The sequence below is a fragment of the Syngnathus acus genome, chromosome 13 (genome assembly GCF_901709675.1).
Source record: "Syngnathus acus chromosome 13, fSynAcu1.2, whole genome shotgun sequence".
Classification (NCBI taxonomy): Eukaryota; Metazoa; Chordata; class Actinopteri; order Syngnathiformes; family Syngnathidae; genus Syngnathus; species Syngnathus acus.
Window position 1 is genome coordinate 14,287,221 of NC_051098.1, and position 506,697 is coordinate 14,793,917.

At 43.3% G+C, this 506,697-nt stretch overlaps 22 protein-coding genes, 5 long non-coding RNA genes and 1 pseudogene across 74 annotated transcripts; 12 read left to right on the forward strand and 16 right to left on the reverse strand.

Annotated features, from left to right (window-relative positions):
* The first annotated feature begins 19,383 nt into the window (after positions 1 to 19,383).
* Positions 19,384 to 99,411, forward strand: lrfn1 (leucine rich repeat and fibronectin type III domain containing 1). The gene is made up of 4 exons (XM_037267637.1): positions 19,384 to 20,159; positions 82,470 to 82,591; positions 95,089 to 96,478; positions 98,377 to 99,411. The coding sequence occupies exons 3-4, from the start codon at positions 95,109 to 95,111 to the stop codon at positions 99,257 to 99,259; spliced, it is 2,253 nt and encodes a 750-aa protein (XP_037123532.1). The 5' UTR covers positions 19,384 to 20,159; positions 82,470 to 82,591; positions 95,089 to 95,108; the 3' UTR covers positions 99,260 to 99,411.
* Positions 99,412 to 102,277: 2,866 nt separating this feature from the next.
* Positions 102,278 to 104,764, reverse strand: nkapd1 (NKAP domain containing 1). Its single transcript, XM_037267328.1, has 6 exons — positions 104,401 to 104,764; positions 104,224 to 104,301; positions 103,837 to 103,925; positions 103,629 to 103,748; positions 103,464 to 103,517; positions 102,278 to 102,907 (listed from the first exon to the last, which is right to left on the reverse strand). Exons 2-6 carry the CDS (start codon positions 104,290 to 104,292, stop codon positions 102,589 to 102,591), a joined length of 651 nt encoding a protein of 216 aa, XP_037123223.1. The 5' UTR covers positions 104,293 to 104,301; positions 104,401 to 104,764; the 3' UTR covers positions 102,278 to 102,588.
* Positions 104,765 to 105,315: 551 nt separating this feature from the next.
* On the forward strand, positions 105,316 to 112,898 carry dixdc1a (DIX domain containing 1a). Of its 2 annotated transcripts, none has more exons than XM_037267319.1 (15): positions 105,316 to 105,923; positions 108,370 to 108,515; positions 108,589 to 108,734; positions 109,402 to 109,491; positions 109,732 to 109,785; positions 109,863 to 109,913; positions 110,052 to 110,156; positions 110,237 to 110,290; positions 110,384 to 110,467; positions 110,642 to 110,701; positions 110,766 to 110,924; positions 111,352 to 111,418; positions 111,535 to 111,643; positions 112,179 to 112,287; positions 112,486 to 112,898. In XM_037267319.1, the coding sequence occupies exons 1-15, from the start codon at positions 105,901 to 105,903 to the stop codon at positions 112,567 to 112,569; spliced, it is 1,341 nt and encodes a 446-aa protein (XP_037123214.1). In that variant the 5' UTR covers positions 105,316 to 105,900; the 3' UTR covers positions 112,570 to 112,898. The 2 variants fall into 2 exon arrangements, with proteins under 2 accessions (XP_037123214.1, XP_037123213.1); XM_037267318.1 differs by having other exon boundaries at positions 105,318 to 105,923; positions 110,381 to 110,467.
* On the reverse strand, positions 112,369 to 115,265 carry pih1d2 (PIH1 domain containing 2). 2 transcript variants are annotated; one of them, XM_037267326.1, is made up of 5 exons: positions 114,706 to 115,265; positions 114,088 to 114,220; positions 113,783 to 114,025; positions 113,397 to 113,671; positions 112,369 to 113,317 (listed from the first exon to the last, which is right to left on the reverse strand). In XM_037267326.1, the coding sequence occupies exons 1-5, from the start codon at positions 114,886 to 114,888 to the stop codon at positions 113,183 to 113,185; spliced, it is 969 nt and encodes a 322-aa protein (XP_037123221.1). In that variant the 5' UTR covers positions 114,889 to 115,265; the 3' UTR covers positions 112,369 to 113,182. The 2 variants fall into 2 exon arrangements, with proteins under 2 accessions (XP_037123221.1, XP_037123222.1); XM_037267327.1 differs by having other exon boundaries at positions 114,088 to 114,208; positions 114,706 to 115,264.
* LOC119132235 lies at positions 114,809 to 123,522 on the forward strand. The gene is made up of 3 exons (XR_005099824.1): positions 114,809 to 114,921; positions 115,694 to 115,888; positions 123,034 to 123,522. It is a non-coding gene; the product is annotated as an uncharacterized LOC119132235 (long non-coding RNA).
* tmprss5 (transmembrane serine protease 5) lies at positions 115,349 to 119,900 on the reverse strand. 2 transcript variants are annotated; one of them, XM_037267317.1, is made up of 13 exons: positions 119,660 to 119,900; positions 119,446 to 119,584; positions 118,856 to 118,936; positions 118,407 to 118,520; positions 117,895 to 118,030; positions 117,712 to 117,825; positions 117,601 to 117,644; positions 117,361 to 117,523; positions 117,060 to 117,244; positions 116,124 to 116,222; positions 115,907 to 116,004; positions 115,678 to 115,830; positions 115,349 to 115,544 (listed from the first exon to the last, which is right to left on the reverse strand). In XM_037267317.1, exons 1-13 carry the CDS (start codon positions 119,660 to 119,662, stop codon positions 115,536 to 115,538), a joined length of 1,338 nt encoding a protein of 445 aa, XP_037123212.1. In that variant the 5' UTR covers positions 119,663 to 119,900; the 3' UTR covers positions 115,349 to 115,535. The 2 variants fall into 2 exon arrangements, with proteins under 2 accessions (XP_037123212.1, XP_037123211.1); XM_037267316.1 differs by having other exon boundaries at positions 115,907 to 116,049.
* A 145-nt stretch (positions 123,523 to 123,667) lies between the features above and the next one.
* On the reverse strand, positions 123,668 to 142,900 carry zbtb16b (zinc finger and BTB domain containing 16b). The gene is made up of 7 exons (XM_037267314.1): positions 142,761 to 142,900; positions 140,159 to 141,366; positions 138,189 to 138,286; positions 135,160 to 135,246; positions 128,633 to 128,803; positions 126,865 to 127,032; positions 123,668 to 126,384 (listed from the first exon to the last, which is right to left on the reverse strand). Exons 2-7 carry the CDS (start codon positions 141,286 to 141,288, stop codon positions 126,155 to 126,157), a joined length of 1,884 nt encoding a protein of 627 aa, XP_037123209.1. The 5' UTR covers positions 141,289 to 141,366; positions 142,761 to 142,900; the 3' UTR covers positions 123,668 to 126,154.
* A 1,834-nt stretch (positions 142,901 to 144,734) lies between these two features.
* Positions 144,735 to 187,510, reverse strand: ncam1b (neural cell adhesion molecule 1b). 14 transcript variants are annotated; one of them, XM_037267299.1, is made up of 23 exons: positions 187,147 to 187,510; positions 171,807 to 171,881; positions 171,122 to 171,331; positions 169,977 to 170,120; positions 168,998 to 169,135; positions 168,619 to 168,736; positions 167,337 to 167,497; positions 166,847 to 166,989; positions 166,200 to 166,223; positions 160,703 to 160,732; positions 157,089 to 157,239; positions 155,622 to 155,809; positions 155,220 to 155,316; positions 154,970 to 155,140; positions 154,613 to 154,741; positions 153,823 to 153,855; positions 153,089 to 153,091; positions 151,874 to 151,998; positions 151,566 to 151,746; positions 149,808 to 150,006; positions 149,301 to 149,417; positions 147,775 to 148,677; positions 144,735 to 146,613 (listed from the first exon to the last, which is right to left on the reverse strand). In XM_037267299.1, exons 1-23 carry the CDS (start codon positions 187,196 to 187,198, stop codon positions 146,496 to 146,498), a joined length of 3,510 nt encoding a protein of 1,169 aa, XP_037123194.1. In that variant the 5' UTR covers positions 187,199 to 187,510; the 3' UTR covers positions 144,735 to 146,495. The 14 variants fall into 14 exon arrangements, with proteins under 14 accessions (XP_037123194.1, XP_037123196.1, XP_037123197.1 ...); XM_037267301.1 differs by lacking the exon at positions 166,200 to 166,223; XM_037267302.1 differs by lacking the exon at positions 153,823 to 153,855.
* LOC119132236 lies at positions 157,839 to 158,892 on the reverse strand. The gene is made up of 2 exons (XR_005099825.1): positions 158,603 to 158,892; positions 157,839 to 158,556 (listed from the first exon to the last, which is right to left on the reverse strand). It is a non-coding gene; the product is annotated as an uncharacterized LOC119132236 (long non-coding RNA).
* Positions 187,511 to 188,722: 1,212 nt separating the features above from the next.
* On the forward strand, positions 188,723 to 294,989 carry cadm1b (cell adhesion molecule 1b). Of its 5 annotated transcripts, XM_037267321.1 has the most exons (12): positions 188,723 to 188,800; positions 195,981 to 196,093; positions 261,658 to 261,678; positions 265,673 to 265,819; positions 268,864 to 269,016; positions 270,471 to 270,608; positions 274,205 to 274,363; positions 275,087 to 275,183; positions 275,272 to 275,444; positions 281,150 to 281,200; positions 288,848 to 288,976; positions 289,084 to 293,469. In XM_037267321.1, the coding sequence occupies exons 2-12, from the start codon at positions 196,018 to 196,020 to the stop codon at positions 289,200 to 289,202; spliced, it is 1,263 nt and encodes a 420-aa protein (XP_037123216.1). In that variant the 5' UTR covers positions 188,723 to 188,800; positions 195,981 to 196,017; the 3' UTR covers positions 289,203 to 293,469. The 5 variants fall into 5 exon arrangements, with proteins under 5 accessions (XP_037123216.1, XP_037123219.1, XP_037123218.1 ...); XM_037267320.1 differs by lacking the exon at positions 188,723 to 188,800 and having other exon boundaries at positions 195,924 to 196,093; XM_037267324.1 differs by lacking the exons at positions 188,723 to 188,800; positions 288,848 to 288,976; positions 289,084 to 293,469 and adding an exon at positions 294,840 to 294,989 and having other exon boundaries at positions 195,921 to 196,093.
* LOC119132233 lies at positions 240,086 to 241,655 on the reverse strand. The gene is made up of 2 exons (XR_005099822.1): positions 240,410 to 241,655; positions 240,086 to 240,230 (listed from the first exon to the last, which is right to left on the reverse strand). It is a non-coding gene; the product is annotated as an uncharacterized LOC119132233 (long non-coding RNA).
* LOC119132234 lies at positions 293,532 to 312,348 on the reverse strand. Its single transcript, XR_005099823.1, has 2 exons — positions 312,163 to 312,348; positions 293,532 to 294,332 (listed from the first exon to the last, which is right to left on the reverse strand). It is a non-coding gene; the product is annotated as an uncharacterized LOC119132234 (long non-coding RNA).
* LOC119132232 lies at positions 308,294 to 310,800 on the reverse strand. Of its 3 annotated transcripts, none has more exons than XR_005099820.1 (4): positions 310,772 to 310,800; positions 310,534 to 310,588; positions 308,407 to 308,514; positions 308,294 to 308,306 (listed from the first exon to the last, which is right to left on the reverse strand). It is a non-coding gene; the product is annotated as an uncharacterized LOC119132232 (long non-coding RNA). The 3 variants fall into 3 exon arrangements; XR_005099819.1 differs by having other exon boundaries at positions 308,298 to 308,326; XR_005099821.1 differs by lacking the exon at positions 310,772 to 310,800 and adding an exon at positions 310,204 to 310,286 and having other exon boundaries at positions 308,298 to 308,326; positions 310,534 to 310,551.
* Positions 312,349 to 315,217: 2,869 nt separating the features above from the next.
* Positions 315,218 to 330,485, reverse strand: arhgap32a (Rho GTPase activating protein 32a). Its single transcript, XM_037267789.1, is given in 24 exon segments — positions 315,218 to 318,102; positions 318,430 to 318,543; positions 318,600 to 318,938; positions 319,017 to 319,091; positions 319,170 to 319,318; positions 319,406 to 319,619; positions 319,685 to 319,724; positions 319,726 to 319,831; positions 319,896 to 320,003; positions 320,109 to 320,191; positions 320,292 to 320,436; positions 320,561 to 320,663; positions 320,990 to 321,139; positions 321,245 to 321,326; positions 321,701 to 321,778; positions 321,894 to 322,016; positions 322,097 to 322,189; positions 322,260 to 322,397; positions 322,459 to 322,545; positions 324,693 to 324,777; positions 324,919 to 325,001; positions 325,474 to 325,567; positions 326,224 to 326,338; positions 330,073 to 330,485. Coding segments are annotated over 23 exon segments (4,476 nt in total). The 5' UTR covers positions 326,316 to 326,338; positions 330,073 to 330,485; the 3' UTR covers positions 315,218 to 316,207.
* A 3,189-nt stretch (positions 330,486 to 333,674) lies between these two features.
* On the reverse strand, positions 333,675 to 373,326 carry igsf9ba (immunoglobulin superfamily, member 9Ba). Of its 5 annotated transcripts, XM_037267368.1 has the most exons (21): positions 373,247 to 373,326; positions 361,871 to 362,023; positions 355,808 to 356,005; positions 353,143 to 353,289; positions 350,232 to 350,383; positions 348,759 to 348,876; positions 347,309 to 347,450; positions 346,622 to 346,767; positions 345,517 to 345,800; positions 345,327 to 345,446; positions 344,780 to 344,930; positions 343,906 to 344,029; positions 342,890 to 343,065; positions 342,586 to 342,812; positions 342,433 to 342,517; positions 342,191 to 342,352; positions 342,078 to 342,123; positions 341,156 to 341,242; positions 339,038 to 340,654; positions 335,958 to 336,091; positions 333,675 to 335,890 (listed from the first exon to the last, which is right to left on the reverse strand). In XM_037267368.1, the coding sequence occupies exons 2-21, from the start codon at positions 361,929 to 361,931 to the stop codon at positions 335,688 to 335,690; spliced, it is 4,380 nt and encodes a 1,459-aa protein (XP_037123263.1). In that variant the 5' UTR covers positions 361,932 to 362,023; positions 373,247 to 373,326; the 3' UTR covers positions 333,675 to 335,687. The 5 variants fall into 5 exon arrangements, with proteins under 5 accessions (XP_037123263.1, XP_037123262.1, XP_037123264.1 ...); XM_037267367.1 differs by lacking the exons at positions 361,871 to 362,023; positions 373,247 to 373,326 and adding an exon at positions 361,380 to 361,777; XM_037267370.1 differs by lacking the exons at positions 333,675 to 335,890; positions 361,871 to 362,023; positions 373,247 to 373,326 and adding exons at positions 338,146 to 338,188; positions 361,380 to 361,777 and having other exon boundaries at positions 335,978 to 336,091.
* jam3a (junctional adhesion molecule 3a) lies at positions 365,338 to 374,624 on the forward strand. Of its 2 annotated transcripts, none has more exons than XM_037267372.1 (9): positions 365,338 to 365,531; positions 370,913 to 370,984; positions 371,080 to 371,193; positions 371,316 to 371,468; positions 372,026 to 372,228; positions 372,387 to 372,486; positions 373,258 to 373,387; positions 373,462 to 373,513; positions 373,605 to 374,624. In XM_037267372.1, exons 1-9 carry the CDS (start codon positions 365,339 to 365,341, stop codon positions 373,638 to 373,640), a joined length of 1,053 nt encoding a protein of 350 aa, XP_037123267.1. In that variant the 5' UTR covers position 365,338; the 3' UTR covers positions 373,641 to 374,624. The 2 variants fall into 2 exon arrangements, with proteins under 2 accessions (XP_037123267.1, XP_037123268.1); XM_037267373.1 differs by lacking the exon at positions 365,338 to 365,531 and adding an exon at positions 365,583 to 365,698.
* Positions 374,625 to 374,907: 283 nt separating this feature from the next.
* LOC119132615 (vacuolar protein sorting-associated protein 26B-like) lies at positions 374,908 to 377,605 on the forward strand. Its single transcript, XM_037268026.1, has 6 exons — positions 374,908 to 375,563; positions 375,976 to 376,132; positions 376,254 to 376,418; positions 376,514 to 376,689; positions 376,756 to 376,898; positions 376,974 to 377,605. The coding sequence occupies exons 1-6, from the start codon at positions 375,341 to 375,343 to the stop codon at positions 377,145 to 377,147; spliced, it is 1,038 nt and encodes a 345-aa protein (XP_037123921.1). The 5' UTR covers positions 374,908 to 375,340; the 3' UTR covers positions 377,148 to 377,605.
* Positions 377,606 to 377,621: 16 nt separating this feature from the next.
* On the reverse strand, positions 377,622 to 379,274 carry thyn1 (thymocyte nuclear protein 1). Of its 2 annotated transcripts, none has more exons than XM_037268027.1 (8): positions 379,199 to 379,274; positions 378,783 to 378,834; positions 378,550 to 378,710; positions 378,419 to 378,487; positions 378,254 to 378,346; positions 378,090 to 378,185; positions 377,807 to 377,957; positions 377,622 to 377,738 (listed from the first exon to the last, which is right to left on the reverse strand). In XM_037268027.1, exons 2-8 carry the CDS (start codon positions 378,823 to 378,825, stop codon positions 377,692 to 377,694), a joined length of 660 nt encoding a protein of 219 aa, XP_037123922.1. In that variant the 5' UTR covers positions 378,826 to 378,834; positions 379,199 to 379,274; the 3' UTR covers positions 377,622 to 377,691. The 2 variants fall into 2 exon arrangements, with proteins under 2 accessions (XP_037123922.1, XP_037123924.1); XM_037268029.1 differs by having other exon boundaries at positions 378,783 to 378,840; positions 379,199 to 379,248.
* An 85-nt stretch (positions 379,275 to 379,359) lies between these two features.
* On the forward strand, positions 379,360 to 382,480 carry acad8 (acyl-CoA dehydrogenase family, member 8). Its single transcript, XM_037267964.1, has 11 exons — positions 379,360 to 379,513; positions 379,836 to 379,936; positions 380,013 to 380,182; positions 380,338 to 380,447; positions 380,523 to 380,599; positions 380,677 to 380,814; positions 380,893 to 381,028; positions 381,527 to 381,624; positions 381,702 to 381,854; positions 381,933 to 382,035; positions 382,103 to 382,480. Exons 1-11 carry the CDS (start codon positions 379,399 to 379,401, stop codon positions 382,156 to 382,158), a joined length of 1,257 nt encoding a protein of 418 aa, XP_037123859.1. The 5' UTR covers positions 379,360 to 379,398; the 3' UTR covers positions 382,159 to 382,480.
* Positions 382,481 to 382,502: 22 nt separating this feature from the next.
* On the reverse strand, positions 382,503 to 408,639 carry esamb (endothelial cell adhesion molecule b). 2 transcript variants are annotated; one of them, XM_037267962.1, is made up of 8 exons: positions 408,270 to 408,639; positions 388,559 to 388,704; positions 387,389 to 387,590; positions 387,068 to 387,223; positions 385,132 to 385,176; positions 383,950 to 384,072; positions 383,714 to 383,843; positions 382,503 to 383,550 (listed from the first exon to the last, which is right to left on the reverse strand). In XM_037267962.1, the coding sequence occupies exons 1-8, from the start codon at positions 408,322 to 408,324 to the stop codon at positions 383,079 to 383,081; spliced, it is 1,329 nt and encodes a 442-aa protein (XP_037123857.1). In that variant the 5' UTR covers positions 408,325 to 408,639; the 3' UTR covers positions 382,503 to 383,078. The 2 variants fall into 2 exon arrangements, with proteins under 2 accessions (XP_037123857.1, XP_037123858.1); XM_037267963.1 differs by lacking the exon at positions 385,132 to 385,176 and having other exon boundaries at positions 408,270 to 408,637.
* A 5,345-nt stretch (positions 408,640 to 413,984) lies between these two features.
* On the forward strand, positions 413,985 to 441,196 carry zgc:77784 (uncharacterized protein LOC402947 homolog). Of its 5 annotated transcripts, XM_037267938.1 has the most exons (25): positions 413,988 to 414,414; positions 421,395 to 421,721; positions 427,009 to 427,166; positions 427,391 to 427,650; positions 428,413 to 428,540; positions 430,143 to 430,267; positions 431,223 to 431,394; positions 431,513 to 431,718; positions 432,675 to 432,756; positions 432,822 to 432,990; positions 433,058 to 433,224; positions 433,308 to 433,429; positions 433,518 to 433,734; positions 433,907 to 434,025; positions 435,262 to 435,439; positions 435,568 to 435,786; positions 436,498 to 436,540; positions 436,657 to 436,793; positions 436,917 to 437,198; positions 437,714 to 437,849; positions 438,500 to 438,774; positions 438,854 to 438,964; positions 439,609 to 439,737; positions 439,897 to 439,991; positions 440,064 to 441,196. In XM_037267938.1, exons 1-25 carry the CDS (start codon positions 414,354 to 414,356, stop codon positions 440,073 to 440,075), a joined length of 3,930 nt encoding a protein of 1,309 aa, XP_037123833.1. In that variant the 5' UTR covers positions 413,988 to 414,353; the 3' UTR covers positions 440,076 to 441,196. The 5 variants fall into 5 exon arrangements, 2 of the variants coding, with proteins under 2 accessions (XP_037123832.1, XP_037123833.1); XR_005099903.1 differs by lacking the exon at positions 440,064 to 441,196 and having other exon boundaries at positions 413,987 to 414,414; positions 432,819 to 432,990; positions 436,917 to 437,195; positions 437,695 to 437,849; XR_005099905.1 differs by lacking the exon at positions 440,064 to 441,196 and having other exon boundaries at positions 413,987 to 414,414; positions 432,819 to 432,990; positions 436,917 to 437,195; positions 437,695 to 437,849; positions 438,872 to 438,964.
* A 328-nt stretch (positions 441,197 to 441,524) lies between these two features.
* On the forward strand, positions 441,525 to 443,037 carry lim2.3 (lens intrinsic membrane protein 2.3). The gene is made up of 5 exons (XM_037268553.1): positions 441,525 to 441,659; positions 441,859 to 442,034; positions 442,358 to 442,507; positions 442,684 to 442,818; positions 442,877 to 443,037. Exons 2-5 carry the CDS (start codon positions 441,860 to 441,862, stop codon positions 442,936 to 442,938), a joined length of 522 nt encoding a protein of 173 aa, XP_037124448.1. The 5' UTR covers positions 441,525 to 441,659; position 441,859; the 3' UTR covers positions 442,939 to 443,037.
* Positions 443,038 to 443,100: 63 nt separating this feature from the next.
* On the reverse strand, positions 443,101 to 446,884 carry hspa8b (heat shock protein family A (Hsp70) member 8b). Of its 2 annotated transcripts, none has more exons than XM_037268548.1 (9): positions 446,739 to 446,884; positions 445,593 to 445,799; positions 445,303 to 445,508; positions 445,059 to 445,211; positions 444,442 to 444,997; positions 444,116 to 444,318; positions 443,843 to 444,041; positions 443,547 to 443,779; positions 443,101 to 443,466 (listed from the first exon to the last, which is right to left on the reverse strand). In XM_037268548.1, exons 2-9 carry the CDS (start codon positions 445,795 to 445,797, stop codon positions 443,299 to 443,301), a joined length of 1,923 nt encoding a protein of 640 aa, XP_037124443.1. In that variant the 5' UTR covers positions 445,798 to 445,799; positions 446,739 to 446,884; the 3' UTR covers positions 443,101 to 443,298. The 2 variants fall into 2 exon arrangements, with proteins under 2 accessions (XP_037124443.1, XP_037124444.1); XM_037268549.1 differs by having other exon boundaries at positions 445,593 to 445,802; positions 446,739 to 446,876.
* A 1,454-nt stretch (positions 446,885 to 448,338) lies between these two features.
* LOC119132966 (zona pellucida-like domain-containing protein 1) lies at positions 448,339 to 451,359 on the forward strand. 2 transcript variants are annotated; one of them, XM_037268551.1, is made up of 11 exons: positions 448,339 to 448,376; positions 448,890 to 448,990; positions 449,066 to 449,292; positions 449,358 to 449,542; positions 449,619 to 449,691; positions 449,763 to 449,860; positions 449,928 to 450,008; positions 450,088 to 450,259; positions 450,598 to 450,694; positions 450,803 to 450,832; positions 450,933 to 451,359. In XM_037268551.1, exons 1-11 carry the CDS (start codon positions 448,363 to 448,365, stop codon positions 451,010 to 451,012), a joined length of 1,158 nt encoding a protein of 385 aa, XP_037124446.1. In that variant the 5' UTR covers positions 448,339 to 448,362; the 3' UTR covers positions 451,013 to 451,359. The 2 variants fall into 2 exon arrangements, with proteins under 2 accessions (XP_037124446.1, XP_037124447.1); XM_037268552.1 differs by lacking the exon at positions 448,339 to 448,376 and having other exon boundaries at positions 448,818 to 448,990.
* A 150-nt stretch (positions 451,360 to 451,509) lies between these two features.
* Positions 451,510 to 462,992, reverse strand: sytl2b (synaptotagmin-like 2b). Of its 3 annotated transcripts, XM_037268533.1 has the most exons (21): positions 462,837 to 462,992; positions 462,591 to 462,693; positions 461,174 to 461,328; positions 459,788 to 459,945; positions 459,562 to 459,667; positions 458,560 to 458,608; positions 458,424 to 458,490; positions 458,033 to 458,354; positions 457,821 to 457,957; positions 455,899 to 457,692; positions 454,779 to 454,892; positions 454,658 to 454,708; positions 454,489 to 454,580; positions 454,321 to 454,404; positions 454,003 to 454,172; positions 453,436 to 453,538; positions 453,044 to 453,205; positions 452,814 to 452,898; positions 452,599 to 452,695; positions 452,319 to 452,524; positions 451,510 to 451,812 (listed from the first exon to the last, which is right to left on the reverse strand). In XM_037268533.1, the coding sequence occupies exons 3-21, from the start codon at positions 461,275 to 461,277 to the stop codon at positions 451,664 to 451,666; spliced, it is 4,050 nt and encodes a 1,349-aa protein (XP_037124428.1). In that variant the 5' UTR covers positions 461,278 to 461,328; positions 462,591 to 462,693; positions 462,837 to 462,992; the 3' UTR covers positions 451,510 to 451,663. The 3 variants fall into 3 exon arrangements, with proteins under 3 accessions (XP_037124428.1, XP_037124429.1, XP_037124430.1); XM_037268534.1 differs by lacking the exon at positions 454,321 to 454,404 and having other exon boundaries at positions 462,591 to 462,990; XM_037268535.1 differs by lacking the exon at positions 455,899 to 457,692 and having other exon boundaries at positions 462,591 to 462,986.
* Positions 462,993 to 463,245: 253 nt separating this feature from the next.
* On the reverse strand, positions 463,246 to 475,023 carry picalmb (phosphatidylinositol binding clathrin assembly protein b). Of its 11 annotated transcripts, XM_037268537.1 has the most exons (25): positions 474,852 to 475,023; positions 474,370 to 474,512; positions 472,209 to 472,351; positions 472,009 to 472,084; positions 471,824 to 471,926; positions 471,637 to 471,730; positions 471,385 to 471,496; positions 471,195 to 471,301; positions 471,068 to 471,109; positions 470,459 to 470,470; positions 469,644 to 469,729; positions 469,445 to 469,568; positions 469,227 to 469,360; positions 468,964 to 469,064; positions 468,659 to 468,811; positions 468,256 to 468,339; positions 467,887 to 467,979; positions 467,633 to 467,740; positions 466,988 to 467,104; positions 466,879 to 466,909; positions 466,702 to 466,801; positions 466,371 to 466,430; positions 465,890 to 465,997; positions 465,463 to 465,568; positions 463,246 to 464,836 (listed from the first exon to the last, which is right to left on the reverse strand). In XM_037268537.1, the coding sequence occupies exons 2-24, from the start codon at positions 474,497 to 474,499 to the stop codon at positions 465,476 to 465,478; spliced, it is 2,211 nt and encodes a 736-aa protein (XP_037124432.1). In that variant the 5' UTR covers positions 474,500 to 474,512; positions 474,852 to 475,023; the 3' UTR covers positions 463,246 to 464,836; positions 465,463 to 465,475. The 11 variants fall into 11 exon arrangements, with proteins under 11 accessions (XP_037124432.1, XP_037124431.1, XP_037124433.1 ...); XM_037268536.1 differs by having other exon boundaries at positions 474,370 to 475,023; XM_037268538.1 differs by lacking the exon at positions 470,459 to 470,470 and having other exon boundaries at positions 474,370 to 475,022.
* A 3,890-nt stretch (positions 475,024 to 478,913) lies between these two features.
* On the forward strand, positions 478,914 to 484,111 carry LOC119132829 (zona pellucida-like domain-containing protein 1). Its single transcript, XM_037268324.1, has 10 exons — positions 478,914 to 479,361; positions 480,392 to 480,612; positions 480,722 to 480,903; positions 481,441 to 481,513; positions 481,986 to 482,083; positions 482,261 to 482,341; positions 482,462 to 482,633; positions 482,693 to 482,801; positions 483,366 to 483,395; positions 483,584 to 484,111. The coding sequence occupies exons 1-10, from the start codon at positions 479,229 to 479,231 to the stop codon at positions 483,766 to 483,768; spliced, it is 1,284 nt and encodes a 427-aa protein (XP_037124219.1). The 5' UTR covers positions 478,914 to 479,228; the 3' UTR covers positions 483,769 to 484,111.
* A 1,144-nt stretch (positions 484,112 to 485,255) lies between these two features.
* Positions 485,256 to 487,223, forward strand: LOC119132755 (annotated as a pseudogene).
* Positions 487,224 to 506,697: the final 19,474 nt, after the last annotated feature.

Here is a 506,697-nt window from a genome sequence, read left to right on the forward strand (position 1 = left end):
AAATCGATGAAAATTAGCCACTTTGTGCTGTCAATTCATCGGCCACAAAACAAAGCTAGCCGACTCCATCATTTGCATTTTGTCTTTTGTATTATTTCCAGAGTATTAGCTTGCCGGAGAGCATGACTGTGTATCACCTGTTTTGCTTATTGAATGGCATAAAGGCGATTTCTTTGTCCACAGCGCGTTTTATTTATCCATGATTCCATTTAAGCCACCGGCGCTCGCCTGAAAATAATTCTTCTCAAAAGTTGACTCAAGGCACTTCCATTAAACTTTAGTATAAAAACAGATTGCTGCTAGTGTTGCCATAGTTACCGTGCGAACATACTTGATTGTGACGCTAGCTCAGTTATTTATCAACATTCAGCAGCTGCAATTTCTTATACAATGCCGCCCAACCAGCGCTGAAGTCCAGCGGTTGACAAAAATAGGAACGCGGTGACTTCGATAACGAATCTGACAATTAACGTCGACTTCATTTAGATCAGCGATTTTAACAAGTAGCGCTCTTAAATTGCACTTGAATTAGGAAGGACTTGACGTAAACAGGAACCTGCGAGGACGACCTTTTCGCGACTCTTTCATTTGTCCACGGCAACGTCAAAGCGCCCGAACGTTTGACAAAGAGTCGCATTGAACTCTCAATCCGCTGGCCCGCTGAAGCCTAGCATTTCTCGCAAAAATATCATTTCTTTTGTTTTCCGAGTTCAGCCGCCGAGTGAATGGAAATAGCCAAAGCAAATAGTGTTTGAGGGTTTCAGCCTTTGATTTTTAAATGCTAACCCTGAAGGTCAAATAAATATTGGCACAATGCTTAACCTTGTGTAAGTATGTGCTGGAAAAACATTTCACATCTGAGCGGTTCAGACCGCGCTCATCACAGACTTGGGTGGTTACATACACGGCGATTTGACGCCGGGACGGGATCCAGGCTAGGTGAGACGCGTGATGTTCAACGCCCGCGGCTCTCACCACGAGCGGCAAACGAACGACCTGACAAATGAAGATGATTCATCACGTTAATGCACAGAGCGGGCTCTTCGTCACGGCCGCAAATTAGTCGCGGCCTATTCATTTGCAAACATCCCGCCAATTCCCGGATCCACAACCTGTAATTTATTTCGCTCGACAATCTGGACCAAAGATCACATGAGCCTCGATATTGTCATGTGTACTCAATTGTAATTAAATGGAGCCTTCATTACCGAGACGTAAAACATTTTTTTTTTTTTTTTTTTAGATGAGAATGATCATTTCAGTAGATATCAATTTTTGGACATTTTTATTTGGCACTTTATCACAGTGATACAACTGAAATATTACAATTTACCAACAAGCTTAACTGGCAATTGCGCCAATTAGCGCTATTCACTATAATCAGCCCAACATTTGTTTGTCTTTTTATTTAATCGCTCCGCTCTTGCATGTACAGGATATAAATCCACCGACTTTCACAAGCGACAGCGTGCATTCATAAATTGCAAATGCCACTTCAGCCTGATACTTATTGATGGTGTTGACATTACAGTTTCCCTAATGAGGAATAAATTCCGCATGTGGCGCAGTGCATGGTAAGTGACGGTGGTTTTTTTTCCCCCCCATCCAATGAGTGAAACTCCTAAAGTCCAATACCCCAAAAATTAGGAACGACGTACCTCAAAGCTCACTTAACAATAATTTACTGTTTGTTGTCAATGCACACATTTTGTAGCCAATGCTAGCTGTAAGAAAAGCAAAAAATGACACGTTTGGGAGTGAGTGGGTGCGAATATGCGTAGGTGAGCTTTCAACGAATAGTTGCTAGGTCGTAAAAAAAGAAAAAAAAGGCGATTCGGCGCATCGTAAATCAGAGCGAATCGGTGTGTTACTTAGTCTTGTCACGATGTAGTATAAATGTATGTAGCTAGTTCCTGCTCAGGCTGTCGCATTCAAAGCTTTCATATCGGAATGCGCAAACGTATCGGACCTGACAGCACAGGAGTGCAGTTCATTAAGGAAAGCACATACGAAAGGAGAGGCCGTCTTATTCCTCCAGGAATAAATCGCTAGCACGGTGTGCATCATTAGACTTAATATCATACACGGGGTGAATGTTGTGTTGAGGCTGGCTCTCGCCACCGACCCCCGCCCGCTCACCGAAACAATTAGTAGCACTTTGCGGCAAAGCCCGGTGGTTTGTCTTTATTAATCACGCTGCCAAGGCCGCTGATTGTAACCAAAACAATCAATGCGACATTTTCCCACACGGGAATGAAAAATGAAAAGTCGACAATGCGAGGTTTTCGATGATGAGGTAAGATATTTTATATTGTCAATCCTTGTAATTACTTTTTAAAGCGGCGGTAAATTTTGTGGGTGCGTGCGTGCGTACGCTTATTGGCAAGACATCAGGATGAAATATTAGTTTTGTAGCAGCGGGCCGAGAAGATGCTTGTTTCAGCAGGTTGCGCACGACACCCATCCTATCAACCGGCCCAATCAATGACTTTTTGAAAAAAATCTGTCTTCGTGTCAAGCAATCGAAGAGCGTTGGCCGGACAACCCACATCCCTCCTCCTGACTTTAGCGCTTGGGCAAGATTGACGCTATACAGCATAGGTGTCAAACTCAAGGCCCGGGGGGCCCCAGATACGGCCCGCCAAATCATTTTTTAAAATAGCGATATTGCTAGCAATTTTTGTTACCATTCATCGTTTTAAGCTATATCGATACTATACTGTATTTTAATAATATTTCTAAACTCTAGGCCTCAGGGGAGAATGTGACCACCAACTGTAACTGAAAATGGCGAAAACCTGTTTGGTGTTGCGTCGCCAGATGTTCCTCAGGAAGCTATATTGGATGCGTCATCCCAATATGCAAACAGGCGGCTGTGCAAGTGATAATTGGCCGACGACCGCGAAAAGGAACGAGTGGCGTTTGAGATGTGTTAATCAATAATAGATTACCCGCTTCCCTCTTCTGCCGGTATATATTTGAATAGTAATAAGACGGCGTGTTTTGTAATGTTTTTAACATGCTGGCTTCTTTACATACCGAAAACCTTGGATCAAGAAAATAGATGATGAAGTATGCCAATTTCAATGGAAAACTAATTATTGTACATTTGTTATTTTTGTTCGTATGCCCTCGGTTAGACATGGACATTCTGCCTTCATCTTATCATCATAATAAGGACAAGCATAATAGAAATTTGACTGGTGGATGAAACTAGGCTTTTCTTCTCTTGTAGACAATAACTCAAACGAGCAAAAGTAATACTTGTTGCATTTCAACCTTCAAAGTTGAACACAATTCACTGGTTGACTTCTAATTTGAAATTTAATAATACCTTTCCTCTTAGGAAATAGTGTAAAGCTACTTTGGTACTAATTAAGGGGGTACTTGAATGCGCATCAACATCCAGATTAAAATGGTTAAATGGTTGTGAAATGCATTCAAGTATAATAAATCTTATAAACATACCAAAAAATTTTTTTTACCGACCAGTACTCGCCCTTTTGAAGAAAGTTGACGGATTAGCATTGGCTAACCCCGTTAGCCAATTCGTACTGTGCGGAATCAATTCAAGATTCGTCCAAAAGATTCTTACACTGAATCAAGATTCATGATTTGACGTGACTCCATGCTCGGCAAATCCACAAATGCTACTTACTGACATGTCATGACTAAACCATTTCGCGCAGCCTTTTGCGCGCTGCCGTATAATGTTCAATAAGTACACGATTTGAATGACCCCATCTAAATTGCTCAAATGAGTGCGTGTCGAACAAAAAAGATAAAGGCAATGAAACCTTGAAGTAAGACGAGTTCATAAGAGCTCATCGACGTGATAGCTTTTTAAGTTAGAGAAGTCACGCTGACATAGTGGCCCGTCCTCCAGAGTCATTTTACCTGCCAGAGTCTTGTTGAAATACTGCGCTGAAGGTGGCTTAAAGAGGGATAAACGCGAGGTGGTGGCGACCTGGAGGAAGCGGGTGCCAGCCAAAACCTCCTTAAATCAGCGCACTAAATAAATCCTTGTTAGCTCATGGAAATTACTGGCAAAACGTCGAGGCTGCCTACGGTGCGGCGAACTTTTCAAGGTGATGCCTGAGAACCCCGCATTGGCGGCGGAGCGTTGCCGTGGCGACGGAATCATACTTGATAAAGAAAGTCATTCAATCAGGAGCGAGAGCTCGTGGCGTTTGGAGCACGTCGCCTCTTCTATGAAGGAGTTGTTCACAAATTCATCAGGCTGCATGATTTTTTTTATCATAATTAAAGCGGGCGAGATGCATACCGAAATCGGGGCTGATTTCAGCATGTTATATTTATAATGATATTTCATATATAATAATAATTAGTTGGAAAGCAAATCGCAAGTACTTCACCTTCCTGTGATCCGCCGTGCTTTTTAATTTCAATTCAATTTGTTCCATCTCGCTGGCTTTTATCGTCTTGTAAAGCTTTTACGCAAACGAGGACTTTGTCTTTGGTCCTTTATGAATGTAATGATGTCCGCCGCTTTGACACGACTTGAAAAGACCGTTGGTGGGCATGTAAAGGAAAAAACAGATCCTAATTTAGAGAGCAGGCCACTAAAATAGTCAAGTAATAATGATCGTCATGGATTTTTCTGGAGGCATACCAAAATATCATTTCCATGTGATGTGACACAAAGTGTAACATGTGCTTTTGTTTCATAGTGAAGACCACATGAAAGTCGAGTATTAATTCATTCTGAAACGACAGACATTACCCACTGTGGGAAAAGAGAGCGGCCACTTTACTACAAAATCCATTAAATTAATAACCCTGAATGAATTAAAGTTGCTCAAATTTGCCTCGATGTGATCACTCATTTGAAGGTTCACGATTTTTAGCACTCTGAAGGTATTAAATTACTGGGAACTAATAGACGCTCCTACATGGGGCGTTTTTTTTTTTTTTTACATAATATCCCCCTAAAATGGCTTTTACTCCAAGCACGAGTAAGTGCTGTGCATACCTTCAAAAACGTGGAGTAGATTCATGGAGATATTTTGGGCACGAACGAACCTCAGAAATTAAAATGAACTTTTTTTTGTTAATTTAAAAACTAGTTTTAATTTACGATACGATTCAGCTCCAATTGTATTGACACAATAGGCAAAGCAACTATCAATCACTATCAAGTAATATTGTCTACACCAAGGCTCCAACTAGCATTAGCTGTTAGCATGTTTGTTTAATTTCTGTAACTCGCATTTTCTCCCAACATCATTACTTCTAAGATAGCAGTTGGCATGAGCTGTTAGCTTCTGAAACTTGCATTTGTTTTTTACAAACTTTTCATCGCTTATTTATAAGACGTCTGTTAGCATTAGCTGTTAGCATGTGAACTTAATTTCTTGATTTACTTTTAAGCACCTGAAACTACAATTTGAAACGGTTAGAATACAAAATGAATTTCTTGATTCCTTGCTTCTACATTTCTAGAGCATTTATTCCAAGGCACCTTTCGGGTTAGCACGTCCACCGATTTCTTTATTTTACCCTCGTGTAGCCTCTGAAACTTGCATTACTTTCACCTCGAAATTACCTCGACATTTGATATGTATGTGTGCTACTATTGAATTATTAATGAATGAAACCGGGATATGCAATATAATACGGCTTGGCCCTCAGGGAGTGTTTTTCAGGTTACCAGGAAAAAAAAGCCCATTTTTCTGTTATAGTGTAGGAGGAGAGATTTCATCGAGCAGATGCTGAATGCAGGGTACGAGGTCTTCTGAGAAACGTACCAGTTGCTACATAAAACGAGCAATCCCATCACAAACAGGCCATTGTTTCTATTCACCTGGAAAATAAGCCGTCGGCAAATTTGAATTAAGGGCTGCTAATCTGTTGAAGTTAAACACAATTACAATCATCAGTGGTCATTTTGTGACAAGGACAACTCTGTTGCATGTCTCAGGAAGACGAAAACAAAATCACTGGCTGTTCATTTAGCACCTTTCATTTCCGACTGTCAGGCCTTCGTTTGTTTGCCCGCTTAATTAAATAGTTCCACTCGGGAATCTCGTGAGACCGCGCTCATTCCGCCCTCAGATCCATTCTAGCTTCTTAGCCACACCAATTCGACATCACTATGCTGTGACTTAGCTTCATGTTGAACTCGTGCTAAACTCCACACTAAAAATAAAAGTAACTGAATTCAAAAAGTCAAAACTAAACTAACTAAAAACTAAACTAACGAAAACTAATAATAACTAATATAACGAATGAAAAACTCTGCTACAGCTAGCAATGCTAATCTTTTATCGAAGCTAACAGAGGTTCCCAATAGCGCCGTTCATGGCAACATCAGTTTACTTTTTCTGTATCTTCTTCGGGTGTTTTGTAACAAAGTAAATACCACTTCCATGTGACTCCAAACCATCTAACCTTAAAGTCTGAAACTCTCGAACCAGTGCGCAACGCTCCGCCTGCCAGGAAAGCTTCTCCCAATTACAAGACTGTCAGAGCCAATTAGCTCGTCGGCAGATGAGCCCGCACCAGCGTCTGTATCCGCACTCGACGACTCTCGTATTGTTCCGACTCGACAAAATGCTCCAACGCTGCAATTACCGTGAAAGATTTGTTTAGAGTGTTGGGGCACAATCGTCACTCATCGACAGTTCCGACAGTTAGTTGTGGCGAAGCAATGCGGCTCTTTTCATATTTTCCCAGCAGCTGTTCTCAAATGAAAAATCCATCATTAGCATACGATTTATTTGCGGGAGGCAACGTACGTGCTGCTGCTGCTTGGCTTGCATTTTTCCTTGATTCTATTCGGCGGAGATCAGCAGTTAAAACCTGCCATTAGAGATTAGACACCCGGCTGGTTATTGGGGCGCCGAGCGGGCTCGAACCCCCAATGCAGCATGTGATGAAAAGTCCTGACAGGTCAATAAAATTGAATTTCATGATGTCACACTCACTCGGTTTGTGTGTGCGAGACTTCAGAAGCTGTCAAAAAAAAAAAATCTCACAAACACACCGGCAGATTGTTAAAAGGTCCATCTGACAGCTTCTCCACATTCCACTCTGTGATTCCAGCAGCAAACTTTCATTTATGACTGGCGCTCGTGTTTCTCCACGTGAGCAGTTTCGCCGACGACGCCTTGCTTCTCGGCGACGATACTTTGTTTGAGATGATTGCGCCACGCGAGGCCAGACCTCCTTTCATGCCGTACGCGCACCGACGACACGCGGAGAACAAAGTGCTCTGTGTTTGCGGGGATGCTAACTTAGCTCCTCTGAGGTGTCGCTCATTAAACAAAACCTGCGCTTTGACGTCGCGGCGGAATATATTGTAGACGTCGCGTTAAAAACAATCAGTGCTCCAAACCGTGTGATTCAGTGAAAGAAAGCAAATATTTTTGACCCAGTGAGCAAGTCATTCATTGTCGGTTCCCCACCAAAATTGGTAAAAGCTGCCTATTGTAGCTACGCACAATAAAAAAAAAAAACAATCAATACCTTATTTCATTCCTCGAAAGGAACCGTGTCGTCGCGAGCGTCGTAGCGCAACGCTTCATCTCCTCGACAACACCTTGACTGTTGACCACAGACACCCAACAGCAAGTACACAAACTTTGACTGCCCGTCAACAAAAAACATGGCCAACAAACCTGTAAAGCGGCAACGCTTTGCCGTATGACAGCAAAAAAATTGCTGTCGCCTCTGGAAGGTCACCCACAAAAACCCAAACTGCTATAAACAAGTACGTGTGTGTGTGTGTGTGTGTGTGTGTGTGTTTGCGGCCACTGTGGAGCAGTAACCACGCCGTCACGCTATTTCAAGGAGATTTCACACCGACTCAACTATCATTAGCCCGTTTAATTGCTCCAAAGAACTCCCGTGCAGTCGCACCAAAGCAGGATTAAACGGCGGTTGATCTTCCTCGTCACGCTCGTCGTCTTCTCTGATTCGAACAATAAAGTCAAACTCGCCGGGGGGAACATCCTCGCCTCTATTCATCACCGTTTTTTACCGTTTTTTTTTTTCTCTCCCCCTTACCTTTTTAATTTCAGAAACATGGCCACTGTCAGTGTTGATGTTGTTCAAAGCGCTTTGCTGAAACAATGGCGGAGAGTAGACAATAATGTCCATCCTCCTTTTGTCAACAGGTAGATGTAAAATTATCGCAAGCAGAGCTAAGGGATGCGCTGCAGCTGCGAAAATGCCAAAGCGACGCGGAACTAGCAACGCTCGACAGGTAAGACCAGATTTTTTTATTTTAAATTTGTGTCTGGCTACATTTTAAGGTAGCTTCTTTGTTTAGCCGTGATTGAGTTTCGCTCTAGCTGCTCCCACAACAGCGCAGTCTTCCCTCTCTCAGATTTGCCACTTTTTACTTGTCTACAAAATTAACAAGAGTCGTTACTATTGATCTCTTTAGATTTTAAAAAAAATATTATATATATTATATATTGTTATTATTATATTATTTTTTAAAATATTGTTATAATATATATAATATTCAACCATCAGTAGTTTTTAACTTTAGCATTTTATTATTACTGATACATTCTGTATATAAAAAAAAAAAAGTTAAATGCATTTAAAAAAATGTCCAACATGAACTATTTTGGACAGTTGAATTTTTTTTCCCCCCCGCCTTTGCATTCTCCATGCAAAATGCTGGCATATGTCCGTAGGTGTGCTAATTGGTGCTGATTTCAAAATACTCAGACTTGGCAGTGGTGTGTGCGCTCCCCTGATTGCCAGTCTCGTTAGATTTTTGAAAGGCAGTGTACTGGCTGAAGCTCTTGTACGAAAGGTCACGTGGTGGTGAAATGTACCTAATAAAGCGTCCAATGGTCCCCAAATGAATTCACGTTAAACCAACGCAGTTTGATGAAGATGATTTTTTTTTCTCCCAAAACGTCATCCTGATCTCCCCGAACAGAGCCTTTTTTTTTTGCACCACTCACAATAATCGGGCAAGCGGCTGGGCCAACGAACCGGCTATTGAATATTGATCGACCATCCCCAGGGGAAATTAATGAGGTATCAAAGTAAAAAGGGGCTCCATCACATGTCAGGGGTAGAAAAGTAAAAGAGGCGACGGGCCAGAACTGCTTTTAGGTGTTGGCGTTGATGTTCCGAGGCGCCGTTTTTCAAATTGGGGTGCGCAAGCGATGACAGCTGTTTAACCCGCGGCGCTATTGTCAAACTGGGGGGGATTTATGGATCAAGCAAGAAAGCACACAGTCATCCCAGTTCTTTTTTTTTTTTTTTTTTTTTTTTACACTCTAGAGGCGTAGCATTCAACTTCCAATTATGAGCGGTGCAAGAACAGCTGCTTACGAGCTTTCACTCGGTTTAGCTTTGCAAAGTGCACAAACAAAACAGCGGCCAGGCTGTGAAGTCAAACCAGCGGTGATGACATTACACGACGTTTTCCCCCGTTGGATGCTAGCTGACGCGGCGACCGGCGCACCTTTGCCAAGGCGGAGCCTCCGCGGTGATCAAATTTGGAGCTTCCGCCATCTGTCATGGACGGAATTTTATGTTCATCAGTGCAGCTCTCCAACGTGCGCTAGCGACAAAGCTGTTTCGACTGGCCCCAGGAGCTTTCCTCTGTGATTTGACGAATTGACCCCTTTTAGCTGGCGACTGATTTTAAGCCCGCCGAACTGATAACTCGCAGACTTAGTCGGGCGCTCTCGGGGCGGGGGCCACTCCGGGCCCTCGTCGGACCTTTACCCACCGCCGCAGTTGCACTTAGCGCTCATCCATTCCTGAAATTCAACTTCATGGCATCAGGCGAGCTTCCAGTTGCGCTCACCTGCCAGGCTGCTTTGGGATTTCCGCTTGTCGTTTTGATAAGATTACAACTTGAATTAATGCATCTACTGTAGAGGCGGATTGCGCGTCGGCTACCTGGGCCTTCAGTAGGGATTTGCCCGACTTAATCCGCCTCTTAATACCGCTGATACCACGGAGCAATTATAGAAACCGCCAATACTACACAAAAAAGCATTATAACGGCACTAAAGTATGCCGCTGTGTACACCTTGAGCAGGTCAGAATCAATCGTTTGTCCGATTGTGTCACAAATATAACGAAAGCGCTTTATAGCCATCAGAGATGCCGATTCTTCAATGCCTGAATGTGCGCAGGTGGCTACAAATGCGTTTTGCTAGTTGAACCTCACTGTGACAACTTGCCCCCCCCATGAGGGCACTTCTGAAATCTGATTGGTTAAAACAGCCCCAGTGGTTATAGATGTAAAGTTACAGTACCACTCCATCGGCAGGTGGCCGACGAATGGATCGACATAGAAGCTGAAATCTGATTGGCCGTCACAATCTTGCACCTGATATAAAGAGAATGGACTGCTGGAAATAAAAGAATACAATTTCCTGAAATTTGCTTTGGGATTCCCACTTCTCATGTGTGAATGCGCCGACTAGAAGGTGTCGCTAGCTCGTCTTGCTACACTGCTATTTTTGCCCTTTGTAATTAAAACAGGCAAGAGGTGGGAAAACTCATGAGGAGCACTTAGATTGTGATGATGGTTTATAACGGAGGAGTCGCATGCTATTGAGAGATGTCAGGAAATGGCACTCTGGTAGATTGTCATGTGTTCCGATTCTGGCTTAAGCTAGCGCTGCTATTTTGACTCCGATAGGCTACAAAAGCGACGACGCTTTGACGAGTACCTTAAGATGAAGTTCGTAGTATTACAATGATAATCCCACCGCAAAGTTTGACGACTCATTTGACCTTTTTGTGCCGGATGGGAGTGGAAAAAGGAATGGGGTTTCTGCTTCGATATGGAACAATTGTATCAGCGACTCTGAGGGAGATAAAAAGCCTCCACGGACATAGCGGCGCGGGGCCAAATCCGATGTAATCCTTTTTGCTTTCACGGGGATTAGAAGTAATGATTTGGATGCTTTATCAACAGGGCCCATCTTAAGTGAAATTAAAATCAGTTATCATTATGTTGCCGATTCTCCGTTGGAAAAGGGCTGTACAACTTTTCACGATGTTTTCCCGCATCGCTCCCAGGTGTTTCTGTTGCATGCTTCGGTTCAAATACCGCACGGATTAAAAAATAATTATGATTTGAGATACAAGTGAGAAGTGACTTTTTGACAGAGTTGTATTTATTTATTAATTAATTTATTTATTTGCTTTTACTTGTGAGGGCAACTTGAGACAGAAGCCTTGTATGGTGATGTGAACTCAGATCAAGTCACTTTTACAAATAGACCCAAAAAATATTTTAAAAAAGAGGCAACAGACTGTTTATCGCCAGTTTACTGGAAGTTGACTGTCTAAGGAAAAGAACAGGGAGGATCTTTTTTCAAACAAGCAAATAGCTTAGAAGAACAACTATCAGTGCCGCACTGATGAGCGGAGAGAAATTGAGACAATTAGACCGAAATTTAAATGACAAATATTCTGGCATGGGCAACCCCAAAAAAATTCACTTGGTTGTGCAATTTCACGTTTCGCATGGTGGCCAGACACTCTAAGCACTGTAATTCTATACAAGCAATGAATAGAGACATTTTCCATAATCCGTCCCCTTTAGGACACGACATTCAATGTGGAAAAAAAAAAAAAAAGTGGAAGCACAAGTATGCGTGTGTATCATTGTACTTTGAACGTTTCCGTCGCGGGGTGTTTGCCAAGCACTGGAGAGTGAGATTGCCAAGTGCGAGTGGCCGCCCGAGACAGTCAGAGACAGTGGCGGCGACGCTTGATGATTGCCACTTTCTCTTGTGTGATTTCTGAAAGTGAGACCCAGGGAGAGGGAAAACCAAGTCGACGCCCAATGATTGTCAAAATGCTGTCAATTTCAGAGCTGTCTACTTGGCATCGCCGTGACAACAATCTGCTGGCGGAATGTGCTTCGAGCCACACGATCCTCTCCTTACGCTTTAAGCCATTGCATTTTTTTGTCTCGTCCACATGTCGGGCATATTTGCACAAGTGACAGCCGGAAAGAATAGCTGATGATGCGTCTGCGAGCACTCCAATTGCAGTAACAAATTCTCTTGCTTGTAATCAGCCCGCTGTTCCCTGCTGTTCTCATCAAAATCCTTTTGAATGTTCTGTTGCCATGGCACCTTGAAAAATCGGCTGCTGAGATGTTTTTTTTTTTTTTTCCCCCTTTATTTTCCCCTCCCCTGATGTCAGCGCTCATTTTTCTGGCCACTTACCGCAAAGACGTTGATCCTCGCGATCCATTTGGGATCAAATTAGTACATACAATATTTACCTTGCGTCTCGTGCTGTGCAATTCCGTGGCGGGGAGCATTGATTGATTCATTCCCATGATTTTTTCTTTGGGAAATGCATTTAGGAAGACTAAAGCACAGATTACAATGCAGGTACAGCGGAATCTCCGAGGTTCATATCGGGACCATTGAACATGAAGGAAATAGCAAACATCTTTAGTTGCCGTCGTAAAATCTGAATTGAGTGAAAAAGCCATTTAAAGTAACATATTCAACTGCAGGCCATTAGTTGGTGGTAGTTAACACAGCCAATTAAATCTGCAAATAGCCATAAGTGGGCCTCTGTACCACCAATTTGGGACATATGCATGGCTTCTGCAGAATCTTTTACAGGTCTACTCATGTTAGAAATTTGGCTCAGGGTTTGTTTTAAAAGGCCCGCAAGGTAGCCAGCATAAAACGGCCAGAAGCCATTCTAGCTAGCATAAAACGCTAGCTAGCATAAAACACTAGCTAGCATAAAATGGCCAGAAGCCATACTCGTTTGGTTCAAGAAATATTCTAGTGATAATTCAAAGCCACAAACTAGGATCCTAATACAATCCAGGATCACCCAAACCAGCAGGACTCTCCGTATGTAATTACGTACACGAGTGACGAATGGATCCTGGCACCGCTAAGTTCATATGGGACACACACAAGACGTACATTCATCATACGAGACATTTGGTCGAGCACAGACCGCGAGATGTCTTATTAGACTTTTGTGTTTTATGGCAAGTCATCAAACTTTGCTGCCCGGGAAGAAAACATCATTTTTATTTGTTAAGCTGTTTTATTTAAAATGGAGTTGCAGTAAAAAAAAAAAAAAGATTAGCAAACACAAGCCACCATCTGTCCCGGAAATGTGGTTCGGATTTGGTAGCAGTCAGACAAAATCTCCCAAAACAACTCAGGTTTTTTTTTTCAAGTACATGGAAAAATGGTCCAACTAAAATGGCAAACTCTCTGTGGGCTTGCCATATTAAAAATGGCCGACTTTCTGTCAGTTTTGTCACTTTTAATTCCATGCATTTATTTTTTTACATTTTATTTTATTTCCAGCATCCTTGTGCGTCTTGAAATGCGCTTTATAAATGCTATTAATTATTATATCGTGATGAGACGACAACAATTCATACTGCCAAGAGAAACTGACAGAGACTAGATTGATTTTGAAGGACGCCAGGCAGAAATTGACCAAATGGATAATATTGCAGAACCAAAATAGCAGGCCTTGGGCAAGGGTTGTTGCCCTCTTTCTTGTGCTCTCGCAGCAGGCTGACACCTAGTTAGACATTTACCGGTGACGTCACATGATTCAAAATAGGACTCGGAGACCCACTTTTGCTGTAATCGGATGCACGATCGACTGCTGCCTGGCATCGGCGGCACGCGAGAAAGGCGGATTGATAAAAAAAGAGAAAAATAGACATTCCAAATGGATTGATGCTGCCTCTTTGTCAGGATTGAAGATGGTCACCATAAAAATACAATATCTTTATAACACATGCGCAACCCCCCCCAATGTTAGTGACTTTTGAAGGCCACATGAAGAAAAGAGGAGGGCAAAGGAAATGAAACCTCTCAGAGAGCACCTGACGTCCTCTTGAAGGTAAAAAATACAAAAGCTTCGGTCTCAGCCCTCGTTGGACGTGCACGCTCATTTGTTGTCAGCGGCCGGTCTCCTGTACACCATCAATTTCCTGTGTCAGGAAACAAAACCAAAATGTCCATTTCATAGCATTCATTACGCCATAAACGACGCGTATGATCGACGATGTTACAGCCACATTTCCGCAATGAGTCACTGCGGCGGCTTGCCGAACATATTGTCCGAATCCACTTAAAAGCAGCCCAGATGTCCTGTGTGCACCTTTTATTGCGGAGGAAAATGTCTTTTAGTACGGCAAGAAGCCATTTAAATTTCATTACAAATGGTACAGAAAGACATGAGATCGTCATCTTAGCCAGTGACAATGAAATGACACATCTACTGTCAGTCAGCCTTTTGTGATTTTTAAAGGCCAACTTTCACCGACATCCAAGCAGGCTACTTTTAATTTATACGAGTAAAGTAAAAAGCAATTGCTATGAAACAGATTATACTGTAGCTTATCTTATCCAGGTCATCCAGCATGTTTGTGGTTTAAATTGAACCCTTTAAGCATGTAGACAGACAATATAGTATACTATTTTTGGTTTTTTTTGTCCGTTACGGCTAACATTAGTGCCGCACTGATGAGTTAGGAGTTCTGTTCGAGGCAGGACAAGCGCTGTTGCAATACGATTGGCTGCTGCAAATAGGCAAGGACTGCTTCGAATTCAAGCGGGATTCGTAACACTTCCTTAAACTGTCTGTCCGTCTTCCTTATGCTGCCCCCAACTGGCGGAACAGCATATTTGATACAGCCCCCACCCCCCCAAAAGTGACATTTGAAATTGAAAGTACAATATTGTGAAGCGCTGTTATTCCTCATACACATTACTATTGTTGTTTTTAGTGGAATGCTGGAACGGATTAATGACATTCCCATCCATTTCAATGGGAAAAGATGTTTTGAGATTTGAGACGGTTTTGTCACAAGTGTAGAAATGGCGAAAATAAACCATTATATTCCTCTTTTCTCCCACATAGCAACAATGTGCTTTGAATAATACAGTACGTTGCGTCACCGACAGCACGGGAGCGACTTGCATACATTTAAGCCGCCAAGAGACACGGAGTGCTCGCAAACCCTCGTCAAGATGCTGATGGTAGCTTTGCGTCATTTCTTTTGCTTCCTGTGAAATTGCTCAGCCACCCATAGTAAGGCATTGTGCGAATACAAACAAGGTAACCTCGGTAATGTTGTGTGTCTTTTATTTGTTTGTATTTGTGTTGGGAGAGCAATGCTGACGAGCCAATTACAGCCTACGCTATATCGGTCGCATCCAACAGCGCAGCTGCATGGAGGCATAAGAGCGTAATCCTCAGGTTGTCTTCGAATTATGATGCTGTGCCTAAAACAGCATTTTTCTTCTTATTATAATTCTCGAATGAAAACAAGCCCCCCCCCCCCCCCCCTCCACCATTAACTTGCCCACCTCCGGTAAACATGCCTCTGGGATGCCTCGAGGGGATTTGTCTCGGCTGTGACAAAGTTTGAGGGTCAGAAACGAGACGATATTTCTTACTTTGTTTATAATGAGATTTGATTAGGCCAAAAATTTGATGGAAAATTTACATTGTGATCGGGCAGCCTGGTATAAATAAAGTCTGTAAAGTTATTTTCGCAATTGTTTCACAATTTAAATCATGTTAGGTTAATTGAAGGCTTTCAACTGCCAGTGGGAAAAAAAAACATTGCGTTAACAACGAATAAAATCGAAATCTAACTGAAACTACATTTTGTGAAAAACATTTGATTGACAAAAAAATAAAACAGACCTTGCAGGGTTGCCCAACTGGCACGCAAGACTTAAAGTCAGAGCGTTGATCCCTGCCACAAGGCGAACATTCTAGTAATCGGCGCACTAATTCTTCCCCGGAATCCACCCGAGACCGTTCACTGACACGCCCAACTGATGGAACGTCGCATTATTGCTCCGCCGGGCTCTGCTCGGCCCGGTTAGGAGAAATTGAGGAATTTCGCTCTTCTTAATGGAAATTGATTTGTGCAATTTGTTAAGTGCGACAAGGGCAACTGTGTGTTAAAAAAAAAAAAAAAGCATTAGCAGGTGGATAGACACACGGCCGTGTACGCCCGCGTTTCTATCGAGCATCTTGCGCGCGGAATACTTAGCGGGTCATTAAACACGCCCCCTCGATGGGCTTGAGTTGACCGATCCTGGGGGAATCAAATTTGGAAATATTTGCGTCCAGACCAAGGTGAAGGGATGTCAGAAGAAATGCCAGGATAAACGTTTCCCAGCGTCGGGATCGACCCGAAGCAAAACGGAGTGAGATCACATCATGAGAATGTGTGAGCCTGGTGCTGATGAAACTCACACCGGTTTTCTTTCTGTGTTCATCGTCATTTCATCACTTTAGGGAGCCGCAACCAGTGAAGACGCACAATCACCCAATACGGCCGCCATCAATCACTTTTTACAGTGTATTACCGCCAGAGTGCTCGCTGATATAAATAGCTTTCTCGGTGCCTGGACTTCCGCCGCTATCAGTATTCATTGCACATGTCACGTGCGAAACACTGCGGGATCACGGGAAATCCTGATGCACTCCATCAGGATGCTTTCGACCAAATTATCCCGATATTCAATTACTGCCAGTAGATAACAGGTGTCTATTAGGAGTATGGCGTTTATTCGCACAGAGCCCTGGATTCACACCCAAATCATTTCTTTCAATTTATAACGCAAGTCGGAGTGCTCTGATAATCAAATGCAGCGGGATGAGAATTTGTCTGATGAGCAGCATTTGTTGTTTGCAGCCTCCTCTTGGAAAATGAGCTGTTTTCACATCCGAGCGATTCATTAGAAACACCCAGGAGGCGCTCGGCCCATTAAATTCTGCCCTTTAATTACAACTGCCTCGCACATCAGATAACACTGACACCTGTCACGCCGCAGGAAAGCCGAGATCGTGCCGGCCGGCGTGAAATTTACAGAAAAATACAACAAGGCCCGAGAATAAAATATATTCCTATAAAAGTTTACTGTGCCTACATTTGACCCGTTTAAGCATGTAAAGCGCACCTGCGGAGCGTCCTAACGAGCGCCGACGCCGTCATTTTGCCGTGCTTTTATTTGCCGGCGTTCTCGCTTTATTGCAGGTTTACATTTGGGACCTGTTGTGCATCGTAATTTCATTGCAGTCACACCTGCGTCACCGTTTTTCCCCCCCCCCCCACTGGCCGATTAATTGGACGCTGAGCAGACTCGCCATAATTAAGTTTGTGTTTACCTGTGATTTATCTCTAATTGTGGTTCTCAAGGTGTGGTCCGTGGGCTCCCTCTGGTTCCCCAATTAGCGACCCCCGTGTGACGCTTAATTGTCACAAATAGCTCAATGGACCATACCGGGAGTAAACCTTGTGATGGTCGCTGACATTTGGACCGCGGGAGCTAGCCTTAGCGCCTGGTATGTTGCGTGACTAGTGAGTTACTCGTTGCTGGGAAAGGCCTAACGTAGCCACTTTAAAAGCAGCTCTTGGAAAGGGATGATGGTTTGAATTGTAGGACTTGAGTTTTAATAGCATTTGGAAAAAAACGTGTGCGCTCTCAAAGTCATTCCGACTGCGGGAGCTAGCAACATGCTAGTTAGCGTTTTGCTACCCTGTCTTGAATCACCCACAGTATTACTATTTATTCATTATAGTAGCAATCAAAGTTGTTAAATTTGTCAACAGGAATAAAAAAAGAAAAAAAAAATCTGGTTAACATCACGTAGCATCTTCGTAAAAATAATCGTGCTATTTGCGTTTTTTTTCTCGATAGTGTGCAGGTGTACTGAAAGTCCACTATTTGAAGTGGTCCATTAAATAAATGAGGATTGTCTTTTAAAAATCCCGTCATCGCCCTCATTTCAAGCAGCACCGAGACAACAGCTGTCACATTTTTTTTTTGGGTTTGTTTTTCTGTTTTGCAAATCTGAGAAAGGATTAAGCACGCTTTTTTTTTTTTTTTTGATTCTTTTTTTTTCCTTCTTTCCCTTCCAGTGGGTGGGCATTTGTGTCTATTTCTCAGCACAGTGAATATCAGCTTTCCATTGATCAGGGCCAAGAGGAGTTTGAGCGCTTGGCCCCCGAAGCCAAGTGACGCACGAGGTGATGCATGAAAAGATGTGGGTGGTCATCTTTATGATGGTGGTCTTTTTCAAGATGGAATAATATGGGAAGCTATTACAAGCAACAATCCTCTTGAGCTCCCTCCCTCGCTTGCTCCCAAGCCATGTGTCAGGCCTTTTAGCCCAACCTTCAAGATCCCAGTGGGCGTCAGGAACACCTCAATCCCCCCCTCCGCCCCTCCCCTCTCCCTTCACCCCAGACAAGCTACAGTGGCTCGACTTTCGAACGTCTGAAAATAAGCGGATAATGTCTCTTAAGTGTGCAATTCGTAGTTTGGCAGATATCCAACACACTCACATTGGTATTACGGTAATTAGAACTCTCGACACAACTGATATTTCAACATAATAGGTGCAGCAACACCTACAAAATATGTAATAATAACTAACGCATGCATATATTCTTTATGGTCTGCAAAAAAAAACCCTAATTGTACTGTATTGCATTGCCCCCTGCTGGTGAAAGGGGTCCACACCTGAAGGAGCAGTCATTACACTCTCGCAAAAATGGTTTCATTCTTTATATTCACTTTAATGATGTTATTGCGACACATTTTCGTATAATATAGTACTATTAAGTGCAATTTATTTAATTGCATACAGAAATTTGTTGGGGTTGGAACAGATTAAATGAATTTCCATTCATTTCATTGAGGAAAATTGATTTGTTTCCTGGTCTTCTCACCGACATCATGCATTCAATCAAAGGACAATTGAGCCACCTGGCTTTGAAAAATTGCCAATGTAAATGGAGGATTGTTAACAATATTACTCAAATGGCACTCATTTGATGCAAAACAAATTTGTCATTAGGTCCAATTTAGGACGTTTAACCTAAAGCTTGAAGTTATGACTAAGCCATAAATGATCTTATTGACCAATAATCCCCAAAATTAAGTTTTTAGCTTGGCACTCAGCCTGTATAAACCTTTTTTAAAATAATAATAATAATAAAATCCAGGAAAAATTTTTTTCGGGTTAACCGTACAGTGCAGTTTGGCTATATTCAATGTTAAAGTGCAAGACCGAAAGAAACGGTTCAATTTCTCAACACTGCCATAACTTTTTTGTGCCGAACACTTAGGCCCACTACGTCACTGTCCCTTCATGTCAGTCGTTATGCTGGTCCAGTTACTCGGTGTAAAAAGCTTGAGAATCAATGTCATGTCGACCCTAAGCGGATGTTGATGAACTGAAAAGTGAATTTGGCCGACATGACTTTAACTGATGCACTGTGCACAAAGGCACCAGCAACTGTGTCCACCGGCCACTTTCCTCCCACCCTCCGCCTCTTCATCTCCCTCCTCTTCCTCTTCTTCCTCCCCCTCCAGACATGATGGCGTGACAGCAGCTTCTCATTCTCGCAGGTGTACACACACAGGGCGCATTTTTTTGTGTGTGTGTGTGCGCGCGGAAAGATTCGCCTGGGATTCTGTAAACTACCCGGCCATTATCATCCTCCTCCGCCTCCTCCTTTTCACCACTCCCCCCCTCCCCTGATCCCTCCCGCTGCACGGAGCACGCCGGCTGGGTGATTTTTGTGCAAAACTCGCTGCGCGCACGGCCACGCGCGATAGCAACCAAGAGAGAGTGAGCGAGAGAGAGTGCTGAGGACGGAAAAAAACACGGTGCCACCAAAACCTTGGGTGGAGATTCCATCATGGTTGCGCAAAGGAGAAGTTAGACTGACCCTGGCTGCTGCATGTTTCATTTTTTTTCCCGGATCGCTTCTTTTCTCTTTTTTTCCTCCGCTGCAATCCGTTACAAACGCGTGGGATCTATCGGCAGATAAAATCCGACCGCGTGCGTGGGGAGGAAGCGTGATGCGCATTGGTCCTTGAACGCACCTCGGACGCAAAGCCACCTCGAAAGGACTCTGGGGAGCTTTTTATTTTTTTGTGTGTCGCTAATCTTCCAGAGGTTGGATTTGAATGTTTTTTTTTTCCTCAGACATTAATCTCACATCTCTTTTTGGATCGTTTCATCAGCTTCCATTACTCTACCGCCACGCGTCAATTTGGAATACATTAACTCCCGTTTACCGGACTCAAATCGAACCCCCCCTCGAAGTGGAGGCAGCGCGGGAGGGAATCATGTGCACCCCTTCATTAGTGTCACTTTTGGTAAGTGGGAGCAAACACGGGTGGGTCGAGGAGGGAACTCATCACTTACGTGACGCATAGCAACATTTTCAGTAGCAGCACCTGTGATGCATGTTTGTCTTTGCTGCCCGATGGCTTGAGCAATGAAGCCATCACAAGGCATCAAGGCGTCTATTGATGGTGTTAGCCAAGGTCCGCTGGGCCCCGACACTCCAAGGTCTGCATCCCAAGGAGGGCTTAAAACAGGCACTTGCTTTCCCAGGGAATGTCACACTCGCCGGGCGGGCGTTCCTGCATCAGCACCGCACACAGACGGGCACTGTTCCTTAACTGAGCTGAATCTTTGAAATCATCCCAAGTGCTGCACTGTCTCACTCTCAGGGCGCCGTGCTATTTTTGCATTCTAGGTAAAAAAAAAAAGAAAAACCACTGTATTGGCTGTGGTATGGAAATTCTCCCTGGAAGTTTGATCCCGTCCAATCGTGGCATCTCATGGACAAGAGGGGTCAGTGTCTGATCCGGGTAAATATCACTCCATCACCTCAGCGTCAACAGACGCCTGCGTGTTTGAAGCAGCAGCAGCGGGGGGGGGGGGGGTGAGGCTGTAAATCTAAAAGAGCCAGGCGGGGTTAGATGGCAATAAGCTTCCGCTCAAAGTCAAGTGAGCGTCGCCACCTTGGCGTTTTCACCCGCCTTACTGTGGAGGAGAATTAGCCGCATTTGCGATCATCCCAAGAGGTTGGGGGGGGTACCGGCCGGCTGCGTTTGTTTGCCCCATCAGGCTTGCTGGTTCTGAGATGGGGAAAAAAGAAAGAACGCAAATGGCAGCGACATGGTTTTAAAGGACAGCGTGTTCCTATGGAGACGCAATACTTGGCAGCTGTCGCCTGGAATTATGCAGGAAGGTGAAAAATGACAGTTGTCACAAGCACTTGGCACATTTCCATGTTGTGACACATGCCTCTTATAGCCACCAGCGAGAAACATACATTAGACGTCAACCAGCGGCAAAGGTCGAGACTTGTTTGAGATTTGTTCACTTTAAGATGATTCGAGCTTTACGCAAGCTGTAACAAATTGCTCAATAATCCTTAACAATATTGAATTTATTGCCAGGTTGATGTTTGTGCAGAGATTCATGAGTCGCCACTCGTGTGTAGACCATTTTGTTGGTCGAAACATTGCATTGTTTTTGTTGACAAGCAGCGTGTTGCCACGGCAACAGTTTGATGAGAAGATCTTGGGTTGACCTTGTCTAAAATATCTTGATGAAAGACCCAAAGTTTGAAGATGATCGGATGAAATATCCAAGTTGGAGTTGATTCAAATTCCACCTCTGTAAATGACAAATAACAATGCAAAAAGTAAATTCAAAATGGCCGACTTCCTCTTACGTTCAGCCGGCAATGCTTGTAATTCTTTTTGTTGTGTGAAGTCTTAAACAGTTCAAAGCACGCTCAGAGAGGGCAAAATCACCTACACGTCAATTCTAATGTTTTTTTTAAATGCAAAGAAGCCAAAATGGACACTATCCTTGAGCTTTGGCTCTGTGTTTACTCACAGTTAGCATTAGCATGCGTCCTTCGTCAAGGGCGGCTGACGACGTCCGCTCGGTGTATTGCGAGATGTTACAGCAGAGGCTCCCAGCACTTGCCGTCACACGTCGGCCTAATGCAATCGGGCAGCACTCTGGTTATCATTTCCAAGCGTCGTAGCTTGCGAGTTTCTTAGCCGGGCCAACCGTCTCGACTGTTGTTCCGAGTGGAAAACTTGACAAAAGTACACAAAGAGCGTTGGCACTTTCGAGGCTTTTTCTCTTGTCCGCGGGCTTGAGATTAATGGCTTCTCTCACTTGCCATTCTATTGCATTGTGTTACACCAGCCGCCTGTGGTACGGGTGTCATGTGTTGGCCTTATGAAATCTGGGGACCAGATGAGGGTTATCGGACACTGCAGGAACGAGGAGTGCAGCAGCAAACACCGGCTATTGATCTGCCAGTCGACTTTGCAAGACAATGGGGCGAAACCCGCCTTTGTGCAGACATCGACGTTTGAAGCCGCACACATTTCCTCATTGTTTAAAGATCTTCGAATAACTCTTGCCAGTTTCAAATGAGTTAACATTCACTATTAACACCCTTCAATGTTCTTCCTTGACATCCGTGTACAAAATATACATTACAAAATTTGTCGTGTACGTTGCGGTAGTACTAGAGCAGTCGTTTTGGACCTTTTCAATGCCACGCACGACTTGAGCACCAAACAAGGTTGTTGTTTTTTTTAATGTCAAGAAAAGCAGAAAAAAATACTGACTTAAGATTTTTCGCACCATCCTGATTTGTTATGGAACACCATAACACGAGAGAGAGGTTAGCATATGTCGATACTTTATTGATCCCAAAGGAAAGTGTGGAACACAAACAGCTGACAACAAATTTCTTCATTTCAAGAATAATAAATGGGAATTTCTTATTTGACTTTTTTTTATTTATCTGTGATTTTTTTTGGCAGGGGAATCCTCCATTATACTTTTTTAAAATTAGCTTCAGTATTTACTATATAGTGTAGTGTGATGTTTTTATGCCGCTTGTACACAAACATGCATAGTAGGAAAAACAAAGTGAAGAAGGTCATTAGCTTTGTTCTGATGCAAAATTAACTCGCTATTTAAAGCTTGTTTTAAATTCAGGTGCGGATAAACAATGGTGGATTAGTGAATATTACGCTGCTCACCGTGACGGCCTTGGAGGATGCCGGCAGAGGAAAAATAACTTGCCAATTAAGTAGGAGCAATCAAATAGCTAGTTCCCCAAGACCCCCCCCCTCCAACCCCTTCCCGACGCTCCAATTGCATAGTAAAGGTTGCATAAATGTTCTGATTAGGATGTCACAAAATCAATTCACCTTCCAAGGGCCTTACTGTGACATATTAACAAAAGAATAATTAGCCTTCAACATTTTGAAAAAGTGTTAGCAATTAAATCAAGTGAATTGAATGTAGGCCTTACCACCGCAAAATGACACTTGCGGAATTTGCCAGGGTCGTTTTATTAAACGATGGATTTTTTTTCACCCCACTTTTCCAGGCCGAATATTTTTTTTTAAGTGGTAAAGGCAAAGGGCTGCACTTTGAATTCTGCCAGACGAGTGATATTAAGTAGGCCTGGCCTTTTGACTACCTTTTAATGAACACATTCCTGAAATCCCCAAAATGTGTGGCAGATGTTAACTACCTAGCCAGTTATTTGGCAACCCCCCCCCCCCAAAATTCTGTCCGTCTGAACCAGGCCTCTGAGAATACTGGTTCGTTAATTTTCATTAACATTTCAAGCTGTCCGGACTGCACATTTTAAATAAAGCGCAATCTTTGCCTTGTGTAACTCGGGGGTCTCGTTAAAATCAATTGATCAAACGCGAAAGAGGGGGGGGGAGACGCGCGTGGACATGTTCCGTCGATTAAACAAAGTCAAACGCAACGAAAGGTCTCGCCACCAGGACTCCGGGGTAGTCTGTTTGCTCCATCCATGTTTGTGAATTAAAATGTCATTTAGTGCCACACGGAGCATGTGGCGAAAAACAAGGTGAGCGGCGGAAAGCCAGCCGCTTGGCTCGCATGTCAAAAGGAGTCACGAGGGTGCGAGAAGAAGAAAGCGGCGGATAGTCGGGTGGGCGGCTTGTGAAGGACGTGGAGGGAGGGACAAGCTGTCTGCTGGAACGATGCAGATTGACAGCAAGTTGTAGGAAGGAGGCGGCGGGGACCTCGTGCTTTGAGGGATGATATTGAGCAACATGCTGTGCTCAGTAAGCGGCGTCCTAATCCAAACGAATAATATCATTAAAGATGTCCGCCGCCGCGGGAGCCCTGACGCACATTTTCAATTTAGAGAAACATGTGGACAAAGTCTGTCCAATAGTCTGTCCTGATGATAAGCAAAATGACAATCGTGAACTCCGAGGTGGCCATAGTGAGCTTGTTTATTTACAAGAATTATTTTGGCGAGCGGCTCTTCTCACAGCACGCGGCAGAGGTTAAAGCTTCTCGTCTACTAGTCGACTAACGCTGCGTTGTGAGGATTATCTCAAAGAAGATTAAGTGGGAATCGTGCTTAGGGTCACCTCGCGGGAATCAACAGGTAGTCAGTTAGCGCAGCGTGTGGAAGTGGTTTGCTAACAATCATCAGTAGCCAGGTTACTCGTTTAAATCTATCGTCAAATGCTAATCCCAAAAATGGTCGTTTAAAGGATAATGTGACTTTTATACTTTCCACAAATGTGATTGGCCGGATCTGATCGGCAGACATTTTGCTTATCATGCGAAATCGATGATTGTTTGTCATGTCATAATTGTCCGATTGAGCAATGATGTCACTGACCACAGTCTCTAAATAATTCAAGGCTTGTCATCAGAACCAGCCCCACCCCCTTCTCCATTTTTCGTGTGGATGTTTATAAGCCTTATTGACATTATTTAGGCTTTAAATGGTAATAAAAATGGTGGACACAAATTTAGACTTTTTTTGTGGGTTAGCTTGCTAAATTAGCGAAATATGTATGTTACAACAAAAATCCCGTTGTGCCAAACGCAATCTTTTTCTTTTTGTGGGTTAGCTTGCTAAATTAGCTAAATATGTATGTCACAACAAAAATCCAGTTGTTTTAAAATGTGTTAGCAGACAAGAAACATCGGCAGTGTGTGTTTAGTGCTATTAAACTTGCAGAGGCGAGCAGCTTGCGGCCGGCCGGGCTCTCCGCCATTGACCTGGAGGTGACATTGATTTAAATCATGCTTTCAGCAGCCGTATCTGGACTTATTGATCAATATCTCCCCAGGCCGGAGAAGCATTTCCTTTTGGCCGTCTTGAGAAAGCCAATTAAGCTCTCAATGAGAATTTGAAATGCTGGCAGCGCCATTAAATAATGCATAAGCACAATGAATATGAGCGTGAAGCGCTTCTCCGAGCGCGGGTCTCGCTCGTTCTTTTGCGCTCGTCCAATCTAAGAGCCGGTGGCTAAATGCGGCGGCGTTTAATGCACTCGTCATCCTAGCGGAGGAGCATTAGGACGGAGATAATGCCTTTGTGAATTCACTTGACTTCATATGAGCGATTGTTGGAGCTCCCTCTCGTATTGATGTATTTGCCAGTGAGAGCCGGCGTGCACGCTCTTCATCAGACCACCTTGTTCTGGGCCTCACTGGAGATGTTGAACTCTGCGGCCTATTAAAAGGCTGCCAGACAGCAAAAGCACTTAACTCTTCTGCCGGAGTGAAGAGTGGCGGGCGTCAACTTTCTCCTGTTTGCTTCAAAGTCATCCGCTTTAATACACGCGCATGCATAATGTAGCAACCGACTCGCAAACTTGGGTGGGAAAAAAGAAAGTCTCACTATGGATTTTTATTTTTAGCTTCTACGTGTAGTTTATTGCCAAGGGGATGTGGACGTGAAATCACAATGACGCACCAGCCAAGAAAATTAGGCGGCGGCTGTTGACATACTCGAAGCTTGTTGACTTCCTTTAATAGATGTGTCCTTGAGTTAGCATGTTAGCACTTAGCATCAGCAGCGTAGATCTCTCACCGGGACCTTGATGATGTGCTTGAGTCGTTCTTTTGAAGCGCACTCTATTTGCAGCTGATTCTTAGCTAGAGCTCTCAAAATTAATCGGAGAATTGTTTTATAACACTTTCACGCAAAGTAAAATTGTATCCGATTAATCGATGGAATAATCGGTAGAATAAAAAAAAAATTCCACAGTGACAGCTCTTGTATTCATTTGGTTTAGGAGTGAGCTGAGGACACCATGGACGGGTGGATGAACCCAACAAAGTAACATTTTATCCGATTAATCAACGGAATAATCGGTAGAATAAAAAATATTCTGTAGTGGCAGCTCTTGTAGTTATTTGGTATAGGAGTGAGCTGAGAACTGAGATTGGAATCCAGAATCTCATAACAGATTTTTAGACGTGCTTACCACAAGTATTGCTGTGTGGCCCCCTGAAGATTCGATCGATGGAATAAGATGTAAACGATAAAAATTCGGATTCACACCAAAGGGTTTGGGTTCAGTCGAAATATTTTCACGCGTAGTTTGTAAATCCAGCCCAAGAAGCCGTGATGGAAGCTCACCTTGACCAAGCAACAATTAAAATATCCTCACGTTCAGTTAGTTTGTTCAGCGCTGCAAATAGCCTCCGGCTGCTTGTCGGTTAAGCGACGCACCGCTTTGATATTCAACCGCTATTGCCGTGATCCGATTGTGTTGCTCTAAGCCCTATTGATCCACGGCGGCCACTATTTCATAATCCTGTATCGAGTGTCTAAAACCAGCCAAAAGTAAAGCTGACAAAAGTCATGAATGGCCAAGTGTGTGAAAGCAGCGCCGGTGGGGAATGAGAATGTCAGGATTACGCGTGTACGGGCGTTTTTTTCTTTTTCAGATATCGACTTATCGACCAAAAGAGACGCATCGAATCTTTGCGCCGCCTAATGGTGTGCAGTTGCGACAAACGCCGGCCCCAGAGCGATATCAAAGTGACACTAATTCAGAGACGATGCAGCGGTGGCGTTGGTTAAAGTCAGACCTGTGGCTGTGACAGGTGGTCCAAATTGAAAGGATGAAGCTCAGTGTGGTTTCCGACACTCACACTGTTAGTTGCAAACACATCTGAGTCACTGATGAGCCGAGAAGTTGGACGCTTGCCCGGATTGTGGAAGGCTGAAAGTTATTGTTGCCGGACTCGCCGCTTCTCTTTCTCTTTCAACTTTAGCTTCATATGCTACTGTTTGAGTTCGTTTTAGAAGCCTAAAGACAATTCTTTCATCTGGTTCTATAGTGAGAGAAACCACGATTATTTGTAGCATTCACGTTTACAAAATCCCAAAAGAAATTGCTGTTAGCATGACTAGCATAGCTAACAGATCACAGACTTTAGCGTGGTACATTCCATAGCCTAGCGCATGCTATAGCTATAGAGATTCAAACCCAGAACGTCTTGGCTGTGAGGCAAACACGCTAACCACTAGGTCACAATGTCGCCATCTATTTACCAGTTACTTTCAACGACGAGAGAGAGAGAGAGAGAGAGAGAGAGAGTCGAATTTCCCAAGGGCGACGGCGGTGCCAAGCGACTGAATGAAGTTAGTGTGTGTTCACTTTGACTAGAGCAGCACTTTTCTTGAGGTCGCCAAAATAAACGGTTGTTCAGCACAATGCTATTCGTTTCTCCCGACAGAAGGACACTTGAGCGGATTGCCTTCTAAGTTCTTGCTGACAAAGTGTCAAACGGCGCTCAGGAAATCCATCCGTTTGATCAACATCTATCGGACGTTTCTATCTTTGATTGTTTTTGGGTTTTAAACGATGCGGCTGGTTCTCGCCGCTTGTTTCCCTGTCTGTGAAAATTGTCGGCTGACTCAGTGGGCAGCACAGCACGACATTTTTTCCAGTGTTGAGTCAACAGCCTCGTTTTTGTCATTAGCTTAACGCCGCCGCGGCCATTGTATCGCGGCGGCGTGTCAGCTCCCGTCAACTCTCGAGCGTATCAATGTCAAAGCTCATTCATGCATGTTTAATCTGAGCTATGAGAGGCCATTTTAAAATCCAGCTGGACCATTTGGCTGTGGACCAGTTTCATCCAGAATGATTCTGTCATTGGGCTTGTATCACAAGACTGAATGATCACTTGAGACTCTCAGAACTCAATCTGTTTGAGGCGTCCTCTGAAATCCATTTTCTGTAGCACTTGAAACCAAATTAGGGTCTTGGATGAGCTGGAGCCAATTCTACCCGACTTGGATCAAGAGGCGAGGTTCATCCTGGACTGCTCACTAGGCAATCCTAGGACACAACTAACACATTCAGACACGTTCACAATGAGCAGTTAGCTAGCTTTTCTTTTTTTTTAGCATTTAGCTAGCTAGCTACGCTTACGCGCCAAACCGCTTGATTTATGAAGCCGTATTTTCTAATCATTCAAATTTAGCATGAACATAACTCATTTTTATTTTAACTTTACAGGAACTTTAAATTTAAAGGTTGAACCGATTTAATTTTGGTGAGAGGAATTCTATTACTCCTGCCGTGGACGTTTTACTTGACATTTAAAGCTGTACATTTTCGCGACTTGCAATCGAATTCACGCCTCTCGTCTTCTCTTCTGCATCGCAGTGCGCCATTCTGACTCATTACCGTTTGAATTTACAGTTCGGAGTCGCGTTAGCGCCGAAAGTACATTTTAGTGTTTGTCTGCCAGATCGGCGCGAATCCCACACAAACCACCCTCTTTGTTCAAAAGTATTTTGCTCGAAAATCAGCGTCTGCTTTTATTACAGATGAGACGGTTCAAGGATGGAACTGACGTGAAGGCGACAACGCCTCGGCTAGACGTGCACGCGGCGCATGATTGTGTGTCCACCGTAAAACATCATTTCAATTTCAGTCGTGACACCGCGCCGGCGACATTGCTGTAAACAGAGGCCTGAAAAGGCAATTTAGTGGGCTACTGATAATATCTGATGTGGCTTTATTTGTTTCTTGGTAAGGAACAAAGAGCACACTTTGGTTTGTGCAGCTATACGTCAACTCATAGTCTTTCCTCGACTACATTTTGGTCGATCCTCAACTCACGAGCTGAAATATCAATCTGGGTGCTCGTGTGATGCTTGCGTCTATTGTTGAACACATGTCCTCACACCTCCTGTCCAGCAAAACTGTGAGGAGAAGTACTCTCACCTCAGATTTGAACCCGAGTGCAATGGGTTAGAAAGTAGCAGTCGAGATAGCACATTCTCTCTGCTGCTATCTGGTACGTGGCGCATGTCAACCACATCTGACAAGACTAGATGGTCTCTCCGCTATTGTCCCACTTCTGGCACGGTCTGTTAAGAAACTCGGACCCGGAATTGGGTCGTTTTTTTAAATGGGCACGACACAGAATCAAGGTACGACCTGGAGCGGTCGTACCTTCAGGATTTGGATCTTGGTGGAAAAAAATCTGTCGACTGAGTCCGACATCAAATTACAGCACATTCTGTTAACCTACTGAAAGTTTCCCGCCGCTTCACAAGTGTTCAGTTTTGATCACCCGAGTGCTACACCCATTACTGGAATCCATCAGACCGGGATAACCTTCCCCAAGGTCCTTCTCACGTCGCAGATGGCCTCACAGCCGTCTCGCAACTTTCGAGACCATTTGTTACAGAACTCCGGGGGGGTGCGGGGTGGTTACAACAAATAATAAGCCTGGACAATAAACAGACTTGGTTAATTTTGTGAAGTTTCCTCTATTTAGCGTTTTCAGGTATTCCCTGCAGCTAAGACAATCCTACTGCTTAAGGTATCCAGATCTCAATTAAGTTTTATTGTTTGTCAAATGACTTTGGGGCTGTTTTGTTTACAATTCAGTCCCAAGCCGAGGCCAGGTGGGCGACATTGACTTACATGAGATGCGACCTCGGCCGTAACGTTTGCGGCATCGTCCCAAACTTCACGGTTGAAAGACAAAACAGCAGCGCGGCGTCCTCGCTGCACCTGCCTGTCAAGACGATGACACGGGAGCCGGTTGAAGGTCAGCTGCGCGTTTCTGACGTACAGAGACGGGAAGCCACGCTCGGCTATTTTGGCAGCGAGACCATCGGGCCCGCGGGGCAAAGGAAGAATCTATAAAAGGCAGCCGAATGTAACAGTTTGATGTTATAGCCGCCGTCTTTTAATTATACAGATGCTGGCTTGTATTAAGAAGAATGTTCCTTTCATTGACGTCTTTAGTGGGCTTTGTAAATTGCTGGACCAGCCAGGACATCGTTATGGTCTTTGTTTTTGTGGCTGTGTAAGAATTGGATGCGTTAGCATTTTATTTTATTTTTTTTAAATATGCTAGCAATGTTTTATTTGTTGTTGACGTAGCTGTCTTTACCGCTCTTTCAAATTCATGCTGACGTTGACTTGTGATGTGAAGGCTTTGTTGTTTTTGTCGACGTATTTAGTGGTCTGCGCTAGTGGTGGGCGAGCAGGGACACCGCTCAAGTTGATGTTACTGTCAGAGCTGCGTGCCAAACTTAACCTCGCCGTAACGTGACGCGTCGTAACGACGACAAGTTGACAAGACTGGGCCTCGAGGGGAAATGGGGAATATAAAGTGACGTACATATTTTTTTTCGATTTTGTGTCGTTATTATCGTGAAGACTCTCTGTTTGACAAACTGCTGTGGCTGGAATATTAATCACACTTCAAGCTTGCAGTAGGAGTCGTGGGGCTAAACAACATTCACCCCAGTTGCTGCTTTAAAGAGCGATCATCTTGCCAACTGTTTCTTAGTGCTTCTTTGAAAAGTGATTATCTTCCCAAAGACAAACAGCGCGTGTCCTTTCGGAGCTGTCCGATACGTGCATTTATCGACTCCTTTGACCAGTTTCGGCGAGGCGATTAGATCGCTATGACAAAGTGCTTTCTCTCTTGTGAGACGTGATGGATGACAGCCTCACGTCGGCCCCCGTGGGCTGACTGTCGATTGACTCGACGGTTCCCGTGGCGGGGATTAGCAACTTTTGTAAAGCGGGTCAGTCGCTCCCTCCTGCAGGTCGGATTTTTCGGCGGGAGGTCGCGAGCCGCCCCCGAAGGGCGTCATGTATGTTTGTTCTGGCAAAAGACACTTTTGTGTTCAAAGCTCCGCTTCGTCTGGTTTATTGGCTCTTTTACCTGTCGCGGTTCACATCGCGCTTTGAAAATGTGCCAATTTAGCAATCCTGAAGGCCAAAGCTGAATGATGACTTTTATATCTAATAAAGAACACTCAACTGCTTCATTTGAGTTTTTTTTTCTAAAGTTATTGGGCAGCAATAAACGTCAGGGTCGTTTTCGTTACTTCCAACGAGCCGCCTGGCTAGAATAACAAACAAATAGGAAATGTATTCTATGTTGGAATCATGTATTTATGTATCTTTGTGCATCTATTTTTGCCCATGATGTATAGTGACAGTCAGAAGGAAACCTATCGTGGTATCACAGTATTAAAATTGCAGCTCTAAATTTTTTTTATTTATTTTTATAAATATTGGAGTAAATGAAAACAAAATTTTTCCCATTGAACACAATCTATTTTATTTTTAAACAAAAACTTGCCCCCATGGGCTATTCATTATTATTATTAGTAGTAGTAGTAGTATTTATTATCATAGATCATTGTACTTTATTATTATTATTATTATAGATCATTGTACTTTAACAGATTGGAAAGGCATCTATCGTGTTGCTCCCTTCCCCGCTCGCCAGAAGGAGGGAAAAAAAAAATCTAACTGAAGGCAATTAACCTCAAAGACTTGCCTCGTTTACTCAGCTCTGCAATCATATTGTGCCCTGCTTAGACCTCCCCTAAAAAAAAACAGAAGAGCAACTAATTACTGGTGACAGCTATAATTAGCAGTTGTTGAAAGTGAAACTCTCTGAAACTTTTAGAAAAGCATGGCAAACCGTCAAACGGGTTATCTTGCCGGTATAGAAAAATATGGAATGTTTTTAAAATGATAGTGTAATACTCCGCAAAAATAATGTCCCAGGGATGTTAAAATTTCCCCTTTATGCACCGTGACAACATAGCCCAGCATGACCTAACTGATTGTACGTATTAAATTTCTATTAAAATCCAGTCAGGCCACGGTGACATTGTTGAAAAGGTGGAATTGCTTTCAAGGTAGGGGGAAAAAAAAAAAAAAAGGAGTTAAGTATCCCTTAAGAGGATTTATTGAGGCGGTGATAATATAAAACTTGCCTTTTACTTCTGTTGGACCAGCGGCTCATATGTTGTGAATCAAGTTAGTACTTCAGCCCATAATGGAGTGTAATGGCGCAAATGTGCGAACCTTTACATGTGCTCCCAGCTTCTGTACTATTTACTGCAGACGCACTCCAACTGCTTTTTTTACGATTCATCGGCGAGGAAAAAAAAAAAAAAACTCAGTCAGCCCACAGTTAGACTCCGCTGTATTTATGGACGGAATGAAAGGTCTACGGCGCGTCATCAAAGTGACGGAAAGCCCGGATAGCTCACGCTCACGTTGTCATATGTCTTGTTACCGCCGTGTGCCGTAAAAGTGAACGTATGAAGTCAATCTCGTTCATCGGGAACGGTTGGAATATTGGAATAAACCTCGCAATGAATTAGTTTTATGGTGATTGCTTGGGAATCTACACGGTTATATCTGCACGGGGATAAAATGGTGGGTGTATTCGTTTGGTTAAGTTTGTAATTTTTTTTTTCTTCTCCCAAATGTGTACTGTAATTGATTTGTTGGAATGATCTATTCCTGCAGTTCCTTTAATGTTGCCGTCGCCCTGCTAGGCAGGTGTTTTTTTTTTGTAAATTTTCCCCAAATTGAAAATCTAGGAGATTGTTGTTACATGTGCGTTGTAGACTTTAAAATTTTCTGGCTTTTACCTTTTGGGAACGCCATAGACGGTCACTTCATATTTGATTTTTGGCCCAGTTTTTAGACTGATCCCCTTATGTAATTCAGAAGTTGCCAGCAATCCCTGCGGCTTGTTTGTTGTTGTTGCTGTCGGCCTCTTCATGGCCTTGGTTTGTGGTAATTAGTTATGTTGTGTTCTTAATTTGTAATGTCCACGATGATGGAGATGTTGGACAGTGTTTCGGCTTGTCCCATGAGGAGTCGACGCGATTTATTTGGCACTGTTTTTTAACTAGTTGACCTTCCTGATGCGGGCCACTTGTACTTGCCAGAACTCCCCAGCAATTTACTGTAGGCTTAAAAGCCAAGAATGTGACTGTTAGTGTATTGAGGTCGGATCTTTTTTTTTTTTTACAGAATTAAGACTATGGGGGATTGTTGTCAGGTGTAGGGCGCATTGCGTACTTGCCAGAAATCGGCTGGGTTATTTTTTTTTTTCTCCCCCTGTAGGCCTCTCTGAAGCCACCCTGACCAATTATAATCGTTCTCCGACCTTAACCTTGGAACGTTTTTCGATGTTTTATTCCTTGAACGTGTTTCTGTTTACGCCTTAAACTGCTAAACCCAAATTCCACTCTACAGTTTCCGATTCGTTTGGATATCAAAATGATTGCCAGTTTGACATCAAGTGTGAAAGATTGGAAAAGTAAAGAGTTCTCCCGGTGCAGAGGGGCTTGTTGTTTGGCAAGATTTGTTTGGTGGAATTTCACGCTGCGTGTACTGCGTCGTAGCTGTTCCAGGAGGACTTTTGCGCCTCTCCCCTGACAAAAAAAATATCCAAGCTTTGCGGCGTGCTCGCAGTTTATAACAATGTTCATCTCTCCGCCTGACAAAATCAAAGTGACGGCACTCGCTTGTAAGACAACAAACGGAAACTCGTCGAAATTCTCATTTTTGTGACGCGGCTGCCGGAACTAGCTCTTCAGGTTATGTTACGATAGAATGATGACTTCTTTTCATTCCAGCAATTCATAAATCTTCGCGTATGCAAATTGGAACACGTAGGATCATGCGGTGGAGTTAATGTGATGCTAATTAACAGGGCATTAAGGAGCTCTAATTACGCCTGCCTTGGATTGGATGTTTTTCCCTGGCTCGGTGAGAGGATGTTCCGAGGAACTCGATGGGAAAACCATTCGGATCGTCTCAGATGTGTCCATCGTAGTTCCAAAACAGTCATTTGGAACAACAGACAGATTAGCTCTTTTGACTGGGACAGTTGACAAATCGTTTCGCAGCTTACAAGTATTTCGCTGCTTACTAAGTGGCTCGGAACATGTCATCGTTTTCGTGTCGAGGATAAAGAATATATCCCCGTGAAATCGCCTGGTAGCTTTGGTCAACATCATGGGACGGCGGCTTTCCCACCTTTCCCGATGAGTTGCTTCTTCTGCCGAGTGATTAGGTGGCGAGCGCCGAAAGCCCCATCAGAGGGATGAAACGACGATAGCGTCGAAGATCTCTTCCGGCTGAGAGCGCACGGGGCATTAGCGCGGTAATAGCAGACGGATCCCACCCCCATTTGATCCGCAGCTGGAGGAGGACAAGTTGATTGAGTGACTGCGATAAGACGGCTCAGCAGCTAAGCGCTTGCTTCCCTTGTGTCTTGATTTCACTGTATTTTGACAACACGGTGCCGTTAATAAGGTTTTCTATCCTAATCGGGGGGGGGGGGGGGGGGGGGGGGATTGTAGCGCCGTTCCGGCGTGATTACATTACAGGCGTCGGTGTACAGTCGTGTCACTTGACGGCGGATCTGAAATACGGAGGCTTGCCACCGCCGTGTCAAATTAATCATAGGGTGGAATAACGGTGAGACAGCGAGAGGCAGCTGGTTGCCACTTGTCTGACTTTGTCTCATTAGACGGTCACACGTTTGTGTCTTCCGTCGTCGTTTCTTCTGGACTTGGCCACCCTGCGGTGTTGGAAGCATTTGACCTGACGGCGTCGAATTATCTGATTGCGAGATACGCTGCGATAATTGCGGCCATCCTTCATTCGGTTCTGTTATAGTTTTGCTTATAATTGCTTTTGTTAAGGATTTGTTTGGAAAATTTGGTACAAAGTATTCTTGAGCAGTTGGAACACGCCTACCTTTTTAAATCAAAACCGATTTTTCGATTCCAATTGTTTTTCCTTTGATTGCTAGCAATTATGTAGCAATTTCTGCATGATTTTTGTGCATTTTTTTTTATAATGAAATGTACTCTAAAATGTTTTAATAGCATATATATCATTGCCAAGTCACTTTTTGCTACCATTAAGTGGCTCGTAACATGTCGTAGTCATTTTTTGTCGAGGATAAAAAATATATACCTGTTGTATGTCTACATGTGTTGCTCCACCGTTGCGTCTTCAACACATATACTGTCTGTAGTTTGCTTTGACAAATTCAGTAGTACATTAGAATTTGGTACTGAAACATGCAGCCTGTTAAGCCTCAGTGGAACAACCCCCCTCGCCCCCTCCCTCCCTCTCTGCTGTTGTCGTATTAGCACAAAAGCCTGGAGTAATGCACGGCGATATACGGTATCGTGATGCCTTGTGCGGGCGGATTGCAGCCAAACAACAAATGCTCTTTTAATGGAAGGATGTGGACTGAGTGGATTTTTTTCCTTCCGCTCTGATCACGTTAGAGTCCATCTGTCTGATGGAATTAAGTCCCAAAAAGCATCCGTGTGGTCTTGTGGCTCTGTGTGCTTGTCTTTGCCGTGCAGGCTTTTTATTTTATTTTTTTTTCCCCCAAACACGTCACTGTTATTTGATGTGGTGCCACGGCAGCAAAACACCCCGAGAACCCAATCGTGGCATGGCGCTCTCTCAGTTGGAGAATGTGGCGGGTGTGTAATTGTGATCTTCCTTTTTTTTTTTTTTTTTTTTTTTTTTTTTTTAAAAAGCCCAGCAGGGATACTCTGTCACTTGCTACTCATCTCTTTCTTCTCCCTACATTCGCTCCCCACCCCCCCACCCCCAAATAACTTCCTAGGCTTTCTTAGAAGATGTGAAACAAAGTTTTACACTTTGTCATGATTTTTTAATGCCTTGGCCACAAGCGGCGGTTAAATCAACCCTCCTCAAATGCCATACGAGATAATGCAGGCAAAGATGTAAAAGATTCCTCATCCCGAGCAGATGCCGTGTCGGTGTTTGACTTGAGGGATAGCGTTTCTCTCAGCATGGGTCTGGTCTAATCGCTGGCCCAACATATGGCGGAGGAGCCCGTAGCGCTGTCATTTTGGTCCAAGCGCACTTCACAGGCTCAAACGGAATTGGCTGCAGGTGCAATACGTTTGTTTGCGTGTGTGGGCAAGTGGATGCAGACACAAACAAAAAGCAGCACAGTTGCTGGAACGCCCCCGGTGATCGCCTCCGTTTTGGATTTATGCATCAAATAAACGCTACGAACATCCGCTGAGGTTTGCGCGCTCAAACTTCTCGGCTGTCTTCCAACTTTTCGGCATGATTCAACTTGGAAGGTTGGTTGTAAATATTGGTTGCAGCACTGATTTGAACAAAAGAGAAAAAAATTAAACATCTTTGTAGATGCAAGTAAACACGACGAAAGAGGAGGCCAGGTGACTCTGGGCAGAAGCCTGTGGGTGTTTTTCTTTTTTTTTTTAAAAACTGCAGATGGGAAATAAATTCAAGATAAAGGGTGATTGTTAATGTGTAAAAAGTGCTGATTTTATAATTATTCAAAATAAGACTTTAGGATAAGGGAAGTGTTTTTTTAATGCCTATAAGCACCCAAAGTGCATCATCAGCGAGATTTTAATACTTTACAATTTTATGACTGAATACAAATATTTTTGGCAAAGTAATTGTAAATGTGCGACCTTAATCTAAATTCAATTTGCAAACAGGTGTGGTGTAAATAATATCCAAACAAATGGAAAAAGCCTCCAGGCTACTTCCTGGTTGGCCTTGAGCACCCACTTCCAAATAGGGGCAATTGTTTTGGGGGTGGTGGATGCCTAGAAAATAATCAATCTTTTTCTCCTCGTCTTTGTTATAGAGGGACACCGTACATTAATGAACGTTTAAAAGGGCCAAAAGGCTAATTTACTTTTATATTTATCCATCCATCCATCCATTGCAGTGTGAAAAGTCTTTCGGCTACATTTGTTTACATTCTCTCAAGAAAGGATTCGTCAACAATCGTCGCGGTGCTCCTTTCGTAATACCGAGGGACTTAAAAAAAAGAAAACTCGCTCAAACTTAGTAAATCAAGGCTAAAACTTTTGAGATTGCCTCTCTGTCTTTTTACTAGGTTCAATTTATTTCGATTTATGTCCTGATTGTGACTGCACTTTAAATTCTCTTCTCACTTTTTAAATCTGTTTTGGACTATTACGATTCATTCCTTTGACATAAGCTACCGCAATCTCTTTTGCATGCCACCCTAATAGCTCTTGTTTTTGGTGAAAAGCTTTCCAAATTGCCTTGTCGTGTGCGGAAAAGGTGGCACGCAAATCAACCCAATTTGCCTCGAAGGCAAAAAAGGAACGCGCCAAACCGGCATGGGAAGGCCATATTAAGACAAACGGCAATTAACAGACGCAGTCAGCTTTTAAGTGTGCGAGACAAAAGCTGTCTGGTCTAGAATGAGAGAATGGAAAGAAAATCAGAGCCAGTCGCTGACTTCCACTCTAATTAAAAAATATCAGGATATCAAGGCTTAGTGAGCCAAGACGGCAACATGGAATCCAAATGCTTGACAAAACTGTCAGAGTGATAAACATTTCAATGAGAATGACTTTTTGGAGCACAAGAAAAACATGGCTAGACTTGTCTTCATAACAACACTCGATAATTAAAGAGTTTGAGTGAGTTTCACGACGGAGATGCTCTGGCAGGGCTAATTTTTCCCCCCCCCCTCCCATTCGATGGAGGCTGCCCGTGAATAATTAGCTCAGTTGGAGCTTACTTCTTAAGAAGCTTAAGAAGTGCTATGAGCTAAAGTATAAGCCAGCTTAGTGAGGTAAGTCATGTACAGCAGCCATTGACCACAGTCTTTGCCTCTGAACGAAGGATGGTGGGTGAAATGTCCACTTTTCACCTTCAATTACGGCAATTATTTTTGTCGCCGGCCGCAGCGTAGTCACGGTTTGCTTCAAAGGGCCATTAAAATTGTCTCATTAAAAATGTCTCATATTATATATATATATATACTATATATAGTATAGGCTACACAACAAACTGATGAATAACTAGTTTTCAAAACAGACTAGTCAAGTCAAGTCAAAAAACTGTTCAAATATTTAAAGATGAAATATTGAAATCAAATATTTAAAAACAAAAATTATTTTCAAAAATGAATGGTTGTAAAAATTGCTAACAATATCTCTATTTTTAAAAATTGAAAACAATTTGAAATTTCGCAATTGACATCTGAATTGGATGCACAATTTGTCTTCACCGGGCCACCTAAAAATGATGTGGCGAGCTGTATCTGGCCCCCGGGCCTTGACTTTGACACCTGTGAATTACGGTCATCACAACTTGAGGATGGCGACGTAGTGCCACTGCAGGCGCAAAGATTGAAAGAGCTTGTAAAGTCATTTTTGTGACTTGTTTCTAAATATAAATCTGGTTGAAGATCGGTGGCAACCAAGTCGATTGTGTTCACACCCACAACAGCGTCCGCATCTGTTTATATAAGCAATCAAGTGTGAATCTTTCTTAAATCAGATTCTTGAATAGACTCAACATGCGCAAGGGAGCCCGACCGTCGATACCCGGAATTGGACAACGCACTCGATCCAATTTGGCATCCTGTCATCACTGGCAGCGATCGTGCTTTCCGGGATGACACTCGAATCAAGTCGGCGGGTCGCACAAGCCGGCGTCACCAAATGAAACCTTTATGATAGTGTTCCCTTTTATTATTTTTTTTGCCAAAGTGCTTATGAGAAAATAATAAGCTGGTGACCCCTTCGTGTCATCCCGTCAATGCGTGTCATCCCGTCAATGCGCTGTCGGGGAAAAGAGCAGATTTGTATAACGGCCCCGTTGCCTTTTAAAGACATCCAGATTTTCCGCGTCATTAACTTTGAGAGATGAGCGGCAGTAAAGTGCAAAATATCTTGTTTGAGCCGACACTCACTCGCAAGACCAACACACAGAGAAATCACCGTGGTTAGCAAGAAGGCTAAATCCAAATATTTTATTATTACTTTTTTTTTTTGGCGTGATGGCAAGCCGAATTAAAAGCGACAAGAATAGACATATCTATTTCTAGAAGAGCAAGAATTAACATTTTACAGTTGTTGGAGTCAATGGTGCCTTTCATTCCCAGTGTGCAGCTTTTAGCTTCCCGCTAAGTGCCAATAAATGTAGCCTTTTTGTGATTCACATGGAGATTTCTTCATCCGCCATTTCCCTTTGAGATTTATATATACTTTTACACAATGACGTGTTCTAAAGCTCCATCTGTCTGTCTTTTTACTGTAGGCGGGCACTTGCAAAAAAAAAAAAAAAAAAAAAACATGGCGATGCTACTTGAGCGGTAGCAGCGTGATATCAATATTTTAAGCAGCACAAATGAGCACTAAGATGTCGTTTGCTAAAATTTTCATCATGGTTTGGTTTTAATTGCGTGTTCGGCAAGCTGGAGAATTGATGGTCCGGTTTTAGAAAGTAACGCAACCCAAAGCATGGATGTCAACAAAAAAGACATTACAAAGTGACAAATTCAGGAACAGAAACTTCTTTATTTTTTTGGGACCAGACACAAGCAGAAGCCAGCGTCTGTCTTCCAAAAATGGAGCGTCCCCAGCTCATTAACTTATACTACCTGCACATTTTACTTTTGGAAGAAATCTGAAGTTTTGAGTCCAACCATACCCCCGTAATGAAGTTGTTTCTTCTGCCGACCATGAATTCGAAACTCCAGCGGATGTTGCCAACCATTTGGAGCTTCAAATGCTTTTTGGTTGCGAGTCAGAACCATTCAAGTTTATTTTTCAAGTTCTTCCGGAACATTTTTGTGTTTTCTTGGCTCAGACGTGGCGTTTCCTAGCGATGGCTTGAAATGGAAAAGTGGAGTTTTACAAAAGCAAAAAGTGAGATGAGGTAGAGGCCGCCCAGATACTGTTTACTTTTTTCCGAAATGTTTCCATTATAGTAATTACGGACATTCGTATTCCACTGACTTTGTTGCCATGGGACTAGCCTCAAGCTAATGAGCCTGCAGATGGCTAATTTATTTGCCCCCCACATGCTGCGCACAATATACAACGTTTGCTAAGCAGCGCTGGAATTGCACATCGACCGGGTCAGAACTCTCTCGGGCCAAATAAGGTCACTTAAGTTATTTCGAGATGCGGACAGACGCCGATTGTTAGATTATCGTGATTCAACGATTGATGGGAAAATGGAGGGAAACATTATTTTTGCTACATCAAAACAAGAGTCCAGAACATTCTAAAAGAGAGTCTTGCCTCTACTGAGAAATAATGCTGAAATATTTGTCGAATAATAAATAAGAGCAATCGGTTACGCTATTAATGATTCTGTTTTGGGTACAGGTGCGTACAATATGCTGAGCGTATCTTCTGCCATTTAGCAGGAGAGCATTTAATTGTTCTATCTGTCACAATGTGTCACTGGCGTAGATAGGTGAATAACGATGCAATCTGTCATGGCGCAGAAAGCAAATTGGTTGTGAATCACCGACTAAAACGTCACGCGGCACGGTGTCGTGCCGCCATGCAAACGCTTTCAAATTGAGTTCGATGTCTATCACGTTTCGAACAGGAATGAGTCACGGAGCACTATATCGAAGAAACGCTGCTAACCGTCGATGGTGTGGAATTATAGACATATTGAAACGGAAGTCATTAGTAGAGAATGGTTCTGGCTGGTTTTGTTATGTGAGCCATTGGCGGGGATGACGCATGGAGCTGCTTCTTTGACTTGGTGCTAAAACATGGCTGAATGTAATAACTGTGTGAATTGCTCAGTAGTGGGATGTAACAAGAAAAACAAATGAGCATGATTTTGAATCCCTGCTTTGGAAAACAGACATCTGTACTTTTTGAATCCTGACTGTCAAAATAGACTTGTTACTGTTTTACTGTACCTGATATATTTTCCATCCGTGAACTTGTCTAGTGTCGACCAAAAATTCACCATGATCTTATATTCAAACTAAAATAAAACTAAAATAATAATAAACTGCAGTACAATATATAACAATATTATATTTGTTTTTTTATATATATTTTTAAATATTTATCGTTTTATATTTGTTTTTTATATAATATTTTTTATAACATTTATGTTTTTATTAGCTGATCTATCCCTTTGTTAACCACTTAACAATGTATGATAGCATTATACCTTGTTTTGATAGCATCAAAGTTTAATGAATATATGCCTGTGAGTATTCTCATATTTTCTGTCTGAATGTGTTGCTGCAGAGTTTGTGTTCACGTAGTAATTGCTAAAAGTTATAACCATTGGAATGTCAATGCTAGTTTCGTCTGCCCGTCTATGGCATTTTGCTTTCTGTGTTAGCATTAAGCTAGGGGATGTAGTTTAATCTAACACACATCGTGAAATTCTTTGTTTGGAATGGCAATAATTTATATTTACCATCACAAATTTTTGCTTGCACACAAAAAAAAAAGTCCTGAGCAACATCTAATATCTCCAACTCGAAAGTCCACTCCACTTTCAAGATGAAGTACTCGTGTCCATTGTGTGAGTCATTTTCTGGAATTGCTTCTTTGTATTGGAACGCGGGCGCAGATTGAGGGGAGGGCTGCGGGCGTTCCGAGCCGGCGCTCTCCGCCGGCGTACCCTCGCTGTTGCCTTCCAGCCACGCCGTATCTATTATTAATCACTTGCTTCTCAAGGACGACGTCTGCGCATATTAGTATGCGGCCAGCGCCGGGATCGCTTACTAGACCTGACTTCAGAATTAAGTCTGGGAACTGAATTCTGACCTTTCTTTCTATACGGGAGCCATATCTTTCAGCCAACAATGCGGCCGCAGGGACTGGGAGGTGGACACAAATATTGCCGCGGGATTAATGCCTTCACCTTGGTCCTTACCTTTATAATTCGATTAACTTGACTGAAGAACTCGGCGCTATTAAACACAGAATTGGCCTAATAGGGAGAACTAATCTTGTTACCATGTTTTTTTCCCCCACGTCAAAAAGTTCCCAATCCCTGTTGGTGCCTAATGAAGACATAAATCTCTAAAAGGGAGCAGCAGAAAAAAAAAATTGGATCCAAAAATTGCCATTATGAATCTTGACCCCTGCTGTTTCTTAGTGATTCATATTAAAAACAAATATTTTTTCCCGCCTGTTTTTCATTTTTAGAGTCCTACACATTACTGCTGACTAAATCGGCTCGCGGAGTCTGTCGGAATGACTCATTGTAAATAATCGGCGATGTGTTGCGAGGCAAGATCACGACTCGCGCGCCCCTTTGTCTGAGATGTCTTGATAACTTCCAGACCACCTGTGGTAAAGAGAACACGCAGCAAATATGTAACGCGAATTGCTCACTCGCCAAGTCTTTCCTCTTGTGTTTGATGTTTCTCCAATTTTGTTTCATTTCAAACTTTTTTCGGTTCATAAGTGACTGAGGCTCCACTTTATCCCCACTGGCAACCCCTGAGAAGGTTAGATGCTGTTCTGGATTATGCCTTTGACTGACACCATTTTTACAAAATCCCCTTACCAGTTTTTTTAAAGCATCTGAGCTTTAAGTCGAGTCTTTAAAATCAGGTTAACACAAAACAACTCATGCAAATTAGAGACAGGCGTAATAATCGATAAGAATTCAAACGGAATTTATTGTCGACTCATCGTTTATTCTGGGTGCATCACATTGCCGTCAAAACGGAAGCTTAAGACACAGACTATTTTTTTTTTCATTAAGTAGCATTGAAATTAAATGTTGCTTAATTTTCCCTGTGAAAGATAAAAAAAATTTAGACGATTATTCAATCCCATCTGCATAGCAGTCGGAGAAATCTAAAATCTTGAGGATGATATTTTAATAATATTCCTGGACAGCCACATTAGTTTGCATTCCCGCTAGAAAACGAAAAAGCTCCTATCATAGTCCAAGAATCGCTTTGCTGGGGGGCAGAAGACTCGCGCAATGAACTTCTAGTGGAAAATCCCTTATCGGAATACCAAAAAAAAAGCTATTATAAGTTATTGAATCATGGCCGCAGATGATTTGAGTCTGGCGAAAGGACTTCTTTAATCCGGTAAAGCGTGCGAGCAAGCCCAAGCTTGTCAGCACGCACGCGCCCAACCGACCACCCACCCACCCACCTACCAGCCACACTGACATTCAGCTAATGACTTGCCAAGCTAGAATGTGTTCATCCTCCCCGCTGGTTCTCGCAGCACGTCAGGTGTGGTCCAGACTTGACCTGTGCAGACTCACTACACTTTAGTTTCTCTTGATACTGTACATGCTGCATTGCCTAAAAACTATAATACAAAATTAAAAAAGAAAACGCGGTACATAAATACTACTACATACTACACACCGATACATCGTATATTACATAAACACTAAACATAGAGCGTAGGTGCACAAAAACAGTAGTTACTTACGCATACACTACACATAGACGTTCACACTCACCAGCTTGCGAACCAAAACAGCAGCACTATGTCAAGTTTATTTTTTATCGGCCAAAACGGATTGATTGAAAACAAATAAATGAATATATGTGCACAAATAAATGGGGAAATAAATGAATGAATGAATGAATAAATGAATAAATAAATAAATGAATGAACCCGCACCCCCAATAGAGTAAATAAACACTTCCCACTGCGAAGAAAAATAAATGGAATCAAGTATCACTGTCTGCTGTGGAGGCTGGTAAATGTCCGTCTTGAGCCACAGCATGGCGGCGGCCTCGATTCTCTCACCGGTGACCGACATCCAATGAGGGACTTTGGGAATTGTTAGCTTCACATTACCTTTTCCAGCAGAGCTTCACCTTCGCACCACTTAATGGGAGCAATAAACCAGCAAGGCAGCGTACAAAAACATCACGGTGTGATGCAACCTTTCCCTGTCCCCAGAATGACTCTCAAACCTTTTGCGTGCCTTTGGAGGATAAAAAAGAAAGAGGGCGGGTAGGTGGGGGGTCTTGCACGGCTGTACCAACGGGACGTGTCCTTTACTTGCCGCCTTCCGTGTGTAGGAAGGGAGAACTTTTTTTTTTTTGATCTTTTAGCCAGTTAAATGATCATTTTAGTGAAGACTGTGTAGTAACTAGAGCCATTTGTCTGTTGTGCCTCAAAGAGGAACGAGGGAATTGTGCTAGCTCACGGAGGCCTCACCACTCACTGGGATGTCTCTGATCCCAGCAACTTTATTGCCATCGCCAAGAAAAGTGCCAAGCCAAGAGCTATGGTGTTCATTTGTTTGGCTTTGTTGCTTCATTAGCAGTTTCATGCAAAAAGAACACGACTGAGTTGAAATGGTACAGTCTAATCCCTGGTGCACACATCCCAAAAAATGATTGGGCTTATTTCTTGACATGGTTTCATGGTGTCCAGTCGATTATGTTGTTAGCTCATTTACCGGAATGCTAACATGAATGCTGCCGACGTGACGTGCCTTAATTTGGACTTTGTATGCATTGCTTGAACCTTCAGTTGATCTCGGCATGCTTCAACCATCACATGGTCTGCCCCCCCCTTCCTCCATGACTACCGATCTAATTTAGCACGGCGTGTCGGAGACTGGATTCGTTGCGCGGGTTCCGCTGGCCCCCCCCCCCTCGAGGCGGACGGCGGCGGCAGATCCTCGAGGGCGAGACACTTAACCTGGCCGTCTAATCGGCCATGCTAATGAGTCCATATGCTGCTCGTCAGGGGCCGGCGGCGCACCAGCTTTTGCGCAAAGCAGCACATTTCGGCCCGCAAAGGAAGTGAAGGTCATCCAGGCGGAATCCAGTCAGTCCATTTCATGCCCGGAGAGTGATATCATCGTTAAATCTATTACGTTAAGTACTTACCGCTTCTTTCCACTGTACTGATGTCGGAGCTCTCTTGTCATCTTGAAAGCTGCCGCGCAAGGCTGCAGGATAGTCGGTCGGCCGGGTCGAATCATTCCAAGCTGCTCTCGTAGATCTCTTTGACATTGAGCGTTTTATTTTGCAGCCTTTGCTTTTAATCATGTTACACTTTTCAATTTAAACAACAAAAAAAACCACATTGGCTGGCGTTTTTTTTTTTTTTTTTTTTGCTGACAAGTCATAATGGAGGTCCACATTGACTCGACTTGATTTGTAACCTTGTGTTGTCAAATTAGTTTTAAACTTGGAGTTCGTTTTGAACATCGATGGTTTGAAGTCCTTTCATGGAGTCATGCAATTAGGTCTCTCTGCCAGCATGTGTAACCACCTGCGCTTCTTTCCATTTATTAGTCCCGATACTTTTGTGCTGGCAGCTGGAACATTGCTTACACCGGCGACGGCGTTCGAAATGTCACTTGATTGGGAAAGCGTACGCAACGTTAGGTAACACTATTGCCATCTGATGAACTTTTGAAATTGCTTTTCACGATTTTACCCGAATGGTTGATTGTGTTTTATTTGCCCGTGACTTTCACACAGAACTCAGAGAAGTGGGATTTCGACAGCTGGGTGATGTTTGCCGGGATGTTTTGGGCTCAGACTTGGAATCCACGCAGAAACCCAGCAAAATTACCACATGAGACTCAAAACAGGAGAATAAGTCCAGCTTTTTATACAGAACTCAGAAAATCTGAATTGGTGTTGCATTTCACACATTGAAAACAGACCTTCTCTACTGTACATTGGATCTTTCCTTTCCTTTCGGGTCCGATGCAGGTTCCCTGCGGTTTATCTGCGGCCACGCTGCTCTCATTGAATCGAAGGTTTCCAGTAATGTAATCTGATGCTGAGTGCAGAGCGCCGACTCTGCGGCCAAGTAGCATGAGAGCCACTGATCTAAGTTGTTGTGATGTCCAAATAAGAAGTGGCTTTTGTTATTCTGCTTGTTATTACAACAGTAAAGCAGTGGATGGCAGGGGTGGGGAAAAAAAAACAAAAAAAAAAAAACACCCCGGGAGCTCAATTCTGTGTATCGCTCAGGAGTGGTTCTTTTTTTCCCCAAGCTGAAGGATAATAAGATAGAGGGAAGGCAAAGGTTAGAGCACCAGATCGCCACCGTGCTCTAATCCCCACGCAGTGTGCGAACACGCGGGTGAAAGAGGTGAAGCGTCGGCAAAGTCACCCCCGCCCCCCGCCAACTGCACACAAGCAGAGCGACCGGGGGAGATGAATATGTAGCAGCCGGTTTACAACGGGGAGCTCATCTTTGTTTGCACGCCGGCATGGAAAAACGGCACGTACTCTTTTTCTTACCGTGCATCGCGAAAAGTGTTCATATTTTTGGGGTCTTTCTGTTTATAAGTTGTGGCCAAAGATTCAAATTGAAGTTCAGTTGACTAGAAATAATTTGGCACATAGTTGTCCCCGCATTTCAGGGAGTGAGGGGGGAATATCAAAGAAGTGGCTTCAGGACAATTCTGCGAATGTCCTCGAGTGGTCCAGACAGAGCCTCGACTTGAATCTGAATGAACATCTCTGGAGAGATCTCAGAAGAGCAATCCACAGACTTCCATCTTTCAACCTGAAAACAGCCTGAGGCTGTAATTACCGCCCAAGGTGCCTTGACGGAATATTCAGAAAATATCTGTCAATGCTTATTTCCTGTATGCATATAAATCAGATTTTTTAAATATTTTTGGTTTTATAAATTAGCAAATATTTCAATTTCTTTCATGGTGTCCATATGGGAATTTATGTGGACAACTTTGAAAAATAGTTCATTCTGCAATAGCGCTGTAAGAAAATGCGAAAGAACCGAAGAGTTATGACCACTTTCCAAATGTGCCGAAACCTTTACAGGACTAGCACAGATCCAGAATGACTCAGTGATGAGACACCACTAATGTTTTCATAATGACGTTCAGCCATTATCAGAGGTGAGGTCGCATGACTTGACTCGAGTCTGACTCATGCTCACGGACAGCTCATACGGTCAAAGGTTAGTTACTAACTAAAAGACTAGCGTCAGAAATGTAATTGACTTATTTGACTTAAACACATAAATTAGTGACTGCTAAACACAAAGCTATCAATCGAGCTAGCTTGCGTATTAAAAAATTAACTGATGAGATGAAACAATTACATGGGCCATTGATAAAACTATGGCTGGTAAACATCAGGACGGGACAGAGAAGTCTGCTACTGCAACCTCACTCTGTGCTTGCGCAGATATTACACATTATTACATGACAGTGATTATAAATCATCTATATGGCTTTTTTCAAATGAAACTGCTGTTCATTTTATTCAACACCGCTGCGGTGAGAACATTATCCCCCCCCCCCCACCCCCGTGGAATCAATAACCTCACCTAATGTGCATATTGTTAGATTTTGTTTGGATGGTGCGATTTGTGCCTGAATATTACGTGACAATATTCAGCACAGAAGACATGCTCGCTCATAAGTTCGAAATCTTATTATTCTTTCATATTGCATGCACTATAAAAATTGTATTTCCGTATGAGTTGATGTTTCTTTCGTATGTATTTTTAGAACCCCCATCCCAAATGCTTTTGTACCTATGGCCATGTTGCTAGCTAGCTAACTTGCATGCTAGCTATCTAGCTGACTGTCAAAACTGTCTTCCCTCATGGCAGTGATCATACCTACATGCTTTTGTACCTGTGGCCATGTTGCTAGCTAGCTAACTAGCAAGCAAGCTATCTAGATGACTGTCAAAACGGTCTTCTCTCATGGCAGTGATGATACCTGCCATGTTGCGCCATTTTCCACTAAATGCTCATTGCGGCTATTATGTCACAAAGCGGCCGTTTGGTGCGTTGGCTGGTTCCAAAGCAAATAAATGTAAGGCGAGTGCGTGGGAATGATGTTGAATCTCCATCACTGTTGAACAGAATAGAACGGCCGGTTGCGGCATACTGTAATGGGATGCTGCCGACCTTTTTGAACACTCTTAATGAAGTCCCAGTGGCGCCCAGAGTACACTATAAGAAAATGACCGGACCTTGTTGGAGCCTATAGACTCGTATTGCGCTGGCCGTGTAATGAAGGCCTCATGGTTGTGATAATGAAGTCCTCCACACTTTAGAAAGACTTTTAAAAGAGATGGCACTTTTTCTCGTGCTAATTTGATTCAGTGCGTGCCTTTTATCGTGGGATATGATGAGATAATGCGTTACTCGTGTCCCCGGTGATGAGGACATTTGCATGTGGCATCAGCAAAATGTAGAGTCAAGACACAAAAATCATTATGATAATGTCGAGCACAAAACAAACCGCAAAAGTGCAATTTGAGAATGAAGTCGGAATTTTTAAATTGTGGCTGACCACTGGCAAACATTTAATAATAATACATTGAATTTTTATAGTGCTTTTTTGGTGTAGTGGGGCGGTGATGAGCCAGCCCCTTGATTTCTGCCTAGCAACAACAAATGTGTAATGTGTAACTCAACTAACCAAAATCTTTGAATCCAGTCAATGTCAATGACTCAATTGCGAACATTTTGAATACGGCACATTTAGAAATGCCTCACACGTGGTCACTTTATTCCAGCGCATTCCCGCTGGGGTTTGTTTCAACCAGCATTGTCACTGACCACAGGACTGAAAATCAAACTCCAAAGGGGGTTTTCTGGGTCAAGTGCAAAATGGAATTCAGCGGGACGAGTCGGGGATGCGACCGGCGCTGGTTTCTATGGTAACTGCAGGCAAGGGCTGTGTTTTAGTGCAGTTGTTTCACTGAGTCTGGCTGGGATCTCTGTGTGTTCCCGCGACCAGCCAGGCGAGGAAAGGGGGAAAAGGAATGAGGGGACCGTTCCCAAAGGGTCGTAAAGCTCGAAAGTGGGGCAGCCTAACCCGTCACCGTCAAACAAAATCTCTCAGCTGGAAAGAGCGAGCCAGTGAGAGGATGGCGTTGTGAATTTCTTACCTCGAGATCCAAACTGGTGAAGCCGGCAAAGATCTGAGAAGAAACGGGCGTCCTCCAAATTTTTTAAATGTCCTTCTACACATAAATGTTTGCATCATAAAAAAAAAAATCAATCAGAATTTCTTGTCATTGTGTTAAACAAATATATCAAAAGTGCTAGTGGTATCAGTACTCGGTATCGATGACACCAATTTTGAGACCAAAGAAACGACGGACGATAATTCCGACCAATCACAAACGTTTTTGAGTAGATTTGATGCCCACTTGGCACCGTCCTCAACCCTGCCAGGAATGCGGTCAGAAGTTCCGAAATAACGAGATAGCAACTTTTCTGCACGGTCACCGCTTTTCTTGTTTTGTGTGTGTGTGCGTGTGGGATATTAATTGAGTTGAAGCGTAAACGAGCTCAGCCGCAGCTCATCTCATTTGCATCAAGGGTGCCTGTCGAAAGTAATGGAGAGCCAACTGAGTTTTTTCTTTTTTAGCTTGTTAAATGTGGGATGAAGACCGGACTTGAGTTTCAAGTAAGCGCTCCACTCGCTCGCTTTAAAGATGAATGATTCAGTGCGCTATTGGAAATTTTTTTCTCGACTATATCGTCTCTCTGTGCTTGTCATAGGAAAGCAAACAAGTTATTTTATTTTTTGTTTTTAGCAGAGGTGCTTCTCCTATATCAGCAGTTGCATGCGACATCGGCGCACTTGAGCCGAATCGCAGCACGTGCGCTTTCGAATCGCTTTTCTAATTGGAGGATAATTACCGCGACGTTGCAAATGACAGCAAACATGCACTTAGACGCCTTGCCAAATAAAAACAACAGTCTTGGCTCACACCCAAGAAGAAGAAGAAAAAAAAAAAACGATGTTTCATCCTACTTTGATGTCAAAGGCTCAAGGACGCAGCGGCGTGCCGGTTGAGGACATTAGGAGGTTAAGTTGTGGGTTGTCGGGTCACAAAAAAACAAGCCCGGTGGGAAGGCGCAATTCGGGAAACGCTGCAGCTGCCCATCCGGCCACGATACCATTGGCCGCCGCTGACCCGCCGAGGCTAATCTCACAAAATGGACTTATTAATGTTTGTGTAGAATTACTTGGCTCTCTGGAGTCTCCGCGCTCATCACTTGTGAAATTAACCAATGATCTAATTGGGGGCACATAAACATCGGCCATCTTGGATTTTGTTTGCCCGGACGCCATCATCGCTGAATGTAAAACTGGGCCCGGCAGCATTTGTTGCATAATGTATTAAAATACATATTTTGCCCAGCTGACTTTATTTGACTTTGTTGATATTTCCAGAACAGCAACCAAATTGGGCTTTTCTGTCACATTCCACATTCAAATATTGAATGCTTGGCTGCGCTCACGATTTATTGCCTTGCCACGAGTCATTATTGTTCCAGAAAAGGCGTCGTCAATGACTGGGCGCTTATTGTCGTGCCGTGGCGGCGTCATTGAGGCGGCCGCTGACACTTTTCGCTTCATTATTGAGCAAGGGGAAGGCTTTAAATGTGAGGAGGAGAAGGAGAAAAAACCCAAAAAACAATTCCAGGGAGCTTTGCAGTTATTGAGTGGGAACAATTGAAACAGAGGTAAACGCCAATAATGTTTTTTTTAAGAGGTGTTGTGACATTTTGGAGATGTCAGTGCACAGAAGGTAAAAGTCAAGTCAAAGTTGATTTTTAACCCGACGAGCTCATCGTGCTGCCGAAGCAGCATTACAAAAAAAAAAAAAAAAAAACCATTTTGTTGAAAAACAAATGACATGCATACTTGTCTGTATGGCAAACGAGGACAATGCGATGCTTATGTTTTGTTTCTGGAGTCACAATGCCGCCGTCATCTCTGTGGCAGCAACATCCGAATGAGCTGATTATTAAATTACAGACGATTGTAGCAGAAGATTAAAAAATGTGCTCCTTCTCCCCAGATTGCGCACAAGCCATTGTCTCTGTCGTTGTGCACAGAATGACATCGGCTGTTTTTCCTTCTTCTCTTCACCGCACAGCTGTTGACCACAAATCCGCATGTTGCCTTTTTTTTTTGTATCAAACATCATCTGCGGGTAAGAAAAGAAAAACCCATTAAGTGCTATCTTGGTTATGTGCTATTTGCCCAAGATAAGTTCTCTGCTTTGATTTATAATGAGTGAGTATGTGAGGGCGGTAGTAATGTACTTTTCAAGGAGCTCGAGGGAGAAGCGTATCAAGACGGTGAAACAAAAGCACCTCAACACTGCGGCGTTGTCATTAATCAGAGGGCGGACGGACTGACAGTGCGCTGTTTGTTGCCTTCACAAGCCTTTGTGGGATATTTATGTTGATTATTTGTACTCTACCAACCGCTTCCTATGCTGTCATCCATTATTTGTCGCAAATAAAAACAATGTTCTCCGAAAGCTATGCAGGTTACCTCTTTTGGCCTGTGACACGACGCTTCATTAATCAATTGATCACAAATGGACTTGGAAATGCAATGTTTATTTGATGTAAAAAAAAAAACATATATATATACACTATAAATATATATGTATACTATAAATATATATGTATACTATAAATGTGTATAATATACTATATAATATATATATTTACCGTTAAAAAACAAAAAAAAAAATATATATATGTATATACACACACATTTATTTATTTAATGTAAATAAATCAGATGGGTGCTTATGATTAGATGTTTTAGGGCTGTCACTTTCGAATATTTTTAGAATCGGTTGTTCCATCGATGCATTGACAGTCGTGAAAGAAATGTATCCAAACGATGACCCAATTATTAAAATATGAAACAATGACTTTAATAACCAATTTGTTGTCGATTAATCGATTAATTTTGACACCTCTAGACATTTCATTGAACCCAGAACGTCAAAATTGCGAGACAAACGTACCAACCATTAGTACACTCTGCTGCCACTTCCACACAACTCCCACAAAATCAGATTTTTTTTTTGGGATGTTGTGGGCATCTAAAAAAAATACACACAGCTTTTATGTGTCTATCAAAAGAGGGTTCCATTAGCGCTAGCGCCCACGTCTGCTCTCTTTCAAAAACGTTCACCTCTTTCTACGGATGGAGCCGCTATGGAAATATGAAGTCCAAACATGTTGACGGCGTCATTCCTCGTCAGCCCTGACCATTTTTGCCATCGCTATCAGGCCCTGGCAGGGAATCCCGATTCCATGCTGGCAGATGCCAACTTTCATCTGGTGTTAGTTTGCGTGCAAGAGCCACTTCTGGCTGGCAAACATAAATTCAAAGTGAGTCTGAAAGATAATCTCATGGGGGGTTGAAATTCCGAATATCCACGCTATCCTTTGATCATCGCTATAGATTAATATCTGAATTTGCATTTTTATCCTCCTAATGAGGCGTCACTTGCAATTTTGTAAGCGGGCAGACGACTCCCTGGCTCTTTCTTGCGTTATTTAATCGAGATAAATGAAGTTTTTTTTCCATACACTGTATGGAAATGGCTTTTAGAAATGCCTCTAAATCAATTAAGATGTCTCCATTTGCCGTTTACAGTTAATTGCTTCCATCGTTGCCATTAAAATCTGCTTTTCTACAATGTGATTGTTGAGGGGAGGAAAAAAAAGCAATTAATTGTTTTTAAGCAAACTGTACAAAAGCAGAAAGTCATAATTGAATTTTTCCCCCTGATTGACACTTAACATTCAAATGCAAGAGCAATACAATTACAGTGAGCTAGCTAGCTAGCTACCTAGTTAGTTAGTGCACTAAACGGCCCAAAGTAATTATTGGTAGGTAAATTAAGTTATCCAATTTATGCAAGTGTCTTCCAAAAGACTTTAAGATGATCCTGCCCAAGAACTTTGTTCTCTTTTAATTAGCGTGGCATTTAAGCAGAAATGCTAGCTTTGTCTTAATTTACACAACCCAATTGGCTTTGACTTATAAGGAACTTTTATTTAACTCAACTATTTAACTTTTTTTTTTTTTGCGGTTCACAATTGTCCTGCACCTACTTTGCTCTTGTGCAATTAGTATTGCAGCCCATTAAAGTGGAACTAGTTAGGCCCTAATGAGTTGTTGGTTGTTATCCGTATATTTCGTCGTACAGTATTAACAAGGCACTTCAGAATGACTTGAAAATAGTAGCACAAATTTTTCAGAGAACTTTTTTTCTTGCAGCTCAAAATTCTCCTGCCTTTGCTGGCTTTCAACTCGTATCGCTTCCATTTTAAGCAGAAAAGTTCAGTGCTATCGCCTGAATTCATTGCTGACAGATGAAGCTGTACAATATTCAAAAAGACTTCAAAATAATTTCCAAATAGCTCTGTCTGAGACTTTTTCATCGCAGCCCATTCAGTTGAGACTAAACTACACAACCCGATTTATTATGAAGGTTAACCTCGCTATTGTCAAAATACAATTCTCAAGCCCGTTTGTGGCCTGTATAGTCGCGTGGTGTTATTTCAAAACCCCGAGCCACCGAGGCTGTGTTGTGGCTGTCCATGTAGGAGCTTAAGTATCGTGGGTGAGTGATGTTTGCCCTCAGGCTGAGTATGGCTGTCATCAAACCAAACACACTATACACTCACGGCGGCCCTTTCTCCACAAGCGCGGAGGACATAATGTGAAAATATATTTCCTGGCTTTCAATTTCATCCCAATATACGGCGGGACGGTTTGGAGTATTGATTCCATACTGCTCTGCCGAGGCTTGAAGTGGGAATGTAAAGCGTGTGGAAGGCAACAGGCCAGCTAAATAATACAAGATGCTGCTCGGGTCATTTCAGTGGTCAGTGTGTTCCACCACGCGTATGGGCTTCATTCTCATTTATTTACCAGTTCTTGAAGCTTGTGTGGTTTTTTTTCGTACAGTGGAATTTAACGGACTAATTAGTGGAAGAGGTTGTGTGTTAAAGCTAATTGAACGTTACACTGAATACACCCAATATAGTACACAATTCGATTTTTCTTTCGTAGCCTAAAATGCCAAGCGCTGTTCAAAATGATCGGAAATAAACATTTACAGAAAAAACTCTTTGAAGTTGTCTTTTAGCCTCAAACTTGTGCGTCGCTACATTCAGGTGATATTAAGGCTTGCTTTTATCACCTCCGTTCCGATTTGATGCTATTGATTAGGACTTTGTCCAAAGGTTTAACAGCTGTACCAAGAATCCCATATTTCAGAGATGTGTAAACTCCTCGCTCCGGTAAAAACGATAGCCGTCGATATGAGTAGGTAGCAAATTAAGCTAATGCTTAGCTAATGCTTTTACGCACTGGACAATATTCACTATCCGTTGTTTGGTCCTGGGTCTGTTAAATTGAGTTTCCAGCGTATCCTGCTGTGTGCTAGGTGGGTAGATAAAAATCTCCTCTATCAACCGCAAGGAAGTACGGAAGTGTCAATCAAACTTATCATTTGCGGTCACTGATGCTACACTGCAGTAACGTTGCCGCACGGCGGGAAAAACTGTCAGTTCGTTCCCTGTCAAGCATCCAGGAATAGTAATGATGAGGGTTAAAAAAAAAAACACGTCCCAGTGGAGCCCGTTAAGGGAGATTAGCAGATATGTACATGTGATACCCGCGAGCGAGTCATTACCGCCTCCTGCTGTGAGTTGGCTCCAACCACTTGATAACATGTTGGAAGACGCTTCGCCCTCCGGATAGCAAAGCGTGTTTCTTATCAAGTGCGGTCTTCACGTCTGTCAAGCCAGGGTGCAAGCTATTCACGGATCGGCGTTTCCGCCTTTGTTTCTCCCGTATGAAAATCGTTTGCTTACGGAAAGCGCAGTTACCAAACACAGGATGGGATTTTTTCAGTTTGTTGTTTGTTTCAATGACTTCAATTGGCAACAATTGGAGTTAACGACATACATCATTTTCTTCTTGTCTTAGTTAAGGTTCAGTATTTGGTGTGACAAATTGCTTTGACATGTGCTTGTAGAGGAGAGTAAATACTTTCAGTTGACGATCTCGCTCTTTCTCAGGTATTTAACGATGTGGACACAGCGAACGCACGTACTGTAATCGCAATTTACAAACAGAGCATTCAAAAGAAGGCTGATTGCCTTTTCCACACGTTTGGCTCCATTTACCACAAATCACATTTTCTTCGCACGCAACATCTTTCCCACACATTTCTGTGTTTCAATTTATTTTTATTTTTTTTAATGTCCTCGTGAAAACGCGATCACCACGTGACTATTTTGTTATTTTCTTTTTGTCGCTAATGACGTTTTAATGCAAGCCAATCGGCGGCTTGATTTGAGAAACATTGCGCAATCGCGTTCCGTGTCGTTGTGGTTGAATTGATATCGCAACTTTGGTTGAGTTCGATTTTCGATTCAAGGACTCAATTTCACTGTGAAAATTAACAAAAAAATGATCCTAAAACATCTCAACTCATAGGCGGAGCATCAAGGTGACCTTTCTATTGGCTGAATCTTCACAAATGGACCAGGTCCTGTTTCTCAGTTGACAAGCAGAACCCGGTGTCTCTGGAAATGCAACTCAATGAGAAGGCGCTTGCCCTTTCTACTTCATTGAGAGTGAAATGGCGGAGATAAACGACCCACTAAAAAGTTGCTTTCTCTCGAATTTCGACAACATTCCCCATTGCACCCGTGTTGCTATTTTTAGACCGGCATGGTCTTGCTTTTTAATGCAAGCTTTGCAGTGCTGGAACTGATTGCTCACCAAAACTGTTCAACATTGAAGCTCACAAATCACCAGAGGACTTTATTTGTGGCCTAAAAATGAAAATCATTCTTTACGCCACTATTTATTTTTAACGCCGGATGACGCTTTGCCGGTCTTGGTTGGTCTGTGTCGAGCAGCCCACTACTCTGCTGCCGTCACACGAGCGTTCATTCCACCCTCGCTTCTCCTCCATCCAGCCACTTTTCCGCTGCGGGTCCACACCGCGCTCGCGTTCACGCATACTCGCACGCGGCGGTGACAAATCCATTCCATCTGTGAGCATCGTACGAGTCTCCACCCCGTCATCTGCCTCGCGCAGATGAAGCCGCGGGATGTCGGAGGCCGTGTCTGGTGGCCGGCGTGTGGCCGGGATGGAAGCGGAGCGTATAAAGGGGAGGGCGGTTCAATCATCTCATCGAGTTTATTTAAATCCATTAAACCACAAGTTCAGCTCTGCGAAACTCACTCGGTTGATCTCATTTTGGCTGTGTAAACATCCCGACGTTCCAACCAACCCTTTGAATGGGATTAACTCAATCTGTAATTTAAGCAATGCAGGATGGGCCTCCCTGGTTATTCCCATGAGGTATCAAACAAGATTTGGGTCACATAATTAGACTCCGCTCCCTCTTTCTCGCTCTCTTACAAATAAGTGATAAATAGCTGAATGCTTGGCCTCCCTGGTCGTGATGGAAGACAAGTGACGCGGTATTAATTAGCGTGTCAATGAGAAGATGTCAAAGACGCTGTCATTTGATAATGGATGCGTTAAAACAAAGCTCAAGCGGTGGACAGCGCATTTCTTTGTCTTTGAATAACAACTTGATCACTTTCAATATTTTGTGTGAGTGTATTGGAGTTTTATTTGCCAAAGTTGACACTGGCGCGTTGGCTAGCTTGAATGTCGTGCTAATGGCTAACTCCGCGGCTAACACCAACGAGTTTATGGAGCCAAATGATCAATTTAACCGATAAATCACGATTTGTTCACAAATAAATAGTGCTTATAAAATTGTTGTGTAACTTGGGCTCGTGAGTTGATATTTGAATAAGTAACAGGACAATGCAGTACAGCATGATATCGATATTTGTTCATTTATTCACTGTACAATGAGAATTACTATATAATATATTTCAATCTTAATATGAAGTCATCTCCGTATTCATTGTCGGTGCATCATTACTGTACAATAGAAGATAACGATATAAGACAGTTGAGTAAATCAAATCAAAATCAAATCAATTTTTATTGCCAAACAAGGAATTTGACTTCGGTACATCTCATTCTTTGTACAACATTTAGGTAGCTAACAACATTCAGGACAGCATGTGCAAAAATTTGACAATTATTAGTGTTGAAATACAAGGAAATTTACTTTCCACTTATTTCTGTCATAGCCACCAATAACGTTTACTGTGCTGCCATTAAGGAAGCATATGAGCGGGTCATTTTTGATAATAAAAGGAGAATTGACCTTGATGTTCCTCACTTAAGCCTCCTCGTGGAGCCGCTCTTTATCCTCCACAGCCATTAGCAGTCAATGCTATCTTTATATTTAATTTTCTCAATTCATCATCTCTTCCAGTATCCGCTCTGCGGTCAAAAGGGTCTGTAGTCGCCAATACGCAACCTCGAACTGTGCAAGAAATCTGTTGATGATCACTCATGGGGATGCGGTGAACTGTTGCAAAGCGTTCTTGACCTCATTTATTTGAAAAACGCCTCTGCTTTTTCTTTTCACAACTCTCCAAAATGCTTTTGGGAGTTGCGTATATTTAATCGTTTGTTATCATGATTCAAATGCCACTGCTCTGGCTTTTAAAACTTTACCTTCCATTAGCGTGCCGTCTTAACGAGAGCGAGCCTAATTACATTGATCAAGTCACGTAAATGCTTTGATGAAAATAACCCAGAGGGTCACTAAGTGTCATTCGAATCCCTCGCCAAGTCCTGCACGGTCTGTGTTTTATTGCGGCGTGGTCCGACATAAATAAAAGATGGCCTTTCAGAGTGCTATATGTACACTAAACTATATGCTAATGGTGCAGGCCGGCGCTGCCATTTAACAAGCAGACGCGTGCGTTAACTGCGGCCGAATGCTACAAAGTGGAGCGGCCAAGACATATACGTTGTTAAGGTGCGTCTATTAGTAGGCGCAGACACAGGCAGGACTTCCCATTAGGCTCCAATAGAACACAGTGGATTCGAGTTCAAGCAACTTCACATTCTCGTATCGTACAAAGGCCAAGTTGTGTCTTTTACATGAGAACTGAGAATCTTGCGTTTAACCTAGTTTGCATGTGTAAAGGCGTTATGATTTTTTTTTATTTAATGGGTTGGATGTTAGTTTTATAGATGAGTTTAAAAAAAAAAAAAAAGTGGAACGGAATATATGAAATACAATAATTTTATGGTAAATTAATATCAAATACTATAAATTCATTTTGGTAAATAAATATAAAATACTATATGATAAATTTTATTTTATGGAATATATCAAATACTGTAATTTTATGGTCAACTAAATAATTGTGATGTTGACTATTTAATCACAGTTACTTGGAAAAAACACATTCAGTTAGATTTACAATGAAGCATTCAAGCAATTGTATAAAAAAAATAAATCGATAGAATGAACAGATTCCAAGGAAAATTTGCAAAATCGAGCTAAAAATATCTAAATTCTTCATATTAGATAAAAACACAACAGTGATATTGATATTCTTGATGTTGGTGTGTGGATATGCTAGAGTGGGAAATAACGATTAAGAATAAGTCTTCAATATTTTTTCCCCACGTCTAACTGAAACCTGAAGTCTACTGCGGAATTTGGCTCTGGGGTTCAATTGTTTGGAATTTCTCTTTCTCTTCTCTCACTGCAGAAAATGAGAATCAATTCATTTTAACCCAAGGTTAGTTTAGCCGTTTCTAAGCAATCGTTTTTTTCTTTATTTGTCTGGAAGAGCCGAAAATTGCTGCTTTCGATGAACCGTCCGACTTGTCGCCATTCGTTCATTTATTTATTTGTTTACATGATTTTACGGTTACATTGTGTCGTGCAGGCTTTCGCCATTATGATTTTAATACCCACGTTCATACCATCGCCTTGAGGGACAGTCTTCTTTCTTTTCCGTAAGTGCATCATTCAGCAACTTGTACACGCCCGCTGCCGCCTGGTTGCTCTTTAGGAAAAGACTCTTCGTGTTTGCGTTGACAGCTAACGCTACGCCGCTGATGGCTTCTGTCAGAAAAGAGCCGGCAGCAGCCAAACCTCTGACGTCCTCGAACCGCTTGCGGGTGTTTCAGGCTAGACGGCAACACATTGATAGAGATTTTTTTTTTTTTTTAGGTGTCCATGCCCAAACACAAGTCTACAGTTTGTAGTGGAAAATTCTCAGAATGTTCCAAACTCCGGCTTCCATGCCTGAGAAGAAAAGTTTTGCGATAGTATTGAAGGCCTCGTAAAAGCTTTTATTATCCCCGCGTGGGACACGGTGATGAGTTAATAAATTGAATAATTTTATAGACCGCTAATTCCCATTTGCACATTTAAAACCTCACTTATTGCAAAAACGGAAACATTCAAATCTGTGTTTTTCTGTCCGCCTACACGAGTTGATAATGAATACGTAATGCTTATTGAAATCATTAAAAGACATTTTTTTCTGGATTGGTTAGCACTCCTATGTTCTCAAGGGCAAAGTGTGCTCATTTACATTTCTTTGCTATTCCTCTGCAACAGAGCACAAAATCTTTCCGACTGCGCTCCCATTTCCATTTGGCCTTGACGCCTCTTGCCGCATCTCCTCGTCAAAAACGCCGCATGCTCTGCAAACGACTTTTTCCTCTGTTGTGTTTATTACTCATACAGACACTTGGCCATATGGTTGCTCTATTTCACATGTGGATCCAACATTTCAAGATTCAAGATTCAAGAGTTTTTATTCGCCATGTTTGAGCGTGCCAAACAAGGAATTTGACTTCGGTAAAAAAATTTGTGGAAGAGGTGGTGAATAAATGCTCGTACTCTTCTCCAAAACTCATGATAATATTTTGCGAGATTCAATTTAGTGTCATGATCAGAAAAAGTTGCCCAAATTCCTCAACATTACTTCACTGCATTTGTTCATTAACAAGTCGCGGCGGAAGCTAAAGAAGCTAATGAGTTTATGCTAACGCGACACGCATGTGATTAAATGCTACCGTAAAAGCTCAAGAAGCTAACCGTAAATGCTAACGCTGAGCCAGAGATGTGTCCTGGTCGGTCCACCAATATTACAGCCATCTTAAATTGTTAAATTAGAACAAGGTGGAGTCACCACATTCATTTTTGAAACGTGAACAAGAGTTCAAAAGAGCAACAATCAAAGTCCATTTGCTAATAGTTTGCTCAGTGACATCAAGAAACAAGCTCCGGCATTTACTGTGCATCCGTGGTGGCTAATTGATGTTTTCTCTCAATTGACAGCACTCCGTTAAGCATATTAAGTCTTTCTTTTCTCCACGGGATTATGTGAGAAGGCGTCGAATTGTGTATTGAACGCGCGGCCGACTGGCACAGTGAGACCTGCTGGCTTCCAAGCAGAGCCTTCCTTCAAAAGACGTCAGCGTTGACATGAATAGAGGTTGACAAACAGGTGATATTATTAGCCATTGTTAGCGTTTGCGAGCCTTCGCTGTCAAAACCATGACAAAACATGTTTCGACTGTTAACGAAATGCCATCTGGCGACACAAAACATCATCGAGCTCGGCTGCCAAAACGGCTTTTATTATTTGCAACCTAACGCCGCCGTCTTTAAGGGGCCCGCGGATACGGAAGGAAGTAATGACTCGTCTCGAGGGCCCAACAAAGTCGGCCAGGGCTCAGATGGGACCCAAACAGGAAATCAGATTTGTTTCAGGCGTCAAAGCACTGCTCTGTAAGCGTGACTAAGCCGAGACCGCAACTTGTTTTCAGCGCCATTGTTGCCGGAGAACACGACTGCGGCTGTTGGGCTCTTGCCAAATGTTGAACATGTTGTACTGGCAGGGACAAAAGCAGCCTTCATCGTTGAAACGGAAGACCTTCTCGCAATCTAGAGGAGATACCATTAAAGTTTCATCGCATCTCACCTATCGTTACTTTACTACACCTTCTTGGAAAGTTTCTTTAAGACCAATTGCAGTGACCGCTTCACTGATTTAAATCTTAAAATGGTTCGGCACATTGAAGAAATGTTCACCCAAACTTTCATTACCCTTTTCTCATTCCGAGCATGAATTGAGCAAAAGAATGAAAACCTGCTCGCAGTTAAATCAAGTCAGGACTTTTATTCGATCGATGAATTTAAAACTATGCCGTGCACAAAAGCGCCAAGGCTGGTCAGTCTTCCCTACTGGATCTGCACAGAAATTATTTATATAGATAGATATAGATTTTATATATATTTATTCATATATTATATTATTCATATATTATTATTCATATATATATATATACACACACACACACGTATTTCATATATATTATATATTTTACTTATATAGATACGTATATATTAGATATAGATTTTCCAAGACATTGCTCTTAAAAATATATTAAAACATATACAAATAAAAACAATGGATGTACACATCCCCTTTTGTATACTCACAATATGACCTCATCGGGATTATTTTTTTTTTTTTTGCTAATCATTTGCCAAAGTTGAATCAAATTATTGTTGTCATAACACGCAGGAATGGGTCGCTGTTAATTTGAGGGAAGGCGCCGCATGGTTCCACGCAAAATGTCACTTTAAATCATAGCGGACAGTCTTAATGAAGGCCTTCCATCATCGTCATCACCGGTGACTCGTACACTTTTTTTTTTTTTATGCCTGCCTACAGATCAGGCCATGACCGTGAATGTGTTGTAGAAATTTAATTTAAAATGTAATTTAAATTTTAGCATTTTTCCTCCCTTACAACACAAGTCAGTAAATATTTCATTGCATCTTAAACACCTGCAAGACAAAAAAAAAAAGATAAAGAGGAAGAAAGTTATAGATAGAGGCTTTAGGTCCGCTGAGGCCTTTATCAATAATGTCCAGTACAATCAATAGGTCCATTAAGCTCGCCTTTAATGGAGCCGGTCCCTCGCATATGAGTGCATTCGTCAGTAAACAAATGTCCGCTGCTACTCGGAGAATGATTAGGGATGCTACATTAAAGCCAACTCATGGTTCTTGCCCATCGATTACCTACGCCAAGGCTTTTGCCCAATTCAACTTTGATGGGACACGAGCCAGAAAGTAGACTATTAAATGTTGGGGCATTTTTAGGAGTGGATACTACTGCAGCCTATAAGACATTGGTGCTTGGCTTTGCCAGGGGTCTGTACTGTTTGGCAGTTGTCCACCATTTTGGAATCTCAATTATTGTGAACTATAGGATTGAAGAGGAACACTATCAACTGCTTTTTCGAATCAAGCCAGCCGGCGGTTCCTTAACTTTTTACACCAAAAGTACTATCCCTCACCAAAAAATATTCCACACTCCAAGCTCCATCATCAAAATTACAATCAATTAGTGTAATTTTTTTTTTAATTTCCCACTATTTTTTAGCTTTTATGAACAATATAGCAGCTAAGCTAAGTAGTTTATTTTGTTCCTTACCGCCACCTTCAGGAATGGAGTGGAACAGTATTTTCCCAAAATTAAAATCAATTAGTGTAAGATAAGAAAAATGAAAATGTATTCGTGTTTTGCATTTTATGCCCTTTCCCACCATTTTCTTTACCTTTTATGTACAATATAGCAGCTAAGCTAGGTTGTTGACAAACCCCTTCATTTTGACATATTTGTTCATTACCGCCACCTTCAGGAATGGAGTGGAACAGTATTTACACTAGCAACTCATCTCTTCGGGGTGCTCTAAGTGCCACTCGTTGTGGTTATTCACGTGATGTTTAGTGTATAAATAGTGATGTGGACATCACAGGCTTCAGCTCTTACTGTGGGGATGTATGATCAGGGAAAGATGATAACAATGTGACAGAGATGGTTTATTTATTTACTGCTTTCTCCTGGTTCGTATGTGCTGGTCAGAATTTTGGCAAAGCCTGGCTTGAAAATGGCCGCACCACTGCAGCGTTTATTAGAGCGTAGATTATTTGATGTGATTCTCTCGGGCAACTTGTATTATTGCTCACCACGGTCGCTGTCTGCGCCGCCTGCTGCCCCCGACGGAGGCGTCCCCGACATCCTAGGCCGCAGTAAATGCCATATTACAAAGTCGTAAAAAGAAAAAAAAAAAAGGCACTTATTACTCCTCGTTCTTTTTTACTCCTCCGCTCGGGCCATTATCGGCTACGGCCCACGCTAGCGGCTCCGACTTCACCTAGCGTCGCTGCCTTTGTCTGGAGCGCTCTCATCTGTTCGGATTTGCTCGGGCCGCCCCGGAGGTAGCGGCGATGGCCAGAATGCCAAGTGCGGGGGCGGACTAAGAGAAGCGTATGTCTGTTAAATCACCCTCAGCTGAGTTTGCTGCAGAACTCTGCTCTTCATTTCTTTTGCAAGCTAACAAAAAGCTCTCAACGTGGATGCAACAGTCAAGCTGTCAGCTAGGCAGAGGCTCGACACGAGTAGATATTAGTCCGAGACTTCCTCGCCGTGCCTGAGCCTCTGAGCCTTGTTTTGTATTCCGTCCGCAGTCGTCGCCTCCTCCAAAGAGGATGATTAAACAAGCAGGAAAGAACGAGGCACACTTAGACTTCTAGCCTCTTGCTACACTACCAATCGCGTTGGATCCCAGCGGCCTGCGATCAAATATGTGTTGCTTTATTTGTTTTTTTACTGAGGGCTTTATAATAGCATTGGGGGTAGTGGCCGCAAAAGTTTTTTTTTCTAGTGCTTTAATATACTCCCAAAAAAAAATAGTGCCTTGTTGTTTCTGTCCCAAACTTAAGCATTTGGACCCAGCACGGTTGACAGTAAAACTGTTTGTCAAGTACGCACAGTTTTTAGGCAAAGGGCATTTGATTCATGATTTCTGATCTGATCTTTCAAGACCCTCCTGAAACGTTATGTTTTCAAATTTCTCAACATATCTACATGATAGTATAGCATAGGTGTCAAACTCAAGGCCCGGCCGGGGGCCAGATATGGCCCGCCACATCGTATTATGTGGCCCGCCAAGACAAATTGTGCATTGAGTACAAATTGTCTTCACTTCAAAAAATAGAGATATTGCTGGCAAACTTTTTAAAATATTTGATGCATTTTTATTAGTCTGATATCAAAACTACTAGTTTGTTGTGTCGTCGATACTGTGTATAAGTTTACAATCATATTGGCCCGCCGAAGGAAACTATGGCTACATTGCGGCCCGCGACAAAAAATGAGTTTGACACCCCTGTAGTATAGTGTCCTTGGCCACCCCAAGGGCCCCCCGACAAAAAAAATCCTAGCTGAGCCAGTGCTTTGATGTACTTCTGAACTAACAAGCCACAAAATGTTGTTCCCCGCTATCCCTGGCAATTCCAGAGGGTGTTTTCCGCTCAGGGGTGCTTACGTTTTTAGGCCTCCCAAACCTCACGTTAGATGATAACCACCGACACTCTGTTTAATGCTCACACGCAGAACCCGGCAATTTGTCGCCGGGCCGAGAGACATCGCGGAAAAAGCTCAGCGCCGGCCCACCGCTGTGAAGCGCCGGACAAATGTGCCGTTTGTCCTTGACGGCGGCTGCGGATGAGAAGCGCGGCAATGCACACAAAGCAAACAGCCACCCTGACAGCTGCGCTTGGGGGATTCTAATGAGTCATCAATCATGTCGGCCGGCGCTCTTCTATCGGGTGGGACGATTTGCTGTGTTTGGAGCCTGCCCTCACCTAAACCTGCATCTGAAAGTAATGAGCTAATTGTTTGTATCGTGTACATGGAAAGTTTTGTAGGCTACTAAAATCTGAGCTGTAATTTGATATCAGGGCAAATCTGCACAAAAATCAATGATCTGGCTCGTCCAAGTATATTTTGGTGGGGAGCCAGTGTCCCCCTCAGCCCACCCTCTAGCACCGCCACTGCTTTATTCGTACTCACAAACGTTTGACGACTAGCTGTGTAGTTTTATGCCAAAGAATGAATACATTTCTATATTCAGTTGTCATTTGTGACTCCACACGCGGATGAAGGGGCCTCGGAAATGACACCTTTTTAAGCGAGGGAGACAGGCATAATGATTAAACGGAAGAATCGGTATTCCGCCGAGGCCGCCGCCTTTGCGGAGTCACGTGCGTTGCGTGCGACGATGTGTGTGTGGGCGTTTGACGAGCAGACGAAGGAGCAGTTAGCGGGCAGTCGCACTCTGGAAGATTAGAGCCGAGGAGCTCTGGCGATATTCGCCGTCTCCCCGTGTGTGGATGTGTATTCATCAATTCCTTTTGCGTGGCATGCCTCAGAGAACATAGGATGGACACCACGACGAGAATGCGCCTAGCGTGAAATTGTCATCCTGGGCTCACACCTTGTCGGAGGGAGAAGAAGGAGGTGGCGATTGCTTGCTTATGTGGCGACATGTTGAATAAAAGTGTTAATCTTAAAATGTTCATGGAGAAAGGATGCGGGGAGCCGCCATTCTTCAAGACAGAAATTGAACTGAATAGAAATTTGCTATTCCTGAAGTTGGAAACATGTTCTTCCTGTCATCTGCATCAACTTAACTATGATGCATCAGTGAGCATCTTTTAGAGAACATGATCATAAAAAAAAAAAAGCTCGCCTATTAATGGAATCCATTTGTCTGTACAGAGAGCCGTGGAGCAGCTTAAATAAGATGCACGGCATGCGTTAATATCTCATTCGGATAAAGGCGGCGTGAATAAATATATGCGCACTCCAGTCGGTAGATGAGCGCAAATCACTGAAGTGAGCCACTTCTATCAACTTTGCTGATTTTTCTTTGTGCCATAAAGTCTTGCAAAGTAGGCCACAGAGTTGAGTTAGTCCCCCCCAAGAGAATAACAGATAGCTCTAGTGTTTCCGCCCCTCTCATTTCCACACATTGAATTCACCTTAAATAACTTTTTTGTCAGTATTTAGTGAGAAGCAAATTGTGCCCTAAATAAATACAAAAAGAGACCCTCGGTCTTAATCCTTCATTTTATCGGAGACATTAAGCAATGAAATGGGTGTTTGCGCCGTTGTGGCTGTGAACACAGCCAAGTTGATTCTCGGCCAAGCAAAGCGGCTCTTTTCGATGTCTTTATATTCAGCGCCGGTAACAATGCGGAAGCTTAAATGGACTCGGTAAAGGCCAAGTCGGCAAACTGTAGAAAATCTTCACTTGCGGATGATGTCAATTCTAGTTAGCGCTCGGTAGCCACTTTCAGTCGCGCGTCTGTGTGACGCTTCAGTCGACCGTGATTCAAGCGCCCCTTCTACATGAAGCCTTTAGTCTACAAGACATTTTGTAAGCTCGAATAAAATATATTAAAGGTCGATATATACGTCGACATAAAGCATGCAGTCATTTATCAGATGCATGTAAAATCATAACTGTTCCATCACACCGTAAAGGTAAAAAGAAATAAAGCTGCATGACGTTGCTGTAAACGACATGATTGGTGACTCTATTAAAAATGTTTTTTTTGCTGATGTTATTTGTGCCACGTAGGCTAAAGCGCCGCCTCCTCTTCTTCCCTAGACGCAGGCTGCTTTCAAGTAAAGCCTGGCGACGAGCACCCGGTAGCGGCGCCGTGATACTCGGGTGAGTTTTTTAAATTGAAACCGCAACCAAAAAAAAAACTCATTGCGAACACTTAGTTATTTTTTTATTTTTTTACTACATTTCGTTTATTTATTTATTTTTGAGAATCACACTTTGCCACATCCTGTGCGGACCTGCTATTCGGCCAGAGGTGGAATAGTGCAAAAGCGGCATCCCATTGGCTTTTCACATTCAGATCCAAGCTGTCATATTATTATTATTTTTTTCTTTCTTCGCCCCGCTCACATGCACGCAGTGTGACACTGATAGCTCCGAGCTCACATGGGCAGAGCTTGAACGGCCTGGCGGGGCCTGTGCAAGTGGGAGCGAGCTCCATTATCAGATGGCTGCTTGGCCACCCGGCATCCTCCCTGCCATCCTCTCCTCCTTGCTCGTCCTGCAGCAGATTTAATTTCTTGTCCCAACAGGGCCAATGCTCCCTCTGAGGAGCCATGGCTGTGCTGTGAACACAGATGGAGGATTCAGATGAGAGATGCGTTTGATAAACTTGTGAATGTCAGCAGATGAAACATGATTGCTTGCTTTCCAGCGACTATTTTGTCCCCTTAGAATTCGACACATGAATCCACAGCACCGAGGCGCTAGCTGGTAAACAGCAGTTATCAAACGATGGCGCGCTCTTGTGCTATTCGGTATGCAGCCGTGCCCCCCCCCCCCCACACACACACACACGCTGCAAACCCCCACAGTGCAAAATGTTTCTTGTGATAAGAAAATGACACAATCTGTTACTTTGTGTTTCATCATCTATTTCTTTATTCTATTGAACAAACAATTTAAGACTAGCGCTCCACTTAAAGGTGGTGACGTTTTATGTACATTCTTTTCACAATTTACAGATGTTTCATTAACAGGTCTGTGATGTTAAAATACCCCAAGGGCCAAGAAATAGGATTGTTGCCATACTTCGTATATATTGCTGAATGTATATTTGTGGATTTTTTTAGATAATTATATTTTCAATAATTGTATACATTTAATTTTAAATAATATTATAAAGCAATCATTTTCAAAAAAATAATGTAAAAATGAAAAATTAAATAACAAATGCTGTTTTTAAGCTCTTCACACACAGGCCTCAGACGTTCCCGTGTGGAAAGACCCGTCTCTCCTCCGTCCATTAGGTGGCAGTGTTGCTGCCTTAGTCTTTTAAAAATTGGAAATTGCGAAAGAGATTAACTGGCTTTATCTCATCTTCTACGCGTTTATTTAACACAAGTCGTCAAACAAAATTGGTTTCGAGGTTGCCACCAAAGACATTCTTCTTCTACTGTTTCTTCTCCCGTCGCAGTGGCCAAGAAGAAGAACATCTTCTGGCTTCGAGGCAAAGCTTCAAAACAAATTGCATGTTCTCTTTCCCGACTTCGATTCCCCCGTCAGTCGAGACGACAAAGCTTTGCCCGGACGAGAAAGTCTACTACCGACTGCTAAAGTCGCTCAACTATGCAAACCTTAAGTGGCGTCATTTAACGGCAACAATCCTTGCGACAGATTTCATTTCCGACACAGCTTGCGTTGGAAAACTTTCAGTTTCCTTCACTACCTGCTGGCCGTTAGATTGAATGCACAGTTGAGACTTTTGCAGCCACGGCCAAATCTCTTCTGGCATCAACGTCACGGCCGCTAAATGTAGCAAATATTGAAGCGGATTGTTTTCTGAGAGCTGAGCCCGAGCCGGCGAGGGACCATGAGAGGAAATTGATCGTGCTGTTGACAGGCCTGCAGGAGGCTTTTATGCACAGTGGGAGTGTCTGCCCGCAGCACTGCACTGCACAGTTGGAGGAGGGGGGGGGCGAGGAACCCAAACGAACCGCATCAGCTCGTCGGACAAAGGTTTAAAATAGAAACTTAATGATCCGCAATATGAGCAGTAAGAAAGCAAGCGTTGTTTTCACCTGCATATACATATTGGCTTAATGAAATCAACAGAGCGTTTTTCAATTAGGGTTGAATGTCTTTTGAGGCGGATGCTGAGGGAAAAAGAAAATGGTTTCCTCATCCTTTCAAGTCATTTTGGAGTTTGGCACAAGCAGAGAGAGCCGAATTAACGTTTGTGTTTTGGGAAGGAGATTTTTGTCTTTTGGAGCATGGAGGGCAGGAAATGAGATTGGCACTTCTAATTGATTCCATTTTGCAGGTGGAGACCTATTTGTTTGTTTCTTGAACTTAAAACGCAGCGATGGCCTCAAATTAAAGCCGGTCTTGATTCGCTCGGTTACCGTTATCGCCGTCTGTGCTACTACGAGGCACTCTAGTCCAAAGTGTCAGGAATGTGCCACTAAAAAAAAAAAAAAAATCAAGCAATGCTTAATTTCCATTAGTTAACCAGAATTAATGAATTAACTTATTAATTATTAATCGCTTTCTCAGTTTTAAGTCCTGTCAGTGACCATAGCGTGCTTGTCTACAGATATTGATTTACTTTTCTGTTTGTTTTTTTGTTTTGTTTTTTGGGTCAGAAAGATGTCACACAAAAATCAAGCAATGCTTCATTTCCATGAGTTAACTGGAATTAATTAATTATTAATAGTTTCAGTTTCAAATCCTTTCAGTGACCATATCGAGTTTGTCCACATATATTGATTTTTCTCGCTTTCTTTGCAAAGTAAACAGGTTAAAAATTATGTATACGTCTTAAACCAGTAGTTTTTCTTGACACCAATCAAATCTCTCATCTGCTTCCTGACAGCCACACCATGAACACAAAAAGATACCAGCGAGGTTGATTAGTGTTTTTTTTTCCGGAAAAGTCTCGATCGGTATAATTTCGGGTTTGTGTAAAACGGTGGTTGAAAAGCCGTAATTCAATCTGATGTGTGTTATCACAAACAGTGTGACAGTCTCATGTCTTTGGAAATGGCAGAGCTGCTCTTTTTGCCCTTAGAGCATCAAAACATACATTTTGCGATGAATTGTTTGTTTAGCTAGCGTAAAACGCTCTTGTGTCTAGAGTTTATTTCGCCGACTGAATGATGATGCCGAAGAGTCGTCTAGTGGTGCTAAAAACAAAATAATTATCCGTGTTAAGCACATAGAAGGACCAATTTCGCATCCAGCACAATGAGGATCTCGGATGACACCGGCAAGCAGATGATCCATCAATCGCTCCATTTTCTACAGCACGTCTCATTCGGGGTCACTGAAGACTCCATCTCCGCTGAGTTAGGGCAAGAGACCGGGGTGCAACTTGGCCTCATCACCTGTCAATCACACGACCGAGACAGGGGGAAAAGAAAGTAGAAGAATCATTATTTGCTATGTACACAGACGTGGAACAAATTTCACCTCTGCATTTGACCCATCACAGCTATCAGGGTAACTCTCGATCCAAATTGACGTCAGCCGCCATGAGCAAATCCGTTTCGCGCCACATTTAAAGGGAGCGAAAAGTTTTGAATCAAGTCGGACGTGTTCACTCCCACAACGGCGCATATTACCCTTTTTTATATGTGCCGGCTCACGCACGCCAGTGGAAATATTTATTCTTGGTTGGTTTATACATAAACATGACGAGTTAGCTAGATCAATTTTGCCCTGTTAATCTGCTGATTCTATTGTGTGAAGTACACTGTACAAACAATTATACACTTTTTATGTTAGCAGTCTAAAATCTGGATTGACCTATTTCACGCACCAAATTAGAATTTGATGCCGAAGAGAGATGACATCAGAAGTTGGCCATCCGTCATTCTTGAAAGAGTCTGAGCAGAGCGCTGCATGCGTCAATAAATATTTGATGCCATCTTTCATTTATTCACCGGCCAGGTGTCGACCCCGCGGGTTTGCACCCGCAGCAAATCCCCGCACGATTTGACAGAATCCTCACGTGTCGTGGTTAAGGAGCAGCTACTTTGAGTAAACGTCAAGCCAGACAGAGTGTAATTGTTGATCGATGACTTTGTTTGTAATAAAACTACGCTTGTTAGAACAGGAATATTCCGTCTAAAAACTGACAGCTGAACTGGTCGGGAAAGGTTAGAGAGAGCATCGACATCGTTGCGCGGACGGAACTGTCAGCAGCGGCTAATTGGATGTGTTTATCTGGTGATGCCAGCACAATAAAAAAAAAAAAGAAATTGTTTTTTCCGGAATTAGACTCTTTTAACTAAATAGTGACTTATTTACACCGCCCCCGGGCAACTGATTTAGCACTACAAAAAAAAATAGACCAGGAAAAATGTATTTGATTAAGTCTAGCAAATTTAACCTCTTCATTCCACACGGCAGATCGGAAGGACTCAATGGACACGTGAGAAATATGGGACAGCCGGTATGAAAGAGGGTTACCGTGGCAACCAGAGTCTTCAATGTCTCCAGGCAACCGGCACTCTGCGGTAGGCGACGTGTGCTAACGTACCTGTTGGTGATAATGGCGTTAGCTCGATGACGTTACCGTTTCCAGCAAATTCCGGTTTTAGGAACGTCTGTGACCTTTTTTTTCTTCCCCCCCGCCTAGTTCATCTTGTCAGGTGTTGCTGTGCTAACAAGTTTTTTTTTTAACACGCTCAGCTTTATTCACACTTGTCTGGAGGCGTTCTTTAATTGAATATAGATGCACACGGCGCGGCAGCGTTAAATCAGTGCGAGCTATTGGCAATGCTTATCTTGGTACAAATAGAAAATGACTGACTTGAAAGTTGCCGTTTGAATCTTCAGGGATGGATTCTTGGGTTGGCGTTTGTATGTTCTTCCTGTGCTTGTGTGTGTTTTCTCCGTTCCAAAAAGTTACATGTTAGGTAAGTTGAAGACAAACACGTTTCATAGATGTCGACGTGAGTGTGACTGGTTGTTTGGTAATACGATATCAAGCTACCGATACTATATCGAGCCCATCCATAAATAGCAAATAAAATAAATTTAATTAAAATTAAAAAAATATATATACGTATATATATAAATTAATATATATATATATATATATATATATATATATATATATATATATATATATATATATATATATATATATATATATAAATAAATTAAAATTGTATCTTAGAGACGACTTACTTGACTTAATGTTGAGTAAATACTAAATGTTCTGCTTGTAATGTTTTCTTTAATTGTTTTAAGCCTTAAGCTATCCTTAGGCATTATCTTAGTCAGGATAGATTATTTTTATTTCGACAATCCCTAATTATGTGCCCTGGGTTGGACTGGCGACCAGTGGCGTGCACCACCTCTCACAGACTGTAAGCCCCAAAAAATGTCTTCTTTGACATCACGCGTTGGACCTTCAGCAAAAAAATTGAATTTAGGAATTTGGAGTCAAGGCGCGCCGAGCACAGATGTGTGACAGACATCATGTTCCCTTTTGTTTGATACAGACCAACGCCTCTCCCGCCACCCCCTCTTCGTTGTGCAGCACAACACAAGGAGAGATAAATTATTCAGGTGCCTCCCCGATGGCGACGCATTTACAGACGCTTGCTTGCGTCCGACCGGCCCATATTCTTCCTCTGCTCAGATGTGGCTCCCTTTTAAAAAGGCAGAAGAATACATGTGACCTCTGAGTAGCATTCTCGCTACTAATGCTTAATTTAGTCCTCTGGCGGTAAGGCGCTGCCGAAGCCTTAATCGTAAATATGTAGGATATCAAAATGAGCATGAAGGGGGGGGGCAAGCGGAGGATTACTGTATATGTAAATAACAAGGTGAAGCGTGATTTCTTTCCGAGGCGAGGGAAGGATGAAAGAATGCGGCGGTCGGAGATAACAGCATTTGCTGCATGGGAGCCCGTGAAGGACGGCTCTCTCCTGACTTGTTTTTCTTTTCTGCTCTTTTGATGTCAGGCACAAGCGATGCAATGTGATTTGTTTCAATCTCGTGTCGATGCCTGTTACGATAGTAGACGCCCGCTCAATTTGCCGTCCGTCAGTGGAACTGGTCTATTTTTTATTTTTTATTTGTCTGATCGTCCAGGAGCCTTGTTCTAATTGCAACACTTTAAATTGATTAATGACACAAAATAATAACAGGAGATGAACCAATATTATCAATTTTATTATATTAAATATTTTAATGAAATGATGCAAGTTTGACTTCCTGCGTTTCTTCCTGACTTTTTTTCATTGCACTTTTATAGCACCAAACACGCTGAGACTTTACAAAGTGCTCCGGCCCATTAAAGATATGTCACTAAATAAATCATGCCATTAATTAAATATACACGCCATTATTAAAAATACAATTCCGCTGAAATCAAATATAAATAAATAAAAACGCCATTAAGTGATGAATAACAACTTAAGTCATTAAAACTGTTTAATTTTCTTTTATTTTTTAAATCTTCATTTGGATTTCGGCGCCTTCATTGGTATTACATACAGCAGTGCACAAATTGTCTTGAGAGTCATGAAACAAAAACTAAACATCCCCAGCAGCCATAAAGGTAATGTATAACTAATTTATCCACGCGTAGAGTCGATAACCTTGACGTTTATAGCGTCGACGCTAACGGCAGACAGACCTCGACATGCAAATTATTTTTCTTCTTCTTCTTAAATGTTGTTTTAATCACCGACGGTGCCCAAGCGGCGAATAAGAAAGTGATGTGAAGTCCGCTCACTTTTAACAAAGACATCGGCCGGCTAAATAAATGGATCAATGACCGTGACTTTCCCCTGAATCCAAATTGAGGATTTTTTTTTGTGCGTGTGTCTATCCAAGTGTGAATCCACCGACTATGTTTTATTTATGGTAATGTGTCTGTGAGGATTTCCAGTCAAAGGTTGAGTCAAGAATAACCTCTTGTACGGGGCCTGTTCTCTAAAAGGCTTCGAAGCGCCGAGGGACACACATACTCCCGCTCATCTTTTAGGTCACTTGCGGTTACGCTAGCTTGTCATGTCTGAAACTTTCTTGTTTTAAGAGTCACTCAAGTCCGGTGAGAGACCGGACCGAGGACCACGTTGAGTGGCAGCTGGTCCACTTTGACATTTTATTTAATTTCCTCCATCATGGTTAGAAAGTAACAGATGGATGGATTCTTTGTGGTCATCAGCGGTGCTGTTTACATTTTTTTTCCAGATGTTAAGGCGATGCTGCTTACAGAGCAAAAGCGGACTTTCAAATCCTTCACTCTGATTAAGCTGTGTGTTTTTAGTCCCGCTGTTCTTCTCCTTCCTTCTGGCAAGTAAATTGGAGCACGCCTGACCTTTCATCAGCTACAAATAGCAAACTGGAGTGTTTAAGCCTCAAGTAGCACACCCGTTAACTTCAATTAATGAGGTGAGCGCCGCACGGGCGGGTGACATGTTCGTCATGCCGCCAATGTATTTAATTATTTCTTTTTTTGCTTCCTCTGTGATGTCTGCGGATGACATTCAAATAGGAAGCAAGATGTTTAATTGTTGGAGGGGTTTTAGTCATCAGCACGGTGGGTTAGTGGTGAAAATGTGTGGCTCACAGTTGGGTTTGAACCTTGCGTGTAACATATAGCCAAAGAAATGAGATGCAGAGGTTCATTTTTTTGGGATCGTTAAATGTATGTGATGTTGTTTTTCTCAAATTCGATTGGACATTTGGAGTGGACCTTCGCTTCATATCAAAAGAACCATCGTTCTTTGAAAGATTTGATTACTGTTATAACCTTATTGTGGATTTTTTACGCTATCGATTGAAAGACGTCGAGCAGCGGACAAAGTAGAGAGAGGGGAGGTGATGATTCACGGCCGGCGGCAACAAGAATCCATCTTTTTTTTTTTTTTCTTCCCAACACTTAAATGCTTCTGAAGGCCACTAGCTGTGACATGCACCCTTTTTTAAGGGCTTCCGAGCATGATGACCCGGTCATCACGCTCGGCGTTGTCAGCTGTGCTCACGGAGAACAACACGGATTCAAGCGGAAAAATCATAAACAGCCAGCGCCAAATAAACAAACAAATAAATTTTGAGCAAAACATGCTGTGGAACATTTTCATCGCATCGCTGGAAAGCAATTGTTGGACGATGGCATAGTTACTGAACACAATGCAAGATGTTGGCTAGCTTGTTTTGCACAAACATCAACATTGAGCAACCCCGTCGGAATTTACGAGCACACTTGCTTTGGTGTTGCTGTGTTGGTTAGAAACTGAGTCCAAATCAGCTCAGCATTTGAATCCTTTAATATCTATGTGTGAACATCGACCATGACTAGAAATGTCCGATCCCACATTTTTTTCTGACCGATACCAGTACTAAATTTTGGGTTAGTCACCCAAACCGATACCAAGCACCAATACCACTCGTACTTTTCATACATAAAATTTCCCCATAAATTAATGACAGATAATTTAAAAAAACAACATGTATAATCTAATAAACTTTAAGTCCGATACCATGGCACCGATACCCGCTATCGATACTCAGCCCTCCTGGCTGCCATTTGCGGCCATTTTTTCCCACATTGTTTCTAGTTGTCATTCCTGGCAGCCACAGCTTAGATTTGCGGAAGCAAGCGAACGTTTCCAAGAGTCCCAGCATCCCACAAGAGGTGACTTGTTCCACTCCACACGACTCCATATCCATTATAGATGGCAAGTGCAGTCGTGCCAGCAGTGTGCGTATGTTTACAGCTGTCAAATGCACCAGGAGGACTCGGTGATGACGCCTACAAAATACTACACGGCTCTCTTTTTCGCGGCACCGTAACCGTATTTGCCAAAGTCAATCAATAATACATGAGGCGATAGATGTATTGGTGCGCATGGAATAATATTATGAATGCAATATAAGCAGGCTGTTGGAAGTTGCCGGAAACGATCCACTCAAGGCATATTTATGATTCAATACATTATTTATATTATTTTAAGCATTTTGTTTATTGATGGCAGGTGGATTACATGGCGGGAAAGACGCGGATGCAATTATAGCGTCACAGGAAATGAAAAAGAATAAAAGATTGATGTTAAATTCACCCTTTATTTTCTCGCTCTTCTGAATGGAGCAGACATTTAAACGGAACCGATTTTACGATCAAATGTGAGTTTGAGAAAAGGAGAAAAACAGAATGACACTCCTGGGAATTTGGAGAAATCTCAAAATAAGCTGCATCTCAGTTTAAGCCACAGAGGTTCAAGCAGGGGGATAGGCTTATTTGCCGCTGTCTGCAACTCTCTTGGGGACAGGAACTAGAAATTAGAAAGAAAAAAAAAGCCATATATTTTATGCAGTTTTTAGGAAATTTGCTATATTGACTATATTATTTATTTAAAATGATCTGTCATTGTTTTGTACGGGGAAAATATGCAGAAAAGAATTGCGGTATTGGCACTTGGTAACGGTGGTCATCGATACCGATACCAAGTGCTAATACCACAAATTAGAAGAGAAAAAAAAAGCCTTTTTTTTTTTTTACGCAGTTTTTAGGAAATCTGCTATATTGAATATATTATTCATTTAAAATGATCTGTCATTTTTTTTGTACGGGGAAAATATGCATAAAAGAAGATTCGTGGTATTGGCACTTGGTATCGGTATCGATGACTACACAAATTTTGAATACTCGGTTTCGAAAAAAGAACTTACTGCTCCTTATCAGATGAAACTAAGACACAGCAATAAGGCAAATTAAATACATTGATCCCAGGGCAAAGCAATAAGGCGACTTGTTCAGATAACCTGCTTGCGTCCCCTCCCTTGAATGTGTCACCGATGGCCTTATCAAGCCCGGGGACAAATTACACGGCATTTCCACGTCCGGGTTGGACGTTTCCAGGGCAGACCGGAAATGAAGAGAGCTTACTCTTTAACCCAGCTTTTATTGTTGTTCATTGTGTGCTGTTGTTTTTTTGCCCGGCGTCAAGTTGAAAATGGCCGCCCGGCTGTTGTGATTCATTCACCGGCTCTTGTTTACACAAAACTCGTCACATTCGTTTAGAGAATCGTGCTAAAGGCTGCCGCAAATACTTTTTTTTTGTTTTGTTTTCGGCTTTTTCTGTCTTTATTGGGGGAGAGGGGGTAGTAAAAACAAATGATAAAAGCTGCAAGTTTACAAAATGTGTTGACGCTGTGTCTTTTGCAGTCATTGATATGTGCCAAGGGCTTATGTCGCACTGGTAACCACTTTTTATTTTATTTTTTTTTAATTCAAGATTGTCTACCTACACTTGATTTATCAGTCCAAATTCACTGTAATGACTTTTTTCTTCTTCTCCTTTTCACTGTAATGACTTATTGGTGCTCCCCAAAAAAATCCCATTAAAAACTGAAAAAAACATGAAATGATGTCCTCATGTAGAGCATGCAGCAACGTCAATTCCCGAGATAATAAGCTCGGTGATATTATTAGTTTCGGATAATGAAGTGTAAAAGGTTAAAAATCCTGTAAATGAAACTCAAATATAAATGTGTGTCAGGTTGAAACGCTTCTTCCATAACTACTGACTATGTTTCCAGAGGCTAACAATTTGTCATAAAGTATAAATAAGGGCGGGATTAAATGTCCCCGTTAAGGGTTAACGGAGGATTTCATTATGTTAATGTGAGTCAAAATCATAAAGTACAAGCAGAGGATTTACACAAGTTGTCACATTGATTCCGCAAATTATGCTTGTGCTCTACGCTTGCTCAAATGTTTTTTGGCAGGGCAGAGGGTAGTAAAAAATGATAAAGAGCTGTTTTCTCCCTTGCGAAATGTGTTGCCGCAGTGTCTCGTCGTCATTGATACAGTTGGGGCTTATGCCACACAAGTACCTTTTTTGTTTTGCCCGCTTCATGTATTGTGCAGAATTTCCAATCTTTGGTAATCCTCTTTAATGGCTCGTGCGTAGCAAAATATGCTAATGCTCGTCATGCTAAACATTTGTCTGGATGCCAGAATTTAGCATCATGTTCACCCTATTCTCTGGAAGCATTGTTGACATTGTGTTGCCACAAGGAAGTTGAATTGATTGTTTTTGTCATGCGGCTAACGTGGCGCCATCAAGTCAGGAAGTAAGCTAACTAGCAACACAAATGAACAGTTAGGCTAAACGGTGATCCAGTTTGTCTTTTCTCGATGGAGATGGTGCCTGCTCGCTTTATGCGGCAGTCGGCGAGGTGTGAAATCGCTTGGTTTTCACGACACTCGTTTGCCGTCTCAGGTTAAAGCTCAATGGGCCACTTTGGGGGGACATTGTAAAGCCTTTATTGAGAGCCTCAGACTTGACTTTTACAAATACACTAAACTGTGGAATGTTTTTAAGTTCTCGACAGTGGATGCTTTCAGATGTCCGACACAAATCTGACGTTCATCGTTTCAGTACTTTTATACACTTTGCGTTTGTGGAATGTAAACATCAACTAGTTTTTGTCCATATCAGAGGGCGGCCATTTTGTTTTGTACTGCCGCCTGTTGTCGACTGAAAATGACGTCACAGTTCTTAACTCCAAATTCGAAATCAGGGATTCATCATTCTTACGGCATTCATTTATACTCAAACTGTAACATGTGTTTATAAAACTGAAAGTACTGCCTTGTTTTGTCACAAGACGACTTAGTTTCTTACACCGCTCGGCAAACAAGTTCATTAAAACGAGACTCACATACACAATGAAATTATGTGGGGGGAAAATGGATCATCATGTTTCTGCAACAGAATTACAGTACAGACCAATTTAGAGTAACAATTTTTGGTCTTTTTTTTTTCCCAGGTGCTTGTTCAAAAATAATTGGACAACATTACTGTGATCGGTTGCCCTTTATGATTTGTTCCATTGAAGTACAACAAAAGCCTTGTGCTCATTCAAAATCCAACTTGACAATTTAATGATCACTCCTACCAGTTGGAAAAAAAACACTTTTAAATCATTGTTAGGCCGTCTTTTGTCCGCTTATGTGTTCTGTACGCAAGCCGACCATTCTGTTGTTCTGCTGCCAGTTAACCGCATTTAGTATTTCAACAAATTGCGCCACGCAGCTCGGCTACACTGCCAAATGGTGTGCACAATGAAATCAGAAGATTCATAGAGCCACCTGTGGAGGGATTACGCGAGTAATTAGCAAAGCTATAGGCTACTGAAAGGCTACTCCTCGAGATGGAGCCAAATGCCAAGTCTAATCCTCCTATGTGATTCATTCATTTCCCTGTAATGAAATGAGACAATGTTTCATCAGCAACACAGTCTGAAAGTCATCAATCTTGCGCCTATTTGCCAACTTCAAACTATCCCGCTTGATTTTTTTTTTCTCTCTCTCTCTCTCTCTGCGCTTTCAACCGTTTCAGCCGCTTTCCATCAGCAGATGGAGTTTGCTTAGTCGCCATGGAGATGGATGGGTCTGTCTGCATTTGTAAGCTAGTGCTTAACTTTAAGCCAACAAGGAAGAAGAAGTCCTATTAGTGTTGTGGATGTAGTTGGAGCTCTCACTGAGTACGCATGTTAACGAGTTTTTTTTTTCTTTCTTCTTCTATGAGAACTTTGCTAATGAGGACTGTTTGGAAGCACTACAAAAAGGAAGCCATATGCAAGGCGGAAAACAAACGTACAAGACAACAATTAACCTACATGAAAGATGTAAAGCGGAGAGCAAAATAGCAGCTTTTCGTTTTTAAGTCGCAATTTTCAACGCAAGTTGGTTTATTATTTAGATGAGCTTGATTCAATGTTATATTTTAATGAGTTATCTCTGGCCAATTGCTTTTGATTAAAACCGCATGAGGATGTTTGATGTTTGCAGAGCTTTGACCTACTCTGATTTTGGCTGTTGCTACATCAGATCCGAATCAGAACATCAGAATGATTTTTGTTTAAATAGAATGTAGCACGGGAGGTCTAGCAAACATATGGACAGTTAAAGGTACGCTGTATCATCAAAGCCGGTTCAATCCAGTCCAACAAACCACCTTCAAACCGATTTGAAACATTTTATATGAACTCAGTCTCAACTGGGTTGTCAACGCATTTATTTTTCTCTCTCTGTTTTAGCAATACCGTTGAGTTTAGCAGCGGCGTTAAATAGCTAATTAGACTTTACAACTGTCCTCCCTAGGATCTATAAAAACAGTTCTTCTGCAACGCATCTTTTTCTGTGTGATAGAAAGGCTTATCTCCAAGATTTCACGGTCAGTCAATGCCGAGCTACCCCGCAACTCTGTCAAAAAAAGAAGGTAATCGTCTAATCGGCGTGATTTGGCTGAAACCGTTTAGTCTCACTTGATGTAAAAAACCCTGCCAGTGCTGCTATGATTGATCTTAAACTAAAATCCAAACTTAAACCATCAACTTTGCTAGTTTCCAAACTAAAAGAAAAACTCTTAATGTTAGTCGGAAGGATTTCCTTCCTCTGCTCCACTGTGGCCTGACCTTCTTTGAGTCCGCTGGAGGGTAAACGGCTACAAGTGTCAATATCTGGGAAATGAAGCGCAGAGAAAGGTGACTTCCTTCAATATGCATGCTTTCAGTCAAATCCATAATTGATTGACTCTCCAAGACTTGTTTTGGTCCCTCGGGGGGTTGAAGGACGTCTGAGTTACCTTTTGGAGTCTGCTTCAGTGACAGCCTGCAGACAGAGGTAGAGTCGAATGGATTCATGGATGAATTGACTTGAGGAATGGATGATTGGCTCGCTGGATTTGAACTGACTTTGCAACCTAAGACTCACTTTAAATATGCATGCCACTGACGCTCCAATACTCGTGGACGGGCATGTTCCAGAATCTTTGAGTATAGGATTTATTCATCTAGAAGAAGACCAAGATATAGATCGCTATCACACTGGCACTATCTGCTGCCTTTGGATGAATCGTTCCTGGGGATATGTTGGCGCTGCAATCCAAATTTCATGACGCTCCATCAGCTAAAGCGGATTCAGCAGGGATTCGGTGACTTCCCTGTTTGTAGTCCCGCCGGTGGGAGATGGAGGCGCTCCCATGCCTGCCGTGAAACATCGTCACTGGAGCATGTCCCAGTCTTGCCCCGGGGCCACCTCCCGGCTGGACATTGCTTGGAACACCTCGCCATCTTGGAAGCCTCGGAAATACCGTAGAGATAACCTCAACTAGTTCTGACTGAGATACTCATCCTATTCCTTATGGGTGAGAACAGACACCCTACAAAGGATGCTCATTTCTCATGACGTGCACAACTTGAAATGTTAGAACCAAACTCGTGTTCGAATGGTCAAGGTCGAACAGAATCAAAGTCAAGGACCCGCGGAAGGGAGAAGAAACATTGAAAGGCGTCAACTGTAACATATGTAAAGTGAATTCAAAGCTTGCTACCATCCGTTCTATTCCGCCTCTACATTTACTTTGACGAAAAGACAACTCCAACGTTGCCATGCAAATGATTATAAAACAAACGAGAGGGGGAAAAGAACAAACAAAAAAAAGTCAATCTAATTGAGAGCAGTGACACCCTTAATGTCCAAGTGCCTCAACACATTGAGTTTCTGCCACATGACTAATTGGCTAATTAGGCATTTTCTTTCTTTACCGAGTTGTCGGAACAGGTGCTAGCATACGGTGAGCGGCTAATGAGCTAACTCTGATCGTTCTCATCAAAAATAACCAAACCTTCACTTCTTTAATGCAAGTAATAAGTATAAGCGGGATAATGACTCACCCGTTTGTCCAAAGTTGTATGGCATAGAGCCTATTTTTATGCTTTTTTAAAATCGCCGGTAGGAAAAATAAGAGCAAGTGAAGGTGCGAATACAAAGGAAGAGAGAAAGGAGGTTTACCAGCGGATGCTAGCCATGTTGGAGATTTAGTGAGCGGCTTCTCAGCTTTATCAACTCGTGCCAGATGACAATTTCAGTCCTGGAAATGGAGTTAGAAAGAAATCACTTGTTCATCCATTGTGGATGAGCGAATGTCTTATCGTAGCGTTGTAGCTGCTCTGCGGCGCAGGTGGCTTCGGGAGGAGTCCGCATCCACACATACACGAGAACTCAAATTATATCGAGGTAGAGGCACCGTGGCAGACTGTGAAATGAGTGTGACATTTATGGCGCCGCCAATTTTTCCTCCTCCCCTCGATTCATTCCTCGACATGCTAGCAACCGGCTGCGGAGCGAAGGGGACGGCAATGACTTTAAAAAAAAAAAATAAATAAAAAGGAAGCAAAATCCGTGCGGCATAAATTCTTCATTGGCTGGATGAGTAGCGGAAGGTGACATGCCCCAGGTCGCTACCCTCTGAATACAAATTGATATACAGTAGCGTCAAGTTAGCATGAGCGATTCTGTATTTGCATGGCGGCTCTGTGTGAGGCATATGCTAATCTCTCCTAGATTGTGACAAAGTATAGTTTAGTGACCTTGGCAGGTTTCTCCTCTTGCCGCTTGGCAGCAGAGGATAAGTAAATTACACTCCATCTTCATCTGGCCTTCTTTAACGTCAGCCTTCTTTTGTTGTGCTGGGATCCTTTCCAAAGACGTGTCAAAATACGATGCATTTTTCATCGCGTCCTCTCATGCCGCCCCCTCCTTTTCTCACTTTGTTCTCCTTTAGCTATGATGATGCAGTGAAATATTAATGACAGGACGCACGTTCATAGGCTTAGTATCCCCAAAGCTGGGTTTTTTTTTTTCTGTTGTTGCTTTTGCTTCCTTCCCGTTTGGTAATCAGATCAACATTCATTTCGCAGCCAAGGCCACCCAGTGAAGAAGGAGCAAGTTCATTGAATGAGATTATGACTGTATGACTGCTTCCCTTGTGTGTTGAGGAATATTGCCCTTCTTGCCCAGAAATACTGTCTAGGACAAAATCATGACTGCGCAATCGGTCCCGCTCGGGCAAGGCTTTTTTCTTCACTTATTTTCAAGCCGAACAGACCTCGGTGCTGTTGAGAAATAAAATAAAATACAAATTTAATACCATCCATCTGTTGAATATATTCTGTCTGACTGTAGGGATGAAATATTCCCCCCTCTCGTAAACACTGAACACCTGTCATTGTTGGCTATTTTCTGTCGCCACTAGGGGGCATAGTGCGAATTCAAAAAGATCGGAAACGGATGAATATCAATGTGCAACATTATTTATAGGGAGTTGAGGTGTTTAATTGATAACAGCATTCCTAGGAAATCACAATGTCCCGTCAGAATAACATGAAAACGCAGCGCATCGGTGTTGCATAACGTTTGCGAGGGCCTGTTGAAAGTCACGGGGCGACATTTTGGACCAGCTGCAGAGGCTGACTAATATGTGAATAAAGACTCTTGATAATAGTCTTGCAGAGGCAAAGGCATGAATCACTCTTTTAAAGTCAGTTGACCTTTCAGGATTTGAAAGAACAAAGTGCTGACAGCAGGGTTGACTTGCTTGGTGAATGGAAAGTCAAAATTCACTGCAACATTTTGTTGACGTCGACACGATCGGACTGGCAACCTTGACGTTTTTCACTTTTTTTATTTTTGGTGGCGCTTTGAAAGATATAAACGCAGATTCAACAAAGTTTTTTTTTTTTGCACTGCTTAACGCTACGCTTCTTTTCCTTAGGTGGTTGTTTCCGGTTAAATCCAGCCATCCACCGCGACCAGTGCCCCCTAGTGGCGAGTGGGCATTCAGCTGATCAGGATACTGATGTGACTCTCGCAATGGAAACCAGGGCTTGACTTGTGGTGAGTTAATTTGGGCGATTCTCAGCAGCTGCCTCCTTCAACCTTTAGCGGAAAGTGTTGCGTTAGCAGTGACGCATCAGCACATTCCAGCTGCAGCATATGCATATTCGAGATGGCCATTCATTACGGGGAAGACCGTCAAAGTGCAGGTGCCAGGACGGAATTAGGTCAGAATTACTCTTTTTTTTTTCTTTTTACCCTGCTCTGTCATCCAAGCCTTAGGAGTCATTTTGATCCAAAGTTTTGGGACGAAGCCAGAACTAAGATCTTCTTGTGGTTCCTAATAAAATAAACTTTGCCACGCCCCAATCTTCCGCAATGTTGACCTCTGCTGCGCTGGATTAAGGAATCAAATTGGCTGCGTTCGCTCCCACTAGGGCGCAAACGCCCCTTTTTTGCTCCGCTGAACATACCAAAAGAAAGAAAATCCCAACCTTGGGTTCTCCAACAATACATAAAAGAACGATTTTAAATGTAAACATTTAAAAGAGAGGCGTTACATTTTCATCCAGGTGGCCTCAAGAAGAAGAAGTTGATGCCTTCAGCTAGCTCCTAATCTAAAATATGTGATCCGTGTGGGTTAAGGACATTTGCTGGTGGAGTCTCTGAATTTGAAATGGGCCATAAAGCGCAGCCGTAGCTGACACTCAGGCCTTACATCATATCGCATGCGAGTGTTCATTAAATGCTGGCGCATGAGAGGATGGATTTAATGATCTGTGCTGTGTCTTCAGAGAGCCGTCAGCCGTGAAGAATTGGGCACATTTGAAGTGCACTGGTTACCTGTAGCCCCCCTCAGCATGTGTCTACTGGTGCCCCCCCCCCCTCTTCATGTGATTGGCACACAACTTGGGCGTCCACTGGTTTCATTAAGGGACCCGTGGGAAGCCGGCGAGTCAGCCTACCTCTGACCCGCCACGGACGGAAACTCGGCGAGAGGAAATTGCTCAGTGATAGGAACAAAGATCTCGGATGGCTCCCGCTTGCACTATGGTTCAAAGGGGATGGCCAGAACTGGCTAATTAGCCCTCTAGCGTTGCTGAGTCGGTCGGACATTATAGCCGGTTCCCGTATGAGTTTCTAGTAGCTTCAGTCGTTATGCCTAACCAAAAAGACCGTCGTTTTGTGATTTGTTTTAATATTTTAATGGTAATATTCTTTGGGTATCTTTTGGCCTGCTGTTCTTTGAAGAGGAATTTAATTCAAGTTGTCAAGTCTGTGGAGGCACGCGGCGCAACAACACAACTCCCCCCTCTCGTTCACGGCTGCGCGCACAACGTGATGCTAGCCCGCAGCCGTGAAAAGGCGCTCTAAGTAGATAGTGAAGCCAAGTTTGCGGGATGGCGGCACACGGCGAGGGAAGGGAAAAGGGGTCAAGTTATTAGCCTTCTCTATTCAACATTGCAGCTGCCTGCCTGCCGTCTTCCTGCCTTGTGTTCTTTTGGGCCGCTTCTCTGTCTTGGAATATCAAGGCTAGCCGTTTCTCTTTCGGGTCAACAGCACTCGTCGCCGTGTTAAGACACCGTAGAGATGAGCTTTGCCTTTCACCTTATATATATTGTCTGATGCCATTTCATATATACCGGATCCGTTTGAAACGGCCAAGTACAGTGGAAGCCCTGAAGGGGAAAGCCCGAGTTACGGTTTCAAACAGCAGACTACAGTTAGCGTTTTCAAGGTATGCTTGGCGTTTTCAAGGTATGCTTGGCGTTTCAAAGTGTGGTTTGAAGCCAGGAAGCGGATTTCAAAGTGGGCTTCCAAGTTAATGTCGGGCTTTCAGAGGAGTGTCTCTCGCCTCTCGCTGATTTTAAAATTAAGGTTTTAAAGTAGGGTCTCATACCTGGGTTAGGGTTGGGTTAGGGTTTTTCCATGTGGTGCAAGAATGTCAAACTATGGCCCGCGGGCCAAATTTGGCCCGCAAACACAAATTGTGCATCGACTTTGTGTCAAATTGTCTTCACTTTTAAAAAAAATCTAGATGTTTCTAGCAATTTTTATTACCGTTCATTTGACAGTCAAAATGGCCTTCCGAAGGAAACTAATTATAATAATCTATTTGTCGGTATTCAAAGTAATGGTTCAAACCTGGGTTAGGCTCGACGCTTATGTGCTTGTGACAGATAAGAATGTTGAAATATTTTCAATTTAAAAGCCGCTAGATAAAGCGCAATGCCGCACGTTTCTCTTTTTGGCGGGTTGAGTGTATATGAGGAAACATCAAAGGCGCCCGCATGCAAAGCGCAAGTCAGCTGTAATGTTTTCGTACGGGCAGGCGGCTGGCTCCCAGACAAGACATATTCTTCTTGACACAGGCCAGCTCATAGTCGATTGATTCTTTTATCCATCATACGCTTTCTGGAGTTGGTGGGGGTGGTGAGGCATTGTTAACACACACGCCCTCCCCCCCCTTGGGGCAGTTTGTTTTGTTTTGCTACGTCAAATGATCCCCGCATTGCACACAAAAACGCGTGCGGGCGGGGAGCTTGCACGTGCTCATTAGTTATTGCTGACTTCTAGACTCCATTTACATTATTTTCCCAAAATAGCATAATCAGGGCTTTTATTTTCTTGACTGAGTATAAACAAGACTCCCAGAGCGGGAGGGAATGGGGGGAGACTCTCATGTGGGTGTCAAGCCTGGAGTTTAGTCAATAACAAGTACAGTTGCTTTCACTTAAGGGACTTGAGAGCTGCTCTTGAAAACAATATGAGCTTCCTGGAAGACGAAACATTCTAGTTTTTCCCAGTTGAGTTTTCAAGTTTGGGTTTGGGGCTCAAATTATGGTTGAAAGGCAAAGTTGGAGATTCAAGTTAGAGGTTCAAGCCCTGGTTGGGATATTGAAAATATATGAGGCTTTGAAGCTTGGCTTGGAATTTCCCATTAGGGTTTCAAGACTCAATTAGGATTGTTTTTTTTGTTTTTTTTTAACTGCAATTCGCTTTGGCTATTCGGGCCGGATAGAAGGAGGCGGCAATGGCGTAAAGGGCTCCTGGCAGCGCAATGAGCAGCCTTGGATGGAGCATTAACGGACAGAGCTGCTCTTAAAGTGGCGTAATGGCGGAAAATAGAAAAATAGCCCAACCCTTGCTCGTCTTCATCTCGTTCACTTTGGATTTTTTATGGTTGGATTTGATCAGCGGGAATACCTGAAACTAATCAAGCTTATCTATTATTCATAGATTTTGTTATGGTGGCCGCTAATTGGCCGGCGAGCCCTTCATTTCCCCCGCTTGTAATGAGCGGACGGATCACACACCTGGTGCAAGCCGAAATAAATAAATAAATATGATGAAATTGCCAAGCTGGCGACTCAATTTAGAATTTGTCACTTAAGGCGAGAGGCTTTTATTTCAAAAGAAAACTTGTTCGATTGGTTATTTTATTGCGACCATTTGTGCCGAAGAAGCGTCCAAATTGGACGCTAATTGAAATGCTATTTGAACAAGTGGAAAACAAATTCGGGCAGCGCGGTGGTATGGTGGGTAGCGTGGCTGCTTTACAGTTGCGCAGCTCTGGGTTTGAATCTTGGTTCAAGCGCTCCTGTCTGGAGTTTAGCTTTAATAATAAAATAAAATAAATTATAAAATATATATTTTTAGATTAATATAAGAAATATTTAAATAATTTATAAATAAAATGTTGATCGGTGTGACGGACTGTAAATGGTTGGCTCCGTGTGTTTTGCAACCATTCCAGGATTTGTGCCGTCTCTTGCCCAAATTTGGGCAGTTTTGGGGCTTTTTTTTGTTACACTTGAGCTCATGTTCATTTGATACAACGTTTTGGATGAACTCGTTTATGAGTCGTGATTAAATGCTGCAACCCAATTCATTGTGCCGTTCCTTTTGATGTGTTTCTTAACAACAGATTAAAAATGAAAAACAGCTATCAAATCATTTTTTCTTCTAAACAAGGCAGCAAAACGGCACTCCGAGGGAATTGGATGTGACATGCCAACGTTTCGTTTGGAATTGCTTAGAATTGCGCGGCATTTTGGACCGCCTTTTCGATTTAGTGGCCAATTCATCAAAGGCGCTAATTAACTAGCAACAGACATTGAAAGAAAATGTCTGATAATGTCATTTCCGTCAAACGGCTTGTGATCTAATTATTTGTAGGCCCGCCGGCAGCACAGTGATGACTTCGCAATGAACTCGTTCGCTCTACGTCATACTCGACCGAATAAATGTGTCACAGCAACAATATGTGATGATTCGGCCTTAAAACGCTTCACGTCGACACGATTTCAGTATTTCTATCATCTATTGTGTAGCGGACTCTTCAAGTTGTATTGGCTTCTATGCTAACATCGTGGGCTACGTTTGTTGTCACCGACGTACATAAGACTTAGCTCTACTACTACTAAAAGTGATTCACAAATGTATGCGGTTCAGAAAATGGATGGATGGATTTGACTTTCTAAAAAATAATTTATTCAACCACTGTAAAGGGAAAGGAAAAAAAAGCACTCGCACTTTAGTGTACTTTTGAAGTTGATTTCACATAGGTAGCAAAAGAAGAAAATAATTACTCGACTCCTTACGACTCCTTTATGAAAATAGTATTGGCCATTATTACAGCCGGGGTGAGAAAAAAAATTATTTCTTACTCTGACTTTATGAAAAGTAGTTAAGTTCACTTGAGCACAAAACAACCAAACAATTATTCTTTTTTACCGCTACTTTCTAACCAAGCAGCATATCTAATTTTTTTTAGAGTGCAATAACCGTTTTCCGATGACTGATTGCCCCCCCTCACCCTCCCCTCCGTGCTTAGGAATATTTTGTTTTTATTTTAATGAGACGACAACAATTAATTTTCACGAGGTCAAAATGGCCGTTTGTGTCTGATGTTAATCCATTACTTGCTAATGACAAATCAGCCTTAATTATCTTTGTGCACATAGACGATGCCAAAGAGTGAAAAAGGATCGGAACTAAATAAGATTCATTGTCAAACGACCGAGAGCTTTGTCAAAAGCGGGAGTGTAAATAAGTGTCACGTTGCAAATGACATTTTTTCTCCGGCGGCGTCAGGCTGAGGAGTCACAATTTTTGCACGTGTCGAGCGACATTTGTATGTACGGCGGAAATAGCTCATTAGCATCTTCTTCTGCTCCGTTGAGCATGGTGCGTTAGACTGAACAAATTTCCAAGTTGTGAGCACATTAGTGGGTAATGTGCAAAGATGCGATCGTAGAGTTGGAAATTACAAGGTTGGTAACAACAACAACAAAATTCAAGATATGTTTCAACTTTGATTGTTTTAGTGAACATTATAACATTCTCAAAATTACAGGTACTGTAGGGTAACCACTTAAATGTAAAAATATATTCTTTGTTGAAAGCTGAAACGCATCTTGATTTTTCCCATTTTTTATTGTTTTCAAGTGCAATAATAATAATCATTTAACCAATGATAGGTTAACACTTTGCATTAAAATAAAAAATGAAAAAAAGTGAAAATAATTTCATTGAAATGTAAATAATATAGCATGATGTATGTTTACTAAGCTTAGTGGTTAGAATAAATAAACCTAAGTTAAATAATAATAATAATACAACCCTAACTACAAATGTAAACATCAACATCATATATTTTGTGAAATTCCTAATTGTCATTTTATTTGTAGTAACTTTTATTATAGTGGTACAGCAAGCTTTTACAAAATGTTACTTTAAACATTGCCTGTAAGCTAGGCAAAGTTCCTAAAAGCAGACCGTATTTTCATAAAAGAAAGCAAAACGATCTATTTGTGGCTTATTTCAGGCCCCCTGTATCGCTTTGTGTCGTTACGCCAATGCAAGAGACAAAACCCCGCAGTGTGAAAGCCGTCTGGATATAAAATAATGTCAAAGTGTGTCACCTCATTATCTACCCCACGCAGTCCTCTCTGTATCAATTAAGTTCTTTATAATAAGAATAGATTTACGCTACCTTCATTCTCACTGGCTGCGCATCTCGAGTGCGTAGAGCGGAACGGAGGCTTTACGCAAACGAGAACATTGGATATTTACTTTAGGTTTGACGCGGGGAATAAAATGATGCACGAGAAGCGAGATTTGAACAGCGGGGTCCCTAATGGAAAAACATGGTGTCTCCTGTGTGGAGTTCATTTGATTCGCAGCATATATAATACAGGTCTACGGGTGTGTGGGTGTGTTTTGTGTCTCAAGAGGGGTGAGATGAAACGTAGAGCAGACAAAAGTATTAAAGGAGTAAATTGTAGTGGTTGGACTTTGAAACAACAAGGAGGTGATTTTTTTTTTTTTTTATTACCATGGCAATTATATACAGTAGTCTGTTAGGGTTCACTGGCGGAGCTAGAGGAGGGCAGTCGGGGCACCAACCCCCAGGTAATTGACTTTTGGGTATTTTCAGATTTTTTTTTTTTTCTTCAACATTTCCACCCGTATCTCGTAGGAAGCATATAATGAATCTTCATCTGCCTTTTCTGAGGATTTTATTTATGTTTGTTTTGCAGACCAAAAAATGGGGGGAAAAAAAATCCTGGCTCCTCCACTGTGCCTGTGCTAAGTGGAAAATCATTTATGGAAAGATTTTTGAAGCGATTCTATGCTGCAGCTCGTTAGTGCCGCCTTATTGCCGTTTCAACTGGTCACATTGCGCTGAGGTACTTGTCGGCTGTGCCACCGTGTATTAAAATTGACCAGCCATCTGAAAATGTCTTGATAAAATTGAGCTGTGCACAGAATATCAATAGCAAAGATTTCATACTTGTGTTCATAAATCAGGATTTGTATGATTATTGCATCGTTCTATAAGATGCTGCTGTGGGAGGCCACAAATTGAAGCAGAAAGCAATCAGGTACAATCCACACATGAATGACACAATTTGAAATCTTGCACTGTTTTTGAGAATAACTCAGTCCAGAAATAGAGATGAGAACTGCACCGGGCTCCGTGTCATTCACCGTGCCTTTGCGTCCTTGTTATCGACTCCTGCTGTTATCATGCCCGCTCTCTTATTTTAACGCCTGCCCCTTCAATAGTGTGCGATTCTTCAGCAATTTCTCTGAAGGGTTCAATGAGCCTCAGCTTCACCGTGCACGTTGCAGGAATGTAATGTCAGGAATCAGATATGAAGGTGTCTATTAGAAGGCTTTGCAATACCGCGCGTGTACAACGGAAGCTCAAGGTTGATTGATTTGGAGGGCTGATAAAAAATAAATTATTAGGGGAAATGAGATTCTAGAAGTGCACAAAAAGGCCCAAGTAGCATTGTCCGCGTCAGATCTCTAAGTGTGTAACTGTCATGATAACAGGAAATGGAACTTCCTTTCAGCTAAAGCAAAAAATAGATTCTTCCGTGAGTAGACAATTTGGTGACAAACACATTGGATCGAATAAGTGAGCCGTTCAGAGTCTGCGGTGTGAACGTAGCCTGTTTGTTCAAATCATAATTCTGGCTCAGCCAGGAAAGTAATCTGCGCAGCAAAGTGACGCGGCCCGTCTGGAACAACAGCATCGCTAATCATCATCCTCATGACTCGCGGGGGCCGTGTGAGCGGAATCGGAATCTTGGCCTGTTGCTATGAGACTCTAAGTCGGGCTCACATGCCGGACGGAGCGAGCTCATTAGCATGCAAATCGACATTATTCAAGCTTGATTACGTAGACACACTAGGCAGAGAGCGAAATTTGGAAATGACTGAGGAAACAGGTGACTTATTCGAATTACCTAACTGGGTAAAATGAGACGCAATCATTCTAATTCATTTACTCCATATTTGCATATTTTAAGCTGCGGTAACTCGTTGATTTGCTGTTGGGTTTTTTGTGTGTGACAATTGCGGTCATGCATATGTGTGGAATACTAATACTCTACTAATACTAATCAACATCCCAAAAAGGCAGCCATGTTGGAATTAGCACAGTGGCTAACTTTCACTTATCGAAATATGGGGTTTGGTGTAACTGCTCGCCCCTCCCCTCTCTGCTGTAGGTAACTGCAACCTTGACTTTTTTAAAACCGCGGTGAACCGTGGAAACCGATAAATCAGTCTGTGAGTAGTACACAAGAACGTTAAACGAGCTGCTAACCGTATAAACGACATCTGTGAACGAGCGGAACAACCTGGAACCTGCCGTGGAGGAGGAGTTTCGTGCAAAGAAAACAAAGCAGCCCGAATACAATTCTGCAGGTAAACATGTTGGCGTTGGAGTCACTCCTTTCCGCTTTCTTGCATGGGAATGATTAATACTGTCAATTATGGGTGTCTTAATTGTGAGAGTAGGGTATTCAAATGGAAAAGAACAGGCTGGCAATTAATTAGGCGCATGTTTATTCAATAAATCTCCTACCTTGTGTCTGGAAGAGAACATAATTACCAAGGTCACCAAGGTTTAAGTGTCTCATTGATAGATTTCAGTGCAAATGCAGGCGCATTTTTTCATATCGACGTAATTAGAATATGCAAATTCGACGCCCCGTTTACGTTAGTCCGCCTCTCCCCCGCCCGCTTTTTAAAACGAACGAGACGCGGTCAGAAATGACCCGAAGCGCACGGGGTCCGTTGAAAAGGACGAAGCGGAGCTGTCAATTAGGCCGCCATCCTGACGGGGGAGGGTCACGGCGAAGCACAGTTCAACGTCGGCGCCATCTAATTGCTGACAATGTCACCCTCCGTAGTGTTACGTTTGTCTGCAGGAAGCTACATTATTTGTCGATAAAGTTTTCAATGTCACATTCCCAACTGTGGCAAGCTTAAACTTTCTTTCAGATTTGCCAATACTGGAAATGTGAGGCAAGTAGTGACAGTGATGACGCATGTGCCCATGATATTTTTGACTCTGTGGATTTTTTCCCAGTCATCTTACGTATTTCTAGAGTCATCAACAAATTAGCCCCAGGAGCTATCGGATCAATCGTATGTCATGTCATCCATTTTACTGTGGACTATTTTTTTCCCACCCTGTGGATTATTTTGTTGCACCAGAGGGAGAAATAATGAAAAGAACATAGAATTAGTATTGAAGAATTATTATCTTTGTCAAGGCTCAATTTGTTTTGCTCTTGCTTGTATTGGATCTCAGGATGAATACATTGTGTGTGTTGTCACGCCATACAAACGATGCCGCTGCCCATGAAGGATTTTAAAGCTCTTCATTATTTAATATCTCTGGCTGCATCCCCGACGTAATCCGCAGCATTAGATACACGTGGGTAGCCAAGCAAAAACCTTCTTGGAAATCCAGTCACTGGTGATTTTGTGGTATTGTGAAAATGCATTTCCATTCGAGTCCAGTGTCGTTTTGAAAAATGCAGCAGGAGATATTTGTGACCATAATAGACTCAGACATTTGGTTCTATTTATTTATTTATTTGTTTATTTATTTGTTTGTTTGTGTATTTATTTATCTATCTTGAGGCAACCTTGTCAGCCATATCGGATTGCCCCGATCGATTCCCTCCTGTTTATGACGAGCTTTTGAAGTGCTATTCAAATCGACGGCATGTTTACTAGCTGCGCTTCTCTGCCCGTTTTTAAAAATGAATGCGTTAAGCGTAAAAAACCCCGATAACAAGACGCCCAAGCGTGTACCATCTGACACGGAACGCGTGTTTGCTGTCGGCGTCTTTTCAGAGCGCTAACGCATCCTCGCTTAATGGGCTGATTAAAAACGACAAACACACAGGAACGGTTAATGTTTGTTTCCTACTTTTGGTGCACTTACTGCCTCAGTATGTAAAGCATGTTTACATGTTCCTGCATGAGTGGGTGGCTATGTTGGAGTGGGATCAGACGTGCGGGGCTTGGTGCAGAATCTGAGTTGCATGCATGCATAATGAGTGTGCTGTGCGCAGTCCAATACATTTCTCCCATAGGATAGAATGGAAATAGAACAAATCTGTTGTCTCCAGCAGATGGTAAAAGTGTTTTAACATTACAGGCAGACATTTTTATGGACCATCTTGACACGCACGCATTCCATAAAACAACTGTTGATGTCAAACAGAAAAGGAATAAAACACTCATATTGTTAGCAGCTGGTTTATTATACACGCTCATTTGCGCGTTAAAAGTACTGAACACATTTTTTTTTTCTTTTACAAAAACCATCTTGAGATACTGCAAGTACATTAATAATAATAAATAATTATAATTAATTAATAATAATTATAATTAATAAAATAATAATAGGAAATAATTATTTGATCCTCTGCATTTGTTTGGTTATTTTCAAAGAACTCGTTAATTGTTTATGGGTACGATTGACCGATATGTGCAAAATGTCGCTTGCTGGTCTCGCATCACAACGTTTAAGGTTGCAGACTTCAAATCACACTTTGAAACTGATTTCCTCCTTCCCAATGAGCGATACAACAAAGTCCCTTTTAAAAAAAAAATTTAAATAGTAGGCAGAAACCTCAATCGAATACGGTCGCGTGTAAACATGCTTCATTAAAGCGATGATAGCTCAAAGTGGCGCCGCTCCAAGTAATTCAAGCTTCCGTGAGCAAACAGCAGCGGCGGCAGATGTCGGCCGAGGCTCTGTGGATTCGCCGAGCGTGTTTGTTGGCTTTGGGGGTTGCGCGTCTTCTATGAGAAAATCACGCTCACCTTAAAGGCTTTCACGCATATTTTGGAGCGTGTTTTCGGGCCAGGTAGGCTAATAAATGCGGCGGAAAACGTGCTCTGCAGAAGCTGCAGATGTGGCCCAAGGCAAATGTTAGCGTGAGTTTTATTTGAATAGCAACGCCTTGAAGTTTCAACCCCCCCAAAAAGTTGTACCTGGTGAAGTTTTGTCAGCCGGTATATCGAGCGGCTTTTCATGAATGCTTTGATTTTAGTAGGTTTTCACTTCCTGTTTTGGTTTCCAGCCATGTTGAAAAAAACAAAGCAGGAGCAGTAATTTACTTGCAAGTTCTCACATCTGCTTCACCTTCCCACCTTGACATGAAGATGGAAGCTCAGTATCATCCTAATTGAATTCAAAGACCTATATTCGACACTGGGAGTTGCCTTGGCAACAACTCCCCCCACACACACACACACGTCGCCTCTCCTTGCCCTCCCAGAAATTGTGAAAGATCAATGGAATATCCTCAGCAGCGTGGCAGAAAACATTCCAGCACAGATGCTCCTCGGGAGAAAGCGCGAGCTTTGTGACATAGTTGAAGTGCGAATGCTAATGCGGCTCGGCAAGGTCGCGCAAAAACAAGCGTGGGCGGCCAGTTTTCGTTTTTCATACCAATGAAGTCTATGCCCGTTTCTTAATTGAGGGAATTTGGAGAAATAATTTCTGACAACAGCAAGGCTTTCCTGCATAAATAAATTCTCTCTTGGGGATTGGGAATGTTCTCACGCTATGCACGCGTGAGTTCTTGCATGCGCAAGTGTTTTAACCTCTGACTGTCAACAGAAAGCACATGCGGCAGTTTTAACTCTCTTTTATCTTTCACTTTCATTAAAAGGGACCGGTTCAATTAAGAATAGATTTTCCATGCAGCGGGGGCTCTTTCCAAGCAGTAATAATTCGCTTGAAGATTGTACAATTAGAAAATGTGTCCTAATACTTTCGATTAGCATAAATTAGGTTAGCGTGAGTTAGCCTCGACAGATTGTCTATGGCTGTTAGCGTCTTGCTTTTTAATTGAGATGTTAAATTGAATATTTTCAGTTACAGGTAGCGAAAAGGGGGCACGTTTAGGTCGTCTCCTTGGTCTGCAAATGGAAAGTCACTTTTCATCGCTTCATTTGATTGATGCTAACACGCGCTCCTCATTCCCAATGAAGCTTTCGCCGTTTGCCGCCAAGACGGATGCCAAGGCCGCGGTCGAGAGCGTCTGGCAACGACATCCGCGTTTGTCCGCCGCCGGGGCTTCTTGTTTGCTCCCGCCCGAGATCACATTTTCCACCTGTCACCACAGGCGGGTTCTCCGCCAGAGTAAAATCAATATCCCTAAATAGAAATCAGAGCTTCCTCAAAAAAGAAGTCATCTAGTAAAAGAGGCCTCGAGGCTTTTTTGTTGCTACGATTTGCACAGGTGTCCTAACCCTAATCTTAACCCTGAACCCTAAATCTTTATCTAGATCTGCACAACTCTTTTTTTTTTTTACCCAAGGTTTACACAACCCCAAAATCGTCACCCCTAACTGTGCGCTTACCCCTAACTAATGCTAACCCTCCCCTAGTTTTGCGCTCTCATTTTGTGTAATTTGTCAGAAGCCTCAGGAGTGTGAAAAGGTCATATTGCTATCTTGACCAGCAACTTTTATTTCTTCACTGGATGTCTATGCTGACTGAGAGAGAAATAATAGGCTTCAGACACACAAGCATGCTTATTTGCCTTAAAAGTCTCCACGGATATGTTTTATGATGGTGTCGCTGCAGCCTTTCATCATCGAAGGTGTCATTATATGTGAAAAGCACATTCCATTTTGCAATGATACCTTGCTTCTATCTTTGGATTTTTGTGGCTCACATCAAGGTGCTGTTTATTCATCCTGTTTTTATTCTGTGTGTCCAGGAGCAGGAACGCAATTGAAAATGGAGCGGCTGATCCTGTGCGTGCTCCTGTGCGGTGCTCTGGCGAAGGGCTACAGTTGTCCCAGCCGCTGCATCTGCCAGCACCTGTCGCCCACCCTGACGCTCCTCTGCGCTAAGACGGGACTCCTCTTCGTGCCGCCCACCATCGACCGCAAGACAGTGGAGCTGCGACTCACCGACAACTTCATCACCGTCATCCGCAGGAAGGACTTCTTCAACATGACCAGCTTGGTGCACCTCACTTTGTCGCGCAACACCATCAGCCAGATTACTCCGCAGGCCTTTGTAGACCTCCGCTTGCTGCGGGCGCTGCACATGGATGGAAACCGCCTGAGCGCCATCAGGAGCGACCATTTCAAAGGCCTGCACAACCTGCGACACCTCATCCTCGGAAACAACCAGATCCACCAGGTAGCCGCTACGTCTTTTGACGAGTTTGTCTCCACCATCGAGGACCTTGATCTGTCCAACAACAACCTGCGGACCCTGCCTTGGGAAGCCATAGCCCGGATGACTAACATCAACACGCTCACCCTGGACCATAACCTGATCGACCACATCGGAGAAGGTACCTTTACCCTGCTCACCAAGCTGGTCCGCCTGGATATGACGTCCAACCGGCTGCAGAAGCTGCCGCCCGATAGCCTGTTCCAGCACGCTCAGGTGCTGTCCGACGCCAAGGGCTCCAGCTCGTCCACTCTGGCCGTCAGCTTCGGGGGCAACCCGCTTCACTGCAACTGCGAGCTGCTGTGGCTCCGTCGGCTGACCCGCGAAGACGACTTGGAAACTTGCGCCTCGCCGGACCACCTCATGGACAAGTACTTCTGGTCCATACAAGAAGAGGAGTTCATCTGCGAACCACCGCTGATTACCAAACACCTTACCACCAAGCCTCACGTGATGGAAGGGCAAGGGGTCACCCTCAAGTGCAAGGCGGTCGGCGATCCCGAGCCAAAGATCCACTGGCGTTCGCCCGATGGCAAGCTGGTCCACAACAACTCCCGCACCATCCTGTATGAAAACGGCACCCTTGATATTCTCATCACCACCCTGAAGGACAGTGGGGCGTTCAACTGCGTGGCCTCCAACGCGGCGGGCATCGCCACGGCTGCCGTGGAGATCAACATGATACCGCTGCCGCTGTTCGTCAACAACACGGGCCACATGCGCGAAGACCCGGGCCTGTCCGACATCACCACCTCATCCAAGTCGGGCAACGACACCAAGCACAAGCAGGGCAGGAGAGTGGTGGTCACCGAGCTGACCTCGTCGTCGGCCGTCATCCGATGGCCGTCTGAGCGTCACATCCCTGGAATCAGAATGTACCAAATCCAATACAACAGCACCGCTGACGACACGCTGGTGTACAGGTTAGTCGAGACGTGTTACCATCTGCTCTGTGACAAATCCCTGTAGATGCAACATAATTAAGTATACAGTGGTTGAATAAAAATTCACAAGACACAAATAGAAATGCCAACTAGCTAGCACGGTTATTCATTATTCTCTTAAACCGAGACAACCAAAACCTTTTTGGTAATTAGTGACAAGCCTGTGTGAATAATGACGCAGTTAGCGTCACAGGTAAAAGATAGCATGAGAAGCTAACACAGCTTTGCCTTCCTCCTTCACCAAAAGCGCAAACAGATGGCCGAGCATACGCCCGCCTAAACCATACCAATTTTTTTTGTTTATCACAAAACTGGACTTCCAAAACAGGAAGTATAAACTTATCGTGATTATAACAGTAATGGCGCTACACGGGACAAAAGCATAACGAGTCAACTACTTGGTCAATCAACACTTGACAGGACTAAGATATTCCACGTTTTGTTCGCATAATGTTGGTCAGGACAAGTTCTGAGTGAGAAGCCAAACAAGAAAGTAGAAACCTACCGGAATAAAAGCAACAACAGCTCTAAGTAGGTTTTAACATTAAAACTTATCCCCAGCTATCACAACACTGGGAAAAAGTACAAAAGCATCCGATCACCCCAAAGTCTTGCGAGAATTCCCTGTGGCTGTTTTTCCACGAACCAACCCTTTTCAAAAAGCCACAAAAGTCCACACAGAAGCTGGCAGACATGAAATCTTTTGAGGTCTCTCTTTGGCCCGCAGCATTGCACGGCGGGAGTAAAGGGCTTTCTTTGCAGGATCATTACACCACGATAAATAACAACAGCAACATTTCACTATGCGCACTCAGCCAAACGGCAATAGGCCATCATTAATTTGCTGCAACACAAAGCGTGATTACATGCGGTTTGGCTAATTAAAGGCTTGCTTGTAGCCGTGAGCCCAGCGTCATTTGCTTATTGGGGACGGGGAAATAAGCAAGTACTTGATAACTGGTCAAGGCTTTTCAGCATTTGGAATTAAAATTTGGGGTGTTATCCTGATATGATTAAATTATCACTGTTATGTATGAACGGCGTCAGATGATGAATTTTCAAAATTTGAAAGCGCTGTGTGCTTTTTAGGGGTTGTTCATAGTTTCATTTGTAATGGCTCTTTTTGTAATGCTAATGCGATGCATATGAATAATTAAAATATTCATTGCGTATGGGAATTTTGAAGACATTTGAAAATAGTAGTAAATAAAAGGAACCACACCAGTAGTTCATTCTACTCGGATAAATGTGCTTTTCTGACGGCTGCAATACACGAATTTCCATTTATTTGCATACGTTTAAGTACTGGAAATATTTCCAGTCGTGTGTGTACTGTATTATTTCATGCATTCGTTTAATAACGTGACGTGAATATTGATGTATAAATAGAGCAAGGGCTAATTAGGGTTTTTAACTAAGTATACTGTAAGCTGCGCTGTGATTCAGTGAGTGACGCACAAACAGAATGTAGGCTAGTAGCATCTATTCCAGGGTTAATGTAGTCATCCGGTGAATTAATAAAACATTTGTCGTTGAGCTGTGATATCAGATATAATGAGTCATAAAAGAATTTCTAGGCGGTTTAAAGCCTTGAGATGTTTTGCTCTGAGGCGCAGAGGAATATTATCTATAGATAACAAGCATCCAAATCCGACTTAAGGCAGACATTTTCCTTATTTTTGTGTCTAGCCTAAAGTGCACTCTCATTTGCCGCCTTTTTGGCATTGACATAGCCTGACCCTGCATCAAATCGCATTACACCACCTGCGCCACAATTTAGACCTGATTTCACCCGGTCTAAACTTGCCTCTGTCAGGTGTGCTGGGGGCTCTGAGAGTTTTGTCACAAATAACACGGTATTTCATGCGCTCTTACAGGATGATCCCGCCTACCAACAAGGATTTCCTGATCAACGACCTGGCGGCCGGACGCGAGTACGACCTGTGCGTGCTAGCCGTGTACGACGACGGCGTCACGTCGCTGACGGCCACGCGCGCGGTGGGCTGCATCCAGTTCCACACTAACAACGAGGTCAGCCCGTGTCGATTCATGCACAGCCAGTTCCTGGGGGGCACCATGATCATCATTATCGGCGGCATCATCGTGGCGTCCGTCCTGGTCTTCATCGTCATCCTCATGATCCGCTACAAGGCCTACGTCGGGCCAGAGGACACCAAGGCCAAGGCGGGCCCCGGCGTCCGATCGCAGTCCAACGGCAGCCACCAACGACTGCAGCGCTCGGCATCCGGTCAGGCTTCGGACGAGGGCCAGCGCGAGGGATCCAAGGAATGCATGGCGCTGGTTCTGAAGGTGGACCATGACAAGAAAGAGGACACCAGAGCCTTAGTGGCCGTAGGGGCGCCCTCCGCCGTCCCGGACGTGGAACTGCCTCCGTCGAGGAAGCGAAGGAGCAGCCTGCCGCCGGAGGACACGCAGACGGACAGCAGCCTGACGGGCTCCACCATGTCGCTGTGCCTCATCGGCCCGAGTGCCGGCTCGGCCGAGGCGCCGCGCTTCGTGGACAAAAAGGGACTCCTGGCCAATGCGGGGCTGCTGATGCCCGGCGAACTGGCGCGAACTCGGCACAGGTTCTCCTTCGACGGAGGGGACTACTCCATATTTCAGAGCCACAGTTACCCGCGGCGGGCCAGGACGAGGTGGCACCGCTCCACCAACCAGCTGGACGCCGAGTCGTCGCCCCTGGCCAACCGCCGGGTGACGTTCAGCAGCACCGAGTGGATGCTGGAAAGCACCGTGTGAGCGGACATGCCGCCAAACAGACAAAAAGTACATCGGCCATTCATCCCGCCTTGCCATCACACACGCCAGAGAGGTTTGTTAGCAATCTGCGCCTCATTTTTTCTTTCCCCATTTCAGTTGGCAATTGAAAATCCAAACAAAGAGAATAGGACTATTATAGGTGTCAAACTCACCCGTAAGGTTTACAGTGCATTTTAGACTCGTCCCGACATTTCAGATGAAGAGTCACATCTTGTCCTTAGATTATTGTTTTTCAAAGTAAAAGCAGAGCAAATGTTTTTATTCCGATTCAACACAAAGATCATTCGGGTTTAATGGAAAACTACAGAAGTCAAAGAATAATTACTGTAAAAAAATAAAATAAAAGTAGTCTCCAAATGATAAATTGATTATTAAAAAAGTAATAGATTAATTTGGTAATCTACTATTAGTTGTTTGATTAATCTTTGCACCTTTGACCAAATGTAAACCAAACTCAACTTAAAACCGACATAAAACATGAGTTTTGGCAAAAAAAAAAAAAGAAATCACCTCGAAAATTAATTATAATAATAATCAGCCAGTATTTCAATTGCCAATTGAAAATGGGAAGAAGGAATAATATGCGGATTGTCAGCCTATGTTTCTTTAACGCAGCAGTGCCTTAATTCTCACCAACGGAACAAAAAAAGTACAAATGGAGGATGCTGCTCGCTGTCGTCAAAAAAACAAAAAAAAAAACCACCTCTCGTCATTCCTTTGACGATTTGTTTGTTTACCCGTCCGTCCGTGTGAGGTTTGTATGGTTTTTTTCTTTCATTGTTCAAAAAAAAAAAGAGAAGAAAAAGCGCAACTTTCAAGTGAACAGCAACACAAAAAAACATTTGTGCACAGAAGACACGAAGATACGAGGACATGTATCAACACCAAGTAATAATTTAACGGATTTAAAAAAAATAAAAACGTATTTTACACGTTTCTTAACAGTGACGGGATTCCTCCTCGCTTCTCATGGGACTGGAATGTGTGAAGTTGCTCCAGATGTGACTGTATATTATTAACCCTTATCTGGCTGGTCTAGATCAAAAAAAGACGACAAACCGCAAAGGAAGACCTATATGAATATATTCAAACATTTGGTGTATGTGTACTAACTATGTAAAAAGTAAGTAAGTCATAATGTCACATGACTTTTTACAAAGCATTTGGGTGTTGGCTGCAAGTTTTTACATTAAAAACCTGTGTCATCACACCTCGCTATATGTCAAACGGCGGGTCCGTGTGTTGAATCTTTTGCTCCGTCCAGCACTCGTGAATCTGTGTATCGAATTACATTGGTTGACAGGAAAAAAAAAATGGAGATGGGTCATTGTATCAAACATGGATTTTTGGGTCATCAAAGGGTTAATAGGTCAAACACGGGTCAACAGAACCCGGGTCAAATGTGGATCAAACACAGGTCTGTCAAAACAGGTTTGTAGTTGGACCGTGAGACTTGGTTCAAATGTGTCAAACATGTATGCATAACTCAAATCTGAATCCTTCCTCGTGTGTCACGAGTTGTTCGATTTCCTTTGCGTTTTTCACACATCAAGTTGAGCGCATGAATATTTCATCTTGCCAGAATTATTTATAAGGACGCCACTTGTGTGTGAGAAGCTGCAGAGTTGACCACAGAGGCGAGGAAGAAGAGGAGAGGGAGGGGGGGAGTGGGGGAGGTCGTGGGAGACAGGGAACATGTAAACAGGATCTCAGTGGAGCGCCTGCAGGGCTAACGAGATGCAGTGGGCGTTTCCTGCCCCTAGGGGGAGACAAAGCTAAATGAGGAGGATCACAGTAATTATTTGCTTGAGAGGTCTGACACTATTAAGTGTGTGTACCGTTGACTGTCATGTCGAAGAGACGATTCTGTCGGTTGTTATCTGCGGCCATAATTCATAATTCATTCAAAGCGGCGTAAAAATGTGCTTAGCTAGGAAGAAGCCGCAGCTCTACGGAGCAAGCCGAGCCTTCAAATAAAGCTGCGGTTTTGTGTGTTGTCAGCGCTTTTTCTTGCTTCTGAGGCTGCACAAAATCAGCCTTGACCCGGTGAGGTTGCTGAGGAACTCGTTAAATCTTTAATGTGTGATAATGTGTCGGAGGAGTCCAATCAGAGCCGGTTAGAAGATCCATTAAAGTGCATTTGTTTACATCAGGATTTGTCATTAAAGTTTTGTTTGCTAGCATGACACTGATTAAGTGAATCGTATATTGATCAAGTGTAATACTGTGAAGTTCTATGAAGAATTTTGGATATGGAATTGTGTGATCCACATATGGATGGTTTGGCCTTGATGGAGGTCGTTCTCATCTTTCATTGGAACACATTGCCTCGAGTCAATCCAATTTTGTTTACCGAAGAGACTTGAACGCATCTGCTTTTCGGCTTGTGCCTCTTTTTAACCTCACCCCTGCCTGTCGATACACATTTGAATTTTGTTCCACCTTTTGCGCAATCTCATCTGTTTGGAGAGAACATTGTTGCCCTTTGACCCACTCGCGTTTCTTTCTCTTGTACTTTTAACACTTATTTTTCTTTCCCCCCTCCAGCAGTCTGGCAAGTGATTGAGTTACAAAAGCTGCCCAGATGCCTCTCGCCCACGTCTCCTGACCGCAGTGTTCTATTCTGTGAGGAAGACGTGACCCGTGGCAGCGAGCGTGAGAATATGCTTTCGACGGCGCCGTTCATTAGCGTGGCAGGCGTTCAATTTGTAGGGTCACGGCTGTTAATGGCGTCATTTAGCCCCTTTCTGAGACATTAAGCAAAAGTGCTCCATTGCGGGAATAGTCGGGTCATGCAGGGGATGGAGTGCAGCGGCGTACCGACAACTCTGAGTGTTCTTTAACAAGCGTTGATGGGAGGGGCTATTGGAAAGAAGGTACAAGACAGGCCAATCAGCAATGACAGCCTATTTATGTTTGACTTCACGACTCTCCAATTACATTGAGAGCATCGTGTTGACAGCTAGCAGCTAATGAAATGACCCCATGACTTTAGTCTTTTTTTTTTCTTAAGAACGGGAATATCACAGGGCCTCCTCAACTGCTCCTTAATGGTAGATTTTTTTTTTTTAATATTCATTTGTACTTAACCCATTCACTGCCAGCCCAGTCAAAAGACGTCTATAGCCGTATATGGCAGTTAATGAGTTTTATATAAATCAGTTGTGTTGGAGCAATACAACATTTGTTGTCAATAAGCTTTATGTAACGTAAAAAAAAAAACAGAGAATGCCATCAAACATGTTAAAAAAATGCACATATTAAAAAAAAAATGCTGAGTTTATTTTGCTCCAATGACAGAATTCTGTTCACTCTTCGGAACTTTCATCTGTGCTCTCTTGGCCTGCCGCTTTCCAGTCCCTCCTGTGTTTCTTTGCGGAGTCCGAATGTTTGTGCGAGTCGTCGTTTTTCCTCTTGCGTTTCCGCCGGTCCTCGTCTTTCCTCTCCTTTTTCTTACTTTTATGACGATTTTTCGTCTTGTTGTCATCGCTGCTGTCTTCACTCTTCTTTTTTCCCTCCTCTTCTTCCTCTTTTTTCTTCTTTTTCTTTTTCTTCTTCTTTTTGGAGCGTTTCGACTTTGAGGCTTTACTTTTGTGGCCCTCCTCCTTTACGGTGCTGCTTTTGTCACTGGAAATAGAGTACGAACAAAACAGTTGGCGGCCATTTTATGAACAAAAGACTAACTACACCTGAATAATATTAGATCAAATCTGAAATTCCACAATTAGAGCAATAATAATGCGAAATAGAAAAGTAATGATAATCATTGACTAAAGATGATGACAGTTGTGTAAAAATGTAAAACATGCTGGTCGTTTGGAAGTTCCTAATATGCCGCCCATCTAAAATATCACCGCCTGTCGGTATGATGCAGTTCAGCTCCACAAGCAACACACTAATAAACATCTGCTTCAATTAATTTCGATTGGCTCATCATCGGATAATAATAAAGAGTCTGATGAGTGTTGTTAACGGGTCAAAAAGAGGCTCTCCTTGTGTTGGTAGCAAACTGAGCTTTATTAATTTTGCTCAAAGAATCCCCGTTGGCGCAATCTCTCTGGTATTAAAACAAACATGAGCAGGCAAGAGGGGGTGATGTGAAGAAGGAAAAAAAACAACTTTCTGACGTGGTGTGAATTACACCTTGTTCAAGGTCCATTCATCGTGATAGCGTGTAATTTACCTGTCACTCGCAAACTCTTCAGGGTACAGCTCCTTGAAGCCACTGTGCCCCCATCTGCGCACAAAACAACACGCTTGGTTCAGGTTATGTTAGCACTAGAATCCACCAATTTGCTGGGCTCCGTTTGAAATCCATAGGAAATAAAAAACAGGTCCTGCTGGTTACCTGTCTGGATCGTTGTCCTCAAAGTCGTAGAGTTTTCGCGTCCAGTATCGAGTCTCCCTATCGTCGTGTTCTGAGGAAATTCTGGACTGATAGGATAATCGATCGCAGTGCATTTGACCTCTGGAATAATATATATGTTTTTAAATGTCAGAAAATTGTGCCAGGGTTTTTCGTGCCCGAGGAATTGAAAGTGAAGCTGCTCCTATACCTGATAGTCTTGGTGGCGCTCATGTGACTGTTGTTTGACATTTGGACCTCCCAGCCACGCAACTTCCACATCTCGGACTCTTCCTGGATCTGCAGTAAGTGAACAAAGCATTTCACAAGTGTGTTTTGCTTTGTCATTAGGTTGTAATGGCTTGTCCTGGCTGCTGAGTACAATCTGGCTAATAACAATAATTACATGCACATCAGTAAATTGTGCTGAATTCTTAAACATGTAAAATGGCAAATTTTAATTCATCTAACCTAAATGCAAGTTGATTGGTGTTCTATAGAACCCAATTTACTATAAACGTCAATGACCCAAAGTGCTTGTGGTTTTTTTTGTGTGTTTTTTTGGTAATGAAGACAACTCTGTGTTTTTGTCTCCTACCTTGTTGTGAGCATCCGTGTGCCGGATAACATTCCGCAGCAGAGTCTTCCCCAGAGTCTGCTTCGACATGATGAGAATCTGACAAGGACACAAAGTACGTTCAAATCACAAAATGTGAATTAGTTCGGGTTAGCGCTTTATGTACAAAAGACTAAAAAACGACAAATTGTTACTCACTCTTGATCTGTGACACTATAATTTGAAAAGCACCATAAATGTCTCGTGCGCTAAGCGTGAACTTTTGTATGACAAAGAAAAACAAGCTTCGATTAATTTCACACCGCTCGCGTATTTCGTTGCGTCTTCCGCATACTCGATGACGTATTTTCCGTGAAAGTAAAAGCGTGTCGCTCAATGGCTACACAAACTGTCAATCTTCCTGTCAGCCAATGAGCGTGAAGGAGGGTAACGGCTTATTAAATGCCTTCCTGTGGTTTAAAGGGAACGTACCCGCTTAATGTCAGCTCAACCGTGATTGGTGTGGATACGTACGAGGGCGTTCTATGTGTTTCAAACCAAATTTAATATTTTCTTGGCAATTGGCGTTAATGACTTTTTTTAGCATACTTAAGGTCAGTATACTTAACTACTAAATACATCAAGTATAAACAAACGTTACGGTGCAAATTCAAAAGGCAAATGTCTTATCTGGTGCTATATTAATCATTAAAATAAGTTAGCTACTGTGTAAAATAACAATAGATTTGAGTAGAATCTACTTTGTGAAATAAAATAGATTCATGGCATTTAAATTTAATTCCTTGTATTTAGAGCCAGACATTTTGTCATGACAAAAATAAGTACCATTGATGCTCTGTGGTTCTATTTTTTAAAACTTTAATTTAACCTGGCAAGTCATTTGCTGCATACTACAACTAAAATAGTACTTTCCATTTATCTGTGGACAGTAAAAGTTTGACAACCCCTGCTTTACATCATGTGAAGCCAGCGACTATTTGCAGACTTCTATAAAAGAAAGCATTTTCTGCTCCTGTAATACTCGGACTACATAAATATACCGTCAACCGTCCAGCTGTTGACTTCAGCACACATGGTGCGCCCCAAATACCTTCACCGCATAGATTTCCATGAATCTTTTCAGAACCTCTACACAGGGTTGCAAAATTCCTCCTCCTCTCCACAGTGAAAGTGGAGAAGCAGGAGCAAGGAGAGGAGGAACGAAGATGAGAAGGGGGAGGGGGTAAACACACCCAGACGGAAAAGAGCCATGTCTGACAACGAAAGAAGGAATTACAAAGACACAGAAGGAGAGAAAATGGCAGGAGTAGAGAATACATGCAAATGAGGAGCCGCATCAATCGTTGGAGACACAAATGCATTGTGTGCGTTTGCAATGAAAGGGCAGGCATAGCATAGTGACTGGTGCTGCTGAGCACCAATCTCTCTTCTGCCTGTGATCCCCCCCCTGCAGCTTGGCACCATCCAGCCAGGCGAGGACAGAAGGAGGCTTTCCAGGGCTTTTTGATTTGGGATTTGTATGAATATGAGAGGATTTGGAGCACGTCGCCGCCACAGCCGCTACTCTTCTTTCCCACCGCGCGTGTGAGGCGTGGAGATTCATCCGGTTTTGCCTCGCTCCCCTCCCTGCGTGGCTGTTATGGTCCGGACTGAGAATCAGGGCATCACCGGGACGCGGGGCTCCGGCTGACTCCAGCCATGGGGGCCAAACAGATGAAATGGTGAGCGTCATTCTTTTTTTTCTTTTTTTTTTATCCTCAACAAATGGGTTGCTATCATGTTAGCATCACGAGCATGTACCTGGCAGGAAGCAAACACGTCCTTTTTTGTCATCAGTGACGAATCACGTCATCCATGGCGCGGTACAAAGCGAAAGTGATAGCTGGAGCAGGCTGCTGATTGTCTGCCTGTTGACGGCGCGCTATGGATCATGTGGGTGTGTCTCAGTGAGGCCGGATGCTATTGCCTAGCAACCGCCCTCTCCTTTGCCTCCTTAGCACCTTCGCTTCCATTTTGAGAGCACGTTGGATGGATGGATGGATGGATGGATGGATGGATGGATGGATGGAAATGTATGATTCACTGGTATAAAAAAAAGAGCTCCGATTCTAGACATTAATGTACCTCACCTTGTAGCAAATTCAGTCAAAGGCCCAACCCGATTCCATACCCAAATAACAAGTCACACTTTTCACCCCATCACACGCGCCAATGCTGATCTGCTGCTAATCTCATGTAAATCCTAATCTGAAATTGAAAGTCCCAATTTCTCCTCAGTCACGTTGCGCCTCCCCCCGTTACGAAGCAGCCCGCCAACTTATAAACAAGTTTGTTTATCGAGCGTCTGCAGCCGCCAGGAGGCGGAGGACTGCAGGAGACGGTTTAGGTGATGACTGAAAGTATCAGGATGGTGTCATCATGTCATCAGCTCGGGCGGAGATTAGGTGGGGAGGCTGCTTGCTCTGATCCCCTTCAGAGAAACACTGAAAGCATAATCACTACAACTTCTGATAAGACACTCACTTGATGGCTTTTTTGGGAGAGCTTTTTTCCGCGAAGAAAATGCAATATAGTGTATAAAGTGACATAATCTATCAGCACCAATACACCTAAATCAGATGGCAAAACTTGAGTGTGAATGGTTTGGTTATATATGCCCAACTATTGATACTCTTGACAAGTTTGATGGGATAGACTCCAGCTCGTCAAAATTTGATTGCTAAAATCGTCTGTTCAGTATTTAGCTACATTGCTAAATTTAGCTATTTGTTCTTTTTCAACACATTTTTTGATGTGTGGTATGCATCTGTGTTTGTACTTGTCTAAACTCAGTCATAAATTTTCCTTAAGAATCAAATTATTCACATTCAAACTAGCAAATAGCTACTTTTGCATGCTAATGTTAGCATTTTGTGTATTTGTAACGGAGTCTGGGCGTTACTATGACGAGAAATACATGTATTAGGGCAGCTATGTTGCAAAAACCCAAGAATCATTTCAAATCCTTCCCTAAATTGTTAATGTCTTTAATTAGCATTTCAACATAGCGCCACTTTAATATGTCCTTGTTTGTGTCCATCCTAATAATTCACTTACATACATCATTTGACTTGATTTGATTATTAGCAGTATTGTCAATTGACTGACAGGGAAGCAGCACTACAGAGCACATAATCTCTGGCAAGCAGATAAAAATGCAATGCCCGTTTTAGAGTGGAAATAATGCGATTAGCTTAGCCACCCCCACTAAAAAGGAAAAGAAAATCTCTTCAGTTTCAATCTAAATCATGCAACATGTTTTACGCCACTAATGCTATGCCTCCGGATCTTCTGTGGTTTTATTCTACACTACACTTAAGCCTGCAGTTTTGTTCGCGCTCTGTTTAGCCCGGGGAGTAAGAGAATTTAATTTTTTTTTTCAGCTTCTCTTTCCCACTGAGTTGCCCCAAACACACACACACACACACACACACACACACACACACACACACACACACACACAGTGGAGGGGGGTAAATAGAATCTCCCTGCTGGACGTAATACCACAGTTCATAGTTTACAGTAGCTTCATCTTATTTCTGTCAAAACAAAGCAAAGTGATGATGACAGTTTGCCTCCTTCGCCTGTCCTCAGGCTGCTTTCGAAACTCCCCAAGCAGACACAACAGAGTGGACATGCACTAAATGCATGACCACCATCCACGAGGAAGCTCAAAGAGCGATGTGACTCATGAAGCTAGCAAAGTATGTGAAGAATTTTCTGCGTCATGCTTGCATGCCTTTCTTGGCGATCATGTTGCAGCCTGTGTCGGTGTTATTGTCAAGTCTGGAAGTCCAGTCATAAAAATCCAAGCTTATAAATTGTCTACATTTGTCAGATTAAAAAATGTAGAAAAATAAAAATGAAATATGACATGCACACACTCGCAACTGACAATGAGGCACTCTAAAGTTGACATTGGGTGTTGTGCTGTATTTAAAAAATGCAAACATTTGCAATCATCTACCCAGATGGGTTTGATTCATCATTTCCATGACGATCCAAGATACGTTAAAAAGCTATATCAACATTTTATGCGCACGGCTCTATTTATGGACGCTCATCTGGCAGGAAGCGCAAACAGTGACGGACGGTGCTGCCTGCGCTCGCCATCTGTTTCTGTTTCAGCCTCAGCTCAGCCAGCCCCGTGCGCTCCCCCAAAGAGGAGCACGCGGTCATCCGCTCCGGCGACACGCCCGGACATGAAACCATCCGTGATCAGCCTGAAGAGCAGTTAGCGGGACCGGGCCAGGACAAATCCGAGCATTTCACAGGTTGGTTGCTTCCATAGCTAGTAGTGTAAGTCATCAAATAAAGATTCAAGTGAAAGCAACATTCTGATTTCAGAGGAGGTTTCGCTCTGCGGGCTGTGCCCCTCCCTTGGGCAAAATGTGCCAGAGGAGGAGAAGTCCTGGGAGGAGCAGCTGGATGTCCACCAGGAGCAGCTGGAGCGGGAAATGCAGGGAGCCAGGAGGATGGTGTTCCGCCTCCAGGTAAAAGACTTTTTCCAAATAGGGACAGTTTGGTTTTTACAAAGTCCTCCGAGGGCCATGCTAAAATTTATGACAAATCGTGATGCAACCGTTAAATAAATGTTTTTTAGATATTTGTGGATGTTTGTAGGGTTGTTTCGTGCGTCCCCGAACACGGCAAATGGGACTTGTTAGACCGAAATATAGCCTCTACAGCATCTATATACATAAATACACATATACTAAATAACTGTGCAAGTACATGTCAATATTAATTCTCGCTTAACTCATGCTGCATAATCTGGTTCATTCAACATATAGAGAAATACTTTTTAAATGCCAAATTGATAACTAATTAATTGATAACTAATTTCTGTCTAAAAAACATTTTAATTGCAAAAATAATAGTAATAATCATAATTATTAAAAAATGATATATCTATTAATGTCAATATTGTTTATGTTGTATTTATATTATCATCATTTATTATATTATATTATATTATATTATATTATATTATATTATATTATATTATATTATATTATATTATATTATATTATATTATATTATATTATATTATTATTTGTGATTGGCTCGTTCATGGTCCTCTGTGTGAGGTCAAGCAATAATCACAAACGGGAAGGATACTTGACAGAAATAACAATTAGGAAGCGTGTTTGTCCATAGGCTTTGCTCCTCAATGGCTCCCTCCCAGAGGACGACCCAGGTGGATCTGTGAGTTTGGGAGAGAACCGGGCCAACGGCGAGCAGCAGCTGGTAACGTGGCCCCCTTCCCTCTCGTGTGTCCACTAAGTCGTGAAAATGCAGCAGCGGCCGACACGTTCTCCGCTTTGTGTGAACTCTCAGTCCTTCTGTTGTGTTGGTGTTCTGCCGCCATCGCTCCCGTCTGGAGAGCGTAAATTAATCTCACTGATCTCTCGGGCCTCCCTGTCAGCGTCCCCCTCTGGTAGCTCTCAAATTGTCTAATTAGGATGCTCTTACTGTTTCCCTCTGAAGGTTCTCACGCGCAGCCGCCTGGACCAAAGCATGGAGGAGGCCCTTGATCTCAAAGTACGCCAAGTGAATGTAATCAACTTTTAGGCTGCCCTGTTTCTCACAACGTCTCTCTTCATCTGTCCAATGTGTAGCGGGAGCTCCTGAGACACAAACAGGAGGTGCGCCATATTCAGGCCATCAAGGTAAATGAAAAGTAATTCAAGAATAGCGACCAGGGATGAAAGCCGATCTGAATGGAAAAATCGCTTTTGATTTAAAAGATGTCAGTTCATTGGTCCAAAAACTGAGGAGTCCTTCCCGAATGACCCTTTGACCCTTAGGATGCCCTGCAGCAGCGGCTGTCTGTGCAGGAAGACGTCGTGCTGCAGCTAAAGCAGGAGCTACTGAGGAGCAACATGGCCAAAGAACAGCTGGAAGGGGAAAATGTGAGCAAAATTATGATTTTTAAAATTATTTGACCCGGCGCAACCCGCAATGATGATATTTCGTATCATGCACTTTCCAGGCGGTGCTCAAAGACAAGCTGAGCGAACGCAACAAACTGCTGGGCGAGTACGAGGTATTGCGTCCTTCAAATCGCTTTGATGCAAACTCAAGGTGTGTTTTCCATATGCAGACGAAGGGCTTTTCTTCTCTTTGGTTGCCATAGCAGCAAGTCGGGAGGAAGGACAGGATGCTGCAGCAGCAAAAGCACGACGAGGCTCAGCACAAAGCGCGTGATGTTAGCCACAATTGGGTAATGAACATAATGTAGTGGTTAACAGGTCACAGTCGTGAGATTCTGGGTTCGAATCTCGGAATTTGCGTCATCCCTGCTCTCGGATTTTTACTGATGCACAACTTTTCGCTCATTTGTTGCTAATATGAAAAATACAACTCCCAGATTGTAACATTGTCTTCTACGTGACAGTCATTTCGGAGTGAAGGTGGTTACAGCAGCTCTCTTCCAGCATTCCAGCACACCACACCCGTAAGTAGACGTGATGTCTCCACGTTGCCGGAAAGTGCCGAATCATCATTTGGAATCATCACAGGGTGAGGAGCTGCAGCTGGTGAGGGAGGCCCTGCGTAGTTTGAGAGACAACTTTTCCGGTCACGACCCCCAGCATCACACCTTGGACACCTTGGAGCAGGGCGTGTCAAGCCTCATGGAGCGCCTGCACTCACACGCCCAGCGACGGCACAACAAAGGGGTACGAAGGTCCAAATAAATATTGACACATTCTGGAATGATCATATTTTGTGTGTAGTTGGATGTTGTCAAGCATAATGTCCACTCTGTGGTCGTGAAATGTCTTGAAATAATTTCAGAAATTCAAAATATATTTGTTCAACTCTGCTTGTGAACTAAATCAAGTTGCTAAGGTTCATTAAATGCGAGCGTTAGCTAAAAATGTCCGCCCTGTCAGCAAGCTAGCAAGTTTTGCTGTTAGCATGTCTGCTCGCAGTTCATTTATAACCCACCGAAAATGCGGGAGCTGGACAAAAATGCATTTCTAACAGCAGTAGCTACGTCCATGGAAAATTATTTGTTTTATTTGAAAGTCTTAAAGGCACCTTATGGTGATATTGACTCAGGTCAGGAAAGACATTTTCCAAGAATAACAGCTTGTCTTCCAGGAGGAATTTAAATCGCCCGGCCGCAGAGCCAACTCTTCAGATCGAGAATCGTGGCCGCCGACCTCAAGTGAGGCACACTAAAATTTGTCTTTTTTTTTTCTGTTTGATAGCTCCGCTGTGTAGGACACTATTGGCAGTGAGATGTTTTAACAGCCTTTTTGTTGTATGCTTTTTTATTTTTAGAAATGGCTCACTCTCACAGCAGCCCGGGGTTGGATGCCTCCGTGTCTACGAAAGTTCTCTACTTCACCGATCGCTCCCTCACCCCTTTCCTCATCAACATACCGAAAAGGTAAACGTTATGTTAATAAAATTCAGCATTATTTTTTCTGTATTTAATAAATCAAACTAACACAAATAAGCGGACCAAAATTAACATCAAATTACACAAAAAGATTGTGATGCTATACATGCAACCAAATCCACAATTTGCTTAATTTAGAAAAAAAATTTCCACATAGGAAAAAAATAGAAATAGAATTAATTCATTCCAGAGTAACCGTGCAAAGTCAATATTTGAATATTATGATGATAAACCTCTTTTCTTTGCTATGTTCTGTTGAGACTTTTGGGAAAAAAAAAAAATTAATCCTTTGATGTTGTCTGAAGTGAGCTCCAGTGAGTCATGCTGACATCTCTTGGTTTTATTTTTTTAAGTCTTTTGATGCAATTATACCTGTATAATTTCCAGGTATGTATAATTTTGGAGTTATTGCCTGTATTATTAACTCCAGCTCATAATAAAAAGAATAAATTCTAGTTTCTACATGCTGTGTCCATAAAGGGAGAAATTCTGATCTTGAGTTTGTGTTAATGTGTCCTGTCAGGCTGGGCGAGGTGACGCTGCGAGACTTCAAGACCGCCGTGGACCGTCAAGGCAGCTTCAGATACCACTTCAAAGCGCTCGACCCGGAGTTTGGCACCGTCAAAGAGGAGGTGGGTGGGAAATTATAACGCCGCAAAAAAAAAAAAAAAAACACAGCAGAAATAGAACGTGATGTGCTAATAATAACCTGGTTGAAGTTGATTACACTGTGCCCATTTTTATTTTTAATACATTTTCAAACATTTTCATGTGGTCCTATGTTGTGTGTTGAATTATGAGGAAACATGTTTGAATCTACTTTTGTGCAGGTATTCCAGGATGGTGCAGTGGTGCCTGGCTGGGAAGGAAAGATTGTAGCATGGGTGGAGGAAGATCATGGAGAGAGGAGGTAGAAGTCCAAAAAAAACAAAAAACCTCAGTTGTGTTCACTGAAGCAGAACTTGACTGAAAACTCTCGGGACCAATGGACTGAAATAAAGTGTGGGAAATATTTTACGTTGAGGAATGCTCGCCAGATGCCGTTTACGCCTCATAAACCCGGACATGAAATCAGTCAATTTGATCCTAATGGTCCCTCATGAAAATAATTTAAATAACAGTATTGATAAAAGACAGGGTGGATGTTTACTGCCATTTTCCACAAGTTCTAGATTGCCAAATAGTGGATGTTTGTGCCACTCTTCACTTTCAAACGATGTTTTAATAAACATTCATTATCGCATGCATCATTTTGCTGTCAATTATTCCGGAGATGGACGGTAATGGCGGGTCCCGGTAGCGGCGGCTCGGAGCCATTACACCTACGCTCCATTAGCAAACAAAGCCCGCTAATTGCTTAATGTAGAGGCGTGTTTGCAGCAGTGACTCAGCCCTCACAGGGACAGAATAACATTTTAAGTTGCCGAAACCTGTCTGTCTTTTGCCCCATTTATTAATTTAATTTTCAGTCTGAAATGTCAGGATTTTTATCTTGACTTTACGCTAATCTTTGCCAGTCTGAGAATGTCACAAAATATCCGCTGTTACAGTAAGCCTTCGAATGCGCTTGTTAAAGACGGCGATGGCGCTGTTTTCGTTTACAACTTTTGGGAAGTCCAGAAGTAAGTAGTAGATGTCCTCCACCTCGAGCAAGACATCATCCTGCACAAAAAACAACGACAACATTTTGATGGCATTGTTAATCTCTTGTGCCTAACCATGCCGAGTAGTCAGGGCAGACCTTGGACATCTTGAGCTGCCACTCCGACATGGAGCTAATCTTGGGCAGCTCCACTGTCAGCTCCATCTTGCATGGAAATCCCTCAGCGCTGGCCTTCACCTCCAGTCGATACTCGGGTTTCTCGGGCCGCTGGTACGTGGTGGAGGAGATTACCTCGATCAAGCCCTTCTTGCGAACGGCGGGCCGAGAGACAATATCAACCGGCGGCCCCGTGTCGTCTTTGGCTAGCCGCAGAGAGTTGATCTGCTGCAGGAGGGAATCCGGGCTCTGAATGGCTGTAAATAAAAGCGTCTCGATTGTTATCAGTGATGGTGGGAAGTAAAAGATGAGCTCGGACACAAAAAAGGCCGAAGGCGGCTTGTCGGAGCGTTGACTTATTACCCTACCCGCATCAGACTGTTTGTCCGCGGTCGGTCGCTGCTGCTGGAAGCCGAGGCGGCGGCGCAAGTCCTCCGGGCCGTTTTTGGGGCAATAGCTAACAACATGATACTGCTGAGACAATTTGAGCCCATGCTGCTGCTGTGCAAAGCTCAGAGCCAACATATAGATCTGGTCCATCCCGGCCTTGTCTTTCTTACAATCCTGCAGCACCTCGGGATTAAATGCGATGTCCAGCACAGTGTAGGCACCTGATACACAGGACGGTGTGCTTACATTTGGCATAAATTGTATGGTTATCAATCTCTCTGACCTTCATCTGTGTGTGCTTCCAGGCTTCCAGCATACACTGGTAATGGCTTGCTGGGATCCTGGGATGTTGGTACACGCTTCCAGCAGCATATGTTAATGTACATCAAGTCTCCGTGTGGTTCCTGGTGGGGATGCTGGCAGTTAATGTTTTTGTGCATCTCACAATGCATCTTTGGAAGTATTGAATAACTGAAGGTCAGCAGAAAAGCAATACAGTATATCCCTATGATATATTGCATCGGTAGAGGAAAAAATATCTATTTTCGGAATACTCTTTAATTTTTAACACTGTGCCTCAATACATTTTCGTGTTGAGGTGGTAAAATGTTTCTACAATTAACAGCAAATCACAAAATGGCCTCGATTTTATTAATTTTGTAAAAGGTCGCCATTGTAAATGAGAAAGTGTTCTCAATTGGCTTACCTGGTAATACATTGAAAAAAAAATACACTCGTCTAAAAACACAATTGATATAAATTATTATTATTATTTATTTGCTCAATGTTTATACGGAAGTAGCTGGCGGTGAGTTGCGTACGTGTGACGTCATGTTTTTTTTGCTAATGAGCTACACCTGCAGTGAGCGCGGCAAGTAAAACAACTCATACCGCTACTTACCAAAATGTCGATGCGTATACACGAATCGAGTTGAGGTGGAGCGTTGTATTCCATCCCGGATATCACCTGTTTCTCCACAAAGCTTCGGTAAGCTTCTGGGTCGCTCTGGCAAAGGTCGTCCAACATGGACCACAGCTGGTTGACTTGCTGGAGAACATCTCCTGGGACGCCGCCGGCCGACATTACCAACCCAAGACAGTCAGAGTTGGTAGAAAGGTACGTCTCCCAATACAAATAACAAACACTATTCACTCACTAATAACAGAATTTGTCTATTATCACACGCTTTTAAAACAAAAGTTATCGTTGTAAAGCCGCATTCGTCGTCATTCGCGTCAGTTCCCGAAGTTTCTAGCTAATGCTAACGCTCTCTTGTTCGCAAGTGAAAACTCTATTAAAGTGGCAGGCAAGAAACTAACCGTCCCTTTTGTTAATTCAAGCTACGATAAGAACAGGAGTCTTGGTTAAAAATCATTAAAAATATATAAAGTTAACCCTATTTACTAATTGGCATCAAAACTAATGGAAGCGATTAATGCAGATTCCAGCTGTGTTGTCTGTTGCTATGGCATCTTGGCGGAGTTGACGCGTTACAACGGCGACACATGTGGCCAAGAGAGGAACTGCACATGACACAATAAGGTAGCATATGACATCGTTTATATTTGGTGCAATAAAAAAGATAAAAACAGTACATCTTGATACAAATGGTGGGACAGAAGATGCCAGTGGAAGGAAGGCAGATATATATGTCAGAGAAAGACAAATTCAAAAATAAAAAAATTGATGGCGGATGGGAAAGATGCTAGAAAACAAGTTGCTGTTCCTCCTCAGTAGGTCTGTAAAGATAGTAAACAAAATGGAGGCATCGTTTTTGTCAAGTGTAACAAGGCGAACAGTTTTTTTTTTTTTCTAGCTATGTTTTTTGTACAATGTAATGTAAACTCATGTAATGTTAATGAATGGTTTCACCTCCATCATCTCGTAGATCCATCCGAGGAATTTGGCCACCTTGGTGTAGACTCCAGGATGGTTAGGCTCGGCGCAGCCGTTCCCCCAGCTGACCACCCCCATCAGCCTCCACACGTTCTCATCCTGGCACACTAGAGGCCCGCCACTATCCCCCTGCAACGCAAATATCATCCATGACCCACTGATCCTGTCTTGGAAACATCAAAACAAGGTACAGTCTGATTTTGACCTGACACGCATCCACTTTTCCCTCCGTGTATCCGGCACAAAGCATCCGCGCTGTGATTTCGCCGTTATACATGCAGGAGCTGTTGCACTCGTTGGTACCTATGATGGGGACGGCGGCCTCTTTCAGGGTGTTGGATGAGTGAACTGAGAAAGCGAGAGAGAGCACAGCTGCTCCGTGTGTGTAGCAGATGTTTGCTTGGGAGTGGCGCTCGACTTACCTCCATCAGGCTGTGTGTATCCCCAGCCGGAGATCCAGCACTGCGTCCCTGCAGGAGGGTCGTAGTTGTACCGTGGCAGACACACCGGGCGAACTGTGTCTAATTTTAGAGAAAGGGGAAGTCACTTTAGAGCGCCTCATTGTGTGAACATAAGGAAGATGAAGTAGCATATTTTTTTTTCCCCCCTGGTTGTCGTGGCGGTATTTGATTGACAGTTGAGTGGGATGTTGTTTTACAGTGTTAGAGAGAACGGCTTGATTTTGAGCTAATCGTTCTAATTAGGCTCTGTTGCTAACAACAATTTTGTCTGCGGTGTGTGAAATTTAAAAGACATTTATTTTCACACATTTTTATTTGGGAAGCTAAGGGATTTCTTTCCACACAGGTGTCTTTATTCTACCGTGTCTTATTTTGTTGTCTTCTTTTACATTGTGTACTGCTTTTTGTGACTTCTGGCGTCTGGTTTTCCAGAAGGGGAGGGATAAAAGTCTTAGCTGTTTTTTTCCCTAAACAATAAAATGAAATAAAAAATATTAGTCTTAGCTGTCTGTGCCGCTCGCTGCTCTCTTAATTGCCCAGCGGGATAAATAAAGATTCCTGAATCTGAACTATTTTAAGCTTTAACGGAGACGTATTGTGGAAAATTGACTTTTTAAGGACTTGTACGATAAATAGTTGCTTCCCTGGAGTGCTGTGGAAAATCCAAATGACTAAGTATATCTAAAGTTATTTGCCTATTTCTAGAAATATGAAATGGTTGCCTTGTGTCACGAAGGCAAATGGCGGCAAAGCTGTGACGAGCAAAGCATGCGAGTCACAAATACACGTCGGTAGAAACATTTGACAGCTGCAAGGTAAGTAGAGCTGCCTTGAACTGTTTTCAATTGGAGGGGGCGGAGTCTCCTTTGAAACGAGAATGCCGGTTTCCAGACGCACCTGAAAAATTGAGCGGAGTCCGCAGTTTCATCAGGGCGACGTCGCTGTCATGGCTCACGTGGTTGTAGTTGTCGTTGTAGACTATCGTCTCCACGGCGTGCCCCGTGCGCTCCGCCATGTTCGCCGAGCTGCGCGTCACAACGCCCGTGTAGACCGCCCAGCTGGACACCTGCGGCAGCCTGTAGCTGACATTTTGTAGACGTCAAGCATAAAAGGGGCAACTGTCGCCGGCGCCGTGTGCGGCGCAGCTGTCGTATTCCGCCCCGAACTGTCGGCGCCGCAAAGGTCAGCCCGTTCTTACTTGTGCACACAGTGAGCCGCTGTGATGATCCATTGGCTGCTGATGATGGAGCCACCGCAGGTGTGACGCTTGCTATAGTAGAGGCTGACCTGCCAGGGCCACCTTCCCAGCGGAGCCTCCACTCCGCCGATTATTCGGGCCAATTTGGCTCGCGTGCCGCACTCTTGGAAGCCAAGGAAAGAAATCGATTTGGAAATCGTCCCGACGTGAAACGGACTTTCCGTAACGTCGCGGCCTCACCGAAACATTGTAAGGCGATAACCTTGTTAGTGATGCAGTTCTGCCTAAAATGAAACCAGACTTGGGGTTGTTTGAAATAACCAACCGCGATATGGGTCCGCTAAGCGTTACCTGAACCGCCACATGTTTTCCAGACCGCCTCGATGTTCGGAGGTAATCTGGAGAAAGCCCTCCGTGTAGTTGGGCCCAATGTCGGTCAGATTCACACCTTTGTGCTCGGTCAGCCTGTAACGTTTTATGCCATTTAAGCACTTTCAGTTTTAAGCCGTAATCTAGCGAGTCTCGTCTGGTAACCTCAGATAACCCAGCTGCCTGCAGACCAGCGTACCCAGCGACGCGTTCCATCGCTCGTAGCACACCGGCAGCCAGGTGGGCAGCTTTCCCAGCTGGATCTCCAGCAGAGAGTTCTCGGGGCTGATCCTGTAAAACACTGAACCTGATTGATTGAAAATCCCTCCAGAAGCAGGCGCTCGGCCAGCGTTTAATTAACCGTCCGTTGGTGTGAACGGATTGTGGAGAACGTCATAAAAGAATTCAAACAAATCGGATCAATGCTAATGTAGTCAAATAAGCACGGATAATTACTGTCTTTTCATGCCAGTCAATGGGCAAGTGTCAAGAGTAAAAAGAAAACAACAGTCAGCTTTTAAATGGTAATTTTCCACTCAAGTGAACATCAGAGTTGAAACGTGGCCTTCACTACGACGAAAACCAATAAGCAACTTTACGATCACTTTCTTCCTTCATGAATAGCAGAGTACAATCTTGCTTCCAATTAGCCACGAAAAAAGGGAGCTGACACAGACCTTTCCTGGGGTCGGCGATGGTAATGTCCTCTGTCACATTGCAGAAGGACGTCTCCTTTGCGTCCCCCAGTCCCACTGCACTGTGGGAGGACGACGGCCTCAGGAGAAACTTGACTGAGTGCGAAAACATGATGTCGTTAATTAATACGACTGCCACCGTTGAGAACCGTCATTGGGTAAAATTGTTACACAACTGCATAACAGTGTGTACCCTTAACATTAAACATAGCTTTATCTCAGTGTGGCTAAATAAATACATAAATAAATAATTACATAAGTAAATAAACACAAAAATAAATAAATAAATGATTTAATCCTACCAGTAAACTGGAGCGTCACATTTATTTCTGACAAATATTTTATCATCCTCACAAAACTGACCAGGCTAAGGCAAATGTGTAGACATGACTAAGTAAGTGGTGCTTATTTATCTTAGCCACAGCGCTCACCTAGGAACCAGACGCCGACAGCCAATCCTCCCAAGAGCCCGAGCGCGCACACAGCTGCCAGCGGCCTCACCAGCCTGCGAGCTAGAGCGACAAATAGATAACATTTTGGCTGCCTTCGATATGCATGCTCACTAGTCACAAATTACAAGTGCCCTCGTTACTTGCTTGCATGTCAGCACCAGCTGGCATTTCAGAAACTTTTGTGCTGCTTCACTCCTGGAGTTCCCCGACTTAACATTCCGAGCAGCAAGTATTTTACATTTTGCTGATATTAGTGAACATTTTTTGTTGCGCTACAACACCTGCGATCTAATATAAGCTCGATCAAATTTTAGGTGAAAATAATAATCACTTGTTATAGACATAAAACTAAAGTGTTGCAGCTTAGATTACCTCTGACAACCTAGTCAGAGCAAAGACAGAAATATTTGGCACGTGGATCCTTTCACCACTTTGTCATTTTGGTTCTTGAATGTTTGCAAAAACCGAACAGCAGTTAGCGTCTTTACGGTTTGAAAAGGCGAGCTCGATTAAGTTTAAGCTGTTCGAGGTTGTTAGATGGTGATCAACCGTTTATGACAGGCACTTACCTTGTGTTCCGTTGCGAAACCTTTTCAAGCAGTTCCGCGCTCCCTCGCTTTGGTCGACAACTGCCGTCTTCTCGGCGGGAAAGGGATGACTGATGGCCATCGGATTCTCAATGACCGACAATGCGTCTCCATCGGGACTCTACGGAGTCATAGCGCTGCTAACTTCTGATAGGGAAGTTATAATACACGTGTGCCGGTGAGCTTCTTTTCTTACCATTTTGTTTGCAAGCTCATCTGGAGACTGTGGCCCAGCTACCGGCGACTATCAGCCGGGTGTCCGGTGCGGAAGCGTTTCACAGAATGCAACTGTGGATTTTCCCTTCACAAAGAGACAATGAGGTCAGCAGAGGTGCAGTGAATGAGGCTGTTGTTTGTCCATCGGAGGGGAGGGTCATGAGGCCTCGGAGACTAAACCGAACCTGGTCTTTGTCAGGTGCCGCACGGGTTGGGGCGTCTCCAGCCAGTTGCAGACGATACCGGGCATGTTTTACCTCTGCCAGGAAGAGTATTTACACAAGAACCCACCTGACAGTTTGTAGCTATTGCAGAAAGGTCATGATTGGAGATTGTTGAAAAGTCGTACCCTTGTCCGTGTTCAATCGTTTGGAATCCGAAGCCTCTGTCTCTCAGCACTCGCAAACAAAACGAAGTGTGCCTCCCACATGCCCGCTGACAGATGAGACTTTCGCTTCGCTCTTGTTGTGGAAGACACGCTCGGTCTTTTTCATGTGAGTGTTTCAGAAGTGGATCGTTGAGAATAATTAGCAGATGAGATGAAGAAGACTCTGGCACTTGGTTAGGATGTGGGAGAGATGAAAGCTTGTCTTCTCTTTTCTGATGAGACTTTGCACTTTCATTGGAAAGAAATAAAGGGATGATTGATCGGAGCGCTATTAGTCTGTTGTGTCCGCGGTTAGCTAGAACTTCCAGGTAATAAATGCCAGAGAAACAAAGGATCGATTTAATAAGATGAATCCTCCAGGACAATGACTGTTTTATACTTAAAGGCTGCCACCTCGAAACAACGCAAGTAGCGTTAGCGATTAGCGTTAGCATTAGCATGGCCAGTGTCAGGATCAAAAGGCAAGGGATGATTCACCCCAACCTGAGTTGGGCTTTGTCAAATCGGACAGTCTTCTCTCGAAAGACTGTCCGCCCTCTCAGACGGAATAAATAAGATAGCTGACGGCTCTCCCTCCCGTTCTGCCTTTAAACACTCTGAGAATCACAAGTAGGCCTGAATTCTGAGAACGCAGTGTTCTGTTGGACTGATATGGGCCCTGTGAGTTCTTTTGGATATTATGGCTCTTCAACATTTCAGAGTTTATCCAAGAAGGCTATTAGAGAGTGAGAGATTAAAGTGCCTAACTTGGTATTTAACCTTTGCAGTTTTCATTGACTGATTAAGACGAATCTTATTTCTGGTTTGGCCATCAAACATTACAACTGCAAATAGCTTCCTTTGAACAAATATTTCAGAACTGAGCATTTCATGACGTGAACATAACACGATCTGGGTCAGAAAGCGACCGGCCATTTGTCCTTGTGATCTTCCCCTCATGGAATTTAGTTTTCGCAAGTAAATCCAACCGATGGTGATTAGAACAACAGAAGCCAACGCCGTTGGGTCTGGCTGTGGGCTGAATCCTTCCATCCATTTCTTTGTGTACCTCACTCTGCCTTCAGTTTGGCCAGGCCCCAGTTTGGATCAACATCTATTCCCCCGCTCAGACGGAAGCATTTTCCCCGCTCAGCGTGCGGAGATCTACTGCGCTCTCATCTCAAACCGTTCCTGTTAGTGCCTTTTTCCGTATCCAAACTTTTGAACATCAGTCGCGGTCTCTGGGTCCCCGCTCGCAAATCCGCCACGCCAGGTTCGGACACAACAGGAAATAGGAAATCTGCTTTTGAGGCTGCTCAGATAACATTTGCTTGCCTGCATCCACTGAGAACCTGCTGATTCTCAAGTGTTGTATTTGCTGATGTTGTTGAGCGCGACCCCTCGCTATTGGTGAGCAGTGCCGCACATTTTAAAGAGACAATTAATCAACATGCAATTACCCGCAAATCAACCACACTCTTCACAATAATTGGATTGTTCTGCCCATCTCCGTCGTCAGAACCTGAAGAACAATCTCAGACATCAATTGGCAATAGATTACTTCGGCAGAAGTTAACAACTTTAGAGCATGTGATAGGAAAGGTCACCTTATAAAACATTAAATGGCGAATACTGTACAGGTGGTAAAACTTTAAGTGTGTCATTCCCACTTCCGGATTCCTTTTATTACACGGCGATGCAGTCGCCGCATCCATCAATCATTTGTCGATGGAAATTGATGATGGTTTGAAGATGGGAAACCGCCTCGGATTATGACAGTCAATGTTTGGATCGATAACACCGCATGTGTTTAAGAGAGCGTCAAGAGAGGCCCGAGAGACATGTCAGGATGTATAGCCGCCGAGAAACAGGCTTATTTTAATCGGGATTGTGAAAGTCGTCTATTATGTGGGATGGTGTACTGCCTATGGTGCTAAAATTGACAGATTGGCCAAAGTGCAGCTGAGGTTGTTCTCTGTGTATACCTGCGAGCAGTCGGATCGGTATCGATGGGATTCCTTTACTTACACTGCCACCTTGTGGTAAATTTGGGGACACTCTTTCATATGAGTGCAGTTTAAGCAGAAAAGACTCAAATAATGACTATTTTGTGCTCATTGGTCGATGGTTAGTATTAGAAGATACTAATACTACTTTAATAATATTACTTTGTCTGACCTGAGAACATAATTGTATCGTTCGATGAGCTCCACATTAGCGCGCGCATTTTGTTTGTCAATCACGTGACAGCGCAGTGGCGACAAGTGAAAACTGAGCGTTGCCCTCGTCGCAACACTGCTAAACAATAAGCTGTTGGCTCTGTATTGAACGTGGCAGGTTGCATAAATTGCTGTCATGTCGGACTTTATATGCGATGGCTGATAGGGGTGGGCCTTCTCCCACACCAGATGGCGACCATAATGTGTGTGTTGTGTTTTTTCTTTTTTTTTTTTGCCCACGATGCTTGCTGTAATTAAACAGAGGAGATTACGTTTGCGCTCAATCTGCTCCTGCACCCGGCGCGTGTCCTTGTAGCGGTGACAGAGGTGAATCAAGTGGCAGAGGTGATGGTTTAGTATTTTCCAAATTTGTAATGGCTTCTTGTGAGGCTGTTGGCATCTTTGTGTGAGAAGTCACTACCATCTAGTGGACTGAAAGGATAATTATAGTTTCTTACTGATGAAATTGACATTGTTGTATTTTAATTGTGTGGCAAAAATACATCAGTCATTTTAGAAACTGAGGCCTGGTTAAAATCCCCTCCGTCGTCTTAAACAGATTTTTTTGTATATAACTTTTATAGTTTACACAATGCTTTTGTGCAGTTTCAATAATGGTAGAAAATGTATCTCGAAATGATCCCCCTGGGCAAAATACACATGATGGCATTATAAAACAGGATGGTGATGATTGCAGCAAAACTGCAAACACAGCAGCCTGGCTTGTGTTGGCATTTTGTGAGAAATTGATTTGCTCTTATTTCTCAGGTTCACTTTATGCCAACACCGGGCCATGGAGAAGGTGACTAAAGGACACCATGGCATGGTGTTAAAAGTATTACGCAAACATGGTGTGTGTGTTAAGGCATAAAGAAACTGCTGCCAGCACTTGTAATTAAGAGGTCTGCCTGAGCTTTGCCACTCTCACTGTGCTGCACATAGAGCTTTGGGAGTCCCGCCACTCTCATTTTGAGCTCCTTCCACATCTGGATTAAGACGCAGGCCAGCTGCGGCTCCGGCACGGTGCCATCAGGGGTCAGCACAGAGTCTGGAATCATTTCAGCCCACATGACACAAATAAATAAGCCACTGGGAAGGTTTGTGGCCGGAGCCAATAAAGTGTTAAGAGGGAATTGCCCGGCGTGACGATGGCAAAAGCTGTGAAAGTCCCAATGTTGACGCTGAATTAGTAAAGCTACTGCAGTGGCTGATGGATTCTACACAATGAAATGAAAATGAAGGTAACATTTAGGTGGAGCAAACATACAATATCAATTCTATAATGTGATGTCATTTTATATATGCATGTGTGTGTTGTAAAAAATACAGCCTGTTATCTTGATGAGCCAACTTCCATCCATTTAATTGTTGATCAAACAGCAGACAGAAGAGACGAAATGCATAGAATAGTAAATTGTTTTTTAATTCTTTTTTTTTTTTTCTCTTTTTTTTTTCTGACCATTCCACCGAACACCGACGCGTACAGAGTTGTGCCTGAATCCACACCGAGAAAACACTTTCCACACGGGGTGTTAAAAAGCTGCAATGAGGAGGGACTTGACTGCACACATGGCAAGAAGAACAACCCTGATTGGACACCAGCTCGAGCTTCGACCTGGCCCTGAGGTAGACAGACATCGACATATCGAAACGATGCGAATCACAGCCTTCTAGGACACACTAAACAAAAAAAAAAAGACATCTGCATTATCACAACATACAAAGATTTAAAAAAAAAAAAAAAATCATCTCAAACAAAAGTGCTCTATTTCTTTTGGTCCACTGACTAAACTGGTTATAGTGCATGTTCATGTATAGAATAGATACAGTGAATGTGTGTCATGGCATCAAGTTGCCACGATGTGCTGTACACCGTTTTCACCCTAGAAAAAAAAACTTTCACTCAATCGGCAACGCAATTTGAACATTTTTTTTTTCATCGCCCTTGCTGGCAACTTGCATCAGAGCGTCACAATCACAGTATGTTGCTTCCAGTTGCAATGTTCCGAGACGTGGATCTCATCTCGAGAAACCCCAAAAAAACACCAACAGCACAGACCCACATACTCAAGCATGTCAACGCTCCGCATAGAAAAAGGGAACTTTTTTCCCCCCATCGGAGACGTATCAAACACACACGTTGAAGATGTTTCTCAAATGTAAACAAGACAGCAAATTACCGTGATACAAAAATACAACAGGATAAGGCCTGCACAGGAACAACAACGCAGGACGGACGGCCTGTACATGACACATACACAACAACTCACACTAACTGCCACTTGTCTGGATTTTCTTTAAAAATAACACAAAAAAACAACTTTGCTTTTCATGTTCTATTTTCATCAGTTTTGTGATTTATAAGACATCTAATTATAGACGGTGATTAAAAAAAAAAAAAAAAAACACATCAAAGCCATGTTGAGGCTCTTTACATTTTTTTCTTTTTCTTTTCTGACACAGTTTGACCATTGAAATTGTGACGGTAATTGTTAGGAAAAGAAACCCACAGACGGATCAACACTGTTCGCCTGCCAACAAACGGGGCAAAATGGCGGACGACCCCGCGCGGCGGTGGTGATAATCAGCACGTATTTGTTTACAAACAACAACAAAATAGCAATGAATGAACTGAATGACATTGAAGCCCGCTACCTCGGAACTCGCGACGCCATCCCCCGCGAGAAAAGACCATTTATGAGCTCGTGTGTTGTGAGGCCAAAAACCAGTTCAAGTAAAACATGCACAAGAACTACAAAAATTAAAATAAAAACAACAGCAAGGAAAATCAAATAGTCAGGGGAAAATTTAACAGCGGAATCAAGGGAGCCACTCAGACAGGTCAAAAAGCCCAGACACTGTTGCTAATCTCAAACTGAGTGGCAGCCAAAAATGACATTTTTAATCCGCTTCATTAAAGGTGACTTTTCAACAGTCAACAACCAGCGTTTATATGACCAAAATATTTTTAGGTATTTGAATGGCAGAGCAACTGTCAATTGTGCAGCTTCTCATTTAGGGTCAATGTAAACTATGATAGACCGATTATCTTTTTTTTTTTTTTTTTTTTTCCTCTCTCTCCATAGTCTCAAGGCCGATAAGAGAACAATTTTTGGTTAACTCTAGGGAATTTTGTTTTACCTTTTCATGTAACATTTTAAAAGATTTATTCTCTGTATGTATAGACTTAAAAGAAAAAGCTACAAGGTGTGGCAAATTTGAAAAGGTACTTTAGCAAACATGTTTTTTTTTTTAATCAATTTTGACACCAATTATTTCCCTTTTACTGCAAATTTAATGTCTGTTTCAAATATCGGTGATCAGCCACGTTGACTATTAATCAGTATCGGCTTTGGAAAAAAAAAACCATATCTGGTCTTTCACTAGTATACACTGGAGCCTTTAAACAGAAATGATCAGTCACAGTGTTTCGCAGAGTAAAAAATGAAAACCGTGGAACTGTGACTTGAAATCTTGACAAATATCCTCGCGAAGAAACGTATCCAACTCCCATTTTTCTTAGATTGTTCTCATGTAAACGTGTCCTCGGTTGCCACTTTTGCGTGGAATTCCTTGCGGTGTGGTTAAGGGAACGGAATACTCTTACAAAGACTCGATTGAACCAAGTGGGCCAGCCGGCGCTGGTTGCTTTCTGCATCTTTTTTTCACAGTTTGAACACATTTTTGAGCTCGTGTTTTAAAGACCGCGTAATGGTTCACCAAACGCTTTTGTCGTTAAATGGCACAGACGATGTCATAAAGTACGTTACCGTTTCAGCACGTTTACCTCTCGACTTTTGCATTTTTAAATTTGACCCGGCAAGAGTCGCCACTATGACCTCAGCCGTATTTTTCAACCGCGCCCACCCCGGCCGGGTCCAAGACCTGCTCAGACATAACAGACGTACAGATAAGTCTTTTCTATCCTCCAGTCTGCCGGCACCTCCTCCGGTTTGTGGCCTTTCATGTGCTTCTGCATGGCGGCCAGGCTGGGGCAGAAGTCCTGGCAGATGGTGCACTGGTATGGAGACGCGCCGTTGTGCGTGCGCAGGTGCTTGATCATAGCCGAGTAGTCTCTGGATCGTTGGTGACACAGCTTACACTCAAATGGCTTCTCACCTGGGAAGACATTTTGGAATCGGATTAGTTGAGGGTGACAAAAGCATTTCTTAATATCTGTCTGATTTAATATTGAGGGACCGAAACATATTTTATTCATGATGTATTTAAGTTAATCGTCCGTCTGGAATTTTACGATGACCGATATCGGGATCAGAATCAGCCCAAAAACATTTTTCATTCACTGTTTGGCTTGCGTGTGTTGTGTAGCTTGACCACTAGAGGGCTCTATAATACTAATACGTACAGTATATACAGGAAGAGGAAGGTCACAACTACTCAGTCAGCTGCAGTGTGATTAGCTCTTTGCAGGGGATAAAGAGTAGTCACATTTTTAATTTTTGGAATTGTTGGATTGCCGTTATGCAAAAATGTCAGAAATTTGACGATATTTATCGAGTGACCTATCTATTTTTAAGACGGTGTCGTGTTAACATCCGTAACGTAAGCGCGCACGGCCATCTCGCTCTTGGCTCTCACCTGTGTGCACGCGGTAGTGCGTCTCCAGCTGGTGTTTGAGGCTGAAGCGCTTCCCGCAGCTGTTGCATTCGTAAGGCTTCTCTCCCGTGTGGATGCGTTTGTGACCCCTCAGGGTGCCGTCGTCTCGGAAGCAGCTCCCGCAGAACTCGCACTCGAACGGATGATCGCCTGAAAATCGCCCACAAAAAATTCATCTCGTGTCAACGCGACGGCCTCGGCCGCTTTCCGAATAGCCCGAATGAGCACGTGTGCCGCCACACGTCGCTAATGTTGTGACGGGAGGAGACTCCTCTCGGCGGCGGGCTAATGGCTGATAAAAGCCCTCCGGACGTGCGACGCTCTCGCCTCTATACTGTAGTTAATCCATTTCTCTCCTCGGCTGATGCCTTGACTCATCTCCAATGACCTATGTGCCTCATTATCTCAGTGACCACAGCAACAACCAAGGCCCAGGATACATGGCTCTCCTCATTACAGACCAATTCTACCCCCAATATATGACCCCCCCCCTCCCCTTCCGCCCACCCACCCCACACTGACATTTACAAAATGTTACTTCCAAGCAGAATGGCGGCACACAAACAAGATACGCTGTCACGGCCCAAAAAATCCCCTCACTTCTGTCTCTTCACATCAATTATGTATTTCTCCCGTCTAGACATCAAGCCGTTCTGACAGCTGAGAGAGTGTTATTTAAGGTAAGAGAAGAAAGGGGGACATCTCCTCGGCAGATATCGCTCCGTTTCTCGCGGCGTTAAAACTCACCCTGGTGAGAACGCGCAAGACAAGTCATTTCCATTTGCTTTTCCCTTCAATATTTATTTGGGTTCCCTCTATCGCCTCGCGTGAACCACACCGGAACTGACAGCCGTGAATTTGCACAAGCCCCCGACGGCTGTCTAAGAACCCAAAAATATAAACACGATGAAATTGCCCAAAATAAGCACCGGCCAGAACGGCACAGTGCTGTCACAGTAGAGGTGAGTCATCTGATGCAGAAGCGGGCCAGGAGATGATGCGTGCTAATCAATTAACGGAAGAAATTGAGGCACATAGGAAGAATAAGTGCAGCTGCCGCCGATTCACCCGCAGTCCCTGACTCGACGGCTACAAATTCTGCCATTTTGACAGAGAGGCCTTTACAGTTAACGGGACTTCAATGTCAGCGGTAACATTTGAAGTTCAAACCCTTGTTGGGCTTTTTGTTGCTTCGAGAGGCCGCCATTGAAGGGTACTCCATGGAGGAAATGTTTCATGATAACAATCTTTTTTTATTTTAAATTTGAACCACACAAAACTCCCCTAGTATGGCCGTCGTAGAAAACATGATTACTAGCATGAAAATAACCAGAACGGCACATCAAGGCATCTTAAAGCGTGAATAGTTTGTCCTCAATTTTAGTCTTATCATACACAGGGGCGTAGCCAGAACATTTTCCGTGGGGTGGCCAGGGTGACCGTGCATCATTCTCTATAATACCCTCCTCAGGGTTTCATGAAATAAAATGGCACACCGACAACCTTGCCTATCATTTAGAATAATTGATATTAATTTAGTATTTTGAAAATATTGAAAAGATACCAAAGGAATCTAGGAATACGACAACCATGTGAAAGAAATCGAAATTTTCTCTGAGGTGTGACGATGGATAGGACAGTGGCAAGGGGTGGTCGTGACCACCCTGTAGCTTCGCCCCTGCTCATATAGTTTATTGTGTCTTTGTTGACTGAAATGCTAAATGTCCAAAACGGCGTGGGTGGTTCTTACCCGAGTGCGAGCGCAAGTGTCTTTTGAGGGTGGTGTGGCTAGGGAAGGGTCGCTCGCAGTGGCTGCAGATGTAGCTGTGCATGCCTGCGTGGACCTCCATGTGCTGCTGCAGGGCCTTCTGGGTCTGGAAGCGCTTTGCGCACAGCAGACAGAACACCGCCATGTCAGTCCCTGGAGAAAGCACAAAAGGAGAGACGGAGGCGCGCGGTTATTTCAGTACGGCGCGCAGACTCGGGGCCTTAAGTGGGGAAACTGGGTCACTTCAACTTTGTGCGAGTCCTCGGAGGGAAAAGCTTCTTTCAAAGAGCAAGTGTCTCTACCTAAACCAACTCCCCTAAAAGCCTGCCGGCGCTTTCAGCTGTGAGCCTTTTTTTGATACGTTCTATTTTCATGCATGAAAGTCATTGTTTTCCTGAAGAATTTCCCAGCCGACGTAGCGCATGCCAATCACACAATCAATGGCTCCTTCCTGCTATGTTAGATGTGTAATTATTCTCTTCATTCCCCATCAAGAGTCAGCCGCAGCCTGTGAAGTCCTCTGTGCTGAAAGAGCCGCTGATAGTGGCTCCACCCTAAATGATGCCTACACCGTGCGCCCTGCGCAGAATGTCAAGTAGTGATATCAAGCCATTAAAGGCAGGACTGCAGGAAGAAAAAAAAAAAAAAAAACACAATCCAGTTTAATCCTGTGTGTGACCTGGCATCTCTTTGGGGCTGCTTTCCTGTTGCGCCGAGTGTGGCGAGGAATACAGATTGGAAAGCCGCCGGCGAGGCTGGTTTCGGTCAAAACGAGTGACGTGCATCCTTCGGCCGTCGTCGCGCAGAGCGCCGTTTGATCGACGGGCTCCGGACGCCGCTTCCCGAATCCACCCGGGCAAAATCATACGCCGAGGAGCCGGCTAATCTACGGCTTTATAGGCGAAACCGCGCCTCTCGAGACAGTCGGGGCATTCATATGAGATTATGAGGCTCCTTATTTGTCTCGTCTGCTCAGGTTTCAGATCCTCTGCCGATGCTCGACGGAGCCCATCGCTCCTGACTGAGATTCAATCAGACATCTCCAGCGGAGGATCATTAGTAAACACGGGACTGTGCCAGCACTTCATTGGAATTCAAGTGGGGTTGCTGTGTCACATTTAAAATGCAGTCTGATGAGGTCCACTAAATCAAATCATTTGTTACTGTTATTGAAGTGCCTTGAGGCAACTGGCAATTAAATTGGAATTAACGCAGGGGAAAGGGATGCAGGGCGCTCATACTAAAGAGGGAAGAGTGTCAGACGCCCGCTTTTGGGTTCAATCAAGTTAACGGACGAGAGAGAAAGAAACAAATCAAGCCGGGGGAGAAAAAAAAAAAAAAAGAAAAATTCGCCGGGCATTGTTTTTCCCCCGATCTTGTCGTTTTGTGGACCCGGCGCAAATAGACACGTCGTCGTGAAGAAGACGGATGACTTATCGCGGGTGCACTTTTTCTGGCTTCGAAACGCCACGTTAAAACAAACTAATAGGAGAGAGCCAATCATCCGTAATCATTAACAGCCAGAGGACAGGATGAAAGACATTCCCTGGTCTTAACAATCCTGCAGGGAGGCCATCCGACGGATTGAGCCGCACCTGTTAGAGGCTTTGGGGCTGCCGGCTGCACAAAGAGCACACAATGAGGTTCAGGCCCTCATTGACCGAGCCCATTAGTCATAGGCTCCGCCTCTCCCCTCCCCTCCACCCTCACCCACTGTCTTTATGCCCTCGCCTAATGACCGGGGACCTTTTCTCACTCGCGTATCACAATATTTGAGTTGAAAGACAAACTGACTCAATGCCCCCTTTGTAACCTCCCTGGCTTTTATATTTTGCTGACCGTACAGAAAATCCTTTAAGTTTCGCCGTTTAATCGGATTCCGAGGTTCCGCGCAAAGCTCGGACCCATCTGCATTGCTTTCGTTTGAAGGTTTGATCGGTTGAGATCCCCATTCTTAATATTTGCTTTATCCAGCAGGGGGCGTGCTCTCTGTTTCAATGTGTTCCAGACTGGTCGGCCTGGTTCTCATATTTAAATACTTCAAAGCCACTTTAATTATCATCCCACCACATGCTTAACTCAAGACATTGTTTTATGGTGCCATCTGCGCAGACATTTTTGCGTGGCAAAATAAAATCCTGCCACAAGGATGTCGCTCTTAAATTCCGTGACGATTTGTTCCACGCAGAGAATAAAAATAATGTTAACGACTAAAGTCGACTTTCCCAGGCAAGCATGTGCGTTCGTGCTTGCATTTTGTCGCTCTGTTAAATGATGAATTTGAGTTTTTCCAGTGGTCAACATGAGCGGAGGATCTTGTTTCTGCACAGAATAATAAAGTTGGTTGCCCCCCCCCCCCCCCCGCGCTCTCACCCTTAACCAGACAATGGTCTTGGGATTTAGCTTTTGAGGCACAGCATGACCCTTTGACCCTCGGCTCTCAATAGGGTCAATAGCACATAACCCGCGGTATCCCTTTAAGGCCGACTGACTGACCATTGTGTCTTGAGGAATGGTAGGAATGATTTACTCGCACGCGGGAGGAAAGTTACACTGCGCAAGCGGGTTAATAATTCAGCAACGGCCGAGGCCGCGACGCTATTTCGGCACATCCGAGGTGCGCCTCGCTTGACTAAACAGAGGCCATCTTGGCACATCGGGAGTCGGCTCGGGCTCGAAAAAAGACAAAACCACGTGTCCGGGCAACCAGATAGGCTCACGCTCCGTGTTGGGCTGAAGTGTCGGAGCTAATCCCTTCATTCACAAATAAGCGCGGCCTGTCTCTTTTCACACTGCAAACAAAAGTTTTTCCAACCCGAGGGGCTGCGAGTGGACCCCACTGCAAATTGAACAAGAGATTGTATTCATATATTTCTTTGTCTGGCTCTCATCCTTGAAGTCATGAGGTTTGATTATTTTTTTCTGTTTTTAAATATACGAAACAAAAGATACACAGACATAAGAGACAGAGACATAAATTATTGATTATGTTTCTCTGACAAATCCTAATCAGCTAATTAATTAAAAAAAATATTTTTAGGTCACTTAACATTCTAAATTGCTTATAGCTGTGAGTGGGAATTAGGGGTTGAACAAAGATTTTTTTTTTTAATAATGTGGCTGAAAATCACGCCGAAGTTGCTTAATCAATATGTTTTCAGCAAAGCATAATGTCTGCCAACATTTGTTTTTGCGCCACAGGCCAGTTTCACATAAAAGCTATTCATCAGATTTGAGTCTAAATTAAAATAGTTATTGGCTTGTGCTCAACTCATCTCAACACCTCCCACTCCACTTTCAGAGGGCAAATAAACTCAACGGTTTACAAAAATGACATCATGCGCGCCAGTTCGTGTCGTCACATGGCAGCAAGCGGCTCCGCCCCCGGGCTGTGTTCAGCGCCTCTCGGCTCAGTTGAGGCTACGCACCTCGTGTGACCCGCCGCGCGTCGGAGCCGCTCTACTGTATGTGCTCATGCACACAGCCGAGGAGGTTCACACGCACACAACCTTAAACAACCTCGGGCGGGCTCTCATCAGTTGACTGCTAATCTACCCGACGTACGAACAACCGACTCAATAATTCACGCAGGGAGAGCTTTCGCCGCTCCCGTAAGAACCATTTGGCGGAGCGGTTCACTCAGGTCACCGCTCTCCTACCGCCGCCGCCGCGGTTCCTGGAATGTTTACGCTACGTTCTCCAGCTAAATAATTTGCACCTCATAGAAATAGAGTCGGCCGTTAGGCACTTTGCGTATCATCGCAGAGCAAATACGTTTTAGGTCGACGGGGGCTGGAGTCTCCTCGACAGCGTGTATGAATCACAAGTAGTTATTGAAGGGAACCTGTAGCGCCGTGACGGACGCACCGGGGCGAGCTAAAAGGTCTTCCGAATATTATATTGAATTGGGTTTTAGTGCTGGTTAATTACGAGGACCACGGCGGAAGTCACAGTGCAGCTGCTGCGAGTCCACAAAGGCGGCACTCGCGTCCCGAGCCTTGAAGGCAAGGTGACAACATGGCCGACCGGCCAGCTCTCAAGCATGGCGTTTCATTTCGACACGCATATTACGGACTCCGAAAAAAAAATCAAGAGTCCCAGAGCCCCTTTTTTTTTTTTTTTTTTTTTCCGCCAGCTCCGACAAAACAAACGCCTTTGTTGTGCGAGCGATTCGGAGACGGATCCATTCTTTTATTTTAGGCTCTGACAAGTAGGTCAGGAGACTATGACAGCGCTGTGTTGAGGAGTAAACAGCAGCACATGATGTTGTTTTCCTCCGGCTCTGTGCTGGCACCCGGCGCACCGGCACCAATAGCAAGTCCTCATGTAGCCCGTGTTGCTTTCCCACAGTACACCCCCCTCCCCTCCCCCCCCTCGCTTTACCCTCGGCCATTCACCTCTGACATATCAAAACGCCAAACAGATCTGAAAAAACTAACTACTCCCCAAGTTGTATTATTCCCAATGAGGCGGTGGACAGCAGCTGACAAAACGTTAACCTACCAAGACCAAACTCATTTGGCAATTTAAAAGGACACCGGGCCTTTCATGTCGTTCATGTTTACTCAACGCAACCCCCCTCCTTACCCTTAGTACACAACCTGAACACCGCCGATTAGATTACCTGTAGTTTGAAGAAAACCAAAAAAAAAACAAAATGGACTCGTGCGTCACGGCGGGCCGAGGTGAGATGGTGACAAAGTGAGAGAGTAATGCCCTGCTGTACTCTGCTCTTGATACGGCGCCAGGCTTGAAACCGAGCTCTGGATGTTTACAAGTCGAAAGGTGACGAGGGTAGAAACTCGTGGGCATGATCGGCGGCCCTGGTTGGCATGAAGTATTCATAGTGTATGTGCCACCTGGAGTTACGGTTACATGCCAACACTCCTAAAAGAGTGATCGCCTTTCTCAGACAGTGGTAAGAAAATGTGTGTGTTCGGACAAAAGTAGAGACAGTACGCTTGGTTTGAATGCAGTAACCAATATCGTCTGTTTGTATTTTTGAAGAAGTTTTGTGTTTGTTTTAATGTTCTACACAGCAAATGATTTTTGTGTTTGCACGTCGTACCCGTTTATCAATTCGAACCTTATCTCCGCGCAATGGACCAAAATAAATACAAATCAACGTAACCCTTTTATTGATTTATTCCTCTTAGAAACTGTAATAAAGTTCATGGGACATTCTGACCCGGGGCATGTTCTTACTGTGTCCGTAAATGTCAGAAACAGATTAAATCTCAATAACTTCTAGTGTGGTTATAGGTCTTATCTAATCGTGTTACGCGGCTTCACAATCGCAATCGAGTTGAGACGGAATCGGCAACTACTCTTCCGGCCGCACAAAAGCAACAATTAATTTCAAATTGAATTTAAAATCAATCCCTAATTTCAAGCATTGCACCCAGTTCTGACTGCTGTTGATGCTAGCGCTAACACAATCTAAATCCTAAACTGTCAAAGTAGATGATCCAGGAGTCTATTTTGGATCTCATAGCAAGCCAGCGGACCACCGACATGATTGAAGCTTTTATTTCTAGGCTGCCGTTACGACACGCTGTTGCAGAAACAAACAACGTTCAGCTGCCTCTGCATAGTTCACATGATGTTTTGACGGGTATCAGGTTAGCTTGCGCGCTAATAGTGAGTCGTGTCACACGGATTGACTAGCTCCTTGTCTCGGCGAGTTGGGAAAATACACAGAATGGCAAACAAGACAGCGGAAAGACATTCTATTTATTGTATTGTTGAGTTGATTTCCCTCCGAGACTTTTGATTTTTTTTTTTTGGGCTTTAGATGATGTTGCTTCAGTGTGACTTTTAATTATGGTGGAGGAAGTCTTTTTGGGGAAACAATTGAGTCTTTCTTCAAATCAGAAAGAACCTTAGCTTTAGGCTGTAGTGAAATCTGACTAGCATTTATGTCAGCCTGATTCGAGCAAGCGCTAAGTTCAGTTGAGGTCATCACGCTACAGTAAACCTGGTCTTTTTTTCCCCCTGTGGGGTGTGTAGGTACAATTACATCTCCCTAGCGTTGCATCACAGCAGATTTTGTTAACATGGAAGTGACCAATCACAGTCAATTGACAGCGCCGGTGTGTTTAGGGTCTTAAACCCGCAGCCCGGGGGCCATTTGCGGCTCGCACAATGATATTTTGCGGTCCATCATTTGACATCATAGTTTAATTGCTCGGCCCCCACCGAGCAATTTCTGAATTTTGTTAGATAGTAAGATAAAATTGGTGGTGTGCGTGTGTGGTGGGGGCGGGCTTAGTACTATAATGCCAAGTGTTATTTCATGAAGCTGTGGTTTGTGTGCAAGTAGCACGCGGCGGATCTAGATACCGAGAGATATGAGAGGCCGACATGTGAGAGGGCCTCCCGCCTCCTTCCCGATAAATTATGGAGCATCATGACAGGAACAGTTGAAACCGTTCAGCATGACGAGCAAAATTCAGTCGCAAAGTCATGGGAGTAACTCGAGCGCGTGTGTGTCTGTGTGTGTGACGAACCTGTGTGTGTTAGCCGGTGGGAATCCAGAGCCTCCTCTGAGGAGAAGGTAGCGCCGCATTGATCGCACACCAGAGCCTCAGCGGGAGCTGCGGGAACATTTTGAGAAAAAAAAAATACAGCGACATGAACAACACACAAAGCATGCGTGTGATTTAGCACAGTGAGTCACATCTTCATTTGGCATTCGGAAGGATAAAGAAAAGTCAAGTGGCTTTTTTTTTTTTTTTTTTTCTCCTTCCGTACATTTTCAGACAGAAAAGCACGAATTGGACAAACAAAAGCGGCAGACGGGGTGCAGCGGCCCTTCTCGCCGACAGAACGAGGCAAGGCGAAGACTTGTATTTACCGTGCCCCTGTTATCAGCTTCTGAACAGAGAGCAGACTGTCTGCCTGAGAGTCCACAGAAAGACTGGGTGTTCTCTCTACAGCAGACGCTTACCGCCTGCGGCACGGCCCTTTTATCGGGTGGAAAAACCAACGGTAGCGGGGAAAAAAAAAAAAGAAAAACACTTGAGCGTCAACACCCCAAATCCCATCACATGGACCGTGACTACACTCGCCAGTTCACCTACACAAGACCCTCGTCTCATCTGTTGCGATGACAGACGAGGGTGCGTGGGCCTCGCCGGAAATGTTTCAGCGCTCAAATGGCGTCGACAGGCGCGGGCACGGCAACACAGCGGAACCTCCGAGTCGAACCGTCAACTTATATAAATTCAAGCGGAGGAAATTACGTGTAGCATCCGCAAATCCCGTGAGACTTGAGGAAAAGCATCTCATCATTTTTTAACAGTTAAGTGCCGTAATGAAGAAGGCCTAAGTGGTCATCAAAAATGAGGAAGTGTTTTTCTCCATAAAATGTATACACTTGGATTGTATTGTAACAATATGCAGCTCCAACGTGAAGACTGTACTTCAGTAAAACTGTAAATATGTTACATTAAAAAGATGAAACATCATTTTAAAGACCTCAGAGCATTAATACAAACATACATATACTTATAAAAACGCCTTTTAATGGTCATTTGGGAGGAATGATGAAAAAGTGATGTAAGTATTGGTGTCTAGTATCGGCATATTCTGCGAAACTCGATACTTTGAAATCACGACAGCCCAATACTGATTTCCGCCCATCTTGAATGAAAAGTAAACAATTACTGGATTTTGGAAAAAAATTCACCAGCTTTGTTCCACTTTTAACTATATTTACAACTGATTTGAATTTTATTCGCACGAAAAGAGAATGAATGTGAGCATAGGCAATTTTAAAAATGTTAAGAGTGGTAATCCTTTAGTGGCACAAGTTTAACTCTTGCTGTATTTATAAATTAGAACCACTTTGAAGTCAGGGAACCCATTGTGTTCCACTTTAGGGGTTCTGCTGTATGCCCCCCCCCTCCCTTACACACACACACACACACGCACACACACACACACACACACACACACACACACACACACACACACAGCTGTTTGGATGTGGGTTGGCTCTCACTGAGATGTAAATCGGTTGCAGATCCATACTGGCCCTGGGCTCATTCACTGATCTATTTTCTGCTCAGCTGGCTTTAAATGAAGTTAAAATGACTCATTAAAACACCCACAAGCTTTGGGAACTCGGAACGCAGCAGCCCTAAATGTGCTCCTCTTTCAACTCTGCACACACACACATACACACACACACAAATGGTGCCACCCTCGCCGAAACAAAACACCCAAAAAAGCACCAATCTGTTCATCTCTTATAGTTTACATTGAGCAAAGGGTGTTGCACACGAGCAGTAGATCCTAATGTCGTGTGACGCCGTCCAGCGCGCCGTGTTGTCTTGCGTTGTGTTGCGCCGTGTGCGATTCAGATGATAAAGGGGAAAAGCGGAAAGAAGGGAGGGGGGGGGGGGGGGGAACATAGTGCATTGTCTTGTGCAGTCAAAGGCACGGAGTGTGCTCTCATCCATAAACCTTCAAACCGTCTCCAGACACGGCTGCAATCGTCCTCCATCAAAACACTTTGTCTGGCATACCAAAATAAGAGCCGGCGTCGAGCTGCATACCAAATCAGCCCATTAGAGCGGCGGAGCGCTCGCTCCTTAGCAACCGGCGCGATCTGAGGCTGCTCTACCCAAATACGCGGCGACACAGAAATGAGATCCGCATCCTTTTTGTTTGGTTTTCATGTCGCGTTACGCGGGGGTCGGGAATCTCTCAGGTTAAAGGTGCTGCACACAAAGCATGTCATATGTGCGTTTGGTGGATTTGACAACAAAAAGGGACGAGTCAGGCAAAGTTGAAAGAGCCCTCTTTCACTTGTCAGCAGGATGTCAACATGCGCCCAAACACAGCTGAGCTTTGTATTTTAGATGCATTTTTAGGCCCTGATTATATGCTACCGCCCCCCCCCCCCCTCCTTCTCTTCCTCCCACCCTTCATCCCCAATCCCTCCCTTCTGCTCCTCGCTCTCTATTTTGGATAAAGTAGCTGGGAGAGCAGTCAGGTCTGATTAAGTCTGCGTTTGGGTACAGTGTGTTCCTGGACACACATCTGCGAGCGAGCCATCACACGCTTCGGAACACTGGCAGAACACCCAGGCCTGCCGGCAGCGAGCTGATGATGTCATCACTCCGAAAAAAAAAGGGGGGGCAGAGCTGGCAAGAGGCCCTAAAACACGGACTCTGGTTGGGAGGGGAGGGGGCGCTCGGTTGAGAGGTAAAAACGGGAGGAACAGGTGGAGCTGAAAAGGCCGAGTCGGATTATAATCGGATTTGTCATTATTGTTACTTTGGATTTCATGTCGACTCTTGTTTTAGTCTGAACTTTGTTTTTAGAGTGGGTTGGATTGTTTTTAGTTAGTTTCTGAAAATTCTTTGTTTTAGTTTATTTTGAAAAATAGATGCTAATTTTATTAGCCTGTCTATGATGGTTTGCATTTCGTGTTAGCATTAAGCTAGCGAAATGCTTTAAACCAATGTTTGTGTTGGCGACACAAAGCAAACAATAAATAAATCGATTGAGGGACAAACATTTTCTGTACCTGTGTGAGACAACATGTGCATGCGTAGCCGCATGCTGTCCTGGAATTGTTTGCCGCAGAATTCGCAGCCGTGGCCCTTCTCGTCATCATGCAGCCTCCTGCGTGAGAGAAAAAATAAAGTCAAGGCATACAAAAGCGACGCATTAGCACAAGTGTTTTGTTTAGGCCCCCCCCCCCCAATCCGCTCCCCATATGCCATTGTGCTTCCTAACAAGAAGAGCCATATCTTCTTTTTTTTAAATTCCGGCAAGAGACGGGGCCCGTCTGAATGCAGCATCATTAGTGTGAGAGGCCCTTCGGAGTTTGTGAATCACAAAACGCGTGAATGCAGCGAGAACACAGACAATGGGATATCTGGCTAATTTCAGAGTGCAGACATACGCGTGCCTTTACCCGCCAGCTTTGCAAGACACGGGCCACGCACACACAAACATATACACGCACACATTTCTTTATGCAGCTCCGATGAAAAGGGGAGAAAAAAAAACAAGCGGCTGTAGCCCAGCCGCCAGCAAAAGCCATCATATCATATCACACACATCTGAGTATGTGAGGCATCTGTAGTCTCATCCTCACATCACCCCGGCTTCTAAAGGAGGCCATTGTAAAACTGTGGGCAAAAATACACCAAACAAAAAAACCCACATTTTTAGAACCGATTAATTTTACTACTGGGAAAACTCTGCTCTACAGTCCAAGGATTAAATGATGCGCTATGGTATCAAAAAGCTGTTATTTGAAATCCACAGCAGTTAAAGGCAAGGACAATGAGGTCTCTGTTGATTATTGTTTTTATTTTTTTGTCTACAAATTTCCCATGTTCCCCCCCCCCCACTGTTTTAATACCAGAAATTTATTTGAATTAAGAAGAAAGTGTCAAAATGTCAATTTTATTCAAAGCCAAACTTTTTCTGCTTGATTAGAAGTTTCCTTCCCACTACACCTACAGTCTATTGTTTTGGGCCCCTTTAAAAATATTCTGAAATTATATAAATCTTATAAAAGAAAATGCAAAAATATATAAATGATATTTAAAAATGTTAGAATATTAACTATATATTTTTTCAATATTCTGAAATTATATAAATCTTATAAAAATTCAAAAATATATAAATTATATAAAATTCAAACATCATATAAAAATGCAAAAATATATAAATGATATTTAAAAATGTTAGAATATTAACTATATATTTTTTCAATATTCTGAAATTATATAAATCTTATAAAAATTCAAAAATATATAAATTATATAAAATTCAAACATCATATAAAACTGCAAAAATATAATATGCGGAATACACAAGTGGGGAAAAAGTCTCCAATACCCTAATAGAGTTGTAGCAATAATTCAAATTGAAAATGGCACAGCAAATTATCTAAAATGTCATCATGCTTAATTGGTAAACTGTTTCGTCCCCGTGTATAATCCGTTATCCCACAAGTAGCAACCCGCTAAGAGAATTCTAAATTGTGTAGTTCGCCATCTGAAAGCGCTCCCGGAGAAATTCTGTCAGCAAAGCACTCCCAAATGTCAATCGGCGAACCAGGTGCATGCTCAGTGACCTGGTTACGGACCTTGCGCAACTTCACCATCCTCCAGCAGAACCGCCGCGGCGTCTCAGCTCGGCAGCCCGCAGACATGCGCTCGTCCGTCTCCGTGAGTAAGACGGCACATCACTAAACATCCTACGGGATGCCGGAGTGGCATGAGGCTCAAATGTCAGCGGCCGGGTATGAGGAACTTGCAGATTGGCCCGTCCGCAAAGATATGGGAGCTGACAAGCTTGTCAATACAGCAGCAATCAAAATAGAGCCACACTTGAAGGCGTCCGTCATTACGACTGTCAAACGCATCTGGGAATTGAAGTGCTGCGGAATTTTTTTAGCATCGTTGAAATTACGATATTAGTACAATTTGCTAGTCTTTGGTCTTGGCTGAATTGTGTTTGTGCTAATGTTGGTGTTACCTGTGCTGCTCCATGGCCTGCCGGCTGTGTAACTGCAGCCCGCATTCGCCGCAACACTGTGGCCCAAGAACGGACCCCTCGTGCCTCATTCCTGCTGCAAATTGGCCCAGCCTGCTCAGGAGCTCCCGGTGCAGAAGGCCCTGGTGCAACAGGCCGCCGTAGGCCCGCGGGTCCAGCGGCATGCCCAGGGATGGGGCCAGAGACACGGACACCTGGGTCATGGCCTCCCCGGCGTGGTCTGGGGCCATGGCGTAAATGGATGCCAGGTGCTTCTCGGCTAACCCGGGGAAACAGTCCAGAGAGCTTCCCACCACGCCCTCCTCGGGACTGGCGTGCAGTTCTCGGGTACTGGTGATCACACTGCTTCTCAGCGGTGTCCCCGGGCCATCGTCTCGGCTCGGATCCGACGCGCAGCTTTCGGACGAGCGGCCCTGGCAGCAGTCGGCTTCGTCCACCTGCATGTTCTCCGATTTGATACCCTCGATGGGTTCCAGGGTCGGAGCCTCTGCGCTGCTTTGCTGCAGCTGCTGGGAAATGTTCATGTCCAGCTTGGGACTTAGTTCTGGAGGGGCATTTGGGTCTGACCCCGGTGGGATCCTCTCTGTCATGTGGTACAAGGTCAGTTGGTGCAGAGCAGTAGTACGCGGTGCTCCGTCCGGGATGGAATGCTTCTTGGACATGAGATGCCGCCAGTGTCTGGCCCGACCGTGGTCGCCGTGGTCTCCGCCGACGTGGTTCCGCACCAGCGTGTCCTCGCTTTCCTCGGCCTGGATGGTCTCCAGCACCTTCAGGCACTGCTCCTCTAGAAACTCGATCTCTAGGATCTCCGCGGCGTACAGCAGGTCGTCCAGGTCCTCGGCCGTGGCCTGCAGCGAGGCCGTGTATGCGTACTCGAGGATCTGCTGGAAGGTCTTGGGCGAGAGGAAGTCCAGAGCGTAGCGCAGGCTGCTGCGGTGGAACAGGATTTCGAACATCTTGCTGGTGCAGGCCAACACGGTGCGGTGCGCTGGGAACTCGTGGCCGTCGACCGTGATGATGACGTCGCACAGGGTGCCCGCCAGGCGCATCTGGTTGGCCCGCTGCAGCAACGTGTCGGGGTGAGCCGGGTTGTGAAGCTGGAGCACGCCCATGTTTTGTCAGAACCCGCTCGGACTTTGGCTGCGGCCTCGCATCAGGCGTTAGCCCTTCTTCAGCTGGGGGTCTGTAATCTTTGAGTGGAGAAGAGAGTGGCATTAGTATCGGTAGAGAAGACATACCCATTAAGTTCAAACATCGCTGTGTTTGTTGACTTCTTCTTATCGTAGATTGTGTACTCAAGACTCGCACAAAAATGATCTTTGTTGATAGTCGCGGGTTTTATGCCAGTTGTCTGTCGCAGTACCAAGACTGACCTTAAGAGGCAGGCAAGGGAATCCGGACGGAATGACGATACAGAGAAGGAAAAGTAGTTAATTGAAGAAGCTAAGCTAACTTAGCTCACCTGGTGACTGTACTACAGTTGGCAACGGTACACAATCAATCAACCGGTTGTTCTGCAATTTCTGGAGGTGTCATTTTTAATTAGCTCAGGCTAATTAGTCAGTAATCTCTTCCAGAGACATGAGATAATCAGGCCTCAGATGACTTTGATCCCAAGCAAGGAAAAATAGTCAAATTCCACCTTATTCTAAGATAGTGTCGCTCTAGATTTACATTTCCTGTCATGTTTTATTTGTTGATCCATTTGTGCTTGAAATTCCCTCACTGATAATTCAATTGAGATCCTTGGCTCGGCCACGGCTCTATTGATTGTCGGTTTGATGATTGTCTCTCAGGATAGAGACAGTAGACTGATTTATGATGTGAAGGCAGTCTCAGATCAGTCTGAAAATTCCACTTGAGTTTTGTCTTTTCTTTTTTGGAGGAGGTTGTTGTTAAGTCTCAAAGAGCAGACAACAGGTCGATGAGAGGCGCGCGCGCACGGCAACAGTTTGCTTGTTGCCGGGTTGATTAGTCTGCAAGCGAGATCGTCGCTGTAATAACGTCTGCATACTGAGAGAGGTGACGCTGGTCATTTATCAAGCGTCGCACGCACGCACGCGGGCGCGCGCGCGCCGGCGCGCACTCAGACGCCCCTCAACAGGTAGACAAAAGCTGATTAGTCCATTAAGGCAGCGCACGTTCGTAATTAGAGGCACCCCAGACAATTAAGCCGCCCGATCAATAAGTTATCAAACTATTAAGATGGATGAACGCATGAAAACGGTGTGCCGCTCTGCATGGACAATGCGCGCGTGTGTATTTGTGTGTGTGAGGTGCACGACGCGAAAATAAAAGATGCTTTTTATTTATTGATCGTGTCACCTTCCGATGGATGTCCGCAACCTTCGGAGCGCATCAGGTGCACACTAACAAATCACAGCAAGCTCCTCATAAAAAAAAAAGAAAGAAAGAAGGAAATAACTCCGTTTGCAGTTGTTTCCAGCAAATATAAGCTTCAGGGAAACTTGAAGCCCATTGGTAGGGGCTTATAGCCCTCCCCAAAACCAAAGCAGGTCATTTGATTTAAAAGACTATATCTGTAGTAAATAGTCAAATAGTAGTTATAAAGTGCTCGTCCTACCCCGCTTGTCGTGTCCGCCCGTGCTGCTGTCCGCTGATTATCCAGGCAGCATCATGCTGCCACATTTCACAGTGCCCGCTCCAAAAACTCGCTCCCGCTTCCAAGTACACGAGTCAAGTCGCGGAATTCACATTGGCGCTTCCGCTTTGAGCTTTCAAAATAAAAGCACTAGCTTTGCTTGCAGCGTGGTAATTTGCCATATCTATTGCGCTGATGTTTAATTTACAACAAAATGTGATGTTTTGTCATCAACTTGTAAAGCGTTTATCCTCATTGGTGTCTCATGTTACTATTACCCCCAGGCATTACATTTGTAAGTGTGGTTTGATTCCCATAGTGGGATGTGGGCTCTCTCTAGTGGTCGTAAAAGTTTGCTAAGAAAATAGTTCACTGTCAGTGTGATAATTTAATTTCCGGTTTGTTCGTGGCTTACTGCTGCTAACTTGCTAAATCGTCTTTCCAGACTCACAGTGTGTGTCCGATTTTGTCACTCTCGAAACAAGCACGAACTATAATTTGTTTATAATTGTATTCAATATACCGATGTTTATGTGCACTGTTGGAGAGGGGACAGAATGACAGACCGTCCAGGGCCAGTTTTGCTGAAACATTCAAGCTTGGCTGAGGGTGTGTTATGTATAGAGGCTTTGCAGCTGACGTCATCAAGCTACCCACATTAGCTTGGCGGCCATCATGGCGGTCAACTTTTCAGTGCCGGTCAACGACTCACACACGCTTTCTTGTTATATCTGCTGCTATTTGAGCTTAAAAATGCCGGATACCTGCTGTGCTGTTGGATGTAGCAATAGACGAGGCGATAAACCAAATCTTAGCTTCTATAGATTTCCGGCGAACATGAAAAAACGTGATAAATGGATCGCGGATATTCGTCGTGAACGATGGAAACCTACGATTTACACAAGGGTATGCAATGAGGACTTCATATCAGGTATGTAAACAAACTATTCACCCCTGATTTGTTTCACAAAATGTGAAATAATACAATATGGGATGATACAAATATGATTGTTGAAAATGCTGGGTGCATTTTTAGAAAGGCAGCAAGAGCAGCAAGGCAGGGAATGGGATGATTTCTTCAGTTCACCCCCCCGTTTTTATTTTGTGTTTATTTTTTCATGATGCTTGAAAACGTTATCAATGTAAATATTGAATTATATTTCTTGGTTAAGTTTTCAAGCCAATCAGATGTGGCATCAGGCAAAAATAAACAAATAATAAAAATGGTAGCAACTTGAACAGACAGGTACAGTATCTGAATGATTTCACTCTATTCAGTTTTTTAATATGTCAAGTTATGAAATGCCATTACAAAACAAATCGACGAGGTAATTATAAATATCTGGATATGAGCGTTCAGGCAGGTCGGCTGTTGCAAAATGCTCGGGCGATTTTAGCATGCTTCTCGGTAAAAGGTACGGATCCGTTGTGCCAACAAGGTTCAACTTCTCTCTGTGACGATTCTTGGAGTCTTCATCCAAATGCCTAACTTCGTTGGATAGCAAATCAGCCATAATTCGGAAGAAATCGGTGAAAACGTAGCGCAGAAATCAGACAATCCATACAAACACGTAGGAACGAGCTGACTAGTTGACCGCCAAGATGGCGGCATAACACAAAATCACGTGATAAAACCACGTGACTGCAAAGCCTCTATATCAGACTCTGGGGCTATTTACTTTTTTTTTTTTTTTTTTTTTTTTTAAAACGAACAAACATTATGCAACAAGTGTTTACCATTAGAACAAGTACATCACGGAATTTCCAGGCCAGTACAACCTGTTTGCACTGTGCGCGTGCTTGTGAGTCAGTAGTCCGTCCATCCATGACCCAGCAAAACCTGGAGCACGTAACTTTCAGCACGCGCCTGTGCTACCATCTGGTGGACACTTGTCATAATTACACGCATGGTTTATTTATGGTTCAAAGGGATACAACAAAATGGGCCAGCGCCAGTTGAGATTGAGAAAGAAAGTTTTTATTTCGAAAATGGGTTAGCACTCCAGACTGTACACAGCAGAGTTTTTCCACCCCATAAGATCGAAACAAGGAAGCAAGGTGGTCCGTAAAGACTACGAGGATAGCTGAGCAGTTTTGTTCAAATGGACAGTATTTACTCAAATAAGTAAGCGTAAATTATTTGAGGCTGTCTAAATAACACCTTTTTTTTTGTGTGTAAAGGGAAGCATTTATTTGATTGAGGCTTCTTAAGTGTGAGAGGGATGACCTATGCAGGTGCTGCTGTTTTGGTTAGCGACAGTTCAGATTGACTTGCAGGTGATCCCTGAAGGTAGTTTACTAGATGGCTGACGTAATTAAAAACATTCTCTCCGCATTTTAAATCAATCTGAGAGGCCATTTGACGGCTTGGTAGGAGCTTCTGTTTTAGTTAGCGACAGATATCAAATGGGATCAATGCGTTTCATGTGTGTAAGTGAACTAAGATAGCGTTCTTGTTTTTTTTAACTTTCCTAATGTGAGACATTTATTGGCCAGCGTTCCGAGGAAATACGATCCGTCCTTCCAGTTGGCATTGAAGTTGCATTTGCTGTCTTAGAAAAGAGCGAGCGACCACCTTGCTTCCTGACAAGCAGTTTGTACAAAAGACGAGGAGAATTGTGAGGGACGGGGGAGGGTCTCGGATAAAGCACATTACTGAAGAACACTTGAAGGAGAAAATAAACCAAACAACACCCGTAAACTGAAAATGAGCGATTTACGTCGCCACCAACGTGCCTGGTCGTTAGTCGGAATGATTTCATGCCTTCCTTCACGAGAACCACTGATAAGACTCGACGCTGTTTACAGTGCTGTGCGTGTTTGAGACCCGACGGACGCTTTTAGTAACACGACACCTCTTCTTATGATTTTCATGACCACGTTAGTCCATTGAGCACACCTTTCTTTGTCTAACAATTATAATAGTACATTTTAATATACAGTATCATATTTATACATATATATATAAAAACAAGACGCTAAATCTCTCACGACAAAGCAGATTATCATAGAAACCGATGACAGGACGTTCTACTGACACGCACGCGCGCACACGCACACAGGCACAGTGCACAAGCTTGCAGGCAGGGATGGAAGTCTTTGTAGTTAAGTAGAATCCCCCCAATTGTTTTGTTTTGTTTCGTGCGGGGAAGAAACGAGCCAAATGAAACATATTTAGATCACAACATCGGCACTGCGGATGGCTTTTTTATTTTTTATTTTTTTTCTCTCGAGTGTGTCTGTTTAATAAACGCTGGTGAGGCAGTGACGGTATGTGAGATCTGTGTGTGTGTGTGTGGGGGGGGTGGTCGAATTGGCGAGGAAACCATGAAGCTTTTAGCAACCATCTTCAGGCCAAACATGCACAGACAAGCTAACGAGACGGGCGCACGAATGAAAAGCTCAGAGAAAACAAAAGAACGGCGCACACACACACACACACACGACACAAAATTTAAAGAATGAAGAATATTTGTTTTTTGTTTTTTTCCTTTTTTTAGTTCTCCCGATAATCGAATGCTTGTGTGAGTTCCGATGTAGTCCTGTTAGATTAAATTAAAAAAATAAAAATCTGGTGACTGCAAGATAAACTCCTTGGGCTAAAAGTGCGTGCTAGACAAACGCGTGTTTTGCGTGTACTAAAGGGCACTGGAAATGAAAATTCCCGCAGCTGCGCAATGTTTACGATGGAGTTTTTTTTCCCGTTTGTTTTGTTTTTCATGCTTTGCTCTGCGCGGCTTTTGTCTGTATGACACTCTTGTGCTCGGCAGGCGTCTCCGTGGCGGCGTTGGACAGCTCCTCCTCCGGTTTTCCCTTCACGTCCGAAAAGATTGTCCTGAAAGGGGTGGGTGGGGGCGGGGCCAAACAAAAGCAAAAATTCAAGTTAGACACGTTTAAAACATGACGTCGGCGCACACTGAACCTGAAAATGACGTCGTCGACGTATATATGTAAGAAGACCCGGTGTGCTGGCACGGTCTGCTTACATATTCCTTCACCACCATTTACAACAGTCGGGGGGGGGGACAGGTCGCGACGAACCGGAAGAGTCATCCCGGAACACACGGGCCTTCCTCAACCAAAAGCACTCCACCAAAAATGTCACGACAACAAAACTCTAGCTAGCTAGCTAGCCGTTTTTAATTAGAACCCCTTTCAGACGAGGGATAGCGTTCTTTGATTTCGAGAGAGATGGTCACATGTGCCACAGGAAATAATCAAGTCTAATTAATCGATGCCAAAATGATTTCCTAGAAATCATCTTGGTTCATCCATCAGAGCCAACGACGTGTCGTGATGAGCAGAGCAACCCACTGCCACTAGATGGCAGTATAATTAAGATGCGTATCCTGTTCCTTTAAATTCTTACAACAAAATTGACTGTGAAAAAAAAATGCTAGCGCTAAATTAAAGTCACTCTGTTCACTTTGCATTAGAAGCATTTTGCGATCCGTGCCAATGTCTTATTGGGCACCATTATGCCGCCGGATGCCAAATGACTTGGGTTTTGGCTCGGTATATCTTTCCAGGTGTGCTTGAATGCGATCGTGTCAAATGAGACGTCTGAAAGAGGCCTCTTTTGTGCTCATCAGAACTCACACATATCGCTGGCGTCGGGCCGAAACCTCGCGTTCACATTTGGTCAATTAAAAAAAAAAAAATCCCAATAGTCTACACAATTGGTGAGTCCTCATATTTATTTCCAAATTGTACACCAACCGTAAGAGGCTTGTTGTCTTGTTACTGCCTCAAAGAATGTTGTTTTTGGTTTACTAAATAGTGCTGCTTTTGGAGGATCGCGCCCAACACGAGCAATATGTGAGATCAGAACCTCACTCCTCAGTCACTATCGCGGCCGTAGAAGTTCAGCCTTGTTGGACTCGAAACTGAACGTGTGGTGAATGGCAACATGTGGTGGTGAATGAACGAATGCACGAGTTACTCACTCACACGTACACGCACACACACACAGAGAAACCTCTAGAGGGAGCCGTACTCATCGTTGACAGGTGGAGCAGTCTTAGCCAGAGGTTCTGATGCGTCCATTGTGGGGGTGAGGTCTGCTCCGTCTCCATTGGGCAGAGAAGGGACAGAGGGCGGGCTCTCTAAGCTAATCAGATCGTCGGGGATGGCCCAGGGTCGCTCCGTGCCGTTACTCAGCTCTAAGTCGAAAGTGGCGTTATCGAGGCCCATGTCACGGGCGAGTAAGTCGTACATGTGCGGCGGCGATGCGAGGTGCTCGCTAGCGGGAGGGGGAGACACGGGGGTGGGGACGTCTCGGACCAAAGGGGAAGACTCTTCAGCATCCGGCGCTTTGGGAGCGCCGTGGATGGCTGAAGACGGAGGGTTGGGGTGCGGGTTGAGAGGGTTAGACGGCTGGGCGGGCTTGTCAGAGGCGCAATTTGTATCGGGGTCTTTGGGGGTGAGCGGAGGGCTGGGAGCTACTTTCTTACTGTGTGGAGTAAGAGGCGGTTCCGTGGCTAACGGCGAGACGGGCGGGCTAGCTTTAGCCTTTAGGGCGGCAAGTTTCGGAGAGTGCCTCCGTTTGGGCGGGATGGGCGTCCCGGGTTTCTGAGTCCGTTCGAGGGTGGCCGGCGAAGCGTCGCTCTTCTTGGGCTCCTCTTCTTCCGTCACCCGATCGGCTCCCCTCCGCTCCACTAACGGCGCGATCTTAGCCTCGACGGCCGCCCTGCACACGGGGGGAGTCGGCGGCGCCGCGCTCGTCTCCGGGCTGGGCGCCGGCGCCGTGATGGGCGAGGGCTCGTTGGCCGGGGTGGACAGGCTACACGTGAGCGTGGTGGTCTCGCTAGAGGGGCTGTCTTGAGCGGGGTCAATGGCGGCTGTGGCCGTGTCAGAGGAGAGCGTGTCCAGTGCCAGGGCAGCGGTGAAAGCCGCCAGCCTGAGAGAGCAGGGAGAGAACAGAGACACACAAACTAGACACCGGGGTGACTGTGACACAGGAAGGGTGGCCCCGAGCGGCATGCGAGAGGATTAGTCAGCCTCACAAACAACACAAAGCAACTGAAATCAAAAAGGACGAGCAACGACGACAATAACAAAATAAAAAAGCGCAAACTATTAAGGAGAAACAACATGCTGTGAGTGGACATAAAGGGGGGTGGGGGGGCATTCCAAACACACGCCGACATGGACGAGTACTGACTGGGAAGGCTGGAAATCCAGCAGAAGACTACCAAGCAGAACCACCTCGACGGCTTAAACGGTACCAGCGACATTGTCGCGTAAGCTCTACTCAAGAGGGCAACGGCCTTTCTGTCCCGTCCGTCTCTTCTACTGGTATATGATCGCACAGTCAACAAGCGACACACTCTCAGTGGACTCCACTCAAGAATGACCAAAAAAAGATGTGCATAGAAGCAGGTCAAATTTTGTCCTGGTGAGAGGTGAAAAGTGAATTCTTGGAAGTGGAGTGCAAAGTACGGCAGCTGATAAGAATTTTCAAGAGAAGCAAAAAAAAAAGAGGAAAAAAAAAAAGTCTGTGCTGCTGTCAGTTCTACTCACTCTGGCTCGGTGAGGGGTGTGGTTTCGTTGGGTTCTGTTGGGCCTGCCGCGTTGTGATTGGCTGTGCACTCATCCTCCGTGCGGACCTCCACGATGGGCTCTTTGGACTCGTCTTTCCTGCGGACATAAAAAAAGATATCCTCAAGGACTCAATCATTGTTATAGATTAGCTTTGCGTTCAATTTAAAAGTCCCAAATTTCATATTCCGCCACTTTGTGAGTGAATCGAGACTAGATGGGGAAAAAAAAAAATCAATCTTTATACTTGTAACGTGACGTTCTATTTCCTAATATAAAATGTGACTGTCCTAGACTGTGACACCCCTTTTGGCCACTTGGGGGCAGCAAAAGTACACATCATAAAACATGAACCGAAAAATCCAACACCAGCTCGAGTCAGGAACATAAATAAAGCAAGGATGAATTAAATGACCAAGTTTGAATGAACCTGCTTTTAAAATGTCACGTTTGAATGAGGTACTTTCAAAATGTCCGCCATGAACTTACATGAATGCTGCCTTTCCCTCCTCCAGGTCTTTGCCTTTGGTGCCGGAGGCCGACTTTCCGCACAGGCACATGATGAGGCCGCACTTGTTGACAAAGTAGCACGTGACGTCCACGGCCAGGAGCAGCAGGATGAACGCCACCACCAGGATGCCCGCCCACAATATGATCCCCATGGGAAACGCCGCGTCTTCATCCAAATCTGACGCGGACAACACAGCAGGGGGCGAGCAACGGGTGAGTGCGTGAATCCATAAATAAATCTGCCAAATGTTTCGAAGAAACGACTCACTCACCTGCCCTTGATGACGTTTTATATAAACGCTTGATGCTGAGCAGCCCTCAATCACATATTCAACATATGTATTTATTCGATGTTAGCGTTTTTTAAAATATTTATCTCAGTCCATACCGTTTACAGTCAAGTCGATGTAAAACCACAATTTCACATAATTGGTCCCCAAAAATATTTGTTTTTTAATGAACCCACACACACAGTGTAAGCACATTTGTGAGTAAATTAAGCTCAGATCACAACAGCGTTACACAATATATAGCGTTTGTGTGGTTTATATTTGCTTTTGTGCCGTGGCAATTTTTTAATGTCAAGTGTGAATGGCACTGTTAAGACAGGCGTGCAATTCTGTGTGGGGAAGAAGGAGGAAAAAAAAAAAAAGAAAACCAAGCACCTTTCAGTTAACATAGTTAGCTATTTCAAAAACACGTCGCCACGCTTAAGAAGTGTCCCGTGACGGCACGACTCGTTGTAATACGCCGTGTGTACGCAAATTTCCTGTTAGCTGTTTTTTGTTTTGTCGGCGTAAAGGTTAAGTCGGTCTTTACATCATATGTACACAAACGCTTGAGCAGTCGCTCGGCATTCACATTGCAGTTTCTTGCTGACAACTGTCACACATCTATGTCGTCTGACGCGCGAGGGATTCCGCTGCCTTTGGTTCGGTTTGTGTTACGAATACCGCACGCGCACGCTCGTCTGTCACAGTTTTTCAAAAGTACGGGCCGCCGCCGTGGAAACTACGAGAGCAGCAATGCGGTGATGACGGACAGGATGAGTGAGACGGCACAGCACGTCACGGACGGAGAGCCCTGAGTAGCTGGGATGATGACAACGTCCCGAAGCGGGCCGGAGATCAGGAACGTTGGAGTGTGGGAGAAAAAAAGGAGGATGAGGGTGGGAAAAAGAGAAGGGTTGGGGGGGAAGAGGAAGAGAGAAAGTGAAAATATGTCATCTGAATAAAACAAAAGGTGAAAACGTCAAAGAAAAGAGAGGGGGAGAAAAAAAGCAACGCATTGAAGTGAGAAGCGGGGAAGATGACTGGACAAGATGGCGTCGGAGGGGCGGGGCACGGGCAAGCTTCGGTTTGGACCGACTGGTTAGTCAGCTGTTATATAGCACAAACTGTCCCACCTGGTTCCGCCGTTAGACTGAGGAAAATGAAAATTATTCAAGGAGTCGCCTGGCCCGCTTGCGCAGGAGCAAACTCAAGCTCGTTTAGCGACGGCTGTCAAAGCTTCCGTTTGGGAAAATTCGGCCGGAAAAGTATTTTTTTCCTCGCCTCTATTTGAGATTTTTTTTTTTTTCCCCCCCAGGGCTTCTGTAGATCTATTGAGATGTCATTTTTACCGTTCAGGGTAAAAATAGATGGTGAGCTTTGAGTGGTGCTCCTCTTGTCTGCTTGTGTTTAGTTGGAATGTTAGAACAGGAACAGGAACGGCGGGCGGGATGGAAGGGAAGCCTACCTGGCATGACGGCCGGCTGGACGGACGTCCGCATGGATATGCTAGCCCGCTCCGACTTGCCCTTCTGGTTTTCGGCCACCACGGAGATGTCGTACGTCGTGTCCCACTCTAGCCCGCTGAGGATCACGTAGTCGCTGTCGCTGGGCATGCTGATTTCGGGTTTCCACTTGGACGACTCAACCTGAAGGCACATTTGGGTCTGGCTTTTTAAATCTGGTTGAGGCCAATTTTACGGTTAGCTGATTAGAGGTTTTGATTGTCAGCCTCAAGTTTGATTACGGCTGAGAAAAGATTCTCGCCATTCTCACCGGTTTGAAGTGGACGAGGTAATGGAGGATGGGCAATCCGCCGTCATCCTGCTTGATCCAGCTGACTTTCAGGGAGTTGCCGATGGGCTGAAGCGCACCTTCCAGTTTGGGAGGACTCGGATTTCCTACAGGCAGGGAGCAACAGCGATAAACATTTCAATGAAGAAGAAAAAAATAAAAAATCCCGGCCAGCGAGTAATCGAGGGAGCGTTGTGTCTTTAGAGATGAAGGTGGAAAGTTTTACAAAGCGTGCGCTGCGCTCTTTTTGTTGTCGTGGTCCTTTTCACTTCAGTGGCTGTTTCCTTTGTGGCTTTGCCTCCAGATGGAGGAGTCACACTCTTGACTGAATCACACACCAGTGCGTGCGCATCCGATTCAGGCCGAGGCGGCACTCAAACAGAATCCAGATGACTCAGCCTCGGCATGCGTCAAGACTTGGATATCGAAGGTTAAATGCAGCACTCGTAGCATTAACTGTCATCCCCACATGTTTATCACCAGTGTTAAGAGAAGACACAACGGAGCAAGGCGCATTGTGGTTAGACTTTATATTCGGACTCGGTCCGAGCTGAGGCAATGACTTTGTTAGTAAGCGCTCTCGGCGTGAATACTAAAAGCTGCTGATTGAGAACCAGAGCAAAGTGTTGTGGAAAGGAAGCTGTGTTTTTTTTTTTTTGGGAGGGAGAGATTTAATTGCAGTGGAATGCTGGAAAAAAGTAGCCCTAAGATGTCAAACAAAATGACTTTTTCCGTCTTTTCTGTGATTTTGTTAAGCAAACAGATGTGTGATGATTTAGATTTGGGGAATATTTGACCTTTTTATACTTGGAAATGCAAATAATTGACAGTCTGTTTTGACACGGCGATCGTTTGGAACGTATTGATTCACTTTCCATTATTTTCTATTGGAAAAATAGCTTTGAAATGCAAACAAGTCACCCAGCGACGTGTTAGGATTTTGTTATCTCCCGATTAAACGAATAGCGCCGCATCCCACACAGGTAGCAGCCTCTCAATCACAATTCAGGCGCCGCTGATAAACATCGCCAAGGTAACCGGCTCTGGCTCTCATTAATCCCCGCCAAGACGGACGCCTACCCCATTGATTAATGGCGTTTAGCTCCAACTTTGCTGCGGTTCGCTTAGAAGCAATTAATGCGGCGTTTAATAGCGGCGTCGGCCGATTAAAGCAATCGGTCTCAACGTCAAGTTTACCTTCTGCACAGTGGAGGGGGGGAGGCGGTCGTCACGGCGCCATGCAAGCAGAATAAGAGTCACATGAGTTGCACATGTATGAGTGTTTGAAAGGGGGAGGGGGGGAGGAATCGAGCATAGCACACGGGACTAGCATGCTAAAACTTCAGAACCGGGCATCAGAGGCTAAGATGGCTCTTGAGTGTGTGTGTGTGTGCATGCGTGTGTTTGCGTGTGTGTGTAAAGGGCAGCAGACGGCTCCTACGAGCGCACTCGAGAGCAACTGATGAGTCATGAGCTGAGGGGAGCGATCCAAACGGTCGACAAGACGATGCTGAACCCAGAGGAGCCATGTTTGTCTTTTGCAATGGAACGTTTCGCTCTCGACGTTTAGTAATTCACACACCGCAAATTGGATGGTCGTTATTGTTCCTATCGGGAGAACTTTTGGGATGAGGGCGAAGCGAGTCGACGCAGCCTCCTTTTACAAAGCGATCCTGCAAAACGGTCGCATCAGAAGATATGGTGGCCTTTATCCACGTTGGCTTTTTTTTACACATTGGATAATATCAGCTTTGTTTTATCAGCCGCTGCAGTTTTCAAGAACAGCGACACGAAGCGACACGTCCTTGCAGGCGTTGTAAAAGGGGGCTTTCAAAGCGTCTCTATCAAAAACTAACACAGGGCTAATTGGGACATTTGATTGCAACTAATCCACACAAGCTACTCTAATCATCCTGACTGCAGAAACAAACCTGTGTCTTCTGATAACAAACCAAAAACGTCATCTTAAGACAAAGAAAAACACACAATGGTAATTAATCATCCGCACAAATGCTTTCCCATTTGGCTTAATGAGGCGATCAAGGTCGAAATGAGGTTGAAATGAGTGGCGCTTATCATGAAAAACACTTGAAAATGTAACCTCGTTTTAATCAAACACCGTTATCTTTTTTCAATTGAAAGTGAGAAGAAAAACAATCGCCGATTTGGCTCGGTAAAGCCTTCCAACTGCTCGAGCGCCGAAAACAAAACGAGCCATAATTCCATTGATTACATTTCAATGATTGAGTCTGCCGTTTAGTTCAGTATCATCTCCTGCCACCAGGGGGGGCTAATTGCTAAATAATAGCATCAACCCTGACAGCATGTTGCTTGTTGTAATTGATATGGACCGAGTCACATTCATTGTGCGAGCCTAATGAAATGCAAATGTTAATTCAAAACGGAGTGTAGTTGTGTTTACAAAGTAATGATGAAAAGCGGCCGGTGGGAGCTGAGAGTTTATTAGCGCAACAATAACCATCATGACCTTTAACCGTGATGTATTATTGTAAGGAAGGTGTATTTTTTCAAAGGAGGTCATTACATTCACAAATGAGCTTGAGAAGGAATGACTGCTTTGGCTTTTGCCTTTAAGCAATTTCCTGAATTTTGAACGCTCTGTCACCTTGCTAAATGCTAATTGTTTGGCAGTCTCAGCGCGGCTGGTTGAAAGTCCAAAACGAATTCACTAAGTTGACGTTTGCCGTGTGAGGAACTTACGGACTGGCTGCGTCTTGAAAACCTCCACTGGGCAGCTTTCGCCTTCCCCTTTCCCGTTGATGGCGGACATCTTGATTTCGTAGCCGGTGTCCGGTCTCAGGTCTGTGACGGTCACCTCGCCCGTGGAGCCTAACGATATCAAAATGTATTGTTAGTTAGCAGAGTAACTTTTGGACATAGATGTAAGTGGCTTTTTGTTGGAATTTATTTGGAACGCCACCAGACTGGGTGCGGACAAAAGGGCGTCGACAAAGTGAGGAGCGAGAACAAACAGCAAAAGGACAACAACAGTAGCAACACCTGCTATTTGTGTATGTGGCCAGATGGAGGGGGAAGAAAAAATACACTCCATCATACCATCTTTGAGCTCAAAGATTCTCTGCGACCAGCTGCCTCTGCCTTGAATCCTCCACGCCGCTTTGTACTTGAGCACGGGCACGCCTCCGCTGGACTCGGGCTCCTCGAACTGAACCAGCGCCGTGGTGGAGAAAGGTGACACCTCGTTGATGAAGGGCGACGATGGCACCTCTGTGGTGGAAGGAAAGACAGGAAGTGGGGAAAAAAAAGAACGCGCTCGATTGGATTTCTTTCTTTTTCTGAGGCTTACCGGCTTGGATGAGGACAAACTCTTTGGCTTCTGTGCCCATCTCGTTGGAAGCAGTGCAGTTGTAACTCCCAAAGTCATTCTCGGATGTCGGCGTCACCTGCGGGGAGATAAATTGCCATTGTCCAGCCCGTATTTAGCCACGCGTGCAGATGTGCCAGCGCAGATCTAACGCAGGCACCGCAATAAGGACAGTTTTTATTCAAATTTATTTTTTTTCCCACCCCCTTCACCTATAGCAGGTGGTTCTGTAATGTATTCCCTGTGTTGAACAGGGCTTCACTCTTTTCTATTTTGTTACTGCGAGTTTCTCGCCGGTGAATTATTCACCATGGAAAGCTGAAAGAAAAGTCATGAAATCTTGATGCCACAAAGATGCGGCATCGGCAAGCGCGGCCATCTTACCTGCAGGTAGCTGGCCGAGGGCGATCTGTAGATCTTAACGTTGCTGGTGTTGGCGTTTGGCAGCGTGAATCCGTCCCGGAGCCAAGCTATGGTGACCTGGCTTGGGTGAGCTTGCACCTCGCAGCTGATGTTGACGGCGTTGCCCTCCCAGGTGTACACGGCCACCTCGCCGTGGATCTTAGGGGCGTCTTGAGAAAAATACGTCCGATGGTTACGCTGCTAATCTCAAGGGGGGTAACGACGCTTGAAATGAAAAATGCATCCATAAGCTAGCAAAAGCGACGCCACAGTATTGTCGCACTCATATGAGACACTCGGAATGGCGAAATAATAACAAAAACAGCAGATGGGAATGATTGCGCTTATTGCAAATATTTCCGCTGACTGCGTTTCCAAAGAGCTTGCTTGGATCGGACAGGCTAATCACGTTACATTCGGCGTGGTTGTAGAAGCGAAGCCGTCTTTGATGCCCAATTCATCCGTGCACTGCATTGTGGAATAACAGAACGGATTTGGAAGCAAATTTTCGATGACTGGCATCAAAAGTCACATTTCGCACAGAACCCAGCAAAGGTGCTTTCACACGGCAATCGGACGTCTATGTAAGGCCAGCTGGCATTTGATGTGGCATCAATTGAAAGTATGGAAAATGGCTTTCAACGCAGCTTGACCCATAAGTGGCTTTATGTTTTCTAGCCACCTTTTTCCACTGCTGCTGATCTGTGTGAAAAAATCCAAAACAAATTGCAAATTTCGTATCATCCGAGGCATTAGATGTCGATTAAGCGGGACGGTGGCTCACTTTTTTTTTTTCTTTCTACTACCCTTTTGTGTAAAAATTACTTGATACCGTCATAATGCGTCTAATTATCACTTTGCGGAACTTTCTTGTTGCACGCGGTAATTATTTGCTTTGATGGGATCTGTGTGAAAGGAACTGGCTGACGCTTTTGCAATCCAGATGCGAGTCCCAAGATGTCAAGTTATCGCTTCGACTTGTGACAAGGAATAGTAACGAGGAAGAAAATGGCATCTTTCACAGGCACAAGGGTCTTGTGTTAATGCACCGGGGTTTACACTTCTGTCGTTAGACGAACACATCGACATTCTCATCATTTTTTGCGCCCCCCCCACCTCCCTTTGCGACAGGGTTGAAAAATGTCAGGCGGTAATGGAAACGAGAAGCCGCCACACAGCAAGTTGTCAGATGAAGAGCTGAGGGCGACGGGCCGCATATCTCGAGCCCCGTCCGCTAGGTTACCGTCGCTTTCGACAGCGCGCCGCTGATTTTGCAAATTCGTGTCATGCGCCGACATGAAGCGGGATTACGGCTTCTGATGCCGCACCACCCTAAAACCTCCAAGTCGAGTCAAAGCGGCTGACTGAGGAATAGTTTCGTTCAAATATTTGCTAACTGCGGAAGAATTCAAATTGGGGATGGAAAGCAAACTTTATTGACATACTTACAGCGGACCTCCAGATATGCCACCTGGTCATCTTCCCCGATGGCGCTTCGCGCCGAGCACAGGTACTGCCCGGCGTCCGTGTACTTGACGTACTTTAGCGTGAGGGAGGAAACGCGAGCGTCGCTTCGCACCACCACGTTGCCGTCCTCGCTCTGAACAGAAGCAAACAACAACCCGGTTGAGACGACGACACATCCATGTTATTCGTAATGTCGAGGAGCATGAAGGCATTTGATTACAGGACACACAAAAACAAAAAAAAGGCAACAGATGTGGAAACGCAAGAGCACAGTTGACAGGAGCAGGGAGCTGATCAATAATTCATGACAAGAGGAACCACGTGGAGCTTTCTTTCCGCTTAGCAACTTGCGTCACCTTAAGCTAGTGTTTACTTCCGTTCGGGGTCATTTGATTTGTTTGTTTTTGGGCTCTAGATTGACAATCAAATTCAGCGAGGGAGGGAGGGAGGGAGCGTGTTGCGTTCCGAGCTGACGGCAAACAACTGGCTAGCGACTTATCTACATGATTCCCCCCTACCGGCTTTCCTCGACACCTGACTTCCCCACCGTCGGGGGTCAACAAGTGCCACTTGAAAACGCCCCTCCCAAAGCCGCGCTCCAAAGAGCTCCAGCCGCCAATCCCTATTGTTGAATTTCATGAATAGATTTAGGATGCAAATTTTGCGTCTTTAATTTTTAGCCGGATTTTCTCATTTCTGCAGCAAACGCCTCAAGCGGCTCATCTCCTATACTTTTTTTTGAATGGCCGAGGTCCAAGCTGCAGGCAAAGCAATGCCACGGATGCTTTTACTCCCGCTGATTGAGGAGGCAGCCTGGGCGGCCATGTAAAAAGAGAGCCCCTGCGAGTTTGTATTCCCATTGAATAGGCTACGCATGTCTGCGCCATTCATTATGCATGGCGGGTAGAGGCACTGGAGCAACGCTTATATAACACAATGGCCTTTCATTCTGACCCCCGTGCAGAAAACATTCTCTTTCCGACTCTGCAGCTTGGCAACGTGGCCTGCGTACGCGTCTAAATTTAGGAAATATTTTCTTGAGCCACTTTTGATCGATTTTCTATAGGACGTGTGCGTTTGAGTTCGACGGAAGAAGAGTTGCAATGAGATAGTGGAAAGGGGCGGAGCTTCTCAACTACAGAGAGGCTTCCATTTGGGATGAAGCTTTTTATCCTGGCTGACTTTGGGCAGAGGGAGTGCAAACCCTGAACTGGATTCCAGCCTTTATTCATACTTGAGAATTTATTTTCACACACCCAATGAAACTATCATCATCAATATGAAGAATGATAATATTCTAATTGCTAAATATGAATTCTCATAATTGATCCCACGCCGAGCCGCAGCATTATTCTTGATTTATCTCACAACGTTCTGAGGAAAATACTTATATCATATCTCAAAATATTTTTTACACACACACACACAAAAAAAAAAAAATCAATGCCACCTAGCATCACCAGGCAACTTTTTATCTTGGACACGGCTTCAAGTACACTATTCTCATTTAGCAATCAATGCTTGAAGCATCGCTAATAAACAAGCAAATGATACAGCACTTTTTTTACTTTAACGGCGTAGCAAGCAGAAAACCGCTCAGAACGTCAAAGCGTGAAATCACTCCGGGAAATGTCACGTGTCACCAAACCTTAACTGTAAGAAGCAAAGGCGGCTAGCTCTCCCTCTGCAGCTTGTCTGACGCATTTGGCGCTAACATGCTCGGCACGCACACGACGCTGCTCACTGCCCATAACTCTTCTCCCCACTGCCTCCCTTCTATTATGGGATGTCTACACACACATACACACCCAATTCTGTGGTTGATGGCTTTTCATTTCCCCACCCCTCTAATGTAAACCAATCACAGTCTTGTCCATGTAACAAGGTTAAATTCCCATTTTTCAAGCACTGCCTGGTCCAAAGAAAGCTTCCATACATCCGTGACTTCACTTCCACCAACCTTGTAATTATTGCCGGGCTTGATGACAAAGGCTCCCTGCTCGCCTCTCATCTCAAGCTGATTTTTCAATCAAGTACTCTCTGGGCATCACATGATCATTACTGAACAAATGCCAGTCCGCAAAAAAATAGCAGTAAGATAAAGCTTTTACAGGGCCCTGAGCATAATTTGATTTGGGTCCCCCTCTCAGCGTGTTTGTTTATTGTGTAAAAAAAGAAAAAGTCGGCCCCCAAGCAGCCACTTACGCCGCATACGCTTCACCCCCACTCCGAGTCTAAATAACATCAATATTTGATGCTGATGTTAACACAGCAGTGAGTTCATCATCGCTACTTTGGTTGAATATGAAAACGGAATGCCAGAAATCTGTTTTCATATTCAAACAGAATGAGGTTGGATATTAAAGGAGAATTACAAGTTTTAATATTCAATCAAAGTAGTGATGGATTGGAGCTTGATCCTGTGGTTGCCACATTAATAAATATGTTCCATACTTCTATTGAGCAACTCATTAGGCGAAGCTGCTGGCAGTTTTTTTTTTTTTCCCCCCTCTCCCTTTTGACATTTTTTTTTTTTTCTCCACCTCGCAGTTGCTGGCTGTGATGCATGGAGGCAAACATGACGCGATGGGAAAGATATTGGCACAGCACTGGAGGAGATAAGACCGTGTGCCAAAGTTGGTGGATTTTGCTTGCTAAATTAAACTCATTGCCCATTTCAGGGATGCTGTAAAGGGTGGCGCAACACCACTGATAGAGGAAATGAGATAAAGATTTAAAAAAGGGATAATGGAAGCGATAAAATGGGCTGCTTATCTGGGGTAAGAGTGAGAAAAATTGCTAAACAAATTGACTCTTTTTAAAAAGCTCCCTTGTGGACGGGAACTAAAAACTCATTCTTACAGCGGGGGAAAAAAAAAAGTATAAGTTTGTGTTAGTAATATTTTTTATTTCCCGCACGGTTCTTGCCATGTTTTAATATTTTATTTGATTTGACTTTTTTTTTTGTAAAAACATTCCACAATGCAAGCTTTCCGCAACTCAAAACAATACCACTTTTGGTCCATTCAACAACATCAGAAAAGTGAAACCTTCAAAATAAAAGCGGGCTGTATAGTAACACTGTTTAACGACACTCTCGTTGGTGCCAAAGATGGCTCATTTTGCAGTCACACTCAATTAACAAGCTTAAAGTAGTTTCAGCGCAACTACTAAATAAAACAGCATTGTGTTAAAGAAAGTGTGCTTAATTTTTATACTGGCATAATTTTATTTTGAAAGCCTGACAATTGATTGTGTTACACCGTTTTTTCGAGCAGACCGGGAGGCTTTTCTAAAAAAAAATTGTAACATTAACTGGATTGACATTATAAATCAGAATATAGCTTTCATATGATTCGGTTTTATTCAGACGTTCTGGAACGGATTGATCATGAAAACAGGTTCCACTACAAACTGAAATGACTTCATCCAAAAAAAAAAAAAAGTTACATGGCTCCCATTGTGCTCCTCCTACTCTTCTTCCCGACTTTTATTTGAAGGATTTTTCTGCATCCATCCGTAATCGCATTCGACTCCCCTGACATGGGAGATGGATGAGTGTAAGGAAAAAAAAAAAAGTCATGCATTTAGAATACCTTGTGCTGCTCGGGACGAGTCCATGATGCCTGTAAAGGACAGAGAGAATAACAAACAACAACAAAAAAAAGAAGCAGAGTAATTCTTAGAAGGCAAACCTCATGCGGGGTAAAAAAATAAATAAATGTTTAGTGCTAAAAAACAGCATGAAAGCTTTAAGTGCTGTGTGGGTTCTTTTTTTCTTTTCGTTCCACCTTTAGTACCTGACAGTGAAAGTAGGATTGCGTTCAAAACACTCGATGTCGACTATTGTGTGACAGCAAAAGCTCGGTTTTGAAATATTTCTCAGTAATCCCCAGCCTGTCCTCTCTCTGGAACAACACTTTGTCTAAGCTTTATTAAGAATCACGTCTACCTTTATCATGATAGCCCCGAATGCTTTCAAAAAAAGGTCTTGAGTTTATCAAGAGGCAGCAGCTTAAAAAAAAAAAAAAATGGCTTTGAGATGATCGATTGGTCACCCGTTAACGTCATCAGAGCTTTTTAGGCTCTCCACAGCGAAATATTTTCATTCAAAAGGCAACTTGATAGCTGAATAGATCATTTTCCACCTCCTAAACTTTCTCTTTAGGGACCAATTTGTGTTTTTTTTTTCTATAACCGGCCAAATGTTGGCCATTACTTTTGTTAATCCTGGCAGCGCCGGTTGTATTCACCATGGAAATACATCAGTGAATTGTAAGCGGATTGGAACAATGTTTACACCACACATTAACTCTTTTTGTCGACAGGGGAGTATTATATTTGTATTTGTTAGCCTACCATGTTTTCATGTATTCTGTCAATATTTCATCACGAGAACATGTCGGCTAATTTAGCTGCATTATACTGTAAACGAAGCAATTTGCATTTGAATTTTCAATGGTTGATTATTTGTATTTCCGCAAATAGTACCAAATGGCACTTTCCTTATTTTTTTTATTTATTTATTTCTTAATTAATTCATTCATTCATTTTTAAATTTATTTTTAAGGGAGGTGGTTATTTGTCAAAAAGGGGGGGGGGGGGGGCAATTGGGGCACAACAATATTTGCAAGAATAGCTTACATACATTGTATGATACTAAAATGTATCCATATTATGAAACACGCTCGGAAGAAAGACTTTAGCGTTACCCAGGACAACATGCAATGTCCATTTTTGAAATGACGGCGACACAACTCAACAAGACAAAAAAAAAAGAGGCATGCTCGGAGTCGGCCGTGTTAGAGCATGAAGATGAGGCGTAACAAATAGAATGGCAAACAGCTCTGTCATCAGGTGAAACAGCCGGGAACTCAAGTGAACGCAATCTGCTGGAATAATTATGAGCAGGAAGGAAAAAGAAAACAGCCAATGAAAGCATCAATGAACTCACCAGCCGAGTCCATCTTTCATTAGCCGCGCATTATAAATGCAGTCCGGCGAAGTAGAAGACTCTTGAACGGAGTCTTTTAACCCGAAACGAATATATTTGGGCTGCCGCATAAATATATCTGCGGGTCTGATCAAGTGGCGGATAGGTGAGACGATACTTGACACTGTGCAAAAGTATTGGGCTGGCTTTCTCACTCTGACTAGCTTTTTCAGAACCATCGTTCTGACATCGTATTCATAACGACATTCATTCGGGTTCGATCCCGTTTAGCTTTAAGGGAGGCAGCTCCCTGCTAGTTCTCGAGTAAAAGTCAAAAATAGCTGCCACGCTTGTTATGATATATATAATGGAATATAATTCAACAAAAAAAATGATACATCTATAAATGATACGATTCTTTGCCGATTGTCTCTGGTCTGGCCACCGTAAAACCAAGTTCGTGGCGGTGCGGTTTGAACCAGAATAACATTTCTGGCAGCCATCAAACATTTATTCAACATTAAATTGATTTTGTTGCATCGAAAACCATCGCCTCAAGGTAGAACGCTGCAGGTTGTAGTCGGATGATGAGCGATGGGAATGTTGTTGGCAGTCTGTGCTATAAGACGGCAGCCAAAGCGTCTTACATGAGCGTAAACGGCAGTTAGCCGCGTTGTCACCGCCGCGCCGCACAAGAGCTATGGCCCTAATCTAGCGGGCGGCCTAATAGTGCGGAACATCAGCACCTTGTTGGCGCGCGAGGCAACCGCACTGCGCAAGCACTGCATCACTGTCATATGTGCGAGGCATGTTTGTTTAAAACAAAATGAGCAACATGGGTGGGGGAGGGGGAGGGGGGATTATCTCCCTGCGTTGTTATGACGTGACGACGGAATCCCTAGAACAAACCCTTCGAAATGTGTCTTCACAAACTCTGACTGACACGGAGCCTCATGAGTGGTGTGAAGGAGCAACAAGCTTGCATTAGCCAGCTTTCGGACCCGCCAGGAGCCTTTTTGTTTCCCAAGAAGACAACAATTGCGCAATTATAGCTCGTCTCCGAAGTCCTCCCGACACCGCTGCCGTGTTAATGGGCTTTACCCTTTCATTAGCAACCAAACAATTCCTTTTCTTGCCGCGTCTTTAATTAGCTATCTGGATATTGAAGAGAGCAAGTGTGAGAGAAAACCTTTTGAGTAATACCCCATTGTTCCATCACTTTGTGTTAAAATGTGAATTTAGTACTTCACTACAAATTAAACGACATGAACGTTATCCAGCTGTGCTCGCTTAATTTATTTTCAAAATCAAAAAGAATACACAGCTACTAATGCTTTAGTAGCTGTGCTTTAGTAGCTGTGTGAATAAACAACACAACCATTCCACAGATAAAACTTCTGCCGAGGTGGTCCGGACATGCACAATTATAATTTACGTAATCGAGTAATCTCCGTTGTAATCCTCAGAGGGACTGAGCTTCGCACATCTGTTGTCGGACAATGCAGACGTCGACTATCGTGGTGTACCAGTCTGGTTTTAAAAAAAAAAAAAGGTTTCTGGGCGCTAACTTTTACAGTGGTCTGCCGTGAGAAGCTCCGAGCGAAGCCAGACAAAGACGTCTTTAAGCGAGGGAAACAATGAATCTGTCAGAGCGCGGCAGCTGTAACTCGAGTTGCTTTAGTTTTTGTCCTGTAACAAAAGCGCCATTACGACCAGAGCCACTGTGCGGGCGGGGGGGTGCGACGGGTTTCCGTCTGCAAACTGGGAATGCTTTCCTCACCACATTCAGAGCAGTTAGGAATATATGAATGAATGAATAAAGGCATGTTTTATGTCACTTTGAGTTAACCAGAAGGGAAATGACCTCTGGCGCTCGATATATTAGAACCAGTCTAGATGCTTTTGCGTGAGACGCCGCGCCCCGCTGACAAGACAAATGTGCAACGTCCATCTTGCTGCGATTTGTCTGTCTGAGAAATTTCATACGAGAATCGATATGCTTGCAAGATGAACAGCCTCGGGAGCAGACTCTTAAAGGGGCGGGGCGGACAACCGTTGTCTCGTACTAATAAAACCTTATCGACGGGAAACGTCTCTGTCTTTTAAATCCTGTGGCCCGTTTTCATTGTTATAGTTGTGACTTGGATTGATGCGCCTCATTTCGGAGGCCCGTTCGGATTCCCGCATCAAAATCATCACGCGGGAAACTGTCTTCTAAATATTGATGTAGATTTTCCACTGCACAGCACCGCCGGAATCAGCAGATTGCCGCGACGTCCACAGCTAAAGCACAGCTAGCGACGCTAACGTTACCGCTAACTTATTTTTACTTTGCGCGTGTCATTTCTTGCCTTGTATCCTCACTTTAAATTGTCGAGGCAGCGACTAATCTGCTTTGAGAAAAGAGCGGCTAACGCGACAAGTCATTCTTTGTGTTAGAAGGTTTTGCTAATGCGGAAACAATGTTAGCGTGTCGTGGAGAGGTGCGCTGGATGGCCAAGAGAACAAAGGGTCAGAGACTGAGGGCAAGTTTTATGTTACCTGTTCAGCGATGCACTTTAAGGTGAAAGGTGTCTCGCTGGTGTAAGAATAAAGTAATGTCTTGAATATTGATGCCATGCAGTGGAAAAGAAGCATTAGAGAAAAAAAAAAAAGCTAAGGTTATAGTTGAAACCTTGAAACTCGATTTTTTTTTAAATCACCTAATACCATGTGGTAAAAGTATCGGAAAAATATTGCGCCGTAACGCCGACCACTTGCCACGAAGAATATGTTTTCATTTTGGTGTGATGCTAATATTGCTAACGCTAATAACGCTTCCATTTTGGTGCGATGCTAATGTTGCTAACGCCTTGCTTTTTATCCGCTAATAACAGCGACAACACTTTTTGTCAACAGTCATCGCAGACAAAGTGGTAGACCCTCCAACTCCTCTTCGGGTTTCCATATTGTCCTCCCCTCTGTGAATGACTTCAAAAAAGCCTTCAAACGAGCAGCTAATTACGGTAGCTTCAGTGTTCAACGCACTGCACAGATGCGCTGGCTTTTCAGCGTAGTACAATCAAGCCACACTCTGTAAAATCGGCCAAATTGGAAGCGCTTTGATCGGACGCAGCCATCCTGGATGAAATACAGCTGTTGCGATGAATGCAGATGGCGTGACAGACGGACATCAGATGAACGCCACGACACAACCAAACAATTAGCAGCCATTTCCCCGTGCATCTCTTTTTCACCCCAGTCTGCTCCCATATTTCCAACTAGAAAGAAATATGTAGGAGATGGATTTTTTTTTGTTTCAATCCCGCTACTCGACTTAACAATCAAGTCATTCATGGGGCTGCTAATCGTTTCTTTGAGATGCGCAAATCACACACACTGTCGCCACTGTGCGTGAACGACTCGCTGCCCGCTCTCTCGTTCCCTCAAAATTTGTTCCCTCGGCGGCCACAAGCAGATTTTAATCTTCGCAGTGGCAGTAAATGTTTTCAAAGCCGTAAAATGGAGATCTTGGCAGCGCCTCGGGTATTAAGCACCGGTCACTTTAACTGGACCAAATGGGAGGTGCGAAGCGTTTAAAGTGCGACAATACGCCTCTGCGTCGTGGGCAGAGCGAAAACAGGCATATCGTGACGTGCGTCATATGGCGGCAGCGTTCTCCTTGCCTTCGAAGCGCGCCTCGCCGCTGGCAATCTATTTTTGATGATCAAGTGCTCGCCCCCCCCCCCCTACAGAGAGCCTGACAGGTGGCTGTAAAAACACTGTACTTTTGAAACCGGCTGTGAAAATGAAAGCATCAGAAAACAGACCGCCACGGATTGGCGGGGGGGGGGGCGTTTGAGTCTCAAAAGACAGATGGACTTTTGGAAAGTCTGGTCTTGACAGCTAGAGTATGAAGATGGACATGAATGAAGCAATCTCATGCTATGATACAAGGAGTGATCAGAAAAAATGGTGTTTCACTTTTTTCGGGGGTAGGTGGTGGTTACGTGACGACAAACCACGATGGTCATGCTTCTATGATCGACTATTTGACGGACTACACATGCAGCAGTCGAGACGGTGATTGGGGTTTTCTAAAAATGTACTGATTGGATTTGAGCTGAAATCTGGAGGCGCACTTTACCACAGTAGACTTGTGTGCCACGCCGATTTCATACCTGATAGATCCTGTTTAGGTGCGCCTGTAGGGAGAGAATGTAGCGCATGTAATGGAGCAGCTCCAAAATCCCGCCACCACGTTTTCCCCCTCATTACTCGGCAGCCATAGCGAGACCCTTGAGGAGGTGTTTATTGTTTTGGGATGAGTTGACCGTTAAATATGATGGCAGAATATTTGGTCAAGATTGTAATGGAAGCTTGCACGTCACGAAAAAAACAAATTGAAAAGATTTGTGTGTGTGTGTGTGTGTATAACCTCGAAGTGAAACAATTGACAGCGGAAAAATGTGCAAACCTTTCAATCACGAGCATGAGCGGAGCAAAAAAACGTGATTGAAAACGCTCAATGAACACTCATTGTAGCGAACACTCTAAGAAGCAGGAATTTGGCTTGACGTTTGGGAACGTTTAAGTCGAATCTAATCACGACGGAAGTTGAATACCGTATTGTCCGGCTAATTGCGTGAGATTCGCCGAGGCGTCTCGTAGCGGACGCTTAAATTGAAGGAATGGGCGGACGACACGCAAACTTTACCGAGTGTTTTTCCCCCTGCTGCCGACGTTGAAGTCATCTCTTGAAATAAAAATTCAAATATATATATATTTTTTTAGACACACAGAGTCCAAAGTAGCATTTCTGCTTTACCTGCTCGCCGTCGGTGAATACACGGTTGCCGTAGCTCCAGCTGATGGTGGGCGTCGGATCCCCCGAGGCTTCGCACGTTAGCATAACCTGCTCCTCCATCTCAGAGGTGCTTTGGTTGACAATGTAGGTGATCTTAGGCTTGACTGTAAAAACAGAAAAAGTAGATGCAAAAGAGCGAGTGTCAGATCCGGGATGAGTTCAAAGGGAGGATGAGAGGATCGACGCACGAGGGGGGGGAGGCGTCGGAGCTAAACCGTAATAAGCTGTCGACTCCCGGCAGCGTGATAACCGCGTCAGGATTTTGAACTTTAATTCATCTGGCAATTACGACCGTTTTATTTGTTTACATTTCGCCAAAATGTTGCTCGCGGAGCAAAGTAAATTAAAGCGCTGCTTGTGAGGCGTGCGAATCTTTTTGGGGGGATTTTCCCTTGCACTCTACGTAGGATGAACACATTGTGATAATAGTAACAAAATATCGCCAGCTTACCAAATACTCTCAGACTGAGCTCCTGATCCGTCTCCCCGGCTTTGTTTTTGGCGATGCAGGTGTACTCGCCCTCATCTAGCTTGCTAACGTCCATGATGGACATCTCCGAGCCGTCCTCGTTGAAGGCATACTTCTCCCCGGCTTCCAGTGGGATCTGGTTCCTTCGGGACAAAAATAACAATCTCCATGAATCTAGTCCTTAAATTTTAAGCACCCTTGCACAATATAAGATTGTCACTAAATTGTCCACAGACTATTTTATCCTGGTCTTGTGATTGTTGTATTCTTACGAATGTGGTTATCGACATTGATTTGAAAGGACGTCTGTATTTGAACAAATAGAAAATTGTTCCTTTTGTGTTATTTTGCAAATGAAATGCGAAAACGCCTCATCAGTTGTTTTTGTCCCCGCTGACATGCACCGCTTACCCTAAACAACATGGCTGTGAACACAGATGAGATCATTTACAAAATGCGACGGACACATTCTTTTTCATTTGACGAGAAAGGCGCACACTCAGTGAGGCACGAACAATATAAAATGCACAGCAATGCCCCGCCTCGTTTGCATAATGCTTTATATACTCAAGCAAATTTCACTTTCATTGTCCTAGTTGAAGGAAACGGTTGCCGTGGCAACAGGAGAAACACAACCTGTCTGACAAAGCGCTGGCCTATCAGTGTCCCCCAGAACAATGTGGCTATTGAGGATGTCAGTCTTCAGGTTTCGCTGCCTAAATGCACCATTTGATATCACGTCAATGAGTATCCTGTTGCAATGAATTCACCAAATGTTATTTGAGTAACAAATGAAATGTGATTAGGTGGCAAAACAACAGGAATTCAATTAGACTCACTTGATGACTCAAACGTTTTTTTCATTTCGCTGTTTGCGTACCAGTAAAGACTGTCAACCCAAATAAATGTATGACCGATTCATATTATATACAATACGTATATCGGCTACACGACAAGCTGATCAACAACTAGTTTTGAAATCTGTTCAAATGTTTTAAAAAGATGAATGGTGATAAATATGGCTAGCAATCACTATTTTTTAAAAGTGAAGCCAACTTGCAATTTCAGTCTGTTTATGTTTTTGCGGGCCGCATACAATGATGTGGCGGGCCGTATCTGGGCCGCGGGCCTTGTGTTTGACATCTATGATTTCTATCACAAGTAATTGAAGTAGTACTGTAGAGTTTCATTCATGCTTACCATTTTTTGAAATTGTGTGTATATTTTTTTTCCCTTCTCTCACTGAAAATGCTTTTTTTTTTACCTTGTCCAGGTCACCATGGGTTCAGGATAGCCGTCGACCGCACACGTCAACATGGCGGCTTGGCCCACATCTGCTGTGGCGTTCACCTCTGACTTCCACACCCGGATGATTGGGAGCACTGAAACAGTCAAAGTAAGAATGCATGTTGTCACTCCATTCACGGAAGCTGGACGTAAAACAGAACCCCAAATTAGCCTCCCGAAGAGAACACTTATTTTAGGCACCCCGTCACAAGCAGACGCGCATCATTAGCATGAGCGCTTCATGCTACCCGGTTGCTGTGGGCAACTGTTTCCACACTCATGCCTTGAACCTCTAAGGAAAACAAAACCCCACACAAACAGCAAGACGACAATACGGCAGCAAAAGCTTTGCTTACCGTTCACGACGACCTTGATAACCCGTAAATCGATCTCGCCGCGGGCCATCAGGCGTCCCTCGCAGGTGTACGAACCCTCGTCGGTCTTCTTTATAATGCGGATTTGAAGGTGGTTGTTGCTCAGCACCTTAAAGCGAACTTGATAAAGAAAAGAAAAGCATGGTGAGAGATTAAAACAACTTTTTTTTTTCCTCTGTAAGAAAATCAGATTTTCTTTTGCTTATTCAAGATGAACACGCCACATACATCCTCAAAGAAAAGAGATGAAATGTTGACCTAATAAATTCAATCATGTGTTAATTCAAAACAGCGTTCGAACCCCCACGCGAACTCGTGTTATGATGTGCCCGCAACCACAAAAACACACTTTGTGATATTGCTCGGGGCATCGGGTGAATAACACCCTTGATTGAACATTCGAAAAGTAAATTCATTTGTACCTTTCTATTTTTCGCATATAAAAGCCAGGGTGAAACTGGTGTTATTAAAACATTTGCATTAAAATCACCTGGTTGCGCAACTATTTTGACCAGGCATTCTAATTCCAATTTTTTTTTTTTTGAATCATAACAGTGATTATTTCCAAATGGCATTCCACTTTAAATTTCTAAATGAGCCTTTTTTATTATGCAAATAGAAACATTCCATTCAAAGGGCTTTCAATTTGTTTGTGTTGAGTGGCACTGATAAAACGCTGCAGTTTCCCCACCCAGTCATGAATGTGCAGCAAAACCACACAAATTCGCTCCCCCGTTATCATCGTCCTATTTTCCAGTCATGACATTTAAATTTCCTTCCAGCCATAACGTGTCACATCCCCCGTTGGCCAGAAAGCAAATTTGGCCAAATTCTCACTTTGCATAATGGAGAGGGTGCTAACATTCATCCGCCACTCCGACTGTCAAACTAGCGCTCACAAAATGAAATCATTTCCATTTTACAGGAAAAGAGCCGGATGTTCATCTGATGGCCACCTCACCGTCTTTTTCCATCTGTATTCTGGCTCCTTTGTACTTCCAAAGGATGGTGGGCGGAGGGGAACTGATGACATCGCACACGATGACGGCGGTGTCTCCTTCGGTGAACTCTTGCGGCGACGGCGCATTTGTGAAGGTGATTTTCTCTGAAAACAAACAAGTGTGTGATTATACTCATTAAGGTTCATTGTGGAGGGTGGTTTCTTTTTGTATTGGCTGCTTTGATGTGCTGAATACCGTTTTTATGCAAAAGTAGAAGCAGATGGTAGGAGGGACGATTTAAAAAAAAAAAAAATATACAAATAAAATAGAATAAGAATTAGAAAAAAATTAAACAATCCAGCCTGCGAACTGAGGTTAATAAAGTGTTTCATTTCTCAAGATGACGATCGTTTAGAAAACATAACGGCCCGCTCGTTTTACAACCTCTTTGTCTCAACTCGTTTTATGGCTACCGTTTTTCCGAAAAAGGATTTTCCCCACTTCAAATTCATCTACTCGCCTTTCCTCTCCCGTGTAGTTGAATTACGCCATTTACCGGGGTGAGCTTCCATTCTTAAGTAACCAACGGACAGATGGAGTTTGCTGGTGACACCGAAGCACTCCGGCGACCTGAAAACACTTGACCGAGGTCAAACGTCGCACACTCGCATTGAGCTACAATCTTATCTGATGACATTCGGTAGATTCAAAAGATAAAAGTGGAACAGTCTGTGCCCGCAGGTGGAGGCAATAATTGTATGGGGAGGAAGCGGGTGACATTGCGGTAGAAGGCGCTCAAGCTCGGAAGGGTTTCCTTTTCAAAAATATTTCACATCTAAGCATCAGACTATGCAAATAGCTTCTCCTATTTGTTCTCCGCACGGCTGGTCGCTTTCTATGTAATCGAAAAGAGTTGGAAAAAAGCGAGCAAAACTCCCGTGATGGACATGTGCTGACGCTCGGCATTCGCGGGAAAATAAAAGACATTCATCACCGAAGCTGCAAAACAGACAGCATCATTAAGCAGCCTTCTAATGGTCTTCCGACCATTTATCGAACTGATGAAAAATCTATCGTCTGGCAATAGAAAAAAGGCAAAAGAGTAATGTGTTGCCCTAGAGCAGTCAATAAAATACTACACATTTAATAAACTTTTTTTACTCACGGAATATCTTGATGTTAACCGTCGACTCTCCCTGTTGATCTCCATTGGCGGCGACGCACTTGTACGTGCCGGCGTTCTCCGTCCCGGCTCGGTAAAGCGTGAGGATGGACGACGTCTCGTCGTTCCGGGTCACCGTGACGTCCGGGTCGTCGGGTTCTATCCTTTCGCCGCCGGGCCCGAACCAGTCTATGTGCTTGGCTCCGCCGATAACTGGAGAGCGGTGGCGGGCAAAAATAAAATGAGTCCATCTATAATGTATGTATGTAGTAAGTAAGCCGTAAAGCAAAAGTCAATCGGCTCCACCGAATAGTGCTGACGAGACGTTATTTTTTTTATGCACAAGAAGCTTTTGCTTTACGGGCCTCGCAAGTCACGCTCCAGCGGCGCCGGCCGTGTGACTCGGCAACAGAGGCTGAATGATGATTACATAAGCTTACGATGAGAATTACACGTCAGCGGTAATTACACGATAATATACACGGCGCCATGTTGCGCTGAATTGTACCTTGTCGTCATCAAGAGGAAACAATACAACATATAGCGATTATCTCGGATGATCCGTTTTCCTCGGGGTTCTTCGACGACAATGTGCGGAGGACAATAACGGCCATTTTATCCTTCGAGTGTATTGTACAAATAATGAAAAAGTGCGACATACAGTGTGAGGACAATTTGTTAAGCTTACCTTCACACATGAAGAATTTGGACTCTCCGAGACTGATTTCACCATGACTGGGTGTGATCTGCACGTCCAGTGACACTAGACGAGGAGACACAACAAGGTCCAAAATGAAAGAAGTTGAAAGGAATATTAAACACTGGCAGGGGAAAGTACGTCGTTATTTTAGCACCAAGACAAACAATAACCAGACACTGTTAACTTCGTAATGCCCACAATTCAGAAATCTTATATGATCGGCATAAAACAAAAATAGATCCTGGCTTATGAGGTTGTCGGTAATAAATAAATACACAAATAAAGAAATAAATCTCTGTCCCGGTTTATGAGGTTGCCAGTAATATATATATATTTTTTTTAAATTAATAAATACATAAGATCTCTATCCTGGCTTATGAGGTTGCAATAAATAAAAAATAATAATAAATTAATAAATATATATTTTTAGAAAGATAAATAAATAAACAAACAAACAAATAATAAAATAAATAAATACATAAATAAATAAATTAAAAAAATCTCAGTCCTGGCCTATGAGTAACCTACCAAGATTTTAAAATAGGAGCAAAATAGAGGCGAAAATACGTATTTTAGAAAGGTTATGAATGGTTTTTTTTTAATTGAGAAAATATGTTTGCAAATGAGCTTCTCAATTGTCTTTACAGCCTCTTTTTGCCCTTTCATAAGACATGATATCCAATTACGCAGAGATGCACATTGATAAATATCTCCTCGTCAATGTCAGGATAGGAAAGACTTTTCCCTTTTTTTTTTTCTTTTGGTCACAGGGTGAGATCTGGATTGAAGCCTTTTGCTTCCTAATTAGAACAAAGCTTCACTTGTTTCCCAAGGGGAGCAGTTAGGGTTTCCCGCCGTTGAGAAATGTAACTAAATGGGCCCAGAATCCGGCTCTATATCGCCGGGGTGTCAGGACCAAAGTGAGGGAGGGTTACAAAGGGCAGGAAGTTGGAGAGAAAAAAAACACTGACTCGGCCAGTAATGGGGGACCAACGCTTAAAATGAAGTTAATTTCCTCCTCTGGTGTTTTGTAACAAATCTAATAAAAAAAACACAACCGCCGCTTAGTGAAAAACCCTCAGGCAGACAAATGTAGATTACCGTTGTTGATCTAAAACATGAGTGACGGTTGCAGGGGCTTGCAAACGCCCCGAGTCACATTTGAAAACGAACCCACCGTCTTCTCTGCAATCCTTCTGTTTTCATCCATCACACTCTTGAGATGTAAATGTCAGCGCCAAACACGTTTATCTCATCATCTATTGATGATTGTTGCCTCTGTCTATTTTGCCAGCTTGGGGGGGGGGGTTCTTTTGAATCACATGACACCACGGCCCGGCTCCAAAGCTGAGTCAAGACTTTGGCGTCGAGTTATGAACCGGACAGTAATTGCTCTCTCGTCGCCAACGTTTAAGAAGCGAAAACGCTGCGGGAACGTCGGTCTCGTTAGATGGCAGACTCGTTTATAAGAGGGAGGGGAGGGGCTGGCAGGTGACACTAGCAGCTGGAAATTGAATCCGAATGTGACCCCCCCGGAGAGCAATCGATTTGAAAGCCGAGACTTCACAACACTGCTTAGTGAGCGAGCGAGCCCCGAAGATGAGAGTGCCGTTTATTAAAATGCCAGCGTATTTTATTTTTTTTAACAAATACTACATAACTCACATTTAATATCTTGTTCAAGTCCAAGGAGAGCGATAAAAAATTTAGACTCCTACATATTAGAAAAGCAAGAATGCATTGATGTCATCAGAGTTATGTAAGAAAATATGTATTGGCCCAGTTGGGCCGGCCGGCATCAGTAAACTTCGGGTGGCCCGACACGGTCACGTCGTGGCTCCGGGCCGCCGTTAATGTCGAACCGTGTATGAACAAAGATGTTCAGTAAGCACTTCATGATTCATTCAACTCACTGCGAGAAATTGGAACACATGCCCGAAGAGCTTTGCACAGTGGCAAACCTACCCAGAGAATTTGGAATACCTTTTTTTTTTTTGTTTTTTTTTCCGGGGCCGTGGACACTCGGCATGCTCAGAGACCCAAAACGAACTCGAGTAGATGAACGTGACCTAGTTCTGGCAAAACATGCAATCTATCTCTAGTTAGTTGTCTTTCCATTTGAAAAATGTCTTGGCTTTGAATCCAGAGGTTCGTAAGGAATCTTGTGTCACGCAAGCTAAACTCAAGATGTATGCTAGCTGTCGTTATGTCAACCTTGTCATTTTTTTGAGCGAATCGTTTTCTGTGTGAAAGCAGCTCATATTTGTGCATTCAGAGCACTGTGAACTATTTCTGCCAAATAGGCCTCACAGATAAATTTTTTTTTTTAAATTCAAGGTCCTAAATTACAACACAATTGGTCCTGAAAGAAAATAAAAGGACAGTGAGTTCTAGATGGCCTCAGTTTGTACTTGTTAGCCAAAACCAGGGCGTAACAGAAAAGGAACATTTAACTAGCACTTGCAATCCATTTGTGAAAAAATATCTGTAGCTTTGGGCAACGTCAGATTTGTATGCAGCACAATTGTGACGACAGCGAGAGCGCGAGAGACGCCTTGCCGCGTCAATAATTCATGCCTCCGTGGGTCATCAACAGATTTTCCATTTGTTGGTAAATTGATGGCGCTGCAATGTAAATATGCATTACTTGGAGACTACCAGCTAGTTTTCCATAATGAGACAAAGCCCGTTAGTAGGAATTAAAATGGCGTGAATAGCGACAGTATCAACTTAAATATAGTAATAATAATGCTAATAATAATAATGTGATTTATCTTAATTATAATACAACTTTTGCCACACCCCAACATTTTAAGCTTGACTTTCAACATTTGAATTCAGGGACCTTACAGAACAGGAACGCACTGACTTCCCACAGTGATCCTGCAATTGACAGATAAGAGCAAGGACACATCCCAACAGTAGACTATATGGAAATGGAAATATATGCAGTGCGTGGTCCCTTTCCCCTTTTGTCCCCAGATACTTTCCAACATCACCTCGGGTGCCGCAGCCTTTGTAAGAAGCCTCGACCAAAGCTGTGACTCGCGATTATGCTCATTTTAGATTCCCTAGACGTACAATTCACGTGAAGTTCAACCCCTCCCAACACACACACTTGACAGTCAGAGTTAAAAAGTTTAAGTACCTCAGAGATAAATCAGTGCCTGACGCACCTCCCTGAGGTGGGCTTCAAAATAAAGACTTTTTGAAGCTGCTAAGCTACGATAGTAGGTATTAAAATTTACGATATATATATATACGATTGTCAGTTGACGATGGCGGAATATCGATACCCAGTCATGAAATCTTTAGGTCAGCTCCACCATGATTTCACATTAGTGATTAAAATGAGATGATTTATCTTCCAGGACGCCTACTGTGTCTGAAACGATTGATCGAGATCAAATCTGGCCTTCAGCTTGCTACACATGCTCGCTACAGCTGAGTAATTGAGTAATTGAGTCAAATTTTGAAAGGTCACCAAGTAAATAAACGGGGTGCCAATTTCACGCTGTCAAAAAATGATCTGACAATGCTCAATTTAGGGCAAACTGTTGAATCCGGTCTTAAATTATTCATCTGGACATGTGTGCTTAACTGCGGAATTATGCTGACAGAATAATATTATTTTTTTTTGTCTAATCAAAAAGTACTTTAGAATAAATTGATCTTTTCCTGCTTCATTTTCATGTTAGAGGCTTATTAGCACTTTTGTGACATTCCTAGAAGAAAACACAAAAAGAGGAAAACAATCATTCTAATTCATTTATGTACTCATTAAGGCTTTGGGATTTGGCATTTTAGTACAAAAAATCGGCTTGTGGCGAATTAGGTCTTTGATCATGTCCGTTATTGTTTTCTCTTTTGGATGTCACAGTTGATCAAAGACCCAATCAGCGGCGCCTCTGCTGGCTCCAGCCAGGTACCGCGCTTCATTTTGACTTTGAATTGTCTCAAGATAACTCAACGAAAATCAATTCCTAGACTTTGACAGATCAATTCAATGATCATCTCAAATCTTCATGTTTTGACTTCCAAATGCCAGCAGCATTCAAAAGGCAACACACAAATTGACTGTGTTCATAATTCAAGGAATTAAAACCGTATTTGCTTGCTACTCGTGTCTCTCGACCGCAGTTACGCTCGCTCACTACCAGTTGCTATGGAAACGTGTTTCTCTCTCCCCTCGGTGGTCCGACGTATTGGTGTGTTGGTTCCACTTCCATGCAGGTTGCCCACAACATAATCCAAATGGGCTAAATTCCACCGCGAAACCTCATTATGTTTAAATAGCCCACTTTTGACCGATTCGCTCGTGATGCCGGCAATAACCCGGCGGGCTTCATACGTGTAGTATTTTGTATCCGCGAGAAAAACCCATTACATGACACTCACAGTAAACTCCCTAAAGTGTATTTTCAAACGCTTTTCTCCCAGCAAAAGTGGAACCACTGGAGCAGAGCACCTGACAAAGTTGTACTTATTTCCAGCCACTTTGCTCGGGTAATCACCTCAATGCTGATCAACCAAATATTGTAAAGCAACAACCAAAGTAGTCACATTTGAACTGCGCGGATAGAATGGTCATTCCAAGACTTAAACAACAGCATAGTGCAGCAGAGGCAGCGGAAGCTAAGACGCCACTGTTTAAATTATTCAAATTGCTCTTGGCCATCGGAAAGGGCTCGGCTGCCATAAAGGTAACATTAAATGTATCGGATACCGTGACAGCCTGCATTATACGACAAAGAACATCATTTTAAAAAAAATGGATGAGCTCTTTGTGAATAAAGCTCAGCTCATCAAGTCATATTCTTTTTCTGACTGCATCGTTGACAGGATGCCAAAGACTGCAGTCCATTTGGCCTTAAGTCTTGATTCATTAACAGCATCCATGCTGATCAGTCAAGCCATTGATCAATCATTATGCCCATCCCCTTGTCTCGCTATAGTTAAATGAGAAACCACCGGCTAGCTTGAGCCTCTTTTAAAAAAACAACAACAACAAAAAACAACACTAAAGCCGTAACATCATTAAAATGAACTCTAAGCCTTCCCGAGCGACGTGCCTCTTTGTCTCTGGCAAGTCCGCCAACAGCAGTGCACTCCACTTCAGTTGCGGAGCACAATTCGCCCTCATTCAGGCAATTTAGTCTAAGTGCCCCTCAGCATCTGCCTCAGCTGTGCATCACATAACAAAAGCCCAGGGAGGAGCAAAGCAGAGCGTCTGCGGCCCATCATGCTGCGCACGCCTGTAATGACTCAGACGGGCAAGAAGGGAAAAAAGCCAGGTAGAATGGATGATTTTGCGCTTTTGTTAAAAGAAGACCAGAAAAGTTCCAAATTATACCGCGCCATTAATTTTGAACTTTAAGAGCACAAATTCCAAACTGTTATCTGGGGTAAAAAAAAAAAAAAACATGACGACAATAAAGGATGGAGAGCTTGCGGTGAACTACGCAATGTCTGTCACAAAGAATAAAAGTGACATCTGTAAGCAGGGAAATGGAAAGACTTTTTCTTGGAGACTGAATTCTGGGCTCAGCGTAATGCTCACGCGAAGAATAGCGAGTCTGTGTGGCCCAAACAATGACTGAAATGTTAGCGTCTCTGTAAACACAATGAAACACCACAGACAGTGTTTTAAAAAAAGCTAATTCTTTCAGGCTAATCATAACGACGGGTCCCTCGTGGTTCCCCCCCCTCCCGTTACCGCTAGTCACGACTCGTGAACAGCAAAGCCCACGCCGCCTTTTTTTGCTTCAAGCAAAAAATGCTGGTTAAACGATAGATAGAATACAGTTTGCCAAGTGAGCGGGATTTCATGGATGGGTCAGAAGTCGTGTAGAGGCGAAGACCGGGCGGGGAGGCCAGGAGCGAAACAATGACCACTCAGCCACAAGCTTGGCACATGTACACGACTCTGCCTTTCTGGCCGTCCACCAAGCGGACAAGCTGGGACGAGCCGGATAAGCCCGCCCGCGAGATCAATAGGAGGGAATGCACCATTTTCGATACAGCCAGACAAGAACTCGATGGGGGGGGGGGGGGGGCAGAGACAGAGCAGAGGGCTCATTATGTGGCGCTGGCAGGATGGGCGGCAACTTGCAGAGGAGCAGCAACGTATCGATGCAGAACGGTAGAGATTTAGGTGGATGGTGCAGTAATTGGATTGAAGTACTAATGAAAATATAATCTGTCTTGAGCGTGTCCCCCATCAAGGTTAGAGCTGAGAATGAGAGTACTTAGGCAATCAGTTCTGCTAGTAAAGTAAATGAGTCCGCTAAGGGGTTGAACACCTCCAAAGTGTACAATTGGTTCATTGCTATTCCGATTTTCGATAAGTTTTGCGATACTGACAGTCGAAGAGAAAGAAAAAATTCCCTTGAGGATCGAATGGTCGAAACCACCAGACCACAGCGAGGTCTTTTTTTGCGTTAGCCATAGCATGGCGACAACGCTAACAAGCTAATGTAAAAAAATAAATAAAACAATACGAACTTACTAACCTCGCTTTACCATCTCGGGATAATGTGAATTCACGGGTGAATCGATTGACACACCCACGGCGCGGGAATCGATAATCAAGTTTTAAATCAGAGGCTTTATCTGGCTAGCTCCGAGGTGAATGTTTTACAACATAATAGCGCTGAAAATGAGGAAGGTGTTTTTATGACTCGGTCTCCCTGCAGACCGGCAGTAATACACAGACGCAAATAACGTTATCTCGCAGCGGTAAGGGAGGCAGAAAACGGAAAATTCCTCCATTTACAATCTGTTTGCATCGTTAAAACGCTAATTAGAATGGGTATACATTTTAGCGGCTACAAAATGGACGCAATTTTCGATTCTGTCTTCTGGTTCACTGAGGCGTTCATACGCATAGTGATAGCAAATGCTTCCTCTTAATAATCTCCTGGCCAAGGATCTTTAGCTAGCAGAGCGTGCAATTGCTTCAGTGTTGCCGTCACCTGGATTTACTGTATTCTTTTGATAGCACTGTGCAATAAATCTCACCGCTTCTTGCCGACCATTTCTAAATAAATCCTTTTGACCAGAGCGCAAGAGTAATCTGCTCTGCTAAAATGCTAATTTGTTCATCCTCTTGCAAAATTATACCGTATAAACCCTTCTCCTGGGGCTCTGAGCTGCCTCTACAAACAATTGATGTTAACGAATGTTTCTTGGGTAGGGGCAAACAAATACCACCAAACTGAAATCTCTTCTGAATTGGATTTTGATTATCAACAAAAGAAATCTTCATACCAAACTTGAATATTTCAACAAAAAAATGAAATATTAATGATCTCTTGGTGGCAAGGTCGGTTTGCAAAGCATTGCTCAAGTGCTAACTCAAGTTGTGGTAATCATAAGAACAGAATCATAAGACACATTTGGGTTATTCTCAGCTTGAATGAAGTTCAGTGTGAACTTGTTCTCAGATAAGAGCGGAACTAACCGGGTCAGTGCACGGTAAACCCGTTTGTGGTTATTCTGTGGAATTCCTTTTCCTTGGACTTAGTCAGTTCCAAACAGTTCCGTCCGTCCCATCCATCCATCCATCCATCCATCCATCCATCCATCCATCCATCCATCCATCCATCCATCCATCCATCCATCCATCCATCCATCCATCCATCCATCCATCCATCCATCCATCCATCCAACATCAGACGACTTTTAATCAAAGCCATTAACGGATGAGCAAGGTTCACGCTACTTCTTCCTCACGTTCGTTCCAAGGTTGGCGCTTTGCATTTTTAGTGAGAAAGACATACTTGGCTTGGACCGTCTTTGCGACTGCTCCTTTGAGAACAGATGGCACTGAGGCACCTTACGACACATGCGCACACACACACACGTTAACACACACTTTGTTGACCAATCAGAGGCAGGAGAGTAAAAATAGACTAGGATTGGGCTAACCACAGGAGATTTGAATTCTCTTCTTGGGACTCAACTCTCTCGAGGCATCTGCTAGAAAAGAAAAGCAAAACCCCTCTAAGTGCTTTGAGGCTGGACATGATTGAGAATATATCAGTCGATATTACAGATCAAACAAGAAAAATACAAAGTGCATTGCAATGCTAACAATCAATCATCCAACAAACACAGACGTGCGGTTCCCTAGTCGTCCAACTCGACGCGATTAAATCAATATTCCGGAATCATAGCCGGTCTTCTAACATGGCGCAGGAGGACCAATGAACAGTGGAATGTCACAACAGTGGATATCAAACGACCCGTTTGCTGGAGCAAGTTGACTTTTGTCCTCTTGTCAAAAAAAAGCCAACCTGGCCCTGTTCCGTCAAAATGAGTTTTCGCTTGAGTTCTGAGGCAGATTAAGCCGCAGCGTGCTGTCACAACATCGCCGGGGCGATATTCCCCTCTCGTAATGGCGGTGGGTCTTCTGAAGGAAATCTCCAGTGGGAGCGGTTACACAAGTTCCCGGTGTGCCGTTGAAAATACGGACGACGATTGTAGTTTGCTCAGAGCCGTCATCCCGCTCAGATGTCTTTTGTTCGTTTAATGAAGGACAGTAATGTGGATGCTCTTGCAAGGTCAATGAAATGTTAGAAGTTTCCATTCAACAGAGAAGCTTCTGGATGTTTCTTAACAAGCGTGAAGAGCATCATCTAAAGAAGCCGTGCTGTTTGATCACCTATCCCTGCATCGGTGACTCTTCCGACATCTCCGGATGTCTGTGGCATCGACGCTCACGACAGAGATCTTCCGACACTTAGTTTCGCAGCTCTTTCCGATACTTCGCTGGGTAAAAATAGCAACTTGGCAGATAGCGGTATTGTTTTGGAAGTTTGGAGCTTTGTATGACGTCGATGCTGTCTTTCTTCCGATTCTGATTCCCATTTGACCTTTTTTCTTCACAAAAGTGATGTCCGCATTTTGATCTAATTTACGATAACATCAGATTTCATTTTTTTGCCATTCCGCCATGGCATCCCCACACTGACTGGGCTAGCGATGATAGCGACTCTCTTGTGCTTCTCCGGGCTTGTCATCTGCTTTTATAGACGATGGCACTGATGAAAAAGATGTGCGGCGGGGTTCGCGGCACATCCGGCAACTATTGGCAACAACAGTAAGACGGCTCCCAGGCAGTGGAAGCCAATGACTCACGCTGTGTGGAAATTGTTAAGAGCGAGCGCAAGAGACAAAGAGAGATGGCAATCATATAAGTGACACGCATCATGTGGAGTTTAAACGAAGCCCATGAAAGATATTTTCCTCGGCGACCGAGTGACATTTAAAAGCAGTTTTATTTCAGGGGCTCACCTATTACATTGAGCTTGGAATCCTGCGTGTTGTCTTTACTTCATAGGTTAGCATTGTCACCTCCCACGTTTTCCCTCATGCTTATGCTCTGCTTGGCTTCATCCTACCAGCCTCCATCTTGAATACTGTAATGTTGTAGTCAACACTATTCAGGGCCGGGAATAACACACACCTCTTATCCACCAGATTAGAAACGCGTTCAATGTTAATCCATGCAATTTACCTTTTAAGACCTGGACATTTAACTAAGGCTGCGTATCGCTTAAAAATGGTCAAAGGGCTGGAAAATGATTGATTGATCAATGATTCATCCACTTTCTTACAGTGATTTGATTTGGATTGAGTGCAGGGGAGATATAGAAGGGAATGGCTTTCTGCTATATTAGGAGAGCTCACATTTATTCTGAAATGTTTGTGGAGCCGCAATCAAACCATGTGACAAAATTGTTTTTTAATTACAACAAATAAAATGCAACCTTTAAGTGGTCCTCTATTGCAAGTCCCAACTGTCCATCTATTTAGCATAGAAAGTGGATATTTAGAAAAACAAAACTAGCTTTGAGGCTCGGCTACTAAACTGAAGTCTCTAATCAGAGGCTGCATAGTGTAGAGAGCTTTAAGCGTTGCACGAGACATATATAGTCCACACACAATGAGTCAGCCTGCCAAGGAGGAGCTTACTGTAGCGGTCCAGTGACCTCTAACTCAAAGGAGAACTCTAATCTCTGCAAATCTTTTAGCTGCACCTCCTGCTCACTGGGTTTGTGAGCGCTGTGGCCGGCTCTCGATGATCTTACCGCTGATTTCCATGAAGCACCCTCGACGGGGAACGTATATTATTCTCAACAGCCGCTTAGAAGAACCTGGCGTGTATATTAAAAAATTAAAAGGGGGCACGCTCTGTCATTGAGAGTTAATCGTCGCTGGTTAGCATTTCAATACGGAGTCATTGTGAAGTAAATACGGGGAGGTGTGCATTTTGGAGGGCTTTGACAAGAGTTTTAATTCATCCGCTAAGAGTCGAGGCAGCGCTGATGGCGTAATGGCCATTCAAGGATCATTCATTATTCATCGGGATCAATCGTTCACAAACGTTCGGTAAAGGTCAAGGTGAATGTGCAACACTCAGATTGCACACAGTCAAAAATAATTCAATTGCCATTCATGACACGGCACATGAGTAACTCACTTTTTGAGGTTCTACCGAGTTCTACTCCGGACTTTTGGACAATCACGATAATATTAGCTTTTTTCATGTTGTTACTAAAATATTAATGGCAAGGTTATGAAGCCATAACGTACAAATTTGCCTAATCCCTGCAGATGTGGGCTAGTAAAAAGAAAAAGAAAAAAGAAAATCCAACTGGAGGTGAATGCATGGAACTCAGTGACACACATTGGAACAGACAAAAGTTCAGAGTGTGAAAAATGTCAACTGGGTCAAGTTTTTCTCGCGCCTCGATTTTATCCGGGATAATAAGTGACACCGTTTTGAAGTGGATCACAAACGGCTTCCGATTGCACAGCTCCCCTGGAGATAACGTCGTTTTAGTGTGATCTAATTAGAGATTAACAAGGAGCGGCTTCCTACTACGACTGAGTGTCACGTCACGACTTAAAAACGGCAGTTGATGATGAGAATCAAAAAAATATATATATTAAGACTTGACTTCAAGTTGCCAGGCGATGATGAGGCATGACGTTAGCTAGCGAGGGTAACAGCATCGGAAGAAACCCCACGGCCAAGAATTCAACCGAGCCTAGCGATGCATCCTATAGTTGTTCAATAAAAACGGAAGCGCCATATGCATGGATGCATTAGAAGCCGTGCGGAGTCGAACAAAAGAAGTGGAAAGATAAATCGTAGCTAGCAGCGTGTTGCTTTATCCTGGCTACCCCCCCACCTCTTTCAATCTGTGTGCTTGCTTTCAGGTTGGACTTGCCAGGACTCATCAGCATGTCATTCAAATTGGGCCATGCTAGCTGGAGAGTGTGAGTCAAGACCGTGATGTCAATTTGAAGGTAACCAAAGTCTCATCTTTCCCCCTTTTTTTTTTTTATGTTGTCCGAATGAACTCTTGCATCACCGCTACATGAAATGTTCCAGTCAAAGGTTTCTTAATCTAAAAAATATAGCGGCTACGTAGCTACATTGAGTTACGCAAACATGTCACTTTACATTGCTGGGTAAATTCCATTTTTATAAACAATACAAAATTATTCATTGCAACTGTGCTGGTATCGTGCATGCTAACTAAAGCCTTTCAATTCATGTTACATTTTGTCAAAATTGGTTTTGCGGAAAGAAATAGAAACATTCACTTTCAGTGACAAAAAAAAGAACCGGACCACAGTTCACGCAGCCAATTCATGACTGACATTGTAAATAAGATTGCTGGCTGCGCTGAACAGCCAGCCAGTATTAATTCCACAACAAACAGGTGAGGAATAACAGAACCAAACAAAACACAACCAAACTGGCCGATCCAATACAGTTTCATCTGCATAGCGACAAATTGTGATTCTGCCTTCAAAATGTCATTTTAAAGGCGACACGGGTCACACTTTGGGCTCACAACAATAATTAAAAAAATACAGCATATGAACATCGACAGTAATTATAAACGATGACAGACCATCAAAGAAATGACCCGTCGCTGCCAAAGGGTTTTACCACCCATTTTGCAAAACATGATTTGCCCTCGCCTACAAGTGTTGTCATGCGTGTCCTTGAAGTATTTCCACACAAAAGGCTCCCACTCAAAAGATAGTGACGTAGTATCGGCGCGTACAGTATTGCAGAATTATTCTCAAAACCCGATAGCGGAATCAGTATCGGTGCAACCTATCCAAAATTTGTGTTTATGTCGTGTATTTGCTCTAACATACATTCTGGACCATCTAAACGAGAGGTATCAAACTCATTTTAAAAAGATGAAAAAATTGCTCGCAATATCTCCATTTTAAAAAAGTGAAGACAATTTGCAATTTTAGCAATGACGCAAAATCGATGCCAAATTTGTCTTCGATACATCAAATGATGTGGCGGGCCGTTTCTGGTCCCCGGGCCTTGAGTTTGACATCTATGATCCAAAACGCTGTTGTAGCCATAAAAAATACATTTAAAATTCTGCTGAAGCTCTCAGTCATTTTATCAGTTAGTAGTGATGACTATATGACACATGAATGTAAAGATGGTTGGGGAAATCACATTGAAATGACTCCAAGTGCTTTTAGTGTTATCGCAAAGGCCGGTAGCATGAACCGGTGAGCATACGTGTTTCTGGTTATAAAAGATAAAACTCTTTGGTGTCCTAAAGCCAAACTCTGGCACGTAATCAGGCCGCCAAGCGTATTGCGACAGAAACGTAGTCTTCCTCAAAGCAGAGGCCACGGAATGCCTCAAGCTTTGACAAAATAATGTGACGTGTCCACAGGGAGGCCGCCGCGCTCAACATTCCGGCCTCGTTTTCATTTAACGACTGACACGAAACCCACCGTTCTCATTTCCCCATGCAGCTGACATCTTTGCAACTTGCCGGATTGGTCGAACTGTTTCAGGACTCTAAAACGATGCTAGCTCGATGTTACGAGTCATCGGAACGTCATAGCCGTTAAAGATGCTAACGGTAGCGTTAGCCCTGACTCTGCATTTCTGTCAGCTCCCCTTGGGGAAAACCTTTTATGGACCTCCCTGCAATGCTGCCTCGCTAGGTCACGTGAACGTGTAATGTCATCTTTTTTTGCGTTTTCCCGAGGCAGCGTTTCCCCTTTCAAGGCTCTCAGACCCGGATCTGTCCGGAGTGCTCCCCGTCACCGCCGAGTCGAGCGGTTCTGACGCGAGCCAAATCACAAGCCCAGAAAAAAAACGAGACTGCTCATTTCAAAAGGAATCCATTCAGGTTGCAAGATGAACATTGATTTATTTGGCTTCCCAAAATACAGGCTGATGAGAATCTAGTAAGAGCTTGCTCATCTTGCGGCCGCTGCTTGTTGGCAGTGTTGAGTCAGGCATAAGGCAGCGTGTGTCTGTCCAGCTTCTGTCGGGTATGGAGCAGCGTGGAACCAGCCTGTGTCATCATCATCATGATGATGTAACACAGACTAAGAAACACAATCCTGCTGTAAACAAGTCAGTCTGCAACGTGACCGCTGAGACGGACGTACAGTATGTCAAGCTGTCCTTCTTGTTCCATCATCAAACCCAATTCAACATCTCCACAGTCTTCTACTGGGACATGGATCACCATAAGAATATATTTTTTGGAATGTTTGGGATTTGATCGAATGTGCAGACTCGACTGGATAATTCTGTCTTAAAGCAATGGAGACTAAGTAGAGTGAAATACTTGGCTGCGTCGTAGTTTGGCAAACTAATCGTTTGTCTTTGAGTATGAGCCAAAACTGAAATCATGATGAAATATCGATTGATTGCTCGGCCCTAGCTATGCATAACCGTAACCGCTAAGATACTGTCAAGGGGAGAAGCAGGAATTCGGAACATTCCGACAGATTCTCCCATTCTACTTAAAATATATTTTCAACAACAATTCATTGATTTGGTTTCCCCTGTAGTCGATCAAGATTTGACCGATCCCCTTCGGGGTTTCTCCTAACTCTTGATATTGCTCTGCAGTGTCCATGATTTGCATCTGTTTCCGTTTACAGCACGGAACTGCTCGATTGCCACCTTTCCTGCCGCAGAGCATGCATTTTTAAACATCACTTGAGACAAAACGCATGGACGTATCTCGGAGGTCGTCCCTTAACCGAGGTTGAAAGAAAGAAACGTGATGTCATGCATGTACATCTAAATCAAAAGTAGATTTTCACTCTTGAATGCTTTTCTCGTCACACTTGACAGCTATATGTAAGTGTCATTTGCTCAAGTGATGAATGCCGCCGCCCTTCACTGTGCATGCCGACAGAGTCGTTACTCACCAAAGAAAGCGGCGAGGCACGTGATCAACAAAGCACACGCCTATAAACACGCAAGGAGGAGCTACGGCCGGGACTCGCTCCCTCAGCATTTTCCCCGCCCGAGGAACACCCCCACTCCGCAAGACGGATTAAGCGGCAATCCCACGCCAAACTGTGCGCCACTCCTTGCCGCACATGTCAACTCTTTAATTATTTACTTCATTGTCCGTGATGAGGTTATCACAAATGTAATCTGACAAAGCCCCCCCCCCCACACACACACCACCAACACCATTGCGCTTACATAACGACACATTTCACCAACTTAGAGGATCTCATTTCAAAGCCTTTATCGGGGAATCGGCTTACATAACAGATGATTTGGAGTAGGAGTTGTCGTGTGCGTGTGTGCGCGCCGTGTGGGTTTGCATCAGTGTGCTTGAGAGGGAGCAAATGAAGCGGTGCTCTCACTGACAGACCCTTGATGGGCTCCATGCAGTCCAGCATCTCCTGTCAAGGGTTACCCCCGCCCCCCACACCCCCTTCCTCCCCACTGCACCTGCTATACGCAATAACAGGTGGATTACAAGTGTTTTCTATTGAGACGCACACACACACACGGGCGCACATATACTCCCTCCGAGCATGTTAAAGGGGAGCCCAACATCACGCCCCATCCATAACAAACAGGTCCCACACAAGAGCAGTGGACGACGACAATAACAACACAGCAGTGGATGGAGGCCAACATAAATCCTCTTGACACATTACCCCACACACTCTCCACACCCTCCCCCCCCTTGCTAACCTCTGAGATTGTCACCCCGCCACAATTTACACCATGCAAAATAATGCAAAGTCAGCGTTTAAAAAAAAAAAAAAAAACAAGACTACATAGTGTAGTCCAGGATGTACAAGAGACACGAAATAGGGCGCGGAGTAAGCTAATTTGCATGAGCCGCAGCACCTGCCTGATAGGGCTCCTTGGGGGGGCGGAGGGAGACAAGGAGAGGGGGAGACCCAAGGATGGCGACCGTGCGTCCCGGTCGCTATAACCGTGGTTGTTTACTCTATTTAGACACTTTCCAGCGAGTTATTAAAGGTGTCTTACCCGCACAGGTCACAAGAAGCAGGGCCACAAAGATGTCCCCGGACCGGACCATGGCAAAGTCCCCCGCCCCCCACCCTCTCCACTTGAGGGGAGAGCGCTCCAACGGTGAAACGGCTCGTCGGCTCGCTCCTTCCCCCGCTCCCCTCCCCAACGGCGGTGCTGTGAGTCGCCCTCGGCTTAGTAGCGGTGGCTGCTCCTCAGCAGGCGTTCATCCTAAAATTCTGTAGCTCCGTGTGGCTCGATTCGGCGATCAGCGGGAGGAAGGAGGAGGCGGGCGAATCGCTGGTGCTTCTGGCGGTGGTAGGGCTGATGAGCGCCACAGCGCCGTTTAAAGTGTGACTGACAAGCCGAGCCTGCTCACACGCGCGAATCAATGCGCGCGGCAGGGACGATGCGCCTCCCGTTAAATAGTGCACTGATGACATTGACAAATAAGGAGCCGTGTGGAACCTAAAATAGGAGCAAACAAGGACAGCTTTTCTAGTGGCAGCTTTTTGTTGGAATAATAGTTTTATTTATTTTTTTATTCAATAATTATATTCAGTTTATTTATTTATTCACCTTTATTTGTAAAAAAATAAAATAAAATCTCCGTAATTTGCGATGTCTAATATCTACTTTTATTTTTCAAAAGTATCCAACCCATCCATCAAATTTTGAAAGATGAAAACTTGTTTTTAGGGAAATCGTCTTCCCCGCAATTAGTACTATTTTTTCTTTTTTTTTTTAGACCAAGCACGTGTAGAAATACTCGCATGTGTATAATTGCAGCTGATGTTACTGTCAACCAAATATGTTTGGTAAATAGTTACTTAAACAGTCTTTCCACACATCCTCTCAGGATTACAAACAGTGGAGGTGCTAAAATCAAAACTTCTCAGGTAGTAAAAACTCATAAAAGATATTTATAGGGGACGCAACCTTGATGCGTGACTGTAATGGTTGGCGCTCGCTACATCCGTAGGCTCATCATGTAGACATACGAAGCAATGCAAGCATTAAATTTAATATCCAAGGTTAGCGCTGGCAGCCTTTGCTCTGCTTTCCCGTGGAGAGCCCACAAAATGTCCGCAACATTGCTCCGCTTGGGCCTTTTATCCGTATAACAGCAAAGGCAAGATTGGTGTCGTGACAGTGACGCGCAATCTCCTAAGTAGATGCATTAAAATGGTTGACGGTAAATTTTACTTCCATATTTCACTCAAGGAAGGTGGAAAATTAACAAGTTGCTTTTCTGCATCAAAAAAAAAAAAAAAAGGAAAGCAATATGAAATGTATCAAGTGTCCAAGTTGAGTTGTATTTACAGCTCCATTGACTGATAGCCGGTCCCAATGCAGTGCAGTCAGTGATGCAAGAGGCGAGGATGTTGTTTACTTGCTCAGCAGGACATTTCTGTTGCATTTGGCTTTTGCGAGAGTGCAGTTTGCCTTTGATTTGTACTTTTGGCCGGCAGAGAGAAGCACCGAGCCAAAATTGAATGAAAGCCAACACAACCTGAGAGTCTCATGAAAAGACTTCACAGGGAAATGTTCCGTCCTTCCACCTCATGGCAATTCTCTTTTTTTTTTTTCAGGATGAAAATACTGCGAAAACCATGAATTTGGGACAAAATATGCAGTGATTTGACCAATGCTTGAATCATAGATGCGAAAGGTAAGAGGCAGTCAATGACTCATAAATGTCCTCCAAATATAGTCCACTCGAGTGTTTTATTCAGTATGCAGCAAAGCTGCAGAACACATGATGTCATTTGTTTTCAATTTTAGGTCACCTTGTTTTATTTATACCCACAAATATTTATCTTGTACTGAGACAGTAACAAAAAAGCTTCGTTCTTACCTGAGATTCCCATTGTGTATATGTTAAATTAAAACTTGGAAATATAAAAAAAAGAAAACAATTTAAACCTAAATGACTGTTTTAGACCCCCTCAAAAATAAGTTCAAGTTGTGTTTTCACAGTGACGAATATTGCCCCATGCAGGAGATTTTCACTGTGACTGCGCCTCCCTGATTTGCATAGCAGAAGGCATTATGGCCATATTAGTTTCCAGGTCATGGGAGAAGCGGGAGCGTGTCTAACATAGAGAGCTGTGTTGCTCGTATGTTCAACACAGTTTGCTCAACAAACTGCTGATTCAACGTCATATTTCATTGCATGTTCCTACTAATTAGGAACATTACATCCACTGGAAATGCAAAATATAGCTGCCTACTTTACAGGTCTAATTGCCAGAAAATCCCGTGCTGGGTAATTCATAAGCCTCCACAGAGTACCTTTAGTTAGACCCGAGGGTGAATTTAATCATTTATACAATAAATACGTAAATTATTGACATTTATCATGTAAAATATGTAAAGATGATGGTTAAAATTCGAAAGCACCCAATGTGGTTTTACAATATATTTGTTATCTGCCGCCACCTAGTGTTCAAAAGGATTGAGGCAGCGACAAACGAGCACAAGCCCGCGCTGACCTCGCTATGACGTCATCTGCGCCTATGCACGCAATGTGTAATTTTCGGCACACGGGGGCGGTGTAACCACATTAAATGGATCCCTCCATATGTTTTTAAATATTTTATAAAGTTACCAACTAGTTTGAGATATACTGAGCACTCTATGTACCACCATAATGATCAATATTGAAATAAAAAACGAGACTGTATAAAATAAGTATAGATTCTTGGTGAAAAAGTTATCATATAATACACAACAATAATTCAATGTATTGAAAACAAATATTAGATATTTTTTTATTACTATCGCAACCTAATTGATTTATTGTGTAGTTTGCACTACAGTGCCGCATCATACTAAGGCCTCGTCCATAAATTTTGGCTTTTTTATTTCACGATTGTTGCCCCAAAAAAAGAGACAACAGCAATCTCTTTTAGTTAGTTAATCACCTGATGGGCCCAGCTCTGCACACACCAGCAACCGTGATGTGACACGTCACATCAGATCTGTCAGTCCTCAAGAAGCCTGTCGCTTTAGATTTCACTCCAGACGTCTTTGACGTGCCTTTAACTCGCGCTCAAACCACCATTTCAACCTTCGGGCTGTGTGGAACATGTAAGGTACCTCATTTCCTCAAATAGATGCCGGCCGGGTGTGACGTCAGCTCAAACTGCTACAAAAGCCAGTGGGCGACGGGGAACGCGCTCGTCAAGTGTCGTGCAGGCACACCAAACATAAAGTCATATTTCCAGATGCCTGTGTATGCCATTTATAGAAAAAAAAAATAGGCTATCTTATCCTGCTTTTATCATCCATCAATTTTTTTTTTTTTCCAATAGCGCTTGAGTAAACCGCATATTTCAGATGATCAAGCCAATTTGGTAGCACAAATTTGACGTCAAACTCACAACTGCCATCTAAAGGTTTCTCGCCAGACAAATATACAAACCCACTTGAGACATTGACGCCACTCGAGCGTGTGCGCAAAAGGCCATTTGTTGCTGCACGCAAAGAGTAATTACAAGTGCTTTGAGAGCTTTCTGGAGAAGAAACAATGAAGTTGTGGATAAAGAAGGAAGGAAAAAAAATCTGTTATATAGCTAATTGAAAGAAAAAAAGCCCGCGTGTGAGACTCGAATTGATTCAACGATTTAAAAAAAAGTCTTGTTGTTTCTATTGTCGTCGTTTCAATTTGTAAATGAAGTTTTTGGTTACATCAGTTGGGGAAGTTGGACTACAAGGGGCAGAAGTGATTTAATGGTACCCCGAAAATCATGATTTGATTGGAACCTTGGTTTTAAGGTCACAGTTCAGGATAGAACAACAAAGGTGTTTGGGTTAGCTTAGCTGTTAGCATGGCTGCGCTTTGACTTGTCTTTCTTACAAGAAAGAATACAAAAGCAAACTTCTACTCTAATATCATAAATTAGACACAGTCAAATATTCCTAATGTTACTCCCCTCACCTTTCCATTTTTGACAGGATTGCAGAAACGTGTACGCAGGCTAATTAATTAAACTGACTTGACGGCTGGGGCTGTCGATCGCCCCCTGCTCACCTGCCCCATTAACTTTCCAATCCAATAGCGTGGAGTCGTCACACCGTTTCTCCACACTTAAAACACTCGACACTTCTCAATTAATTATTGTGACAATTCACCAAAATGGATTGCCCCCATTATACCATTAAATTGCCTTTTTTTTTTTTCTTTCATAGAAATATTGAGAAAAAAAAACTACCTGAAATGACATTCACAGCTGCATATTTTGAGAGTAGGAACGAGACCTCATCAATTTAGTGTCCCTTCATTTCAGCGTTGCCACGCGTGTCACTTTTGCTTCAATTAATTAAACCTCCCAGCCTAAAAGACACATTGTTAGTGTTTGACACTACATTGTAACATGGTTAATATACTGCTCTATCGAAAAGAGGTGCTCAATAGGCGGACTCCGGGATACAAATGGAGACCGGGCCGGCCTTGTAATTGGCACCCAATTAAATACATTGGAATTTTTTTTTTTTTTTTTTTTACTTTCTTGAGTCAGTACTAGTAAGTGTGTGTGTGTATATATGTATATATATGTGTATATATATATATCTATATATATATATATATATATCTATATATATATAGTAATACATCAATGGGGTAATGTAAACACAAAGTTCAACCCATAAGAGTAACACACACACACACACACACACACACACACACACACACACACACACACACACACACACACCTTGTAATTGGCACCCAATTAAATACATTGGAATTTTTTATTTTTTTTTTACTTGAGTCAGTACTAGTAAGTGTGTGTGTGTATATATGTGTATATATATATATATGTGTATATATATATATATATATATATATATATGTGTATATATATATATATATATGTGTATATATATATATATATATATATATATATATGTGTATATATATATATATATATATATATATATATGTGTATATATATATATATATATATATATATATATACACATATATATATATATATATATATGTGTATATATATATAGTAATACATCAATGGGGTAATGTAAACACAAAGTTCAACCCATAAGAGTAACACACACACACACACACACACACACACACACACACACACACACACACACGCAGATGTGACTGGCAGCCCCATACACGTTTCTTGTTCATAAATTCTCTGATTAATACACACTGCTTATAATCTGTGAAAGCATCCTGGCGTGAAGGATGAGGATTATTTTTTTTTTTCATCTGGCAAACTAATTGAAAAGGGCTGCCGTGGTGCTGCTATCGCTCACGTCCTCAGCTGAGTTATTGCCAGGTTGAGAGATGAATGACAGGGGGGAGGGGAGCAGAAAAGAAAAGGGGAGATTTAATGAGGGAGCGCGTGAGCGTTGAATAGGCAGGTGCTGGACTGGGCACCTGCAGCTTTTAATAAAGATATCTGATATTAGTCGGCTTTCATGAGTCCAGATAACACCTGCAATGTGTTGCTCCTTTTGTTCACTGATATTTGGACACTAATGTCACATGAGAGGTTTTCATCTCGCAACATGTTTATTATTGCGGATGTTGCGCTAATGAGGCAATGAGAGAAGTTTGGCCCATGAGTACAGTTTTTTTTTTTTTTCTTGAATTAAATATCATAGCGATAAAGGATATTCGGAAATATCAAACATCTGAATGAAGTTTTAGGACATTTTCCCAACAAGATATTGCGGCCTCCCGGCGGGTGCCTTTCATCTGGATTTTAGGAGATGAAAGCTTAGTTTATGCAGGCATTTTTCCCCCCTCTAATTAATATGCAAATGTGTCCTGCTCCATAGGGAACGTATTGCTATTTAGAGGAATTGTCCTCAGACACGCCGAGTGAAGATGCACTTGGTCTATTCAACTTCACTAGCCATGATAGTGAGACGTCTGAAAATTGCGATTTAGCCTCATTAACGCACGGCCATTACAAGACAAGACTGCTTTATAGAAAAGCAAAGAAAGTGTTAATGGACACAATTTATGAGTGAAAGCAAAGGTAAATGACAGTACTTGAGGAAATATTACCTTCAGCACTGAAATATTCCAGCACACCTTTTCTGATCCTCAATGCAAATGAACCGCGTTGAAACAGGACTCGTGATGTTGATGAGAAGATGTACTTTATTTTTAAAGTGGTGCATATGAGACAGAGATCTACTTTCGTATCATATTTTAAAAAATGTACATGGCGCACTTGAAATAAATTAACGTTCAGGGGGAGGGCAACAGGTCGCTAAGAGTACAGATGAGCGCTAAATGGCTTGAAGAGGCCTAAATGTGGAAGTCCTCAAATGTTGGAGACTCGTAATTTGTATTTGTCCAATAAAGTGGAAAAATGCAAGCTTTTGTTGTCACAAATAAGCAAATAATTTCAGGTCTGCCACACACAATATGCAGGTAGGTACCAGACCTGCTACATGTTTCGCACCTCAAAGGCATGAAGAATTGATGACCTATGGTGTTATTTTGGGAATATCATTTCCTGTAATCATTCACCAATGTGCTTGAGATGGGCTTGCTGGGGATTCTATAAAAGTTGCTACGCCGTAATACGTAGGAAAATTATTGGTGACATTTTTACCGCGGTATTCATTCCATCATTTGAATATATTATATGCCATGGTAGGCAGAGAACCTTTGAGGGTGTTTAATTTATTTCAGGCGTGGTTACTCTTTGGTGCATAAGGGCCATATTTGATTCTTAAAATGCAATGATAATTATTAATAAATCTGAATTTTTAATAAAAAAATATTTATTTTATTAACATTTGTCTACAATGACAATCTACAGCAATTAGTTTTTTGAAGTAAAGATGAGTTGTAATGAATGCAAAATTTTAATTAACCCGGAAAAACTCAGCTCATACAGTTTGGAATCATCGGCTGAGATCTTCACACAAAGAAACTGCAGCGCCAAATCTAAATGATTGCTGAAAGTTAAAAAGCCGGTGGCCCAGTACGGACCCCTGAGGCACACCACTGCCTTTCAAGTGCTTTATTAAATTCAAACTTTGCCTTATGTTACAGTGGGCCTGCCTAAAATCATACTAAGTGTGATTTTTCTGAGTCCAACCTGTGCAAACAAATATGTGCTAAATTGTGTCCAACTTTGAGAAGCGCTGCTAAATGCTTACAGAGCAGGAACCTCACCAAATTGGTTTGTGTATGACTCTCCACTACATTAGGCTCTCGGAAATTGTACACACCCATTCCTGCTTATTATCTTCTAGTATTTGTGTGTGGGCGGGGGTCAGTTGCAAGGCTCTGATTGAATTATTCTTTCCTTCACAACAGGAGGAAAACATTTTCATGGTGAATGGTTTTTGCCTAAATAGATTAGCATCTCAAATAATTCAATTTCCCCTAATTTGATTGATTCCCTTAGCAAGAGTAGGAGTGGGAGCGGGGTGGGCTGGGGGAAAGAAATCTTAATTTAAAACCATTGCATTTCTAATCAAACATTAAAACCAAGAAAAAGACCCGGGCTGGAGAAAATCTTTTACTCGCACTTTTCACGCTAATTGAAAAAGCAAACGCTGACGGGAGCTCATATTAAATAGCCGCCAGTCTGCTTTGGAGCGAGCTGTAAAAACAAAACAAGAAAAACAAGCTGCTGTAATGACTGATGTCTACTCTTTTGAAATGTTCCAAGTACCTGTACTTTCTATTTGTATAAATACATTCTCCCATCTTTGGGCTGCACGGATGAGTGTTAAGTTGAAAACACCTTGTGGAGACATTGAGTGTGTGAGTGGCAGGCAGAACCGGCAACTGGCGAGCTGCCACAGATAATAACATCTGAAATAAATTTGATGTGCGCAATTCAATCTGTATGGAGAAAGAGAGCGAGCGAGAGAGAGAGAGGGCGAGCAGTGAACTTGTAAATGCTATCTGCTCATCCATGGAATGAGGACTGACACGACGGGCCCCGCCAAATAGATTGCGCAATTAGCGGCCTTTTGTGGCGTTTGGATGCGTGGAGATCGTCACGCTCCCGCAACGTTTCCAATTCCCAGTGTGCTAACTTTTATGAAAAGAAGAGACATTGTGTTAATTATTCTTTGAGTTTGCTGCGATTCTACAAGAACTTGCCACTGCTTTATGTTAGAACTACAGTGGAGGTACATTTATGAAGTGCAGTACTCTATTAGCAGACAGGGGGCAGTCTATAGTAACATTGAACATGATAAGGGTGGGGGGGGGGCGCATACAAACGTCTTCATTCCCCCCCCCCCCCATTTTCTAATTTAACTTCTTTTTCTATTAAAATTCCATTTTGTCTATATGGGTGCACTCAGTACTCACTTTATAAAGTACAATTTCTGAGCCGATGTAAATATTGCTGACACTTTTTGAGTGACACTGTCATAGATGCATTGCGATTCCATTCATTCCCACTAAATCATAGTCAGAGACGTTTCAAAGACGTTTGATAGTTTGGGTTGCATATTAGAAATATCTGTCAGTATTAAATCCCTACATGCAGTTTGTTTGTTTATGCAGTGTGCACTGTATCTTATGTTTAAATATGTAATGAATATATATAATTGTACTTTATTTGATTGCTTGTTCTGTATAAAGAACACATTTATTGTTATTCTATTTCAAAACTATAACGACGCAGTGACCCACGAACATACTGGCACAATATTAGCGCGTCAAGTGTGCGATGTCCTGTTTGCCTTTTGAAACCCAATGCAGAATGCTTGACTCAACGTTTGATCCCTCCTCCTCCTCCTCCTCCTCTCGCCCGTCCCCTCCTCTCTCTCTTCCCTCCCTCTCTTCTCCTCATGGGTGCACATTTCCATCCCATGGCCCTCTCTAGGTGATCTAACGCCGCCAGTCTCCAGCAGGTGTCCAACATGGCGAGCACGGCAAGCGGATCTCTCGCTCTCTCACTGGCTTTTGTCGTGATTTCAATGGGCTTCTTCCTCAAAGGTAAGTCATCATGGATTTGTCATTGCCATGTTGACGACGCAGTGTCTTAAAAAGAGGGAGCGAAAAAAACATATTCGGGAGAGCGCAAAGCTGGGGGGGGTGTTGGCACAAGTTGTTTGCGCGCAGCGCTGGCGCACGAGAGTCCACTGGCTTTTCGTCATCGTCTTTCTTATCCGCACTCTTCCGCGCCGAGGTTGAAGTCCGCGACTAAATAGCGCATGTTAGGGCTTGTGCCGCATCCCGGCCGTCAATTCGGCGTGGTTTTTAAGCGTGTTGTCAAGAGTTGCGACGCGATGTTGTGTGCTGAAAGTAGCGCACAAATATACGTACGTGCAGCAAGAAAGTAGCGCAGTTTGAATCAAGTTGAACGTCCTGCAATATACCATAAGACTACAGCCTTAACTGTGCACCCAGGCAGGAAAACACGCATTGCAGCTGCGTTTTCACACAACGTGTCCTCCTTTGCGTGTGTGCGTGCGTGAGTGTGTGAGTGTGTTTAACAACTGACATGTCTGTGCACGAATGCATGAAGCAGAGCGCGCACTTTCACTGGCTGCCTAGTCGTTACCCTGCCAAAGACCTCCCCGGTTGCAATAGAGTTGCAGTCGTCGGTGTGTATCCGTGTGGGTTTTAATCTGTGTGTGTGCGTGTGTGTGTGTGTGCGTGTGAGATACCCCTGCTGACACCGGTGGCGCATGTATAGCGGGTAAAATGTCAGCATGCTGCTGGGTTCGATCCTACTCAGCGGTGTGTTTTGTGTTGTTGCTGCTGCTGTTGTTGTCACTTCCTGGCTTGTGCAAAAATGGCAAGCATGTATGTTTTTTTTTTTTTTTTAATATTGCTTGTGTACGTGTGTTTCAGGCGCTTCAATGGAAGCGTGGGAAAATGTGTGCGTATGTGTATGTTTCTAAAAACGTGGCAAAACATCAGCACGGTATTTTCAAGGTATGGCGATTGAGCATTAGACATTCTGCTTCTTTGTTGTTGTCAAAACGCAATAAAATTCCTAAGCGGCTTAAAACGAGCATTTTTGGTTGTAAGTCATTCTCGAGGTGATGGCAGAGCAGATTGGAACTCTGTTGCTAACCAAAACAGCAGCACCAAAGATGTCTCTTGCATGAATGTGTACGGTGTCAAATATGATCTTGATTTATGTGACTGCGCTAGCATAGACTTTGTTGTTATTATTATTATTATTTCTGAAGTGTTGTTATTGTACTATGTTCATGTTTACACGCTTTTCCAGTCCTGCTCACGTCTTTATTTCTCCACTTTCACTTGACATCAATTATCACAGGCTTGGTTGACTAGTGGTTAGCGTGTCTGCTTCACAGTTCTACAGTTCTGGGTTAGAGTCTCAGGTAATCCATATTAACGACGTCACCATTCGGTAAATAGCTGGAAAGCCATGACACATTGCTTCAATCTCAAAATATGTATAAAACCAACAAGTACGTTAATCAATACAGCTTTCAAAAGTGAGCACTGTTGAATTTTTTTTTTTTTATACAATTGTCTCACGAGCGTAGCCGTCATCCTTCAGCTGTCTGCACGTAACGCTTGTATTTCACAGTTGTTGATTGTATTATGCTTCCGATTGGAGTGGAACCGCATTCAGCAGTGTCTTACCCCCGTCCGGGCGTTAATTTAATTAACCTCACAGTCAAAGAAAATAATGTATTGGCTTTGCGTCGCGCCGCACAGTAAGTGGACTCGTATTCGGACCTGCGCCAGCTGGATGCAGATGAAAAACAACAACAACCAATGCCAGAGGTGGCAAAAAAGTACTCACACTCTGAATTTACTGTAAGAAGTACACATAGTCAACTCAACTGATTTCACAACAAGCAGCAGTGTTGCGCAGAAGGTGCTGTCGTAAACAACCCGTCTTAAAAACGCTCTGAGCTGCTTATCGCCACCGCCTGTTGAATTTTACATCGTGATTGCGCTTTGTGTATTCAAAACAACTTTGCCTTGATGAAGTCCATTTAGCTCATTGCTAGCAAACAATAGAAAATGCCATAGATGTGCTAAGAAATAGCATTTTCTGGCTTTATAAGCTTTTCCGGTATGTATCCGCTTTTGTGCTCAAATAATGAGCGAGAAAAATCGACCGAGTATTTCTACTCCATTTCTTCACTGGATTACGGTAGACAAGATTGCTAATCGTGAGTCGTCGCGACGTGTCCTCCCCCGGCGTATTAGACGGCTTCATGTGAGAAAAGGTATTGTCGCTTCGAAACCATCCGTCAGGCCTGAGCGATGGAGAAGTGGATCAATGCGGAGCTGTCACTGAGCCCGCGGGCGCTGCTGAAGGACAGCGTCTCAGAGAAACAAAAGGAAACATACAGTTGTTAGTTTGGGGGGGGGTTGCGGTTGGCACGCTCCACTCAAGGCAGCCCGCCGCCGCTGCCGCCGCCGTCTGGCAGCCAGCAGTTTGCCAGCGTGAGTGATCGCTCGTGTCCGTCTCCCTATTCTGCTCCCTCGGTGATGATACAAGTGTTGAGATCACTCAGATTGACTTGTTGTTGTGGCTCCCGGCGGGGGGGGGCTCCACACATCGTATTAGAACGCACCGTGACAGGATTTTTTTTTTCTTTCCGTAGTCTCCTTTTTGATGACCTCTCATTGATAAAAAGATGGGTGAAATTAATGACGATTATTTTCAATCAGTCAGTGTGTTTGTCAGTCTTCCTGTCTACCGGATTGTCAGTTGGTCTGTCGGTTGGCCGGATTGTCGCTTGGCCGGATTGTCGATGGGTCTGTCGATCAGTCTGTCCATTGGTTGGACGATCAGTCGGTCCGTCTGTCTGTCACTCGGTCTGTCGATCTGCCCATTAAATTGAAAGCAAGTGATTTCATTTTTAACTACCGTACTCTTTCATTGGCTTGTCAAAATATCGATTCTAAGGGAGGAAGTGATCAATGAATCAATGTATTGCTGCGTGGCCGATTAATAAGTCGGGAGACATTTTCTAACGCCTTTATGGGGGGTGCGCAGACGTGTCAAGGAACTATTCAGACGAATGACAAACTGAAATACAGAAATAGAAAAGTGTGCTTCAAGGTGAGACCTGTTGACATGTGATTTATTTCGTAATTTTTCAATAATTAGATGCAAATTAATAACTTGGATTCTTCCTTAAATGATGGCTCCTCGAGTCAGTTAATAATTCACACACCTGACTCCATAAAAGGACTCGTATTCTAGCAACGTGGTCAAGGATGATGATGATGATGATGATGATGATCCTGCACTTAATGGCCCATCGATAGAGCCCACGCGTGAGCCCTGTGCATTAGATCACCCCAGTACATCATTTGTAACAATAATTCCCTCTTCTATTTAAAGAAATCGAATTTATTGCTCATTAAATTTACATTAAACAGCTTAATAAGCCCCCCCCTTACTAATTGCTAGATAATGCATGGCTCTACTTAATGTGCTGCTAACTAATCTTATTATTGGAAGGGAGCTTCGCATGGAGAAGTGCCACTGACTGGATACTTGCTCCGGAGTCATTTAGGCCACTTCCTTTGTGTTCATCACACTTGACATGGTGGCAAGCCTTTCCTCTTGTTCTGCTTTGCTTCCATGTTTACATGAGAGCTAACCAACTTGTGCTGAGCCAGGTCGAGCTGAATGACTTAAAAAAAAAAAAATCTCAACATTTTTCAATTGACGAAGCAAGTAAACTTTTCTAGGTAATTTTTGTGTTGATTCAACAAAAAAAAAAAATATAAAATAAAATATTGAAATACATATAAAATACAACGATAAAGCCAAAAAATATGAAAATAAAATTTAAATAGGAATATTAAATACAACAAAACAAAATATAAAATATCAAAAAATTATATTAATATATATAAATAATACATATTAAATTCGAAGAGAACATTTCTCACTAATCACCTAATGATCCCTCACAGCACACTGGTTGAGAATGACTGATTTACACCATAAGTGTGTCTGTACGCTCGCGGTGAAATCCAATAAAATTGATCAGGGCCGCAAAGGTTTCTGACCTCTCAAAGCAAATATGAAGTTTTCAGGTCGGCAATGGTAGCAAGCTCGTTTGCAAAGAACACTTTATTATGTGGTGGGGGTATAGAGTCCTTGAATGTGTTCTACCTCCTACAAGGTCAGACAAGTGCCAACTCGGGTTAACTCTGAATCACGTCTTCAGTCAAATAGAACGAGAAAAAAATGGCGCGAAAACCTTGGGAAGCATCTCTCCGACACGTTGAAATGTAGACCGGTCAATTAGGGCAAACGGAAGATGACAGAAGCCTCCATTCATAACTCCGCCGTGTTAATGAGGAAGCATCAATAGCGCATTGTTTTTCCCGCTTGCTCTCACCCGATTGGCCGCGGTCGCAAGAACGCTAACAATCGGAAGGGCAAACTGGCGGCTTCTGAATGGGACATAGACAAGACCACATTAGTTTGGCTGATGGAGCAATCACAAGCCGCCTTTAACTATTTTCCCTCTTCCTTGTGACACACTAAACTCAAACTCCCATCTGGTTCGAAAATTTTAAAGAATGATTTCCGCGCTTTGCGGACGTCCACAGTCTTTGGGCGCAATCACGCCTCTCGTTGAGCGGATGGACCACATTTCTCAGCGTCATTCAATCTCTGGCTGCCACTTGTCGCGCCAAAATCACAGCTTCGTCTAGACGGCAGGTTGTCGGGGCTCACAGGATACAAACTCCCCCGCTTATTCAGTGGCGGGGGCATGATTTGAAAATTTAGCAGTTTTTCGGATCTTATTGGATGGCCAAAATAGACACGTTTTCTCGATTGATTGATTTTTATCCAATGTCGAGCCCAACTCAGAATTATCGTTCAGCGTTTTGCTTTTATTGTCCCTTTATTGCCTCTTATATGCATTATACGCTTTGCTTACTCTTATTCCACTTTGTTTTATGCCCAGCTAAAACCAATATGCACCATTGCTTCTGTCCAAATGAATGTAGAGTCGCCTTGACCTTGCGCTCGCTTGCTTTTTTATTTTTTTTATTTTTTAACCACGGTCGTAAATGTTTCTGGCACAGGCTATCATTTAATTCAACGGAACCTTTGCATTACAGTCGCCTGGCATGAGTTAGGATGATAGCATTTGAGTAGGCCTGAACTCTTCATCAAATTCAAATTAGAATGCAATTTTCATATCACTAAGGCTACAATACTGGGGGGAAAAAAACTGTTACAGTCGCCTGGCATGAGTTAGGATGATAGCATTTGAGTAGCCCTGAACTCTTCATCAAATTCAAATTAGAATGCAATTTCCATATTACTAAGGCTACAATACTGGGGGGAAAAAAACTGTTTTGGTTGTTTGCTAGGCTATATTTTACATTTATGTATATCACAAAATTCCTCCTCAGCGTTTAATCTATGTATATGTACTGTATGTATTATCCAGTACAAAAATTCAAACGGAGCACGCCAATGTGTGTTTAATTAAAGCAGAAAACGTGGCAAAAATCAAGCTAGCAAACTTTAGCGCAAAGTTTTAAATCACGTTTTGAATACACCGTGTAGTTTTCTTTTATTATTTTCCTTGACAGTAATGTTTCAAGAGGGAGCAACATTAAACAGCTAGAAGCCTTTTATTGAAATTTTTTTTTTCCACTATCTGCTCAGCTGCAAGTTTAAGACCAATTTGCTGAGCCCTGTTAACTGTTTTAAATTGTTCATATAATATGTCTCCTTAAAAAAGGAGTCCCTGATAAACCTTTCCACCGCCTAATAGGACAATAATGTGCCACAGCTGTCACTTTCCGATAAGAATAAAAATGGAAAATGGAAATCAATTTGTGTCCCTGATTTATATCTCACTGAAATTTAAGGGACAGGTACTGTGTTTTTTTTTTTTTTTTCTTTAACACATCTCCAGCTGGAGTGCTGTTTGCCGATGCATTTATGCACACGGAATGAAACGTTATTCCCGCACGCAGCGGGATGTGTGGCAAAACACGGCGACAACTTTAGAGTAGCCCCCTCCCGGCGCATTACGATTCCTTTCTCCTCCTTCCAGACACACTCTAATGTTTGTCAAATTTTATTTGAACAGCACATTCAGGGATGGGACGAGGTGGTGGTGTGGGGGGGTTCAGCAATGACTCCGGCAAATGCAATAAAGTAAAAGCAATATTCCGAGAATAATCTTTTGTGTGTTGTTAGCAGAAGTGCTACGTGAGGCGCCGACCGGAAAGATTTTTCATTACCGATCAGACGACGGCATGTTAGAAAATGTTGATTACGTGCGGAGTCAAAAGTGATGTCTTCAAATTGAGGAGTCCAAATGTATCTGTTAGGATTAGAAAAAGAACTTTGAAATGATTTGTTTGTTTGAATTGAAGCTATTGTTCCATTTGGTCGGTTGGTGTTTGTCAGTCATTATTTCTCTTCTTGTTAAAAAGTTAAGCCCGACTGATTAATTGATTGGCCTATTTATTTCGCCGGTAGTAGCGCTTTTAAATTTGGCTAAAATCGACCATTTTTGTTCCATTCTTTTTCTGCTCTGCGTACCTGAGCCGTTCCACCATCACCCTCAAAACAAAGTTCCAAAGGTGTAGAAAATCTAGTTGTAAATTTATTTTATTCAAAATTGTGCTCAACTCCTTTTCCCTAACTATATTTTAAGCTCCCTATCAAAGTAACAACGTTCAATAGTTTATATTCAAGGTTTATTCCCGTTTCCCATTCAAAATGTACAACTTTAGCATCGCATTAGCATAAGTTAGCGACGCCGCGTTACAACTCGGATAAAATAAATCGAGTTACTGCAGTAGGAATTGAACCTGGCTGTAGGCTGAGCCACTCTTGTACGAGAAATAAAAAAACATGTCTTTTCCATAATATATCCCCTTTAACAGGTTTTTGCGCCGCCTGCCTCGGGGACGTCACGCTCCTGATTTCATCCGCATGACGACAGACCGTCTTAATTACTTTCGGACGTGGCGCTCCAATCCGTCTTTGTCAGGCTGATCGGGAGTGTGCAGACTGGGAGCCTATTGATTATTTCTCATACTTGAGTCATTGCAGCGCACACACACACACACTCCAAGACACACACACGGGAGGCAATAGAGCTAATGGAAGGAGAAAGTCAAAGTCACATTGTTTACATCGTGGATGACAGCTAAATGTATTTGGGAGGAAATATGGGCCTGATGTGCTGGCTCTCAAATGGAGCTGTGTTTTGTATCTAACAAGACGCTGCCCAAAGCATCAAGCAGTGAACTCAAAACATGTCATGTTCGATCTATAAGGGGACTGATATGGATGCGTTCGTCCGTGTAGAAAAATCCCAAAATATCGACGTTATGCCTTTACAACATCAGGCGGAGAGACTGAGCAGATAGGGAGCAGCACTCTGTGGCAACCCCGGACATGAATAATCAATACTGTACTTTATGTGCGGACTCTAAATATTATATAGGAAAGCCAAGGTGGCTGTATTTATAGTGCGTTTCGTACGCGAGATAACAAAAACAACATACACAGCTAGCAGTAGCAGTGCAGCTAGCAACAAAAAAATGTACACATATGAATAAATAACGGTACGAGTCGAGATAGGCCTGATCTCAGTCGTCACCCAGACCTAACCTAGTCTTGCTTCTGCTGTTTACAAAACACTTGATTGTTCTCTTTGTTACGCTTCTAAAATTAGATATAAGCCCACAGTGGTTTGGCAAGTAATTGGAGGCTAATACCGTCCCCAAATCATCACAAGTTTTTGTTTCTATTTCCTTTCTTCCTTCTGGGGGTATTTTTGTTTGGTCCTGCTTAATGAGCTATGGGCTTTAGAATAAATCACAGTTGACTGCAAATGTTTTTGGTTGCTTTTGTTTCCCGTCTGGGAGATTGACGCACTTGTACAAGCGATCGTTTAGCTGGATACAAAGCGGGTAAACTCGACAAAGTTTGTTTGGTTAGCAGGTGTGGGAGAAGACGTGTAGCCCACAGTACGGTTTGGAATTTCTTTTTTAATTCCGTATAGTTGGGGCCCGACTTGTAGACTTTCGCCGCATCACAGCCGCTTCACGTCGCCGTGTGCAAAGTATCACCTCGGTGCTCTCAACTTTTCGAGTGCAGAAAATGAACTTTGCTCGGCTCTCATGCTGTTTATCGAGCGTATGGATTTTCTCCCTGCGAGGCTTCGCGTCTCGGGTTGGTGGGGGAAAAAAAAAAAATCCGTCTCTCTTGTGTAAACTGCCTGTCCGTTGGTTGTAAGTGCTCTGTGCTACCGCCGCTCACTCGCGTGTGGGTATGAAAGCTGCTCGTTCTCATCGTCATAAAATTCCACATTTGACACATTTACTTGTTTTTCTCTGACTGGAAACGGACTCACGCCACTTTGTCCTCATTGTGTTCTTCCTCTTGGAAGAAGCTGCTTTATTTCCGCACTATAACGCATGCTAGTCGGTACTGTACTTGATGTCGAGTACATTCATACATGTCATGCCACGATGGATGTCATGTCCAGAGAGAGTCGAACCAGGCCCAAACCACTCTCGCTAAAATGCCCGTAATGGCTCGCGTTGTTATTGAAGGCTCGATATTGCTCGTCGAAGCTACACTCTAGCGTGAGAGCATTACCTTTGAAAAGTGTAATAAAAGGGAAAAAAAATGATCAGGACTCAGCACATTAACAGAGATGTATTTATTAGCGAATGCATTTCATCCGTGTGTTTAGCGGAACCATCTTTAAAAACACCCGAAGGGACGCTAGCTATAATATTCCGATACCGCGGTGATTGCTAACCACTATTTTAAATAAAGACAACAAGAATAAAATCATTTTACAACTCAAGTCAGGGAATTACAAATCCCCCGGTCTGGCTCAGGAAGGAAGATGTAAAACGCATCAATACATGTAAACAGGCCTCATTAAAAAGAATCGCTTCTCCAGACCTCATAAAGTGGCGGCATATTGTTATTGGGAGGAAGCTCGCGAGTGGAGTTAACGTCTATGAGCACCAAAATGACATCCATCAATTCCGACATTTTATTGGAAATGGTGGATGGGCTGCTCGCGAGATGTAAATGGTTTTGTTAGCGGGCGGCTACGCTTGGACGGGCCTGGAGGTGCGCTGTGACAGAATGAATGGCTTTGAGCTGCAGGCTGCTGTATTGCGCTCCATCAAAATATCAGTCAATGTGTCACTCGGGATTCATGGGAAAGTTTCCCCATCGAGTTAAGAGTCCGGGTGTCGTCACCCTGTACGCCGCGCTATTCGTTCTATGTTTTATTTTAGACTCCGCCCCCACCGAAAGCAAATATGGTGAAGGAGCATTGAGCTGTTCTGCTGCACTTAATTGGAATGAATGTCATTTAGGTCTAAAAAAATGTCCTCCAAAATCATATTCATGTACTGTACGTTCTTTTCCTAAGCTATTTTTTTTATTTCCTCTTTTTAACGATTGAGTTTATGAATGCTTTTATGTAAATCACATTGTGTATGAAAATGCGCCGTTTAAATAAATCCGCCTCGCTTCGTCTACCGATCCAACTACGGATTATTCCGACTTTAAAAAATGTACAACACGCATTCTATTTGTCACCTTCATCAAAACATGTTGTAAAGTTGGAGCTGATTGTTTCTCACCGGGAGAGCGCCGACGGTTCTTTTATTCTCCAATCACGTCGGCTGCCAGTTTAACTTCCCCTTCAGAGTGACGTGACATTGAATTGCAAATGACAGCAAATGTAAAAGTTTTTAACAAGGTGTGACAGCAACCCGAATCCTCCCAATTAACATCATAATCCATTCTGATTTGGTGCCAGGGGAAAGTGGGTGAAATCCCTTTGCCGGCGTTCCGCGAAGATGCTCCGGCGCTCGCTCTGGTGTATTTGCATGCGGCTGTGTATCATTCTGACATGTCGGCAGCGCTCTTCTTTCACTGTATCGCAGCCAAGATTTATTTAAATAGCGGCCTCGGCCCAGTGGAGGTTAACTCTCCGTAATCCGTCAAAAATGTTTGATTTCAGATTTTTTATTTTTTTTTTTCAGAAGGGATGGACGGTTTTGGAAAATCTATGAGCTAGATTGAAACTGCAAAAACAGACCGGCCAAAATTAAAAATAAATTTAAAAAAAATTAGTAAAACTGAATTTTTTTTTTTTCATATCTCAATGTTGATTTGAAATCAATTAATTCTCCAGGCCTTAATGTTCAGGAAAAAAGTTTCTCAGAGGCGTCAACTTGGCGTAAACAACTCAAAATCTTCGCAACGGATCTCATTTGTGGCTTGAAATTGTCATTCTCCTCTCACGCCATTGTGCGTCTGTGCCTCAGGCAAGTAAATCGAAAAAATAAATAAATAATGAATTGTCTTCCAATACAAGGCATGAAATGAGTGCTAAGGTTCATTACAAGGTGTGACGGATCTATTTTGATTGGTATTGTTGTTTTTTTAAATTAATTTCATTTTGGTTACATTTCTGCACCGTCATAAATTTTAAATTTGATTTTAACGCTCGCTACGATTTCAGAATGCGGAACCCGCCTTTGGTCCCCCTGTCGTTATACATTACAACATTTTTTTAATTTTTTTTTATTGGTGCTTAATGTTAACATACTTGACTTTAATAGGTATGCATAAAACATAAGCTAAAATGTTAGTGGCCGACGTTGAAATGAATCATTTGCGTCTGTCCTTATCTTTTGCTTTAAAAAAAAAAAAGTTGGTTGAACAATTAATAAAAAAAAAAGCTGCAGTGTGTCTCCATTTGCTACTCCGAAATGAAGACAGACGGCTTTCAGTGCTCCATTTTAATGGCGTTAAGTGCACTGTGTGGGGCGAATCCGTCTTTTTAATGTTTGTACGGGAGGACCTCGATCGCGGCGGTTTTGACAGTTTCAGGTTATCGTCGTTTCAAACAGTATTTTTTTGCCGTACTTAATATTTTCCATTTGATTGAAGGACTGATTTTTATTTGGGCTAGAATCTAAGTGTGTATCATTCATTGTGCCCATTTAATGCTTCTAATTAGCCACAAAGGCTTCAATTAGCAATATTTTCACCTTTTCGGGAGAGTGAGAAGAACACTTTTTTTTTCTTTTCAATTCTGATTGGATGCCACTTAAGATGGCGTTTGTCATTTGCGCAAACTCGGCAAAAATAAATCGTGAAAACAAGTGATCATACTTTAGCCAGGAGGCAAATTTTGCAGTTGAGGAAGTTTTGCTCCAATCTGTTTCCTGATGCTTTTATTCATAGCTCAAATTTTGACCTTGTGTTTGTGCGTGTGTGTGTGTACGCATGTGTATGTATGTGTGTGTGTGTGTTAGTAAGACGAGAAACGCTTTTTGGCATCTGGTCTCAAGGTCCAGTGAGGGACCCAAGTGGAAAAATGAATCAAGCAGCATTTTTAGTAGTTAAGGTCAAAACTTTTACCCCTTAATTGAACTTTGGCTGAGCTTTCTAAATGTCAGACTCCTCAACCTCCACAACTTTGAGATCACAATTACTGATTAGATTTAATTTTTTGTGTGTGAGCAGTGCAAACAATTTGTGCTTAAATTGTGCGTATGTACATTTGACACGCAAACATGCAATTCAGCAATAAATTCGTCCCGCTCGATGTTTGTTTGTCTTCCGTCGCAACAAAGCGATAACCGCCGCACCTTTGACTCTGAATTTTGTCGATAAGCCGATGAAACAGACGGCGTCTTCACGGCTACGCGGATGCCAGTCAGCGGGTCGGCGCCTGTCTGTCAAGACTTTATTCTAATTGCCGCTGACACAATTAGCGGCCTGCTGTCGCTTGTAACGCCGCCGGCGCCGCCGGTAAACAAACTTTTAGTGTGACACGTGTCTTGTTAAACGCATGTCAGACAAAACCACGGCGTGCATTTAGCCACGCGTCGCTCACCTCTGCATATTCATCCGAGCCATTTGCGGCAAAACAAAGCTATTTACTGTCGGCCATTCCCCCGAACAGTTAGGCCATCAGCGATGTAATTACCGAGTATTAAAACGTCACCGTCGTCGGGATGGCTAGCAAGTTCCTTTCTTTGCCGCCCAATCATAATCACCGTTTATTTACGAGAGCCGCCAGGCTTCCTTTTTCCGACCAAAGAGGAGACGTGAAGGTGACTCTTGTGGCGTCAGAGGCTTTCAGACAAGCTGTCTCCTCTCAGCCGGCCTTTTAAATCATCATCACTCCATCCGGCTGTCGTCGTGACGTATCGCCGTGGCTATATTGGCGCCGCGCCATCGCTTGTTTAAACGGTGGACAACTGCGGCGTTGAATTAAGATTTTGCTGTTTGAGCTTGACCCATACAACCTGTTGGCTATTGTTGAGAAACTGAGAAAAAAGTTTTTCCCTCTAATGAGAATAATAACCAATTTTGACATATTGTAGAACAACATGAACGTCAAAATATTCTCTGGTGATTTCTTCCCATGGTGCTTTTTGTTTGTCTCAACCACTAAGTAGTATTTGTGTGAAGGTGTGTGTCCGTATCAGTGTGTGTGCGGCCACAGCTGGGTATTATCTTGGCCCAGATTGTCCTTGGACCCCCACGTCTCCGTTATAAGCCAGGCGGCAGCCGCCACCATAGATCATCGCCCGCTCTTAAGGCACTTTGTGCCGCACGCCGTGAAAATCGCTCTAATCCGATTCCGACATGATCGACGGCAAAGCGTCACGGCGTTTTATTGAGACAATTACACACTCATTACGCATATGTTTGACAAGTTTGCCCTCCTGGCATTGCCAACGCTCACAATTAATCACAAACAGCGGCGTGACAAAAGGAGATAATGGAACGATGAAATATATATCCTGGCTGAAGATTAGGTGATATTATTGATGGATGGCCAAGCGGGATGTCAGAAAGTAGCCGTCTTAACTTGATCTATGACTGCCAAGAATGTATTTTGGGTCACTTTTGAGGCCGCCTTATTTCGTCGCTGAACGATGTTCCAGTCATCCTTATCAGTCTGGAATTGATAGTATAAGATTTTTTTTTTTTTCTGCCTTGGCCCCATGCCAAAAAACAAGCGTGGTTGTATTGTGCAGAGGGGATAAAGAAACATCTTTATCGTGACGGCGGAAGGGAGTTGTCTATTTGAGGGCGGGGTTTATTTGTTATGGAAGATTTGGCTCCGATGCATGCGCCACATTCACTGATCTGCACACGGATGGGCAGGTGTAATATGGCCTCTGTGAGGGCAAATATTTTCTGGGCTGGCTTTGTGGGGGCTCACCTTTGTGTCGCAGTTTCTTTTGAAGTAGGGCCTCAAGTGCAAGTTGTCATGGTAACGACATCTGTAAACAGCAAAGGAGCGCTGAGGATGATGAACTTGCATGAGACAGGGCCACCCTCTCAAAACAGGACAATTTCGAGGAAAATTGGTTTCATTAAGTTGTTTTTTAATTTTTTTCATATTTTAGAAAATTATTTTTTTTTGAATTAAATAAATTTAAAAAAAAAAATATATATATATATATATATATATATATTTTTTTTTAAATTTATTTAATTAATATATATATTTTATATATATATATATATGCCTTGCCTTAAGGTAAAATTCCAATAACAGATTAATTGAGCTAAAATCGAACTAAAAAAAATACATAAATAAAATGACTTTTTTGGTTCTTTAACACTAAAAATAATTAATTTCAAGCAGAATATTCAACTGCCCTTCAGCAAGAAGCTGTTTGTACATCTTGTATGTCTCTTTACAGCAATTGACCCACCCACAGACCAATTCAGCCTGAATAAATTCAGTTTTGTCATTCCGTCAGACTTTGGTTCGATTTCCAAAGGCTCGCCATCGCATCGAAACGATGTCAGGACGACCTAAAACACTTTCAACCTCAATTGAGCCTAAAGCGAGACGAGCGCGGCGCGATTTGCAATTACGCGAGGGAGACGTCGCCTCTCGGTTCAAAGAGCAAGTCACAATCATGGAGAGTAACAAAAAAGCCTCGCCGTTTAAAAAAAAAAAGAACTTGTCACCTCAAGGTTGCGAGTGGCGAGGCTTTGTGCGGCAAATGAAATACTCAAGAAAGACATAAGTCTCATTAAGACCCATAAAGGACATCCTTAATAAAATTCTCATTCTGACAAGCAAAGAGCTCTCCAGTGATGGCTGATTAATTGTCCGCGCAAATGAAAGCATGAGAAAGAGCCGCCGGTCGGGAGGTTGTAATTTATCCTCGGCTGTCTTCTCGTAGCCTCGGGTGAAGATCGCCCGGCCGGGACTAGGTGGCCGCCTCCCGGAAAATGAAGCTCACCCTTTTCATATTAAGTGCCAGGAAACTCGTTATGGAGGAGGTTAGGTCTTTATTGACGTTTGTTTGGGAGCGAGATCACGCTTCAGCCAACTTCCACTTTTGACCCCCCCCCCCCCCAAAAAAAACAAAACATATGAGCTTCCAGTTCTGAAAATACACTTCTAATTTGTCTGAAGGGCTTTTTGTATCCAAACAACAGCATCTCTGCAGTGCAAATCTCCGAGTGGGCGTCACCCAGTTAACCCCAAACCACAGGGTAAAAGGATACGGAGGCCATCTGGTTGCACTTTCTCTTTTGGAGTGCGCCGTTCAGGCATCGTGCCCACGAGCTCGCTACTGCGGGAGTCGGGTGACGGTCATGAAAGAGCCAAAAAGGCTCCAGAAACTCCCAGTGGGACGGCGACATGAATATTCTCGCTCTTATTTTCCGGGCCCCCTAGAACGTGACCCCCGTCGCATCTGTCCGCATTTCTTTTTTCAACTTTTATGACCTCAGAAAAGTTTTATCCTCAGGTGCACTAGCAAGGGTATATATATAAACAGCATATTTATGATAAGTAGGCCACCTTAATGGGCTGCCACAACAACTAAATGAAATCAATCCATCAATGAATAATTTATTTATTTCTTATCTAGACCTTCACTGTGGGTAGATTTAGCTGAGCACTGAATAAAAAAAAATAAAAAAAAATCAATACGCAGCCATTTAATAACAGTTTTGACCAGAATCCAATATAAGCAATCTATTATTTTGGAGTTCAGGAATGAGGGAGCCACCTTCATAGTCAATGAACATCCTGTACCTCACCTTTGTTATGATATTGGCCACTAGAAAATGGAGCTGTTTGTCATTTTTCAGTAAAAGCAACTCCCCTTCGACAAGTCAATTTGTATTAAACGTGAAATACACATTGGATAAAATTGTAGCGTTGCTTGGCCATTGTTCTGAGAATTGGTCAGTCCAGTGAATTTTGTCATTCAAATCGTTTTCATGCTGGCAAAGACAAACCGGCAGCCACTGTTTAATAGCGCTCGGCTTTGTGAAGTTAAAAGCCTTTCAAGAACCTGCAGAGCCACTTATTAAAATGATTTAACTGACTGTGTTTATATTTGAGCCCAGAGGTGTAATTTGGAGAACATTCAAAGTTGTAAGATTTAAATAAATCGTAAAACGATGCCCAGCATGTGTATATTAACTTCTACGACTAGCTATGTAGCTTGATGTTTTATTCGTAAACTATGCGAACATTTTGTAATGATAGTTTGATTCCAGACCCCCAAATACATAATAACTGCCTGAAGATAACTTTCTAAGCTCGCAAAAAACGGGTTGAACGGGTACTAACATGATAATGCTTTCTGGCAAGCTAACAAAGAACTCCCTATTTGAACAGGAGACATTTGGCTAAATAAACTGACTACAACATGCTTATTGTATGTTTTGAACCTTTTGGTAAAGTGTTTTGTGTGGGGAAAAAAAATCAAATTATCTACGTTTACATGATCTGGCGGAACTAGTTAGCATGCTAACACAAAAAAGTTCAATATAATCGTTTAAGTAAAAGAAGTTTTGTTATGTATTCCAGAATCATTTTCTTCCAGCTTGAGCTTTTCAAGTGGAACAGGACAGAATAGAGCTTGGAGTCCTCAAAAGCATCAAAATTGGATCAAGTTGACTTTGCGCGCTGTGGCAGCTCAAAATCAATATTGGACTTAGGCAAGCTATTTACAGTACCTTGATCATGTTTGACAGAGGCTCTCAGTGTGAGCAAATCACTGGCCAAATTATTTTTGGGAAGGGAAGAACAACGCAAAGAAAGGGACCCAATTTCAATGTTTTTATCCCAAAATGTTTTATTTGATTAGAATCCAATCATCAGGTTTTTTTTTCGTCCCCGCTCACTGTTTAATTTAATAAGCCTGCCAGAAGGACCACTTAAAGTTTATTGACTTATTTCTTTGGACGTTGTTAAATACATGATGAAAAAGGAATTATAGACCGGGCAAGTTGGTGGACAGTTCAGATTTGGCGACCGGTCAGCAATGCGATCTGTTTCTCCCAGATTGGATAGTGCACCTCCCCTCGCGACTTTAATGTACATTTTTAATATGCGGCAATCTTCACCACAAAATGTAAAAATCAGGTGTTCAATCTTAGGCGGCCGTATTCAGTAAAACTTTAATATATGCGGGGGGAAACAGTTAAATAGCCCAAGATATATTTTTTGCCTGAGTAGAACTTGGAGGACAGTAAGGTTTTGCATCTTTAAGCAAATTAATTTGTAGTTTGAGGTGTGACAGGAGTTAGAAGCGCAAGTGAAGGAGCGAAAATAATCAAATGACTCCCACCTCGGGATTTAATAAGCCAGAAAGCACTCATTTCACCTTTGAGTGCATGTGTGCTGTATTTAATTCCTAAAGAAAATATCCTCCTTTCCTTTGAGTGCGCCGCATGTCTGCATGCAGCAAAAGAGACATAATTGATGTCATTTAGGAATTCACCAATGCCAATATTTATCTGGCAAGTATGAAAACACTGAATAAGTAAGAAATATGCAGATATTCTGGCTGCATAGTAAATTGGCAAGACTTGACTTTTCTTAAAAGACAACTGAAGAAATATGTGAATCTGAATATTCTAAGACTAGTTTTGTTAGCTTCCATTATCAGAACACCTCAAAAACGATTCTTTATGACTGTTTACACTAAAATGATATCATACACTTAATTATACTTACATGAAAGGGAAAGAAAATCTGTCTTTCACAGACTTGTTTGAAAAATGGTCGTAATTTGTGCTAACACGCTAAAGCTAGCTTTGACTGTTTATCTGATCAACTACATATGTTGTTATAATCTTATATGACTAAAAGTACAGAACTTGGGGCAGCTAAAAACTTTATCTGCTACATATGCAACGATTTTCCTCTTTTGTAGAAATGCTCAAACATTCTGCGGGGATAACAACAAAGCTGTTCCAATTTACCAGTTGTCCCACTTTAGCAGCCATCACCCTGGGTTGCGCAGGGGATTAGCCAAAACTCCGCCACTTAATTTCTTGGCAAAATGCGGCTTTGTCGCCCACCACAACTTGAGTGCATAAACACCACAGCAGCCCACACCACTCAATCAAATAATGGTCACATTAAAGCCGTACATGTCCATTAAACAGTATTTTATTTATTTCATTTGGAACTGCCCTTTTAGTTTTTTTTTTTTAGCATTTCTTAGCAATATGCTAGCTTGCAGGGTCGACTCAAAAATGTGTCATTTGGCCTCTTTAACACAGTTTGAAGCCTTTTTTCTCTTAATTTAATCTGGATGCAGGCTTTAATTAGCATCTGTTCGCTGTGAGCTACATTTTCTACTAACGGTGTTTACATATTTTGGTTTTTATTAAATGTACTTTATCCTCTGTTAGCGCCACGCTAGCCCCGACAAACAAATGCATGTGGCACTTTTTGTTATTTTCAAGCTAAGCGTTATATTCCCTCCGTTCAGAACACAATGTCCTTTGGATATTTCTCATTCAAATCCCCGATAATCATTTTGCAAAGTGACTCTTTGTCCTCCGCTAAAACTCCCATGCGAGCAAATAAAGGAGTCAGAATAACTTTTGACTTTCCGGCTGCATCCGCCTACCAGCTGCCGGAACAGAAATAGTAATATATCATTATGGCTTGCATTGAGGGAAAACACCCTATGTTTTAGCTCTTGCCGGAGATCGTGTGGCAATCAGTGGGTGTGTTCATGCATCACATTTTGCTTTGGAAAAAAAACCATGCTGAATTCGAGCCGGTTTTGCGTTTGTTTTCTGCTTCCTGTGTTTTTCTTTGTAACATTGAAAGAAATGAGCTTTGACTTGTTAACTCTTGAGCAGGGAGACATATGTGTTTCAAATTAGGTGATGTGTCGACGGGCAATCTCATACACAGTCGCTCACTCACGCTGAGCCGGCTGCGGGGTTTTTGTGTGGGATGAGCCCGACGACTGTGTAGAGCGCCCCCGCATGACGCAATGCCCAGCAAGTCCGCACGCCTTTGAACTTTCCTTTTCATGTGCATCCGTCAGTTGTTGTATTTTTTTTGTGTTTTGTTTTGTGGTTTTGTTTCATTTTATACATTTAAAAAGTTCTGCAAAGGAAGTCTCGACATTTTGGAACCAATGTTTGTAAAGCGTGTTTACAAACACAGTATATTTTCATTTAATCTCGCACTCGGTGCTTTAATCTCACGATCGGCTGTGCAAACTACAAAAGACAAAACAAATGCTGATGATAGAACGAAACACCGCAAAGAGATTTAGTCATCTTTGCCAGTGAGGAATTGGCACTTCAAGTTTATTTTTGTGGATTTCCCATTTGTACATCTGACGCTCTCCCGTCTAAGAATAGTTTTGGCTTCATTGTGCGGTTGATCATTAGTCTGTCCCAATTTTTTTTTTTGGTTGTACTTTATTCGTGACACCAAAAACATTTCCCTGACAGAGTGCCGATGAATTCTTTGGATAAAATCTGCAAAGTGGCCTGTTTTCCCCCCTGATGCTGTTAAATATGCATCGCTGAAAGAGAAAGTAAAACAGCCTAGAAGAGTGTGAGTCATAAGTTGTTCATCAGTCGATTGGGGAGATTTACATCCATATTTAAATCAAATATATTCAAAGATTGGTCTATCAATGATGTAAGCGGCTAGGTGGGATTTAATGACTCGCTGTCTTGTAAACGGAATTGATTGTTGTCCACCGCATTGGCCTTCTGTCTGCCGCCACCAAACATTTATTATTTCCAAAAGGGTTTTTTTTTTTCCCCCGCCCTAGCTTTTATTCATATTGGTTTGTTTTCACAGTGTCTAGAAAACCATTTTGAAAATAGGAAAGAAGGGTCGCATAAGGTACTAAGTGAACGGAACAAAAAAATTCTCTCATCGGTTTCGACCGGATGAATTTATTCTCCTCTGGAATTACACAGCAGTCGGTATGAGTGGGAGGGAAAATTTGAAGAAATGCGCCATCATTTTAAAAAGACAAATGTATCATTTATGCAGTTCAATATAAAAATATTTTTCTACCAAGATATGCTTCAAAATGATGAATGGGAAGAGGAGTGGGAGTACATAAGGTATATATACAAGTTAACCGCGCCACCAAAGATCTGATAACTGCTGATAACATGGAATTGGCAAATTTTTCCACAGTGTCTGTCACTGATATAATAAATAAAATCTGAAAAATGTGGGAAAACCTTTTTTTTCCCCCATTTATTTGCCAATTGTCTTCATGTAAAAAAAAATCTCTAACTTCGCTTTAATGCGCAGACAAGCCTTTTTATTGGCTAACAGAAAAAACAGAAATGACGGGAGAAAAAAAGAGATGACTGAAAACCTTGAGCGCCGCCAAGCAAACGTGAGTGACACTTGAGGAAATAACCCCAAATGTGCAAAAAACACTTTGCCCCCGATTATCACAAACCAGCCGGACACATTTTACCCGCCCGACCAAATAAAGAAGACTGAAATTGGACGGGAACCTTAGTGGCGTCTTAATAACAAGAACACAACATCTTAAAGCAATACGTGTGATGTGAAGTCCTAATCCTTTCCCAAAAGAGGCTCTTTGTTGCCAGGTGAGACGTTGAAGCGGCAGCTGGACGCCTGATACGGTGAAACATGAACCGCAGTAAATAGAAGTTGGCTTCTCTTCAAATTGGGGAGGAATCGAGTTTTGCTAACAAGGTGCTGGAGGATGAATAAACTATGCGAGGCATGCGGAGAACATGGCGGTAGCCAGTTGGGGAATTGATGAGAAGAAGCCACATCAAGTTTTATAGAAAATAAAAGGATGGGGGCTTCTAATATCACTGACTGTCCCTTAAGTGCTTTTTTATGGCCAAATATAGTCCTACTTTCGTGAAAATAAAAATGCCCAGTATAGTCTAAAATGATCTTCAATAAATATTGAAAAGAAGCTTGAAAATGTGCTTTCCGTTCGCTTTGATGGGACCTACCAAAATGGCTGCCATGTATGCATGTCCTTTGTTGGGAATGTTGCCAACATGGCTGGCAAATAGGCGCATCTGACAGTAGTGGCCAATTCTTGAACTGCCTTCGGCAGCGACCGTACCAAGGGTCATTCGGAGTCCATTAAATCTAGTCTGTTGATTCTGAGTTCATTAAATCGAGGTTCCACAATAACTGGAGGGCCATAGGTGAATCCAAAGTTTATGAATCTATAAACATTTGACACCGCATATGAATTGCGAAGATATTTTCATCTGATATTGCCTTGCTCTTCTCTCCGGAAAATGAATAAAACAATCATCGGCGGGCTCAATGAAATGTATACCCCACTTCCCTCTGCTGATGATTATCTTGTTTGAGGTACATCAGCTGGAAAATACTCTCCCATCATTTGAATGACGGTGGTTCCGCCGCGTTTGTCGGCAAAACATAATATTGTGCTCACCCGTATTGCGTTTTTATCTTTAGCGATGCATTTGCAGTTTCCATTGAGAGGCTCGCGACTGTATGAAATGTGCAATTAGACGGTGGTTGCACTTTTGGAGATGAACTTTATGGCGGGAGAAGAGACGTCGACGTGTGTGTTGCTCAGTCTGTTGTACTTACAGAAGGTTTTTGGCTAGCTTCATCATTGGCCCGCAGCTCTCCCGGAGGCTTTAATGAAGACGGCTAAGTGGGGTGTGGGTCATCCTCTCTGTCCTTTCAAAGCATACAAAAGCTTTTCTCAGCCATTATGCTCATCCCGGCCTGGTTTGTAAACATATTACTTGGTTGTGGAAGTGTGTGTCCTGAATTGAATGGGTCCAGCCTTGTTCGCTGGAGCGTAGCCTTGAAAGTAGAATGTAGGAGATAGTAAGCCCTGTGGTGTTTTTTTTTTTTTTCTGTTGTGAATTGAATTTTTGTTGCCTCACCTGCTAAGGCAGAGCAATAAAACGAAAACTGATTTCAATTTCGGTGGCCTTTGATTAGTCTGCTACGCTAGCTTGTCTTAGCGGTTAGCTCCATATGCTAGATGCGTGGGGTCAAAGGGTCAATAATTGTTCTTCATTTATTTATTTTTTCTGTTGTGAATTGCATTTTTGTTGCCTCACCTGCTAAGGCGGAGCAATAAAACGAAAACTGATTTCGATTTTGGTGGCCTGCGGTTAGTCTGCTCCGCTAGGTTGTTTTAGCGGTTAGCTCCATATGCTTGATGCGTGGAATCAAAGAATCAATAATTGTTCTTAATTGATCTGGATTGGAGATTTGGTTTTGAAAGTAGACTAAATTGAACTTCAAGGTACCACTTTACTTAATGGAAGCTGTGGCTTTTAATACCCGCTTTTTTTTTTCTTTTTTCTATCCCGAGCTCGCCCGCCATGAAGGATGAGCTGTTAAAATGCTCCGCCGAACGCTCCAGCAAGTCTAGCGTTCCCATCAGTGATGTTTTGGGCTGATATCTCCCCTGCAGGATAATTAAGGAACATTAATATTCTGTCCCGATAACCGCCAGCCTGTCCAGTTTCTGCATGAGTGCCGCAGAGATAAGCCCGCACTAACTTCAGTGCACTCCTTTGGATGTCGAAATGAAGGGGGGAAAAAAAAAAAAGACAAATCCATCGCCCCGGTTCTGCTGGCGGGAACTTCTGGAGCGAGATAGACAGATGGTTATGGCTTTTGGATTTCAAAGTGACAAAGTAAAACTAACGCCAGCTCTAATTCTTTCATGGCGGCGAGTTTAACTCGAGCGGGGCCCCTTGTTGGCGACAACAAAGCCGATCCGCCGCACATCAGTCTGCCGAGTCCGAACGGAGCGAGCGGCCTTCTCCGCTCGACCGCTTCTGCCTCCAGGCTGCCGGAGCTCCCGGTCCTGAGAGGTAAATAGATGAATGGGCGGCTTTATGGAGATGAGGAAGCCGTAATGGCACTCTCGTCTCAATCCTGGCGGTCGGAACACTGGCTCTCTGTGTCTTTTATCAGACACATGAAAGCGAGACAATACGCCACTCTGCTATCAACAATATGGTGTCATTCCAAGCAGATTATCCCCGTATTAAAGAAGCGCTGGAGAGAAAGAAAAAAAAAAGGCCAGCGAAACAAGAAAGCAGGACAAGATTTCACCCCCCACGTGAGGAAATCTGACGTTTCACTTGATCTTGAAAAATCTAATCTGCCAAAGTGGCCACTCATTGTCACTCTCTGTTTACCCGATTGTTTCCTCCCCGTCCCCCTCCCCTCATGTATGTCTTTGCCTTGTTACCTGTAAGCGTCTTTGGGTGTTTGAAAAGCGCTATACAAATTTAATGAATTATTATTATTATTATTACTCTCACCAAAGACTTCTTTGCCCTCATTTGCCTTCGAGACACTTCGAACGAACCATTGGCGGATGCCACCGAAAATATATCTTCGTCTAAGATCGGGGATGAACGATAAAGTGCAGCCATTAAAGCCGGAGAACAAATATGAGTGGGAAGGGAATGAAAGATGCTTCATGTAGCCAAGTGGAAATGCAAAGACAAACTCATGACTCAAAATTAGCAATGCAGTTGTTTTTTTACTGTGGTGATATTTTATGTACCGTAATTTTCGGACTATAAGTCGCGGTTTTTTTCATAGTTTGGGTGGGGGGGCGACTTATACTCAGGAGCGACTTATATACATATATATGATTTTTTTCACTTTTTTGGGCATTTTATGGCTGGTGCGACTTATACTCCGGTGCGACTTATAGTCCGAAAATTACGGTATATTTGAGCAATTTGTTTTGTTCTAACACTGTCTTGAGTGAAACGAGAAAGAAGCTCGGTTATTATTTTTCGTTATTTTGATTAAAGTTGTAGTCAAAATATTGCTTTAAATTGATACTGTAAGATTATGGGCACTGATAGCTGGCTCAGATCTAGAAATTAAAATCGACACGAGTTTTTTTTTGCCTGCTCTACGGGGTTTAAGTCTTTGTAAAAAGGAAGTTTAGCCTGTCCTCCTTGCGTTGCGCTTTGGCTGCTGGCCAGCACGCAGATCACGTTTTTGTTGTCAAACGCAAAGTTCAAGCATCTTTCATGACCCTCCGGCTCACTTGAGGGGAGGCTTTCACAGCGGCGAGTTTGCTTTCAAATAAGCCTCCGGGTTCAAGCGCTCTTCCTGCTTCCTCTGGGTCCAAATTCAGACTGAGTGACAGAGCAGTTGTCTTTTTTTTTTTTTTTTTTTTAAATATCAAACCGTGACTTTTTTTAGATTTACACCTTCCAGATGGAATCATGACTCGTGTCCATGAAAAAATGAATATTTTGTGGAGAGAGTACACCTGCATTTGTAATGACACATCTGCTTTATGCTTTAATGGAAGCCAAGAAAACAGGATGCATGATGCCGACTTCTGCGTTATTATTTAGGGTGGTACCTTTAGCAACTATGAAAAACATGAATAGTTTTCTTTCTTCAGCAGATGATAATTTGCAGATGTGTCAAACTGCCACAGTATAGCGCCATCTACTGCTGTGGAAGACTTATGCAATGTCAATATACAAATATTTTTTGCCTTAAATATGAGTGGACTAGTCCACGAGTATCCAATACCTTAATATAAGGCCGGTATCTGCTCAATACTGATTCCTGGTATTGATTCGTTCCAAGTTATTAGCATTTAGCTAGCAAGTTTTCTAAAGCAATGCAATGTGACTACATGTGCTTACAAATCAAACCCCAAAAAAAAAAACATTTTAGACAAAAGTAAAGGAATCGGCCTCGCTGTTCCGATACTTTTGGAGGGCGTCTGATAATTAACTAAGCACAAAAATAGCATAAGCGTAATTATTGGTAATTGTGGTTGCTATAGTAACTGCCCATGCGCTACACTCCGCCCTTCCCTTTCTAGCGTCTCCATTTAGTTTGTTGTCAACATTTGCGGCACCGCCGTTTAATTAAAGCTACGACGGGCTAGCGTGCTGTGTTGTGATGTGACAGCAGGCCCCGCAATGATTTGTCCACGGATTACCGTGTTTTTTAGCTTTCGGTCATAATGCGAAATTGAAAGCATGGTTTAAAAAAAAAAAAAGTGTTTAACAAGTGTCTCTGCAAACATCTATGATGTTTTATTTTTTTTTGTTTTTTTCCAGAGACCCCCTCCTTGTCTAGCTTATACATAATCCATGTTTTTGTTTTGAACCGGCGCCCCGCTGTCTGCAAAGATAAAAGTGGCGGCCCCAGTAGCGGAAACCTGTTTTGAAAAAAATTAAATAAATAAGAAAGCGCCACTGTGACAAACACAGCTCTTAATTGGTCATCACGATGGACGCAAACCCGAGATCTTCTTCACTTTGGCTGATTAACGAGCAAACTTTTCTGTTTTATCTAACATTGTCCCCATAATGCCACTTCAGTACAAGGTCACTGTGAATGTTTTTATTATTATTTTTCCCTGGGTAAACAAATTAGCATCAGCAATAGATTCTGAGCTGGAGCCTGATTTAATGCCTGACGTTTTATTTTATATTTTTAAATGCAGGTGCTGTGTACAGTGTATCTTAATCATTCAAGGTTAGCAGCTGTAGGCAGAAAGTGTTTAGCCCTCCTACGCACGCTCGCGCACATACACGCGCACGACTGAAATCACTAAATAACAAGCGAGTTACAAGCTCTTAAAAAAGAAACTTGGGGGAATAGTGCCAATCAAGATTGGACCATGTTTTTTTTTTTAAACCTCCTTAAGGGTGATATTGATATTGTTGTTGTGCATAGTTATTTATTTATGTATTTATTATTTTATTTATTCATCCTTTTATTTATGTATTTATTCATCAATTTTTCATCTATTTATTTATTTATTTGTTTGTTTATTTATTTTGTTAACTACTGGCTTCTACAAGAAAGCAAAAAAGTGTCAGGAAAAGCCTACTAGAACAGCCAAAGTGTCGTGACTTAAGATGGTGGCAGGTGTGCGCGGACGGCGTTTTAAGACGAGTTTTTCACGCCCCCTGCTAAAGCGCTAGCCGCCACTGCCCAGGCCTGTCTGAATTGCACACGAGAAAGTGTAAAGCGGCATTTTGGATTTGTGGTTTCATCCCACTGCCCCCCCCCCCCCCCCCCCCACCCCAACCTCACCACCACCCACCTCGCTAATGGACCGTCCTCAGCCAGAGGTGCTATCCATCACACACACTACCTGAAGTCTGGAGCCTCTATAAAGATTAGGACTGTTAAGAGAAGATGGATGGCCCTTGTCAGCAGCGAGCATCATCCCCCCAAATGCCTAAATTAAATTTCGAAAATTCTCTGGGGGGCAGCTCAGATTAGCCCGGTAATAGCGGACAGGAGGCGGCTCCGGCCGTGCCTTTGCTATCATTACCTTGAAATATTTATGAAAATTGTCAACATTCCTCCGGAGTGCCACTTAAATTTTTACTGAGAACATCTTAAATCTTCTTCTCGAATTTTTTTCCCCTTGCATCTTGACGCCGCGTGCGAGAAGTCAGCGCACTAAGCGGCCTTTTTCTTCTCATCTCGGGAGTTTGTCAAACTATTGTTGAAGAAGTCCATTTTTTTTTCCTCTGACCTTTTTGTCTCTTTCATCGTTTTTTTTTCTCTCTCCATTTTGCGCTGGTGGTCTTTAAAAAGGTTTGTCGGTTCTGTGGCCTTTTAAAGGCCGTGCTTATGGATTTATTTGTCCTTACTGTGATGGCTCGCGCAAGGTGGCGCGCTTTCTTTCTTTCTTTCTTTCTTTTTTTTTTTTTTGTAAATTCAGCTGTCGGAAGCCCTTTAGGAGCAACCGCAGCCAGATTAATAGACACAGCATCGGCCTTTTCTCTCGCTTAACGGGAATGCAGCAACAACACTGTGGGGTCACTTTCCTTCTACTTGACATGCTCATCTGGAAAGGATTCCTTTTGCGCGCTAATGGCAGTGTTTATACTGAAAGCTGATTTCACGCTGGATAAAGCCGAGCGGGGCTTCCCAAATTGGGGGGGGGGGGGCACTCGCGCTATTTCTTGTACCGGTCAGAGGCGTGTCAAGATAAAAGCAGTTTGCTGCTCTTTCACTTCCTCTTTGTGCTCTCTGGTGATTTTAAACACACTTGCGGAATTAATCCTTCAATTAGCCTTAATTTGTTCCTATAAAATGATGCATTGTACTAAATAGATAGAAGAGCAAATGCGTGTCGTAATTTACTCCGGTTCCTGTTCTAAGGTTTTGCTTACAATTTTTTTTAGGCAGGGTCTAATTCTTAATTCCTGATTTCAGTTTGTATTGAGAAGCAAGATATTTCCTGTTTTCTTCACATCCTCTTTGTCATCTCGAGTGACCAGAAAAAAAAAAATGGATTTAACGAGTTAATCCTTCAATTAATCCTTTTACTGACCAGCCGGGACATTTGAGACATACTTCGTGCAGCTGCCTGTTCTAGGGTTATCGTCACACTTTTTTGCTATCTCTGGTGACACCCCGGAAATTCAAAATGCATTTCTGGAGTTAATCCTACAATTAGTCCTTAATTAACATTTTTTTTCTTTGTCAACAATAGACATATTTCCCATAGCAGTAAAAACGGCACTGATGCTGATCTCTTGCCGGTCTTGTTGTGCAACACGGTGCCAGCGGAATGGCGTCAACCGCACTGAATATTCTCTCGGTGGCGGGAATTGAATTTCTGTCCCACTCCGGATGTTTTCTTGCGTTTGATAGTCAGCGGTTGTTTATTAAATGATCAATAGCGCGGATGCGGTCATCAATTAATCTAGCTATTTTCAATGAAATGCTGTGTGAAATGTGCATGTGTGTGTACGTGTGTGTGCGTGCGTGCGTGTGTGTGTCTGTGCGTGCGCGTGCGTGCGTGTGTGTGTGTGTGTGTGTAAGAGACATCATCCAGCTCTTTGCTTGCGACCCAGGGGAGAGTTGCTGCCAGTTTGAAGTGAAATGAAGAGCCACCAATCTTTTCCTCCGCAGCGTTTGCCATTACCTTCAAATGCAGCATCAAGAAGCTCACAGATCTTTTTTTTTTTTCTTTCTTCCCCAGCACTTCACTTTTTCCTCTCAGGAGCCGATAGAGAAAAATGGAAGGCCACTTTGAAATTATTTGATTTTAAAGAACGCGTTAAAATGGAATTATGTTTTTGTGTTATTTTAAAATAAAAAGTAGGTCATAGTTTTCTGTAAACGGATCTACAGGAGTTGAGATTTTGGGGTGGTCGGTGCCCCGAACTTCACTGGAATAGATCAGTCCCTGGGGTAAGCAAATTTCCACGTTTAAAAGCAAAACTATGTGTCTTAAGATGACATTTTTTGAAGAACTTCTTCAACTTATTCTGTTTGACTGTTTGGTCACACAGAATGGACGATCTGTATATTTCTTTTATGCTGGAACACTTTTTCGCAGTAACAGGGGAGTTTGATATACAGTACACTGTGGTTATTTACACTCTGAAGGAATTTGATTGGAAATGAACCTTTGAGAGGGGACAGACAGACAGAGACAGAAAGCGAAGAGAGCGAGAGCGGTTGAACGTCGCCATCCGGGCGCTGTCCAAATGAGGGATGCGTCCACGCCCCCACTGCAGATGCCTAATGATGCGACGGGAATATTGAAAACGAGTCCCGCGGTGGGAGTTTCGACACACGCTCCCGTTTTAGCACTTTGGTCACAGCAGCGCCAAAGCACTCACTGGTTTACGGCCGTCAAGCTGTTGTACATCAAGTGTTGTGTCGCACTTTTCCTACGTGGGAATAATGGACGCACGCTTCTGTGGTTATCGCTGCGTTTTTGTTTTTATCGTTGGGTTCGTAAAAAACAAAACAAAAAAAAAAGCCAAAGAAAAAGCAGATTTGGAGTGGACGTGGATGATTAGTCAATTTTTGATTGTTGTCTTTTTTAATCATTGGTACAATATTGTGCTACTATAACAAAAGGTCAAAATAAGGTACAAAAAGTAATTTTTGAAAAAAAAAAAAAAATTGACCAAAAAGTCCAAAATAAGAAACAAAAATAAATTTGTGGAAAAAATATCAAATTGACCAAAAAGTCCAAATAAGAAACAAATATAAATGTGTGGAGAAAAATAGGAAATTTAAGAAACAAAAATACATTTTTGAAACATTTTGAAATTTACCAAATTGTACAAATCCCATTTCCAGTTTTACACTCCAATCAAACGTTGACACTTTCGAATGCGCTCAATGCCTGCGGGGATCTTCAAAAAGAACGACTCCCACGTCGGCGTTTGGGCGCCATCCCCCGTTCGAATCGCCCCGTCCGTGCCAAGAGCACTCTGCGCTTTTTACGGCGAGAGCGGCGGTCAAGCTGTCGGGCATCATGTCACGGAGACGGCGGGGCTCCTTGGCACTGCCAACGCTCGCGCGAGACGTGTCAGGGGAGCAGACAATGCGCCATGAAAATCCATGCTGTCCTGACGGCTACAATTAGTGTCAGCTAGGGTATTGAGTCTTTAAAAAGGACTCCTGGCCTTTTGGCTCCCAGCCTGTCTGGCTATGGATGTCTCTAATGAGTCATTAGCCGCATGGCCTCTTCCTCTCATGAGCCCACCCCATAATGGCACACCTTTCATCTATTTTACAGAGAGCCTGTCGTTGGTCATTAGTACAGCTCTGAAGTCCTATTACCTTTACGTCAATGATGAATGAATAGAACGCGGCTGCCAAGAAACACAATAGCTCTTTGTGTGCCCGTGTAGTCAAACACCACTTTTGAAATTTTTCAGTCGGTTATGTTTTAGAGAATTGAGCGATATGTCGGCGGAAGGTCATGTTTGTACGATTAAAAGCACTTTTTGAGTGCACTGACATGTCTGTAGCATGCTTTTGGTAAAACCAGAATCATACACGACCTATTTTATTTTTTTTTATTTTTTTGAAGGGGGCGAGTCCTCTTTCGTGTAAATAAGCTCACCCTTGACGTTAAAGCTTAATTAAAAATTCCAAACCTTGTTTTGAATCCCTAACACACGCTTAAACCCCAACCTTGTATTTGAAGCGCTAATTGGAAGCTCTAACAAGTACGAAAGCAGGGCTAGTTGTCCTCTAAACATACACCCAGACTGCCGCCTGAGTCTTTTGGCAAGACGCCTGTTTAGTTGCGTGCCGTCCCAGATGATAGCCCGACATGATCCATTCGGCACTACGAACATATTTGAGAGGGGAGCCCTTTTAATTTAATAAAGTTGGAGCTGCTTAAAAAGCACACAGCCATCTTGTTTGTGCGTCTCCGTATCATTTTCCATGCCCTTGTCTCGTCCCTTTCTCTCTCCCTCTGAAATGAATCACCTTCCGTTTGGGTTGTTGTTTTCCTCTCATGTCTGATTGACAACCAGAAGCAAAGTGCAAAGTCACGAGTTCCCCTCGTTGAGGCGCTCAACGTGGGTGAGATCACGAGAACAAGCGTTTGCTATTCATCAAACGCGGCTCGGCAGAAATGACGTTCAAGGACGAGGCGGCGTTACAAATGAGAACAAATTCGCCTGTGTCATCTTGACATTAGCTAATAGGCTAACTTTTGAACTGCAAAGATTTCGTTCCGATGTCGTGATATGACCCCCGGTCCCATATAGAATTGTTGGCGTGATTAATTATGTGCTAAATGAAATGTGTTGCTAGTTGGCTAACAGCTATTAGCTTGCATGTACTACACGTTTCTAATGTTAGCTTCCTGCCACTTAAGCTAATACATATATTCTGTGTAGGAAGCACTGTCAGTTTTATACATGTAACAGGGCCTTTGCTAGTTTATGTCGCTTCCTGGCTCAGCATAAGTCAGCCGGAATAGCCTGCAGATCCTGCCAGCAGCCTGTCGAGGTTACGCTTTGTAGAAAAAGGAAAAATTAATTCCATATTATCATTTAGAGTGAGGTGTCATATTGATGCACTTGTTTAACTTTGTCGGAGTTGGGACCTTGACTGTTTCAAAGTCACACTGAGATTACTTTGTAAAGCTGCACAATTAAGCGGCCGCTTCATCGAGGCTTCTGAGCGAGAGAGACAAAGTGTTGACAGCGACGTCGCAGCTATCGGACGCTTAACACTATGCGAAAGCTCGACTGCGATTGCAGTAAAAGGGAAAAAACAAGTCACGCCACTCCAATGAGCAGTTGGCACTTCTTAGCGAAGGGAGACCTGCTCAGGTGGACAACCTTGAACCTCGCTCCTACGCCTCCCCCGCCTTGCACCCGGCGGCTGACAGACCGAAGCCTTCTGATTGATTATCGGTAGCCGTCTAGACGCGAGCGCTTTGGCCTCGTGTCTCGCTGGCATTGTGTGGGCTTGCCTGTCCGTGTCCTGTTCTAGTGGCTGTCACCTCGCAGCCAATTTAAAAGACAGGAGGGAAAGCCTTCCATGGAACACCTGTTGACCCGCTCGTTCTTCAGTGGCGAGAAAGTAGCGAGCGCTATCGCTATAATGATGTCCAGTCTGGCCAGCGCCAAAACCACTCTTCACTCTCAACCAACAAACAGCGTGTGTGGTTGTAACTGATATTTTTTACGTCACGTAGTTTGATTCACAAACTTTATTTATTCATTCATTTTCATTTATTTTTATTTTATATTCATTTTTATTTATTTTTATTTTCTATTCATTTTTATTTATCCATTCATTTTTAATCTTGATAAGTTCATTGCTTGAGAAGTGCAGTCCACGTATTTCCTTATTGTTTTATGCAACATGAAAAGTTGATAAGCCGTAGATGTGTTTGCGTTATTTTTGTACTCTGATTTATGAATTATGTTTATGGCACACTTGCTTTGTTGTCGTCGTGAACATTTGAAAGGCTGCAAAGTCAACGTGTTTTAGTAAGGTGAAAAGGTTAATTGAAGGAGATAAATGATTTTTCTTATTAATCATTTGACTTGCGCACAGCTAACCTTCAAGGTCAAAACAGTTATTTTTAATTTCTTGTAATACAGTGTTGCTTGTTTAAAAGTACATGGGAAACGAACCTCGAAAAGACTTGTCACATATTAACCTGCAATTGCAATATTGAAGGGAAAAAATGCTATTACAATTTTCAAAATAGTTCCGTAACCTCAAAACTTTTCGAATGCGAAGTCAACAGTCCTTTTCCACGTACCGTAATTTTCGGACTATAAGTCGCGTTTTTTTTTCATAGTTTGGGTGGGGGGGGCGACTTATACTCAGGAGCGACTTATATACATATATATGGGGTTTTTTCACTTTTTTGGGCATTTTATGGCTGGTGCGACTTATACTCCGGTGCGACTTATAGTCCGAAAATTACGGTAAATGGAAAAAAATGAAAAATCCTACATCGTAGAAAATTGATTTCTGTCGAGCCGGGGTGGAGGATCCACGTCAGGGTGAATTTGCGAGTGCCCGAGCGCAAATGCGCAGGGGTCGACTGTGAACATGAATGGCTGGCTAATGGCGACCTTGAAGTAGCGCTAACGTGTTTAAATCTAAATGCGTGAACGGCCTTTGAAAGACATTTCCACGGCTTCCGCTTCGCTCACCCGCTGCAGGTTTCCCCGCATAATGCCCACTTGTCCATTTGTTTGCCACTATTTCACATCAAAAGCGGATGATTGATCAAGCGCCCATTCAACATGCGTCTCAGTAGTCTTTTCGCATCCTTCGCCTGTGTTGTTGATTAGTCGCGTTTGTGCGGCCGCTTGGCTGGCGCTTGCCTGGTGAGCTCCTCCAACTTAAACAGCCGGTGAGAGCCAAACAAGAGGCTGCGAAGAATCAAGCCGTGTGATGTAACATCCGGCACTGGAGGACATCCTCGTTCCTTTGAAGACCGGCGAATAACACTTCACGCCGAGCTGTGCCTTCTTAAGAGACACAAACTGCATTTTCTTTCTGGGTTTGTTTCTTTCGGGCTTGGCAGAGCAGCTGCTGACTGAGGAAGTGGGCGAATAATTAGCAGGATCGTCTTGTACGAATTTGATGGTGGTGGTGTTCTTTTTTTAATCGCGAGATGTCAAGTGCATCCCACAGCGAAGTCTAACTGTGAGCAGGGGTGTCAAGCTCATTTTTGGTGTGGGTCCCATGAGCCTCACATTAATTGTAATCAATGACTAAATATTTTGAGTTTTTTTAAATGAATAAATATATTAATTTCAGAAAATTGGATTGAAAAGGACTACACTGTAAAGAAACAGATTGAAATCACATTTTCAACTGGGATGAAATTCCACAAAATATTTTGTCAATGTGAAAATTGACTTTCCTGCATTTTCAACCAAGAAATGAGAGTTTATAGAAGTCAGCCCTTCAAACGTTCACGGTCTTTATATTGCTCCTCAATTGAAAGATTGAAGTAAAAACCATATTTTAAACCTAAATTACATTGATGCATTGTCCTTGAGCTTCGCCCCATCAAAATCCCGCTGACAGAATATAATTATAAAAATAAAATCGACTTAAGGAGCTTGCAGTGATGTTATATAAAAGAGGCCAAACAAACACAAATGAATACCGTTTTTGTTATTTGCATGCAAATGTCAAAAAACCATTCCCCTTGCATGGCTTCCTCTGAGACGGACTCATTAATCTCCATGAATGAAAGAACTCGACGATGGTAGCAAAATGAACACAGAAGTCTACAAAAACATTTTGTTGGACACTTTACACAAAGATACAGTACAACCAAACACACATACCTAAAAAAGGGTTACAAGTGGGCATTTTTAAACTGGCCAGTCAATCTTCAGATGTTGTTTGTATGTAATGCAATGGATATTTGAGCACAAACGGTGCAGCAACACACATGGACAGACAATAAAACAATACTACATTAGGCATATATTCTTTATCCTCTGCGAAAAACAACTAATACTGCAGCTGAGTCACCTATAGTAATGGTGAAACTCTTCTTTTTGTCAGACTGTATTATACCGCCCCCCGGTGGCCCTTTTATCTGTAAAGAAAGCCTGTTCTGCCATCCTACGCTCATCTTTTGATGTCGAATCCAAAAATGCCTGAATTGGCCTCAGTGTTCCGATACTTTTGGAGGGACTTCTGTTTCAAAGTAGACATCTTGTGGGTCATGATAATCCATACGGGCTCTACGCTAGCGTGACGTCGACTGCGCTGCCTCTAAACGAGATGCCGAGCTGGCGCTGTAACATATTGCTTAATCTGCCCTCGCACCGTTTCAATTTCACTCCAAAGGGTTAAAACGCACTTGGAGCCAGATTGGCTAATCTGTTGAAAGTGAGTCTGCTGAATATTATGCTTACTGATTTAATGCTCTCTCGTCTTTTTCTCCTAGGTAAGCATTTTCCGGCTGCTGTGTCTCGGGGGGGGGCAGGGTTGTGCGTATGCGTGTGGCGCGGCGGTACGCTCGCTTGTCTCGGCTTCGGCGGCAACGTGACTGATTGAGGTGATGTACTGCAGTGTGTACACAACACAACACAATTGCTGGAGGGGTGGGGGGGGGGGCAGTGGGGGCAATTGCTCAACTCACACACAGCCCTGTAGTGCAAATGTAAAAGCTCACAGTGAGTCGATGGGTTCTTATTTGGGAAGTGACAAATGGTTTGGTGTGAACCACGCCAAAGTCTGATCTCGCTGACACGCTCTTTGTGCTCCAGCATACAATGGAGAAAACAAAGTATGTGGAACGCATGAATAAGTAAAATGATCATCTACCACAGAGGGCCGTCTATAATTTGCTGGATTTCAAATCTATCACTTTGTATATATTTGTGATGGGAATTAATCTTGAAAATTGTATTTTTTTCCCCCCCATCTCATCCTGATAGTATTTCGTCTAAATGGATTTCTAGAGATGTTGGACGGATGAAAAAAGAACACGTGAAAAAAATATAGTTAGGGATAAAAGGCTAAGGCAAATCAAAAGGTTTTTGTGAATTTTAAAGTAAATACTGAATATGTTTTTGAGAGAAAAAGTTGAAATTGAGGAAAAAAAAGCTAATTTTGCATAAAAAAAGGTCTAATTTGTGAGAAAATTTTGCAGCAAAAAAACATTTGTGGGTGGGCAAGAAAATATACATTTTGAAAGTATACATTCTGACGCAAAAAAATGTGTACTTCTGAGAAACATTTTCTATTTTTCATGAGGAGAAAAAATATAATTTTGAGTAGTTTACACCCAAGACAATAATGTGTAGTTTCAAGAAACTAGCTGTTATATTTTCAAATGTTTTAATATAAAACCAATGGGTTGAATAATCGAGCCGAATTTCATTCTGCAGAATATCGGCCTCAAAAATCCATATCGGCGGAGCCCCAGTTTCCGCGCTGTTTCTCGAGTGACGTCTGCCCTTGTGTTGCGCTATCGACCTAAAAGGGCCAGTTGATTTTGCATCAGCCCGTCAGTATTGACACTCAGAGCGAATCATGGTGGCGGGGCTCGGCCTCGTCTCCATTATGCATGAGCCCTGACCACCCGTCACCAGCTGTCACCGAGTAGACCGCCAAAACCCGCCCGCACCCTCGGGGGGGTCACCGCAGTCCATCAGGAAGGCTGTAAGTTGAGTCCACTGACTCGGAAACTCCCGACTAGGATCTCACTTACTAACTCACCCCTCCTCGGTCAATAGTGCCGGAGCTCGCTTTGACTCCTCAAAGGCTCTCTGATCTCGTCTCTCGGCAGGCACGGCTTGTTTCTCAGAGTCGACGTGACTTGGGGAGAAAAGGATTGGAGGCATCCCTCTTATTTTAAGGCTCTGATTCGTTTCGACGTACTCGTAATGAGAGGCGAGCTTTTCAAGCTTTTGTAAAGGGAAACTCAAGGTGACTTACACGTGCGTTTTAGATGAGAGCGCAGGTGCGGAATCTTCTACAGGAGGGGAGGGGGAGCTTCTCCAAACATTGAAGTCTTTCTCGTACTCTTTGCAATGGTGTCTTCAGATACGAGTAACCCGATTTTTCCAGATAGGAGCTGCTGCTTGATTGAGTCTTTTGCTTCATGTTGCGAGGAAAATGTTCTGCGTGTGAAGTGTAAATGGTTAGCCCTTGACGAAAACCTCAGTTTAAAGAAAAACGTGGCCGTTTGTTGGATTTCTTTGGCGCCATCTTGTGGCCAAGGAACTGTTCATCATTTACGTTTTGTTTTACTTTGTGTGGTCATTCAGAGAGGTTGGAAAAAAAGTAATCAGACCCTTTTTTGCCGTTGGCTGTTTTGCGTGGCTGTTTGTTGGATTTCTTTGGTGCCATCTTGTGGCCAAGGAACTATGTAGCATCGGTCATCATTTAGCCATTTGGCGAAACTGGGTTGAGATTTGTTCGCTGACAACAGAGAAAACTTTGAAATGACATTTTTGGCATATTTCGACTTACTTCTACAGTTGGCATGACGGTTGAAGGAATGCATCTCGATCCGTGACAGCTTTCCCAATCAGGTCATTGTATTTGACAGCAAAGCCAATTATGATGATGCAGCGTAGTTCTCGCCCCCCCGCCTCCCCACCACCACATCCCTTGTCTGCATTGATGATGTCACCCCACTGATAATGCGGACTTTATTGCCTATTCAGCGCATCTAAAAGTGGCCCACTGGAGCAGATGGTGCTGGAGGCAGGAGAGCAACCCTTGTCTCACCTCAATCTGGACAGCAGAGCTCATCGCTCCCCGGATAGAGCGGTAGAAAGTTTGCTCGAGGCGAACAAAATAAAAAAATAAAAAACACCCAACAGGCTGCATGCAGTCTTGCCAGCCTTCTAATGATGTAAACATTTGACCGTACCATGCTACCTTAAGCTACACCAAAGTTGAGCGATTGAAAAGATTGTCGTGGTGGCATCACTTAACTGTGCGGTCCAGAGTGAGGAGGAAGTACGGACCTCCTCTGAGTCTATTTAGGTCGCTCAAGTCGCCAGCAAGCCTATAGATTAGTGCTAATAAGCGCCCACTATAGCCGCTTGTCTTGTACACGCACCATCACGCCCGCCTACACGCAGGTCGGGTCGCAAAAGAATCCTTATCGGAAAGAGAGAGGAAAAAAAAAAGCCTTTGTGCAGAAACATCTGATTAAAGAAAATTGAAGGGGAGTCATTTATTGCCACGAAACCGCAGCTGTGAAGCTAATTAGAAGAATGTCTCAATTATGCCCGTTTTGCATCTGAAGTCTTTTGTTGAGCACGTGGCCATTTGGATCTAAGGTTTTGCACGTAGCAGGTTACGCAATAGATTGCTATCAGCTCGTGGACTTTTGATTTATTTTGCAGTACGGTTGATGAAGACGGTCGGCGGAGTCTAAACAAGCTACGTAGTTATGTGGCTGCGCTCAATGCCGGAGAGCGCTCAGCAAACAATAAACAAGATAACTGCAGTCTAAATAATGCATCGCGGGCCAAATTGCGCTCGTTTTCATTAGGATTATACAACGAGAAATCAGTCATTTGGGATAATGTGTTCCTGAGCCAGCCGGCGGAAAACCGTCATTAGGTGGACAGTAAGTAACATTTTTACATTACAAATTGACATTTGAATTGAAGCAAAGGTTGATCAATAATGGTTAGTTAGGACCAGTAAAACGCTCTCTTAACATTAATGACACATTAGGAGCTGTAATAAATGTCATGGATCCATTTTTCTGTCATTAGCTGTTACACATTATCACATACAATCAATGAGTTTAATGTGATGTAGCATGAGAAGCTAACAAAAAGCTACGTCTTCATTCATCGCTCCTACAAAAAGCCTCTCGCAAATGCAGCTAACATCAAGCCAATATGTACATGTTCCCTCTCTTCAAATTAGTCGTCACAAAAAGCTGCTTGATACCGACAAAGTGGCAATCTTTTCTTAACATTAAGTAAGAGTTGAAATCAACCAGTAATGTACTATTAAAAGAAGCTAATAGCTCGGCGTAAGAAGCTAGCATAGCTGTCTTCTTCATTCAAGTTAGACAATCTTGCTCGGTACTGAAATGATTAAAAATGTTTTTCATTGATTTTAACTTTACTTTTAGACTACATTTAGCATATCAACGATATATTTTTAATCAAGAAAAGAAATATGCCCGGAATCTCAGAAATTGTTGGTGCCTAGCTTGTTTGTTTTTGAGAACGCACGCAAGGACGTGATGAAGGTCCACACTGCCCTCGAGCCTCTCCCGTCTCGTGACGGGCTCCTCCATCAGTTGCAGTGATGAATGTAAATCAGGATGCTGCTGCCCACCGCTATTCAACCACGCGGCTCCATCTCACATTTCTTACAGCCAGCAGAAACGCAGATGATTGCCGAGGATTTTAATCACTCATAATGACCTGCCGTAGTTACCCAACGTCAGTCAGATCAGTCCATATTAACCCGTGATGTGGGTAGGAACGGCAACGATGGCGGGTTTACTTTTTTTTTTTTTAGCCTGCAATGTTGCTAAATTACAGTACATATAGTATATACGTAGTTTGTCAGTAGAATTCCAGGACTGGTGTCGCAAACAATATAAACTACACTTATATGGGGGCGATGGGCTGCAAATGGCCCCCGAGCCATAGTTTGGACACCAGGTTGTGATTTTAGAGTGTTGGCAAAGTCGTGTTCCTTTGTGTTGTGGTTTCTCAGCGATGGACAGCAACAAACCGTTGTGTCAGACAGACAGTGAGTGAAGCAGTGTGTTGTCATATTTGGGTTAACGCTGGAAGTAAGATGGATGGAGCGAGCTGACGGCGCTCCATCAAAACTGTCTGATGGAGCTCAGGTTGTGTGGCTTACCTTTTGCATCCGTTTTTTTCTTTTCTTTCATGATATAAAATGACATACCGCCCCTTTATGAAATCTGAGACTTAATTAAACTTGCATGGCAATGATCCAAGGTTCCGCACATGTGGAGGCCCACTAATCAAACGGGACACCTGTGCCGAAAATGCCTTCAGCTTGAAAACCAATATGTTACAAGCCCATGATGTGCATGTTAATGACTTTCTTTGTGCTTTGGACTCTCGAAGTCGCAAATGTCGCTTTCTTCAGGTGCCCAACCGTGATCCCATTTTGCCTTGTTAGCAACAGGAAGAAAATGGCCGTTGCCGCGACGATAGAGACGGGATGACATCAGCAGGGAATCTGTACCGACACGTAGTTAAAAACGTTCGTATTAATCAGCCCGGCTTGAGAAAACTTCCCGGCGGAGTAGTCAATGCTGCACGCGTCACAGTTTATAAATTCCACAATCATCTTGTTGGTGCATGCAGCCTAATCCTTTTGACGACCTTTCCTGGCCAGCCCCATTCTTTTCATTGAAGCCTCTCCTGCTAATTGTTCTCGTTCCAGTTCATCATGTCATTCATGAATCACATTCAACATTTTGCTCAAAGGGCCTTTGCCCTGTCCGGACATGTCCTGTCACGGCGATGATCGCATCTGTACAGAATGTGATGTGCGAATCAATCTGCAGGGTGTAGTTGTTTGTTAGTAAGACCTCAGTGTACAGATGAGTCCCTCAAAATTCCCCCTCAGAGAGTTTTTGGGCTTTTGGTACACGTGCTACTGGTCCCCAGTTTTGGTTAGCTAAAGAATTAAACAAGGCTCATCAATTGTATTTATATTATTTTATTTATTTATATATGTATATATATACACTACCGTTCAAAAGTTTGGGGTCACAAAATTGTTTGGGTGACCCCAAACTTTGAACGGTAGTGTAAATATTATAATAAAATATTATGAATTAAATATTATAAATTATATCTTATTTGTATAAGATTATATATAATCTATGAATATAAGTATACATATATATTATAAGATTTTTTACACAGAAGATTATATATATAATCTATAAATAATTATCTAAATAAATATATACACTACCGTTCAAAAGTTTGGGGTCACCCAAACAATTTTGTGACCCCAAACTTTTGAACTGTAGTGTGTATATATATATATAAATACATGCATACATAATATATTTATTCAAATATTTATATATAAAAATATATATGCAAAAAATATAAATATACCAAAAAAAAAAAATATATATATATATATGATAAAATTATAAGACATCTTGACCGTCCACTGACTCCATAAACAGTGTCTGGAAAGCCAGCCAATGTCAGCGTGTGGTCACCCCATGAAAACCTCAAATTCAAATTTATCCACCCAGTTATTGTTGGCGTCTCTCCTTGAGACATTTCTGGTGCGCAAGAGTGTCTTTTTAAAGCTCATTTTGGGTGCTCGTGCTGGCAGCGTAAAGCTCGTAAGCCCCAACGATGGGAGTAAAATACAAGGCGAACAGCATGCCGGGTGTTCCCCAAACGCTCGGTCCTATAAAAGCCGCAGATGTCCTAAAGCAGCCTCGTAAGAACCACTATAAGTACACTTGCGGCTCCAGTTATTAAAGCAGTTCCGAGGTTACTGTGCCGGGTTTTTGTCAGGGTTTTCCGATTAATAGAGTTTTTAGCTCAGGCCATTTAGGAAAAAAAATCCACAGTTGAAAGTATTCGGATCCTATTTCCGCAAGGATCTGACATGCCGACACACATCCTGCTTGTCAAACAATGACACACTCAGTCAACGTCTTTTTTTTTTCTTCTTCTTCTCAACAACTCAACTCAGGCGGATGTGGCAGAGGTAAAGTGGTTATCTAAGATAAGAAAAGTCTGTCCTTCAACTGGAAATCACATTTCCCCACTCAAACGTTTTATCTGCGAAGGCCACCTGTGGCAATAACGCTGAGTTGCCGGAACACACGAGGGGGGCATTGGCGCCAATATCCTTTTTGTCGGCAACCCCGCTCAAAAGGAAAAAAAAATCCCACCTGAATCAAGTCAAATGTTCTTGTGTGATACAAACGACCGTGCCGCTGTCTGCTCAAGTCATCGGGTCATCCAAATGAATCCACTTGACTTGTAATCATTTCAACCCGCTCGGGTTCTGCCGAGCTGCCCCAGACCGAGCAAGCCGGTATTTAAAGCAAAGCAGTGTGTTTGTTTACACGGCTCCTGCTCTAACTATCTTTAGAATTGAAATCTGATTGCGCTCAGTGCAAAATTGTTAGGTTGCCTGTGACCTTGACGGGGCAATAAATTTACTCTTGTGCGTCTGTGATAGAATGTTGCTATGTTCGCCTTATTTATATTTCAGAGTTGTTTTATTAGAATGGCTTTATTTGAATGACTTTTAGCAAGGTGAATTCCACATGATTTTTTTTGTAGTCATGAAATTTCATATACTGTAGATAAATGGTATCAAACTCATTTTTGTCACGGGCCGCATCGTAGTCATATTTTCCTTCGAAGGGCCAATATGAAAATGCCTTGTATTATTTACAGTATAGGCTACACAACAAACTGATGAATAACTAGTTTGGAAATCAGAGACAGTTTAAATATTAAAAAAAAAAAAAAGATGATAAAAATGTCTAGCAATTTTTCAAAAGTGAAGACAATTTATAATTTTAGTATTGACATGAAGTCGATGCACAATTTGTCTTTGCGGGCCACATAAAATGATTTCGTGGGCCATATCTGGCCCACGGGCCCTGGGTTTGACACCTATGATGTAGATTGACCTTTTTTTTTTTTTTTAATATGACCCAAGGGACCTTTTTTAACATTTTTAAAATTCACCTTTTCTTAATTATTCATATCATGATATCTTTCCTAGTCGCGTGAAAAATGATTTGTGATCAAGTTGAATGCAGATGCAAGCTCCCGCCACCTCATCTGTTACTATTGCTTACATAAACATTGGCACCGGTGCCTCCCACTTTCTCCTGAGCTGGCAGCCCCCAAGCGCAGGCAAGGGATGAGAAAACGTGGAGATCTCTTAATATTTGGCAAAGTCACCCACAGCGGTAACAGGAAGATACTTCGTCATAGTCACGGTCCCTGTCAGGTACGGTAGACCTTGCCAGCTTTTTCAATTTCTGCTCCCCTCCTCTCTTTAAGCAATGCGCCAAGGTGGGAGAAATAGCAATTTGCGTGTAATCGTATTTGTATAACATAGTGAACGGAGCGGGCGAGAATTGGGCTGAAGGACACCCGCGGTGATATTGAAAGCGGCGTGAGAAGTTACGAGAAGAAACGCCTCTTGAGGAAGGAGGTCAGCAGATGGCATGAAAGTCACCGCTCTTCATCCCTGATGGAGCCTATTTAGCTTGTTTATCTTCTCATGTGAAATTGCTGGAAAGTCTTTGTCATTGCGACGTGTCACGTTAATGTTTGAAAACATGTCAATATTTGGGATGAGCCAGAGTTTTGCCATTCATGTCACCAGAACTCACCGGCTTTTGTTTACGTTTTGAACGGGCGGATAAGAGCTGCCGTGGTAAATAATACGTCTTGACGTTAGCTACTTAATTGGCGTCTATTTGGTTGTCAGATGACGTTGATTGGTTGTTTGCTAAAAATTGCTACACGTGTGTACCACTAGAGGGAGCTCTGAATACGCTTACCGCACTTTTGCTAACGACTGTTTTCGATACTGCTCGCTTTGAATTAAACTGACGTGTAGCGCCGCCGTTTGGTATCTTTCTGTGCACAACTTCAGCCATCATCCTGTCAAACGGGGGCGTCTGTTATCGCTCACCGAGGGGTTCGACTCCCGCCGAGCCCACTTCACCCGTCACTACTCCTAATAGCTTCTGTTGACTTAGCCGAGGCCCCCGCTTAAACAAAGCAGAGTGCCGCGTGTCGTCCCGCTGAGAGTGTAAGAGAGACAAAACACGGGTCCAACACGGCAGACGTGACCTTCCGCCGGCCTTTCAAGTCACCGCTGGGAGCTGACGAAGAAGGAAGTTGACCATCTGCTTAAACCGGCCAACTGGGAGGCTGGCGGACAGTAGACAGCAACCAAGGCTTTAAACCATAGTCACGGCCAGGAACATTTAATTACGCTTCTATTTCTAATCTTTTCCATTCCTCTCGCTCTTTTAATCATATTTGTCTTTGTAAATAACAGCAACGATTAATTAGTACCCAGAATAACATCGTGCTGATTTACGAACAGCGTGACGGAGTAGCTCAGTCACTAGTGACTCTTACGCTTCAGCGCTAGAGTGACGCTGGCTTTCACCACGTTCACGCCTTGTGTCCGTGTCATTTTCTTCCCAAGTTTAACTGCTAATTGAGTATTAGTTTAATTATATCGTGTGATGCCAAAGCGAATGTAAGGGGACATCTCAGGTTTCACTTTAAGGTGTCGAGGGTGGGAATTGGATGATACAGTTGTAAAAATGTTAAATGAACGGGTTTGTCTTTTGTGTTCGTAAGTACACCCAAACAGGATAATTATATCAAATGATCAAATAATCATTTATAATAATCAAATGAATACACTCGCGCCATTAAGTTAGCAGCAGTTTCACAGCGAACATAGCCCCTTCCTGTATTATTATGCTCTTATTCTGAAAGACAACTTCCAGCAGCGGAAGTTGCTGACTTCGCAATCAATAGTAATTACATCACCTAAAACACTCTAATTGCGCATTCCGCTGCAACATGTAATGGCTATTGCAAGCGAGGCACTTACAGTAAACTTGTGTTTTGCTATTTTGTCAATAAAGTAAATAACAAACTAAAGGTTTGTTTTAATAAGAAATGAGCAAAAAAAAAATCGTACGTTAGCTTTCTAGCGCTCACCAGCTGTTTCGCTGCCGTAATGCTTGTAAACAGAAGGTATTAGTGCTTAGGTTTTCGTTCCAACTAAATGCTAGCGTGATAAGAACTCCTTGGCTGTCTTTCTACCGATTGCTCTCAGTGCTGCGTTCAGCTCTACCTCGATGTGTTTTGCGACTTGTCTTTTATTGCCGTGCGTGTAATCAGACTGCTGTCCTTCTCGAGATTAATAATGGCCGCCATTTTTGCCGCGCGCTACTTTGTCCAAGATGTCATTTGGCCACGGAGCATGAACCACTGGGATGAACGACTGCATATCCCATTTAGCTCAATGTGCTGCACTTGCATTCTGTCTGCATTTTGTGGAGCCCCCCTTGGCAAATACAACAAAAATTTGAATCAATTCTCATTTGAAACAGTACAAAAGATATGGTCGATCAGTGTTTATGGTTTCTCCACTCATAATGCTACCTTAATGCATGTTTTTATACCATATGTTAGCTTTCTAGAAATTATTAGAAATGGTACATCAAATGTAAGTACTGTTAGCATCAAATCTGTCATTGAGAATGGTTAGTTTGTTGCTACTCTTATGCTAATGCTCTTATGCTATAACATGTCACCGAGATGAGCAGTTTGACAAAAGCGCTACACTTTTGTTCGCTTTTTGTGGTACCACGATTCACCCTATAGAACTGACATAGATAAATGATGTTTTTACCATTTACACCTTGATTGTAAAGAAGCATTAAAGCTAGTCCATTTGCGAGCCGCTAATGGACTAACTGACTGAGAGGAGTAAAGAGCAGCGAGGTAGAGTAGCGGCGACCGCTCACTCTGCCCCCATCTGCTCATTGTGTTTGCCCTTGGAAGCCCAACACAGCGGCTGGCGCTGGTGAGTTAATGAGCACTGCAGAAAGGTTAAGTAAACAGGAGGGGCTGGCCTAACAGGAAAATGACTACCTCCCGCCATCATCACAGACCATCGCTGAGCAACGCAGGCGGTGCTCTCATGTCATTCATCAGGTTCGATTTTAATGATGCGTGGGTAATCCTTACAGCAGAATGCCAATTGAGCATATTGGCACCCCCGCTTGCTCAAATGCTTTCAGGTCTAATTGGAGTCCATTTCCGTGGAAGCCGCTGAAATAAAAGCCAATTTGATTCTCCTCGGAAGCAATTCTTGGACCGTGTGTGCGATGCCGGGTGTCAAAGGAAAAGGGCTGAGGTCTTTCCAGTCTTGCTATCCTTCATAGTTTGGACTCTTCCGCCGAGTTGCATACCATGATGGATGGCCAGATTCTGATTCAGCATTCAGCTACCACTCCGGTGCCAAGCTGCCGTCTCGTCGGACGACCGTTGGTCTCCTGGAAGAGTCACCTTTATCCGATTGAAATAAATGGGATATACTCAAACTGAGACATTAATTACAAAGTTTATCTTCCAGCTAAAGTACACTAATAAAGGAGTATAATAAGGCATCCATCATAGCGGCACTCCGCGGCGAGCGGCTAAGGGCGCCGGCCAGAGGTCAGCGAAAGTTGATGAATGAAACATACCAAGCCACTAAAGACCGTCATGGACTCTGTGTGTAGCTGTTGGCATGTGTCCACGTTACCGCGATCCGGTCCTTAAAATGTTCATAACATAAATAAAAATAGTTTCAAATGCGCCAACGGCCAACAAAATAAGCCAAGGCCCAAAAAAAAAGAATTTCTTTAAGCATCCGATTTAAAGGTGTGACATTTTCATCCACTTTCTCCATGAGCATGAATGACTTTGAGCTTCCTCCTACGAAGACTGACTAACAACTTGATCAAGCTGCATATTCAACATCTTTCAGTTTTTTTTTTTCGTTTTTTTTCGTAAGGCTTGAATGTTTGATTCGCCCCTGGCTTGTTGAAACACTTGGATCTCGGAAGATGTTCAAGGTGATTACGAGTGTGTTTCAGAAGAACACACACGTCTATTCCGAGGCGAACCTTATGAAATTTCAATTCATTCCAACATAAAAAAAAACCAAAGTTTCAGAAGTCATGCAGTGCTTTTCATCCAAAAGCTAAGGCAAACCTTTTGTCCCGTGTACGCATTTCGAAGAACTATGTCATACGAAGTCTTTGAGGGCCTTTGCCAGGTTTTCCGGGACAAAGAAGCAAATTGACCATGCAAGTGCAATTTTAGCAAGCATATTGTGGCTCTTGGCAGTGACTCCGAATAACTGTCTGACATCTCCGCTGCTGTTCCGCTGTGCTAAGATTGCACCAGCTGTCGTCCATTTGCTTTCTAATGTCGTCTTTGTTAACGTTTAATCGGCCGTCTGACGGTGGGCTGACTAGAGGGCAGCATCCCTCGTGCACAGGACAGGATGGCGGCATGGCATGTCCTGCTGGCTAGCGCATGGTGGTAAATGATAATTACAGTTCTGTGGTGGTACAAATTTTGCGTTGGCCCTCACGTTGGCTTTTTCCTCGCCCTGGTCTTGGTCTGGACTCGCCTTTACATTACTTCTGAATCTGTTTGCCATTGCCTCAGCCTTGAGCTTAACTTGGCCATACCTTGATCTTGTTCTGTCTCACATTGTCTTGTTCTTGCCATGTTCATTTCACGTTCTTACCGGGTCACGTCTTCCTCTCATCGTTCCAGTTTGGGTCTTTCACCCAATCACTTTGTCTTGTTATATTGCCTCAGCTTTCAATTAAGCTCTATTTCCATTGCCCTGGTCCGTGGTCTTGATTCAGGTTCTCATTAATTTGGAATTTAGACTTTATTGATCCCACATTGCTTTGTCTTGAAATTATGTTTATCCTTCAAAGTCTTGACTTTGTTTGAGCCTGCCATGGTCTTGTTCCTTACTGTCTCGTGTTCTCTCTATTTTGGTCTTCATTTGTTCTTAATGCGGTCTCTACAGCAACCGCCGATGATAGCGTGTTGCTTTTGCATCCTCATGAATAAATACATGGTGAATGGATGAGGGAATAAGGCTCATAAGAGTTTGATCTAATTAGCTTTTTAATGCTTTGTGGTTTTGATCTTAAAGGAACACGCGCCCTCATTTACGCTGCCTACATAAGTGTAAACAACCACATGACACATGATGAGCTCGAACAAGACGTCGGGGGCAGACACCTGTGGTCGTGTCTTTTAATCCTCAAACAGGTGTCTTCATGTGCTACATTGTGTAAGCGTTAATGCACATTTACCGATGGTCTTCTACCAGTCCATGGAAGAATAGCTTCTCATATGCAAAGCAGCCCTTTTAGTCTTCAAGATCTATTATTCAGCTTCTTGTTTGCAGAGCCCGTCAACAGATGAGCTTTGGCTCATTTAGACAATTCCGAAATAAGTCCACACGGAAACAAAAGACAAAAAAAAAACATGGCAGCAATTAGTCACATTGAGATAACAACACGGTTCCTTGTCTCATCTCTCGTTTTGTCTCCCTTTGGTGCCATTAATCACAAAATCTGTGGAGTGTGATCCGTGACCATCATCCAGTTAAATTTAGAGCTGCTTTTGTCTAAAAAGAATGGAGACTGCATGTGTGGTACACAGCTGTCACTTAAACGACATGGTTCAAGTGACACAATCCCATTTTTCTTTTAAATATTTCCAATTGGGAAATGGCAAGAAAACAAAATATCTTCAGCTTGGAATTAAGTAAATGCCAATGTTACATACATCATTGTGTCAGACTAGCTCGCTGGCGACGATAATGAGGACGAATACAAAAATGGAGGGATGGTCAACGTTTTGTTTATCGTGGCAAACAATATGATCCATGGTGACATTTGGTCCCAGCCGTAGTGTAAATCCAGTCTGTCCTCAATGCGATTCCGACAAGATAAAGCAGCGCTATCATCACAGCCGCCTACTGTTATCGCCCGTGATGCACGCCAGGGTAGCGTTTTAGGCCTTTTGAAAGGACACGTTTTCAAATGAAAGTGTCTACGCTCGCTCTTCATTCCGCCGGCGTCGCAGGTTTCACCCCCTGCAGGTGGACCAAAGCTCTGCGGTTCGCCCGAGGGCAAGCTGTCGCGCTCCCCGCCTCGCTGGCTCGTCTGTCATTGGCCGGAGCCGAAATCTAGCCGATCTTTGCCTGCAGACTTTTTGAAAGTCTCCGGCAAGAGGTCATGTATTGAATTAGGAAGTCAGCGAGGGGGAATATATATTGGTGCTGGAGCAAAAAGCAAAAGTATTAAACTGCATTTCCGAGGCCTCGAGCGTTGCTTGTCCTGTCTATCTGGCCCCGGCTTGCTGAGTGACTTACAGTTTATTTCCAAGGGAAAATGTATTTAAAAATCAGCTCTCTATTTTGCCATACTCAATTAATATTGATTAGCAAAGACAACAGTAGAAGTAAAAATGCCCGTTGCAATGAAGTCTCCCTGGAGAACATAGAAAATAGTACACGCACACACATTGTGGAGAGGGGCCGCCATTGTGAATTGCGCGTCATTTATCTTGGTAAAAGGCTACAACAGGGAACACCACCAGTAGCAACCTCAACAGAGTGGAGTTATGAAGGCTTTATGACCGCATCCACACTAAGCGAGCTTTGACGACCCCCGGGTTGTTGTGGGAAATCAGTTTGCCAATAAAAAGTCTCTTCAAAGTTACACATACTCTGTCTGCACTCGCATTTTTGTCACACAAGTAATGAACCCAAAAATATCATATGTACATTTTCTGCAATTTAACAGATGGAAGCCTTTGCCGTTGTCACTCTTTACAGCTTTAAAAAAGATTGCGGTATAAATAAAAGCTATTCAGCTATAGAGCGGGGAACGTGTCAAAATGCAAATGCTAAGATGCTAATATTGCTAATAAAAAACAAGCTCACGCTCAAAAAAAAATGTTACTTTAAATAATGCTTTGAAGTTACACCTCCTCAGTCAATATTTAGTGAGAACTAATGTGTGAGAATAACAAGATGAAAATCTCACACTGCTAACAGTGTTGCTATGCTAATGCTAATCAAACACACAGTAAAGGGAGCAGAATTTAAACTTAACAAATACATGTTTGTCGTCAGATTTCTTTTTGTAGAGCGTGCTTGGGTATATTCGCTTTTGAATTTGGAGTCAATGTGTTTTGTTACTTCACACAAACATATGCAAGTCAATCCAACAATCATATTAGGGAAAATAGCAATTCAGATGATTCAGCTACTCAGGCACAATCAGCGTGTTGTAAGCAAGTCCGATTAAATCAACCATAAATGTCTGATAATTAAAATCGGAAGCCGCTGTGAGGTTATGAGGGTCTTTGTGATCGCAATGAATTTCTAGTCATTATGAAGCTGTGACACGAGGGTCAGTCTTAGTTTGTGGTCGAAACATTCATTGCGTTGATTGAACCTGACTCACCCTGAGGGGAGAACGTTCAACTATCCTCATTTAGCTCCTCAAGTTCAAATGCGTTCCATAAAATTAATCCTAAGGGATGGTTTGTTTTGCATAAGTTATCTCTCGCTGTCTGTCTGGTCATATTGTTAATGCTGCCTGATATTGTTTTGGTGATATGATAATGCATTGTTTGTCTGAAACTTAATGTGTGCTGGCCTCTTGCCCATGTTGAACTTAATAGAAAAAAGTTTTATGGCATTGCGAAGTAAATCATATCCAAAGTCCTGACCCGTAGACACATTTGAATGTAACATATTTGTGTAAATTGTGGCCGGAGAGGATTTGCTGAGGGCGGCGGACATTTTGGGGTCATTTATTTTCCAGGAATCTAAATGACACGGCTGACTAGAGATTTTGCGGAGTGGCCTTGTGTCTTATTACTTTGGTTTGTGAAGATGTTTATTCAGTTATTGCACAAGTGCTGAACTTTCTGCTTGAGTCTTGTTTTTTTTCCCTTGTTGTGCTGTATTGGCAGTGAAAGTAGAACACATTTTGCGTCCCATCTTTCTGATTCGATCTTTTTTCAAACTTCTGCTTCTGGCCCATTAACATCAAACGTAGAACCAAAATCAGTTTTCAGATTTTAAAAATTTGCCCCCAAAGCCAATTTCACTTGTAAACATGAAATTCGATCGCCGTGAGTAGACCCACAAAAAATTCTCAAGCCACCAAACTGGACGTCAGCCATTTTGCTTCCATACAAACATTTTTGCGGCCTTTTTTGAAGTGAGGCTTCACGTCGAATTTTTGCCCACTGTTCATACTCGACAGATGTCTGATACTAAATTGTAATTATTGGAGCACCTGAACAAACTGGAGAATGTCCACTGGGCTATGTTGTGCTCATCTACAAACATATAGTCACAGCGGTAAATAGCTTGTTATTTTCTTTCCCCCTGAATCATCACAAAGCAACGCGCTTTGGCTTCAGCATTCTTTCGTTGAAGGTCAACAATCCGCGCGTGTGCGTGTGCGCGCGTACGTGTGTGTCAGATTGAAGAAGTAATTACATTTCGCTCGCCCGTGCCTCGGCGGAGCGGCGAGAAACCAAAGATGACAGGACAAAATGTGTTGGGGAAGAAAAGAGATGACATGCAAAAGCGGAGCAGTCAACCTGCAATGTTTTAGGAGTAATACCTAAGAGCAAAAGCGGTGATTCAAACAGGATGGCCGTGGAGGAAGTAGCTCGTCGCCGGAGCTGTTGACATGACAAATGTTTGTTGACGGGATGGTAATAATCATCCGTAATCAGAGCGCGGCAAATGTCTTTTCTATCACAGTTTTGAGCGATGGCCTCGGGGGCTCTAATCAAACAGTGAATCCAACATCATCTGTAGGAGCCGCTATTAGAATATTTGCTAAACCGTGTTTATCCCGCTACCTTTTACGTGAAGTGGCGCTGAGACACCTTTAATATGAAGGCTTTGGGAGAGTAAGTCGTGTCTCAAATAGAGACGGGAAGCATTTGGCCCGGGAGAAAAGGTGTGTCTCGCTTGGAAAGAGGTTTGGAAATTCAACAGTCAATGTAGTACAACGATCGTAGTTGGGAAATATACATCAAACAGGCATAATATCAGGACAATAATGGCAATCTTATATTGATAGAAAGGTATTATTACTAGATATGTTTTTTAATTATGGTGTTGCTAACTGTTGGTGGAATGATTCTTATTTTTTTATGAAATCAACTGTTTTGATAATCAATTAATCTGCTTTTGCTTTGGTCTCATTTTTGACATGTAATGGACCAAACCAATCATCAATTTCTGCTTGTGCATTTTCTGCGCCGTCCGTTTGATTTAATGTAATGTTGTTGTTTTTTTTAGTTAAAGGATGATTAAGAAAAATCAACTTAATTGTTGAATCAAAATATATAATCGATTAATCGAGTAATACGTTTTCTTGAGTATGGTCTAAAAAAATAATTTTATAAATATTTTATGCGTTTTACTGCATTATTAAGATTTCTTGAGTATGGTCTAAAAAATATTTTCGAAATATGCATTATACTGCACTATATGCTATAATTATGTCAATAATAAGAATTGGCATCTAATCTTCTAAAATAAAATCAGTTTGATGACTTATATTTCAGTGTTTTAAATGAAAAACAACAACAATAAGAACAACATAGCAAATACCATCTTGAATGACACACTGACATGTGCTAGTGGGATCCATCCACCTCCCAAAGCTGTTGCTATTTGAGATATGTATATCCCTATTATCATAAATTATCATATGAAAGCGCTCACCCGAAGTTCCATGTCGAAAGGTTCGCTGGGATTGAGTTGATGAAGTGCGAGTGTGCATCCCTCACGTTTGACACCTGACACTAAACATGCATGTTTACGCCATCATTTCAGTATCGCTCGCCTGTTTGTTTGGGGCTTAAATTCAAATCATATACGTACGTTCCTCCAGAAAATCAATGCGGTACACAACGGGAAGAAATAACCCGAATTAAAACTTTGTTTCAAGGGCCAGGCTTCGAACGGCTTCTCTCTGTTACTGCTCAGAAGCAAACTTTGAAGATTGAGGCTAATCCGCTCTGTTAACTGAGCCTCGGCAGGTTTAAATTTAGCTCCTTTTAAAAATAGATGCATATTAAAAAGCTGTTGTTTCGACAAACTCGTGAGACTTGAACTTTAGCGCGCGTCATTTATTTATACGGCAACGCAGCCTTCCCTCTCTTTGCGGGCCGTCAGTTTGCAGCGAGAGGGAGAAGGCGTTGCATTAATCTGACTAATGAGCTATCGCGTCGCATAAATAAATCCACTGCAACAATAATGTATTTTAATAAGAAACGCTAAAGGCCGCTCGGATGAAAAATTGCCTCTCAAAAGTCATCGCCTGTAGAATAAATCTGACTTTTTTTCCGTTGCGCTTTTTTTGAGGGGTAGAAGTTGATTTTAATAATTGATCACCGCAAAGTGCTGCGAGAGAGCGTTGCTGATAAGCAAAAGAATAGAATTCAGCCTTGAATCCTTATCGATCCACTTTGAGGAACGCTTAGTGCAGGAGTCGCACACTCAGGATTATTTATGGAGCCCGCTTGACCCTGCAAGACTGTGTTTACGGCCTTCTTATTGACTGGCTGTTACTGTACACTATATGCGTACATGCGCGGCATACTACAACTGACCTGACCCCTGGAACTAGTTTCACTTGGCAACATCAAATTTGGAAACAGTTGTCCGAAAGTAGCCTCAAGAAAAGACATGGAAAGTTTGCCATTTTGCTTTCTAGCGGCAAGTTCAAATCTGAATCGATTCAGAATCGATCCGGTGAGTTTACGATTCACTCCCGTACGGAAATAGCTTTAATAGTTTTTATTAATAACCAACAAAATATGGAAGGTCTCCAAAGCCCAAACTATTCAAAGATCAAATCATCAGCTACGCCAAAAAGAAAATTTGATACATACAATCATTTTAAAATGTAACGATTCGATTCTTTGAATCAAAACCGATTTTTCCTATTTGAATCATTTTTTGTGACACACCTAATATATATGCATATGGATGTATATGTATTCATTTATGTACTGTAGATGTGCAGGCGTGTCTACTCTAGTAGACCCACAAAAAAGTCAGCCATTTTGGTTTTAAGCGGCCATTTTAGGGTCAATTTTGAGGCGCCCATGGACAAATTCCTCCTACAGATTTAGGCTCATTGCTCCTGAATTTGATCATATCTTGCTCAATTGCAGAGTTTTGGTGCAAAGTCTCATCTCATCTTCTCTTCACCCCCCTCGTTGAAGCTGCTGCTTCTTTTAGAAAGAAAATCAAAGAAAAATTAAATGAGCCTTTTCTTTTGATATTTTCTGCACTGCGGCTATAATGGGGTACGCTGGCAACATGTAACGTCGTGAAACTTCTTGTTTCTTCTCGCAAAAAAGCCAAAGAAAATCTTTGGGATGCTATGGCCTGGCTTATGGTGTACAACATTAAGGTTTTGTGAGATGTTTGTGCATTTTCCCGGCAATGTTACAATTTGGCACTGCACTCTGGCTGCCTTTCGAGTCATTATCTCTTCATTTACCCCATTTTTCCTTCACTTCTCTGTTTGCACAACCTACTGAAGCCCTGAAACAAAATGGTTTTACGCACTCCGCCTTAACCAAACCTGTACCTCACTGGTGCACCTTGAGGCACAATCACAATAAAATGGAAATTTGAGAGGCTTAAAGATTAAGCTCGTTTTTTTTTCCCTCCTCCTTTAGAGCTTGTGAGAGTTCTGCCAATAATAATTTGAAAAAAAAAAAAAGTGTAATTCCATTTTTTCTCGATGGCACATGGCTGAGTTTCAAACTCAACGGCTGCCATGCTCTTCGGCTACACTCCATGTTTTTTTTTTTTTTTTTACAGTTTTTCTAAAATGAGTCAAAATCAAATTACATTGCCAAAAAGTCACTATGAATATCTGGCTCAAAATGATCACCTTTTGATTCCCTCCAGAGTGAACCAATTAAGCGATCAATAGAGAAAAAAATATTTTCTTTTGCTGCACAAAAGTTTTTTTTCTGTGTTCATGTGCGTCAGAAAAGAAACATTATATAAGTTTCCCACCATAAAAAAATGAATTTGATGGTGTGGTGACAAATACGTCTGTCAAACACTTTTGTTTGTGCTGCATCAAGCAGTTCATGTTGTTTCCTTCAACTTTGAACTTCCCCGCAAAGGAAAAAGAGAAAAAAAAAAACACTTTGAAGGTACAGCTTTTGCTGCAGTTTATTTCGGGATAAAGTTCAGAGTTAGATTGTTCAACCCGAGCGGCTGAGGCAAGAAATTCAAAGAGGCGCTGTGATGAAAGAGCGAGACACAGCTGAGCTGTTGCTGATCTTTGACGACACTGATCGATGCATTAGATCATTCTTGAATGAGCGTACCTTCACCTGAATCACGACGAAGCGTTTACAAACAACATCGGAGTTCGGCAAGACTCGCCGCGTTTACGTCAATGCATCGAGTGCCGTTATTACATGGTGAAAACGTTGGTTGGTACTTACATTGATAAATGTAAATGAAAAGTTAACGATAGAACTTTGAAATTGAAAGAAGAATGTAGCTGACGTTAGCCATGCTAGCTATCTACTTACCTCACTCGGGAGTTCTATAGTATTTATTTCACCAATTATAATTATTAGTTATTCAGTCTAACATTATATATCATGGATAAAACATCTATCGTACAATATAATCATCAAGTTTTAGTATCCCTTAGTGTCTCTTCTACCAGATACCTTGAACGGTATTTTTACATGCTAATCTGCTACTCACCAACTAATCGTACCAACAACAGGAGTATTTCAAAAAACGTATTTGACGACTATATTCTTCAACGTCAGTAAAGCGGTTAACAAATTTAAACGCCCACAGCAGTGACTTGACTTAATAGCCGTCTGCTGTATGGAGCCCTGCCAATCACACGATACATACGAATACGTATGTGGTTGGTGTGGAGGTGTACTTGCGTTAGCAGGTGACTGGGCAGGCCTTTTGCATGTCTTCTCCTTTTGAAGCCTTGTCAGTTTGACGACATCGCAGCCTTCTAAAGTAGAACCGCGGGTGAGCAGCTATTTCTTTTGAGATGAAAGCATTTGAGTATCCATCAAAGAGCGGGAAAAAATATGAAAATGTTTTTTGTCAGGCGGTGCGCATGTATTACCGCGCAACTCGGTGCGAGTCGGTCGATTAGGGTTAACGAACGGGCGGCGTTAAAGGCCGAGTCCTGACTGAGAGGGCGTGTCGCCCCGTTTGACGGAACGCTTGTGTGTTCTGGAACCCAAATGAGCTTTACAGTATGTGTCGGAAGCTGATCGGTATGCGGCGGGCGCCCGCTTAATTGCCGGCCCAGGCACCCCACCCCCCACCCCCGCGCGGTCCCGCGGCTCCTCTGATTTGAATCCGTTTAGCCCGTATTTTACTTCATTATGCAAAGCCCACATTGTCGCCAGGTTGTGTGTGAGGTGCTTTGGATTGATGGAATTGACACTGTAATTTCATTTAAAATAAAAAGTCATCCCCGCTTCCTGCACCACCCCGGAATACAAAGCAGAGCGGGGAAGTTTAAGCAGATTGCTTTTTGAATCGCCGAGTATTTTGGCTGGAGTCGGTGGACCTGAAATGACACAGGAAATCAAATATCCTCCCGTCATTGTGTTTTATTAGGCCCCTCGACGCTAGAAGCTTTTTTAATAATTCCCTAATACTGCAGCAAAAAAGCAGCCGAGTCCCAAAATGGACTTGCCAATGAAGTGTGCTGCCTTTCATCTTGTTGACAAATCAACTGTGAGAAGCAGTTCTGCGGGGCCGGGGAGTCGGCACGAAGAGCGGCGAGGGGCCGTGTAGAGCTGCACTCCAGTAAGCCGAGGGATGAAAACCTTCTCTGATGCTGATCCCGAGCAGCTCCGACACAGCCCTGATCTTTCTCAAACAGACAGACTCCATGACACGCCACGTTGGGTGTCAAGCAAAGCCCGTGTCAGGCTTCGCCGTTTCTCCCGGTAACCGTACGGGGTCTATCTACCGCTGCGCTGTGGAGGGAAACGTGAAGTTTGCATACAGATTTGACAGGAAGTAAACACAGAGATGTACCTCAGGGTTGTGACACATCATCAGGTGTGACGCCATTTTTGATTGGAGATGTGGCGTTTTGGGCTTGGAGTGGTTTTCATCTCGATTGTACAAAGTGCCGTTAGCAAAACTAGCCGTTTGATTGGATGAGCTATTGAAAGGAATGCCCGGACTGTTTAAAAGTTTAACCGTTCATTATTTAACATGGTTAATCCCAACATTGACAAAGAATGCGAAAATGCAAACCACGCTCGGCTTTAAAAGCCCGTGATGGAGGAATAACTCAAAGATAATTCAATGTGTGTTCAGTGGGAGCGGCTCGCATTACACGCAGTCATTTGTCACGTCTTTTGTTATTATAAAATATTGATCAATGGTGAGCTTTAAGCGGAGGATCTTCCATCACTGTGGACAAACTGCATTATTCATGTTGTCATGGCGAAGTGCATTATGTTCAAGTCGCGCAGACGTCCACACACACGTACAGCCTTGTTATCTTCTGCCGGGAGAACAGTTGTTTGTTTTGATCCGTTCGCCGAGCGAAGGTATAGGCCCGACTCGTCATTTGGACCGCGGGGTGGTCCGCTTGATTGGCGAAGGGACTTTGATGTGGCGGAGCCAGATCTGACGCTCTGATGTGGCGAGCCCCCCCCCCCCCTCCCCTCCCTCCTTTCCCTGTCAGAAGACTTGGCACGTACAACACACACAGAAAAAAAAAAACCCGCATGGCGTCTCGTCCGACGCGTCGCCTCCATCCTCAGCGCTCTCATCCTCCTCTCACAAATAAACAAATGGACTCCTGTTGGAATAAACACAACCGGGTTGACTTTAAATTGACAGTGCGATGCATGCTAACGTTGGCGCTCCAAAAGTAGTTACAGAGGTGTCATGGGTGTTTGGCGAAGATGTAGAAAAGCCATTACACTTTTGAACGGCGCAAATTGCCGCAGCCCACGGGGAGCGACACGAGTCGTGTGTGCGTGCGCGTGGCGCTCACAACAAAGTGAAATGAAACCCCGGCTGTGTATAAATATTTTGTATACTTGTTATTGCGTTATGTCGCTCCCTCGCTTGAACCCACGCATGAAGATTACAGAGGTTACTTTGGCCGATGAAAGCTTATCATAAATCAGAGTAAACAGGAAATGCTGGAAGAAAAAAAAAAAACACAGTGATGTGCAACGAAGCAATTGATGGCACGGATAAAGGTACAAAAGTTTAGTCTTCTGGTTTAGAAAATGGCGGAGCGGTGGTGGTTAACACAAAGTCAGAGGTAACATCTACAGTTACTTTTTCCAAATGCATCGTAAAAGTATTTGAAGATACTCACACACAGCATAAAATGTTAAGAACATTTTGTTGACATTTCTCTAAATCACATTTCAACACACACACACTGGATAAAATGTATAGAACATTTTGTTGACATTTCTCCAAATTCCCTGCTTCTTTCCTGTACGTCTTTGCTCGCCCACGGTAATCTCTTGCAAATAACGATCTTGGATCGAAGTAGTACGGTGGCCTTCAAGGGCCGAAAAAGTAATAAAGTTAACTTGCATATCTTGAGTTAGGACATTCAATATTCAGCTGTCTGCTGCTTGGCCAGCATTGTTTTTTTTTAAGTTAGTTATAACTTATAATGAATTCACCGCATAAAATAAGCAGATGCGATTTGTGCTCATGTCACTGACATCCTGAAAATATCGAGTGGAGTTTACGGAGGTGGCGCCGCAATGGCAAACGGGGTCTCGCAGAAGAGAGAAGTCACAGCAGTCCAACTTATACAAATGAGTTCCAAATGAGCAGATCTTTTCCGCTGGTCTTAACATTTTCGAAAGGCCACAAACAAAAACTATCCCAACAACTCGTCTTTTCGTTGTCGAGATTTCCAATACTCGGCGAAGTGAGCGTCTGCTATTTGCGATCTCAGTCAGTCCTAATATCACCAAATTGACATCTCGACGCCACCTGCTATTTCAACATGTGCTCAACATTTAATCACCCGGGATACACATTGCGAATCCCGCAGGAAAACTTAAGGCTACCTCATTCACCGCTAAGGATATGTCTGAAGACCACAACAAGCCTCTCCGTCGCCGAGGCTAATTGGAATCCAAATATAGCATATTAAACATGCGCTTTGCCCACACTACCGGTCGCCATGGTTATATACCTCCTGAGGGGGCTGATTGCCGACACCAGTCATGGCGGCGCCGCCGCTCGTCTTCCCTCTCCCGCCCCTTGCCCAAGTTGTGTAACCGGCGGTCCCCGCAGAGGGCGGACTGACAGGTAGGAAGTGATCAAAGAGACCTTTCCCCCGTGTTTCATGTCGGCCTCGGAGAGCGGCATCTTCGCCGTCGCTTCTTTTAATGGGCTGCTGATGGCTCCCCGGCCCCAAAACACACGTGCGTACCCGTCACGTTTGACAGGCCGCTAGCTAACGCGCCTCTCGGTTTCTTTCACCTGCCACTAGCGCACTTCCCTCCCGTCTAATAAGATGCTGAACTCTCGCCGCGTGCGTCCCCGACTCCTGAGTCTTTGCAAAACTGTCATCTGAGCTGCGTGGCACATCCATAAAATATCAACCCCACGCTGGGGGGAAAAGACAAGCGCGGCCACCCAAGTCAGGGTTGTGCGTCGGTTTAGCTCGATTCTCCTAAGCCGGACTATCTCAGCAACCCAGGTGCGTAGCCTCGCCCGCGTATCTCAGCCTCCATCTTGTGTCCACAATGGCCAACAGCCCCACGGTGTCCTCGTACTCCCCCACCTGATCTCTTCAGCCTGTTCAGTCAATCGAAGCGATCCCAATTGTGTTTGAGAGGGGCCACATCTCATTTCAGGTGGGATGTTGTTGTTTTTTCTCCCCCTTTCCAGGAATGAAGTGCTGGTGTGAAAAAAAAAAAACAGGCTTGCTCTCCCTGATAGATTAAAACTTCTGGGTCACTGTGATGGCTTTTAATGAAACTGTCAAGTAATCTGAGGATCTTTACACTCCAATTTGTCATGCTGCCATTACAGGTGCAAGTGTGTGTTGTGTCTCTGAATGAATACACGATGGTTCAATTGCCAGTTGGCCAACCGAAGGCTATGTATGATTGCTTTGAATTAACGAGTAATCAAACGATGTTAAGCACAGTGAGTTGGGTAATCAAATAAGCCGATTGAAAGTTGCTAGGCCAAGTATGTGGATCTGATTCAATCATATTTACACGTTTGAACAGGGAGCCCAGTAAGAGTGCCTTCACACATAGTTGGACTAATGTGGATTTCTTTTGATGGGTTTATCAATCAATCAAATTTCATTTGTGTGTCACTATACGGAGAAATTGCGACTAAAAGCGGAGGATAAAAGTCCAGATGCAGAGATGTACAATGTGGAAATTTAATTTGGTGAAAATGAGTACATGAAGAGAGCACATATAAGATAAACAATAAAGGACCTAAAGCGTATCCTTGAGGCACGCCGCATGTCATTTCATAGACTTTGTTTATCTAAACTTCCCATAATAGGATAATAGTTTATGGGCGAATTTGGGTGTCAATTATTTGTGTTTTTTTCCTGCGGGGGTCTACTCTCCTCATTTATCATCCAAAAACGGACCCTTTTCCAGACAGGCAGCTGATTCCCCTCCAAGTCAACAGAATTCCTGACAGAGCAAGGGAATGAGAAGCTGGGAGAGTCGGGCGAGTGATTGATAGCCGTTTGTTTTGCTTGCCTAATACAACATAAACTGGGCAACCGATTTATCACCTGAGAGAAGGCTGTTTTTCACGGCGCCTCTGCATAGCCGCCCGCTTAAAAATAATTCATTTTCCGCCGGCTCCAGGAGACAAGTGCTAATGTTAAATATTCATGCAGGTCCAGTCTAAATGATGTGGCCATTGGCACACCGTAAGAGTACACTCTACGGAAAGGAGGAAATGTCAAGCTGTGAATAAATGAAAGCGGGGAAGTGGTAGATTATTGTGACCGTGTGAATTCACTGTAGGCGCCATTTTGTCCCGGAGATAGGCCCTCATAAAAATCTGGCTGGATCATTCGGTTTTTTTTTTTTAAATGTATTTATTTTCTTTTACTTTGTAAGCATTGGAAAATGTAAGTCTTATTTGGAGAACTGTGTAAACAGAAATACTTTGACACGTGTGTTTTGATTACTTTAAATGTGTTGTGACGTGTTTATAGCGAATGGATAAAATGATACGGTGCCACAGCAACGATAATCAGGGATTCACTGTAAATAGCAGTATGATGCACATCTCCGATTCCAAACAGATCTCCAATCAATACATTCAGACATTTTTGCCCGTTTCTATTTGTCGCCTCATTTTTTTTTTAAATCCCACTAGGAGACTCTTCTCTAATTGTCCGTGCCTCGGGGGCCCGATATCAAACACGGCTCTGTGCCTCGCCGGCTCTTTGTGTCACGCCGGATTGGTACGAATCGCGCTTAACGGTTTGATTCGCATCGATCGCCAGACATCGGGCGGCTGTGCCGGACCGTGGGATGACGCAGCCGGCGTCACCGTGAGATTGTTTTCCAGGCGTTTATAGGTCGCCCTGTTGTGATATCAGTAAGTACAGTGGAGGCAAAAGGGCAACGCATAATAGAAGCCATGGGCTGGAGTGATGACATGGGGGTGTGTGTGTGTGTGTGTGTGTGTGTGTGTGTGTGTGTGTGCGCGTGTGTGTGTTTCAATGGCGAGACATTTTGCTACAACGCTCTCACACATACGAGTGAAGAAAATTTTGAAATAATTGAACGTTATACGTGTTTCATTAGTATGTGTGCGAGGGGTAAATGATGTCTCCGACGGGTTCTCATCGACACACACGTACTAACATTCACACACTCTTCCAAATGAGGCTCGGGGCTGGAGATGGTTCCATCAAGGAAGTCAACACCCCGCCACCGCGGCGATTCGCTCGGCGGGCTCTCCGCCGCACACCTGATTGATAGCAGCGATTTGACTGAGAAAAAAGGAAATGGGAAATTGAAAAATGGTGTGGGTAGATTGGAAACAACGCGCTGATTATAAACCGGGTGAGGAAACAAAAGGCCTCCCCTCCGTCTCGCTTCTCGTCTTTGGCGGCGGCGAGGCAGCAGGTGCGTGTCACACAGGTGCCTGATTGAGGCGCACAAAAAGACATTACGAGCGCAAACAAATGGACGTGGTTAGCGTCCCCGGATGCGTTTTGGGCTGATAGAGGTGATTATGAGCGGAGGAGCGGAGGCGGGGCACAGAATGGGCACAGGTGTTGGAAGGAGGAGAAGGCGATTCGGTGTCACCGCAATATTAACCCATCCTTATAATTAACCGTGTGCGTCTTGTCGATAATGTTGACGGGAAACAAATAAATTGTTTTTGCGCTAATCTAGGGTATGACTCATTTGGGATCATTTCAATCCAGAGATTTGTCCATTTGATTTCTTACAGGGAACATTTGAAGTGTTCTGTTTAACACGACTCTGAGTTTGACAGCGAAAGACTTGTTCCAATACTTTTGGAGAACAGTTTAGATATACTGTATTGCCCGAATCTTTCCATGTCTTACATTTTGGTTGTTAAACGGCCCAGTGCTGCTGCTAGTGTAATAATAGAGGCTCTTTGGTGGCTGAAAATGAGGACAATTTGTAAAACGCAAGTGTGGCATAAATTAGCCGCTACCTGCTCGTGAAGCGGGCGCGGGGAGCTTTGTTGCGTCTCATAAACGAGTCTTGGCCGCGGCCCCTCTGGTTTAATATTCTCCGAGTGCTCCCAGACAGCGAGTGGCCGTGCAGCAGCTGTCTCTTGAACCCGGCTTTTGGACCCCTCCTCCTCCACTTAGCCCCTCTGACCGGCCTCCTTTGCACTCTAGCGATGACAGGCACTGTCAGACGCTTCTCCTAATGTTCTAATTACCGCCCTCTCTTTTCTTTCTCTCTCTATCTCGCTCTCTTTCTTTTTTTTTTTTTTATACCTATCTCTGTGTATACACTGAGGCCATTGTGCACTTAGTAAGCAGATATGCTGGCAGACAAGCTTGTAGCCTGTCCGAGTTCTCCCCACGGGAAAGACGACAAGGCTATCAATGCATCCTCACAACAGCAACAGGAATATTCCTTTTAAGGCTTTTTAGAGGCTCACATACTAAAACGCTTTCTGTGCACAGGCACTACCGAAAGCCGCTCAGACTCGGGTTCCTAAATCTCTTGCACGCTGCTAAATTACGGTCACACATATTTTATTTCATTTTATTTATTTAGTATTTAATTATTTATTTATTAATTTATTTCATTTGATTTATTATTTGGTTTTATTTTATATCATTTTCTCACGTACACTGTAAAAAATAACCCTAATTGGCTAACATGGGGAGCAACCCAAATTTACTTCCCAAATTACACTCTGTAAAGGTAGCAGGTGTGAAAATTGTTGAATTATGGTTGGAGAATCTTTTGGAAATGTTAAGTGCTTTACTGTTGTACTTATTCTCGGAGGAAGTCTGCGCCGTAGTCACTCGCTACTTTACTTTAACCTGACTTCTCTTCCCTTCCCGCAGTCCCAAACATTCCAGTCGCGAATTATTTGAAAAATAAAAAAAGAACAGACCGTGGCAGAAAAGAAGCCTTTGCGAGGAGAATTTGCAAATGATGGAAGCGTGGCCCCGAAATAGACAACGTCAATGAAATGTGATGAGTCACTCGGAGGCGGCGACGACTTTTAAGACGGCGCTCAGTCAGCCGTTCTTGTTAACACAAGAGAGCGGCATGGCTGCAGCCGGCGGCGGGAAGAAATCATTGCACCTCGCAGGGAATTCGCCCGCTCACTAGCTCGCTCGCTTTGTGATTTATGGAGCGGTGAAGTCACTGCATTTGTCACAATCAGCACTCTTAATAGTGTGTTGCCATAATTCACTGTCGGCTTGCTATCAATGTTTATTTCAGACAACCTGTCTGCAAGAGAGCTTTTCTTTCATTAGGCTAAGATCAATTTGTTTGTTTTTTCACTTTGGCCCTCGATGTCTTTTTGAGGTCGCGCCTATGTTCATCTTAAGGTGAATCTCTCTGAAACAAACTTCATTTTCTCAATTTTGGACTAACTTCTTGTTCGATTCCAACAAATCCGCCATTTTGTTTCTCGGTAGAATTCTTTTTATTGGATCTCATTGTCATGCTGTTGTACCAAACATTGTGGGAGGCCTAAATGCAGGCATAAAGATTTTTTTTTTTAAATGATGCCATTCAGCCTCCCACTCGATGCTGTGAGACGTTACAGAAGGTCATCTACTGGATGTTTACAGCTCCTGTAAATCCACTTGATTGGGCGGGAACGTGCGTTTACATTCACTCAACTATATGTTATGCTTGGTGATTACATGAGTGTTTCGTGCCATGGCAGAATTCTGGCAAAATGGAAAAGAAGCTGGCAGGAGAGAGTGTTTAAAAATACAGCGCACATGAACGTCATCAGCCATGCGCTGTTCACTTTCTATATCTACGATTTAGATTTTTTTTGTTTTTTTTAAATATAAGCAACAGCTCTGTTTTATCGGTTTGTTGTAAATCCATGCTTTTTGGGCTGTTTGTTATTATTATTATTAGTAGTAGTAGTATTACTAATATAATTTTTTTATTATATTTTATTATTTATCTTATTTTATTTTAAGTATCATCATAGTTAAACTTGGAACCCAGTTTAGATCCAAATTTAACATTTCTGCAATCGAGAGAGGCGGGGTGCACCTTGGACGGGTTGACAGCCAATCACAGTCCTGCCCCCCCCCCCCTTCAAAAAAAAAACCCTAAAAAGATATTAGAAACAGCTCTCGGTATGAGTCACTGCATTTCTACACTAAATAGTCATCGCGAAATGAATCCCCCTCTGACGGTGTCAATCAAAACGCAGCATTATTACCTTTGTAAAGGCATTTTCTTTTATTCCGCTCTCCTGCGATTGCGCAGGTGTACATAACCGAGTGATCGGGGGAATATAAAATTGAAGAGGAAATGAAGCCCAGGCACATTTGCCGTTTTCTGCATTATTTGCACTCTCTGATAATCAAAGTGTGGCATCCCCGAGGACCGACAGGATTGATTATCATTTCGGCTCCGTTGGGTTGTCATGGAGATGGACCATGAACTGGAACCTGTGGTTCATAGCATTGGGAAAAAAAAACAGTAACAATAATAATAATAAATCGACAACATCTTCAGATAATATTTGATTTATTAGAGTTAGAATGTAGAAGGCGTGTGTGTGCATGTAATGTTTTTTGTGTTTTACTTTTGGAAGTGGAATGTCTTTGATTATAGTTGAGAGTCCGCAGAAGGGAAAAAAAAAAAAAGTCTGATCCCTCGAATGAAACGAGAATACAATGGGCAGCGCACAGTATGGCACGTGCACACCGGAGCCGCAGCATCATAAGCAGAATGGAGGCGATGTTTTACCTGCGAGGGAGAACATAACATTGAAATGCGGTTGCTGAGAAGACGTGTCGACTCATTAGTGTTTCAAACAGAGAGCCATGATGGCGGGTGGCGGCGGTGGGGGGGCTGCGCTATCTATCGGATGCAAAACATTGTCAGCACAAATATAGTTAAAAATGTAGCCGTTAGCAAAGTTTGAAACTGGTTGATTTCAAGTTTAGCGGTGACAGTCAACATCTAGGAAAACATTTCTTTCTTCTTTCCCTTTTATTTGTCATTGTTGTTGATTTTATGTTTTAGATTGGCTAAAAGTGATAGGTAAATATGGTTTATGATGATGACACATGGTTTTATTTCCCAAAGCTTAGTCGCCATCATTTGTTCTAATGATGTATTTAATACCTCGATAGATAAAATGTCAATGCCACTAGGCTTTATGGCGAAAATATTTTGTGTTGTTTTGTTCACATTCAAGTGTGATATTCTTAAGTGGCTCATCTTCGTAGTTTGTTTTTTGTCTTCCCCTTTGTGTGACTTTCTTTCTCTAAGCCGCCTATTGGCTTAAACCGTCTTGGCTCTTGAGATGTTTTTGGACTTCATTCCTAAAATGACAAAAGGGGTTTTTGTTTGATGTTGTTTTTCATTCAAGGTCATGGAAAGTTGATTTGCTTTGGCCATTAATACTTTCCATTCTCTATTTAAGACTACTTCCACAAAGTCTAGCATCACAATTACTACTTTCCTATTTGCCAGGGCTTTACCGCCATCTTTCTACAATTTAAAGTGCTACAAAAGGAGCAGAAAAGAAATGTGAAAACTACGACACACTTATCTTAAGGTCTTACTTTGATGCGCTGCTGAAATAAATAGCGCCAAAAATCCGCAACGCTAACGTTGCCGATGACACTCCTCATTATAAAGCCCCTTTCACATCCGCCTTTTGTTTCTCCCCACAAATGCCCGGGCGAGAGAATGTGTGTAGATTGGGATGAAAAAGAGGTGAGGAGACAAGGACAGACATCATTGGGAGGACGCTTGGCCTGCCCGCTCTCATCCGGCGTGATTGACAGACGGGCGCATCGGCCGCACTCTCGCCGAGGCGTTTTCCCGCCCCGAAATCTGTCCATCAGCGCCGGTCTAAGCAGAGCGACAGCCATGACATCTAATCACAGGCCAGCCGGCGCCTCATAACTTGTGGCTAATGCGCTGCAGGTAACGCAGGGGGAGAAACGCCGCCGCCGCCTCCTCGCCGCGCTATTAATAGTCTGGATGGCGGCAGCTGACAGGAAGTGGATCGCTCTGATGGCGAGGGAAGGTGTCGCCAGACTATATCACAAGTCTGTTTGGCTTGAAGTCTCATCAAACTCGACTGCGTCCGTGCATTTGACCTCACAAAGTGACTGGAGCCTAACGTTTTATTTCCTTGCTGTCACTTTGGGCCGCTTCACCCGAAAGGACCTGAGCTTAGCATGCCGGTGTATCAATTCCTCGCAGACTTGTCCTTGAGACTTTTTTTGTGTGCGCACAATTTGCTATGAGGGATATTTCCCCATCGTGAATTTATATTGATTCAAAATTAGTAGTTCATTTTTGGCAATGTGTCTTGGATCTGCAGTTTGTTGACGTTTAGCCTCAAGGCTCCAACCATTAGCTAACACTGAGCAGTGGCTAATTTGCATTAGAGGTCAACGCCCCCTCCAAACTGGCTAATTTCATTCCGTCTGTTCCACTGTTCGGGTAAAGTTTTGACTGACACTCAAGCGTGTCAGAGCATACTTTGTTTCCTGTCCATCATGCGTTAGTTGTCAGTCTCAACTCTGTGACCCCTCCCCACCCCTCGCTGACATGTCAGCAATGCGCAAAGATTGGAACAAGGACACGTGTCACACCTTGCACTCTTATTACGCCGCCAATCACAGCAAGGAGACAAGCAGTTTGCTCAACGTTTGTGCTGCACGGCTGCATCTATTGCACATGATGGAAGGTGTGTGTGTGTGTGTGTGTGTGTGTGTGTGTGTGTGTGTGTGTGTGTGTGTGTGTGTGTGTGTGTGTGTGTGTGTGTGTGTGTGTGTGTGTGTGTGTGTGTGTGTGTGTGTGTGTGTGTGTGTGTGTGTGTGTGTGTGTGTGTGTGTGTGTGTGTGTGTGTGTGTGTTCATACGCCATCAGCCAATTCAGTAGTTAGTCGTTCAACAAGCCAAAAGCTAAACTGGCATACTGCATTTTTTCGTTGATTGAGCCCGATGAAGTCTTCCTAGCAACTAGTGACTAGCATTTACGAAACAAACAACATGACATTTTTATTGTAAATGATTTCTATAATTCGCCATGCAATAAATCTTTCTTCCTGCTTTCTTGCTTGCTTTCTGCTCCTAAACTGTCTTTCTTCTCTTCTTTTCTTCCCGGCCTGCCGCATCAGGAGCTGCTGAAATCATCACAGGTACTACTTTTGCTTTTTTTGCTCGCCGCTCCTCGGTTGTACGTGACTGCTCATTTCTGCTTATTATCAACGGATCTTTTTTGTAATTTTTTTTTTTTTACTGAGGAATGAGGAGAAAGTACACACAGATGGAGTTGCTATCATTTTTTTTAATCTCCCAAGTCAACATTTCTTTGTCTTTATAAGGTTAATTAGTTGCCCCATTCATTTGTTGTTCTGAGATTCATATATAGTATATATAGAGAGGCAGGCTTGATTTTTTTTTTTCTTCATCTTCTCACAAAGTCAATAAAGTCACAAAAGCACTCAGCTGTTTAATGGGTTTGCAGTTGATTCTCACGAGTCACCATTGGTGCTTTTCTAGGTGGAGGCAACCATTATTCTCATCACAGGCTTGTTCAATGAGTTATTCCAGTTCGAGTTATTCTTTTTCTTTTTTTTTTATTGTTAACACTATGCGTTTTTCTTTTAACACCAACAATTTTGTCCACGTGTGTAACGTAGGAGAGTGCCTGTCATGTTTTCTGGGGAAGACACATTAATATTTCATAATATTTCACAATCTGTGTATGCTAAATAATACATTACTAAAAATTCATAAATAAGATTAATTATTAAATTTATTGTCAATTTCCTAGTACAAACTGTCAAAATCATAAAGATAAAAATAGTCAGAGTAAGACCTCTGGATCGTTTCAGCAATGCAAGAGCATCTGTTTGTAATAGAAAATCTTTGACATAAGTTTTTAAAGTTGAAAAGAAAGATTTCTCCAGTTAAAGATATCGATTGTCGAATTGGTAAAAGCAAACAAACGTGGCGGTTGTGCTACAAAACACTCGAGACTTGGAAAACTTCCGTCCTTGTGAGTAGCTTTAGCTGCTGACTCCCACTGGTTATTATGATAAAGATAAAAGTGACTTTTCTTCTCTTGATTGGGATGTCGTTGTAGTTCATGACATTTTACAGGTGCTAATCATTTCAAGTGTTCTCCTTCCCCTTAAACTTATAATTGACGCTTTTTACAGACTTTCAGAACTTTTCTTTTCATGTGTGATCTCTTTTTTTTTTGCTTGACGAGTAGCTTTTTTTCACCCACTTTTGTGCTAGCCAATCATTAAACAAGGATCCTACACACAGAGAATCAAGTTGGCCAAATTAGTCAGACACCTTTTGAAAGCTCCTCATGCAAAGGTTCCAGAAGTTGTAATTAAACCCTATAAGACCCAAATCCCCGTTGCAGTTGAAGAAGCGTTTCATCATGAGGTTCAAGCTCTAATGACTGCGCCGTGTAAAGCGACGCAGCGGGGAGAAAAAGCGACAGAAAAGTTTTATTGTTAATGATGTTCCGTCGTGGCGCTTGTTGCTAGCCGACGCGCTGACTCAGGCAGTTGGACGCTGGCCTGTTCTGCTTTTGATGTTACCACAATAACAAAGAATCAAAGAGAGCGCCGTTAGCTAAACCTTAGCTGAAGTTGGCCTGGTTTAGTTGTGCTGTCCAATGAGAAGCAAGAATTGGCAGAACAAAATGGCGTCCTTGATACATTTTCTGCCACATTTCCTGTCGGTTGGGTGGACTGCTAATATTTCTATTTGATCACGTTTTCCACCCAGGAGGGTTTAAACCAAAATGTACATTCGACCAAATTGGTTCCACTCATTTATGAACAGTCGGCCGAAGCTTCTTACTCTCCACTGCCAATCTTGGTATCGTCTCCACTTGAGCCGAAATAATTTGGTCTTTGCTCCGTTTTGAGTGGCAGAGCCCTCCATGGCAGATTGCGCATCCTCTTTGGCTGCGCGTCGGCCTCGCTCGCCATGTTGTGATGCGGCAAGAGGCAGGCGGCCATGTGTAGAGCTACAGGCACTTTACTCTTCCAGACAGCTGCTGGAATGAGTGTGCATTTATCAGCCAGTCGTCTGTGCCCAAATCTCCCCCCTCCCACCAGCGCCCACCATCCGGGATTAATGAGTGTCTCTCCTCATTTGCACCCAATCATGAGCGGGATGCTGAGGCAATTGAAAATGTTTACTCCAATCGCCAGAGCCCTCCATGTTGCACAAAGTGGCCCGTTTTCACTTTGATGGGATTGCTAATCACGGCCGTGTTATTTATGTGTGTTTTGAATTGGAGATGAGCCTAAGCTGAGAAGGATGCTGGAGCGCCACCAATATTGCTCAGGGCTGTCGAGGATTTATTTACAGTTACTTTTCTCTGCCGACCAGATCACGGCGAGCGGAGAGTAAGCTTGCCTCGCGCTGCCAGATATTTTCAACTTTTAGAATCTAGAAATGTGAAATTCATGCGTATTTTCATTCTACTGCATTGCATCTTGACGCGCATTTTAACAGTCAATTAGCATCAGCTTAATTTTTTATCGTATTCGTATCGTATTTGTATCGTATTTGCATCGTATTCGTGTCGTATTCGGATCCGTATCGTATTCGTATCGTATTTGTTTTTATTTCACAAGCTCTGGGAGCTCACGTATCGTATTTTACTCAATTAGCAAAACGCTAACGTTTATCCGGGACAATGCGCTTAAAGGGCACATTGGGCCTCAGCTGACCGTTTGCTATTAATATTATGTAAATATTGCTGACGTCTGAAATGTGAACCGGAGGCGTTAAAGAGCACATCGTCTGGATTCTAGTGTCCAAGTTGACGTTATCCCCTCCATTATCTGCTGACATTTTGTCCGTTTTCAAACATTACCTCACTTTTGTCCCGAATCAAACAGGGAGGCTCGTTATATCAGACAATTGGTCCGAGGAGATTTTTTTTTTTCCGCACAGGAGGTTAATTTCTTATTGCAGGAGTTCACGGTGAATCATGTTAGTTTGCCTGTCTGTTCCCATTATCTCTCCGGGGGTGAAACAAACGCACGACCCCCCCCTTTTTATTTTTCCTTTTTATTATTCCTCCCCACTTTGTAAATGTCACAAAGCAATCGAGGTTTTTTTGCGTGACGACTCGGGCATGTAAATGCGCTTTTGATGTTTGCGCCTGCGTCTGCAGCTGATAGCGTTGCGCCTCCACTGGTGTGAATCTGAGACTTTCTAATGTATTCCAAGCTCGGGTAAAAATAACACAAGGTGACTTTAAATTCTCTCCACGAAAACAGGAAAGGAAGAACAAAAAGGATTTTTTTTCGTGGTGTGAGTTACGACAACAAGGTCCCGGGCTATGTCTCGGAAGAGCGCTTGTGTACCGAGAGCCTTTCGGAAGCTCTTTGCCATGCCAGGAGATAGACGGCGGCAAACTGAGCACACATTGGTCACATGGGCGCTCAGATGGAAGGCTCTGATAAAGCTTAGCCCATCATCGCCATCCAGCTCGCCATTTTGAAGATAACATGTGTCAATCGATACGCCGGAAGGAAATACACATTACATCATGTGCTCAATTATTTGTCACAATAGATGATAATTTGGGGAAAGTTCAGTTTTATTGCAGCAAGTGGACTAGATAATATATATAAAAGGAAATAATAAAGAACTAAATCATAAATAAAGTACTTGTCAGAATCAGTCAGTCAACATTTAAAATGGAGCAGAATCATGAAATTTTAACATTTTCGCACTATATCAGATGGGGAACACTGATTTATGGAGTGGAAGACCCGATCAATAAAATTTATTTTTCCACCCCTTACTCTTCACGTTCCCTTGTCTCCTAGCTGCTACGTTCTCTTGTCTCCTAGCTGCTGCTCTCCAGCTTCCCTTCGTGGGTAGCCAAGCTTGCAAGCCCATCTGGCGCTGACTCACAGGGGCCCGCCACTCGGATCCGGGGACGCGGACTGGGAGGGGGATCAATAGTGGCAAACATGGCAGTCTTATATTAAACGGATTAGACTTCGGCTGCACAATCTACACAAAGCCTGTTTGTGTAGCGTGGCATTGTGTGGCATTGTTGCCTCGTGTTGACGAAAGAAGCGCAAATATTTGTGAGGCAGTAAATGTCCAGACGGTAACGTGTGTGTTTGTGTGTTGAAGTGGAAGGTCAGAACCTGGCGACGGACAATGTTTCGGTGGTGGAGGGCGAGATGGCCACCATCAGCTGCAGAGTGAAGAATAACGACGACTCGGTCATCCAACTGCTCAACCCCAACAGACAGACCATCTACTTCAAGGATGTCAGACGTAAGGAACACTGCAGTAATTATTAAATATTTCATAAATTTATATATATAATAAATAATAATAATAATAAATATAATAATGAATTCATAAATATTAATATTACAAGGAACTCTGCTGTAATTATTAAATATTTAATAAATATGTAGAGGCAATAATAATAAAAAAGATAAATGATCAAAAAGATAAATAATAATAAAAAATAAATATAATAAAAAATTATCAAATATTAAAGAATATTTAAATCAAAACTTTAATGACAGCAGAACGGCTGAAATGATGAGGACAAGTCTCTTAAGCGATTACTGGTTTCTACAGGAGGTTGCCATAGGAGGACATGAGTCAGAGCCTCGTACTTATTAATTTCTCGCGAAAGGTTATCTTAGCTTTATGAAAAATTCATCCATATTCTTACTCAGGGCGCATATATGCAGAAATATTAGCGATGCTTTCAACGGCGAATCGTTGAAAGGTCGGCCTCGTTGGCCTTGACAACTCGATTAATTGCCGAGAATTTCGCCGGGATTTGTGTCCGGTTCTGAAATGACTCGACAGGCCACACTGTTTTAGTCACGAGTGTCGCATCGTTTGCAAATTAGGGAGCATCTCGTAATGTGAGCAGCTGGAAAGCTTGCGTGGCCCATCCCGCCTTTTTTTGCGTCGTACGTTCGCAAAACGTGATTTCCATCTGTCCTTGACGTTTGCCACTTTAGCACAAGTCATTAAGCTCAGGAAGCGCGCGAGATTAATATGAGATAATTCTCCGTCGGGCCATAATGGGAATACTTTTGTGTCCTTGTCAATGTTCGATTTTACGATAATCTCTTAGATTAGGAGATTGAACGTTATGATTATGCATGAGCATATGGGCCACGTCTACTTTTTGCTAGCCCCCCCCCCCCAGTTGCGCTTCTTTCACTCGTTTTTGTCGAGGATACGAGCCAGCCTTCTAGGTGATGGAGAACGTGTCCTTCTATACCGCAGCCCAGCTGTTAGTTTGCAAGTAAAAAAAAAAAAACTCACTCTTGTCCCTTTTTTTTTCTTCCCCCAAAGCATTGTGGGAATTGAGTAAATCTTCAGAGGCTGCAGTAGATTCTGCATTTTTGACTCTTACACAAAACCCAGCAAAGTTTTCTCAGTGGGACACGCGTGCACTCGTGGCCCACAACGAGGCGCTTTCGGCTACCGAATGATCACCCACTTCAATCCCCTAGTCATTCACGATGTTAGCTGTCAAACATGGCGGCTGGACAGTGAAAAATGGCGGCGTGCAAGTGTGTGCCAGCGGCAGCGACACGGCGGCCACACAGGAAGACAGATACGAGATCATGATGGTGTCTTCACCCCGGCCACTAAGGAGCGAATAAACACATTCATACTGCTGCCAGTAAATAAAAATTACCTTACAGGTTGAGGCCGGGACGCTGTTGTCGAGACGAGGCGAGATCTATGCGAAATGACATGCAATTTGGCAGAGCTGACATCTGTGATGGGAAAAATGAGGGTTTATCCGAGGGTTTCTGTGGATGAGGCGGCACTCTTATTTATGCACTGCGACGCGCTTCTGGAGGCGACTGACTTTGAAAAAGGTGGATTTTAAATGGATGAAAAGCTAGTCCCAATCTTCTTTCAAATGTGACCGCAAAGTAAGTCAATTAGATGCTAAGGTGTGATTGACACACGGAAAAATAGGTTAGAAACGTGTTTTTTTTAAACAAAGAGAGGACAAATTTAGAAGAAAAGATACGTAGGTGTATTAATAAAGAGACAGATTGACGGCTAAACAAACAACTGATGTTGTAATAATAAAATTAAAAAAACAAGGGGTCCTAGTAGAGATCCATGCGGGACACCGTTCCAGTTTGGCGGATGTTTTTTAATAACATTTAAAGCAAAATATTATATAAGAGATTTCCGAAGCAGTCACTAACAGAATACGCTTATTTGACATTTCAAAATTAGCCCAAACATTAAATTAGAATGTTTTTTTTAAGGACAGTTTACATTTTGGAAATGCTAACTAGCAGTTCATGTTATGATACTGTTTGTGATTTTCCACGTTCTAATACAGCCTGATGGCAGGAACATCAATTTTTAAAGTGCACTCATAAGCACTTTAGCTCTCGCGTCGTCGATGTTGTTTAATCTCCGCCTGGCGTCTCGGGGGGGTGTCAGGCTTTCCCTCCCTAACAGGTGTTGTGACTCTCCAACTTACACCAGCGCCATTGTTCCCCTCTGAGTCCTTCACGAGAGCTCTCAAATTATATCGGGGGAGGAGATGGGAGGAGGAGATGGGATTTCATGTTGATGCTGCCCCGAGACCCCGAGTAATGATCGTGATAATAACTGCAGAGCCTGATGGGAATACCAAATACGTCCCCGTGCGTTTTAAGCGGCGGCGGTAAGAGGAGTTGGCTAGCTTCCCGCGCGGGACCCGGGAAAGGAGGCGAGGTCGGGGTGCTCATCAAATCAGCCAAAGATGTTTATGTGAAAAGAGGAATTCAGCCGACCTTAACGAGAATTTAATCCAGTCTGTCTGCTATTGCCATTAAATTATGTCTATCATGAAAACATGCCTCAGGCAAAAATTTGCTGATTTTTATAAAACAACATTTTTACCCGGACTAAGAATCAGGAAAAAAAAAATACAGTTGTCTTAGAAGATATTTTGACGTGCTTTAATATCTCGGTTAATGTATTCTGTACTTTTACAATTGGAGTGTAACGCATTCATCCGTGACAAGGAGCGGCGGCACTGTTTTAAGAGTTGCCGGCTTGTTAGGAGTCCTCACGAGCGCTCGCCGCACTTTGCCGTCTTGGCGAGTGCTCCGCCGACTGTGAAGCTACTTTATAAATCAACTCGAATGAATCACTTTGAAGCCCACTTTTCTTTGACTCAATTAAAGAGAGAGCTCGCAAAGCTCCTTGCACTCCTCCCTATCTCATTTTCTGCCGCTTCCTCTTTTGTCTTCGTCCAACCGCGTCGCCTTGGATTCTTTTTTCCGGAGGACTCTTCCCCTCATATTGTCGTTTGTGTCCCGCCGCAGCCCTGAAGGACAGCCGGTTCCAGCTGGTGAATTTCTCCGACAACGAACTGCGGGTGTCCCTGTCCAATGTGTCGCTCTCGGACGAAGGACGCTACGTGTGCCAGCTCTATACCGATCCGCCTCAGGAGGCCTACGCCGACATCACCGTCCTGGGTGGGTAGAAGGCACACGGACATGTAACTCACTTTTATATTATATTTATACATTATAACTATACGTTCCCCCCTTTCATTCTACCAAACTTTTTTTTAATTTATTTTTATTTATTATACATATATTTTTTTTAACTTTTGAATTTCAAAGTATACATTCGCACCCTTTCATTCTCCCAAACTTTTTTATGTATTTATTTATTATATATATATATATATATATTATTTTTTTTTTTTGCTTTTGAAGTTTAAAGTATACATTCCCACCCTTTTATTCTACCAAACCTTTTAAATTTTTTTTTTATTTATTATTATTATTATTATTATTATTATTTAACTGTTGAAGTTTAAAGCATACGTTCCCACCCTTTCCCCCCCCCCCCCCCCCCCAACTACTGGGTAACACTTCATCTGACTTCTTATCCACTTATGTGCTCCCTCCCATTCCTCCGCTGACAGTTTTTTCTTTTTTTTTGAACTCTCGCCGCATTATTGGTAGTAGTCATCTTTGATCCCGTCATCTTTAGCAGCTGAAACAAAATGTCAGCCAATTAGAGACCCTCGGTGCACGAAAAAGGAGCAGATGCTGGAAGCCATGGCATGGCGTCTGCCGCGTGGGCCTTGGCAGCTGTGTTGACTGTGTGAATTCCAGTGAATGTTGACTTGGCTGTTCCCAAACCATTCGCCCCTTTGAGAGTCAGCTGTGCCTTCACTCTGATGCTTTTGCGTTAAAATGACTCTAGTTAAGCTTTATTATACACGCCAACATCCCGGCGGGGAATGAAAGGAATTAAAAGCACTTTCAAGTAATTGCTTGACTTGTACAATGGAGGCTGACAGTGGCGGCGCTTTTTCTCCTAAACTGAGGCTTCCATTGAAGGGTCCTTGCAATGAGCTCCCCCTCTGACTTTTGGGCTTTCAAGGAACCAGAGTTCAGCCCGATGACTAATTCGCCAAATAAGCAAAGAGTATCCTGCTTTCTGTGCGTGGTGGAGTTATTTGGCCCAATGCGAGAATACGTTATTTCATATTTAAATTTCAACTTATTCATCCTTTTCTGTGAGCTCCGCTCCAGCGTTCAAAAGCGAATGGAGGAAACTTTTCAAACTTGTTTGGGCCACAAGGAGACTCGAGAGAGAACTTACAATAAAGTTGGTCCTCGGAACTTTTGATAGAATCTTATTGTATCTAGTACCGTCGATAGGCATCGTGTTATTTAAATTTGGAGAGTTTGCAATTCAACACAATTGCCCAAGTCACATTTCGATATTTCAATTTTTTTTTTAAATTATGCATACAGTATAAAAACTAATAAAATAAAAAAAGAAATATAAAGTACTAAAACATTTCAAAATCAAAAAAATCCGCTTCAAAATCAATTTGAAAAAATATATATATAATCTTGTGGGTCCTCATTATTGGAGCCATTTTTCATTTTTATTTTTTCCGCATCAGTGCCCCCGGGCAGCCCGATCATCGAGAGCCGCGAGGACGTGGTCAGCGAGGGCAACGAGACGGAGCTCACCTGCACGGCCAGCGGCAGCAAGCCAGCGGCCTCCATCAGATGGATGAAAGGAGATGAGGAAATGACAGGTAGGTCCAAATTCAAGTCCCGACATGACTTCATGCCCTCTTGCCTGCCACAGACAACCGAGTGCCAATATATATTTTTTTTTTACCATCTTTTGGATTGTTTGGCCTCATCTACAGCTTTTCCTCCCCCGAGAGTCATTCTTGTTGCTTATTTATGATTTTTTGCTTGCTCAGCAGAGGAACTCTATGATTAAGCCGTGCGTTAAGAGCTTCATGTCACTGAATGTTTCTCATAAATCATCAGCCTTCGCGGCTCGTGCCGTGATTTCAAATGACCAAAATATTTACTCTCACGGCTCTGTTAAACAAGTTGAATGCTGATGGAATTTCACGGCCGTGAATCTATTGTGTTGCCTTGAAGGAATCTATACGCAGCCAAACTCACCGTCACTGTTATGAATTCATATTTGTGCCTTTCATCTTCATTTCCGCATCTTACACAGAGGTGTGACCTAGGGGGGGTGGAATAATCCTTATTGCCTCTCAGTTATGATTAAGGGTCATCAGTTTTTCATTATCGTACAGCAAGGGGAGGAAATTCATTTTTGGATTTACCCGGAGTGGATCTGTGCGGGCTTTTTTCGTCAAATTCGGTGTGTATTAGAATAGAGAGGTTTCATTGGGCTTGTCACGAGATGAAATATTTAGACAGGGACCAATCGGATGCGAAATGTCATCGCCACCTCCAGTCTTCCCTCGCCGACTCCATCTTTGTTTATGAGGAGTTGATGAAGAATTCCGTACGTGAGGGACATAGAAGGTAATAGCACAGAGTCCGGACACCGGAGACTCTGGTTGGATCAAATTTTGGCGTTCGATACGGTGGCCCACAATATTCTGCTGGCTTGTTGTCAAATATCTTTTTTTTTTTTTTTTTTAAACCATTATTTGTCGACTGTTATTGTTCGGCTACTGTATATTCATTTTTGTTTCGATTTTCTGTTTTCGCTGGCCAGCGTTTCTGTGTGGAGATTGCATGTTCAAAAGTGATCATTTATTGAAATGTTTAAAAAAAAAAAAAAACAGCCATGAATAAAAAAAAAAAAAAAAAGACCAAGTATTGTCAGGCTTTTAAAAAAAAAAAAGAATCATGTTTAGTAAGGCTTTTAAAAGATGACTCTCTATAGCACATGTGTCAAACTCAAGGCCCGGGGGCCAGATACGGTCCGCCACATCATTTTATGTGGCCCGCGAAGACAAATTGTGCATCAAATTCGTGTGTCATGACGAGAATTGCAAATTGTCTTCACTTTTAATATCTTTTTTTTTTAATATTTGGCCAGTTTTTACTCGTCTGATTTGAAAACAAGTTATTTGTCAGTTTGTTTTGTAGCTTTTACTGTATATAATATGAGGTGCTCGTACATTTATTTGGGTTTTCCGAAAGAAGCTATGACTACAATGCGGCCCGCGAAAAAAATGAGTTTGTCACCCCTGCTCTATAGTAAGGCTTTTAAAAAAAAATAATAATAATAATACCATCTATAGTTAGGCGTTTTTTGTCTTTTGGAAGAAAAAAAAACAAGGCGACCATGTATTGTATCGTGAATCTTTTTTTTTAGGGTTGTATTTCATTCCAGCAGGCTAAGCATGACAAAGAAATCTGCTGGCTGATTTAAGCATTAATGGCAGATTCGGTTTTGCAATCAATAATCAAGCTGGCAGAATTGCCATTGGCAGTTTCTGGCCCAAGAGAGAGAGAATCAGCACACAAGGGGGGCAAAATTAACATAAATTACAGCAGCAGAATGATTTCAATAATGTGGAAACGAGCTCGTCTGCTGCTGGTCTTTTACGGAATTGATTCCGTTGTCTGAATAATGTTTATAATTTGCGAGTGGTTATGTGAAACCGCCCGCCGAAGATGAAATTGTAAACTGTCTCAATGTTTTGCTCATTGGGGAAAATGGGAATCAGTAAGCGGGCTTAGAAGTACCAGTAAGACAAAAGTAGAGTGCATGGCCTTAATGTTAGAGCCAACCCAGTTCATATGGATCTTTGACGTGTATAGTCGTCAATGGTAGTGAATGAGTTCAGAAAAATTATTTAGTTTGGGCAAGGAGCAAGGAAACGGTTGACTCGTCGGAATCACATCAGAGATGGTCAGCGCATTTCTTTCTTCAGCGTTGTTGTGACGTCGTAGAAGAGAACTTTGTAGAAGCAAAGAATTGGAAGAGCTCTGACGGTTTTGGAATATTAGAAAAAAAACAAGTTGAAAACTTTGTGCAAACAAAAATACGAAGTGAAGAAGCTTGGTTTGTTGGGCAGATTGCTGTTTTATTTATTAGCGCGACGTTGTTTTGCATACGCGTCATCTGAGAGGCCGTCTGATTTCCTAATTCAATCTTCTGTTCAGACGGCGTTTGACAGCGACAAGTGTCACCCTGGCAGAGGTTATGCTTGATTGCGCCGGGATTGATCAGTGGTTGATGCTCACAAGTGTGTTTTGATTAGACGTCTGCGCCTTGACACTCAAATCGGGTCCGCATTGAAATTCAAGTCCCCGCCACGGTTTGATTTGTGCCTCTTTTTTTTTTTATAATTTATTTCTTTTATTCTTCATCTGCGCACGAATGACATTGATAATTGACACGCCTCAACATTGATAAGTACATTCTCCGACCCTCATCTTCAAAACTCATCTCAGAAAACTTCCTAGCACTTTTTTTATCTTTTAAAATTTAAAGCCGCATTCTAGATGGCACCAGACTTTTTGTTTCTGAACTAATGCTAGGAAAAGTACGCTCACAATATTTGTAGCGCTGCAATATTGACGTAATTATTTTTAATGTAACCATTTTCAATGATATAAATTTTATAAATCTCATATTGCATATTTTGCTGTATTCTTTTTATATATTTTTTTAAATATATTTTTTATATTTTATTTAAATTTTATATATTTATTTTATATTTTATATGTTTATATTTTATTTATATATTTTATTTATATTTATATGTATATATTTACTTATTATATATTATTATTATTATTTTTTTTTTTTTATATTTGGCATTTTAAATCATTTAACAATGGCCTGACAATATGTGATTGTTCGACTAACTACGTTTTTTTGCACATACTCAGACTAAAACTGTCTGCGCAATGAATGCCTTACTGTGAGCTCTGCAATGTAGCAGAAAAAAGTCAATTGAAATCCGTCTGTTGGTACAAGTCGTATTGGCTCGTAATAGCCCCCCGAGCGCACTACCAGTCGATGAAGTCCAGAGCAGGTCTTCGGTTACATTAATATCCGTCCATATTGTAAGTGTGCGTCGGCATCATTTTTTTCTTTTTTTTTTGGGGTCCGTCGGGGGCTCCCCTCGTGACCGGGGCTGGAATGAAAGTGCGACTCAGGTCAAAGTGGGGTGGCGTAATTATTTCCCCACTTCATTAAGCGCGAGTAAAGCGTCACACTCAGCACTGAAGTTAATGCGCTGCCCCCGGTGGCATTGTAATGCTCTCCAAATGACCCCCCCCTCCCCTCTCTGACAGCTCCACGGGGCTGAGCGGAGGGCAGATTACTGCCAGCTTGCCCAACCCAAAAACGCAGTTTCTATTTGTCATTTTTACACTTTGCTGATCTTCTTTCCAGGAGAAACAACGGTGGAAGAGACGTACGACCGAATGTTTACCGTCATCAGTCGCGTGCGGTTCCTCGTCAGCAAAGAGGACGACGGCATGCCGGTGGATTGCGTCGTCGAGCACCCGGCCGCCAACGACCTGCTCGCTCAGAGGAACCTGGAAGTGCTATGTGAGTATCACCTGTCAAGCCAAAACAAAATCCTCTCCCCTGTCCCCAAAGTCGGAAAAGAATCCACCTGTTGCTAAGCAAAGTTCTCAATTGTAATTTTTTTTTATCGACTTGATTAATAAATGTGCAAAACCAATTATTTTTATAATATTCCATAGCTGCAGCCCTAACTGTCATAAGTGACTTTCTTTCCACTAATTAGCTAAATTGCTACTGGGCATTCGGGGTCAGCATTCAGCTTTCCTCAAAAAGACTATTTATAACCAACAAGGTGGTGCCGTTGATAGCCGAAGGCGGGTTATCTGATTAGGTGTGACTGATAAATCCGACTGGCGCCACGCACCCTAAAGGTTAAGTCACCCTATTGTAAGCGCTGCGGAATATTCATTTTGGTCCACTTTCTTCGTCTGACCTTTCAAGGAAAAACAGAAAGCTCGACTGCAAGTGCTTGACATTTTGCTAATCTTTGCCATGCGTTGATAACGGGAGAGAAATCATTTTTTGCTGTAAGCTACTATAGGCTGAGTAGATGTCAAATGTGCACATAGGATAATCCTTTTCATCCGCCGCCACCTTTCACTCCTGGCTATTTTTGCCTTTGCTCCCTTTCCAACGTTTTGAGTGCAATCATAATTTGATTTCAGTTTTGGCGAGGCAGTCAAAAGGGGCCGGCCTTGTTAAGAGTCTACGATACAAGTCAATAAAATATTTTTGATTTCTCAGATAAACCCGAAGTGAAGATTGTGGTGACGTATCCCCAAGGATTAACTCGAGAGGGCGACAATCTCGATCTGACGTGCGTTGCGGGAGGAAAACCACAGTGAGTGCACCGGACGAGGGGCGGAGCCTAAATTTCAAAGTCATCATCTATCGGATTGTATTCCCTGAATTTGCTCGTGTCTTCGCAGCCCTCATCAGATCAACTGGCTGAGGGTGGAGGAGGACTTGCCGCCTCACGCCGTGGTCACCGGCTCGGACCTCTTCATCGAGAACCTCAACAAATCCTTCAACGGCACGTATCGCTGCGTCGCCTCTAACACGGTGGGCGAGGCCTACGACGACTACGTCCTCTACGTGTACGGTGAGTCGTGCCGCACGAAGTTGTGTCGTAAAAGTTCCAGGAATGGAGTCGCAAACTCATATTTAAAATCTAAACTTTTGGTTAAAGGTTAGGATCAATACAGTAAGTCATGGATTACTTGCTAAATGGCTTTTTAGCGGCATTGTGTGCTTTGGCGCTGCTGTTTTGGTTAGCAACAGTGTTCAAATAGGCTCAACAGTTATTAATGTCGTCTATGAACGTAGATGGCCGTAGTTGATGTATCTTTTTTTTTTCTCCCTATATGTCAAGAAGATTGTTAGATTTAGACGTCGGGCATGCCACTCATATTCAAACAACAAAATGTGAGGAGAAGGCGCCGCGTGGCCTTAAAAGCAAAACCTGTTTTTCGAGAAGGGGCCTTTTGTTGCCTTTTATGAGATCTGATTGCTGCTTTCACGACAATGTGATTGTTTTGATTTGTGCTCATTTAAGTCAACTTGACAGCCATTGTCAAAAAGCAACAATGTTGCGGTTTGTTTATCTGGCCCACCGGCAAATTACGATGACAGCTGTTGAGAATGTGCATTTGTGCACAGAAATGAAAAGGTCCCCCCCACCCTCCCCCCCCCCCCCAACTCGTCTGAGTCGTCTCACCAATTGTGTCGCTGGCAGCTTTTTAGCGAAGAAGCTTGTAAGAAACTCGTCAGTGTCTGTAAGGAGTCACTCGCTAATGTCCTTGAAAAAAGGAATTCATAGTTGGTAGGATTACAATATATTTGCTTTCTCCCTTTTTCTGTGGCGCTCTTCTTCTTGGTCATAGCGGGAGTTGGAGTCGAAGCGCGAGACAATTTGAAGGCGACAGAGTGGCAATCAATTTGAATGGATTAGTGGACTGAAAGAAGTGAAACCAAAATTTGGTAGAGCCTTCTTGGTGAAAAGGTCTGACTCAAATTGACGCAATGTAGCAACATAGAAAGGTTTTTCAATGTACAATGCCTGAATTAGAATTTTTTTGTTGAAAGTGTAGTATGTTTTAAAAAAAAAATAAAAAAATGAAATATAACTAAATGGCTGTGAAGGACTCGAGCCAACCAAAGTATTCCACTGACTTTACAAATGTTTCTATGAAATGACCTTCCGGAGTTGTGAGTGGATCAGCGTGAATGCTGTTGTCACTTTGCTTTTCTTTCTTTCTTTTTTTGGGTGAATGTGGAGAGCGAAGTGGGTACAAAGCAGATCTCACACAACCCGGCCTCCTCCACGCACACACACAGCCATACAATAGTGTTTCACTAATCCGAATCTCTCAGGTGAAAAACATTCAGTATTCCGGTAATTACTCTCTGAGATCATTTGTGCTGTTTGAGAAGTTAATCCTGCAGAGAAGTTAGCAAAGCTGCCTTCTGGGTCCCTGCGTTGGACATTACAGTTAATGTAAAGATGCAGAGGGAGCAAATGACTGATTCAAATGTAATATAGAGTAACCCAGGTTTGCATTCTTGCTATTTTGCAGTTTTTTTGGGAACATAGATAACGCTAATTTTCCGTCTAACATTGTTTTATATTAGGTGTAATTCTGCTGCTGACCACTAGATGTTTTGTTTGAAACGTAATTTTGAAAGAAGAGGGGAAAAAAGTAAGTCATTCAGCAAAACTTGTTTTTGTTGTCAAATATTGAATACCATTCGGTGTAATTCTGCTGCTGACCGCTAGATGGCTCAACATTTAGTTTGAAACGTAATTTTGAAAGTAGAGTCAAAAAAATGAAGTCATTTAGCAAAATTTTTTTTATTGTCAAATATTGAATACCACTGTAATCCTGCTTTTTATGCCTACGAAATACAACTGTAGGTGTTTTTTCAAATGTTTATTTTTTCCGTGTTGCATCTTTCTTAAATCACACAATGTATCTACTTAAAGTGTCTGTTGCATGGCCATTAAATGCAGGTGGTCTTCATCCAAACACCTTTTTTTTTTCCTTTTACTATCTGCATCCTCCTTGCCCTGTTGTCTCTTCAATTAGCGACTCGCTCTGCACATATTTTAACAATTTCCATTAAACGACGTTTTTCTCTGGTGTGCTTGCGAATGTCAGACGCGGTGCAGCTTCAGCCGGGTTCTAATGAGACACAGGAGATTGGTAAAAAGGTGTTCATAAGCGCTTATAATTATGTCTGCGACTCCCACTCCTCTTTTACGCAGGATTTAATGCCATCCCAAATCATGTTGTGGTCCGTGCAAGGCTTTGTTGTCCCAAAGTAATCACGCCCGCTACATCGGCTTAATTAGTGTGTCTGTGCACTGCGGATTGGCCCTGGCGTGTTAACCTTGTCCTGCCTTGTCTCGCTATTTGCAAACGCCACTAGGCGTGTCGGCCATTAATTTCATTATCGTGTCTGGTCAAATTGACATTTTTAAGTTGATGTCTTTTTGTTGTCTTTTGCTTTCAAGTGCCTTCTTTCAGCCATTTACCCAATTATTTTCTACCATGCTCCGTTTTGGGGTTACCATTGAGGTCACTCAGACACTCAAGCCATTTTGCCAATATCGTCAATATGCTCAGTGCTGCCAGGCTTCCATTTGGACAGCTTTTGTCTCTTTGGCTGCAATTTGGCCCTCGCGTAGAACTTATCCCTTATGGCCAGCATTCTGAGAAATTCTTTGTTCCATCTGAACTCGTCAAGAGATAAGTACGGAGACAGACGGAAGATTTATCGATTTCCATTGTTTTGCTAAAATAAGATGCCCTAGTAGTGATCCTTGAGTGACGGCATATATTTAAAAAATATCAAATCGATTTAAAAAGAAAATACTGTTAAACCTGTTTTTTGTGTTCAGCAAGCATATGAAATTATAAAGGCAGTCGTATTTTTGCTATTTTTCTGCCATACTGAGAACACAAATGAGCCTTGTGAGGATACAAGTAACTGCCTTTCTCCGCGCTGGCTTCCAATGCTGCGTGACTGCCAGTCCCTCTACTCAACACAATTTTATAAGAAGTGATGACCTTTCATTCCGCGCCTGCCAAGTCAGGTGTGTGTGTGTGTGTGTGTGTGTGTGTGTGTGTGTGTGTGTGTGTGTGTGTGTGTGTGTGTGTGTGTGTGTGTGTGTGTGTGTGTGTGTGTGTGTGTGTGTGTGTGTGTGTGTGTGTGTGTGTGTGTGTGTGTGTGTGTGTGTGTGTGTGTGTGTGTGTGTGTGTGTGTGTGTGTGTCGATGTAAATTCCCATCAAATCAAATCCCGTTGTATTGTGTGTGAACATTTGTCCTGCTGTTCTGCAGTAAATGAAGGAAGAGCCAGACAGCATCTTTCCTCCGTCCCTCCCTCCCGCTCTCTCCTCCTATAATTCACATCTATACTGCCTTTGCTCACTGTTTATCCCAACGCTGACTTATTTGACCTGTAAATCCTCCACGGAGCAAAAGTCAAAGATTGGCTGTATATTTACGTTGGATGTGCAGACAGCGCTCAAGGGTGTTACGATTTTCATCATGTGGAAAAAGTGTCAACACAGCCGATGTATGGATGGATAAATGGATGGATGGAATCAGCGACTCAGTCACCAAACCTCAATAAGGATAGGCTTATATAGGTCAGAGGTATACTAGATAACATCTAGAAGCATTTTATTCATTATTGGGTAATGAAATGTTTTCAAAATTATGGTAATGTTAGAAGTCTGAGGATTGATCCCTGTGGGACACCGTTCAGGTAGGTAGGTTAATAGGAAGTAAAATTAGTTGTCCATCAATCATGAAACTCTAATTATTACTATTATTAGTAGAAGTAGTAGTTGTAGTATTATGCGTGTAATTTTTTTAAACAAATTTTGATGCCTTAATGGTTGTATTTGAAAGCCTGTTTAAGGGATAGAACCAAAAGAAAACAAATACAAGCACTGTTGGATATAAACAAATTTCACAGGTTTGTTTGACTTGAATTCTATCTTTTCCTTAGCGCTTGAAAATATAGCCTCATCCTCAAAATACACTCATAGCTGTGCCTTCATAATACACAGGCCCCCAAGTCATCCGGCTTGGAAAATTGACCATGGAGAATTCCTGTTTGCCTTGATATTATATGTGCCACATCCTATCACGGCCTTTGTGAAGACCCTCCAACCCCTGAATGGCCAATTTCCCCTTTTTCCACACGTTGACATTTCTGCTATCAGACCGCCTTCGGTCACCGGGAGTGGAATGGAGCCCACCCTCCTTTTCAAATGCTGTCAGAGGGGAATCTCGCCATGATCCCACGATACCTTCCTTCCCCGCCACCGCGCGCGCACTGCATCGCCGGCGGCGGCATTACATCGTCCTTGATGTTTTATCATTAGTTTGGAAGTGCGCGCTCCCCTGCTGCTGCCTTTTGATGGAATGCAGACAGTAACAGCGCAGGGAGACGGCCAGCCAATTTCCCCCCGCTGCGACTCTCCCACAGCAAGGGGTCGCGCTATCTTTGCCTCCCTCAGTGCCACAATATATCCTCCTGATGAGGTACCACGCGGCCCCCCTCGGCACCGCCGCTTACCTCGCTTGCCCTCCGACGAGCGTCTTTTCCCCATAATGATGTTTGCCGGTTAGCGACGGGCCCTAATCGACGCCGGCGGTCCCCGATTGAGATCACCTCGGTGGTTTCTTCATCACTTTGCCGTAATTATTCAGCGTGGCAAATGGCAACATTGAACCGCGGCTGTGCGTCGTTATTATGCATTGTTAACTTGGATATTCAATACACGGAGACAATGGTTACAAGTGAGCTGCATTAGTCATTCATTTCAGAGGATAAAGAATATATGCCAATGAGAATTGCGAGGAACATCCAGCAACTGTGCCTGATGAATATATTCCTCTTTTGGATGATACTTCTTTCCATTGGTAAGGCTTTAAATTGCCTTATTTTTCATACTGCTAGGTATTTCCATTTTTTGTACAAGCGTGAAAATATTGCAGCTCTCAGTAAGATACCGTCCAGTTCTACAATACAATTTTCTCATAACTTGCTACTAGTAATGATTTTCTGCCATGGTTTATGGCATTCCCATCAGCGTGCAATTCTGCGACTATACAAACAGTATGCCTTGGACATGAAATGCTTGAGGAAATGTACATTTTCTCAGCAGAAAATAGCACGACACTGAAATCTATTAGACTGTAAGACGGCTCATTACGTGCTGCTATTGTGCGTGAAGCTAGCTGACGAGCGCAAAAGTTGCAGAGAAAGCCACGACGTCCTCCATTGTTTTGGGTAAACCTGTTTTCGTGCCGTCCTCGGAGCTAATCTGGTAACGCTAGATAATTAGCATTGATTTAAAGTTGACACTATTATTAGCCGGAACATAAGCTTTGTCTCCGGAATGAGTTTTCATTGTGACTTGTCTCGTTTTTGTCACGTACGGGTTGTCGGGGATTTAATGAATGGATTAACTTGTGTATTATGTTCCTCTATGGTTTGGAATTTGTAGTTGCTAACGTAATTACAATGGGAAAAACAGCTTGCTAAAATTACGGATGATGTGATGAGATTTTATTCCAGAGTCATCATTATACAATATTTGACTATCCAGGTAACATTTTAATATTCTAGTCAATCCTTCTATCAACATAGCATGCCTGTCTTAGCCTAGCCTAGCTTTTTTTCCCTTACATTGGTCGTCATTAATGGCCTTTGCCTTCTTTACTCTTGTCTTTCTCATTTCTTATACGTGGTCTTTATTTTTTGTTTTTTCTTTACTCTTTTCGTCTAGATGCTCCCACTACTATCCCCACACCCACCACCAATCCAGTCAACACGCAAGGTACTGTACAGCTCCCCCATCACCTCCGTGCCCCTTTATATACCAGATGTGTGTATGTGTGTGAGTGTGTATGATTATTTGTGGACAGGCAGTTCTCATCTGATAGTCGTTGATGGGTGACATTGAGGACAGGATGCAGGGTGCCGTCAGTGCACCCCCAGTTGTGTGTTTGAGGCCCGCACTTTGTTATCTTATCAGCATCTACAGCTGTATCTCGCCACCCCCGGCCAGCCATCATATGAGAAAAGCCTTTACATGTACAGCTCACCTTTTTTTTTTTGTCTTTGTGAGGCCAGAAGGAAAAGAAAAAACATCAATAATCATTTAAGCCAATGAAAGACAAATAGACGTGCGCCCTACTCCGCACAATGTGCGTTTGATTTGGCTTTGAATGCTACTCAATAGCAGCCCTCACGTTTTAAACGCGCCGTCAAAGCTACGCGCGGCCAAGAGGACGCCCAGGGAGGTGGCATTTGGATATGCCACAATGTGACATTTGCGCAAAAAAAAAAGGGGGGAAATATGCTTAAAGAACAGGTCAGTTTATCAGTCGCAGCGGGAGACTCAACTGATGTCGTTTCAAAGGATGAATATACCGATATGTGCTCACTTATTAACTCTTTTATGTAGCAACCCCTAAAATATGATATTTGGGAAATTCAAAATTCATCCAATGACATTTTATTTATTTTTTTCTTCATACCGGCCTTTTCCAAACAGCTTCTTTTAGCTTTTCTCTTAAAGTGATAATACAAACTTAATCCTTAATACTCCACAGTGCATTACGCTGCACTTTTCCCAGTTAACTTGTAACATCATGAAAGCGGGGATTTAGCGCAATTTATGCAACGCGTGCCGGGGAGGATGTAATTGAGCCTCCTCCTCCGAACGTCCTGTCACAGAGGCCTCGCTAAGCTGGCTGCGGCTAGATTGCTTTGCAGCGCCTTCATCGGCATAACACTGCAAAAAATAAATAGTTCAACTTGCTGCAACATAAAGCACAATTTTCATTAAACAGCCATGGCGGCGCCACCGGCAGAGATCCAGCTCGGTTTGTAATCACAGGCCGCCCAGAATGTACGGCGCAGACGTATTTGTAATTGTCGCACGTACGGCCGCAAAGAGATGAAGCAGCATGTCGCGTACAAAGAGGCCTTTTAGTCTGTGTCAAGTGTCAGTTGTTGTGTCGTCTGCGCTCGACTTTGAATCTGGGTGACGAGGCCCCTTTCTTTCTTGTCGCTGCGACGCGGGAGCAAACGGCACAATAAACGTCTGCCGTGTTGTTTCATGTTTGTGAAAAGTTTCAAGAGAGTTGAAATTGTCAGGTCTCAAAGGGTGTTTTTGCACGCGTGTGCCAACCTCTCGGGAGAGAGATAAGTCAACCGTTCAAAAGAGTGCTCCTTGTTTCATGTGTTTGAAAGTTTTCTTGCAATAAGTTTCATATTAAACATGAGATTTATCAGGCATAGCTAAATGTTGTCAAGTCGCTGTGCCGCGTCAAGGTTGAACACAATTGTGCATTTTCTATAGAGTTGTCCTGAGGGAATGCCGTCGAAAATAATTTGGAATATAAGACACAATTGGTCCACCGAATTTGCGTAATTGGCGGGAAAGTGTGGAAATAACAGAATTAACTGTACAGGAGAAATAGCGCGTCCAGCGCTTACGTAGGCACGTGTGTGCGTGTACCTTTAAGGGGGCGTGGCCTAGTCCGTGACATCAGAAGCCGATGTCTATTTTTCATTCAACTAAAGCAGAAGCATGTCTGAATCGCGCTCAAAATACAAATTTGGGTACGTGACGCATGGCAAAAAGAAAAAAAATATACGATTATTATTTTATAAATTATTATAAAAAATGAGGAAATTATTTTTGAAAGACACTGTTTAACGACAGCAGAAAATACCCAGAATCATTAGCCGGGGTGCAGGGGGAGATCATTCTCCCAAGCCGTCAGATGCTCAGAGATGATCCGAGGCGGGGACATCAGATCCCAGCTAAGCCCTCACTAGACACTCTCAATGCTCTTGGCCAGTCCGCCTCTATACGGAACAAGGAATTAGGTTGTCGGGTTGATTGAACAGATGACGTTCCCTCCGACTGGCAGCTCGGGAGATCGCCTCCCTTGTTCTAGTCTCATCTGTAAGAACCGACGGCTTGCGAGGTTTCTAAGGTCATGATGGAGGAAATAATCAAGCCTATTTGGATTGATATTGAACTGACGATTCGAAATCAGAGTTAGCAAAATTTAGCATTTAAACAACAAGCAGAAAATAAAATAGTGTCAAGAAAAATAACACTTTAAAATAATAGCAATAAAAAAAAAAAATATGCTGTTCATGCTTTGCCCTCTTATGGGCAGTGTAGTGCACACATAGAGATACACTTACATGAAGAAAGTGGTAAAAATAATTGCTCATTTTTTTCACAGATTAGGAATGTGTCTACATGTGTCTACATGTGTCACTATAACTTTTTTGTGCGACTATTTGTTATTTGAAGGTAAATGTCTAATGCCAGCACTTTTAATGGAGGGCAGAATCACGTCGCACGCTAGCTGCAACTAACATAGCGCTTCTCATCGCTCGCTTGGGTGAACTTGTGTGTGTTTTTTTTTCTCTCTTGCTCCTTTTGAATAGCATGTTGGCTTGTTTTTCTCTGTTTACTCGCACTAGTAGCACTGGGGGGGTCTTCTTCCTTACACGTGTCAGAATCACGCACCAGATGGAGTGCGAGGAGTCCACTCTAAACAGGTTTTCATGACTATGAAATGTTTTTTCCACTAGCGTGCAGTCTTAGAGTTCCTGTTGAATTTTACAAAAGCGTCGTCAACTAAAAAGTCCTGTGCGTCTTTTCATCGGAAGAATTAAGGAATTGTTTCGAAATGGTAATTATTTTTCTTACTCCTTTCACACCTTTGTTTAGTGTGATCCCAGTTCTTTTTTTTTTTTTGTTCGTCTTCGCTTAATAATGAAGTGAGTTTTTTTTTTATTATTTTTAATTGGTCCCCAGAGAGTAGCAGGTTGGGAGTGCCAGCCCAGCCTCAAGTGGAGCTTCATTACGCTAATGTTGGTTTCTCATAAAGCATTTGCCACTAATTACAAAAAGTGCACATTAAAGATTTTGTATGAAGCCTAAAAGGATTCCCTGGTCCACATTTTTTAATTTCACGTACTATTTGAAGAAGGAAAAAATACAGTTTGGCCTTGATCTCTTGGCATGAACAACATGAGGATTTTTTTTGTACAAGCACAATTAACTTTAGAGTTCACCGACACAGTGTTCCTTCCTTCACGGTTGTATTTGTCGCCATTAGACCTTGAATTTTTTTTTCCTTCCCCTTTCTTAAATCACAACATTTGTATGTCGTTAAATTATCCGTGGTCGTTACAAAGGCCGCTCGAAATCTATTTAGCGGGCAAGCCGGCAGCAATGAAAGTCCAATGTTGCGACAATTGAGTACGACGCTCCGCAGATGATTTGGTTAAAGGTTACCCATCGTACACTCGCTCCTCAGCTCATTTGGCTTCTTTCACCGTCAAAACAAACACAAAAGACGCGGTAGGTTTTTCAATTCCGCTCGCCCAAACCGCTATTGACTCCCTGGAAGTTAATTCTTAACCGAGTGAAGGATTCCAGAAATATTTATTTATCTTATTATATTATTATATTAATATATATATTATATTAATATGACTAGTATCTTTATATAATATATATATTTTATTTTTATTTTTATAATATTATTTATATAATATATAATATCTTATTGTCACTATTATTTTTTGTTTTTAATTTTTAATTTCAAATTTTTTAATTTAATAATAGTTTAATAATATTTTTTCCAAGTGTATTTCTATGGCTTTCACAGCTCAGGAAAAGTCACTCCAGGAATTACAGCCACCCTCAGCAGGAATCATATACATGTTAGATTTAGTGTTAAGAACCCATCTGTTAATTGGAAGACGGGAGGAAAAACATACATGTACAAAGCCAAGAGAGAGAGGTGACACGAAAACGTACGTACGTGGCGCAGATCTGCTTTCTCCATCACCCAGACGCGGGCATTACTCGCAAATCCCCTTTATCCCCCCCACACCACCGCCATAAATCCCCGCGGCCTGCTCACATCCTGTCAAGATTCCTTCGCGGGCATGTCAGCGCTCCAGCACCGAACGGTAGCTGGCTGACAACACGGACAAGCGGCCGCATTACAGACATCATCAAATTGTGCTTATTACAAGAGGGAGCCAGGACAGACACACACGGAGCAGAGCGGCCGGCTGTCTGTTGTAATAATATATGACATTTGAATGTGACACATTGTGGGATATGTATCGCACGCACGTCTATTTATTGAACCTTTCCCGGGGATCTCGTTCTTGATCCTGACTGAATCCTGCCTTGTCGACACCGGGCGCACATTTGGAACCGCCGACTGAAGCGTATTAACAAGCGTTGAATCAAATTTTTGATTTATTTTATCCATATATATATGTATCATTTTATTTTATTATTTTTTTATTTTTTATATATATATACATTAGGTAATTATTGTTATATTTATATATACACGTATATATTTATATATTTTTTTAAACATAAAGCTTCGGCACACTGTGCTGAATGTTTTTATGAGGGTCTTCTAACATCTATTTTTCTTTTGCCTCATTCTGGGAGCATACACCGAGCTGTTTTTTTTTTTTCCTCCACCTGTTAAAATAACTCTCCCTAGGTGTGCAGAGGCATGTTTTCAGGCGGATGTGTCAAATGAAAGACGGCAGGGGGGCAAGGTGAGGGCAGGGAGGGAGGAAGAGGAGAAGGAAAGCAGCGGAGGAGAGTCATTGGAGTTTTTGCAGGCTCCAGACAGGATTGTGCACGAGTTTTTTCTTTTTTTACGGCATGGATGTTCATTAAAGTGCAGCTTTTGCCTCTCCTCAGGGACTTGGCCGTGCTTCCTGGCATCCCCCGCCACAGTAAACACACTGCGCCTCACCACGTGGTTGGTTTGGAGAGACGGCTGGGGTGCTCATGCGGAACCAAAGTCCACAAAAACGCTTGTTAATTAGTTTGACTGCTCACGTTGATGACAAATTACACTTTTTAAGGATGGCCGTACAGACTTTTTACAGCACATGGTGCCGGAGCAGTTAAGCCCTGCAGGTGGCGCCATGGTGACTTTTTTTTCTGGGGGGAGGCTGATATATTTGCCAATTTAGTAAGCGGAAATGATGACTTTTTTTGTGCTTGTGATTTTCAATCCTGCCAACTCTCCCTTCTCTTTCTATTTGCAATCTACCACTAGTTGCCACGGAAACAGCATAGTGAGCATGATTGGATTATGCCTTTTTTTCTTTTCCTTTGCAGACCAGTGCTTTATTAAATCCAGCAGTTGGGACTGTGGCAGAACGAGCTTTTTCATTTATGTGGACTCTCCCGTCCAGACCTGGGACACACCTACCAGGTGTAAAATGGAAATGATTTCAGATGATTCATTTACAGATAAGGCTGGCCTCAAATCATGGAATGTGATATGTCTTTGCCCAGAGACTTGAGAATGTCATTAACATCCGTTTAAAGGATCAAGTAGACTTGAAATTTTTAAAATAATTTTGTTGGCGGTTGCAGTAGGTAGTCAGCAGGTCAGGGCTTTGACTATATTTACACTTTGAAGGAGTGCATATTTTTTTGATTGAGTGAATGCCTCACATGTTATTCCTATTCTTTATTATAATTATCCCGCTTACTTTTTGATGCGGCTCTCCTTCCACAGATTCACATCAATCTAACGGCAACCTATTTCAAAAGTTCTCGCCATCCAAAGTATTATTACAGAATAGTATATTACTTTAATCACAATACTGTCCGTGAGTAAAAGCTGGTCCCATCTTTAGGTAATATTTTAATATTTTTTTATTATTTATATATTTATTATTATTTTTATTAATCTTTGGAGTTTTTCCCCAAACTTTTTTTTTTCCAAAAGCCTGCTGGGAACCTGTTTGAAGCAGTTGCAGGTGATCAACAAACGATGGGAAAAAAAAGTATCGCCGATGACAAATATCGGAGCAAAATGCTGTAATAACTGACTCGCAGCGCCATTATTTTTCTTTTTAAATTAAAAGAAGGACCTTTGAGATATTGTCACTCTGCCGGCGTCTTGGAGCGGAATTGTTCACGCCGAGATCATGACTAGTGAGATTGGTGGCAAATTGAGCTGCTCTCTCATGCGGCGAAGGACCACGGCGCCGTTTCCCCCTCCCACCCCGAGCGACCACTGCTCCTCCATCGCTCCCATCGTCGGCGCTTGATAAAGGCCTCAGTGCCATTCTGTGAAGGCTTCTGAAGTTACCTGGCCTTGTTCTTTCAAAGGATGATGAGCTCTGTATGAGTTCCACAAATGACCTCTTATCAAGCACAATATTTTTTATTTCATGTGAACTCTCACCCAAATTTGGAGTAGACTATTTTGGTCTATAGAACAACACCTCGCTAACAGACGGAATTTTCGGGAGCGAATAGAAATGCTTCGATTTGCTACTCTGATGAATAAATACACGGATAAATAAATGCAAGCAACGATGCTAGCGCTAACATAACAGGTGTCCTGGCTGGTCTAATAATATTTTAAGGGAATAATACAAAAACTACAGTAACGCACTATTAAATAAAAACCAAATAAATAAATGTTAGCACAAATATTAGCGCTAACACAACAGCAACGATGCTAGCGCTAACATAACAGGTATCCTGGCTGGTCTAATAATATTTTAAGGGAATAACACAAACAGTTACTTACGAATGAATGAATGAATGAATGAATGAATGAATGAATGAATGTGTTAGCACAGATATTAGCGCTAACACAACAGTTGTCCTGATTGGTCCACTATCAATATTAAAAATCGATATGATCTCTATACATTGGGGCCTTAATAATCCACATTGTTGCTATGATTGCATTACTTTAGGCTGCTCATTTAACGAGACATAAGAGCAGTTCTCGTCTTTGTAACACGGCATTTCTTTAAAGTACTGCGTGAAGAAGCGTGGTCTCGTATGCAACTGGAGTGCACTTGAGGTTCTGAAAAGAAGCACAAGCGGAGAAAGAAAAAAAATGACTGCGCCGTGCAATTATCCGGTTGCTCTGTGTCGCTCGTTAAGTAAGAACAAAATGTTTCATCGTTTATTTGTGGCCTTTTTAGTTAAACCGTTTCGGATTCACCAAATGGTGACATTGTAGCACGCCCCCCCTCTTCAATAAACAACATCAACTTCCTTTGCGGTGAGGTCAAGTGACGACGCCTGGAGAGAAAATGTGCCCGTTTTGTTTATTTAGACGCTCAAATCATTTAATAGCTGTTACCATCAACAAAATATTCGGAGGGCACAAGTTTTATTTCGCCCACGGTGTAATAAAACACTCTAAGATGTTATTAAAAGCTTGCAGATGTTCCGCTTTAATTGGAGTCGTAATAATTCAACAATGATTTGATGCGGTAGCTCCAAAGTATTTGGACAATGTGGCACCAATGACTTTGGTCATTCCAAAACGATAAATGTTCTATTTTTGTGAAACATCTTTATCCAAGTCAATCATATTTGGATCGCTCGAGTTGAGATCGATATTTACGTTCCTGTTTTCAGACTCCCGAGCGGGTGAAGGCACGCCACCCAAACTTGACCACGCCGTCATCGGCGGCGTGGTTGCCGTGGTGATGTTCGCCATCCTCTGCGCGCTCATTGTTCTCGGTCGATACTTTGCCAGGCACAAAGGTAAAGCGCGGCCGATCCCACTTGACCATGAACTCATCGGCGCGTATCTTTTGTTGCCGTCTGATAGGATTGTCGAGTGTTTTTTCTTTTGCTTTGCGCTGGCGCAGGCACTTACTTCACGCACGAAGCCAAAGGGGCGGACGACGCCGCCGACGCCGACACGGCCATCATCAACGCCGAGGGAGGACACAACAACACGGACGAGAAGAAGGAGTATTACATCTAAAGTTTGGAAGGAAGGCAGGTGGTGCTATGGCAGCATAACTTTGATTAGATCGTTGTATGTTGGGGGGGGGGGATTAGGGAGGAAGCGAAATTCGGACTGGCGTGGCCTCATCTTGAGAAGAGGCCGAGTGTCCCGTCTCGAAACCTTCCTGGACTGCTGGGGCCCGAAACTTCTGTACACTCTCTTTCTTTTACAGACTATTTTGTGCCTTGTTCTATTTTGGTTTGTTTTCTTCCCCGCCGTCCCTCCCACTCACGTGCTTGTTGGTTTGGATGTTTGCTTGCAATATGAAAGTGGCCCGTTTGTGTGTGTGAGTGCGTGTTAGTCAGTGCCACCGAGCACAAAGAAGGTCATCGCCCCTTTTTATTCTGCAGTCATCTTAAAGGAGACATATTAAGTTTTTTGTTTTCTTTAAACCACTCACTTTAAAACAGTTCGCTGATCATATCTGTTGCTTGTTTTGATCGGAAACCGATCACTTTGGGCAGGTCTCCAAGCACTGTGACATCACAGTCCAACCAAAACAGCTTCCTTCCAGACGTATTTTGGACAAGCATTCCAGAGACCCGACTATTTGTAAGTCATTTTTTTGGTAATATGTCCCCTTTAAGAGTTCAGCGATTATTGAGATTCCATCTCCCAATCACTAACATGTACATTTGATGCCGTTGGTTTACACGTGAATGTCAGACAAAAGAAAGAAAAGGGAAAAAAAGAAAAAAAAGTTGAACTAAATAGCCACTTTATTAGGGACACTTGATCAAAGCTGGATGAAGGTTGACATGGGCCCTCAAAACGCCAAATACAAAATATGGGGAGTTTTGAAGTCTGAATCCAGATTGTTGTTGATATGAGATTATTTGAAGTACGCAAGACAATTTAAAAAAGTGGTACGTTATATGTCATCATTTTATGAGAATAAGTCAAATTATTGGGGCAGTAAAGTCAAAATGGTGACAGACGAAAACACAACTTTATCACAGGAATAAAAATTTCACAAAGGCAAGTGTCGCATTTGATAAAAAATCCAATCAATTATGACCATGTAAGTCCTCATATTATGACAGTATAAGTCAAATTATTATTGCAGTGAATTGACAAAATGAGAAATTGGTTACTGCTGAATTAAGTCAAATTATCAAGGCAATAAATTGGATTTTTTGGGGCATAAAAGTGGTTTATTATTTTACAATTAAATATGTAAAACTTTGTACTTGTATAAGGAGAAAAATCAGTTATATGAATAAAAAGATCATTTTTACAAGAAAGGGACATCAAATTTTAGTTATTAATTACCGAAGTAGGTCAAGAGGGTGTACGTTATGCGCTGTGGACATCTAACCAGACGTTTTTAACAAATGTGTGTATATAGTACTGTTTTAGCCATTTTTATTAGCAGGTTCTCCAGAGATGTAGTGCGTTTGTCAGTGTGGGAATTTAGATGTTCACTGGCTAAATTATGACTCTATTCTTGTAATTTTACAACTTCACTTTCAAAACTGAAGGCGGGCCGCCGTTTTGAAGGCACCGTGTGCCTGATAAAGTGGCTTTTTCAATTAAAACTTGCCGGTCTGTGTGTCAGTATAGATGTCATGACAGCAGTTTATCTTTAGAGGTTAGCATTGGTGTAAAGTTCGTCACATGATAGCGGATCAAATGTTCATTATTGAGTAGCTGTCAGTTGAGTTGAATGTTTTGGGCATGGGCATTCATGCTAACAAAAGAGGAACATTTTAATCTTATAAGCTTATTTTTATTTCTTCTTTCCTTGGATATTTTTCAGGCAATGGTCACAAAATGTAATACTTTGAATAATATTGATCTGCCTGCTAAAAACAGACGGTCCGAAATAATGGACTTGGCTCACTTAATTAGCTTTATTTAGCATAAAGAAAAATTAACAATTTTGAACCCTGTTTAAGCTAAACGTAGCTAGCCCCATGTGTGTATTGTGTGTTTTCTTTAAGAGCCTTCACCTTTAATCATTATTATTTATATTATTTTATTTACACAAAAGATTGATGGACAAAAAGAAATATTGTTTTGAAGAGTTTCTTGTCTAGTGTTGGCATAAAGAATAGCTAGCATTAAGATTTGCTAGGATGTTTAGCTAAAATATTTGAACAATTAGTGTAAAACTAACTCATTCCAGAGCTGAGGATTAAATACTTGATTAATTAATTATTATTGTGTTCTTTATGTTTACATATGAGATAGAAAGATGCCCATTTTAAAGCTGCTTCCTGCTTTGTGCTGAACTTAGCTTGCGAGACAGCTTCCAATGGGATACAAAGCTATAATTTGGTTTTATATAAATATCAAAAGTGCAAAACTCAAATAATGTTATTGAGTATTTTATTTAGATTTTGCCCTATATGGACAAAAAGTTGAACTTGCTTAGCTTTGTTTAGCATCAAAACAGGAGAAACAGAAACGTACCGCATGAGGCTAAACGCTAACGTAATGCTAAAGTTCAGCTCAAGCGACAACATTTTCACAGTTTACTGGACTTTTACCTGCGTTTTATTCTTTATTTGTACATATTTGATAAAAGTGACTATTTTAATCCACTTCCTGTTTTATCAACCTCCCAGCAAGCTTCTACTGGGATAGAAGCAGTGTAATTTGTTTTGTTTTTCCCCTAGCCATATGCTTTCATTAGATTCTTAGCTGTTAATAAATTAAATACCTTCCAATGTAAAATTAATGTGCAAAGAGTGTTACAGTATGTCTATTTCTTGACTTGCAGTCATCTATAAGCAGTAAAAAGACATCTCTTGAAGTATCGTTCCCCTTAGGCCACCTTTGATTGGTCTTGAACGGCCGACTGCTCTATCAAGTTGTTACTTTTTTTTTTTCCCCCCTGACTTGTCGCCCAACAGCCTCAAAACTTCACTCAAAAGCCTTTGTTTTCTTCCCTAGCAACAGAAACCCAAAACACAGTCCCAGATAGTTGCTATTCAAAAACATCCAGTTTATCGGATAACCACCGCCTTAAAGTCACCTCCCGATCAATCACGCGTAAATAAAAGAGCGAAGGACTTGATGTAGTGCCTTGTTTGACGTGGAGGCATACAGGTGGTCGGATACTTTAAAGCACGGGTGGGTAACCTAGCCCGCACTATTTGTATCACACCTCCAGTTTTTTTTTTTTTTTTAATATTTTTAAAAAGTGTTCATGTAATTTAATTATGTATGTTGGCTTCAGCCCTATTTTCTTTTTCTCTTGTAGCCACTTAATGAGACAAACCTGTACAATCGAGAACCTGCTGTAAAAAGATTTGGCTCACAAATGCTCAAAATTGTTCAATCAATTTTGTTTTTTTTGCTTCGACTATTCTCAGAAAATGACTAATTTCATTTTGTAAAATGATAATACGATTACAATTTTGGTCTCATAAAACACTTATTTTATGATATCACTATTTGATTTTCATATTTGCAACTTCTGTGTCATTTGACTTTTTCTCCTGCTCAAAAATATTGTTATTCTCATGAAATTCCGATTTAATCCTCATGAATTATTTCTAAATTAAATGAGAATTTAAAGAGGGGCCCTGATAGGACAATGGTTCCCCACCTCTGCGTTAAAGTGTTATCTTGTACATTTGTGTCCTCTTTTTAACTGGTTCGACGCGATGTTGGTCCACGTTGTCGCTTACTGCTGCGCCGTTTTGGACCCTGGCGTTCATGTTGTACAAAAGCTCGGATGCTCGGTCCCAGATGTTGTATTTACTATGTATTATTAAATTTGGTGATTCCAAATGTTCATTGAAGCAGCATTTCTTATTTATGGGGATGACTTCTGCGGATGAGGTTAAAACAAGCAGCTAGCAGCCAATCGGAAGGAACGAGTACATATAAAAGTGAAACCACCTATGTTTAAAATGGCTGTTTTTTTAGGATTTTGTAAATAATAATAATAAGAGACCATGAAAAAACATTTCAAAACTGAAATTGAAATCAATATTTTTGACAAAACTCATCTTAATGTAGGCATTTACCCATTTTAATATTGAATCATTATTCACAGATTGTTTTTTCAAAATAACCCTAATTGTCATAACATTATATTGAATGACAAATGAATTTTAAAATATTTTAAAAATTATTATATATAAAAATACCCCCATTGCGCTAATTCTATTTGATTTTTGATGTTTCTCCTTATGATGATTAGTATGTTTGTGTTCACTCTCTCAGGTTCATGAGTGTTAATAGTTGTGTTTTTGCATCTCAGGTAGAATGCAAATGTATTGTAAAAAAATTAAAAAAAGCCCTCCCTGCCCTGCCAGCCTACTAAGTATATAGTGTAACTATCTTTAGTGCAACAGCAGCTATTCAAACCGATGTAGATGGATTTGTCACTACTTTGTTGAGCAACCACAAAAATGCCAGAGTAGACTTGGCCATCCAGCGGACTAGCACCACGTGTACAGTCGATGTTTCTCAAACTTCTTCCTCTCGTATGTTCAGTTGTGAATGTTTTGCATACAAGATATGATGTACATGTATTTCCTGTAACATGTCCAAGAGGGGAAGGAGGACGAGGAGCTGCTTTGTGTTTTGCTACTCACAAAAAATGCTTTAACGTTGTCTTCTTTTTTTTTTTTCTTTAATGTAGCGAACACTTTTGATTGTCGTCTGGCCATGCATCTTTTGTATTGGTTCACCAACATTTTTACAAAAGGAAAAAAAAATACACACAACCTGATGAGTACTTGTCTTAATAAAGAATATGTCGTATGTTCTTGTTGTGGTGATGCTTTTCGTCTTCAGTAAGAAATATTTGGGCAAAATTATTTTGACCACAATACAATATTCAATTTGTATTGATTTTGTTTGACAGGGTCAGGGTTATTTGGGCAAAATTATTTTGAACACAATATTATTTTTTTATTTATTTGATAGGGTTAGGGTTATTTGGGCAAAATTATTTCGACCACAATATTTTTTTTATTTTGGTTAGTTTTTGTACTCACTTAGGAAGCGCAAGAAGGAGTATGTGTGTGGTCTGCCCAGTTCAAGTGTTCCCATTAAAAATAGAAAGATGTTGTTAACCTTTTCCTGGCCCGGCTTGACTCGAAGCAGCAGCACCTGTCGGCCAACATGCAGGTCTCATTTTCTGTCCTGGAGAAAAAGAAAATAAGAAAGAAAAAAAAGTCTGTCAATTTGTCAAAACTCTAACATGAGCTCGGTGAGTCTGTCCATGTCAGTCATGGTGTCATGGGAAACACGTCTACACACGCGTCTTTCATGATGAGGCCTTCCTTCCTCACGCATGACCACGTCCGCATATTTTCAACAGTGTCAGTTTGAAAAGCAACATGGGGAGAACACGTCCACGTCCATCTTCAATCACACCAAAGGAAATGCGTTTGGTGGAAAAAAAAACATTTATTAAATTTTTTTTTATTTTTCACTGTTGGCTATAGTCAACGATGACAAGCTTCCTTCAAAGCAGCTGCTAAATATAACTGCGGTTAAAAATAATGAGTCACTTCATAAAGTTCTTGTGTCATGATGACAAGCACGTGATGTGTTAGAAGAACCACACTGGCACAATTATTTCAAAATGCAATGAGATTTTCTTATATCCAGCTATTAATTGTCTTCAATGACAGGTCTCACCACTAGATGGCAGACTGCTGATGAAAGCCAAAACACCAAGAGAAGAAGAGCGAGCAGGTCCGGACACAAACAAATCTGCCAAGTTTGCCATGAAAGATTTCAAATTAAGTCGCCATGCCAACAATCGTCTCAAAAGTATACAAACAACAGTTTGAAGTGACTTTTTTTTTTTTGGAATGATGATTAACTCTGCAGAGTATTCAAAGTATCAGGTGTGTTTTGAGAGACAAAGAAGAAAAGGTTCAAGTGCACGTTTTTCGGGGCTCCGAATTAGTAAAACAATTAAAAAGCGAAAGGTTAAGCGTCTCCGGGAGAAAAGGTGTAATTACTACAAGGGGCAAAGAAAGCTCGGAGCGTCACCCTGGAGCAACCATGAGGAGCGAGCACCCACCTCGCAGCACCAAGGTGACTCAACTGCTCGAGCACTTTGCCAATTTGGGCTTGCTGTTCCGCTTCACAGGCAGCACCCTGACACAATAAGCACATTTCTTATCGTCTTATTGCCTTATCTCCCCATCGTATTTACTATTGTGGATGCATAATTCATTTCCTTTTCATTTCAAATGCTGCCATTATCTGCCACGTGTGGAGGCCCAAAAAAAAAATGGCGGTGCCTTTATTTAGTCATTATTTTGAATTATAAGAAGTGTTGTCTTTTGGCGGGGTAGCCTTGAAGCACTGCCATCATTTATCAGTCCCACTCCGTTTTTACTTATCAAATTAATTAGTTAGGTAATTAAAAGTTACATATTTTAATTAAATCGCTGCCGGATACACGCCCGTCACCTGGAAAGTAAAAAAAAAATAAATAGGCGCCGCTGGGGGATTGGAGTCGAGCACTTTCACTAGACTTTGCCACGTGCTTTTTGCTTTTGGACAAAATGGACGCCTTTCAACAAATGTGAAAATTGTGCTTTGGTAGAAAAGGTCAGCTTCTTTTTACACACGAGTGCATTTAGGTTTCTAGCGCTTCACTTATTTTCAAATTGCCAATAAAATTGGCAAAAGGTGTGTCGAGAAAGAGACAAAGAATTACTTAGAAGACACTTAATTAGTGGATTGTAAGAATAGAGAGGAGTACAAAGTTGGCCAATTACGTTCATAATGACTTTTCCGACACATCATTACATCTCATCTACATCTATTTAAGAGAAGTCGGTGAAAGCCAATCTGCTTGCAGGCAACGTGTGAAAAATCACTGGCGGTAATTTGATGACTTTCTGCATGCAGGGGTTCATTGTTTAGCTGTAATTGAATAAATGTGTGTGTGTGCGTGTGTATACGTGTGTGTGTGTGTGTGTGTGTGTGTGTGTGTGTGTTGACTTGATGACACCGAATACATCACTTTTGCTAAAGTTTCTCTTATGATGGCCGTTATCTAAACCAAGAGTAGTTTCAATCAAGGGTGAGGAAGCTAAATACAAATGTGTTTAGCCCTAATGCTAATGTAGCCTAAAATAAGTTACACTTTCTCACAGTAAGCGGAACTCAAAATTAAAAAAATTAAAAAAACACAAACAACAATTGTTTTTAAAGGGTTTTTTAAACGGATCCCTTCTCCACCATTAAACATATTTAGAGTTTTTTTTTAAAGGGTATGTCAAAAAGATAAATTACCCCCAGGCAGGCTTTGTTTTGTTGAGCTGTAAAATGTATTAAATGTTTAATTAAATAGTTGAAACTAAGCGGACCCTCCCTCACCCCAGTTCTGCTCCATTAAAGGACTGAATGATGTCATTAATATTCTCCGCCCTTCTGCCTTACTTCCTTAATTATGACTTTGAGGCTTTGTGTCATTCACGCTGTTATCACGTTTTTCTTCATTATTACGTTATGCTGTTATCGTCCATTGCGTTATGCTTTCTATTCTTCTTGCGAGTTTGTGGCATTCAATGCTATGCCGCATTTTGTTTTGGATCATTACATTACGCTACATTTTGCTGTGCTTTAGTGTTGGCTCGTGAGTGAACGATTCGTTCAAACGAACGAATCCTTTTAGTGAACAAGAGTGAACAAATCACTCCCTAAAGTGATGACTTCAACCAGTAGGTGTCGGTAATGCCCATTGATGCTGGTGCCACCTCGCCGTAAAACAAAACGAAGAAGAAAATGACGTAACTTCCTGTTTACTAACTGAATGGATGTGTGAGTGAGTGAGTGAGTGAGTGAGTGAGTGAGTGAGTGAGTGAGTGAGTGAGTGAGTGAGTGAGTGAGTGAGTGAGTGAGTGAGTGAATGATTTGCATTTTCAGGTCATCGCGAGAACGGATCAGTGAGGGAAGGAATCCTGACTTTCCCGTTCGCGAACGAGTCAATGGGTCAACTGCCTGCCTCCCCCCCGTGCATCAACGGATGAGTCAGTGAACGTGTTGCGTCTCCCTCCTGGCGTCAACTATGGATGCCAGAATGTCGATTTGCCATGGAAAGAAAGAACCACTCACTGAAACACCACTTCTTTTATGCACGTTTTCTCCAGCTAACTTTATTGCATGAAGGGATGCGCCGTTATGCAACAACGGGGAGAGTACGCTTCTCTTTGGGTTATCTTTATTTTATAACACTTATAGTAGTTTTTAAATAACGTGTAAATAACGTACATACGCCTGAATATTGTTATCAAATATATCTACTGCAATTTCACATTAGATTGCTGGTTTGAAAATGAATTTAATGAATACATTTTGAATTTGCTTTTATTGTTATTGTGTGAAGGCGATGGCCTTCACACGTTATTCTACTGGATTCACTTTATTATTATTGTGTGAAGGCGATTCATCCGATTCACTCCATTCCACTTTTGACGTATTCCAAATATTCACGAGATTAGTGCTTCCATTTTTCTCGTTCCGAACATTCGGCAGGGAGTGGAGCCCATCCCCCGAGGACGCCGGACGGAAGCCCAGAGAGCCGGGCCAGAGAGCCGGACCAGAGCTGCCGTCGAGTCCACAGCAGGCGGCCACAGGCTCCAAGTCGGGAGGCAGGAGGGTCCGGTGGTGGTTCTGGCCAGTTGGCTGTTGGCTAGCTGGCTAACGTAGCTGGTAGTCCGAGGGAGAGGAAACAGAGCGGAGCTGCGGGGATGCGAGGTGGACGGAAGACAACACGAGAAAAATAAAAGAAGAGACGGGTGCACTGAAAACGGGAAAACGAAAAACAAGTAACGGACACGGTCCGGGACAGAAGCGGCAGTCAACAAATCTGACGCCAGCGTGCTCTAACCCGGAAGACAACAGACAGTGGGGGAGGAGGTTTGAACTGCGGCGCGGCACACGGCATTGTTGACAAAGGACGATCGATGGATTTAATGAATTGGAGTGACACAGATGGTTTTACAAACGTGTTATTTATGTAATAGTTTTTTTAAAATAACTGAATGTTACGTCAGGCCCGTTCTCAGCTCCTCGTTTGTGTTTGTCACGTTAGCATACCGTATCGTTTAGCCTGTTGTTGCTCGTTCATGTCTGTTCTTGGTGTTGGATTTTGTCGAATAAATTGCCCCCCAAAATGCAATTTATACTCCGGAGCGACTTATATATGGTTTTTTTCACATTTTTGGGCATTTTATGGCTGGTGCGATTTATACTCCGGAGCGACTTATAGTCCGAAAATTACGGTAAGTAAAACACGATAGAACCATGGTTCGGGACCCGACCTTATCCACGGGCTGTACTTTGTCGATTTTTCTCTCACTTCTGCATAAAGTTTGTGACTTTATTTTTTTTTTTTCATTTTGCTTGTTAAATACTGCTTCATGATTTGCTGAGGTATCAGGAAGTGGGTGGGGCAATGAGAATAAAATCCGATTGGTTGGAAAGGGGGCGCGGTTATGCAGACGAGGGGTCCTGTGATCGGTGGGATGTAAAGTAGACGTGGCGTCGTCGATTTGAAATGGTGCCTTCCGATTGGCTGATGGATAAGTGCAATGCAATGGCAAACAGTACAAACGACAAAAGACGCCATGCAATGGCAAACAGTACAAACGACAAAAGACGCCATGCAATGGCAAACAGTACAAACGACAAAAGACGCCATGCAATGGCAAACAGTACAAACGACAAAAGACGCCATGCAATGGCAAACAGTACAAACGACAAAAGACGCCATGCAATGGCAAACAGTACAAACGACAAAAGACGCCATGCGATGGCAAACAGTACAAACAAAAGACGGCATACGATGGCAAACAGTACAAACGACAAAAGACGCCATGCAATGGCAAACAGTACAAACGACAAAAGACGCCATGCAATGGCAAACAGTACAAACGACAAAAGACGCCATGCAATGGCAAACAGTACAAACGACAAAAGACGCCATGCAATGGCAAACAGTACAAACGACAAAACACGCCATACAATGGCAAACCGTACAAACGACGCCATACAATGGCAAACAGTACAAACAAAACACGCCATACAATGGCATACAGTACAAACAAAACACGCCATACAATGGCAAACAGTACAGACAAAACACGCCATGCAATGGCAAACACTACAAACGACAAGACGCCATGCAATGGCAAACAGTACAAACGACAAGACGCCATGCAATGGCAAACAGTACAAACGACAAAAGACGCCATGCAATGGCAAACAGTAAAAACGACAAAAGGCGCCATGCAATGGCAAACAGTACAAACGACAAAAGGCGCCATGCAATGGCAAACAGTACAAACGACAAAAGACGCCATGCAATGGCAAACAGTACAAACGACAAAAGACGCCATACAATGGCAAACAGTACAAACGACAAGACTCCATGCAATGGCAAACAGTACAAACGACAAAAGACGCCATGCAATGGCAAACAGTACAAACGACAAAAGACGCCATGCAATGGCAAACAGTACAAACGACAAAAGACGCCATGCAATGGCAAACCGTACAAACGACGCCATACAATGGCAAACAGTACAAACAAAACACGCCATACAATGGCATACAGTACAAACAAAACACGCCATACAATGGCAAACAGTACAGACAAAACACGCCATGCAATGGCAAACAGTACAAACGACAAAAGACGCCATGCAATGGCAAACAGTACAAACGACAAAAGACGCCATGCAATGGCAAACAGTACAAACGACAAAAGACGCCATACAATGGCAAACAGTACAAACGACAAGACGCCATGCAATGGCAAACAGTACAAACGACAAGACGCCATGCAATGGCAAACAGTACAAACGACAAAAGACGCCATGCAATGGCAAACAGTACAAACGACAAAAGACGCCATGCGATGGCAAACAGTACAAACAAAACACGGCATACAATGGCAAACAGTACAAACAAAAGACGCCATACAATGGCAAACAGTACAAACGACAAAAGACGCCATACAATGGCAAACAGTACAAACGACAAAAGGCGCCATGCAATGGCAAACAGTACAAACGACAAAAGACGCCATACAATGGCAAACAGTACAAACGACAAAAGACGCCATACAATGGCAAACAGTACAAACGACAAAAGACGCCATGCAATGGCAAACAGTACAAACGACAAAAGACGCCATGCAATGGCAAACAGTACAAACGACAAAAGACGCCATACAATGGCAAACAGTACAAACGACAAGACGCCATGCAATGGCAAACAGTACAAACGACAAGACGCCATGCAATGGCAAACAGTACAAACGACAAAAGACGCCATGCAATGGCAAACAGTACAAACGACAAAAGACGCCATGCAATGGCAAACAGTACAAACGACAAAAGACGCCATGCGATGGCAAACAGTACAAACAAAAGACGCCATACAATGGCAAACAGTACAAACGACAAAAGGCGCCATACAATGGCAAACAGTACAAACGACAAAAGGCGCCATGCAATGGCAAACAGTACAAACGACAAAAGACGCCATGCAATGGCAAACAGTACAGACAAAAGACGCCATACAATGGCAAACAGTACAAACGACAAAAGACGCCATGCAATGGCAAACAGTACAAACGACAAAAGACGCCATGCAATGGCAAACAGTACAAACGACAAAAGACGCCATGCAATGGCAAACAGTACAAACGACAAAAGACGCCATGCAATGGCAAACAGTACAAACGACAAAAGACGCCATGCAATGGCAAACAGTACAAACGACAAAAGACGCCATGCAATGGCAAACAGTACAAACGACAAAAGACGCCATGCGATGGCAAACAGTACAAACAAAAGACGGCATACGATGGCAAACAGTACAAACGACAAAAGACGCCATACAATGGCAAACAGTACAAACGACAAAAGACGCCATACAATGGCAAACAGTACAAACGACAAAAGACGCCATACAATGGCAAACAGTACAAACGACAAAAGACGCCATGCAATGGCAAACAGTACAAACGACAAGACGCCATGCAATGGCAAACAGTACAAACGACAAGACGCCATGCAATGGCAAACACTACAAACGACAAGACGCCATGCAATGGCAAACAGTACAAACGACAAGACGCCATGCAATGGCAAACAGTACAAACGACAAGACGCCATGCAATGGCAAACACTACAAACGACAAGACGCCATGCAATGGCAAACAGTACAAACGACAAGACGCCATGCAATGGCAAACAGTACAAACGACAAGACGCCATGCAATGGCAAACAGTACAAACGACAAAAGACGCCATGCAATGGCAAACAGTACAAACGACAAAAGACGCCATGCAATGGCAAACAGTACAAACGACAAAAGACGCCATGCAATGGCAAACAGTACAAACGACAAAAGGCGCCATGCAATGGCAAACAGTACAAACGACAAAAGACGCCATGCAATGGCAAACAGTACAAACGACAAAAGACGCCATGCAATGGCAAACAGTACAAACGACAAAAGACGCCATACAATGGCAAACAGTACAAACGACAAAAGACGCCATGCAATGGCAAACAGTACAAACGACAAAAGACGCCATGCAATGGCAAACAGTACAAACGACAAGACGCCATGCAATGGCAAACACTACAAACGACAAGACGCCATGCAATGGCAAACAGTACAAACGACAAGACGCCATGCAATGGCAAACACTACAAACGACAAGACGCCATGCAATGGCAAACACTACAAACGACAAGACGCCATGCAATGGCAAACAGTACAAACGACAAAAGGCGCCATGCAATGGCAAACAGTACAAACGACAAAAGGCGCCATGCAATGGCAAACAGTACAAACGACAAAAGACGCCATACAATGGCAAACAGTACAAACGACAAAAGACGCCATACAATGGCAAACAGTACAAACGACAAAAGACGCCATGCAATGGCAAACAGTACAAACGACAAAAGACGCCATGCAATGGCAAACCGTACAAACGACGCCATACAATGGCAAACAGTACAAACAAAACACGCCATACAATGGCATACAGTACAAACAAAACACGCCATACAATGGCAAACAGTACAGACAAAACACGCCATGCAATGGCAAACAGTACAAACGACAAAAGACGCCATACAATGGCAAACAGTACAAACGACAAAAGACGCCATGCAATGGCAAACACTACAAACGACAAAAGACGCCATGCAATGGCAAACAGTACAAACGACAAAAGACGCCATGCAATGGCAAACAGTACAAACGACAAAAGACGCCATGCAATGGCAAACAGTACAAACGACAAAAGACGCCATGCAATGGCAAACAGTACAAACGACAAGACGCCATGCAATGGCAAACACTACAAACGACAAGACGCCATGCAATGGCAAACACTACAAACGACAAGACGCCATGCAATGGCAAACACTACAAACGACAAGACGCCATGCAATGGCAAACAGTACAAACGACAAGACGCCATGCAATGGCAAACAGTACAAACGACAAAAGGCGCCATGCAATGGCAAACAGTACAAACGACAAAAGGCGCCATGCAATGGCAAACAGTACAAACGACAAAAGACGCCATACAATGGCAAACAGTACAAACGACAAAAGACGCCATACAATGGCAAACAGTACAAACGACAAAAGACGCCATGCAATGGCAAACAGTACAAACGACAAAAGACGCCATGCAATGGCAAACCGTACAAACGACGCCATACAATGGCAAACAGTACAAACAAAACACGCCATACAATGGCATACAGTACAAACAAAACACGCCATACAATGGCAAACAGTACAGACAAAACACGCCATGCAATGGCAAACAGTACAAACGACAAAAGACGCCATGCAACGGCAAACAGTACAAACGACAAAAGACGCCATGCAATGGCAAACAGTACAAACGACAAAAGACGCCATGCAATGGCAAACAGTACAAACGACAAAAGACGCCATGCAATGGCAAACAGTACAAACGACAAAAGACGCCATGCGATGGCAAACAGTACAAACAAAACACGGCATACAATGGCAAACAGTACAAACAAAAGACGCCATACAATGGCAAACAGTACAAACGACAAAAGACGCCATGCAATGGCAAACAGTACAAACGACAAAAGACGCCATGCGATGGCAAACAGTACAAACAAAAGACGCCATACAATGGCAAACAGTACAAACGACAAAAGACGCCATGCAATGGCAAACAGTACAAACGACAAAAGACGCCATGCGATGGCAAACAGTACAAACAAAAGACGGCATACAATGGCAAACAGTACAAACAAAAGACGCCATACAATGGCAAACAGTACAAACGACAAAAGACGCCATGCAATGGCAAACAGTACAAACGACAAAAGACGCCATACAATGGCAAACAGTACAAACGACAAAAGACGCCATGCAATGGCAAACAGTACAAACGACAAAAGACGCCATGCAATGGCAAACAGTACAAACGACAAGACGCCATGCAATGGCAAACAGTACAAACGACAAAAGACGCCATGCAATGGCAAACACTACAAACGACAAGACGCCATGCAATGGCAAACACTACAAACGACAAGACGCCATGCAATGGCAAACAGTACAAACGACAAGACGCCATGCAATGGCAAACACTACAAACGACAAGACGCCATGCAATGGCAAACAGTACAAACGACAAGACGCCATGCAATGGCAAACAGTACAAACGACAAGACGCCATGCAATGGCAAACAGTACAAACGACAAAAGACGCCATGCAATGGCAAACAGTACAAACGACAAAAGACGCCATGCAATGGCAAACAGTACAAACGACAAAAGGCGCCATGCAATGGCAAACAGTACAAACGACAAAAGACGCCATGCAATGGCAAACAGTACAAACGACAAAAGGCGCCATGCAATGGCAAACAGTACAAACGACAAAAGACGCCATGCAATGGCAAACAGTACAAACGACAAAAGACGCCATGCAATGGCAAACAGTACAAACGACAAAAGACGCCATACAATGGCAAACAGTACAAACGACAAGACGCCATGCAATGGCAAACACTACAAACGACAAGACGCCATGCAATGGCAAACAGTACAAACGACAAGACGCCATGCAATGGCAAACACTACAAACGACAAGACGCCATGCAATGGCAAACAGTACAAACGACAAGACGCCATGCAATGGCAAACAGTACAAACGACAAAAGGCGCCATGCAATGGCAAACAGTACAAACGACAAAAGGCGCCATGCAATGGCAAACAGTACAAACGACAAAAGACGCCATACAATGGCAAACAGTACAAACGACAAAAGACGCCATACAATGGCAAACAGTACAAACGACAAAAGACGCCATGCAATGGCAAACAGTACAAACGACAAAAGACGCCATGCAATGGCAAACCGTACAAACGACGCCATACAATGGCAAACAGTACAAACAAAACACGCCATACAATGGCATACAGTACAAACAAAACACGCCATACAATGGCAAACAGTACAGACAAAACACGCCATGCAATGGCAAACAGTACAAACGACAAAAGACGCCATACAATGGCAAACAGTACAAACGACAAAAGACGCCATGCAATGGCAAACACTACAAACGACAAAAGACGCCATGCAATGGCAAACAGTACAAACGACAAAAGACGCCATGCAATGGCAAACAGTACAAACGACAAAAGACGCCATGCAATGGCAAACAGTACAAACGACAAGACGCCATGCAATGGCAAACACTACAAACGACAAGACGCCATGCAATGGCAAACACTACAAACGACAAGACGCCATGCAATGGCAAACACTACAAACGACAAGACGCCATGCAATGGCAAACAGTACAAACGACAAGACGCCATGCAATGGCAAACAGTACAAACGACAAAAGGCGCCATGCAATGGCAAACAGTACAAACGACAAAAGGCGCCATGCAATGGCAAACAGTACAAACGACAAAAGACGCCATACAATGGCAAACAGTACAAACGACAAAAGACGCCATACAATGGCAAACAGTACAAACGACAAAAGACGCCATGCAATGGCAAACAGTACAAACGACAAAAGACGCCATGCAATGGCAAACCGTACAAACGACGCCATACAATGGCAAACAGTACAAACAAAACACGCCATACAATGGCATACAGTACAAACAAAACACGCCATACAATGGCAAACAGTACAGACAAAACACGCCATGCAATGGCAAACAGTACAAACGACAAAAGACGCCATGCAACGGCAAACAGTACAAACGACAAAAGACGCCATGCAATGGCAAACAGTACAAACGACAAAAGGCGCCATGCAATGGCAAACAGTACAAACGACAAAAGACGCCATACAATGGCAAACAGTACAAACGACAAGACGCCATGCAATGGCAAACAGTACAAACGACAAAAGACGCCATACAATGGCAAACAGTACAAACGACAAAAGACGCCATACAATGGCAAACAGTACAAACGACAAAAGACGCCATGCAATGGCAAACAGTACAAACGACAAAAGACGCCATGCAATGGCAAACACTACAAACGACAAAAGACGCCATACAATGGCAAACAGTACAGACAAAAGACGCCATACAATGGCAAACAGTACAAACGACAAAAGACGCCATGCAATGGCAAACAGTACAAACGACAAAAGACGCCATGCAATGGCAAACAGTACAAACGACAAAAGGCGCCATGCAATGGCAAACAGTACAAACGACAAAAGACGCCATACAATGGCAAACAGTACAGACAAAATACGCCATACAATGGCAAACAGTACAAACGACAAAAGACGCCATGCAATGGCAAACAGTACAAACGACAAAAGACGCCATGCAATGGCAAACAGTACAAACGACAAAAGACGCCATGCAATGGCAAACAGTACAAACGACAAAAGACGCCATGCAATGGCAAACAGTACAAACGACAAAAGACGCCATGCAATGGCAAACAGTACAAACGACAAAAGACGCCATGCGATGGCAAACAGTACAAACAAAAGACGGCATACAATGGCAAACAGTACAAACAAAAGACGCCATACAATGGCAAACAGTACAAACGACAAAAGACGCCATACAATGGCAAACAGTACAAACGACAAAAGACGCCATACAATGGCAAACAGTACAAACGACAAAAGACGCCATGCAATGGCAAACAGTACAAACGACAAAAGACGCCATGCAATGGCAAACAGTACAAACGACAAGACGCCATGCAATGGCAAACAGTACAAACGACAAAAGACGCCATGCAATGGCAAACAGTACAAACGACAAGACGCCATGCAATGGCAAACAGTACAAACGACAAAAGACGCCATGCAATGGCAAACACTACAAACGACAAGACGCCATGCAATGGCAAACACTACAAACGACAAGACGCCATGCAATGGCAAACAGTACAAACGACAAGACGCCATGCAATGGCAAACACTACAAACGACAAGACGCCATGCAATGGCAAACAGTACAAACGACAAGACGCCATGCAATGGCAAACAGTACAAACGACAAGACGCCATGCAATGGCAAACAGTACAAACGACAAAAGACGCCATGCAATGGCAAACAGTACAAACGACAAAAGGCGCCATGCAATGGCAAACAGTACAAACGACAAAAGACGCCATGCAATGGCAAACAGTACAAACGACAAAAGACGCCATACAATGGCAAACAGTACAAACGACAAGACGCCATGCAATGGCAAACACTACAAACGACAAGACGCCATGCAATGGCAAACAGTACAAACGACAAGACGCCATGCAATGGCAAACACTACAAACGACAAGACGCCATGCAATGGCAAACAGTACAAACGACAAGACGCCATGCAATGGCAAACAGTACAAACGACAAAAGGCGCCATGCAATGGCAAACAGTACAAACGACAAAAGGCGCCATGCAATGGCAAACAGTACAAACGACAAAAGACGCCATACAATGGCAAACAGTACAAACGACAAAAGACGCCATACAATGGCAAACAGTACAAACGACAAAAGACGCCATGCAATGGCAAACAGTACAAACGACAAAAGACGCCATGCAATGGCAAACCGTACAAACGACGCCATACAATGGCAAACAGTACAAACAAAACACGCCATACAATGGCATACAGTACAAACAAAACACGCCATACAATGGCAAACAGTACAGACAAAACACGCCATGCAATGGCAAACAGTACAAACGACAAAAGACGCCATGCAACGGCAAACAGTACAAACGACAAAAGACGCCATGCAATGGCAAACAGTACAAACGACAAAAGGCGCCATGCAATGGCAAACAGTACAAACGACAAAAGGCGCCATGCAATGGCAAACAGTACAAACGACAAAAGACGCCATACAATGGCAAACAGTACAAACGACAAAAGGCGCCATGCAATGGCAAACAGTACAAACGACAAAAGACGCCATACAATGGCAAACAGTACAAACGACAAGACGCCATGCAATGGCAAACAGTACAAACGACAAAAGACGCCATACAATGGCAAACAGTACAAACGACAAAAGACGCCATACAATGGCAAACAGTACAAACGACAAAAGACGCCATGCAATGGCAAACAGTACAAACGACAAAAGACGCCATGCAATGGCAAACACTACAAACAAAACACGCCATACAATGGCAAACGACAAACAAAACACGCCATACAATGGCCTGTGAACGCCTTGGGATCCCCCGGGATGAGCTAGATGAAGTGGCTGGGGAGAGGGAAGTCTGGGAGTCCCTCCTGAAGCTGCTGCCCCCACGACCCGACCCCGGATAAGCGGAAGAAGATGGATGGATGGATGGACAATGCAATACATGCAATACACCATACAATACAAACACTACAATACAAACAATTGATTGATAGAACTTTATTCCACAACAGGGAAATTTACTTGTCACAGCAGCGTACGAGAGTGCAAGAATACAAGGGACAAGTGCCAAATGTAAAAATGGATAAATAAGAGAGCCCCCTAGTGGCCTTGCCCCAGGCAGTTGCCTGGTCTGGCGAATGGTAAAGCACAGCTCTGCGTCAGGGCTTCTCACCGGTCAACCTGCTCACTGGTTTCCTACAAAAAAACCTTGAAAAGTACAAATGGTGCAATTGGTAGAAGTGATCACATTTACAGTCAGCTGAAACTTTACACCAACGGGCTTTCACCTGATTTGGGACTACTCTTCCTCAGCATCCTCAACATCACTGAGATGGCTCAGGAGCCTCCTGCTTGCTTTGTATAGAAGGGTGCTGGCTGGGAGGCCTTTATGAGCGCTACAAAACACAAACACAAATTATTGCAACACTTGTAGACATTGAGTAGAGTGGCAATGGCATGATATTTTTGCAACAATTATACATATCAACTAGAATTTGCAATTTCTGGAGAAATTGCGTGTGAAGGCGAAATGTATGAATAACTTCTTCGGGGAATGCTGCCGAATGACATTGAAACGTGTTGAATTACTTGAGAAATGTAGAAAATTTGGAGAATTTGTGGTGAATTTCAAATTTGGAATTTTTGGTAAGTGGGAAGTTGTGGAATAGGTAGGCAAAAGGTTGAAAGTTGGAATGGGTTGAATCGGTTGAAAAATGTAGAAATTAGAGTAGAAAAACGAAATTTTGGAGAATTTGGTTGAATTTCAAATTCGGACTTTTTGGTAAGTGGGAAGTTGTGGAATAGGTTGAAAGTTGGAATGGGTTGAATCGGTTGAAAAATGTAGAAATGAGAGGTGAAAAACAAAATCTTGTGAAATTTTGTCGAAAGTTTTGAATTTGGGAATGTTGAGAATCTTTCCGAATGTGATTAGAATGTGCTGAATGATGTGAATTTCAAATTGGAACGACGTAAATGTGAAATGTCGAATGTGCCATTAAGAATGAATGGGGAAAGATTTGTCGGAATTTTGGGAATTTTGCGAAAACGGAAAACTTTCGGAACGAGAAAAATGGAAGCGCTCATGTCGTGAATATTTGGAATACGTGAAAAGTGGAATGGAGTGAATCGGATGAATTATGTGGAAGAAGAAGCGTGTCAAAAAAGTGAGAATAAAATAGAATAATAAAGTGAATGGAGTAGAATAACATATGTTCGCCTTCACACAATAATAAAGGACAGCAATAATAGTGTGAAGGTCTTCACCTTCACACTAATAAAGTAGAATAACATAAACAACAATTTCGTCAAATTAACAATGTTGCATTACATATAGTGTGCTATTTCCGTGTTATGCATGTGACGAATCTGTTACGTCATGTTCAAATCTATTCCAAGATGGCGCCCGCCCGCAACAAACATTTGCGAGCGTGATTTTCTCCCGTTTTGGACGACTGCTCGATTCATGCCGCCATTTTTGAGTGAGTTGATGGATGATAAACTTAAAATATTATAATTTGGATACTTTTTTCATTATTATAACTCATTACAATATACTGATAATTGTATACATATTTTAAATATAAAACTGTAGTTGTGTGAAGGCGATGGCCTTCACACAATAAAGTGAATGGAGTAGAATAACATATGTGTGAAGGCCTTCGCCTTCACACAATAATAAAGTGAATGGAGTAGAATAACAAATGTAAAAATGTAAAAAACTGTAGTTGTGTGAAGGCCTTCGCCTTTTTTAACAAAAACAGTTGACATTTTCTACTGAACTTCATTTTCAATTGGATGCTCTAGTGTTAGAATTCAGCTGGTTGACAGGATGGACAATTTTGGTTTTTATGAGTACTTATTGGACTATTTTTTGGACCAACAAGGCCTTCGCCTTCACACAATAATAAAGTGAATGGAGTAGAATAACAAATGTAAAAATGTAAAAAACTGTAGTTGTGTGAAGGCCTTCGCCTTCACACAACTACAGTTTTATATTTAAAATATGTATACAATTATCAGTATATTGTAATAATGAAAAAAGTATCCAAATTATAATATTTTAAGTTTATCATCCATCAACTCACTCAAAAATGGCGGCATGAATCGAGCAGTCGTCCAAAACGGGAGAAAATCACGCTCGCAAATGTTTGTTGCGGGCGGGCGCCATCTTGGAATAGATTTGAACATGACGTAACAGATTCGTCACATGCATAACACGGAAATAGCACACTATATGTAATGCAACATTGTTAATTTGACGAAACAAAACGCCAAAGAGATTTGAAATATTGTGGCGGCAAAACGACAGTTGCGGTGGCCGTGACGTGTGAAAATCTCGCATCAAACAAACAAACAAGGCGTCCGGCGTGAGAAACGGCAATGAACGACAAACATTTGATAGCATACTAGCTTACCCGAGAAACCGCCACACGGTCGGGGGCGCCTGTATTTGATAACTCGCCTTGAATCCTGCTTCAAACAAACAAGGCGTCAGTCGTGACAAACGGCAATGAACGACAAACATTTGATAGCATACTAGCTTACCCGAGAAACCGCCACACGGTCGGTGGCGCCTTGAATCCTGCAACAAACAAGGCGTCCGTCGTGAGAAACGCCAATGAACGACAAACATTTGATAGCATACTAGCTTACCCGAGAAACCGCCACACGGTCGGTGGCGCCTTGAATCCTGCAACAAACAAACAAGGCGTCCGTCGTGACAAACGCCAATGAACGACAAACATTTACTAGCATGGTAGCTTAGCTGAGAAACCGCCCGCGTGTCGCACTTGATATGACAACTTCCCTTGAGCACACCCCGTCCCCAATCCATGACGTCACATCCGCCAATTCAAATCTTCCTCGCCTGCTCGTCCAATGGCGCTTTGCACACTCGCGTACCACGTGACAGGCCACTGCATTAGGGAAAAATGATGGGACTGAAAGTGAAAAGTGCCACAGCCGCCATCGCCAAGGGGAGGTTTCGAACACGATTCCCATCGTGTCAGAGGCAATGACGTTAACCACTCGACCAAAGACTCGTGACTTTGGCAGTGACAGAAGAGCAACCCACGCTCACCTCAAGACTGAAAACTGCCTTCAAAAACCTAAGTGCCACTTTGCCCGCCTCCTACCTCGCCCAAATTCAGTCTGACCAATCACAGCGCAACTGAAATGGGCCTGACCACGCCCCCTTTCCAACCAATCGGATTTCATTCTCATTGCCCCACCCACTTCCTGAGACCTCAGCGAATCATGAAGCAGTATTAAACAAGCGAAAGGAAAAAAGAAATGAAAAACAAGAGTCACAATCTTTATGCAGAAGTGAGAGAAAATTGACAAAGTACAGCCCAAGGGGAGGTTTCGAACACTAGTTCCATCGTATCAGAGACAATGACGTTAACCACTCGACCAAAGACTCGTGACTATGGCAGTGACAGAAGAGCAACCCACGCTCACCTCAAGACGGAAAACCCTTCAAAAACCTAAGTGCCACTTTGCCCGCCTCCTACCTCTGCCCAAATTCAGTCTGACCAATCAGAGCGCAGCTGAAATGGGCCTGACCACGTCCACTTTTCCAACAGCCAATCGGAAGGCAATTTTAAATTGACGACGCCACGCCTACTTCACATCCCACCGATCACAGGACCCCTCGTCTGCATCACCGCGCCCCCTTTCCAACCAATCGGATTTCATTCTCATTGCCCCACCCACTTCCTGAGACCTCAGCTAATCATGAAGCAGTATTAAACAAGCGAAAGGAAAAAAATAGTGGTCAGTGTACCTTTCAAGTGCATTGAATGACTACCATAAAAAAATTCGAAATTTCTGTGCCAAGGTGACCGAATGGAATAATATTGGTCTGCAGTACAGGAGAGGCGGGTTCGAGTCCCACTTCGTGTAATATTTGGAAATTATACGGACTAATGCAAGTGACTTTAACTAATATGCAAGACTCGAACTCAGTTCTCCAGAACACAAGGCAAAAAGTCCCGCTCTGAGAACATTTACATATTACACAAAGCCATGTGTGAGATTCGTACTCGGTTCTCCTGAACTCAAGGCAAAAGCTTTAACCACAAGACCATCTCTGGATCTTATTAGGACACAGGAGTTTTTTTTATGTAGATCAGTCGATCGACAGCCGAGTAGTAGGCGGGCTCGCTGACAAGCAACCTTTGTTGATATTGTTCTACGCTTGCGAGCAACAAACTCGTGTCGTAAGGATGCTCCTGCATATTTACATGTAAATGGAAAATAGAACGCTTAAAATGGTTTGCAATACTCACTCAAAACAGTTAGTTGTCACCGGTAAAGCTTGCTGCACGATGAACTGGCGAAATTTTTGGGGTTCTTTCAGCCAAGCGTCCTTTTGGTTGCAACCAAATTTAAATTTGAACCACGGCAGAGAAGTTCAAGCTTTTCCATATCACGTCTCAGTGAAAATGAATTCATCAGGTACGAACGCAAACACGAATGAAACGTGAGCGTCATCACTTGTTCAATCATCAAGTATTGTATTTAGCGTCCTCATGGCACTACCCATCTTATCGCTTTAAAAGACCGCTGATTAACCAGTTCGGAAATGTAACAATGAAATTCAATAATTAATTATACATGTTCATGATTAAAATATTATTCTCAGTTGTTAGTTGTTGTTTTTTTCATCTCTTAAGAGGCAACGTCGATCACGGTGAAGTCCGAACAAGCTTCTTAATCAAAACGGCTGATAATCACACATTTATATTTATGTACATATTTTTACATTTAAATGTTTTACATTTTCAGCTCATAATATAAAAGCTTCCAGCTGGATTCTAAGACATGAAATGGAACATCATGAGAAATAAATGTTCTCTCCAAAAAACAAAAAAAGACAAATAAGGATTAATACTTCCCGACCCGTACATGTTTAAAAGCACTGTTGATGTTAACGTTGGCCACTCAGCCTTCACACAGTAAGCGAAAGTTGTTGCTAAAGTGGCTATTTTTAAAGGTGCAATTGCAGCTTGTTCACCGCATGGTCGCTACTGTGACAAAAATGTGGCGTGCTTCATTGGAAGGTGAGAATTTTTTTTCTCCACATTTAAATGGATTCCAAAAGAAACGTCTGCTGGATTGACCATAGATTTTCTTTGATGGAGCATTTTACACTGTGTTCCAAATTCGTAGTTTCCAAATTTAAAAATAAAAAGTGAAAGCACTAAATGATTTTGGGGTAATAACTGCACGTAGAAGCATTTGGCGTGGCAGTTACGGGGGCGTCCCTGGTGAGGCGACGTCACCTTTCAACTCGCACCTGCCGTTATCTCAACATCTGGATGCTAGCAGATGTTCCCCAATCATTTCTCGCAGAGGTCAAAGTTACCCGCTCTTGAACTCTCCTCATGTCACTTCCAAGAGTTTTCAAACCTTTATATGCTCGCATTGGGGCATCTTTATGGCAATGAGATGGAAACTTCTAATAATATGTCTTAGTTTTTGTCTTTCATGTCTCACGAGTACATTCTAAGACAATGTAGATACTTTTGCACTGTGCAAAAATAATCTCTGTCATTCGCCATCAGGGTTGCAGATGAGCTGGATGGAGCGGGATGATGTCACTTGCCAGCCAATTGCAGAAGACATCAAATGAAGAAAAACATTCACACCTACGGAGAAAGCATAAATAGAGTTTAACTGGGTTTAAAAAAGTTTCATGTACTTTGATTAAATACTAAATTGCAGGCATTCTGAATAGTGTGGTACAAATACCAGTACAATAATGGTACGCAGGCTCCCTCTGGTGGTAGCTAAAATAATTACTGGAAGTGTTTTTTTACAGAAAACACTTAGCAGTAACATTCGGTGTCCATACAATGTCAGCGTCGCGAAGGAGTACTCTCATGCATTCTCATTGATCAAGCGATTTAGGACAACTTTGTGTTTTTAACAGGCTCATTATTGCCATTCAGAACATTTACTTGCCTGATTAGGACTTGAGTGCGACGCCGAGGGTCTCCTTAACTTGCACATCCGGAAGTGTTTAATCGGGCTAATATGCACAATATAAACCCATTTTGCTTATTTTAATAATCTTGTTTACTTATTTTAGAGTTTTACTGAGTTTATCGGTCGTTTATTCTAACTCAGCACTCCATTCGCGTGAGCAGCCACATGCATGTGGCGAACACGCAATTCTTCGTGGTTGGAGGCGGATGTGCGCTGCCAAATTCACAAGCCTGCGTCCTCCGAAAGTCGCATTTTCGGCCGCATGAGGTTCAAAAAATAAATAAGTAAAATTATTTGTTGTACAATACAATGTTTTTAAATAGTGCACAGTTTACTAATAAACAAATTAAGCTTATGGAAAAACGAATCAAATGTTATGTCTATTGAAAGGGGAATAATTTGTCTGACGTACAAAGTGTAAGGAAATTTCTTTTTACTACTCTCATCTGTCGTGTAAATTGGTCCAGCTTTTCGCAACCTTTCACATCGAAAATAGTTATTTCAAATTATGATAGAATGTGAAAAATATTTTAACCCTTTTCAATTCAATTCTTTCCTTTCGGAAAAAACAGGGGAACAATTCTTTACTGAATAAACCCATCTGGTTGTGCTGCATCACGCCCGAGCCCTTAGAAAGAAATTGCTTTTGAATATTTTGCTCGATGCCGCCTTTTGTGTATGTGTGTCTCCGGTTTGTTCCAGTGTGCCATAAATAATTTGCCTTCAACCTTCACTGGCATGAAAATGGAAACGTGCTGCTTATGAGACAAGAAGGGGAACAGTGAGCATGCGCTTTGAATGCCAATGTGCGCATGAATAATCAATGAGTGCACATAAATGCTCGACCATTGACACCATGCACCGGATCATAAATATGCTCCATTTGCCACATGCGGATGTCAACTCGTGTGACGTCATTAACATACACACACATACTGAACGTTTCCCGAGCAACTATTTCAAAGCAATGAGTCATTCATGATCTTCTGGGCAGAGCAAGATCTGCTGTTAGCCGCCGTAAAGGCTTGTCTGAGCGCCACCTAGTGACCGTCAACACTACTACACGTGGGGTGAAACAGCCACAATTGAAACTCCTCTCAGATAATATAACAATGATCATTTATTTGGAATGGATGATCATATATGTATTCTCTTTTTTAAGACAAGCACTAGAAATGAAATGTATTGAACATGTCTTATTAGAATAAAATCCTCTACATAACTTAAGAGTAAAACACCTTTAGTATAATGATGTCACAGTTCCACCATTTATGTGACAAAACATCAATAGACAAAAATAGATTTTTCTCACAGGGGGCGCTGCGTCAATCGAAGGTAGAGAGCGTATATACGGTAGCTTCATAATTTCATAAAACATCGAAGTCAGCGATCGCAATGAGGTCGATTCCCGTTTTTAAAAAGTGCGCTTTTTTTTCTGCATTCCGCGACGATTCCGAGCAAGCGAGCAAGCATTTGTGTTTCCACAGAAAAATATATCAGATGTTTCTATCGAGAGGTTTGGAGTAGACGTCACGCCGATGCATTGTTAAGACAATGTGTTTTCATACAAAGTGCTTCCAGTTTTGAGCGCACTGCAATGAGACATGCACAGTACATTGGCCATGTTTTTAGTCAGCTGCGTGTTTTTCTGCAAAACATACAGAACCACACTAGAAAAAAAAAAATCTGTACACGTTCTTCAGCGTACTCAACTAATTAAAATTGACCTTGTCTTCCCTTGGGTTGTAAGCAACTAAAACATGACAGCCATTTTGTCAAATTGAAACGCTAAAGCAGAGCTGGGGAACCTTTGCTCTGATGTTATTTTGTTGTTGTTTTAATTAGATAAACTATTTTAGGTATAGACTCCTAGGAAAAAAATGATTGATTCTTAGGTTCCACAGCCCTGGTTTAAATGAAAAAAAATCTTGGTAAAGATGACACTAGCAGCATGCCCCCCCCGCCCCCTAGCGGCAGCTTTGTACAGCTCCAGCAGGTTCAACGGACGGCTTAAAAAAACAGTCGGATGGTCTGGCAGAGGATAAAGTGCTGTTCTCCTTTGGCCCAACTGTGCATGGACATAAAAAGCCGCGAGTGTCACTCACGGACGCCGGAGTGTGTCCTGACTGCCGACTGATAAAAAGCATCCTGAGCCAGAGCCTTGGACAGCAGCCTGTGGCCGGCGTGCGGAACGGCGGCGGCGGTCGACACCGTGGTGTCCAGGCCCGGCGAATACCCGGGCCCGGCTTGAGTGGATCTTGTGAATTTAGGCCGGGGCGCTGCGTAAAAGCCCCCCGCCGTGTGGTCGTAGCGCACGGGCCGCACTTTGGCGCTCTGAGTCCTTCTGTTGGGCTGAGAGGAAAAGGATCCGGCGTGTTCAGCACCCATCGGCGATTTGGCGGGGCGGTGATGATGGCGATTCTCTCGGGTGCTCTGCGATCGCTCGGGCTTCCTGAGGATGCCGGCTCGGGCGTTCTTGAAAGGGTCCGCTTGCCTTCTGTCGCTCAGCTCGGCAAAGCCGCTCTCGGGCAGCGAGGGGATTTTCCGAAGCGGCGCCTGGCGACGACGCTGCGAGGCGCTCTCGTTGACGAGGACGCGATGCGGCTGGTGAAAGGAGGGCGACGTCGCCTTGACGGCGCTTTGGCTTTCCCTTTTGGCGGCCGACAGCATACCGTTTCCCGGATCCGACTTACTCCTTATGTGCATGATCTCTCTTCCCGTCGAGCCAGCCGGGGAAACCGGACTGTCGTAGGGAGACGTTACTTTACTCTCCTGCGTCTGGTAAACAACCAAGTCGTCGCTGTTCATGAAAAGTTCCCTTTCGGGAGGGTGGCCGTGTCGTGGGGAGTAGTAGAACTCTGGCGGCGCTCTTTCCTTGGTGGACCGCGTCCTGTAAGGCTGACCGTGGCGGATACTGTTACGTTGGAAAGGATCTAAAGCATCTCGGTAGTCGCTGGGGTTCAAATCCGGGTAAGGGTTGTACAGCACTTGTTGAACCTGAACGTCCTCAAAGTGGGGCTGGAGCAGCCTCTGATAAGCCGCCTCCTGCTCAAGATAAAAATCAGGGGGCAGGACGTCGGCGGCCAGCTCGTAGCGACTGATTTGCGGGGCGTGGAAGGAGCGCGCCCGCCTGATGGCGGGGTGCAGAACCAAGCCGTCTTCGGAGCGCTGCCAGTGGCTTTGCCGTCGCTGGCCGGCGCCCGGAAGTTGCTCGTCTCGGTAGTAGCGTTGGTACTGAGGCGACAGGGGTGGTCCTAACCCGGAGGCGGCGCAGCGGCTCTCCGAGGACTGCCTGAACACGTGTCTCGGTCCCGAGAGGTGACGGGGCAGAGCGTCGGGTCGAAGGCAGCGAGCGAGTCGTCCGGAGTGAAACGAATGCGGGGGCCGATGGCACGGGTTGCGTTGGACGTCGTCGAGCGGGCCGAGCGCTCTGTAAGCATAGCGGCGGAATGATGGAGACTGGAAAGATCGCGGGAGGACTTCGTCGACGGAGGCGGGCATGGAGGTCTCGGCCAGGACGGCGCGGAAGTTAAAGATGTTGATGGAGTCGGCGTTGGCGTAGACGGGGGAGGTCAAGGGGCTGCGCGGGGAGAAGACGGGCTCGGTGGGAGTGGAAACGCCCACGCTTTGATAGGTGGGCTCCTCCGGCATGACGTCGCCGTGCCGGGAGTCCAGGCTGCCCGAGCCGAGCGGGCTGACGTTGGGCGTGAAGTTACTCTCCGCTTGCGAGTAGAGGTGCGCGGGCGTCTGCCACTGGGAGGCGCCGGCGTACGGCTGCGGGCACATTTTGAGATCCAGAGCCGACGGCCGAGTCGGCCTGTCCTGAGCTTCCTGCCGCTGGAGAGGGCGAGCCGGGAGGTTCCTTCTCCTCTGCGAGCCGCCGCTGGCCTTTTGCGCCGACTCGGCCAGCGCCAGAGCCAGCTTGCGTGCGGCGCTCGTCGGGGAAGGGTGAGGAGGGAGAATAGACACTGAACTCATAAGTCTATCTGCTCCTGGGGGGGCAGAAGACAAACAACGCTACAGTATGACAGGACAAACAAAGCTATGGTAAGACGTGATGGGACAGGACACAAAAGCTTTCATAAGAATCTACGTAAACACGCTAACTATGTACAGTGCATGCGGAAAGTATTCAGAGAACTTCATTTCTCTCGCCTTTTATGTTTTATTCCAACACGGGGTTTTGTATATGGTATTTTGAGGAAACCCATTTTGGAATGAGCCCATGACAACAAAATATAGAAAAATGGAAGTGCTGCAAAATCCTTCCTGGATGCACTGTACAAGAAGTGTTGACTTTACAGGTGAGTCCTACTGACCTGGATCCGGCAGGGTTTGCGTGGAGTCCGTCAGCGCCGACGCCTGACTGGCCGAGCTGCGCGGGCTGCAATGTCCGTAAGGCGCTCGGAGCTCTTTCGCATCCGCCGTCTCCGCTGTGGGTTGCAAAAGGTGAAAAGTCGGAACATCTGCCGGAGATTTCCTCGCTTACCTTTTCGGAGCTGCGCAGGGCTGTTGACGTTGTTTGGAGAAGTTGTGGCGTCTGACTCGTCCCTCCTGAATTTGAGTCCCTCCCTGTTGCGGGGTGCCCGAGGAGTCCCGGAAGCCAGGCTGCACTGGAAGGACATGGGGTCAAAGTCCAGGGAGGACATTCCGGCCACCGGCGGGTCCAGTTCGATGTCGTCCTCCGGCAGGGGGGGCGAAGCTTCTTGGGTGCCGTTCTGACTCGACGGAGGTTTGCTTCTGGTTCTGAACACGTCATCTCGGTCGGACGCGGGCACGGCCTCGCTGGTTGAGCGGGGACGGAGATGCTGGTACTCTGGAGGATCGCCTAGAGAGGAAAAAATATATATTTTGAAATGTGAAAAACGTCATTTCTTTGCAGCGTGGGGAAAATAGACTCAATTACCTTCCAGATTGTGCAGCGAGGTGAGCGATTCCTCGCTTTTGGCCGAGCGCAATGTGCCGCTGTCGCCCCTCCCGCCTATTTCGGCAAGAAAAGTGAATCGTGCGCGCCGATTAAACGGAAAATGAAAAAGGCGGCACGAGTCAGCGAGCCCACCTGGCAGTGCGATGCTCTTTATCTCGTTGGGCTCGCTGGGGTGTCGCTTCAGCTTACGTTTGGACACGGAGTGCGACTTACCCAGGTGGAAGAAGGACAGCCAGTTGCCCACAGGAGACTTCTTGGCTTTGCTCGGAGCCCGCTTGACACTACGAAACAGAAAAGGGAGGGGGGGAGCGATATCAACTCCGAACACGTCGAGTGCTAAAATTAGACGAGCCGGTCCTTGAACGCACCTCTCCAGCGGGAGCTCAATGACCGTGTGGAACTTGCCCAGCAGAGCCCCGGGCCCTTCCCCGACCTCGATGTAGTCGCTGTGGCTGAGGGAGGGCGTGGTGGCTGGCGAGCTAAGCTGAGCCTGAGTGCGCGCTTGAGCCTCCTCCAGAGACAGCAGCTTGGTGGACGGCGAGCAGACCAGTAGAGATTTGGGTCTGGATAAGGTGTTGTTACCTAGGAGATACACACTCCGAGTCAGCGCCACCTTGTGGAGCAATCACGCAGATTTTTGCACTCACCGGCGCTTTCCCGAATGATAGCGTTGAGTTTGGTGCTGAAAGAGCGCCTCGGTGTTGTTGAGGATGAACTCCACCACCACCGATTGGATGCGCACCTCCATGAAGGCCGCCGTGCCGCTGAAGCAGGCCGACTCAATTTGTTTGGACCTGAAACGTACAGCCAGAGTGTCTTAGTTGAGCAAAGCGATGAACACTTTAATGGCTGACTCACCTGAGCAAGTTTGGTGCCCACACGATGGCCAAGTTTTTCGTGTGCATGTTGGTGCTGGAACTAAAAGTGGCCAGATGGGACAAGTGTCTCATGAGGTACTCCAGCGTCCTGCACATTGAGTGTCATCATTAGTATTCTTTTTTTATGATTATTTTTTGTACATGCAGTTGCATTTGTAGCCACCAGGACGTGCTAGCGAGCCATGGAGCAGACCTGTAATGTGGAGGCGGCAGCTGCTGGATGACGTTGTGGATTTTAACCAGCCTCTCCTCATCTGTGGCTGCAGACACGGCCTCCTGGGAGCGAGACAAACAGGCTTAGGATCCCATTCTCACTCTCTCTTTTTTTTTTTTTTTTTTTTAAATTTGTGTCGTCAGCAACCACAAAAAAACTCACTGAGAATCTGTCATACAGCTGGTAGGTGAGCAGAGGGTTAGGAAGCTCTCGGAAGTACAACTTGCAGAGGGAGCCCACCGAATGGATGTCCTGTCGAAAGACATCTCGGCCCAGGTCGGGAATCTGCTCCGAGTCAAACTCGTGCCTGAACGTGGACAAATTAAAAACCATGACATAAGCATACATGAAAGAAAAAAAAACAGAGGGAGTACTCGAAAAATATATAACGTTTTTTCAAAACATATCAACAAATCCATTTTAAAAGCAACCTGAGTTTCTGGATGTTGGAGGAGATTCCAGACAGCCTGTAAATTCCGTCCACCACGCCGTGCTTTTCGATGAACTCGGCGCAACTCTTCACAACCTGAGGGACTGAAGGCAGACACCAAAAGGAACAATTTAAAGCCAGCTTGAAGGCAATAAATGTCTTTTTGTTACAGCCAACAACACAGCATGAGTCATTGCGAGCTATAAAATTTCATTGCACTGGATGAGGGTGGCTGCTGATATTAAGCGTGCCCCCCCCACACCCCCGATTATGAATAAATCCCTTGAGAGGATTAAAAACCGACTTGGAATTGATCCAACCGACACAAGCAGGCTAATGCCGATGCTCTCGTTTATTGATCGACATTATTGAAATTTTGTAGAAGCAATTTTTTCTTGTTTTTTTAATTCTTGCTTTCGTCGCAATTCACCTTCGTGTTCGGAGCTGTGGAGGTGTTCGCCCAAGTCGCAGCCGAACACTCGCTCCCTGAGAATGCCGCGCTGGCGAAGCTTCTGCGGCGGCGGCCGTGACTTCATGAAAGATCTCAGGAAGGTAACCAGCTTGCCGTGCTTCTTACAAACTGTCGATGGAGACACAAAAAGCCCACTTGAGTGCAATCTGTCTCATGTCCCAGGAGGAAGTTGGACATCAATTATGCAGTAAAGAATAAAGAGGGGCGGCGTACCTGGTTTGGGAACCGAGCTTTGAACGCTGGGAGGAAGCTTGTCGTTTATCAGCTCGACGCAGTCGCTCGGAAAGAAACCAACCTGAGAAAGTCCGTGGAAGACACGTTTATTTGGGATTTTTTTTATTTTTTGTTTCCAATCGATTTCTTAGATTGATTATGACTGCAAATAAAATAAAATAAAAATCCTCACCAGAAAAAAAAGCTTATTTAATAAATAAAATTTAAAAGTTTTCACTGGAAAAAAACAAACATTTAAAAAAAAAAAAAAAAAAGAAGTGTATTAAATAATACAAAAAGAAATTCTTTACCTAACAAATAAAATAACTGTCGCAAAAAAATAGAAGAAGCGTATTGAATAATACAAAAAAAATGCTTAAACTGACAAATAAAATCACAAATTTTCCTCACCGGAAAAAAAGAAACGTATTAAATAATACAAAAAAGTTGCTTTACCTGAAAGCCATGTTTGCCTCTCCACCAGCCTGTGTCCTCTTTTGGAGGCATGTCGATGACAGAAACAATGTCCCCGACCTGACGACGAAAAATAAAATTACCCCAATTAAACTGCAGCACAAATACCGAGCTCAACTAATAAAAGGCTCAAACACAAATCCAGATATATTGATTTTTTTTTTGGTGCTGTTACCTCAAAGGTCAATTCATCGGTGGCCTGAGCTGTGTAGCGTTTGGTGACATGGGCGGCGGCGATGGCGGGGACGTTGATGGACGCCTCCTCAGACACCAGCATATGGTTCCCCTTGTTGTCAATCTACAAAACATCTCCACACATTTAGTATATTTCAACATATACTTTATCCACACACACACACACACAAAAAGCTTTACTACCTCCATCCATGTCAGAACCGGACCACAATTGATCTTGTTGTCGGCGATGACAGAGAAGCGGGACAAGTAGGTGGCTAACATCTTGTTTACTGCCTGAAGAGAAAAAAAATTTAAGTGTTAATGTTGTGTTTCAGACTCGCCTGAAAATCCAAAGTGCCAATACCTGGGCCGTGTCCTTGGCCGGGTCGTATTTGGGCAGCTCGGCGAGTTGTGAGTAGCGGCGGTCGTAGATGCACAAGTGCAAATGTTTGTCCAGCACACGAAAGTCCTCGTAGGATCTCTTCACCAGCCAGTTTCGAGCCTGGAAGGAAGACTAAAGTGTTTCAAGATGTTGAAATCTTGACATGAAGCGGCGAAAGTACCTGGCAGGTGATCTGGACCAGAAAGAGAAGTTCTTTGGAGTCCTGGGCCCCCTTTTGGATTTCACTCTGTCCTTCTGCAAAGGCCAGCTAAGAAAGAAGCAGAGGAAAAATAAAGGTAAATAAGATTAAAATAAGATTCTAAATAATTGACATCCTCTGCGGAGGTGACCTGGAAATAAAAACAAAAATGTATCCAGACACATTTTGAAAACTCAGCTAAGGCGAAATATTAAAACATTAATTGGATCGGTTTCGTCCACTATTCATCAATCATGCAATCACAAATAAATAATTAATTCCATAAGCTTTGAGAGGTTGTTTTTTTTTTACTCTGCTCAAACCAAACGTCCTCTTTAGTGATGCTCTGAGTGGAAAAAAAAAAAGAAGAGTTTTGGGAATACATTGGCAGATGTGGAAGCAATGAGTCGCGGGGGCTTCTGGGTATTTATAACAGTTTGAAGCACATTGAGACGGGCTGTTACACAACGCGCGGCGACCCAGTTTACTGCTACGAGGCGGTGAACAGGGACAACGAGAAAATAAAAGAAGAACCAAGAAAAAAATAATAAAAATCAGCTCAATGTCTTGATGCATGTCAGCCGTGTGCAAAATTCCACTTGGGTGGAAAGTGTAGAAATTGCATTAGCAGCAAAATGTAGCGCTTCAAGCTGTCTTTTGAATTCTTTTTCAAATTTACAATGCAAAAACAAAAGTAACAAAAACTTCATATGAATCTGCAGTAAAAAAATAATAATCTTGATTTGAGCCTCAACAAAAAATGAGAAAAATCCACGCGCCATAATCCAAACAGTAATTAAACATACAAAGCGTATTAGCAGAGTTAATTGGAATGGCCCCACCTCAGCCAATTCTGAACAAACCTCAAATGGATCACTGCCAACTTGTTATGACGGCTAAAGAAAGAGTAACAAAAGCCCGATATGCACATCCACTGGACTGCCACCAATGTGTCATTCTTTGTTGGCCCTGCATCACATCCATGCATTATTCACAAACAAAATCAGAACAGTGCTGCAAACATTTCAATCAGTCTCATTGCTTTTCTTTCATGTAATTTAGCAACAAAAAAAAGTTTTCATTAAAGCATTAGCATAAAAGGCTACGCTAGCACAAGCCTATGTTACCTGGAAGCAGATCTTTCTTTTGGTCCTGGACCTCCCACAAGCTCCACAAAAAAAGAAGAAAAAAAAAAAAAGAAAACTCAAACGTTTGCTTCGCAAAACGACGTTGCTCTTCGCTAGCTGGAAGCTGGCGCATGCTCTCCCATTCAAAACATCAAGATGAGACGAGGATGCTCCGCACTGTGTCTCACCTCCTTTCAGACTCCCCTCCTCCCCGTTTTGGTGCCCCCTCCCCCTTCCATCCCCGCCTGCCTCCCCCTTTCTAAACAGCGCTTCTGTCTCGCCACAAAAGGCGACTTGGCAGTGAACGAATGCGAAACCTCGTCTCGGCCAGACCTGGACGCGGCTACCGTGAAAGCTGGCACTGCGTTTGGGGCTGTGAGGGAGATTGGAGAGGATGGAGGTGGGAGGGGGTTGTCCTCGCTGCCCTTGTTCGGTTCAGTGAGATCTGATCCTTCCAACCCCCTCCCCCCATCTGACGTCACATCTGTGTGTACTACACGCTGCACTACTGACACGTCAAAAGAAATCTCACCTGCTTTTCTTCCACCCTTAGCATGATTTTACAGCCGGGTCCAAACGGGCACATAGTTTGCGTGATTGTCCTTGAAATGCAGCTCCTTAAATTGGGATGCTGCCTCAAGCGCTAACACTGCTCGTGTGGGAGGCAAGAGAAGCGCTTTGAGGCGAATGCTAATGCACCCAATGCAACATTAGCATGCAAACAGTGATGCTGGAATTTTTCTACATGTCGAAAAGATTGTTTTGGAAAGCAGACAATTTGGGCTAATTGCGTTTCAAGCTCGATTAGCCCAGATGCGCTTTTAGAAGAGCTAGCGCCTAAACTTTCGCCAGCCGCGTTCGCGATGTCGACTTATAAAGTCATAAGCTGATTCCATGTGGTTTATTCTCAAACTAATAGGCGAGCTCACGGCTTTAAAACGTTGGCGGGATCTGGATTATGAGATTATAACTGAGAGAGCTAACAAACTAGTGGGAGTGGCACAAAATAATAAGTATGAAAAATAGTTGTGGTTGATATTTCTAGGCCTAAGTGGTCTAAAAAAAGTACTTTTGTCAAGGAGGGCTTACTTCAACGTTCCCAAAGTCAGCAGTCTCGTAGTGGAAGTGCGCACATTCAGCCAGACGGGGAAAGTGACCCTTGGGAAAGGTCAACCTGCAAACACAAAGCACAACGGCATCAGCTCGCTAGTCTGATGCTGTGATGGAGGCAAAAGACGCGGGCGGGGGGGAAGCTCATTGCACTGGCCTGGATACGAGGCCTGATTTGCAGCCCGTAATAGCACGGAGCACCTACTTCTTCATGTTCTTGACCTTCATGCTCGCCGTGCTGACGCAGGAGCGCAGGAGGGGCTCGGCTGTGATGTCATCACTGCGCGCCTGCCGCACAAATACGGACGGCGATTAACGTGGACAAGCGAAATCAGCTTTGCACTAAAAGTCATTCGTCGCCTCCCCACGGTCAGGGCATACAAAAACACAAAGCCATTTTGTGAACAGGTTCATCTTGTTTGGTGTTTGCAATCGACCCGACGCTGTTTGCGATTCGACCCTTCACAGGCCCGAGGCACGTTAGCATTTCAATATTAAAACCACAGTTAAATGGATTGAGCTGGTTTCGTCATCGCATACTCAACCAACTGGCTGGTCATGTCCACAAAAGAGAAGCAGACGAGTGCACTTGGTGTTTTTCCTTCCAGCGTTACATTTCCCACCGAGACTTAAAAAGCACTTAGTTAACAGACGATAAAGGGCAATGACACAAGATAGACGACAAAGCACGTCTTTGGTAAAAGAACACAACGTTCATGAGGCATCTTGCCGGTTGACCGCATGCGAAATGTGTGTGTACCTGTATCTCCCGTGGTTGTCCCTCATCTATGGGGCTGCTGGGAGCTTGAGGTAAGACATCATCTTTGTTCGGCTGAGTGAATGGTGTTGCGTCTCTGTAGGGAAACAAAATGGAGATGAAGGCTTTAGAGAGACCGTTGTCTCGCCCCAAAGCAACATATTAATGGTGTTTTTATTATGATTTGTTAGTCAGCAAGCACAATTAAGTGACAAGCTTAATGAGTGCCAAAAAAAAAAAGTGTCGTAATTTCCTAGTCAGCCAGCAGAGGGGGCAAGTGAGTCAACAATACGTGTCACCCTCAAATCATGACACTGCACTAGCATGGTTCAAGTCATTCGACATGTGACTGATAAGATTCTAACAATCTTGCCAGTAAGACATGACAAAGCCGAGAGGAAGTGCAGTCTCGTTGTGGCTTTTGTGTTTGCTGAGCGGAGTGAAGCTCACCTATTCTTCCGACCATAAAGGCGGCCAACCACCAGTCGAGCGCTTCACAAAAGACCGAGTCCAAATGTGACTCAATGAGTTCGGGTAGGGGGGTCGACTTTTATGAGCAACAAAAAGGCGGAAGGCGTTGTCACACTTATTCAGGCTGATGAGCTCAGTGACATGAGAGCACACATGACTCAGATTGCAACATGAAGTCACAGACTGTAAATTGGCTGTGCACGCATGAAGGAAGATACATTGATGCTTGCTGACTCCGTAGAAGTTGTTGTGAGTGCAGAAAATAAGAAGAGATGCTCTCACCCCTCAAGGACGCGACGACTCTCCGGGTCCCCCCGGGGCCGTGAGGCGGCGGCATTCTCGATCACCGCGGCAACCACGCAGCCAGCCTCCATGATGCCGTGGTTCCGCAAGCTCCCTGAAACGCGAGGGCTGATTAAAAATAAATAAAAAAAAGGCGGGGAGAGAAAGAGAGCGCGTTAAGGCAGGTGGGTGAAGAGTAGAAGGGAGGCTTGGAAGAGTGTGCGGCGCGCGAGCGCCTCCTCCTGAGGCGAGAACGCTCCAACTAATATGTGATGATGTCATGCTACGATGCTGCCAGCTGACACGGTGATGATGCGGAGGGGGGGGGGGGGGGGGGGTCTACTTGCTGAAGGGAATGGAATAGGCTATGTTGGGGAGCATAATACTTAAATTAGCCTGATTTGGATGAAAGGGGACCAGCACTCTATTTGGGTCAACTTCGTGCATTGTTTTATACAAAAAATAATAATAAATTTGGCTTGTTTCATATAAAATATTTTGAGTTCATGTTAGGCTAGCTCCGCTAAAATAAAGGCCAATGAACACACAGCGAGACACTAATGCAACTTTTGTGATTGCATTTTACTACACTGAATGAGATCATTTGATCAACCCTAATAGTAACTACTGTAGCACCTTGTAAGTGATACCAAAAGTATTTCTGGGGCTATTAGCTGGCCGATATGATTACTCCTTCTCTCTTCATGTAGTGTAAACAAACAGAAGGAATGCATAGACACAGCGAAACCAGACTCTCTAATGGTCCTCTCCACAATCTTCCCATAACTAGCTTTGCAATGAATGCTTGGCGACAAACAATGAGTGGGGGCATAGGGGCACAAGAAGCACTAAAGGCTCCATTACATTTAAACGCTGAAGCCGTTCCAGGTCGTCACTAATCAGCATTGAAACGTTGGGAGTGGACTCATCACCGGAGCACTTTCCCACCAGGAACGCGGCTGGCTGGCTGGCTTGGAGCCTCGCTGGCTGGCTGTTGACGGACTTGATGACTCAGCAGAATGCAAGCAGGCGGACAGGACCAGACTGCGATTCATTTTTATACAAGCGCTCCAAATGCCTTTGACGTGTCGTTTGATTTAAAAACGCGGGCCTCACCTTGGTCTTATCTTTATTTCCAATATCTGCAATTACAGCGCATTTCTCAGGGGAATGCTGAAAAAAATGCAGCATACGAGTCTAATACTTGGCCTTGTCGACTACAGCATCGCACGCCGAGGACAAAAAAGAAAAATGCTGTGTTCTAAAATGTGAAGGCTAACATCGACTGAAAAACATGAGCTTGACACACCCGTCAAGTCAAATGAGATCTGTTTGAATTTCTTCATCGATATGTTTAGCATAGTGCTACTCTCATTGATCTATAAAAAGTCTACACACCCCAGTGCAAATGCCAGGTTTTTGTGTGATAAGAAAAGAAATGGCGCCAAGATAAACCATGACAGCTATCGTTGCAATTTTTTTTTTTTAAATGGATCACATTGTAGACTCTCGAGCTTCAGGCAGATAAAATGGCTCGTACTGATAAAGCTGAACATGAAGACGTCATCGTCGAACAAAGCGCACGTTCTGACACGAATGTAATGTTACATCGTATCTTCTGCGGCAAAGCAGACGCCACCACGGTTCTGCTGGTCCTGAAGCAGCAACAAACAAGACAGTCTTCCTGGAAGGAACCCTTTGAAGCACCAATACTTAAAAGGTGTTTTTGTTTTTTTTTAAACCCGCATTGAAAATGAAAACGACATCTATCTGATGGCCTACATGGCAAAAAATAGGACGAGCTTACTCCATGCGGGCTGTTTATGGAACGTGTTTCAGCTGCTGCTGTCTTGACAGGACGAATGTCTGCCGACATATTTTCTCAGCGTAAACATGAGCAGATGAGCCCGATTAGTCACGGATATATTTCTCTTATAGTCCACCAAGTATGTATCCAAATGCTCATCAATACCGCATAGTGATGTAATCGGTGTAGGAGTCAACGAGAGTCTTGGCAAAAGTTGTCTTTGTGGTCTATTTATAGCGAGGTGGGATTACATCGTCATCTCGGGTGAGAGACGGACGGACGGACGGACGGGCGTGTTGATTAAATATTTGTGGCTTTATTGTCCACAATTTAATCAGAGCGTGCTTAATCGCCGTGCACCCTGGCCTCGGTGTGACGACGGGGAGATTGAGCCACCGTGTGAGCCGACATCAAGTTAATCTGGCAGATTTGGAGAAGATTACGTGATCGTACGACACCCAGCCCCCCTCCCTACCCCCCACACTTGAGAAAAATGGCTGAAAAGGAGAAGGGGCGGGAAAGACGCTGCCTCGGGCAGATTGAGCGAGTCAAAAGGTTTCTGGGAGGCTTATTACCCTCCTCTCGCCACCTCATCCTCAGTCTGGAGTCGTCGGCGTGGACGGGAGGGGTTGCCATGGTAACCGGCGGCCTCCTCTATACTGCGAGGCCCGTGTTGACTGCATTCCGCGGTGCAACGATGCACTCTTATTGAATTACTGGGCGCAGCCACAGTGCGGTTAATAATTTGCACATTTGGCACCTTGTAAACCATTTGACTATATTTCCTTGATTGGCGATCGGAAAAATTCACGGCATGGGAGCGATAAAGGTTGGGAACCACCACACGGTACTGAAAAGGTCAATGAAAGTTCATTACAAAGAATCTGATAATATCCAAGACGCAACAAACGACTGCTTTAGCAATCAATTGCTCCGTCAATTATTTTCCGATGAATCAAATATTTTTTTTCATCTATTTATTCCAAAAAGCATAAACATTTTGTCAATTTGGTTTAACACAAAGCTAACAATTCTGCTTTCACAGCGCACTACAAACAATTTTGAATATTCACTGTTGAGAGGCAGAAATTTAGAACAATTTTAAGTTGACCAATGTCTAAATGATTCATCGACTATCAAAATAACCGGATTTATTGTCGGATTAAGTGATTCATTCTCACACCTTGTCACACCCATTTAAGTTACAAAATTCCGGACAAACAATGACACTATTATACTTCTCAAGTTTTAAAATGTGACTTGTGCACTATTTTTTGTCACATGTCTATGTTTTGTCATTTTACATAACATACTCGTCCCAAGTCGCCTTGATCATATATAAGGTTGCATTTTTTTGGTTTCTGTGTTTATTAAAATGATTATGCATAATATTGCAGACATGTACAGTAACAGGAACAGCGAGTGTGTGTGTGTGTGTGGGGGGGGGGGGGGGGCAAACATTGATAGGTAGTTTACACTATATTGCTTTAAGTCACAGGTGTCAAACTCAAGGCCCGGGGGCCAGATACGGCCCGCCACATCATTTTCTGTGGCCCGCGAAGACAAATTGTGCATCAAATTCGTGTCATTACTAGAATTGCAAATCGTCTTCATTTTTAATAATATCTTCTATCTCGTCTGATTTGAAAACGAGTTATTTGTCAGTTTGTTTTGTAGCTTTTACTGTATACAATATGAGGAGCTCATACATTTATTTGGGTTGACAGTCAGAATGGCCCTCCGAAAGAAGCTATGACTACAATGCGGCCCGCGAAAAAAAATGAGTTTGACACCTCTGCTTTAAGTGTCAAGTGGCCGGTAACAGCTAACTGGGTTAACTTCTTTGCAGGTGGACTCTGACCTGGCGCACCAAAGCAACAGCTGTGTCCTCCCCCACCCAACCACCATTCACCTTGCCACATTTGCTGCTCTTTCTGCATGACAACGTGTGTGTGCAGTCTAACGTGTGTGTTACGTGATGTCATGACGGAAGGATGAGGGCGGCTTCGGGCGGCTTCGGGCGGCTTCGTGCGTCCTCCTACCTGCTGCGGCCGGGTGTCCTCCGCTGGTCTAAACCGCCGAAGGGAGCAGCTCCTCGGCATCCGCCAGGATGTTGTCGACATGGCACTGCATCGACGCCCGGCGATAGTGTCCGCTGTTGAGAACGTCCAAAATCGGAATGAATAAAAATATAAAACAAAACAAAAAAGGCAAAGGAGCTCCTGGCTGTCTCCTGAGGTGCTTCTCCGCTTACTGGTGTGTCTCACTGCACTCTGGCACGGGAGCGCGCACGGCACCGCCTCCGTGCCCGCGCTTCGGATGGATGGCGCTTGCTAGCGAACGCGCGGGCGGTGTTTCCCACGCCGAGGAATCAGGCTGTGAAGTAGATGAAGGCGTGGGAGGGTCCGTGGGGGGGGGGCTCAGTTTCGTAAGTGTCCACAAAGCCTAAATGAACCTTTATCCAGCACGAGCGCGCACGCTTATATAAGCGAGTGTGTAGGTGGGAGGTGGCTACCATGCTAATACTAGCCGTAATATTCAAATTGTTTGCAGTTTGCAAAAGACAGAATGGCCCTAAATTATTTCAGTGTTTACCGAGTGGATTAACAAGTGGTTACCCCAGGTGTGTGCACATACTTGTTAGTGTGTTTGTTTCCCGGCATGCCTCTGGGCTCTTGAATTTGAGTAAAAAGCACAAAGGTCATTCTCCTTGGACGTATTTGTTTTTCTCGCTCCACCCAAGCCTCCTTGTAATTAGCTTTTCCTTAGAAAACAAAAAAATTAAACATTAACTACAAATTTAAGATGTCTGCATTCATATTTAACTTTGAATAAATGCGTTGTGCTTTGACAAGAGGTCATGTTGACAAAAATGCACAACACTTACACCCGGTGTCTCGCATGTGAACTACACTTTATGAACAAAATGATTGAGACTGACCTCTTCTTCAATTCATCGGAAGTTGGAATAGACACCTCAGTTGATTCTTTATCTTCACAAGACATTGAGACAAAAGCCTGTTTTCCAACTTTGTTGTCCCTCTTTTGTTCTGAGTGTGTGGTTTAACTGTTCTGTTTCAGTCGATAGAAAAAAAAGGAACTGGCCCCATTGTTCCAAAACCGTGTTACCAAATTGTAACATCCAATTTACATGGGTAGCAAAACAAAGCAATGTACAGCTTCCAATAAAGAAAGTACAACAGGAAAGACCTCTTTTGTCTTTTTTATTATGTCAAAATACAAAAATTTGAGAGAAAATTCCTTATGGGACTAAGCGTTGGACATGATATGGTGACATGAATGTGTTCATATTCTCGCAGGCCGCCGCCGCATGTGGCGAGGATGAGCTGAGATGGTGCGCTCATTCGGCAACAACTAGCGCCTGTGGCGCTTTTTCTTCCCTTAAAAAGGCCGAAGGGTTGGAACCAGGCCAGAGTGAGTTTTTTTTTTTAGCTTGTTTCTGTTTCCTTCACACACACTCAGACACACGCGCGCACAGACACACACACACAAAAGAAAATGATTTTACAGATGCCACTTGACAGCGGTGAGAAAAGTAATACAAATATCATACATAAGGCTTTGGTACAGCACCATACAGTATGAGTTAATTGCTCACAATGTGTCCATGTTAAACCTGATGACATGACGGAACAACAAAAGAGTAAATAAACGAGTTCATTGCGCCACGATATTTACAAATGTGGATTTTGCACCCGGAAACAGAATGTAAACGTGATGTACAGCACAGAGTCAGGTGGACGGGTGGAGAATGGAAAATGTTCCTCTGAAGCACTACGTGGCTTACTTGCTTGATTATGAGCATTTTACGCTAAAACAGTTAACAATGTAGTGCTTTTTTTTTTTTTATTGTAGCCTACAATAATAAGAATCATAATCATAATACATTCTAGTTCCTCAGTGCTGGTACACATAAAAAACAGAGAATATAGAAAAAACTACATATTATTCTAGCTTTCTGTCCATTTAACAACCAGCTCAGATGTCCGTGAATGATTGCTAAAGGTTGGTATTGTCTCTACATGCAAGATTAATACAATAAAAAGAATTGTATCATTTGTTTCAGAAAGTAACAACTTCCGACAGGAGCTAGTGAAGCAGAGAAGTTGTGACCGAAAAACAAAAACAACGGAGCTGACAGTACGTCCAAAGCAGCCATCTTTAACGCTGTACAAGATTCTTTTGGAGAATGCAAGAGAAAAAAAAAAGATCTCGGAAGACGAAATCCGTTTCTAGAAGAAGAGGATGTGGCTAACCGGTACAGTACGACGACCCTTTGCGACGTGACGTCACACCACCGTCTCCTGCACTTCCCTTCACTTGTGCCAACAACAACAAAAAAGTCATTTCTTTTTTAGCTTGTTTTGAACTCTGGAACTCTGTAGAATCATTGCGGTTATAAATTGTGGGAAGTGCGTGGATTAAAAAGCATCTGCGAAAGTGCGGACACGGTGTGACGTCATCGTGAAAAGGTTCCATCGATAGTGGTGTGGCGAGAGACGCCCCTGCAGTGATGTGCTTGAGAAAAAATAGCTGCTAACGTGAGATGGTAGACCTACAAGTGAGTCCACTCAATATCAGCACTACTTTTTCGAGAGGGTACCTTGGAAGCACGGACGCACGCACACACATACACACGCTATAGGAACATGTTGAGGTCATTTGAAGATCACAAATCTAATTGGGGTCTTTTTTGGCCCACGTTTCGGAAGCGTACACAATTTCTTTTTTTCCAGTATGGTTTATCGTCACCATTGTAATCAACACGGTTATGATTGACGGCTCTAGTTTTAGCAACCCCCCTTCCCCCACCAGAAACACAAACAAAAAAGAGGTTGTAGTTTTCTAATCTACAGCACCACAAAGTTTTGAACGTAGCACCAAGTTAGAGTGCTGAGAATCCGCTGACACGCTCGTAAACGCTTCAGCCGCTGAGCAAATTTAGATTTATCAGAGGGATTTTTATTTTTTTCTAAAGAGAATCTTAGGTGGACTATCTTTGTTCGCGACTTATATTGACATGTAGAACAATTACACACTCTTCCACTAGATGGCAGAAGTTACAATGAACCTGTGTGTCCACTTACTGCCACTCATGCTAACGAATATTAGCTAAAAGGCTAACATGTAATTTTTTGTGAGTAAATTCAGAGATCATCATTTCGCTAAAATTGGTTAAAATAGGAAATTTGATTGATGGGATTTGACTTTTGAGGCCACATCACCCAGCCCTACTGTCACAACTCTGTTGCAGGAATTTTGCAGGCTCTGCGTGAAAGCGCCTATCGAAGTTGCGGAGCTTAACATTTTCACGGGATGAAATATACAAGCAGAAGCAATACATCGTACGTTGCTAACATTGTTACGTTCACTCCTCTGGGGGTAAAACCATGTGCGCTAAAAGCGTGACAAACGAGGCACCTTTAAATATTTCCACTTAAAGCCGTACTGTAAGCAAATACTGTTTTTTTTTTGAGTGTTTAATATATTTACCGTATATAATCTAATTTCTCTCTCTACATCTCGTCATTTTTGTACATCCTCATTACAAGAAGGTCTTCCCGTAAAACGCGGGTTCTCTTTACAAATACGATACATGTACAGTACATAACAAATATAGATCTTTTTTCCGTTCTTCTTAAATTTGCGTTTCATATACCGATTTGCGTGGGTGCTCACTTTCAGGCAACCATCAGCTTTGACTTCTCATCTGTGGCATATTTGCATGATTGAAAAAAGTATTTAAAGGAAAAGAGAGCTCGTAAAGGGGCCTAACAGTACCGAACGATTTGGCCTGGATGCAGGCTGCGCTTTAAAAAAAACAAAAAAAGAAGAAAACAACGGTCATTCAATGCACTGCGACATCGCGACATTCATTTCCTGTACAGCGAAAAACGTACATTCATTATCGGCTAGTGTTAGAAAATTAACAAACATACAGAGTAGTAGCTGGAAAGTAATGTATGGTTGTTGAACAGTCGTGCTGTTGGTTGCGGTTAAGCACAGTGGACCCCCGGGACTTGGACGGAAGTCAAATGTGATGTTTTAGGGTGGTTCGTTTGTTTTCTTTGGCTTTTTTTTTTGTGTATCCATAATGATAAGCCAAAGAGACAAATGAAAATGACAGTAATAAAACATCAAAACATTGCCAAAGACGTGATATACATACAACTATTTGTATTTTCAGACTTTTTGGTGGAGTTGACGTTAGCCTCAGTTGCTAGCACTAGCTGCTAGTGAGCCACTGCTACTCTGTTTCTGCATTTACAGGGAATTACCTATTGATGCACACAATAATTCAATGCTATGCTAATCAACGCAATGCTAATCGTCATTAATTATGCCGTGCTCTCGTTAAAGTTTCCATGCTAACGTTTTTATGTGTGTCGCTAGGTGCTGCTTAGCTAGTAGCAGACTGTCTAGTCAAGTCTTAGATGTGTGTGATCAATAATATCTATAGACTTGGATCATTATATATTAAGATTGTGAAAAACTGTGTTGAACTTCTTTCATAACTTGAGTCCCGAGGGTCCGCTGTATTGAATTCATTGCTTTTAGCACTTTCCAGCTTTATGAGGCAATTGTATGCTTGCTAAATTTCTACTGAACATGCAGCACCTTTACTCCGTCTGCATGAACTTTTATTTATTAGTTTATTTATTTGCCTTTTTTTCCCTTTTGGTAGCCCTGCGCATTTCACGTCTACTCGGAAATGCGCGGTGAAAACTATAAAAAGCCAACAAAGAAAACAAAAAAGGAGTCATGCTTCCTCTCTGGCATAAAACAGAACAGTAGTATTGGAGTCCTTCCCGACGAGACTAATGCGAGAAGGCGACGGAAAAGGCAAGTCGAAGCTAGAAAAAAGACGAGCGCAAAGGCAAAAAAAGGCACCTCCAGATGTGCCACCAAGTGAAATTCATCCATGTCAACATTTTACGATTGGTCACCCTGTTCGTCTAAAACCTCCCGACCGTCGGCGAGTCCGTCCTCGTAACATCGACACATTAAGACACGGTCTCAAGTGGATAGTACCGCTAAATAAACACAAGCTAATAGCGAGAACCATACGCTAGCTAACGTGTCGGGGAAAACAAAACAGAAAAACGAGCACATCGCGTGACCCAAACCTTAATATTCTTTTTTTTTCTTCTCCGTATGTAAAAAGGTCAAGTACGTACAGTATACCACAAGAATTACAGCAACTCTGCGTTTACTCTGAGGTATATTTGGTGGTAAGAACCCTGTGTTTAAATACTGACACTATTTGTATTGTAGGAAAAGTTGGTGAGTGGTTGCACCGGGCATAACAGTACACTGTATCACTGGAAAAAATATATGGAACCACATTGCCCGCCCCCTCCCGCGTGAGTGAAAAAAAAAACGTCTTTATTACTGTAGTACGGAACTTCACTCCCTTGTTTTGACTATTTATATACATGATATATCTTTTCAAGTGAGATGGAGGGAAGCCAAACTAAATGTTCATGTACTCACGTCGACGCCTCCGTTGGAACCCCCATCAGCTCGAGAGATCATACGAAAGCTATCGGGTTGATACTAAGATTGGGTTGTGGTGGTGGGGTGGGGGGCACAGCGGGCTTGAAATGGAGTTCAACAGCTTGGCAGGCCCCTCGGGTCAGCGGAGGGTCCCGTAATTGGGGCCCTCCGAGTCGGCGCCGGTCAGGATGCCCGTCTGGTCTTCCTCGGAGTGCCCGCGATGCAGCAAGGAGGCCAAATAGAGATAGGGGTTCTTCTTGGTTTGCCGTTTTCTCGTTCGGTCGAGTAACTCGTCCCCGTGGGGCGTCTGACATGGCTGCTGGGTCTGAGAGGGAGTCGCACCTGAGATGGGAGGACATCTGATCTAGGATCCGAAAAATTATCTTCACCGATAATGACCAAAACTTACCGGTTCTCCTCGCAGAGGTCGCGTTGTTATTATTGTTGGTGGCCACTCCCTTAGCTTTAGTGATACAGTGGTGTAGCAATGCCGGGAGACTCTCAGACCCAGCAGCAGCATCGCTAGCCCCACCTAGAGGCTCCCTGAGAAGAGCAAACAGAAAAAGAGAGAGGTACACCACACGGCGTCCTCGCATTAATCCAACACTCGGAGCCATCGTAGAGTGAAAATACAGAATAATGGCGGCACACCGGTCGCACTGCTACTGAGTGGTCTGAAAAACTCCACAGACTATATTAGCACTGACGGATGATAAGCGTTAGACACAACCAGGTGGGACAATAAAAGACGGAGAGGAACAGTTGACACACTTGAAGCAGTCGTTACACAAAGGACTTGATTCCCGCCGTCAATTGCTCGGATTGAAATCTAGGTGCAGTGTAAATTTGTTGCTGATACAAATCACAATTTGGTTTCTGTTCATAAAAAAATAATATGCCATGAGGGTTTCAGCCTTTACATAATGACTGCTTCAGAAAAGCTAAATTGATCACTTCCTATTCATGGTAAAAAAAATAATGAATATGTCTTAATAAGGATGGACAGAGAATAAAAAAGGTGGCAGATTAGCCAAAATATTTTGATTTCATGATTGACACACCTATTATGGAATTGATCCTTAATTACACAGATAAAATCATTGGAATTGTATTTATTAAAAGATTTGAGATGGGGAAAAAAAGAAATGTCTACTCTAGTGAAATCACGACATGTGGGCCGGCATCTTGTTGGCATGCAATGTATCGAATGGCTAAATTCTTTGATTAGACACTGTTAAAAGTCAGTATTCCGCTCAACCCTGGTATGGAAACAGTGAGCCGAAACTAGTATTTAACAACTAGTAGCCTGTAACTAGTCGTGGCATCTTGTTAAAGCTTCACATACTTTTTTTCTTTTAGCTGTATGTGCTTTGTGATTGGCTGGCAGCCAGTTCAGGCTAAAGAGTCAGTTGTAGTCAGCAATAATAAAATAAAAAAAATAAAAAATCCTGTCCTGCTCTGCTTTGATGTCCATTTGTACACATTGCAGAACAAGAACAAATTGCAAACCAGCAAAATGGCCGCCCACATGCCCTTAAAAGCCCATCCTTGGAACACGATGGATAGATACACCTTTAATAAGTACATTTCCAGTCTTGACAAAAAAGGATCGAGTTGGTGTAGTTTCACTTATTTAGAGCTATTACAACTTAATTAGCTAACATTTAACTCATTCATTGCCAGCCCAGTTGGAACGGATTTTTGACGTGTTTAGCCGTCCATGGTAGTGAATGAGTTCAATTGAGGCTCAAAGTGGAGCCAAAGGGCCGTATTGAGTGGAGTGAGGTCAAGTTTGTGGAGCCCCACATGGATTAACTGATCTTTTTAGGGATGGCGTCCATGGCTTGCTGCTGTAGAGAGAGAGAGAGCAAGAGGTATTAGCAGAGAGGGGCGGTGTGGGAGGGGGACGGGGGGGGGGGGGGGGGGTGTCACAGCGTGCTGGCTTCAAGCGCAGCACGTTTTCCATATAGACACGAACACGGTACAGCACACGTCGATCGACATGAACACTGCGGCACAAGAGGCTTCACCATGCCGACGGGAGGAGATGGCAGGAAGAGGAAAATGGCCGTTAAGAGGGACGAGTCACATGACGGCAAAGAAGGAGGATGGCCATTAAAAAAAACGCTCACATGACGGAAGGAAGGAAAGAAAGCACAAATGTGAGAGAGAAGTCAAGTTCGTCTTGTTATTTGCTTGGTCGTATAGAGAGAAGTTTAGAGAATGCATGCATGGCATTTTGCACATGGAACAAATCTTTAAAGGGGAATACTCCTTTCTATCATTCAAGTGCGTCCTCTATTGATTCAAGGCTGTTTGTTTTTCTTTTTTTTAATTATTTATGCACAGGTAAACATGTCAAGCAAAGCCACTGGCAAGCCTTTAATGGCGGCAACTTGTGCCACGGCAGGCTTACATTGGCCTTAAGACACAAATGCGCCCTGCGGCCATGATGATTACAGTATTAGCAAAAAATGGCGCTCACTTGAATCCAGCACAGAGGCACCACCCAAAGCGATTCCCCTTTAAAGGAGAGAGTGATTCGAGCCCTCCACCTGCTGACCCCCTCCCCTGTCAAACATGGGTCCGACCCTTACCTATTGCGGCGTGGTGGGCCGGGTCACAACGCTGCCCAGATAGCTGAGATCAATCAAAGACAAATCAGGTAAGACCCTCGCCCCGCTAGCAAACAGCAGTCTTATACACTGCTACAACTTCCCCCGTCTGGGGACCATTGAAACGCACCAGCCGGTCCTGGCTCGATGCTTGGCGAAAGGGGCCGCTAACAACACGGGGTCATATATACGACATTTTTGTAACTGAATTACCGCGTATGGTATTGGTATTAGCATGTTTTTGGAAACAAATCCAAAGTTGTCCTTTCCGTAGGCGCACCCGAAGGCACCGTTCAGTTGTAACCGAGTGGCGAGGTAATTTCTTCCCAATGCAAAGATTAACCAAGGTAACCGAGGACCAACTACAGACATGAAAATAAATCTGAAAATATACAATTGAGTAGTATGATACTTATCATTGATATTGATATTTTGCTACGCTTATGATCTCAACAGTGGTATCTATAAAGACAATTGTTGTAAAGACAGTTACCGTAATTGACTATTTCTATCTGTATTACACCTGATGGCAACAAATTTGTGTTTAACTTTTATACTGAGTTTCAAAATTAATTTTACCTGTAGTAATCGCTAAAATGCTTCAGCTGAAGGTTTCGCTACATTTTGTTTTATTATGTATATGAATCTCTATTTTATGGGTCAATATTATCCAAAAAATGTGCTATCAAAAGTACATTGTCGATTTGAAATGGACTTTTTCGCAGGACGAAAAGATTAAGATATGCGTGCTCAATGCTATTACATGCCTTCTGCATATTAAGGAACAATATGCGTCCTAATTGCATCTTAACGGAGCCATTGAAGTCATATTGGCTTGGAAAATATAGAGCAGACAGGTGGAAGGATCACCTACCCTGAGGCTGAAACCTGGAGCTGGGAAGGTTCTGAGGGTAGCATCTCCTCCTCTGTCCTTCTCTGGGATGGCCTTTGCCCGAAAACGTCCCTGCCCTCCGACGGGGGAGAGGGGGACTGCGAGGGGTAACTGGCTGCCGTGGAGGCGTAGGACATGTGGGCGGCGTGGTAACCAGGGCCGGCCTGCTTGCCGCCCTGACTCGAAGTGGGCGAGGCGGTCAGGGAGGACCTCCGGGAGACGGCGGCCGAGGTCTGCAGGCTGAGCTCGGCCATCTCCAGAGACCGAGAGGTGCGGAGGATGCCGGGGCGTGGAGGCGGGCGCACGAGAATATCCGGAGAACCCGGCTGGGTGCTAAGCGGGCTTTGAGAGAGCGGGGACAGGCGGGAGGGTTGGAGCACTAAGGGGGGCAGGCCGGGGTCGGCTCGGCGCCCCGCCCTCGGGCTGAGCCAAGACTGGGGGCTACTACTGGGGGCTGTGCTTGGGCTCCCTGCGCGGGCTGCCGAGTCAGGGTAAGGCAACACTGGTACGCCCACTCCGTGGGCCGTGTGTCTGAGCTGGCCGAGACTTTGGGCCTGTTGCATAGCTAAACGCCTAGCCGGAGGACCCGGGGGCCCGGCTCTGCCCGGGGGAGCCACGGGGACCTCCAGCTGCAGGAGTCTCGGGCTAGTCGGATCCGTCATGGGAGGAAGGTGGAGGCGACTGGGCGGGAGCGAGTGAGAGGCGTACGAGGGCGGCTCGGCCATGTCCGGAGGATGATGTAAAGGATGGTGCGAGGCGAACATGAAGCGTGGACCCTCCAGACCCAGGAAGGGTAACGCGTGAGGCTGCCAACTTTCAGGTGAGCGAGGGGGAGGGCTGTGAGACAGAGAATGGCCGGAGGCGGTGTACTGATGGTGCTCCATCTCTCCGCTCTCCTCGGGGATAGAGGGATAGCCAAAGGGCCCCTCGGCGGTGCCCGGCGGGGAGGACAGAGCGGAGCTATGCGGGCTGACGTCGGGCATGTAGAATGGCGGCGGGATCCCTGATTCGATGCGGCTGCCCAGATACCCATAGAAGGGGCCCTGGGGGAAGCCCCTGTAGCGAGCGGACGGGGCCTGCCCCGAGGCGTGGATTGCGCCGCCCTCTGCGAAGCTCATACCTTCCATGGCACTGTGCAGGTGGGGGCTGTAGGTTGGGGGCTGCGTGGACTCCAGGCTGGAAGATGTCGGGGACAGCTGGGGCCGCAGCGTGGGCATGATGGGCGGCAGAGGCCCGGGGTCGAAATCGTTCTCCTCGTCGGACTGCCGGAACTCGGGGTACAGGTCGGACTCCTCGGCAAAGGGGAAGCCCTGGATGCGACGAGGCGGCGGGCTGGTTTCCATGACGAAGCGGCCGTCGGGGCCGCGGCATATCAGCTCGATTGGCGTGGTGATTTCGGCCTCGTGTTTGGAGACGCTGTACTTCTTGCTGGCTATGGCACGCTTGGTTTTCTTGTAGAAGGAGAGCTCCTTGTCCTTGTCACGCTGAGGGCTGGGCAGTTTCCTGACGTACAGCCCGGGTCCGTGGGAACCCTCGGAAGAAATGGAGCGAGGCCGGGATGGTGGCGAGCTCTCTGGGCTGATCTTTCCTGATGACAACCTGAATGGGACAGAGACGGGGCTCTGTTAAAAAAAGGTTATAGCCAATTCGGAGGTGCTCTGAAGCGCCTTGTCATGGGTGGGATTGCTCACGAAGAAGTAAAAGTTCTGTGTGTAGCCTATGATAGATTTTTTTTTTTTCTTCAAGGACACAGAAGAAATTTTTTTCAGCAGTTTCCTTCAATGTGACTTTCAGGGTGACTGGATCTCTTTTGCTAGCAGCTATACCAAAAGCGTGTGTTTTTTTTTTTTTTAAGATGCAACAAATGATTGTAAAGACAAGCGTATGGCAACTTGAGGATGTCAGACAGCTAACAAACAAAGCAGGGATGACACACACAAAAAAAAAAAGCCTCAATCTGCCCACACCAAGAGCGGCGTAACGACGAGTTGCTGTGCGTGTATCTCAAAAGTGTCTCGGCATGCAAAAGCAACATAACAAAAAAAGGTCATGTTTGTATGAAAACATGCATGCCAGGCCAGTGCAGTGCAGCACACTCACAGGGGGCTGGCGGGCGGGGGCAAGAAAGTGCTCCTGGCAGGCTCGTCCCAGCAGGGCTCTACCCCTGGCAAGGGGGTGAGAGGAGGCCTGCGGCGGGAAACAAACAACACGGGCCTAGTTCATCTTTAACTGTATCAAAAAGTAGAGGAGGCCTGCTTGCATACGATTGTCACAAATGAGCCTGTTTTACTCCAATTGCAGTGCACTTGTATTCTTTTATTTTTTTTTAAACACAGACAGATGATTACACACACACTGTACGGTCGGTCAATGCGCAGAAACAACTTAAAAAAAGTGTTGAACACTGAGGGTCATGCAGAGAGCGGACAGTGTTTGAGGTTAAAGAACACACATGGAGATACAAAATCAATACACACACGCACACACACACACGCTGCTCCTGGGCCACATTGTGCTTTAAATGCTGACCAGGCTGCTTTGAACTCTTAATCTGCTTGTGATCTGCACACGTTCACCTCTGTGCGTGTTCTTTTGCACCTAGCATATTATTTTAGATAGCCATAAATAGTATAATAGTGTACATTTCTAAAAATATATATATTTTTACCTTCATTCACTGCCATTGACGGTGTCAAATCTGCACCGTAACACGTGAGTGAGGTCTCGATTGCGTGGTGCTAACAGTGATCGGTAAGGCCGAAGCTAGCGAGGCTAACGGCTAGTCTCATTCACCATCATCTTATTTTTGTACGTCTTGACTCACGTAGATGTGTGAAGACTGTTAATTCGGAGGAGTAGAGCCGACTCGTGCGTTCATGTCCCTGTCTAATCTCCCCACAGCCACTAGGGGGCATGTTTGTCTGCTATCTTGGTATTGATAGGCTACGCTATGCTGCGTTGAGCAAATCCCGGCACCAACGCCAAAGAAGATGCAGGACTGCGGACGTCAGCGTTTACTTACGGTGATTCCACGCTCTTCCTGAAGTGTGTCACGGACAAGGGGGGATCTGAAGGGGGAGACGTTCACGGTTAACACGTGTGGCGAGATACCGAAAGCGTACGCCGGTTAGTGACCTGGTTTGCGTTTGAGCTTGCGCCGGTGCTGCTTGTTGACGAAGCACGCCGCCAGAGTGCTGAAGAGAACGGCCGCTGCCAAGAAACAAATCGTTGCCACCACGCCCGCCACCAACGGGCGAGCCAGCCCCTCGTCGGCCACCTCCGCGGGGGGGAAGGGATCTGAGGGACAGAATGGAAGGTTAGAAAGTCAGTTCCTGCATGGTCAACATTTTTACGGTAAGTTTTTGTTTTATACTGACCCGTGCTGGACACTCCCACTACATTACTGCTTTCGCTGATCAAGTCTTCCATGACTGCCATCACTCGAAACTCATACCAGGACTCCTGGTGTCCGAAAACAACATACCTAAGATCTTTAACCTTCTATTTGCCCGACTAAAATGGACAAATACCTGAACCAGGTCTCTGGCGACTAGCTCAGTCTCAGTGGACGGGATCAGGTCGTCCAGGGTCTCCCATCGCTCCCCGAGGCGGAACTCCATGATGTAGCGGGTGATGGGAGAGGAGTGGTTGCCCGGGGGGAGCCAAGTGAGGAGGACACCGTGCTGAGTACGGTTTGCGGTGAGGCACCGTGGTGGGGTAAGAAGCACCAGTGGTTCTGGGGTACCCAGAGGAGAGCCTGGGGGAACACAGACAAACAGAACTCTGGGACTGTTGAAATTCAGAGTGTCGATGGCCACTCAAACCTAAGCCCACCTGCAGTGTTGACCGTCACAACTTCGCTGAATGGGCCTGTGCCCAGCTTGTTCTGTGCCAGCACGCTGAACTGATACTCTGTCCCAGCCTCCAGCCCTGGCACCAGCAACCACGTCTGAGCACCAGAAACCGGCATGGAATGCCAGTCGTGTGGACCGAAGTCCACTCTCTTTGACCTGTGCACGGCGGAAGGAAATAGAAACCACGGAATTTAAGAAGATTTTAAATATAATACAATAGCTTGTGTCTGGTGTTTGCTCGTGCGAGTAATATTTAGCTTTTTTTTTTTAAACTGGCGGGCGTCACGGTTAAAAGTTGGATTGCGCACACAAGTGACCTACTTACAGTGATCCACCAGGGAAATAAGGTCACTAACGAAAGGGAAACAATATTACAGTCACCTGATTATAACTTCTTTTTCTTCCAGCTCTGTAATGAAAAAATAACTCCCCCCTCCCCCCCCAGAGGGACATAAAGTCCTTTTTGTGCCGTTATCTTTCATTGTTGTGATCATACCAATAGCATCATGTTTGGCAGTACAAAATATTACTTGTCATCTGCTCAAAAAATAAACACCTCCCTCAAATAAACGCCTCCCTTTTTCCATACAAAAAAAAACAAGTGCTGACCGAGTATTATTGCCTGTTGTAAACAAGTTCCCAAGCACAATTAATGAATATTTGTTATCTACTTAAAAAAAGCAAACGCCTTACTTGCTTTCCCCCCCAAGGAAGAAAAAAGGCAGTAACAGAGTCTTATTGCTTGTTGTAAACGCATTCCTTCCGCTAATAAATAACCGAGTGTGCCATTCACACACACACAAAAAACCCTTCCTCGAATAAACATCTCCTTCTTTCCCCACCAGAGTTGTGCAGAAAAGATAGGGACAGTAATTATCTCACATCAAAAATGCTCACACATGGATATGAGAGACTTGAGCTTGTTTTCAGTGAATGTTGCCAATCAATGCGTGTAAAGTCTCTCGGTTCAATCTTGAGTCGAGTAAATGCACTCACACTGGACCGTACCACACGGAAAAAGTCTGCTCGAAGCCGCCATCGTAGCCCGCTTCCCAGGATACATTAGCGGAGGTGGTCGAGGGCACAACGTGGATGTTGCCGGGAGCGTGTGGGCTGGTGCCTGAGTGGGTCATAAACACACACACACAAATAGAAAGCATAAAGGAAAAGAAACAAGACATATTTTGTATTCATCAATCCAGTGAGTCATAATTGTAGTTATGTGCACCGATTAACGTTTCAAGAATAAATTTGAAATAATTTGAGGATTAAGATGCAATTTTTCTCGGAAGAATGCTGTCATTTTACAACAATAAAGCGGAAACGGTCAAATAATACTTCCATTATACAAGACAAAATTGGCCTTATTTTAAGTTGGGGGACCAAAGTTAGTTTAGCATTAGCACTGCACATACCATGGTACATGTAATAAGCAAACTAAGACTAGAACGGGACTCTCATTAGTTGTGCTGATTTAAAGGCAAAGTCACTGTGCTTAGTCCTCAAACCGTTCTTGTGACTCATCCATGCGATGTGCCCGGCTGTGACTTTACAGTTTGCAGTAAAGACGTCCTTGCTCCACTGGCTGGACACACAAAAAAAGCGGTGCCACGCTTTGATTACAGAATGAGTCTTCAAATGAGGCACATAAAGCTATTACAGATAAGATGAAATGAAATTTTAATGACGCCCACGGCCAAATTGGATAGAGGCGAGCAGATTACGAGATGTCTATTGCTCGCTGCTTCGTGGGAATCGCACAAAGCACATGGCCGAGAGCCATGATAATCAACTTCAAGACCTGATGATGATGATGAGCCGTGTGTGTGTGTGTGTGTGTGTGTGTGTGTGTGTGGGTGTGTAATGGTACCAATGACCAGGATCTTGGTACTGGCAGTGATGCTCGTGACCACGTTGGTCGCGACACACTCCCACTCGCCATGATCCTCCTTGCTGAGCGACATGAACTGTAAGCTGCCGCTCGGGAGGATGTTGTGCTTGCTCCGGCTTGGCTTCCCAACCTGCATGTAGATTTTCAAGGAATGAAAATAAGCCAAAATAAGTTAAAATGTTACTATCCACTTGTAAAATTGGCCCAAAAAGTTAAATAATAATAAAAAAAAAAGGCAAAATTTTCCAAGATTTTTCCATAAATTTGTACAATTAAAAAACAAGTTTGTCAAAAATTTTAAAAAATTTAATATGACAATGTCAACATTTATCAGGAAAAAGTTTAATTCTTTAATCATTTATTCTTCAAATTTATTTAATTAATTCATAAAAAATAGTCATAATTTTGACAGCTCAAGATATTTTTATGTTCGTAAAATAAAGTGACTATTATACAAGAATGAAGCAGAAATTTTACTCAAACAAAATCCAAATACAACAAAAAAAAAAAGTCATTTCTGTCTCACCTTCCTCCAAGTGATGCTGGGAATATCGGGGTCTCCAGAAGCAGCACAGGGGATGACTAACTCTCTGCCGGCCTCCTGTCGGTACTCCCCCCCAGGCCTCACGTTAAAGTAAGGGGGATCCTTCACGCGGACACACAAACGCTGGCATCAGAATCTATCGGGAGCACCCACTGGCGGCTCCACGTGGTACCTTTAGCACCAGAGTGGCAGGGGGGGACATGCCCATGGTACCCAGGGCGTTGTAAGGCACACAGGTGTAGGTGCCCAGGGAGTCTTCGGTGGCTTCGGCTACCCGGATGCTCCCGTCCGGCGTCAGGCTCCAGCCGGGGTACTTGTCCACTCGCAGAGGGTAGCCGTCCTTCTCCCACTTCACCGACGTCACGGGTGGATTGGCGTCGGCCGGGCAGCGGATGATGCCTGGCAGTTTGCGGGGGACGTAGATGATTGGCGGCATATTGATCACTCGGGCCGGGTCTGGAGAGAATCAAGTGGACATTTTAGGAGAATGAAGTCACGATATGATGAGGAGCGCTACAAAGATAAGATTTAAAGACAATATTTTTTTTTTTTACAAGAATCCCAATGCTTTCGGGGTTAATGGCATGTTTATAAGAGAATAAATCAAAGTGTTGAAATGTGACATTGAAACATACTGTACAGTTAATACCGATTGTCTGGGACAACTGAGTTTAAAAAAAAAAAAAAAAAAAAAATTATTGGGCGCCCGTGTCTGCAGAGTCGTCAATTCCCCCTCGGCGCTCCGTTCCCACATAGCTTAGCACGGTAATCAATGACTGGCAGGAGGCAAGCGGGGAGCAAATTAGCTCGGCTAGCGCACAACGGTTGACGATGAAGGCAGCCAGCCTGAGAGAGAGGCCTTCTTTCTTGCAGGAAACAAAAATGGATCGGAAATGCAGGAAACAAAAATGGATCGCTCATAAAATGAAGACATGACAAAAACGATGGCCGCCATGTGAACTAAAAATGGCTAACGATGAAATGAAAATCAATTTCATACCTCATGAAATCAAGACCGGCTACATCTTAACACGAAAATGTCTGCCACGTGAAATGAAGATGGCAGCCATATGAAATGAAAATGACGGGCCTTAATGAAATGAAAAGGACAACATAATCCAATGTAATGAAGACGGCGACACCGTGAAAGCATGTCTTGACGTAACCTTGAAGGAGGCTGCATAGTAGTCAGAAATAATAGAGCAGGCTCCACGCTGTTCCCCTCCTCCACCCAACCCCCAACCGGCGGCGCTGGCGGTTGCCACGGCAACACTCACACTGAACGGTCAGGTAGGCCGACGCCGAGGGCGAGATGCCCAGACTGTTGCTCGGGCCGCACGTGTATTTTCCCGCGTCCTCGGGCTTGACCCGGAAGATGATGAGGGTGCCGTCGATGAGGATGCGCACTCGCAGTTTCAGATCACTGCATGGGGCGACACGCATGGTTTTATTTCAACGCACACACAGACCAGTTCACACATGTGCGTGTAGCGTTCTAAATTACATGAAGAGGCCATAAGAGAGCAGCAGAGAGTCTAACAGTTGATCGTGACAAAATTGACACATTGCACTCAATAAAGGGATTATAAATTGCATTAATTTTAAACTTATTTTCTTTAAATGAATAAAGAATTTGGTTTTTTTTATTTATTGAATGATTTTTTCCAAATTTAAACTCAAGCGTGTCGATTAAATCATTATCTTAATATTTTTATTTTTTATTTAGTTTGTAGAGTTTTTCTATTTCGTCTGAAATTCAAAATATGTAATTATTTTTAAATCAGGCATTATTTGATCAATTTTTCAAGTCAAACAACTGAAGTTGTCTTTTTTGACAAGTATGCACAATACAATAAATTTTTCTTTTAGAAGATGCTGACATTGCGAAAGGTTCTGACAATAATTACAACACAAAACTGATCTTTCCACTGATGATGTGCAAAATAATATATTTATATAATTACTTCTTGAAGTAGACATTATCCTCCTCCCAGAACCAGGTGTAGGTCAAGTTGCCAGGATACGCTTCGGCTTGGCAGGTGAACAATGCATTCTGGGATATGTTGACAGTGACGTTCTCTGGCGGGGACACGATGAACGGAGGCCCTGAAACACAAAATGTTGTTCACCCATAATATTATCATCAACCAGCTGTTCTTAACACAGAATTGTAGTTTTGTTTGTAGTGACATTAATTAGCTTAAATTAAGCACACTACAATGAAGCTGCTTGTTAAATATTTTCTTTGCCATTTTTTTTTTCGGTTCTATTTAACGTCACACTTGTGCAACAGTTAACCTGTTCTTCTGCAGAGAGCACATGCATCATTTCCACTCCAAATCACCAGAGCGATGACACAACGCAGGACGGCAGCCACTGTTGGTTGTGCTTGTCGAGCTAGCGCGTGCTTCACATTGTAACCTTTCCGTCCCCCTTGAGAGCACACTCACTCGCCATAAAAAAAAAAGAAAAGAGGGGAAAATAAAAGCAGAAGCCATGAAAGGTAAGATGTCTTTTTGTGAGCGGGGCCAGATGCAAAAAAAGCCTGCTGCTCGTTTCCAGCGTTGAGCATAAAAGTGGACGACTGACAGGCACAACGAGGCACAATCGGGTGAAACCTGAGAAACTTGGTAAAGAAAACTCACCCAGCATGTGGCAGAATAAAATTAAAATAACCAATTAAAATGTTATTGCATAAATTTTTTGGGGTCCCTTAAGTTACAGGTGTCAAAGCTAAGGCCCGGGGGGCCAGATCCGGCCCGTCACATCATTTTTCGTGGCCCGATAAGGCAACTCGTGTGTCAACTCTATGTTTCTTGTTAAAATAATTATTGCAATTTTTTTTTTCTTTTCAAAACCCCACTTTCCAAATAAATGAGAACATTGTTGAACTTCTTTTTAAGCTGGATTCTGTTGCTTCTTGTATGCGATAATATAAGAGCGTATTAATGGCCCCAAAATTGCGTTTGAGTCAATCCAATCAAAATCTCGCTGTCACATAATATGCGATTCATAAAAGTTTCAAAACAACCGCTTGAAAGAGAGTCTGACTGACTGGCAGAGTGCTGACAGGCCAACCTTGACAGGCGAGGCGGACATACGCGGACCCAAGAGAGAGTCAAGAAAAAAAAAATCTAGCACTTCCCTCGTTGTTGCGTTTTTAAGACAACACCGGGCTTGTTGTTTACGTTACGTCAAACCTCTCAGGAAGGTGAGCTGCACACGAGACACAACATGTCGGACTATCGGAGTTAATGGAGAGGAAAGAGTAACAAGTACAACACACGTCCAATGGGAGCGCTTTAGGTGTGGTGAAGCAGCATGTGGCTCACTATTCAAGTTCTTATTGTAAATGTAATCTTTTTCTGTTTATGGGCCACCAACACGAACCTTCTAGTGTGAACCGACTCGTACCTTGCACCAGCAAACGGGTGGTGTGAAGCACCTCCCCCTGGTCGCTGTAGGCTCTGCACGTATACGCGCCCCTGTCGTCGCGGGTGATGCCGAGGATGGTCAGGCTTCCGTCGTGCACCTGAGAAAGAAAGAATTATATGAACATTGCATGAGGCGGTTGCTGAGCTGCCTCAATGACAACCAATAAAAGAGCATATGAGAAGCGCCCACCCCCCCCATCCCTCTATAAATTATGCAACAGGTTGTGAGGTCGCGTCCATTCAAGTCACAAACAGCTGTAGTCAATGTATTATGCAGCCGAGGGAGAAAGGAGCTAAGCTCGAGGAACTCGGCCACATATTCTCCGTCTGACACGCTGTAAGCGATTGAACGGTCACAAGATTAACTCACGCTCCGTATTTGTCGCGCAGTTTATGCGCGACAGGCTGAGAGTCAAAGTGTGAAACAAACAGTGAAAAGCTGCAATCTGATGCCTGGGAAACAATTTATGATGACTTTTAATACGACTTAAAATTGAAGAGAAATTTCCTTGCATTCATATCAGAGGAAGACACTTTTTTCTGAATTAAAGGAACTATCCACCGATTTTCTCTCTTTTTTTTTATCATTTATTTGAAGGGGGGACGTGTTTATTTTGTGAACTAGACAATTTCAGGCATTTATTCACATAACTGCTGAAAATGCCAGGCATTTTTTGTTTGGGAGGAAAGGCATTGATTTTCTCAAGTACAACGACTTTGTTTGGAGGATGCATTATTTAGAGAAATGTGTTCATTTATAGAACTGCACCAGCAGGTGTTTATCTAAAGTGGGCTTTATTTGGAGGGGGGGGGGGGCAGTTACACAGCAGAAGATTAACAGGTGTTTGTTTGGGAAGGCACTTTAATTGGAAAGCCTCAAAACGCTGAAGGCAGGACAATTCGAAACTCGACTACTGTACATATGGCCGTTCTTTTGTTTAACATCTTCAATGTATGGAGCCTTTTCCTCCGTGTGCATAAATAAAGCAATAAAGTTAAGTAAAACAAGCACCATGACAACCCCGCCCCCCCTAAAACCCGTCCGCCTCCACCAGCTCCTGTCTGACACATTCCTGCATTTCTCTGGCGAGTCTCTGTGGAAGCGAGAGCATGCGGGTGAGCAAACACACTAGCACACACACACATATACACACACATGCACGCACACCAACATTTGGACAAGATTCTTAGCACCCAGGAAGAAAAATATCAGAGGAGAGCGGATAAGCACTCGGCTCACTTCTGGATTTGTTCAAAATTCAAATTTAAGTGAAACAGTCAAATGAGTACAATTGAATGCCCGCAATTAATAATGAACAATAAGTGGAGATCTTTTTTTTTTTTTTGTGAAGGCAATTGGTGGACATGAAGATGTTCTCTCTCCGTCAATCATTCACATTAATTAGACTTCTTTGCAAAATAAATAAAATTACATCAAATATTTTCGTTTTACCGAATATTTAGTGTTGGTGGCAAGCTCCTCCCCTTCCCTCAGCCAGCTGATTACAGGTTTGGGGTTTCCCTGGGCGGAGCAGCTAAGTATGATGCTGCCTCCTTCCTTGGCCTCCACATACTGCGGCGGCGTCGATGTAAATGTCGGTGGCGCTGTTGGAAGATAAGATAAAAAAAAAACCAGACAAAATTTACTCACATCCAATCACAACAAACTTTCCTTCAAAAAAGAAGTCTCGATATCCTCGCATCACCCCAAAGATTCTCTGAAGCTTCAACGGCAGCCACCGAGAAGAAGCTCATCACCAGCAACCCGAGGGGCCAATAAACCTTCTTTCCATTTTTTTTTTCCTCCGCTATGAGTAATTCAGATGATAAATAGTGGCAGTGTGCTCATTTTAAAAGGAAGACGACAAATGGGCCACTTGCTCGCTGCTGGGAAAGTTGCCACGCGGCGTCACACCAACTTGTCTGTCTCTTTGATTTTCTTTCCGAGTAAATTTGATTGGGATATGTGGGCAAATGCTCGTAAGACCAATTAGGGGCGGAGCTACTTTTATGACGTAACCACCCTGTTCTCTTTTCTGACCCCAATCTCATGTACCTCTTGTGGGAACGAGCACGCTGTGACAAGCAAGCGAGCGGCACACGCAGCGGGTACATCGGTCAACTTGGGAATCTATTGTCAGATACAGCGAAACACCGGAGTCGCTCCACTTAAAAATTGTTTTAAAAAAAGTCAACCGGGCGTCACGACTTCGTCCTACTTGCGGCAGCGCTACTGTCATCAATTGTACACAATTAAAATCGAGGTCTGCATCCCATTGTTGTGCTTTGAACTGAAGGATCGTTCACCCTTGTTAACTCAGTCCACTATATTTATGCTAAGACTAAAAAAAATGGCAGTCAATGCCCATGACACGTTTTTTTTTTCTCCTTACGTCGAGTGTTGTCTTGATGTCTGCAAAGCTGAGTGATGCGTGAAAAGCACAGCTAAGGGAAGAACCAGGCAGACTAGACAGGAGGAAGAAGTAGAGGATGAGGAGGAGGGAGGGAGGGAGGGAGGGAGGGAGGCAGACCGGAGGGAGACTGGCCTCACTGTTCTTTTTCGGGCACAAGGCCTCGCCATCTGACACCTGCCACTGAGTGGGCACTAATGCGCCGTCCGCTTGGCAGGAAGCGAAGGCCACCGAACAGGAACTCCAAAGGAGGTGTGAGTGAGCGTGTGTGTCTACGTGTGTGTAAACAGGAGAAAAAGCAAAAAAGGCGATGCGGACGAGGACGCCACCTGCTTCCCTCGCACCACTTGTTTGATGTGAGCACTCTGAACCTACGCCAACATTGTAATATTTTCTTCTAAGGGGTCTTCAGAGCAAACTGGATTCGTAGCGTTTGGCGACTCCTCCACGACTTTGCTGCCGCCCTATTGCCTTTTTTTCACCCGAACAAAAAGTCGAGTGGAAAAAAAAAAAAAAAACTCGTGAATGCTTGATTCTCAACATCCGCACAACAAAAAAGTCTAGATGACGTTATTCGAGATATTATTAGTTGCTGTTGAAAGGCCTGACGGGAGTGAAGAGCTCCGCAGCAGGACGCTGAGCGTGAATACTGATGAGGTAAAGCGACAGAGGTGCAGTATGCCCGGCACAACAAAAAGACATTGATAAAAACTAAAACAGTCTGACCTATTCACTCGCCGCGCGGGACAGAAAACGGGGACGCTCTCGTGTCGGCGCCGTTTTATGTAACGCTTGCCGACGCCATCGGGGGGAAAAAAAGTAAAATATATTATGAGCCTTCACGCACATCAGCATGTTTCACTCCAACGTGATTATGCAGGGCTGCGAGTTTTATAAATGGTCCTCAACAGTACACGATTCCACAGCAGCACCTTGTCACCGTTATTCAAATGGGGAGATCGGCAAGGCACTGTAAAACCACCAGAAATACACGTGTGAATGACACAGGTTAAGAGACCTGTGAAAAATTAACAACTTTTTATTTTTACTCGTGTAAAAAATGCTGCATAGTGCAGGGAAGGCAGTTTTTGTTGCATCGCACACATCTGCAAAAAACAAAAAACAAAAAATACAGCTTGATAGGAAAGCTGGCTAAAACGCACTCCTCACATAAAACACAGTACACTGCATAGGATTTACTAATGCGCTCGGGGGGCCTTGGCGAGGAAATGCAAAGGTGCAGATATGTTATTTTCCCAGCCAGTCATCACTTTAGTAGCTCGCAGACGACGTCTCACAACTGCCTTTAACAAACCACAATCAATAACTCTAACCGGTCTCATGAAAACGCACATCACTGGGACCTTGACCACAACTTTTAAAGACTGGATGCTTTTATAAATGAGCAAAAATCAATAAAAGGTGAAAAGATTACATATATAGTGCAATTTATGATAGTCATCATATATTGGTATTATGATTCTTATAGTATTGGTTGTAGTAAATAATAGTAGTATCATCATCAGATAATTCTTATAAATATTATCATTGTTATTGATATAATTTTTTGTTATTTTTATAACTAGGAGTAGTAGCAGTAATAGAAGTTTAGTGGCAGTAGTGGCAATGGCGGAGCTGGGGGGGGGGGCACTGTCCCCCGATAATAAGGTCTGATGATTGACATTTGGGTATTTTCTTATTTTTCAGAGATTTTTCCCCATATTTTACCTAACCCTATTTTTATCTGCATATTTTGAAGATATTTTTTTATTAACCCCCTGATATCCTTGCTCCCCCCAGAAAATAAAATTCTAGCTCCGCCAATGAGTAGCAGTATTAGTAGTAGTCACATTACTTATAATTCTAAAAATGAAATGTGACGTTTTTAGCATTCAAATAGTCATAATATTCCATAAAAATATGAATCTTACTCCCTGAGGCCGGAAGACTCACCATTGACCGTGAGGTGCACCCAGCTGCCGTTGTGGAAGGTGTCGTACTGTTGCTCCAGCATCAGGACCCGGCACTCGTACCAGCCCTGGTCCTCCGGGCGCACCGGCTCGATCTGCAGGGAGGCCTTCCCGTGCAGAGAGGCTCGACCTGCGGACGTGTGGCAAACACAACACAGTTGTCAATAAATCGGCCAGAGGGGACGCCGAATCATTACCGACCAATGAGTTTGGTTTTAGCGCGCAATCGTCAGAGTCCACAGGCTGGTGACAGGCTGGTGACAGGCTCTGACGTCTCGGCGTCAAATGCAAATACGTTTATTTTCCATCTCAAATAAACGTGAAATTGGCCAACTGGCCGCAAAACAGACACATTCCTGGAGGCCACAATTTAACCTGATTCAAAAGTATCTGCGTGGGTGGAAAAAAACAGCCTTCCATCTCAAAGTCGGCATACGGTTTCACACACAACGATTTTTTTCCTTTTTTTTTTTACCCCTCTCCTACTTCACCGTTCAGGCTAAATTGGAATTCAAACGGGGAGCAAATCACAAGGGAAGGGAGAAGTTGAAGAAAGCGAGCCTGCCGAAATCCGCCGCCTTTCGACCGTCTGTCGAGCATGCGGTCCGCCTTTGACAGCCCGACAGACTACAACGTTTGCTTCTGCTGTGCTTGACAAGTGTTCTGAGATGGAGCATCTTTGCAGACTTTGATGTGTAAACGAAAGGCCGTATATGACCCGCTTTTTTTTTTCTTAGAGGTGCCGGTGCATTCTTGCGGAACTGTGCAACACGCGATGGCATCGACCGTGGGATCGCCGCCATCGTTTAGATGGAAAAGGGACATTTTTTTGTTAGCGCAAAATCAATGGAGTGGGAGGTGCGCAGCGACTGCAGTTTTGCAGGAGGAGAGAAAAAAAAAAAAAAAAAAGGCAGTCTTAAAAAAAAAAGTCTGGTCTATTTTTGGGTCGGCCATTGAAGTGCTGAGTCGGGGCGGGAGGTGTCTTTTTGAGATCAAGGGAGTCGGTGCTGCTCAAGTGAACCGCAATGCATCCTAATTATCATTTTGAGGGCTTTCGCAACATGTATAATACAAAACTTTTGGGAGCACCTCTCCCAGAATTATTTGAAACCTCAAAGTCAGTTGCATGAAGGAACTAAAGGTTTATTTCCCGCAAATAATGTTTGGTCTGCCTTCAAAACATCATTTCACATCTACAGGCCGTGGCTTCCTCCACACACATCGCTCCGAACACCCCGGGGGAGGGGGGGGGGGGGGTTGTTGAAAGATATATGATCTTCTTACGCCGGCAGCTTGTCCCAGAGCCCAAGAATCAGACGCTAAAAATCTCACAAGCTGCCCGACTGAATTATTGATGGAGTCTTTGCTTTGAGTCGGCACAAAAATAGATGTTTTTTAAATGCTGTAATTTCCATACGGCCGCGGGACAAGTGCGCGCGGTAATGAAGGGGGAGATAATATAGTCTGCGAGGGAGGGGTAAAGTGTATCGTTTAGCGGGAAGAGATTTTTTTTCATTGGAATCCAGAGTTCGGCAGAGTCACTGACGTCGAGGATGTGGCTGATGCGCAGCCTTAATAGGTGCTGCTGTTTTGGTTAGCAACCAAATGAACGTATAGATAATTTTCTCCATTCTCCCACACGTTGGGTAAGTGGACGCTGATACGCTTTGAAGGCGCCACTTTGCACATCGCAGGAAACCCGCTGTAGGTCAAAAGGCTCAAGTCAACAATGACACCCCCCCGTAGGATCGGCACTACCGAGCTACACAGGAGGGATCCCCTTTTTATAAAAAAAAAAAATGCAAAGTCACTTTTAGATTCAAGACTTGAAATGCAGCCATGCTTTGCCTCACTTTTGAGAGCCGAGGGTGGGGTTTGCGAGGCGGTAAAGAGGAACCAACGGGAGGGGATAAATGTGACCCCATTCTGACAGCTCGCCATCTTGTCTCACACACATACACACGCACGCGCACACACAACGCAACATCAGAGGAAGCAATTTCCTGCTGCGTTGAAGGCGGCGCGCAGACGCATCGACTAAATCAGCACAGGAGGATTTATTTTTTAAGGTTATGATGCGATTCATGCGGCGTGTAATGCATCTCTAATAGGCGTGGATTTTACTTTCACTCAACTGTGTGACTCACACATCAATCACGCACACTCGTTTATTTGTGTCAGTTATTTCTGATGGGAGGCTTTTTTATGTTTGTGTGTGTTTGAGTTTTGGGAATTTGTGTTTTCTAAAGGATGCCAATTATGGGACACATCCCATAATCAAAGAATCAATAAAGAGTTGATTCATTCTTTTGATTCTTGGTGTTCGAATTAGAAAGTGGTCTCCATTTTGTGACAATGAGTGTCCGTCTGCGATTTTGGAATTTGTCTTTTCTAAAGGATAGATCACACATCCAATAATCAAAGAATCAATCCAGAGTTGATTCATTCTTTTGATTCTTGGCGTTAGAATCAGAAAGTGGTCTCCGTTTTGTGACAATGAGTGTCTGTCTGTGTTTTTGGAATTAGAGTTTTCTAAGGGATAGCAATTAGGGGACACACATCCCATAAAAAACGAATCAAGAGTTGATTCAGAGATTCTTGGCGTTCGGATCAGAACGATGTGACGATGAGTGTCCGTCTGCGCTCACCGGTGTACTCTGGGTCCACATGGGGAGGGTAGAAGCGGAAGTTGATGAAGAAGGGAATAGGCACTCCGAACTTGAACCACTCCACCACGTAGGGGGGCTGCTGGCCATCCAGGGGAGGGGACACGTCGCACCCCAGGATCACGCTCTCTCCGGCGCGCGCCGTCACAAACCGGGGCTCCTCTCTCACTCCGTGGGCACCTGAGGACGTAATTAGGCGCTTCCGTCAACAAATTGACTCCCTTGCATTCAAACATTTTATTGCACACGGACGAGAAAGCGGCACGGCGTTTGGCGGACGGTGCCGGAACGGAAGCTGCCAAGAGCTCGCATTGATCTTCGCCGGCTGCCACCGGGCCCGACCGCGGTCCAACCTGCCTCAGCAGAACCATCACTCCGGGAATGGATTTTCTCCAGTTTGCTCCCCCACCACCCCCGAGACCACGCTTTCATTGAGCCGTGCCATCAAGGGACATGCTGACATTTCACAAAATGCAAGTGGAAGCTTTCATTAGTAGGATAATGCTTGATGAGATAATTGTTGGGATCATTGCGATCCATCAATCTTTTCGTTTTGACATTTCGATGTGAAGGTAGAGCCAAATATTGAGACATTCTAAGATTCCCGATTCCACCCAAACCGTTGGCTCAAGATTTTAATTGAAAAGGTGATCAAAACGAGTCCCGAAGGAGGAACTAAAATGATTCGACAACGACCTGTAAGATTGTTTTTTGTTTGATTGTTTTGGAATTTTCTCGACTAACCAAAAGCTTGGACTCCGTATCTGAAAGGCCATATGGATCACTTAGCGAGTGTGTTTATCATTTTAATCGGCATTATCCTGTCAGAGAGTTAATCCACTTTGGTCGTTTCAGCCGGCGCAGATTCTGTTCAGAAACAGAAGCAGATTAAATCAAATTATGTGTGGTTTTTTTTTTTTCCCAGACTCATCTGCTGGAATCTGCTTTGCTATTGTGTCTCTTGACCAAAAGAGAAAATACTAAAGCTATGTTGTATTTCCATGCATAATTTCCTCCGTTGACTTCATAATATCATTGTCCTCACTGACAATGTAACTTTTAAACATTTATTTTTGAAATGTATAGAAGTATACAACAAAGCGTCCTGATGTTTTTAGGATAAAAGCCAAACACACAAAAGTGGTGGTCTTTTCTTTTTGAAGCCAGGATGTATTTAGCCCGGGGGAAGGTTTTGAAATGCAAAGCACTGACATTAAACAGTCCTTTTTTTTTTCTTAAACCATTGCTATGAGTGAATAGTCGATAGATATCAAAGGCTTTTTGAATTCAAGGCCTTTGCGAATGGTTCAGATTTCCTCTGCAACTTCACACTGGCCACATTGTTTGCTTTGGCTAAATAGAGTCACTTGACGTCAAGCGCAAACTCAAAGCTACCACTGGTGGGTGGGGGAGGGAGGGGGGGAGTCAATTTGTTGTTTTCTGTGCTGACGTTCAGGATGGTTCTGGTTCCTAGCTGGACATTATTTTTGGATCCCGTGAAGAGTTCCAGGGCTAATAATTGTCCAATCTCATTAGGGGATCCTCAAGGGGGCGCAATCAGCAGTGGCTCGATCATAACATTTAGCAATTTCATTTCCTTGATGGATTCACGATGATGCCCGCAAGAGTTTATGAGCACTTATTGAGAGGGAATATTCATGCTCTCAACAACACATTTGTTTCTTACCATTCTAGCTTCAAATTCAAACTAAGAACCATTTCTTCTTCTTTGTTTTTTATTTACTACGCACAGGCTAACATAATTAGCATATGGCTAAAAGTGTAACTGCTAACAACTCGCCAAATAAGCTCGCCATTAACAGTAATGTACTTTTTTTTTTTTACTGTCCCTGAGTCTCCTTTTCATCTTTCAGAATTTGTCAAAAGGTGCGTCGTTTATTTTAGACTTTATATACTTACTTCACTTCAATGATACTGAAAATATCACTCAAAACAGCACCGAGGTTAAACCGTGCCGAGTAAATGCTTGAATTAATTTTCTGATGCTATAAGATTTATTGCATAACAGTGCACACAAACTACCAAAAAGTGACATAAAAAAAATTCTATTCATATTGTTATGATAAACCCCATGAACCAATAAGAGACATCTGTTCAAGTCCAAATAGCAGGCAGCTGTCCATAACAACACGCCAGTCGTTCAGGGAGTATGATGGGGGGGCTACGAGGTTAATTCCACCGCAGATTTCAACTTGTTTTCAAGTGCATCCAAACAACATCAAAAGCATCCCACACACTCGTCACTACTTCACTCCAAACGCTCAAAAAGCATGTTATGTCGAGCAAAGCGTCTCGTGGACTACGTCGGCATTTGAAGTGTCGAAATGCAGCAAGCTAGCAAAGGGGGATGATTGCATGTAAGCTTGCGTTGTAGCGGCAAATGCAGCAGGCTCACTGGACGAAATGGCCGCGGAGAGCTTCTCAAGGGCGTGCGGCCACTGGGCTGGATGGGCCATTGACAGGGAGGTAATTGAATGCCAGCCTACGTGGCTGAAGGTCACATCAGGGAATGAGCGTGTGTATGTGTGGATACAGTACGTATGCACAAAGTGGAAATGGCGTCCTGCTTGTGTTGGTTGAAAATAACTCGAAAAATTAACTCAAATTTAAAATGTTATTATTTATGATGATGAAAAGTGTGTCTTGATTTTATACTCTGAGGGGAAGCTGAAACGTAAGTTGCTTGTAACGTTTTTGCTATGAGGTGACATTTCAATAAAAGACGATTCAAATTTTGATTCCGGTCGATTTTCCGATTCAAATCTTTTTGTTTTTTACAGCCCTACTGTCCACAAAAGTGGCTATCGTGTTTTTTCGTTATTTTTTCCTGACGGAGGTGCAAGCCTCAAAAATTGTGAGAACGTGACCATAAGATGGATGCAGAGGGGAGGGGCCGAGGGTGTGTGTCAAATCTAGCTGATGATAGTTTTAAAAGTTCAAAGAAGGCAAAAGTGGAATAGTGCGAGTGGAAATTGACATCTCGGCTATCGTACGCTTCGCATCAGCCCTGCCGGTGTGCTGCACAGATAAAAGAAATCGGACACCACCAAAGCAACGCTGTTCCTTGTAGTAGTGAAGCACAGAGTGAAGGTAATCTTATGAGTGGAGTTAATGTGTGTGACCTTGCATCCGTTGCTAGCCACGAGAGTGGGTCAGCAGACCGTAGATTGCACAGCATTATATGGGCACTCACTGTTTTCATAGGATGTTATCTTCATGCAATAGCTACCAATGTAACATCAATATATTTAAATACAGGAGCTTGTGCAGGGATGGGCAACTGTCTCCCTTTGATTAATTAACAAAATGAATGAAAAAAACAAAATAAAATTCATTCGGAAAAGACAATTCAAAATGTTTTTTAAAAATGTAAACCCAAATAATTATTTTAAAAAAAAGTTACTAAAACATTCATTGTAGATTTCTAAAGGAAAACGCCACAGGAGGTAGTAAAATACTCAATATATAAAAAAAATACTGAAAAATAATTCTTAGAATCTGTAGTAGTTTTAAGATGTAATCTCACCATTCGCCACTAGATGGCAGTTGCTCTTGTACTGCAAAGTATGCCAAACAAATTGAAGTCGGAAAGATTTTGTTTTAAGAACATGTACTGATCAGTATCATCCGAAATAAAAGCATCAGCACTCGAAATCCAGACTCACACAATGTCCCAGACAGAAATAACAAAAGTCAGAGCGATCGATCTATCTGAGGCACAATCTCAAATCTCCCGAGATGCCTTTGACAATGTGACTGACAGTCTCGCCACCTACCCAAATACAATCTCTCTCTTTTTTTTTTTTTTTAACCTATCACCAAGTCGCGGTTCACAAGATCTCTGCATGCTGTCAACCAGGAACGCAAAGCTGAAAATAGTCGCCTTCAAACAGCAACGCTCTGCCAGTGTCACTTAATTACCGCTTACAGTGGCTCCTGCTTCACCTTGATTGGTTGCCAAATTACCGTTGACTTTGTTGAAGTGACCTCCAGTCTCACGGACCATATGCTCTCCAACCTCACTCCCAACCCGCTTACTTGGCAGGAAATAATAATAAATTAATGTATTAAGCAACTTCCGTGGTATTTTTGTGGCGCTGTATCGCCGAATAAAATCAATGCGATTTATTAGCATTACCTTTTGCATTGTTTGTTAGCATGAGCTAACTCTTCCAATGGACAGATCTGCATGTTGCATACTTAAAGCGTGCGAAACAGAGAGGGTGAAGAAAAAAAAGGCGCAGATGCTCCGCAGTCGACTTGTCCCGAGGCTTATCCAGGGTATCGTTTGCCAGTTTGCACAACAAACCACGTCGGGACGTTCATGTTAACACGCAACACTTCTTGCCATTCAGATTTTACTTGACTGATTTCACTGTCCACGTTTTGGCTCGATTTCATCAGTCAGCCACATAGCAGAAAAATCATAATCTCATCTAAACTTGACCTATTTACTGTCTTGGCAGCTTTGATTTACAGATGACATGAATCTGTGATTCGACTTGTCGCATAAGCTCCACTTTTTGGCCCTCAACGTTTACGTCAAGACGGGGGGGGGGGGGGGGGGGGGGGGTATCTTAAAACCTCACATTTGATAGAATCTTTCCTATTGTGTTTGCCTTCGTTCAAGCAAAAATAGGAGCTGAAGAATGAACAATAATTTTGACTTTCCAGCATGCCACTTATGAACGCCGCCTTCAAATAAACGTCTGGAACTCTGCAGTTGAGCGTCTCGAAAGCTCTGGTGGCTTTTTGAGAAAATCCTCCAGTCTGTCACCTTCACTGCAGCAAAACCAAGCACCCTCTCACAAACTCACACATACACACACGCGGACGCACACACGCAGCCACGCTTTAACACCCCACTTTCTCTCAGACTTCACGCCAGACGTGTGCTAGCAGAGCACTTTTAACTGGGATGGGTATGCGTGGACGTGGGGGCGGGAGGGAGTCACTGGGATCAGTTACCAGGCAACAGCTTGGCCCGTGTCTCCCTCGTCTGGACATGAATGGGAAAGCAAGGTTAAGTGAGTGCATCTGTCAATGCACATGGAGTACGACTAGGACCCCACACTAAAAAAAATAAAAAAATAGCTAATTTGGCCATTTGATGATGCGCAATTGATGTTGGACAATCGCTACCACGACATCCCCCCATAGTACAAATTGCAGGCTCTTGTAGTACGTTCATCTGACATGTGCTGCATTATTTAGCTACTTGCTCCATCCTTGGAGGGGTTCAGACGGTCACACCCCTCTCTCTCTCATAGGAGCATGGGACCGACCTGTCGTGCTATGATCCTCCATGCATGCTTTCTACACACTGACTGAAGCATGATCAATCGCGCTCAGAGTAATCCATTGTGTGCGCGCGTGTGTAAGCCTTTTTAGGAGCGAATCTCGTGCAAGGAAAAAAAAAAAAATGCCACGCATGTCTCGAGCTGCAGCAGCAGCAGCACACATGCACGGACGGACGCACGCACAGATGGTGTGCAAAAATGCAACGGGAGCTATTATATTGCACTTGACTCACCTTGAGCGGCCGTTCCTCTGGTGCTGAATACACTTGCTATAAGAGTGGCCACATACCAAATCATAGTACTATTGCCAGCCAGCTATCGCCACGCAAAGTGCCCCGTTCGTTCGACCACGATGGCTCATATTCGACCTTGCGCCTCCTTATCAAGCTCTTCTCTCTCCTCCTTTTTTTTTTTAGCGACTTCTCGTATCCGGTGTCGTCTCCCCGGCGCGCTCGCCTCCCTTCGTCCCTTCTTCCCTCCCCCGTCCTTCCATCCGCATCCCCGATGAGACACAGCACCTGCACCGCCGCCGCCGCGCTCGTCTCGCCACACACGGAGCAGATTTTTTTTTTCCTTTCCCCCCCCTCTCCCCTCCTTCTCTCTCTCCCTTTACGAGCGCCTGAGCGGAGAGCCCCGGAGTGGGAGGAAGCGCAAAACCCATCCTCCGCCTCGCGAGCGCCCTCCCTTCGCACTCTCCTTGCAAATCCCGCCCCCTTTCTCTCACCTGATTGGCTGTCGGTCAGGCCTCCCGCGCGAGGATTGGCTGAGCCTGCCGTGCGCTTCATTCAAGGTGAGTTGGAGCGTGCCCGTAGTAGAGTAGTAGCAGAGCCGCAGAATCATGCGCACTGACAGAGGGACATGTCGGACATATTTCCACCTAAAAAAAAAAAGCAACAATAAAAATAAATAAAAATCATCTACACGTGTACAACCCACGCCTTTCAGTGTTGCTGGTATGACGTGATTGCAAGTGTGTGTGACGCATGGGTGTGGCGACAGAAATAAAGCATGAGGATGCAGCAGCTTCCCTCCACTACACATGGTTAGCCCTGATAAGACAGCAACTCCACTACTACGCTACACACACCTCCTCTCCTCACCCCTCCCCTCGCCTATCCCCTTCAACGGATGCCTGGTTCTGCATGCATGTGCACACACAGGGCTGCGATTATTTCACCTCCAGAAGACGCCGCTTTGCACCAGCCAGGGAAACCATCAAAGGCTGTATTCTGCATGTGTAATATACAGTATGTTGTACATTATGAAGCCAGCATGCACGGGAGACTAGGGATGAGCATATCTACCTCACAACTCGGTTCTAGGCTCAATGCTCAACTCAGGCCTTCCTACATGGAGTTTGTATCCTACAAGGTTAATTCTGTCCATTTTCAATAGCGCAGGGATGGGCAACTGGCAGTTCTTTGCTTTTTCTGGTGCGCATACGTTAGCCACTAGAGGGCAGAATAATACAACACAAAGAAGACTTTCACAACTAAGTGACTACAGTAATAGCCATTGTTCGCAGAAGATATAAAATACTATATATGCCCGTGAGTATTTTTATTTAAGCTTTCGTATGGTATAATGTGACAATAATATTGATCCTCTCCTACGAGCTTCAGGAATTGTTTGTGGGCATCTGCACAGGTAGCGAGCTTTGTCCCTCATCTGCACTGTAAGAATGATCTACACACACTTCCCGTTCCACCCCTCCCACCCGAAGTTCCTGAGGTGCTGACACAACAACTCTGACGAGATACGTTTCCATGGCGAAACGCACGTGACGTAACAGGCATTTGCCTCACGAGGCAATTTTTATTTTCTTTTTTTGTGATGGAGTCAGATTTTCATGCCAGAGAAAATATAACATAATCTCTTACGCAACCAAACTATTAGTTTTAGATGATGCCATAAAATCTTTCGAATTTTTGGCGACAAGGGGAGTCCCGAGAAATCATTTTGGAATTATGTGTTGCGTAACTTAAAAACGATGTGAAGTTAGGTGAGACAAACACATTTTTTTCCCATTGAACAAACAAAATACGTCACTACAATATATTATTAGTTTTAGAAATGGAAGAGAAACGCACCCCACAGAGACTTCAAGTGACCCTTTTTTTTTTATTTTATGAAAAGACTTTTTGGTGTGACATTGTTAGGCGCTGTTGCCATGGTTACTTACACCCATGCCTCTACAGGTGTGTCACATGCATCACTACCACCGCAGAACGAGTCCAATCAAAGTAAAATGAAAGCAAAAAGGCAGCAATGAGGGGGATGACAAGCAGCCATGTTTAAAAGGAAGTCATTAAGTCTTTCAGGTTTTTTTTTTTTCTTGCGCAAATCTATTTTTAACACAGTGCTAATTGCACCACACGCGCAACGCCTGCAAATTCACAACTCTCGTACTTCGGTTTAATATCACGTTGCTACTTTGTGATGGAAGTCATTTGAGAGAAATCACATTTGGATACTTTTTTTTTTTTTTTTACCCATAGTAGCTTCCAGAAACGTAATCCAATTGGAGGCAGAAATAGCAACTTTCCAAAGGGCAACACAAACTATTTTTCCTGACCCGAGGGCGAGAGGGAGGGAAGTCTGGGCTTCCCGACTGAAGCCGACTCCGGTTAAGCGGTAGAAAATGGATGGATGGAGACAAAGCGGGCAGAACAGTGAAGCTCGGGTTTGTACCGCCTCCTACTGGTCATTGACAGGTAAAAACCTCATTTAGATAACCACGATTTATTTAATACAAATTCAGTTTTTCAAGTCGATTATTCAAAGCTAGAGATTCAAGCTTGAGTTTCTGGTTTCACGTATTTCAACTTGTAGAAGTTTTTAAAGTGACTATTCATATTTTTGTTGTTTTTTAGGGGAAAAATATGGCAGCCTTTTGTCAAAGTTGCTAAAGTGAGAATATTTTGACTATCCTCTACTGTCTTCGGCAGGTGTTTGTTGCCTGCGAGACAGTGCACAGGGTTTAACGACTACAATGGTCGCTATGGAAACCACATCCCTCTCCATCCTCGCCGTACCTTCTGCGAGGTGGCGAGCATGTGTGCAGCTGCAAACGACAAACAAGACGCTGCAAATGATGGCGTGTCAGAGCTCAATCCAGACTGTTACTTCACCATAATCAGATTCAAAGAGAATAAAAGTTGTTTTGGAGTACACGTTAGTACTTCAGGTTTGACTGCCGAGTCCTTGACTAGGTTTAGTTCTTATATTTAAGATTGTAGTGTGATTAATAATAGATATTTGAATGACTTTTGGAAGAAAATGTTGAGCTCTTATGGAGCCAGTACCAGGAGACGGCAAATAATATTGCATTTGTGCATTGTTTAATATTGTTCAGCCAAGGCAGGCAGCATATGCCGCAGCAATAGTAAAGTCTTAGTTTATACCGCCATCTACTGGTCATTGACAAGTATAAACTCATTTGAGTAAGCACGATGGAGCCCGCAATTCATGTCAAAAATCAGATGCAATAATTTTGATGCAATAATTGAATGCATCTTACACATATGTGGAATGTAATTTAAAATCAACACATGCAGATTTAGGGACAATAATGTATTTCAGCGTTTTGGGTGCAAGCTCTCTTGTATTTTTGACTTATTGATTGGTAAATTGTCTTTCCGTGGTTATAAATGCTGTGGTCTTCAAGCACAGTCAAAAGTGATGAACATGCATTTCCTGTCCATCTTCCGCCCCTATGCCCTTGTGCGCAATTTTACTTTGACTTAGCCCTCACCTAGATCTTACAGGCACGTTTAGTTTCTTTTATTGATTGCTGCTTTCTGTGTAAATGGTAAATGTCACAACGGTTTGGTTTTGTTCCATTAATTTTGACACGTCGCATTCAGACTTAGTCCACACTCCATCATTTTATAAAACATTATTTTTAAGCGTCAAGTGGGCATTAGATCAAATCTTAAATCGCCCCTCCCTCTTAATTTGACTTGCTATAAAGTCTTTTGAAGGTCTCATTCATTGCTTGTGTGTTATTATTATTATTATTTTTTAATAATCCACAAAAATGTAGGCCGCTCGTTACGATGCTTATGTGAGAATATTACTACAATGACATTTTACTTCGGAATTAAAAAAAAAAAAAAAAACAGACTGACTACAGCAGGTGTTTGGAGCCTGCAAGACAACTCGCTGGGCTTTTCACTAACCCATTGTAGCTATGGAAACTGGTCGATGGCAACATCCACCAGTCCTGTCTGTCGCTCTCCCATTCTCTCTTGGAGTGTGCCCCCCATCCTCCTCGTACCTTCTGCGAGGTGGCGAGCGTGTGCGCTGCCGCGAACGACAAATGAGACGCTGCAAGATGGCGATTGTGCGACTGATAGCGTGTTGTGTGCTGTGCACCAACCTCGGTAAGACCGCGATCTCTACACCGCGCATATGTTCGTAGTCTAATAGTATTCGCGTTGTGAATATTACAAGTGACGTTGTCAGATGTCGGTCGCGGGAGCGGAAAGCAGCAGGACAACATCTGCTTTATGTGCGGCATCACTTTGTCTTGTCGTGTGTGCCCTCATGTGTAAGTAGAGCGTCCATTCTGTTTCACTTCACTACTATTGTAAATAATGGCTGCGAACGTGTGAGCAAAGGGGCTTGCTTGAGACGAGCTGCTTTTTGTTCGACTCTAATCCGGAATGTGGCACAACAGCGAGAAGAGGCACCTGAAGAATCTAATGTGCCGATGCAAGAGAATCTATACGGGAATATAATACCTATGCAGTATTATATGTTGTTGCGTCGGTCGGTTGAAATGAAAGCTTTGCTGCTGGTTTTAAGTTTATTTAATTTAATTGATATGCGTTGGACTTGTACGAGGAAATCTTACACTACGAGAGCAAGCAAATTAAATAAATAACGCAGTCATACACATTCACATTTAGCAATTATATCCATAAAAGTATGACGTGATTAATTCAAGTCGAAATCTAATCACAAACATAAAATGTATTGACAGATAAGCACAATTCTTTAACGTGTTGCAACTTTCAACCAAAGTATCTTAAAGCGGTTATATTCGTCATATCGTATGTTATTCTTCATTTTATGTTAAAAAACTGCATGAATATCGCTCAGCACTACAATAATAATTAATAGATCATTCAATAATTATGTCTCGCGATCAAGTGCGTGAAATGCTATGACCCCCCCCCCCCCCAAAAAATTGGCTTGTTTATTCGGTTTTTAATTTCAACTGGCCGGCTGGACTATTTCATGGAGGTATTTACACATTTCAAAATTATCGTGTATTGTTGGCATGTTTTTTTTCTTGTATGCGCTAATGTAGCGTTGTGGCCATCAGCTGACTAATGATGCATAGACGGCAGGTGGTGACGTCTCATCAAGCCCGCCACGAACAACCAGTCGGACTGATGGATGCGGCCGGTGTTGGGATGATGTGTCGTGCTTGCGTGTGTGTGCGGTCACCTTGCTGAGTGCATGCCGGCGGGTGTGTTGGCTGGCGTCTATAAACGCTAGATTGCATCCGTAAGGCTTGAACTCCTGACCCAAGTGTGAATCAACGCGCTGACAGGTAGAGTTGCATTTATGAGACTACTTGCGACGCTGCCGATGACTCCCCTCTCGCACCCATCAAGTAGTTTTAGCCGATGAATTTTGCGGCTAACTCGTTCGGTGCAATGTGTGCGCTACATCTATGAAACGAATGCGACTTTTTCATTTGTAAGAGTTTCAATTGAGACTTTTTTTCTTGTAATGTTATCAACCGCTTTTTTGTGGTATTTCCGTAAAAGGAGACTAGTTACAAATGGCCGTTTGCGCCGTTGTGGGAGTGGACACTGTCGACTTGCTTCCCTACTAGCGGATTGTTACTTTATTTAAAAAAAATCACAGTGTTTACTCAAACAGTAAGTATAAAGTTAGAAACACATCAATTTACTTTGTTACGTTTTTTTTGTAACACTGCTGACAAGAACATAGTGTACGTTTCCTTTCTTTCTTCTTCTACTGCATCGATTCAACCGTTGTGCGGTGAAATTATGGTTTTCGGGCAGCAGAATATCGATACAAATTATCCCTGCGGGAACAATAAAGGTTTCTTAATTGTGAAGTCATTCCCCATTGAGGATAAAACAAAAGTTATTTACTCCCTAAGAGTGACTTCATTGTTTGAACAGTGAGTATTGCGTCGTTGTGGAATAGAAGTGGTTGGGTAACACTTCCTTTCTCATCCCCCTCAAGAACTTCTGACAACGTCCTCATGGTCTAAACTGCGCCGGTTGTTTTGACAAAGTGGATCCCAACGGTCCGCTCGCTAGCAGCGTGTTTGGCGAGGCTGCGCTGGAATGTCTGGGAAAGGCGCTTTTTATAGCCACGTTCATATTTTGGCGCGTAAGAGGATTGCGGGACGTGACTATTGGAGTGCACGTTCAGAAAAGGTTTGGATTAAGACGTGCTAGATTATCGTTGTCATTTGCTCATATTGTCTTGGTGCTGACCCGCATTGTGTCACACAGACACCATTGTGGCTTGCATGCTTTTATTCTCCTGTCAGTATTTAATCTCGCATTGTCTCGTAGTTTCCCACGGCCTACATTTTGCTTTAGGTGGCAACCTCAATAAAACAGTGAAAATATTTGACAGTCACTGGATTGGGGGCAGGCCTTTGACTATATGTTGTCAGCCACACATGACTGGGGCAAAATGTTTTATTTTTATTGAAGATGTGTCCGTTTTTACATCCTGTCCACGAAAATAGGGCACTAACACTCAAATGTTGTGATATTACGATTCTTATGTTGTTAATATTTGACATTAACACCCTTTTTTCATCTTATAATTTTTTTCTCTTGTAACATTGACCCTATTCTCATATCATGATTTTAATTTTTGAAAAATGAATTTGCGAAAAAACCCTTTATTCTTGTAAAATTACGACATAACTTAATTCTTGTAATAGAATTTAATTATTAATTAATAATTAATAAAAATACTTAATTTAATCCTCACAATATTATATAAATAATTAAATTCTGATTTCATAACAACATAATATATATAATTTCTTTTTAATTTAAAAAAAATATTTTAACGCTCGTTGTTGCATTCCGACTGGGTTGCGAAGGATAAAAACAATTTTCTCGTAATTTATCAATAATTAAATTTGACTCTTTCACAGGCTCTCAACAAAAGTGACCTGTTAGCCTCTCTGGCGACATCAAGCATGTTTTATTGATGTCATTGAATGAACGTGTTCCATATGTGTGGAATAACACAATTGCGTCGTTGTGAACGATGTCATGCTTTTTTTTCTCAACCTTGTGAAAGCGCCTCACTGGGGGAGGGGGTGGGGGGGGGGGTGTTGGACAACAACCTCTCATGTCTTTATCGCCGCTTGACCGCTAAACCATAATGCTACACCTCTGGCCTATCGAAGCTGTTAAGGGATAATCCACAAGTTGCGAGGCGGGGGATTGTTTGTTGGACGAGCTCGCCTTGTGTCTCTCGGGATGTCCAGTCACAGCTGGAGTAAAAATAGCCCGCCTAGCCCCCAAATCGTGTTCCGGGTGGGAAAAGTCAGAGGGAAGACAGAAGCCGAGACCTGGACGTCACGTCTCATTTGCGCACGGCGGCACGTTGATACGACTTGATGTTGGGGCAGGAGCTGTGTTCTATGTGTGTGTATGTTAGCGGCCTCCTGCTCAGAGGCGAGGGAAGTGATGTCGTGTGGTAGCAGGCTGCTTTGAATAAAGACCTCTAAATTAGTCAGAAAGCTGCAGGGGAACAAGGAAAGGAGATGTGCCATGCTTTTATTTGTCTTCATTTCAGCCTCCATTTTGCTGCCTTTTATCCAGTCCCCAGTGGGAATGCGCATCCTTTTATGACCCAGCAGGGGGGTTGTCGAGTCCCATGTGTAAACTGCTATTAACTTACATGAGAATCAACACAAACACGACACAGATTTAGCAGATGGTGAAAACATTCGCCACGGCTAATTTTGAAGGACTCTCAATTGTGGGTCACTGTGGTTCCAATTCCTGCTCATCCAAAAGCGCATATATATATATATATATATACGTATATATATACGTATATATATATATATATGATATATATTCTTTTTATCATGTCGAAAGTCACTTTTTTCGTAAAACTATATATACGTATATATATATATATATATATATATATATATATATATGTATATATATGTATATATATATATGTACATATATATATATATATATATATATATATATATACGTATATATAGTTTTACGAAAAAAGTGACTTTCGACATGATAAAAAGAATTGTGCAAATGGATTCTCATATTTTATATATACTCTTACATGTTTCATGAGAAAACTCTTTTGCCACCGAAATGTTGCAATTTTACAAAAGTAAAGTACGAGGATAAAGAAGCACGATTTAATTTTTAAGAATTAAAAAGTTCGCAAAAAATCTTATTGTGACATAAGTTATGATTTTACAATTTTATTTCTAACAACGACGATGTAAACTGAGAAGTAGTTATGAAATTACATTTTAATTGTAACAATTGTAATTTTACTAGAGTAAAGCATCATTTGTGGATTCACCTTTTCCTCCAACTGCTCCAATTTTGACACTAAAGCATCAGGCTATTTAAAACTAAATTGGCATTTACTTAAATAACACCGATTGCTTTGAGGAGTCCACTCAAGCAAAAGCGTGCTCGAACCTTAAGAGTTACTGTATGCCTCTGTGTGCCTCAGGCCAAACAAGAATGATGATTAAATATGCAGCACATTTAAGCACGGTTAAGTAATTTGCACGTCTGCTTTTTGCGGCGCCCACAATTTTTGTTTATGGCTCACAATCTGCATACATTTTAAACATGGTCTTTACCTGCACGGAAAGCTTAAAGTTAAAAAAAAAAAAAAAGTATCATCTATTATTTAGTAAGTGATGCTTCGGTTTGTCGAGTCAACGCTACGGCACGTAATGGTTATGACAATGCTCCGGTCTGAAGTGTTCTCATTTCATGTTCTGACATCTTCTAGCTTTCTTCCCATTAACTATTGACCGCACGTTACGCTTTCTGCGGCTCGTGAAGAAGACTAGAGCCAAGTCAGACCTCAAGGTCGCGTAAAACATTGCGGCCGCATCGATCGGCCATCTTCTTTGTTGTCCTAGGCATGGTATGTTTATGAAATTGCATCCCGCAATTCCTAAAGCTTCGCTCCTCTCCCGAAGGCTAAATAAGGTAACCGCATTTTGATGGAGCGCCACCATTGTGGCCGCGAGTGCCTCCGTTGTCCATACCTAATAAATTGACAAATGAATGTACCCGTAAAGCTCAAAGTCAGCACTCCTAACCTCCGCCTGCGTTCTGGAGAAAAGCCAAAACAATAAAAGTCCGTCAGCGCCGGAATATTTACAGCCCCCCCCCCGGTCCCGTGTCGTTATGTTTTTTTATGTGCGGCAAGCGAACTTTAGGAGCTTCCTCTCTCGTGACCCGGCGCCGCTTGCATTATAATCCAATTAAGCGCCATAAAGGGACGCGGCGGATGCGATGCTATGCGTAGCATCTTTCGGTTTTGGGTTAATCTTTTCGGATAGAAATAGGAAGCGTTGAATGCTTCTCTTTGCGGAGAGCTCATGTGTGTGTGTCGTGATAATCCGTTGTTTATAAAGCGAGTTGCCCAGCTGTTAATGTGTGCTAATGAAAACTCCATCAGGGTGACTCAGCATTAAGTGTTTTTTTTTTTTTTTGCTTCTTCCGTCTTTCCACAGGCCACATCCCATCATCGCTCGCGGTAATCCTCCGAACCACCGACAAGATCGTGTGGTCAAATGAGTTTGAGCGTAAGTTGCCGCAACCTATTTTCGCAAAAGTAGCTTTTCTTTCCCGGTCTTAATTTGCATGGCGCTTTTTCCAACCCGCCGTTTGCTTTCCGCAGCCGTCGAGCTGACCTGCTTAATAGAGTCCATCTCCACCAACAACCCGAGGATTGAGTGGAAGAAGATTAGGAACGGCATCCCGAGCTATGTTTACTTCCAGAGGAAGATAGCGGGTAAATGAACGGCGCGCTAGGAGAACTCAACTTGGAATTCCGTTGGCGACCTGACCCGAGTCGTGCTGTGCCTTTCAATCAGCCATTGTAAAGTGTTTTTTTTTTTCCTGTCCTCTCAAAAGGCGACTTGGAGAACAGGGCGCAGCTCAGAGAGCCGGCCAACATTCTGATCTTTAACGCCACCCGCGCGGATACGGCCGAGTACCGCTGCGAGGTGGCCGCCATCGACGACCAGAGAGACTTTGACGAGATTCTCATTAGTCTTGCCGTGAGAGGTGTGTGAAATGAAACAAGCGAATTTTTTTTGTTTTTTGGTTAGCTGACTTAACACTGAGCAACTTCTCCAGACCTCACCAAGTCAACAGTCCCGGTAAAAGGCATGATTTAAGCTTCATTGAAAAGATGTGAACTGCTAGAAACAGTTACTCTTAAATTACTCAAAGACAACTCCAGACTTATGACAAAATGTCTCTAATGACAAAGGGCTTTGTTTCCGGGGCTTTCAGCCCAAGTGGTTACACTCAGCCCAAAAGCAGTCTTGGGATGTTCTCTGTACAGCGATTTACGACATCTACTCGATTTATCTTCCTCTGTTGTTGCTGTGTTAACTTTCTTTTGGGAAGTACAGTAAATTAAAAAAAACAAAAAAAACCTTAGGGCTACATCTGCTTGCGCAATCCTAAACACAGCCAAGTTTTTGCTATTGTTTCATTTCAGGTCGGTCACTTGCTTTCTGCCACCTGAAGTTTCCTGTCTCCGCTTTTTTATAAACATTGTAAAAAGATTTTCAGCTGTCCGTCTTGGGGACAAATGAATTGCATATTGTTCGCAGTGAAGCCCGTGGTGCCCCGATGCAGCGTCCCCGAGGCGGTCACGGTGGGCACGTCGACCGAGCTCCGCTGTCTGGAGAACGAAGGTTTCCCGGCACCCGTCTACCGCTGGTTCCAAAACAACGAGGAGCTTCCCCAAGACCCCAAGAACACCCCCAAGTTTATCAACGCCACGTACACCATCAATACCGACACCGGAAGCCTGGTATGAACCCCCCCCCCCACCCTTATTTAGCACGTTTTTGTCTATTCAGCATATCAACCAAATCTGCCTGTATTGGTTTGTCTTCGGATGTAAACAGCACATGCGAGGAATTTTTATGCTGCCGAGTGTCACTCGACCGACTTGACATTTCCCCTTAGAAATTCCGCAGGGTGAGGAAGGAGGACGCGGGGGAGTACTACTGCCAGGCCAAGAATGACGCAGGCCACGCCCAGTGTCCCTCCCAGTGGATGGACGTCTGTGAGTGACGTGTGATTGACACTTTTGACAACGATGAGGAAAATGTTGAGAACGTGGATAGCATAAAATGCGAAAGGGATTGATCGGAATTAGAAACAACGGATGAAGAATACATTTCTATTTGTCTCACACAAAAGATTTGCTGGGCTATATTCACCGGACACTTCATTAGGTACACCTGCAAGGTCTATTTAGATTTTTATGACGTATTCTCAGAGCCATACAAAATGTATGATGACATATTACCTAAAGGAACACATTTATATGAGTTATTACGTAGTGCTTAACATATTTATTAAACCAGGACCGTCATGTGAGGCTTACGTCACAGTTGGCCTAAATCAGGGGTGTCGAAGTCATTTTTGTCAGTGGCTGCATTGTAGTCATAGTTTCCCTCGACGCCGTATATTTTATATAGTATAGGCTACGCAACAAACTGGTAAATAGCTAGTTTTGAAATCAGAGACTAGTAAAAACTGTTGAAATATTTTAAAAAGACGAACGCTAATAAAAATTGCTAGCAAGTTTTCTATTATTTTATAAGTGAAGACAATTTGACACATGAAGTTGATGCACAATTTGTCTTCACGGGCCACATAAATGATCTGGTGGGCCGTATCTGGCCCCCGAGCCTCAAGTTTGACACCTATGGCCTAAATTAAAAGCAGTGGTAATTACTTTATAATACGTCTTTGGGAGTTTGAAACAATCCTACCAAATTAATTGATTGTATATTGTAATAAGATAAAAATGTCTGTACCTTTTCCACAGACGATGTCGACATCCTCGATATCGCCCTCAAGTCTGTCGGCGGCGTGGTAGCGGTCATTTTTGTGATCGGCTGCATCTGGCATTGCCTTTCACGCGCCTTCTCCTCTAAAAAAGGCCAAAATGAAAACGAGTGAGTGTCTGATAGCAATGTATTTACACCAGCGTTGACAAGACATGCATTCAAAGTGTCATCGTTTACGACAGATTCAGTTGGCCGGCGCAGAATGATGGTGTCGACTACGGCGATGCGGATGAGGTACAAAATTTTGCTGGAGGGAGAGGAGGGATTTTAGATCAAATGTATTTTTCAATTGCTCACATACAAAAATTGGTTTTTTTCCCCCCAGGGACATTTCCGCCACAAGTCATCTTTCATCATCTGAGCCTACGAAGAAGTTACATCAACGGCAGTGGTGGTTAAGTTTGAGCTGTAACATGGCACACTCTGTTCTCGGATGCACATCAAAATCAAACCAAGTTGCCAAAGTAATGTTCAATATGGTTTTGTGGCACTAGTTCATGTTTTTTATAGCGTTGACAGATTTTATATTATGGAACTCTCCAGTAATCCTTCCGTTGTCCACCTCGCACTTGTAGAGTTTATTTTTTTATTTCCTGAATATTTCTACTAGACAGTAAAGTCATTCATTCACTTCCAAGCTGTGACATTTAGCCGAATGATGAAAGTGTTGACGAGGGATGTGTTGGAGTAACATTCCATCACAAGTTTTGGAACAAATTCGCTTTTCTAATGTTTTTTTATAGACTGATTTTTTTTTTTTTGCGGAAGTCCTGTGTGTGAAAAACTTTTTTTTTTCTTCTTCTTCCAAGTGGCCAAGAGTTGAAAGGTATTTGTGTAGTTGTACAGGCAATAACTAAGCAGATTAAAAACTGAGGATATCAAATAACGTGAGGCACAATTTATCTGCCCTGAGCATACAGTAGTTACGACTGACAACATTATATGTCCAAGTTACCCAGTGGAATTGAACACTATATATATCCCACTTTGCTGCAAATTCAGTATTTACTATTAAAAAGTGGCAACGTTTGACATTTAGAGTGCTGTTTGTGTATAAGTGACCTTCTGTGTGTTACTACTTTTTGGGTTGTAGATATTGGACATATTGTCCAGTTTTGCATCAACATTCTACATAAATGCGCAAATGTTTTTCCCCAGTACCTTATTGTAAATAAGGCAATAAACTGTTCAAAATGGTGATTTAACAGTACAGTCATTACTGTCCAGTGCTGTTTCAAACTTTTTTTTTTTAATGTTCATGATTTGTGTAAAAACTCAGGAACTGTTGTAAAATGCCCACTGTTCATGGTTGATTTTGTTATGAATAAAATACGTTTGAACTGTTCATTTTCTTAGTGTGTGTCCTTTCAGCTGCGAGTTTAATGTGATTGAAAAAAAATTTTTTCTTTATAGTTTAGAAGTTTTCTTAACTATTATGCGTCATTTATTCCTGTTAGCTTACTTTTAAATATTAATAATAATTTAATTGGCCGGTGTTTATGATGTGCAGGATACAAGAAGTAAACGAGTTAAATGTTTAAACATCTCGCTCTTATTGTGTATCTATACTTCCGGTCAGTGAGTAACTGCTTTATATACTTTTACTTTGTAGCCGCGTTTACCCGGAAGTAGTAGAGTCGACCCAGATGTCTTACATCCTGCGTATTTGACAACACTCGCTACATTCTCTTATCGGATCAAAACAACCATGTAATGTAGCGATATTCAGCCGCGAACGTGTTAGGCACACATCGAGTGTACATTTTCGGGGAAAATTGCGGGTGAAAAAGAATAAATACGTCGTTTTTCCTTTTTTCCCCCTTTTTCCCCCCCTAATCGATGGACATTTTGATTTCTGTTGAGCCGCACGTATCGTTATCGTGTTCCGCCCCGTCGTTCCCGCAATTGGGCATGATGGACACTTGACGTGCTTGCAATACAAATACGTCCACTATTTAAGAGAAAAAAAACCAACAACCGTGCCGCGGCCTGCGGACGGAGGGAAATTTAACCTTCGGGCCTTGTGCTATAGCTGTATACAATTTTAAAAAGGTGACAACAATGAGCTTCTTCAGTTTCGGACAAAGTGCGGAGATCGACGTGGTGCTCAACGACGCCGAGACGAGGAAGAAGGCAGAGCACAAAACAGAAGATGGCAAGAAGGACAAATATTTTCTCTTCTACGACGGAGAGACCGTCAGCGGCAGAGTCAACGTCACGCTCAAGAGCCCCGGAAAGAGGCTGGAGCACCAGGGCATCAAGATTGAATTTGTCGGACAGATTGGTAAGGAATTAATCTACTTTATCTATCTCATGCAGAAGATGAGGAGGTCATCAGAAGAACTGTAGCACGCCTCGAAGCTGCGGTGCCCTACATTTCTAACCCAGTTTAGTCAGAACATATATGGGGGGAAAAGCTAAAAAAAAAAAAAAAAATCGTGGAGCACACCTCTAATCTCCTCAACCCCTATTTTCTGCCAAACAATAAAAACCTGTGAAAAATTGATACCCCAAAAAGTGGTTGTAATTGCATAGATGCCACAAGATGGCGGCAAAGCGCTTAGAACAGAGATGATCATAAAGCATCAACACAATGCATGTACACAATCGTGAACTTGTGCTACTCCTGTGCTTGCACTGTAAACAGAAAGCAATTTTAATTGGAAAGCAAAAATGCTCTTACTTTGTGTTTTCAGAGCTGTATTACGACAGAGGGAATCACCACGAATTCGTTTCTCTGGTGAAAGACTTAGCGAGGCCCGGTGAGATGACCCAGTCGCAGACATTCGATTTTGAGTTCACTCACGTGGAAAAGCCTTACGAGTCCTACACGGGCCAAAATGTCAAACTCAGGTAAACCTTCACAAACTGTAGCGACCTCTCAAATGTTTATGTAGACAGCTCACGGCAGGAATAGGCACTTAATTTTAGGGAGGGGCAAACTGTTACTGTAACTTCCACCCCTTGTGTGCAGGTACTTCCTGCGTGCGACTGTGATCCGAAGACTTAACGACATCAGCAAAGAGTTGGACATCGTGGTGCACACACTGAGCACGTATCCCGAACTCAACTCCTCCATTAAAATGGAAGTCGGCATCGAGGACTGTCTCCACATTGAGTTTGAATATAATAAATCCAAGTAAGACAACAAATATTTCCTAATTAGCATCACGATTCTTGAATTGGATCACCTTAGCCAGCATGGTCGCATACTACATCTTCTCCCTCTAACAGATACCACCTGAAAGACGTCATTGTGGGGAAAATCTACTTCCTGCTGGTGAGGATTAAGATAAAGCACATGGAGATCGACATTATTAAGCGGGAGACGACCGGCACGGGCCCCAGCGTGTATCATGAAAACGACACCATCGCCAAGTATGAGATAATGGATGGAGCACCAGTCAGGGGTAAAACAAATGAAATTTCCTTCGCTATTATTATTATTGGATAATCACATTGTGTTTTGTTTTTAGGCGAGTCAATCCCCATCCGGCTGTTCTTGGCGGGCTACGACATGACTCCCACGATGCGAGACATTAATAAGAAGTTCTCAGTACGCTACTACCTAAACCTGGTGCTGATTGACGAGGAGGAGAGACGTTACTTTAAACAGCAGGTAGCCATTTTGTCTTCAAGTGGCACGGGACCCCGCTATCTGATATGTAGCGCTATTTTCCCCTCGCATTCCCAGGAGATCACGTTGTGGCGGAAAGGCGACGTGGTGAGGAAAAGCATGTCCCACCAGGCCGCCATCGCCTCCCAGCGCTACGAGGGCTCGGCCGCCTCGGAGAGCGCCTTGGAGCAGTGCGCCAAGGAGGAGGCCGGGTACGAGCCTCGCCTTCGAGCAGACCGGGGGTCCCCGTGAGGCAACTTCCTGTCTGAGGGATGACGACGAAGGGAGACTAGACTGGACTCATCCGTCCTAGCTTTGTTGTTTGTTTTGCTGGGAATCAAACTAAATCACCTCACGCGTTATAATTCCTCCGATTTCCACGCTAACGCCATTCCGTGTGTACTCTTAACGCTTTCATTGATTTAGTTTATTTTGAACGAACAACATTCCGGTTGGGAGCTCTGAAATGTGAACGCACTCGAGTGTCGTTCAATTGGTGCGAATGTGTAAATAAGAGCGGTTCAAGGCGGCATTCCAGCGGCTGCGACATCCAAGTGTTAGTTTGGTTCGACACCTGCGTGTGTCCTCCTGCCACCAAACGTGATTTTAAGTCTTTGAAAGTAGAGCTATTTAGATCTTTTTGCAAAGCGCTTATGACTGGATTCATTGTCCCCAAATGGTCAAATAAACTGATGCCAAATGGGGAAAAAGAAAAAAAGTCACACGTATTTTTCCATTGAAGTTTTATCTGTCACCCCAAACATTTTACAATGAGTTATTTCAGCCCATCAAAGACTTACAGCGGTTCTTGGTCCTCCAAGCTCAAAACAAAGTCAAATTGCTCTGCAGGGACGATAATAAAAAGTTGGCACCTACGCTGATGCCAAACTTTAAATGATCTCATCACTTACCAGAGGTGAGAGGCTGCACGGACAGCCTGGCCCTGGTGAAGAGCATGACGTCCTTCAGAGGGCCACCTTTGGTCTTATGTCGCTGGTGGTACTCTTTGAGCTCGGCTAAAGGAAGAAAACGCTTCAACATTCTTTGGTACTGGACGTCCACCTAGGAGTCAAAAACACCAGCAGCGTCGTCATCAATCCTACTTGTCATGTCATCATGTAAGAAGTTTAGACTTATTACAAGTGTTAAAAAAAGTTGTTTTTTTAATTCAATTGTTTAGATTATTTTTCTTACCATGCTCCACTTTGGGTTGTCTGGCTTGCTGCTAGCATCATAATGAACATCTTTCTTATCAAATTGAGTGTGGTCAACGTATGCTTCCTTCACTATCTGTACAAAAAGAGGAAATTACATTCAATAAAAATTACATTTGGTAAGTAGAACAATATACATCTTACTTTCATGATTCCTGCAATGCCAGGTTCCTTACAGTTGCTGTGGTAGAAGAAAACCAACTGGTCCTCTTTCATTTGCCGCATGAAATTACGTGCCTGACCAAGACAGAGCTAAACTTCAAATTGCGAGTTAATCTTTTGAGAAACTGTTTCATTTTGCGGCTCTACCTGATAGTTGCGGACACCGTCCCAGCAGCTGGTCTGATCGGGTAAGGCCTTCAGATCCTCAATTCCAAACTGTGGATTGAATGATGATGAGATGTCTGCAAGCACACTCGAGTAGTCATCACGTATGGTACCTTGACGTCAATGCCTTTCTCAAAGCGGCTTTCTGGCTCAGACTTCATGAGCCAGCGACAATACTGGTCGGCGCTCGGCCCCTCCGAAGTCTCGGCAGAAGACGAAGCTTTTCTCTTGAGGCTCGGCTTTGGAGAAGAACCAACCTCTTTAGCGTCCTCGTCTGTGTTACACAGATTGTGCTTTTAAACAAACTGGACAAAATGTATGTACTGAACAAAATGCTTTAACCAACCTGAATTCGTTGTTAGTTTTCTCAATTTCTTCTTTGGAGGCATTGCTTCTCTCTGGAGGTAACAAAGTGTATAAAAATATCACGTTTTAAGTGGACTTGGATTTCATTGATATACAGTCAATATTTAGTACAAGAATAGAAACTGTAATGCAGGGCAAACATAATCTCAATACATTACATTAATGTTCTCCAGGTTTGGTTAAAAAAACAAAAAAAGGTTCGGTGTTTAATAGTCCAAGTAGGTCAAATTAGCCAAACATGTCCATCCATTTATTTTCTAAAGATAGCAAAAACATGTTTTGCTAAGATTAGTTTGGCGGAAACGATTATTAAGAGATCCACGCACATTATAAGGCAAGATATTAAGGCTTAGTAGGTTTAAAATGTCGCTGTGAGAGTTAATTTTAAAGTCATACCTTTAAAGTCACAACTGTGTCACATCTTCAAGCGGCCATTTAAACCCGCGCAAATCAGGAATGCGTGACGTCACAAAAAGCGACGCTTGGCTTCCTCACCGGCGCATTCATTGGCCTTCGTTCCAGTACTACATATCCCAGAAGCACTAGCGAGTGGCGTGACATAACGCCGATTGGTAGAAAAAATAAAACAACAAAACATGGCGGTCGGGTCGCTGGTAAGAGTCGCCCGACTGACAGCGACCATTTGCAGGAGTCGCCGTTTAATCGCCTGTCGAAGTCCACAGAGACGAGGGATAGCTTCATGCATCGATCGTAAGTTCATGTAAAACAGTGCGCGTAAGTTTAGCAACGATCGTCATCAATATATTCATTTGCGTAACAATGTCTCGTTATGGACAATCGCCTGTCTACATAACGATCCAGACGCTTTTCAAATGTTATTTTACCACCAATTATTGCAGTTTGGCCATTTTTAAGTGTACATTTAGCTTAAATGTCATTGACAAGAGGCGCTCCTCGCCTCATTGGTCAAAGATAGCCGCACACCCCTTCAATAGTACCGCCCACTATTTTTTCCCCGTTATGTATTACAATTAAATTGTACTATGTATTTTTTTTAAAATTATTATTCCAGCATCTCACGGCCTCACAGATGAACAGAAGGAGTTCCAGAAAGTGGCCTTTGACTTTGCGGCCAATGAAATGGCTCCGCACATGGCAGAGTGGGACCAGAAGGTTGGTTTAACACTCACAAATGAAAACCTCCTGAAATAAAAGGTTGTTACTGTAGTTATTCTGCTTTTACCATAAGGAAGTGTTCCCGGTGGAAACCATGCGCAAGGCGGCTCAACTGGGCTTCGGCGGAATCTACGTCCAACCGGACGTCGGGGGTTCAGGCCTGTCTCGCTTGGACACATCGGTCATTTTCGAGGCCCTGTCTACCGGATGTGTCAGCACCACCGCCTACATCAGTATCCATAAGTATGTGTCCTTCACAATGTGTATAACTGAGAGCTGCTTTTGATATTTTGGGTTCTCGATATGATGCAATTGACAAATAACAAGAATATTTTGCAGATTTTGTATTGAAAGTTATTAAAATGTGCAGATGTCCCTAATTTGTAGTTTGCATGCAGCATGTGTGCCTGGATGATTGACAGCTTTGGCAGCGAGGAGCAGAGGCAAAAGTTCTGTCCTCAATTGTGTTCCATGGAGAAATTTGCCTCTTATTGCCTTACTGAACCCGGTCAGTTACCTCCGATACTACGAATCGATACACTTCTCAGACTCCATTACTTGAATGTGTCCTTTGTGATTTCAGGCAGCGGCAGTGATGCCGCGTCGCTCCTGACGAGTGCGCAGCGCCAAGGTGACCATTACACCTTGAATGGTTCAAAGGTAAAACCTTTCATCAAATTCTGACACCATGATCTGCCAACATTAATGTGGGGCGTACCTCTCGTGTGTGATTCCAGGCGTTCATCAGCGGAGGTGGCGATTCGGACGTTTACGTGGTCATGTGTCGCACAGGAACCAAAGGTCCAAAAGGTATCTCTTGTCTTGTCGTGGAAAAGGGAGCACCGGGCCTCAGTTTTGGCAAAAAGGAACAAAAGGTAATGGCGGTTGTTGTTTTTGTAGAGCTACGAGAGACCACTAGATGTCAGTCACAGTTTAGTTTGCGCCTTCCTCAGGTTGGGTGGAACTCACAGCCCACCAGGGCAGTCATATTTGAGGACTGTGCTGTACCTGCAAGCAACCTGCTGGGAGTCGAAGGTCAAGGCTTCACCATTGCCATGAAAGGACTGAATGGAGGCAGGATTAATATTGGTGAGGTGGCATATAATTGTTTTTCAATTGAGTCGCACAGGATATAGGTCACATTAAGCGGGTAATTTAAAAAAAAAAAAAATTTATAAAGCCAGACATTTAAAGAGAGGTGTGTATTTTTTTCCATATCTATTTGTATATGCGCTCTATGTGCACAGTGCTACATTCTAGTGAATTTTTGAAAACTACAAACTGATCATTTTATCACTGATATTCTTAAGGAGTCAAAAATACAATAATTAGTTCATGAAGCAAATTTGAAGTCTTAATTTGGCAACACATTTTTTCCATATTCCCTTATTAGTCTGACATAACAACTTTCAGCATCGCCCCCTAGTGGAATGGAGTGATATAATAGAACAACTTTGCTGTTGTAGTTCAATGTCCTTTTCTTTCTTTTTTTAAATCTGTATTTAATTGTTTTGACCATAACATGTAGGTGAGCTAAATGTTAGCATTTTGGCTTTTAGTGTGAACATTAAACATACCTTCAAACAGCTTCCTGTTCTCTGGGCGCGGCCCACGCCTCCGTCCTGCTGGCTCGGGACCACCTGTTGGTTCGTAAGCAGTTTGGGGAGACACTCTCCAACAACCAGGTCAGTCGCATCGGCTTATTAATGGCTCAATATGTACGTTGATTGTGATATTTACACTGCGTGTATTGTATTTGCAGTTCCTTCAGTTCAAGCTGGCAGAAATGGCCACCGATTTGGTGGCGTCTCGCCTTTTGGTACGTCAGGCCGCAGTGGCGCTTCAGGAGGAGCGAACGGACGCCGTGCAGCTTTGCTCCATGGCCAAGCTCTTTGCCACGGACCACTGCTTCGACGTGTGTACCCCCACCATTGGCGAATTTCTCTACTTGTGGTCGACGCAGTTATTAGATCATTCTTCTGTACCTGCTCAGATCTGCAACCAGGCTCTCCAGATGCACGGCGGCTACGGCTACTTGAAGGACTACGCCGTGCAGCAGTTTGTGCGCGACATCCGCGTGCATCAGATCTTGGAAGGTCAGCTACTACGTCAGCGTTGATGTTCTCGATACGCTCTAACTCTCGATTGCTCGTTCCTCCACAGGAACCAACGAGGTAATGAGGATGATCATCTCACGCAGTCTTCTGACAGAGTCCTGATAAGACTTCTTTGAAGAATGCCATTTTGTGTTACTGTGTGACAGCACTTTGGAGAGGCCTAGGAACTTTTGAGGGTGGGGTCGGACTGGACTCGTTTGACCTAGAAAAAAGCAGACGCGTTATTTTGTGATGATTCAAAATGAATGCTGTCACTTTGCGAGGATTTCTGTTACAATAGCACGTTAGCATACCGGGACTTGTTTATATGTTTATATCACATGACAGTCACCTAATTTGTGTCCTCAAGTGACCTTGGTTAATACGGTATGTACAAAAAATGATTCTGACACTCCAAATAAAATCTCAGCATTTGACAAGAAAATTCCTCATTTTAAATGAATGTCTTTTTTTTTTTTTTTTAATTGGAAAACAACTGGCAACCATCCGAACTGTATTTCAAATGCTCCATGTAGCTGCTCAACATTTGCAAATAACACCATATGTATACAGAATTTTTCAGTCGTCTAAATCCCACTATACAACCAGCGGAAAGCGGGGCCCATTATGGGATGTCGCCAGGCCCTCGTACATTAGCTGTCAGTAATCACCAAAAACAATCCAACACCATCAACTATGTTCACTATTTTTCTTTTTGCTTACATTCCATCTATCACAGGCAACACATCCATTATGCTCCACAACCATTAAATTCTCTATAAAAACCTGAATTGTAATTTTGTGGGTTTTTTTTTTCCTTTGCTCTTAATTGAAGCTTCTTTTTTACAAAGCCTGAGAAACCTCAACGAGAATGTGCCTGAAAACTACACAACCTAAGCTGTTTGCTCTCCAGAAAATAAAAAAAAAAGTGCCAAGTCAGTAGTATGAATGAATAGAATGTCCTTGCAGGAGGTCACAGAGAAGTCCAATCACAAGGCAGAAAAATGTTAGAGCCCGCCCCCTCCTTGCTGTCCAATCAGAGGCTACACAAGGGAGCCCGCTTGGCTCTGCGCAGGCACCATGACGGCCACCGTGCCCGCCCGGGTCAGCGTGGATGACGAGCTGGCCCGCGGGGACGCCGTGAAGGCGGGCGGCGTCTGAGGCTGAGCTCCCTCCGTCCTGGCGGGGGGCATGCGGACCAACTGGGGCGGGCCCCCGTTAGCGGCGGGGGGCCGCTTATGTTTCCGCGACGGGGTCCCGCCCGCATTGTAACCCGGCAGGCCACGCAGGGTGTTGGCCTCGCCCGGGCGGAGCTGGTAGGCGTTGATGACGGAGCCCGTGTCGGTGGTGGACGAGGGCGTGTAGGGGTAGTTGAAGGCCGGTTGGCGGTGGTGGTGATGGTCGCCGGGCCGAGGGCTGGTGGCGATGGACGACAGCGTGCCGTTTTTGGAGACAATGTCCGAGCCTGTGTTGCTCTTTGCCCACGAAACTCGCTTCGGAGCCTGAGCGTCCTCTCTGTATACGGACAGCACAAAAACGTTTCAATTAGCCAGCCCGCCAATAGCGAAACAGATCATGTGGCGGCCATTTTAAATCCATGCAATAAATAACTTCAATACACAACTACGATTCCCTTTTAGGAGGGGCGTCTAATATTATGATTTTCGAGACTTCTCACTTGATCTCGTTGGCTGTCTCCTCTTCAGTGTCCCGCTTCCTCCTCAGGACGAATATGAGGAAGAGCACCATGGCGACCAGTCCCACCATGGTGCCCAGCGTGGCTGCCGCTATCATGCCCGTGTTGGAAGCTACACAACAACACAACACATAATGTGTTAATCGGACCTGCTTGAGCCCTGGAGTGGTGTGTGTGTGTGTGTGTGTGTGTGTGTGTGTGTGTGTGTGTATACACACAGGTGATAACCTCCAGGTTAATGGAGCAGCTGTCTGTGCCGGCTGTGTTGCTGGCTCGGCAGATGTACTTCCCCGACATGCTTTTGGTCAGGTTGCTCAGCCGCAGGGTTCCATGTCTCTCGTCTGAAACCAACACACACATGAGCGTAGACACACACAAATACACACAAACACTATCTCTTGCTCACACCAACACAATCAGTGATAACAGTTTGACTTCAGACTACTGTTACTACTTTAAAGGGGCTCTTAACTGTGTGTATTGTTTTGTATTGGATTTTTTATTATTTTTTTGTGTATGGGAAGTTTCCTGATTTTATTTTTACTCTGTCGCATCCAGAAAGTATTAGTCCCCGCTGTGTCATGACACAAGCATTGTGCCCATATGACGCTCGTGTTGACTCATTAGTTACTGTTTCCTGCCATTAATCCGCCATTTAATCCACCTCTGATGCGTTTCCAACCACCGCTTTGGCATCGAGCGTATACACATCGCACGAGCGCAGATTTCCGTCTCATAATTTTGCACACAAAGGTCGCGACACTGCGGCTAGCGCGTGTGTCCGCCGCTGTGCTTTCACAGTATTACCATTGTACAAAATCTGTTGCAGCAGCTGCCTTTAAAATGCCGCCATTAAAAAAAAAAGGTTAAGAAGGACAAATCCATCTGCGAATCAATCTTCAGACAACACATTGAGGCATGTTGTCATCTTGTGTTGATTTTTGAAAACATGCTTCTTGGAATTGTAATGAATCATGACACCTGGTTGATACCAGAGATGCCACAACAGGGTCAGGCAACCGGGGCAATTGCTGAAGGAACCCCGAGAGGTGACCCAATTGGGTCCATGACACTAATGATATTTCTAATTTTGGATAAATAAATTAAAAGGAGTGATGATGAAAAACTACAACCAATATTAAGGCAGCCAATCACAAATCCAGCCTGGGAGCTATAGAACATCAACAAACTGTCTAATGTAGAGTTCTAACACAAACATTTTATATGTAATACAGAGCAGTGAGCAACATGGCAATGAGATACTAACACAAGACAGATTTAAAGGAGAAAATCGACCCAATTTTTTTACATAATATTGTCATCTGACTTTGATTTTTCTCCTTTAAAACTAAAACAAAAAAAGATTTAGGATGGAGGGATGAATGAGGTGAAACCCTTACCCATAAAGCCCAGGACCAGTATGGGCTGAGGGCATGGCCTCCATTCTTTTTTTTTTTTTTGTATGTGTGTTAGATGTTATCAGAGAAAGAGAGAGAAGAAGATAAACATGAACAAGAATGGCACTGCGTGATGCAAACGAGGCGGAGGGGATGAAGAGGGGAAGAGATGCTCTCAGGCCCAAATCCAACTTAGGGCTCTTAGAGGGACTGATCAAGTAATGACATGGGGCATGTTAGATTAGGCAAAAAAAACAGGAAAAGAGGGAAGAGGAACAGAGAGAAAATGAGAGAACGATGGATGAAAAAAAGTTCCGGTATCAAAGGAGAGCGAGCGTACATTAAAGTGACGCTAGTGTTGTGTTTTTCCAAAGATTGCCAGCAAAATAAACAACAATGTCAATCAAGACTAAAGACTTAAGCGTCATAAAGAGATAAACGATGCACATCAATTGATGCTAAGTTGTTCTGAAGCAGATGGCCACAAACGGCGATGCAGATTTGAAAGTGTTTGTTTGTTTTTGTCCGTATTTCCGCTTTCGGCATTAGTACAACAAACGACAACAAAGGCTAAATAGAGCAAAACAATAAAAGACGTACTGATCAAAGAAAAACATTTTGTATATCGAAATACAAGAACTTTGTTAACCGCACCGAACAAATTATTATTTTACTTTTTAATCCCATTTTACGTTCTGCGACTAGCTACTAGCCTCATACTAGCTCGCTAGTTCCCTAGCTAGCGCTAAACTAGTTTGTCTCTCAGGTCCGGCATCCAAGTTTGAAAAGTCTCTTTTGTTTGTTGCTAGCGCCGTAGTAGCCGGCCAAATATTTCCGTTGCTAGGACCGCGTTAACCAGCTAAATATTGCCATAACTACTTTTTTTTTTGTTTTTTTTGGAGCCTTTATGTACCAAACGCAGCCCAAAAGGTTTTGTCTGGGACGCGATGATGATGCTGACGTGAGGCCGCTGAGTCAACAATGTTGTGTTGGGGTCAGCAGCGAGGTGCGTGACATTTGGGCTAGCACGGCAACAGCGTCACGTTTGCTTTTGCTTTGACACATGCATGATGGCATGGTTACGAAAAAACAGACAAAAATATTGACACAACAATCTTGCATCAGAGTAAAAAATATAATACAATTTTCATGCAGTTGTAAAACAAATAAAATACAGCAACCTGTTTTATTTTAGGGTGGATATTTTTAGTGGCATATTTTTGTCAGAGCCGTAAATGCATACGAGCCAAATATGTAAATAAAAAGAAAGCCGGTGATGTGAGCCAGCAAACAAGCCTCAAGCTCTCTAATTATCATGTCCATTTGTTTAATCCTCTCAGAGTGTGTGCAGCTTTTTGTACATACTCAGTGTTATGTAAGCTTAAATTCAAATTTAATGGTAACCCAGCTTTTAGTTTGCGTCATTTTGAAGTGTACGTACAGTAAAGGTTTTATTTAGGCCTCTTTGCTGTCTGCATCATCTCACCTACTCTCGTGATTTTCACCCAAAAATCGTCCGACCAATCGTTGGGCGGCGTTTTCGAAGCCCCGTGAGTAGTTTGTCTACAGACCGTGTAGCCAGGCGGAAATGATGAATCGTGGTCACGTTGGGGGAAAGTGACCTTTTCCGGTGTGAATGCACCCTTAGGTTGTCACTCAAAGTTCCAACTCAAGTTGCATGATGTGGACAAAAGTATTGAGACACCAAATAAAACATTTTAGTTTTTTTATTTTGTTTTTTTTTAACCACATTACCTTTTTTTTTTTTTTTTAAAGTTTTTTTTTGGGGGGGGACCCTTTCTGGTTTTCCAGAGCCAGTTAATTGTGAACTCAATGACCTCACACCGAAAATGAGTAAAGTACTTGGAAGCTGGGTGACCCAATTCTTTTGTCCGCACAGCGACATTTATTTATTCATTTATGCTTGATGATTACTCACTCTGCATTGGCGAAAAGAAGACCTCCTGCATGGGGGCAGTCTTGGTCCACTTGTACTGAGGGACAGGCTTTCCATCGGTGGACTTGCAGCTCAGCGTCACGTTGCCGTTGACGACGGGCTCGCCAGTCATGGTGCACACCGGAGGGGACGGCGGGACTGGGAAGACGACACGTAGCAGGATTAGGAACGATTATTATCTAAGACATATTTTTTTTGCTGGGAAAAGGTAGGCGTTTATTTGAGGGAGGCCTTTCGTGGAAGTAGCAGTGTCCTGGGATCACACCTGACCTTTATGCAGCGATGCCAGGGGGTCGGCGTTACCTTTGACATTAAGACGCATCTGTCCAGAAAGGCCGGTGCCTCCGGGTATGATGACGTCGCACACGTAGGACCCCGAGTCCGTCTCCTGCGTGTTGTTGATGAAGATGGAGAGGTTGGCGGAGGGCATGGCGGCGCTGAATCCCGCCCGAGTGCTGAAGTCATTCTGTCCGTGGCCTACTTCCCCCGAGCTGAAGTTGATCACCTGGTAATGAATCAAATGAATTCTGCATATCATACATTATAATTGCATTGGTTGGCGGGCATATTTGCTGGTAGAGATTAAGCATATAAACAGAAATGGACGTCCATCATAAAGATAATCCTGATGTGTGCAGATGGCAAACGGCGACTTTTCCGATTTTCTCTGCGAGATAAGCCGCCAGGCATCAGACACTGAAACTGTTTAGATTGTATTAATCATGCCGAGACTCACGCACGCACACACGCTGTACGTGCTAATATTTACAACGCAGATGAAATATGTCATTCGGTTCACTTGCTCCCGGAATGAATAAGACGTGGCATGTGTTGCAAAATTGTTCATCTCAGCGGAGCATCTTTATGACCCCACACCCTCAGATGACCTTTCAGGACATCACGTGTAAGACCACCTCCCACAAGAATGTAAATAAAAAGATCTTTGCTGATAAATTATTTTCCAAATAGTGAACTTGAGTGGTGCTGGTGGAGTTTTATTACAGTTGCCTAGAACTGAAAATGCAATTCATAATAATCTCTCAAATCCTTTCAGAGCTCAGTGAGGCACTAATGTTCAAAAGGGACAAAGACTGACGAGAGAGTATTGTTATTATTGTCCGCCTACAACCTTTTTTTTTTTTTTTTTTTAAATCGCTAAACCATTTGTGTTCAGTTTGAAGCGCTGTAAATAAATGCTAATTAGCTTTAGCGTTGGCTGTGTTAAATAGACATGTCATTCTCACACACATCTACAGGCCACCACTACTTCCCGTATCATATCCTCCCAACACGTATTCTCCTTCGACAGCGCCACAATGACCTCCATTCACCGTGTTGTCTTTAATCCCACTAAAGATGATCACCGTTGTCAATTCCCGTGGAGGTCATCGCATGGTCAACTCCAGATCAGTACTTTCTGCATTATTTAGTGATACATTATTCACTGTGGGTGTTTTTAAGCCTTTATCTCACCTGCTTGGAGTGGTTTCCAATGAAATGCCAAATGATGGTGTTTTTGGAAATATCTGAACTGGGGCTGTACCAGGCTTGCAGCACCACCATCTGGCCCTTGACCACCTCCATCTCCTGCCGCGGGATTTCCACCTTCTGGCTGTCACCTGGAAATGTGGCACAAATTCGTATTGCCTATTAATAATCAATATGGCTTGACTTGCTCGGACGTTTAATTGACCACGATGGGTAAGACTCAATATAAGACGTTTTTTTATGTCACTTACTCACGTGGCTGTCAACGAGGTTTTATCTATTCCCAATACTGTGCCTCTCCCTGATAGGAGAAAAGCTTGGGACTTTTTCAATGCCCCTTTCCTTATATATAATACAGTTTTATATATTTAACAAAATATATAAAAAAATAAAATAAAATATATATGTGTGTAATTGATGTAATTGATATTCTTTTTTTTTTTTTTTATTAACCAGCCAATTAAGCTAGTACTAAAAATGTCTTTTGCCAAATATCTATCAGCATCAAAAAGTCATTAAATCATTGTGAAATTTGCATCTGCACCTCCACTTCATTTCCCATTCAAATTCAGACAGACAGACAAAAAGACTCACAAGGCGCCCAGTCACCAGAACCAGACAGCTGGAGCTGGATCAAATGATCCCAGCAATCGGAGTCCGAGTGTGTCTCCAGTTTGGAATGTTGTGGGGAGGAAAAGCAACCCAGAGGGGAAAATAACAAAAAAAAGGAAAAACAAAAAAACTCAAGTCCTCGGGAAGGTTTTGACGAGCTTAGCGCTCAAGAGAGAATGGTCAATCAAGAGCAGGAGAGCGTTGTGATCCACAAACGGACAGCTTGAATGTCCACATCTGTTCAGCCAGAAACATCTTTCCCCTTCTGGCTTTTCCATGCATGTGCAGGGCAGAGGAATTAGGAGATTGGAGTTGGGTTGGGCCGAGCTGAGCTGATCTGAGTGGGGATGCGCGCATTTGGACCAGTTGTTTTTGTGACCTGAAAAAAAGTTTACTTGCAGTGACTCTGTCTTTCTTTTTTTTTTTTCTTGCTGCTTCTAAGGGCAAAGTGACCTCTGCCTCAGTGGTTGCTCCTCTTCCTTAATTTCTCAATCTGTCAAATCCCGTTGACTAATCCCCGAACAATCCCGGGCTCAATCCTCTCACCTCACGTGAGGTAAAACAGCTCAGCCGGACATGGATATGATGATATTGATATAATGCTCACACACACGCATAAACATAAACACACACTTTGATACCAGAGTAATCAAAAATGAACAGAGCTAATCACTTTGCTTCACATGTAATCATGACATGTCATGCTAGCTTACACCGGCCTGTTTGGAAGGAGTCCTACTTCCTGTTTGGTCGTCATGACAACATAGGATGCAGGCAAAGCTATCTATAAAAAAAAATAGATTTTTTTTTAAATAAAAGGATTAAAATGAGGTGAGGTGTCGGGGAAAAAAAATGCTAATATTCCTCCCATTATTCCTTTGCTGAGGTCACCCTCAAGCATCTATTGCACGGCTGAGATTTACATCTTTCACTGCCATCATCGCCGCAGGCCATTTTCATTCTTAATGTGGCACAGCTTCGGTGTTCAGACAGAGGAATTGTCTTTTTTTTTTTATACCTTTTGTCATATTTCTTTATTTCTTTAACACCCCCACACCCTCCACAAATCCCGTTAGCGCTCCAATTTCATCTCCAGCATCAGCTAGCGCTAACCAATAAACCGCCTTAGATCTGCTGTAACATTATGTAACAACAACAAAATTGGAGAGGTTTTGAGAATGAGGACGTCTGGAATGATGCAATATTTCATTTTGATTAATCAACATCATGCAATCACGACGGATGATCAGGTAGACTGTGGACTGATGATGATAAACGGGGGAGGTGGGGGATAATACTCTTCTGTCTGCTTCATTGAGCAGGTTTAGTGTGTCATTCACTTGTTTATGAAACGAAGGAAAATCTTCACTTAATCCACAGCCGTCTCCATCTGGGTCGAGAAGCGGACAGAGGTGTTCCGAGATGAATCCCAGCTCAAGCGGAATCGGCCAATAAACGCCGCTCGGATATGATTCCATGAAGGCTCCGTTCAACATTGTCCTAATTTCCACTTGGCCCAAAGGCGGAGGAAGTTATGCTTAATGTCGGCTAATTGGATTCTTCTCTTTAAAGTCAATAATTGTTGAGGGCAGAGGGTTCCCAAATTTAAGAGTAAAGAGCTGTAGCAGAAAAACAGAAGGAAGCTGCGACACCGGGATTGTTTCATATTAGTGATAAAAGCAAGATTGATTGAGCTTGAATCAAAACACATTTTCATGATTTGGGTACTTGTTTTTTCTTGAAAAGATCAAATCTTATAAATGGCCTACTTTTTATTTTAACGTTGGTGATTTAGTATTTGCATTACTAAATATCTATCTTTTTGAGTTGGGTCCAAAATGCCCTAAACTCTAGTTAGAGCCTTATGTAATACCAATATTTGCCTACAGGGGGCAGCACATTCCTATGTTGCCATCGGAGGGCTAATGAGGAGATAAGATCGCATCATCATTAAAACGGCATGATAAACACAGGATAGAATCTAATAAATGGCTGTAAAGTGGAGCAACAAGAGAGTGCGGCTCTTATTAGTCCCCAAAATAAAATCAAAATATGTCCTCGTATCGTGTGTGTGTCTCTGCGCGCGCGCGTGTGTGTGTATGAGATCAAGCGGAGGATAAAAAGTGCGTGGCTCAGTCAAAAGCCCCGAGGGAGCCATGTAAAGTCCTGTGTGAAGATAAAGTGATCCTCTTTAAGCGGCCCAGGTCTATCTCATGCACTAATCTCTGTTGCTTCCAAGCCTTCTCTTGCTCCTCTCATGTCAGTCCCTCTCAACAGAGCCAAAACTCGAACTGAGCAAGTCTCCATACATCGATCACAACATTCACCCCCAAAAAATAACATTTATTATGATTATTATAATTAATTATTATTTATTAATTATTATTATTATTATTATCATACCTACACAGCCAACATGGCATCCATCCATCCATCCATCCATCCATCCAATCGGCATAGAGGCACAGGAATCAGGGTGACTTTAAAATTTCACTTTGACCAAATTGAAAACTGGCGACAGATTCGACAATGGAGCGAATCGGTTATTCTGTAAGATTTTGACAGACTGGAGGCAGGAATGTAGGACAACCAAATAGCCCGCTCGGTGTCAAACGGCATGTTGGACTGACCCTACAGGCTTCAAAACAGATGGCGCCTCAATAATAAATATTTGGGGAAAGGCGCCTTTAAATTGGATTACATTAGTATAATCTCTGCAGCTATTTTCAACTATCTCGGGCACACTGGTTTTAATCCCTCTTAACTTTTGATTGTGTTTTAAATTGATTCTCCTCGCGCACCCACACGCATGCGTGAGGTGACACACACACACACACAACTTGCAGCAATGCTCACACGTGCTAAAGTATATCAACAAACATAAATAGTTTTATCATCACTGTAACAGCTCGGGGTCAGAGCAGAAGCTCTATAAAGAGAAAATGAAAAACGATTGTTTGTTTATTGCTTTAAAAGATATTCCCTTGAGGTGTATCATCTCTTTTTTTTTTTTTTAGGACCTATTTTAATCAACAAATGTGCGCCACTGAGATTTTTTTTTTTTTTTTACAAATTATTGACCAATGTAAGATATTGTTAATGGCTTGCTCCCTCTTATGATGCCATGCTAATATGTTAGCACACTTTCCATTTTTGAGCTCTCATGACTATTTTGTTTTGTCCCGCTTGCTTATGAATTCAAATTTTGGCTCACAAAAAAGAAACAAAAATCGACACCACAGTCATGCCTTTCATACGTTTTCAACATGCGGTGCTCCTCTGCTGCTGTTTTGGTTAGCAACTGAATCACGTTCAGCTGGGCTTAGCAGTGGTGTCCATGTGTGAACATTTCCGTCCATCACGATGGAGACAAAGCAGGTGTCTATTTGAAGGAGATGTTTATTCGTCTTAATAAATCACGAAGCACCCATCACGATAAATACGCAAGCTTTCTTGTCGTAAAGCATTTACTCTGTACCACTATTTACACCCCAACTATTTATAGCGCGAGAACATGAAGTCATTTGAGACATTATTGCCTCCATCTTCATCACCGACGCCTCGTTATAATCACATTATTGAGTCCTCTTGCTTTGTCCTTCACCTTTTGTGCAGCCTTTATTTACAAGCGTGACGATGCAGAAGTGGCGGCATGTGACGCTTTGTGTGTGCCGTGTTTTTTAGCTCCTTTTGACAAGCAAACACATTTAACACAATGCCCGCAGAGCTGATGCAAACATGAAACGCAAGACAGACAAATGGGGAATGGGGGCGGTGGGGGGGGTTCTTCTTCCAAGGGAGGGCGGGTAGCAGCGAGTGTGTTGGGTTTGAGGCAGAGCATGGGGAAAGTGGGCTGATGCTTTGATCACATGCAAATAGCACACACTGGGGATGTAGGTGTTTATGGATGTGGGGAAACAAAGACGGCTATTGTCGAGCAACTTTGCCGGAGTGTGCAAGTTTGGGAATCCAATGTCTTCTCGTCTGCGGTGGGCAAACTGCTTTTAAATGTCGTCTATTATTTAGGACTGTCATTTGAAAGCTATTAATCATGACAATATGACTTCATCGCTGAAAAAAATTGCCGAACATGACGTTAAACTTCCTTGGGTGTGAATGGTTGTCTATTTGTACCCTGTGATTTGTTGATGACTATCTTGGGATGTAGATATGCAGATATATTTGTCAAAAAATAGATTTCATGCCAGTTGTAGTTTACTGTCAAACTAGACCGAAACAAAAATGACATTTGATGTATTTACCACAACCACATAGATTAGCGTTTCACTCTGCTAGCATAACGCTAACGTTAAATAGGAGCTACATTGCTGTGCTACAACGTTTTAAGCGACAGATTGAACACAACAGTGCTGCACGTATTCTTTATCCTCCGTGAAGAATGACTAATATCAGTGCCGTATCAATGAGCCAAGAGGAGTTGAGACATATCAGTCTGCCTGTCATCCAGCGCTCAAATGGCCACCAGAATATTAAGATTGTTCATTTTAATTTCTGATTCGTCAATTAGTTTTATTCATCAGCTTTGTTACTATCCTGCGCCAATAGCGGGGCGTTACTCTACATCCAACACCAATGCTAGTAAATTTGGATGTAGGAATGGTCAGCCAGACTCGAACGGGCGGCTGCCAGCGGCCTCTTTATCCAAGCTGTCCATCATTCCCACATTGACCTCCCTCGCCAACTTTCGGGCAGGCAATGAAAGGCAATGCAGAAACTTAAATAGGCCTGCGATGTAATGTTGCGCCACAACAGAGTCCACAACCGGCCGCCGAGGAGATCTCGATAAAGCGCGCCGCCACACCCCGATGAACCGGCCACATCGCCGCCCGCAGGGTGATGCCGAGTCTTTCTTGCGTTGCCACTAGTAATTAACAAGTGGAGTGATCTGATTTCAGATTTCCACTGGGACGTCATCAGAGAGAACTCACAGGATGATCTTTATAATCTGCCCATGCTGCATCAAATAATCCAACGCCTCCAAAATTGATGGCGGGGGGGAATGAAAGAGTCAAAGCCCACACATACATCAGTATTGGAATATATTCAAGGTGCTTCATTATTTTGATTCTATTTCAACGCACATCGACATGCAGCAGACCATGCTAACGTCTGAATTACAGCACGCTACATTTGCAGATCACATGACGCGTCTCAACATGTCTTTACCTTACGCGCTGAAATGAAGTGATGCATAATTAACAAGCGCCATTACATAGACCGAATCAATATTTAAAATAAATATCTAATAATAGCATGTATTTAGGACATGACGGCTAGAATTCTCGCCGCATAATAAGCCGGGATAGCAAAAGCGAGACTGAGCACATGGAAAAAAGTGGGTTAAAGAAATTTCCAAAAGTGGAGTCTTTAGATAGAGCACTTAAAACGACACACCCGCTAAGTTGAGAATGTGGTTATAAAATAAAAGTCAAATCTTCAAAGTGACTCAAGCAAAGCAGTGATGGGCCTAATCTGGATCGCACGTATGATGTGACCGACCCCGCTTGAAAGTGGTTCGTTTCCCGGACATATTTGGCACAAAAGCGTCAAGGCTTCTCACATGTAACCTTAAATGTCATTTGTATCAAATCAAGTGGTCATTAGTCCACCAGCTCTGCGCGCCTCTGCGGCAGTTCCCCGCCATTGCGCGTGACATTTAGCGGCGAGCGGGAGCGACATTCGTGCGTCAGGCACGCTGGCGAACGGCGGCCGTGATTAATACGGAGCAGCTATTTGCGCAGGTAATGCTCTCGCCTCGCTGTTGTACATTACCCGGCTAATGTGACGCTTTATTGATCCCTGTAGGGAAAATGTTCTTTTGGCGGCGAGGTCTCGGTGCAGGGTCAGGAGGAGCCGGAGCGGCCCTGCAGCGGGCTGCTTGAGCATTCAGCGCGGGATTGAAGAATGCTCGCTGATATCATTTTGGTGACCGGCCGCAATAATCCGGCGTCAGCGTATTTCCACCCGTAGCGGTGACATTACGTTTTTTTGGGGAGGGTTGAAAAAGTGGAAATCTATACGTCAACAAAGAAAAGTGTCGTATTCAAATTCAGTCACAGTCCAAAGACAACCGCCGAGTTAATCTCGGAGAGAAAGGATGATTCGACACGTGCGGCGCGATACGATTCAAGGGCATTTTAAAGTGGAATGATTCGATTCGGTTCAGTGGGATTACGATTCGATTCGTACGGCTCAGTTGGAGAGGCTATGACGTAATGAGTTTCTTGTCATTTTACAATATGATTGAACGTGTCGGTATCTGTGGCATTTCTTTCAAAAAGATAGAATGGGAACATTCCTTTCACATAAAAAATAAAAATTAATTAAAAAAATTAAAAACTATATAAAATAAAAAATGAAACAAATAAAACAAATAATAATAAATAAAAATAGAAAATAAAAAATACAATAAAAAAGAAAATGATTTCTGGTCTGTTTTTTTAATATCTTTTACGGAAAACTTTTTGGCTCATTTAATGCTCCTAAAAATAGCCAAATGTGATACTACATACCGTAGATATTATCACCCAGTTATCATCAGACATTTTCTTAAAATGGGTCCAGAAACGGTTTTGAAATACTACAAATTTTTTATGAGACCCAAGATCGCTATCCATCAGATTTTTCTGCTTTCTCCTCGATTTCAGAGTGCAAGTAGACATTTGGAAAGGTGCGGGAAAGATCTATTGGCCTTTTACTCCCCTGAAGCCGAAGCCCATTATACCAGGTTTAACCTGCCGAGTCAAAACAATTGCTCTGGAGCTTGTGTTGGAGACCCAAAAAAAAGAAGAAAAAAAAAAAGGAAAAGTTGGGTATACCAGTCAGCTCGCACACACTCCTAGACCTCAATTTTCTTCCCCCTCAGCTCTTTTCGCCTCGTGCCACGTCTTGTGGTAACAGCTCTCACTCAATGCGAACCGGCTGCCAGAAACAGAGGAGACGTCTCGCCTGCTTCAAATTGGGTCATTGGTAGAGAAAAAAAAAAAGACGCTGCCCTAAAGACACTGTTATCCAGCAAGATGGCAGCTCACCTGATCAAGGAAATTGGGTCGCTTGCACCAGGGAGGGAGGGGGGGGGGGGGGGCAACGTGAGTGACAGCCAAGAGACCTTCGACATGCAATTTCAAGAGAAGCTAAATATTCGCCGCTCTTGAATTCATCACAATTGACAAACTGGTCGAACTTTGTTTCTACCAAGCGGCAAAGTTTCCACTGTGAAGGCTCCCGAAAGATCCATGAGAGAGCAAGTGACCATGCTGGCATTTATTTCTGTGATACATGCGACACTCTCCCATCCCGGGGTAGTCCAGTCAGAGCTCCGTTCCCTGATGGAGGATGACACAAGAAGTTGATCTGTAAAAAATGACGCTCGGGGCGCGCTTGTGTGCCATCAGGACGGTTGTCTAAGGAGAGCTGAGCCAGGACTGCTAAGCCACAACGTGCAACCTGATTTGAGCCGACCCAAAAAAAAATAAACTAAGTCTGTTTTCTGTAGGAAAATAGGTTGAGCGTAGACTCGAGGATTGTAGGCTAGCGTCTTGACAGAGCGATGCATGAGAAGCTGTCTCGTCCGCTAACGTCATCCGCTAGCTAGCCGCGGGCTTGAGTTCTCACCCTTCTCTTACATGTTTCACGCCGAAAATGACTGTCACAACCATCGTGCCAACAGACGCACGGAGAAGTCCGACGACAATGATGATGATGGTGGTCCCAGGCCAATTTTTAATGAGTGTCTTTCTTGGTGTGAAATGCAGTTTTACAAACGAGTGTAGCAAACTACCAAATGTGTGAAATGACGCATGGGGTCAACAGCAGAGATGTTAAATCCATGCGACATTATTGACAACACATTTAAGGGAAACTGAATTGAAATTTTAAAGCCACCCAAATTGAATTGTCAGATGACGTACTTGACGGTGAGAGTCTAAATTCCAGCTCAGGTTACAACTGATGAAGATTCCAAGGTTCTTTGCATCCTGCTGCTCTTAAACATTTTATGAGCCATTCTCCAGCTGCTACAAAACTAAGGACAGAAAAGCTCAAATAGTTTGTAAGCAGAACCTAAAACCACGCCACGATTCAATGGACAACATAACTCAGCTTTAGAATGCCACCTCCTTCCTGGAAACACAACCGGCACGACGTAAAGTGTCGACACGGCTAATCAGATCATTTCAAGGCTTCTCAGAGCACGGCTGGCGTGTGGCTCGCCTGCCACCCAATTACGGAGCCCCGTCAAGCGTTGGAAAGGTGCGAGGAGCTCAATCAACATGGATTATTTCAAAAGTGAAAGCATTCGATGGCACCGACACGCCTGACATGATCGATGGGCTGGCAGAAGCTCTTAAGGCCTCTCAAGGGTCCGCTTTACGAATGCATTTAAACACACGGCTCGCCTTCAGCATCGGGATTAAGACCCGCCGACTCCCCCGAGGCCGAACAAGTGGCATCTCCGGGTAATGATCGAAGACACATGAAAGAGGTTTTATTCTGGTTTTTGTGTAATCCTCTTGAGCTACTTTTCTCGGCTCCAATAAATTGATAAAAATCTGGCACCTTAATGGCAACAGATTTGGCATTTAATCTGTTGGGTGTAGAAATTCAGTCAATGCTTCAATCTGGTTAGTGGCCATGTGGGGTAAGTCTCATTTGTTTTGATTGTAAAAACACTTATCTCCGGGTGGGCTTGTTACTAACCCTCAAAACATTATATAATTAATCTATGACTGACCAGAACAAATGACACTTGTAGAGACCAGCCGTAATGTGGATGTTGACCTATTTCTCAACGAGGATTTTTGATGTTGCTTATAGACCCTTCCACTCATCATCTCATTTACATATTTCAGAGCATCGTATTAGCAGAAGGTCTCAGCCGACATTACATCCCTACATCAGTTACTGCCAAAATGTTTATCATCCAAAAACAAGAAAGACAAACATGGGGGAGCTGCCAAAAAGCAGTTTGGTGCTAGCTAACTAACAAGCTAGCTAGTTAAATTGCTAGGCATCTCATTAGCTATCTAAATCCACTAACATCAGACCCTTAACATTAAAATACAAATATATATATTATTATTTTAAGTGCTAGCCAAAATCTGATATCCCGCTACACCAAAAGATACATCAGCTTCTAGCCAATTATTCAATCCCAGTTTCAAAATTAGCATCACAACACCAACGGCTAAATTAAACCACCTGAGCGCTAAAAGTGCCTTTCCAAATTCTCAAAACCATTACCTTGACTCAAATGCAATTGTCTTCAATTGCGACTTTAATTGCTAATCACAAATGGAACATATTGAGTGCGTCAAGCATCAAAGCTGAGGGGAATGGCCAGATTTGCTCCAGCACGACACGGTATGACCCAGAGCGTTGCAATACGCATTAAATTGCCTTTCCTAAAGCCGTGATTGTGTTAAGATCTTTGCAGCCAGTTGGCAGCAAAGGGGTTAAGCCTTTAATTCAGCCACAATTCCACAGAGCATTGATTAGTGGAGATGGATGAAGCCACTGATGGAGGGGAAAGTCTTTCTTTTTCCCGTCTTCATATGCTGCTGTTGTTGTGGAGGAGGCATTTATAGATCGAAACGTAAACGTGTCTGTAAACCTCATTTGACGCCGTTGTTTTTCTCAAATTAAATGAATTAGTGCTGTTTTCCGAAAAAAAACAACACCTGCCTGACGGGTTTACGGCCTCTCGGTCATAATCAGAGACCGAAATCTTGAGACCTGGTCTCAAGCGAAATGGTCTGTTTCCAAGGCCGGGTCACTAAGATGCTTCTTCGCGCTTTAATCTCATTATCAGCGCAAGCTGGCTTTGGCAGGCGAAGGGAGGGCGGACAAGACGACGTCATAACACGACCGTGGCTCTTTGACATGGGAGGCTGGGAGCTCATCTATTGTGGCAGGAACAAGACTGCCGCTGTGCACCGAGTGGCTCGAGTGTGATAGATATGATAGAGTGCAAGTATTGCGTCATAATAATAGTGCCTGGACCGATTGGGTATGATATTTGAAATAGAGTGGAAGGTGGAAAAGTTGAACATCAATTAAAACTTTCAGGAAAAATATTACAACAATCCATGAATTCATTTTCTATAGCAAAGCTTACTTCCCAGAAGCGTAAACTGTAAATATTAATATAATATAATATATGTATAATACCGTAATTTTCGGACTATAAGTCGCACCGGAGTATAAGTCGCACCAGCCATAAAATGCCCAAAAAAGTGAAAAATAACATATATATGTATATAAGTCGCTCCTGAGTATAAGTCGCCCCCCCACCCAAACTATGAAAAAAAACGCGACTTATAGTCCGAACATTACGGTACTTATTTGGCATTTTTCAGACTAAACCGAGTCACATTCCAAACATTTGCCTCTAATAAAAATCATGCGCGCTCAGTAATGAACAATCTTAATTGAATCACGGACACAACACACTAATGAGTCAAGCCAAACTGCATATTAGAAAACTCATGTCTGTTCATTTGCCACAGACAAGAAGGATTTTTTATTTTTATTTTATCAAGTGCTCAAAAAAGATAGCAACGTCTGTAGCATGTTTCTGTCCCAAAGATGCGTCACCAAAATACACGCCGATGCTTTTACGTCTTTCTCATTTGACAAGCTTGTTCTCTCATTTGAAGCCACTCGCCTGACATTGGGCTGATTGGAAGAAGATTAAAGGCATGACACTCATCTCCGCTGCGGGATTTGACTCAAAAGTGTCTCCGTGTTGGTCTTCGTTTGGATAATTAGACTGCGTGACAGCCAACAGATGAATAATGAAAGACATTTAAATCCTGCTAAAGCCGCACAAATGTTCTGATCACTTACAACTCGCAAGATCATGGAAATATCTTTTAATAGGGGGGGGTAATGACACATTTCTGGAGTTTCACGATGTTGCCTTGTTTTCACTTTGAAGCTCTTATTTGACTTTCTGTTGAAGTTTCTTTTTTTTTAACAAAATAACATTCATTCATTCATTTTTCGGACTGCTTATCAACATTAGGGTTGTAGAGAAAAATAACATTTTAGGTTTGAATTAATGCCTGATTTTAGGGCAAAACGATTTTGAAAAATAATGTAATTGCATTTTTCCCCATTATTATATCCTATATTTATAAACACACACCTGCAGCTCCTGTTTCTGATTCTACCTTCGACATGTTTATGCATTTGCAGATGCTTCTTGATACCTGGCACCAAACAAGACAACTGTTGGCTTTAAATCAGTGAAACCAGCCAGTTTGTGTCATTTCCTCTGACTTCTGCCATCTCCTTTTTTTTTTTTTTTTTAACCAAAAGACTCAGTGGACTCGGATGAGCCAATTAAACCTGGCGCACCATTTTCACTACCAACGTGCACCTGCGCACTGCTTATGTGCACCACAACATACAGTTGAAGCTATTGCTTGATAGCATTAAGCTAGCAGAGTGAATTCAGCTATGTGTAGTTGTCTTTGTTTTCTTTGCTTCAGTTGGACGTAGCAAAAAAATAGCGCAGGGGCTAATGTTTCGAGAACTGTTCACTATTTGCATGTTGCGTGTCAAAGCAAAAATAAATTTCAAGTTGAATCACTCATATGTATGACAATCAGACCGCTTTGATGATGCCAAGCGTGAGGATGTGCAAGCAGAGAAATTACCTCATTTGATGGCTGACTTAATACCGTGTACAAGTTGACGATTTAGAGCTGAACATCAGAAATGATGTCTGCGGCAGGTACCATGGTTACGTTTTTTTTTTGTTTGTTTTTTAAACCATGTTTGAGCAGCTCTTTTAGAATAGACACAGCTGTGTTCGCCAGAGCAATTTAGATGACCACGTGAACATACCGGCAAACCCCGGGCTGGAATTAGAAATGAGCGAAAGAAAATATTGTATGTTCCGATTGAATGTTATATTCCGGTGAGGCTTTAGGGTTTCAAGACGAACCTGGATTTTTTAAAAATTACATTTTAGTTGACTGCAAATTAAGGTTTTGGGTAACATGTCTGAGTTATGGTTTCAAATTAGGGTTTTAAGAGAGTCAGACTTTAAAGTGGCATGATTTTGGGATTGGGTCAGGTGAGAGAAATAAGCAGCGATGGAGGGAAAATTCTCGGCACAGTTAATCTGGTTTGGGTGAAATAAAAATGGATCAAATGATAATTAAAATAATCTTCATACTGTGGTGGAACTAATCTCATTCTAATGGCAGAATCACTGATGTGGACACGCGGATTAGCTTTATTGGAGTGTGTTAGGGAATTTTTTTATTGGGACTAACGTTGTTATCAGTACCGCTAATCACATCCATGACTTTTTCCGAACATTTTTTGCTGCTTGAACCATTAGCAGAAAAACAATGCCATTAAGCTTGTCTGTGTCATGTCTCTTAAAAGTAAAACAATTAAGAAATTGAAAAATGCCGGTCCTCTTTCATTCCTGTTCTTTGTTAACAATGTGCTTCCTTGTTAAATGAATTAAAAGCGTTTGTCGTTATCGCCCACCCGAGGTTAGAAACGTGACCCCGAACTTGCTGAAAAGACATTTTTAATCTATTCCGCAGCCAAGTTTGCCGTCGCTACCGTTAGGGGGAAGCACGACGGACGCGCATTGATTTTCTTTCTATTCTTTGCTAACAGGACAATAAAGACGCAGCCCCGTAATTGATCCGCCTGTCCACCGTACGGGTCCAATATAACGACGTCGCCGAGAAGACATCTTTCTTATCAAACGTGGCGGTGGTCGCGCACTAATGGCATGCGCGGAGTGTCACGTCAAACGGCGGTCTGGTCATTACTCGGGCCCGCCTTCAAGTCGCAGTCATCCCAACGAGCCAATTATTCTTGTCTTTGACAGATAACTGAACATACAAAAACACTCTCATTCCTTTTCTTGCCAGCATTGACAGGCCAAAGGTATTCATTCGGAAGGCAATTTGCTTCAAAGCCAGGGGGACCAAAACAAAACAAAAAATCTTCCATATGACTTTTAAAGGACACCGCAACAGCTAACACGCTAACACAACAACCTTGTTGTTAATACTGTTTTATGTGTTTGTGGATATTTTACAACACAGTGTCTTTTTTAGCTTCCACTTGAATAAAAAACTAATAAAACCCAAACTAAAACAATTATAACATGGAAAAAAAGCTAACAAAAACTAGCACTAATTTGACACACACCAACAGCTAACACACAAGGTTGTTGTTAATACTTTTTTTTATTGTATTTTTGTTGATATTTTACGACTTTTTCTACCTTCCACTTGAATAAAAAACGAAAACTAATCAACCCTAAACTAAAACAATTACGGCATTAGAAATAAAAAAAAAGCTAACAAAAACTAGCACTCTGAAAACTAATTTGCCACACAAGCTAGCCTTCCTTGTCGGAAGAGTTTTCCAATAGATGAGTGACCCCGGGGACCTTCATTGGCTTTCACGTGAACGTGCCAGGAGCTCGGAACACCGGGTTACACCTGCAGCCAGATGACGGCATTAATCTGGCCACGCTGTCCCTCCCCTGCCATCTGGTGAAAGGCGCAACCTGCCTCTCACCCCTCAATGAATACTAATCTCAGCTTTCTCCTCCACGAGAGAAATAAGAGGACGATTCCAGAGGCACGGAAGCAGCGATTTGCCCATCATCTGACATTTTCAAAGTAACCTAGCTAGCAGGGGAGAGGAGAAAAATCCTGAAATTGCTCGACTAAAACAGCCAAGCGAGACAATAATCTTCCCGCACTCCCCTCAGACGGCCCATTTTCCTTTCCGACATAAAAAATCTCTCTCTACATACCAGCCTTTCATTTCCCCTAGAAAATACTTTTTCCTCAACGGGATAAAAGACAAACAAGTTCACATCAAAGACTTACTGGTGTCATCTTTTTTGAAATCATTTAAAATAATAATAATAATCAAGAAAAAATATTCTGCCTGTCTCAGCAAGTGTGGACGCGAATCTTTTCCTTCATATAAAAGAGAATAATTGTGTCGGGATGAAACCGAGACTTTGGCAGGTTTCCTCTGGCACTGTCAGGATATTCCGAGATGGAGCTTCAAAACACGCGTGACTAAAAGGTCAAACAACTTTGAAAGTGAGCATTCAAAAGTCTTCACGAGTGATCGTAATAGGTGCACCTGGTTCGCATCATCACGACCCACACCCGGTGTTGGGGGGGGAGGAGGAGGATGATTCACTTGGTGAGATAAATCATTTATAGGCGACAATCAGCAGGGACACCTCCGGCGGCATTACACACGCCTCAGGTCCTCCCCCCCTGCGAAGGAGACGAGGAGGCAAAACGAGGTAGAGCGTCTCATCTCCTTCGGGCGTCCGACTGGGGTGACCAGCGGCGGCCGCATCGTTAGTCACATGAAGATGTGAACAACTGGTGAGCCAGCTCACAACTGATTCATCTAAGACGCACACATTTAAAAAAAAAAAAAAAAGACTTTACATGTCAGCGAGCAAGTGGGAGTAAAAAAGACGCTGACTGTCACGGAGAATGTGGTCGGGAGCTTTTACTAATAATTGCCAATTCCTCTCTGTGCGAGGGTGGTAGGAAATAAGAGAAGACAATTGTTTGAATAAAGGACATGCCACATCATTAGGTACGCCTGTGATATCGAATACAGGTCATGTTGCACGAGCAAGGAGGCATGGCAAAAATCATCAAATCAGAAGACGGCAATGAAATGAGGTGACCAAAATATTAGCCGCGTGGTCATTTTGCGGGTAATCGAAAACACGCAGGACGGTTGCCAATGGAGTGCATTAGAGCTCCTTCCACTTTACATTAGTCAGACAATCAATTGGCTTATTCGGAGCAGCTTACGAGTGGAGCAAATGGATTTGTGCCAGGAGAGCAAACAACACAAGAATAATGTTAATGAACTGTCATGCATTCTTTACATCATGATGATGTTCCGAGAGATTTTCCTCAACGGGATCTCTTGAATGTTTCATTTGCTCGACAGCCAAATACATAATAAACCAATTTCATAGGAACGTCATAAAAAATAGGATTATAGGCCATTTTGTTATTCCTAAAAGTGAATGAACACATACATTTAATGTAAGTTCTCTCAGGAAAGGAAAGTGTGTGGGCACGTGATGCCTCGGCTCCTTCGTATTTGCGCTTTGGTGGCCCCGGCGCTCGCGAAAGATTCTTTTGGCTGATTAGCATTGTAGGCCAGTTAGATAACGTGTGGGCCGTGGATGGCAAAATGGCTAATGCGGGTGTACTGTAGCGAACATCAAAGCGAGCGATTCGCCAGCGCAAAATGCTGATTGGTGTGTGAATATAATGACGCTTGGAAGTCACGTTCGCCTTCGAGTCGGCGGCGGCGGCGGTGAGGAGGTTGGATGAGGGGGGGGTGAATGAACAACCTAATGGGCATCGAATCCGATGTTCACGGCCAAAATGTAATCGTATTATATTTGTAAGCACGGAGCAGAAGCGAGCCAGCAGACTGTGACAAAGAAAAAATTTTTCCCGCCCCCATCTCCTCAAATGCCGTTTAAGAGACAAGCTGTGCCGCGTCACTGCCAATATCCATCACCATGCTAGTCTTGACCACCTTCTTAAAGTCACATGATCACGAAGAAACACCTGTCAGCTTCCACACACGTTGTCACTGAGCTCAGCTTAAGTTTCTCACGTTTTGTTGACATCGCAATAATAAAATTGAACTGGTCGAAGTCCAAATTGTACGACTTGTGAGGCTACCAACTAATCTGGCCGAGTTTTAGAGAGTGGGAGAGTTATTTGCATTTCCTGCCTGTAATCACCATCTTGAACCTCTGCGGGGGTCTGTGTGTGTGTGTGTGTGTGTGTGTGTGTGTGTGTGTGTGTGTGTGTGTGTGTGTGTGTGTGTGTGTGTGTGTGTGTGTGTGTGTGTGTGTGTGTGTGTGTGGTCAATTAGATAGCCTTGTGAAACACCCACACTAAGGTATGTGTCAGCCTAACAAATGCAGCCATGCATGGCGTCGAGGTGGTGCTGCTAGTGTGTGTGAGTGTGTGTGTGTGTGTGGGGGGGGGGGGGGGGGGGGGGGTAATTTCCCGAAATGGACTCGGCTCAGTAAAGTGACAGTGAAGATGTACAGCGCGGCACTATCGTCTCCACACGAGATTGTGTCACTGACAGAGAAGAATAATGGGCATCGTGTTGCATTTAAATGTCACTTACTTGGAGCTTTTAGATTCCAGAGATGGGTACAGGTTGCCGGTAACAAACGATAAAATCCCCCGCATGACCTATTGACCTCTATGATCACATAAAACATGCTTGTAAATGTTTTAAAGGTCTGTATTCACATATTCGTTGTTAGTGTTCTAAAACTGTGACGAATGCTAGCCGTTAGCATGTCAATGGTGTTTTCCATTATGTTTAGCTAGCTGATCTTTTTTTAAGGCTTTAAGTTTGGTTGGTTGGAAAACATGAGTCATTTTCTTTATTTTATTTAGTTTGACAGTAAACTTGGCTAAAAATTCAGCGAAACCAATTTTTAAAAAAAATGTTTTTTGCATTATTTTAGTGGTGTAGTTAGTATTTCCATTGGTTCAAAATGCTACCGCTTGGATTCTTTACACTGACTTCCTGTGAGTATAAAAAAAAAGAGGTTTAAAATCTACAAAGCTCAAAATTGTTTTGTACCTCAAGACCTCTTCAATTCCCTCTGAGACTTCCTGATGGGAAAACGGTTTGTTTCCACACTGGCCTAATTTCTACTTCAGCTAATGAAGCCCTACATGATGAGATGACCCTCAGAGCTCAATGTCGATGCAATGCGGTTCCACCAGGCGGGCAAACACGAGGTCCACGCCACACGTCTTGAAAAAGAACCGTGTCGCTACGAGGCGGTAATTTGCAAATCGAGCTAACGCTACATTCAGACTGCAAGCTCGAGTCACCTTGGCACCGTCCTCAGCACACTTTGAGAGATCAGTCATGTGACATAGCTGGCATATACTCAAACATAAAGGCGTTAATGGTTATAAAGAAACTGCACCCTGATTCGAGTCCATCATCAGAGCAGAGGGTTCGCCGAGATTGCACAGCTTTTGTTCATTTGCTGCTTTTAGCATCTGTGACAACAAAATGTGTTTCGACTATTTGCGCAATGCTGATTCCTATTCAAACGTTCATTTAAAGAGGAAGTTAGACATTTTCTTATTAATTAATATTGATTCATATTGTCTTTGTGGAATATGAATCGAGGAGCCAGATCCAGATGTTTTTATTTGACCCCAGAGGGCGGCCATTTTGCTACTTGTTGTCAACTGAAAATGACATCACAGTGCCAAACGGATGAGCCGTGATTGGTCGTGATCGGAGTCCGAACACTGACTTTGACTAGTGGGAGCACAAATATTGTTCAGAAACTTTTTGACTTGACTTCAATTTAAAAAAAAACAACTTCACTCCGACATATCATTTATGAGAGTGCCACACAACCCTCTTCCACTTTTTTTTTTTTTTTGTCCGTGTCCCAATACTTATGGACGTGACCTCTCCGTACATCCAATGAAGGCGACGTGTCTTGACGCTTGACTAAATCCAAATGTTCACCAAAAATGCAAAACGAAAAATGACGCAGTGCTCAGTTGACTCACACAAGTTTGAGGAGCCTTCGGGGCTTCTCCGACGAGCGTCTGAATTATACACAGTATGAGCCGCTTTGGAGAAATTAATCATATTTAATGCGTGCAAACGTTTGCGTACGCTTGGTGACGCAATTATCACTTTGGTCTACTAAATAGCAACTTTTAAAGCAGCCGCTATTAACACGGAGGTTAGGCAGGACCTCATCAGAGCAGATCAGTGCAGTCATTGTCTGCCAAATAAATAAATCATCACGTGAGCATGTCTGCTTCTATTTTTTCCAGGTAAATCTCTGCTTTTATGTCATTCCCCAGCTCACCGGGGACGATAAAGCAACATCATCGTCGTCGAAATTCATTTTTGGAGCGTTCAAGCGTGCCGAGACAACATTATGCCCTCTTAAGATGAAGAAGTGCTTCTCTGCTATGTGCTTAAAAGCAGCACCCCCCACCCCCCTCGCCCCCTCCCAGCCTGGTTCAAAACACAGGCGACACAACCACAGTGGAATTGAAAGCTAAAGATAAAAAAAAAAAAGACATTTTATGACTTGTCAGCACGCTCGTTCTTGCATTTGACTTTCCAAAACATGGAAGTAAGTGAAGCTTTAACCTTGAAGAGAAAGTCAAGTTCTCCCTTTGAACATAAATACATGCATACCATATATTCAATCATCTGGTTAGAAGGGGGAAATCCATGTTTCAACTTAAACAACTTCAATACTTGTTCATTTAACCTCTAAACTTTGTTTGGACACCATAAAGGCTCCCCAAAGGCCCAAAAATGAGTCGTTTTTTTTTTTTTTTTTAAATATATAACTTGAACTTTTTAATATTTATGTAAATATGTCAAATCAATTGTGCTAATATATTTATTTTCAAGTAAATTTGTGAGAATTATATTGTAGATTACATTTTCAGATTGCAATTTAACTATGTTCATGTAAATTTGAAGCATTTCATGAATTATATTGTGCTTTTTTATGCAAATTTGTAAAGTTAAATGGTAAATTCAGAGTACATTTTGAGCAAAAGTCTATGTACTCTATAAATTGACGATTCCGACAAGAGGTTGCACGGAGTAAAATCATGTGGATCCAGGTATATTTTAAAAATAGATTAAAATCTACTTAAAAACTGTATCTGGATCCAGATGATATATTTTGTGCAACCACTTGACGTAATAAAATGTTGTAAATTCAACACAGTTATCAATTATCAGCATGATGCAGATTTCTGCGCACTTTTTTAAAATGAAGTTCGAATGAAGTGTATTTTGTGATTTTAAGTAACGCAAAGTTGCAAAATTAGATTGCAAATAGTAAAAGTGAGCTCATTAAAGACTTGATTTTGAATAGTGGGATTACTTTATAGCAACCGTTTGACCTTGGGGTCAACCACAGTTTACATGCAAAGCAAACAAGAAACCTTTTTCCCCTCTTAATTGATCATCTTACCTTGAACAATCCACCAGATGACGATCAAGGCTCGCAGTCTTAAGTTTGTCTCCATGGCGCCATGCACATCCAGCAGGCATGCAGGAGCCTCTTCAAACTTGTCCAGCACACCTCACACACCTTCGACTCGCTTGTTCAGGTAACTCCACAAGAAGCCACGACGGGAGCGACGCGCGTCGTGCAAATGGAATCTTTGCTTCATGTTCCCATCCAACTCAATCACGTCGGACATGGCACGTTGCTTCCTTCCGCCGGGGACGACAAGCTCCGCAGCCTGTTCTGCTTTCGAGTTGCTCCTCGTTCACCTTCAACTGTGCTGTCGTGTACTACGAACACCAGAACAAGTGCAGCTTAGCCAAGCAGAACGTGAGAGAGTGCGCGCGTGTGGCGGCGGAGTCTCCTTCTCACCTGACTGACTGGCTCTCTAGCGCCGCCTGCCGTGCATCACAGTTATCGCAGCTCATCAAGCGTTAAGAAAGTTTTGTTAGGACAACAGCAAGTTTTAATCAGAGTTTCATTTAATATGTCCATAAACTGCTTAAGAATATAATCTATTTGATCAAATTTATTGGTCCTGTTAAATCTGTTGTCCCCCCAGTACGTCTTCCTTGTTTATCGTCATTGCGTGAAAGTAGCATCGTTTGTGAGTGCAATTTTATGTTGCTACATGGAAATTATAATGCACTTGACTGGTCCAATCCAAAAAAACAACCAGGTATAAGATGTGTGTTTCTTGTTGGATGAGTCTCTTTCAATCTGCGTTAATAATTAATTGCTTGTATAAAGTTAGTTTAAGCCACCTGGAGAAAAATAAACGTCTGCTTTTTGAGAATTTAGGTCATAAATCCAGCAAGATGTGTTGTTATCTGAAGATAAGCTCAGATATGTTTGTGCGTTGTCCGCTCCTGAATGTATCCATTGTCAAAGTTAGCAATATCTGCGATGGGAGTCCACTCCTCAAGGCCTTTTTTTAAAATGAGTTTCCTCCTTGTTGATCTTTGTGGCTTTCACGGTTACAATGAACAATACTTGCAGGTGAACATGGTGGTGTTGATCTTGTCTGCCATCTAGCGGACATTACTTGTAACAACACATCTGTTGGTGATGTGCTAATACATTTGGCGGATACTTGACAAAACGGGGCATTTAGACGGATCATTTTTTCTCTTCTGTCATCGCAAGTTGATGTTTACCTTATCACGTTTTCCTGTCGCATTGCCTCATTTTTCTCCCTTAACAGAATATTCCAAGCACGTCGAGAGTATTTCAGTGAAATAGGCTGTGACGGTTTACAGCTATCTTCCATTTACTGCTAATCTCAGGCTGCCAGTTAGCCTCGAGAAGTCAATTAAATGGAGCAATAGTGGTGTCATGTTTTCAAAAGCTTTCATGTGGACAGATGATCTAGAAATGATCCCATTTGTAGATTCGCTTGCATGTTGTTAAAAGCACCTCACGTGAAATCAATGTGACGCGTTTTCTAGAAAATTGTAAACTTCTACTCAATAAAGGAAGAAAAAAAAGAAAGTTTGTATTCATCTCATCTCCTAACCTCTTTTTGTATTTTGCTTTCCTTAAAAGCTAGTAAACGTGTACAACAAACAACTTTCCTTGACACTTCCGCTGGTGAGGGTTGCACTTATGTTTCTAGCCAGCAGAGGGCGTTCCAGAGCCTCGACTGGAATCACAGGTCTGCCCTCTCTATTTAAATTGGAAAAGAGAGAAAGGGGAAAGTAATAATTAGCACGGCAGTGTGCATTAGTGTAGAATTTACATTAAGGGACAGACATAAGCAATAATGCTTCTGGAAACATCATTATTGGAAACAGAAAGCCGAGAGAAGAGCCTGTGATGAAATGCTCCAATAAAAAATATCATAAAAACAGAAATGGGCTCTTCTGGCTTAGTGGTAATTACATGGCAGGTCTCTGTGTGCCATGCAATCAACTGTGGCACATTTCAGAGGTGAAAAACACTTTCATTTTCTTCCCTCCTCTTCAATTTTTGCAAACATCCAAATGTGTTTGCTAAGTGAAAGTCACTCAGTTGCTTTTTTGAGTTGCTACGAAAATTAACTCTAAAGCCTTTTAGTTAGCTTATGATAATAACGAGTTGGTTTCATTATGCTAATTATTAGCAATAGTTCAGCCTTGAGTTGGTGCCTGCAATCAATTAGCCAAATAATTTTTTCGTGCAAACTGGCAGCGATTGTGATCTATCTTGCGCTTATCTTTATATCAATGCAAATAGAAAAGTCTCGACTGATGATTTATTTCTGACCTAGTTACGCAACTATGCTGTGATTTTGCCTTTCTTACATGCATTCAAAGTGATATAGCCTCCTTTTTAGTTTGCTGACTAATAGGAGACGCAAATGATGTTTTGTTTTGTTTTCAAAGTGAACTTCTTGCTTGGTGACTCTTTTGTTACCTCTGCACTGGGGATTTTTAAGCAGAAACACACACACACACATACACACACATTCCTCCTGTCGTCTCTCTCCAGGCATTTGTTTGATGAATATTAATCAAGCACACCTTTTAATAATGAATACAGAATTATTATAAAGTTATCTTGAACTCCTCCTCGCCTACTTTCCCAGACGTTTTACTCAAGGCCACATTACGAGACACCGGCCCGTGAGGCATAATTAATAATGATGAATGTGCGTTTTCCCAGCTAATTAGGCCTCCATTTTGACAAGAGTTTTGGATTTTTTTTTTTGCTTGAGAAATTGGTTACACAGCATCACAATGGCTTATTGCTCAACCTTGTCCTTCAATAGCACAAAGCCATAGAAACAAGATTAATAAAAATAAAAAATAAAACAGCAGATGTTAACAAAGAGGCCGGGCTCTCGTGCAAGGACCAACGCTTCACGGAATCACCCGAGGAAATGTAACGTGAAATAGTGAGTAAATGGAATGTGAACTAGTGATATGTCCGGCAAATAGGCTCATTATATCAGCTTATCGCATAGACAGTGGCAGCGCTCCTGCAGCGCCTGTGTGTGAGCACGACTCACTGCAAACAAGTCACACAATGCGGAGCACAATGGAGCAGCGAAAAAGGAAGTGAAATGTTGAGTGGTGCGCTAATAAAGGCTTCGCTGAAGCCCGCTTACGCTATAAATAACGCATCGGAGTTCATCTGACCCTTTCAAGGTCCTTTGCCAAACACACACACATATCAGCAAAATGTGCTGACGAGGTTTCCGCTCAGGTCAACACCTCAGACCTCTCAGAATGGACAACGTGCTAACAGGCGCTAATTGCCACTAGCCGACGATAGGGTTGAGAAAACCTTTGTGTTCAAGCTACAAGGGAGAAACATTTTTTTGTGGCATTTTATTTGAGAGGGGTAAAGCAGACACATAAGGTCAGAGCCCGGGGGGGCGAAAGTGGAATCTTACATTCTTCGTGGCAATCACACTGGCTGCTCCATCCCACCATCTATACACACACAGCAACACAAAATGCACAACATAACCCACAGCGGCAACTTCAAATTCCTTATCTCACACATGCACATAAACGGAAATGACAGTAATGGTAAATCTTTCCTTATAGACTGCGCTTTAGGGCTTTAAGGGATTTTGTGCTGGTTCCAAATATATTGCATGTGCCCTTCGTGGAGCGCTTGACATTTTGATGAGTACAGTTTGTCAGTGCTGCACACACAATCCAGGGAAATGCTTCTACCTGAATCACAATGACAAAGTCAGTGAAATGGCTTCCATTTTACACACTGGTCGTTTATATCGCAAGCTGTTTTACACTCCTTGTACGTAAAACTCAAATGAATCAGTTTGGCCTCATAATATTTACTGTTTTGAAACCCTTCAATGTACTCTCAGTTTTAAATATTGGATAGATACTGGCAAATATTTGTATTTTCCCAATTCCTATTTATTGTGAAACATACCAGACAAGCTAATATTTAGCCTAGCTAGCATTTTGTTTGCTACCTTCTCCTTTGACAGACATGTACTACAACAGACTTTGTTTGTCGGGTTGTGTGGGTCATTTCAAGTACATGTATCCCGAGAAAGTTCTTCGCCAGTGTCTCCTCACACTTGTGAAGCTTTTAAAGGAAAATAAGTCCGATCTTCTCAAGTGACACCACCGGGACCATCACCTCCATTTCATGCTTCTTTGCTCTTTGCGGCCCCTTAATAAGCTCCACACTTCTACTGAAGCAGAGACAGAGTCATTGCGGGGCTCTTCTTTGTGTCCCGCTCTCCAACAGACATCTGGACTCCTCTCGAGCTGCCCAATCACCATTCGCATTCACGACGAACAAAGGCAAGCCGGCGTCCAAAAGTCACCCTTCATCAAGAGCACCTCGCCTGGCCTGACACAAACACAATGAGGTGGAGGGATGAGATGCGCCGACACGGCTGAATCGTTTGCTCTGGGCAAAAGTGAGTCGCATCCTCTGGGGAGATATGTGTCCACGACACCCCACAAGGGAGAGACCCGGTCAGCCTGCGGAGACGCCATCAGGGCCAGATTGGCGACAACAGCTGGCTAATAAATCAACAGGGGGGGACTCAGCAACATGGCACTGCTATATGACCAACAGGATTTTGCTTATACATGACAAAATCAACTTGAAAAATATAGAATTAAACAGTAAATTGTAAGACGAAAGCTAGTGTCAAACTCAAGGCACGGGGGCCAGATACGGCCCGCCACATCATTTTATGTGGCCCGCGAAGACAAATTGTGCATCAAATTCGTGTGTCATTACTAGAATTGCAAATTGTCTTCACTTTTAATAATATCTTTTTTTAAAACATTTGACCAGTTTTTACTCGTTTGATTTGAAAACGAGTTATTTGTCAGTTTGTTTTGTAGCTTTTACTGTATATAATATGAGGTGCTCATACATTTATTTGGGTTGGCCCTCCGAAAGAAGCTATGACTACAATGCGGCCCGCGAAAAAAACGAGTTTGACACCTCTGCAGTAGAGTTAGCTTTTAGCAATGAGTTAGCATGTTGATACCACCTAACTGAAATCATTCTGTGACTGCTTTACGGCTTCATATTGTTGCTTTTTTTGTCAATATTTTCACGAACAACTTGTGAAAATGTTACGTAGCCCTTATTTATCTATTTATAGTAAATCTATTCATTTGAATTTTGTAATTTGGCCCTACTCTGTGTTGACTATCGTAGAATATTGAACATTTACATTCATTGGATCTGTCTCTTTTCCAAGCAGATCGGGCAGAAACACCCTTAACACAGTGCACATCACATGATAATCGTTCAGCGTAATCTTTCAGAGAAATCCAATAAAGCAAAACGTGCCTACGATGGGAAGAGAGGGAAAAAATCTATTATTGGCATTTGTGTACTGTCTGTCCCTTTCGCTCTGCACATAGTGTGCTTTTTATCCGTCTCCAAAAAAATAAAACTGCTTGCTTGGAATCATTTTAAAGCAGGTGTCTGAAAATAGATATGAGCTGTAATCCTATTAAAAATGACAATTTATTTTCACTCCCAGTCTCCAATTTTGCATATGTGATGTCCGCACTGTTAATTCACTCCGAGCTTTACTAAGATATTATACCCACAACAAACAAAGGGAGATTGCATTGTTTTTTTTTCCCCCCACCAGTGCATTACTATGTGTGTGTGTGTGTCCACACACACATACTCAGACAAACACACACGCAGAGCACAGATGTCGTGTCTGTCCCTTTAAAGAGTGGAGCTGGCTGAGGATTTGTTGCAGCCATCAGGCGAAGAAGCGCAGCTCTCGCCTCACATTGGCGTCTAGAGCGCAGAGAACACGTTCTCCTCCTTCCCGATTGAGCTAAATCGACTCAAAGCCACCTTTTCTTTGTGTTCCAAGCAGAACCACGAGGGCTCCGAGTGATGCTGCCGTCTTGTAAGGTTCATCCAAGCGGACGATGATGCTGATGATGCTGACGAAGCTCTCTGGGATGGACTGTAAAGTTTGTTTGGGGGTGATTTCACTCGCTTGAAATCATCCAGCTGGGGTTAAAGAGCCCGCTTGGAGTGTCAAGACAGAAAAATCCCGGATTGGAGCTTTGACCCAGAGCCGGCTTGGCGATGAACTTTGGACATCTGCTGTTTGGGTTGTTGGCCACATTCACCAGCACCATAACATCAGGTAAGACACAGATTACATGCTCATATTGTGTTACAAAAAAAAAAGCTTAAATACCACCAAATGAAAAAGCATTTTAATAGTTCTACCTGGAATTGTTCTAAAAATTTGCATATCGCTGTCAAATGACATTTTGAATATCTTAGAATTTACTCACATGACATGATTGGCATCTTCAATATGATTTGATGACTATAAACTCAGTGCAATAACTATGTCAATCACCTTTGTCTTAGATTTAAGGGACCACCTGCATATTATGGACCAGTAAAAAAAAAAAGTCCCAGTGGCCTTTAGCATAATTTAATTCTGACATTCAAAGACCTGAGCAAGATTATTACTACCTGTAGAAGACCAACATTTATCCCAAAGGACATTCGCCAATTGGTTGATGTATTGTGAAGGAATATTTGATGATGTCTTATTCTAGGAACTTATCGTCCAAGTGGGACAAATGAGCCAAAAAAAAGGACTTTATAGTATGTACATTAAGAGCTACAATGACTTGCCATCCGGGTGATAACCTCAAAGGACACACTGACCCTTTACTTTTACGACCAGGATCAACCACGAGAGTAGCAATAAAATCTGGTTCTCTATAGGGACGGTGGCCTTAGCTTGAAATGGCCCCCCATTCTCTCCACGCTCACCCCCACCCAACTGAAAATGCTTTTAAGCGCTTATTTTTTTATTACCGCTGCGAGCTGGATTACAAAAGCATTCCAACCATCGCTTTAATAGCAGATTATATTGACAGAGATTTAATCCAAACCCCAAATTAAATCTCAAGGAGAAAACAAAAAAAACAATTCCCGAATATAGATTGTTAGTTGATCATTTATATCCGACTGATGATCTGGATTCAATCCAATTTAAAAAAGAAATTAATCAAGCAGCACCACAGTTTTGTGATTAAAAATGATCAAATATATTATCATAATAAAGAAACATCAGTTATGTATATATGCATATATATGTACAGTACAGTAAAATAAGATTCACTGAATACGAAAATAAATAGATAAATAAATAAATAAATAAATAAATAAAATTGAAAAAATATATTTATTTTAAGAAATAAAATAAAACAAAAGCCTACACTTTGAAAACCCTTTTCCCTTTTGGGGTGCAAAAACTTTCACTGTAAACACAAAGTGAAGTTCCATGTTTGTTTATCAGATGACGTCAATTTGAATTAAAAATGCATCGAAAAGATTTTACTATGGCTACCGTCTTAACAAATTGTATCACTTTACCATCATGCTTAATTATGCTACTCTTCACATTGCCCCCTCTTGGCCATGACTAATCAGTAATATTGGCTTGGAAGTGCACATTTGCATTAAATTACCATCCACGATCATTTCACTGTTTGGTGGTCACTTACCTTTCATGTTTCCCTCTGGGATGATTTTACCACTTCCACATTCGAATCACGCTCCACATCTCTTTGCGATAGCTTTTTTAGACAAGTAGTGTAACTTCTCGCCAACTCAGGTGCTCTCTAACACCCACCATCTCCTCGTCTGCCCGCCTCCATTAATACTGTATGGAAAAGACTGAAGCTCATTTAAACTGCATATTTTCCCGATGCGTCTGACGGTGAAGCACTCGAGCGTTGAGTTGTTTTCGAGAGGTTTTCAAAAGAGGAGCAGGTGGAGCTCATTTGGTTATTGCATTGAGCGGACAAAATAATGGTGAAGGTACTGAAAGATGATAATGTGTGTTTTTCGGTAGGTGGCTGTGTGAAATTAGCTTTGAAAGTCAAAGGTACTTTATTCAGCGGGGCTTGACTCGCTTTTGACCTTGTTCCATCGGAAAAAAAAAAACAAAAAAACGTGGGTGATATTAAACCACGTGAAACCACCACTTGGCTGCAATTGTCTTTCATTGAAATGAACGTAAAAGCCGTTAATCCATTCCAGCTCCCGAAAAAATGACGACTAGGCTAAATCCGTCAAGTCTATCAGCCATTCAACGAGGCTGAACTTGACGTGAACACATTGCAAACATCACGACGACCTGTGACATCAGTATTGTCTGTCTACATGTGTTGCTGCACAGCTTGTATCAAAATCATCAATTGCTGAAAGTATGAAATAAAAGGTGCAATTTATTTGCCTGTCTATGGTGTTTCCCATTATTTGTTAGCATTAAGCTAGCCGGAAAATTGCAAACACCCCTCGTAAGGCATTTGTATAGTTTTAAATACAGCAAGTGTAATTGTCTTAGCTTTACAGTAGACTTTAACTGAGAATGGCATTAAACAGCTTGAAGCCTCTTCTTTATTCACTATACTAAACTGTAGCTTGTTGTGCAGTTGAATTTACTGCCACCATACCGTTTATATCTCTAAATTTTGTTCACAAAAATTAAAAAAAATACAGACGACAGCCCCTCCCACCTGTCTACATGTAGCATGCACTGTTTTGAGGTTACGAAATTCATTGATGCCTGCAGTTCATTCTTATGCGGGAGCACAAATCTCCGTTAATTCTCCGTTAGATCCTATTAAGATGTGAGCTCTCTTGGCGCGCGTGGTGCTGAATGATGGCAAACAAGTCTGGCCTCCTCTTTCTGCCCTTGCGCTTGCATGATGACAAATGTAGCTGTGGGCTCACAAAAACATCTATCTCCGTCTCCTCCACACACACACAAAAAAAAAGATGATTGCTTGATAAAGCCTCGGAAGAAGCTTCTTCTCATTGTTCGTCTCATCTGTTCTATACCTGAGTCACGCTGACGGAGGCTGATGGTGTCCCTGTTTCGGGTAGAGCCGATGATGACATCACCGCCAGATGATTTGAAGGGCCGTGAGGAGGCACACAATGGCTCAGACGGCTCGGAGTGTGGCCAGAAGAGAATCAAAGTCGACTTGGCTTTAAATTTGTTTGGTAAACACGTTATCACCCACCGGCAGAGGATATTTGAAATGCGACAGGACTGCGGCTGCCATTTTATTGGCCTTCAGAATCTGGAAATGAATTAAAAATGGATTCAATGAGTTGGAATTAAGCTGATTTTTACCTCGTTATGTGTGAAAAGTTGTGAGGAGTCAAAAGTCCAGGCAAAAAAAAAAAACACAGCATGTCCTCTTATTGGTTTAAGAAGTACTCTATTACTGCCACTAGGGGGCGCTTCAAATGGTGTGTTATTTTAAGTGTAGTGATGAGCTGGTATAACTACACATTGACATAATTGCACAATTTAATCAATGTATATTTGAACACAAATGGTGCAGCAACACTTCTAAACAGACAATAGTCACTTCAGTAAATCAATTAAATATTACACAGTCCAAAAAAAATGGTCTGGAGTGACCCAAAAAGCTCAGTCTCAAAACCCTGAAAGCTGAATTGACATATGGCTGAATGCCATAACGTTGACTTTTTGAAAATGTTTGTGTAGACTGCATGATTACAGATAAAAGGATTTCACACTGCTCACAGCACGGCACGACACTGCGACACTTCACACCGTCTCGAAAGTTTCGCATTCGTCACTCGTTACCATTCCGACGTCTCATCCTTTGTGACTTATAAAATCAACTTAACGTGTCATCAATTTCTCCCGTTAAATGTTTAATTATTGTACCGGAGTGCCATAACACTTTTAATCTCACACCTTGGCCTCAGACCCTTTTACGCGGACCATTAAAGGTGTCCTTTTCACGGCTCGTGTCGCTGGTCCGCCAAGGCGTCTCAAATGTCTCGTCAATGCGCTAACAGGTCACTTTGTGTGGTTTGTTACGACTATGCTAATGTTTTCCTCAAGCTAGCAAACGTTACAGGTGGTCCGAGCTTGAGGCGTTTTATGACTCGTCCCTCCCATTTTTTATTTTGCCCACCAACTTGGAGTGTTTGATGTGCCATCAACGCATCTAAAGACGCTCTGTCACTTTGCAATTAAGAGCTTGTCTGTCAGCATCGCTAATGGTTAGTGTCCCGCATCCTGTTCCCGCCTTGATGTGTTTGTACAGCGGGAGAAGATGAATAAATCCTCACAGCTTAGATACAATCAAGACGATTAGCGCACTCTAATCGTCCTCACGGTCGGTTCACGGTGAGTGAGAAGTCAACCACGCTGCTACTAAATCACTAAAGTGGTCTTTTTCAATAGAGGATGGCGATATGGCTGTGTGGGGAATATCAAATTAGAGAAGAAAATTGCTATAATTCTGCCAGAAAAAGCTCCCCGGGCTTCTTGCAGTGGATTGATGAAGCAAGCCAGCAGGCGTCTGTGAAGGACGCTAGCTCAAGGTTGCATGTTGACTGTATGCATTTTAGGGCCTTTCTTTTGCCAATATATCTTGTCCTTGAGGAAGCAGGAGAATGCAATGCATAAAAGAGCATTTCTTCCAGATTAGAACATACTGCAATATCTTTATTTACTTGTCATCAACATGTTTTGAATTTTTTTCAAAAACGTCAAAGTCAAAGTCTGCTTTATTGTCAATTTCTTCACATGCCAAGACACACAAAGAAATCGAAATTACGTTCCCATAATTTCATAATTTTGTTGTGGTGGTTTTGTCTTTGTTAACTGTAACAACCTTGATTAGCTGATGACCGGTCCCAGTCACTGGCGGAGATAGAGGGGGTGCCTCGGGGGCACTGCCTCCCCCCGAATTATACTTAAACCCCACAGGTGCCAGTTTTGCGATTTGTCCGGGAATTATTTTCTCACTTTTCCCCCATCACCTGAAGAACACATATCGTGATTGTTTATCGGCATTTCCTGAAGAATTTTTGGGCTTTGAAAAACCATTTTTTGTTTGTTTTTGGAACCCCCTGAGGTATCCTTGCAGTTCAGCTCTGACCCTAATGAGGCCCAGAGCTTCAGAAACATAGATGGATGATCTATATGTTAATTATTGCGGCTGTTTTTGCGGTAGTGTGCAATTATACAGTCATCCATTTCTTCATGCATTAGTATATGTGTTTGAAAACTAAACAAAATATGCAGACTAAAACACCTCAAAAAGGTGTCCATAATTTAAGCGCCGCATCTTCGTTTCCCTTCAAAAGAGGCTTTCAAGCAATCATTCTGTCAATGTTTAAACATTAGCGAACAAAATGTCGCTTTGGTACAAAGCAAAATGTGTCGGCGTGTTTGCTCAATGTGGCGTAGTCGCGTCCCTGATTGCAGGCTTGTCACCGGTAGAAGCTCGGCAGCCGCACAAAGTCAAGATGCCAGAGCGGTGTCACACCGGTGACACGCTGGCAAACGGTGTTGAGTACACACAGACGTCTGGCTGTCGTCTCCGGGCCGGCGTGTTTCAAATGGCTGCGTGCTAATGAGAAGCCGCCATCGCCGCGTGTCATTAATTTAGTCCATTTAAAGTAATTTGTCTGTGAATTAGTTCCCCAGTTCTCCCGACGGTCAATTGAGTTACGAGTTCGTGCGTAGGCAGCACAATTGGCAGGTTTCATGCTTCGGAAGGCGTTGCTAAAATAATGGATTGCTTTTCTCGCTTGTGCTTCTTCAATGTTGGATGGAGGTCATGAACGGCTTACAAGAGTTTGATTTGTTCCGTGACCGGATTCTTAGCTCGGAACACTTGTGTGGGTTGTTCTCAGGAAGCATGGTCCAGGAGTGTGACAAACAAGTCCTAAACTTTGTTCATGTTAAATGTTGTCTCCTCGATGTTTTGACATGGAGTAGCAAAGATTTTCAGCAAAAAAAAAAATGGTACACATAAATTGTCTGATTGATTTCTCATACAGTAGTGATATTAAATAATGACACAAATTTGATGCAAAATTTGTCTTCGCGGGCCACATCAAATAATGTGGCGGGCCGTATCTGGCCCCCGGGCCTTGAGTTTGACACCTGTGTCTTAGATGCAAACATTGAGCCATATTCTGTGTTTGCTATAACAAGTCAACTTCTCCCAGTGTTTTGTTTGTTTGTTTGTTTATTTGTTTGTTTTGTGATGCCATCTAGTTGCAGTGGCATACAAAGGAGAGTTTAGAGCGATATTTTCAAGCCTTCCAGATGGCTTCGTTCTTTTTTGAGGGCTTGTTTACCATCTCTGGGCATAAAAAATGTGCTTTGCAAACTGTGTCAATCCAGCGCGGCTAAGAGAAGAGGCCATCTTGAGCGTTAGCATGGGGGTCACGTATCTTTACAGTCGGTCGTATGTGTTTGCGGTGACCCAGCCAGAACGCCGGGGTTTCTTTTCTAATAGTGTTGGCATAAAACCTTTTCGAGCCGTGGGCGACCTTGAGGTGTGAGCGGCACGCTGGCGTTGCTACAAAACGCTGACTTCAGGTTGACCACAAGATGTCAATTTGCTTATCACTACAAAAAGGAGGATTTGCGCCCCTTTAACATCAGCATGTGTGTCATTAGGTTACTCTCAACTGCTCATCTGCAATCATAATGGATTTTTTTTAGTCCAGATTATGTGCTGGAAATAATGCTTGTAAAAGCAGTGCAGTGACCATTTCATTTTCTTTTCATTTTTAGTTGTGTTAATTCCACGAGGAGGAGACCATCTGTTCGTCAGAATCCACCTAAAAGCGGCGGCGTTGTGAATTATTCATGGCTAAGAGTAACACGTTGTTAGGGATGCCGGCTTGGCCTCTAAAAGCTTAGCGTAAATCTGCTGGCCCTTTTTCCCTCAGTGGTGAGGAAAAAGCTGGTAATGGATCCCTTGGGAGATGCAGAGATAGAGAAAGAGTTATCTTCATCACCATAGCTCACCTCTCATTCTCTCAATTTCTACTTTTTGGCCCAACAGTCTCCTTCAACCACAACAGGCTGACCACCGACATAATAAATGACAAATTAAATGCTTGGCTGCATCCTGAGTGCAGACCTTGTCCTCTGGGATTCTCAGGACACAGACTGAACGCTTTTGAAAAATCTCATTGCATTTTTTTCCTCCCTTCAATATTGCAGTTGTGAGATATAAATGATATATAATAATAGAAAATAAAATATATCAATTATATATCTAAAATCTTTCCATCTGTAAGGGTCACGGGTGCGGTTCGAAGACAGCGCCCCTCGGATCGTGGAGGACCCGTCCGACTTGATCGTCTCCAAAGGGGAGCCGGCCACCCTCAACTGCAAGGCGGAGGGCCGCCCCGGTCCCAGCGTGGAGTGGTACAAGGATGGCGAGCGGGTGGAGACGGACAAGGACGACCCTCGCTCGCACCGCATGCTCCTACCCAGCGGCTCGCTCTTCTTCTTGCGTATCGTCCACGGCCGACGCAGCAAACCTGACGAGGGCGTGTACACCTGCGTGGCGCGTAACTACCTGGGGGAGGCCGTCAGTCGCAATGCTTCGCTGGAAGTTGCAAGTAAGTTTTGGGGATATTAATTCTTTTTTTTTTTTTTATATATATATATTAAGCTAGCTAGGCCAAGCTAGCATTTGTGTTTGGCTGCTTATATACATTTTAATGGTATGTTTTACAACTTTTATTTATAAACTATATTATTCCCTCTGATAATAAAGCATACCAGCAAATCACACAAGTACAGAGGGGAAATTGATTGCTGCAAAATGTAAAATGGTTTAGACCGGGGGTGTCAAACTCATTTTTTTCACGGGCCGCATTGTACTCATAGCTTCTTTCGGAGGGCCATTACCCAAATAAATGTATGAGCACCTCATATTATATCCAGTAAAAGCTACAAAACAAACTGACAAATAACTCATTTTCAAATCATATGAGTGAAAACTGGTCAAATATTAAAAAAAAAAAAGATATTATTAAAAGTGAAGACAATTTGCAATTCTAGTAATAACACACGAATTTGATGCACAATTTGTCTTTGCGGGCCACATAAAATGATGTGGCGGGCCGTATCTGGCCCCCGTGCCTTGAGTTTGACACCTGTGGTTTAGACATAGCTGAGGCTCACATTCGTTTACTGTCGCACAGAAAGCGCAGCGCCTTTTATTCAGGTGCATCATGTTGGACCAAATCACATTGATTGTTGCTGAACCGTGGTGGACTTACTCTTTAATTGCATCATTGGAGATTTGACTGCGTGCGTATTGTCTTTGTTGTGCAGCTGAGGACGACAGCAGGGGAGCAGCGCAGATACACGACACGCTCGCTCCGCTATTTTTCTTTCCCGTCGACCCGGGACGTGCGCCATTGTCTTCTCTCCTCCTAATTGCGCCAGCGTGGCTCGGCCCCCGGCTGAACCGCCGCTCGCCTTGGCGCGGGGAAATGGATTAGTCGGGGCCTTGATTAGGGGAAGCTGCAGAAAAGATTAGCAGGGTCGAATCGTCCCGGTAGGGGAGACGCAAAACAGCAGTTGGAGTCTTATCTCGTGTTGTGGCTTCATGACAGGGGCGCTCTAGTTTGCACGGCTGGCCTCATCTGCATCTCACGCCCGCATTTAAAATCACAGATATGTTACACCGCTCCCAAAGATGCATTCCATCCAGAAAGTAGTCACAGAGAAGTCAAGCTTGGTGAATATTTTCCAAATTGTAGCGACATTCTGTCAGCAACATAACACGGAAGTATTGGCGCATTTCCCCTGGAGCATGATCTGTTTACTTTTAATCTGCTTTCCTTTCGCAAGCAGAAGGGCATATGCTAAGCCAGCATGGTAGTGGTCTTCTTAGACCCCCCACTCCACCTCCCCTATGAGGGCGATTGTGCTGGGCTAAAAAGTGACCCAATTACCTCTGGCAGGGTAGGCGAGGATAGGAGTGTGGGTGGGAGTGTTTTAATGAGAGACCGCTATTAAGATGGTGGTCTGGCACGAGGATTTGTGTTTGCGTGTGGCATGACAACAGGTGGTGGAGAGGAACTCGTGTACAAGTCCCAAGAACACTAACGAATAGCCATACATCTGTTCCACTTCACCGAGATCGACGTTTGCTAGCAGAGCGCAAAGTCAACTATCCTAATTTGATCACTGCCGGATTGTGTCTTTTTATATAACTCCACTTTCTGTAAAAGCAGGAAAGCATTGTTATTTTTAAAAACGTGGACATTTTATATGAAGTTTAGCCGTTGTGCTTTTTTCTTGTTCTTGACTGAGCCATAATGTACTGAGCTGCTTTCGGGTTCCTTTTGTGCTTAAAACAAACAAAATATGCCAAGACAAACAAAAAGTAGGAACATAGCAGCTCATCCAAAAACTAAAATAATAACAAAAACTCTCACTAGATTTTTTAGCAATTATTCCTAAAATGGCGGCGCACAAAATATCTTCCAGTCAGTGAGCACCTTGTCTTAAAGTGTTTTTGCGCTTGGATGCAAGCCAGTGTCATTATTCTCTTTAACTACAAACTTCCAAAGCCTTGAAAGAAAGAAAGAAAAACACAAAATAATGAGACAATGTCACAAGTGGCGCTTCCCTCCAAAGTGCCAACACACGGCATCGCCGATGCTAACGGCGGTCACATGGCGTGGGAGGATTAGAGTAAAGTAGGACAAATAAAAAAGAAAAGTTGCTTTAAAAGGCTCTGCATCCAGATGTTCCTCTTATTCCCGATGAGGGATTATGAAGGAATCAAACTTGTCGGGCGGAGCTGTTTTCTCCTGTGTTTGAAAAGCTTCATTCTAAACTGTTATAAACTCATGATTTTGGGAAAAAAAAATGTGTCTGAAATAAAGAGAGCGATTGAAATGTTTCAAATGAACAATATTTTCAGGTAAATGGCCTTACATAGATCAATAAGAGAATTGGAACCTTTAAGAAACCCTAATTTTTCAAAACCTGTGTCAGGTATTGGCAAATGAGGAACCAAAAAAAAGATGATGATGAAACAAAAAGACAAACAAAGCACTAATGGACATGGGAACTAAATAGACAGGAATTAAAAAATAGAAACAAAGTAACAAATAAACCGTAGTGGCTAAGAGAGCTGATTGGAAGACACAAAGGGGCGGAGCCAATAACAACAGGTACAAACAAGGAAAACAAAAAGTTCCAGGCCAATTGGATTCATTTTTGCTTTCTACCATGAGCAGAAGTCATCAAATCATCTTGTTAAGCAGGGCAGATATTATAATGATATTCCTACAAGGAGACTCCAATAATAATAACTAAATTTAAAAAAGTAAGCAGCAGTGTGTGCGGTGATAAAGTTCTCAGACTCAGCATGAGAGCCCCCCAGCAGGGAGCTCGGCCGTCCCGCGCTCGGGTGTAAAAAGCACCTGCGTTAGTTAATTGTCCTCTTGCTGAGAGACGGAGCACTTTACGGCTTTAAGGCGCACGACCAGACAATGGGAGCGAGGATTAAAAGGATCGTCGTCGGCCCTCCAGCCGATGACTTCATTAGTTCTGACTGGCCGCTGGAATCGGTCTACGTCCCTAACAGCCTTATTACCAAATGAAATGTTCACCCGAAATAAAAAGAACCCTTTACCTTTTAAACATACACATACACATAGTGGTACGTATTGCGCAATACTGTTTGCAAACTATTCGGCAGCATAGCAACAAGAAAGCAGCCATCATTGAAAAAACAAAACAAAGTCAGATGGTTTCACGAGTTCACAATACATCATACTAAATATTGCAGTTGACGATCCGAAGACTTCACTTCCCCACATTTTCCCGTTCGCAACATGACAGAGGAGCATCATGTTTCTTTCAGTGTGTCACTTATGTAAATAGCTTGTCGCCTGTTGACTAAACCTCCCCGCGGCAGTTTTTTTTTTTTTTTTCCACGCTCACAATCGATTAAAATAAAAAAAAGCCATCAAATGAAATTGTATGTCCTTTTTTTTTTTTACTCGTCTCCCTCTCACCAAATCTAAGAAGAAGGCGATGCTCGGCAGGGGATATCAACATCAATCTAGCGAGAGCCGGCTCCCTGCCTGGAATGATGATGCAACGCTTATTTAGCTGTTTTGTCTTTTATTGAAGTGCACAGGAAGCGCCTCGGGGAAATTGAGTTGGGAGGATTTGTCTCTCTGCGATTCGGAAGGGTCAGGGCCTCGGCATATCGCCCCCCCCCTTGAGGAGAATCGCTTGTCCCACTCGGTGCTATCATGGCGGAGAAGTTAGAGGGGGGGGGGCGAGTGACTGGCTTTGTCACGGCGAAAGTTGCAAGTAGGAGCGGGAAGGATCTCATTAGCGGTACTTTAAGGGGAACAACGGAACCACCATTAGTCATCTTTAGACAAGTGCTTAAGATGGCCGCCTCGGAAAAGTTTTACTTTCTGCAACTTTCTCCTCTTTTAAGTACCGTCTGTCTATCGGGCCCCCTCAGGCAAGTTGCCTGCCCTCTTATTTAGTGCCCGCTTCCAAGATTTTTCATCCGTGGCTTTGGATTGATAGCAGCATCAGAGAGCGTTTGTGTACGGAGCAAATGTCACGCGGGTTGATTTGGAAAGGGACGGTTGTGTTTTGTGTGTTCAGAGCAGAGCTCGTTACAGGAGCCAAAATGGACGCCCTTGTAGTTTCACATTGGAGCATTGAAGAGCGAGGTGATGGCAACCGCTATTGTGTTGTTGTTTTTTGCACGTTAGGTGAATGAATATAAATGTACGCAGCGACATCCCTAATGAAGCCTCATTTCTGCAAAAGGTCACTCTACCCGCGTCTAAAATCATCCGAGGTGCGTCGGTAGAAGTCTCACAAAGCGGTCGGAATATTCATCATCGTTTCCCCGAGACGCTTGATGATAACGTTCCATTTTTACAACCTCGCTATCATTTAATTTCAAATGAGCTTTGCCCAAGCCCGGCGGGGTTGAAGATTGATGTTATACGGCCCGGCCCGGCCCGGCCGTCGTCATCGTCTGAGCTGGCAGGCAAGCGTGCAGATCATTGATGGAGCTCAAAATTGCTTCCAACTCATTGAAATTGAAATTTGGTTAAATGTCATTATTAAGTTGGTTTTAATACATATATCTTAATAAATTATATATCTTTAAAGTATTTAAAAAATAAATATTTTTAAAATATTTATAAATTAATATTTTTAAAATATTTCATTTTAAAAATATTTTTAAAATAATGCAAAAAAACAATCTGCCACCCAAGTATGCTGCGGTCCATTATATATCTGCACCTTTAAGCAGATCTGCACCAAAAATGTTTTTCACCTGACTGGATGATGCTAATGAGCTCCTTTTCACCCGCACGTTGAAGTATTTTTCAAAGGGAGCTACTTTGAGGTACTTTAGACTGCCTGATAAAAGTTCTCCAAGATCTGCTGAGCGAGATTACAATGATGGATTCCGCCATGGAGGAGACGGCTCGGCTTGACACCCGAGCTTTGCTCTGTCACTCACGGCGGGAAATTAAAAGATATCAAGACTTTGCAAAGTCAAACTTCTCCTGCAAACACAGGTGTAGTGACATCGAAGGCGACAGTATATTCGCGAGTTCTTTGAAAGGATAACGCAAAGCTTCTGCAAATACACAAAACCCGCCCCTCCCCTCCCTATGAATTATGAATTTGCAATGTTATTTGTTTACTCAGTGTAGGACGGGGAGATGTGCATAATTCATCAGCTCCGCCAGAATGGACAACAGAGAAAAACGCTACAGGAGAAAGTCACGCAAATCAAGACTAAACAATTCCAACAAATGTTTTGCCAGCAATATGGCCGCCTGCTTCTCACCTATGTAATTAGTTCTGGTGGGTTTTTTTTCTCCGCAGTACTCCGAGATGATTTCCGTCAAGCGCCGAGCGACGTGGTGGTGGCCGCCGGCGAGCCCGCCGTCTTGGAGTGCGTCCCCCCGCGCGGTCACCCCGAACCGTTGGTGTCCTGGAAGCGCAACAACGTCAGGGTCAACGCCAAAGACGAACGCATCTCGGTGAGTAGCGGCCAAATTCTAATTTTATTTGTCGTAAAATATCACATTATTATATATATCACGTGATTATCCAATAATTAAATTTTTTAACTGAAAATTCTAAAATGATTTGAACTGAAAATTCAAAAAATATTCAAATTCAAATGAACAAATGAAATTAAAATTTGACCATGACTTATTTGTATTTTTAATATAAGACTTAGTTGTGATGCTATTCTTTTTAGGTGCGCGGGGGCAAGTTGATGATCTCGCACACCAGGAAAGGCGACGCGGGCATGTACGTGTGCGTGGGCACCAACATGGTGGGCGAGCGCGACAGCGACCCCGCTGAGCTGGTGGTGTACGAGCGCCCCGTGCTGGTGCGCAGACCCGTCAACCAGGTGGTCATGGAGGACGACACCGTCGACTTCCTGTGCGAGGTCCACGGCGATCCACCTCCCACTGTGCGATGGCGGCGAGAGGACAGGGAACTCCCTCGAGGGAGGTAAGAAGTGTGAACAAAATATTTTTTTAGCGCCAACTACTGCCAAAAGGACTTATTTGTAGTATCGGTGCCTGGTATCAGCAGCCTCCTTGAGTACTCAATACCTCAAAATAAGAGTGCCAACTATTGGCAAAGAAGACTTACTTTTTTTAACCTTAAGTATCGGTATCTGGTATCGACGGCCGCCTTGTGTACTCGATACCTTAGAATAAGCGTGCCAACTGTTGCCAAAGAGAAGCTTAGTCTGTCTTTTTTTCTTTCTTTTTTTTAACCTTAGGTATTGGTTACTGGTATCGGCAGCTTCTTTGAGTACTCAACACCTTAAAATAAGACCGGCATCGGTCTGATACGGATGCCTAGTATCGGAACTGTGACCTTGAATGTGTACTGTATGAGGTTAATATTAGTGTATGAATATGAGCGTGTGGATCAGTGGTCTGACCTAACTCAATAAAGACGGGACCATAAAAGGATCCATTAGTCGGCAGAATTATCCTGTGACTGATTTCCTTTCCCTTTTTCTTCCAACTCAATATACCATGTACTTAGCTAAGCCTATTAAATAATTCTGCATTTGCTCACTCGCTAATGTAATTAATATTTGAAATTAATCGCTAATGATTAGTGGAATGACTTTCCATACTTTGCAAAAAGAGCTTCTGTTTGATCTTATTACGCACATAATACCGACTCGGCTTCTTAACGCGAAATTATTTTCCAGATGATGGCATAACTTCCCACCGGGCTCTCTTCGTTTGTTAGGTTCGAGATCCGCAATGGCAACAGCCTGCGTTTATTCCGCGTGAAGGAGCAGGACGAGGGCACGTACACCTGCATGTCGGAGAACAGCGTGGGCAAGACGGAGGCCTCGGCCATGCTGCAGGTGCACGGTGAGCCGATGAACAGGAACAAGACATGCATTTTGTATGCCGGCTGAACATGCTCAAGCATGCATGGAAGCTAGCAAAAAAAAAAAAAAACTTTACCCACTTTTTTCCCAAATCTTTAATCCGCTCATTTTTTCATGTTGTCAGTGCGGCACTAATACTCTCTTCATGTCCACATCACATTAAAAAAAAAAAAAAAGTGGTCATTTCCTGTCCGGTGCTTGTTTTGGCCCGAGTTAGCATTCGCCACATCTGTCGGGATTATGCTAAACTGTCGGGATTAGGCCATTTGACAGATGTTTTGCTGGACGTGCGCTTGAACTCGCTGCCGCCGAGCAGCCCCCGCATTCATAAGACATGACTCCTCTTCCGTTTCTCCTTCCTGGTTTTCCTCGCCCTGATTCCTGCGTCTAGATTCAAACGTTTTCCTCCACTTACGCTTTTATCAGTCTAAATGAAATCCAATCCCGGCAAATTGTCGTTCACTTCCATTCGCTGTGTGTGTGTGTTTTTTTTTTTTCATTTTCCACACGCTATCGGCGCTTTTGTGATGTCGCTGCGTGTTTCATCCATCTCATTAATTTTCCATCTCTCTCCATCTTGTTTCAAACCCTATCATCATTCCAGCTGGCCGGCTACATAACTTCCACTCATCCCCTCCGTGCCGCCCCCCACCCTTGTCGTTTCGTATTCTTATTTTCCTGTTTGACAGACAGCGCGTCTTCCTTGGCTTTGAGGAGCACAAATAAAAAACTTCAGATAAGCGCAAGTCCAAATTACTACATCACAGACTCATAAATCCGTTCATGTCTCTGTCGGGCCTTCTATTGCTCAAACTAATTCTCACTCGGCATTTCTGAGCACCAATTAGTGCAATTACTTACTAACAGAGAGGAGCAAAGTTTGACCCCAAACTGCTCTGATAGGCTAACACGTTCACTACCATCGACGGCTATAGACGTCAAATTTCCATTTTAACTGGGCTGACAGTGTAAAGCATTTTTGCTTTGACTTATACGGCGACTTTTTAGCATCTTATTATTTCAATGTGTGACTTCTATAAATCTGTTCAGATGTTAAAATTCTGCACGAGAAACCTGTGGGAAGATGAAAACACAGACAGGTGTTTTCTAGCAAAACAGCAGAAGCATGAGATGTCATGAATGTGATTCATGCAGCCCACGTTGCGCACCGAATAAACAAATTTTATGTTGGCATTTTTCCCAAAATTGTCCTTTTCTAGTTAGCTGTTATAATGCGTTTTTTTTTTTTTTCATCAGCCAATACCAATTAGGTCATTTTTTCACTGCCAGCACTACAAGTCCCAGAATGCACCAAAAAAAACACATTGACTCAAGATTTGCTGACATCACAAATGTTCGAGACACATTTTTTGGATAATTTCAAAGTGTTGCTCTTTTAGAACACGATCTGATGCCGGAAAATGTGCCGACTTGCAAACATAAGGGCGGACTAAAAGCCACGAGGTTTAATGGCCTATCTATCTTTGATGAGTTGCACAATCACGTGTTTTCGAAGCAATGATGACAGCGAGGAAAAAGACGTGCTTAACAAGTTTCCTCTTCTTCCCCTCTCCTGCTGTAGTGCCACCTCAGATCGCTTCCAAGCCACGGGACCAGATCGCCTCCCAGGGGAGGAGCGTCACCTTCCAGTGCGGCACCACGGGTAACCCCCCGCCTGCCATCTTTTGGCAGAAAGAGGGCAGCCAGGTGAGCAATTTGAAGAGTCACTTTTGTGACATCTTCTTGGAAGACTTAAAACGGAAGGAGCTGCTCTAGTGTAGAGCGGATGGGAGGAGAGGTGGAGGAGGAAGTACAGCAGGTGTGTGAAGAGCCTCTGCGGGCGGTACTTGAAGACAAACGGTGTCCTCCTTCCACGTGGGGGCTATAAATAAACAGCAAGAAGTTGCTTCAAATTTTTTTTTAACTGGTCTGTTTTTTTAGGGGGGGGGGGGGTCCATCTCTTTATGGGGATTATGTGCCTTCCACTCACGTCTAAGCCTCTTACAGAAATAATATGCATGCTTGTGCAAACACATCTATGCTATTTCCCACTCTGAAAAATAGAAGAAGAGTGTGAAACATCTGTTCGAGGCCCTCATGTGGATAACATAAAAAAAGCCCTTGTTATCCTTTTTTTTATGACAGCAATCTTTCCCCTACAGACTCGTCAGTTTTCCCAAAAGTGTTGTAAACGTAACTACATCAGCTCATGAACGCTTTCATCTGCCGAGACTACTTGAACTCGGTTGCCAGCCAAAACCAAAGGATAAAAAAAGTCTCATATCTTTTTGACAACTCAACTCTTTAACTCTGTTGCTAACCAAAACAGCAGTACCGACCATATTTCCTCAAATAGAAGCCATCCTTGAAATAGAAACCATTCTAAAAAAAGACATAACTATAATTATCTCGGGCCCTAGGCACTATTGTCTACCGAGACTAGTTGAGCTCTGTTGCTAGCCAAAACAGCAGCACTGATCTATTTCTCTAAGACACGCCTCCCTTTTCCCCACTTAAGAATGGTGGTAAATGTAATTATCTCAATCACCTCAATCTTCGTGTGTGTTTGCAATTCCCATCGCCACCTAGAGTACCGGAGTGGAACAGCATCATCAACGTAATGATTTTGTTACTGCATGCTGTCATGTTGCTGTGTTTCCAGATGTTGCTGTTCCCTGGCCAACCGCCATCCCAGTCAGGCCGTTACTCCGTGTCCATGAAAGGCGAGCTGACCGTTACCGACGTCCACCCGGAGGACTCTGGCTTCTACATCTGCCAAGCCATCAGTGTGGCGGGTAGCGTGCTGAGTAAGGCCCTGCTGGAGGTGGAGGGAGGTATGATTCATCACTTGCACTTCAACCATGTTGACCTTTCACCTCATAATACATTAATTATCCTGACAATCCAAACCAAAATTTTATACATAGATGTAAATAAATGTCTCCATGCTAGGACCTTCAGTCCAGATCCCGCCAATCATTCGCCAAGGCCCAGCCAATCACACGCTGTCCCTGGGTGCCACGGCCCGTCTGCACTGCCGAGTCATCGGGGGACCCTCGGTCAGGATTTCTTGGGAGAAGGACGGAGATAGAATTGAGGGGAACGACGATCACGTGACTTTAGCGGAGAACGGCACGTTGGAAATAAGAGACATAGAGGTGAGCCAGTGAGAGTAGCGTCAATATTAAAGGTGGCTTTATATAAAAATAGCCAGGTCAAATTATGACAATTTGAAAGTCTCCAAATAAGGTCAACGAGTCTATCTGACCTTCATCGTCTTTTTAGCTTTTCACTCCGATCCACTTTGATGCCAACTGCCAATTTATTCCACAATGATGAGCGCCTTTCAAAGAGCGACGTCTCCGAGGTGCCACCTATCTCTCTCTCTCTCTCTCTCTCTCCGTTGCAATTACGTGCTCAGGCGGTGTATAATTGTAATCTTAATGAAGGCCCCTGTTTGCAAATGCTAATGCGCTGCGCTTTGATGAAGGAGTGGGAGCGCCGTCGGGGGCCGTAACCCCACCTGGACTTTGGCAAGGCGGCATCCTTTATCCTTAATTGATTGGAGATAGCCTATTAATCATCTAACTGGCCTCTAATTAAAAGGCCTGCTTATTGTCTGCTCTTGCAAACTTAACATTAAGCTTGGCTCCAGTGCACCATTGAGAGGGTGAGGAAGAGGAGGAAGAGGAGGAAGAGGAGGGGGGTTGGTTGATCTGCCTTGGCAATACGCTCAATGGAACAGAAGAGATGCATTAGTGTAACATCGAGGGGGTGTTGAGGGAATACAAAAAAAAATGGAGATGACGCGTCAGAGACTAAAAATATTTAGCCCGCCCGCACACTGACATCGCGCCATCAATATTTCATTGGTGAGCTGAAGTCATCTGAAGATGTTCACCTGCTTGCATGCCGCCAAGGTCAACACTGCGGAGCATGATCTCATTAGGTCTCTGGATCTTCGCAGCGGTGCGGGGCGGGGCGGGGAGTAACGAGGGCTCAGACTGACTGCTACAGATTGAGCCGAGTTACTTTCCATCTTATTCTCAGAATCGACTCGATATTTTTAAGACAAATTCCTCCACACAACTCAAAATTGATTTGTGCCCGACAGGAAGCCGACTCTGGTATGTACACGTGTGTGGCGTCCAGTCCCATGGGGGAGTCCAGTTGGAGCGGGATGTTGACCGTCAGAGGTATTTTGTGTTATGCTTTTCCGCACATCATCTCCAAAACCTCTCAGCGTCCCTTTCCTCAGCAGAAGGCCCTGTCTTGTCCCCGTCCCGGATTTCCGAGTTCATCCAATTGCCGGGACCCCCGCAGAAGCCCGTGGTGACCGACGTGACCAGGAACAGTGTCACCCTCACTTGGCAGTCTAACCCACATGAGGGCGGGGCCGCCGTCACCTCCTACGTCCTCGAGGCCTTCAGGTACGTGCGGTCTCAGTCTGTCACTTTATTAGGTACCCCTGCGCCATCTTCGGATTGTCGCCCGCAGCCAGTCGGTGGGCAGCACCTGGCAGACGGTGGCCGACCACGTGCGGCACGAGCGGCACACCGTCGTCGGGCTCATGCCCAACACCGTGTACCTCTTCATCGTCAGAGCTCTCAACTCGTACGGCCTGAGCGACCCCAGCCCCATCTCGGAGCCCGTCAGGACGCAGGGTGAGATGATTTACTTCCTGGATGCCAATCACCGTTTTTGCTAAATCTCTGCGGTTGAGTCTTTATAAAAGTGTGTGTTCCAGACGGAAGCACTTCAGAAACGGGCGTGGACCACAGACAGGTCCAGAGGGAACTCGGCGAGGTGTCGGTTTACCTCTCAAAGCCCGTCGTTCTGTCTCCCACCAGCGCCAAGATTTCTTGGACCGTGAGTGTCGAAGACACGCTTATCATCGCACAAGCTTCTCCATAATCGGATCACTGAATTTCCGCTCCCTTGCGCCAACTCTCCGCAGGTGGCTCGTCATTCCCGCAACGTTCAGGGGTACCGCGTGTTTTACCGTACCATCGGCAGCTCGTGGCTGGTTCAGGACGTGGAGGCCACGCCGGAGCACAGCACAGTCTTAGAGAATTTACTCGGCAACGCTGAATACGAGGTGAAGATTAGGCCGTACTTCAACGAGCTGCAGGGACACGACAGCCTCATGGTGTTGCTACGCACCCCGGAAGAAGGTAAATGACACCACGTAAAATTCGACACCCAACTCCGCGTGAGCAAGCACTAAACAACAGAGGCGAGGAAAAACTGCCACTAAGGGAGAAACTTCAAGCGGAACGGAGAATGTCTACGCTTGCTAATAACGCTGAATAATTATAGCCGTGCCATTTGTTTATCACTCCGCAGTGTTGAGCGCAGCACCGCAGGCGGTGTCGGTGGTGCAGCTCACCAACAGCTCCAGTATCAGCGTGTCCTGGGAACCGCCGCCTCATAGTGTGGATTGCGGCATCATTCGGGAATACAAGGTAAGGTCGTTTCAACATCAAGCAACAATAAGAGCTAAAAGTAGAACCTTGGATTACCAACTTGACTGACTTAGATCCCTGCATTCCAATGCAAAGAGTGTTTTTAAAGTAAAATGACTTGATTCGATTCGATTCAAAGGGATTACGATTATGATTCGATTCATCTCAGTTTGAGCGTATTGTTGTCGCTTTATATATTGTGAAAAAACTTGTCAGGACTGCAAATGTTCCTTTAAAGATATATATCCCCTAAAAAAGACGATTTGATTCGATGCATTCGCATCTTTCAAATCAAAATGTTAGCGCTAGCTTAGTGCACCCTTTGACTAATACACATTTTCCTTGATTAGACCTCCTTAAATTACAAAGTACCACTGCTCCATAACAATTTTGAATCAGCTCGTACATTTACATGTGTTAGCATTAGCATCAACGCTAATGTAGCTGTTATCCAATGGTCAGATGACTTATTAGCATTTAGCATGTACAATGACTGGACTGGCTTCGGAGCTTGTTATTGTCACAGTTTCGTTTGCTGCCCGCTACATGTTATATAACCAACTTCACTAACTTGGTCAGCTTGTTGACATTTGTAGCCCTTGTCTGTTTGCATTTATCACAGTGATGCTGTTAGGGAAAGAAGCGCACGTATTTCTTACTGCAGCCATAATTCCTGCACTCCAGTCACTGGCGGCAATGCAATGCAACTGGAACAAAGTGCTTTTTTTTTTTTTTTTTTTTAAATCCGCCTTCTTTCTGTAGTTTATACACTCGCATTATGAAATTAGTGATTATTCAGAGCCTCTTATCTGCTGCCTAGTACGTGCCGTTGTCATCGCGTTCTCAAGCTTCGCCGTGCCTGTCATCTCCTCTCAGCGCACTGATAAAACGGCAGCGTTCTGATTATCTATTCTCTCCCAGTGTGAGCGCCATGCTCATGACTCAGACCTCAGGCCTCATTTCGGAGAAGAAAAAAGAAAAAAATCATGGAAACAGAGCAGACTTGTTGTGATTCTGCCTGTTGTGTATTAATGAGAAGAAATGCGATCGTAATCTGCCTCAGGCAAGGATCACTTTTAATCCCCTTAAACCACTCGCCATGTTTGCTCGAACACTGCGAGTCTTGAAAGTGGACTCAAACTATTTTCTTCTCTATTTTTTTTTTTTGCCACGAGATTTTTCTCATGGGCTTTTTTTCAAACACCCTGTGTGAGCTCGTTCTCGTGTTGCGTTCAGGTGTGGTGCGTGAGCAGCATCTTGGATGAGGAGAAGCAAATCAACCGAACGGTGGACGGAGCAGTCGTGTCCATCCTGCTCAACGGTTTGCTGCCTGACGTGCGCTACGACGTCAGCGTGGCTGCCGTTACCAGCCTTGGAATCGGCGCTCCCAGCTCGCCTGTCCACTTTGTCCTCAGTGAGTCCTACGTCGGCCTCAACTAATCAACTATTGACAAATTATAAAAGGGTGGTGTGTGCCCCTACGGCCCCCCCTCTAGCTCCGCCAGTGTCTGCAGGACTTTTAACCGTGTGCTCGTTCCTCAGCTCCCCCGGCGGGCTATGCCTCCACGCCGGTGAGGACGGACAGCGACGTGAGCATCTCGGAGCAGATCACCGTGGTGGTGCGGCAGCCGGCTTTCATCGCCGGGCTAGGCATGGCCGCCTGGCTGGCTCTGATGGGCCTCAGCGGCTGGTTCTACTGTCGCCACCGCCGCAGGAAGCAGCTGGGCCACTACACTACGTCCTTCGCGTACACGCCGGCAGGTGAGCGACGAAGGGCGGACGGCAAAGACTGCATTTTACAATACAAAGGTTTCATGGGGGTTTTTTTCTTTCAATTTTGCCACCATGACGCATCTATTTGTTCCCGCTTGAAAGAAAAGAAGTCGTCACTTGAACCATTGCAGTGTAAATCCAGTCAAAGTGAACTTGGGTTGAACCTCTGAAATGTGACACTTTTCATTTTCAGATAGGCGGCGTTGTTCAAATTCGAAAGGATTACTGTGACTTCGACTGGCACTTCTGATAGACTGAGAAAAAAAGACGTTTTGACACGTTTTCTTGCAAACAACTCATGGAAAAGTTCTTATTAGACCTCATGGGACATGCTCAAAGCTTACTGTCATTGTCAGCTGATTTAAGTGAATTTGTTTCTATGAGGCAACAAGAAACAATTGCGGAGAAACTTGTGACAACTTTAATTTCAACTCGGTTGCAACTCAAGACCTGATTTAGAAATATTTCCTACCCAAACATACTTTTATGCATCATGCAACTGCCATTATAATTAATTCCTTATGTAGAAAGCCCAAATTTGTATGGTAAAAAAAATCATTAAATGGCCAAATTTAAAAAAATTAAACCTTCAAAATATTTTTATAATATAAAAATTAAATATAAATTTATTATTTTTACTTTTTTTCCCCAATTTCATAGTCTAAAAATTTATGCATGATACATTTTTGCTTCCTTTAGTTGGCTTTGCTCACGGTGAAGGATCCGGACTCATGAATGGAGGGTAAATATTATGCTTTAACATTTAATTCTGAAGATTGTTTATAAGGTCATCCTCTGAAACAACCCAAATAAACACGATGAGTATTATGTTTACTGCTTTTAATTCATTTATTCTAGGCCGGGTATGTTGGGCTCGAACATGAGCAACTTCCCATGGCTGGCCGACTCGTGGCCCGCTCCCAACCTGATCCACAACAGCAAAGATTCCATCACGTGCTGCTCCAGCAAACTAGATTCTGAGAAATATTACAACGGTAAGAAAGCAGGGGATCAAATATGGGCACTGGCGGAACTAGAGGGGGGGCCTGTGGGGGCAACGCCCACCCCAGAGGAAAGAATTTTTACATTTTGATGCAACATTCCACCTTTGTGCGTAGCCGTCAGTATGGCTAACTACCAGTCGGTGAAGCACAACACGGCGTCTACCGACAGCCCCATCTACAGCACCATCAACGCGGCAAACGAGGAGGACCTGCTGAGCTACTACGACACCTACTCCAGCGCCTCCTACAAACAGGGGCCCGACCCGTATAGCAGCAGCCCGGCGCTGTCCAACAGTGGCCTGGTGGCTCTGGAGCAGGACCCGGACCAGTGGACCATCCAGTCTGGACACTCCACCACCGAATACGCCAAGCTGCACTACTCCAAGAAGAGCAACGGTGATTAGATGGCTTAATTTGTCATCTTCTGCTGCCAGGGCATGAGGAGGACTCACAAGGTTGCGGAATGTATTGCTTAGACATCTGCCGTCATGGCAACCGGCAGGACACTGTACCAAGGGACAGCTTAGAGGCGTAACAATAATGTGTCCTTGCATCTTTGAATTCCATGCACGTCACTCACAATAAGCTTCATTCTTGCAACTAATTACTCAACTCGGTTCCATCTCTACAGCACTTCAAGGACGACCACAACTGAAACGCTAGACAAGAATTGAAGACTAACATAACAGCCTTTAGAAATAAGTCCAGAATAACAAAGTTAGAAAACAAGCTGGTTTTAACATTCCCGACTGGCGATAGTGAGAAGTTCATATACTAAAATGTGTTTTAGGATCAGGACATTTTTAGAGGTCCACCAAGCAGGAAAAGACATCGTAATGAGAAGAGTGTCCTTCATGCTCTGTCTGACGAGTGTTCACTCAAGCATGTTGTCGCAATTGTATTCTTGATAGAGAAACTGGTCAAGCAGAGATCCACCGGGTCGGTGTGCACGCCGGCGCCTCTCACTTGGGTGGACGTGTTATCGCTTCCTCTTCCCGCCAACAAGGAAGGACGCCACCTAGAGGTGGACGACGAGGACCGGCGCAGGTAAGATGGCCTTCAGGACTAAATAATTGTGTGTGGCAGAAGAAGGGCAGGGCCGCTCTCCCCATGGCGTGTCTAACTGATGGAATTAACCGCAATGTGACAACATGAATTAACTCGTGTTTTGTACTGACATGCCTGCGTTTAATTGAGCCTGTTGGCATTGAACGCGTTAGTCATAAAATTGCTCCTGGTACTACAAAATAAAAGAAACTGGAAGGCAATGTTTGGAGACTGCCATGTTGGAGATATTTAGTGAGTATCACTCTTGGTAAAAAAAATGTAAATAAAAAAATTGCTGTCAAGCGCACATTTCTGTGATACAGCAGGAATTTCCTGGGGCTGAATTTGCCTTAGTTTATTTATTTTGCATAGAGATTATATTTGTCCTTTATTTCCTCACCAAATGAATTATTTAGTTATTAGAATATATATTTTTTATTATAATTAAAATGTAAATTAATTATTCAACAATGTATGAATTTGCAGATTATTTTTTTATTTGTTCACCCTGTGATTTAAAAAAAAAGTACAAGGTAATTCAGTAATTACAGATTGTAGTTTATTTCATTGCGCCATGTTTTTTTCTCAAATATTCAGGGCTCCTCGAGTCCTATTATTTTAAAGTAACAGTACTCTTCCGTTTTTTGTAGTTCTGGGGAGGAAGACGAGGACTGGTGTCCCCCGTTGCCCGCCAGAACTTACCTGATGGACGAAGCTTCCTCCGCCCTCCACTCGGCCACGTCCTCCCCTCAGCGGGATGCGTTGAACTCCGCCGACAACACCCGACCGCAGCATGTGGACCTGCTGGCCCGTCAGCACTCCCACTTCTCCCAGTCCAACCCGGATCTGTTCACAAAGAATGGCGAGACGCCCCACAGCGCCACCCGCTGGGCGGAAACCTTGAGGGGCGACTGCCTCTACAAAGGTCAGTTGCAATTAGGCCGCTGCATTTTTTTTTTTCCAATCTCTATGATCCTGGAGGCTGATATTTGCACTCTCGTCAGGACAATCTCCCGTAGCAGGCGGCGATTTGAGCCCCATGACGCACAGATGCAGAACCAAGAAGAAATCCCCCAAGGATGGAACGCTCAGACGGGAGCCACACAGCCAAGCAGGTATGACGCATTATCTTCAATTTGCCCCAGTTAGTGTCTACTCACGTTTTTTTAGCTGTTCTCTGCCAGATTTCCCTTTTCAGAATGAAACCATGCAATATCAGAAAGAGGCATTATCAAATCAAGCAGAGGAGATTAAAAGGTCTTAAGAGCATCCATTTAAAAACGTATACAATAGATACGTTTGTCACGGATCGGAATGGAGCAGGGCGATCAAATGCTATTGAGGGAAAAGGGAATTAGAGTGAAGGGAAACAGACGGCGGACAAACTAACATAACGACCTAACAAAAGCAACAACAGGACTGACCGACAAAGACAAGAAGACATCAACGATCGGACAGGAAGTGACACGCAGACAGGACAGGACTTAAATACATGACAGGTAACAAGAGGCAGGTGACTGGGATTACATTGATTGTGAGGTAACACAGGAGGGGAGGGGCCACGTAACCATGGTAACATAGTAACGCATAATAAAGCCACCGGGGACGAGTCGTGACAACGTTGCCTCAAGTGGCTGATACGTATTTAGTGTTTAGCATTAAATCACAACAAAGGCCATCTGTGGCCATCGGGAAAGCCATCTGCCTCCTTCCGTGCTAATACGAGTTCTAACTAAGCAGGGTGTTTACTTGGCCACAGAGCTGCCCCCTCCTCCGGTTCCTCCGCCCACTGAGAAGTCCCTGCAGCCTCCCGCCGACGTTGGGACCCTAGCAAACGACGACCATGTTCACCCCCACCGGAGAGCGGCCGCAAAATGGTCATCAGAGGGTAGGCGGCTGTAACAATGACAACGCACAACAGCTGGGTGACATCATGTGATGGTCATGAAATCTACATAACAGGATTGGGGGGGGGGCATGACAGTGGTTAGGGTTTAACCTATATCCTGTATAAAATAAAATAAAATCATTTGCTTCTCATCTACAGATGAGAATGTAATCCAGTACGGGTCGTCGGAGCATTTTGGGTCACTAGGTGGCGTCTTTACCCGCTCTCCAGCTTCTGCACACATGAAGAAGCAGGTACTTGTCGATTTCGATTGCAAACTCGCTAACCAAAGCTTCCAGTACATCCAGACTTTTCTTTCCTTCCAGAACCTCATGTGAGCTTCTCCAATTCCGTCTTTGTGAACCATTCATCAATCAAAGTGTTAAAAAAAAAAAGGACTTCACATCCAAGTTGTCTATAAAATGTCAAGATTCAATCTATGGGACCCTTTCACGATTCCTACAGTGTTTTTTGTCAGCCTGAATTATTCAAATAAAAAGAAGTGTACATATTAGCTTGTGCTAATCGATAGCCACCATTAAACTGTGCACATCCGCAATATCGTGATGGGAGAGAGAGTGCGTGTGTGTGTGTGTGCGTGTGTGTATGGGTGAGTGTGTGTGCGCTTGTGTGTGTGTTTGTGTGTTTATTGCATTGCCATTGACTGTGTGCCAAAGTCAAGAGGCCACAACAGTGTACTGTCTGCTTGCATTTGTAATCCTCTGCTGCTATTTACACACATACACGCACGCACACACACTTGTGCTTTGTGTCGGTGCACTGTATTAAAGCAACACTATCAAACTATATGCAACAGCGGCCACTAGTGTCCTAAATGGAAATTACACCATAGGCATATGGATATGAAATAATTAATAATTAAAAGTATTAGAAAAATAAAAAATATTTAGGAATATATTTCAACTTTCAGGCAAGTCATATTAAACTATTTTCTTTATGGAAGTTAAATAATATAATATATAAATAAATATAATATATTGTGTAATGAAAGAGTTACTTCACATTTCATTGCAAATAAATACATCGAACGAATAAAGTTAATTATATACACAAATGAATATAAACAATAATAATCCCTAAAATTATCATAGTTTTTTAATGTTGCTTTAAGAATTACACAATAAAAAGATATTCGATTTGTTGTCTTTTATATTTGATCTTATTAAAATGTTTCCCCTACTTTGTGTAAATACCTTTTCTTCCATTTTTTTTTTTTAAACAGAAGATTTGGGGGCTTTGGGCGGGAGAGACAAGTATTTTTGCTCAAGGAGATGTCACAGCAACCATGACATGGTGTAGATTTTTGAATGTATCTGAGAAAATGATGTGAATATAGTGTTTGAATCATATGTGTGGGTGCATGTGTGTGTGCCGTGTGAATATTGTACTGTACTGTGACACCATTCATTCTTTTTAATAAATCATTTTTTTAAAATTTGGAAGGTTGAGTTCCATGTCTGTAAAACCACTTTGAAACCTTCACCCTAAATCCAAAACTTTTGAAACACTCCTGAACCGCCACACCAAAGTTAATAAATCATAAGTAAATAAGCAATAGCAAATGTTGCTGCATTTAAAAGTCAAAGTAACGCAAAATAAGTTCGTTTGACAGGACAGCATTTGTCCTAAGACTTTTTTGTGACATTTTCAAAGGAAAGTGCTCAGTCATCACTTTTCATCAGTGAGGTGCGCTTTAACAGTTTTGTGTTTTCAGCAGATTCCCTCCAACAACAAAACGCATCGCATGGCGCCCCGTGATTGGTCGCACCCGCATTGTTCGGTGTTTCCCTCCGGCAAACAAAACTTTCCCGACACTCGCAGCCACACTCGGCCTCGTCTGCGCGTGGAATAATCACAGCGGTACTTCATTTTGCTTTGGGAAAGGAAAGCACGCAGGCCAGGTGAGAAATGCATCATCATTAACCAAAATAAAAAAAATAAAAAATCATATTTTTATAAAGCCTATGTCTGGAAATAAATTAAGTCTCTGAGATATTTACTTTTGTAAGACTTTAATCTCTTGGTAAAAATGGTAACGGCTCTTTTTTTGTTACGTCAAATGTTCGATTTTTCTCCCAAAATATTTGATTTGCGTGACAGTATGTACAGCTTCATGGGAGGCGGTTTGTTCTGCGCCGGAGTGGGCAACATCCTCCTGATCGTTTCCACGGCAACCGACTATTGGATGCAATACCGCCACTCCAGCAATTACATGCACCAGGGTCTGTGGCGCTATTGTGTGCCCGGCAAATGCATGACACACACGGACAGTATTGGTAAGACCAAACGCACGCGCAATATCATGAGCCCAAATGCAAAAAAAAAACAGCAAAGAAAAAATGAAAATGGTACCAAGAGAAAAATTATGTAAGAAAACAATGGAAAAATATAAGGGGGGAAAAAAAAGGAAAAATATCCCTAATAATAAATAATGGAAATCCAAATATCATTTGATTACCTAAAAAAAAATCTGACCAATAAATATCTGAATAGAAATATTGCAAAAAAATTAATTAGGCTTTCCATAATCAGGATATAAGAGCTGTTCAGCGAGCTTGAAGTTGCAGCATTGTGACAGAGCTTGCTTTGCGGTTGTCAGCATACTGGGACGCCACACGGGCTTTCATGATCCTGTCCCTGCTGGCTTGCTTCATCGGCATTGTCATCGGAGTCATGGCCTTCATCCACTACTCCTCCTTCGATGGCTTCGACAAGACCTTCGCTGCCGGCATCCTCTTCTTCATCTCCTGTAAGCGCCAAAACATCCCTCCGACCATCCAGCTTCACTTTTTGCCTTTCTGCTTCTTTTTTTCCCTATTATAGACCATTTTCTTCAGCGATGCCAAGTCGTCAGTTCTCCTACCCAAACTTTCTTATTTTCTAAGATTTCCTTGGTATTTTGGGTGCCATTTTGTATCCACGTAGGTTTCTTTGTGCTGCTGGCCATGGCGGTGTACACGGGCGTGACTGTCAACTATTACGGCAAACGCTACGGGAGCTGGCGCTTCTCCTGGTCCTACATCATGGGCTGGGTAGCCGTGGTGCTCACCTTCTTCTCAGGTACTCACTCCTCTTCCTCCTCTTCATCAAGACAAGCTTTGAAACCTCCTTGTTGCAGGTATCTTCTACATGTGCGCCTACCGCATGCACGAATGCCCACGGAACTCAAACTCGCGCTGACCTCACGGAGATGCCCGTACCAAGTCCCGACATCATTTCCTCTTTCAAGCCTCATGAATATTCACGAGCAAGCTCAATAAAGCACTAAATAAATCTGAATGGCTGTTTTCTGAAAATTGAACCAAGTACCATTATGGCAAACTGGGAGCATGACAACTTTGATGCTTTTGCGTAATTTTATTAAGGAAAAGTTTTGGATTGAAAAATGACAAATTAAAGAACAAGTGCAACGCCAAAGAGTTTGTGTGCAAATAGAGCCCAAAGCCAGTGAAAGTACCTTGAAAGCCATAACGAGCGTACAGAGACGCCGGCAACACTTAAGGCAGACAACATTGTGCCACGGCGGAGGGGATTTTTTATTTAATCCACCTCCTCAATGGTGGGTCCGGAAGAGGCAGCACCACCTGCGCTGGGGAAAGCTCCGCCTCCCGGCATGCCGCCAGCCCCCTGGTACAGCTTGGTCATGATGGGGTTGCACACCTTCTCTAGCTCCTTCTGCTGGTGCTCAAACTCATCTTTCTCTGCGGACTGAGTGACGATGAAGGGGGTGTTATTGAAACGTAAACTTGACCCAAAAAAAAAAAAAAAAACTCTTGTCAAATTGGTACCTGGTTCTTATCCAGCCAGCTGATGACCTCGGAGCACTTGTCCAGAATCATTTTCTTGTCGTCGTCGCTGACCTTGTCCTTGAGCTTTTCGTCCTCCATGCTGGCCTTCATGTTGAAGGCGTACGCCTCCAGCGAGTTCTTGGCGGCCACCTTCTCCCTCTGCAGGTTGTCCTCCGCCTTGTACTGCTCCGCCTCGCGCACCATGCGGTCGATGTCGTCCTTGCTCAAACGACCTGAAAAGGTTAACATTATTTAAAATGGGGAATATTCTCAGGTGTGGCATTGCGGGAACGAACCTTTGTCGTTGGTGATGGTGATCTTGTTCTCCTTGCCGGTGCTCTTGTCAGCCGCGCTCACGTTCAAGATGCCGTTGGCGTCGATATCGAAGGTCACCTCGATTTGTGGAACGCCCCGGGGGGCTGGGGGGATCCCGGCAAGCTCGAACTTGCCCAGAATGTTGTTGTCTTTGGTCATGGCCCTTTCGCCTTCAAACACCTGTGGGCATTAGCCGCCTCGTTAGTTCCTTTGCCGGGTGTGCTTGCGAGGGGGTCGGCGTGGGCGGGCCGTACCTGAATGAGCACACCGGGCTGGTTGTCAGAGTAGGTGGTGAACACCTGCGTCTGCTTGGTGGGGATAGTGCTGTTCCTCGTGATGAGCGACGTCATAACGCCGCCGGCCGTCTCGATGCCCAGAGACAAGGGGGTCACGTCCAGCAGCAGCAGGTCTTGAACTGCCTCAGACTTGTCGCCGGAGAGGATGGCGGCCTGCACAGCTGAAATGACAAAAACAATGTTTTGAAATGATGGAACTGTTTTAAGATCTGTTTTGGTCCATTTAAAAGTTAACGCAAGTTTGGAAATCATATTTCATCGGACTTTGCAAATCCACACGATACCTGCGCCGTAGGCCACAGCTTCGTCGGGGTTGATGCTCTTGTTCAGTTCCTTCCCGTTGAAGAAGTCCTGCAGCAGCTTCTGGATCCTGGGAATACGAGTGGAGCCCCCTACCAGGACGATTTCGTTGATGGACGACTTGTCCAGCTTGGCGTCGCGCAGCGCATTCTCCACGGGCTGCAGGGTGCCGCGGAAGAGGTCCCCGTTGAGCTCCTCGAAGCGAGCCCTGGTGATCGAGGTGTAGAAGTCGATGCCCTCGAACAGCGAGTCGATCTCGATGCTGGCCTGCGTGCTGGAGGATAGCGTGCGCTTTGCCCTCTCGCACGCCGTGCGCAGGCGCCGCACAGCGCGCTTGTTGCCGCTGAGGTCCTTCTTGTGCTTGCGCTTGAACTCGTTGGTGAAGAAATTGACCATGCGGCTATCAAAGTCCTCGCCGCCCAGGTGAGTGTCGCCCGCCGTCGACTTCACCTCGAAGATGCCGTCCTCGATGGCCAAGATGGACACGTCGAAGGTGCCGCCGCCCAGGTCGAAGATGAGAACTTTTCTTTCTGTGCCGACCTGCCGACGGAGTTGGGGTTAAAACAATCAAATGGCTTGTTGGGCGGTGTTGATGTCTCACTTTCTTGTCCAGGCCATAAGCGATGGCCGCGGCGGTGGGCTCGTTGATGATGCGAAGGACGTTGAGGCCGGAGATGGTTCCGGCGTCTTTGGTGGCCTGGCGCTGAGAGTCGTTGAAGTAGGCCGGCACGGTCACCACGGCGTTGTTCACGGTCTGCCACAAACACAGAAACGCACAACGTTTGGGACCAAGCCTTCGACAATAAATTTGTAGGAGTAAAACGAAGCACACGCAGTTACCATACCTTTCCGAGGTAGGCCTCTGCAATCTCCTTCATTTTAAGGAGCACCATGGAGGAGATTTCCTCAGGGTAGAAGCTCTTGGTCTCACCCTTGTACTCCACCTGGACTTTGGGGCGCTTATCATCGTTGATAACCGTGAAAGGCCAATGCTTCATGTCAGCCTGAACCACACTATCATCAAAGTGCCTGCCAATGAGTCGCTTGGCATCTGAATTGGACAAAAACAAAATGACTATTATGTAAAAGGGGACAAAAACATGCGAGGTTATTCGTCGATATTTGGGTTTCATACCAAACACTGTGTTGGTGGGGTTCAGGGCCACTTGGTTCTTTGCGGCGTCGCCAATCAGCCTCTCTGTGTCGGTGAAGGCAACATAGCTGGGTGTGGTCCTGTTACCCTGGTCGTTTGCAATGATCTCCACTTTGCCGTGCTGGAACACGCCCACACACGAGTAGGTGGTGCCCAGATCAATACCAATTGCTGGTGCCTTGGCCATGGCTTCTGGGGGGGGAAATAAATCCATTAATTTAAAGGGCAGAAAATAGCACTGTCATCAGAACAAACCACGAGGTCGTTTTATTCAGCTTCTTTCCAAACATTCGGAACTATTTTAGTCCACAAAGGCTCAGATCAAATGTGGAAACAAAATGTCCACTGAAGATCCACAGCACCTGTTTTCAAGCCTTTACTGTGGCAACAGTAGTCAAGGTGGACAAGGGCCAGTCTTGAAAGCAGGTTTGAAATGGTGCTCGAGTGGTCAAGACCATGAATGTTCGTTTTAAAATACACCTGTAAAGTCATTTGTAACTAAACAAACTATGTAACAAAGTTAGGAAGTGGCTATTGTCTCTTTCCTTCAGAAAACCACTATAACAAGACAGCAAAACTATTTTATCTTGTATAGCCTGTTAAATATACGGTATTTTAGACACGTACGCAGGTGTGAGTCTAAAATGGAGGCCGCATGGTGACGTGGGAGTTTCGTGAGCTTCACCTTGTCGTTACTAGGGTGTGGCCAGTCACTTCCACGAGGCGAACAGCTTCCAGCATTCCATTGCTGAGCAAAACTTTGTTCAACAGAGCTCGACATCGAATGGTTTTTTTTTTTTAATACAAAATATTAAACAATCGCAGCTTACATACGCCATCCACACAATAAACACTATAATGGACATAACGCACAAAAAGTTCCGAAAGTCGTTACAATTAATGCGGGTGCGTTTCCATTCGTACTTCAAGGTAATCGATAGAAGCTATTTGGCAGCTATTTGTCCGGCTACTGCAACGTACTAATATAGGATTTTTTTTTTTTTTGTCCGTCGCCCCTCGTGGGCGAGTACCATAGCTTCCGTAATGTCGGCTTGTTTCATTTTAAAAGTTTCACTCGCCGTTTTACGAGCTAATGCAGAAAAGACGAAGACAAAAATATGTACTCACCTGTTTATTACAATGTCGTCGTACTTTAAGGCCTCTGCGGTGCTGTTGAACCGGTCCAATACCGAACCGGTGATATGTCGAGGGAATGACGAAGTAAAAACTGCTGGTCTCGTTGGTTTCTTTAAATCCCGCAGCACGTCCGCCACAGAAGTCTCGCGAAGACGCTCCAATGAAAAAACGTCATTCACTGTTGCTACCGGCTAAGGGGAAGATTTTTGGCAAGGGAGGCTTTTCGTTGGTTTAAAAATACCTGCCGGATTTGCATTTTTATGACGTCACGGTACGCTATTATACAACGGTGGAAAACTACTAAGCACAGATTGGACAGAAAGATGCTTAGAGCTAGTTCCCCATTCTGCCGTTCCTCAAAATGTTTTCCATATTTGCTAAAACTGTCATTATCACATGACAGTAGTTACCCGACAAACAAGACAACTAGTTTTTACATTTTCTCTCTCTCTCTCTCTCTCTCTCTCTCTCTCTCTCTCTCTCTCTCTCTCTCTAATATAAATTGGTAAGATTGAACTTGGAATACTGCAGCTCAATATAAATAATGGCTCATTTGTTGCCATGTGCTGCAGGGCCCATGTGGGAAGCAAACAGAGTCATCCAAAACTTTTGTCAACTCAAAAAGAGGTCACAGTTGCTATTCTGGGTTCTCTTTGTCTATGCTACTTTTACATATGTGCTTTTAGTCAATGAGCCTCAATGTGTACACGTAAGTTGTATTTCCACAGGGACACAAGATTTACTGCTCTGGGATATTTAGTCCCACACTTTTGCCAAAGGCATGACTTCAAGATAATAGCATTTTTATTTAGATGACAAAAGTCATTAAAAATGGCATTTGAAAGGTGAGCTGTCTTAATGTATTGTAATACTTCTTCACATAGCGTCATTTTGTGGGTGAAAGCCACCGGGGAGCTGTAAAGCTAGACGTCCCTTGATGCAAAGACCAAGAACCGGATCTCTCCCCCACACGGGTGTGTCCTTTCGTAACAGTCATAAAATTCTCCAGTTTATTTTCTTTTTTTTCTTTTGGAGAATTTACAGCACAGCCTCGAGGGCGCATCAAAAGAGTGTCAGTTACAAAATTGTGACGAGCGCCGAGTTCCATTTTTTATCATTTGAAAAGATCTCTGAGGTGTTCTCACATCACTTTGTTTGTTGTTGTTGGCTATGCAACACTTTCACTGCCTTTCCCATGCATTCACACAAGGGAAGATTAGTCATTCTGTAAACATATAGCACCTTAGAAACAGAATCAGTGATAACATGTTTTGGTAACTTCAGGAAAAACATTCACCATAGGATTGAAGTTGAAATATACAATGCACATACTGCTGTAATACTTTTTAAATACTAGCAAAATACCTGAGGTATATTAGGTATAATGTTGTATTCAGTGTTTTGTTTTTTTCTCCAAAAGTGTTTTTTTTCTCTTTTGCAAAAAAAAAGAAAAGGTTACATTTAGAAATTGAAAATAGAAAACACATTTATGCACAGAATGTATACTGTGAACGTCAGGGCTCGTGTTGCACTATTGTTTAGTGGCTTCCCCTTCCACGCCCCTATTGGTGACCCTATAAATGGAATCATGTGCGGGACTTCTGGAACAGACACAATGGGGATTTACAGGTGAGAATCCATTATTAATTATTATTATTATTATTATTATTAGTCACCATGAATTTGCTTTTTCACAGCTTTGACAATGATAGTCTTGTATTATCATTATTTTCTGATTCCCATTATGTAATACTTGAGTGCGCTAAAATTTTTAGAGCCAATTAAAATCATGTATTTTTCATTTTTGTGAATATTGAAAGATAAACATGAGAAAAGGGCAACACGAAAAGGAAAACGGTAAAAATTTTAACAGCCCAAAACCAAAGTAAAGAAAATTATTTGAACAAGAAAACACTAAATTCTCATAATCAATTTTTTTTTTTTTATTACACAGAATGACAACTTTTACTATCTTCCATTATTATTCAGTTGTTTTTTTTGGCCTACATTTCTTATGTAAAATCTTGCCTTTTGTCTTTTTCCAAAATGGCAAACTTTTGCTAACTTGTTTTCCCTTAGCAGAAATTTGCACTGCACTGGATATTTTTCAAGTTTGTCCCTGCAAATGTCTTCTGCATCCAGAAAAATGAAGCTGGTGCTGCTTGCGTGCCATCTCGCTATCTTGGGAATTCGAGGTCAGACACCACCCGAGTGTGTTACGAGTGACACGAACAGAGCCCCAGGTAGTGAACTTTCCTGTTTTCTTCACATTTTGTTTTGTCTTGTGCAAAGTGTCCCACCTTGTTTGTTTGTCCCAGAAAACTCTGACATAATGGTCTACTGCGGGACGGACCGCATGGACCTGAGCATCTACCTATGCCCCATGTACCAAGCCCTCTACAACGAGTCCCTCATGGTGCTGAACAACGAGTTAAACAACGAAGAATGTTTCGGCGTGGCGGACTTCACCGTCGTCCCGCCCGTCTTAAATTTCAGCTTCCCTATAAACGAAAGCTCCACGGCGTCATGCGGGAACATGTTTACCGTAAGTCGCCGCGCGGCTCGCTCGGAGAGCTAGCTCCACGATCTGACCCGAGCGTTTCTCTGAAGGTCACCGATGAGGTGGGCACCGGCGACTTCGCCGACTTCTCCAAAGTGCAGTTTGTCAACATTTCCGGCACGGTGACTTCCATCGACCCGTCGGCCGGCATGATCACTTATAGGTCGCAGCTCCTCTACATGTTCTCCTGCCTCTACCCAATGCAATACATCCTCAACAACACCGAGCTGGGCGTGTGAGTGCGGCGGCCCGTCGGAGCTTTTGGACGGCTTTCTAAGGCACTTGTCTAATTTAAAAAAAAATCTTTACAGATCCGGTGTGAACGTGGCCATTCAAGACAACAACGGCAGCTTCATCAGTACGCTGAGCTTGGAGTTATTCCAAGTAAGAACGAACTCATTCCATTCGCATCTTTGGTACGTATTATCTAACAAGAACGTCATTTGATTGGTCAGGATGCTCAGTACCAAGACGCTCTTACCATCCCGGAGACGGGACTCCAACTGAAGACCAAAATCTACGTCGCCGTACGAGCCACCAATTTAACAGAAAGGTAGTTGTCGTCCTCTTAAGAGTTTTGGCAAAGGACAAGAAAAGACAACTGCGGATCTTTTTGAAAGGTTCAACGTGCTGCTGGATCGATGTTACGCTACCACGAGCCCTTACCCGAACTTCAACAACTTCTATGACCTTTTTATCGGGTGAGCGCACGATGGCTTTGCAAATGAAACGTAACGTCGGGTTCTCGCTGTTCACTCGCACCCGCTTTGTCGTCTCAAGCTGCACACGTGACGAGCAGACCGAGGTGCTGCTCAACGGCGACTCCCAGGTGGCGCACTTCTCCTTCGAGGCCTTTCGATTCGTGGAGCACAAGAATCTGACGGTGTCCACGTTCTATCTACATTGTGTCACGAGATTGTGCGAAGTGTCCTCCTGTGATGCATTAAAGCCTGTGAGTGTCACAATGCAAATAGCAGAATCCAATTCAGTGGAAAGTTCCGTTAGCCTGCTAGCTAACCTGGACAAAAAAAAACTAGAAAAAAATATGACGCTACATGTTTTTTTCCCCTCTTGGATAAAGGAATTGAATAACCAATTTTAATCATGAGTCTCATCCATGAAATCTTCCGAATGTCTAATGTCATTCGCCCTGAACCAGGAAGTAGCCTGCTATGGCTAACTCATTGACCAATGAGTAAATATATGGAGAAAAACTGTATTTAAAAAATAAATACATTTAAAAAAAATGAAATTAAACGAACTTTTCTTACTTACGTTTGTTTTGAACAGGATTGTTCCGGTACCCGAAGAAAAAGAGACGTTGAGGAAGTGTTGGCTAATGCTACAGTCACCTCCGAGGCCATTTTTGTGGCCAAAAAGAGCACGGGTGCGTATTAATTGGGTGTTATTAAAATATACGATTGCATTGAATTTGGTTTAGCTGCAGTCGCAACATTACATTTATTTTGTGTCTTTTTTTGGTTTTGCCTTTCAGAAGATTTTCAAACTCACGCAGCTTCTTTGGGTAAGTTTGGACATGTCTTTTTTTTGGGGGAAAAAAATGAAGTTCAAAAATAAAAATACTGCTTATACAGTAGCGTATATCTATTTTCTCTATTCTTCAGGTTCGTCAGCGAGCCGCTACAGCGACCCAGTGGTGGCGATCATCTTCTGTATTGTCATCTTGACTGGTTTTAGATTCTAGATTCCTTTCTAGATTCTTTTTTTTAATATATTGTATTTACCATATTTAGCTTTGTTTTTCCCATAAGGACAACTCGTTCAAAAGCACCTTATTTTTAAGTGTAAACTTTATTTGACATAGACAAACTGAACAACTGCTTTGTTAGTCTCTGGAATTTAGTGTGAAAATCAACAATAAATATTGTTGGAATCTTACAGAAGTGATGATAGTACACCACAAGCTTTACTATAGATGCATATACACTTCTCAGTTTGATTTAGTGTTTTAAAGGAAGCTTCTGGAGTATTTGTTAATTGTCAAAATATATTTGAAGACATCCACACAGAGCAAAGTGTTGCAAACAGTTGCAGTTGTAAAAAGGCCACAATGACATATTCAGTCAATGATTTCAAACTTCATCAAATGTACTAATGGGCCCTTTGGTTTGAATCCATTTAACACATCCAAAATGAAAAGTTGTGTGTGTTTTTTGTTGTTTTTTTATTGACTTTTTGCTTTCTTTTGTTCATCTTCGGCCCGTTGAAAAAGTGAATAGAAAAGAATTCTTCGCCTTGTATGGAATGTATGTCAAGAAGACATCATGACCTTGGGCTTATAGTTTTTGCGAATGTTATTTGCGAAAGCGCTATGACAAGAGTGATGTACTTGTAGTTATTTGAAGGCCGTTTTGGCAGAGCTCAGCAAGCGAAGGGGCAGCACTCCCTCCGCCCATTCGTTGGGCAACGCCACCATGCGCTCCCACAGCGCCACTTCGCCGGGCGTGGAGTCCATCCAGTCCACGGCCGACCCGTAACTCCTTCCTGAGAACAGATTGAATGTCGACATTAAATACATTTCATGATTCAGTCGAAAGATCTGTTGATCTCATTCTTTACAATAAAAAACAAAAGTGGTCACTAAAGAGACGACTAACCTTAGTTATGCTACAAATTAATTTATGCAAAACACACACTAGGATTATTATTACTAATGAGCACTGGCGGAGCTAGGATCTTTTTCCTTGGAGGAGCAAGGCTATATCAAAAAACAGAAATATTTCACAACGTACCCCTGAAAAATTCTGAAAATGCTGATAAACATTCACTATATGTTTCCTACAGGGGACGGAAGGAAAGAAAATACCCAAAAGTCAATTATCTGGCTTGGCACCTTTGATGTCCAAGCATATTATATGGGGGGGGGGGGGGGGGCAGTGCCCCCGTGCCCCCCCCTCGCTCCGCCAGTGACAATCTCCATCTGCAGTTGAGTAGTTCAAGACTAAAACGATGGCAGCCTTTAAGAAGTCGACTGTGTTGAAGTGCAGTACCCGTGCCGGTTCCGAGCCTGATTCCGCCCAGCAGGTTGCTGGCCAGCTTGTCCCTGTCCCAGACAGTGAGCTCCACGCAGGCCTCGGTCAGGTCAATCGCCCTGATGCCATCGTACACCATGGTGTGGTTGAACAGAGGATTGGCCGTCCTCCTCAGCACGCGCGTCTTCTGACGACTCTTGCGGCTCGTGTCGGGGAGCACGAAGCTGGAAATGGCGCGAGAATCGAGTCAAAACGCGATGACACCGGCGCTCAAGATTTCCACCGGTACCGTGTGTACCATTTGACGTAAGGGTCAATGGTGGCTCTGATTAAAGGCAAGTTCTTGCATTCTTTCACCCAGATGTGAATCTCTCCTGTTCTGGGAACATGCTTAGCTAAAACAAAAAAGAAAGACATGTTTTACATGAGGTTGGGACATTTATCGAGCTATCAAAATGGTGTCATCAACACTACTATGCCGTAGATATGGGGAGAAAAAACATGAAAATTGACCTTCACCGTAGATGACCTTAGGAAGGAAGCGGACAGCCAATCTCATCTCTCCTCGGCCACTTAAAGATGCCAGAGTTGTTCTTGTCTGAATTACAACAAAAAAAGCTGGTTGGAGCAAATATTCAGATTTTTACTTGTAGTACCTAGTCCCAACACAAGATGCCGCTGAAGTGCCAGCAAAGGGATCAACAGGTAATGAGCGTCAGTGCGTGCGTGTTTTCATGTCCTACCTTGGCTTTGAGAGGCAAGTCGTTCATGCGGGTGTGGTCAAAGTCCCACTTGGAGAGGTCCACATCCACCTCACCCAAGAAGGTGTTGCGGCCAAACGTGTCGTGATGCCACACGGAGAGAACCAGCATCTGTGTCTTGAGAGACTCTATGCCAATGTGATACTGGAAAAGCAAATTGATTGTAAAAAAATAAAAAATATTAATGAACAACAATAGCAATATAACAATAAATATTGTAGATAGTCTATATTTGATCAAATATGAATTCAGATTTTTTGGAATTATTTAAACATTTGCTGAATTGTAAAATATTAATTTAGATTTGTACCGTATAGATGAAAACGCTGTGCAAATGAAAATGTAGCAAAGTGCGTGTCTGCATACACACTCACCCTGAGGATCTCATTAAAAGTCGGGTTAAGCGTCTTTTTCTTCACAGATGTTTTCTTTTTTCCCAGATGCAATTTGTCAGGAACGAGGTAACTTTTGACGTAGCTGAGAAAAGAGCACACAAGACACATTTAGTTAAATTCTTCATCACGTGAATAATAGCAGCTGTCAAAAAGTTAATATACATTTTTGGTATATTTCGATTTCATGATGCTAAATGTAGCTAAAACAATACACAAGCTGTTGGCAAATGTGTTTAAAACGTGATGCTGCCTCATGACAGTGCACAAGAATGGTAAACATGTTTTTTTTTTTAACACTCTAATCCATCAAGACTCGAATCCAATTTACAACAGCGGAAAACTTAATTTGGTTTTATTTGATGAGAAGAAAGCTCGAACCAAATACGATCACGTCTGGAATGCTGGAGCTTCGTGACATCTTATCTGCTCAATTGTCCAATTGCACGTAACCCACGTGTGGAAATATGTTTTTCGGGTATGTTCTGAGAACTCTCGTGTTCTCCATCCAACGCCGTTAATTAACCGTGCTTCTTTTATCATACTCACGGGTCCGAGCGACCTCTCTTGAGGTCAGCGGCCGCCAAGTCTTGACACTGAGCCACGAAGATGTGGAACTCTCGGAGCTTTTGCACGTAGTTGATGGAGAACTGGATGCTGCCTTGCACGTCCACGTTGCCAAAGTCACCGCTGTACATGGTCATCACGCTCCCATTAAACTGCCAACCGACACAAACAAGATGACCATCGCGTTCGTTGGTGCTGCCCTTTTGGTTAGCCACAGAGTTTAAAATGGCCGAGAGGCTTTAGTGTATGTAAGCAAGCCGTTAGTGTGAGCGGCTCATGCGGTGAGTGAGCGAGACGTACAGACGACACAGAGGCCAAGTCAAAGGACGAGTCCGTCGTGTGTATTCCCGGGTGGAGAACGTCCTCGTAAAACTGGCTGTCATCCTGCAACATACATGTGCTGCATCATGCATGGGGGAGCCACGCGTGCAGGGTCATGCCGGACGCCCGCGGCGTGCTTCTTTTTACCTCCGTCTGCAAGAACGAAGGGACCGACTTGCTCATCTTCTTCAGGCGCTCTTGCTCCGAGAACGGGCGTGGAGAAGGGGGCGTCGTGGCGTCTATGGTGAAAGGAAAGTACAAGGTGAGGAAATAACATATTTGAAATATTTACAAGCGCATGGCTTGAGATTGTTACCGTCGGTGGTTCGCCTCGTGTTTGGTTTCGGCTCTTGCCGTCTCTCTTGTGCTAGCAGGAGATAAATCATGAAAGTGTAATTAAAGGGAAACAAATTGAGAGTGATGATGATGATACTCACTTGGTGACAAAGACCCAACCAGGTCCTCCATACTTTTAGCAAGACCTTTAGGTCTAGCTTCTGCTCGCTTCAGCGCTTTCCTCACAGGATTCTCCTCATCCTCGATATTTTTGCCTGACAATGGTAAAAAGAGAAAGCGATTTTTTTATTACAATCACAAGGCAACATAGGGATAGCTTAACTGAATTGGGCTTCGTTCACTGTTCACTTCTTGTTGTTCACAGCAGCCATTTTGACACACAGTCACAAGATTATGCTTAAGCAATTCCAGTAAAATGACCTGAAATGGAATTTTAGTTTGCGGTACACTGTCAATGTTCCTGATGAACCCTTCCCAGCCCACAAGTCAAATATCAGCCAAAGACTGTGAGTGTTGACGAGTGACTCACTTTGGCAAACAAAGCTAACACAGACACGGATGCAGTAAGGTGTCCTTTGTTTGCTGAACAAATGTTTCTCCAGAGATATCATTGCTGACAAGTCCATCATCACATAGTTTCGATTCTGTTTTGTAAATTCCTACAGAAAAAACAAACAAAAAAAACACGCAAAACCTTTCCCTATTCAAATGAATGGGAATTAAGCTGGTTGGAGAGCTTTTCGTATTGATAATTGCTGTGTGCTGTCATCACCACTAGATGGCAGTCATGTCTATAGTTCAACAGGATATTGGGGGGGGTCTGAGGAAAGTTCTGGGCACTAAGGCAATATCCATCCATCCATTTTCTGAACCGCTTCTCCTCACGAGGGTGGCGGGTGTGCTGGAGCCTATCCCAGCTGACTTTGGGACACCCTGAACTGGTCGCCAGCCAATCGCAGGGCACACGGAGGCAAACAATCACACAATCACACCTACGGACAATTTGGGAGGAAACCGGAGTACCTGGAGGAAAGCCAACGCAGGCACGGGGAGAACAAGCAAACTCCACACAGGAAGGCCGGAATCGAACCCCGCACCTCTGAACTGTGAGGCGGATTTGCTAACCGGTGCTCCACCACGCCGCCTTACTAAGGCAATATTTCTTTGAATTTGTTTTTCTCATACACAAAAATTCCGGGAATCACTGACCGCATCGGTTCTTGAATGTGAATAGAACATGGATGGATGGATAGTACTTACATTTGAAAATATTCCTGGAGTTGGACAAGGATTCGGACGTGTTGCTTAGAGGAGACTCGGGATCAGCATCTGGGCTGCTGTAATTGATCCTCGCCTGGCGTGGGCCGGGCTTAAAGTTCTTCTTGGAGCCCGTGGGAGTGCTGGTCCTCACAGGTCCGCCGAAACTCTCGGAAATTTCCGCCTCGGGAGGCAGGGTACCCGGCTCGTTGGCCATCCCCAAGTAGTGGCTGTAGTCTCGGGGTACGAAAGCCCTGGCCAGGGGGGTCTCGGTTCCCTTGACGCTCTGAGCGCCATCGCCGCTCGGCTTCCTGCTTTGGGAGTGGACGGGGCTGACGGGGCTCTTAAGCGTCGGTTCTTGCGGGTCCACTAGAGCGAACATACTGGTGGCTCGACGCAGAGACCTCCCGCGACCGCTGGAATGGCTGAAGCTGTCCTTTCTTCTTTTGGGAGCGCGAACCTCCCTAGGTGGAGTTGGTGGCGGTCTTGCAGTTTTATCGACCCTGCTTGAGTCTTTCAAGATCTTTTGGGGTTCTTTGGGTTGAGCAGACGCCGGCAGGTTCTTTTTTGGGTCGTTGGCTGAGACGTGAGATGCTTCAAAGGAGCGAGGCTCGGGCTGGGACGAACCTAACTCTTCGGGTGGTTGTGGAGTGTTGATTTGCCTTTTGGGGCTTTTGGGATCTGCGGTGGTTTCGTCCCAGAACTCCAGCAGGCTGCTAAACTGGGCTCGGCTCCCACCGAGGGAGGGCGACATTTGATCGATTGTCTGATTTAGAGGCAGACCGGTCAAATTGTCTCGATTGGAGCCTTCGCCGTCGCTGCCTGAGTGGTTGCCAATGGTCCGTAAGTCAAACTCCGATTTGGTGAATCTCTTGGTCATCTTTGCACCCCGCACGCTTTTGTGTTTAGCGCCATTAAGCGTTGGTTTGCCTGCCTCCTGCTCCCAGAACGTTTTGAGCTGCTTGATCTTCTCTGCTGTGCTTTTTTGTCTTTGAGGACTCTCTGTGTCTTTTGCTTTGGGTGACTGCTCGCAGTCTTTGCTGGGATTCTCCGGTGTTTTGCAGATGTTCTTGAGGTCTGTTAACTGAGACGTATGCTCTGACTCTGGACTCGGGCTATCTCTGAACTGTTGAAGGGTTTCTGCTTGATTTAAAGAGACCCCTTTTCCATCTGGACTGGACCGCAGAGGTGTTTTTGGCACTAGTGGTTCAACAAATAAAAGCTCAACGTCAGAACCTTTCCTGTCAGCTACTTGGGGATTAGCGATTTCAGGGTATGCGTAGTTCCTGAAATTAGAACGGTCTAAGTCTTGGTCCTGTTTCAATCCCACATGCTGACTTGCATTGACTACATTTGTGACAGAGGGTATGTTTGGCCTCTTCTCGTTTCCTTCTCTTGTCTGGGTTTTGTCTCCAGGTATCACAGGCGTCGTGCTTTCCCCAAACAATTTCATCCCGGTGATGTCATCATTTTTCATATCGTTCATGGTCTCATTGGCTGTTCCTTCCGGCTGACTCGTCCATATTTCTTTTTCCTGAATATCTTTCTTGAAGACCTCCTCGCTTCCCATCGCTGCCGTCTCACGGTGTCCGTCCGGCTCCCTCGAGACCTCTTTGCCGTTCACCAAATTGCTGCTATCGGTTCTACGGTTGAACCAATCGAGCACTTTCGAGATGGAATCCTCGTCGTCGCCGGTGGGACTGTTGGTCAACTTGAACGAACGTTTCTGTTGGGAGCTCCTCTGTGTCTTCTGCTTCGAGGACTCAATAAAGTTGATGTCATAGGATATCGGAGCTTCTAAATGTAAAGAAAATGATCATACAAGGAATAGGAGCTAGAGTAGGAAGGACGCATTAGCCTTTCCCTAGCACAGGTTGGGTCTAAAGAGACAACTTTGGATGATGGCAACACAGATCAAGCCTTACCTGCGTTTCTTTGCCACCCTGGCTCCTCCACGGATGATATCTCACTGCCGCCAATGACTGGATCATGATCCAGGATTCTTTCTACGGTCTGATGCCGTCCTCGTGTGAAATTATCCTTGATCATCTGTTCTGTGTGTCTGTCCAGTGATATGGAATTATTTGAAAGTAGGACAAAAAAATGGTATGAGATGCTAGTTAAGGTTGCCACTCACCTGTGAGCTGTAATAAAAGATAGCGTTCCATTTTCCACCAGACTGGAATAAGATAAAGCCTGAGAACCCTGCTGAGGAATTATCGCAGATGCAGACGGGTGGGCCGATACCACGACTTCACCCTTGGATCGGTTGGAGCTTCCACTGGAGTTCTGATAGAGGTTTAGTCTTGGGGCAGGAGCGACCTGAAGGTGCAGGGGTGCCTTTGTTACGAATGTCCGCTTTTTGGGGATGGGTTTAGAGGAGCCCTCGGATGTCGCGGAGTTCCCCGATGTCTGACTGCTCCCCCTTGCTTGCTGATACTTCGGGAGGGAGGTGGGATCTAAGGAAAGGGAAATATCATTTTGAAAATTTGTAGTCGGATTGACACGACTGAAGAATTTTGGCTCACCTGTTTTAGTGAACTCAGCTGGTTCGTCAACAAGGAGGGAAGCTCGATTAAAAGGGTTCGGTCTTGTCTGGAAAACGACAAAGAAAATTACTGTAGGAAAGAGGCAAAGAATAAATTGTGTTTTTCCAAAACAAACCATTCTTGGAGAATGGACTGCTGACACCAGATCTTCTTTCTTAAGATTACTACAGGAATAAAAATACAAAATAAATACATGTGAATGATTTTGAAGGTGGTCCACCCACCAAGTGTGAAATTAAACAACAAAGTAAATCTTTAGTTAGGTATAATAACACAACAGGTACTTCAAGGCTTTTCCCTTCAAATGTACGGTTGGAAAGGGCTAGCACAAGATAAAAAAAAAGTCAAATATTGACTGTGTTAAGAAACCATGTTGAAGGAGTCTTGGAAGTGGCACTTTGCTAGCTAAAGAAGTCAACTTCTCTTCCAAAAGACTCCACAATGAGTCAATAACCTAAATCCAATTTAGATAATCAACAAACAAAAATTATCATCATATCAAAAAAACAGTTGATAGAATTCCAGTTGCCCAAAATAGGCCGCAACCATTTCTCATTCGGCGGCAATGACGCAAAAGGGTTTTATTCAATTAGGCACTTTGCTTAACTTGCACGCAACAACGGGAACAAGGCAACTCATGGACAGTATTCACAACACCCGTGTTGGCTGCAAAGTCACATATTCCCTTTTGGCGCCGCCTTTGTTTACACGTGAGGAGTCACAAGACACACACACACACAGACAGAGTTACACACACGAACACACTCAGGGAGCTGAGCAAATATTCTCTAAAAAAAAAAAAAAAAAAAGAAAAAGGTTTCTTGAGACTTTAAAGAGATTTCCACTCGAGGAAACCGAGCTACCAGTAGGTCGGACTTTTCGTTTATTATGTAATACATAAGCTGGTCATAATAACATGAAGGAGCATTAAGGCAAAAAAAAAAAAAGTGCAGAAAGGATAAAAGTGGTAAAGTTAGAGCAAAGTCAGTGAGATTATGAAAAAAAAAGTTGTAACTTCGGAGAAAATATAGCAGAAGAAAAAAAGTTGACAGGTTATATTTTTCCCCAGAATATTTCTTTTGAGTAAATGTGTAAAGTCAAAAAAGAGGAATCATACTTGAATTCCCGTGGCATGTCCAAACCTCTGGCAGGTTTCTGTGGTACCGCCACGTCAGAACTTGGACTCTTGAATGCTCGCAATCTTTCCGGTCTATAACAGCCTTCTGCAACAGGACGCAAACATATGAAAGCTTCTGGTAGGGATTATCGCACACAACTATTTACAACATCAACACGGAGCATTGGATTATTAAAAAAAAAAAAAAAACACCCAGACACACTACCTGAAGCACTCCTTTGCTTCATGGAGGCCAAGATGATTTCAGAGCCATGGATCTTGTCCATATGCCTGCGAGACTTGGCATCGTAGAACCACTGGCCCGTCAGGTACTTCAACTTGGAGTCTGACGATGGACCTTGGCTCACGATGCTCTCCAGCTTCCTGGTAGAAAAAAAGAGAAAAGATATTTTCATTTTTGCAATATATACACACCGCATAAAAAAAAAAACGGTCAGAGTTTGTCGTAGAGGGAGATCTTTATTTAGGTCAAATTGAATCAAGTGTTACCTGAGTGAGCAAATAACAAATTTTTGGTCATGACATCGTCACAAGATAGTAAATCGAAAATATAAACGAAGATCTAGGAAACCTTCGTGAAGACCTTTAATATGAGATATGACTCAATTGGTGTTTCTTGATTTTTGAGTTTGTCACCAATAACATGTTTTAGGGGGAAATTGGTATTATTGATTCCTTGTGGTATTCGGCAAAGTGATTTTCTAATCTTGTTAGTGCTTAACTTTTTTTTATGCCCTGAATGAGATTTCAAAGCAAGTGAAATTTTCGTTGAGTTAAAATCTCCATCATAACTGTTTTTATGAGTTAAGACTCAATGTGGTTTGCGTCAAATTGATGCATTCTTCTTTTCTTTCCTGATTTCTTGGGATTCCTCAACAAAGCTGCTCTTCAGCACATGAAGGAGTTCGGGAAAGTGGCAAACATCTCCATCGAGTGGAAATGGAATCAACAGAAGACGGTGTCATGTGATGAAAAGGCGGAGTATTATTATGGGATGTTGTCATAATCCTCTTACACGCATGCACACACATTGGGCCAACCGCCTTCACTTAAAGCCTGATGCAGAACATAACGTCTGCTCGCATTCTTCATGCCGTGCGACTTACGAGGCTTTCAAGTTTGGCGCTCGGTGAACTTTGAACCCCATTTGGAATGAAAAAGATTCAAAGGCCACAACATGAAGTACACTTGCACAGATCCAATGTATAAAAACACGACTTTTAATTTCAATTGATTTTATGATCTACCATAATAAATAAATAAATAAAAAAGTGCTTTTTCAAAGCCACTTTTGTCACACATGACACGAACATACTTTACTTGTGTCGGTCCATTTCAATTGTGGTCAGTGCAAGGGCGCTAAGCCGCCTCCCCCTTAGCTCTGATTGGCCATTAAAGCTAATATTTGACATTCTTGTGTGTGCCAGACCGCGAGTCTCCTCCCCCCGCCCACATGTCCATTAACGGACTTCTTTATGTCACATTCCCAGCCGCCACTTTGTTATTGCGCTAATCTCAAGCAGGGGTGTTCAACCAAAGGCTCGCGGGCCGTGGAGAGCTCAGAGGAAGGATCCCACGCGAGATAACTAACCTGATTCTCTGCTCGTCGGCCTGCTTGAGTTGGGCGTCCCTCCTTAGCACGGTCATGATGACCAGACGCTCCTCCTCCGTCAGGAAGTTCAGGTCGATCATCATACCTCGGCGCCCTCCTCTCCCTCCTACGCTGGGGGACAGATTGGGAAACACCTGGAGAAGCACAGACGCAGCATTTAATCAGACACGTTGACGTTTATCACCCCTAAAATATTGTTACTATCAGTCCGTGTTTTCATGTTTTCATCTTAAATTAAAATGAGCATTCGATATTGCATTTTCTGCTAATAAGCTAACCATAATAGAGAATGTTATTAAAAAAAAAAAAGGGAAAACCTGAGCCCAATTAAAACAACAGGACCTCTTGCGCTATTTTGATCAATTTCATTTTTATTGACTTTGAAAGGCAATTTGGGAGTTATGATGTCAATAATTATTAGAATGAATCAAAAATGTTACGCGACACGTACCTATAAATAGCAAACCACAGAAACTGATCATTTTGTCATGGTCCTTTAATTTAATTTCTTCAGCAAACAAGCCAACTTACTAACATGTGACAAATGTCATTTGAGATCATTCTTTTTTTAATTGTTTTAGCTATGGGAGATTTTTCAACTATTTAAACAAAGAACAGTTTTCAAGAACAGCACGCTTCCAATTCTTGTAGTTCACCACAAATGAGGCTTAGTGAAGAGCTGCCAGCCACTAAACGCATTTGCTGACAATTTCTTTCATGATGATTTATGAGCCAAACAGACTGCTTATGAATTACAAACACGTCAAAATAGCAACGGTTTTGACCCTCAGACTCGAGTGTCAGGAAAAGTGTAATGGGTCGGACAATATTTTGTTTTCTGACACAAAAGTCTTCTCGCTCGTATGAACCTATTTGTGCATTTCTATTCCTTTTATTTATCCATGCCTGGTTGCAGATGGAGCTTTTGCAAATATTTGCACTAATAAGAATATTTTAATGCGTCATTTCAGCCAGGAGCTGGTAGAGAAGTAAATGAGTCGTCACAAGATATATTACAAAAAAGAGAGAGAAGAATATTGTAACTGATAAGAACACGTATTTACGGTATATATTAAATATTTAATGAACTTTTACAAATGCAAAATGTCACATTTTTATTAAGGTTTAACTGATATTCGAGTTTTGTGCTAAATAAAAGGCAATTACAAATACTTTGGACTTTGTGTATCTTGAAATACAATTAAAGAATTACTGTATAGGAAAACCGAACTAATGGATATAGAAAAAACATTTTTCTCCATAATACAACAAAATGAATACAACCTTTGATCATGCAAATATCTTCATTTAATTGACCTTTGTTTTATGCGTTGCATTATGCTGAGCGCAGTCTCTAATATGCACTCTGGACGTAAATATTGAAATTGTCTCCTACCTTGGAGCTTTAGTGGGCCTCTTGTATGAGCAAAAAAGGGAGTTTAGCCACTTGGCTGGACGCCGCAGTTGCTTGGATGAACTCAAAAATCTTCAGTGAGTAGCTAAGAAGAGGGGAAGGACTCGGAGATGGGTTGGACCGTCTAGAACAGACAAACCATCTCCTCACTCAAGCACAAGTGTGGCTTACAGCTGCTGACGTCACTAGAAAGGGCTCATTAAAAAAAAGATCAAATAGTGAGCGTACCTGTTGTAATAGCAGCCGGGGACCTGTAGGTGGCGTCAGTGTTTGCCAAAAGAGTGTGCAAACTAGTTACTTGTTCTGCAACTTGTACAGTTGTCTTGTCCTGCCTGATGCATAATACAAAAAAATAAAATTAGTATGGTCAGAGAAATTCATGACATAGCGTTGATGTGACCCTTGTCATGTTGATGACCAAAAATAAATTCCCTTCTCTGGCCTAGTAAACCATGTTCTGAACAATAGCCTGACCTTTCTGGGACTAATTCCCCCAAAAATAAAAGCCATGAGAATCACAAACATGAAAATTGAAGCAATTGTGTAGTGTAGCAACACTGCCAAAGCCATTACTAGCGTTTACATGGAAGAGGAAAATAAAATGAGAAAATGTGAGATAAAGAGACGATAGGCTTTATTTTGTGGAAGCTGCTCTTTATTTGAAAAAGAAAAAACAATATTTGAGTGGTCGCCTGCTACAGGTTCTAATGACAGAAGAGATCTGCAGAGGATCATCCTGAATCAAGACTTAATAGGTGGAATCAAATTGGATTTGAATCATGTTCATATTTCATACATCTTTCATTTTAGCAATCAAAGAACAGTCACTTGTTTTGTCTTAATTATCCTATTTACACTGAGCGCCGATCAACAGCGCTCGTCCCTCGTCCTCCACCTCCGCCGACGCTCGCCCACCCGCCCGCCGCCAATCGAGCGATCGTGTTGATCTCCGGTCCGATTCACGTGGCGCTCGAGCGGGACGGCGGGTGGGTGTCTGCGTGTGCGGCGTGGAAAGATGTGTGCAACATGAAGACAACTCTTCACATTCAGAGAGTAAAGGCAGCCTCGAGCGTGCTCGCCGAGTCGATGGCGTGCCAAGCTATTAAAGCAAAATGGAGCCCGCCGCCGCCGAGATGGTGCGTGAAGTGTTACCCAAGTTACAAACAAAGACCTCGATATAGGCACAGAATGCACTACGTACTCCTTAGCGCAGGGGTGGGCCACCCTTTTCGTATCAAGTCCCCCAAGGGCCGTACTAATTTTACAAAAACATGATCAAACTTTTCTTTTTCCTTTTCAATATTCATTATATATTATGAGAATGTGTTTGGGATTGGATGGTGGGCCGCATTGGTGCCCCACCCCTGCTTTTGCAGAAACCTCTGCACTCAGCACAGTGGCTGGCGGCTGTGATTTAATTTTTTTTACATTTTTCTTTTTTAATTTTCATCTAGCAATAGTAGAAAAAAAAAAATAATTAACAAGTCAATATTTAGTGCTCTATCATTCGGCTTAATAGGTGTCATTTATATAATAGCTATTTGTCACTCTACCTCTTGATGATAGTTTTAATGTTCAAGCACTCCCACGGGTGTTCAATGCTCATTATTATGCGCTGTTGATTTTACAATAAACCCCCCCCCACCGCTCGAGCTCCTTCGACCGATAATCATAAATAAATACAAACGACAGGGAATGTCTACTGTAAACACGGTAAAAAAGACACAAACTAAACGGGTGTAAACGTCGTTAGCATCACTACACCGTGACAGGTGATGGACTGTGGCGCCGAGGGGGAGGAAAAGAGGAAAAAAAAAAAAAAAAAAAAAAAAGAGGGGAAGGTCCCCATCACCCGGCAACTAATCCCCCTCCCCCCGCTCGCTCAACACCCGACCGCAGTTTACATTTTTTTTTAGTGTCTTTTTTTCTTAACCAAATACATAACATCAAAGTTTGTCAGCAGCCAGAACGTTACCCTTACAGATGACACTGTAAAATAGAGGGAATCCTTTTTGTTACCATGGTTACTGAAACCCATCGCAACATGTTTGATATTTTTAGTGAGTAACGTGTGTGTGTGTGGGTTGGGGGGGTGTAAGAGAGGAAAGTGGTGGAGGAGGGGGGGTACGTGAATGTCTCTCCGGAGACCTGGACGAGGACCAAGCTTTTTGCTGCTAAGTGCTTCATCTTTCCGATAGACGAGCTCTTCAAAGTTACATGAACTGCGTCTGCAAGGGAGAATGACACAAATTAGGCGAATGTACGCGGTCACGTCATCTCGGTGCTGCTGCTGTTGGATAAGCCCCGCCACACACTCGGCAGCATATATTCGATGAGCTGCATTGATACATAAATATAAAAAATAAATTAAAAAAAAAAAAAAAAAAAAAAAGGTTTTCAGTTTCCATCCATCCAATTTCCACGACTGCTTAAGTTCTAGTTAGCACCTCAAACATGGTAGCTCAATGTCCCTTACAGCTGTCCCTTATGTGATATCATGCAAAGCTTGCTGCGGAAAAATATCTCGTGGGCGGGGCACAGACAACAGTCAGCTGGTTAAATTCAATTAAAAAAAGAAAAAAAAAAGACAAAATCAGTTCTTAGCAGTATGCGATGAGTGGCAGGACAAAATAGGTGGCGTGAGGCTCATTACAGCCAAGACAGTGAGTGGAGCAAAGCAAGATCAAGCAAAGACTTAAAAGCATGTGGCATCTAAGTCAGTGAAGACAAAAACATGAAGACGACAGACAGCGTGTGAGAGAAAGAGAAAGCGAGAGGAGAAGCAGCCACACACGGATGTTGAGCACAGGCCACATATGGGACGCGGCCGCCAGCAGAAGGGGGCATGCTGTACCTAAGGAGACGCTCTACAAGAAATCCTTGAGAGAGAGGTGTGCAAACGGGTCCTGTCCGGGGCCTCGGAGAGGACTCTGGCTGGAAGGGCTAGAGGCCGCTGAGGGCTATTCATAGGAGGACACACACACACAGTAGGGGGGCCAGAGGAGAAGTCAGAGAGTCAGCGCGGAGACGGGGGAAGAGGGGGGGGGATGAGATTAGTTCGGACAAGCGGCAATGTCAAATTGAATGCGTTGGATAGATGGAGAACAATTGAGGGAGGAGGAAAAAAAAAAAAGGAGATGATGCGCAGTTCGAGACCAGAGCCGAAGCTCGTTCAAACCCGACATCATCGGTGTTTGCGCTAATTTGGGAATATGACAGCACGATGATCACACACACCAACACGAACACCTGGCAGAAGCAGGGAGGCGTGGTGCACCCACCTGAGTGCTGGACACGGAGCCAAAAGGGTTGGGCGGCCTCATCACTGGCTGCCCGTACATCATGGTGGGCGGCGGATTCATCATGCCCATGGAGCCCATTTGTGGGGGCTAAAAAGAAAAAATGTAGGATTATTTGTCAAACGTTGCAATCAAAGTACTGGTCCGGGAAAAAACTATTCTTGACTGATTTGGGAGCAGACATTTAAGATAGGAGCACTCGATGCCGGAAGTGAACTTTACGAGGAGCAGTTTGGCCGATTGTGAAAGAAGTCAAGTGTAATTATTAAATAAACCCTCAGGCATGTCGTCCTTCTCCTCAGTGAATAACAACCGAATTACTTAAACCTACTGAGCAGCTGTAAAATGCTTGCGCATGCAATTTGCTGCCCTCTAGCGGCCAAGGCGCGTACATATATCAATTTTTAATTGAGCATGAAACAAATTTAACTTCTAACATGGTCGCTGCACTTGCAGTACTCACCATGCCATAGCCCATCATGCCTGTGGGCGTGGTGGCAGGGAAGGCCATGATGGACGGCGGCTGCGGGAACATAAAAAGTTGTTCAAGGTTGACAGGATGCTAGAGAATTTTTTTTTTTCTATTTTAGAGGACAAGTAAAAAATAAAAATCTTACTATGTTCTATGCGCCATCACTAGTCTAAATGAAAGTATTCGGATTAATAGTGCATTTGTGGAAAGTCCACCCATTTTCATCCCACGTCAGGCGGGACGGCCATCGACTGGCTGTCGACTGGGCCGCACGCTGCACACAGACCGAATGTTCCCCACCCCCGACGTAGATGTAAATCACCATGGAGACGGGGTTCCAGGTCGTCGTAGGTGCCGCTTTAGGTTGCCAGTTGGTGCCGCCTGTCAGCCTCTTCTCGCCGGGCTGACTCCAGTGCATGTCACTGTGGATTAAGGCAGCTTCAGTTAAGAGTTTCTAACGCAGTGCTGGGAGGACGCCGAGCGACCGGACGCCACTTACTTCTTCATGGTGCCGTTTCCGATGCCGAGGTCTGAGGGAAAACACAACAGGCTTCAGGCCTATACAAAAATTACAATGCAGCTGAATAAATTCAGAAATGTATACATACTGCCGACAAGGTTGGCGAGGGAGGAGTCAAGGTCGTCCGACACCAGCTTCTCTGGCTGCTGATTGGACGGCAGGTTGGAGCCAGCAAGAGTCGGTTTCAGGATCCCTCCGGCGATATCTGACAAGACATGGAGGGTCAAATTTATGAATTGGTTCACTTGCCAAGAGAAGTTTTGACTACGTTTTGATAAAATTTTGTTATGACAAACATTACACTGACTGTTGACCATATGAAATTCTGGTGCCAATTTATGAGTTAGGCTTCTCATGAAAAGTATAAATTACACGGCAAATACAGTAAAACACCGGAGATTGACAATCTCTCAATGTAATACCATTTTGTGATCACAAGATGGCGGCACATGGCCATAAAACGGCATGAGGTATCACTGAGGTGACAATAAACTAATCAAAAAATCTGAAGTGTGAATAGCAACAGATAGGAGTCTACCTAAAGTGCATTTTAAGCAGGGAACAAACATTTTAAACTGGTTGTGTTTTTTTTTTTTTTACCTAGTCCTGTAAATTAAATATGTTGCTAGCAAGGCAATGATAAACCTGCACAAGGTACTTATAATAAACATTCTTTGGTAGTATTGACTGGAGAATAAAAAAAGAAAAAGATGACTTGAAATGAAATCCTAACCTTCAGCATTGAGGCTGTTGCTGCCCGTGGCTTTGGCCCCAAACACAGACTCAAAGTCCACTTGGAGACCTGCAGGTGGCTGGGGAGGGGGCTGAGGCGAGGAATATCCTTAAAGAAGATGAAAAGAAGGCAGCTGCAGCTAAGACAAGCGATGCCTCTCAAACGGGACGCGGTTCGACAAGCGCGGGGAGTCGTCAGCTAGTGGCGGAGCGGGATTGGCACATCCACACGCACACAGAGAGAGCCTTCAATACCTCTGAATAGACCTGCTACAGTAGAGGGCTCTGTGGGGAAGGGAGCCTGGTGTGGGAGGTGCTGGGCAATGGACACTGGGCCACAGAAGGAGTCTGACGCGCCACAGGAAGCATTAAGAAGAAGGAGAGGAAGAAGAACCAGAGCAAAAAAGAAAAATATAAGCGCTTCAGGACCAAGCCAAACAAGCAGGCAGAAAGAAAAAAAAAAAAAAGGCAGCTAACATGTTAAGGAATTGAAAGTCACAAAAGAGTGAAATATTAGAGAATGCTACCATCATAAACGGGAGGGAGTGACTGAACATTGAAACAAAAGCTTTTGGGGTATTTTATAGGGTCCAATGTTTGCAGGACTCAGAGCCATTGCAGTACCTGAGATGGAGTGTTCTAGCCGCACTGTGCATTTGTTATTGCTTGAAACTGACGCGTTTGTGTCAGTAAAGGGATTGTAACGATCTAGGGAATCAAACATAGTGTTGGTAAAAAGAAAACAAAAACAACTTAAATAAGCTCTACAGCAACACATCGCACAACCAAACTTCATCTAAAAAGGGATTCGGGTGGTTTGGGGGGGGGGGGGTGGCGGTATCATTTTCAATCGGGGTGGGCATCATTTTGGTTCTATAAAGGAGGAGGCAACGATTTGAGCTTCACAGACAGACAACACTGAGAACATTGAAACGACATCAGCATGGAGGACAAGCACACTACGTCGTCATGCTTCTACGCAGACATGAGCGAGGACAATGCGGAGAAACAAAATGAGAGTCATTACCACCAAACATTTCATGAGCAGACGTCCTAGTGGAAAAGCTAACACCGTCTGAAGACACGACAGGTAAGTGAGAGGCATCGACAACGAGTTTTGAGAGGAAAGGGTTAAGGTTTGGCATGGAGTCGTCTCCAGCTTCGGCGGAGGTGAAAGGATCTACAGGCAGGCAGAGAGAGAGAGAGACAGGAGAAAATGAAACAGACCAAAAACGAGTGGCGAGGAACTGGTGGACGTCAAAAAAAGAGCATGCAGAGCAGCTCCAAACAAGACGCAGATGGCGATCGAGAGGTGCGTCGGCGGCGCGCTACCTGCCCACGCCGTCGCCACGGGGAGCCCTGACGAGGCCGACTGCACGGCTGGCTGGAACGTGGACTGAAGGTCAAACAGGTCGCTCTCCATTTTCACCGCGCTGGAACACCGTTACAGAAAGATGAGTCGTCATTACATACAAAAATAAATTAAATCAAATGAAATATGCTGCCCCCTACTGTCACAATATATAATGCAGCAAAGGCACATTTTTAATTGCATTTTTTGTTTTTGCCGCGTCAGACAATTAAATGTAAGGTACCCGTTGGAACAGCTCGGTGTGGAGAAGAGATCGATGGCCGGGGCCGTGTTAATAGTTCCCCCCGTGGTGGAGATGGGCGACGTATCAGTGGTGGCGAACGAGGGCCTCTTGGAGAGCTCCTTGAGTCTTTGCTCCTGCAGGATGAAGGACACGCATCAAAAATAAAGCAAAGCGGCAAGAGAGCGACTCTTGAGGTAAGGTCGGCTCAGTTGAACCACCTTCAGCGCCTTGAGTCGGGCCTGCTCCTCTTCCAGCGCCGCCTGCTTTTCCCGTTCATCCACTTTGGTGAAAGACATTCCCGTGCTCGCCAGCGACGACACGGCGTTGGACAGAGTGCTGGCTCTGTGGGGCGGGCACAAGTCACGCTGGGATGCGGGCAACGCGGACCCACAGCCCGTGATGGGCCAATTAACATACCTGCTGGCTGCCGTGGAGTCTTTCACCTTCTTGCCCTCTAAAGAGGCCAAGTGCTGCTCCAGAGCTTCCAGGAGGCTGCTGGGAGCCTGCCGCGGCGAGAAAACACACTGTCAGCTTTCTGCTCACACACCGCATGACCGTGTGTGTGTGTGTGCGGGAACATCGACACCATGAAGGACAGTGGTGGGCAACCAAGCAAGGACAGAATATAAACCATCCTTTTTTTTTTTTCCCCCCAATAACAGTTCCTCCAAAGTTAAACGACTCTAATGAGGACAAGCGCAAGAAAAAAGAAAAACAAAAAAAAGTAGTTTTATCATTTAAACAGGTAATACAAGGTTTTCTAACAGTGACAAGTTTGTATTCTGCAACAACGGATTCAAAAAAATAGTAATCACCCTAAAAAATGTTGTTTTGAGTCAACCTTCATAGTAACACTGCATCTGATTTCACTTTCTGTGACTTGAAAGTTCATCGTCGCCCACCACTGATGGCATTCCAGCCATACACTTGCATGAGAGCAACGCGTGTGTGCGGGATGACGCACTATACCGCAGCATGTTCAACAACCTACGGCAGATTGTTGGAATGGACCACAACTAAGCACAACAGGGCAGCCATCTTGCAGCAAATGAGCGACTCTGATTTTACACTTCACTATGAGGAAAAAGACACCACATAGATCCCCCCCTTCCTATTTCTTGGGCTGTTTGAGACAACCACGTGGTGGGAGACGGCACGAAGACATGCAAAAAAAGACAACACCGGCGAAGCAAGTCACAGACACAGAAGAAGAGTGAAATGAGAGTACTTACACAGACTGTGAACTAAAGTGGAAAGATAAGGGGGGGGAGAATACAGAATATAAAGGTGGTGACAGTCAGGGGAGGAATCCATTTGAGCCGTGCGGCAAATAAAGCGCCAACGGCACAGCACAGCACAGCACCTACAGTCCAAGCATGTGCACAACCTGTGCAACTGTGACCTATGTGTGGACCTGACACCTTTATTTACTGTAGAGCAAGAAGAATAGGAAAGCTTGAGGCGCGAGAAGAAAGGACAGAAGAGAGCACAGCAACTTCTGTGGAACCATGCGCTCAAGAGTGGGGGGGGAAAAAAAACAGCATGCAAAGTGCAGAAAGAAGAGAGCATAGCCAATGGCGGCCATCTTGCTCAGGGGAAGCCGATCAGTTTGCCGCCTCTCATTCATTGTCGTTATACACCCGGCAAAAAAACTCAAGCAAACCCGCATTTTTTAAAGCCGAGTCCAAGAGCCGTAGCTTTCTATCCCGGAGGTTTCATCTGACATTATGGTATTCTTCATCGCGGATGGAGCTTCTCATGAGAGTGTATATATTGGTAGGTGATTTCAAATTGATCCAAAAAGGGGAAAGAGAGAGAGAGAGACAAGCTTGCAAGCTTACCTGGGAAAGATCTGGAATGTCTCCTCGGTCGATGCCCACCTGCTGTTAAGAGCACATAGAAAGCCAAATGAGTTTTTTTATGCCCACCCACTTCTTACTCCAAGCATCCTATAAGCCACTCACGTACCTCAGCTACTTTAAGGAACTCTGATATCCGGGTCATTCGGGTGAGGAACTTTTTGTAGATGTCCAGCCCTTCTTTGCACTGGGTTTTCTTCATGTCAAAGTATTTCTCTGTTTAGAAACCAAAGAGGAGGGTTCAAATGTTGGTGTGATTATCTGGAGAAGAGGAGGAGGAGGAGGCGGTGTTTTCTTACCAAGCAGGTTGATGATGCCTTCGTTGTAGGCAGCAAAGAGCCTGATGGAGTCTTTGAAGAGGAGCATGAAGGCTGCATTGATGACTCCATTAGTCAGCTCGTTGGCATTGACCTGCGGCAAAGCAAATTAGACATTGTTTGTAAATACGCCTGACATTTCTCTTTGTGGCGTTGGGCGGAGAGAGGCCATTGACGCAGCACTCTCGCGCACAAGCCTTTTTTTTTTTGCGGCAGGCTTCACCTCCAACTCACATTGAAATCGAGGAGGGCGTCCATCTGGTTCTGAATAATGGGGATGGTCTTGAGCAGCTTCTCTGTATTCATGGTCCTCATGACGCCGTCCACTCTGAGAGGATCAGCGGACACAAGTAGTTAGTAGCCGCGGCTGACAAAACGTTCTAGACAGGTACACGTTGTTTCCTCATTTTCAGTGTCTTACCCTCGCTTAACTTTGGTGAAGTCAAAGGCAACCTGTCTGTACGAAACGGCTTTCTCGTTCAGGTATCGACTGTACCGCCGGATAAACGTGGACATGTCGTACCCTGGAATGAAGAAACGGGTATGCGCGTCAGACGTGTTGTAAAAAATAAATAAAAATGACAGCGGGCGAGGTGTAGCGCTTACCTTGGAGGCCACTTTTGTCCAAGAAATTGCTGAGGTTGAATAATGTGTTCCTCGAAGCCAGGTACTGCACAAAACGCTGGAAATGGGAGTGAGGGAGAGGCAAACATCACTAAAAGGTATTAAATCCAATCATACATGCGATGGTAATCTGCTTGACATCAGTCGCCTGGGTTGTTGTGAGATTATCCGACATGGCTCACCTCGTTGCCATACACCATGAGGTGGTGCGTGGTGATGAGAGACTTGAACACGACCACCCAGCTGGTGTTGGTGGTCCTCTCAAACAGCGAGTCGGCCAGCTGGGGAATGTTCACGTTCATCTCGTTGGTACAGTGGATCAGGTCTGACGCGGGAACAAACGATTGTGAGATGCCATTTTGTCCTATTCTCGTCCATTTCTTTTTTTTTTTTTTTTTTTTTAAACGTCAAGTAAAGAACATTCCATAGGGTGAACGCAATGCCGTGCTGGCGCTTCTCATATTTTTGTCTTCATCCACAATAAACCAAAGAGATGACGTTTGCTAACATTTTGAGCCCGATGGCAGAGCAACACCTGCTGCTTTTGAGGACTATGAATAAACACACGTGAGCAAGCGCCATGAGGGACAAGCTGAGTTTTGCGGCCCCAGGTTGAAAGTTGCCATGATTTGGACCCTCTCTTGATTCAATTTGGCAACGGCCCATCAATCCGTGGCATCTAACATGGCCTCTTTTTAATCGTAATGAGCACATGGTGCACTCAATTCATTCAGTTTTCTGTTCAGTGATGACGGCCGCTGCCAGCGATTGGTAAATCATACATGTGCTGTCCCACTCGCTCGGGGCTCATGTCGTTTTTTAACATCCGCAGAGCTGGCCGAGTCAAAGCTGCTTGACCCGCTTTAAAATGGAAATATTTCCGACGGTCTTTACCGTCGGAAAAAAAAAAAAAAAAAACTTGGCTGACGACAGCACGGATCAGAACGACAACGTAATTGGGCCTCCCTTCTTTTGCCGTCCTATATTTGACTCCTCAAAATAGGGCAGGGTAACCTTCGCCAGAAGCGGATGCTAGTTAGCACGGGTGACTGCGTGAAGAAGAGCGAGTAGGAGGAATATGGAGGAGGCAGTCATGTGACAGCAAATAGCCTGCTTTTTGGGGGGCTTCTCGTGGGATATAATCGGACTCGTGTGACAGCCGTGATGATTCATACCGGAGGGAATTGCCTTGCGTCAGTGACATGCAAAGATAACTTGTGGGGAAATAAATCATGTTGCGCATGGGCTCAAAGTGCAAAGTGTAAACTGAGTGTCATACCAAATAGAACAAGAAGAAACTAACTGCAGAGTGGGCCAAAAGAAGACCTAAGCTTTGAGAAAAACATTCTTAGATTCACACAATTATATTTATCAAACCGTTATAAGTCATGAAGGCTCAAGATGTGGTTCCACATTGCAACACACAATACTACAAAATGGCACCAATCTAAATAAAATCTTGCAGGATGAGGGGTTGATGGAATGTTTAGGGTTACAATTAGGGTTGTGATACTGTGCTGAAAATTCCATTAATTAAAATTTCTGATGTCTTTTTTGGTTTGGGGTTCCAAAACAAGCATTAGGACTTCCAAGATTAATGATTCGGCAGGTTGGAGTTTCCTTAGGGTAGGTAGTTAGGATCTCAAGTATTTAAAAGCTGGGTCTCTAACCAGCGGTCACAATTTAACTTTCTGGGCCACCCAGTCCTTGTGATGACAATGTTTATAGCACTGCATTTTCTTCACTTAATTTTGTGATTGGCAGTAAAATGTTCCTCGGGCCGTTGGTTGCCTACCAGGCCGTTGCTTTAACGCGTGACACCTCGGGCGAGTCACCTGAGCGGCACAACAGGTGTGCCACCTGCCAATAAAACAAAACGGGATCTACAAGCCCATCCCTAAAAATCATAATTGATAAAAACATTTCATTTGTATCCATTAATTGCAGACTGTAGGTGATAAAATGATAATTTGCTGGCAACAAATACATCTGATGTCATATGGGGGGGCCCGGTTCATACATTTTATACCGTTAGCATCTCCGACTACTATTACTACTTCTGCCTTTAACTAGAAGCAAAAATAGAGAATACAAGAAGAAACGTCATGAATCGACAACAGACCGCTCCAAACACTGATTCCGAAATGAGTTGAAAATTCACACGCGCGAGGAAACGTAGTTTAATTTGATGTCTTCTCCGTGACTTGCGATAGCTTTTAGCATGTTAGCGGCGCCTCAGGCTTTCGGGCCTAGTCGTTCCAACAGCCGCCATAACCTCATCAGCGGCGGCTTTAAAGAGGCGACACACTTTTAAAATCAAAAAGACAAATCAAACATACTCACAGTCTAAATGTTTCTTCTTCGGGCCCATTATTTCGTGAGTGGTGGCCTTGCATACGGTTTTGGATACGGCGGATCCCGTTACGCTGTGCTGGGCTGCCGTTATCCGGTCCGTAATGCTCTGCCCCGACATCTTCGCTCACTCGTTCCAACACAAAAAAATAATTCTGGGGAGGGGGGAAAAAACACACTTGCCGGCGTTTATTGTCGTCAATAAGCTCTAGCGCAGGGAGGATAACCCGTCCACCGCCTTGCGAAACCTGGCCGGACTCCTCCTTGCCTCTCCCACCGCGGAGGTTGGTGTGAAATCAGAGCTAAGCTAGTCGGCTGTTATAATAAGGAGGGCGGAATGTAGCGACAACAACAACAAACGTTAACAATGTGTCGTTGCGCCGCTAGCTGCCCGTCACACATTCAAGGCTTGCGGTGTTCGCATTCATCCGCCCCGGCTCTTGGTCTCGCTTTCATCCCGCTGTGGCTCACCGGATCCCCGCCTGCCTTCCTGCAGTTTATCTGCCTGCCTAGCGCCGCTCCGCCTCCCGGTGCCGCCGATGTAGCGCAATGGTGAGAAGGAAGAAGGACGCAGAACGGGCCCGAAGTGAGGGGAAATGGCGGAACTTGTCAGGCTAGCACGACGCCCGCTGACCCTGGATCCGCTGGCACAGCGCCCGGGCTTTTAAAGACTGATGTGACGCAGGTGCACCATAACTGACCTCAGGCCAGCTAATATGGGCTATGAGGAGCCGTCAGGGACACAATTCATTATTATATTTCATACACACTACTAACGCGTTCTCGCATGTATTATTTATTTACCCCCCCCAGACACATGAGTAAAATACTCTCTGAATCACACAGATGAAATGCTGTCATACGCACCAATGAAATGCACTCATAAAACTGTTTTTTTTTTTTTAAATTCCACTCATTACTGAAAAGCTTTCATACACGCAAGTCACATCCACCAATGAAACGCTCTTAAACTCTAAAACGCTTTCTGAACTGCTCTCACACAAGGAACTGATATTTTTGCTCACTTACAAAATGCTCTCTCGGGACTAAACGTGAATAAAATGTTCTCACAGGCACCACTGCAAAGCTGTCAGTTGAAATAGTGGCAGGCAGCCAACAGTTGCTCAGTTGGATAAATTGGCTGTTGTTTTTGAATCATCTTAATCTGCAGAATTTTTAGGTTTGTGTTTTCAAATCATTTTAGTTGTTCAGTTTACTGATTAACATTTTTTTTAGTTATACTTTCAGCAGTGCTTCTCGGTTCTTTTCTGGAAAAAAAAAAATTCACACACACTGACTCTCCTCAGTGACTATAAATAGTAGAATCTGTCTATAAATGAATAACTCCAGCATAACAATGTATTCTAATTAACATTCTCTGATGATCCGTTGCCACATCTTATAGTCTGCTCCTGGAGTTGTTTTCCCTATCTGGAAGCACAGTTTGGCCTCGAATATCCCGCCTGCCGGAGCTGTGACCTTTGAACCTAGAACCGCAGGGTGGAAAGTGCATTTGTGGTGCAGTGACAGTTGCTGACCACAGAGGGGCAGCATAGAACCATGTGTCCTGCTCAACGCTTCAAGTCAAACGTCTTATTTTCAGTTGCGGGGCTTTAACGAAACTCTAACACACAAATGACATTTAAAATGCAATATATATTATAGTCATGCAGATTCCTTTTCTTTTTTATTTTATTGAGGTCAAAGAAGAATGTCCACACACCCACCATACACGTGGATACTCGGGCAAGAAGAAAATATTGAGTTGCTTTCATAAATAATGACGTACTATTGAGTTTCCCTGCTCCACTTGGATTAGTTGCTGGAGACCAAAACAACCTCTTTTTTTCTTCTTTCATTTTTGTTGTTTTTCATCATTTCTAACAAGTAAAAGGGTGAATCCAAATGCCAAATTTGGCAGAAACAAATTAATTTAAACTAGGCAGCACAGTCCTGCAGTGGGCAGCACATTTGCAACGTGGAGTTCATGTGTTTCTTTTTTTTTTGCCCACCACATTAACTTGGGACTCGCACATACATGACACTCCCACCGCTGCTAGATTGGCCTGAGGTGAACAGGGGCGTAGTTGAGAGGAGGTACAGAGGGGACACCTCCTTCACAATTTTATTACCAGTAAAACAATTCCAATTTATTTGTTGACGCTGTGACAAGTTCTGAGATGCCCTTGAACGCATCACAAGTGGTTGTGTCAAAGGCGACCAATCACACACACACAAACACACACACAAACACACACACAAACACACACACACACACACACACACACACACACACACACACACACACACACACACACACACACACACACACACACACAGCATGAGACAGACATTCTAAAAAAATATTTCACAAACCTGCCCGCAATAGACGAGAACATGCCGTTAGGGTTAGGCCAACTTTTTTTTTCAAAACTTAAAGAAAACCTATCAACTATTTTCACCCGATTGACATTTCTGGCTTTTGGAATCACACAGCTCACTGAGGTTTGAATCTCAGCACCGCCTTTGATGAGGGCTTCACCTTCCAGGCCGTGTTCAGTCCGGCGCGTCGGGTTACGGTCTGACTCTCACAGGTTTTGTGACGCCAGCGCCACTGTTCACTTTCGACGAGCGTGGATGTTTCAGCTCCATCAGATAACGGCAGCTCTATTTGGCACATCTTGAAAGTGGCGGTGCGTTGTGACTCGTGGGCCTTTAAAGGTCTCTGAGTGCAACGGCGCGCAAACAGGTTCACCAGAGCACGGCCCGAAATGCGCACGAGGAAAAAAAAACTTTGGAATCTCCATGATGATGGTTGACGTTGGAGATAATGAATGAATTTGAAATCGTTTTGCTACAAGAAACAGTAGGAATCGAAAATAATCTCGAGTCAAACTGTGAACGCCCTCTTAAAGAACACATTAACTCTACTGGTGATGTTCTCAGGAAGATTTCACAGGGAGTCAATTTGTGAGTAAATTGAGTCGAGATCATCATTTCAATACTCGTGCTTTTTTGTGACATTTGTATTTAGCGGCGTGCTGTGCTGTGAAAATTTTCGACTGCTTCAATAAAGGTTAAGAAACTGCTCCAGAGCGGTTAACGTCTGTGTAAAATAAAACCATATAAAACGACAAAATATCTCATGTAAAAGTAAATTGCCTTGTGTGAATGTTGTTTGACAATACCGTGTGCGAATGCCGTTTATCGATTTCACCCATTAATAAGGAAAATAACATTCGTTATAACAATTCAATAGACTGTAAATTATTAAACACTGTGGCTCTTAATTAATTCACTGTTATTCCTTCCGGTGTGCACGTCTTGGCCACCGGGTGGCAGTATAATAATGTCAGGCAGACAAACGAGGCGGAGGATAAAGAATATATGCCTGTGATTATTTTGAAATAATCTGTCAACATGTTGCTGCATCGTTTGTGTTGAAAGGTCTGTCTCTTAAAGGGGAATAAAAATTATTCTGCTAAATATGGTGTTTGTGGGATGTTTGTCAAGTGTAAAACAGGTTGTCATTATAGTTTCAACAGACTATTAAAATTAGGGCTAATAACAGATTGTCATGTGATGTGTCAAGAAACTCGTGCGTCTGAAAGACAAGCCCGCCCAGAAGGAGAACGCAGGGCCACGCACTGACTAAATAGGTCATTAGCTGGGTGGGAGTTGTAAAATAAGAAAGATGCTAACGGGCTCACCATATGTATTGATTTCATGAGCTTGTGACCATCTGATCCCGTTCAGCGCCGGCCGCCACTTGTTTGTTTGGACGCGGCCCATATTTGATTTCAGCTCTACCTCATCGTCAACAGCCTCGGGCTTCATCAGGAATTCCAAACGGGATCAGAGGCCAACACGTGAGGCAGGTGGGCCGGCACGAGTCGGAGGATGGAAGACCTGTTTTGAAGAGGAGGTCAACGCTGAAGCAGGTGGAAGCGGGCATAGAGCATGCTGAGCATTTGATTTCAAAGTTCTGAAGTTTTATCATACAAACTGAGCAAGTTTTTTGTTACAGAAAATCAAGGGGAGTTTATGTTAGCATATAAAAAGACACCTGGGTTAGCGCATGACCCCGAGGACAAAAGTAGAATACAAACTCCGCATTCTCATTTTCTGAATGTACATCCCAGCGTAGGCCTCCGACAGCCTTTTAGCGACGCTTTGTGCATCCCAATCGCTTACAGACAGCTCCGCGTCGGACCATGAGCCGACCATTATGCGGATGTGAATGTGGGCCGCCGCAGTGGCCGATGACAGCTTAATTCGCGGGCACCCCCCCCCTCGCTCGGACTCATATACGACTCCCCCGCCCTTCTGAGACCCGGCGTTTGTGCCAGCTGACAGGTGATGATCAGAACCGGCGGAGGCGAGTGGGAAACGGCGCGGCCGGCTCGGGTTTCGGGGCTCCGTGAAAAGATTTGTTGAGGCCGTTTCAGATCTGATGGAGGTTCCCATGTCCGTCACCGAGGCCACGTTTGGATAATGGGCGCCGCTATCTTTCATATCTGATGCGGGCGAGGACGCCTTCTCCCTGGTGGCGTGGCTTTGAAGGCATCAGGAAACGGTTAAACGGGTGTCGAAAAGGGAGCGGTGGGGGTGAAATGAGGCGCGACCCGACTTAAAAAGGCCTTGAAAAAGGGCCGGATTGGCGACCGTCATGAGCGAGTGAGGCCAAAAGGGGGAGGGCAGAAGGGGGATCGGGATAGAGGGTGGCGCTACTTTGCTTCGAGGTCACAGAGGGCAGTCGCCTCCGGACTCGCTGGCACTCGGGAGATAAACGCCATTTTGGAGCGTCCGTCCCGGGGAACGTGCGGCAGCGCCATGTTGACCCTCTGAAGATGACGGCGGCCAAAGCTCTCGCCGGTGCCCAAATGTGCTTCCTCGTCCTACTCCTGATGAGCGGCGTCGCCTCGGTGTCGGCTCAGTTTAACGGATACAACTGTGATGCGAACCAGCACAGCAGGTTTCCTGGTGAGGATGACCGCGTTACATTTCACATCGTCGATAATTATGGCAAATTGACTCAAAATGTAATTTGGACCTGCAGATTGTAATGAGAGCTGCACTTCATCACACTGTCTGATCATTTTTAATAATTTAATAAGGACGGGTGCCTGACCATATTCAAATATTTAATACATTTTAATGGAATCTTTTTTTTTTTAGACTCACTTGTCAGTATGATGCAGTGCAGTTCGTTATAAAGCGAGTTTTCAATATTACAGATTTGATCGGGACAAAGTGTTATCTTGATTAAAGGCAGGCAGAAGAAAACGCTTACACTGTATAGAATTATTAACAAAATGGATTCCAGCCTTCCACGTTGACAATCGGCTTCCCAAAATGAAAAAAAACGTTTTCATTTAATCAAAATAAAGTTTGGCTCTTGATGCTCACATTTCAAAAGGTTTTGGTGTATAATTTTAAATGTATTTTTAAGTACTACAACAACAACTACAAGGATCACGATCATAACTAGGGATAGGCGAGGACCGATACCAGATATCGATACCAGACTTATTTCAATACCAGTATCGTCCACCCTCTTGAGGCCATTTTACAATCAGGCCCAAGAAATTAGAAGAATGATCTGTCTGTTTTTTGGGGGGGGATTTTATGTATCCTTAGTACTAGTGGTATCGGTACTTGGTATCGGTGACAACACAACAATTAAATACTCATACTGGTATCGGCTTGAAAAAAAGTGGTATTGAATATCAATGGTAATAAATTTGTTCCGAATTTGTATCAGATTATTTCACACAACTGACTTCAATTGAAATTGATGTATTTTAAATCTCCAAATGTTGAACGAACTGACTTTGCATTTAAGACATTATCGTCTCATTTTACTTGACATAATAACAGTAATATCATACTTTGACCCACTTTTACACTTTAAATGTCAACATTATGACAATATTGACTTGCGTAAGTCAGCACCCCCCTAGGTAATTGTTGACCAATAAGTATAAAGACTCACTCAGTTGTTGTTGGAAAGGCGAGCGGGACGTCAGCGTGTATTGCGGCGTGCAGACCATCACGGTGAAGATCAACTTCTGCCCGGTGCTGTTCTCCGGATACACTGACACGGACCTGGCGCTCAACGGTCACCATGGCGACGCCCAATGCCGCGGCTTCATCAACAACAACACCTTCCCCACCGTTGTGCTGTTCAGCATCGGCCTCAGCACTCTGGAAGCTTGCGGCAATAGCCTGGAGGTGAACACACACACGCAGACACACACACACGCATATTTAATCAATATTAGCTTCATTAAGCTGTTTACTGGCTTGGTGAAAAGCGATGCAACTCTCGCTTCCTCCGCAGGTCAGCACAGCCTTGGGACCCAACGCCTATGGGAACATGTCGCTGGTACAAATCGGGAACGTCTCCGGCTTCGTTGACACCCCCGACCCTCCGACTATCATCAGCTACCTCCCTGGTTTGTTGTACAAATTCAGCTGCAGCTACCCGTTGGAGTACCTGGTCAATAACTCACAACTGGCTTCGTAAGTTGGCTTTTTTTCTGTTACTACTTTCCTAATCAATCGGGAGTTGGTGACATTTATCTAATCAAGACGTATTCGTGGTGCGGAAGAAAGTGATCAAAACAGAAACTGCCATCATGATACAAACCCCATATTGTTTTCCATTGGAGGTGATACAATTAATCGAAAACTATTTTGCTAATCGAACATGCACGTCAGGTTCATTGAAAACTCGAAATCGATTGTTCTCAAACTTATTATGCCAACCCCGGAAAATACTTCCAAAGTGGACCAACATCAAAATACAGTAATTGATAATTACGTCATCCTGTTTGTCTCAATTCTTGGACTTTACACAAATGAAAAAATGGATTCCAATGTTAATATTGTTAAATACAAAATGATGGGCAGCTGAGTTAATACTTCAGCAGCTCTTTTGTGTCAATACAAGAGCTGCTGCGTAAATCCTTGAGCTGAGATGACGCTGTACAGACTTATGGATAAGTTCCACGTTTATTATGGACGGCGCCTGAGCTCACACATTGTATGTTTTCACAGTTCGTCAGCCGCCATATCCGTCAAGGACAGCAACGGCACGTTTGTGAGCACACTGAGTCTCATGCTGTACAATGTGAGTGAGCCGATTCCAATCGCTGCACGTCCACGTTTGGACCTCAAGTCGAGATCTCTGTCGGTCGCGGTTTAGAAATATCAGTATTCGCCCAAGTGCCGACTTGTTTCAGATAGAATGTCTTATTTCTCGGCGGCCATTCGCGAACCGTTTCTGTCACTATGACGATGTGTCATTTGACAAGAAATTGTTTGAGGAACTCTAAAATAGTAGACAATCTAGAAGCAAAACTATTGTAAAGCTATTATTGATGATTCTCATTATGAAATACAGACACAAAAAGTATCCTTCCTTTTAAAATGAAGTTTAAAATGATTTGAGGTCAAATTTGGGGTCACTGCCCTCCTAGTAAACAAAAAGTTGGTCTTAAGCCATGTACTGTATATTTATTGACGACTATAAATGTAATAATACATTTTTTTACAAACAAGCTACCATTTTAATATGCAATTTGTGATTGATTTTCCTTTAGGACTCCACATACAACCAAATGCTCTCCATCCCGATGGCCGGCCTGGCTTTGAAGACCAGAGTGTTTGCTGCAGTCAAGGCCACCAATCTGGACAAACGGTAGCGCAAAGCGGTTATTTAACGCCGACTCGATTTGACTCGATAAGTCAACCGCCGCCGCCGCCATTATGATATTATACGACAGCGAGGCGCCGGGCCGTGACAGAAGGAGAAAGACCCGAGTGCATTTTCCCATGTGCAGTCAGGTCTCGATCTCACCGTTTTGTCCCCCCGCAGTTGGAACATCTTGATGGACTACTGTTACACAACCCCCTCAGGGAATCCTAATGATGAACTTCGCTACGACCTTTTCCTGGGGTAATCTGACTTGTCCAGCCACCACAAAAGGGGAGCTATTAGCCATTCATGCCCGTCCGTCCCTCTGAAAGCAACAACGTCATATCGCATACGCGGCTTTTTCTCTCTGTCTCGGCACAGCTGCTACAAAGACCCTCAGACCACCGTTTTTGAGAACGGCAAGAGTCAGATGGGACGTTTCTCCTTTGAGGTTTTCCGCTTTGTCAAGCACCGGCACCAGAAGATGTCCACCGTTTTCCTGCATTGCGTCACCAAGCTGTGCAAAAGCGACGATTGCATCATGCTCATGCCGGTACGACTTCATCGGATCCGACTTGACTGTTCTGGCGTGACCCGTGACGTGTTTGGCAGATCTGCGGGCGGCGGCGGCGAAGGCGGGACGAAGGGACCGGCCTCGGATCGCCTCCGGCCGCCAGTGGCAATGCCGTCATTAGCGCTGGGCCAATCATCACCAGGAGTGGTACGAGCGCACTCTTACGATTGATGCTTCGATATAAGGTCCGACACATTCGGTAGATATGCAGTACCGGAACCTCCGGAAGAGGACAAATTCATTCGTTGATGTTTCATATTGAGGTCAACATTGCTGCCATTTATTTAGGCCGATGCCGATTCCAAAATTCCAATAACCGATTAATTGTTCAATTAATGTAAAAAATGTCATCAATAAAATAACTTTTTTTTTATTCCTTGATGCTTAAAAAAAAGCAATATGAATTACAGGCATAAAATTTGACTATCTTACAATACTTAATTTTTTTGTAGTATTTAATTTTGAAAAATCATCAATTTATTTTCCGTTTTTGGGGAATAGGTTTGAAGGTCATTATTTTCATTTTCAGTTGTAATTTGTTAATGTCTAAAGAAAACAATTGACAATAAAAAATGGGAACCAGTGACAGCACTTTTTAAAAAACGTTTTACTTTAGTGTTTTTTTTTTTTTTTTTTACTACGCTAACCAGCTTCTACCTTTAATAGGAGTGAAAGTCAATTTAATAAAAACCCATTCTGTTTTTATTCCAGATGATACCGCTGTCAACAACACTCAGCTTGGTAAGCAAACTCACACAAATTTTATAAACTATAGAAAATGTTTAACATCTTTCTGGGATGCTTGGACTGATAACAATTTACGTTTTTCTGTCCTCGAATAAAAAAAAACAAAGCAGGGTCACGATAAGTTCATGCTAAAGCACTTTTAAATTTCTTTCACTGCCCACACGCTCCATTTTACCTTCCAGCGCCAGGCGGCCCCTCCCATCTGGTGAATCCGGTGACCACGGCGCTCATCTCGGGCGTGGTCATACTGGGCGGGACGAGCGTCGGCTTCGTACTGCTGTCGCTTCGCCTCCTGCAGAAGTCACACGTGCTAGCATCCTCCTCCTCCTCGGCAGCCTCAGGAGTTTGGAACCCCGCCTTTAAATGAACACAATTAAATTATAAACACACAATAGTTCATTAATTTGCACACACGTCACTAAATGTGTGTTTCAGGTGTTGTTAGATTTTAAGTACACGACAAAAAAAAAACCTTCAAGTTAGATAGTTTGAATTCTTATAAGGCAGAAATCTTAAGATGGGTGCATTGTTACTATGATACTGACCAAAAGTATAGAAGCATGATTTAAAAATAGTTTTTTTTTTTGGTTAAAATCAATAATAAATATAATTTTTTTTTTTTAAAGATGCATTTTTGAAATACATTTTAAAAACATTTTAAAGAACTTTTATGCTTTAGGTGTTGAATACTTTAATAAAAATGACATTTTCCATGTGTATAGTTTGTGCTTATAGCAAATAGATGAGAAAGCTTTCATATTTTGGTGCGTATTTATATATATATGTATATATACTATATATATATATATACATATATATATCTATATATATATATATGTATATATATATACACACACACATATACTTTTTTTTTTCCAGTGCTCACTTTCAGAGATTTAAAGTGGATTTTTCTGGTTTTCTCATTTTGTGAGACATTTCCCCAAACGGCAACAGTACCAAATATTCCCGCCTTTTGTGATTGCCAGAATGAACTTTTCCAATTTTCCCTGGATCGATTCTCCTTCGCCGTGACCCGTGTAATAAAAGTCTAGACCTCACGTGCATGACTGGCTCCACTCTAATCCCGACTTTCAACTGCCATTATGTGAGCATGTCTCCATCACGCACAAGAAACGATGGAACAAGTGGAGCGAATGCCGAGACCCCGCCTGCCTCGGGTCACTGAAATCTTTCACCCAAAGTGGGAAGAAGAGCGAAGAAAACCTGCGTGGGGTCACGTCATCACAACACGGCATGGATGATGAACTCAGACAGCCATCCTTTATCTTGACCCGGATCTGAGCTTTCTCTCAGGTGGCTCAGCTGACAAAATCATTTTACGGGACTCTTGCTTAGTCTTTCGAACTAATCTTGAGGTTTTTTTTTTAAAAAAAAGCTCACAGTCACACAAAAAGCTAAGATAAATATCATCAAACAGACAACAGGCTGTCTTTTCTTTTTTGAGTTCTGGTTCAATAGCTAGCAAACATTCCCCCACTTAAATTTCACATTAGCGACGAGAGAAAAAAACGTGGACATTGTTTGAGCATGTTTGTTTCAAGTCCTGCGTTGGGTTTCATCACCTGCCTGGAGGAGATGACCACAAAAAGCGAATTGTTGTGTCTTTGACCCTGTTCCCCTCCAATCCCGAAACAATTCTCAACACAGCAGTCAGGTCAGCGCATATAAAAGCGTCTCCACCGGACGTTCTCATCAAAAACTGGGCCGAGAGACTGAGGTAGGTTAGCTCCCTCCAAATGGATTTTGTACCCTAATCCAGGAATGCCTTTTCCGGATTAATCTCCTTCTGAAGTGACATCTGCGCTTCTCCCTCAGCTTTCAGAGCGACGGGAGATGGCTTTGATCAGGTTCCTCATCCTGACCTCGTTGTGGATTGCGGGTCGAGAGGCCCTCAGCCTCTCTGACTGCGGAGTCTACGCCAGACGACCTGGTGAGACTGTACATCCGTGCGGGGAGGGAAGGGAGGGGGGGGGGAGTATTGATTTTAGTTTAGACAAATGCCCCCGAGGACAATGCACTGACTTCATATATTGACCCGCCGCATGTTGACTAATGTGCTGGTAGATATTTGCAGGCCAAACAATGTTGTTAAAACGTCTGCTGCAGTTTCATTTATTTATTTATTTTATCAGAATATACCGATATCGCCGTGGTGTGCGGCACATCCGGCATCGACCTGGCTATCCAAATCTGCCCAGTGGTCTACACGGGATAGAATGAGAGTTTACTGATCCTCAACCACATGGTCGGAAATTCGGAATGTCAGGGGAGTCTGGATGAGACGGTGGTCAGATTTAGCTTCCCCATCCGGGAGGGGAGCGCCTGTGGGAGTAACTTCTTGGTAAGATCTATTTTGGGATGGTTTTAGAAAGTTCAATTTCTCCATGGAATTCTCTTTAGACCACAAGCACGCCTGGAACGGGATTATTTTCCGACTTCTCGAACATCCAACGAGTCAACGTCAGAGGTGCGCTCCTCCGACCCCACCATCGGTACGATCACCTACAATGCGGAGCTCAAATATTTCTACTCGTGCGCCTACCCTTTGGAGTATCTTCTCAACAACACCCAGGTGGACGTGTAAGTACGCTAACAGGACACGTCAAGAAGTCGCAAGGTGTCGCCAACTCGGTTGTGCGCTCTCCCCTTTTGCAGGTCGTCTGCTTCCATTGCTCTAAAAGACACCAATGGCAGCTTCATCAGCACCCTCAGCATGACCCTCTTCCAGGTGCCGCTAACAAATCCGCTAACCTTTTAATGGCGTCTTCATCCTTAACGTCTGTCTTCATTTTCCAGGGTGAAAACTACACCAGTCCACTCATCATGCCACAGGAGGGTGTCGAATTGAGAAAAAAGATCTACGTGGAGGTGGTTGCCTCCAACTTGACGTCGCAGTAAGAACTTTTATCATTGTGGATTCTGTGTTTAGCAAAGCCTGAAGATCACAATGTATTTGATCAATTCTGGTACTGGATACTTCCTGGGTGGCTCGCCTTTGTTTTCAACCATGCGGTTCTTGATGGATTGTAAACTTGAGGCTTCCGCCTGTGACCTGGAGTCTCTGACTCGGTGCTGGGGGCCTCATTGTTTCTCCTCAGGTACTTTGTGCTTCTGGATCGTTGCTACGCTTCAGTGTCACCGCACCCAACCACCTTCTTTAATCTCTTTGTCCCGTAAGTCCAAAGGAAAAAACATTTTTGTTTTCGACTAGAATATGTGAGGCTGGTCTTGTTTCGAAAGGTGCTCCATCGCCGAGGTGACCACCATTGTGGAAAACGGCGAAAGCCAAAAAGCCCGCTTCTACTTCCCGGCCTTCCGCTTCATTGAGCAGCAGAACGAAACGGAAGATTGCTGTTGCCGAAAAAGCGTCCTAACAGGAGGCTAAAGATTTTAAAGCTTCCAACCTGATGATTGGGAAAAGATGGATGCACGGCGCTAAAAGCCGCGGTGGCTTTATATGACAAAGTTGTATTTCTCAGCCTCTTTTTAAAAAACGTCAGCCTGGTTGTTATCGCACAGCGACTATTCATAACGTCATCCCTCATATTGAAATACGCTCCCTATCTTTCCAGCAGCCACTCAATCGAAAGAAGAGGGTAAGTATTTTTTTTTCCTTCCTGATAGCACCGCTATTTCAACATAAACAACTTTTTTTCAATCTGGAGTCGCATAATTTCCTGTGCCGCCAGAGCCTCTCCGTCAAGTAATACTTTTGGTTTTTGTGTGCACACAGTTGAGTCCGGCGACGGCCGACGTGACGACAAGGGCGCGTCGGTGGGCCTGGGGATCGCTGTGCGCTAGGCGTGGCGGCCATTTTGACAGCGGCCTTATTTTATCATAAGATGAGGCGACTGAGCTAGCAGAGGTACACGTTGTATGCAGGAGGACTTTGGAAAAAAAAAAAAAAAAATCCTACACATTTATGGACGTATCACGATGCATACAACTTATTCTGTATCTTTCTGTTGATGGTATTTTTGTGCAAACCGGAGTTGAAAGCCATTTGCATGTTTTACGTCGTATTTCAAATACATGCCATTGACTTGCATTGTACGCACGTCACAACAATGATTTAAAGCAGCTATTTTAATATTAATTTATTTGCAGATTGTGCTTACTTTCATGAATATAAATATTGTAACAGTGTTTTGCCAATCCCAAAAATTTCAAGACTTGCTGCTGTGTAGATTGCCACCATTTTGGGTTGCCGGGATGACGCATATTGATTATTAAAGCATGCGAGATGTACGAACAGAGTAAATCAAATCTAATCACTCACTGCATGTGATTCCCTCCAGTGACACAATTCAGACAGTGTAATCAACATTGCATTTATGGTCAAGCAGTTTTTATAATGACTTTCCACCAGAGGGTGTCTAATCACCATTTTTTTGTTCACTTGTCCGGTGAGACATTTTAGCAGTGGACAGGGAATGTTTTAAGGAGTCCAAATTGAAATCGACCAATTAAAGATGTCTCATTGGCTCAATAGGAGCGCTAGGAAAGATCCATATGTCTTACGTCAATAATTGGCATTTTTTGCATTTCGGTCCGACTGGAACCTGCGTCCTCCGTCTCCGAACCTCAATTCCTGACAGACGGAGCTCGCGCCACCATTTAGTGGGGTCATGACTGATTTGATGGAAATGGAGATGGTTTCCTGTGCGACAAGGGGAGCAATCAGCGGGTGGACGCGGTGATGAGATGAGCTACTTTTTAACGTGAATGGAGGGGACGAACAGCTGATCTCGCTCCATTAAGGCGGCAGTAAAATGTACGCTCGCGATGAATCTTTTCTTTTATGACTTCACTGTAATTTAATTAAAACAACAGGGATGGACACCGACCTTTCGATCGGGGCCGCTTTGCCCTCTAAAAGTGTTTACGGCCTTGAGGGAGGGGGAGAGGTTTGTTGTGGACCTGCTGCCCGTGTTGCAAACGACAGGCCATATTTTATGTTTTTTTTTTTTTTTTTGGTGGGCCGACGCCTGCTGACTTGTCATCGTGAGCGGCATTTGAATGGAAGCCATTAAATACTGTCACTTTCATATCTGCCAGACAAGGGTGGAGCAAAAAAAAAAAAAATCCGTTTGGTGGTCCTTCTTAGCTCCTTTTCCTTTCGGTGAGCTGGATGAATAATTGTTCTGTCATTTCCACTCTAATTAAAAGGCACATGAGTGTGTCTGTAGGCTAACGGTGTAGCACTTTTCATGAAAAATGAATGGAGCAGCTGTAGCCTAGTTTAAGGCCGGCACGTGAGCATAAAGAGCGGCGTGACTTTGAATAAACATGGGCGTGAGGACGGCGAAGGAGATAAAATAATACTAAAAAAAGCCATGCGTGGATAAAGCGAGGTGCAAAAGTGTTACGGCAGACTGCTGAGCGGGCGGAAAGCGTGTGAAGGGGTCTGGTTATTCCATTAACCTTTTGTAATGAGGCAGAGAAAGTGGACGGCGGCAGGTAAAGCAAAATGTCATGTTCAAGTCAGAGCCACAGCACATCCTCAATGGACACTTTATGGCTAGCCTATCTTAGCTTACCTTATGGTGCGAGACTCTTTGCTGGCAATAAACATCATATGACTATTTCTCATGCTTTGGCATCTATCTGAGCAAGAAAAGTCGAAGAATAGGACCTGGAGATAGGCTCGTTGCTAGCCTCCTTAAGTGTACCGCAAAATCAAAACGCTAACTCAAATGATACAATTCTCGATATTTGGGGGAATGAAAATGAAGACTATGTCAAATGTTACTGCTACAGGCCATTAAATGGCTACAATTATTATTATTAACAATAAAATAAGAGTATTCTGCTGTTAGCTTGTAAACCAGAAGGGTATTAGCCTACTAGCTTAATTTGCTACATCTCATTTCCCAGTATTATTTTAATAGAGTTGGTGTAACCTTCAAAGGCTGACTATCTGACCATCTGCCTGCTTCAGTTGCAAATTTCCTTTTCCTCAAATTGTGTTAACATTACAAATTAGTTTGTGGGCTGTAGATAGCCCTCAGGACGTAGGTTGCCCAACCCTGGTTTCCAGCGTATCTTTGCAGCTGCATCTCCCCTATGAATATAATTTGCCGTCAACAACAGGGATCAGCTACTTGAGCAAGTGAATGTATTATAGTTATCTTGAGGATAGCAGAAAAACGACTCGTGATTGCCAAACAGCTTGTGAGAATTAGGAAGTATAGCAAGAGCACCACGTGTTCCTTTTTTTTTTTGCTTTTCTTCCCAGGGCATATTGGCTCCAACACACAATACAGAACATCATGTGGCGTATGCTTTGCGTTTGCGCCTCCTCCCGGGCCCTCGACGGAACACGCTGTATTTCAGCCGCGTCACATTTGCATGCTCATTTGCACATCAAGTGGACAGCCGGCATCATTAGCATTCATGTGAAGTGGTGCATTTGTCCAAGCCGACGTCAAGTAAGCTATGTGTTGCTCACTTGAGACATTCTTTACTTGCTGTGCGAGTCTTTTTGCCTGTTTCTAGCTAAGTTGCTTCTTATTGGAAATACTTATCATGATGCCTGGCCCCTTGTACCTGCGCCTGTCTATAAAAATACTAAAAGAAAGAAACCTAACGCTTTGTGCTAGACTTGCGCTGGGCACCAAAAAAAAGGTCCTGGAAATAAGAGTCCAATGAGCCCTCGTCAACTTGGTGTTAATAGACTAGAAAGCGGTGGTAATTATTTGAATGTACGTATATGGATTTGGAATGCTTTCAGTATCTGCTCCTGTGAGCCGCTGAAGCGCCGCGAGTCCATCAGTACGACTCATGACAATGTAATTGTATTTATCGATTAGAGTGGTAAACGTATTGATTGGTTGCGCCTCGCTTCTACAGGTGAGTCCATACCGTACTCGTAGCTGGGTGTCTTCTTCGGGCTACTTTGACAAAAAAACATGGAAAAAAGGCACTCAAATGTTAAATCCTTCCAAAGAGAAACTAATCCTGTTCTGGATGAGCCCCTCGACGACATACCTGCACTTTAAATCCTCTCAAAGGCTTTCTCGGGACTTGTACTATAAATCCTCACGTTATATAGCTAGATGAATTTGAAAAAAAAAGTTAACAATATGCACATCCTTTCTGATAAAAGTTGATAAACGCATTTTTAAGCCATAAAACAAAAAGATAAAACAATTACACCTTGGTTATTTAAATGAACCACTTACCGTAGCTTTTCAGTCCACTAGCTTTATGCTAAAGCTAATTAGCAAGCCTGTTGTAGTAAAACGTTGAAAAACAATAACAGGCTTGAGTCAGTCATATTCTTTATCTTCTATAATGACTAATATTAGTGCCGTACTGATGAGCTGGGAGGAGTCGAGACGTCTCAATTAACAAAATGTCTGTCTGATATTGCCCCCATGTGGACAAACATGGCAAGTCCAATATTATGGAGGGCTATTTTTTTCTCATTAAAATATAAATTACAACAACTTTTTGGGGCGACTGGACTGGATTAATTGTGTAACCCTCCAGACGCAGTCTTCAAAAATAAATAAGACTGTTAAAACAAGGTCTACTTACTGCTGGCATTTCAGGAATTCCTGGCAAGTCTTTGCTGGACTTTTTAAGTACATTGCCTCGAGTAGAATTGCCGCACTCTCTCTCTGGAGAAAAAAAAAAGTCAAGTTTAATCATTAAAGTTTAATCATGCAATGTAGAGGAGCTAAAACTTACAGCGTTAGCGTTTTCATCTTTTATTTTGGGTCATGTTAATGCATTATTATTATAATGGCACATCACAGTTCCAGGATTTTTTTTTCTTTGGAATATAATTTGCTGCTGTGAATAAATGTCCTTTTGAAGTGATGTAAACGCTCGCCTCACCTTGCCCTACTTCATCTTAACTTATTTGTCTAGCTGTCCATCATCCTTTCAGCACTTGGCTACTTGTTAATGATTGATGCAGCACCTTTTAACGTGATGGATGAACAGCCCGCCGCAGGATGCGACCAGCTTGGGTTAGCCGACCGCCCACCCTAAGACCCCCCCACGGCCCCACCCAGCGCAGGGGAGATCTGCCTTTCGTCCGCTGATGGAGGAACAAAGGCACATTCAACAGAAGCCCCATTAATAATGTACAGCTTGAGGGGGTGATGGTGCCAGTCGGAGAAGTGGTGGGGGGTCTTTTGCTGGAAGAGCAGAGGTTCTGTTGTGGTGAAATCAAAAGTGCATTTGCAGCTACTGTACATGAGTCACATACATGTCTGATGACGGTGACGTCTCCGTCCGTCATGGTTTCTCGGAAGACTCATGAAGCTTGAGATCATATACCGGCACTACCCATATTTGGATAGCGCTTAGTTTGAGTACTAAAATTTGCTTTCTTAGCAAGATCATACAAAAATGAGTTCTGGTCTTTGCAAGATTTTGTATCAATTTAAAACTGACTGTGCCGATACTGGAGTTAGATACTGCATTATTTGGTTGATTGGTCAATTAGATACGATCAAATTAATTGTGAATAAAATAAATATAAAAAGATAATTATACATATAATAAATATATACAAATATATGAATATGAACAATAATTTGGTTGATTGGTCAATTAGATACGATTAAATTCATTGCGAATAAAATAAAAAAAATTATAAATATAATACATATATATAAACAATAATTTGGTTGATTGGTCAGTTAGATACAATTATATTAATTGTGAATAAAATAAAGTATTTTACATAAACCCAACTTTTTTTTCTCCTGCTCTTTAAATGACTTGGTCCATCATTGGATTTCAAAATTCTGCCCTTGAGCATAAAACTTGTTCATCCCTGACTTCATTCCTATGATAAACGTGTCACACAACAACATAGTTTGTGTCACGCACAAGACCTCACGCAAACATTTGCAGTTTCAGTGATGCGAAACCTTATTTTCGCTCTCGAGCAATTTCCATGATAATTTGTTTTTCGCCGCTTCAGTCTCACTCATAATGTGAACACCTGCGACTCCAAAAATATCCTATTTCATTGTGGACAACATATTTCCCTCCAATGCGGACGTGCTCGTAGCATTATTGTGTCAGCTTTTTTTTTTTAGATTGTGTCGCCAGCGTGGTTTGGACAGACACCAAAGGGACACTGGAGCAACATATAAACAGCTGGCTGGGATGCGGGCCCCCAATTCATTGGTGGCCACCGGGAAGCCTGCGGGGGATTATGCTTCATAATTCATAGAGGGAAGGCAGACACCCGTAAAGAGACAAGCCTCAGGCAGGGCAAAGTAGAAAAAGCCCCCCTTTTTTTTTTTGTCATCTGCTGAGGAAACTCTAAAGGGCATCGCATCAAGCTGGCCAATTCGGAGTTCAATTCCATTTTCATGAAACGCTTCAAAGAACAAAAAAGATGTACGGGAGATAAATGAGCCTGTAGGTCAGGGGTGGGCAAGTAGTTGAGCTCATGGCCCTCATATGTTTTGAAAAGGACACATTGGCCAAGTCATTCATAGATGGGGTCGAAAAAAACAAAAGTTACATACAGTAGCTTAGACTTTCAGTCTGCTAGCTTCATGCTAACGCTAATTAGCATATGATAACAAATGAAGAAAGACAATAACATTACTTAGTCTTTAGTGTCTGTGATGAGTGACTAATATTAGTGCTGTACTGATGAGCTGCGGGGAATTGAGTATAGAAAATGGATGAATGTTACGAAAAAATGGCCTACACAGGTAATAATGGTTTTTATAAAGGTGACACTTGGCATTTTTTTCCAAACGAGTCTCAAACATCAACATTGACTCTGATAATGAATTATTAGCTGAGCCAGGTTGCCGCTGACAGCAATGTAATATACCTTTTTGGTGTGAGGAAAAAAAAATTGCAGAGGTCTGTGATTAAGCAGAATAAGTCGACAAACTCCAGTTGTGACAAACACCAATGTGGCAGCAAAGTTTTTTTGGGAATAAATCCCCTCGGTGTATCCAGACGTCTCCCGTTAAATCCCCACCTAGACGCATTTGCAAGACTTTGATGCGGCGACGAATGCTAATAGGAGGCAGGAGATGAATTAAATTACGCAGCATACTCTGGAGCGCAAACTTCTTAGCTGTGAGTTATGATGTTGCCAAGTGGCGTCGTTTAGCTGCGCCGCACTCTTTCAGGTGTCACTTTAAACATTTCAATTATTGCAACTTCAAGGTTTTTTTTGGAGCCTTGTTTGCGTACGGTAACTTTTTGTTTGACGTTTTAATCCACTTTAATGGAGGGTGATACAAAATGAAGGCCCCTAGCGTGGCGCACGGCAATAGCGCCGCTAATGCTTTATTACTATAATCGAAAACAATGACCGTGGAAATCGCTCACAAAAGTGAGTACTGTACATTTTTGTAATGATCTTGTAACTTTTAATGCGAGACAAGAAACCACTGACGAAATTACACATGTATTTTCCTGTTCGAGGACTAGGAGCAAAAGTGAGCACACCCCTGAACAGAGTTTCCATAGCATCATGCGTGGAGCTTTTCCATCATACTCACATTCTGTATCGCTCCGATTATCGGTCATTAGCGGCCATTGATTACTTCCTGGAGTACAAGCCAACTAAGTGATTTTGTCCTTTGAGTAGTTTACATTACAGACATCTCTGACGCCGTATGGATTTTATGCTAAGTGCTGTCTTGCAAACTGCACATTATGGTGGCGGTAAACAGGAAGTAATTATTTATAGATGAATGAGATTAATGGCCGCGGGAAAGGGGAAATTTTTAGTAAGACCATCAGTGGATTCTTTTATTATCTTGATAAGTGTGGCAGCCAGTGAGTTATTTACAGCAGATTATACATTATTGCCATATGCTTTTCCAAAGCAGAGGCAACGGTATGCATACATTAAGTGCAAAGACATATGTTGCAATGGGGTTACGTACCACACACACACACACACACACACATACATAACAGTGTCGTAAATCTCCTGACTTGAAAGAGATGACGCTATTCACTCACAGCTTCTTGTTCAAGCGGGAATCACGCAGGTGCAGATAAAAAAGAAAAACCAAGACGAATGAGGCCGTACCGCCTAATTATACAAATATATAACACGTATGTAGACGTGTGCTGCCACACGATGCATAATCAGTCTTTGGTACGTGAGCGGGAACATCGCAAAGACGCATTGGCAGGCCGCGTAATTGCTTGCGACTCGGAAAGTGAGCTTTCAAAGCGTGTGTGTATAGCGAGGTGAAAGGCGAGGTCGGATGAGAAGACGGAAGGTGTCGGATGGGGATGGGGAGAAAAAAAAAAAAAAAGGGCAATCACCCAATACACCTTGCGGGAGGAAATCACTCACGCTGAAGAAATTTAAACAATTGCTGATAAAGAGCGACAAGACAAATGGAGGGGGCTTTTTCTTTGCGTGGAGTTTGCTGCGCTTTGAATTCATGTTTGCGGGTTACCTGATGAATGCAAGATGACTCGGCTGGAGCTTAATGTGCTACGGTGACACAGCAAAAGAGATTTTTCTATAGAAACTGGGATGGAGTTCGGAAGAATGTCAAGGTTGGAGTGGTAACAAAGGCCGTTTGTGCGTGTGTTTATTCATCGTTTGGATCCTCCTCCAAAGGTTTTGGAATGACAAGGTCAACAGCATTCCAAGCCCACAGAAACGTCATCTTCACAAAACATTCAGTGGCCTAATGTAACAACACATGGTTGAATGTGAATAAATATGAAACATGTTTAACATTCGCTCGAGTCTGTTTTCTGAGCAGAATGAGGATGAAAATATTGATCTGACGCGGTCCGACATTAACAGTGATCCAATCAATACAAATTTCACGAATAAAAGTATTGGAATGAAAATACTCTTGCAATTTTATTCATTTAAGGCAGGGGTGTCAAACTCATTTTTTTCGCGGGTCGCATTGTAGTCATAGCTTCCTTCGGAGGGCCAACCCAAATAACTGTATGAGCACCTCATATTATATACAGTAAAAGCTACAAAACAAACTCGTTTTCAAATCAGACGAGTAAAAACTGGTCAAATATTTTAAAAAAAGATATTAAAAGTGAAGACAATTTGCAATTCTAGTACTGACACACAAATTTGATGCACAATTTGTCTTCGCGGGCCACATAAAATGATGTGGCGGGCCGTATCTGGCCCCCAGGCCTTGAGTTTGACACCTGTGATTTAAGGTGATCAATCATCCGTGTCCGTTTGGGTATTTTTTACAGTGCTTTAAAATGGTTCATAGCTAAACTGAATAAATATATGCGCTCGCTTTTTTGTCCTCAGTCTGCGGTAAACTTGATAAACTCCCTTCTGCATGTTTAACCAAGACCTGTTTTGCATACTTAACTGGGGGGCTAAATAATTATGCGCGTTCGCTTCCTGCCTGCTTCTCACTCTCGCTAAAATAGCGCGGGCCCTTTCTCGTGGGAGTTGGCGAGGAGGGAAGCCGAAAAAAAAAAGCGAGAGGCGTCGGTGCACAGAGAGCAGCTCCCACGACACTTTGGTAGCAGGGAAAGGGGATTTATCCGTAGAGATGTAAGAGCTCAGCATCTGCTCTCCTGCGAGGCGGAGGAGAGCGCTGGAAGCAAGGCGCATCACCGTCGTTTGATTAAAGATTTATAACCTTTCAGACATGTTTTCTTTCCTTTTGGAGTAAAAAAATAAAAAATCTGCCATTTGCTGAGAGCAGTTTAAGATAAGGGTGTGGTTCCCCGTCTGCATTGTTTCACGGAGGATTTTTTGTTTCCCCCCGCCGCGATGCAGAAGTCACATCACTGTGTTTACATGCTCGCATATGCTGGCAGATTTTTGTTTATCGTGAGTGAAAAAGCCATCTAAAAGCCTCCATTCAGTCACATCTGCATCCGAACTGGACACAATGACTGGATCGGCTGTAAATTGCAGTCCACTACGAATGAATGGGCCCTTTTTTTTTTTTTAATCAAAACAAATAATGTATGAAATTATAAAGAATCATTACTTTATGAGATGACTGCACTCCCACAAAAACAAATTGAAACAGAAAAACATGAAGCACCTAATTTATACGAGGACTAATCGTTAATTATTGATTAGATTACTTTGCTATCGCACAAAGCCCAGTTGACGTTACAGCGGGAACGTGTGATTCGCTTCGAATTTCGGGGGGGGGGGGTGAGTACATTTCTACAATATAAAACATAATGTTCTCGGGAGGAAAATTACTGACCATTTAATCACAAGTGACAGTCATTGGAAATGACTGATGTAATGATTGATTCATTGTGTGGAACAGTCTTAAAAAGGTTTTTTATTTAATCAAAGGTTAACTTTGCATTGTGGTTGGCATAGAAACGGGCGTTCAGAACATACAGAGATTTTCCACTTTCTCCACTTTCGACTTTCTTGACTAATTTGGCGCACTGTGTATGGAAAAAAAAGATTTTAAATGGTAATCAATTCATTTCAATGAAAAAAGCAGATTTAATGTAAAGGTGCTTTGAGTTACAAGCTTGATGGTGAAATGAATTCAACTCGTAAGTCAAGGTGCCGCTGTACCTGCTTTAGCTAATCCAGCAAAGATCTGACATGCTTGTATTTCATGAATCTGTACAGCACAAGAAGCAATCCGAATTGATTTTTTTTTTTTATGTGTCGTTTAGCGTGAATCGCTTTTGTCGAGCCTCAGGCAAGACTGTCTGTCTGCTGTTCAAAACATTTGTGAGTGAAGAAAAAGTGGAACTTTTACCCAGTTCTAATATAAGAAAAAAAAATCGAAACATTTTGGCACACTGAGCAATTTTGTCCTTGGTGCTAGTTTACGGATTGACATTGGAGTAACGTTGCATCACTGCTGCCAGGCAACAAAGTTTCTTTGTCTCCGACTGCAGTTTGAAAAGTTTTATGGGCGTCAACAATCTCAGCGGAAGTCCTGCTAAATTTCTGACTATGGTATGTTACTTTATAAAATAACCCCTCTCAGGGTTCAGACTAAAAAGCCCGCATGGTTCTGCGTCAAAGTGCTCATTTTCGCCAAATGCTTGTCTTACTCATGCAATAATGTCTCATAATAGATGACTCGGAAAATGTGAGGTATGGAAGTAATTTTGACACTGGTCCAAGATAACCATGCTTATTATCTTCAGCAGCACAAACACTTGAACGGCCATTAGTGAATCTCATGCATCCCAATGTCAACCATTTTAGAAGAAGAAAAAAAAAAAAAAAACAGCCATAAGTCTGCTATGATGGCTGGATGTTTAAATGCAAACAATAATGTCAGCTTTTGCCATCCATTTTTATTTTTCAAGCAGTGAGGTGCAAAAAGCCCCTCAGGCTCTAAAGAGGCAACGTAAGCAGGGTTGCTTTCACACAGGCACCTGTGCTTCTCCGGAGGGTGCCAGTCAACTCGTGCCCTGCAGCTTCGCCCTTAATTGCTCTCCATGTCAAAAATGCAAAGTCTGCTCTCAGCCATCTTAATCCTACCCCCCCCAGCCCGATATGTAAAAGTCCCAGCACCACTTTGATAATGTCATCGCATGTAAATTCAGAAGGATTCACGCATCCCCCGGCCAAATTTTACCTTATTAGAGGTCAAATTGGATTTAGTGATGTTTTAATGAGCCAAGTGAGCAAGTTGAATCGTTTTGGCTCTTTCATCAATTATCCATCATGCCTAGTCGCTTCGAGAAAATATAAAAACAGTCTGTCAGATCACATCAACAGTGTGCAAGTCAAACATTTGTGCAGTTGACTCACATTCATGCTGAGACCAAAGTAGAAGCATCCCAGAGTGATTCATTACTCAGGAAACGGAGTGGAAATTCCACAAAACAGGTAAATAAGCTTCAGGTAACTAACACGAGCCAATTTTATTTTTTTCTTTCTAAAATATACGATGGCAAGTAGGTCAGCCACAATGAGCTCAAACTGCTCAAGATGATAAAACTGTACACGAGTTTAGTCATTTACAAAAGTTGTCTTCATCCAAACAATCGAGGAAGTCAACTGTGGATTCCACGTGGAAGAATTATGTAAGACATCCTCAAACTTTCATCAAAGAACGGAAACATAAAAGCCTCGCTGACACGTTTCCTTTTTTTTTTTTTTTTAAAGATGCTTTTCCTCGCCCTCAAAACAATCAGCAAGGGGCAGAGAAGAAACTCGAAAACAGGAAGTAATGACAGAAGAGTCCCTGTTCATTGTTTGCTTTTCAAGGAAATCGAACGACATTCCTAATCGACTGGCAAAAGATGAGGTCATGTCGTAATCAGGCTACACTTTTGTCAGGTGACGTTCGAAGCCTACGCACCCCGACTGTTTGCAAACAAAGAACAACACACTTCAGTGCCGAGGGGAATCAAACAGCTCTCTGAAAAGTTTGTTGTTTTTTTTTTTGTTTTTTTCCCACGGCTTGAACTCTCCCAGGATGACAGGCGCTTAATTGGATCTCTATGATGAGAAAGACTTGGAAGGCGCGCACGTGGAAGTAAAGTAAGATGGATAGCGCTCACCAACGATGAGTGTTAGCTTCACGCTGGGCATGAAAACAGCTCCACCAAGGGGGGGGGGGCTTTGTAAAGCTTAACAAGTGAGAGACAACATGAGCACATGCCGTGGTGGGCAGTGCAGTTGGTATTTGGGCCTTTAAAGGGGATTTGCCTGACTTAATCCAGCTCTTAGCTGTCACGTCGTAATTATAGAAAACAGCAATACTAAAAAAACAACAACAGGTAACTGTAACGGTGCCGCGGATGTTAATCGAAGCGGTTCCGAAGCTTTCGGGGTGGCAATATGTCATTAATAATATGACAACATTAATAGAATACAGAGAATGTTACTGTCGGCCAGCTATATGAATTTAAATTACGGTAGATTACATGTGGAAAGTAAAATCTGACTGGGCAGTTAAAAAACAAAAAAAAGTACGATCCATATGCCAACAGTCAAGTGAAGTGATGGGCAGCTTGAATGTTGAGTTGCGCCACAATTTTTCTATCAGCCCAGTTAAAAAAAAAAAACCTTGACGTCTTTACCCGTCATTGGTAGCGAACGAGTTCATTAGTGTCTATTGAAATTTTTAGGGGGATTGTCCAAAAACAAAAAAATAATTAGTCAAGAGGCCATCTCTGATATATCCTGCACATATAGAAAAATATTAATAATAATTAATTAATTATAACATAAAAATATAATATAAAAATTAATATAATATAAAATAAGTATTTTTTTATTTTACGATAGTCACCAAAGTCTCCTGTGCCCGTGCAAGACAAAGAAGCATTGCCGTGGCCAATTGCGTGGCCCAAAGAATGAATCCGGCCCGTAAGAACAAAAGCGGCATTCGCCGTGAAATACGCACTTGTCACATCCCGACAGTTTGTCTTAAGTCCCGCCGCCCCGCTTGTGTTGACGTACGGGAGATGAAGGGGAGGACTAAAGCCATCCCTCATCAACATCCCTCCCGTTTGCACGCTGTGTGTCTGCGCTGTCTGATAATGAGTCAGCTTGCCTGTGTCGGTCTCTAATTAGACAACCTTTTTAAGGTTCCCCCCCTTGTGTTTTTTTTTTTTTTTTTTTTGCCCCTGCTGAACAAATCATTCCTTTCATTTTCACCAACCTTGGAAACTATCACGAGGGCAACAAACCATTAATTTCCAACACATTCAAGGGGGGAAAAAGAAAACACTTCTGATCTTTCATTTAAAATACCTGTCACTTTTTTTTCCCAGACGATGTGCGAGATATATTTGTAATTAACACGAGTCTGTTCAATGGATTCTGAGCAGGGAAAAAGTACTTAATTAGTTTTTGAACAAGTGTGATGGAAAGAGACAAGGTCAACATTTAAAGTGAGAATAGTCTTGCTATCCACATCCTGGCACTTTTCCCATTGTTTTGTCTCTTCAGGTAGAACGAAGACTTGCTAGTTTTGAAGCTGAAATGCGTCGGATTTCGCTTTTGTCACGTTGCAAATCGCTCTTATTTTCCTGAGCCGCCAGACTCATTTTCTGTTGCAGAACGTTGACTTTCTAGCCGAGTGGTTATCATCACACGTTGATGTTATCGTCCTGAAAAAAGTCCAAAATAAAGCAAAACATATGGTTTAAATTTAAAGATTTGGTGTGTTTTTTCGCATTCGAGATTCCGAGAAAATTCAATTGGCTTGAATGGCACAAGATGATGCTTTGAACCAAAATTGTCTCGCGACCCGGTTTTCCCTCAGTTCGCTAACGCTGCTAAAATGTCACTAAAATTTCAATCTCAACCTTAACGACGATCTTTTGTTGGTACATTGTACCCCGTTTTTTGTCACACGCTATATCAAACCCATATGAGCCTCCGTTGCTAATATTAGCCGCGGAGTTCAGCTCGGAAACTAGGTTAGATGGATCCTCTGGGGTCATACCGTATCTTGGATATTATGACCGCTCCTGCCTCCTCTCTCACCTGAGGGCTTAATGAGGATCAGCGCTATAGAAAATGGATGGATTTTGTTAAGACTGCACAGGTGTAGCAATGAAGTGTCACAGAGATAATAATTTATTAAAACATAACCATGAAAGTTCATGTTTGCGAATATTCTTTACTGTGGGCTGGCGGTCTTGGAAATAACTAGAAGAATTCTAGGACAACCGGAACAAGCGCTCGATTCAGTGGCCTGAGAATGGTAGTTCATAATATTTTCATGTATTGCTCCTGTGTTTCTCCATTAATAATTTGAGCCAAGAAGTAGCTTTTTTTTTTTTTTTTTTTTTTTAGAATTTGAAAAACAAGTTTCAATGATGCTTGACAGTGCATTCCAAAAAAAAAAAAAGCAAAACAAAAAAATCCTACTAATTAGTTAAGGGAACATCCTTGGGATATTTGACAAAGTTGTGTTGAAGGTGTTAGCAAAATGCCATCTTTACTTTGTCCTTCGTCAACTTTTGGCAGCAAGTCGTTAGGAAACGTCACTTAGTTGTGAAGAGGCGACGCACATAAGGAGGATGAACAATTTTGACTATTCATGTCACTCGGTGGATTTGATAGCAAATGCAAAAACAGTCCTCTCGGGAAAAGAAAAAACATTTTTAGAGATGACGCACGTTGCAGCTTCAAGCAAGCGGCAAACAATCAGCCTAAACACGTTGCTATTTTTCTCCCACATAATCGACATGGCAAGCCAGGATTCACTCTCTGATCTTAAAACTCAAGTTAAAAATGTGTCTAAATGTGGCACTCTGTTGAATGGTGCCTTTGGCTAAGAACAATTAAGAAGAAAAATCCAAATGTCATGCTGGCTCACCTGTTTTCTGGGTTTGGTCATGTGACGTTTACAAGCAACTGTGATGTCATGTTCAGTCGCCAGCAGTACAAGACAAAATGGCCGACGCCTGAGATGGATAAAAATGGTTTCATTAGTCTTTTTCCACACACACCATATGAATCATAATAGCTTTATTAGACTAATGAGGGTTAATAGAACATATTATTGTGAAGAACATTTCCGACTTGACTTCCCCTTTAACTTCTTAAAAATTGCGCAAATCTCAACTCAAAAGTGACACAATGTCGCCATCCATTAGTGCTTTACAAACCGGAATTTCGAGCTGGGCGAGAGCTTCGTCCACGGCTACCTCGTTGGAAAAAAACTCCTCGACAAATATTTACGTCGATAGCAGTAAACAGAGTGAGTTGATACGAGCAAAATAAGTTAATAGTTGCTGTTTGCTTTTGAACTCGCTCCCTCTCGGCCACGAATAGAAGCCAAATGCAAGGCATTTAAAAAAAAAAAGAAAAAAAGAAAGTGCTTTTAGCTCATCATGTTGCTGTCAACCCGCATGGTCAAGTGTAGTTTATCAAAGACTCCGGAGAGACCTTTGCTGCGCATATTCCAAAGCAAAGCGCAGACTGATATTTTTAAAAGCCCTTGCCATGAGGCCCAATATCCGTCCCGTTGCGTTCTCTTAGCTGCCGCTGTTTGGGCGATAACCAAGTTGTCCTAAGTGAATTGAATTCACCACGTTAACCCTCAATTTCGTCGCAGGTCACAAACAATCACTCAAATGTATATTTTGATCCACTTAAGGCCGCTGTAATTACACTCCAGATGAAATCTCTTTGGAGAAGTAAATCAGATTAGTCGTCTCAAGTGACGCCACAGTGGCGGCGCTATAAATTAGCATATTTGACGCCATTGTTTCCCCTTTGGACTCAACACAGAATCCAAACAAACCTTCATCATCTCCCGGAGTTCTTTCGGGGCCAGGGATTTGGGAAGCTGAAGCTTCAGGAGTCAGGGTTAAGCCCACATCTGATGTCGTCAAACACTTTCCAGCACTTCCTCGTGATCCAATTTCTGAGCCGGCGCAGACTTTGACATTTTGATCCCCCCTCAACACGAAGAAACAATTTCAGCCAGTGTCAGCTGGCGATGGCTTGGAGTCGCCGTCAACAGATGTCCAAATGCCACCGCCTGAGGAGAGGAGACATGATAACGAGAATCGATATGTTGCAAATATGAGGACATCTACGTATCCTGTTGAACATACAAAACAACACGTTCAAGAGCAAGAGTGCCAAATTCATTTTTTTTTGTCCAGAGGTGGCTCAGTAAATACGAGTTGGGAAAACAGTCATTGTCGAATTATGTGGCCCTCGAGCGACCTCGTTCAGGTTTGTGGAGTTTTTGCAATATTACTTTACATAGGTTATGTTGTAACTTGAACCCAATTGGATGTTTGAAATGATGTCAAGGCACGTTAGCAGAAAATGTCATGCCTGTACTTTTGTAACCTTTGACCTGCGTGCCCCCAGGCTCCTCCGGGGTCAGATATCCTGTCCTGGGAGAAGGTCACTTAGGAGCGCCGACTGCCTCGCAGCCAGAGAGCTTATGGTCGACAGGAGCGTCTTTTGAACTTTGACCTGCTTGACTTGACCGTCTTGTGTGGGATTATTTTGAAATCAATAACTGGCGTGACTCAATGTTCCGACAAGATCGCTGGAGAATTGACACCATTGAACCAGTTTGACCTGTAAAATTACTCCATTTTTTTGTTTTTTTATATTTGGGCTTGTGTCTGGAAAATATTGACTATTTGTAAGATTATGAGTTTCTACTTGATAAAAAAAAATCTTTATTCTAAGAAAATGTTTTAATTTTTTTTTCTTGGAAAAATACGATTATTGTACGATTACAACTTTTAACCCATTTTATACAATTTTATTTTATGTTTTTACTTTGCCTTTTTTCTTCCTGCGTTTTTTTTCAGCGCCATTTAGCGACACACAAAGTTTGCTTACTTAAAGTCGCCTTGTTTGCAGGGTGCAAAAGAAGCACCTTCCGGGTGTCACCTTAAGCTGCTCATTGTTGGGACAACAATGCAGACCTAGCCCAGCCTTCAACTGACTCAAATCTGATTACGCCTATTTAAACACAGCCCGTTGCAAGACATAGCCCCCGCCCCCACCTCCCCCTACCCGTCTTTGGAATGCGGCCGGATGAGACCATCTTTGCCCTGAGGGTCTGGTCTTGTTTGTTACTTCAAACCAGGCAGACATTATCTCCGTTAGGCCTCGGGCTTTGACCCGCCGAGTTCATACGCGCCACTGACCTTCCACAGAAGACCGCAATTAACCACACCCACCGACAACCACCTTCATTAGCATAACAGTCGGCTCTGTTTCGGCCCGGGTTTCCCCTTCAGCTCCATGCCGTGCCCATGACAATGCTTCAGCTGGGCACGGAAGGCACGGCGGAGGGCTTTGTTAAAACCCGCAGCTGTTCACTACGATGTAAATGGCCCCTAAAACCTGCCCGAGGCTAGCGATCGCTAAAAGACTCCATATCTTACATCTGTCGTCGCCGTTTTAAACTTTTGATACAAGTGCGAGCGGTGCCTGAGGTGGCCGTGCCTTGTCCGAGGCGTGTCTGCTGCGGGCTGCACTTTCACACTTTGCTGCTAAATGGGGACAAAAGTGCATAAGTGGTCCACTTAGTTCATTACGTTCGAGTACCGTTCATAACAATTTAGGATTGTGTCCCCACCACAGGGCGTCAAGCTGGAGCAATCGAGGTGATTTTGCTTATAATTACATGAAATCAGGGGCAATTTTCTTTTCTCCATTCAAGAGCACACAATAAAATGAAGGGAAAAAATATTTTTTTTTATATTGTGACCAAATACTGTAGAGGTTGACTTTAAGGAAGGCAAGATTGCCAGCTAGCTTGTTCTAAAAGCCTGACTGCAAAGTCTCAACTTGAACATTATGGGCATCATGTCAAAGAAGAGAACAAGAAATGGATGTAGATGGATTGAGTTTTCAAGTGCTGAGCTGTCAATGAAGCCAATGAAAAAAGAAAGTCCCGATCGGCGCCAGCAAATTACTTGTCGGAGGAAAATAAACTTCCTCTCTTACAACATCCTCTCAGTAGTGACGAGGGAAATCTAATGATAGATGGACAGTGGATAGAAACGATCCTTCTGCTGGTGCAAGCCTCTTCATGTCTTTGGATATTGATTAATGTAAAATTTAAAAATATGCGTCGCTAGCAACCAGCTAAATGTTTTATTTGAAATCCATAGCGGCGGCCTAATTAAATATTAGTGAAGCTAACTACACGGCTAAATGCTATTATTGATGGAATTTTAGAAAGCTAACTAGCTACACAGCTAAATGCTATTATTGATGGAATTTTAGAAAGCTAACTAGCTACACCGCAAAATGCTATTATTGATGGAATTTTAGAAATTCCATCTCATCTGTCGGGCGCGTCGATTCATCCTATCTCATTTTCCGACTTGTGTTTCACATGTAGATGATGTGGCCCCCGCCATTCAAGCGCCGCGCTTTCCATTTTATGACTTCTTATTACAGAGGGTGATTGGCTCGAAATAACCTTTGTATGCCTAAACGAGGTACGGCTCAAATCTGGTTTTTACGATACGAAATACTCCGCAGGGGTTATGATGAGGAGCCGTAAATGCAAGGCAGCGTTTAAAAGCCAAATTAGACAATATTATATTGGATAAGCAAGCGCTGATTCCACAGATTCACATTAACTAACAGCATATCAGTGAGTGAGTCACTGACTTAATGATTCTTTTCCTGTTGATGCTGCTGCTTCATCAAGCGCCGATGTTTTTATTTGTGAGTGAAGAAGTAGCAGAAAGCGTGCGCTGCTTGTATAAACTCCTTCAATGTCAAAAGCGTCCAGACTGGCATGTTTTTAGTTCAATAAAAAATAGGTCAGACATTTAAGCACGATATGAAAAAAAAGTTGGAAATATTTCAGTACATTTTGAATCTCTTGCACTTTTTCCTCCGCAATTCTTTTTTTTTTTTTTTTTGTCAAAACTTTCAATTTCGATTTTCTACAACTAGCCAAATGAAACCATTGATTATGTTTCATTTTACATATTTCATGGGGAATTTCCACAGTAAATGTTGGCCAATCTGTCAATTGTGCTGATTTTATGGCGCTCGAGTCTCGAGGTTCCACTGTACAAATTTCTGTCAGACTCCTGTGAAGAAACTTTGTCAAACTGCCAAGCGGGAGCAAGATTATCGAGGCGTACGTGACGTTCCGGCAAAACATTTGCTGGAGTTCTTCATGACCAACATGGAACATCTGGACACGCTCCCAAACGGCCATAGCGGGACGCAAAGACCACCGGCTGGTTGTGTTGTTACGCAAGAAAAGCCATTTTCATTTTTTTCTATGTTTTTCTATACAAGCACTTTTATTGACTTAATTGGAGCAAAAAAAAAAAAACTGTATATCAACTTCACCTTTGAAGTTCTGAAGTTTGTTTTTAATTAAAAGAATCGCAATAACAAAATCCATCTTTCATTTAAGTGGAGATTTCGTCGAGCATTTGAGATTCGCGGATAATCAAGAGAAGGCGATTGAAGTTTAACCTCAGAATATCTGCTACCGTCTTAAAAGAAGGATAACAAGAATGTGTACGCTTTGTATTTACTTTGGGTGGTTGTTCAAAGGCGAAGGCGGCAGCAGGCGGCGTTTAAGTGCCGCCGTCCGCACCGGTGACGGCCCCCGCCGCCATTAAGTGACAAGCCAACGAATAGTTTCAGGCCGAGGTGAGAAATAAACAACGGTGGCAGCTGACAGATGTAAAGCAGCCCGCTCGACACTTTGCAGATGGAGGAAGCCGCCTTTCATGTTGCTAGGGAATTACATTGACGGACGGAGCCAGGTAATTTAACCAAGCGGGATACAGGAGGTGGCGGCGCAGTAGCCCGCCACGCCGGGTCGGCCGTATCACACGACAGCAGCGCCACTGTACATCCCACGCAGATGACAAATAGCAGACGGGC

Bases quoted from the DNA above. Each gene is read 5' to 3' on its own strand.
- lrfn1 (XM_037267637.1), top strand. From the start codon at position 95,109: ATGGAGCGGCTGATCCTGTGCGTGCTCCTGTGCGGTGCTCTGGCGAAG. The intron at 96,479-98,376 runs GTTAGTCGAGAC...GCGCTCTTACAG, and splicing joins GACGACACGCTGGTGTACAG to GATGATCCCGCCTACCAACA.
- nkapd1 (XM_037267328.1), bottom strand. From the start codon at position 104,292: ATGTCGAAGCAGACTCTGGGGAAGACTCTGCTGCGGAATGTTATCCGG. The intron at 103,926-104,223 runs GTAGGAGACAAA...CACTTACTGCAG, and splicing joins ACACGGATGCTCACAACAAG to ATCCAGGAAGAGTCCGAGAT. The intron at 102,908-103,463 runs GTAAATTACACG...CTCTATTTCCAG, and splicing joins GAAGAGTTTGCGAGTGACAG to TGACAAAAGCAGCACCGTAA.
- dixdc1a (XM_037267318.1), top strand. From the start codon at position 105,901: ATGGGGGCCAAACAGATGAAATG. The intron at 110,925-111,351 runs GTACGAAGGTCC...CTTGTCTTCCAG, and splicing joins AGCGACGGCACAACAAAGGG to GAGGAATTTAAATCGCCCGG. The intron at 112,288-112,485 runs GTGGGTGGGAAA...ACTTTTGTGCAG, and splicing joins TTGGCACCGTCAAAGAGGAG to GTATTCCAGGATGGTGCAGT.
- pih1d2 (XM_037267326.1), bottom strand. From the start codon at position 114,888: ATGTCGGCCGGCGGCGTCCCAGGAGATGTTCTCCAGCAAGTCAACCAG. The intron at 114,221-114,705 runs GTAAGTAGCGGT...ATTAACTGCCAG, and splicing joins GTATACGCATCGACATTTTG to CATCCCCACCAGGAACCACA. The intron at 113,318-113,396 runs GTCTGCCCTGAC...TTTTTTGTGCAG, and splicing joins GGCAGCTCAAGATGTCCAAG to GATGATGTCTTGCTCGAGGT.
- tmprss5 (XM_037267316.1), bottom strand. The intron at 117,826-117,894 runs GTTACCAGACGA...AAAACGTTACAG, and splicing joins AGGCAGCTGGGTTATCTGAG to GCTGACCGAGCACAAAGGTG. The intron at 117,524-117,600 runs GTGAGGCCGCGA...TTGGCTTCCAAG, and splicing joins TATCGCCTTACAATGTTTCG to AGTGCGGCACGCGAGCCAAA.
- zbtb16b (XM_037267314.1), bottom strand. From the start codon at position 141,288: ATGGGCGTGCTCCAGCTTCACAACCCGGCTCACCCCGACACGTTGCTG. The intron at 135,247-138,188 runs GTACAGAAAATG...ATGTTCCCGCAG, and splicing joins GCACATGTTGTCTCACACAG to CTCCCGCTGAGGCTCTGGTG. The intron at 127,033-128,632 runs GTAAGAACCACC...GGCGATTTTCAG, and splicing joins ACACTTGCGCTCGCACTCGG to GCGATCATCCGTTCGAGTGC.
- ncam1b (XM_037267299.1), bottom strand. From the start codon at position 187,198: ATGGTCCGGTCCGGGGACATCTTTGTGGCCCTGCTTCTTGTGACCTGT. The intron at 171,332-171,806 runs GTAAGCTTAACA...ACCGCTCTCCAG, and splicing joins CAAATTCTTCATGTGTGAAG to TTATCGGCGGAGCCAAGCAC. The intron at 155,141-155,219 runs GTAAGCCTCAGA...CTTCCACCACAG, and splicing joins GTTTGTCCTCATCCAAGCCG to AGGTGCCATCGTCGCCCTTC.
- cadm1b (XM_037267321.1), top strand. From the start codon at position 196,018: ATGGCGAGCACGGCAAGCGGATCTCTCGCTCTCTCACTGGCTTTTGTC. The intron at 196,094-261,657 runs GTAAGTCATCAT...CTGCCGCATCAG, and splicing joins AATGGGCTTCTTCCTCAAAG to GAGCTGCTGAAATCATCACA. The intron at 265,820-268,863 runs GTAAGGAACACT...GTCCCGCCGCAG, and splicing joins CTACTTCAAGGATGTCAGAC to CCCTGAAGGACAGCCGGTTC.
- igsf9ba (XM_037267367.1), bottom strand. From the start codon at position 361,443: ATGATTTGGTATGTGGCCACTCTTATAGCAAGTGTATTCAGCACCAGA. The intron at 344,931-345,326 runs GTGAGACAGAAA...ATCTACATGCAG, and splicing joins CCAGCATCACTTGGAGGAAG to GTTGGGAAGCCAAGCCGGAG. The intron at 341,243-342,077 runs GTAAGTAAACGC...TTCCCGCCGCAG, and splicing joins AGGAAGAGCGTGGAATCACC to GCCTCCTCTCACCCCCTTGC.
- jam3a (XM_037267372.1), top strand. From the start codon at position 365,339: ATGGAAACTGGTCGATGGCAACATCCACCAGTCCTGTCTGTCGCTCTC. The intron at 370,985-371,079 runs GTAAGTTGCCGC...TGCTTTCCGCAG, and splicing joins GTGGTCAAATGAGTTTGAGC to CCGTCGAGCTGACCTGCTTA. The intron at 373,388-373,461 runs GTGAGTGTCTGA...CGTTTACGACAG, and splicing joins AAAGGCCAAAATGAAAACGA to ATTCAGTTGGCCGGCGCAGA.
- LOC119132615 (XM_037268026.1), top strand. From the start codon at position 375,341: ATGAGCTTCTTCAGTTTCGGACAAAGTGCGGAGATCGACGTGGTGCTC. The intron at 376,419-376,513 runs GTAAGACAACAA...TCCCTCTAACAG, and splicing joins TTTGAATATAATAAATCCAA to ATACCACCTGAAAGACGTCA. The intron at 376,690-376,755 runs GTAAAACAAATG...TTTTGTTTTTAG, and splicing joins GGATGGAGCACCAGTCAGGG to GCGAGTCAATCCCCATCCGG.
- thyn1 (XM_037268027.1), bottom strand. From the start codon at position 378,825: ATGCCTCCAAAGAAGAAATTGAGAAAACTAACAACGAATTCAG. The intron at 378,186-378,253 runs GTAAGATGTATA...CTTTTTGTACAG, and splicing joins GCATTGCAGGAATCATGAAA to ATAGTGAAGGAAGCATACGT. The intron at 377,958-378,089 runs GTAAGAAAAATA...TTTGACTCCTAG, and splicing joins ACAACCCAAAGTGGAGCATG to GTGGACGTCCAGTACCAAAG.
- acad8 (XM_037267964.1), top strand. From the start codon at position 379,399: ATGGCGGTCGGGTCGCTGGTAAGAGTCGCCCGACTGACAGCGACCATT. The intron at 380,815-380,892 runs GTAATGGCGGTT...CGCCTTCCTCAG, and splicing joins TTGGCAAAAAGGAACAAAAG to GTTGGGTGGAACTCACAGCC. The intron at 381,855-381,932 runs GTGTGTACCCCC...GTACCTGCTCAG, and splicing joins CCACGGACCACTGCTTCGAC to ATCTGCAACCAGGCTCTCCA.
- esamb (XM_037267962.1), bottom strand. From the start codon at position 408,324: ATGGAGACAAACTTAAGACTGCGAGCCTTGATCGTCATCTGGTGGATT. The intron at 384,073-385,131 runs GTAAGGGTTTCA...TGTTGGTTTCAG, and splicing joins ACTGGTCCTGGGCTTTATGG to ACGAGAGACATGGAACCCTG. The intron at 383,844-383,949 runs GTGTGTATACAC...GTTGTTGTGTAG, and splicing joins TAACCTGGAGGTTATCACCT to CTTCCAACACGGGCATGATA.
- zgc:77784 (XM_037267938.1), top strand. From the start codon at position 414,354: ATGAACTTTGGACATCTGCTGTTTGGGTTGTTGGCCACATTCACCAGC. The intron at 432,757-432,821 runs GTATTTTGTGTT...TTTCCTCAGCAG, and splicing joins CGGGATGTTGACCGTCAGAG to AAGGCCCTGTCTTGTCCCCG. The intron at 439,738-439,896 runs GTAGGCGGCTGT...TCTCATCTACAG, and splicing joins CGCAAAATGGTCATCAGAGG to ATGAGAATGTAATCCAGTAC.
- lim2.3 (XM_037268553.1), top strand. From the start codon at position 441,860: ATGTACAGCTTCATGGGAGGCGGTTTGTTCTGCGCCGGAGTGGGCAAC. The intron at 442,035-442,357 runs GTAAGACCAAAC...TGCGGTTGTCAG, and splicing joins GACACACACGGACAGTATTG to CATACTGGGACGCCACACGG. The intron at 442,819-442,876 runs GTACTCACTCCT...TCCTTGTTGCAG, and splicing joins GGTGCTCACCTTCTTCTCAG to GTATCTTCTACATGTGCGCC.
- hspa8b (XM_037268548.1), bottom strand. From the start codon at position 445,797: ATGGCCAAGGCACCAGCAATTGGTATTGATCTGGGCACCACCTACTCG. The intron at 445,509-445,592 runs GTATGAAACCCA...TGTCCAATTCAG, and splicing joins CCCCACCAACACAGTGTTTG to ATGCCAAGCGACTCATTGGC. The intron at 443,780-443,842 runs GTTCGTTCCCGC...TAACCTTTTCAG, and splicing joins CACCATCACCAACGACAAAG to GTCGTTTGAGCAAGGACGAC.
- LOC119132966 (XM_037268552.1), top strand. From the start codon at position 448,873: ATGTCTTCTGCATCCAGAAAAATGAAGCTGGTGCTGCTTGCGTGCCAT. The intron at 449,692-449,762 runs GTAAGAACGAAC...TTGATTGGTCAG, and splicing joins TGAGCTTGGAGTTATTCCAA to GATGCTCAGTACCAAGACGC. The intron at 450,260-450,597 runs GTGAGTGTCACA...TGTTTTGAACAG, and splicing joins CCTGTGATGCATTAAAGCCT to GATTGTTCCGGTACCCGAAG.
- sytl2b (XM_037268533.1), bottom strand. From the start codon at position 461,277: ATGATGATCGACCTGAACTTCCTGACGGAGGAGGAGCGTCTGGTCATC. The intron at 454,893-455,898 runs GTAAGTACTATC...TACCATTGTCAG, and splicing joins CTCCAGGAATATTTTCAAAT to GCAAAAATATCGAGGATGAG. The intron at 454,709-454,778 runs GTGAGTATCATC...ATCTCCTGCTAG, and splicing joins GGTTGGGTCTTTGTCACCAA to CACAAGAGAGACGGCAAGAG.
- picalmb (XM_037268537.1), bottom strand. From the start codon at position 474,499: ATGTCGGGGCAGAGCATTACGGACCGGATAACGGCAGCCCAGCACAGC. The intron at 471,302-471,384 runs GTAAGAAAACAC...GTTTCTAAACAG, and splicing joins AGGCATCATCAACCTGCTTG to AGAAATACTTTGACATGAAG. The intron at 468,340-468,658 runs GTAATGACTCTC...TTGATTCCCTAG, and splicing joins TGCTCATGAAATGTTTGGTG to ATCGTTACAATCCCTTTACT.
- LOC119132829 (XM_037268324.1), top strand. From the start codon at position 479,229: ATGACGGCGGCCAAAGCTCTCGCCGGTGCCCAAATGTGCTTCCTCGTC. The intron at 482,084-482,260 runs GTAGCGCAAAGC...GTCCCCCCGCAG, and splicing joins GCCACCAATCTGGACAAACG to TTGGAACATCTTGATGGACT. The intron at 482,634-482,692 runs GTACGACTTCAT...CGTGTTTGGCAG, and splicing joins ATTGCATCATGCTCATGCCG to ATCTGCGGGCGGCGGCGGCG.